We start from the raw sequence: 503,683 nt of genomic DNA on the forward strand, positions 1-503,683 counted from the left end.
TGAGAGGCTAAGGAGGGAGGATCACTTGAGGCCAGGAGTTTGAGACCAGCCTGGGCAACGTAGTGAGACTCCATCTCTCAAAAAAAATTTTAGTCTGGGCCTGGCACAGTGCCTACAATCCTAGCACTCTGGGAAGCTGAGGCAGAATCCCAGGAGTTCAAGACCAGCCTGAGTAAGAGCAAGACCCTGTCTCTACTAAAAACTAGCCAGGTGTTGTGGCAGGCACCTGTAATCCTAGATACTTGGGAGGCTGAGGCAGGAGGATGGCTTGAAAACAGGAGTTTGAGGTTGCTGTGAGCTAGGCCATGGCAGTCTAGCCCAAAGCAACAGAATAAGACTCTGTCTCAAAACAATTTATATATATATAAAATTATATATATAACTATATAATTTTAATTATAATTATATTTAAGTCTATAATTTTTTATATATAATTATTATAAAATTTTATATATATATATAAATTTTTTTTGAGACAGAGTCTCATACCAGGCTATTTATATATATATATAATTTATATATATAAAATTTTTATTTTGAGATAGAGTCTCACAACAGGCTAATATATATATATATATATATATTTTTTTTTTTTTTTGTTGTTGTTGTTTTTTGTAGAGACAGAGTCTCACTTTATCACCCTCGGTAGAGTGCCATGGTGTCACAGCTCCCAGCAACCTCCAACTCCTGGGCTTAGGCCAGGGGTCCTCAAGCTTTTTAAACAGGGTTAGTTCACTGTCTCTCAGACCGTTTGAGGGCCAGACTATAGTTTAAAAAAAAAAACTATGAACAAATTCTTATGCACACTGCACATATCTTATTTTGAAGTAAAAAAACAAAATAGAAACAAATACAATATTTAAAATGAAGAACAAGTAAACTTAAATCAACAAACTTACCAGTATTTCAATGGGAACTATGGGCCTGCTTTTGGCTAATGAGATGGTCAATGTCCGGTTCCATATTTGTCACTGCTAGTCGTAACAAGTGATGCAAGTGTGCATCAGTTAGTCTAGATCTGGTTGGAGATTTCAGATGTTTCATTCTGGAAAAAGTCTGTTCACAGACATAAGATGGTTGCCATTTTGAGTGCATGGTTCCTTAGATTAGAATATGTCTCAGTGGGGAGAGATGCATAGAACTTAGAAAGGCTGCTTGACTTGAATGCGTCTTTCAGAGAGTTACAATTCTGCCGTTCCGCCAGTTCCATTTGGTAAATCGTATCCCACATTTTCAATGTCAATAGAAAATGGGTTACAGAAAAGCTGTATGTCCTGTTCATGGAGATGAAGCTCTTTAAATCTAAATTGGAACTCCTTTTGCAACTTTTCAGTGAATCCACACGTTTTATTTGGGAATGTAACCAATGGATTTTCCACTAACAGATTTTGAGTTGTGGGGAGATGGCAGAAATTTTCCTCTTTCACTTGTTTGATGAGGAGGCCTAATTTTACTTCAAATGCTTTCACATGTGATTACATATCACAGATGAGCTTCCCCTTTCCTTGAAGTTGCACGTTGAAATTGTTGAGTAGCTCTGTTACATCTGTCAGAAAGGCAAGGTGCCATTTCCATTCTGCATCATTGAGCTCTGGTACTTGTTTTTTGAAAGCAGAAAAGCTGTAATCTGTGGAAGTAGGTCATAGAAATGTTTCAAAATTTTCCCTTGACTCAGCCAATGGACTTCTATGTGGTATGGAACATCTTCACAGGCAAAATTTAGCTCAGACAGAAATTTCTGAAATTGTCTGTGGTTTAGTGTATTACCTCTAATGAAGTTAACACAAGATACCACAGTTTTCATAACAGATTCCCACTTCAGTGATTTACTACACAGCGCTTGTTGGTGGATGAGGCAGTGTACGGCTGTTGGACGAGAATGGTTATGTTTGTCCATCTCTTGGTTTTTTTTTTTTTTTATTAAACCATAGCTGTGTACATTAGTATGATCGTGGGGCACCATACACTTGGTTCATAGATCGTTTGACACATTTTCATCACATTAGTTAACATAGCTTTTGTAGCATTTTCTTAGTTATTTTGCTAAGACCTTTACATTCCATCTCTTGGTTAATGCGAGCAATTACTCCTTTCTTAGACCCCACCATGCTAGGAGCACCATCAGTTGTCACACTGGATAGTTTTGCCCAGTCCAGCTCCAAACTATTCACAGTTTGGCAAACCTTTTCATAAATATCCTCTCCCGTAATTGTTCCTTTGATGTTTTGCAGTGCAGCAAGCTCTTCTGTGACTTTGAAATAGTCATTCGTACCACAAATAAAAATTAGAAGTTGTGCAGAATCACGAACATTGTTACTTTTGTCAAGTGCCAAGGAAAAATAGGAAAGTTTTTTTGCGGAGTTTTGCAAATGCTGATGCAAATTGTCTCCCATTTCTTCAATCCTTCGTGTAATTGAGGGTCCTGAAAGACTCACTGTACTAAATAAATCGGCCTTCTCTGGATACATCTCTTTGGCAACAGAAAGAAGGCATTGTTTAACAAATTCTTCCTCCACGAATGGTCTGCCAGTGCATGCTATTAGCTTGGCAACTTGAGAACTTGCTCACAGTGATGAAGTATTTAGCTGTTTCTGCTTCACAAAAGTATTTTGCTGAGTTGTCAACGTATATTTCAGTTTTAATATTTTATCTTTTCTCACTTCTCTGACCAAACTATCATATTTATCTTTATGTTGAGTTTGATAATGTCAATGCAAATTGTATTCTTTGAACACAGATGCTATATTCTGGCATATCAAACACACAGCTCTTTCCTTGTACAGCATGAAAAAGTAATCATAAGTCCACTGTTCTTTGAATATGCTACACTCCGAGTCAATTTTTCTCTTTCTTGATATCATTGTTTCCTAGAGATTCCAAATTGCTATTAGTAAAATACCAATATATATATATACAGCGCTCCAAAAACAATATACCAGCAATAACTTTGCCCACACAGAGACATATAGACTGCACTGCTTATCAATGCAGTCTGATCAGTGCCCATCAGTACAATCTGATCAGTGTCCATCAGTGCAGTCTGATCAGTGTCCATCAATGCAGCCTTGCCAGTCCACATCATTTCAGCCTCGCCAGTGCCCATATGGTGGAACTCCACTTTTACCTCAGGGTCACACTGGTGTGTGGGAACAGGCACGATTACACAGCCAGTTCCTCCACAACCTTTCCAGTTCACACTACCCTGTGCAAACCACACTGCGATCTATGAACTCACACAGGAATCTGATCGCATGGGTTTTCTGCAGGAAAAAAGAAGGCATGTATGCCTTTTTTCTTCCAAATCTAATGCGAGTTCAGCCATACAAGCATATGGCTAAACTCACACTGCTCAGAGATTGCAACAGTGTGAACTGGGGCTTACACAGCACACAACATACAACATCATACACAACTGAATAGCAATCAGAATAGAAATGCACTTACTGGCAATTAAATTGGGCTTCCTACTCCTCAGCTGTCTGCAGAGCCAGATTAAGTTCCCATGGGGCCCTAGGCAGATTACCAGTTTGGGGCCCCCATGCAATAACACTGACCACTGACCATTTGTGATAACACTGACTGCTGACAATTTGCATTAATACTGAGCGCTAACAATTTGCAGTAACGCTGAGCACTTACAATTATCATAACCACTGAGCACTGACTATTTGCATTACCTCTGAGTCTGACCATTTGCATTACCTCTGAGCACTGACAATTTGCATTAGCACTAAGCGCTATTTGCATTATCACTGTGATCCAAGCCCCCTAGAAACTACCCCCAACCAACTAACCAACTTAAAAAAAAAAGGCTTTCCTAACTTCAAAAAAAAAGACTCTTCTAACTTCAAAAAAAGGTGCCCCCTATCTGCAAAAAAAAAAAAAGACCTCCTAACTTCAGAAAAAAAAAATCCTAACTTGTTCTTACCTCGGTCCTTAGGCAGCAGCAGGCTCTGCACAGGCAACCCGGTGACACCTACGATTACACCAGAGACTGAGATGAGGAGTGGAGAGACAGAGAGAAGGAGGGGAGTCAGTAGGAGGGGAATTGGAGAGTGTGGGGCACATTCCACACATGTGCACTGAGTCCTGGACAGTGGGTTGCTAAGCAGGACGGCAGTAACTGGGAGGGAGAGAGAGAGACAGGGAGAGACAGAAGGAACGGAGTCGGAGAGTTGGCGCACATTCCACACATGCGCACTGCGACCTGGGACAAGTTGGCTACTAAGCAGGACAGGCAGCTGTGGCAAAAACACCTGCGGGCTGGATAAATGTCCTTGGTGGGCCGCATGTGGATGTAGGAGCTAAGATGCAAAGGAAGTTTCTGTGGTGGGAGGAGTGGTGGCTAAAAAAAGTGATCTGAGAATAAAAATTAATTTAACTGGTCAGTTTAAATTGAGTATTGACTATGAACACTTTTTATGATAAAAGGCTGAAATAAAAATTTAAACCAACAATTCTTACATGTGTTGGTCCTAACGTACTTTTATATTCAGAAAATAGTTGAAACTACAAAACGCTTTTGTTTATGTGGGTTATATCAATAACCTAATAGAAATTAAAACTAACTGGGTGGCACCTGTGGCTCAGTCAGTGAGGCGCCAGCCCCATATACTGAGGGTGGCGGGTTCAAACCCGGCCCCGGCCAAATTGCAACCAAAAAATAGCCGGGCGTTGTGGCGGGCGCCTGTAGTCCCAGCTACTCGGGAGGCTGAGGCAAGAGAATCGCTTAAGCCCAGGAGTTGGAGGTTGCTGTGAGCTGTGTGATGCCACAGCACTCTACCGAGGGCCATAAAGTGAGACTCTGTCTCTATAAAAAAAAAAAAAAAAAAAAAGAAATTAAAACTAACTTTTAAAATATTAATTCATTCACAAACCTAGTACAAGTTGAGAGAAATACCATTCTTCTTCTTTTTTTTTGAGACAGAGCCTCAAGCTGTCCCTCTGGGTAGAGTGCTGTGGCATCACAGCTCATAGCAACCTCCAACTATTGGGCTCAAGTGATTCTCCTGCCTCCACCTCCCAGGTAGCTGGGCCTACAGGTGCCTGCCACAATGCCCAGCTACTTTTTGGTTGCAGCCATCTTTATTCTTTGGCAGGCCCGGGCTGGATTCGAACCCACCAACTCAGGTGTATGTGGCTGGCACTTAGCTGCTTGAGCCACAGGTGCCAAGCCAGAAATACCATCTTTATGGACAAAAACTATTTTCTAAAGTAAAAACTTAGTAAAAGTTGCACTATTTATGCATTTTTGTGAATCTCTTTAATGTTTGGCTTAATAGTAGTCAGCTGAATACTCACATGCGCTTTGTTCAATCTGTTGTAGTATGTTTTCTGGGTTGAAGTACATGAAAAATCTAGGCTTATACAGACAAGTATTTGGAAAAGAAGTTTTTATTTATTTATTTTTTGTAGAGACAGAGTCTCATTTTGTTGTCCTCAGTAGACTTTTTTTTTTTTGCAGTTTTTGGCTGGGGCAGGGTTTGAACCCACCACCTCCAGTATATGGGGCCCGCACCCTACTCCTTTGAGCCATAGGTGCCACCCTCAGTAGACATTTTTTGTTGCAGTTTGGCCGGGGCCAGGTTTGAACCCGCCACCCTCAGTATATGGGGCCAGCGCCCTCAAGCTTCTGGCTTGAGCCACAAGCACTCCTGGAAAATGAGTTTTTAAATAGCCTTTTTGCTTGAAAGCTTTATTCTTTATGGCACCAAATACTGAATTGTTTTCCTTGAAGTGGCAGGCTTACTTTATTTGTGAGGAAATGCCTGTCAGATGCCCACATCTGTAGACTCATGGTTTGTCTACTAGTTCTTTCTTTTTTTTTTTTTTTGTAGAGACAGAGTCTCACTTTATGGCCCTCGGTAGAGTGCCGTGGCCTCACACAGCTCACAGCAACCTCCAACTCCTGGGCTTCAGCGATTCTCTTGCCTCAGCCTCCCGAGTAGCTGGGACTACAGGCTCTATTAGTTTTTCAAATAAAAATGGTGTTCAGGCTCAGTGCCTGTGGCTCAAGCGGCTAAGGCGCCAGCCACATACACCTGAGCTGGTGGGTTCAAATCCAGCCAGGGCCCACCAAACAACATTGACAACGACAACCAAAAACTAGCCGGGCATTGTGGCAGGTGCCTGTAGTCCCAGCTACTTGGGAGGTTGAGGCAGGAGAATCGCTGAAGTCCAGGAGTTTGAGGTTGCTGTGAGCTGTGATGCCATAGCACTCTACTCAGGGCTATAGCTTGAGGCTCTGTCTCAAAAAAAAAAAAAATGATGTTCAGTGTCCCTTGAAAAAAGTGGCTAGTTCAGCCCACCTCAAAGAATTCCACAAGTGTTTTTCCATTAGACAACTATTATACTTCTGTGTGCAGAAGTAATTTATGCATGCTTCCCATATCAGACTTTTAAAAAGATAAGTATTCATGGGTCAAGATTTAATTAAAAATTCCTTTTTTTTTGTGACAGAGTCTCACTATGTCACCCTTGGTAAAGTGCTGTGGTGTCACAGCTCACAGCAACCTCAAATTCTTGGGCTTAAGCGATTCTCTTGCCTCAGCCTCCCAAGTAGCTGGGACAAAAGGTGCCTGCCACAGTGCCTGGCTATAATTAAAATTTCTTACTGTTTCATTGAAGACATTCCTAAATGAAAGTGGCTTATTTATTTATTTTTTTTTAGTGACTGCATGACAATAGAATACAAGGACTATTGGGACAATTTGGTACCATGGCTTTGATTCATGCTAAGTCACTAGCTGTTTTGTGCCATTAATGCAAATGTCAATAGAGTGAAAAAAATCTTAATATTTAAAAAATAGTTGTACCCTTTCAGATTCTTGGAAAGGTTTTGGGAACATACTTTGAGAACCAATGCTGTAAATAATAATAACAAGAGAGAACCACCTTTTCAGTGATCTAAGTATCTTTTCATGTTCAGGAGGAGGATAGCGGACATAGCTACTGAACAGTTAGAATAAATATAGTTAAGTTTCCCTACAAACTCTACAGTAACTAGTAAAAACTCAAACACATTAGGCTGGGTATGGTGGCTCATGCTTGTAATCCTAGCACTATGGGAGGCTGAGGCAGGTGGATCACTTGAGCTCAGGAATTCGAGACCAGCCTGATCAAGAGTGAGACCCCGTTTCTACTAAACAGAAAATCAAGCCGTGCATAGTGGGTCTATGCCTGTAGTCGCACTTACTCAGGAGGCTGAGGCAAGAGGATTGTTATGCCCAAGAGTTACAGGTTGCTGTGAGCTATGATGCCATGGTACTCCACCCAGCGCAATAGAGTGAGACTCTATCTTGAAAAAGAAAAACAAAAACCTTAGACACATCTATGGTTTTTAAACTAGCAGAACAAAAAAGGGAAAAACAGAAATCAGTTCAATAAGAAGGAAGAAAAAAAGAATCAGAAAAGGGGACAACAGGTGGGATCCCGTAGCTCAGTAGTTAGGATGCTGGCCACATGCACAGAGGCTGGTGGGTTCTAACCCAGCCTGGGCTTGCTAAACAAAAAAACAAACAAAAAAAATAGCGGGTATTGTGACAAGCACCTGTAGTCCCAGCTACTAGGGAGAATGAGGCAAGAGAATTGCTTGAGCCCAAGAGTTTGAGGTTGCTGTGAGCTATGATAACAACGCACTCTGCAGAAGGTGACAAAGTGAGACTCTGTCTCAAAAACAAACAAAAAAACAGAAAAGAGGGGCGGCGCCTGTGGCCCATGGCACCTGTGACTCATGGCGCTAGCCCCATATACTGGAGGTGATGGGTTCGAACCCTGCCCCGGCCAAAAAAAATCCTGCAAAACAAACAAACAAATAAACAAACAAACAAAAACAGAAAAGGGGATGACAGAAATACATACAGAAAACACCATATAAGATGGGAAGTTCAATTATATCATCAGTCACAGTAAATGTGTACTAATTTGACTCCTCTGTAAAGATTAGTTTATCACATTGGATTTCTTTTTTAATTTTTTTTTAGAGACAGAGTCTCACCTTGTTGCCCTCAGTAGAGTACCGTGGCATCACAGCTCACAGCAACCTCCAGCTCTTAGGCTTAGACGATTCTCTTGCCTCAGCTTCCCAAGTAGCTGGAACTACAGGTGCTTGCCACAACTATTTTTTTGTTGCAGTTTGGCAGGGCAGGGTTTGAACCCACCACCCTCGGTATATGGGGCTGGTGCCCTACTCACTGAGCCACAGGCACTGCCCTGTTACGTTGGATTTTTAAAAATCCATCTAATGTTAAGTAAAAGAGACACAGCTAAACCTAATTTTGAGAAGAATGTTGAAATTAAAAGAGTAAATTCTGGGACTTACTAAAAGAAAGCTTGTGTAGCAATTTTATTGTTAGACAAAATGTCATTTAAGGCAAAAATCATTAGTTGAGATGAGAAATATTACCTAGTACCCTGTTTCCCCAAAAATAAGACATCCTCTGAAAATAAGACCTACTTACAGGAAAAATAAGACATCCCCTGAAAATAAGACCTAGCGCATCTTTGGGAGCACACCTTAAAATAAGACACTGTCTTGTTTTCGGGGAAACAGGGTAGTAAAAGAAATGATTTACTAAAAAGATATAATAGTCAATGATTTGTATGCATTTTCCAGCATATTCACTGACTGAATTGCAAGGAGGAATTGACAGGTTTTCCAGGCATGGTGGAAAATTATTATTTTTTTTATTTGAGATAGAGTCTCAAGCTGTCACCCTGGATAGAGTGCCGTGGCGTCACAGCTCACAGCAACCTCCAACTCGTGCTCAAGTGATCCTCTTGCCTCAGTTTTTCTATTTTTAGTAGAGAAGGGTCTCACTTTTGCTCAGGCTGGTCTTGAACTCATGCTCAAGCAATCCACTCTACCTTGGCCTCCCAGAGTGCTATGATTACAGATGTGAGCCACTCTGCCATGGTGGAAAATTCTTGCAGTTTTTTTGGCTGGGGCTGAGTTTGAACCTGCCACCTCCAGCATATGGGGCCAGTGCCCTACTCCTTTGAGCCACAGGCGCCACCCCCATGGTGGAAAATTCTGATGCACTTCTATCAGAAATTGGTACAGCAGGCTGGGTGCAGTGGCTCACACCTATAATCCAGCCCTTTGCGAGGCCAATAGGAGAGGAATGCTTGAGGTTACGCTATGATCCTTGCCACTGCACACTAGTCTGGGTGACAGAGTGAAACCCTGTCAAAGGAAAAAAAGGGGGGGAAAGAATGAAGAAAGTAGCTTTCAAAAAATCAAATGCATTCTTAAATACAATAGTAGTACATTTGGTGGGAAAAATTATAATAGCAACCAACTCATGCTATGACAACTTGTAAAGTTACAACCTTAATATAAGAGTGGACAAGGGAAGTTCAAGAAGGAAATTAGAAACCAGTCTCATGAGTATAAAGAAAAGCACAATTCTGCCAAGCATGGTGGCACACTTCTGTAGTCCCAGCTACTTGGGAGGCTGAGGCAGAAGGATCACTTGAGCCCAGGAATTTAAGGCTGCAGTATGTTACGACTATACCTGTTAATAGCCACTGCATTTCAGTCTGGAGAACACAGAGCTTCTCTTTAACAAAAAATGAAAAAGGAAAGAAAGCAAAATTGTAGCAAATGTAGCAGCATACTAAAGTAATACATATAATAGACAAGGAGGATTTATTTTGGGAATACCAAAAGTTAATTTTTTTTTTGAGACAGAGCCTCAAGCTGTTGCCCTGGGTAGAGTACGGTGGCATCACAGCTCACAGCAATCTCCAACTCCTGGGCTCAATCGATTCTCCTGCCTCCGCCTCCCACCACAACGCCCGGCTATTTTTTTGGTTGCAGCTGTCATTGTTGTTTGGCGGGCCTGGGCTGGATTTGAACCTGCTAGCTCAGGTGTATGTGGCAGGCACCTTAGCTGCTTGAGCCACAGGCACTGAGCCATTACTTTTTTCTTTTTTTATGAGATAGAATCTCATTATGTCGCCCTCTGTAGACACAGCTCACAGCAACTGCAAACTCTTGGGCTCAAGTGATTCTCTTGTCTCAGCCTCCCAAGTAGCTGGGACTACAGGCACCCACCATAACACCCGGCCATTTTTTCTTGCAGTTGTCATTGTTGGTTAACTGGCCCAGGCTGGGTTCGAACTCGCCAACTTCGATGTATGTGGCTGGCGCTTTAACCACTGTGCTACGGGCGCCGAGCCAAAAATGTTAATTTTTTTAAAAAGTTAATTATGTAAGAATACATAATTGAGCAGTGGCTCAATGCCTGTTTTCCAGCATTTTGGGAGACTGAGGTGGGAGGATTGCTTGAGGCCAGTAGTTTTAGACTAGCCTGGGCAACATAGGGAGAACTCATCTCTACAAAGATACATGCACCCTCACCACCCTCCCTCTCCCATTTTTCACTCCTTTGTTCAAAATTGTCTAATGGCAAAATACGGAGTTCTGTCTTAAGGCCCTTTGCACATGTTGGAACCTTTGCTGAAGGTTCCTTCAGCCTGGTGTGCGCTTTCTTAGATCCTCACTCAAATGTCAGACCTTTCCTGACTATTCCATTTAAATTTCATTTTTTGTCCAGCACTCCCTGTCCCCCATTCTGGTTTGTTTTTGTGACCTGTTATACTGTGTATTTTCTTTTCTTTTTCTTTCTTTCTTTTTTTTGCAGAAACAGAGTCTTACTTTATGGCCCTCAGTAGAGTGCCATGGTGTCACACAGCTCACAGCAACCTCCAACTCCTGGACTTAGGCGATTCTCTTGCCTCAGCCTCCTGAGTAACTGGGACTACAGGCATCTGCCACAACACCCGACTATTTGTTTTTGCAGTTTGGCCGGGTCCAGGGCTAAGTTTGAACCCGCCACCCTGGTATATGGGGCTGGCGCCCTACCCACTGAGCCACAGGTGCCACCCTTTATTTTCTTATTGTCTGTCTCTCCAACTAGAATTTAAGCTTCATAAGGGTAGGGATTGTCTGCTACCTGCTGTTTTCCTGGAGTGTAGAACAGTGCCTAGTACTCTGCAGCCACTCAGTAATTATGTGTTGAATAAATAAATGAAAAATGGTTCAACATCAGAAAATCAGCAGATTGAAAAAGAAAGATCATATGATGATCTCATATTGATAAGATTAGTCACTCATAGTAAGAATTCTTACAAAACAATAAATAGAAGGACTTTTATTTAACTTGCTAATGATCAAACTAGTGTGGGTTTGAATCCAGCTCGGGCCTGCCAAACAACAATGACAACTACAACCAAAAAACAAAAAAAATAGCTGGGCATTGTGGTGGGTGCCTGTAGTCCCAGCTACTTGGGAGGCTGAGGCAAGAGAATCGCTTAAGCTCAGGAGTTGGAGGTTGCTGTGAGCTGTGATGCCACCGCACTCTACCCAGGGCGACAGCTTGAGGCTCTGTCTCAAAAAAAAAAAAAAAAAATAAATAAATAAATAAAGACACGATCATAAGAGAGACTTTACCTAACAAATGCAATCAGTGTAACCTGGTTTCTTGTACCCTCAATGAATCCCCACAATGAAATGAAATGAAATGATCCTAAACTGAGGCCAGGCATGGTGGCTCACGCCTGTAATCCTAGCACTCTGGGAGGCTGAGGTGAGTGGATTGCCTGAGCTGATGAGTTCGAGACCAGCCTGAGCCAGAGTGAGACCCCGTCTCTAAAAACAAACAAAACAAAAATAACCAAAACAGCCAGGTATTGTGACAGGTGCCTGTAGTCCCAGCTATTTGGGAGGCTGAGGCAAGAGAATTGCTTAAGCCAAAGCGTTTGAGGTTGCTGTGAGCTGTGATATCACAGCACTCTGACCAGGGTAACAAAGTGAGACTCTGTCTCAAAAAAAAAAAGAAAAAAATCCAAAGCTGAAAACAGTGTTTTAATTTTTTTTTTTTTTTTGTGGTTTTTGGCCGGGGCTGGGTTTGAACCCGCCACCTCCGGCATATGGGACCAGCGCCCTACTCCTTGAGCCACAGGCACCACCCTTAATTTTTATTATATATTTTTTTAATTTTTATTTTCAGCAACTATGCTTTTAATTTCCAAAACAACTTTCTTGTTCTCTGGTTATTCCTTTTCCATAGCAGACTATTTTTTTTTTTTGTTAAATTGATCCAATGTCTTTTCTTTTTTTTTGTAGAGACAGAGTCTCACTGTACCGCCCTCGGGTAGAGTGCCATGGCGTCACACGGCTCACAGCAACCTCTAACTCTTGGGCTTACATGATTCTCTTGCCTCAGCCTCCCAAGCAGCTGGGACTACAGGCGCCTGCCACAACACCCGGCTATTTTTTTGTTGCAGTTTGGCCGGGGCTGGGTTTGAACTCGCCACCCTCGGTATATATGGCGCCCTACTCACTGAGCCACAGGCGCCGCCCGATCCAATATCTTTTCAAAAAGTTTCTGAAGATATTTAGAACTTAAAAATAGTTCCTGGCTCGGAGCCCATAGCATAGTGGTTACAGCGCTGGCCACATACACTGAGAGTGGTGGGTTGGAACCCAGCCTGGGCCAGCTAAACAACTGGCAACCAAAAAATAGCCTGGCATTATGTTGGGCGCCTGTAGTCCCAGCTACTTGGGAGGCTGAGGCAAGAGAATCGCTTAAGCCCAAAGGTTTGAGGTTGTTGTGAGCTGTGACGCCACAGCATTCTACCAAAGGTGACATAGTGAGACTCTGTGTCCAAAAATAAATAAATAATAAAAATAGTTCCTTCCTGGATGGTGCCTGTGGCTCAGGGAGTAGAGTGCCAGTCCCATATACTGAGGGTGGCGGGTTCAAACCTGGCTCCGGCCAAAACTGCAACAACAAAAATAGTTCCTTTTAGCCAGGCTCATGTCTGTAATCCTAGCACTCTGGGAGGCCGAGGGAGGTGGATTGCTTATGAGTTTGAGACCAGCCTGAGCAAGAGCAAGACACCATCTCTAAAAAATAGCCAGGTGTTGTGGCAGGCACCTGTAGTCCCAGCTACCCAGGAGCCTGCAGCAAGAGAATTGCTTGAGCCCAAGAGTTTGAGTTTGCTGTGAGCTAGGATGCCACAGCACTCAACCTCAGGGCAATTGAGCAGTGAGACTCTGTCTCCAAAAAAATAAAAATAAAAACATTCTTTTCCATTCTCTGAATTATCTCTGTTGTTTCCTTCAAAGTAAAATTTTCTGTTTGTTTACCTCGTCTCCTCTGTGTGCCGTGCTGTTTCTTCAAATGTGTGGGAATTCTTAGCTGTCCACTCATATGGTAGCTTTGTGCAGTGGCAGTATTGTAGCCAATGAGCTTTATCTGAGTTGTGATTATTGTTATTAAAAACTTTTCCCAATACTCTGCCGTGACAGCTTGCAGTATAGATGGCACTAGGAATTTTTTTTCTTTTTTGAGACAGAGTCTCCTTTTGTTGCCCTTGGTAGAGTGCTATGGCATCATAGCTCACAGCAACCTTAAACTCTTGGGCTCAAGTAATTCTCTTGCCTCAGCCATCTGAGTAGCTGGGACTACAGGTGCCCTCTACAATGCCCAGCTACTTTTAGAGATGGGGTCTCACTCTTGCTCAGGCTGGTTTTGAACCCATGAGCTCTTGCAATGCACCCGCCTCAGCCTCCCAGAGTGTTAGGATTACAGGCGTGAGCCAAGAAGACTGGCAATTTCTGATGATCTCTATGGAGACTGAATAAAAAAAGGAAATGAAATAAAAAAGAAGAGAATATAGGTATGTGGTCTTGTAAGTAATCTTTTTTCCAGTGGGCTCAGACCTGAGTGAGTTAAGCTACACAGGATGCAGGTAAGATAAGGAACTGTCTGGAAAATTGAGGTTTTTCTGAAATTCCAAATCCATGATGTTCAAGGGTCAACTGTACAGAGAAATCTAAGCTCCATCTACATACTGTTTCACTTTGATAAAAGGAAAGATAAATTAGAGAGCCATTGAAGACATACCATGCTGAGCTTTTCTTTCTCTTTTTCTTTTTTTTTTTTGAGACAGAGCCTCAAACTGTTGTCCTGGGTAGGGTGCGATGGCATCACAGCTCACAGCAACCTCCAACTCCTGGGCTCAAGTGAGTCTCCTGCCTCCGCCTCTCAAGTAGCTGGGACTACAGGTGCCAGCCACAACACCCGGCTATTTTTTGGTTGCAGCCATCGTTGTTTGGCGGGCCCAGGCTGGATTCAAACCTGCTAGCTCAGGTGTATGTGTCTGGTGCCTTAGCCACTTGAGCCACAGGTGCTGAGCCTCTTTTTCTTTTTTTAAAAACCTATATCATTGTATGATGAACTCTTCTTTTTTGACAAGAAGGGTTAGAACAGTGGTTCTAACCTCAACCTTCCTAATGCCGTGACCCTTTAATACAGTTCCTGTGGGTCATGACCCACAGGTTGAGAACTGCTAGGTTAGAAGATCTTAGAGAATATGTCACAATGAAACAAGAATGGGGATTATGCTATGGGTGGGCCTCATGGAAGTGCAACTGGTCAATACAAAGTTGTTAGGAACTGAGGTGGTCTTCTCTGGAGGTATTTGGATTCCCTTCCATGATATTCCTGCATCTCTCCACTTGTCTACTGAGGTTTTCTCTACCAACTGGTAATAGTTGGTTCTAAATAACATTTTTATTTCATTTCCCTTGGCTAACTGGCTCAGGCACTTCATTCCCCAGTTACATTGACCTAGCTATTTTTCCAAGTCAGGCCCTGTATCACGTAGGTCCTGGGCTAATCTGTGACAGTTCCAAATTCCTACCCCAGTCCAATCAACAATGGCTAAGGTGAACAGAGTCACACACTATATAGAACGTGAACATTTAGGGCAGCAAAGGATCTGGACAAAATTAGAAAGGATATAATTGAGCTTAAAGAAATTAAAGGAGATGGGCAGTGCCTGTGGCTCAGTGGGTAGGGTGCTGGCCTCATATACTGAAGGTGGCAGGTTCAAACCCAGCCCCGGCCAAACTGCAACAAAAAAATAGCTGGGGGCGGCGCCTGTGGCTCAGTCGGTAGGGCGCCGGCCCCATATACCGAGGGTGGCGGGTTCAAACCCAGCCCCGGCCAAACTGCAACCAAAAAAATAGCCGGGCGCCTGTAGTCCCAGCTGCTCGGGAGGCTGAGGCAAGAGAATCGCTTGAGCCCAGGAGTTGGAGGTTGCTGTGAGCTGTGTGAGGCCACGGCACTCTACCGAGGGCCATAAAGTGAGACTCTGTCTCTACAAAAAAAAAAAAAAAAAAAGCTGGGCATTGTGGCGGGTGCCTGTAGTCCCAGCTACTTGGGAGGCTGAGGCAAGAGAATCGCCTAAGCCCAGGAGTTGGAGATTGCTGTGAGCTGTGTGATACCACAGCACTCTACTGAGGGTGATAAAGTGAGACTCTGTGTCTACAAAAAAGAAAAAAAAAAAAAGAAAGGAGGCTAATTGCAGTGGCTCACACTTGTAATCCCAGTACTTGGGAGGCCAAGGCAGGTGGATTGTCTGAGCTCATAGGTTCAAGACCAGCCTGAGCCAGACCGAGACCTTGTCTCAAAAAATAGCCAGGAGTTGTGGCGGGCACCTGTAGTCCCAGCTACTTGGGAGACTGAGGCAAGAGAATCACTTAAGCCCAGGAGTTTGAGGTTGCTGTGAGCTATGATACCATAGCACTCTTCTAAGGGTGATAAAGTGAGACTCTGTCTCAAAAAAAAAAAAAAAAAAAAAAGAAAGAAAAAGAATTGAAGGAGGCATTCAGGGAGTTTTAAATATAGTTTAAAGTTTCAAGAACAGATTAAACCATGGAAAAGAAAGAATCTCAGAGCGTGAAGTCAAAACTCTTCAGCTAACCAAGTCATTTAAAGATGAGTAAAGAAAAAAGTAAAAGAAGAGCAATCCCTTAGTTATGGGACTACACAAAGTTTGCAAACATGAATTATAGGTATTCTTGAAGGAGACGAAGAGAGTCCCAACAGCATAGAAGCTCCAGTTGATGACATTATAACAGAAAATTTCCCAAGCATCGGCAAAGATTAAGAAATATACCTATTATATTGATATACAGTCCTGGGAAAGCTTATTTCATGTAGTTCAAAGAGAGCTTTTCCTAGACACATTGCAATTAACCTGGTCAAAGTCAAAATGAAAGAAAAATTTCTCACAAGCAGACCAACATAAGCAACAGCTGAGCTGAACTATAAGGGCAAGCCCTTCAGGACACTGTTCTCAATGGAACCACTACAGCCCGAAGAGAGTGGGCTCCTAACTTCAACCTTCTTAAACAAAACAACTGCCAGCCTAGGATTCTATATCCTGTAAAACTAAGTGTAATACTCGAGGGAGAAATCAAATCTTTTATTTATTTTATTTTATTTATTTGAGACATAATCTCACTCTGTTGCCTTGGGGAGCGTGCTGTGGCATCATCATAGCTCATAGAAACCTCAAACTCCTGGGCTCAAGCAATCCCCTTGAGGGGATTCTCTTGCCTCAACCTCCTGAGTAGCTGGGACTATAGGTCTGCACCACCATGCCTAGCTATCTTTTCTATTTTTAGTAAAGATTATTCTTGCTTTTGCTCAGGCTATTCTTGAACTCTTAAGCTCAAACCATCTATCCACCTTGGCCTCCCAGAGTGCTAGGATTACAGGTGTGAGCCACTGAGCCTGGCTGAAATAAAGTCTTTTCTTTTTATTTTTTGAGACAGAGATGGGTGGTACCTGTGGCTCAGTGAGTAGGGTGCCGGCCCCTTATACCAAGGGTGGCGGTTTCAAACCTGGCCCTGGCCAAACTGTAACAAAAAAATAGCTGGGCATTGTGATGGGCGCCTGTAATCCCAGCTACTCAGGAGGCTGAGGCAAGAGAATCGCCTAAACCCAAGAGCTAGAGGTTGCTGTGAGCTGTGACACCACAGCACTCTACTGAGGGCGACAAAGTGAGACTGTCTCTAAAAAAAAAATATATATGTATATATATATACACACACACACACACACATATTTGTAGAGACAGAATCTCACTTTATCACCCTTGGTAGAGTGCCGTGGTGTCACAGCACACAGTAACCCTAAACTCCTGGGCTTAGGCAATTCTCTTGCCTCAGCCCCCTAGTAGCTGGGACTGCCACAATGCCCCATTATTTTTTGTTGTTGTTGCAGTTTGGCCGGGGCTGGGTTTGAACCTGCCATCCTTGGCATATGGGGCCGGCACCCTACCCACTGAGCCACAGGTGCCGCCCCAATGAATAAATATTTTTTGAGACAAGTCTCACTTTGTCACCCCTGGTACAGTGCCTTGGCGTCACAGCTCACAGCAACCTCTAACTCTTGGGCTCAAGTGATTCTCTTGCCTCAGCCTCCTGAGTAGCTGGGACTACAGGTGCCAGCCACAACACCCGGCTGTTTAATTAATTAATTAATTTATTTATTTATTTTTGGAGGCAGTGGTTCAAGCTGTCACCCTGGGTAGAGTGCTGTGGCTTCACAGCTCACAGCAACCTCAAACTCTTGGGTTTAAGTGATTCTCTGGCCTCAGCCTCCCAAGTAGCTGGGACTAAAGGCGCCCACTATAATGCCCGGCTATTTTTGTTGTTGTTCTTGTTGTTGCAGTTATCATTGTTGTTTTAGCTGGCGTGGGCCAGGTTCGAACCTGCCAGCTTCTGTGTATGTGGCTAGTGCCTACCCACTGAGCTACGGGTGCCGCCACCTGGCTGTGTTTAGAGATGGGGTCTTGCTCTAGCTCAGGCTGTTCTTGAACTTGTGAGCTCAGGCGATCTGCCCACCTTGGCTTCCCAAAGTGCTGAGATTACAGGCATGAAGCACTGCACCCCGCCCAAAATAAAATCTCTTTTTTTTTTTTTTGTAGAGACAGAGTCTCACTTTATGGCCCTCGGTAGAGTGCCATGGCATCACACAGCTCACAGCAACCTCCAACTCCTGGGCTTAAGGGATTCTCTTGCCTCAGCCTCCCGAGTAGCTGGGACTACAGGCGCCCGCCACAACGCCCGGCTATTTTTTGGTTGCCGTTTGGCCGGGGCCAGGTTTGAACCCGCCACTCTCAGTATATGGGGCCAGCGCCCTACCGACTGAGCCACAGGCGCCGCCCTCAAAATAAAATCTCTTAATGACAATCAAACATTAAGGAAAATTTCTCGTATAAGACCTACTCTGGAGGAAGTACTTAGACCTGTATTATACATAAACCAACACAATGGACACCTAGCAAAATAAACATGCCTGGAAACCAAAGGATAAAGCCTAGCTACCACAGTGATAAAGCCCAGCTACCATACGATAAAATAAGGTAGCAAAGCCCCACACAACAAGATGAACTAGACTTCACTGTACCCATCAATCATTTCAATAAATGTGAATGGTTTGAATTTCCCACTGAAGAGATACAGGCTGAATGACTGGATTGAAAAAATACCAACAAAGTGTACGCTGTCTTCAGGAAACACAGCTAACCACCCAGATAAATTAAGACTCAAGGTGAAGATCTGAAAAACAATATTTCATGCAAATAGAAACCAAAAGAAGTAGGAATTGAAGTTCTTATTGTAGATATGTACCATGTACAATTGATGTTAAGTAACAAAAGTAAAAAAAGACAAAGATGGACACTACATTGTTGTTATTGTTTTTTTTGTTTTTTTTTGAGACAGAAATCTCATTCTGTTGCCCAAGCATCATACTATCTCATAGCAACCTCAAACTCTTGGATTCAAGAGAACCTCCTGCCTCAGCTTCCCAAGTAGCTGGGACCACAGGTGCCTGCCACAACACCTGGGTAATTGAATATACTTTCTTCTCATCAGTTCATGGATCATTCTCCAAGTTTGATCATATCCTAGTCATGAAACAAACCTCAACAAATTAAAAAAAACAGAAATTATACTTTTTGGCTCGGTGCCCATAGCACAGTGGTTACAGCACCAGCCACATATGCCAAGGGTGGTGGGTTCGAACCTGGCCTGGGCCAGCTAAACGACAATGACAACTGCAACAAAAAATAGCAGGGCATTGTGGTGGGCACCTGTAATCCCAGCTACTTGGGAGACTGAGGCAAGAGAATCACGTAAGCTCAAGAGTTGGAGGTTGCTGTGAGCTGTGATGCCATAGCACTCTATTGAGGGCAACATAGTGAGACTGTCTCTAAAAAAAAAAAAAATTATACTTTGTGTCTTCACAGATCACAATGGAATTAAAATAGAACTCAGTTCCAACAGAAACACTCATCCACACACAATGTCATGGAAACTAAAAACCTGTTCCTGAACAGACACTGGGTCAAGGAGGAGATAAAGAAGGAAATCATTAGATTTTTTTGAATAAAAAGACAGTGAGAGGCGGCGCCTGTGGCTCAGTGAGTAGGGCGCCGGCCCCATATGCCGAGGGTGGCGGGTTCAAACCCAGCCCCGGCCAAACTGCAACAAAAAAATAGCCAGGTGCTGTGGCGGGCGCCTGTAGTCCCAGCTACTCGGGAGGCTGAGGCAAGAGAATCGCTTAAGCCCAGGAGCTGGAGGTTGCTGTGAGCTGTGTGATGCCACGGCACTCTACCCAGGGCCATAAAGTAAGACTCTGTCTTTACAAAAAGAAAAAAAAAAAGACAGGCTAAAAACTATCAAATCCTGTTGATAGGACCCTGAAAAGCAGTCCTAAGGGAAATTCATCATATAAAATTCCTATGTCCAGAAATCTGAAAGTGTGCAAATCAATAATCTGATGAATTACCTCAAGGAACTAGAAAAGGAAGAACAATGCACTTCCAAACCCAGCAGGAAAAAAGAAATAACCAAAATCAGATCAGAACTAAATGAAATCAAGAACCAAGGAAACAATTCAACAAAACAAAAAGTTCGTTCTTTGAGAAGATAAAGTGGATAAACCCTTGGCTAGATTGACCACAGTCAGAAAAGTAAGCTTTATCCAGAACAGAACAAAAAGGGCAAATAACAACAGATACCACAGAAATACAAACCATCATCACCAAATACTACAAAAGTCTCTATGCCCAGGAATTTGAAAACATGTAGGAAATGGACATACGTCTGTAATCACACTACCTCCCTAGACTCAACCAGGAGGAAGTGGAACTTTCAAACAGACCAATATCAAGCACTGAAATTGAAATAACAATAAAAAACCTTCCAACAAAAAAAAGTCCCGGACCAGACTGTTTCACACCAGAATTCTACTGAACCTTAAAAGAAGAGTTTGTACATAAAATGCAAAATCTATTGCAAAACATTGAGAAGAAAGGAACTCTCCCCAACTCCTTTTACAAAGCAAATATCATCCTGTTACCAAAACCAGAAAAAGACACAACAAAAACAGAAAACTACTGACCAGTGTCATTAATAAATATTGATGTGAAATTACTCAATAAAATTTTATCAAATAGGCAGTGCCTGTGGCTCAAAGGAATAGGGTGCCACCCTCATATGCTGGAGGTGGTGGGTTCAAACCCTGCCCTGGCTAAAAACTGCAAAAAAAAAAAAAAAATTATTAAACAGAATTCAGCTACACATCAGAAAAATGATTCATCACAACCAGTTGGGCTTCATCCCAGAGATGCAAGATTGGTTCAATATATGCAAATCTAGGCCCTGTGCAGTGGCTTATGCCTATAATCCTAGCACTTAGGGAGGCCAAGGTGGGTGGATTGCTTGAGGTCAGGAGTTCAAGACCAGCCTCAGCAGGAGTGAGACCCCATCACTACTAAAAATAAAAAAACTAGCTGGGTGTTGTGGTAGATGCCTGTAGTCCCAGCTACTTGGGAGGCTGAGGCAGAAGGATCACTTGATCCCAAGAGTTTGAGGTTGCTGTGAGCTGTGATGCCATGGCACTCTACCCAGGGTGACAGAATGAGACTCCGTCTCCAAAAAAAAAAAAGAAAGAAATAAAAAGAAAAAGGTAACAAAATTAACTGGATACATGATAGCACACACTTGTAGTCTCAGCTACTCCAGAGGCTAAGGCAGGAGGATCACTAAAACCCATGAGTTTGAGGCTGCAGTGAGCTATTATCATGCCATTGCACTTTAGCCTGGGCAAGAGAGCAAGGCCCTTTCTCGAAAAAGCCACACACAAATCTACAAACATAATTCACCATGTAAACAGAAGTAAAAATAAAGACTGATGATCCTCTCAATAGACACAGAAAAAGCATTTGACAAAATTTGCATCCTTTTTTGATTAGAACACTTAAGAAAATTTTCATACCTGAGACATGCCTTAAACTGATAGAACCCATAGCCACCATCATATTGAGCGGAGAAAAACTGAAAGCATTCTCACTTAGGACTGGAACCAGAGTATGTCCACTATCTCCACTACTATTCAGCAGAGTGCTAGAAGTCCTAGCCAATGCAATCAGAGAAGATAAGGATACCAAGTTTATCTAAATGGTGACAGAGGAGGCCAAACTATTGCTCCTTGCTGGGTATATCATCTTATACTCAGAGAACCCCAGGGACTCAATTTGAAACTACTATTTTGAAATACAGTAACATATCAGGTTATGAAATCAATGTACACAAATCAGTAGCCTTCATATCCACCAACAACAGTCAAGCTGAGAATCAAAGCTAACCTTCACAGTAGCATCAAAGAAAATGAAATACCCTGGAATATATTTAATGAAGTATCTGAAGGATCTCTACAGAAAGAACTATGAAACTCTTAAGAAATTGCAAAGGATGTTAACAGATGAAAGGATGTATCATGCTCATTGTTTGGAAGAATCAGCATTGTTAAAGTGTTATACTACCCAAAGTAATCTACAGATTTAATGCACTACCCATTAATACCAATGTTATACTTTTGTTGTTCTACATTTCGTGTGGAAACAGAAAAAAACTTAGCCAACATAATTCTACAATATAAGAACAAAATCTAGAGGCATCACTTTACTATTCTTCAGGGTACACTACAAGTCTATAGTGATCAAAACAGCATGGTACTGGCATAAAAATAGAAACATTGATTTATGGAACAGAGAAGCTAGAGATGCAATCAGTCTTAATAGGGCCATGTGATCTTGAGAAAGCAAAAGCACACACTGGGGAAAAGAATCTCATTTAATAAATGCTGTTGAGATAACTGGCTAGCCACTAGTAAAAGACTGAACAGTGGACCCTCACCTCTCATCCACTTATGAAAATTATGATGTATAGGCTCCGTGCCTGTAGCTCAGCGGCTAGGGCGCCAGCCACATACATTGGAGCTGGCAGGTTCCAACCCAGCTTGGGCCTGCCAAACAACAATGACAACTACAACCAAAAATTAGCCGGGCATTGTGGCAGGCGCCTATAGTCCCAGCTACTCAGGTGGCCAAGGCAAGAGAATCGCTTAAGCCCAAGAGTTTTAGGTTGCTGTGAGCTGTTGATGCCTTGGCACTCTACCTTGGACAATATAGTGAGACTCTGTCTTAAACAAACAAACAAAAAAAACAAACAAAAAACATTGGGAAATGGATATGAACAAAACTTTTCTCATGAGGACAGATGAATGGCTAACACACACATGAAAAAATGTTCATTATCGCTGATAATCAGTGAAATGCAAATCAAAACCACTTTGGGGTATCACTTAAACCCCGTTGAGAATGACCCTCATCACAAGGTCCCAAAGCAACAGATGCTGATATGGGTATGAAGAGAAGGGAATACTCATTTACTGTTGATGGGACTGCAAACTAGTATAGCCTGGGTGGAAAAATAGTATGGCTATTTCTTTTTTTTTTTTTGTAGAGACAGAGTCTCACTTTATGGCCCTCGGTAGAGTGCCGTGGCCTCACACAGCTCACAGCAACCTCCAACTCCTGGGCTTAGGCGATTCTCCTGCCTCAGCCTCCCAAGTAGCTGGGACCACAGGCGCCCGCCACAACGCCCGGCTATTTTTTGGTTGCAGTTCAGCCGGGGCCGGGTTTGAACCCGCCACCCTCCGTATATGGGGCCGGCGCCCTACTCACTGAGCCACAGGCGCCGCCCAGTGTGGATATTTCTTAAAGAACTAAAAGTAGAACTACCATTTAATCCCTCAATCCCATCACTAGGTATTGATCCAACAAAAACCCCCATCATTTTACCATAAGGACATTTGTAACCAAATGTTCAGAGCAGCATAATTCACCATGGCAAAGATGTGGAAATCACCTAGGCGACCTTCAACATATGAATGGATTAATAACCTGTGTTATATGTATACTATGGAATACTAGTCAGCCATGAAAAGAAGGAGATTTTGTGTCTTTTATAACAACCTGGATGGATTTGGAGAACATTCTCCTAAGCGAAGTATCACAAGAATGGAAAAACAAGCGACACACGTACTCAGTACTTAATTAAAACCAGTAGATTAACAACTACATGTGACAGGAAAACTCAAACTCAGACTCAAGTAAAGGGAGGAGAGGAAGGAGTTGAGTAAATTTCCTCCCAGTGCACTTATATCGGACACTTCTTGTGTGAAGGGCACAACCTTACAGACTCTAACCTTACAAAAATCTCCATATTAATCTGAAATAAAAAATTAAAAAAATGCCCTTTGAATTGAAACCTGAGAGGTGAACATAAAGGCTTTGAGAGGTGACCATAAAGGCTTGGCAGTTTGGTATGTTTGAGAAAAAAGAAAAGGAGGTAGCTGAGCAGAAGTGAAATGAATAAGAGACAAAGCGATAAGAGTTTAAGTTGGAGAAGTAGGTCAGATTTTACAACACTTTGTGGATCACAGTAAGAGGGTTATTAACCAGACTCTTTACAAGGCCCAGGCAGGACATTAGCAGAAAAAGAGAAGGTCTGAAGAATCTGAAAATGAGGAAGAATGGCATGACAATTGCAAGTGTGAGTGGGAGCTTTTGATGACATTGAGAAAGTCACAATCCTGAGAACTACTTACATTATAGTACTATTTAAGTTTAGGGGCATTGCTTTCCTATCAATGCAATCAGTGCCAGGTGAATACTAAGCAGCAGTTTGTAATCCCAATGATATAGCTTCTCAGTCTTATGTAATGAAAATGCTATACAAACAGAAAATAACAACAACCAGAAAATATCCTTACAACAACCTTGTGAGCTAGGTTTTATTATTATTCTTTTCCAGGTGAGAAAAATCTAAGGTCAGTGAAATTAAGACACATGTTAAAGTCACCAGCTACTAAGTAGCTAGCCTGAAACTTGAAAGCATGTGTTAGATCTCCATTCCTTTCTCCTGGATGACACCTTGGGAAAATCTCCTAAATCTCTTCTATGTTATTTTGTAATGATTAAAAATCTAATCCAGCCCAACCCAAAACTTCAATTTCATATCTTATTTAAAGCTCCTCCCCTCTGTCAGGCAGTTGAAAATTTGTGTGTAGTCTGTACTTTGATTCTTTTTGTTCTCTCCTTTTAATCTCCTGTTTCTAGGTCTCCTCCAGGGTGGGGGAGTTTGGGAGAAGGAAGAGAAGTAGGAGGGATTGTAAGGAAAGAGGTGAAGGTCTCTTACGTGACTGATGACATCAGAGGCAGAGCTCTAGGTACTGGTTCTTCCTCATAGGGAGCGTTTATGGGTTCTTTAGAGGCTCTACCTATGGACCTCAAGATCCTCCTTCAGCAGCTGCCTCATGAATTTCACACTTCCAGACTTCCACTCTCACAGGTGATCCTACTGAATAGGCTCCTTCAAGAATATTCTGAATATGGGGGTGGTGCCTGTGGCTCAGTGAGTAGGGCGCCGGCCCCATATGCCGAGGGTGGCGGGTTCAAATCCGGCCCTGGCCAAACTGCAACAACAACAACAAAAAAAATAGCCGGATGTTGTGGCAGGCGCCTGTAGTCCCAGCTGCTCGGGAGGCTGAGGCAAGAGAATCGCGTAAGCCCGAGAGTTAGAGATTGCTGTGAGCCGTGTGACGCCACGGCACTCTACCGGAGGGCAGTACAGTGAGACTCTGTCTCTACAAAAAAAAAAGAATATTCTGAATAATCTACATATTCAGCATCTACTAGGCCCATAAATGTCTTGCCATACTAAACACAGTTAGTGGAGACTGCCTGTTGCTGCCCTTCCTCATTGTCTTCTTATAGAGAGAGTATGCCAACCATCTTCCCTAATTCAGAATTCTGTAGGTCAGAAGTAGGTAACGATCTTTATAATTGTTCATGAAGGCTCCAACTTCTGGAGAGACATGTCCAGTTCACCTCAAAATTCTCACTATGTGCGAGGCGTGGTGTCTCATGCCTGTGATCCTAGCAAGTTTGGAGGCTGAGGGGGAGGATTGCTTGAGGCTAGAAGTTTGAGACTAGTCTGAGCACGAGTGAGACATTGTCTCTACAAAAAAAAATTAGCCAGGTATATGGTGTGCCTATAGTCCCAGGAGGCTGAGGCAGGAGGATCACTTGAGCCCAGGAGTTTGAGGTTGCAGTGAGCTATGATGATGTTACTGGACTCAAGCCCAGGCAACAGATACTCTTTCTCAAAAAAAAAAAAAAAAAAAAAGTCAAAAAAGAAACAACAAAAACCTCTCTCAGCATCATGGTTGCACAGAGAAGCAAGACTCACCAGCTTGGAAGAAAGATCTGGCAGGTACTTTTATAGGGGGTCTTTTATAGTACGCCCTCTTTGTAGTGAAGTGAGCACTATGATTTCTTCTGTCTAATAAATTCTTTTTGAATTTTTATGTTTTCATAATTGAGGCTGGAGGTAGAGAAAGGTTAAAGGACTGGTCTAGCCGCTTCTTAGCAAGTTTTTTGGATAGTTACTAGTAAACCTTCTTTAGAAGTTGGAGATAGTCATAGCTTGTTTTCCCCTTTGGAGTTTTACAGTCCATTAACATTCTGGCACAATATCATTAATTGCATACCAGATTGGGAATAGGGAAATGCTGGGGGGTTTTTGAACAAAGAAAGGCTCAGTTTTACCCTGAGATTCATGGACTCTAAGAGTTGGGAGAAGTTTAGAAGCCATGTAACCCAACTTCCCACCAAAGTCATGAATACTGTTTACAATGATTTGATGAGATGTTATCCAGTTTTCATTTGAACACACCTAGGAATTAGGAAGGCATTCCCTAACTCTCAGATCTCAGCTCTTTCAATCACTATTTGAGCTTCACCAAATCACTTAAATTGTTTCCTCATCTGTTAAGGAAGTAAAAAACATCTTTACAGAACATTGTTGGGAGGATAAAAGGAGATACATAAATTCCCTAATCCGTTCACAGAGGAGTGCAATGCTGGTTCTCTTTACAGGTCCTTTTATGGGACAGCATATTTCATTTTGGGGATTGTCATCACCTAGAGAAAGATCGTCCTTATATTGACCTGTCTCTGTACAGTTTTAGCACCTTCCTTAAGTTTAACACTAAGTAGTCACATAAAATGTCTTTTTTCCTTTCCACATGGCACCTTCACAGATACCTGTGATTTTAATTGAAGGAACTGGAAATATTAGAAGTCTGGTTTTTCTTTTTTTGAGCTGGGAGCTGGGGTGAGTCTTCTGTGTGACTCCTAAGAGGTATTTATTGAATGAATTGGACAAAGATGATATTTCATTTTATAATATTCAGCATCATCCCAAGATTGAATGGGCTACTTTGTTTTTTTGAGACAAAGTCTCACTATGTTGCCCTTGGTAGAGTGCTGTGGCGTCACAGCTCACAGCAACCTCAAACTCTGGGGCTTAAGCAATTCCCTTACCTCATTCTCCCAAGTAGCTGGGCCTACAGGCGCCTGCCACAACGCCCGGCTATTTTTTGGTTGTCGTAGTTGTCGTTGTTTAGCAGGCCCAGGCCGAGTTCAAACCCGCCAGCCCTGGTTTATGTGGCTGGCGCCCTAACCACTGACCTACGGGTGCCGAGCCTGAATGGGCTGCTTTGGAAAGACCGTTTTCTCTGATACAGGTGGGTTTTATCACAGGCTAGCTAGCATTCGGTAGAATTCAAGTCTGGAAAGTGTGTGTGTGTGTGTGTGTGCGCGCGCGCGCCACACAAGTGTTGTTAGACACCTGAATGCATTTGCATGGTGCCATTCTTTGTCTACTATATAGCGAGCTCTTTATAAGGTCACTTATTGCCCCAAATGAATAGTTAAACTGGAAGCTACAAAGAGAGTCAGACAGCTGCTTCTTCCCCCCACCCTCCCATCCCCATTTTACAGCTGACAAAGAGCTTTCGTTCAATCCCTGCCTGGCTACTCAAAACTTCCTCTCAAGGGTAACAGGGGAGTAGAAATTAAGAAGCCCCTTTTGAGTTGGGTGAGGACTAACTTCGGGCTCCAGTACCTGGGCAGGGCCTCGTCTTCTCGCGGGCGGGCCGCTAGGCGGTGCTGAGGCGCTCGTCGCCCACCTGCCAGGCGCTCCCGTTCTCCCCCTCACCCCTCTGTCCCCGCCTGGCCGAGAGACTACAACTCCCGGAGTGCTCCGGGGATGGAGGAGCGGGGGGGGGGGCGCAGCGGGGAGGGACGCGAGGGCGGGCTTTCCGGCTGTGTGTTTCCGGCGTCGGCGGCCGTGGCCGGGGACGGTGTGAAAGCGGTAAGATGGCGGCGGCGGCGGTGGTGGAGTTCCAGAGAGCCCAGTCTCTACTCAGCACTGACCGGGAGGCCTCCATCGACATCCTCCACTCCATCGGTAAAGGTCGCCGCGCCGCCTCCCTGCCCTCGCTGGCCCAGCTCGGCCTGTGTCGGTCGGCGGCAGCGGAGAGGGGCCGGGCTGGCCAGCCCGGGTGCTGCTGACTCACTGTGTGTGTGAGGGGGGCCGGGCCGGGGGCGCAGGCCGCTGGGAGCTCCCTGGATCGCCCTGGGTCACACTCCGATGGGAAGCCCCCAGGCGACTCCTGTGTCCACTCGCCGGCTGCTGACTCACGGTGGGGTCAGCGTGGGGTGGGACAGTGGGCCGAGTCGGGGCCATCACCCCTGCCCAGCCTTGTTCCTCGCTCTGGCCCGCACGAGCTGGCCGGGACCTGGGAGCAGTGCCTGCCCGCAGACTCGTTACAGACTGGGTGAGAGTCTCTGGTTGAAAGGCCTTGGCGAAGCCCGCTCGGGATGGGCATTTCCCGCCGTTGTTATCAGCACAGCCTGCTTGGGGTGGGAGCGCTCGCTCCTCTTGGAGTTTCCTTCCACGGGACGCGGGGAGCTGCTACTTCTTCCCGGACCCCAGCGGAAGGCTCCGCTGAAGGAGGGCCGCTTTCCGAGTTGGGGAAATTTGAGGATGACACACTTCAGATTGGCATTTGGTTTGAAAGGTGGCGGAGACGTTCCTCTGCCCCGTGTGGAGTGTAAGAGTATGATGTTGTGGGACTGCCCGGCTACAGGAGGTGATTGTCTTCCCTGTAGGGTGTCGGAAGTGAGTTCAGGGAGTTAGTTGTCAGCCCGCGGAGTTCAGGAAACTCTTTGGAACCGGCCGGGTTGCACATTGCTGGAGAAAATTAAAGGATATTTTCTTAACATTTCTAGTATGGTTGTCTTACACCTGTAACGCAACAGGACATGGGAGCCCCAGCCAGTCGCTTCTGACAGCTTTCTACTGGAATTGGAGCTTGAATGTGTGATGACAGAGAAGGCTATTAATGTTCATTCATAAAGAATTCGGTTAGAGCATGGACTAGCTCTTTAGTGCACAGGAAGTATGCGATGTTTTCAATATAGTTTGAGAAGATTTGAATTGTATCAACAAGTAGTATGAAAATGCACTTGTGTCCACTTCCAGGGTGTTGACATTTATATTGACTTATTCAGTCTGTTGAATTTTGGTACTCCAGACTTGCAGAGAAAAGACAATGACAAGACACTGATGTCTTTACTATTGGGAGCTAGGGAAGGAGAGGAAGTGGGGGTCAAGGTGCATGTTTGAATGAATGGTAATTGGTAAGGGTGTTTCATTTTGAAGTTCTGATCTTTCAGAATCAGAATTACCTGTTACTGTTATTCTGAGAACACACTAGGATTTAGAACTAATGTGAGAAGCATGAACTTTAATTTTTTTTTTTGCGGAGAGCCTACTGTTTTGTCTTTCATAAAGTAGAAATTATGTTAAACATTAATGCAATTAGAGTATTTCTTGCTTGCTAAGTATATTGGGAGAGAGTTCCTGAAAACTTCCCTGTAAGAGCAAGCTTGAGTCAGGATGGCTGACAGCCTTAACTTTTTTGGGACTCCATCATGGAGTATTAGAACCTTGGTTTTTGTCAAGTCATGTTGCTTTGCAAGAGAAGTAGTAATAATGATGATCACTAAAATTATCATTGCAAAATTGGACAGGCTATTCAGTGTTTTAATGTTAGAATAGTTACTAACTGTTGAAAGTGGAGCGGACAGTATAAAGTTATTTTAACAGGACCTGAATTCATTTTAAAGCAGCATTGTCTCTTAAGTGTAACTGTTCAGGATCACATTGGGGTTTTGATAGGGTTGTGTTTCCTGAATGGCTTTTTAGAACTGTTTATCCCTAACACACCCATAGACTGAGGCCTTTGCACAGACCTAGAGTTTTTTGAAAGGCTTTTGAGACTTTACAGTCATCAGCAGCTTGGTCATTTGATTTTAGTTTTTGGAAGGTATATGCAAGCCATGTTTAATATTTTCATGTAACAGTGATTAGTGTGGTTCTTAGTGCCATAAGTATGAAAGGCCTGTTTTATTTTAATTTTGCTTTAACCAAGTGACTACAACAGACATTCGGTGTATGTGGATAAGCAGAATTCTGATGGACAGAATGAAAAGGCACATTTGAAATCAAAGAGAAGAATCCATTTTTTTATGATTTATGTAAGACATGTCCTACATTTACTTGACCATTTTTTTTTCTTGTTCATAGTCTTTTTTTTAAAGCTCTTTTGAATTTGTCTTTTCATATATATGTTTGGGTTTGTAATGGGTCTTGTGAGGGTGAAATTTCCCATGGTCTTCACTTTTTTGTCAGAATTTTAAGAGGATTTGCATTTTCCTCTCCCAGTGAAGCGTGACATTCAAGAAAATGATGAGGAGGCAGTGCAGGTCAAAGAGCAGAGCATCCTGGAACTGGGATCTCTTCTGGCAAAGACTGGACAAGCTGCAGGTAAGTGCTATAAACAGATTGTACCTGAAATGCTGGATGAAGTTACTGTTTTTTGTTGGAGTGAAAGAACAGAGGACTGTATCCACAAACTCAGTTCATTGATGTTATAATTCAGTTTTATTTTCTTGGCAACTTTTTGAACATCAGTTTTTTAGCAAGAAGTTAAGATGCCTTTAAACTCCGTTCTTTCATGGTCAAGTTTGTTCTGCAGATGAGGGGAAATCATATTTTTATTGGGATATAGTGATTTGGGATTCTGACTTCCTTTTTTTTTTTTTTTTTTTGTGGTTTTTGGCCGGGGCTGGGTTTGAACCCGCCACCTCCGGCATATGGGACCAGTGCCCTACTCCTTGAGCCACAGGCGCCGCCCTGATTTGTGATTCTGGATTTTGGGTTTTTACTGTATTCCATTATGTACAGGTAGCAGCAGTCTTCAGTGATTTCACTGAGCAGTGCTGATGTGTTTAAGGTGGATAGTGACTGTAGGCCCATAATTTGAAAATGACTAGGGATTTTTCATCTAAGTGACTCATTGTCTTTTTTTTCTGATACAGAATGAGTAAGACATTAAATGGAGCTTTCCCAAGACTTCTCTACTGCTACCTAGGACTTTGTGCATATTGTTGCCCAGACATTCTAGTTGTAATTGAACTATTAACTGGCCAGGCTGCAGATGATATTCTGATGATGGGTGTGTCCATGGAATGATGAGGGAGTCCTGTTGACTAGGAAGGACTTTTCATTACTAAGGTAGTAGTAGTATTTAGAGAGAAGTCTGCTTAAACTTAAAATGGGTGATTTTTGTCAGCTTTAAAGTGAATTTGGAATTTATTTGATTAGAATGGATGAAGTTCTGGCAAGTAACCTCATGAGTTACTTTCCCCTAAGTATGTTGTTATTCCACAGAATGATTGGGATTAATTAACAAAACTTCTTGAATTTGGGAACTAAAGATCCTTTCCAGTTAAAGATAAGTAATTTATTTATTTATTTTTTTGGAGACAGAGTCTCACTTTGTCACCCTCAGTAGAGTGCTATGGTGTCACAGCTGACAGCAACCTCAAACTCTTGGGCTCAGCCTCCCAAGTAGCTGGGACTACAGGCACCTGCCACAACGCCTGACTGTTTTTAGAGATGAGGTCTTGCTCTGGCTCAGGTTGGTGTTGTCAAACCTATGAGCTCAGGCAATCCACCTGCCTCAGCCTCCCCGAGTGCTAGGATTACAGGCGTGATACACCTTGCCTGGCCCTAATTTATTAATTATCAGGCACCATCAGTAGAAAGTTGAGGGCGGCGCCTGTGGCTCAGTGAGTAGGGCGCCGGCCCCATATGCCAAGGGTGGCGGGTTCAAACCCAGCCCCGGCCAAACTGCAACAAAAAAATAGCCGGGTGCTGTGGCGGGCACCTGTAGTCCCAGCTACTCGGGAGGCTGAGGCAAGAGAATCGCTTAAGCCCAGGAGCTGGAGGTTGCTGTGAGCTGTGATGCCACGGCACTCTACCAAGGGGCATAAAGTGAGACTCTGTCTCTACAAAAAAAAAAAAAAAAAAAAAAGAAAGTTGAATAGAGATCTATGAAATTTTGAGGATATGGTTACATGGGTCTTGTATCTTATTTAAAATAACATTTTTAAGTAGACATAAAACTATACCTAAGGGTTTTTGAGTACTAACTACAAATTATTTATTTTTATTTTTTAATTTAATTTTTAATTTCAGTTTGCTTGTTCATTCTTCTTTGTTTGAAGTACTCCTTTTTTGTTGATTTTCTTCTTCCTCTGGCGGTGCTGGCTGTTTTTGATGTTGTTCGTAGAGATGGGGTCTTACTCTGGCTTACTGCTGCTTATACTGGTCCTGAACCTCTGAGCTCAGACAATCCATCCACCTTGGCCTCCCACAGCGCTGGGACTATAGGTGTGAGCCACCACGCCTGGCCAAATTAGTTATTTTTTAAAGCATATTACATGGGTTTAGCTTATTGATCCTTGAAACAACTTGAGGGTGTGCTCTCACCCAAACAGGCACAATGTAGGGGTAGATGGCACACTTCCTGGGTGAGGGGTACAGGTACAACTTGTAACCTCATCATTTGTACTCATACTAAACTGAAATTAAAAAACAACAGCAACAACTTGAAGTTGGTACTCTTACCCATTTTACCCATGAGGAAACAGAGCACTGAAAAGTTAACTTACCCAAGCTCACTCAACTAGTAACTGGGAATTTATGGAGTCCCACTTCAGAGTTCGTAGCCGTATGGCATCTTGGTTATTGCTTTTCTATAATCATCTACTTATAGATTATTACTAGTAGGTGATGATTTTTCATCTTACTCTGACTTTCCTTCTGTTTAACATATGTTTGGATTGCTTTGGCCTGTCAGTTAATCCTAGCTCAGGGCTTCTAAAACAGTTTTGACAATTAGTTTGTGCAAAATAAAATTCATGAGATAATTTTTCTGGAAGAATTATAAAATCTGGTGAAGTGATTTAATATTTTTATTTTATTTTTATTTATTTTTATTTTTTAGAGACAGAGTCTCACTTTGTTGCCCTTGGTAGAGTGCTGTGACATCACAGCTCACAGCAACCTCCAGCTCTTGGGCTTAGGCGATTCTCTTGCCTCCACCTGGGACTACAGGTGCCCGCCACAACGCCTGGCTATTTTTTTTTTTGTTTTCGTTGCAGTTTGGCTAGGGCCGGGTTCTAACCCTCTACTCTCGGTACATGGGGCTCGCGCCCTACTTACTGAGCCCCAGGCGCCGCCCAAGATTTTTATTTTTTGAGACAAAGTCTTGCTCTGTCACCCTGGGTAGAGTGCCATGGCCTCAGCCTGGCTCATAGCAGCCTCAAACTTCTGGGTGCAAGCAATCCTTCTGCCTCAGCCTCCTGAGTAGCTGGAACTACAGGTGTGCACTACTGTACCTGGTTAATTTTTCTATTTTTAGTAGAGCTAGGGGTTGGGGGTGAGTGTCTTGATTTGCTTAGGCTGATCTCAAACTCCAGAGCTTAAATGATCCTCTACCTTAGGCTCCCAGAGTGCTAGGACTGTAGGTGTGAGCCACTGAGCCCTTAAGATTTTTCTTGGTTGTTGAAATAACCAAATTTCTACTTTTCCTTCACTGGCATGGATAATTAAAAACAAAGTGTAGAACATAGTCAGTGCTTTAGTAATTTTCTTTCTTTTTTTTTTTTTTTGAGACAGAGTCTCACTTTGTTGCCCTCAGTAGAGTGCTGTGGCAACATAGCTCACAGCAACCTCAGACTCCTGGGCTCAAGAAATTCTCTTCCCTCAGCCTCCCAAGTACCTGGGACTACAGGCGCCTATCCCAGTGCCTGGCTATTTATTTAGAGATGGGGTCTCACTCTTGCTCAGGCTGGTCTTGAACCTATGAGCTCATGGCAATCCACCTGTCTCGGTCTTCCAGAGTGTTAGGATTACAGGTGTGAGCCACCACGCCTGGCCCACTTCAGTAATTTTCATTCAAAAATGTTGCCCTGTGTTAGGGTTATTCTGCCTTTATTTCTTGTCTTCTGTGCCTTATGACTCAATTCATGAGAAGTTTAGAAGTATGTTGCTAAATCTATTGAAATTTAATAGGTGAATTATAAAGATTGTCAAAAACTTTTTCATGTTATTATCAGTGTTTTCTAAGGAAGTTTGATGAATGTAGATGTCCACAGTAGAAGCCCCAAGGAAGTCTTAGAGACTATTTTCATTTACCTATTTTTTTTTTTTTTGCAGTTTTTGGCTGGGGTTGGGTTTGAACCCATCACCTCTGGCATATGGGGCCGGCGCCCTACTCCTTTGAGCCATAGGCACTGCCCTCATTTACCTATTTTTGCTTTTAATAATTGATAGGTTTGGGCGGCGCCTGTGGCTCAAGGAGTAGGGCGCCCGTCCCATATGCCAGAGGTGGCAGGTTCATACCCAGCCTGGGCCAAAAAAAACCACACACACACACACAAAATAAATAATTGATAGGTTTGTATTTTTTGTTCCCTTTGATTTATGAGCTCCCTAAGAACAGAAAATATATCTGTTCCATTTAGCTTCAGTTTTGTTTTTTTTTTGTAGAGACAGAGTCTCACTTTATGGCCCTTGGTAGAGTGCTGTGGCATCACACAGCTCATAGCAACCTCCAACTCCTGGGCTTAAGTGATTCTCTTGCCTCAGCCTCCAGGGTAGCTGGGACTACAGGTGCCCACCACAACGCCCTGCTATTTTTGTTTTGCAGTTTGGCTGGGGCTGGGTTTGAACCCGCCACCCTTGGTATATGGGGCTGGCGCCTTACCGACTAAGCCACAGGTGCCACCCCAGTTTTTTTTTTTTTTATGCATTTAATATATGCCTAGCACTGTGCTTAGTACTCTACTCTAAAAGTTAAAGATAGGATCCTTGACCAACAATAGTCACTTGGGAATTAATGAGTAAAGTGATGTCTGATGTGTAATTGTGATTGAAAGTAGTGTGTGGCATCATTAGACATGATGCCTAGGCTTAGCATGTGCACAGTTCATGGCTTGACACTCTTGAAAGGAATCTGTTGAGTTCTGTGAAGTTCTAACAAGGAAATTCTGGTAATATAATTGCAAACAATCTCTGTGACTAGGAGGAAGAGGTCAGCATAATTTTATAGGAATTAAATATTAACTCAATATGGGGCGGTGCCAGTGGTTCAGTGAGTAGGGCGCTGGCCCCATATACCGAGGGTGGTGGGTTCAAACCCAGCCCCAGCCAAACTGCAGCAAAAAATAGCCGGGCGATGTGGTGGGCATGTGTGGTCCCAGCTATTTAGGAGACTGAGGCAAGAGAATCGCCTAAGCCCAGGAGTTGGAGGATGCTGTGAGCTGTGACGCTATGGCACTCTATCGAGGACGTCAAAGTGAGACTGTCTCTTAAAAAAAAAATTAACTCGAGGCCGGGCGTGGTGGCTCACGCCTGTAGTCCCAGCGCTGTGGGAGGCCGAGGTGGGTGGATTGCTTGAGCTCAGAGGTTCAAAACCCATATGAGCAGCAGTGAGCCAGAGTAAGACCCCGTCTCTACTAACAACATCAAAAACAGCCAGCACCGCAGGAGAAAGAAGAAAATCAACAAAAAAGGAGTACTTCAAACAAAGATGAACAAGCACACTGAAATTAAAAATAAAAAAAAATTAACTCGATATGTATGAAAATGGAAAGAAACAGGAAATATAATCAAGAATGCATGTAAAACAATAGTAGACTAAAACAGAAAATGAACTGAGTCTTTTGGAAAATGGCCACTAAGAGATCATTTATTTCTCTGTTGGAGTAAGAATAATACTCAGTGTTTCAAGAAAATATTGTTGTAATGGTAACAGGTGCTAGAGAGAAAGGCAGACTACTTAGCTCATGTTTTACTTCTGCCTTTTCTAGGGAGGAAAATGATTTTCAAACTGAAAAAGATAGAAATAACACCAGAGACAATTAAAGCCAAGGTAGGTGAGAGAAGAAAGAGCAGATAGTTTATGTAAATAAGTTAAAGTTTCTAGGTTTTGACAATTTTTGTCTTTTAATATCAAAAATGTAATTCTAGGAGGTATAGTTACAGAGCTATTTATTCTGAAAAAAATCACAGAGGGTGGAGAGGTATAAGGAAACTGAGAATGGGCAAATGTTATTCTGCCTTTCACAAGAGTAGTGAAAAGACTAGATCTAGGTCTTTAGATGGAGATCAGCTGTAAAGTTCTGGAACAGATTATTCGATAATCACATTTACCTCACTGTCAGTTACTTAAAGCATGTGTTTTTTATGAACAGATTATTCCAAATTCATCTTAGCTTTCCCTCTTTGGTTATCATTATTAAACTGGTAGATTTACCGTGGTCTTGCCTGCCACATGTTTTTGTAAGTAAAGTTTTATTGGAACATGGTTATGCCTATTTGTTTTTGTATTGTCTATGACTGCTTTTGTACTGTAGTGGTGGAGTTGAACCTGCTACTGACACCATATAATCTGCAAAGCCAAAAATACTTACTGTCTGGTCCTTCACAGAAAAAGTTTGTCCGTTCCTGGATTAGAGGATTGACATAGACTACATATCTGATATAAACAGTGTATCTGAACATTTGCCTTACTATTAATATGACAGGTATAGGCTTTGATCTTATAATGGCCTGAATAATTATATCTAAAACATGTTAATAAATGGATCATTTATCAACCTGGAGGGGAGTCTCTAGCATCATATCATAGGGATGTGTCCTCGTTTTTCTGGTCAGCATCTGACATTATGGTTAAAGCCATCTTAGAAGGCATACTTATTTTTGTAGATGACTCAAAATGGTAGAGGACAGAACTAAGATTCATAGTTATTACCAAACCCAGGAAGATTAAATTTGGTTGTGGTAAGGATAAAGTTATACAAAGTGTTTTTCAGAACAGAGGCAATCGGGGAATTACCTGTTTGACAGTAGTCTATGCAAAAAAGACCTTAATACACTCAGTCTGAACAAAGAGTGCTATCGAAAAAAGCAAAACATGCTATCATGTGTTACACATGTTGGCCAGATCAAGAGAATTAAGCCTCTTGTTCTTCTGTGAAGCCGTATCTGAAGCATTGTTTTTGGTTCTTGGTACCACAACATATCATAGGTGGTACCTTTACAAACTAGAGGAGGGCAGATAAGGTAATAAGTTATCTAGAAATCAGGGACATTGGAGGAACAGTTGAAATAGCTACAGATGTAAGCTTGGAGAAAGGGAAATTTAGGGAGATGTAAATGATAGTTATCTTTATTGAAGCAGTGTGGAAGGAGATATAGATTTGTGTTACAAACAAGAATAATTTGGTTTGGTCGACATTGGAATAGTTTGCCATCTGAATGTAGTTTGCCATCTGAATGTTGCTGTCACAAGAAATTGTTCAGACTTGTTCAAGCGTAGCAGGAAATGCTGTGGGAGAAGGGACATTGCACTAGACCCCCCCTTTTTTTTTTTTTTTTTTGTAGAGACAGAGTCTCACTTTATGGCCCTCGGTAGAGTGCCGTAGCCTCACACAGCTCACAGCAACTTCCAACTCCTGGGCCCAAACGATTCTCTTGCCTCAGCCTCCCGAGTAGCTGGGACTACAGGCGCCTGCCACAACACCTGGCTATTTTTTGGTTGCAGTTTGGCTGGGGCTGGGTTTGAACCCGCCACCCTCAGTATATGGGGCCGGCGCCCTACCGACTGAGCCACAGGCGCCGCCCGACTCCCTTTTTTTTAAAGTAAGGGTCTTGCTCTATCACTCAGGCTGGAGGGCAGTGGCATAGGCACAGCTTATTACAACCTTGCATTCCTAGGCTCAGTGGATCCTCTTGCTTCAGCCGTGAGAAGCTGGAACAAAGGCATATACCACTACACTCAGCTAATTTTTTTTTTTTTTTTGTAGAGATGTCTCACTGTATTGCTCAGGCTGGTCTCAAACTCCTGGTCTCAAGTGATCCTCCTACTTTGGCCGCCTAAAGTGCTGGGATTGTAGGCGTGAGCCACTATGCATGCCCAGCCTACACTACTTTCAAAAAACTGTGATTACATAATATAATTGAAATAAATGCAAAAGGAAGGTGAGAGGGAGAAATCACTGTAGATTGGAGTTAGCATGGAACACTCAGTGAAAGGATATCTAAGATTTATATACATTAAGAAGATGGAAAGACACTTTCAGATGGGATTGTGGCATGAGCATGGCTGGATAGTTGATGTAGGAGTGAGTGGTGTGGAAGAAGGGGAAAGTCTTAAACATTGGGAATTAAAGGGCAGGACAGGGGAGTGAAGGGAAAGGTGAACTTTTCTACTCTGTATAAAGTTCCTTTAGTACCTAACACAGTCCCATGCATTCTCTAGACTATTCAGGCAGATGAGGATTTCAGAACCCTGAATGACCATTCTCAGGAGGGTGAGGTTTGCTTGCCCTGAATTAGAGTTCTCAGGAGAGTGAGTTTATAGTTGGAAAATATTAAAGAGACAGTGGCACTAAAGTAATTTTAACCTACATTCCAAACTACTTCTTTAGTTTAGTTGAAACATTCTCTAATTTTTGCTATTTGACTAACATATGTCTAGTTTATTGTTTCAAAAGGTGTTTCCTTAGAGTTCCTGTATAGCCCTCTTTTTTTTTTTTTTTTGAGACAGAGTCTCAAGCTGTTGCCCGGGTAGAGTGCTGTGGCGTCACATCTCCCAGCAACCTCAAACTCTTGGGCTTAAGTGATTCTCTTGCCTTAGCCTCCCAAGTAACTGGGACTAAAGGCACCCACCACAATACCCGGCTATTTTTGTTGTTGTTCTTGTTGCAGTTGTCGTTGTTTTAGCTGTCCTGGGCTGGGTTCGAACCTGCCAGCTCTGGTGTATGTGGCTGGCGCCCTATCCGCTGAACTACAGGTGCCAAGCCTGTACTGCCCTCTTCTATAAGGGGGGAAAAGCTCTATGGTAGATACCTTTTTTGATCATAGTTTTTTTTTTTTTAGACAGAGTCTCACTTTGTCACCCTTGGTAGAGTGCTGTAGCATCATACCTCACAGCAACCTCAAACTCTTGGGCTCAAGCGATTCTCTTGCCTCAGCCTCCCAAGTAGCTGGTACGACAGGTGCCCACAACAGTTCCTGGCTATTTTTAGAGACAAGGTCTTGCTCTGGCTCAGGCTGGTCTCAAACCTGTGAACTCAGGCAATCCACCTGCCTCAGCCTTTGATCATAGTTTAAGATTTAGGTTTTGAAGATCAATGAGGAATTATAAAAGGACATAGAAGGACTGTGAGGACAAAACACCCAAAATTCTGTGTGAAAAGTTTATTCAAAAGAGTGCCAAGGAAGTGATATTGCTGAAAGGCTAAACTGGAGAGAACTATAGAAAGAGAGGAATTGAAAACCTTTGTCTTGTCTGTTTAAGGGGAATTGTTAAGGCAGACTTGGAAATTAAAAAAATATATGTATTCCTATAACTTGATCATATGTGTTGGTTGTGAGGAAGTGATTTTGTCCAGGGTGGAGAGGGGCACAGCATGTTTCATGTTCTAGCTAGAAAACTGTTTTTTGATAGTATGAATACTTTGCTATTTATGTCTCACTAAGATGGATAAATAAAGTAGAGATATGAGGTTTTCCCAGGCCCTCATAGTAATTCAGTGGCTGAGTGAGGAATAGAATACAAATTTGGCATGTGATGTTAACTTATTTTGCTACTCTAGTGTCTGCTTTAGTGAATGCTTTAAACTATTAAGTTCCATTTAGACTGATTCCAGTGATGTAAGTATTAAATTTTATGATCTTGGGTCAATTTTTTAAATGGGTATTTTGTCCCTACTTTTACTTTTTTTTTTCCCCCTGAATTACCTTTCGCACAGAGCTTGGAGGACTCCTGAAGTATGTACGACCCTTCTTGAATTCCATCAGCAAGGCTAAAGCAGCCCGTCTGGTCCGATCTCTTCTTGATCTGTTTCTTGATATGGAAGCAGCTACAGGGCAGGAGGTAAGCTATGTTAATGATGGAAAGTAGACAGTATGTAAAGAAGTCTGTTTCAGTGAAAGAAAAGCCTGCCTGCACTGGGTACTAAAGTGGAAGGGACAAGCTTGGAGGACAGCTCAGGACTTATCATGTCAGTTTCTCTTTGTTACAGGGCATTTGATACTTTGGGTCTGTTCCATGCTTTACTTTGTAAGTGGAGATTGTCAGTGGTCCCTGGAATCCTCATTACATCAGGGTCACAAACTGATTCTTGTCTTTGAGGTATTGTATTGCCACACCTTTGTAATGTTTTCTGTGTCTGTGGTACCTTTCATCTTGTGTCACAGAGCTCCTTGTGAGCACTAATTTAAGTGTCTTGTGGCGTTCCTTCTTGGCATGTTTTGTAATGCATATAAGCCTTTATTGAGAGGTGAGCATCCATTTGTTTGTATCTCGTGTGCAAAAGTGCCTGGTGTTTCTGTACGTTTTCTACAAGTTCAGACTAGACCCTGAGCCGTATGATAATATCTGGAATCACTGAACTTTTCCTAACCTTTTCAAAGATAGCTGTATTTTATCAATTCAGGAGGAGACACATACTAAAATTAAAAATCATTCTGTAAAAAGTGGCAGATTCAAGCAGGGTGTATTACTTGGGCTTGAACTGGTTTGTGAGAAGAATATAATTGTTGTCTTCCCTAGGGATGTGCTGGTCAGTACTCACTGACTGCTGGCTCTGTGTTAGGCACTTACAAGTACTGGGGATGCAGTTGTAAAAATACAGCCATTGCTGTCATGAGGATTATAGACGAAAAACAAATACATAAATTGTCAGATAATATAAGGGTGAGGGTTGGAATTGGTGGGTGGTTATACGTCTGTTTGCTGGAGCCTGTGTGGGTGTACAGGTGTGAAAGGTATAAAAGGCCATAGTAACATAGTGAGTAAACAGTGAGGAATTTCAGAAACCTAGGACACATAGAGCCCATGTTGAAATCCTGCCCTTTGTAAAACTGGTTTCTTAGTGATTCTATGAAACCTAATTTAAACACCATAGAGTATATTAAACTTCATTTGTAGAAAATTTATTTGTTGAGTGTTCTTCAGATTCATTTGTTTTTGGCAAACTGTTTCATGATAGTAGGTCAAACATAAAATTTAGGCTTGGCGCCCGGAGCACAGTAGTTAATAGCGCTGGCAACAGACACCGAGGCTGGCGGGTTCAAACCTGGCCCGGGCCAACTAAACAATGACAACTGCAACAAAAAAACAGCTGGGCAATATGGCGGTGCCTGTAGTCTCAGCTACTTGGGAGGCTGAGGCAAGAATTGCTTGAGCCCAAGAGTTTGAGGTTGCTGTGAACTGTGACGCCAGCACACTCTACTGAGGGCGTAGTAAGACTCTGTCTCAAAAAAAAAAAAAAAAAATTTAGATAGCTGCCTTGTAATTTTTTTTTTTTTTCCTTGACACAAGAGTCTTACTCTATCGCCCTGGCTAGAGTGCTGTGGTTTGTTCTCATGGAAAGTGGTGCTATCTTTTGTTTGAAATAGGGTACCTTACAACAGGCTGATCAATAAATGTTAATTTGAAACTGACCAATGTTACTTGGAGGCAGAAAAATTAATTATCCAAGCAGCTCCTTTGCACACTGAAGTCTCTGAAATTTGTCCCTTTCTGTAGCATAGAGCTGACTCAGTGGGTAGAACCGCCTTTGTTTAATGATAATTTTTTATATTCCTTTGTGTAAATCTATTAAAGTCATAATTTAGTGCTCTCTTCAAGAGACCGGTGGGATTTACTGGCCTTTATCATGGGGTTCCCCGTCTGCTTAGGCCCTCCCTTAACTATGTTGGTACATTGCTGTTGTTCATTGCATGTTACATTTTTTGTCAACTAGAGGCCTTCTTTTTCCTAGGGTGAAAGGAAGCATTCCTAGGCATTATGGCATTTTATTGTCAATGTCATTTTAATGTTACCTAAAGGCCGTTTTGCTTTCTTTTTTTTTCTGAGACAGAGTCTTGCTTTGTTGCTCTTGGTAGCGTGCTCTGGTGTCATAGCTCACAGCAACCTCAAACTCTTTGGGCTCAAGTGATTCTCTTGCCTTAGCCTCTTAAGTAGCTGGGACTGTAGGTGCCTACCACAACGCCTGGCTATTTTTAGAGATGGAGTCTTGCTCTTGCTCAGGCTGGTCTCCAACCCGTAAGTTCCCGCAGTTCACCTGCCTTGGCCTTCCAGAGTGCTAGGATTACAGGTGTGAGCCACTGCGCTAGCCCTAAAGGCTGTTTTTAGATGATTAGAATTTAGCTTTTATTAAGCACTGGAGTATTTTTTTTGAGACAGAGTCTGGCTCTGTTACCTGGGCTAGAGTGCAGTGATATCCTCATAGCTCACTGCAACCTCCAGCTCCTGGGCTTAAGTGATCCTCCTGCCTTAGCCTCTCCAATAGGTGGGACTATAGGCTTGCCTCTGCCACGCCTGGCTAATTTTTTATATATTTGGTAGATACGGGGTCTGGCTCTTAGGCCGGTCTTGAACTCCTGACCTCAAGTGATCCTGCCACCTTGGCTTCCCAGAGTGCTAGGATTATGGCTTGAGCCACTGTGCCTGGCCAAGAGTCTTGGGGGCACCTATGCTCAGTGGTTAGGGCACCGGCCACATGATGTGGGGCTGGTGGGTTCAAACCTGGCTGGGGCCTGCTAAACAAAAACAAACAAAAAAAGAGTCAGAGTCCAAACTAGGACTTCTTTTACTACTTTTTGTGGATTATGGATTGTTTATTTCAGAACAAATTTTGAATCATTTAGATCGTCTCATCTCACCTTAAACTCAGTATGACCAACCTGAGCTTCCAACTGTTTGTTAAATTCTGTCAGTTCAGCTTTCTTCATGTCTGTTCTCCACCTAGTTTGGATCTTAATTATTTCTTAACGCAGACTGCTGTAAAGGCTCATTTCACCATTGTCAGATATCGTACCAAGTAGCTTTCTGACAATTTGAACCTTTAGTGGCTTTCCATTGCCTGCAGAATTAGCTAATCAGTGGTTTTCTATACTATAACCTAGTGCAGTAGTTTGGTCTACCAGAACTCTACTCAGCACATCAACCCTGTCAGTCACATTGGATACCTGCCTGTTTGGCCAACAAGTCCTTTATGCTCCTCAAGCTGCATCTCCCTTCCATGGTTCCATCATAAGTTCCCACTCCTCTGCAGTCTTTTCTTCTTGACTTTAATGTGCTAGTAACTCTTAGTAACTCCCATTATATTTTGTACATGTTATATTTCTGATTATTCTGCAATTGTCTGAGTTACTGTAATATAATCTTATTCAGGTGAAGCACTGCATACTTTGTTCACAGGGCCTTCCTCATTCCCAGTACAGTTCCAGTTCCTTACCTGTAGCTACCTCTGACCGCATTTAGACTAGTCTCCCTTTTTACTTTATTTACAGCTGTAATACTATCCTTTCGTCCTTGACTTTATACTGTTCTGGACTTGGAAAATTGTATACATCTGGATTGCTGTCAGCCTGATCTTAATATGGGTTTTTTTCTTCACATTATTTTAAGTCTTTGCTCACGTCTTCCGAAGAGACTTTTCTTGATCACCATATCTAAAATACCCTGTCACTGCTTACTTTTCTTCCTGTTTACTTGTTTAATATTTGTTTCCTCCTTAGAATGTAAGTTTCATGAAGATATCTACTTTGTCCTCTTCACTTCTGTATTCCTAGCACATTGAGTAGTTTGGCTTAGAGGAGATACGTGACTACTGTTTGTCGAGGGAGTGTATGTATAATGCCTTTCCCCTGGTAGCTGCTCAGAAAATACCATATGGAATTAAGATCTTAGTTTACTGAATTAAGATGTAAGCATGGGGTTTTGTTACTACATTTGTTTGAGTGCCTCAAGACCTCCGATGCGGGGAAAATGGATACAGTTTTCATTCTTGTTTTTCTTTTTCTTTTCTTTTCTTTTTTTGAGACAGAGCACCCTGTTGCTCTGGGTAGAGGGCCTTGGCATCATAGCTCGCAGCAACCTAAAACTCTTGGGTTCAAGTGATGCTCATGCCTCAGCTTCCCAAGTAGCTGTGACTACAGGTGAACAACGCAATGCCTGGCAAGTTTTTCTATTTTTAGTAGAGATGGGGGTCTCACTTTTAGGCTGGACTCGAACTCCTAAGCTTAAGCAGTCTGCCCGCCTCTGCCTCCCATAGTGCTAGGAGTATAGGCAGGAGCACCATGCCCAGCTTAGTCTTCATTCTTGGTTCTTTTAAAATTCTTTGGGTCATGGGAAAGGATAGAGGAGCAAGTCGTAGTGGATGACTGTCATAGTAGTATTGAGGCCTGAGGTGAAACAGGACATTTTGGAATCTTGTTAAGAGACTAAGAGCTGGGCGGCGCCTGTGGCTCAGTCGGTAGGGCGCCGGCCCCATATGCTGAGGGTGGCGGGTTCAAACCCGGCCCCGGCCAAACTGCAACCAAAAAAATAGCCGGGCATTGTGGCGGGCGCCTGTAGTCCCAGCTACTTGGGAGGCTGAGGCAAGAGAATCGCTTAAGCCCAGGAGTTGGAGGTTGCTGTGAGCTGTGTGAGGCCACGGCACTCTACCGAGGGCCATAAAGTGAGACTCTGTCTCTACAAAAAAAAAAGAGACCAAGAGCTTTGTGTTAAGGAGTTTGGTACCAAGAGTATGAGGGAGGGGATTTCCTTTGCTTTTTTTGTTTGGGGAGTAACCATACGTTGGATATATTTACAGACCAATTTTTAGCTGTCTGTAGTCCTAAAGTTGGTATGATTCGGATTGGGATCTGGTCATTTGCAAGGCTAAGGTTTGGGGCTTAGAAACCGACAGCATATGTGTGGTAGGGTGGGAGGATGGAGTGAAAATGGGGTACTTGACAAGAGGAGAAGAGGAGAAAAGTAGGGTGAAGAGGAAAGAAAGAAGACTGCACCACACCTTTGCCAAATAGTGAACTGAACTTCCAGAATGAACCTGAACTTCAAGGGCTTTCTAGGGAATTGCCTATAATAAGCCATTTTTTTGGTGTAGTCGCCCAATTGAAACACAATAGCACATTTTAAGGAATCTTAAATCAGAAATCATGTTGTCGCAGCACCTGTGGCTCAAAGTGGTAGGGCGCCAGCCTCATATGCTGGAGGTGGTGGGTTCAAACCCAGCCCTGGCCAAAAGCTGCAAAAAAAAAGAACTAAACAAGAAATCATGTTGTCAAAACAGTTGTTTCAATGGAAAAAGGGGTTTGTGCTACCAATTTCAGATTTGGATTAATAGTTATTCCCCCCACCCCAACCTGAATTTAGGTAATTTAAGGCTTTTTTTTTTTTTTGAATGGTTCAATGTATTGATTTAAAACTTAAGTATCTAATTTTGACCACATCAAGTTTTTGTACTCGAGTAAGAGCCTTCTTCCGGAAGCCTGGGCTTCTTGTATATTTCTATCCTCTTTATCAGTCATATTTGGCATTATTATAAGCCTTTCAAGCAAAATAGCTGTGTAGCAAGGGCAATACCTTTTAAAATTTCTTGGAACTGAGGTGCTGGTTTCACCAATTACAATTCTTGATAATGTCAATCACGTATTCTGTAATTTATAACATACCTAGATCATGTTGTAAAAAATCCTTCCTCTAGGCTTGGTGCCTGTGGCTCAAGTGGGTAAGGCGCCAGCCACATACACCTGAGCTGGCAGGTTCAAATCCAGCCTGGGCCCGCCAAACAACAATGACGGCTGCAACCAAAAAATAGTCAGGCATTGTGGCAGGCGCCTATAATCCCAGCTACTTGGGAGGAGGAGGCAGGAGAATTGCTTGAGCCCAGGAGTTGGAGGTTGCTGTGAGCTGTGATGCCACGGCACTCTACCCAGGGGGACAGCTTGAGGCTCTGTCTCAAAAAAAAAAAAAAAAAAAAAAAATCCTTCCTCTAGGAGAAATGTCTGTGCTGACCTTATCTTAAGGTTGGGTAAAGGTACAAAGAGTGCTGGAGATAGGGATGAGTTCTGGTCCTAGCAGGTGATATGTGACCTTAGGTGAGTCACCTAATATCTAGACTGTCCGGGACGTAGGGGCAGGTAAATTGCAAGAGTAGAATTTGGTGTTTCTTAATTAGGGATATACTTTAGAGTTGCCAAGCTCTATAATCCTGACTACTGGGTCAGGAGCCCTGGCATTTTTGCGGCGGGGGGTGGGGGGGAGAAAAAGGGGGGAGTAGGAATAAACTGTTTATTAAAGTATAATGTACAGTGGAATGTACCTAAGTCCCATTTTTGCATCATTTGAAAACGTCCTCTGGATAAAATTGTAGAGGGCATTTCTTAGCCCCCTGAGTCATGTCAGACTAAAGACTCCTATATTTTCTTTGCTAAAGTATTCAGCAAAATATTTTCAGTTCCATATATATTAGACATTTGACTTTGAGTTTAGTTTTTCAGAACAAAACTCAAAACTCTGAAATTGTGATTGGCTGACTTTTATTTTAGTTTTTGGTTCTTTCTTATTTTTGTAGAATTTTGAGGTCAGTTGAGTTTAGAGTTGGAGATCAGGTAGTCACCAGGGGGCTCCATTGAGTTGTAAAGTTTTCATTGAATCTCTTACTGGTGAATGCTCCAAATACTATATAATGTCATCCATCAGTTTATTTACTGAGCTTGAACTTAGGATCAGAAAACAGAAGATCTGGCTCAGTGCCTGTAGCTCAGTGGTTAGGGTGCCAGCCACATATACCAGGGCTGGTGGGTTTGAACCCGGCCAGGGCCTGCTAAACAACAATGACAACTACAAAAAAAAAAAAAAAAAAAGCCAGGCGTTGTGGTAGGTGCCTGTAGTCCCAGCTACTTGGGAGACTGAGGCAAGAGAATTGCTTAAGCCCAAGAGTTTGAGGTTGCTGTGAGCTGTGACACTACAGCACTCTACCTGGGTAGAGTGCTGAAACTTGAAACTTTGTCTCAAACAAAAAAAAAGAAAACAGAAGATTTTTGTCAATTTGAATTATGTCCTTTTAGTTTTTTCTCATAGCATTTCTTATGAGAACTTTAATAAATTTTGTATTAGCAGTTCTCTGGAGAGCTCAGTTTCTCATTTCATTTCTTTTTGTCTTAGGCTCTGATTAGTAACTTTAACACAAAACTTACAGCTACAGAATCAGAATATGATCTGCAGTACTTAATATGTACTTTTATGTCAGGGATATCTGAAGGCATGCTAGACTGTGTAGGATTGACTACTGCTTTAAATCAGTTACTTTGCATGTTACATCACTGCTTCGGTGGCAGATAGAGCTGGGGGCTCAGAGTGCCTTTCACAATTAAAGTTTAAAAGCCTTTTTAAGTGTTAGAATAATTCTAATTTCCTTGTATTCCTTTTAATACAAGGTAAGTTTTCTGTGGCTGTTTGCTGTAAAAATGGTGATGAATTGATTAGTTGCACTGTTTTGAATCTGAAAAGAAAAGAACTAATTGGACCTTTTGAGTCTTACAAGCAATTGTTAGGAATAAGGCATTTGTGCTTAGGCTGAGAATTTCTCCCCTTTATTGCCTGTTAAAACAATAACATTATTGTTACTATTTCTGACTTTTCCAGGAGAAATTTCTGCTTTAAAAATTGCTATGCCATTGTAGAAATCTATATTCCAGGGGTATATATGTTGTTGGAAGTTCTGGGTGCTTCTTGGGAAGGTAGAAGAGGAGTCTCAAAGATGACCTACTTTCCCAAAGAACACTAAGCATAAAGATATTTTATTTGTTAAAATAAAGTTTGATGCTGCATAACAATATAATCATTACACAGTTAGATACCGTGGATCAGACACTAAATAGAGCAAATGGTATTAAGTAAGGAGGGAATTAAAGCACTTCTCCAAAGCATGGTTTGTGGGAAGAAGGTGAGGACATAATGTTGCATGTACTGTCTTTCCCTCTTGCAGGTTGAGCTGTGTTTAGAGTGCATTGAATGGGCCAAATCAGAGAAAAGGACTTTCTTACGCCAAGCTTTGGAGGTATGTTCTATATGAGCACTGATTTCAGGTCTCGAGGCATGGTTAAACAGACTGTGATCAAAAGTATTTTTAGCAACTTTGCCATTACCCAGGTACCCAGAGGTTATTGCTAGTAGTCTCATTGCTTGAAGTTTTGAGACAGAGAAATAAGCAGCATCATAGTAAAGTTAACAGTCAGTTGCTGGCTATGACAGGAGGCAGTACCGTGGGCTTGATAATTTCTTTTGCTGAATTTGTTGCTATTGTCAGGACTTGTATATTTAGCAGTAACAGTTCTGTGATTGTTAATCTTTGATTTCTTTCTGTGACTTCCCCCCCCTCCTTCTCTTCAATCAATGCCTTTTCTCTTTCCTAGGCAAGACTGGTGTCATTGTACTTTGATACCAAGAGGTACCAGGAAGCATTACATTTGGGTAAGCAAGCTAGTAGAAATTAATAAGTCATCTCAGCTAGCTAAACGAATGTATTCTAAATCTGGCTACTCTTATCAATAACCTACTAATAATTTGGATTCTGCCTGCTTCTAAGAAAGATTGAAGATGGCTTACAGTGCTGATCTGTTATGGGAAACTGCTATTTGCTAAGAGTTAACCTGTCAAATTTAGAGAACGAAAGGGTAGTTTTTAAGTTCACATGAAGTAGAAGCAGTAAAATCCATTCCATTTTAATAACTAAAATTTTTTTCAATATGTATCTACCTTTTCCCTACAACACCCTGTTAAATTTCAGATTTAGATCTTAAATTATAAATGTTTTACTGGCTGTCATATTTACTATGTCTGTTATAATTATACTTAAATATTTATTTATTTATTTATTTATATATTTAGACATTGGCTTGCTCTGTTGCTAGGCTAGAGTGCAGTGGTGGAATCATAGCTCACTGCAACCCCAAACTCAAGGGCTCAAGTAATTCTTCTGGTTTAGCCTCTGGAGTAGCTAGGACTATAGGCACATGTCATCACTCCCAGCTAATTTTTAATTTTTTTTTTTGTTCAGACAGAGTCTCCCCAGGGAGAGATTGTGTTCCTAACCTGGTCTCGAGCTTCTGACCTTAAGCAATCTTCCTGCCTTGGCCTCTCAAAGTGCTAGGATTATAGGTGTGAGCCACTATACCTGGCCAAAATCTATTTTATAAGTCAAGAAATTAATAGGCCACAAATCTATTTGGAAGCTGGAGTGGACCAACTGAAGGCTTTTACCCATGTGGCTTTTAAATACTCTGAAATCTTTTCTTGCTACTTGTATTTGATTAATGAGTAGATCCGAACTATTTTCCCTAAACAGAAGAACTTGACTTTGATGGTCTGTTAGGTCGGAAAATTGCCAATATTCAATTGCCAGTATTCTTGCAAAAATGGCAGTTTTTCATAGTTCAAACAGAGAGTAACATTAAATAAATAACCTTTCATGAGATACACATACCATAAAATGCACCCTTTTAAAATGTACAATTCAATGATTTTTAGTATATTTACTAAATTGTGCAAGTACTACCACCATCTAATTTCAGAACATTTTCATCACCCCAGAAAGCTACTCCCTACCCATTAGCAGTCACTCCCTATTAGTTCCCCAAACCATGTCCCCACCCCTACTCATGCCTTAAGCCCTGGGCATATCTACTATCTGTAGATTTGCCTGTTCTATAAAGTATGTAAATTTTATTTGTGACTTGCTTCTGTCACACAGCATTATTTTTAGGGTTTATCTATGTTGTAGCATGTATAAGTACTTAATTCTCTCTTTTTTTTTTTTTTCCCCACTTAAAGAGATGAGGTCTCACTGTTGCCTAGCCTGGAGTGCGGTGGTGTCATCATAGCTCAGTGCAGCATTAAACTCCTGGGCTCAAGTGATCCTGCTGCCTCAGCCTCCCCAGTAGCTGGGACTGCAGGCAGACACAATTAACTGTGTCTGATTAATATTTTTATTTTTTGTTGGGACAGGTCTTTCTCTGTTGCTTAGACTGGTCTTGAGCTCTTGGCCACAAGCAGTTCTCCCTTCTTGGCCTCCCCAAATGCTAGGATTATAGGCATGAGCCACAGTGCCCAACTGGGACTTGATTTTCTTATCTGAGGTATAGAGGGAAGAAGCTGTATTTGGAGAACATTGGCATATCCAGAACTTGTCACTTCACCAACCCTAGTGCCCAGTGTTTTTTTTTTTTTTCCTTTGAAACAGAGTCTCACTTTGTCACCCTCAGTTGAGTGCGGTGGTATCATAGCTCACAGCAACCTCAAACTCTTGGGCTCAAGTGATCCTCTTGCCTCAGCCTCCTGAGTAGCTGGAGCTACAGGCACCTGCCACAACATTGGCTATATTTAGAGACAGGGTTCTCGCTCTGGCTCAGGCTGGTCTGGAACTCATGACCTCAGGGGATCCACCTGCCTTCATCTCCCAGCATGCTAGGATTACAGGTGTGATCCACTGTGCCTGGCCCCCGGTGTTTCTTATATAGTCTTGTGATTGGTGGAGCAGAAGAGAGTGGGATCAAATGCCTGTCTGAACTGCATAACTAGTTACAGCATTTTATGGGTAGAGATTTCCACTGTCTTTAAATCTTAAGATTAACCTTATAGGAGTCTTGGCTTTAATGTTGTTCTTAGGAAGCAGAAAGCTTCAAAGAGATGTGTGTTTTTCTTTTGAAAGGTAGCACTTCATCAGAAAATTTAATTCTTACATGGAGTCTTAAGGTAATCTATTTGTGAGTGTAGACAAGTTTCTTTTTTTTTTTTTTTTTCTTTTTTTTTTTTTATTGTTGGGGATTCATTGAGGGTACAATAAGCCAGTTACACTGATTGCAATTGTTAGGTAAAGTCCCTCTTGCAATCATGTCTTGCCCCTAGACAAGTTTCTTTATCCTGACTGTTAATGAGGGTGGGAGAGTGAGATGTCCAATATCAAAGTATTAGGATTATGACTAACAAAGGAGTATATATATATTTTCCTTCTTCAGGTTCTCAGCTGTTGCGGGAGTTGAAAAAGATGGATGACAAAGCCCTTTTGGTAGAAGTACAGCTTTTAGAAAGCAAAACATACCACGCCCTGAGCAACTTGCCGAAAGCCCGAGCTGCCTTAACCTCTGCTCGAACCACAGCAAATGCCATCTACTGCCCCCCTAAATTGCAGGCCACCTTGGACATGCAGTCAGGTAACGCCTCTATCTACTTCCAGGATATGTTTCTTAGAGTGCATCCTGTCTTATAGGTGGAAGGAATGGGGGTTGGGACTAGAGAATAAAACTGGCCGATTTGGCTCAGTGTCTTCTAAGAAACCAATTTCTCAGAAGATATTCTCCTTCAAATTTTTCTGAGATAATTCTCACTGATTCTCCCTGCCTTGACCTCCGGAGTAGCTAGGACTATAGGCATGTGCTGCCACGTGGGCTAATTTTTCTTTCTTTTTTTTAGTGACAGTTTTACTTTATTGCTTTCCGTAGAGTGCTGTGGTGTCACAGCTCACAACAACCTCCAGCTCTTGGGCTTAGGCGATTCTCTTGCCTCAGCCTCCTGAGTAGCTGGGACTACAGGTGCCCGCCACAATGCCTGGGTATTTTTTGTTGCAGTTTGGCCAGGCCCGGTTCAAACCTGCCACCCTTGGTATATGGGGCCAGCACCCTACTCACTGAGCCACAGGCACTGTCCACGGCTAATTTTTCTTTCTTTCTTTCTTTTTTTTTTTTTTGGTAGAGATGGGATCTTATTTTTGCTCAGGTCCTAAACTTCTGGCATCAAGCAATCTTCCTGTCTCAACCTCTCAAAGTGCTAGGATTATAGGCGTGAGCCCCTGTGTCCTGCCTAGAAACCTTCCTTTCTAAACAGCTGCTCCCTTCCTATTAACTGCCTAAAATACACTAACATGCTTGTAAGTGCTCGAACTGGCAACCTGTTGGGGCCAAATCCTAGACAGGTCTCACTTAGGCTTAAAAGACTCCCTCAACATACCTCTTAGCCATTTAGAATGAAAGCATTTCTCTGCAGGATTGGCTAAACACAACTATGTTGATTGTTGGAGACCTTCGTAAAGTTTATTGGACTTCCCCAAAGGGCCTCAGATCGTGGCTTAGGAAAGCTATTTCACTTTTAGCTGAATGTAGTACTCAGCTTTCTGATGGGGTTGGCGAATGCTGGGGTTAGGAGCCCATGAATTGACAGGCAGGTGGAATACTTTTTTTGGTATTCAGCAGGTTTTTTTACTGGAGGCATCATTATTGAAGGACTGTTGGAATTGGAGACAGAAGACTAGCTTGTGTTATCCTTCTCATTTGTAAAAGATAATACCTGCCTGACTTGCCTAGGATCAGGCTTTCCTAGGTTAAAATTAAATGTTTGGGTGATTTCCACGTGTGTGACTTTGGGCAAGCTACTTAATTTGTTTTTATCTTTATTTTTAGCTCATCTATAAAATGTCAATAATAATTGTACTGAGGATTAAATGAGATGAACAATGTAAAGCTTTTATCACAGTATTAGCTTTACCCAATGAGTAGCTTTTGTTTAAGCCACTACTCTATTAAATCTATTCTCTGTCTTTATTGTCAAGAGATGAATTTGCATCTGATTTTCTCAGAGGAAATGGAAGCCATTTTTAAGTGAGCCCTCTTCTCTTTCCTCTACAGAATTTCTATCACTGTCTGTTTTAACCCTTAATCGAAGGTGATCCTTCCAACTGTCTTTTTGTTGCATTCTTGGTTTTTAGTCTTTCTCCTCCCAGATCTTCTTAGTCTTTGATCTGCCTCAGCTGAAAACCACAACCCTTTCTATTTTTTAAATTACTGTCTTCCCCTTCCTGTCAAGCTTCTTGAAAAAGTTGAAAGAGTGACTTTACTTTGGTGTCTTTATTGACTCCTAGAAAGAAATTAATAACAAAATCTCTGACCTTTGGGTGGGGGTAATTCAACCTTGCCAGACACTCTAGGCTTCCTTGACATTGTCTCCTTGGTTCTCCCTTGACTAATTAGCAGCCACACCCCACACTTTGCTGTTTCCTTTTCTTTCTGACTGTCCCTGAAGTGTAGGTGTTCCTCAGTGTTGCTTTCTTATTTTCCCTTCCTGTTCTCTCCATTTTCTGTCTCATCCCGTACTCTTTTTTTTTTTGAAACAGAGTCTCAAGTTGTCGCCCTTGGTAGACTGCTGTGGCGTCACAGGTCACAGCAACCTCCAACTCTTGAGCTTAAGTGATTCTCTTGCCTCAGCCTCCCAAGTAGCTGGGATTACAGGCGCCTGCCACAATGCCTGGCTATTTTTTGGTTGTAGTTGTCATTGTTGTTTGGTGGCCCGGGCTGGATTTGAACCCGCCAGCTGATGTGTATGTGGCTGGCACCTTAGCTGCTTGAGCTACAGGCGCTGAGCCTCATCCCATGCTCCCTATGGCTCAGGCTGCCACATAATACTAATGGTCCCCTCATCTAGATCTTCAGTAACTTCTTTCTTTTTTTCTTTTTTTTTGAGACAGAGTTTCACTGTGTAGCCCTTGGTAGAGTGCCATGGTGTCACAGCTCACAGCAACCTCCAATTCTTGGCCTTTAAGCAATTCTCTTGCTTCAGCCTCCTGAGTAGCTGGGACTATAGGTGCCTACCACATCACCTGGCTTTTTTTTTGTTGTTGTTGCAGTTGTTGTTGTTTAGCTGGCCCAGGCTGGGTTTGAACTGCCAGCCTCGGTGCGCCTCTTTCTTAAATTCAAGATCTAGATTTCCAACTGCTTAATGGACATATATACCTATATATCCCATAGGTATCTCAGTCTCAAAACACATCAAAAACCAAATTCATTCCACTCCCTAATGTTCCTTTCTGCATTTCCTCTTAGTTAATGGTATCATTATTGATTTAGCTGATCAAACTATAGTCTTTGGAGTAATTTTTGATTCTTTCCTCTCCTCATCCCTCATCCCCAGTTAGTTACCTGATCATGTTGAGTCTTTCTCCAAATCTGTTCTTTCTTTTTCATCTTTACAAAAAGCCACTGGTCTAATTAAGGACTACTAGAGTCATCTTTTACTTACCTAACTGTTGCTAGTCACTTTTTTCCATCTGTCTTCTGTACAGGTCCCAATGTCATTTTCTGAAACACAAACCTGATCATGTAACTCCTTTGTTTAAAATTCTCCAGTAGTTCCCCATTAACCTCACCTTAATTTTTACTCTTAACATGACATTCAAAAAGAAGGCATTCTCTGCTTTTCACCCTCACCTGTGGTTTTTCGTCTTAGTCATCAGATTACTTTATATTCTCTGGGTACTCCAAGCTATTTCCTTCTTCCATACCTTTGTATATTTATTTTGTCTTCTCTGCTTGAAATTCCCCTTTTACCTCTCCCCATGGCAAACTCCTGTGCATCCTTCTAGATACAACTCAGATGTTTCCTCTGTAAAATCTCCTCTGTACTACTTCTTTGCTTTTGGACTTCTCTACCAATGAATATATTCCTTTGCACATATTATTGTGCTAATCTCCTTGTCTCTGTTTTGGTGATTTTCCACCAGACCATAAGCCTTGTAAGGGCCTTGTTTGTATTTCTTTCTGCTTTAATAGCTGTATCAGTACTTGGCACATGGTTAGCTGTCATCAGTGTTTATGTTGAGTGAGTGACAGTCTAATTGTTTTTTGTTGTTAGTGTTTTTTTGGTTTTTGTTTTAAATAATAAACCTCATATACTAGTCCTCACTTATAGTGCTTATGTAGCCCCTATTTATGAATGTGTTTGGGAAAGCAGTATACCAGTTCTTAGGCCTTATTTTGCTTTATTTTTCCTCCTTTAAATCATACTTATGTCTCATTTAGTTTAGCTCCTTTGATAACACAACAAATCAATGGTTTGTTGTGTTATCAAAGGAGCTCGTTGGCTGCAGAGAGGGACAGATTTTCCTGCAGTTTTCTATACTTAAGAGCAGTAGTAGAAAAAGGATCTAATTCCTCCAGTGCAAATTAGGAGGCTTTTTGGGTAGGGTAAAAGGACTGGGGAATGGCACATATCACTCAATAAGTAGTTAAAGTCAGAAGTTCCCAGCTGGCATGCCATGCACCATAGGTAAGCTTGAGGGGGGTTAAAGATGTACTAAAAATATTGGTTCTGTGGAATCATGTATATAAGCAGCTTCATCCTTTTACTCTATTATAGTATGCTAAATACTTTCTACTTTTTTTTTTTTTGAGACAGAGTCTCATTCTGTCACCCTAGGTAAAGTGCCGTGTCATCATCCTAGCTTATGGCGATCTCAAACTCTTGGGTTCAAGTGACCCTCTTGCCTCAGCCTCCCAAGTAGCTGGGACTGCAGGCACCCACCATGATGCCTGGCTAGTTTTTCTGTTTTTAGTAGAGATGGGGTCTTGCTCTTGCCCAGGCTAGTCTTGAACTCCTGAGCTCAGGCTACCCAATCACCTCTGCCTCCCAGAGTGCTAGGATTACAGTCATGAGCCTCCGTGCCTGGCCATTCTACATGTATCTTGATGTGAAAAATGGGAAGCACTGTGGTAAACAAATGGATGGGGCTGGGCACAATTAGTGCTAACATAATCGTGATAAGATAACATAAGGTTCTAACACAAGGGTAGACTCTTAGGGCCTAGATGCCTCTTAAGCTGGAAAGAATTTTTGTTTTCCCAAGTAGTAATATAGGTTGGATAGTATACGTTGGAAGTTCAAAGTTAAATTCATTGAGAACAACTCAACTTTAAATGGCAGAAGATTGGTTAGCTCAACATATTAGCCTAAAAAATAACTGCTTATCCATGTGCCAAAGTTCATTTGTCATTATGTGAGATCTGTACACTGACTACATTTAGGCAAGAGCACATCCATAAATGACAAAGATTAGTAGAGCCTCTGTAAGTTGAACACCCAAGGGACTGTAACAAACTGACATACGGAGGTGGTCAACAAAAGGAACTAGGCCTGCTGTACTGATGACTACATGTGGTGCATGTCCAGTCTATGAAAATTAGGTCAACTGCCAGGCGCAGTGGCTCACACCTGTAATCCTAGCGCTCTGGGAGGCTGAGGCGGGTGGATTGCCTGAGCTCACAGATTCGAGACCAGCTTGAGCCAGAGTGAGATCTCATCTCTAAAAATAGGCAGCGTTGTAGTGGGCGCCTGTAGTCCAGCTACTTAGGAGGCTGAGGCAAGAGAATTGCCTCTGCCCAGGAGTCTGAGATTGCTGTGAGCTATGATGCCACGGCACTCTACCGAGGGTGACAAAGTGAGACTCTGTCTCTAAAAAAAAAAAAAAAGAAAAGAAAGAAAGAAAATTAGGTCAACTTGAGGAGATCAATGTAGGGAGGTGGTTAACTGTGGCAGTTCTACAGTATTTGAAATGAAAATATAAGAGGTTAGATCCCCCCCCCCCCCCACCGCCCCGGTGAAAGCTGCTTAAGTAAAAGTGTCAAGCTTAGAAAAGCTCTTACCCTAAAGTCATTATTAAAACAGGTCATTCAGGCATTCTAGGAGTGTTGGGGTCAACTTCTTGACCTATAATAGTGATGTCATGGAGGGTCAATGTGGCCTTTACCAGTGGCTCCAAAAGATAGCATGAGTGGAATGGTGGTGAGAAGTGTAGAAGAAAGGTGGTATGTAGTATATGGTTTCTTAAGATCCCCTTTCAGTTGAGTCTCTAACTCCTTTGAGAATTTATACTGGCAATATGACATTGAGCTGGGAGGCCAAAGACCTGGATTCTAATCTCAGCTCCCACTAGCTGGCTGTGACTTTGGGGAGGTCCTTTTTCCTTTCCTGACCTCATCAATAAATTGATGGTTGGGGTAGATTTCCAAGGCCCTCTCAGTTCTCATCTTTTATGATTCTATTGTTTTATATGGTTTTTATTCCTTTCTTTTTAATGCCCAGGTATTATCCATGCAGCAGAGGAAAAGGACTGGAAAACTGCGTACTCATACTTCTATGAGGCATTTGAAGGTTATGACTCCATTGATAGCCCCAAGGCCATTACATCTCTGAAGTACATGTTGCTGTGCAAAATCATGCTCAACACGTAGGTGCACATTAACTCTGAAATTTAAGAACTTAAGTCCTTCAGCTGAGTCTGCTGCCATGGCAGAGATGGCTTGGGCATGGAATTTAGCCAGTTAAAGAAACAGCCACAGCCCCTGGGGATGGTTGAAGCAGAGTGGGAGGATCATGGGTGTTCCTGTGCCCTTTTGCTTGCTAGTCTATCAGAATAGAGGAGTTGGATTTTAGAAATCCCCTTCCTAGCCCCTCCTGGAGAATTCTTGTCTCTTTCAAATATTCTGTCCTCATAGATGCTGAGCACAGGACACAGAGTCAAGGAATAGCTTAGAGTTTAGCCAGTGCCAACTAACTGGGTCCCTCCAAAATGGGGAAAGAAAGGTTAAGGGCAGGTTTGAAAAAGTGGACAACAAAATATATGACAGATTGTTCCTGAAAACTCTACAGAATTATCTACATTTTTTTTGGGATGAAATATTGACTAGGACTATCTTTGGATTATATAGGGGATATATTTTAATAAGACCTGTTATACTAAGATTTGATTTATACTTACCATTCTGCTTGTTGAGTTTAGTGATTTTGGTAAGTTCAGTTTGGCTTGGAGTTTTTCTACTCTCCAGTGCTGAACTTTGGTCCAGAGACGTGAAAACCTAGTTTTCATACTGTGAGGGACATGTGGGTTTAGGGGTTGGGGCTGATAACTTTTGTGGGCAGAGTCTTCATGGTGGAATTTCGTTAAAAAGAAATTGGCCTAAGCCTCTACTTAGGAGCATAATATTCTGGAACAATTGACCAAGTGTGTCTTTTTTTCTAGCCCAGAAGATGTCCAGGCTTTGGTGAGCGGGAAGCTTGCACTTCGGTATGCAGGGAGGCAGGTAGGGATACTTTGACTGCAGTTCTGTTCACTTTGCGACCTGTATGTTGTCAGAGTCATGATGCTTAATGAGACACGTGCCCTTTAGGGCTTCATTCTACTTTCTTTTTCTCGCCTACTTCTTTTCTTCCCTTAAGCCCATTTAGTGTATTTCCTATATTATTAAATTCTTGGCCTGGAAAGTCAGTGTTTGGTGCTCACATGGATGTTGGGTGGTTTGAGGGACTTACAGAACTGAACTGTATAGCATTTGCAGTGAGTTAGGTTGCTTTTAGCTTTGACCAGATGATTTATCTCCCATGAACCTGACTTGTGAATTTAACATGTGCAGAGTATAGCACCTTGGATTCTCCAAGTCAGAAGCCTCATAAGGTCTGGTACATATGTGCTTTAGTGAGCTCAGATTGCTTGGTGCAGAAACTAGGTTTTGAGACTCAGTGTGAGTGCTGATCAATACCTTTCTATTCATGCCTTGATTTTGGGTGTGGTGCTAAAAAGAGAACTTTCTGTGCTACCCTAATGCCCAAGAAAGTCTGAATGCGACTTAGGAGAACAAACAGTTACGATGTGTGTAAAGATGATGTCTTAGATATCTGGACCATCCCCTTTTTGTACTTTGCTTAATTATCACTAAAGTAAAAGTAATCTTTCTGGATTTCAAATGCAGTTGTCTCTAAACAGCAGACAGATTGGCTCTCTATATAATCTCACTATATCTCTGGAGGAATGGCCACAACAGATGATTCCTTCCTTCTCTTCAAGTGGCCTTAATTGGCATTTCATCAGCAAAAGTTTCAGGTCAGCTCCTAGTTTTAACCTCAAGAATATCGGTTACTATTATACTACTCTTACTAGAAATAGAGTTGTAGAGACAGGCTCAGAGAAGTCCAGTGGCTAGGTTGAGGCTGGGTAGCTAATAAATGGTGGAGCCAGACTTTGAACTAGGTTTACCTAGCTCTAAGTTTCAGGCTTTTCTCATTTTGGCATTTGTTCTGTCTTTAGGACAAGTGCTGGAGACAAACTATTGTCATGATTAGCCTTGTAGTATTTAGTCTACTGTATAAGACACTGTGCTTATTTAAGTACCTAGGCTGATAGAAGAGGACTTCCTTCTGGTCCCGATACCTTGATGATAGCTTTTAAGCAGGAGTTAGGCTGGTTTCCTAGAAAGATGAGTACTGCACATTTCTCGTGGAGACCTGATAGCTTGAGCAGGCACCTTTTCTAACCAGGTTAGAAGTTGCTTTCAACTACTAATTGTACCTTCATCTCTTGGTGGAGTTTTAACATTCAGTGTTAATATGTTGGTGCCTCAATTTTGATGCCTTAAGCCTAATGAAACTAAACTTTGTTCAATGGTTTGTACCAAACCTAGCAGAATGAATCTTGATAAAGCACAGGTATAATCAGGTGTAAAGGCAGGAAGGAGTTTGGGTGGGTGTGGAGATAGGGAAGGGGGAAAGATACTCACAGTTCTCTTATCACTTTCCCTTTTAGCTTGTCATCTCTTGAGAATGCTGTATCAGGGTCTTGTCTTTTTGGAAAACCCTTCTATTTCCTAGTGTTCTTAAGTCATCTTGGGTTTCAAAGGGGAAACTGGTTGGCATAGTGGTATTCACTATTTCTAGTTTTTCTTCCCAGGCCTTTGAAGAAGAATGATGGTGGGGTGGGTTCTTCCTTCTGGCAGAGATTATGTGGCCATAGCATAATGCTTATGAGACTTTTTGGGTGGATGTCAGTAGACAGAATAGATCACCTTCACAATTTGTCTCTTTATTCTCAGACAGAAGCATTAAAATGCGTGGCTCAGGCTAGCAAGAACAGATCACTGGCAGATTTTGAAAAGGTGAGCATGTTATTGGTTGGTAGGGAATGGGTGGAGGAAAGGGACATTAAATTTTTTAAAATTGTAGTTTCACAGGAATTTGCCAAAGTATATGTGATCCCATGTACCAGTCACCCAGTACAATGTAAAAACCCAGAAATAGTTAAGCATTTTTGCACAGTGAGTCTTACTGAATTGATACAAATTATATGTAATTTATATGTAATACTTTCCAGTTCTTTTTGTCATTCTTTTTTTACTTTGATTTTTCATGACAGACCTATTATCTTCATTTTGAGGGCACTAGGATTCAGGAGGATGCCCAAAGTCACACAGCAATTATATGTCAGTGTTTGACGCTGGGGTTAGTGCTTGTTCCATGTGGCATAGTCACAGGTATTCCTACTTTCATCTCCAGAAATGCCAAGTCTGCTTCTCTGTGGGCAAAAGATAAGTCCTTTGGCCAAAAGAAACTTCCCAGGATGATGTGTTCTAGGGTTTCTTTGAGTCCTGTGCCTTTTATTGTTTGGGAAGTTTCTAAATGGGAGGAGAACTTGCCTAAGCCTTAGAGTAAGACTTATATATTCTGTTCTAGACTTCTCTCCTGTTAGTCTGAGTAAAATTACCAATTTAATTAAAAAAAAAAAAAAAAAAGGGCGGCGCCTGTGGCTCAGTCGGTAAGGCGCCGGCCCCATATACCAAGGGTGGCGGGTTCAAACCCGGCCCCAGCCAAACTGCAACCAAAAAATAGCCGGGTGTTGTGGCGGGCGCCTGTAGTCCCTGCTACTCGGGAGGCTGAGGCAAGAGAATCGCTTAAGCCCAGGAGTTGGAGGTTGCTGTGAGCTGTGACGCTACGGCACTCTACCAAGGGCGATAAAGTGAGACTCTGTCTCAAAAAAAAAAAAAATAAAAATAAAAAAATAAAAACTATAGCTGGCTGTGGTGGCACGTGCCTGTAGTCTCAGCTACTCGGGAGGCTGAGGCAGGAGGAGTGCTTAAGCCCAGGAGTGTGAGGTTACAGTACAGGTCACGCCACTGTACTCTAGTTTGGACAACTGAGTGAGACCCTGTCTCTGAAAGAAAAACAAAGACAAAACCTAGATCCAGAAAGGCGAACTTAATGGGGATAGAGATTAGACCGTGTGTCCTTGACTATCTTCAAGATTCATCATCTTCTTGGAGGGTTCTTGCCAATTCCTGTGATCCCTTACTTGGCATGATTTGCAGCTGACATGAGGCTAAGAGACTAAGACCAAGACTAAAGGTAAACCATACACAGGAATAATCAGTCTAAATCATTTTATCCCAATGTTTGGGATATTTGATGGGATGGTTCAATTTCAAGTAATTCCTTGAAAGAAGGGTTCTGTGATCATATGTTTGAGAAATATGAGGGTTAAACAAAATTAGAAATATGTTTTGTTTTCTTTTAACTGTAGAGCTGTACTATGCTACTGATCCTAATAAAACTCCCAAGAGCTAGTTGTGGTATGCAGCATTTACTATTACCTAACCTCAGTATTATTATTTTTCCTGGAGATCCTGTTTGTTCTTTGGCATACTTGCTGAGAAATGCTTGTGTAGTTACTTTAGCTCACATACTCAGCTACCCTTAGGGATTTGCATGGTTTGAGCTGTGGACAAGAGGCTTTCAGAGAGAAAGATGGTCCGCCTTTTAGTTCTATTTTTGCTTTTGTTTGTTTTTTTGAGACAGAGTCTCACTTTGTCACCCTTGGTAGAGTGCAGTGGTGTCAATAGCTCACAACAACCTCGAACTCTTGGGCTCAAGTGATTCTCTTGCCTCAGCTTCCCGAGTAGGTGGGACTGCAGGCACCTGTCACAATACCTGGTTATTTTTAGAGATGGGGGTGTGTGTGTCTCGCTTTTGCTCAGGCTGGTCTTGAACTCTGGAGCTCAAGCAGTCCACCTGCCTTGGCCTCCTAGAGTGGTAGGATTACAGGCGTGAGCCACCGCGCCTGGCCTTCACCTTTTAGTTCTTGATGTTTCTTCTCTTTTGCTTTCTGTCATGGGTTCTCTTTGATCTCCCCAAATATCCCAGTACTTCAACCATGGTAGTTACAAAGGCCAGCAGACTACTTAGAAAGCTGGGGGTAGCTTGATTTCAAAGTGCTTTTCTGTGCCAATCTTTGTAACTGCTCTTTCGACAGGCCCTGACAGATTACCGGGCAGAGCTCCGGGATGACCCAATTATCAGCACACACTTGGCCAAGTTGTATGATAACTTACTGGAACAGAATCTGATTCGAGTCATTGAGCCTTTTTCCCGAGTACAGGTAAGAACTCTCCTGGGGCTCTAATCGCTTGTGGCTAGGCATCCTCACGGTAGCCATCACCCTTCCTTCTACTGTCCAGAGTAAGAACTTCCTTTCTAGGGTGTGCCTGGTGGGCAAGAGGCCACTCAGAGCTTTGGCCTCTACTGATAGGATGAACAAGAACTGAGGAGAAAGATTTTTGGGGTAGAGGTGTGTAAGATTGCATATGTTGTGAGTACAGTCTCCTCCTCTTGTAGTCACTGAGTGTGTGGAACAGGAGTGTGCTTATTGTCTGTAGCAATGAAGGGCAGGCAGATGGGCAGAGCCCAAGAGACTTAAGCATGCCCAAGGAGATTCTTTCCCCATAGAGACTTTCAGTAGGATTTAATAAGATACAGCAAATAGTTCTCCCCGCATTCCCCCCTTCTCCTATTGGAGGCAAAAGCAAAGCAAAGCTTTCAGTGTTGGTGTCTCTCTGCCTTTCCTTTTAGATTGCACACATATCTAGTCTCATCAAACTCTCCAAGGTAAGGAGTCCTAAGGCCATGGAGTGGGTAGGGATGGGAAAAGGTGGTGTGGAGGGACTGGTATTCATACCTAACGGGCCTTTTTTGGAAGTTCAGTGGGGAGTGGGGAATGGGGGCTCAGAGCTGGAGTTGCATCGTCGCTGTTTGTTTTCAGTCTGTTTGACTTTTGTGAAGTTTTTTTGTCAGGGTGATCTCTGGCTAGTGGATACTGGTCCCTTTAATTATGTGCTTTGGTTTTAGGGCGACGTGGAAAGGAAATTATCACAGATGATCCTTGACAAGAAATTTCATGGTGAGTAATAGTTGTACAGGCAAGGGGGCTACTGGTGGTGATGAGATGGTTGAAGAAGTTTATCTTTAAAAGAGGTGTTCCCTTTGTTTCTCCTGGTGGTTCCCTAGGACCCTGGTCCTGCTTCCCTGAAATCAGAATATGTAATAAACATGTATAAATGGATAGGGAGACAAGTTCTATTTCCCTTCTTTTCTGGAGAAAGTGAGGCAACTAGGGAGTGGGCTGTTTCACAAATGCTTTTTGTGTCTAATCTTGTCTTTTACCTGGGTTGCCCTTGTGTCTCCTGCAGGGATTTTGGACCAGGGGGAGGGTGTCCTGATTATTTTCGATGAACCCCCAGTAGATAAAACTTATGAAGCTGCTCTGGAAACAATTCAGAACATGAGCAAAGTAGTGGATTCCCTCTACAACAAAGCCAAGAAACTGACATAGGTGAGTGCTGGCTCCGGGACCCAGGGCCGGGCAGCACTGTCTTCTGCCTGTCGAGACTGAAAGCCTCCTCCTGGTGTCCTCGCGGCTTCCCGATTGACACTGCTCTGTCTTCTCTTGCAGAGTTGGATCTGTAGCGGTCCTTTGGAGAGTGTGTGTGGCGGGAGAGTGAAACCTTGGGGGAAATGCTAGGAGATTCTTTTTTTCTTTTTGTTCTACTTTTTGCTCAGAACGTTTTTAAATCCTCATTTGGTGCATCTGTATTCCAGCCAATAGGTGTGCCAGTTTTCATGTAATCTATACTGGCCCAACTTGGGAGTGGGGAAATTGCTTAAAAAAAAAAAAAAAAAGAAAAGAAAAAAAAAGATTATTCTAAATAAAAGGAAAAAGGCTTACACTACCTAAGCTGTGCTCTCTGCCTCTTGGGAGAGGGCCGCAAAGCCAGGCACCCCGCCAACCACTGGGGGCCCTAATCCACCCGCTGGGCATCACTTCTGCTCTTCAGAATTGGGTGTTTGCTGACCATCAAAAGCAATGACTTTTTATTCTGTTTGTACCGAACCAAAACAAACAACTGTGTATAGACTATTTTCTTTTTTATTTGAAATGAGGCATTTTGGTGTTCTTTCCCCTGCCATATGGCCTGTCCATCCTTCCTTCCCCCCCCCCGACATTGGCTCCAGCAGACTAGCTGAAGGTCCCACCGCCGCCGCCGCCGCCGCCGCCACCGCAGGAGCAGCAGCAGCAGCAGCAGCAGCAGCAGCAGCAGCAGCACCTGCACAGTTCCACTCTGACCTGTGAAGGAATGGGGACAAGGCCAGGAGCTAGTGTCCACTACGGCCACACGGGGAGCAGTGTGGGCCCTTAGCCCCCAGGGGGCCTGCGGTGCATGTGGCTTTTTTTTTTTAACACAGTAAACTAGATTAGATGTCAGTGTTTTTATTGCCCCTTCCCTCTCCTTTCCATCTCTCCCCTTCCCTTCTCTCTCTCTCCTCTCTCTCAACCAGGAGATCATCACATGTCCTTCTTCTTTCTCCTCTCCAGAGGAGTTGGGCTGTCTGAAATCCATCAGCTGCTCCCTCTCCCACTCCTCTCCTGCTGTCAGATGGATTTATTCCTTTTAAACAGTGAACATGGGAAATGGGACTGTGGGGTATGGTTTTCTTTTTTAAAAAAAATTTTTCCTTGTTGGGTTTTTGAGCAACCTCATGTCCCCTTCCCAGGGAGCTTCTTTATTTACCTCTTAGAACTCAAACAGATGGGAGGTAGAGCACTGTATGTCAGCATGCTTTGTTTTCTGATGCGATTTCATAGCAAGGCTTTAATGCCATTTGGGCAGGTAAGCTTCTGCACCTTTGTTGTGCTTAATAATATTTTCTTCTCTCATCTCCTATTTGTCTTTTTTCCTCTCCCTTTCCTTCTGCCTCCTCCTGCTGGCTTCCTTTTCTTTTTCTTTATCTTTCTCAGATTATCCTTTCAGGTTTTCGTAATAAATTTATATTTTGTAAAAGGATTTTGTTGCACCAGGTTTTGCATCTTCATTGAATCTGACTGGCTTTTATTTTCCTCTCCAAAATCAGGTTTTTGTTCTTAACATCTTTCCCCATCATGTCCAGTCACTGTTTTGGTTTGGCACCATCAATATCAAATGTACAAACGGTTCTTGCTAACCAACACCAGGTATATCTGATGTTCAGATGAGTTCCAATAAAAATAATTTTTTTTTTCAAAAGGTGTCTTTTCTTGAGTGCTGGAGGGCTTCTGAGCAAGCCTAAACAGCTCTGTGTAGCCCAGCAATAGCCTAGTCCTCTAGTCTGGTCAAAGCTGTTATCTCATTTGCTTAAGGGGAGTTCCTTAGCTAAATTTGTGTTCTAAATTTGGTGGGCTATGGGCAAGAAAGTTGGTCTGTGAGGTCTGAAATTGGAAATGGCATACATGTATCTCTCTTTTCCCAAGGCAACATGGTCCAGTGAGCTCATGAAGGTTTGGGTGGTAGGATTTTCTGAGCCTGTTTCCTCATCTACTTGGTGAAGGTGATGCTTCCTTAGTAGGTGATTGTGATGTGGACGGTCATCTGAAGTAAAGCAAGTACAAGTGTCTGGAGTCCTGACATTTACTTGTGGTTTAGTTTCCTTTTGTAATCTTCAAAAGTAGTGATTTCAGATCCCGGGGTGGCCCTGACCCTTCTTAAGTCTGAGCAGTTCGGCCTTTCAGTTTTAGTGTGGTATCTCTCTGTATTCTCCTTGTGGAAAGAGTTTTGCTTTTATGAAGGCCTTTTAAAAGGTACTCCAAAGAGACCTACAGCTGGAGCAGAGGGGAGAGGGCTTCCCAGACCTTGGGCAGTCCTGAGGAGCTCAGGGCAACAGCCCTTTCCTCCCTTTGCGGGTCTTGTTCGATGCCTCCTAGACCTGTGCTGTCCAATGTATAGCTTCTGGCCACCTATGGCTGAGCCCTGGCAGCAAGGCTAGTTGGAACTGTGACGCACTGCGAGTGTAAACACAAAACAGACTTCTAAGGCTCAGTGTGCAAAAAAGAATGTAAAATATCTCAATAACTTTTTATACATGTGATGAAATATTTTGGGTATAACGGGTTAAATAAAATATATTATTAAAATTCACTTGTTTTTACTTTTTAAATGTGGCTACTAGAAATTATTAAATTGTCCATGTGGCTCATGCTGTTTTCTCTTGGACAGTGCTGCTCTAGACCTCCAGGAACAGCAGTTGTGCCCCTGTCCCCTCCTCCGGGCCTCTTGTGAGCTGAGTCTGGGCACAATTGCCCAGCTGGCCATGGGCTGGCCTGGGCCCAGGCTCCTTCACCTGGGTTCCCTCTGGGCTGTAGCCTTCTGGTGCCAGAGCTGACCTACCTGTTAATGAGGCTCTACTGACACTGGAAGCAGAGGCTCTGGTGCCCTGCTGTGTGCTAGTTATATAATCTGTGCTGCCCAGATGGGCCACTAGATGCTGCTCTGTGCTCCCAAAATAACAAAGGATACTTCCTCAGGAGTCAGGGCTCAAGCTGGCTCTATTTGGAATCCTTTCTGGAAGCTGTAGTTGGCTATGGCCTTGGTCTCCTTTCCTCAGGGTGGTGTTGGAAGTGGGGCATGCAGAGGAGGGGACTCTCCTGCTTGTTAGCTGCCCAGCCCAGCATGGCAGTTAACAAGCAGGCTGGCCCTTCAGGGAGCCAGAGATAGGCTATAGGATAAGTAGGCTGATGGATGGAAGGGTGGGATTTGGAGAGCTTCCCTGCAGTTCTCTGATGAGGCGAAAACAGAGCTGCATCTTTCAGCTGGGTCATTTCTGGCAGCTAGGTGGTGGCCTTTTTTTGCTTGCTACCCATTTGGAACAATGATGGGAGCTGGGTTGGAGACTGTGGTGTGTTGAGTGAGCAGTGGATCTGTGTGGTGCCTTGGTGTGAAGGGGTTCCTGGCAACCCCTTCCCTCAGTCACAGCAGTGAGTAGAGCTGTTTTGTTTTTCATGGACAGGGTCTCACCATGTTGCCCAAGCTGGCACCTTCTAGGTTCAAGTGATCTTCCTGCCTCATCCTTTAAGTAGCTGGACAACAGGTGTGCACCATTGTGCCTGGCTAAGAGCTCTTTTTGAAAGTGCTAGGGAAGGGCTGTCTAGACAGGTGAAAGAGGACACTGGGTGTGGCTTGGCTCGAAAAGGGCCATGCAAACGCATTTGCTTTGGTTTGGGGAACAGGGTGGGGGTGAAGTGGTTTGGTACTCCCCACCATGAATTGGAAATGGCTAGAATTGAAATTCAGTTACAGGTAAGAGTGGGCCCAGGTTTTTTATGAGGGATAGGTTAGAGGGTTAGAAATATGGGCATATTTTGGGAAATGGAAAACATTTAACCTCTGCTGAACACTAGAAGCTGAAGGGAGGCATCAGACATAGGAAAGGCAATGTGGACGTGCAGCAACTCAGGAGCTGATCCTGCCTGGAGGAAAAGAGGCTGGGGTTTACCTTTGCCTTAGGAAAGACACTGAGCCAGGGGAACAGAAGGTGCCAAAGAAGGTAGCTTCTTCAAGCTTCTTAACTATGAGGCAAAGGAGGGTTGAGGACAGCTCCATCTGAAGAACAGGTAGGGTTGTCCATTGAGGAATATTCAGAGGGAGCTAAGAACCTGCCATCATCTTACGTTATTGTAACAGCAGCTGTGGATGTCCTGAAGGGCCAAGGAAGAAGCAGCCCTCTGGGTACAGAGCAATGCTGTTTCCACTCCCTAAAGCTTTGATTTACCACAGAAATTTCTGGGTGGTATATAAAATCTAGCACTAATTTGATAGCAGTGTTGTTCTGAATGATACCAGATTCCTCTCTGTCCCCACTAGAGTGGCTGGCAGAGATGGCACAGGTTGACAGTCTAGTGTAATGCAGTGGTCAAGGTATGATCTTCTTTGGAGCACCACTCCCTCATCTCTAGTTCCTGAGATGATATAAGATGTGGATGGATCTCAATAAATGAACAATGGCCTTTGTGAAGGATCTGGATTCATGTTCTGTGAGAGAAGCAGCTCTCACTCAGAACCAGAATTTTACTCAATTTTCCTGACATCAAGTTCTCAAATTACACATTTTTAGGAAACGAAAATCATGGACTGGCTGGGATTAGTGCCTGTAGTCGTAGCACTCTGGGAGGCCCAGGCGGGTAGATTGCCAGAGCTCAGGAGTTGGAGACCAGCCTGAGCAACAGCTAGACCCTGTTTCTAAAAACAGCCGGGCAGCGACGCCTGTGGCTCAAAGGAGTAGGGCGCCAGCCTCATATACCGGAGGTGGTGGCTTCAAACCCAGCCCTGGCCAAAACCTGCAAATAAATAAAAATAGCCGGGTGCTGTGGCGAGCGCCTGTAGTTCCAGCTACTTGGGAGGCTGAGGCAAGAGGATTGCCTTAGCCCAAGAAATTGAGGTTGCTGTGATCTATGATGATGCCATGACCCTCCACCCAGGGCACAGAATGAGATTATGTCTTAAAAAGTTAAGGAAAAAATGAAAATCATTTAAATCAGAGGGTTAGAAGGCTGTTAGGAGGCCCAGCTGCTTCAATTTTAATATAACGAACGACTGAGTGGAAGGTTGGAAGTCATATTTGTGATGAGCTCAGGACTCGTTAGCCCGGCCGACTCTGGGTTCTTAGGTCCTGTGCAGGGTGTGGCGTTGAAAGCGAGTTGCTGTTTGCAGAGTGGAGCTGCCCAGCTTCTCTGGCCTGGATTTCTGAGACCTACCTGGGATGAAGGAAGGGGACGCTCTGAAGGGGATGGCACTAGAACCGAACGTCCTGTCCACTCGGGATGCGCGTGGCGCTCACGCGGCTTTGGTAAAGACGTCGTCTCTCCCCGCCCGGGACCTTTTCCCCAGCTCCCCAGCGTTTTTGCTGTTCTGCTCTGTGTGGCCCCAGGGGACGAGGATGTCATGTGCAAGGAGGAAGCTGGGCGCCAAGGCCTCAGTGGAGGGCTTCTCACGCGGCCTGGCGGCAGCTTCACTCCACCGTCGCTCGCGGGGGGCGGGGAGGGGACGCGGTTGAAAGCGCCCCGGCCGCCGGCAGCTGCGGGAGCCGCGGCGGGAACAAAGGCAGCACGTGTCTGGGCGGGGCGGCGGGCGGGGTCGGCCCTTGGCCCCGCCTTCCGCGGCGCGCCCCGGGCCCAGTGGGCAGAGTTCGGTTTCGCCGGCGCGCGGGACCCTTCGCGGCTGGGCTGCTGCTGCTGGGCTCGTCGCGGAGCGGGCGGCGAGCCGTGCGGGAGGGGCGGCACCCAAGGGCGGGGCGGGCCGGGTGCCGCGAGGGCCCGCCGCCGCTGCCGGAGTCAGACTCCCCGATGGGGAGCTGCGAGTAGGCGCCTCCCGCTCGCCGTCGCGTCCTACCCCCACCGTGCGCGGCTCCGGCTGAGGACCCCGGCGGCGGCTTCCCGGTGAGACTCGGCCGCCACGCGCGTTCCCGCGAGGAAGGGCTTTGAGGTGCGCGCCGGGGCGGGGGCGGGAGCGGGAGCGCGGCGGCGGCGGAGGCGAGGGCGGCCGAGCGGGGGGCGGGGCCCGGGCGCCTGCAGAACCTTGGACAGAAGCTCGGGAGCCGCCGCCGCCGCCGCCGAGCGCGAGCCCCGCCGAGCGCCGCCGAGCGCCGGGACCGCGGCGGCTGAGCAGCTGCACGCATTGCAGAGGGCGCGGAGCGCAGCGGCAGCTGCCTGCCGGGTAAGCCTTCGCCGGGCGGCGGTCCGCTGCGGTGGAGAGCGGGGGCCGGGGTCGGGTCGCGCGAGGGGTCGAGGCGGCGCGCCGGGTCGTCTCAGCCGGAGCCCGGCCCCCTCCGGGCTGTGCTTGGGGACCGCAGGGCGGCGGCGGGCGGGGTGCTGCAGTGGAGGCTACGAGGCCGCGACGCGGGCGGGGCGCGGAGCCCGGGGAAGGGCCCGTGCGGGTCCGAGCTAGAATCGCGGGGGCTGGCGAGGCGCGGCGCGGCGCGGCGCGGAGGGGTGCGGCGCAGAGCCCCGCCTGTGCTGAGAACCATCTTGTTTTTCACGCAGATCTGAGGGACAGCACACGTCCCCGGAGTGTCCCCGCCTTTTCCGCGGGGCTGCCGCAGGCTCGGTGAGCTGCTTTTCCCCTCCGGCCGACAGGCTGGGCGCGCAAGGGCGCGGGCCCCCGCCGGGCGCGCAGAGGCACCATGGGCACGGTGCTATCCCTGTCCCCCAGCTACCGGAAGGCCACGCTCTTTGAGGATGGCGCGGCCACGGTGGGCCACTACACGGCCGTGCAGAACAGCAAGAACGCCAAGGACAAGAACCTGAAGCGGCACTCCATCATCTCCGTGCTCCCTTGGAAGAGGATCGTGGCCGTGTCGGCCAAGAAGAAGAACTCCAAGAAGGTGCAGCCCAACAGCAGTTATCAGAACAACATCACGCACCTCAACAATGAGAACCTGAAGAAGTCACTGTCGTGCGCCAACCTGTCCACATTCGCCCAGCCTCCACCGGCCCAGCCGCCCGCACCCCCAGCCAGCCAGCTGTCTGGGTCCCAGACTGGGGTCTCCTCTGTCAAGAAGGCCCCACACCCTGCCGTCACCTCCGCAGGGACGCCCAAACGGGTCATCGTCCAGGCGTCCACCAGCGAGCTGCTGCGCTGCCTGGGTGAGTTTCTCTGCCGCCGGTGCTACCGCTTGAAGCACCTGTCCCCCACGGACCCCGTGCTCTGGCTGCGCAGTGTGGACCGCTCGCTACTTCTGCAGGGCTGGCAGGACCAGGGCTTCATCACGCCGGCCAACGTGGTCTTCCTCTACATGCTCTGCAGGGATGTTATCTCCTCTGAAGTGGGCTCGGACCATGAGCTGCAGGCAGTCCTGCTCACCTGCTTGTACCTCTCCTACTCCTACATGGGCAACGAGATCTCTTACCCACTCAAGCCCTTCCTGGTGGAGAGCTGCAAGGAGGCCTTTTGGGACCGTTGCCTCTCTGTCATCAACCTCATGAGCTCCAAGATGCTGCAGATCAATGCCGACCCACACTACTTCACACAGGTGTTCTCTGACCTGAAGAATGAGAGTGGCCAGGAGGACAAGAAGCGGCTCCTCCTAGGGCTCGATCGGTGAGCCCTGTAGCCCGCACCATGGCTCAAGGATTCAATGCATTTTTAAAAATTTATTATTAAACAGATCAGTTTTGTGTACAGTATGTGTCTAGCAAAGCCACCAAGGGTCTCTCCCTTCTCATGTTAATCTCCTTGGGGATTTTTTCAGCCCTGCCAAGAACTGTGGGCACTTTCGAACTCACAAACCTTGTGCAAAACCCAGAAAATGTATTCAGAACCACGGAGGACTGACCTCTCACTTTGGGGAACTCCAAGGACTGCTGTGCCCCGCCACCTGTGCCCTTGTGTGGATCTAGGGTGGGCAAGGCTGCCCACTGCTCCCTAGATGGGAGCTGGAGAGGAGTCTTTGGCTGGTTGGCCCAGGGAGGAACTGAGGTTTCCAGTTGGAGGCCCTTTTCTGGCTTCTGCTTTGGGTTGCTCACCCTCCCAGAGGCTCCAGGTGCCAGCTGCCCTGACTGAGCCACAGTGGGACTGTGAGGCAGGGTCCCTACTGTCCTGAGACATCTTGCAATCTAGTGCAAAGATTGTGTCTGGTTGTTTGACCATGCATGGTCCTGGCTTGCTGTTTGCTTTTTTAGGGAGAAGGGCTTTAGTGGAGAAATAGAACTCCCTCCTCCCCCCTTATATGCTGCTCCCAGCCTGTGTTGGTAGTGTTGGCTAATGAGCTGGTTTGACTCATTAAATTCTCTTATTTTGGGTCCCAGCTAAAGGGGTGGGGTGACGCTGGGGACAGCTCCTTTCCTGGGAGAATTTTTCATTTGGATAATGCAGCATAGTGCCCCTGTGGCAAATTCCAAGATAGCTGCAGGTGCCAGTTAGCAACAGCCTGCCTTCTGGTCAGGTGGGGGTGTGTGTGCCATGCCTGAGACCAAGCCAGTGCCCACCTAAAGGCTGAGGCCTCTTGCTGGTGCATGACATATGTCCTGCAGAGCCAAGGGGTAGGGGAAGCGATGTCAGGGATTGGGGTGATGTGGTAATGATGTATCCTCACCTCCACTCCTGTTAATTTAAAGCTGTTTGCAAACAGTTCTTTTTCTTCTGGAGAGGAAACCTTGTGCCTCTCAAGGCCCAGTGAGACAGCTGGATCTTGGAGACAATTAAAAGATGGGAGTGTGACTCCTGGTTGCTTTGGAAGCCTGCTGATTCTACAGCTGATCATTTGCAGCTGGTGGTTTTGGTTTCCACCTTACCCTAGTGGCTGTAAAAACACATGATGTGTATACTTTATCGATTTTCTTTCTAATTCTCCCACATTGGTGGCTTGGGACTTAGGAGAGGACCAAGAGAAGCGAGCCAAGTGTTCTTCCGTGGTCTGTCGCTCCGGCTTTGGAGAACAAAGACCAATGTGAAGATGCTACAGAAGATTCTTCCAGTCCCAGGCCTCTGGGCAGTGCTGAGATGTGGGACTGGGGTGGGGGGCGCAGAGGGTCCTTTTACATAGGATTAGGTTCTAGATGGCTGCTGATTTCAGCACAAGCACTACTGATTTTCACATAAAAAAGAAAGCTGTGAAATTGAGGGCCCAATTTAAGAGGCCTGGAGCAGAACCTGCCAGCCAGCAGTGCTCCCAGAGGCGGGGAAGAGGCCTGTGGGTGGAGAGCCTCTACCTGACTGCCCCTCCAGGCCCAGCTTAGCTGTTCCTGGACTGTCAGATAATCAGATGCGGCGGGCACCGGGAGGAACCTGCCGCTGCTGGCACAGACTTCACCGCAGCATCTTTCCTCTCTGTGGGGTTTCCACACAGCTAGCCTTGTGATCCTGCTACCACTTGTGACCTGAGGTGGGAGACCCTGGTGGCATGGAAGAGGGAGGGTCGGTGCCAAGTCTCAGGAGGAGGGCGCAGGTTTGTAAGTCACCTTCAGCTGGCTGAACCCGGCCTGGAACTGTGCAGTCAGGCTGCATCCACAGGATTCCAGTTTTGTGTCTGTTTTCTTCTCTTTCTCCGTATTTTCTTTTTATTTTTTTGGAGAAGGTGCACCTTTCAGGAGTGTTGGAGACTAAGGAGACAACTCTTCAGTCCCCTCAGTGTGAAGCCTGTCGCGCCTCCTCTCTCCCTTTGCACTGGTCATCAGTATTGTGTAAAGGAGCAACGGATATACTTGAGTGTGCAAGCAACCAACCCATTGACATGCTGCTATGAAGACTACTTTTAGAATAACAATAAAAAAAGAAAAAACTAATCTACAAAAAAAAAAAGACCCTTTATTCTTTGTTGCTTTTCCAGTGATATTGTGCATGCAAACCAGGAGCATTTTGTGTCTTAAGAAAAATAATCTTAGAACAGATGGCTGTGAAAATTACACTCATGCACAGAACAAGCCACAGGAGTAATAGTCCAGGATTTGGTTTCTTTCTCTTTTCATCTTAAACCTGAAGGGTTGATGTATTCTTTCCATGCAGTTATTAGAATTTAGTTTTGTTCCAGCAGTTGTTAAACTTGCAATGAAAAGAAAACGTGCCATTTTTTTCACTCAGAATTATTCATAGCTGTATATTTGAAACTGCTAATTACACGTGTGCTGTTTGTTGGTTTTTTAGTGCAATTTCTTCTGTAGCTATTCTTTGACCAAACTGTGGGTATTGTTAATATTAATTTATATTTGTCTCATTTTGTATGTATGTGTAGTGTGTGAGTATGTGTGGTTTATAATCCGACAAAGTCATGAAGCTCAGTTTGGCTGTAATTTAATTCCCCTTCCCCTTATTTTTATTTTTGTACTGTGCTGATTCAATAAAATGCACTGACCATCCATTACATAGACCTCTTTTTGTGGGCCCATCATTTGTGAGCAGGCTGGGGGCCCCTTTAATAAATGAGTCATGCACTTAGAACATAATTGGATTTGTGTTATGGGGGAGGGGAGAGGGACAGAGTTGGGGGGAAGTGCTTAACACACTAAGGTGATTAAGGAAGAAGCAGGGGTTAAGTCAGCTTTGGTTTAGCACCGGACAGGGTCGGGGTAGGCATTCCCCAAGAGGTCCTTGGGTGGAGTTGGGGGATTGGAACCTCCAGACAAGGCGGGTCGGGCCCAAGCATGGCCTGGTGAGAGCTGGCTGAGTGGGTCCTGCAGGACTCCTGAGCCTGTCCCCTGAGGCTGCTGCACCCACCCAGGTGTCCCTGGGCCTGGCTGTGCTCAGTGCTCCCTGCCTGGAGCCTCCCAAGCCAGCAGGGATGTCCAAATAGGCCAGTGTCCAAATAGGCCAGTTTAGCTCCATGCAGGTTTCTGAGGGAGAAATCCAGCTGCGGGGCTTCCAGGTAAGTAGCCATCCTAATCCATAATGCTGGCTGGCGAGGATGGGGGTCCTGCTGGCTGTGTCACTACTGGTCTGTACCTGTCCTCATTGCCAGCTCAAGGCCTACTAGTGCTACCAGCCTCGGCTTCAGAAAGAGGGTAGTGGGGATGTGGCCCTTCCCAGCCCTGTGGTCCAGGGTTGCCAGAGGGTACCTGAAGACCGTTTCTGTGCTCAGGTTGTGGCTTGGGAGCTGTTAGCCTCGTCATCAAGGCCGTTTCCCTTGATCTGAGTCACAGAAGCTGCCGCTGCGTATTCTTTTCTGCCAGTGACCGGGAAGCACCTGTGGCTGCAGGGCCCGGGGTGCTGGGTTGGGGGTGCCCTGTACCCCAGAGGTCTTCCTGCTTGCTTTGTCTTGGGTCCTGCTGCCTCCGCACTTTCCCTACCGGCCCCTCTCACTCAGACGCCTCCCTGTCCCCAAGCTGCTGGGTAATCCGAGCTCTGCCTTCAGGCACACCTGCTTTAACACCGATAAGCGTGTTCTTAGACTGCAGTAGTGAGCTCCTAGACGGGTGGGGAGTGCTGGGACCCCATGGACTTCACCCCTCCTGACGACCATCTCACAGCTTGCTTCTCACTAGTATTTACTTCAAAAACCTCAAATTATCCTCCATTTTACAGTATTTGTGCTTAATTCTTCCTTCATCCTCTGGGATAATAGTCGACTTCATATAAACTAAAAGCTCACAACTGTAGTTTTCAGTGACAGATAAGCAGGAAGAACACTTTTAAAAATAAGATTTAATGCTTTATTGCTCTTGATGGTAAATCAAAATATGCTTTAGAAATAAAGTTAATTTAATGGAAAATAGGAATATATGCACCAAACCATAAAATCTCATTTAATTAAATCAAGAAAAACACTTCATTGCATACAATCACCATGTCTTCTTCCTCAGCACCCTGGACCCATTGCCATGATCACTCCCTAGATTCCCGATCCCTTTTCAGTTGTCACACACTGTGGCTTCTTTTAGTGTGTTATAAAAAAGTGCTTGGCCTGTGGCCTCTGCTGGGAGGCCCTGGCACTGGGGTAAGGACCTGAGGCAATATCCAAAGGGTTAGGGAGGATTCCAAACCCAAACCCTCCTCCTCTCTAGCCTCCAACAGGCAACTCATTTGGCATGATCTATTTTGGTGTGTTTAAAACCATACATTTGCATGTGTCTAGTGTAAAGCAATGAGTTTGGGGAAATATGTGAAAAAGAGAGGTGAAGTTCCAGTTAGATGGTTTAACTAGTGTCTACTGGTAATTGGCAAAGACATGAGCATTGCTAGACTGGGCTAGTGGCACCTCTGCACCTGCAGACAGGGCTCCCCAAAACAGGGTGCCAGCCAGATTCTTTGTTGCAAATTGCACACAGTGCAAATGTCTGCAAGCCCTGTGAAGCAGCGGTGGGGGCGGGCAGGTGACTGGGCCCAGGGTGAGGTGCAGGACCCGCACACCTGTCAGTGGGCAGGGCAGGATGGAGTGGGGGTAGAATTCAGGCAGAAAGGGAAGAGAACTTCAGTATGCCCCTCTTTTACACCCCTGCCCGCTCCTGAGGCATGGGCTCACTCGCATCCCCCTCATATCATGGGGTTTGTTTTGAGCCTTTTTTCCTCCTAGGCTCCTGTCAGGAGGGCTGGGATGCCCACAGCATCCTTGCAGCTGGGGCTGGGGGAGGAGGGTGGGCTCAGCAGGGCTTCTGGAGTGCGCATGCTTTGTGCTAGACAGAAACGCCTGGCATGGGGTCTGTGGGCCTGGGGACCTGGAAGGGGCTGTGTAGGATGTGGGGGCGGCATCCTGGCCTGGCCTGCAGTGCCAGGACCCCACGCTGTTACTCCTATGTGCTCCAGCCCCTAACCCTGTCCTAGTTCTCCAGTGCAGGAGAATGTAGTGAGTGGTATTAGAAAGGGAAGGCTGCCAGCGCTGCGAGCTCCCCTCACCCCAGCAGCTCCATCTTCTTATTAGGATTCTTGACACAAGTGTGGTGACAGCAGATCTGATTAGCAGCCTGCACACTGCAAAGATAGGTGTAAGATGGCCTCGCCAGGGGCTGTGGGTTAAGTGAGACGGTCTCTGGGCATGGGCACACTGCTCTCTCTAGAGCGTCAGCAGGGGCAGGCTGGGCGTGGCTCCTGGCTGAGGGGCTGGGTTTTGTAGGTTCCCCTGTCTACTTGGTGGCTTTGGCTGGCTGCTGGGGCGTGGTGGGGGAGTCTGCTGAGCTGTGAGATGAGCCTCCCCGAGGGCTGAGTCGCCCTGGAGGGAAGGGGCAGCAGGTAGGGTCATAGAGAGTGCAGGGCTGCACCCGTAGCTCACGTCCACCAGGTCTCCCCTATACCCCAAGGGGAGCACGTCTTTGGCTGGGAAGCTGCGTCCTGGGCTCCTCTCGCCTGTCCATTCACAGGGCCGGCAGCTGGTCACTGGTGCAAGGCAGGTGGACTTGACCTGGTCATCTGTTGGACACCTGCACCAACCAAAGGCACTGTGCGGCTGCCTCCAGGGTGAGGCGTGGTCTGGCTGTGAGCCCAGGGCAGATAGGGTACCAGGTCTTTGTAATTTTGAGCAGGGACCATAGAAAGTCAGAATAGAGGAAGGTGGATACCAAAGGCAGAAAGCTGGGAAAAAACCTCTGGGAGCAAGGGTCTCAGAGAAGAGGCTCCAGATGCTCTCTGGTGAGACGAACAGGTGGCTGTAGTCAGATGGGGCCCAGGCTGCAGGCTCCAGGCCAGGCCTCCGTGGCGGCCTCAGTTCCCGGGCACACTGAGGATGAAGCCAGAGCGGTTCTTGGTGAAGTCAGGCTCCGGCTGGTTGAGCCGAGTCTCCACGGAGACGGTGCACTTCTTCCCGTGCAGGCTGCACTGTACTGGGTGGGTGACGTTCACTTGAAGGTGGCGCTTCTCACTGGAAGAATAAAAAATACAGAGAGCAGAGGGCCAGTTAGCAGATGATTCAGAGTGGGGTGACTTCCCTGGCAACCCTGGGCTGCCGTGTGCCAGCCCCACTGGGTTCCACCACTTTCTTACAGGTGAGGGAGCCCGAGAGAGTAGGGTGAGGTGAGGAGAGATGGGCGCCCAGCGGGGAGCAGGACCAGAGGAGGGATGTGGGGTTGAACCACAAGCCACCAGGTCTGGCTGAGGCTGACGGCCAAGTTTCTGGAGCTTTAGGTGTCTCGGGCTAGGCTTAAACTCATGACTACTTAGCGGCCCTGGGGAGGCCCAGGAGGCTCTGTCCAGGGATAATGAAGGACTCCCGTAAGAGAAATGTCTTTCATGAGTCCCGTTGGCTTGCCCCCCTGCCTGTCACTGATCCAGTTCCTCCAAGGCCCAAGGAAGCTGCTCTCATACTGGGTCTGGGGCCACGCCTCAGCTTTGCCAGCATCCAGGTGCTTTGTGGAGTGTCCCCACTGCCCTGGCAGCTGTGGAGCCAGGGCAGGTGGGCAGCACCGCTGCTGCCTGCGGGCATGTGAGGGAGGCCTTGGTGACAGGGGCTTCCTTGCCCCAGGTAGGGTCAAGACTGAGGAGGCTGAGCGGGGATGTTTTGCGTGCTCTCCCTGCTGAGTAGAAATAAGCCCTTTCCTCCAGCTCCTCACACCATACTGAGTACCCTTAAGAAGCTGCTGCTTATTTTATAAGCTGAGAAACTTGTGGAAACAGGCTGGCACCTAACGTTTGCACATACATGCCAGTACAGTCCCACACTTACATTTCGGCTCCTCCCTTGTCAGCTTTCTTAGAGCTGGGAGGGGAGAGGAGCAAGGCCTGCTGGCACGAAGCCCCCCACCTGCCTATACCCCAGGGCTTCTTCCATTACTCCTGGGACTGTGTTTGGCACCTGGACAGGCCATGTCCCCTTGGTTGCACTCTGCTGGAGTTGCTGGACTAATGTGGTTCTTAGCACTGAGCATAATGCTAAGAAGCCATGTCCACTCTGTAGGGGCAGAGGCAGGGCCAGGGCTGAGGCTGGCAAGCACTGAGCTCTTGCGCAGCCTGGACATGCTTTCTCTGGGATGGTGGGAATGTGAGGCACCTTCTGAGTGCTGGCTGGCCTGGGAGGTGCCTCTGCTCAGATGCTGAGACGATGCTTCAGGCTGCACAGGCTGCTGGAAGGGGCCTCATGGGGTCAGCATGCTGCACCCCACTGCCCCAGGGCATGCCTCCCCTGGATATCCGGTGGGAACATCCCACAGTAGGCCCCAAGGTTTGGGAAGTAATTTGAGGTGTTCTTAGAAGTCCTTCTCATAGCTGTTTCCCACCTGCTTCATAGAGGCAGAAAGCGGACACAGGAAAAGACCGTAGTCACTGCTTGTGGGCATTAGGTATCTAATACTTCATGTCTTATCGGTTGCATCTAAAACCTTGGCTTAGATGGCTATTTTTACTCAGACTTGGGCATAAAAATAGCAAAACCCATCAGAGGCAGTGACTCAGGCCCTCTTCTATTCCACTAGGAACAGGGCCACTCTCCGCAGCCCCAGCTGGGTTGGGGTCCCTGTGACTCTTGTCCTGGCCTCATGCTGGCCCAGGCCCAACAAAGCCCGAGCTGGAGATACCTCCGGGGCCAGACCGAGGTGGCCTCCCTGCCTCCCTTTTGTCAACCTGGTATGGCCTTTGGGTCCCTCCCTGTTGGACTCTGGTTCTCTGGGAGTCTCCTTGGAGGAGTCTCTCTCTGGCCCCTGCACCACATGCCCTCCCCTAGCACCTGCTGGGAGCCAGGGGTCTCCCCTCCCCCTTCTCCCATGGAGCCTGGCATGGTAACATGCACATAGTGGGTTCTGGAATCACCTGATGACTCCGAGTCATAGGGAATGGGCTGTAAACGGGCCACATTCCACATCAGCTGGAGAAACAGAGAGAATAGGCAGTGCCAGCCTGCCTCACCCTTGTGCTCTCACATTCCTGCAGCTGGTGCAGGCCCCTCTTAGTGTGCCCTCCTGACTGTAGTCTCCTTCCCAGACACCGAGTCCCCCTCGGCTTGCCCTGGACTCAGCTCTCTCAGCGCCAGCAGGGTGATGCTGCTCCAACAGCCCTGCACTGGGGCCCTGTGTGTCTCCAGTGTCTGACAAAGGAGAGGAGCAAACAGCTGCTCTAAGATGCTCCCAGGATAACAGTGACACAACTTCACCTTGAAAGCAGAGCCCTCTGGGGGCTGCAGGATAAAAAAAGCAGCAGAAAACCACTGTTCCAGATCCCTTCTGTGCACAGCACACTGGGCTGAAAGCTTCCCCCACTGCCCTCTGCGGGCCCAGGCTGCAAGAGCTGTGGAGTACATGCTGGCTGGGGGAGGAAGCAAGAAGGACGGAGGGGGAGGAGGAGGAACAGTCCCTTCCTCTGGGAGCTTCCAGAAGAGGAAAGAGCAGAAACATCTCTAGAAGCTCCAAACAGATAACATACAGTCAACACTGCTTTGACTGCGAGGCTGGCTCTGCCCAAGGCCACTGCTCTGCTGAAACGACGCTTCTCCTTGAACAGTAAGAAGGAAAGCAGGAGTTGGGTGTGGGATTCTCCGCCTTCTTCTGCACAGAGGAGTGATGAGCTCTGAGCCCCTTCAGTCTCCCTGTCCCCTGTCCTAGCTCTGCTGTAATAGCCCTGCAGCTGCTCTGTCCCCTTCCTGGTGGTGTGTACTGTCCTGGGACAGCCGCTTGGTTGTCTTCTCTTTCCCACGGGCGGTGCTGGCTCCCCTGCATTCCACACGCAGCCCAGCCCACAGGGCTTGGTGGAGCAAGTGTCCTAGCAACTCTTCTGTGGGTGGAGGAGCCCAGCATGGCAGGAGGTGGCGTGATGCTGTCTCCTCTCTTAGCCCCATGTCTGAGCCTGCCATCTCTCTTGGACCACAGGTATTGGTTTGTGGCAAACGCCTAATCCCCACCTCCAACAACATCCCTGAGCTGAATGAGAATCAACCAGATACGTTAAGAAAGCAGCAGCGCCATTTACTGGGGTCCACTCCCCCGGGACTTCTGTGTGGAGTTTTCTAAGCCCACTTGAGATCTCTTCTGATTCTTCTGAGGTCTTTTTTTTTTTTTTTTTTTTTGGACAGAGTCTCACTATGTCACCCTCAGTAGAGTGCTATAGCATCACAGCTGACGGCAACCTCAAACTCTTGGGCTTAATCAATTCTCTTGCCTGAGTCTCCCAAGTAGCTGGGTCTATAGGCGCCTACCACATTGCCTGGCTATTTTTTGTTGCAGTTGTCATTGTTGTTTTAGCTGGCCTGCGCTGGGTTCCAACCCACCAGCCTCGGTGTATGTGGCTGGTGCCGTAACCACTGTGCTATGGGCGCCAAGCCATCCTTAATACAAGGTCTTAATACAAGGGCAGGGGTCTTCGGGTGGGAGGGTCAAATTCGGTCCTGACTCTGGCGGCTTGCTGGCTTCATGACCTCATCCAGGTTACTCAAACCTCCATGAACCCACCTTTTACGACTGTTCAATGTGCATAAGAAACACCTTCTTTGCAGGTGAAGGTAAACAGAACAAATAATTTTACCCACTCTTCAATCCAGCCATCTGCCTCTGAGTCAGGCCCTGGAAATGCATAAAACCAATTCGTAGCCAGAAAGCAGTATCTTCTCCCGACCCTCACCGGGCTGCCTGTCCTCATGGGGCTTCCAGTCTGGGGAGTCATACGTGACGGGCACGTCGAAAGATGTGAAACCCTGTCTGTGGGAGGCTTACACTATTATCTTGCTTCACAGAAGGAATTTTCTCTCCTTTCTCAGTTAAGTGCTAAGAATCTCCAAAAGAGATGGATCAGAAAGGCATTACTACTGAGCAGTTTATGTTCTTTACACATTTTAGCACAGTTCATAAAACCATAGGAATGCTTCTATTGTGAATATTGCCTTCCTAAATGTTTTACTTCCTTGGGGGTGGATTCTAATCCTATGTTTAAATCCTACAAGTTTAATGGAGCATCCGTGCCACATGTCCTGGTCTCCACTTCCAGGATGCCTGGGGGGCGGGGAGCAGGCGCAGAGGGGGCTGACACATGGAGCCCTGCACACAGGGTGCTCCCCAGGTGCTGGCAGCAGCACTAGCCCGGCTGCCCGCCTCAGTTCATCTGCTCTGCAGATTGCTTTCTCCCACCAACACAACTTTGTCTACTCAGTCATCAACTCTGCATACTCCCTGCAGCCTCATAAGTGAGGAAGACAATGGGCTGACTGATCAAGATCCTCTTAGGACTGAAAACTGCCTAGTCCATGGAGTTCTATGCCACAGAAATAGTGGCCAGGGCTGAGCGCAGTGGCTCACACCCATAATCCTAGCACTCTGGGAAGCTGAGGCAAGAGGATTCAAGACCAGCCTGAGCAAGAGTCAGACCCCTCTCTCTAAAAATAGAAAAATTAGCTGGGCATTGTGGTGGTTGCCTATAGTTCCAGCTACTCAGGAGGCTGAGGCAGAAGGATCACTTGACCCAGAAGTTTGAGGTTGCCGTAAGCTAGGTTGACGCTACGGCACTCTAGCCTGGGCAACAGAGTGAGAACAAAAAGAGAAAGAAAGGAAGAAATAGTGGCTGTGAACTGGCAGGGTCCCAGTAGGGAGACCTGCTCCTTAGCAAAGACAAACTCTGTTTTGTCATCGTAAGTGACACTATATGCCTGGGGCCTGCTTTTCCTGGGCACAGCCCCAAGTGAACGTGACCTGACTCCCAGCCTGTCTGCGTTGGGCTGCTCTGGGGTTTGGGCAGAAGAGAGCGTTGAGTTCACACCAGAACAACAAGGGCAGGAAGAAGAACCAGTCTTATGTTCTAGCGTTTGGTGAAGCAACACCCAGCTGGTGGCATCTATACACTGCCACTGATAGACAACAAAGTAAGGAAACATGGATCGAGTTGGGTGGTTCCTTAAGGAGGTAAGCATAGAATTTCCATATGACCTAGCAATCCCACTCCTGGACATGCACTCCGAAGAGCTGAAAACACTCGTGCATGAATGTTCCCAGCAGCACTGTTTGCAAAAGGCAGAAGCACCCCAGATGGCCGTCAATGGACAAATGGATAAACCAAAGTGGTATATCCATTCAACAGAATGTTGTCATCCAATATAATATTATTCAGCAATAAAAAGGAATAAAGTACTGATAGACACTACAACAGGATGGACCTTGAAAACATGATGTGAAGTGAAAGAAGCCAATACACTGTATCATTCTAGTTACCTGAAATGTGCAGAATAGGAAAACCCATAGACAGAAAACAGATTAGTGGCTGCCAAGGGCTGTGGGGTTGTGGCGGGGCTGCTTAAAGGGTGTAAGTCTCTTTCTGAGGTGATGAAAATATTCTGGAACTACTTAGAAGTGATGCTTGCACGACACTGTAAATGTGGCTGATGGCAAATTTTATAGTTTGTGTATTTTACCACAATACTTTTTTTTTTTAACTTCTTTTTTATTTTTATTTTTTTGTAGAGACAGAGTTTCACTTTATGGCCCTCGGTAGAGTGCCGTGGCCTCACGCAGCTCACAGCAACCTCCAACTCCTGGGCTTAAGCGATTCTCTTGCCTCAGCCGCCCGAGCAGCTGGGATTACAGGCGCCTGCCACAACGCCCGGCTATTTTTTGGTTGCAGTTCGGCCGGGCCGGGTTTGAACCCGCCACCCTCGGTATATGGGGCCGGCGCCCTACCGACTGAGCCACAGGCGCCGCCCCCACAATACTTTTTTAAAGAAGCAGATTGATCTAAAAGAAAAATAAGAACTTGCCCTCAAACCATTGTTTTTTCTCTCTCAATTTTAAGTTCAGCCAAATTGTTTTAAGATGTGTAAGCGACTTCTTGAGCCTGTTGCGGAGACAGAGCAGCAGCTGCAGACCTAGTAGATGTGCAGGGCTGCGGCAGGATGGGTTCAGTGGCTTAGCTCTTGCTGGAGCTTCACCACACTTTGGGGATCCATATAGAGACAGAACTTTTTCCTTACTGTTTACAGAAAAGGAAACATAGTATAGATGGAGGCAGGCGCCTCCCTCTGATGGTGCGCCAAGTCCAACGGCAGCTGCCGGGGGAGGCTGGCTGCATGGGGCAGATTTTTTCCCTCCCCATCTTCCATTACAGGATTTAATGGCTCAGCAAACTGTGGAATTCGGGGGCTTTCATCTCATTTCATCTGTTCCAAGCCATCATTGCAAGCAAATGGCCTTTATCAAATTACTTTCCTTCATTTTTCATTTAGACGCCTGTCTTCTGCTCATTAGAGAAACCTGTGAATAAATGTAAGCCTCGAGCATGTGATAGATCAACATGTTCCCTGAGCTAGCCATGTGCTTACAGACCCTGCACAAGGGGGGACAACCCAAGTGGAGGCATCCCCTCCTGTCCAGGCCCTGGCTCCACTGGACAGTGCAGGGCTCCAGGCCCTGGGAAGTTGCAGGCAGCCCTGGCTTGGCTGAGGTTGGGAGACGGCAGTGACGCCCTGCTGAGAGGGTTGGTCCTGGTTCTGACAATTGCACTTGAAGGAGAAATGCAACAGAAGTGAGGTGCAGTTCAGTGGCCTGCAGACAGTGTTCTTCCTCTTCTTTTTTTTTTTGTTTTTTGAGACACAGTCTCACTTTGTCAGCCTGGGTAGAGTGCCGTGGCGTGTCGCATCATAGCTCACAGCAACCTCAAACTCTTGGGCTCCAACGATGCTCTCACCTCAGCCTCCCTAGTAGCTGGGACTACAGGCACCTACCACAACACCCAGCTAGATTTTCTATTTTTAGTAGAGACAGGGTCTTGCTCTTGCTCAGGCTAGTCTTGAACTCCTGAGCCCAGGCAATCCACCCGCCCCGGCCTCCCTGAGTGCTAGGATTACACTCAGGGAGGTGGCCACTGTGCTGGGCCTGCTGAAAGTATTCTTTGGGGGTGGGGGGACAGCAATGGTGACCAAGAATACTGAGAGGCTAATGCAATGTTCTCTCGTGTTTGGTCATAGGACGTAGCAGGAGGAACCTGCCTTGCGCAAAGCACAGTCAGAAGTAAACAGAAGCTTTTCAAAGTGACGAGAAATGTGTTAAGTGCTTCATGAGCAAACCTAGAGTCACAAAGACGGGCTTTTTTCCATCTGGAGGTCACCAGGACATGCACGCATGCTCTCTGGTGCTCACCAAGGACGATGGCTACCGACCACGGAGCCCAGAGATCAGGTCCGCAGCCGCTCACTGTGCAGATCGCTCCCTGCACAGTGCAAGTCCCTCCACTGATGTCAAACCACACAGGCCATCTCTTTCAAAATCTTGCTTTAGGAAGTGCTACTTCTCTTTTTGTCAGGGTCGAATGGACACTTTTACCATTAAATAAAACACATCTGAGTCCAGTGCGCAGGCAAGCCAGGGGTTGTGTCGAGCTTCCTGGTCTATTGAGCCCTTTCTGAGTGTGCAGCTGGCGAGGGAGTGGGAAAATCCATTTTTACTTAGAAAATAGCTGGGTGTGGTCTGAATGCTGCTGACAGCAAGTACACCAAGACCCCACCTGGGCCTGGTGTCCGCCTCCCCCATGGCACTGACCTGGCTCCAGGCCCAGGCAGCGCGACCATGCTCACCTGACTTGTGTCCCCACACTGTTCCTGCTGCCTGTGGCCGGGGACACCCTTCCCCCATGACTCTTGGGCACAGGACACACAGGGGAGGGCCCACTGACTGGGCGGCTGGGGTGGGCTTCCCAGGGGAGGTAACACCCAGATTGATGCCTCAGGAATAAGTAGGAGTCCTGTGGTAGCTTTTTCTGGTCTTTGTCTAAATACTGCTTTGTCTTTAGCCGTCTTCATTTTACACATTACTTCACAGTGGCATCACCCACGCCTGTGATTTCAGTGACAGACAATGACCCTATCCTGGCCTGAGGTCCAAGCACATAGTTTTCAGCCACCTTCCCGACAAATCCCCTGAATGCTCCACAGACAGCTGGGCCTTCATATGTCCAACACTGAGCTCATCCTCTTGGCCCTTCCCCGAAGTGGCTTCCTCTGGTCAGGCCTGGGTAACCGGGGTGCGGGTGGGGGGAGCACAGGTGCGCAGGCCCAGAGGCCAGAGAGTGAGAGTTGGCCCAGCTCCCCCCTCCTTCTAGGCAGCCCACAGGGAGTCCCCTCAGCTCCACCGACTGTGCTTTCTGTGTTTCCATGCCCCAGCCCCAGCCAGAACCTTATCCCCCTTTCCTGGTTACTCCTGCGGCCTTTCCTGGTTTGCCCACCTTTGGTCTGCCCCATACCCTGTGTGAGAGCATACCCTTCACACTGTCACCAGAGAGATTTTTTAAAGATGCAAAAAGATCCTGCCACTGCCCTGACATTTTTTCAGTCTGGCCAAAACGTCCAAGAACTGCGAACTGCCTGCACCCCCAGGCCGAGGTGGGCCTCTGTTCTCTCCTAGTTCTCAGCACAGGGCTCTGCTGCGGGGTTCCAGCAGTGGGGAAGGGCTGGCAAGCAGACTCTTGCAAGCATCTTGAAGTGTTGAATACAGTTCCACAGAAAGGATATTTAAAATCAAAGTGGAGGCTAAAGGAAAGAAAGGATGACCCCCAGGTGTCAGGAGGAAGGAGGGGACGTGAAGCCAGTGTGGAGAAAGGTCAGGCTGGTGCTCGGCCCCAGGAAGGGCCGGCCTGCGCAGGAGTCAGATCTAGGGCCACAGGAGAGGAAGTGAGGACTGAAGTCCTGCATATGGTCGGACCCCTCACAGGCTACCCGGCTGGAAGGACACCAGAAGAAGTCTGCCCTCCCAGCCTGGCAGAGTGGCAAGGAAGCATAAGCTGGGAGAACAAACTAACCAACAAACAATTTCTCATGAAAAACAGAAAACTTCAAATGGTCTGTGAAGCTAGTGAATGATGCCCCATGATCATATCAATGTACACAGCTATGATTTAATTAAAAAAAAATAAAAAATAATAAATAAAATAAAATATAAAGTTTTAAACAAGAAAAATAGAAAACTTCAAACTTTCCACTCTCTTGACCTCTTGAAGAGCAATTCTTTGGGTCATCAAAAGCAAAGAGAAAACCGTAAGAATATCCAGAAAGAAAAGACACATTACTTATAGAAGGGTGAGGCGATAATGATAGTACAGACTCTACAAAGGGTTAGAGAACAATCACTGTCAACCTAGAATTCTATACCCATCTATCACCTGAGAGTGAGGGCACAACAAAGACTTTCTCAAACAACAAGGGCTCCAGGAGTCGGCCAGCCTCAGTTGGCAAGTGAGGACACGTTCCGAGGAGAGGTGCTGAATGTACAAGAGCAGAGAGTGACATGCGCTGAGGAGCAAGTCCACAGGGAACCATGTCGGCGAATCTAAACAAGCCTTCACGGCAAAGCATGATAAAAGTGACTAACATCGGGGTTTAAATGTTATTGAACTAAAATCCTGTATAACAATAGCATGAAAGATGGGGTGGTAATCCCAGAAAAGCACTCACGAGTCCTTACCTCTGGCTCAGCACCTGTGGCTCAAGCGGCTAAGGTGCCAGCCACATACACCTGAGCTGGTGGGCTCAAATCTAGCCCAGGCCCACCAAACAACAATGACGGCTGCAACCAAAAAATAGCTGGCGCCTGTGGTCCCAGCTACTTGGGAGGCTGAAGCAGGAGAATCGCTTGAGCCCAGGAGTTGGAGGTTGCTGTGAACTGTGATGCCACAGCACTCTACCGAGGGTGATAGCTTGAGGCTCTGTCTCAAAAAACAAAAAACAAACAAACAAACAATAAAAGAGTCCTTACCTCATTTGGGAGGAGAGTAGGGAGACTGATGAGCTTTAGACAAGCACAGATGTGGAAGACATTAATGGGAAATGAGAACAGTGGATTGTGATGTTCAATTTTCAAAGAAGTACAGGAAGGATAAAAAGAAAGGGTAAAAAGATTCTTCTAATGGAAGGTGGGAAAGGGGAGCCAATGAAAGAAGCAAAGGAGAGGCCAGGCACGGTGGCTCACACCTGTAGTCCTCGCACTCTGGGAGGCCAATGTGGGAGGATGGCTTGAGGCCGGGAATTCTCTGTTCAAGAGCAGCCTGAGTAAGAGTGAGACCGCATCTCTACAAAACACCGCAAAATTAGCCAGATGTTGTGGCGAGCACCTACAGTCCCAGCTACTCGAGAGTTCGAGGTTGCTGTGAGCTATCATCAGGACACTGCACTCCAGCAGCAATGGAGGACATGGGGACCAGAAATACAATATGCTTATAAATATGGTTAAATGTGCAAATGAACACAATCAACTGAGATGTGCAAACTCTGTTAGAGAGATCTCACAGATTTAACTTAAAAACGCAGTTATATACTGTTACAAGAGACACATCTCAATCATGACAGTTAAAAAAAGGGACGGGGATAAGATATCCAAGCCAAATATTAATCAAAAGAGAGCTGGCAAAAAGCACTGCTGGGTTGAGAGCTCACTAGGCAATTTTTTCTTTACCAAGGAATGGTTCACCAGGAGGATACTCTTCATATATGACTTACAAATGACATGACAGGTGTAGTCATACTAAAGGGTTTTACATCTTTCTCCAAAATGTATATATCAGCAGATAATAATACTAAAAGAATACAGATTTCATAATTAATAAACTTGTATGTGTGTGTATTCACTATAAATAACCAGGAAACGTACATTTTTTTAAAGTACACACAAAAATAGGAACTAGACCACAAAAGAAAGTTCAGTAAGAACTTAAGAATTAGCATCATATAGGCATGTTCACTGTCCACAGTGCAATAAATATAGAAATCAAATAAAAGGGCGGCGCCTGTGGCTCAAGGAGTAGGGCGCCGGCCCCATATGCCGGAGGTGGTGGGTTCAAACCCAGCCCCGGCCAAAAACTGGAAAAAAAGAAATCAAATAAAAGAAGAATAAAATAATACAACAACAGAAATAATAATCTGACAATAATGTTATGGACTGATTGTATCTTCCCCACCTGAATTTGTATGTTGAAGCCCTAACCCCCAATGTGACTGAATTTGGAGACAGGGCCTTTACAGAAAGACTTAAAAGTTAAATAAATCCGTAGGAGCGGGGCCCTGAGCGGACAGCAGAGACACTGGAGCTCTTGTTCTTTCTCTACCCTGCACATGGGGACAGAGCGAGAAGGTGGCAGTCTGAAACCCAGGAAGGAGCCCTCACTGAAACCCAACCATGCTGGACTTTGATCTGAGACTTTGATCCTTCAGAGCTGTGAGAAAACTCATTTCTGTTGTTTAAGCTACCCAGTCTGTGCTATTTTCTTATGGCAGCTCGAGCAGGCAAACAGGAGAAAATATACAATGCTTATTAAGTGCTTTGTAAACATCAATTCATGAAGTCCTCATTACAGCACGAGGTAAGTTCCATTTTCAGAAGAAAAAACGAGGCCCAATGAGGCTCAAGACCTGCTTGAAGTTACACAGCAGAGCCAAGATCTGAGCCCAGGTCTGGGCTAGAGTCTTAACCTCCATACATCCAGCCATTAATCAGTCATCATTGCCAGTGCCCGGTCTGCTATGTTCCCTTGAGAGCAGCAGCGAGCTGAGCATGTCCCTGCCCCTATCCAGAGCTCCTCAAGCAGCATCTGACACAAAATAGGAATTTCGTGTCTATAAGAAAAGGTAAATTAAGAAAAATGACATGCATGAAAAAGCAGCGGGGCTAACTTCAACACAGGACACCACACATCTTGGAGGCAGCATTGTTTGTAGTGAGCCATCAGGGAGATGGGGTTGAACCCAGAGTAGGGCAGCTGGGGTCCATGTGCCCTCCTGGTATTGGGATCTGTATAAGGGACTGTTTAAGTGTCAAGTGTGATTCAAACATATGAAGAGGCTCTGGGAAGAGGCACTCACTAGTCAAGCGATGCTGCAGGGAACTACCACACAGTCAGCCACTACCTTGCTTTGTAACCCCAAACTTCATTTATCAAGTGAAGGGGTGCCCCCACCCCATTGCTAATGAAGCACTCAGGGAAGTAAAAACACTTGGTTGGATGGAAAGTGTTTAGATTAATGGACTTTGGTAGCACGTACGCAAGGTCAGAGGAGTTTTAAGAATTCTGTCAATGGACATGTTGTCATTTTTACCTCCTGGGGATTGGTGGACCTGAACAGACACTGGCTGCATGTGGATTTCTCAGTAATACCCCATGTAACGTGGGCAGATTATTTCCAGTGATCACTTAGCTGTGTGCTGCCCGAGGCTGGTGTTACTTAGCAGCATGCCTCACGCAGTCAGAAGGGGTCCTGGATGGGGGGAGAAGGGCTGCAAATCATCATCATCCATTTATTAAGAATTTCTCAGGCACTAGGCACTGTATTCAACATTTCACGTGCGTCATCCCATTTGATCCTTACCGAAGCTGTCATCGTGGGCGGTCATTACGCTCACTTGATAGATGAGGAAGCAGAAGCTTAGAAAGGTCAAGTAACTTCTCACAACCGGGGGTGGGGGCGGGGCAGCAAGGCCTGAGCAGCGCTCTGCACCGGGTCCTCTCCATCCCCACACGGAAATGCTGCCTGGGGCCCGTGGGAAGGGTGGCCTCTGCAGCACGGAGTCCCCTGATGCCAGATGCTTCTGCGTCAGAGGACTAAGCACTGTAATGTGCTTTCACGATGCTCAGGGCTGGACGTTGTGACCTTGACTGTGACTGGCTGTATATAGGTCCATTCGCCGCTTGCCTGTTTCTCTTCCTGGGCCTGCTCCTGCCACTCCTTGGCCTTTGGCCAGAAGACATTGATGTTTCCAGGCTTGGGTGATTCCAGGCTGTCAAAGACGGGGGTACTTCCCTGCTGCTTAGAGAATCAGTGTGCATTTGGGGCTATTTCAGGGTGCACATCTTTATTTTGACTTTTCACCTCAGTTACTGAGAGAGACTGTTGCTCTGTGGAGACTTCTAGTTTCTTTTTTTCTTAGAGATGGGGGTCTCATTCCGTCACCTGGTGTGAGTGCAGGGGTATGAACCTGTTTGCTGTAGCCTTTAATTCCTAGGCTCAAGCAACCCTCCCTCCTCAGCTTTGCTAGTATCTGGGACTAGAGGCCTGGGCCACCATGCCCAGTTAATTTTTAAATGTCTTTTGTAGATGTGGGGTCTCACTATGTTGCCCAGGTTGGTCCTAACTTCTGAGATCAAGTGATCCTCCCACCTTAGCCTCCCCAAATGCTGAAATTGCAGGTGTGAGCCTCTGTGTCCAGCCAATTTCCTGTTCTTTGTGCCCCAGCAGGCCTCCCCTGGCAAGGCTAACTAGGGCAGGGCCTCTGGGTGCTGAAGGTGGCCTGGTTGAGCTCACCCTGAGAGCCCTGGTGACCGCACGTGGCCTCTCTGCTTTGTTTTCCTTCCACCATCATCAGATGCAGATGGTGAGAATGCTCCATTTTGCTTCATATATTTGGAATCTGGACTCTTTCAAGGCTGCGGTCCTCTGACCTTCCCAGAATATCCAAATTGAGGCTTTACACCAAGGATAATGAAACCTTTCAAAACCAAACTTAAAGAACAAAACTATACCCATAGCTCCCTCAAATATAAAGAAAGAACAAAACAGAAGAAAAAAAAAAAACCCAACACCAAACCAAACCAAAACCCTATCACAGAACAAAGGAGACAGCATTTGTGAGCAGAGGCCTGGGGCTGCCTCAGCGGGTGCCGGGCCAGCATCCAGCCCTCTGTCATGGGAGGCAGCAGGCTCTGAAGCCCCAGACCCCTCACCTGCCAGCAAAGCCCTCTCCTGCCCTCTCACACTCTTCCTTCTTCTCCCTCTACCTTTAGTGTCTCACCTTTTTTTAAAATTTTTTTTTATTATGAAATCATAGCTGTGTACATTAATGTGATCATGGGGCACCATACACTGGTTTTATAGACCGTTTGACACATTTTCATCACACTGGTTAACATAGTCTTCCTGGCATTTTCTTAGTTATTGTATTAAGACATTTATATTCTACATTTACTAAGTTTCACATGTACCCCTGTAAGATGCACCGCAGGTGTAATCCCACCAATCACCCTCCCTTTGCCCATCCTCCCCCCTCCCTCCCCTCCCTCTCCCTCTTCCCCATATTCTTAGGTTATAACTGGGTCAGTGTCTCATCTTTTGATGCTTTTTGCTCCAATGTCTTTGGCATCTTTAGGGCTTATTTTATATTTGTTGGGAGACAGTTTTCCCCTTTGCTGCACTGACCTTTTTTTCTTTTGCATCTCTGCTGTTTCCTGCTTATATTTTCCCTCCCTTGACACTTGTGTTCACAGCACCTCCAAAGTTAGCACCATCTGTGAACCCCAGGGTTTAATTTCTATTCACATCATTAATGAAGGCGCTAAATAAGACAGGATTGAACATGAACCAGCACCCACACCTTCCTCTGAACAGATGATTTTCAGTGTTTTGTCAGGAACACCATTATATATCTGCTTATTCAGTTCACCATTATCAAGAAGCATTTGAGTTTCTGTTTGTGTTTGGCTGTGGGTCACTGGACAGAGGAGCTAACGGGCCCCAGTCCTGGCTCCCTGGGAATGGATAGTTCCAGCACTTAACACATACACACGAATACACCGCGACACAGGTATTAATAAGAGAGCCATTGTGAAGCATCTGCATCTAAGACTCTGAGATTCAAGGTAAATAATGGAACATCCACTGTCCCCAAGTAGCTCATGGCCTGGGAGGGAGGCTTCCAGAGCCACGGTATGATGTGCAATATGGTCGGTGCCACTGAAAGTGCAGAAAGTGGGACATCTGGGGCCTCTCAGGGGTGCTGCTTTGATACACGGATACAACACTGAGATTAAAGAGGCTCTTAGCACCCCAGTCCCTGTTTCTCTCTTTAACACTGCTCTCCACAGACATGGATGAAGACAGAGCCACTGAATGGGGGCTGAGCACGGGGATCCCGGTGTGCAGGGCTGCTGGGGACTCACTTGCTGTGCTGGTGTCTCGCCTTCTTTGAATAATGTCCCTCATGCTCTAATGTTCCCTCCTCTCTGAAGCCTACCTGGGTCTCCTCAGCACAGGGATCTCTAAGCCTCTCCAGACAAGAAAGCAGAACTGCCCCTGGGAGGATGAGGAGCACTCAGAGCTCAAGATGAGTGGGGGCTGCACTGCACGTACGCCAAGGTTTGATGTGCAGGTGAAGTTGAAGGACTATGCAGGCAACGGCCGGTGACGAGGCAGCCAAGTAGGCTGGGGTGGATGACAGGCAACAAATTTAGGCTTAAGGATCCTTGGGAGAGAAGACAGCTCACCGCCATCCGAGATGACTTACTTAACCCGTGGCTGGTTAACTTCCTTCCCCAAAGGTAGGATACATGGAAGGGAGGCCTTGTCTATACCCCTGCAGACACAGGAAATAGAGATGAACGTGATATGGAAGACAGACGAGGCAGGAAGACCGGGTAGAAATGAAGGTAGACGTCTGTGCTCCTAGAAGGGCAGAGACAGCTCAAGTCTGGAAGATGCTCTGAGTGAGAATGTGGGGACTGGCAGGAAGTCTTCTGTGTCCCCAGATCTGAGCTTGGGTGACGGGGGAGGTGGAGCGAGAGGGGGGAAGAGAATGAGTTTGGTTTTGGACAACACTGACTTCTCTGGAAGAGGATGCAAACGGTTTCCCTATATGAAGACTCAGGAGTCCACAAAACTATCTCTCCCTTAAAGGAATAGATGTGATCCACTGAGGTACTGTGTTTTGCCATAAAATGCACTGCTATGTATAATGTATACCCACGTTTTTGGCCTAAACCTTCAGGAAAACACCCGTCGTGGCTAGGAGACTCACATCTGGAGAGGGATAACACTCCCCTGGCAAATGCACAGATTGCTCCGCCCTCCTGCAGCTGTCTGCTCTGTGAAGGGTGCCCCTTCCTTCTTTCCTGGGAGCTCTTCCCTCCTGCCATGTCAGGGGCCATGGCTGAGATGGCCACATGTGGCCAGCAGGGTAGAGCTTCTGAGGCCACTTGGTGTCAGGCAGCCAGGCGGGCCCTGGGGCTTGTGCAGGGCTCCTGGTCCCCACTGTGTAGCTGGGCCCTGGCCTTGGCCCTTGTCCTGCATGGTTGTGGCCTGCCTCACCAGTGCCGCCATTGTCCCCTCTCCTGATCAGAGTGCTTGGTGGAGGCTGCTCTGGCCTGTTCCCACTGGATCTCGGATCCTCATGGGCTGGAAAACCATGTACCTGGTGGGCCCAGGCAGGAGGTGCAGTGGCCCTGGGAGGCCTACTGGGCTACCCTGCTCCTGAGCCACAATACCCATCTATAATGCACATCCTTATTTTCCCCTCAAATTTTGGGTAAAAAAATATGCATTATACATGGCAAAATACAGTATATCATAGATCAAAATATTTTGCTTCATATCAAAATTATTTCATAAAACTTATTTTGTAAACAAAGCCTATTTTAAAATCAGTATTTATAATAGTGATGCTGGGCTATATTAAGCAATAGCAGATAAAAAGTCTGGAATTTGAAAATTTAGTGTTAAAATGACATGTATAGCTACCTGCCTGCATAACTTAGCAACCTGGCTGCCCTTCTCATCCATCCTAAACTCCTTAAGATTCTTAACTTTTTTTTGGCAATGTTATTCTTTTGTTTTTTTATACCCTCCCTATTCTTCCCAGCAATCTTTACCTGAAAATGTCCAAACTTTTAAAAGCACTATTCTTAGGAGTGATAGTACAGATTATAAAGAATTAAAAAAAAAAAGTTTTGGCACCTGTAGCTCATTGATTAGGGCGTCAGTCACATGCACTGGGGCTGGAGGGTTCGAACTCAGCCCAGGCCAGCTAAATAACAATGACAACTACAACAACAAAAACAAAAAATAGCCAGGGGTTGTGGTGGGTGCCTGTAGTCCCAGCTACTTGGGAGGCTGAGGCAAGAGAATCACTTAAGACCAAGAGTTTGAGGTTGCTGTGAGCTGTGACACCACGATACTCTACCAGGGGTGACATAATGAGACTCTGTCTCAAAAAAAAAAAAAAAAAAAAAAAAGAAGGTCTAATTCTTGCTTTGTAGAGAGATGGTCACATTCTTGAAAACTATAGTGACCTATGAGAATTTGGAAACTGGTCCATGTCCCGTGCCAATCAGGGTGGTTTACTGATGGTTAGTCTGAGTTACCACGTGGGAGATGTTAACACATCAAGCTGCTTGCTGAAAACAGATTTTCTCAGATACTAACCAATCTTTCGGAACTTTAGTTATAACACATCTGGGAGTAAGACATTCCAGTTGGCAGCAGCAGCAGAGAAGAGACGGGACAGTGGACTTCAAGGTTCCCTGTATTTCTAGGAATGCTGCTTAATGCTGCTTAAAAGAGGAGATAACAGGAGCAGAGTGGGAAGAACATGAGGTTTGGAATCAGCTGGTGCAGAGCTCAAGTCTAGCCACATGGCTCTGGGCAATTACTTATTCAGTTCCCTTAATTGGAATAATGAACAGTGTTTTGGTGAGTTAAAGGAGAAAATACATGTGCAATGGTGGGGCAGTGCCTGGCACTAAGTGCTTTAATGAAGGAGGTTTTTAGGGTTAGAATGTTGGTCAGACAGATGACACTAGGGCTGAAAGGACACTGATCCAACATATTCAGGCTCTTCCCCTCACCACCAACAGCCCCCTAAAGAACCAGGTATGTCGCCTTCTAGAGCCGTGTTGGCAACCAGGCTTGCCAATTCCAGAAGGCCTTTTTAACTTGTTTTGGGTATTTTTAAATCTCACATAAGCTGACAAAGGATGATCTTTTCTTCTTGGGGGCTGATGATACAGTTCTCTTTGTACATTTTCTACCTCATTGACATGGAACCGTGCTGCCTATCCGGGCAACTATAACCCAGGGCAAAGGATATTTAATTAGGTAGCAAGTTATGGGGGAGTTTTGTTCTGAGGGGGAATTCAAAGAGGTTAAAACAGAAGCAACTAGCCCAGAACACTGAGATGAAAAGAAACAAATTGCCCACTTTCTACCACCTGTTTGAGAACAGAAGGATTTGCACTCAGTTATGTCAGCTAAAAAATGTACCAGCGTCTCATGGAGGGAAAGGAGCTCCGGTCTAAGGCAATGCTTCTGGGGGGAAATCTGCCCCCTGCTCCGATACACACTTTCATGCTGGTAATAACAGAGGCAAAGCAGGCCTTTCTATCAATATGTTCTGCACACTTCCTAGCAGCTCTGCTTTTTCTATTCTGCATTTGCTATTTTAAGCAAGTACATAATGCATCAATTTTCAGACACTTACTCCACGCCACTGCCACAGAACTGAGAACTCAGTAATCTTGTCAGGCAGGACAGAACAATATTCCAGCAGATGAAACATTCCATGCAGCCTTATTTCCTTTTCCCTGGGATGGGGCATCTATTTCTGGTCCTATAATGAAAGCTGAACCAGTGGCGGTGGTCCAGTCGTGATCAGAAACCCCACATCATAGGCACCACTCTCCCCGCTGCTGGGGGATACATCAAAGGCCCCAGGGAGTCGAAAGTCCATCTGACTGTTCTCTAATTTTTTAGTTTAAGTTTCCAGAAATGGGTTGTTTAGATCTGAGCTGGAGCTCACTGACTGGGAATGAGAACATGGGTTCTCTGAGGCCACGTTTATGCTTTTCCTGTCTGCCATGAAGAGTTCCCATTTTCTCCACGATCACTGCTTTAAGAGCCCCAATCTCCTAAGAGGTTTAAATGTAAATTGTCCCCATGTGGTTTCCTGCCAAATTTGGCTTGACAAGGAATGCAGACCACTCCTGGTAGAAGACCAATTGCACCTGATAGATACCTGGGTGGGCAGCGTAGGCAAACTTCCCTGCTGTGGGTGTTTATAGCTTGAATGGCTTCTAACTAGGCCTTATTTACTGCCTGCAGGGTTACCTGGGAGAGAGAGTAGAACGACCTGCCACTAGTCCTGACACCCACCTCTTGGCTTAAAAGTGGGTTAGTCTCATTTTCTAAAGGTTTACTCCTTATACCCGGCTGGTATAAACAGGCTGGGCCATTTCCACATGTCCAGGCAGTCCCCACGTTCTCACTCAAAGCATCTTCCAGACTTCCAGCTCCTGCTCACTTTATCTTAGCATCTTTTTAACAAGCCCTATAGAGACCCTGCCTTTGGCTCTGCTCTGGCTCCTGCTCGCTTTATCTTAGGATCAATTAAAAATGGCACAACAAATTAGACTGAGTGGGTGCATAAGTGATTCTATTGAAAAGTGAATAATTCAATAAAAACTCTACGCCACTGTCTGAAGACTAAGTCATAGCATTAAATGATTCAGCCATCCTGATGGTTACCCTGAATTACTGGACCAACTTCATTAGCAGGAAAACAATCAAAGCAAACACACACTTCCTCTGGGGCTGGAAGTCAGACACCCTGCGTAATACTTTAAGTCGCTGTTACCTGGGCAAGTCTGAAAAATGGTTTGTGCCCTGACTAGACAGTTCCATATTTGTTTTAAATGACCATGACAGAAGTGGACCTGGAGTCATTTTAAGGCAAAGAAAGGTGTTATGAGCCTCTGAAACGATCTGAAGTGAGCTAAAGCAAATAGCCTCTTTGTTCATCCTGAGTGTATTAGATCAGCTTTAGAGCTGAAATAAAATCTTTGGGTTTGGGAGTATAAGTGTCCCTACTCCCTCCTGTCTTCATTCCTGGGAGCCCATAGACCAATGGTTCCAAACCTTGATTTCACCTTGGTATTTCCTGAGAAGCTTCTGAAAAATAGTAGCCCTAATCATGGTTAGGCTCCATCCTCAGAGACTGAGGCCAGAGGCCTGCTAGTGCTGGGCGCTGAGCGCTGTGTTGCTAAGCTCGGGCGATTTCCTGTGCACCACCCTCCCTGGGAATGACTCAGATGAATGCTCCAACAAGCTGTCGGGGGACTGGCCTAGCAAAAGACAGGGCTCCTCTTATATATAATTTGACTGATTAATCAAATGTATTTTATTATGACAATGTTCAAACATATACTAGAGAGAATAGTTAGAAGAATTATTTGGAACAACTTAATAGAAATACAGAAGCCATGGAGATGGCCCCGGCTCGCCCTCCAGACAGTACAAGGCACATCACCCTGTCATCGCCCTCTTTCTTGTCCACCTCGTCTCATCTCTTTTCTCAACACCGACTAAGTCCTGACTGTGTGTTAATGTGGATCAGACAAGTCATGCTCCTGCTCCCATGGAACTTACAGTCTGCTGTGGAAGGTGGTTATGAACACGCTTATGCATTTGTCACTGCTGATCCATAATTCTGCAAAGAGCTCTGAAGGTAAAAGTACAGAATGTGACGGAATCACACGGTAGGGGACCTTACCTAGTCCTATCTACTACTGGGGAAATCAGGGAACACTTTATTGAAGATGTGATGTTAAAAACATTTTATTTTTAAAAATGAATAATAGGATGGGCGCCGTGGCTCATGCCTGTGATCCTAGCACTCTGGGAGGCCAAGGTGGATGGATTGCTTGAGCTCACAAGTTTGTGACCTGCCTAAACAAGAGCGAGACCCTGTCTCTACTAAAAATAGAAAATTAGGGTGGCACCTGTGGCTCAAAGGAGTAGGGTGCTAGTCCCATAATGCTGGAGGTGGTGGGTTCAAACCCAGCCCTGGCCAAAAACTGCAAAAAAAAAAGAAAAGAAAATTAGCCAGGCATTGCAGCAGGCTCCTGTGGTCTCAGCTAATTGGGAGGCTGAGGCAAGAAGATTGATTGAGCCCAAGAGACTGAAGTTGCTGTGAGCTATGATGCCCAGGGCAACAGAATGAGATTCTATGAAAAAAAAGAAAAAGGAATAACAAATGCTCATGGTATAATAGTCACAGGCACCAGAGTATACAGAGGGGAAGTATGTTTTCCTTCCACCCTATCCTCTGGCCTCTCAGTTCCCTTGCCTCAAGTAACCACAGTTCCACTTACTGAACATCAGCCCAGAGATTGCTTAGTGTGAATATATAGAAATACATGTGAACTTTTTAAAATTTTGAGACAGAGTCTCACTATGTTGCCCTTGGTAGAGTGTCATGGCATCACAACTCACAGCAACCTCAAACTCATGGGATTAAGTGATTCTCTTGCCTCAGACTCTTGAGTAGCTGGGACTACAGGCACCTGTCACAACGCCCAGCTATTTTTTGGTTGCAGTTGTCATTGTTGTTTAGCAGGCCTGGGCCGGACTCAAACCCTCCAGCCCCGGTGTATGCCCTAACCAGTAAGCTATGGATGCTGAGACTGAACCTCTTTTTTTTTTTTTTTTAAAGATAGGGTCTCTATAGGGCTTGTTAAAAAAATAAATAAATAAATAAAGGGCAGTGCCTGTAGCTCAGTAGGTATGGCGCCGGCCCCATATACCGAGGGTGGTGAGTTTGAACCCAGCCCCAAACTGCAACAGAAAAAAAATAGCCAGGCATTGTGGTGGGCTATGTGGGCACCTTTAGTCCCAGCTACTTGGGAGGCTGAGGCAAGAGAATTGCCTAAGCCCAGAAGTTGGAGGTTGCTGTGAGCTGTGATGCCACGGCACTATACTGAGGGCAATAGAGTGACACTCTGTCTCAAAAAAAAAAAAAAGACATGATATCATTCTGTTGCCAGGTCCAGAATGCAGTGGCATAATCACTGTAGCCTTGAACTCCTAGGCTCAAACAATCCTCCTGCCTTAGCCTCCTGAGCATCTGGGACCACCATGGACCACCACCATGCCCAGTCTATTTAAAATTGCTTTTGCTTTTGTCTTACCATATTGCCCAAGCTGGTCTTGAACTCCTGGCCTCAAGTGATCCTCCTGTGTTGGCCTCCCACAGTGTTGGGATTATAGGTATGAGTCACTGCACCTGCCCAGTATGTACTTTTTTGATGAGTGTAACTTTAAGGCTAAACCCCTAGTCTTTAATCATGGAAAGGGCATACCTTTTATTTCTGCTGTAAGACTGACAGCAATGGGACCACGGTATGCCATAGAAGCAGGAAGATACTGGACAGCCATTGACTCATGACCATGAGAACATCTCTGTTAAACCAAATGCCTGTGTGTTGGATACAGGCAGTGTCTAGAAAAGTTTTTAAATTTAGAACATTTTTATAGACACTGTCACAGAGTGGCATAAACCTGTTTCCTTTTTGCATTTTATTTTTTTAAGAAGAGGGCACTGGTTAGAAGAAGAGCCAATGTAACATTTGAAGCAACGTCATCAGAGGTACTATTACCCCAAAGAGGGACAACACCAGGGTTATGGACTGGGGTCCCCAATACCCTTCACTGCCAAGTGACCGTGAATGCCAACAGCCGCACATGTGCCAACTCAACAACCCTCCCCCTACAATCAGGAGTTCAAACCCCAGGAGCCTGGGCAGTTCTGATCCGGGTGGAGCCATCCCACCTGGATGATGAGCTCTCTCAGGCCTCAGAAGAATGCGGAGGTAGCCAAGATCAGGGTGCCTGGTGGGACCCCCAGCCTCACCTGCTCTTCCTCCTGCCCCTGCCCTCTCCCACTGCTCCTTTCCAAAAGAAGTGGAGGAGAGATGCAGGGAGCCTCAAAGACCCTTTAGTAGGGGGTCCCCGTGCTTTCAGCTTCGCCTGCTGCTGCAGGGGCAGCCAGGGTAGGTTAGGTGGCACAGCAGGGGACAGGACAGGCCTCTGCTGTCCCTTCCAACCAGGGGAGCCACAGTGGGCCAGGCCAGAGGGGCAGACAGTGAGCCCAGCGGCGGACCGTCAAGTGAGGAAGTAAAGCTCCCGCTCGACCCACAATCCTACCCAAAGGACTGGTTTCAAGTGAGGTAGTAAGGTCCCCAAGAATCCAGATGGCTGGGCACAGGCAGCGCGCCCGGTCCTGTCCTCGCGCCCGCACCTGCAGTGGGAGCCGAGCCGGAGGCGGCTGCGGGGAAGTGGGGGTGACAAAGGCAGGGGGGCGGGAGAGACTGGGGAGACAAAGGGAATCTGCGCCGCCGACGCCGAGGGTGGGCTGCGCGGGGGAGGCCGAGCTGGAGTCCCAGGCAGAGGCTGCTGCTTTTAGCTCCTCCGCCGCGGTCGCCATGGCAACGCAGGCCTCAGCGATTCCATCTGACATTCAAAGGCGGCGGCGCTGCCGGGGGTGGGAACTGTGCGCTTCGGCACACGCACGCCCACCGCCGGCCGCAGTTTATGCGTTTACGGTGCCCCCTCCCATCTGCCCTCCCTCCTTCCGGCTGTTTTTGTTTGTTTTTCTAGAGGTGGTGATGATTGGGGCTTAGATCATGGGCTGGCATATCCATGAGCTCGCTGGGCTGCTGAAAAGGACTGGGGATGTCCACTTGGGTCAGCTAAGAGTGTATGATCAGCGTATGATAAGAGCAGGAAGAAACGGAGACTGGGTGAATAATTTCTTTTTTAAACTAGGAATCTGTCTTAGCCAGAAATAGTCAAGGGAAGGGGAGGAGAAAGGGCCACCTCTGCAGATGGGTGAAACAGGGTCAGTGGGAACCCTCCTGCAGCAGCCTGCTTCACGTGACAATTTTCCTGCTCAGATTCCTGTTCCAGAGAAAGGAAATCAATCTGTGTACCTCTGTATGTGTCATACTCTAAGCCCAACCTCATGGTACTCTCTCACAAACAGTCCTTCAGCACGGACAGGGAAAGGCTCACAGACCCGTCCTCTGGTCTTCATCATCCTAGCACTGCTGAGCCCATGACCAGACCTGCCACACACCAGGCAAGGGTGAGGGGCCCTGCCACTGTGCACAGAGAGGACCACAGAGAGGACTTCCTGAGGTCAGCCTCCCGAACGCAACAGGGACTAAGCCCAGAAACATCCTGCTAGCCAGGAAGCCTTGCTATGAAGTCAGACAAAGAGCCAAGGGGTGTGGCTGGGGAATTTTTGAAAACTCAGCGAATAGCAAAACGTGGGCAGAAACATATGCCTTTTTATTCACCAGGCAAAGTCTCCACTTTATGACACATCTGTCCTGGGTCAGCAGCAGTATGCTTTGTAAAATAATAGAGAGGCATGTTGATGAGTAACAGGCGTATGACAGGTTGGTGTGGGATGGCATGGAGCTGGCTCTGCTCTCAGCTGCTGTGGGAGTCCCAGCAGTAACAGGGCGCTGGGGCTGACTGGACTGCTACTTCCTAACCACTACTTCATCCATCTAGACAGATGCCCTATCCAGCCTAGGAGTCCTAAGTGCTCCTTGATTATCTTGGAGGCCACTGTGGTATCCCAGGGCCTTGCTGCAACCATTTAAAAATAATAAATGTGAACTATGATTCCTGCATTCCAAAATTCATACCTTACCACCTTCAGAGATGACCAGCAAAGTCCACCTTCTTTGCAGGTAGCATTTGGAGCAGCATGGATCAAGGACGGGAGGGACTGAGCTGCTGAGAACCCTCTGCTCACAAAGCCTGAAGACAACACGCCAACCTTCAGAGGCCTCCCTAAAGGACCAAATCTCAATTCCCTAAAGGACCAAATCTCAATTTGGAAGCTTTGAATTCTAGAAGTGCCTGGAGAAGTGACCTGACCTTGAGTTCAACTTTAAGCAGGGATATACGTCTGAAACACTCCAGCCAGCAGACTATTTCTTTCCTAAAGACACTTTTCTTAGGGCCAGATGGCCCGTGCCTCCCTCAGCTGCCTACTCCAGTATTTCTGCACCCTGACAGTGGAGAAGTTCTTCGTGAACCATGACAACCAACCTACTCCTTAGAAACACACCTAAAATAGGGATGAGAAGGCCCAAGCAATGCCTGTTGTTTTTGTGGTCTAAAATGAGCGCTGTAACAGTGAACAGTTCTTCCTGGAAAGGGGAACTTTCTGTGATAAAGGCCCATGAATTCGGGCGGCACCTGTGGCTCAGTGGGTAGGGCGCCGGCCCCATACACTGAGAGTGGCGGGTTCAAACCCAACCCCGGCCAAACTGCAACAAAAAAATAGCCAGGTGTTCTGGTGGGCATCTGTGGTCCCAGCTACTCAGGAGACTAAGGCAAGAGAGTCACCTAAGCCCAGAAGTTGGAGGTTGCTGTGAGCTGTGATGCCACAGCACTCTACCGAGGGCGATAAAGTGAGACTCTCTCTCTCAAAAAAAAAAAAAAGAAAAAAAAGCTCATGAATTCCTATGCAATCAGTAATAATGTGAAAAGAACTCTGAGGAGGTTAAAGACAAAATTTTCATTTCCTCATATAAATTGCTCCTATGTTTGGCTCCTAAAGCTAGAGCTTTAAGCAATATTTAAATACAAATACTATTGAAATTAGCAGCTAATAATTTAAAATGATTTGGGTAGTGATGACTTCTTGGTCCATAGAACCCTAACCAGTCAACCTGAATTAAAGAAATCGCTTGTTTTTCTGAAACATTCCAAATATTCCTATCTAGTAAAATATACATATCCTCCAGGAACAAATCATTTTATGTTCTGTGGTTAAAGGTAAAATTAACTAAAAATGATGAAGGTATCACATTCTCCTCTTGGGTTATCATCCCATTGACCATTCCTACTTCCATCTTGCCACCTGGCCTGATGTTGTCTCCTAATAATGAGTGGAAACCACTGAGCGCAGAATCAGAAAGCCCTTGAACCAAAGTATGTCCCCCGCTGGTGGCCAGAATGAAAGAATTTTGTCCCAGATGACCCTAATTTCTTCAAGGCCTTCTTAAATTTCAGATGTCGACTTAAAATGAGTGAAAGCATCATGGTGCCTGGAAGGGAGGCTTGGTGCGCAGGTCAGGAAGATCAGCCACGCATACTGCTTCCTAGAGAGACCAGAGTTCTGAGGGCTGGACGGAGGGTGGGAGCTGGGGAGGTATGGGAGGAGGCGGGGAGGGTCTGGTAAGGTTGAAGGGCAGGATGAGGAGCCTGAGGACACAGAGCACAAGGAACCACGGGAGCAGGGGAGGGAGGCTGCGAGGCTAGCATTTGTCTCTGTTACCCTCATCAGCTCGCCTGTGTGTTCCACTGGGGAGCAGCACAGCCCGCGGGCCTCCTAGCAAGCAGGATCAGGAAGGGCCAGGGCCTGCCAGTGGCCAGGAAGAGACAGGGATGGAGATGAGATGGCAAGATGGGGAGGAGGACAACAGAGGAAAAGGAGAGCATCAGTTCAGGAGTGGGCCTTCATTTGACAGACAAGGAGTCAGGCCTAGAGAGCCTCTGAACTACCAGGGTCATTTAGGTAGTGAGTGGCGGAAGCAAAACTCTCACCCACAACTTGGATTTCCCATTCGGTGTTCATTCCTCTAGCTGACGAGAGGAAGAGACAATGTTCAGGTGCAAAATATCACTCATTATGAAAGAGCGTAAACAGAAAACGCTCCACAGGAAACTCAGATGGCCATACAAATCATTCCCCTGGTCTTCAGAGGCACTCTGAGAGTCCAGTGCTGCAGCATGGCTTGGCCAAACCCCGACCTCCCCTGATAAGCAGTGAGACCCTGGGCAAATTTCTTAACCTGTCCAAGCCTCAGTTTCCTCCACCACGAAATGAGGATAACTGTGGTCATGCCCTCATATAGATTTTGGAGGATCACAATATAACGATCTATGGCAAAGGGTGCTCTGGGTGGAGTGCTGTTACTATCATTATGACTACTATGGGGCTACCACAATCGGGGGAAACTGGTTTTTATCATACGAAAAATCCGATAAAAAAAATTGGTGGGTGCTTTTTTATCTATGGGAGAACATATCTATTTTCTCTGGTGCTAAATGAGTATATGTCTCTTTTTAAATTTCCCACAATAAGAAAAAAAGCATCCTTTTGCTTTTGTCTTCAGTGGAGCATGCTTCCTTCTGATGTCAACTCACTTTTTCCTCTCTTGGTGAGAAAGTCCCAGTCTTGCTTTCACAACTAAAGAAAGGGGTGCTTTTTAGCAGAGTGTCACAAACTCTCCACGCTAAAGGGCTCAGGTATAAGTGGAAACAACGAAGAAGCTATTTTCTTCTCCATTTCATCACTTCTGCTTTTTTTTTTCTTTTGAGACAGAGTCTTACTGTTGCCCCAGGCTAGAGTGCCGTGTTGTCCTAGCTCACAGCAACCTCAAACTCTTGGGCTCAAGCAATCCTTTTGCCTCAGTCTCTGAGTAGCTGGTGCTGTTTTTCTATTTTTGGTAGTGACAGGGTCTCTTCTCAGGCTGCTCATGAACTCCTGAGCTCAAGTAATCCACCTGCCTTGGCCTCCCAGAGTGCTAGGATTACAGGTGTGAGCCACTGCACCTGGACCATTACTTTTGTTTCCCTTGGAAAGTCAATTGGGCTGGGAGGGTAGCTGAGATTAGACATTCTCAGTCTGCATGAAGTCAGGGGCCAACATGCTGTTTTCACCATCTGTGAAATGGGTACCATGAGGCTCCATCAGTCCATGTGAGTGGGGCTACAGGCTCTTGGTGGGACGTCTTCAGCCCTCAGGTGATGCTCCTCTGACCACTGAGCCAACCGCTTCAAGACAAACCTCCCCTCTCTCCTTCCTCTCCACACGGATTCCTGTGGCTGTCTCACTGAGAGCCCTGATCCCGAGGAGTTTCACATTCCTGCTTATTTTTAGCCTCACTAACCAAAGTCGCCACATGGCATGCAGCTGTGGGAAGCAGCTGCTGTGGTTTGATTGCTAGTCACTGTTTCTTGACATTTTGTGTCAGCTGATTCTAAAAATTCTTGTGTCTCCTCAGGTGATCCCAAGACCCTTTATTTCCCCTGGGGAATAAGGTGTGACACTGAAGCTGTGCATCTGATAACCTCCTCCTGGCTGGGGACAAATCCAGAACCCCGTTAGAAAGATTTATTTCAACTTTCAGGACCCAAATTTCTCTGCCCCAGAAATATCAGGTCTGGGCTGAAAGACAATGCAGTGGGCCTTCCTCCTGATTTTCTAATTTGGGCCCAAAGGGCCTGCTGTCCTCCTGGAGTCCCAGATGCTGTGGAAGAAAGCAGAGAGGCTGGGCGGCGCCTGTGGCTCAGTCGGTAGGGCGCCGGCCCCATATACCGAGGGTGGCGGGTTCAGGCTCGGCCCCAGCCAAACTGCAACCAAAAAATAGCTGGGCGTTGTGGCGGGCGCCTGTAGTCCCAGCTACTCGGGAGGCTGAGGCAAGAGAATCACCTAAGCCCAAGAACTGGAGGTTGCTGTGAGCTGTGTGATGCCACGGCACTCTACCGAGGGCCATAAAGTGAGACTCTGTCTCTACAAAAAAAAAAAAAAAAAAAAAAAAAAAAAAAAGAAAGCAGAGAGGCTGAGGCTGCTCACTAGCTTGCCTGGAGCCTGCCTTCGGTGAGAACTGTTTACATGGACAAGAGGCTGAGCACTGGCTTGGGGGAGAACCTGGACCAGACTGCTTGCTCCCTCCCGCACTCCCTCGGATCTTTTCTGCCCCACCCTACCTGCCTTTCTCTCTAGGTCACGCAGCTTTTGGTCTCTTGGTTTAACACACACACAACACACACACACACACACACACACACCCTCACCATGCCTCTGCTGCTAAGCTTTTGAACATGCTGTTCCCTGCCTGAAAGGCTCTTGGTCTCTTTTGCAGACCAACTTCTATTTGTTATTTGTTTCTCAGTGTCACTTTTATTTATTTATTTATTTTGGAGACTGAGTCTCACTCTATTGCCCCAGGCTAGAGTGCTGGCCTCAGCCTGGGTCACAGCAACCTCAGACTCCTGGGCTCAAGAAATTCTTCTGCCTCAGCCTTCCAAGTAGCTGGGACTATAGGTGCTTGCCACAACACCAGGCTAATTTTTCTATTTTTAGTAGAGACAGGGTCTCGCTCATGCTCAGGTTGGTCTCAAACTCCTGAGCTTCATGGGTCCTCTCACCTTGTCCTACCAGAGTGCTAGGGTTACAGGTGTGAGCCACTGTGCCTAGCCTCACACTCACTTTTCAAAGCCTTTCCTGATCCTCCAGGAATGGGATAACTGTCCCTTTGATATATATCCCCCATTACTGGCCTTGTTCCCCTGCCAGAATGTAAACTCTTGGGCATGGTCTAGGTCTGGCTTACTGCTGTATTCCCATGTCTGGCCCAGCACATAGTAGGTCCTCAGTAATGTTTTAGACTCACCAAGAACTTCCTTCCTTTTTTCCCCTCATATTATATGTGTATATATACACACACACACACATATATACATGCGTATTTTTAAAAAATTTGTTTTATATTTGTTGTTCAGCAAAGGTATCGGCAGACTTATATATTTTTTAGATTGTATCAAGTTCTTAGTTTTTAAAATAACCTCTCTAAGCCTTCTATATTAATTTATCACAACATCTATTCCCATTAAGTCCTCTGTGAAGTTCGGAGTTTGAAAAAATCTTCAATTGTGTATATATGTGTCACTACAGGGCCGTGGACAATGTCTGTGTCTAAGAGGAACACCTAAATAAAAGTGAGGATGGGGGCAGGGTAACTGAACTGAGCTGCAGACTTTCATCTGGATCCTGTCGTCTTTTTTGTGGGTGGGTAAATTTGGATCCTTATTTTCAAGACGTAGTTATTCTTGACAAGGAGGTAGCACAGGGTCCAACCAAGACAAGTCTTCCGCAGACCATCTGGAGCTGTTTTTCATTTCCTTTCGAGAGAATTCTTCCTCCAGAGGAGGAAGTTTCCAGCGCCACAGTCTCCTCTCTCACCCCCGCGCCCCTCCTTGCCCAGCCTCCTGCCTGAGCAGACAGGAGCCGGCACCAGCAGCCCTGGCCGCTGCCGCCCACAGCTTCACCGCTGGCTTCTCCACAGCCACTCACTCCCCGGCCCGCCACCGGCTGGTGGTGTTCCAAGCACGAGACGTCCGCGCTGTGAAGGACGACGCCAAGCCTCTCTCAGCTGCAGAAGGATTTGGCACCGGATTCTACTTTCTGCTTTAAAAATGGCCGCATAGCAGGGTCTCCATCCAAACAGGGGGCTTCAGAGGAACACTGACGGCGTCTGAAGCTGGGCCTGCCACTGCCAAGTCCACCCCAGATGCTGGCGGGATGACCGGCTGATGGTGGCTGACCACGGTAGGGAGGAGTCCATGTGGCTGAACGGGGAGTGTCCACAAGGAGACGGATGGTAACTGAGCGCCTTGTTGGTTGAGACACTGCCAGGCGCTGTGGACTGTAAGCCAGGCAGCCACTTTCCATCCTCACTGACTTTAAATTCTAGACATATCCTGACAAAAGGACAGAGGTGAGACATTTTCTGCACTTGTCAAAGCTACATGAAAGCAAAATAACTTGGATCTTCAGGTAGCAATATGGGCCAGTCTGGGCTCCTCCCCACGTATGGCCTGGCCCCTTCTGTTTCATGGGGCCTGTGGTTTGGGCAAGAAGGTAGCCTGATCAGAGGAACGGTCACTTCCTCTGCCCTGTGGGGGACTGGTGACAAGATACCAAGGACCTCACGGCGCTGCAGGAGGGAGGTGAGAAGGCAGAAGCACACATGTAGGGCTGGGAAGCTGTTGTGAGAGGAGCAGCTTTTGAGCAGAACTCAGGTGTGTGGGGCTGAATGTGGCCCCCCAAAGATATCCACATCCTATTCCCTGGAACCCACAAATGTTACCTTACTTGGAAAAAAAAGACTGCAGATGTGGTGACACAGGCTCTTGAGATGGGAGATTATCCCAGATCATCCAGGTAGGCCCTAAATGCAACCACACGTGGCCTTATAGGACAGAGGCCAAGGGAGTCTGAGGCAGGAAGGAGAGGAGGCAGCAATGTGAGCTCTGAGGCCAAGATAACAGTGCAGTCATCACAAGCCAAGGACTGCTGGCAGCACCCAGCAAGAGCTGCTGCGGGGATGGACCCTCCCGAGAGCCTCCAGAGGAAACAGGCACTGCTGACACCCTGATTTTTGGCCCAGTGATACTGAATTTAGACTGCTGGCCTTCATAACTGTGAGAAAAAAAACAAAAACAAAACACTTCTGTTTTTTTCCAAATCTGTGGAAATCTGTTACAGCAGCAACAGGAAGCTAACATATGTACATATGCCGGTACACACACCCCTCTCCTGGATTTGAACAGCATCTGTTCTTACCCAGCTTTGCACTGGAATAGGGAGCTGTGAATTGGGAGAAAGGCATGAAACAGGCTTCCCCAGGGCAGCCTGGAGGGCCCAGCAGGCATCATGGAACACAGCAGAGACACGCACTGGAGGCAGAAGGCAAGGACTCACCGCAGCAGTGCCAGCAGTCTGGACAGGGGGCAAGGGAGCAAGCCCACTGCAGAGGCGAAGGAGGAGGGCGCGACCTGCTGTGCTCTTACAGCAACTTGGTCCTCGGGAAGACCAGAGGGTAAAGGAATGCCTGACCCTTTTCTGTTCCATCTAAGAACACATTCCTCAGGGATGAACTTTATATTTTGTGTGTGTGTGCGTGTGTATGTGTGTGTGTGTGTGTGTGTGAGAGAGAGAGAGAGAGAGAGAGAGAGAGAGAGACTTATTTTAAATAGGAGGTACACAGGTGCCCTGAGCTGCTGGGTGAGTTTTGTGGCTGTGGCCAGGACAGCATGGGTGGTGCAGCTTTAGGGTGGGTGAGACTCATGAGGCAGGTGGGAGGGGGTGTCTTTTGCTTAAGAAATGGCTCCAGGCCACTTCTGTTGAAGTGTTTCTGTGGTCTCTCAGAGGGCAGAGAGAGAGAGACAAGGCAGGCCCCTGCCCACCCTGGCAGTGTCCCAGGGCTCTGCAGAGCCAGCTCCCACTGCAGGAAGGCCCTGTGCTGACTCTCAGTGGGCGTTGGGTCCACAGCCTCAAAGGCTCCTGGTTGTGCCTGTACTTGCAACCCCAGGTTCATCACCAGGCAGCTTCACCGACTCAACCTTCATGAGATCTGCAGCACTGCAGGAGGTTGTGGGGGGCTGTGTGATAAAAGTAGCTGGCACAGTCTCAGTTCTTCAGGGACAACCAGACAAATAAAGATTGAAAAATACCCCACAGGTGACAGGTGATACCTAAGGCATGTGACACCCAGGAGAACAGGCAAAGGAGCCAGATCTGCCTTCATCAAGCCTCTCGGTTATTCTGTCTCGGTGGTCTTAGGAAAGCCACAGGGTCTCTCTAAGGCTTTCTGTCTATAAAATAGAGTTAATACAATAACAAATGGCTCAGAAGGTTGTAAGAATTAAATATTGTGTGAAAGCCCCTTTAAAACTATAATAACTGCATCTCAGCACAGGAGGTTGGACAATTAAGTTTGCAAACTCATCCTAGAAAATGTGCGACGTACCTGACTGCTGAATATCACTACGGTCACCTTCAAAGTGCTCCCCTGGGGAAGCTGTGCCCTGACGCCAGCACCCAGTCCACCCTTCAAAGCACTTTTTCTAGCATGAATTTGTGAACTTAATTGTCCAATCTCCTACGTTACACGTATAATGTAGGGCGTAAGGAAATATAAAAAAATTATATGATAAATGGTAGAAAAACATACGGAATTGAGTACTGATCTAATTCCAGGAACACGAGCATTTCATTGTGACTCACAAGGACACCGGGACAAGAATGAAAGATACCATTCAAGAAGAAAGCACATCTGGACATGGAGTGTGGTCAACATGGGTTTTGTCTGCTCCCTTCTCTTAGTTCTCTGCTGTCATTCCGTTTGGAGAACAGACCCTCCCCTACTCCAACCAGGCTGGTGCTGCCCTCACAGCACTGCGCTCTCCAGCCCCCCAGTCTCAGGACCCAACCCCTGGCCTCTGGACCTCAGCCTCGGGGGAAGGCTTATGAACCACACTGGGTCACTCAGACTTTCCTTGGGATTCATGTGTTTTGAAGGAGGAAAGGTTTCTCTGCTTCCACCAGGTTACTAAGCTGACACTATCCCAGTGTGGAGCTGCCTGTGGCCCAGATTTCCCCCAGGTAGAAGCCTTCAGGAGGCCGATGCAGAGAGACTAGGAGGGAGTGGAGAAAGATAGTTGGGCGAGGAAAGGAAAAGGGTCTTGCTTCTAGTGCTTAGAGTCCCTGGGGGCCGATAACTCTGTGAGTTCTTTCCAGGACATTTGATTTTGGGTTTAAATGGGTTACTTCATCAGAAAAAGTTCTGATTTATATAGTGAGCTTACTCTGCCACACCACATAAAACTTAGTGGAGGCCAAATAAGAATGTTGTTGGAAAGAGATTCTATAAAGGTCATTGCTTTTCCTGAAAAAATGGCATCAGCTTTGCAGTGGGAGACATTAATCCCTAATTTTCTAAACCTGGCTCAGGGCATTAACCTTCTGTGTGAATCAAACAGAAATGGCCACGTGCGTGCATAATGATGAACAGTGGAGAAGCATTCAGCAAAGGTCTGGCCAGATTATTCTAACACCTGACAAGCATGATCAGCACGGGGAAGTAGGTTCAAAATACACACAGGCAATAAAGCTAAAGTGGAGAGAAAAGTGACTGGGATGACATTTAAGCTTCTGGAGTATTAAGCACCAGTTATTATGCTCAGTATCATTGGCCTACTGAACAGAACAATTCTTGTCTCAACATTAGTATCAAGAATCGCAAAACAGCACTTCTTTTTAATGGTGACACCACCGTCTAGCTGTAACCACCACTGCCAAGTAGCCTGTCTGCTGTGAAGCGATGTCTGACCCAGGGAGCTGCAGGACAGGGACATTCCAAGCTCCTGCACTGGGCCACCCCTGCCTCCAGCGTGGTCACTGAGAATTTCGTTGTAGGTAGTGAGGAGGTGGTTCCCTGACCAACCACCATTCTTCTTTTAACTTCCAACCAGATGTGACCGGCTTTCTTTTGAACCTCTATGCAAGTTTAAATCTGCTCCTCCAAGGGGACTGACTTACTCAACACCACCAATTCAGAAATTACAGAGATCATCTGTAGCAGAAGGAACAGTGTGGTGCCCACATCTTAGTGTGACCCATGGCCTTAAAACAGGTGCCCTTAGTGGGTCATTTCAATGAATCTAAGGAGCATGAACGGGGGGATATTAAAAGTAGACGCGAACCAGTATTAAGTAGATAGTGTCACTAAAATCAGTACTTGGTAGAGCTGAGGCCCCCCACTCCCATTATTAGGTGCAGAACAACTCTATCCAGGTTTATCGATGCTCAGATTATTTTGTTGGTGGCTACAAAATGGCGGAGAGTTATGCTATTCCTGAAGCCGGGGCTCCATCATTCCATCTTGCCTCCTGCCCCCTGGTTTTCCACATGGACTCTGTCCATGGCTGGTCGTCTGCCAGCTCCTTGACTGCCTGGGAGTGCCGCCCGATGGCCACAGAGCACCCTCGCGTGTGGCCTCCACGCAGGGCATGCTCCTGGCTCCTTACTCTTTCACCGTTCCTTTTGTTCCGTCCCCTCCCCTTCTTCTAATCTCATGGCTTCAGGTAATTCTCTCTCTTTATTTTTAGATTAATGGCAAAAATGAAACTTTTCTTTTTAGTTGATGCCCAGGTTATTCTATATGCTGATAACTCCCAACTTTATGCTGCTGGCCCATTCAAACTCCAAACCTTCTGTTCAGTGCTTCCTGGACACCTCCACTTGGACAGGAGGCAGCTGGGAGCACTGTCCAACCAGCCACACAAGCCAGCAGCCCGTGGTCCTCCACGACACCGCTCCAAGCCCACCTGCTCTTCTTTCCTCCCTTACTGTGACTTCACTACTCAGACTTCCACCACATCTCACCCAAATCATTTTGAAGCTTCCTCTCTTGGTCTTCCCACCTGCCACCCACTCTTCAAGTTGCAACCAGAAGGACTTAATAAACTACGCATCTCCAAGTTCCAAATCCAGACTCTTGCTTGTACCCCTCCTTTAGCTCCTTGCTGCCCTCAGGAGAAAGCCCAAGTTCTCCAGCGTCTCTGTAACTTGCAGATCTCTCCAGGCTTCCCGGGCGCTCCCTGGCTCCCTAGGCTCTGGCCCTACTCAACTGTTCTCAGTCCCACTGTGAGCCAGGTCCTCTGCTCCCTCCTGCCTTCCACTCAAGTTTTCTGTTAGCCAGCAGAAACATGCTTTCTTCGTTGTTCCTTCCCTATTTGAAAATTATCCTAAGGAAATAATTCGAAATGCAAATCATATTTATTATAAAGATGCTCATGACGGCATAAATTACAATTAAAACCAGAAAGTTACCAAAATGCTCAACCAATCAAAATTTTAAACACTGCATAAAAGTTTTGTGTTAATGGAAAATTAACACACAAAATGAGTATATTAAACGAGATATTAGGATATTAAATGAGATATTAATACATTAAACGAGAAAATCAAGTTCTGAAACTTGCTTTCCCCTACAACTTCGTAGATACTATAATTGGAATACTAGTTACTTCTGCATGGCAAAATGGTAAGTGATTTTAATTTTTTCTGTATTATGTACTCTTCAATGTTATCCCAAATTTCCCCCATCGACTTGCAATAATTACTTCTATAATGAGGAAACATACATTTTAAAAGAAGAACATCCCCGAGCAAGACGGCAATGAGGGCAGATTCTACTTCTCAGGGAGGAGTGGTTTAAATCCTTAATGGGTATGATATTTAGAGTTTATCAGTGAGTCTTGTAATAATCTGTTGCAAAGGGTAAAGTACAAAAAACAGCTGAAGAGGGTGGGGGAAGTTTCTGCTAATGCTTCCCTGACAAATGCTAGCGCTAATATTAACTCTTCATTTTTGGGATGTGTGTTTCCATTACTCAATAAACCCCTCCTCCTTTTTTTCCTTTTTACCCCCTGTTGATACCAGGCCTGGGCGCTGGTATTGTTGAGGCAGCTGGAGTGCCACAAGAAAAATGGAACTGAGTGAGCAAAATATGGTTACATCTTAAAGCCCCCCCGCCCCAGCTGCTGTCCTTCAGTCAGCAGGGAACAACAGGTGTCATCTTAGTCAATCTGTGTGCCCAACTACGAACAGAGAATGGAAAGTTGACACAGAAAAGTTTTGTTCTCTAAAAAAACGAAAATCATTCAGCTAAATCAGTCCAGCTGTATCCACTGGCTATTTGTGATATGTTAATTTTTTCTTTTTCTTTCTTTTCTTTTTTTTTTTTTTTTTGCAGTTTTTTTGGCCCAGGCTGGGTTTGAACCCGCATATGGGGCCAGCGCCCTACTCCTTTGAGCCTCAGGTGCCGCCCCCATGTTAATTTTTTCAAAGTAACAAAGACATTTGATGTGGACCTGAAAATATTATATCAGGAGAATTTCCTACCAAATTAAGATGTATGCTATTTCCACTAGAGGTTCTTTTCAGTCTTAAATTTGAAGTTTAACCCATAAGCATTCAGAATTGAATGATGTACTTTGGGAAAACCAGATCAAACTTTTAGCTTATGCAAAAATGTTGTTCTTAAAGCATAAAACTGAAAAGATAGCATCTTTTGCTTTCTTAAGTATAATAGCAGATTAAGTTTATACTTTATGACCTTGCACAGAGCAAATGTTGCAAAGCATACAAAGTAAATGATTAAAAACATACTTTTTGAAACAAAGATTCCAACCTCTTTAAAGAGTGAGAAACAATCCATTGTGCTTATGGTATGTAAGTATATATAGTACGTATACTATATGAGCACAATGTTATATATGGAGTTATATAACTCAGTAACATTTAGTTAATATCTTTGAGGATCTCAGAGTGTTTTCTCTAAGCAAACAAGGCTGTAGTGACTTAAGAGAGAAGGGCAGATTTCTTTTTTATGCTTTTTTTTTTTTTCTTGAGACAGAGTCTCACTATGTCACCTTGGGTAGAGTGCTGTGGTGTCACAGCTCACAGCAACCTCAAACTCTTGGGCTTAAGTGATTATCTTGCTTCAGCCTCCCAAGTAGCTGGGACTACACGTGCCCGCCACAATGCCCAGTTATTTTTGTTGTTGTTGTAGTTATCATCACTGTTTAGCAGGCCTGGCTGGGTTCAAACCCCTCAGCTCTGGTGTATGTGGCCGGTGCCCTAACCACTAAGCTACAGGCACTGAGCCTTTTATGCTTAATTCCAAGCAATAAGAGAGAGAGCATAGTGAGGAGGTGGGCGTAGGGGGCAGATTAAAGCTATGGGTCTCTCAAGCTACGGATTCTAATTGTATTATTTTCTAAGTCTAGAAAAAGGGAAACCAACATGAAATCACAAGTCATATCTCTAAAAAGGAAAACAAAAGAAGATCCTATTGTGTCAGGTCATTTAAAATTCTTTTTTTTTGTACAGACAGTCTTACTTTATCACCCTCGGTAGAGTGCTGTGGCGTCATAGTTCACAGCAACCTCCAACTCCTGGGCTTAGGCGATTGTCTTGCCTCAGCCTCCTGATTAGCTGGGACCACAGGCGCCCGCCACAGTGCCCGGCTTATTTTTTTGTTGCAGTTTGGCCAGGGCCGGGTTTGAACCCACCACCCTTGGTAAATGGGGCCAGCAACCTACCCACTGAGCCACAAGTGCCGCCCCCCAGGTCATTTAAAATTCTAAACTAACTTTTATTATGGCTGATTACAATGAGTGGGTTCTTATTAGTTTAGATACTAAAATGATCATAAAGGCTCGGCACCTGTAGTTCAGTGAGTAGAGCGCCAGCCACATATACCGAGGCTAGTGGGTTAGAGCCCAGCCCTGGCCTGCCAAACAGTGACAACTCCAGCCAAAAAATAGTCAGTCTATAGTCCCAGCTACCTGGGAGGCTGAGGCAAGAGAATAGCTTAAGCCCAAGAGTTTGAGGTTGCTGTGAGCTGTAACGCCAAGGTACTCTACCCAGGGTGACATAGTGAGACGCTGTCTGAAAAATAAATAAATAAATAAATAAAGAAAATGAATCATAAATATGGCTGTTTGGGTTATGTGAGTGATGAATCTGATGTGCCAGCTTAAATTCCCAGGTTTTCAAGTGGATAAAATCTGAAGGGAATCCCAACTGATCAGTATCTCAGAATTAGATTGGAGCTGGGAAAAAATGACAGTATGAGTAAGAAAATACCATATGGAGTATACATTTCATTTTAAAGGCTGGATTATTTCTTGGAATCACATCTGGGTCGTATCTGTAGAATTTTCCATTTGATACTCTCCAACATTGGCCATTTTCCAACAAGTGTTATAGATTCCTTTTAGACTTTATTACCCAGGATTTCGTTTTGGTTGGTTTGAAAAAAAGTTCTATGAATTGCACCCTTTCACGGTTAGAAATCTAAGAGTTCACACTTACTGTCGGCAGGATGTGGAGGTTGGGAAGAATTCTATTTTTGGAGTTGAAAGGCCACCTCTGACCCAGAAATGTGCGGTGAATGAAGATGTTTCTTTGTTCTGTCTTGCTTGATTTGCCCAAGGAATGGGGAAACGCACAAGAGTGCAACTTCAGCAGACTTGTTCCTCCTAGGGCCCTAAGATGACCCATATTAATGACATCTTAAGAGTTTTAGATCTTCAAGTGTACATTTTGGTGACCCATGTCACAGTCATTTCCATTTAGATTACTCAAAGCCTTCCACACTGAAATCCTGATGGTCATCCAGTCTACAAGGGTCAGGATTTATTCTTCCAGTTCAGGGAGGTGGCAAACTAAGGCTCATGAACCACATCTAGTTTACTCTCTGTTTTTGTAGATAAAGTTTTATTAGAATCTAGTCACGTCCATGCATTTATGTACTGTCTATGGCTGCTTTTGTGCCATAATGGGAGAGCTTGTGTCGGAGACCGTATGTTCTATAAAACCTAAATAATTTATTACCTAGCTCTTGACAGAAGAAGTTTGTTTATCTCAGGTCTAGATGATAAATCAGAGAATTAAAAGGATGGTCTATAGAAATAGTGATATTAAAGAGCAGGAGCTAAACATGCTTCTTAGGGTCTAATTGCTTTTTATAACTAGCCCGAGATTGATCGGGGTCACACAATACATTAAGACTCCAATTATGAGATGAACAGTTTGAACTAAGGACTGGCCACCAGGTAGCACAGGGGTCCATATAGAAATAAATGAATCTATAAGAAAGAAATATAATCCTAGTAGTTGAAGTGGCTCTGAAGGAAACAATGGTTATAAAATCATAGTAATATAAATGCTAATTATTGGTTTTTGGCTTTAGAATCAATCATCAAAGTAGAAAATAATGTAAATATTAATATCAACAGTGTAAAAGTAAAGCTATAGGTGTGTGACGTTCAGAGAGAGAAAAGGAGCAATAAGAAGAAAAGCTGGGCCAACTGTGTCTTCCTCTGATGTGGTCAAATGAAATCTGGTGAATCAAGAGACAGGGTGTGAAGTTGGCAAAGAATGAAAAACAAACGCCTGGGTATTTCTGTCTTCCACTGATCCTAAGGTCCGCTTTTTTCAACCTTTAACATTTTGAACTGGGATGCTCCTTACTCTTTATTTTTTTTTTAGTGTTATTTAAATTAGCAACTTTGCCCACACATAAGCTTTGGAGCGTCATTCTACAATTCTTTTCAAATTACCACAATTTTAAAGAAAAATTTTGAAGGCTAAAAACCAAGAGTAAAAATCGTGCCATTCCAATTCTGTTTGTCACTCTGGAGTAAAATAACTAGACTTGTAAATATCTTTTCAAACCCAATAGCAATATACCAGTAGTTGATTTAGACAAAGCTTAATTTCTATAATTCAGTTTTCCACATTAGGGCCAAATTTTATGGTAAAGAAATGCAAGGAGGATCAAATCACACAACATTAGTAACAAGAGTACTAGCTGTCTGTAACACACATTACATTTTTACTGACATACTACAAACTTGGGGTGGCACCTGAGGCCATATGCCGGAGGTGGCGGGTTCAAACCCAGTCCCAGCCAAAAAACAAAACAAAACAAAACAAAAACCTGCCAAAAAAAAAAAAAAAGTATAATTGGGCCAGGTGTAGTGGCTCACACCTTTAATCCTAGTACCCTAGGAGGCAGCAGGATCACTCAGGCCTCAGGCCAGGAGTTCAAGACCAGCCTGGGCAACATAGAAAGAACTTGTCTTTACAAAAATTTTAAAAATTAGCCAAGCACGGTGGCATGTGCTTATAAAACTAGCTACTCAGTAAGCTGATGTGGGAGATCACCTGAGCCCAGGAGTTGAGGTTGCACTTAGCTGTGACTGTATCACTGCACTCTGGCCCAGTGACAGAGTGAGACACTATGTCAAAAAAAAGTATAATTGGTCGTGTTGTTTTTCTTTAGTGGAATATGAAATAATGGTGCATCTTACAATAGAGAGCATCCTATTTTTAATATAGTTGAATTTTTTTTTTTTTTTTGAGACAAGTTCTTTGTTGCCCAGTCTGGAGTGGTAGGATTAGAGTTGTAAGTCACCACAGCTGGTGATAGATGACAGCTTAGATTTGATGACACAGTAACTGTAAGCTAAAAATAATGGAAAAGCTATAAAACTAACAAAAGATGGGAGAGAGTGGCCAAAGACAGCTAAATAAATCACATTTTATAGTCAAGATCAGTAGATAAAGTCTAAACACGATTTGGAAAAAGCAACACAAGCATGTTGTTTAGCTTTTCATTTAAAATCTTTCTGGACTTGATTTTTTCTTCACCATGCTGTATTAGTTTCTTATGGTTGCTGTAACAAATTACTACCAACTTGGCTCGGCGCCTGTAGCTCAAGCCGCAAGGGCGCTAGCCACATACACTGGAGCTGGCGGGTTCAAATCTGGCCTGGGCCAGCCAAACAACAATGACAACTACAACCAAAAAATAGCTGGGCTTTGTGGCGGGCACCTGTAGTTCCAGCTACTTGGGAGGCTGAGGCAAGAGAATTGCTTACGCCCAAGAGCTGGAGGCTGCTGTGAGTGGTGATGCCACAGTATTCTACCCAGGGCGACAGCTTGAAACACTGTCTCAAAAAAACCCCCCAAAACAGGGCGGTGCCTGTGGCTCAAAGGAGTAGGGCACCAGCCCCATATACTGGAGGTGGTGGATTCAAACCCAGCCCCAGAAAAAAATTGCAAAAAAAAAAAATTTACTACCAACTTGGTAGCTTAAAATAGAAAATTAATTTTTCACAGTTCTGGAGGCCAGACGTCTGAATCAAAGTGTCAGCAGAGCTGAATTCCCTCCCGGGGCTCTGGGACTCCTTATGTCTTCCAGGTCTACGGCTGCCAGCATTCCTTGACTTGTAGCCTCATCACTCTAGTCTTAACCTCTGTCTTCGTATTGCCTTCTCCTCTGTGTCAAATCTCCCTCTGCCTTCCATGTATAAGGACTTATTAGTGGCACTTATAGTCCACCTGAATAATCTAGGACAATCTCATTTCAGGAGTCTTTCTTTTTTTTGAGACAGAGTCTCACTATGTTGCCTGCAGTAGAGTGCTGTGGCGTCACAGCTCACAGCAACCTCAGACTCTTGGGCTTAAGCCATTATCTTGCCTCAGCCTCCCAAGTAGCTAGGACTACAGGCGCCAGCCACAACACCCGGCTATTTTTGTTGTTGTTGTTGTCCTTGTTGTTAGCAGGCCCCGGCCTGGTTCGAACCAGCAAGCCGCAGTGTTATGTGGCTGGCACTCTAACCACTGACCTATGGGCGCTGAGCCTCATTTCAAGATCCCTAATTCTATCTGCAAAGAGCCTTTTTCTAAATAAGGTTACACTCACAGGTTTGGGGGATTAGAACATGGACATCTTTGTGGGAGCCATTATAGCCTACCACTCACTACCAGTCTGATTTAAAAAGAACTACAAAGTATCTTAAGTCATTCTATAACTTGAAGATCTTCAGAGGCTTGTCATAACTCCCAGGATCAATTTCAAATGATGTATTGGTTAAAAATATGATCTCTAAACCTAAAGCATAAGCACCAAAAGAAAATAAAGATGAACAGAATTCCATCAAAATTAAAATCTTTTTGCTTCAAAGGATACTATCAAGAGAGTGAAGACGAGAATCCTAGCACTCTGGGAGGCTTAGGTGGGAGGATCACTTGAGGCCAGGAGTTCAAGACCAGCCTGTGGAATAGCGAGACACTGTCTGTATAAAAAAGTAGAAAAATCAGCCAGGTGTGGTGGTACATTCCTGTAGTACCAGCTACTTAGGAGGCTCAAGCAGGAGGATAGTTTTAGCCTAGGAGTTTGAGGCTGCAGTGAGCTATGATGATGCCCTCCAGTCTAGGTGACAGAGTAAGACCCTGTCTCAAAAAAAAAAAAAAAAAAAAGAAAGTGAAGAGAAAACTCATAGAACAAAAAATAGTATTTGTAAAACATATATCTGATAAGAAACTTATATTTAGAATATACGTAGTATTAAAAAACCCTTTGAACTCAATAATAAAAAGTAAAATAGCCCAACTGAAAAGTAGGCTAAGGATTTGATTTTTATTTTCAAAGAAGATATACAAATGGCCAATAAGCCCAGGAAAAGATGCTGTACATCATTAGTCATCAGGGAAATGCAAATCAAAACCAAGTGAGATATCTCTTATTATATGATACCAACTAGGATGGTTGTAATCAAAACAACAGATATTAAATGTTGGCAAGGAATGGACAAATCAGAAACTGCGTGCGTTCATGGTGGAAATATAAAATGGTACACCTGCTTTGAAAAATAGTCTGACAGTTCCTGAAAAACTGAGAGTCACTATGTGACCCCACAATTTAAGAAAAATGAAAACATGTCCATGTAAAAACTTACACATAAATTTTTAAATCAGCATTATTCATAATAGCCAAAAAAGTAGAAACAACCCAAATGTTCATCCCTTGACAAAAAGATAAACCAAATGTGGTAGATTTATATAATGGGATACTGTTTGGCAATAAGGAGGAATGAAGTCTTGATACATGTTACAACATCAGTGAACCATGAAAATATTATGCTAAATAAAGCGAGACACTCACAAAGAACCATATATTATACCATCCCGTTTATATGAAATGCCCAGTGTATGCAAATCTTTAGGAACAGAAAGTAGACTGGGGTGCCTGGGATTGGGTGGGAGTTTAGCGAGAGTCAGGGTTGACTGCTAAAGGGTTTTCATTTACAGGGATGAAATCAATTCTACATCGATTATGGTGATGGTTGTGCCACTCTGAGTATACTAAACACCATTCAACTGTATGCTTTAAATGGGTAAATTGTATGGTATGTGAATTACATCTCAATAAAGTTCTTTAGCCAGCTAGAAAGTATGTAGAATCTGAGTCTCAGATCCAGTCTCAGATTCAAGAGAATGTGCTGAGGAATAAAAGAGAAAATTCATGTAAACCCTTTGTGCAGTCTCTGCATACAGTAGGTACTCAATATGTGAATGCTATTACTATTTACCCAGCACCTCAAGCTTTCCAGGACTTGGCCCCATCTACCTTCTGGTTCTTTTTCATCCCTTTAACCTTCCTCCAGGGTGGTTTCCACATCCTCTCCCATCTCTGCAGGGAGCTGTACTTCACTCTCAGCCTCCCCTAAAACAGTTTCACCACATCCTGCTTTTGTGAGAATATTCTGGCCCGGCGCCTGTGGCCCAAGGGCTCAGTGCCTGTGGCTCAAGCGTAAGGCACCAGTCACATACACCTGAGCTGGCAGGTTTGAATCCAGCCCGGGCCTGCCAAACAACAATGACGGCTGCAACCAAAAAAAAAGCTGGGAGTTGTGGCAGGCGCCTGTAGTCCCAGCTACTTGGGAGGTGGAGGCAGGAGAATCACTTGAGCCCAGAAGTTGGAGGCTGCTGTGAGCTGTGATGCCACAGCACTCTACCCAGGGTGACAGCTTGAGGCTCTGTCTCATTAAAAAAAAAAAAAAAAAAGTTCTCTTTGCCTTCCGTGCCTTCATTCCCCTGGCTTTTCCTCTTTTCTTTTCCTTCTGTATTTCCTTAGTTGTGTCTCTCCCAGGAAGCATCCCCTGAAGGCTCTGAAGATTATCCTTCCCTTCTCACCAGGTTAGCTGTTCCTCCCTGGAGCCCCATGGCATCAGCAGACACTTCTACTGTGGCACCCAACCTTCTCTACGGCATGTGTCTCTGCCTCATGTCTATTTTTTTTGTTGCTATTGTTTTCTTTCCTTTGCAACAAGGTCTCGCTCTACCACATGGACCAGAGTGCAGGGGCATCATCATAGCTAACTGCAACCTCAAGCTCCTGGCCTCAAGCGATCCTCCTACCTCGGCCTCCCAGAGTGTTAGGGCTACTCCATGAGCCACTGCGCCATATGTTTGCAGTAGGAAACCAAGTGCTAAGTGAGCCCTGGGCCGAGAGGGAATTGGGGCTCCAGCAGCACAGCACAATCTCCTCTTGGAGAAGAAAATGTTCCCTTCACTATCCAGACCGAAGAGCTCTGTCGGCGGGGGCTTAGGGGCCAGGCACAACTGCTGCGGTGCCTCACCTTGACCGTACACGTGTGCAGACCTGCCCTCTGCCTGCTCCTCACAGTGTGCCAGGGAGGCGAGGCACAGGGCCTCTCTGTGACACCAGTCAAGCCCTATTTCAGCTGGGGCTCAGCCAGTTTATTAACAGTTTACTGATCCACACAGCCAGATGTGTGCCTTGCTGGGAAGGGGCATCCAGAGCGCGGAAGCAGTGAGACGCCTTCACCTTGCAGCACGCAACACACTTGCACACCCCATCGGAGGGAAGGCTCAGCAAAGCCAAGAGTTTGAAGGCAAGAAGGAATGGCTACTTTCTAAATATTTTCTGTATTGTAAGTATACGCCAGTGTTAGGTCGAATGAAGGCTGTAAAACAGCCCTCTGCCCCTTAGAAGTAGTGAGCTCCCTAACCCTAGTGGTATCCAAGCAAGGGCGGGACAACCTGGGAAGGGCAGCAGGCAGAGAAAACAGAATCCCAGGATCCTCGGTTCCACTCTATTTCTGGAATTCCATGACTATAAATGATTTATGTAATTGTCTGGGGAGAGTTATTTAAAATAGGAGGGTTGCCACGCTGGGTGCCCTTCCCGTCATGGTCCAGGCGAGAGGCACCAGTGGAGTGGAGCAGGGCACACCCAGACTCTGTGTAGCCTCTGTGGAGCCACAGAGGTGGCCCTGATCAGACAATCTGATGTACCTCATCTGGATTAGACAATCCCGTGCGTACTAGAGCAATAATGGTTTGCTTATTTTAATATGATATTGGCTTAAAAAAAACCCAGCACTGCCCAAACTGTATACGTGACTTAATGAAATGGTGATGTATTTTAAAGGAATCTCCAAACACGAAGAGGATTGGCTTGGTAAAAGTTCTGTTATGGGTCACATTTTAGGATAGTACTTTTAGAAAATACTAGCAACTTTCTCTTGTCTCCAGTGCATTTGATTGGTTAGAATTAGAAAAAAACAAGGATAGGCCAATAATTCTCAGGGATCCCAGGAAAATATGCCAGATGTTGTTTTTGAAAGTCAGTACATTTGCATATAGACAAATGAGACTCAACATGCTCTTCATAAGTATCGTATCAGCCAGGCAATTGCTTTTTCTTATCTTTATTAAAACAGAAAAGGGGCAACATCAGGTCATAAATACACACATTCTCAAACTTACACCCTTCTTTACCCTTGTATTCTAGTCTAAGCACAGAATATATACATATATAAGCATGTGTGTATAAGGCCAAATTAGTCAAATTCTCCATCTTATCAATTGATCTAGTAGAGTATTTGACAGAAGATAAAAGGAATATTTTTAATTCTCTGTGATTTTTCTGTACCACATGCAGATTACTTGAGGCCTGTTTTAATTATCTGTGGTGTCAAATATCACGGAAAGTATGCACGCACCTTATCTTTTGCTCATCAGCTTTTGTTAGTATTTGTATATTTACTGTGAGGCCCGAGACAATTCTTCTTCTTCCGATTTGCAGCAGAAAAGAAGAAGGGTTGGACACTTGTGCTAGGCAGAGTGGGTAAGAACAAGGGCCCAGGAGTCAGAGAGAATTGGGCTGAAATCCTGACTCTGCACTTAGTAGCTGTGGCCACCTCTGGCAAGTGACACAGCATCCCCAAGGCTCAGTTTTCTTATCTGAAAAATGGGAACAATACCCAGCTCACGGGGTTATACAAGGTTAAAGGAGAAAATGTGTATAAAGCCTGTGGTTCAGTGGTAACACCCAGGAAGCACCAATAAACATTACTTTCCTCTTTGATGTTTCCTTCTGAATTTATTCCATCCCTGTTAGTAGACTGTAAACACTTTGAGGGATCAAATATTTATTGAACTACTGAGGAAAGGGACATGAGAGGAATGGAATACATTCCATCTCCTACGAATCAGACAGCCCTGGGGACTCACGACCATGCTCTTACTTCTGGCCCTATCTGGCCTCTAATTAATCAATCAGATGAAGGCTACATAATGCTACCAGCCAGGTGGTAGATTTTCATTAGTCAAGATAGTAAAGTATGAAAGGTCAATTATGACACATTCTTATTACGATACACTACCTTTCAGCTTGCAATTTATGTGCAATTGACCGTATGAATGATAACCTCCGATTTCTGAAGGTATCCAGATGATTTGTCTTGTGGTTCCAGGTAAATGTCCGTCTTTGTACTACACTGAAGATAGAAGTAGGGCAGCATGCTTTCCCCCTTTCCTTCTGCTTGTGTATTATTAGAAATTGAGGTTTGTCTCTTATCTTGGTGCTTTTTCGAGTGTGCATCTGAAGCCCTGGACTAAATTCCTGCGAACATTAATTTCATTACGTTTGAACCAGGGAAAGCTTATCGCAGAGTCTCACATGATTCTTTTACACTCCCAGAATAACAGCCAACGAGGCCTCCCCAGACCACGTGGCTACAGCTTCGCAGCCTGGATTCCCTCCCCTCAGGACAGCTGCCTTCCAGCACCCAGGCAGCCTTTGTTTCCGCCAGAGCTGTTAACTGTTCTGATGCTGCACCACGGAAATGCCCCCCTCCCCACTATGGGTTTAGCCACTTTGAGGACTGAACAGCAGCTCATCCTCTCTGATTTTCCTTTTGAATTCGGTAATGAACTCATTAAATCACCAACTTGTTGTGACAGGAAGTCATTCAGATGCTGATGCTATTGCCATGGAAACCACCCCTCTGCTCAGAGCTCTGTCTCTGCCGAGGAACACTCCAGCTCCATAATTACTGTCACCCCCAAATAACACAGAGCCACCACGGCTGTGTGCAGGTCCAGAAGCAGGGGCACACAGAGAGTCTGTTTTGCTTTCAGATGATGAATCCTTGCTGGTTTTAGTATTTTTAGCACACATCTCTCTTCTGTACCAGTTGTCTTTTCAATTCCTACATGTTGGCTCCTTTCCAATACCTCTCCTAGAGAAGCAGACAAAGGATTTTTTGGGGGAAGCAGCTGCCAGGGCTACCCATTTAAAGAGAATCTAGTTCCCCAAATCTTTGTGCTGCCAAACATGAAAAAAAAAAAAAAGAGTTCTCTAGCCTTTCTGGAGACACCGTAAGAAAGGAATAAAAAAATCCATTAGTTCATAACCTATAAAGCCTAAAGGTGATATGGCTCGATCAGAAACGCCCAGCTGCACGTTCAGAGGCGCACCCCAACAAGTGAGGTCAGCCTTATTTTGTTTGGGTTATCAGGCCACCGCTGAGCTCCATTACTGAAGGATGGCCCAGTCACACACAAAAGAACTCATCTCACTCAAAGCAGCAATCAAGTCTGTTCTTTGTATATGTTTCATCCATGGTACATTGTGAATTTTCAAACATGACCAGCACTTAATGAGTGCTTGACAGATACAGTCCCAGGCAGTTTACAGTATGCTTCATGGCTGAAATGACTCTGCATGAGAATCCCATGAGACAGTTTTTTGTTTGTTTGTTTGTTTTTTGAGACAGAGTCTCACTTTGTGGTGTCATTGCTCACAGCAACCTTAAACTCTTGGGCTTGAACAATCCTCTGGCCTCAGCCTCCCGAGCAGCTGGGATGAATAGTGCCCACCATGACGCCTGGCTAGTTTTTCTATTTTTAGTAGAGACCGGGTCTCGCTCTTTCTCAGATGGTCCCAACTGGTGAGTTCATGCAATCCACCTGCTTCGGCTTCCCACAGTGCTAGGATTTCAGGTGTGAGACACCACGCCCTGCCCGAGACACGTATTTTTATCCTAGTTTTATACCTCAGAATCACAGATTAGGAAAAGTGCTTGACGATTATCCTGTCCAACTACCTAACACCTTCTATGACATCCCTTGAGCATCTCCAGGGATACAGAATTCACTGCAAAGAGCCGTCCATATCTGGACCACCCACCTCTTAAACGTCTTAGTTTGTTCCCAGCATGAATGAAGTGCACTCTTCATTGGGGCTGCTACAGGGCACTCAAGCCCTTCTCCCTGGCCTTAAAACCCATTGAAGAAATTTGGCTCTGGCCACACATCTGCCCTCTAGAATATGTATTCATGGAAGGGAGAGGAGGGAAACGAGAAAGAGGCCTAACAAGAAAGGCTTAGAGCTAGGTTAGGATCTGTTTAAGCTCCTCAATAACTCTCAGCAGATCACTGTGTCATTTGCCCACGTGGGGAAAAAACCCCTGCTCCCCTGTGCCAGTAGGAAATCACTGTTTTGGATGGAACCCCAGTGAGGTATGTCTTTTCATTCAGTATCATTTTTTATTTGTATGTACACATATCTACACACAGAAAAATATATATCTTCCACAAAATGAACAGCCTTTTGTTACATTAAAATTTAAAGATGGGCAGTGGATGGTGATCCCTGGATCACCTTCTGCAAATGTTAGCAAGGTCCCTGAAGGGACACAGCAATGACTTTCCAATTCATGGAGCTCTGTTTTGGGTGGTATTAATGTCATTTCTTTCTATTTATGGGAATCATAATTTCCAATGCACAATAAGCGAACATTTGGAGAGAGTTTAGCATGACTTAGGTGCCATGCGAGGCGACACAGTCTCATAAACGGTCAGTTGCCTCTGCCTCAGACCATGAGCTCTTGGTGGCCAGGTCACCAGCTATCAATGACTTGTATGTCCTTTTCTAAGTCTCTTCACTCCAAGTGGCTAATTTTCCTCATCTGCCATATGAAAAATATATTAACCGCATTATGGGCCTTACAGGAGTATTCTGACAAAGGAATAAAATGTAAAGTGCTCAAGCCCTTTAAAAAGTATAAAGTTCTATGAGAAGGTGCCCAGCTTCGTGTCCTATGATACTGAACACTTAATGTAACAAAAGGTCAATATTAATAATCTTTAGGTAAAATACCTTTTATAATACATATTATCATAAAAATAAAATGATTTTTGGGCAGCGCCTGTGGCTCAGTCGGTAAGGCGCCGGCCCCATATACTGAGGGTGGCGGGTTCAAACCCAGCCCCGGCCAAACTGCAACCAAAAAAATAGCTGGGCGTTGTGGCGGGCGCCTGTAGTCCCAGCTACTCGGGGGCTGAGGCAAGAGAATCGCTTAAGCCCGGGAGTTGGAGGTTGCTGTGAGCTGTGTGAGGCCACGGCACTCTACCGAGGGCCATAAAGTGAGACTCTGTCTCTACAGAAAAAAAAAAACAACAACAACAAAAAATAAAATGATTTTTTAAGCTTTAAGCAAAGATTTGTTTTGAGCACTGGGCCATATACAAATTTTTCAATACTACAGACTTGTGATTCTTTTTTTTCTTTTTGGTGTTCACTGTTGCATGACCTGACCTGTTGCAAAGATTAAAGCAAAAATTTCCACAGTTAATCACAGAGGATTAGTAAGGCCTCTTTAATGCTACAAATACTGCACCATTATAAATGAGCAAATCCCAAGTCCAGAGTATGAGGTCTTCATTGTCTGTACATGTGTTTTCTTTGTAATTAAAAAGGTACTTGTGAATATATTTTATCTACTAAGTATTTGGGGATAGCCTACAATAAGAGGAATAATAAAAGTGAAGTAATTTAAAAATAATTTGTTCATACAGTTCACAGCCGTTTCTTAATATTATTTGTGAAACAGAATTAATCTAGAGTTCCAAATGAGATCTTTTATAGTTTCTGACACTGAATTTTTTTTTTTTTGTAGAGACAGAGTCTCACTTTATCACCCTTGGTAGAGTGCCGTGGAATCACACAGCTCATAGCAACCTCCAACTCCTGGGCTAGAAGATTGTCTTGCCTCAGCCTCCCAAGTAGCTGGGACTACAGGCGCCCGCCACAATGCCTGGCTATTTTTTTTGTTGCAGTTTGGCCCAGGCCGGGTTTGAACCCACCACCCTTGGTATATGGGGCCGGCACCCTACTGACTGAGCACAGGTGCCGCCCAACACTGAAAATATTTTATTTACTATCACTAAACTTAGAGCTGCTGCTATCTGTTAATAGAGGTGGGGAGTCTAGAATGGTGCCAAACTATAAGATTCAAAGAGAATAGCGCTAATATAATTAAGCAGTGAACTAAACTAGTAGGGAGCCCGTGCTCAGATCACGTATTTTGCTTCTGTTTGGATGTAAAGCCAGTCTCATGCGGAATATGTTAAGAAAACCATACAAAAGGGAAATGAGTCACTTACAAAAGACCAGGAAGGCTTAGACTGACCGGCTAGATGAGCCTCAACTATGTCCTATTCTCCCCGTTTCACTTCTTTATCCAGCTTATCTGAATCACAGGAAAGAAATGGTTTGGCAAATACACATCAGACACATTCAGCTTTACTCCTGCTCTTCTTCCAGGTCTTTTACACACACACACACACACACACACACACGTACAAACACACATGTGCACACACAGACGTACACACAAGCACACAGGTATCCAAGAAGCTTTGGAAAGCCTGTGGTCTTTTTTCTTTAGCAGCCTAACCTCCGTAACCACATCCTAGAATAACATTATTTTTTTTTTTAAAGGAAGACAGGGATTTGGCTCTGCCGTCTAGGCTGAAAGGCAGTGGGGCTAATGTAATTGACTGTGGCCTTGACCTTCTGGGCTCCAGCAATCCATGACCTCCTGTAGCTGGGACTACAGTGGCATACTACCGCGACCAGTAATTTTAAAAATTATTTTTGTGGGGCGGCACCTGTGGCTCAAGGAGTAGGGCGCCGGTCCCATATGCCGGAGGTGGTGGGTTCAAACCCACCCCTGGCCAAAAAAAAAAAAAAAAATTATTTTTGTGGAGATGGGGTCTTGCTATGTTATCCAGGCTGGTCTTGAACTCCTGCCCTCAAGCGATCTTCTCACCTCAGCCTCCCAAAGTGCTAGAATTACAGGCATGAGTCACCGTGCCCAGTCAGACGCAGACCAACATTGAAATATTCTGCTCCTCCTGAGAAAGTACCATCGGCACGAGGTGCCGTCTCTCTTGGATGACGGTGCATTATCCCCTCTGGCCTCTATTTTCTGCTAGAATGAAAGCTCTAAGCATAGGAACTTCGTCTTGCTCACGTCCTCCTACCGCACCTGCCACAGTTTTGGTACTTCATAAATATTTCTTGGTTGAATTGAATAAATATTTTTAGTTTCTGCTTCACTGGCTATCTGCTTCTTCCTTAGCCTAATAAGCATGTTCTAGTCGCCATCATTCAACAAAAACCCAAAAAGCCCACCTTTCCTTCCCCACCCCCTCCCTGCCACCACGGCCCTCGAATTACGTGAACATCCATAGCTACTGCCCTCCCGGTCGTCACAGCTCACAGCCAGGCTTCTGTGAAGAGCAGCTCATGGCGGCTCCTCGCTTCTGCACTGCTTACTCCTCAGCCTTCGCAAATCCATCCCTCCCTCCTCTCCTGGCCTCCCTCCTGTCTGCCTACCCTTTTCTTCCCTCCTTTCTTTCTCTCCATCTCTTCTTAGACTTTCTTCCTTCCTCCCACTGTCCTTCACTTTTGCAAATCTAAGTATCAGTATTTATTTTATTGTAGGTACTGAGCTGGACAGCAGAGGTGGGATGTTGAAGAACATAGTCTCTGCTGTCACCCTGGGTGGAGTGCGGTGGTGTCCTAGTTCACAGCAGATGTTGAAGAACATAGTCTCCGCTGTCACCCTGGGTGGAGTGCGGTGGTGTTCTAGCTCACAGCAGATGTTGAAGAACATAGTCTCCGCTGTCACCCTGGGTGGAGTGCGGTGGTGTCCTAGTTCACAGCAGATGTTGAAGAACATAGTCTCCGCTGTCACCCTGGGTGGAGTGCGGTGGTGTCCTAGCTCACAGCAGATGTTGAAGAACATAGTCTCCGCTGTCACCCTGGGTGGAGTGCGGTGGTGTCCTAGCTCACAGCAGATGTTGAAGAACATAGTCTCCGCTGTCACCCTGGGTGGAGTGCGGTGGTGTCCTCGCTCACAGCAGATGTTGAAGAACATAGTCTCCGCTGTCACCCTGGGTGGAGTGCGGTGGTGTCCTAGTTCACAGCAGATGTTGAAGAACATAGTCTCCGCTGTCACCCTGGGTGGAGTGCGGTGGTGTCCTAGCTCACAGCAGATGTTGAAGAACATAGTCTCCGCTGTCACTCTGGGTGGAGTGTGGTGGTGTCCTAGCTCACAGCAGATGTTGAAGAACATAGTCTTTGCTGTCACCCTGGGTAGAGTGCGGTGGTGTCCTAGCTCACAGCAACTTCCAACTCTTGGGCTTAAGTGATCCTCTTGCCTCAGTTTTTCTATTTTAGTAGAGATGGGCGGGGGGGGGGGTCTCACTTTTGCTCAGGCTGATCTCCAACTTGTGAGCTCAAGCAATCTACCTACCTCGGCCTTCCAGAGTCTAGGATTGCAGGTGTGAGCCACTGCGCCCAGCCAGGACTTTTTTTTTTTTTGAGACAGTCTCAATCTATTGCCCATGCTAGAGTGCCCTGGCATCAGCCTAGCTCACAGCAACATCAAACTCCTGGGTTCAAGCAGTCCTCCCAAGCAGCTGGGACTACAGGTGCCCGCCACCACACCTGGCTAATTTTTCTATTTTCAGTAGAGATGGGGTTTCACTCTTCCTCAGGCTGGTCTCAAACTCATGAGCGCGAGGAATCTCAAACTCATGAGCGCGAGGAATCTTCCCTCCTTGGCCTCCCAGAATGCAGGATCATAGGCGTGAGCCACAGTGCCTGGCCAGAAACACAGGACTTCAAAGGAAGTATGCCAGAGATGGTTTTGGATGTGGCCCCAGTAAATGCTGAGTTAAATCTTCTCTGTTGCTGGGGGGACTTGCTCAGAAGAGCCTGCAAAGGATTGGTAAGTGGAACCCTAGAACCACCACACAGGGTGACGCACTAGCCCAGAGGTGGAACCGGAGTGTGGAGGGAGCTCTGAGGAGGAATGGGACAAGTCTGGGAGGGGGGAGGAAGATGGCCTTTACAGAGGAGGCGATGTCTGGGACAGCTCCTGGAAGAGGACAGCTCCCCAGGTGGAGGAGGGGACAGTGCGCTGGCTGGGGAAGAAGCATGTGCAGTTAAAGGTACCGGGAATGGAGTGAAAGAGGCGGCGGTCTAGACGGCACAATCAGGGCCCGGGTGTCCCACTAGAGGGACATCATTCCCTCTCCTTGACCCTCACAGTCTCTGGGTACCGTTGTCATTCTGGGTCTGCTTCTTTGACAAGTTCTTAGTTTCCTTTGCTCATTTCTCGTTTTCCTTTTAATTTTAGCACTCCCCAGACTTCCTTCTTGGCCATGTTTTCCTTCTTACCCTCCACATATGGCTGGTTTCCTCACTCCCACTGCCTCAACTTCCTTTAAGTAGCTGGCTCCCCAGCACACATCCCCTGGGCCAGACTCGTGGGCTCCAGACCCCCCACTGCTCACTGCTGAGCCATCTCAGCTCGAACTGATCCACCCTTTCAAGATGAGTAAGTACAAAATTGTCTCCATCATCCTCCGTTCTCCTTCCCTCCTTCCTAAGGCTCTGTCTCCCCTACTTGTTGCAGTTTAGGTTAACCAAACCATGACTAGGTTAGGTTAACCCGTCTAGGTTAACAGAACTCACCCACATGAAACACCTCAAAGTTACCAACGACTTGGCTCACCAACTTTAGTGAACCAGGTCCCCACCCTGCCAGGGCCCCATCCCGAGCCTCTAAGGATGTTCCTTCTTGTAAATCTCCACCAGGATTTTCAGCTGAGCCAGAAGTTACCACCCTGCCCCCAGCCACAGTTGCGGATCACTGTGTGGAATGAGATATTACTGATGGGCACCTGTTATACATCTGGCCTACGTGGGGCAGACGAATCCTCTCGGCTGCAGCAACTCCTACCTAACTGGTCTGACACCGGTTCCTTGAAAACCTCCTCCACAATTCTGAATTCTTTTAGAAGGTACTGAAATTTATAATACCAAAAAAAAAAAAAAATTAAAATTTACAAAAGTACTGAGGAGCAATCAGGAAATATAAGTGCATATTTACTTGATCTTTGGATGGGAAAGACTTTTTAAAGCTTTCATTTAAAGGCTAAAGGAAAGGACAGGCTTGCCCACATAAAGATGCAAAACCTTTGTTGAAAAAATAATGTAATTTAAAAAGACAGATGGGGATAATATTTGCAACATATATGAATGGTCTTAATACATGAAGAGCTCTTAAACATTGGTAACCAAACCATGAACACATCAAAAGAAAAAAGGAAGCAAAGGATGTGAATAATCTATACAATCCATACACATAAGTGACAAGGAGACCCATGGGAGGAAAATGTGTGATTTCATTTGAGAAAGGTAGACTGAAACAATGGGTATCGGAAGCTTTTTCTTTGTCAAATTGGCAAATTAAACCCAGTGCCAAGTGAGTTATCCGTATACTCATACTTCGGTGGCACAAGCTTTTAGGAAGCTAATCCAGAAATATGTGTTAAAAGCTTTGAAAAATATATACCCTTTGACCCCAAAATTCTGTTTCTAGGAATTCCCGAGCAAACAATTATGGATATGAATAAATACAGCCCTGTAAGGATAATTATCACAGCACTGTTTATAATACTGCAAAGCGGAACCATTCTAGGTGTTCAACCATAGGGGCTGGTTAAACAAATGTTAGCTCATTTTTAGCATGGAATACCACACAGGTACTAAAAGCATCACTGGAAAAGGATAGTGACACAGGAAGACATTTTGAGAATGTTTGCTCTATATTGTCAAGTGAAATAGCAATTATAACATGGAATGTACAGAAAAATCTCATCGAAAACCATACATATATCTGCATGCAAAGAAGATATAAAAATGCGAACAACGGTTTGAATATGTGCTTCCAAATTTTTTTCTCCAATTTACTTGTGTACATTTCCCCAAATTTCCACAAATAGAGTTACTTTTGTTGTCAGAAAAAATATTTTTAACTGGAACTACAAAATTCCCCTCTGTTTTGGCTGCCTGGTGTCTCCTGGATAAAACCCAAATCTCTTGGCCTGATGTACTAAGCCTGTCGCAGTCTGGCTCCTCCTCAGCTTTTCCAACAGCTCTCCCTGCTCTTCCTGACTAGAACCCTGTCTCTGTGGCCTGCTGGGTCACCTGCACATCCACCACCCTGCCATGCCTGTCCAGACCCTTGTCTGCAGTAGCCACAGCCTCCTTGTTCCGACGTCCGCCTCTCCAACTCCTGGTCTTCCCGCTTCTCCAGCACACCAAGTTCTTGTGTGCCCCGGGGCCTTTGCTCCAACCATTCTTCCTGCCTGGATTGGTCTTCACAGAACCAGCTCCTTTCCGTCTTCCAAGGCAAAGCTGAAGTGCCACCTCTTCATTTCCCTTCCCTCACTACTCTATCCAAAGATGTTACCTCCTTCTATTTTATTTTTAGGTTGGCAGAGCCACCTGAGGCTTTATTTTGGAAAAAACAAATTAACCGGTTTTTACCTAGGGGGACATGAACAAAAGGGGATGCCCCGGGGGTGGGGGCGCAGTGGCCACTCACCTGGGCAGGACTTTGGAGGATTCGCACATCAGCTCCCCATTGCCAGTGTTCATCTTCCTCACAACTACAGCCCTGAAGGAGCTGGTGCACCTGAGGGAGCGGGAGCCAAGACTGGGCTGGAAGGAGCTCAGGCCGTACGTGAGGCCAGAGGTTGTAAGGCTGCTGGTGGATACGGATGTTCGTGTTCTGTACCCAGACTCCAGGTGGCTCTGCTCGCCCTCCGGCAGCTTACACAGGTAGAGATTCGACGCCCAACACAGCCTATCATCAGCTCCTGGTACTTGCGTGGCTGCTGCCCTGTGTCCTGCTCTGCTCGCCACAGGCAGCCTCCAGAGCAGCAGGCTTGGCGCTGGCAGCCTTCACTCCCAGCTCCTCGGCTGCCTGGCACCCACAATGGCGGCCCCCAGATGGACGCACTCTTGCCTTTGCGGCTCTCAGTCTCGGCCTGGAGCTGGTCCACGCTCCAGTTCATGTCAGAGATCTCTGCCTTCAGGCAATGCAGATCATCCCTGTGCTTCCCAGCCAGTGTCTAAAGCTTAGCACGTGATCTGGTACATGCCCTCGGCCTCAGCTGGGCTGTGGTTGGCGATTTCCTCCTAGTGGGCGCAGACCTGGGTGGAGATGCTATCTGTGTCCAGGCAGTGGCCATTGTCCACACACAGGATCTCAGATGTGTCGGAGCTCTGTACTGCAGTTCATGGCTCTTTTCTTCATACGGTTGCTGAAGGAGGCCTGTCTCTGCCCTTCCAGGCGAGACTCCAACTCTGCCATTTTCATGTAAGCCGCATCCATGTCCTTCTCGATGAGGACACATTCACTCTCTGTCTCTGCTGGCTGGTTGAGCTCATCCTCATACTTATCCTTGAAGTCCTCCTCCAGCTCCTGTGTCCTCCAGCATCAGCTTCTCCTGGCCCCCATGTTCAGCTGGGGCTGAAGGCTGCTGCTGCAGCTCCAGCACGCACTGTCCATGTCACTCCGAGCTGTCTGCTGCTGCTGTAGGAGGCTCCGGCATCTTGTTCTGCTGCTTCAGGAACTGCACCTTATCAAAGGACACAAACTTCCTGTTGACGGTCTCAATCTGCTCCTTGACCTGGATGTGCAGGGACCGGATATTGGGGCCCACCTCTAGCTTAAGAGGGCTGCCCAGGCTCTGGTTCACCATGATGGCTATGATGCCCCCCATACCACTGGCCCTGGCATAACCCCACCAGACCCCTGCACTCAGGCCACCCTAGAAGCCGTTGCTGCTGCCTCTGCCCAGGAGGAGCTCTAGCAGCAGAGGCAGGCACAAGGAGTGCTTATTTAGGAGGGGCTGCTGGAGCCCTGGGGGCCAGAGGGGGATGCTCGTAGGATTCTGGATCCCCCTCTGGACGTGGTGGAGGCTAGAGTGAAGGTAGGCAGGCCGGACCAGACATGGATATAAGAAGGAGCCAAGAATCTACTCCTAGATGTGAGGGACCTCTTTTTAATTTTCTGTCTTAGAACTCTGTTTATCCCTCCTTAGCACTTATAATAATATAGAATTACTTTTGTTCATTTGCTTATTTGGTTTTTGTGTGTTTGCCCCACTGGTAACAAAAGGTTGACAAAGAGGCTGTGGTCTGTTTAACCCAGGGCCTCACATGCTGTAGGCACATATAGTTATTTATGCAATGGACAAACAACTGAAAGACCAGCTGCTCTATGAAGCCTCCTTCTGTTCCCATCTTTACCAACTTTCTCTACGTACATATATATATTTATATTTATATATATACTTTTTTTTTTTATTTTTTAAAGACAGAATCTCACTTGTTGCCCTCGGTAGAGAGCCCTGGTGTCACAGCTCACAGCAACCTCAGACTCTTGGGCTTAATTGATTCTCTTGCCTCAGCTTCCCAAGTAGCTGGGACTACAGGTGCCCGCCATAATGCCCAGCTATTTTTTTTGGTTATAGTTGTCATTGTTGTTTAGTAGGCCCAGGCCAGTCAAACCCACCAGCCCTGGTATATGTGGCCAGCACCCTCACCACTGAGCTATAGGCGCCAAGCCTATGCGCACACACACACACACACACACACACATATATATATTTTAAAGAGACAGGAGCTCATTCTGGAGTCAGCCTGGAGTCACCCAGGCTGGAGTGCAATGGTGAAATTATAGCTCCACTGTAGCCTCAAACTCCTGGCCTCAGGTAATCCTCCCATCTTGGCATCCTTAAGTGCTGGGACCACAGTGTATACCACCACACCTGGCTTCTACCTGTATTTTCCTGACTCTTAACAACTGCTCCCTGCCATGAACTGGAGGTGCTCTGACACAAAGACTTCGTACAGTGATCAGGGCCTGGCATACTGGGTGCTGTGAAGGAGGGGCTGACTGGGACTCCTGATGGGCTCCAACTGTGTGCAGGAAACCACTCTTGGTTTGCTATAAGTCACACAAGTTGAGGAACATTGTGTGTTTGTCAACTTGTCAATATCAGCTCCCGAGTCCATTATAAATGGAGCACAGTGTTTGAGGCTATAAAACATTTTAATGATGTTTTAAAATGAATTTTAGCAACTAGTTAGCAACTAATTCTTGATTAATTCTTGAGCTTCAAATTAAAAAATGGACAAGAGCAAATCTGACATTAAGACCATGGAATTAACTGAAGGGAAAATAGGAATATTTCAGTGTTTTGGGTCTGTCAGAAGTTGAATTTTGCTACATTCCTTAATCTAAGGAATTTATAGGCTTCTTGTGGAACCTGTAGCTTGATGATGTTGTTTCTTTTATAAGGTGGCTTTGTGTCCTTAGCGATCTCAAATATTTTATAGACTAGCCAGGTGTTGTGGTGGGCGCCTGTAGGACCAGCTATTTGGGAGGCTGAGGCAAGAGAATGGCTTAAGCCCAAGAGTCTGAGGTTTCTGTGAGCTGTGATACCATAGCACTTCTACCAAGGGTGACATAGTGAGACTCTGTCTCACAAAAAAAAATTTTTTTTTTTTACAAATAATGCAGGGAAATTGTCCCAGCTTAAAATCATGATGAATATAGAGAATGTTCTGTGACTCTGGGACAAACTGCAGTTATTTTTTAAAAAATTATTTATTATTTTTTATTTCAGGTTAATGTGCAGATACAAACAACCAAATCACAATATTTGAATTTGTTAGGTAGAGTCCCTCTTGTAGCAATGTCTTGCACCCCAAAGTGGGCCATATACTCCTACATTCAGTGGGAGTACCTCCAAGTTTCCCCTCTTCCTCCTCCCGTCTTCCCCCTCCCCCCAAATTGAACTGAAATGAGTCTTCCTCCTATGTGGGTATAATTAGATTGTCTTTTGGCTTCACGTTAATATTGAGTACATTGGATATTTACTTTTCCGTTCTTGTGATAATTTACTGAGAAGAATGTGTTTCAACTCCATCAGGTTATTTATTTATTTATTTGCAGTTTTTGACCAAGGCTGGGTTTGAACCCACCACCTCCGGTGTATGGGACCGGCACCCTAGTCCTTTGAGCCACAGGCGCCGCCCCTCAACTCCATCAGGTTAATACAAAAGATGTAAAGTCACCCCATCTTTTGTATGGCTGAACAGTATTCCATGGTATACACATACCATAGTTTGTTAATCCATTCCTGAACTGATGGGCATTTAGATTGATTCCACATCTTGGCAATGGTAAATTGAGCTGACATAAACAATCTAGTGCAAATGTCCTTATGATAAGATGATTGTTTTTTCTTCTGGGTAGATGCCTAGTAGTGGGATTGTGGGGTCAAATAGGGAGATCTAATTTGTGTTCTTTGAGGATTTTCCATACTTCTTTCCAAAGAGGCTGTCTTAGTTTGCAATCCCACCCACAGTGTAAAAGTGTTCCCCTCTCTCCACATCTGCCCCAGTATCTGCAACTTGTTTGTTTTTTTTAAAGTTTTTTTTTGTAGAGACAGAGTCTCACTGTACCGCCCTCGGGTAGAGTGCTGTGGCGTCACACGGCTCACAGCAACCTCTAACTCTGGGGCTTACGCGATTCTCTTGCCTCAGCCTCCCGAGCAGCTGGCACTACAGGCGCCTGCCACAATGCCTGGCTATTTTTTTTTGTTGTTGCAGTTTGGCCGGGGCTGGGTTTGAACCCGCTACCCTCGGCATATGGGGCCGGCGCCCTACTCACTGAGCCACAGGCGCCGCCCATTTTTTATTGACACAGAGTCTTACTTTGTTACTCCTTGGTAGAAGGCCCGTGGCATCACTGCTCCCAGCAACCTCAAACTCTTGGGCTCAAGTGATTCTCTTGGCTCAGCCTCCCAAGTAGCTGGGACTACAGGCACTTGCTACAATGCCTGGCTCTTTTTAGAAACAGAGTCTCACTATTGCTCAGCTGGTCTCGAACTCCTAATCTCAAGCAACCTACCTGCCTTGGCCTCCCAGAGTGCTAGGATTACAGGTGTAAGCCACTGTGCCCAGCCTCAACTTTGGGATTGTGTGATGTGGGCTATTCTCACTGGGGTTAGGTGATATGTCAGGCTGGTTTTGATTTGCGTTTCTTTGATGATTAGGGATGATAAGCATTTTTTCATATGTCTGATAAAAAAATAGAGCTAACAATCCCATCTATCACTGGGCAAGAGACACAAAGAGAACCTTCTCTGAGGAAGGCAGACAAATGGCCAGCGGCGGTTATTACTGAGTGAAACGACATTAGCTTCTCACCTGGCAGCCTTAGCGTAACTCTGGTAGAGGCCGCTAAGCTGGGTGGGGCCCGAGATGTCCCGTTGCTCTTGCTGAGGGTTCAGCAAACTTTCAGTAAGGGGCCAGATGGTGAATATTTCAGGTTTGTGGGCCAGTTTTTGTGGCAACTATTCAATGTGGCCACTGCAGCATAGACATAAATGAACGAGCGTGGCTACAGTCCCTTAAATGTTATATATGGACATCATTTGAACTTAATGACATTTTCATTAGATTCTTTTAATTTTCCTCTCAAATACGTAAAAATGCAAAACGATCTTGGTGGTGGGCCAAGATTTGGCTGTGGGCCAAAGTCTGTCAACTTCTGGTCTAGTTTAGGACAGTGTGTCTGTACGGCCAGCTAAGGGACGAGGCAAAAAAGACTCTGAGAAAGCAGGGCCCTCCCTGATCTCAACAGTAAGCTTCAACACCTGAGTGCCTAGGCCTGACGGGAACAGTTTTTTCTGGGTATGACCAGACACAGAATAAAAACAGGTACCATACAGTTAATGTTTAAGACAGAGCAGCAAGGGAAAAAGACTTTGCTCTTGAAAGCGAAGACTGTTCTTGAAGTCTGAGTCCAAGTGTTTTACTTCACACCTTATGGGAGCACGGTCTATTAGTGCTTTTTCGCGGCAGGATAAACAGGAAATAAGTGACATTGCTGTTGCCACGCGCTCACACCTGTGGTCTGAACAAACAGCAAACAAACCACTCTCCTCTGTGCGAGGGCTCGTTGTCAGATAACAACCACTGACGATAAGGAAGCAAGCTCAGGGATGGCTATTCAAGAGAAGAAGGCCTCCTACACAATTTTCACTGGTTTTGCTACAGAATGAATTCTCAGGGAGATGGAAGGAAATAGAGGTCATTGACAAGGTCCACCTCTTCTGCTCCTCTCACTTTCTATTTTAAAATGTGCTTCCTTTCTAAATATTTCACTCCTGCTGCTGCAATACCAACGCCTTACACCTGAGAGATAGTACAGTCTAGGCCCGAGGTGCTGGGGGGCACAGATGCCGCAGCCAGACTGCCGGGGCTCCTGTCCTTGCAAGTAGCTGGAACTGCAGGCACACGCTACCACACCTAGCTAATTTTTAGAAGTTTTTCTAATGATGAGGTCTTACTATGTTGCCCAGGCTGGTCTCAAATTCCTGCCCTCAAATGATCCTCCTACCTTGGTCTCCCTAAGTGCTAGAATTACAGGTGTGAGCCACTGCACCCAGCCTAGTTTTTCAATATTTTAAAATAATTACTCAATGTACATTTTACATACAAAGTTTTGCTTATACTTCTAATTCTGTATTATTTACTTACAGTACATTTTTCAAAGGGAAACTGTTAGAGCTAATGATTTGAGCATTAAAAAACCTGTAATGTTTATTATTCCTGTAATTCTAAATATACAACACAATCTTTAAAATAATTACAGTGAACATTTTACTATATTTCATCTGTCTTTTTAAGGCCAGGGTCATTTGGAAGACTTTAGATTCATAGTTTTAAATGGTTTTCCATATTTATTTCAATGAAATCTTACTGCATTCTCACCAATGTAGGTGATTATTAAACTACACTGACTTGAAGGAAAAATAGTATCTTATTGTTTTGTTAACATGCCTTTGATTATTAATGAAGTTAAACTTTTCCCCCCATGTTTACTAACCACTTGTACATCTTTTATTTTTTAAAGAATAGTCCATTTTCTTTGCTGTAATAGGCATTTCTAAATACATAAATAACAAATTGCTGGAGGATGAGATTGAGCTAAAGCTCATGGGTGTGCCCGGCAGGTGCGACTGAAAGCCCTCTGGTGGAGCCACCATAGACCTCAGGCCTGCTTCACACAGGAGCAGCAGAAAGTCCCGCAGCTCTTCCCCGTTCCTCGCCCAGTCCCTTCACTGCGCTTGGCAGATTCAATCACACCTCAAACTGCTACCTATCAGTTTAAGATAATATGCAACTAAAGATTCAATTTAGTGGATTTAGTTTTTGAAACTCCTTTTTGATTAAGTATAATGCTTATCTTGGTTTACTATAACTCTTGCTGGGCTAAAGGCTGCATGGGAATAGTCAAGCAGCAAGAGATGGTGAGATATCTCAACAACTCATTCCAATCTGCTCTGCTTAACTTTAGCTGCCAGGATCTGGAAGCCAGTTAGCTGTTTCCAACCTGCCCTTTGACAGTCGGAGATAATCGGTAGAAGTACTTCCAGCTTCACACCCCTGGCTTCCAGTGGCCCTGCAGGTGTGCGAGCTCCTGCCTGAGGCTGTGAGCAGAGCCCACACTGCCCAAGGAGTAGGTCCTTACACCCCTCTGCTTCAATCCCTTCTGAATTGGGTCAAATGGGTTGAGAAAGGGGACTGTCAACTAGCAGACAGATTCTCCTTACCCTCCCTTTGACGTTTCTAATTACTCACAGAAGTCTGGCTATGAAGCTGACATCAGCTTCCTTCACTGTGTCTGCTCAGGAAATCTCAGCCGGCATGTGCCCCCTCTCCTTTCTAGGGCGACACCCTATACTTAGCAATCATTAAGTGGCTCTGCCGTCAGTGTTGAGGTGTAGTGTACAGCCCAGGGGGAACCCCACATCCTCCCTCCCCACTTTGATATTTATTTCGTGCTTCCTGTGCTGGGTGCTATGGATAATCTGTAAGTACCTGTGACATGTTCCCTGTTCTCACTGAACCTGCATTTTAGTGGGGCAGGTTGATGGAGTACACAGACAACTATGAAATAAGGGGAAAGTAGCCGTGACCACAAGAGACGACGAACAGAAAGCTGTGGAAGCCCTTCTCTGCATAACAGCTGCAATTCCAACCTTTACACCTAAGGAGTCATCGAGGCTCAAAGCCATCTGACATTTATGGGGGAGTATGACCATGAATCCCAACCAGGCCCGTCTGCATTTTGCCACTGTTACAAAGGGCAATCTGAGATCACTGTAGAAATAACATACCCCCCATCTCATCACTACATGAAATAGTCCAATATCCTTGATAACTTCTCCTGTTTCATCAGTACACAACAAGAAATAATTTCATTAAGTAGAATATGCTCTTATGTGCTAAGCCTTTTTTTTTTTTTTTTAAAGACAGAGCCTCATTCTATTATCCTGGAATCATAGCTCACAGTAACCTCAAAGTCTTGGGCACAGGCCATCCTCTTGCCTCAGCCACCTACTGAAGCTGGGACTGCGGGCACCGCCAATATGCCCAGCTAGTTTTTCTTTTTCTTTTTTAGTTTGCTCTTGCTCAGGCTGGTCTTAAACTCATAAACTCAAGCAATCCGACTGCCTTGGTCTCCCACAGTATTTGAGCCACCATGCCCAGCCTAAACCTGTTCTTTAAAGAGGAGACTCTTCTTTGCAGCAACAAAAGGCATCCTGGCACCACACACTTTTATGATGCAGCTCCCACTTCAGTCCACCCAAAACCTCACCCACTGGACCCTCGAGACACAACCATGCTCAGATTTTGCGATCTATTCCACCCGTGATCATCTGCTCTGCCACCTCTGCCACAAGAGTGGCCAGTCCTCATCTGTCCAGTGATGGTGGGGCTACTGTGAACACCTGTCTAGTCAGGACTGGTCTGAGCTAATCCAGGACCATTGGAAACATGATCATGTAATGGCTTTGTTACTAGGGGTATCTGAACAGGGAGGCCAGAACTGAAGGTCACTTCCATGCACCTGTCTTAGAGTGTGTTTCTATTTAAGATGGAATATACCCATTGATAAGAAATCCGTCTACAGCTTCCTAAATAGATATTCATTCAATACATCATTACTAAGCATCTAGACTGGTAAACACATACAGACCTCCCCTCATGGACTCCTCATAACCCCCGACAGTGACAGATATTAAATTAAAAAGTTATATGACAATTAATTACAACTGTGGTGTTATGAAGAAAGAAAAAAAAGCCTGGATGCTATTAGATGGCCTGCAAAAGAGGGCTTCATCTTGTCTGAGGCGGTGGGTCAATGAAAGTCTTCCTTGGGGTAACAGCCTTTAAGCTGAAAGCTGAAAGCCGTCTGGGGAGAAGGGAAGAGGCTAGGAAGAGCATTCCCAGCAAGGGCACGGCACCTGAGTGGGGTCATGGCTAGCTTAAGGAAACAGAGGAAGGCCAGTGTGGCCCTGCTGTGAGCCTGCAGAGCAGGAGGTGGGGCTGCACCACTAGGTCAGGGAATGATTTCACTTATCTTAAGAAGCCACTGGGGTAGGGGAGAGAGATGACTTAAAATTCAATACAAACTTCCAAAAAATGCTTTAAAAAGCAACTTTTAAAAGCTTCACTCTTTTGGTCTTTTTCCTTTTAAACTTTTAAAAAAATTTAAAAATATGGGATTTAATAGAATATTAGATATTTAATACAATATCACCTTGTAGACAAGTCCATTGATTCATTACCTTAAAACAGATTGACAGCACAATTACACTCAGGTGTACAAAAGATACAGCTGAAACACCGCAGTTGACAGGGAGGCCCGAGGGATCTGAAAACTTTCCCAGAATTAGTGTAGAGACAGCAGTAGCTTCAGACAGGCACCCAGACAGGGAGGAAGCGGCAGCGCCTGGTCCTCAAAGGCATAAGGCAAAGGAAAGGCCGAGCAACAGCCCATCTTGGGAGCCAGGGGTGGAGGAGGTAGGGGTGAAAAGCTTGAGAACATCAGGCCGCAGCTCATGAGCCCCAGAGGGTTAGCAGAGCAGGTGTTCTAAAAGTGGGGAAACGATATTAGAAGTAGTTGGGATGTTGTCTTGGCACTCGACCCTTATGGGAGCAGGAGAGCACGACACTCATGTGTCACAACTGAAGTCACATCACTCTGGCTGAACACAACACTGGAGTCCTGGCAGCCGTACTGGCCCAGGAGGCCTCCCCTTACTGCTGTAAGAGGGGAGCCACCATGAGACCTTCGTCAAAAGCAGTTCTCCTTAACCAAATTGGACAGGCGTTGTGCCAAGCCCCCGAGACACACCTGTCTGACCTTTCCAACAACCCAGACCAGGGATGGGAGGCTCACCCCGACCCGAGGTGGGAGGGATGGGACCGGGTCTGAGGGGAGGACTGTTCTATTCCAAACCTGTGCTCAGCCCATTTTGCCATGGACTGGAGGACATGTGAAAGGAGCAGGTGACAGGGCTGCTGGCCTTTGGGATGTTCATAGGGTCAAACTATTGAGGAAACAGGAGGTTTTTTTTTTTTTTTTTTTTTTTTTGAGACAGGGTCTCCCTCTATTGCCCTGAGTGTCGTGGTGTCATAGCTCACAGCAACCTCAAACTTGGGCTCAGGTGATCCTTCTGCCTCAGCCTCCCGAGTAGCTGGGACTAGAGGCATCCATCACAACACCCAGCTAATTTTTGTATTTTTAGTAGAGACAGGCCTCTCTTGCTCAGGCTGGTCTTGAACTTCTGAGCTCAGGCAATCCACCCACCTCTGCCTCCGCCTCCCAGAGTCCTAGGGTTACAGGTGTGAGCCACCGTGCCTGGCATGAAATAGTAGCTTCTGATGGAGGGTAGGGGGAGATACGGGGAAAGGACAACAAACGAAGGTGGTGGCCGAAGGTAACAAATTGAGCAGAATGAAAAAAGAAGAGCTGGATGACAGCATTTGCTGAAACATCCTGAAGACAGGAACTTTATCTGGTTCATGGCTGTACCCCTAGGTCAGAGAACACTGCTCAGCATGTAATGTGTCCCCCCCCCCAGTGCATGTGGAATGAATGAATAAAGGTATTGGGACAGACACTATTCTGTAACAAGTGCGAGGACAATGGTGGTGAAATTAGCCCCCACCAAGTGAGCACCTACCATGTGCCACACCTATGCTGAGCGCTTGGCTAGGCTAACCCAAATCTAACAGCCTGTGTAAAGTAGGCCTTCTTATCCTCACTTTCTTAGCAAGGAAATAAGATATGAAAAGGTTAAATAAAACATCTGAGGTCTCTTGTCCAATGAGTAGCAGGGTTAGACTTAAATGCTGTCAGTCTCTCTCCAAAGTCTGTGCTCTCTCTGCTGTGTCCTGCTGCTTCTGAAGCACGAGTGTGCCAGAACTCAGGCTCCAGCCGTGGGGCCCTTCCAGATGACTCGGCCACTGTCATCATTCTTAGTCATCAAGTCCAAGCAGCCCCAGAAGGAGGCCTATGTACATCAGGGAGTAGGTGATCACAGAAGGAAACCTACGGGATGTATTTTATCAGCGTCTTGTGTAACCGAGGCTCTGGCTGGTTAGCTCAGTGGTGCTTATGAGGCCACTGTCACAGGCTCAGGCTCTGCGTCCAATGGACTCAGCTTCGTGCCTCAGAGACTACACCCTCATCTGTCTCAGAGACACATTCACTAGTTTCAGAGAAGACGGCTGGGAAGTGTGGGTGGGTGGCTTGGTGAAACCTGTTTGCAAGACTAATGCAAGGGCGTGTCGCCGTGATGGCCGGCAGCAGCTTCCTAGAGAAGGTCATGCAAACTCCTGACCCCACACCTGGGTGATCGTTAAACCCTCGTCCCAAAACAGTGTTGGAATTTTTTTTTCCTCAATTTTTTCCTAGAATCCTCTTTATATCTGTCATATTGTAAGAAAGAGAAAAAAAAGAAAGAAGGCAGATTGGTAGGTAGGTAGGTAGTCTTATTCCTGAAAATGACTAAGAACTTAAAAGACTAAGATATATTCAGTACATCTATGCAACTTAAGGCAGTTAAGAAAATTACAATTGGAAACAGACCTTCTGATAAGCAACATTTAGGCAAGTTTGTATCCAGAATATGGCTAGTTTTCAAGGCTGGTAGTGTCTAAATCTACTTCTCTCTGGGTGTGAGATTCTGTCTCTAGTCTGGACCCTGCGCAAACTGCTTTCCTCATGTCTGCTGGAGTTGTCTTTCTAAACACAGACCTGATTAGTTCACTTGATTTATAGAACCCACCAACCCTCTTTGCATACTTGTGTAAGTCAGGTGACCAGGTGATTTATCAAGTGACTGGGACACTCTTGAGAATTAAAGGCAGCTCAGATTTGTTAATTATTATGTTGGGGCAAAAGGCATGAACCTAGAAACTAGGCCCTGGGGTCACCCTACACAGAAGGTGCTGGACCGTCTGAACTGAACCCACATTTTGTGACTCTTTCCTACCCAGATCAGCCTCTGAGAGGGACCTGCCCTTCCCACGCCTTCTGTCCCATATTCGGTCCTTCCAGCTTCTCTGCTGGTTCAGTGAGAGCTCGCACCTTCAGACTAGTGCCAAGAGCAGTGTGCCCACTTCCCAGGCAGAGTTGAAGGTCCAGCCTATGTGCTCCCATGAACCTTTACTACAGCCTTTCCTAGAGTATCACCATTTGTTTTTATGCATATTTCCCTCTCTAGACTGTGAGCTCCTCAACATGGGGGGGGGGAATTAAGTCATCTTCATGGCTACCCCCATGTGTAGAAGTAGGTTTTGTATGTCCTAAGAGCTCAGCAAATGTTGATAATTAAGAAATTCTATGACTAGATAACCTGGTACCTTTAAGTGCACCAAGATCTCCGTATTATAAACAAATGTTTATGACTAAAATTTTCTGTGACAGAGCCACTGTCTGCCCTACTATCATAGAAACGTCATGATTTCCATGTGAGTGAGTGTAGGGGAAAAGGAATATCGTGTGACTAATCGGTTTTTCCAGGGGTGAAGACAGTAACAGGCACATTTCACTTCTCTTGTTCACTGGGGATAGTATTGCTCCGGGCCAAAACACTGAACCAGCTTAGTGACTAATGTAGGAAACGTTCTGAGACAGACTGGGGGCCCAAGGTGCACAGACCTCCCTGGCTGAGAACGTGCGCTCTCAGACCTGCCTGGCCAATTCTGGGCTAGGACCTGCTTTGGAGAAGATGCTGCTCTTCCCTATCTAACCTGTTTCTTGTGATGGTGAACACCCAAGCGAAGTGAAAGGAAGTGCCTCAGACCGAGACTGGAAAACGTCACCTCCCACTGGATAAGCAATGGGGCACGCCCAGGAGATCGGTGAATTCCCTGTCTTGCTCATGTTCTCACTCTCCCAGAGCATTCACCTGTGGGGGGAATGAGCAATGGTTGGTAAGCTCTTGTATCGCGCTAACTCTGAATTTTCAGGGACCACAGAATAGAGTGAGGAAGTAAACGCAGCTCTGTAGTCATCCTCCCACGACAGCTTTCTAAGTGCTACTGATCTCCAGCAGGTATAATTTGAATACACTAATGAGCTGGAAAATAAGATCTGGGAACAAAGTAGAGGTAAGAGGCCAGAGGATGAACGTAGGGAGGGATCCCACCGCGAGTCACCACAGAGGTAACACGCTGTTTCCCACCAACCCTGAGAACTAGAAGAAACCACAGCACAGGGATAGAAACAGACTTCCAGAGCTGGATGTGTAAGGCCATGCGATAGATCACCAAAGGAACTGTGGAATATATTCCTCTGGTAGTCTTTAAAAGACGGAGCAGTAATTAAGCCGTCAGGGATGGGTTCTGTTGAAGTTTGACCACTGCCTTCACTGGACTGCTTGGAACCTCTAAGTCGCCCTCAGACCCAGCGTCTCCCAATACCTCCCACTCACCAATCACCACTGAGAGACAGCAGAACCCAGGAGTTACGTGATCTGCTCATATACAGTAAGCTAGGTTACTTCTGTTTTTTTTTTGGAGACAGAGTCTCACTTTGTCACCCTCGGTAGAATGCTGTGGCATCACAGCTCACAGCAACCTCCAGCTCTTGGGCTTAGGCGATCCTCCTGCCTCAGCCTTCCGAGTAGCTGGGACTACAGGCGCCCGCCACGAGGTCTGGCTATTTTTTTTTGCAGTTTGGCCTGGGCTGGGTTTGAACCCACCACCCTCGGTATATGGGGCGGGCCCCCTACTCACTGAGCCACAGGCGCCGCCCCGCTAGGTTACTTCTATTCTTAGGTGTTGCTAAGGATGAACAACAGGAGTCTTCTGCCACTTAATCAGGCTCTGACGGTCACAATCTTGTCCCAACGATATGTAGGAGGCACCAGCTGAATTCCATTAACGTGCAGATACCGCACAGTGGAGGGGTCTGGGGTTCTGGTGAACCATCACCAGGTAGCGCTCACTATACCCACAGGGAATTTCCCATCCCTTTCCCCATTCTCCCCTCTGAGTCTCCAGTGTCCACTGTATCGCTCCGCGTGCCCTGTGCAGCTGTCCACAGTTCAGCTCCCACTTTTATGTGACAGCAGGTGGCGTTTATTTTTCTGCTCCTGAGTTTCTTCACGTAGGATAATGGCCACCAGTTCTATCCAAGTTGCTGCAAATGACATCATTTCATTTTTTTCTCATTGCTGATTTGTTCTTCTATTTAACCAAATTTCCTTGGTTGTAAATCGAAGATGAGATAGTTTCCTCCTAGCCAGCGAGCTGAGGTTATCACATTTGTTAAGGCTCTTATAACACTCTTCATGCTTAAAAGCTCCTTTCAAAGCTACTGTTGTAAAGTTCAAGACAATCTACAAACGTAGTGAAATCTCACTTTGACATGATCAGCCTGCATGGATGGATTCTATAATGTCAACTCCTGGGGTCTGAGATATTAAGGTAAATATCGAGGAGCTGGGGAAGAAGCCTGGATGGATTTTTAACACACGATTCCTGCTTCTAACACACACATCTGCAAGTGTCTATTAGTGCTGGAAGTAATCTTCCATGAGTCTGAGCCCCACACTGCTCACATGGCGGCTCACTGTTGGGGAAGAAGAAGGCCAGGAGAGAAGTGACAGGTTAGTCTGACCTGAGGCTACAAAGGGCTGGCTCCGGTTGAGGACAGGGTGGGAGGGAGAAGACTGGGCCAAAGGGAAAGCAGAGGTCTCTGAGGCCCAGAGGGTGGAAGAAAAAGTAGAAAACACACAGGAGAGAATTCCCCCTGGCTAAAAACAACTCAAAACAGCACTCAGAAGAGACCTAGAAGGGGTCTGTCTGACTATGGCAGGGAATCAAGGGTGCATGGGGCATTCCAGGCTGGAGGAGAAGTTGAGTGGACAACGGGGTGTGGAAGCAGGAAGATGGTAGACAGAACTTGGTACCTCAGTGGTAAGATGACTACAAACCTGTAGTTAAAATATACACGTCTATTTAATAATAAAAAAAATAAATAAATAAAAAATAAAATACACATGTCTGACTTCCCCCCTGGCCCTGCTCTGTCGCTGCCATCCTTCTGCTCCTCTGGACTATTCCCTGTAGTAAGCCTTTCTTAGAACTCTCAATTCCACTAAGTTTGCCATATGGCCTAGAAAAATGGTCAATTCTGATAGGGGCTAGGATGGCGATTCCCTGTTGAAATGTCTCCAAGTTAAGAAAGGAACTCACTTTTTCTTTTGATACTTGGTAGCATAACCACCTCCCCCAGCATATCTTAAAATGGAAATTTTTTGGTACTATTTTGAAGAAATAAACCTTTCAAACCTTCTCCCTCCCGTTCATTTAGTTTTGGGAAATTAAAAAGCACTTCCATGCCACATCCAGAAGACCTGGTCTTGTTGAGGCAAATAAAAACAGTGCCCTTTTGCTCTAGCAAAGTAACCCAGGCAGAGGGCTGGAAAAGAAGAACAGCAGCCGTCCCCAGACACGGCTTCCTCCTCTCTGCTTGTTTTAAATTGCTTCTATTTTAGTCCTTTTCACGGGGAAATGAAATTACTAAATAATATACCATGTTTACACTACTCTTGCTAAATTTTTATTAATTTCAGGTATCTACTGACGTCCTTTTATGACAGCTCAAGATTTTTATCATTGATAATCTCCTCTCTCGCCCCTTATCTATAACTTAATCAGTACACTTATATCACTTCCCATTATCTTGACTACATTAAATAATATCCTATCCTCAATCCTGAGCAGCTCTCCTCGCTTAGGCTGGGCACTGATCTGGGGTCCCCTCTTCATTGTTGCATCTTCAGGATGATCCAGGTGTCTCTGCAGACGCCTCTGTCACCTATGACCTGCAAGGCTTGCTGTCTCTAAGCCAGACCTCATCACCTGTCTGGAGCAAAGCAAAGAACCCTGGAAGGTGAAGACACACCAGATAGTAGTCAAGCACACAGGCAAAAAGAAATCAGCAGAATTGTTGCGGGAGGCGGAGCAAGATGGCGGCCGAGTAACAGCTTCCTTGCATCTGGGCACCGTGAGTCTGGGGAGATAGGACTCCAGGCATCTCTGGCTGGTGGGATCTGCCTATCATCACCCCTGAGAGGATACAGGGAGTCAGCGAGAGACTTCTGGACCCCAAGAGGAGGACTAAAACAGTGGAAAAACGGCAAGTGGTCGTGTGTGTTCAATCCGTCTAAACCCACCCGCAACTGTAAGTTCAGTAGCAGCGAGACTGCAAACCAGAAAGGCCTTACCTGTGAACTGTTTTGGTGTCTTTGGACTTGGCACTCAGCTGAACTGCCTTGGGGAGAGCCTGAGCGGGAGTGTGGAGAACTTTGGCCTTTGTCTAGGGCCCCAGTCTGAGCCGCTGAGCCAGATAGAGCTAATAGTGTTTGGCTGTGGGTCACAGGGAGCCATTGTGAGCGATCTGCCCCGGCAAGCTCCACCCTCAGGGTCGCAGAGCTAGAATCGGGTGGGAGCTGGTAACCCAGCGACCAAGTAGCCTAAGGGTGGGGTCTGAGCCACCTTGCAGCCCTAACCCTCAGGGGCAGAGTGAGACTGGTTTTGGCACACTGGGTAAGTGGATAGCCACTTCAGCAGTGATTCCAGCGACAAGCACTTTCCTGGGAAACCTTCTGCTCAGCAAGTTTACAAGTTCAAAGTGCCTTTTAAGTGGGGTGAAGAGAGATTTCGGGTGTCTACCTGCTGGGGTTTGAGAAATCAGCAGCCGCCAGTTGTATCAGAACTGTGATTAACATCTCATACCCCAGAAGACCACGTGTTGCCCAGACAATATTCAATAACATATACATACTGCTTTGTTTTTGGTTGTTTTTATTGTTTTTTTTTTTTTTTTTTTGGTTTGGTTGTTTTTTTTTTGTTTATTTTGATGTTGTTGATGTTGTTTTCTTTGTTAATTTCAACCTTTTCCATACAGATCCTTTTTCTTTCTCAATTTTTCTAGTTTAATTATAATTTCCCATTGCTGCCTTTTTCAATAACTAGAACTTCATTTTTGCTAGTGTTTCTACTGCTATTATTTGGTTTTTCACCCAATTTTATCCCGTAAAGTTTTCTGTTTGCTTGTTTTGGTTTGATTTATAGCATTTTTGTCTTTCCTCTCTACTTGGTGGAGGTGGGGTACTGTGTCTGATCAGGTTAGCAAAGAGCTGCTGACCTCAAGGGAACCACACAACTGGGCACCCCCAGAAGGTGGGTTTTTCTTAAGGTTGTGTCAAAGTACCCTACTGTACACCTATATTATTCTGTCTCCCTCTTTCTGCGCCTCTCTTCTTTTGGTCAATATTCCTTTTACCCACCCCCTCTCCTTTCTCTATTTTTCTTTTTTTTTTTTCTTATCACTCAGTCCTCCTTTCTTTCATCCCTTTTTTGCTCTTCAACCTTCTCACCCTTCTGGTCCTGTAACCCTTAGTCCACAGGCACGAGAACTTAAAGGGCAAGAGGAAGTGAAAGGAAAATTAGGGCAAGGAAACAGATAAAAGAAATCACTCATGAGGAAGAATAAGCAGAAAACTCCAGGCAACATGAAGAGCCAGTCCAGAACAACCCCGCCAAGGGACCATGAGGTAGCTACTGCAGATGATTCCACCTATAAAGAAAAGTTAGGAATGACAGAAAGGGAATTTAGAATATACATTGTTGAAAACAATGAAAGAAATGATGGAAACAATGAAGGAAACTGCTAATAAAGTGGAAAATAACCAAAAGGAAATCCAAAAACAGAATCAAATAAGAGATGAACGATATGAAGAATATAAAAAGGATATAGCAGAGCTGAAGGAACTGAAACAGTCAATTAGGGAACTTAAAGATGCAATGGAAAGTATCAGCAACAGGTTAGACCATGAAGAAAGAATTTCAGAGGTAGAAGACCAAGTTCTTGAGATAACTCAGATAGTAAAAGAGGCAGAAAAGAGTAGAGAGAAAGCAGAACGTTCACTGTCAGAATTATGGGACTTTATGAAGCGTTCCAACATACGAGTTATAGGAATTCCAGAAGGGGAAGAAGAATGCCCCAGAGGAAAGGAAGCCATACTAGAGAATATTATAAAAGAAAACTTCCCAAATATCACCAAAGACTGTGACACACTCCTTTCAGAGGGATATTGGACCCCAGGTCGCCTCAACTCTAACTGAGCTTCTCCAAGACACATTGTGATGAACCCGTCCAAAGTCAAGACAAAAGAAAAGATTCTGCAAGCTGCCAGGAGTAAGCGCCAGTTGACCTACAGGGGCAAATCCATCAGAGTGACCGCAGACTTCTCTAATGAAACTTTCCAAGCAAGAAGACAATGGTCATCTACCTTTAATCTACTTAAACAGAACAATTTCCAGCCCAGAATTCTGTACCCTGCTAAGCTAAGCTTAAAAATTGACGGAGAAATCAAATCATTTACGGATATACAAACATTGAGGAAATTCGCCACAACAAGACCAGCTCTATAGGAAATACTTCAACCTGTTCTGCACACTGACCACCACAATGGATCAGCAGCAAAGTAAGAACTCAGAAATTAAAGGACAGAACCTAACCTCCACACTGATGCAAAAGATAAAACTAAGCAATGGACTCTCACAAAATAAGATGAATAGAATACTACCACACTTATCAATTATCTCAATAAATGTTAATGGCTTGAATTCCCCACTGAAGAGACATAGATTGGCTGACTGGATTAAAAAACACAAGCCAACCATTTGCTGTCTGCAAGAAACACACCTGGCTTCAAAAGACAAATTAAAACTCTGAGTCAAGGGTTGGAAGACAATTTTTCAGGCAAATGGAATTCAGAAGAAAAGAGGAGTTGCAATCTTATTTTCAGATACATGTGGATTTAAAGCAACTAAAGTCAAAAAAGACAAAGATGGTCACTTTATATTGGTCAAGGGAAAAATACAACAAGAAGACATTTCAATTCTAAATATTTATGCACCCAATTTAAATGCTCCCAGATTCTTGAAACAGACCTTACTCAGTCTGAGCAATATGATATCTGATAATACCATCATAACAGGGGACTTTAACACTCCTCTTACAGAGCTGGACAGATCCTCCAAACAGAAATTAAACAAAGATATAAGAGATTTAAATGAGACCCTAGAACAACTGTGCTTGATAGATGCATATAGAACACTCCACCCCAAAGATAAAGAATATACATTCTTCTTATCACCCCATGGAACATTCTCCAAAATTGATCATATCCTGGGACACAAAACAAATATCAACAGAATCAAAAGAATTGAAATTTTACCTTGTATCTTCTCAGACCATAAGGCACTAAAGGTGGAACTCAACTCTAACAAAAACGCCTGACCCCACACAAAGGCATGGAAATTAAACCATCTTCTGTTGAATAACAGATGAGTGCAGGAAGAAATAAAACAGGAAATCATTAACTTCCTTGAGCATAACAACAATGAAGACACAAGCTACCAAAACCTGTGGGATACTGCAAAAGCAGTTTTGAGAGGAAAATTCATTGTTTTAGATGCCTACATTCGAAAAACAGAAAGAGAGCGCATCAACAATTTCACAAGAGATCTTATGGAATTGGAAAAAGAAGAACAATCTAAGCCTAAACTCAGTAGAAGAAAAGAAATATCCAAAATCAAATCAGAGATCAATGAAATTGAAAACAAAAGAATCATTCAGAAAATTAATGAAACAAGGAGTTGGTTTTTTGAAAAAATAAATAAAATAGATAAACCATTGGCCAGACTAACGAGGAATAGAAAAGTAAAATCTCTAGTAACCTCAATCAGAAATGATAAAGGGGAAATAATAACTGATCCCACAGAGATACAAGAGATCATCTCTGAATACTACCAGAAACTCTATGCCCAGAAATTTGACAATGTGAAAGAAATGGATCAATATTTGGAATCATACCCTCTCCCTAGACTCAGTCAGGAAGAAATAGAGCTCCTGAACAGACCAATTTCAAACACTGAGATCAAAGAAACAATAAAAAATCTTCCAACCAAAAAATGTCCTGGTCCAGATGGCTTCACTCCAGAATTCTATCAAACCTTCAAGGAAGAGCTTATTCCTGTACTGCAGAAATTATTCCAAAAAATTGAGGAAGAAGGAATCTTCCCCAACACATTCTATGAAGCAAACATCACCCTGATACCAAAACCAGGAAAAGACCCAAACAAAAAGGAGAATTTCATTCTCACTCATGAATATAGATGGAAAAATTCTCAACAAAATCCTAGCCAACAGATTACAGCTTATCATCAAAAAAGTCATTCATCATGATCAAGTAGGCTTCATCCCAGGGATGCAAGGCTGGTTTAACATACGCAAGTCCATAAACGTCATCCACCATATTAACAGAGGCAAAAATAAAGATCACATGATCCTCTCAATAGATGCAGAAAAAGCATTTGATAAAATCCAGCATCCTTTTCTAATTAGAACACTGAAGAGTATAGGCATAGGTGGCACATTTCTAAAACTGATTGAAGCTATCTATGACAAACCCACAGCCAATATTTTACTGAATGGAGTAAAACTGAAAGCTTTTCCTCTTAGAACTGGAACCAGACAAGGTTGTCCTCTGTCACCTTTACTATTCAACATAGTGCTGGAAGTTCTAGCCAATACAATTAGGCAAGACAAGGAAATAAAGGGAATCCAAATGGGAGCAGAGGAGGTCAAACTCTCCCTCTTTGCTGATGACATGATCTTATACTTAGAGAACCCCAAAGACTCAACCACAAGACTCCTAGAAGTCATCAAAAAATACAGTAATGTTTCAGGGTATAAAATCAATGTCCACAAGTCAGTAGCCTTTGAGCACACCAATAACAGTCAAGATGAGAAGCTAATTAAGGACACAACTCCCTTCACCATAGTTTCAAAGAAAATGAAATACCTAGGAATATACCTAACGAAGGAGGTGAAGGACCTCTATAAAGAAAACTATGAAATCCTCAGAAAGGAAATAGCAGAGGATATTAACAAATGGAAGAACATACCATGCTCATGGACAAGAAGAATCAACATTGTTAAAATGTCTATACTTCCCAAAGCAATCTACCTATTCAATGCCATTCCTATCAAAATACCAACATCGTACTTTCAAGATTTGGAGAAAATGATTCTGCGTTTTGTATGGAACCGGAAAAAATCCCGCATAGCTAAGGCAGTTCTTAGTAATAAAAATAAAGCTGGGGGCATCAGCATACCAGATTTTGGTCTGTACTACAAAGCCATAGTGCTCAAGACAGCATGGTACTGGCACAAAAACAGAGACATAGACACTTGGAATCGAATTGAAAACCAAGAAATGAAACTAACATCTTACAACCACCTAATCTTCGATAAATCAAACAAGAACATACTTGGGGAAGACTCCCTATTCAATAAATGGTGTTGGGAGAACTGGATGTCTACATGTAAAAGACTGAAACTGGACCCACACCTTTCCCCACTCACAAAAATTGATTCAAGATGGATAAAGGACTTAAATTGAAGGCATGAAACAATAAAAATCCTCAAAGAAAGCATAGGAAAACCACTGGAAGATATTGGCCTGGGGAAAGACTTCATGAAGAAGACTGCCATGGCAATTGCAACAACAACAAAAATAAACAAATGGGACTTCATTAAACTGAAAAGCTTCTGTACAGCTAAGGAGACAACAACCAAAGCAAAGAGACAACCTACACAATGGGAAAGGATATTTGCATATTTTCAATCAGACAAAAGCTTGATAACTAGGATCTATAGAGAACTCAAATTAATCCACATGAAAAAAGCCAACAATCCCATAGATCAATGGGCAAGAGACATGAATAGAACTTTCTCTAAAGATGACAGATGAATGGCTAACAAACACATGAAAAAATGTTCATCATCTGTATATATTAGAGAAATGCAAATCAAAACAACCCTGAGATATCATCTAACCCCAGTGAGAATGGCCCACATCACAAAATCTCAAAACTGCAGATGCTGGCGGGGATGTGGAGAGAAGGGAACACTTTTACACTGCTGGTGGGACTGCAAACTAGTACAACCTTTCTGGAAGGAAGTATGGAGAAACCTCAAAGCACTCAACCTAGACCTCCCATTCGATCCTGCAATCCCATTACTGGGCATCTACCCAGAAGGAAAAAATCCTTTTATCATAAGGACACTTGTACTAGACTGTTTATTGCAGCTCAATTTACAATCGGCAAAATGTGGAAACAGCCTAAATGCCCACCAACCCAGGAATGGATTAACAAGCTGTGGTATATGTATACCATAGAATACTATTCAGCCATTAAAAAAAATGGAGACTTTACATCCTTTGTATTAACCTGGATGGAAGTGGAAGACATTATTCTTAGTAAAGCATCACAAGAATGGAGAAGCATGAATCCTATGTACTCAATCTTGATATGAGGACAATTAATGACAATTAAGGTTATGGGGGGGGGGAGCTGAAAGAGGGAAGGAGGGAGGGGGTGGGGCCTTAGTGTGTGTCACACTTTATGGGGGCAAGACATGATTGCAAGAGGGACTTTACCTAACAATTGTAATCAGTGTAACCTGGCTTACTGTACCCTCAATGAATCCCCAACAATAAAAAAAAAAAGAAAAGAAAAAAAATAATATCCTATCCTTTATTCCTGTTCCATCAACAAGAAGCTATCTCCTTATACCCCATTTTCTAAGGTGAGGATGTCGGCATCTCTGTGGTCTTTCCACCACCTCTGTTTCCTTGCACTCCTGCCTCCTACCAGCTGTACTTTTACACCTTTGAAGTTGAGACTTCTTTGTTCCTGGCATCTCCAACACTGAACTCCAGGCTTTACTGCCCAAAGGTGCTCCTTTCCCAAGTATTCCACTCTCGAAGCCACCCTGCTTACCTATGTGCTCCAGCCAGAAACTAATCCTCTCTTTTCCTTTCACCCACCTAAGTCCTGTCATCTCTGTGTCCAAAGTATATTCTCAACACCTTCATGGCTGAAATGCTAGTGCAAGCCACCACCTTCTCATTCCAGGATCTGCCAGTCTCTTGTCCCTCTATAATACACACTGCATAAAATGGCCAGAGTGATCTTCTAGAAATATAAATCAGATCACATCACCCACCTTGCTGAAAAATGTTCTCTTACTACAACCCGTTATCATTGCACCAAGCCTTACGTGAATGGCTTGGGCCATCTCTAAGCTCCATGTTCCTACATGTTCCCCTTGTCACCCTGCTCCAGCTACACTGGCCCTCATCTTTTCACTGTTAAAAGCTAATTCCTGTTTCAGGGACTTTTCTCTTTCGCTTGGTAACATCCCAAATCTTTCCTTCTCCTCATCATTCAAATCCTAACTGAAGAGTCACTCTCTCTGAGAGGGTTCCATGTTAGCAAAGGCAGCCTTCTCCCTCCAGCTGTGTTCTTTTCTGTCATCCTAGTTTACCTTCATAGCACTCTGGATATTATCTTGCTTATTTGTATGTGTTTATTGTTCATCCTGCTTTCTAGAACGTGAGGTCTTTGAGAACTGTTTTGTTCATTGCCTGTGCCTTGACCGCCTTCTATGCATGGCAAATAGAAGGCACTGCAAAAATACTATCAGCCACCCAGTGTTCTGTAACCGTAATTAAGGCTTCTATGCTTTGGCTGAGAGTCATTCTAAAATTTAGAAATGAGGCAGTGTTTTATTACTGTAACCCTGTGATTATTATCCACTATTTAAGCAGTGTCCCAAAATACGTTCTCTCTTTAATTTTTTTCTTGGAATTTACATTTGCTTTTTATTCTTGCTTGGTTTAGCTTTTAAAGAATCGAACAAAATCCCTTGAAGTCCCCTCTTTCACAGGTACAAATCATTGGAGCCCCGTATCTTTTTGTCCTCTTACTCTGTATTACAGCTGCCACTCACAGACTTTATTTTACACCTGATTTGGATCTACTACTACCTCTTGGCTCATAAGTCAACCTCTTTTTTGTTTTATTGCCTTATTTTGCTATAATATATGCTCAGTAAACTTCCTAAGAAAGGGTGTATTGAAAGTCTCTGACCATGTTTTATCTTTTCTTCATTTATTTTATTTTTTTAAACTTTGCAGTTGATTGATACTTTGGCTGGGTATAGTATTATAGGTTGACAATACTTTTCTTTCACTACATTATAATTTTTAATTGTCTTTTAGTATCCAGTGTAAGTGAAGAGAATGCACATATACACATACTTGGAAACAGTTGTATTAGCACAGCAAAGACTACTCAGATGGACGCATGTAAGAAGAAGTTTGTTAGGGTGGGTGTAGTGGCTCACACCTGTAATCCTAGCACTTGAGCTTAGGTGTTCAAGACCAGCCCGAGCAAGAGTGAGACTCTATTTCTGCTAAAAGTAGAAAATTAGCTGAGTGCTGTGGCAGGCACCTATAATCCCAGCTACTTGGGAAGCTGAGGCAGGAGGATTGCTCAAACCCAGGAGTTTGAGGTTTCTATGAGCTAGGCTGATGCCATGAAGCCATGACACTTTACCCTATGTAAAAGAGTGAGACTTTGTCTCAAAAAAAAAAAAAGATGAAATTTGGCAAAGCTATCTAATTTAAATGAACTGGATTAGTATGTTGAGTAAAGGAATTTGTGTCTTCACAATTAGTTTCTTCTCTTTTTTGTTTTTTGTAGAGATAGGGATCTTGCTATACTGCCCAGGATGATCTTGAACTCCTGGCCCTCCTTAGCCTCCCAAAGTATTAGGACTACAAGTGTGAGTCACTACATCTAGCCAAATTCTTTTCTCAACCAGGCCAAATATTTTCTTGAAAGTCTTCTTTTCATAATCATTTTAGTAGTAAGCCTCTTATTCACTGCACTTAGGTCTCCTCCATGGCTCTCACCACCACTGTAATTGCTTTTCATTATCTGTTTGTAAACTCTGTGTGGTAAGGAATAGTATCTAGATTATTGCTGAATCTCTGGGGTCTAACTTACATAAAGGGGCCTGGCACTACAGGCTGAGGAAATAACAGTAAAGGCGGACAAAGGCAAGGTACAGTAAATTCTCTCAAAGTCAAGAAGCATATCCCTGCTTAACTTTTCAGGCTACTAGTCTTAACATAAAGACAGCATCTTTCACCGATCAATAGCTTTGAAGTCAGAAAAGTTGGATTTGAATCTGCCTCTGTTCTACCACTTATTAGCTGTGATTCGTTGGGATAATCGTTTATATGTTCTGAACTCTTGTTTCTTCATCTTTAAAATGGGGATAGGCGTGTCTACTTTGAATAAAGATACTGACATAATAGCAGGAGCTGATTATTGTTATTAATCACATAATAAAAGAATGATGTATAGAGATCAAGCCTAAAGCACTAATTTTTTTTTTTTTTTTGGTAGAGACAGAGTCTCATTCTATTGCCCTCGGTAGAGTGCTATGGCGTCATAGCTCACAGCAACCTCAAATTCCTGGGCTTACACGATTCTCTTGCCTCAGCCTCCCAAGTAGTTGGGACTACAGGCACCTTGCACAAAACCTCATTTCTAAAAATAAGACTAGCTCAGGCAATCCACCCGCCTTGGCCTCCCAAGTGCTGGGATTATAGGTGTGAACCACCATGCCCGGCAGAAGAAAATTTTTTTTTTTTTTTTTATTGTTGGGGATTCATTGAGGGTACAATAAGCCAGTTACACTGATTGCAATTGTTAGGTAAAGTCCCTCTTGCAATCATGTCTTGCCCCCATAAAGTGTGACACACACTAAGGCCCCACCCTCCTCCCTCCATCCCTCTTTCTGCTTCCCCCCCCCATAAACTTAATTGTCATTAATTGTCCTCATATCAAGATTGAGTACATAGGATTCATGCTTCTCCATTTTTGTGATGCTTTACTAAGAATAATGTCTTCCACTTCCGAAGAAAATTTTTGATTGAGTAAAATGAGGTTTTATTATAGATTCATTACATTTTATTAGATAAAATATTGAATAAACATGCAGTGTGCTTATATACAACAAGGAAAGAGATGTTTAGGGTGACTTATAAACCTTATTATTATTTCTACCCTACCCTCAGGTGTGTATCAGCCCTGTTTGCTCTCTGTTCCCCTTCCCATCTGATGCAGTGAACACTATGGACTTCACCCATCATTCCCTCTGGGGTGTGCTTCTCCTAACTTCAGTTACCCTGTATTATCTTTTAAGAATTCTTGCCTTCTTCTCTTTGGAGTCCTTCTGGATCCTGCCCCTCAGAGAAATGACTGCTAGCTTGATGGGTGAGAAATACAAACTCCAGAATTCCCAGGCTGATTCTCTGGTCAGCTACCTCTAGTGACAATCAACGTGCAGCACTTAGTATACCCATAGCAATGGAAAAGATAATAGGACTTTTTAATAGGTAGGTTCCAGCTGAGTGTGGTGGCTCATGCCTGTAATCCTAGAGCTCTGGGAGGCTGAGGAGGGTGGATTGCTTGAGCTCACAGGTTTGAGACCAGCCTGAGCCAGAGTGAGACCCCATCTCTAAAAATAGCTAGCTGGGCATTATGGTGGGTGCCTTAGCCCCAGCTACTTGGGAGGCAAGGCAAGAGGATTGCTTGAGCCCAAGAGTTTGAGGTAGCCGTGAGCTGTGACGCTATGGAACTCTACCAATAGGTGACAAAGTGAGACTCTGTCTCAAAATAAATAAATAAATAAATAAATAAATAAATAAAAGGTAGGTTCCTATTACATTTATCATCGAGGGAGTATCTCTTTGTTTTGGTTTGCTATTAATCAACGCCCTCATTTCAGAGACTTGTCAACAGTAAAGGTGCAGAAACAAGGCAGGCAGGACCCTCAAAGCCACTAACAGCCTCATAGTTGAGTCCTTAACTTACGAAGGGGGACCCACTAGCACAAATGAGAACAAAATTACAATAAACTCAGCTCCTTGTTAGGGAGGAAGGGGTGAATCAGGGAGAAGGAAGAAGCATGTCAAAACATCTATTTTCCAAAAAAACACTGCAGAACCGGCAAGCTCGCCCTCTTTGCTATTTAGGTTCCAATCACTCTGACTGATGGCAAGTTTAAAAACCACAAGGTTTTATATCTGAAGGAACTTGGGTCTCGCCACCTTACTCCTCCATCTAAGGCAGAAGCAGTAAAAGATAGCACATTCGGAATCTGCATCAGGGTAACTACCAGGGCTTCCCGAGGGCTTCGTGACTTCCTAACTCTCATCTTTATAAAAGGAAGGTGAGAACGTTTTTAAACAGTACAAAACTCTAAAGAAAATTCCGTAATACATACAAAAAACACGTTCAGGATAGCAAAACCACCTAAACTGGACTAAATGCTCTGACAGTAGTCCCTGTGCCTAAGAAATGTGCTTCTGTGGCAATATTCATATTTTCTTAATCTGATACCAACAGTTGCCTCCTACTGCCTCTTTTAACTTTTTTTAAAACATAAATGGTTTAGAACAGAGATAATATGTATATCTATCAATTGGTCAAGGTTGTCAGGTGCTCATATGTTTACGTTTATGCCTTCCTTTTGCTGAAAGTACACTTTCAGGTTTGAGTTCTGCTTTCTGAACAGATGGCTATCACTTAACTAACACCACTGCTGAGTTTATTTACCAAGGACTCAAAGTCGCAAAAAATGATGATGATTTAGCTGCCACTAGTAACAGCTGAAAATAGAGCCTAAATAAGAATTCAACAGATGGAACCTTTAAGATTCAGAATCATGTTTCAAAGAGACCCTAGTGGTGACTATTAGCATGCTTGGGTTTCTAAAACATAAGAGAGGGTTGGCAGAAATTGTAATATAAGAAAGTTTCAGGATATGGCTTTGAAACCTCAGATACATAAAATAAGTTCCCTGGTTAAAAAAAATAGTTAATGGTCCTAAGTTCATTTTTTAAACTCATAGGAGAGGTGCAAAGAATTACCATCAAATCACAGAGGGTCACAAAGACAGTGAGCCCTAAGGGGGATGGTCTATCAGAATCCCAATGTGTATAAGGTTTGAAAACTGCACCCCATCTTCTCAAGATCACCCATCAGTCCCCATTTACAGGATTACTGCCTTTACCTAGTAGTAGAATAATAACTCCAGAAGCTTGCTCATCTGGGAACCAGCATTAGCTGGAGGATTTTAGGACACACCTACAACTGGATTTTCAGGTTCTCACCTGCAGAACAGGTATTTGGAACTGAGTTTCTTGAATTTATATGGTATGAAAAATTGAACTTTTGTGTTTGAAATCACAGAATTTGGAATAGAAAGAGATAAGCTAGTATTTTAGAGATGAGACTATTTGAGTTTTTCCACTTAATCTTCTTAAGATTAATTTTTGTGTGCAAATTGGCTTTTATTCCCAACACATTACCAGAGAGGCCACCAAATTCAATGGGCTTTCCTAGGTCTTAATCTTCCTTTGTGCTGAGGTATTTGCCCATGCTGTCCTCTCTTCTGTCTCTGACTTCCCAGCCATCAAACTTTGGAACCGCCCAGGTTCCATCCCATCCCTCTGTTCATGTTACACGCTCTCCTTGGTAAATGCCTCCTGCTTTGGCATGAAGCCAGACTCATCCCCATTACCTTCAAGTTCCTTGACAATCCGGTCAAACCTGCCTACCTTGCTACTACTTCTCACCACTCCCGTCCACACCACCTCCGATCCTGCCACACTGGAAGACCTCTTGTTTTCGGAACAGTGACAATGTGTTTTCAAATGCAGGGTGTCCCAAAAGTTGTCCATGAAGTTGTCATGCACAGGGAAACTGGGAAATTATAGCTAAATGTACTTTTATTTACAAAAGATTCATTACAAAATTTTATAAAGTGTAAGTATTTTATAAAATTCTGTAATGCACATTTTGTAAATAAAGGTACATTGAACCACAATTTCCCAGTTTCCCTTTGTATGGCAACTTCATGGGTGACTTTAGGGACACCCTGGAGTTCCCTTATGGTTTTTTTTTTTTTTCATGCTGTTTTCTTCTACCCCCAAAGCACTGCCCTCTCCCACCTGGACCTTGAACTTTTAGGCTCCTCTTACTTGAGCCACTTGAGTAGCTAGAACTAAAGGCATATACCACCAAACTTGGCTAATTAAAAAAAAAATTGTAATAATGGGGGGGGGGTGTCTTGCTGTGTTGCTCAGGCTGGCCTTGAACTCCTAGCCTCAAGCAACCGTCCTGCCTTGGCTTCTCAAAGTGCTGCTATTACAGGCCTGAGCAACCAGGCTTGGTTGCTAGTCACTTATATTAACAGCTTTATTAAGGAATCACTGATATAAAATAGGCCCCACATATTTAACATATATAATTTGACAAGTCTGAGACGCGTATAGACTTACGAAATCATCACTGCATTCAAAACATCCATCACTCCCAAAGCTTTCTTGTACCCCTTGGCAATCCCCACTTTCTGCCCCTTCTGCCCACTTTCATTCTTAGACAGCCAGTGACCTGCTTCCTGTTTCTATAGTTGGTATTTTCCACAGTTTTCTATGAATAGAATCATATAATTTGCATATTTTTCTGTTTGGCTTCCTTTATTATTCCCGAGCAGTCTACTGTATGGATATAGCATAGTTTGCTTATCCCTTCACCTGCTAGTGGACGTTTGAGTTGTTCCCAATCTTTAGCTGTTACAAATAAATATAAATTATCCAATTATTACAGTTATCTAAAAGTTATCCAGTCATGCTGAATTCTATCTGAAGGGGAAAACATGTAGTCTTTTACCATTAAGTGTGATGTTTGCTTTAGGTTTTTCATGGATGCACTTTATGAAGTGGAGGAAATCCATTTCTAGCGCTAGTTTGCAATAGTTGAATAGTAGAGCATCTCAACAGATTCTTTATGTGGTAAACTACATATACTATGTTGATTTTTGCATGTGAAACCAAACTTGTAGGCCTGGGATTAAATCCTACTTGGTCATAAAGTATCTTTTTAATATATTGTTGGATTCTATTATTTCTTCTAAAAATTGCTGGATTGGATATATAAGTAAACTTTTCTGCAGATTGTTACATCTATGTTCCCAATGGATATTAATTTGTAGTTTTCTTTTACTATACTACCTTTGTTTGGTTTGGTATCAAGGAAAGGCTGGCCTCAGAATAAGTTGGAAACTATCATTTAAATTGACTGGAAGAGTTGTGTAGAAGTGGTGTTATTTCTTCCTTCATTCTGTAGTATTCCCTGGTGAAGCCATCTGGGACCTGGAATTTTATTTAAGCAAAGATTTTAAGTATTAATTCAATATAGTTGATATACATAGACCTATTCGGGTTATCTATTTCTTCCTGTGTGAGTTTTGGCAGTTTGTATCTTTCAAACAATTTACCCATTTCTTCTGAGCTGTCAAGTTTATTGGCATAAAGTTGTTTATAATATTCCCCTACCATCCTTTCAGTATTTGCAGAATCTGTATTGATGTAACATGTCTCATCTTGATATTGGGAATTCATGCCTTCTGTTGTTCATCAGTCTGACTAGATGTACATCAATTTTATTTTGGTTCCTCTGATATTTGCTATTCTTTTTCTGATTTCTATTTCAATGACTTCTGCTCTTTTACTGATTTCTTTTTTTTTTTTTTTTCAGTTTAATTTGCTCTTAGTTTTCTAGTTTCTTGAACTGTAAACTGAAGTCACCGATTTGCAAAACTCCCTTTTAAAATTTAGGGATTTGGTGCTATATATTTTACCTAAGTATTGCTTTAGCAGCACTATACAAATTTTGATATATTTCCATCCTCATCAAGTTCAAAATACTAACTTTTCTTTAATTTCTTCTTTGACCCATGGGTTGCTTTGGTGTGTATTATCTGGCTCCCAATTGTTTAGGAATTTTCTAGAGATCTTTTTGTTATTGATTTCTAATTTTATTTCACTATGGTATCTTGAATCCTTTTATATTTATTGTGATTTTGACGTTGGCCCAGAATATGGTCTGTTTTAGAAAATATGCACTAGAAAAGAATATGTATTCCGACGCTGTTAGGTAGGATGTTTTATAATAGTTCAATTGAAAGTGTTGTTTAGGTCTTCTGCAGGCTTACTGATTTTCTGTTGGTGTGTTCTATCAATGATTGAGATAGGAGTACTGAAATTTCCAGCTGTTAATTGTGGATCTGTCCATTTTTCCTTATAGTTCTATCAATTTTGCTTTATGTATTTAGAGCCATAAATGTTTTCTTCATGAATTGACCCACATTACCTTATTATTTTAAAAATAATCATCTTTTAAAAAGATGTAAATAAGGAAAAAAATCTTATAAATTTATCCATGTACCTATTATTTCTAGTGTTTATCATTCATTTTTGGAGATCTGTATCTCCATGTGATATAGTTTTACTCTGTCTGAAGGATTTTAATATTTCTTGTACTGTGAGTCTTCTGGGAATTAATTGCTTCTCCTTTTGTGTATCTAAAAAGTCTTTAATTCACCGTCATTTTTTATTTATTTTTATTGTTAAGTCAAAGCTGTGTACATTAGTGCAATCAAGGGGTACAATGTGCTGGTTTCATATACAATCTGAAATATTCTCATCAAACTGTTCAACGTAGCCTTCATGGCATTTTCTTAGTTACTGTATGTAGGCATTTGTATTCTGCATTTAGTAAGTTTTGCCTGTACCCATTCTAAGATGCACCATAAGTGTGGCCCCACCGATTACCCTCCCTCCACCATAACCTCCCCCCTCCCTTCCTCTCCCTTGGCCCTTTCCCCGTAGTCTTGTGCTATAGTTGGGTTATAACCGTGATATGAAAGCTATAATTTAGCTTCATAGTAGGGCTGAGTACATTGGATACTTTTTCTTCCATTCCTGAGATACTTAGCTAAGAAGAATATGTTCCAGCTCCATCCATGCAAACATGAAAGAGGTAAAGTCTCCATCTTTCTTTAAGGCTGCATAATATTTCATGGCATACATGTACCACAATTTGCTAGTTCATTCGTGGGTCGATGGACACTTGGGCTTCTTCCACTCACTGTCATTTTTGAAGATTTTTTTTCTTGGTATGGAATTGCAGGTTGACAGTATTTTCTTTGAGTATTTGAAGATGCTGCTTCCCTGCTTTCTTGCATGTTATTGCTTCCAATGAGAAATTTGCTATTATTCTTACCTTTATTCCTTTGTATATAATGTGTCTCTTTTCCTCTGGCTTCATTTATCATGGTTTTGAGCAATTTGGTTGTGATATGCCTTGTGATTTTTTTTTTTTTTTTTTGGTGTGTGTGCATGTGCCATGGGTAGAGTTCACTGAACTTCTTGGATTTTTGCACTTATAAAGTTTTTGGAAAATTTTCAGCCATTATTTCTTCTAATATTTTTTCTGTCCTTCTCCCTCCTTTGTGAATTTTATTTAATGTACATTAGGCCACTTAAAGTTGTCCCACAGTTCACTGAGGATCTGTTCATTGTTTGAAAACTTCTCTTTTCAAACTGTGCTTCACTTTGGAAAGTTTCTGTTGCTATGTCTTCAAACTCACTAATCTTTATTTCTGCAATATCTAATATGCTGTTAATCCCATCCACTGTAATTTCAGGTCAGACATCACAGTTTACACTTCTAGATATTTGATTGGGATCTTTTTAGATATCGTTAACGTTTTCTTAAAACACAGTTATGATAACTATTTTAATGTCCTTGCTGGCTATTTCTAACACCTTGGCAGTTCTAAGTTGTATTTTCCTGCTTCTTTGAAGGTCTGTGAATTTTGGGTTGGATGCCAAACATTGTGAATTTTACCTACTTGGATGCTAGATATATTCCTATTCTTTGAGCTTTTTCTGGGTTGTAGTTATTTGGAAATAATTTGCTCTTTGCGGGTCTTGCATTTAAGATTTATTATAGGAAACCAGAGCAGCGTTCAGTCAAGAATCAATTATTCCCCACTATTCACACAAGTACACTTTTGTGCACTCTACACAATGCCCCTTGAATTGTAAAGTTTTCTAATCTAGCTGCTGGGGAAAGGCACTACTCTCCACTTTCTGTGAATGCCAGGTACTACTGTCTCTAATGTTTCGGATCTTCAGGCAGTTTTCTTGTGCTGATCAGAGGGACCCTGCGTTCTCTGCGTAGCTCCTCTCTGCTACTGTCCTGCAAATTCTATCCACCCTGGTCTCCTAAGCTCACGAGGCTCCACTATGGCTCGCCCTTCCAGTGCCGTGCTCTGATAGTCTCTCAAGGCAGTAAGCTGGGACACTGTAGGGCTTCCCTTGTTCGTTTCCTGGCTCTCAGACATCACTGGCTTTCACCACCTGACGTCTAGTACCATGAAAATGTTGTTTCAGATATTTCATCTGTTTTCTGGTTATATTAGAGGGGAGGGTAAATGTAATTCTCACCCTTGTTACTCTACCGTGCCCAACAGTGGGGGTGTCCCACTTTTAAAACTTAGAGATCTTTTTAAAAGTGAAGAACAAATACTACCTCTCTTTGATAACATTTTCCCAGAACGTTTCCCCCAAATCTCATTCTTGTCCAAAGATGTATCTGACCTCTGTGCTTTAATTCACTTGCTTTATCCTTGTACAAACTCACTGTGAGTTATGCATTTGTTTCCCTTGATGGGCCACAACTGGCAAGAGGTTGGTCTTTGTGTCCCTCTGCCTAAGCAGATATATGTGATTGAGCCTCACGAAATATACTTTTCTTATTTCTATGGTGCTGGTCAACCTACACTGACTTTCATGTGATTTTTTTTTTTTATCATCTCAACCATTTTTAAGTGTATTCATTTAGTAGTATTAAATGTATTCACACTGTTGCGAAACAGATTTTCAGAACTTTTTCATCTTGAAAATACATATCATTTTAATGAATAAGCAAATTTGGAGCCACCTTTAAGCTTACAGATAAGATTAACAAATTAACCAAAAATGTTTATTTGCTCAAAGGCTTATAGCTAGCTGGTGGTGGAGTCGGAATCAGAAGCCACATTGTTTCCTGTCAAGTTCTCATCCCTACCAGGTCTGTTAATTCGATGCATATGCTAAACACAGAGGCCAACAACTGCCATGCATCAAAGAAGCCTCAGATGTGGAAAGTTACTAATTCTGAACGGCATAATTTAGCTAGGCTGAGTTTGGATTTTTTTTTTTTCATTTGTCTTGGTTGGTAAGCAGTATAATATCCTTTAACAAACTGTTCCCTGATTTTGTTTCTAACAAGTTCTCTGAGTCATCTGCTGCTGTTAAGGTTGCTTTCCTTGTCCATTTCATACCCAAATTTCTTTTGTTCTTATATCCTCATATTCTTTTCATTTTTTGTAATAAATCAGACATTGTATCTTTCTCCCTAAGAGTGGAATATAACTCTGTTTCATTTAGTAATAATTCTGTCTTACCAAGGATGATTGCATAGAGCTGATTTTTTTTTTTCTCTATGAAAATTTTGTGTGAATTTACTTGTTACCAGTTGCTTTGTTTGTGGCAATTCATAATGCTTAAATAATTTTTACGGTTTTAAAATTAATATATAACAATCACAGGAAATTTGACATTCCATTAACTTTTGAAACAAGTTAAAAAGGAGACCAAAAGTAAGTATTAGGTACAAAAACCATTCTTTTTGCCATCAATATCATGTTGGCTATTTCTTCTGGTTTCAAATATTGAGGAAAAGAAAGCTTGGAATAATTTTTCTATGTGTCAAAGAGAAGCTAAGGGAAATAACTGTTGCTAAGAAAGGCTGGGGGATGGTTTTTGAATTTAATAGAACAAACCCTTCCCTGTTACACATAAAGGCCTGAGATGTGCAGAGAATGTGGCCAGGAATAGGCGCCATGTGGAAACAACTGGGCAAACCATAAGAATTTGTTTTTTGAGCCTATGTCAATGTTCCAAGCTCTAGAAAATACTAAGCTCCTCATCCTCCGAAAATTTAGGGGACAAAAATTAATCTGGAGGAATGAAGTCTTACTCTTTCCTCTAGTGGTAAGTTTCTTATCTGTAACCCAATAATCCCCATGGCCGAAAGACTAACAAATACCAGAGTCTTGGGAACAGAAATGGCCCCTGCTCCACAGGTATGCAGATGATATTTTGAACCCAAAGGCAGAACTTTAACTAATTGTGTGGTTTCTTTTCATTATTTAATCCTGCCAAGATATTTTGAATCCTGATTTTGTCATCCAAAATATAAGTTATCCTGCCCAAGTTTGTGTTATTTGCAAATTTGGTAAATATGTCTTTGTCTAAGTCATTGTTTTAAGAAAATCATGTTAGTTTTACCCAATTTCTTCCCACTAAACTTATGCTGGCTTTTTTTGTCCTTTTCTCTAAGTACTTGTTAATTCTGAAAATTTCTTTTAGAATTTTGCAGAAAATTTACGTCAGGTTCAACAATAGTTGTAATTTTTGGATCCTTGTTCAACATTTGCAAAATAAGGAAAATCTTTACTTGTCTTCAGTATCAAATTTATGTCAGGTCCAACAACAGTTATAATTTTGGAGCCTTTGTTCACATTTGCAAAACAAGGAAAATCTTTATCTGTCTTTAGTATTTTGTTCCTTTTCCATGGTCCATGACTGCTCAAAGATTGCTGAGAGTGAATAGGGTTTCCTATCAAGATGCTTTCCAGTGTCTTGGGATCTGGCCTGGAGGTTTGAACTAATAAAGCATTCAGTAGTCCTCTTTTCCTAGTTGGTCTTAAAATTCCCTCTTAGTTTCAATTTTTTAAAATTTCAAAATATTAAGGGGGTATAAATGTTTTTATTACATGATTTAAGGCAGGGCTATTAGTATGCCCATCACCTGAATATGGAAAATGTTTTTTTAAAGAGTAAGATGAAAATACCTTCTATTAATATTAACTTGATACCATTTTCCCTGAATGAGGATATCTGTCCCATTCTTGTTCGACAAGCAGTGCTTCTCCTTCCTTTTTGTTATTTTCCCCAAGGACTATTGAGGTTAGAACTCTGTGGGATGCAAGTGATAGAAACTCAATTCAAAATAGCTTAAGCAAGAAGGGGAACTTGTTATGAAGTAGGAAAATTCATTGATTAAAAACTCACCAAATGGTGAATTCATCCCAGGTCATGTGCTGAATGACCAATCTGACAAATTTGCATACTTCACAAAGCTGGGTTTTTTTTTTTTTTTTTGTTTATCCAAATTTTGTTAGAGCGATTAGCAGAGCCTATGAGGGGCATGGAGGTTCTCGGGTCTTCAGAGTCTCTCTACCCTTCAGCCATCTCCTTCTTGGCCCCTCTGTTTTCTCCTCCCTCTGCTCCTCAACCTCCCTTTTCTGTGGGTTGGCAGCCCAGGTGCTCTGGGCACAGAGTCTCCTTTCCTTCTATTCTCTATTCTAATTGTTTCCAGTTGTAGCAGTAGGGCCAGAAATAAATGGACTATTCCTTAAACCATCGTTATGGAAACAAAATGAAAATCAATTGTAACTTTGTAGAAGTCCTTGAAAACTATCAATTGCCATGTCATTGAACTACCATGGTGTTGCAAACTTTGTAACGAGCCAAAAGGAACATGTTTTTGGTAAATCTGTAAATTTGACTAGTTTGGTGGAAGGGTGCTAAATATCAAATGGAAAAAGAGGATTTCAGTATTTAGTGGAAAGTAAAATTCCTATAGGAAATACTAAAATCTGTTTTGTTTTTTTTTAGGCAGAGAATCACTTTGTTGCCCTTGGTAGAGTGCTGTGTTGTCACAGCTCACAGCAACCTCCAGCTCTTGGGCTTAGGTGATTCTCTTGCCTCAGCCTCCCGAGTAGCTGAGACACAGGCGCCTGCCACAGTGGCTGGCTTTTTTTGTTGTTCAGTTCTCATTGCTGTTTTAGCTGGCTGGGGCCGGGTTTGAACCCACCACCCTCAGTATATGGGGTGGGCGCCCTACCCACTGAGCCACAGGCGCTGCCCCCAAACCTGGGGGTTTTGATAATTGCTTTGTATTTTAAGACCTGTTTAAGAAAGCGTGTAGTGCTAGTTTCTAGGAAAAAGTGGACATGCATGACGTCAAATGTAGATTGCCTGATCCTGACGGTCAGACTCTCATATCTGGCACTACTACTTGGGAATAGCTACTTGGACTATCTTCTCTTAGTGATCTACCGTGGGTTATACCTGCCTTTCTAACCCCTCCCTTGCTAGCTCTTTCTCTGTTTATTTCATTCTTTTTGGCACGGGGCCACAGACCTATATGTCAACTAGTGTTCCTCAAATTCCCACTTCCCATAAGTGGATAATATTTTGCATTCTTGAACACGTCTAGGCTGGATACTATCTATCTTATTATTTTCTCCCCATTACTTATATGATAAAGTTCAAGTTTTTGGTACAGGGTTTTATAAGCTCCTACTTATTTTTCCAGTCTCATTTCTTGCTGTAGAATAGGAGATGCAGATGTGTGCTGGACCCTTTGGTCGCCTGTAATCACCCAATTCTCCAAATGTACCAGCTCCATTGAACTTTTGCATATTCTGGTCCCTTCTTTGGGGAAAATCTTGCCCACTGCTCACCCGACAACCTCCAGCCAGACTCGAGGACCCTCTGGTACACCCTCCATCAGACTGAAGACCCTTATACTCTGATGATCACCTGCTTTAGCAGAGTTTTCCTGACTCTGTGGGCAAAGGGAATCAGGCCCTTTTGTCTGTGGCCCTCCCACAGCACATACTGGGCAGTACAGTGCACCAGGATCTCTCCCATAGATTAAGGGATGCTTGTATCCCTCCTCCCACTCACAGCCTGACCTGGGACGGGTGCTCAGTGAACGCATGCTGAGTGAAGGTTTAAAAATAGAACAGTATTTGTTGCAGATAAAACACTTGGTTAAGTATATTATGCTTATATAAAAATCCTGATTCCAATATAGCTGCTAAGACCTGAAATAAACACATTAAAAAGCTTTTTAAAATCCCATTAAGTTAAAGAGTTCTATCTGACATTCAATTTAGAAAAAAATTCCAACAGACAGGACAAACCAGGGTATTATTCACTAATCTTTGGGTGAATTCATGAATCCCTCACAGGAAGATGTCCATTTTAAAGTTTAGTGCCAAGGCCTTTAAAAAAGTAATATGACCATTGTAAACGGACAGTAGCTTCTTGTGGAGATGCTGAAAAGATGATCAGTTTTCCAGTATTTTTGGATTCACTCTTTGAACATGAAAGGCATTGATGGACATGTCATAAAGCAAGTTAAGTATCTTTGATCTGCACAAAAATCCCCACAAAATCTCTTTCATAAAAGCAGGTAAAGCTGAGGATCACTGTGCCCCTGCCCGTCCTCCCAGGGAGCTTTGTCCCCGGGCAGCTGCCCCTCTGTGCAGATGGGCACAGGGAGGGAGATGGAAGCCAGTATGTAGCTCACGGAGCACAGCAGCCGTCATGCCCTGACATGGCTTTGGTCTGGTCCTGCCTCGGTCACACTGAAACCCTTCTAAGATTTCTCTCTGTACTCTTTGTGTACAGAAGGTGGGTGTCAGTATAAACTGTAGGTTAAGTTCATTATGTGAGAGCCTGTTTGCAGGTGGGGTTTCCGACTGGGAAATAGGCAGGTGGGTAATTGAAAACCACGGCTTAGGAATGAGCAGTGGCTCTTTCTGGAACAACTGCATGTGTTAAACAGGATCCCGGTCCTGTGTGATTTCTCTGCAATTTTCACCTCACTTATAATCTCCATTCCCCTTTCACTCTTTTCTTTCAACCTCAGACTTTCCTTCCCACTTCTTTTCATTGGGGGCGGTAGAGGATGTTATTCCGGACTTCACTTGGTAAAACCTTAAGAATACTTTGGTGATTTCATTTTTTAAAAAACAGATTTTTATCACAATAGCTTCAGCCAACTGGCCGTATTAAAACATGTGTTTGGCTTGGCATCTGTGCTCAGTGGTTACAGCGCCAGCCACATACACTGAGGCTGGCGGGTTCGAACCCAGCCTGGGCCAGCTAACCAACGACGACAACTGCAACAAAAAACAGCCAGGCATTGTGGCGGGTGCCTGTAGTCCCAGCATTTTGGGAGGCTGAGGCAAGAGAATTGCTTGGGCCCAAGAGTTTGAGGTTGCTGTGAGCCGTGTCATCACTCTACTGAGGGCGACACACTGAGACTGTCTCAAAAAACATGTGTTCATCCTGGTCATTTTCTAGGCCAATTCATAAAACCAGTGGCTTGCACATGCTAGCATGTGTGTGGACCACGTGGGCAGCTTATTAAGGGTGTAGGTTCCTGGAGAGTATGATTTAGATGGCCTGGGATGGGGCCGGCGGGCCTGCTATTTGAAAAAGCACCCTCAGGTGCCTCAATGCAGATGCAGCCCACATTTTAAGGAGCCCTGACATAGACTGTCACTGTTTTATTCACGGCTGTATGCTTTTTCATTATAAGGAAATATCATAATACACTTACTCAGGTTTATTTTGAAGAACTTTTCCATGTTTCCACAATTAAAACCAATGCTGTATGATTTGCTTTCCTGTCCAGCATTACTTTGGTTTCTTTAGCAAAATGCTGGGCTCATAAAGACAATCCCCCCAGTGCTGCCTCCCCCTCTTCCAAAAAATGCTTTTCCTTTGGTCTTATTGGAAATGTCCATCTTCTGCGAAGACACTACTTCTCTGGCCAAAGTGACTGCCATCAGGGTCACCTTGCCCACACCTTGACAATCTCATTATTCTGGCCATAGTTCCTGGGTTAGTAAGAACACTTCCCTGGGGTTTCGGACAGTAGCCCATAGAACATGGCCCTGAATTCCTTACTTGTGGCAAGGCTGGAAAAGGAGATCCTGGGAGTTATTCACAGAGGTTTCCAGGCATGTGGAAGAAGCCACTGTGGGGCAGTGAGGGGGCAAAGAGAAGATGAAGAGCTAAGAGATGGTGACCGCGTGTGACTAGAGCATGGCTGCTCCTCTCCCACGGGCATCCTTCCTGAGGCTCATTTGTCTACGAAACACAAACAACTTGGTTGGGCATATAATTCTTGGGCTCTAATGTTTTCCCCTCAAAAGACTAAAGATGTTTCTCCACTGGATTCTGGCATTTACTGCTGCAGAAGACTAGGACAATCCTAACATTTGTTTGTTTGCAAGGGGATCTCATCCCACCCCTAGGTCTGCGTGTTTAAAATGTGTACGTATCTGTGGGTGGGCTCATGTATGCCCAGGTATCTTTTCTTTTAAACCTTGAAATGAAGAGGCCATCACAGTAACAGAGTAGGCATTTCGACTCTTCAGTCAAGTTGTTTTTAGTACAGATTTTCTTTCAGTATGCTTTAAATTGCTATATTTTATTCAATACAATTCTCTATAAAGATGTTCCTTATTTCGTGTATTTCTAAGAAAGAGAAAATGTTGCCCATTCTAACCGTAAGTATCAATCATAAGTCCCAGCCTCATTCAGAGATGTTAAAAATTCAAAAACTGTACCTCTTAAGAGTCAGTGAAATGCATTGTTACTTCCGCTTAGTTTGTTTCTCTTTGTCGAGGCCACCCACTAGGGAAGGTCAACTGTGTAGAGTTCTCCGTCCCTCGCCTTCTCGGACACTGTATTCCTTCTTCTGCACGCAGACTTCCCCAGACTTTTCTTTCATATCAATTCTACTTTCTGCAATATCAACTGTGCTGTTTTCAGATTTTATTTATTTGTTTTGAGACAGACTTTCACTCTGTCACCTGGGTAGAGTGCCATGGCTTCATCGCTCACAGCAACCTTAAACTCTCGGGCTCAAGTGATCCCCTTGGCTCAGCCTCCTGAGTAGCTGGGATTGCAGACGCCCACCATGACGCCTGGCTAGTTCTTCTATTTTTAGGAGTGATGGGGTCTCACTCTTGCTTAGGCTGGTCTCAAACTCCTGAGCTTAAGTGATCTTGCCGTCTCAGCCTCCCAGAGTGTTAGGATTACAGGTGTGAGCCACCACACCCAGCCTCATTTTCAGATTTTAATGCATGTTTTAATTTGTAAATATTTTTTTCCCCTTACTTCATTCAAATAATTAAGCATTTTCATGTTTCTCAGTCTCCATCTCAGTCTGCCATGTAATCTTGGGCCTCCTGATGTAGAATCTATGCTTTCTTGAATTCTATTCAGAGTGTAAGTAATTTCCATAATATAAATTTTCTATTATATCTCTTTTCAGAAATAGTTTTTTTCTCTTAAGTCTTATCACTTACATCTTTCTTACTGTGAATACCTCTCTTAATAGGCCTGTCTCCACCAAGGAGACAGCTATTCAGTCCTGGGGTTCTCACACAGAAGCAGCACATGGATTCTCCTTAAAGTCCACCTGTTTGTAGTTAGAATCCACTTGCACAGACTCTCGTTGTGGTTTCAGTCTTTTACTTATTATATAAAACTGCTGATCGGAGCAGGAATCCCTACCTCCTGCTTTCTTGTCTGCTCACTGACAAGGGAAGTTTGAAATTATTTCTAGTTATTTACTTATTTTAGAAAAGTGAATGAAAAGCAGCAACCCCCAGCATACAACATACCTATAGCTCTTCCAGCCCATGGCCCTTCTAATTGCTGATTTAATATCTTAAAATACCTAATCACTTCTGTCCACAGATGTGTTACATTGCTGAGAGGTGTAATCCTGGAATCAGTACAAGGAGTATTCAGATAGTGATTACTAGAGGGGAGGAGGAACAGCCAGAGGTCGGATACAAAATTACAGTCAGGAGGAATACCTTCTAGAGATCTACAGCACTGCAGGGTGACTGCAATTAACAACAATTGCTGTATATTCTCACATTCTAGAAGGGAAAATTTTGAATGTCCACAACACGAAGAAATGATAAACATTTGACATGATAACATACTAATTACCCTGACTTGATCACTGCACATTATATAACTGTATTGGAATATCACCTTGTACTCCATAAGTATGTATAATTACTATGTATTAATCAAAATAAATATATATATATTTTTATTAGTATTAGATCATAGCTGTGTACATTAATGTGATCATGGGGCACCTGCCATTCAATCCTATAATTCCTCTACTAGGTATATACCCAGAAGATCAAAATAAATTTAAAAGTTTAAAAAGAGTTCTTCCTTCCATTCATACAGAAGGAGCACAGAGGTACCATCTTTGATGGGCAAGGCGCACATGTCAGGGAGAAAGGGTAGAAGGACCCTAGTGCCGGCGGGCCCTCTCTCTCAGCAATTCTCTCTTGACAATGGGTATTCATTAATTATTTATAGGGAACCTCCCTGTGCCAGGCGTTGTTTTGAAAATAGAGAAAGTGCAGTGAACAGCAGAAATAAAGTCTCTGCTTACATGAAGCTTATATTCTCGTTGGAATAATAGAGTATGTATGTTCTATATACAAGCAAAGATATGGTATGGCAGATGGAGATGAGCTATGGAGAAAAATCGAGCAGTGCAGTGAGAGAGGGGCACTGAGGGCGTGGAGTGAATCGCTGTTCTACACAGGGTGGTCAGGGAAGGTGTGATGAGGGGACGTGTGAGCAGAGGGGAAGGATGTCCCTTTTGTTGGGTCCATGATTAAATAATATTTCTAGTTCCCAGTGCTGGGGAAAGTTGGCGTCTCATCCTGTGTTTTCAGGATACATCTCTACTGGAATGCAGAGGGGGTGAATTGTGGCCACCCACTTTTCTGTCCCCATAAATCAGATGCTTCCAATAGTTATAATTTTAAATGGCTCAAATGCTCCAAATTTGACAGACCAAAATTTAATTAATCAGGGCCTTACAGGTGACAATCTACATGCTTTTCTTTTTTTTTTGTAGAGACAGAGTCTCACTTTACTGCCCTTGGTAAAGTGCTAGGCCTCACACAGCTCATAGCAACCTCCAACTCCTGGGCTTAGGCGATTCTCCTGCCTCAGCCTCCTGAGTGGCTGGGACTACAGGCACCCGCCACAACACCTACCTATTTTTTTTGTTGCAGTTTGGCCGGGGCCAGGTTCAAACCCACCACCCTCAGTATATGGGGCCGGCGCCCTACTCACGGAGCCACAGGCGCTGCCCAATCTATGTTATTTTCAACTGTCTTTATATTACTTATGCATTTTTAGTTGGAATATAATCTACTACAACGAGTGGCTAGGCGTTCAAGGATAGCAGCTTGGGAATACAGACCAAAGGCCATGAAAAGGCACATTCAGGATCAGGGCGGAGGTGCAGGAGACACCCCTGGGAATGGCAGGAAGGCTGAGCCCCAGCTATGCTGGGCAGGGAGCCCCGGAGGCTGAGACCTGCAGGAGGGGCCTCCTCTCCCCGCCCGCCCTTCCCCTGTGCCCCCACAGTCACAGCAAGGTGCGGCCGCTAAGCAAAGGCCTGCTTGTTGGTGTAAGACTTGCTGTGGTTTTAAGGATGAGTTAAAAACATAAGAAATCTGCGACAGTGAAGCAGGTCGCGTGTTCTGCTAGATTCAGTAACAGGGCTCCCTTAATTAAGCAGACTTTAAGGAAGAACAAGAAGCAGATGGTACTGACTTCTGGCTTCTATCCACAGGAAAAGAACAAGAAAAATAAGAAATTTCAATGCCTGTGATGGGGATGATACTGAGGCTTCCAGCATCCAGGCAGGCAAATGCCTAGACAGCTGCCGAGGGCAGATGGGTCCTTTGACAGCTGAACATCGCAGAGTTTCTGGTGACTCCATGGTTAGGGCGGCCAGTGGGAGACCATCTGTTTACTTGTGGGCAGAATAGCTCACTCCCAGCAGGTAGCTGCCGCTGAGAATGAAACCAAGAAACAAGCCAGCCACACCTATAACCTCTGTAAAGCAAACTGGCCGGGCAAACCTCTGGCACTGCAACCGCAAAAAAAGGAAGTCTACCTTAGGGTCTGGTGATGTACCTGAGTATGACGACGAGACCACAGAGAATGATCATAGTCCAAAAGGTGCCACTTGAGATTGTTTCAAAATAATGAAATCCCATGAGACAGACCATGGGCTGAGAAAATTCTTTTGTTCTTTTCTACTTTTCTGATCAAAAAAGGAAAATAAAAATTCAGAGCAACCTGTAACATTATATACTTAAAAACTAGCTGCCATTTATTATTAAACTGAAAAACAATTTAGATCAGTAATGTATATACCTGTCGTAAAACTTTTACAGTAAAAAATAAACCTCCCTCCTACCTCTCTCTGTATATAGAAGAGTCCCAGTGCCCTTTCTAGCGACAGTGTTACCCTTTCCCACATCTTTCCATATTGTCTATATTACACATAACCACTGTGTGCATGTATACATTTGTCTATATCTGTATGTTGCTAAGTAGTGGAAAATTAGCAAGGTGCAGCAGGGTGTACGTAGCATTCTACCATCTGTATAAGAAAGTGGTAAAGAGATACGACTCTATCAACAGGTATCTATGCTGTATGGGTAGATACCGACCTATCCGCATAGACAGACAGGCATCTCTCTACGCTCCTGACAACTTTATTTTACACAAATGGTGGGATGTTTACATACACTACTCTGTACCTTGCCCTTTCTTTCCTACTTAATATATTTTGGAAATGGTTTTATATCAACATAGATAAAAATTTCTTGTTTTTTACATTGGCTGCTTTTAAAATAAACGAAGGCCTATATATCTGAAAGGCTCTGGGAAGCACCGTGGTAAAGTAACCTGTTTAACTTCATTAGCATATCCTAACTACAGCAGAGATACTGTGGGTTTGCTTCCAAACCACTGCAATAAAGTGAATATCACAATAAAGCTAGCTAGCCACACCAATTTTTTGGTTTGCCAGTGCATAGAAAAGTTACGATGTATATTGTAGTCTATTAAGTGTGCAACAGCATTATGTTCAAAAAGCAATGTAGATATATTAATTTTAAAAGACTCTTGCTAAAAAATGCTAGCGATCACCTGAACCTTCAGCAACTTGTAATCTTTATTTTATTTATTTTTTTTGTTGTTGCAGTTTTTTGGCCGGGGCCGGGTTTGAACCCACCACCTCTGGCATATGGGGCTGGCGCCCTACTCCTTGAGCCACAGGCGCCGCCCCAGCAAGTTGTAATCCTTTTGCTGGAGGAGGGCCTCACCTTGATTCTGATGCTGCTGACTGATCAGGCTGGTGGCCGCTGAACATGCTATCAGACAGCAGCTCATACTTCAGGGAAACTTTCATGAGAAGAAGTCAGGTTGGCTATGGCAGTTTCTTAAAATAAGACAACAGTGACATCTGCCACATTGATTTCTTCTCATGACTGTTTCTCTGCAGCATGAGATGCTGTTGGATAGCATTTTACCCAGAGAACTTCTGTCAAAGTTGGAGTCAGTCCCCCTTGCTCTCTTGCTATTTCTACCACAGCTGCAGTTACTTCCTCCACTGGAGTCTTGAAAGCCTCAAAGACATCCCTGGGTGGAATCAACATCTTCCATACTCCTATGAATGCTGATATTTTTATCTCCTCCTGTGAATCATGAATGTTCTTAATGGCAGCTGGAATGGTGAATTCTTTGTAAAAAGGTTTTCAATTTACTTTGCCCAGATTCATCAGAGGAATCATTACCTATGGCAGCTACTTCTCAAAGAGTAGGACTGGAAAGTCAAAATTAGTCCTTGATCTATGCAGAATGGATGTTACATTAGCTCGCATGAAGGAAACCTTGATACCCTGTACGTCTTCCTCTGAGCTCTGAAGTGACTACATGCATTACTGATGAGCACATTTTGAAAATCTTTTTTTCTGGGCAGTCGATCTCAACAGTGAGCTTAAAATATTCACTAAACCATGCTGTAAACAGATGTTCTATTATCCAGGCTTTGCTGTTTCACTTATAGAGCACAGGCGGAATAGATTCAGTATAATTCTATGGGGCCTAGGATTTTAAGGATGGTCAACGAGCATTGGCTTCAACTTAGAGTCACCAACTAGCTCTATTAGCCACTAATCAGAGTCTCTCCTTTGAAGGCAGGTGTTCACTTCTGCTGCCTCGATGTAAAAGTCTTGGCTGGCCTCTTCTTGTCTACATTGAAAATCTGTTGTTTAGTGCAACCGCCTCCATCAGTGAGCTCAGCTAGGTCTTCTCCATCAGCACTCGCTGCCTCCCCTTATACTTTTACGTTATGCAGACAGCTTCTTTCCTTTAACCTCATGAACCAACATCTGCTTGTTTCAAATTTTTCTCTCCAGTCTCCTTATCTCTGAGCCTTTACACAATTGAAGAGCGTTAGGGCCTTGCTCTGGCACAAAGCTTAGGCTTTGGCTTAAGGGGATGTGATGGTGGTTTGGTCATCTAGATAGATAGACCACTAAAACTTTTTCCATATCGGCAATGAGGCTGTTTGTCTCTTTTCACGTGTGTTCACTGGAGTTGCACTTTGAACTTCCTTCAAGAACTTTTCCTGAGCTGGATGTGGTGGCTCACGCCTGTAATCCCCACACTCTGGGAGGCAAAGGTGGGTGGATTGCTTGAGCTCAGGAGTTCAAGACCAGCCTAAACAAGAGCAAGATCTCATCCCTACTAAAAACAGAAAAAAAATACTAGCCAGGTGTGGTGGGAAGCGCCTATAGTCCCAGCTACCCGGGAGGCTGAGGCAAGAGGACTTTGTGAGCTCCAGAGATTGAGGTTGCTGCTGAGTAGATGCTACGGCACTCTACTCAGGGTGACAGAGTCTCTCAAAGAAAAAAAAAAAAGGACTTTTCCTTTGCAGTCACAATGTGGCTAATTGGCAGAAGGGCCTAATTTCTGACCTACCTTGGCTTTGGACATGCCTTTCCCACTCAGCTTAGTAAGTCAGCTTTTGCTTGAAAGTGAGAGATGTGAAACTTCTGCTTTCACTTAAGCATTTAGAGGCCACTGAAGGTTTATTAACTGGCCTAATTTCAACGCTGTGTATCTCAGGGAACCGGGAGGCCTGAGGAGAGGGAAAGAGATGTGGATCAAGTTTATCATCTTAAACGAGTGCAAGTTTATGGTGGCCCCCCAATTACAAAGATAACTGACCACAGACCAGCAGAACAGACATGACAGTATTGAAAAATTTGGAAATACTGTGAGAATGGCAAAGATGTGAAACGGAGATACAAAGTGAATACACCCTGTTGGAGAAATGGTGCCAACAGACTTACATGATTGCTGCAAATCTTCAATTTGTAAGAAATGGAATATCTCTGTAATGAAGTTTGGTGAAATGAAGTATAACTATACTTTACTAAAGACTGTCTCAAAAGTTTTAGAAAACATGAATTGTACTTGGGGAGGCAGAAATAATGGCACCAGATTGAGTAAAGCCTGCAAGACGGGGAAGAAGGAGCCTAATTTATAATTGGTTGAATTTAGTTTCAGGACTCATATGGAAAGAAATACCAGGTGAGGTCTGGCTTCAGAGCATCAGAGAGGATGGTGACGAGCAGAAATTTATTCAAGGAGAAGCTTTGTCTTTGCTTTTTTAAGTCACAGAACATTCCAAACATTAGTGTATTTTGACTGTGAAATTTGTTTGGGTCTTTTTTACATCTTCCTTGCCTCTAGTTAACTTATACGCATCTGAAATGCAGTTAGTTATATAATAACTTACAATGTCTGTAGCTGCCAATTCTAACATCTGTATCAGTTCTGAGTTGGTTTCAATTGGACGACTTTCTACCCTCCTAAGTGGTTGTATCTTCCTGCCCACTTGTAAGCCTGGTAATCCTTGATAGGTTGTCAGACACTGAATTTTACCTTGTTAGGTGTGGATATTTTTGTATGCCTATGACTAGTTATGAGTGTTACTCCAGGACATAATTAAATTACTTGGGAGGAGTGTAATTCTTTTTTTTTGTAGAGACAGAGTCTCACTTTATGGCCCTCGATAGAGTGCCGTGGCCTCACACAGCTCACAGCAACCTCCAACTCCTGGGCTCAAGCGATTCTCTTGCCTCAGGCTCCCATGTAGCTGGGACTACAGGCACCCGCCACAACGCCCGGCTATTTTTTGGTTGCAGTTTGGCCGGGGCCGGGTTTGAACCCGTCACCCTCGGTATATGGGGCTGGTGCCTCACCGACTGAGCCACAGGTGCCGCCCAGGGAGCAGTGTAATTCTTTGGGTTTTGCTTTTAAGATTTATTAGGCAGGACCAGAGCAGCATTTATTGTGACGGCTAATTTTCCCCACCTACTAAGTAAGACAAAAACCCTGCTGAGCACTCCACCAAGTGCCCTGTGAGCTCTGGCGCTCTTTAGTCTGCCTTCTGAGAGCACAAACTGCTCCTGGCTCTGCGTGAGTGCCGGGCACTGTCCCCTCTGGTCCTCTTAGCTGGTTCTTTCTCCAGCTTTGGGTAGTTTTGAGTCTTTTCCTCTCAACTTCTGACTAGAAAACTTCTCAGAATATTCTTCAGGGAAATTATCTGGAACATAAAGAATTGGTCTGGAGATAAATCCCTCTCACTTTTGGATTTCCATAATTAGCTGACGGACAAATAAGATTACCTGCCATCTCATTATGCTTATAAAACACACTGTGAATTCCAAAGTCACACCAATGATACGATACTCGACAATAAAAGAAAACAGCTAGAGAAACAAAATCAGATTAACCTTTCTTCAAGAAGTAAATAGTAAGTTAGTAACTATAGCTCTAAGTCAAAATTTCAAGCCTCAGTTTTCTGGGGGCAGGGAGGAGAGAGATTTTTATCTCTTATTTCCGATTGATCTTTTCAGTCTTGAGATAGGAGTATCAAGAATAAACAACAACAAAAACGCTAGCATCGTCAGTCTTTTCCTTATATTCATAAATTTTAAAGAAATCAAAATTCTTGCACATATTAAAGATAGAAACCATGCACCTGAAAAGGTGTCCCGGCATGCATATGGTGGGGAAGGGAAGCAACTGATGAATTCGAGGCCCAGACCCCACCTTTCTGCCACTTGTAGAGGGCACTTAACAGGGGTTACCGTTTACTGCATATGGACCCAGACTGATGCAGAATACTTTAATTTTCCAGGCAAAAACGAATGTATTCATTAAGTTTAGGCATCCAAATTAAAGGTAACAAATAAAAATTACTTTAATTGTCCATACTTCGCTATAACTAAACATTTGCAGGAAAATAAGCCTGCCTATTTTAATTAGAAGCATTTATTTTCACCTACCTTGTTCCTATCTTTCCCTTTCATTCTAAACTTTTCGGTATTTTGCTAAGCTTTACAATTATTTGGCAGATATAAGGGAAGTTTTCAAAGGCCTATGTGTTTATTATTATTTTTTGGTAATTCCTTAGATTCTTTTTTTTTTTCCCCACCAGATGACCATAAAGCATTACTTTACTTACGGCACATAAAAACATTATATAAAATATTTAAAGATCCCCTTTGACTTAGAAGACAGGGTTTAACAAAATTGTCTGTGTAGCCCACCTCTAAAATTAGCCTTCATATATTTATCAGCGAAAATGAACACAGTAGAATTAGAAATGTTGATACCTGATTCTAAACATGTCCTTGTTTAGATGAGAAAGAAAAGCTATGAGTAAACTTAAAAAAAGTACTGATTAGAAATCGAACACTTGTACCGTTTCTCAATCGCTGACTTTAATGGGTGTTCTCCCAGCGCCAAGGAGGGGTAGGCAAAGGCAGCACGCCAGGGCGGGAGCATTCGACTTGGGAGAGACATGCCTACCCAGAGACTCCATGGCCTCTTACAGGAAGAAAAACCCACCTCTAAAACAGCTCCGATAAGTAACCAGACAAAATCACTTCTCTGCCTGAGATTATCGATTCACTAGTCCCTATCACCCTTAGGATCATTTCCTTGTTGGTATTTCTTACATCGCTGTACACTACACACATTCTCTCTCTCTCGCCCCCTCCTCACATCATCTAGGCTTACTACGAAGTTCTTAGCAGATGCCACATCCCATCGTGACTCTAGGTTTTTGGAGTAGTTATTGCCCCTCTCAGGAATTCCTTCAGTCTTCGTGGAATTATTGCCCCTCTCAGGAATTCCTTAGTCTTATACGCCATCCAATTTGTTTATATTCATAGTGGATACACTCACTGATTATACTTGGGGTACATAAGAAGCTGTCACAATAGAATACAAAGTGATTTTTCAATCTATGGATTTAATTATATTTGGATTAGCAGTGAGAAAAAAATATCACCATCAGGGATCTCCCTCCTTGTTTGGTTTAGCTGGAGGCTGGAAAAGTCAAGGATCATTCCTACCTTTGAAATTAAGCCCAAATGCTAATTTTGCCTTCTGTGAACCAGATGATTTAAGTTGTCCTTATGGAGAAAAATAACTCAATGCATTAAAAATGGCAAAAAATAAGTTCAGTGATAATGATGATCAAAGATTTCACATACAGGATCTGGTGCAAGTAACACTCCTTTTTTGTCTAACAACCTGCAGAAAGAGAATTCTACAGAAGGTACTGAGAGGTCCAAAAGACTGTACACTTAATGGATTGGAGTGGGAGGGTTTTTGTCTTTTCATGTTTCTCCCCCAATTTCTGTGTTTTATATTTATCTGCATAATACCGCTACTTTAAAAACGGCGTTACTTCTGCCCTGTATTTAAAACTTGCCTTAAATTATAAAAATCAAACTTTACCTCTTGAAATGATTCACCAGCACTCCAACTAGTTCTCCAATTCGACTCTCATGGGTTGGCTGCTTGCTGAAGAGACAGACAATGAGGTCTTTGTTGTCTTTGGTATGGAACACTACAAGCTGGTCCTTTCCATTGGAGACGCTCAGGCCAGTTAACTACAAAGAGACAATGCAAGAGAACTGTTAGGATGGTTCTTGAAAGCATGAATTCTAAAATATATTTTATAGTGCTTTCACTCATAGCACAGCATGGGCCTTAGCCTCTGTCCAGTTCCACGTTACAAGCAGATGGAAGGCAAGTCAATGGAGAAAGAGTAATTTGGACTTTTGGAATAACATGGGACATTTGGACGTTCCCATGCCAATAGAAACGTCTACCTAAATCTCACCCTTCAAAAAAAAAAATTAATTCAAAACTCCCCATAGATTTCAATGTAAAAATATAAAACTAGAAAGCTTTTAGAAGAAAACACAGGAAAAAAATCTTTGTGACTTTGGGTTCAGAGATGATTTCTTAGAAATGACACGAAAAGCACAATCCATATAGAAAAATAATGAACTGAACTTCACCAATTTAAAACTTTTCCTCTGAGACTGATACTGGTAGGAGAGTGAAAAGACTAGTCACAAACTGGAGAAAATACTTGTAAAGCTGTATCTGATAAAGAACCTGTATTCAGAATATACAAAGAGCTCTTAAAACTTAGTAAGAAAGCAGGTGGCACCTGTGGCTCAGTGAGTAGGGCACCGGCCCCATATACTGAGGGTGGCGGGTTCAAACCCAGCCCCGGCCAAACTGCAACAAAAAATAGCCGGGCGTTGTGGCAGGTGCCTGTAGTCCCAGCTTCTCAGGAGGCTGAGGCAAGAGAATCCCCTAAGCCCAAGAGCTGGAGGTTGCTGTGAGCTGTGATGCCACAGTACTCTACTGAGGGCAACAAAGTGAGACTCTGTCTCTACAAAAAAAAAAAAAAAAAAAGCAAAACTTACTAAGAAAGCAAACAACCCAACTAAAAAATGGCAAAAGATTTAAAATCACCTCACCAAAGAAGGCAGATGGGTGGCATATAATAAGCGTGTGATAAGATGTACAACATCGACAGTCGTTAGGGAAATGCAAATTAAAACTATAGTGACATACCACCACAAACCCATCAAAATGGCTGAAAGAAAAAGCCAAACAGATGATAACAATGACAAAAATAACAATATAGGCTTGGTGTCCATTGCTCAGTGGTGAGGGCGCTGGCCACATACATAGAGATTGGCAGGTTTGAACCCAGCCCCAGGCCTACTAAACAACAATGACAACTACAACAAAAAAATAGCCCGGCGCTGTAGCAAGCACCTGTTGTCCCAGCTACTTGGGAGGCTGAGGCAAGAGAATCGCTTAAGCACAAGAGTTTGAGGGATGCTGTGAGTTGTGAAGCCACGGCACCTCTACAGAGGGCGACATAGTGAGACTCTTGTCTCAAAAAAAACAAAAAAACAAAAAAAACATAATATAAAATGTGAGGACATAGAGCAACTGGTATTCACAGATTATTGGTGGGAATGTAAAATGGTATAGCCAGTGTGAAAACACTTTGGTAGTTAACTGAGTGAGTTAAACATAGAATTACCATAAATAATAAAAAGAAAATTATTGATATGCAACAACATGGATAAATCCCAAAGGCGTTATGTTGAACGAGAGCAGCCATTCTCAAAAGGTTGTAAGCAATCGACCAGTAGTTGTCAGGTTTAAGGCAGGGAAGAGTCTGATACAAGGGAGTTTTCGGGGGTGACAGACGTATTCTGTATCCTGATTGTGGTGGTGATTACATAAATCTACACATGGGTTAAGACTCACAGACTTTTACACCCCCTGCCCCCAAAAGTCTATTTTATTTATTACATGTGAATTAAAAAAGTTTCCTGGTTGTTTTGATCTCTAGATATCCTATTTTGGTCAAGAAAGCAAATGCTGGAATGATTTCTCATTCTGTGGTTTGATTTTCTATTGCAGAAAATACCAAAGTGCCGCCTCCTGGCTGCCACAGGTGCCATCAGTTAGGCAGCCATCAGCCTGGGCAAGGTGGGGCTTGCACAGGTGAGGCGGGGTGGATGTACTAGCGACGCTGAGGATGTAATCCCTGTTCTTGGGGCTCATAATCCACTTGGAAGAGACAAATATCAGACACCTAAAGAACACTTTAACAGTTTATAAACATTTGGAAGGTCATTTAGTTCCATGGCCACATCTTTTTTCCATTTTCTCTCCCCTTTAAAAAAAAAATTCCAATTGACATGATGGTACATGCAATTAGGCTACATTGCTCGCATCTGTAGGGCAAAGTCTAAGTTGTAGCTCTGTTCCTCACACTGGACGTGTGCCAGACACCTGCCCATCGTTCCTGCTGGGCAGGACCCTGCCCACCCCTCCCCCACTTCTTGGATTCAATGGAGTTTTTCTCTCATGTGAAACCTCTTCAATCTACAAGTTTCAAATTAGTATTGAGTACATGTGATGTCTGTGGTCACATTCTACAGATAAGGAAATTGAGGCTTGGGGAGGTTAGCTGATTTGCCAACTTGGGAACTAGAACCCAGGCCTGCAGACTGACTCAGATACGTGTTCTTTCCCTCATGCCAGGCTTTTGTATGCGCCACGTATCACTGATCATAGCTGCATAAATAAGTGTTCCTTTGAATACATTTTATTTTAAAAAAAATTTTATTTATTTTTGGGACAGGGTCTCACTGTCACTCTGGGTAGAGTGCTGCGGCATCACAGCTCACAGAAACCTCAAACTCTTGGGTTCAAGTGATCCTCCTGCCTCAGCCTCCTGAGTAGTTGGGACTACAGGTGCCCATCACAATGCCTGGAGACTGGGGTCTCATTCTTGCTCAGGCTAGTCTCGAACTCCTGAGCTCAAGCCACTGTGAAAACACTCTGGTGGTTTACTCAAAAAGTTAAACATAGACTCCATCTGCCTCAGCTTCCCAGAGTGCTAAGATTACTGTGCCTGGCTTGAGTAAACTTTCATAGAAGGCGAGTTTTTAGATTTGACTTTTAAGAATGCCAGGGTCGAGCGGCGCCTGTGGCTCAGTAGGTAGGGTGCCAGCCCCATATTCCGAGGGTGGCGGGTTCAAACCTGGCCTCGGCCGAACTGCAACAATAACAACAACAAAAAATAGCCGGGCGCCTGTGGTCCCAGCTACTCGGGAGGCTGAGGCAGAAGAATCGCCTAAGCCCAGGAGTTAGAGGTTGCTGTGAGCTGTGATGCCACAGCACTCTACCGAGGGCAATAAAGTGAGACTGTCTCTAAAAAAAAAGAATGCCAGGGTCAGTTTTTAATGGAGAGAAGAAAAAATATCCAAGGAATTGGAAATCCTTCACCAAATGTGTATAAACTGTTTCAGTGTTCTGTAGTTGTTCTTTAGTTGTTTGCTCTATTTTCTCCCCAATAGCCCCAGAAAACCCACATAGATTCATGAGTTTTCTGGGGCCACTGGGGAGAGAATAGAGCAGCGGTTCTCAACCTGTGGGTCGTGACCCCGTCGGACTGTATTAAAGGGCTGCAGCATTAGAAAGGTTGAGAACCACTGGAATAGAGCAATCTATAAGTTTCTCTGAACAAAAGAGAAACTCCTCATCCAGGCCACAATGCCTTCCTCTCTGTGGCCTCCTTGTTTCTCACAGTCTGTGGCATTTCTATGCTCTGATAAATCTAAACCTTCCCCTTTTTGGCTTGAAGATTTGAACAGGGCAAAGAGAGTCTCCGACTGTGACCCGTCTCAATTTCCCAGCCTCTCTTAGATGTGCTGCAGCCAGGTGATTTTTTTATGTGATGAAACGTATTTTCATTTTTAAAAATAGTTTCTGTCTATCACGCTTCGCTCTCATTTGATTATTTTACAAGTCAAATTCAGAACGGAATTTGAATTTGCGTAGCACTTCACAGGAGAGCGTGATTAACGCCTAATGAAATGAGAATTGTAACAGCAGTGACGCTGCTGGCATATCCCAGCGGCTTTAGTGGTGGGGGTGGGAGGTGGGGGTCCTGTCTGGCCCGCGCACAGGAGCCTGTGACTCCGTTCCTGCTACCACCCCAACTCAGGGTGTGGCTTCTCTCCCTCCCTTTTCTAGTCTCCCCGTGGGTAGGAATTTTTCATGTGGATGCTCAGGCCTAGTGGTGGGCCACATTCGTAAAAGAAAACAGGGGAAAGGGCACCTAAATGGCTCTGCTACACAAGCAACGGAAGGCCGAATCCCTGTTGTTGCCAAGGCAGGACAAAAGCACTCAGAACGTCTCCTTTAGTTCTGGGAGACAGGGTGGCAGGTGGGGAGTAGTGGCCTCAGGAATGATAACTCAGGTGTTAATCTCAATTCAGCCACGTGATCCTGAGGGCATCATTTTATTTTGGTGGCACCTATCTCCTTTTCTGCAAAATAATGACAATGCTGGGTGCCTTCACTACCCTCCAGGGTTGTGGTAAGGATCAAATCGTAGCAACTCGGGGGTACAAAACAATAACTGAGCAAAAGGCCCCTTGATCTTCAATGGTCTTAGGCTCAAATCTAAGTGAAAATACGACAGCAAAACTTTATCACTGGAAATATAATTTAAAGAGTTGTACAGTACTATGCAAAGGTAAAGTGTTGTGTTAAAATACACAGTTAGGATGAGGTCACTACTTCAGTTATTTATGGGCAGCCATGACACGCAGGTCAGTGTCTCCTTATCAAGCCTGCCCCTCTCCCACGTTGCCTTCCTCTCCTATCTGTGGAATTTCTATGCTGTGCTAAGTCTAAACCTTCCTCTTCGTTGGCTTTGAAGATTTAGAGAGGGCAGTCTCCGGCTGTAATCCATCTCAAATCTCCCAGCCTTTCCTAAGTAAGAAGTAACAGTAACTACAAACAGACAAGGAGAAAGACTGGCAGTGAAGGGGCCGCAGGTCCGAGGAATCAGAGCAGGTTCCCTTTGCAGTGGAGGGGAAACCTCGGGTCCACGTTCTCACCGATGGCATAAGTGCAAAACAGACCAATGTGGGAGAAAGAAAGGACTTTGAAAGACAAACATTATAAATTAAATACACAACGGAAGTAATAAGTAGCCAAACAGATACTTTAGAAAATTAAAGAATAAGAGAAGAAAATTTCTCAAAGCCTGAAAGATTCATATCTTTCAATAGAAAGGGATCTCAGTGCCAGCTGAGCTTAACAGAGACTCATAGGGATGTGCACCCAGAGAAGTTTCAAATTCCTAGGATAAAGGGGAAAAATCTTTAAGTATCAAGGCACACACACAACATAAGTTATTCATATAGAGAAATACAATTCATGTTTACGTTCTTTTCAAAAACAAGTTGCTTCTTCTGTCTGAAAACAGAGGAAGGTATAGGAAAAGACATTAGTTCTGTCATCACTCACAGAAGATAAGTAATCCACTTTATTCTTGGTATTGATTAAGAAAGATCAATTTGCATATTTATCAGTAATTATTATTAAAATAGAAAAGGATGTATAATTTTATAATCATTAGTAAAAGAAAATAAATAAAACTTCACCAATTCAGCAACTAAGAAAAAGAAGAAAACAGCACAGGAGTATAAAAAATACAAAGTAATGGCTTGGCGCCTGTAGCACAGTGGTTACGGTGCCAGCCACATACACCAAGGGTGGTGCGTTCGAACACAGCCCGGGCCTGCTAAACAACAATGACAACTGCAACAAAAAACAGCTGGGTGTTGTGGCAGGCGCCTGTAGTCCCAGCTACTTGGGAGGCTGAGGCAAGAGAATCGCTTAAGCCTAAGAGTTTGAGGTTGCTGTGAGCTGTGATGCCACAGCACTCCACCGAAGGTGACATAGTGAGACTCTGTCTCAAAATAAGAAAAAAATAACAAAGTATTTAAATAACATGATTGAATTTCAGAAAAACTTTTTTCCAGTTTCTATGAGAAATGTGAGTGGAGTACAATTTTACTGAATGGAAAAAGCTCAAGGTTAGGTAAAAAATAAAATTTAACTATACTGTTGATGAAAGAAGTATTTAAAACAAAGACATAAAAAAATGAAAAATAAAAGGATGAAGCAAGATATACCAGAAAGAGAACAAGGATAGGAAGAATCATAGCAGATGAAGCAAAGCCAAGGCCAGAAACACAAATTTTGTTTCATTGGGACAAGAAATATAACCTAAAAAGTAAAAACCTTAAATCTTTATGAATCGAATCACATGGTACTAAAACTTATAAAGCAAAAACTGCTATAAGAAGAGATGGGCTGAATCATGATTTTAGGGGGTGACCACATCTTCTGCAGTTCAAAAAGATCAAGAACAGATCTATGAAATTATATAAAACTATCACACACATTTATTATGATCTGAAACATTTACACAGATTCATTATGTGCTACATATTAGGCCACAAAGGAACGCTCCTCTCTCAGTTATAAAAAGAAATGCACCAGCTGCATTCTGCAATCATAGTATGATAAAATGAGAAAATTATAACAAAAGGTTAACAATGACAAAACAATCTTACCACTGAGAATTTAAAAAAGAAACAAAACACCTCTTTAAGTAACTCCCAGATTAAAGAGACTGCGGTTGCAATTACAGATAATAAAGAAGTTAATAAGAGAACTTTATACACCAAAATTCATGGGATGCAGCCAGAACTATATTCAGAAGAAAATACATTGTCTTAAATGCTTTTATTATTAAATAAGAAAGAAGAAAAGCAAATTAGTCAACTGAAAAAACCATAAAAGAACAAAAGAAATGTAAGTAAAATAAAAATTAAGGTAAAAGCAGAAGTTTATGAATGAGAAGAAAATACGTAATAAAGAGTTGGATCTTTGAAAAGACCAAACCCTCCGAGTCTTTACTAAGAAAAACACAAGCCAAAAGCACAAACCTCTAATGTTAGGACTAAGAAAGGGATTTAAGGAGAGGAGTATTGACTTTAGAAATTATAAGAGAGGAACATTTACAATTTCATATTAATAAATTAAGGTTTGTGCATGATTTTATAGGAGGTACAAATTACTAGAGTTGACTTAAAGAAAGATAAAATAATCAGGATTGATTTACAAATAGAAAAAAATGTCTTTTACGTTGCCAGAAAAACACTTTCTTTGTTGTTACTGGGCTCAGAAACTATGGACAAACTGTCAAGATCCAGGTAATTCCTATTCTCCAACATAGAAACAGACAGAAGTCATACTGACTCATTTTATTCATTCCTGGTAGCAAAACTTGCCGAATCAATGCCCCCTTCCCTACACACACACACTTACTCACTCGAAAGGCCAATCTAAGTTAAAGATGCAAAAATCCAAAATAATGAACAAAACAGGATTCAACCAAGAAAGTCTATTCCACAAGTGTGAGGATGGTTCACCAGTAAGAAATGAATCAACAGAACTCAACTTTTTAACAGGTCACCTTTAGATGTTATCTGTGAGCTTGCCCAACTAGAATTATCTTCCTGGTGTCAGGCTTGACAGCTTTCACTTTTTCAAGGCAAGTATGAAGTTTTGTATTTGTAGCACTTTGATTTTACCATTTGCACGGTACATAAAACACTACTTCTCTTCGTGGACAGCTGGTAAATGCTCAGATGTATTCATTACCATTTCATCACTATTATATTTATATCAGTTTTTTCCCCCCCTAACCACTCAGGCATCTGTAGCAGTGAAATGTGTGCATTAAGGAGAGAACACATCTCCTGTGTGGTATAAAAGGATTACAGGGCTAAAAATAAGCACCATGCACAGCTGATCAGAGACAGTTTTGCCTAATCTTTCAGTGCAATTTTTAAATAATAGACATTAGGTACATTAATAGATATCATCTACTTCTTGTTATTTTTACAAATAGCAAGTATAAAAAAGAATTAACTGGAAATTAAAACACATAATCCTCAACCCAATCAAAACATTTTATATATCTTGACCCATCAGTCAAGTAGGATTTTAAAAAATTGATACATACAACAAGTTCACAGATTTTAAGTGTTCAGGTGAGGTGTAATTAACATTAAATTCACAGACTTTGATTGTAGAAGTGGATGATTTTTGACAACCAAATCAAGATATAGAACATTTCCATCATGCCAGAGATGCCTCTGTTGTTCTTTTTAAGTCTTAGTTCTACATCTGTAAGTCAAATTGGCCCCAAAACTCTTAAGAGCTAAAAAGATTAGAACATTACTGAGACCTAGTGCTCCAGTGGCACAATTGGTTAGCGCCCGTGGTACAAACACAGAACATTACTGAGACCTAAAAATCCAAAAGCACTGTAATAAGAACAAACTCACAAAATAGTGAATTCTCTTTTATCTATTTTCTGTTTGCTTTCTTTTTTTTTTTCTTGGAGACACAGTTTCACTTTGTCACCTCTGGTAGAGTGCCCTGGCATCACAGCTTTACAGCAACCTCAAACTCCTGGGCTCAAGTGATTCTCTTGCCTCAGCTTCCAAGGTAGCTGGGACTACAGGCACCTGCCACAACACCCCGCTATTTTTAGAGATGAAGTCTCGCTCTGGGTCAGGCTGAAGCTGGTCTTGAACCTGTGAGCTCAGGCAATCCACAGGCCTTGGCTTCCCAGAGTGGTAGGATTACAGGTGTGAGCCACTTCTCCCAGCCTATAGTCTTATATGTTAATAGTAAGATTCCCTGTAGCAGAACTAAACTTCATTTTTCTTAATGAATAAGCAATCCTTGGGTTCCAGTTTCCAATAATCAAAAAAAATTATTTTAGGTCTATAAACCCATAGCTGCTGGGTCAGAATTAGTTTCACTTTACAGGACAAAAATCAACACTAAGTATTTGTAGATTTTGCAAAACTGTGTGTTTAGATACACTCTCACAAAAGGTCAGGGAATAGGGGTACTACCCCACTGAAGTCCAATGTAACTAAATGCCACTTTCCTTGTGTTTTTTCGTCGTGGTCCTCTTTCTCTCCCTCTCTGCGCCTTCATACGTCTGTGTGCATGCTTTTTCAGTGAAAGTTGATCCAGAATCCCCAAAATTTCAAGAAGCTGCAGATTTGTGGAGAATGTGTGAAACAGAAAAAAGCTCTGTGTTTTCAAAACTGACATTTTTGGACCGAAGACTAATAATATAGTAGATCATGAGCTTCTGTTACTCTAAAAGGAGTTAATTTTTAAAAATGGTAATCAAGTCCTTTAAAACCGTCAAGGACTAACTAAGCAGGGGTGTCTGCGTCTTTTTCATAGTGCTTCATGTCGTGGGTTTTTTTTTTTTTTTTTTTTTTGAGCCAGAGTCTCACTTTGTCACCTCTGTAGAGTGCTGTAATATCATAGTTCACAGTAACTGCAAACTCTTGGGCTCAAGTGATTCTCTTGCCTCAGCCTCCGAGTAGCTGGGACTACAGACACCTGCCACAATGCCCGGCTATTTTTTTAGAGATAGGGTCTCGCTCTTGCTCAGGCTGGTCTCGAACTCCTGAGCTGAGGCAATCCCAGCGTGCTAGGATAACAGGTGGGAGTTACTACGCCCAGCCTCATGTTTTCAATCTGGGGCATCTTTGTTTCAAACGTACCCCCAGTGGCAGCTGCTCCACTGTCTTCAGTGGGAGGGCTTCTTTCTTTCTTTTTTTTTTTTTTTAAGATTTTTATTTTATTTTATTTAGCAGTTTTTGGCCGGGGTTGGGTTTGAACCCACCACCTCCGGCATATGAGGCCGGCGCCCTATTCCGTTGAGCCACAGGTGCTGCCCAGTGGGAGGGTTTCTACTCTTCCTAGGTTACTGCTTTCCACATCCACCCCCAAGGAACTTCATGAACTTGGATTTTTTTTTCCCCTTTGACCAAAGATATGCCTGACACACAAATGGTTTTCATGAAATTGCAACCATCACTTAATTTCCTCAGCTATCTGCTTCCATTGTGAAATACACACTTGGCGTTGTGGATTTCCTATTCCAAGAGTGTCAGCTCTTTCATGTGCTTGCAGAGTTACAATATTTATGTTCTCTTGATCTCAAGTAACAAAGTGATTTGGCTGCTCCTTTGAGAACGTTCTGTCCATTCTACTTTCCATTCAGAAACTTGGAAGACAGTTGTGGCTTTTTACAGGATGCTCGGTAACTTTATTTCTCATCTGTCTCTCCCCATCTCCCTTCTTCTCTTCCTTTCCCTCACCCTCTGTCCCCGACTTCTTGCTCTCCCCTTACTCCTTGTCTTAACTAGCTATAAATCAGAAAGCTCCTCTGTGCGGGTTCATCAGGAAATAATGCATGGTTTGGCATAACTGAAGAGTTTATCTCTTTACAAACAAGCATCACTTGACCCACCAAGTGCATGTGTCCAGAGCATGATGCAGGAAGGCTGGGTGTCCGGAGGGGTCATGCTGTCGGGAAGCGAAGCCTCTAGCAGCCCTGGTGCCTGGGGTCCCAGGCCTCAGTTATTGAGTAACCCCCAGACCATGACTCTTTCCACTAAAGACGAAGACATTCTGGAGCAGAGGAAAACTGGTCTCATGGTCCCTTTTCCAAATTCTTGACCCACGATTCCCTGAGCATAATAAGATGGTGGTTGTTTTACTCCACTGAATTTGGGGTGGTTTGTTACACAGCAATAGCGTCTAGGATAAAGATTTGGAATGAGGAGTGGGGTGTTCTCGTAATCCTTAATGGCTCTCAGATTGGGTGGAAGCTGGGAGGGCCTGGGGGGCGATTGCTGGTGGAACCATGACCGGCTTTAAAGAGGGGATCAGCGAGGGCCTGGGGAAAGTAAGGAAAATATTATTTCAAGCTGGAGGAAAGAGACCCTTGTTATGAAGTAGCAGAAAATCTGACAACACCAGCCTATGGGAAAGTAGAGAACAGAAAATGCAGCTAACAAATGTGAGGATCTAGAGAAGGAGATTTCTAGATAGAACACAGAAAATGCCATCTGGCTTCTCTGCACTATCAACGAAAAAAACGTGAGAAGAGAAAGATGATCTTGATAGGGATTGTTCAGCTTTCATGTAAACTTTAGAAGACATAGTTAAAAAGCCTGCCATTACTGAGCTTGAAAATAAAACTATTTTGTATTTCCTGCTTCTCCATATGGCGAATGATCCTCAAATTAAGAAATGGTTTCAGGGCAATGATCAAATCCAGAATGGGACTGTAAGATCTTTTGTTAAAACCTCAGCAAGATCTAAGGCATTGATTGCTTCGTACAATCTTCCAGAGAGACTAAAGGCTCTCTAAAAATCTTCAGGGCATGCCTTACAAATTCTCTCCGTTAAACAATGGGGGTCCCAAGAGTATTGAGGGCTTTGTCCCCCACCACAGTGCACAAGGAGGCTGAGGTATAGGAGAGTGTCTTTTGCAGAGATTTGTGACTATGGTTTTTGTCTAACGGAGTAGAATATAAATTGACGCACAGTGAACCCATAGAGACTTCAAAAGATTGGACTGAAGATTTCAGATTGGATTGAAAGGGACAGAGAGAGACACTACAAAATGCAAAGAGGCTTCTGGACCCTTAGCCCTTTGTGGGCAAGAAGCAGACTAAGAAAGCCAAGCTGCAAACACAGATGGTCAGGGACTGCTGGGTGCCTCCTGCACACCCCATCTCTGAATCGGAGAATCTGCTGTAGGCCTCCCACCAATGCATATTGGGTATAGGGCAGACAACCTATCCTTTTAGTTCACAGGTCTTCTGACTGAAGGAATTGCACCTGGATAGAACTTCAACCTTGAACCTGATACCATGAGGGGATGAAAATAATCTTTAACCAGGGGGAAGACTGTAGAAGATTTAAAACATGTTTGAAAATTCTTTGACATTCCTCCTGTTGAAAGATGGATTCCTCCTGTTGAAAGATGGGGGTCTATGTCCCCTTCCCTTGAATCTGAACTGACCATATAACTTGCTTTTCAGCAATAAAATACAACAGTGTGACTTGTGAGGTTAGCTTATTAAAAAGTTGATGTACTTTCTTTGTTCAACGGGACATTAAGCTTTGACTCCTAAGCCATCTTGTCAGAAGCCCAGCGACCCTGAGGCTAGAATATCGTGAGGAGGCCATGCACCTCTGAAAGTCCTCACGAGACTCTCAGTCAGCAGTCCCAGTCACCAGGCCCTTCCTGGCTGGGTGCCAGTCATCGGAGAGCAGGAGCCTCCAAGTGATTCCAGCCCCTTGGGAATGGTTAAGATGCCGACTTTCCCATCGGCAAGTCATCCCTGCTCGGCCTCAGAAGACAGCAGAGCAGAGACAAGCCATCTGCTTTGTTTTTTCTGAATTTCTGACCTAAGAACCCATGACCATAACACAGAGAAATCTTAATTTTGTACATGCATCAAGGGACAAATATACAATTTAGGATAACTAGGAGTTAATTTATAAACAGATATCCCTTTCAACAATTTTTTTTTGTTATTTTAACATGTAGGATGAACATTTTTAAAAACACTATTTTATAAATGTTTTCCAGCTTCATTAAACTGAATAAAATCATCATTTTAATCTCTAAGGGATTCAGAGTTACTGTGGGGATCACTGATTAGTAGGCATGCTTTAAAACATATGTACCTTCAGGGCCACTGGTGTTCAGACGACCACACCTTCGGACCATATGCTCCAAAAATCATACCAGTATGTGTGAACCATGACATTTTAATGGCGAAAGAAAACCTATTTTAAAAACTATGGGCCTTGGGCAGTAACATGATGCTGTCTTAAAACCGGCATAATCGAATTTATACACAAGTGCCTGTTATAAGCTTTGTACTATTGATCAATATTATTCAGGTCAATGAAAATAATTGTAATCAACTGATTAAGGGACTAAGTTTATATCATTGACTGACAAATGCTTTCAACCCTTGATTTTAACAGCTTGATGAAGGCACTCAATAACACTCTGCAGTGTTTCCAGCATCAATCCAGCTCACTGTGCTGAATAATAACGTCTCCGTACTTATTCAATTTCTTCCAAATGTTCCACACACTGACAGGGATCAAGGGCACCCCAGAAGAAAACTTATAACCTACATAATGTTCTCATCACAAATGAACTTTATACTTAAAATTAAATGCAAATTCTTCTCAAGGGTGGCACCTGGGAAGCTGTACCTGCCATGGTCTCCTACCCCTGTTTTTTTTTTTTTTTTTTTTGAGACAGTCTCACTTTGTCACCCTCAGTAGAGTGCTGTGGTTTCACACCTCACAGCAACTTCAAACTCTTAAGCTCAAATGATTCTCTTGCCTCAGCCTCCCTAGTAGCTGGGACTACAGGTGCCCACCACAATGCCTGGCTATTTTTAGAGACGGGGTCTTGCTCTTGCTCAGGCTGCTCTTGAACTCCTGAGCTCAGACGATCCACCTGCCTCGGCCTCCCAGAGTGCTGGGATTGCAGGTGTGAGCCACCACACCTGGCTACTCCTACCCCTGTTAACTCAAATGCTTGGGTAATTTGCTTCCTTTTGTTGCAAGTACTTCATTTGTAGCAAGCAAATTTGGCTTTTTCGTATTTAGACTAAAATTTTCAAATTCCATACTAGAAAGGTGGTTAGAACTAGACTAGTTCATGAGTATCAGCCAAATGGGTTAACTTATCTTTTTGCTAAAAACCTCAGGCCTGCTGGAAGTCTGCCTCCTAGAGGACCCAGCAGTTTGAGTCCCTGGGTTTGTTGTGCAACTTGAACTTTAGGAGTTTCATGAAAAACTGAATTTTAATTCCTCCAAGCTCTGAGGAAATAGCTCGAGAAATCACTTCAACAAGGTTTTAATACCAGGCTGTGTAGTGTGGATATGAACTAAATCTCTTGTGAGTCTTCCTGTATTTCCAGTTTTCATATATTGCAACTATCAATATCCCTGCTTGTAAGAGATTGACTTCCTTTTAATTACTGCTTTAGATTTATTGTTGTGGGCTGGGGAACCAGATACTCAGATTCATCACGAGGATACATAAAGCAAGACAAATAGCCCAAGAGGACGCTCCTTGGACAGAGCGTACAAAATTTAGTGCACTAACCCTTGGAAAAGAGTGTACAAAATTTAGTGCACTAACCCTGTCACACCCAGTTTGACTATTCAAAGGTGTGAAAATCCTCCCACTCGTATTCTGATTATGGTTCATTTGGGCCAATGGCTTTCAACCATGGCTGCATATTTATTTATAGACTCACAGGTAAGATCCTGGTACAATTGGGCTGAGATTGGGCTGAGATGGGGCTGGGCATCTGCAGATTGTAACAGCTCCCCAAGTGATTCTAATCACAGATAACCATTGATTTAGGTAAAACTATGAAATAATTGGGTCCCAGATAGTCAAATTATTATTTTAGAAAGCTAATTGTTTTACTAATTGAATCAAGTTCTATTTTACCCATTTTAAATTTATTTTTCTCTCTCTCTCTCTTAAAATACCAACTTAATTAAGTTGCTTTCCTTACTGGGATTCTACTTGAAAAATTTTTTTTTACCTTACAAATTACTATTATCCTCTCAATGCAAAAAGATTATTTGCTCATTATTTTAAGCTTATTCTCCTTACCTTGTATTTGTCAACAAATTGAATTTGTGTATACTAGCATCTCCCTATATTTTAGGTACCATTTTCTATTGCATCCTGGTCCTTTTAGGTAGTGGGTTAAGAGACTTGCATTTGATTTAAATGTGTTTCAACAGGCCTCTGCTACAAATGGGCCAGTAGAAGTGGAGTGCTAATGTTTTGCTGCTGGGTGGGAGCGGAAGTCCAGGCCCCCATCTTGGCCTCTGTTGACACCATGCTTGTGGGGAATAAGAGAGGCATTTCAAAACCTCCAGGAGGGCAGGGAAACCAGGTACTTTACTCAGCCTGTGCGTGCGTGCGTGTGTGTGTGTGTGTGTGTGTGTGTGTGTGTGTAATCTCATTATCTGTGGGTGAGGTAAACAAATTAGAAAATGAAGGCTTCACCTGAGGGAGTTCACAACCCTCCTGAGGAGCCAGGAGGCACATGTCACAGGGTGGACAACATGAACCGTGTTTGGGAAGAAGAGACTGCAAGTTTCTCTCTCTTTAAAATACTGATAATTCTCAAACGTGAATATCAAGCTTAGACCTTTCTCTGGAGCTCCAGATTCTGCTCATCTAGGGAAAGCGCAAACAGGGGTCCCCTGGAGGGCCTACTGGGACCACATATTTGACCTGGACAAAATCAAACTCATCACACTTCCCTTCCCGAACTCTTCCTTCTCAGGGCCTTCACGAAAGCCCCGCCAGCCAGGCCACCTCCCAGCCCAGGAGAGCGCCTTGTTTCCCCCAGCTCATCCACTCTCCATTCAGGCTCCAACCCTGGCTCGCCTCTTACTGACTTTATATCCGCAGGTAAATCCTGTCAATGCCCTGGGGCCCCGTTTCTTCACCTTAAGAGGGGGTTAATACTACCTATCTCACAAGGATGAAAAAATTATCTCACACAGTTGGAAATAGAAGTAGTGCCTGGCGTATAGAAAATTGTCCAAAAAGTGTTAACTTTAATTAAGAATAACTCAGAAACCTTTCACGTCTTATCGCTTCTCTCCACTTCTGGTGCCAGTGTATCTGTTGAGATTATTTTCCAAGAGACCCTAAAATAGTTATTTATTTCACCAGCCTCTTCCCATTTCAGTACTATTTGTGATATTGTCAGCCTCAGCCTCCTAAAAACCAAACCTCATCCTGGCATTGAAAAGCTGTTGCCTGCAGGGTCAATAGCAGTGGGGCACACCATCCATTCAGGAATTTGAAAGAGCCCAAGTGCTCAGTGCAAAAATGCCCACATGTTTGCAAATACAGGCTGAGTATCCCTTATCTGAAATGTCTAAGACCAGAACTGACTCAGATCTTTCCAGATTTTGAAATATCTTCACATACATAACGAGTGATCTTGGGGATGGGACCCAGTCTAAACACGACATTCACTTGTTTCACATGTGCCTTATACCTGCTGAATAAAGAGCGTTATGCTCCTGATATTGACTGCGACCCATTACACGGGATAAAGTGTGAAATCCTCCGCTTGTGTTGTTATGTCAGCAGTCAAAAAGTTTTGGGTTTTGGAGCATTTTGGATTTTGGACTAGAGATGTTTGACCTGTATGTATGAGCCCCTGAAATCCTTCCTTATCTTAAACAGCCATTGTTACAGCTGGCGCGGTGGCTCATGCCTGTAACCCTAGCACTATGGGAGGCTGAGGCGGGAGGATTGCTTGAGCTTAGGAACTTGAGGCTTGTCTGAGCAAGAGTGAAACCCCGACTCATGAAAAAAATTGAAAAACCCAGCCAGGCGCCGCAGCGAGCACCTTAATCCCAGCAGCTTTGGGGGTGGAGGCGGCAGGATGCCCACAGCCTGAGTCTGAGGTTGCAGTGAGCTACGACGCCACTGCACTCTGCTCAGGGCACAGGGTAGAACTCTGTCTTATCAAAAAAAAGAAAAAAGAAAAGAAAGCCCTTGTTACCATCCTCTGGGCCCTCCTGTAGCACTTCCAAGCTCACCTTTGCTTCAGCATTTAAAAAGTTGACTGTGACAATTTCTGTACTTCCCTCACCCACTAAACATCTTCTCGTCTTTATTGCCCTGGTACCTGGTAGTAATGGATGATCAAAATTTACTTGATGAGGAGAGATGATGAGAGACAAGGTAAGGGTGAATCAGAGCTGTGTTCCTCTTTAATCAAGCCCGCCTTTAACTAACCATATCCTTCACAGCCCTCTTCTCAGCGGTGATCTTACAGCTACTTTCCCCTTTCTCTCCTTAACCCCACTCCCATGGTGCTGTCTACTCTCACAGTTTTAGCTACCACACAGTGATGGCTTCTGGATCTGGGTCTCTGCTATGGACCAAATATCAGTGACCTCCCAAAATTCAGACGATGAAGCTCTAATCTTCAAAGTGATGGGATTTGGAAATGGGCCTCTGGGAGATGAGTAGGTCATAAGGATGGCACCCTCATCCTGGGATGAGTGCCCTTGTTAGATGAGACAGGAGAGAGCTCGATGTCACGTGAGGACACGGTAAGAAGACGGCCCTCACCAGGACCCAGCCGTGCTGGCTGCCACCCTGATCTTGGACTTCCCAGACTCTAGTACTGTAAGAAATAAATTCCTCTCCTGTAAGCCACTCAGTCTGTGCTATCTTGTTCTAGAGGCCTGAACTAAGACAGTCTCTGTCCCGGGCTGGTCTCCAGATGGTGGACTGTCTCTGGGGTTCACCTCAGACGAGCCCGCTGAAGACTGGACTTGCTCCTCTACTCTCCCACTGCGTCCCAGGTCTGTCCTCACGTTACCATCTTGGAGAGTCACCAGCACCACCAAGGCTTATTGTTCTACCACTTAAATAGCTCTTGACTGTGGCTCTTTCCCCTCATTTCCTTCCCTGCTTGAGTTTAGCCCCTTATAATTTCTTAACTGATTAACAGCTGCAGCCTCTTAACTGCTCTCCTGTCTCCAGTCGGGGTTTTTTTTTTTGAGACAGGGTCACACTACGTTGCCCTCTGTAGAGTGCTGTAGCATCACAGCTCACAGCAACCCCAAACATTCGGGCTTAAGCGATTCTCTTGCCTCAGCCTCCCAAGTAGCTGGGACTACAGGTGCCCGCCACAACGCCTGTTTTTGTCGTCGTTGTAGTTGTCATTGTTATTTAGCAGGCTGGGGCCGGGTTTGTACCCGTCAGCTCCGGTGTATGTGGCTGGCACCCCAACCACTGAACTATGGGCGCCAAGCCCCGTCTCCAGTCTTGACCCCACCCCCATCCATCAACACCACTTATTGAGCACCTACTGTATGGCGGGCAGTGTTGCGGGAACAAGGCACCCATGGCCCTCCTCCCCTGCAGTCTAGTTCTAACAGGGCTTGGGGGAGCTGGACTGCAACCACCTGTGTAAGGCAACTGGTAGGAAGGAGCCCAGAGGAGGAGTAATGTATTTGTGTAAAGACAGTGAGGGGTGGGATGGAGTTGCGGGTATCACTGAGGTTATATTTGAGCAGAGCCGAAATGACGTGAGGAAGAAATTCAGTCATGGGGGAGAATAACACTGCAGGCAGAATGAAAATCAGAACAAAGAGTAACAAGGGAGGACACACCGTGAATCTGCCTTCATCTAAATCCTCTCATTTCTATAAGGACAGGACTGCCAGTGTGCAAGGGGCTAAGAGCAGCTTCTAAATATTGAGCATTTTATCATGTGACAGAAACTACATGAAGCACTTTACATACATAATTTCAGGCTTATTTCATGGACATCACGTCCGGCATCAACAATCTACAGAGCTGGGTGCAGCTTCAAAACGGGGCATGAATTCAGCAGCCACCGTATGCTTGCTTCCTTGTACCCTCACACCTCTGCTGCCAACCCCACTGGATGACGATTTCTCCTTTGACTTTAGCCATTTATAGTGTAATAATCTTTAACCGCATAATAAAATACTTTTATAACTTAACAAGCTTTGCGAAACTATGAGATGGAGAGGGAAGGGCATGGGAGAGCAGGGGGTGGGGCAGGTGTCACAGGTGGCCTCTAAGAAGCAGAATGACTGCTCCCTCCACGGGAGCTGGGGAGTGGTTCAGCGAAGCTAGGGGAGAGGACCCTGAACCTGTCAACCGTACTTGCTCTGGAGAGACATGCCCCTGTCCACAACCCAGCGTAAAGAGGTCTCCATTTAGATGTAATCCAAAAAGAACACCCCCCCCCCAAAGAAATCCTCCTAATGTCTGTTATATTAGGAAACCAGATTCTCCTCATAGTACTAAACTTCATCACAACAATTCCGTGTAAAGCAAGTTTGTTGTGGACCTCAACCGATAACAAACAAATGGGCTCATGTATTCAATGCCCACAAGTCCAGGGCCCGGGTGGCTGGTGGGGGGACGAACCAGCATCTGCCAAGGGAGACAATACGTGCAGATGTCCATGATAAGGGGTGAAAAGCATCAAAGATAAGGTGATTTCTCCAATCTTTTACTAATCTTGTTTAAGGAAAATTTTGATATTCTGACTATTCTCAAACATCAAATCATGGTCAGCAACTTAAAGAAGGTTTAATTTTTGATATCAATTATGAGATCATGAGGCTTTTTAGAAAGAAAAAGCACTCTCTCTCCATCTCCCTCCACCCCTCCTTTTTTTTTAGAGTTGAAATGTAGATATTTAGATATTTTTCTTTTTTTTTTTTGTAGTTTTTGGCTGGGGCTGGGTTTGAACCCGTCACCTCTGGCATATGGGGCTGGCGCCTACTCCTCTGAGCCACATAGATATTTTTTCTTAAATAACATATTTACATCTAATAGAAAATATAACTCTAGAGATAATCTTTCCAACCAAAACTGAGGGGGAGGAAGGAGGAATGAAAGGGACTGAGGGGGTGTGAAGTTAGGGACAGGACCAGCCAGGCGGCCACATCCCACCCAGAAATTAAAAGCACTATGCCCAGTTTACACCCACACTCTCCCCTGCTCTTTGTACTGGGCTCACCCACTCAGCAATTCATCTTTTCCCTCCTTTTTTTTGAGGCAGAGTCTTGCTCTGTATGGTGTCATCACAGCTCACAGCAACCTCAAACTCCTGTGCTCAAGCGATCCTCCTGCCTCAGCCTCCTGAGTAGCTGGGACTACAGGCATGCACCATCACGCCTGGCTAGTTTTTTCTACCTTTTTAGTAGTGTAGAGTGACATCCAGAGAAACAGCTATGCTCAGAGGTACTGCCCATACCCCAACAGAAACAAAATAAACTTTTTCATACTTAATATATTAGCGACTATATTAGCGACCTGTGGGTCGCGACCCCTTTGTAACAATGAAAATACATCCTGCATATCAGATATTTACATTACGATTCATAACAGCAGCAAAATTACAGTTTTGAAGTAGCAATGGAAATAATTTTATGGATGGGGGTCACTATAACATGAGGAACTGTTGTTGGAGGCATTAGCAAGGTTGAGAACCACAGAACCCTTGATACGCAGAACAGGGCTACCACACTACAAACTCTCATCTTGATTATTCTGATTCCTGCAGGCCTACCAGTCACTTACCTTCAAAAAGTGGAGATTAAATATTGTATAAAGGAATATTAATAAAAGACAGACTTACATAAATAAAGAAAAATAGGGAGAGAAAGAACAATGTTGGCAATTAAGCCAGAGGATGCCTAATTTTGTGGCTACTTTGGGCTTTGAGGTCAGAAAAACCTGCAACTGAAACCCTGCACCAGTGACCAACTTCTCAAGAATAGGGGTCTTTATTAATAAAAGGATGCTTACTTCCTATACAGGATTCCCATAATGAAATTCTCAAAAAATTAAAGTGAAACCTTAACGTCTGCATTTTTCTAAATTTCTCTCTAACATAGACTTTCTTTTTCTAAGAACAGAGGTTTCCCACTGTCTAATTTTGCTCAGCAACTCTCTTTGTTATAAGAGGCAGAAATACAAACATTTGCGCAAGACGTTAAAAAAATAATATAGCTCCTAGGACCTGCAGAGAATTAATTAGGAAGGTAAATTTATTACCTAAATAAGTTAATAAACCTGAATGACACTCAGGGTCTGACATGAAGGGATTAGATACTTTCCATTTAAGAGGGACTGATAAATATAGTTTAAAGGCTCAAGGGAGGGGAAAAGTCTAGCACTCACCAGCACAGGCGGTGCCAGACATCAGCTGACTGCCTCCATTGAGGTTACCATGGAAACGCCTTCCCTTGGGATTCTGCCAGGAGGGTAGGGTGCTTTAGAAATGGTGATGGCGAGCAGAGCAGGCAGACGATGGATTTCAGCAGGGTTCACCCCTGTATACGTTACAAGGACAATCTATCTTCCAAACGAAAGGATACCTTTCTAGCAAATCATGTCAAATACAGTAACAAAGCCTGAAGCCTGGCATAATTACAATCCATTTACCTTTACAAAACAGTCACAACCGTTCAGATAATTGTCTCTTTTCTTTCCCCTGCTTGCTTCGTATTCTCCACAGAACTAAAGGAAGTATTTGTGTAATTAATTGGCTACTTCCTTAGCCATCAAGCCCATACTGATAAAGAGGGACTAGATCAAAACAACATTAATGGGGAGATTCATTCTTCAAACAAGGCATCACGCAAAGCTAACACAACTCACCAACAACAGAAGGGGAAGAAGAATTTCAGCTAAGGGCAGATTAAATGTTTCGGTTTATGTGGTCTTCCTCAAAACCAGGGAACAGATTTTATGTTTACGCAAATTAAACCCGGTCTAATGGCAGAATGGCATTGAATGGCAGAAGCAAATTTATTCAAGCACCGTGCTCCAGGCAGGGGAGCAATCTTTCTCACTAATTTAGTGATCTCTAGAATGATTCTAGAGGTTGTGAGCAAAGTTGTGGGCGCATTACCAATTATGTAGGTTACTTCTTGCCTTTGTTCTCCATATCCAGCTTCAGCAAACACAGGTCTCCCTTGAGTTTTATAAAATACTCGAATTCCGTTTCCAATATGCCCTGGAAAAATTTAACCTTTCTTGATAACTGTATTGGAACTAATGCTTTAATTGTACATTACAATCTACAAACACAGGGTGGAGAGTGACGCAAAGGAACGACACCAATTTGACAATACTGCAGATTCCAGCTGGCTGAAGCCCTGATCCCCAGTATGCAGGACTGTCCATAGAAAGTCACTTGTGCAGTTACTACAGGGGTCCACTTGCAAACTGAATGTTTCATTTTCAGACTGCTGTTTACAATTATTTAACCAAGCCATCTGAGTGAACCATGTTTAACTGAAAATAGTCTCAAAAACCTGTCATGATTTCTATTTTTATCTTTCCTATGTGAACTGACCCCATCACTAAATGATAAATTGATTGAATAATTTTTGCTAATGGAAAGGGGAAAATGGTACAAATTTATCTTTCAATTATGTTTACTTAGGCTTACATAAATATTAATTTTTATGTTTTGAACACAAACTAATGACAAGGAGTTGGGGAGACGGTCTCAGAGTTTAAGATTAATTGAGACCCCAGTGTGTACCGAGTTATATATTTTAGGGTAATAGAAAAATGCATGATACAACTATCTGCCTTCTAGAATCCCTAAAATTAAAAAAAAAAAAGAATCTGACCATTTCATATCCTGGTGAGGATGAAAAGCAACAGAATCTCCCTTTCCCTGCTGGAGGAAATGCAAAAGGGTAAGGCTACTTTGGAGGATAAACAGCAGTTCTGACCAAACGGAACAGAGTCTCATCACAGGATCTAGTAAGAGCATTCCCAGGTGTTCACACAACCGATTTTAAAACTTGTGGCTCACATGAAAATGTTTACAGTAGCTTTAGTCATAACTGTCCCAAACTGGAAGCAACCACGATGTTCCTTAAGAGGTGAACGGATAAACAAACTATGGTACCTTCATATGACAGAATATTATTCATTGATTAGAAAATGCACTGCCAAGCTACAGAAAGACATATGGAAGCTTAAAGGCCTGCTGCTGAGGAAGAGGAACCAATATACGGCCATATGCTACATGTTTCCAATTACAACACATTCAAATATGGAATCGATAAAACGATCAGTGGTTCCCATGGGTTTGGGAGAAAAGAGGAAAAAAATGAGTAGGATCCGCACATGGATTTTTAGAACAGTGAAACTCTTCTGTATGACATTGTAATGGGGGGGTACAGGAGAGCACACATTTGCCCAAACCTACAGAACTTGACAACATAAATAGTGAACCTTACGTAGGCCATTTTTTTTTTTAAATTAGGAGGTTGTAGGATTTCAAGAAAAAAAATACAGAATGTGACAAGAGAACGTAACTAAATTTAAACATATGAAACCGACTCACTGAAGGGAGCAGGAGGAACAGCAAGTTACTCACTGACCTGAGTAACTTTGGAAACGAGGGGACGACGACGGGGAAAGGAAGCATAGAGAGCCCTGCACTCTAGTTCAGGGGACCCCGACCTCTTTGGCACCAGGGACAGGTTTCCTGGGAGGCAATTTTTCCATGGGTGGAGGGAGGAGGTGGTTTTGATGTGCGTCTGCAAGCAACGGATTTATTCTGGCCTCTGTGGCATCAAGCCTCCCTGCTAATGAACATCCATATCTGCTCCCCAGTGCTAGCATCACCGGCTCAGCTCCGCCTCTCATTATCAGGCATTTGAGCCTCAGAAGAAGCCTGGGCCCCAGATCCCCTGCACAGTGAAATCCCTCACGTGCAGAGTGCACAGTGGGCTTCACGGTCCTGGAAGAATCCAATGCTGCTGCTGCTGTGACAGGAGACAGAGCTCCGGGGGTGATGAGGGCAATGGGGGGTGGCTGTAAACACACACGAAGCTTCGCTGCCTTGCCGGCCTCTCACCTCCGCTAGGCAGCTTGGTTCCTCACAGGCCGCGGAGGACGGGTATCAGTCCACAGCCCGGGGGTGGGGGACTACTGCTCTGGTTGATAAAAGTTGGGCCTCACCGGGTTAACAATTCCCATACTGCTATACGTATGTACTGGAGATGAACGATCAAGTAAATGGCTGTGGCTGGCAGGAGCCAGGTTTTTCACTTTTGGAATTTAAAGATAAGCAAGGGGAGGAGGCTAGACCCACCCTGTGATAACGGATTAAAGTTGGAAACATCAGTGTGAACTCATGTTTAATGGCCACATATGAAAATATTTCTGAAGATATGTATGAACATGGGTTAATGTACACACATCTATTTCTGTGCTGTGCCGGCTGAAAGGACCCTTTCAAGCAGTGGTTCTCAACCTTCCTAAGGCCGAGGCCCTTGAATATACAGCTCCTGAGAACCGCTGCTTTAAAGAAACAGAACCTCAGTAGTGGCAAGCGCAGTTCTACTCAGATCTTGGTTTCTTTTTTTTTTGTAGAGACAGAGTCTTACTTTATGGCCCTCGGTAGAGTGCCGTGGCCTCACACAGCTCACAGCAACCTCCAACTCCTGGGCTTAAGCGATTCTCTTGCCTCAGACTCCCGAGTAGCTGGGACTACAGGCGCCTGCCACAACGCCTGGCTATTTTTTGGTTGTAGTTTGGCCGGGGCTGGGTTTGAACCCGCCACCCTCGGCATATGGGGCCGGCGCCTTACCGACTAAGCCACAGGCTTGACAAACACGACCTCGGCCAGGTGACCACCTGCCTTTGTCCCACTGCAAGATGGGCTAACATCCCCAGTCATAAATCCTGCTGCTAGTACGTAACCTTGACACTGCGCACCACGGGATCACTTTACGTCTGTCGTCTTCTTCCCAATAACTTACAACCTCAGTCTTATCGTGGAAAACATTAGAGAAATCCCAAGAGCGGGATATCCTACAAAATGCCTGACCAGTGCTCCTCAAAACTGTCAAGGTCACCCAAAACAAGGAACTTGAGAAATTGTCTCAGCCAAGAGGAGCCTAAGGAGATGTGACAACTAAATGTAACGTGGTGTTCTAGAAGGGATATGACAGGAAAATGATGCTAGATAAAAACTAAGGAAATCTGAGTGAAGGATGGATGTGAGCTGCTAATTGCAACAAATGTACTGTAGCAACAGAGGCTGTTAATAACAGAGGACACTGGGGATGTGGTGTATTGGGACCCTTTGTACCACTGTCTCAAATTTTCTATAAATCTGTAATTGTCCTAAAAAATAGAATATATAAACAGAAATCCTTGATAAGACCTCTTAAGATAATCGCTAACCATCTAAGAATGGAAGACTCTCACTCGTCAGGTCCAAACCCTGTGGCTGAGTTGTGAGAAGCCCTCGCAGATGTCACGAGTGAGGCAGGGAGTGGCGGTCACAGAGGATCCAGCAGTGGGTCTCGTGGTGAAGGGAAAGGTTCTGACGCAAGGAGGGGGCATGGCAGCGGGCTGTGCCCGGGAGGACACTGCAGCAGGGAGTGCTCTGGACGGGAAGGGATGGCAGAACGCAGCTCTCCTGAGCGCTGGGTTCTTTGGGAGGTGAACACGGCAGAGCCAAGGACTTTTTTTTTTTAGACAGAGTCTCATTATGTCACCCTTGGTAGAGTGCCGTGGTGTCACACCTCACAGCAACCTCAAACTCTTGGGCTGAAGCGATTCTCTTGCCTCAGCCTCCCAAGTAGCTGGGACTACAGACGCCCGCCACAACACTTGGCTATTTTTTTGTTGCAGTTGTCGTTGTTTACCTGGCCTGGGCTGGGTTCAAACCTGCCACCCTCAGTGCATATGGCCAGCGCCATAACCACTGTGCTACAGGTACCAAGCCACAGAAGCAAGGAAATTTTTATAAAGCGACATAATTATTAGTGCATAAAGGCAGAGTACAGAAGTGACGAGAAAAAACTAAGTAAGAAACAACCTTAGATTTAGTAGAGAAAAGGGTTTTCAACTAAAGGCAGATTGGGGAACGAACCCAGAAGGCCCGGGAAGGACACTGCCGTCCATCTCAGGTGGGCTCAGCTGGTCCCTGGAGATGGCACATGGACTTGCTTAGCTAGAGTGAGATGTCCACGACCTGGGCCTTCGAGACCCCTGGAGAGTTGGTAAAAGCACACGAAAGGAAACATGAACAGGTCTGATGTGAGGGGGATGCCATAAAATAAGCAATGTGTCTGGCAAGAATTATTTCAGTAGCTATGAGTTTACTGCATTTAAGGAGGGAGAGTTCTGTATAGAGCTAGAGAATGAAAAGACACCTGCAACAATCCCAGGGTGGCGGAGGCACGGCGTAAGGCAACAACTGTAGAAATACGTACGATACACCCAAAGCTACAAGACATTAGAATAACTGGGTTATGAAGAGAGAGTGGAAAAAACCCACAAACAACAGGTATTGTTACAGACGGGCAAATTGTTAATAGGTAAATATTTGATGGCAATGTTGATCTTAGTTTTTATGTTAAATTCCAGTTGTTCATAGGAAAACACAGAATCTATTCCACAGGCAGCTAGAAATATAGGCTACGGTGAGGGCAATGTAATAATAGGCTGGCCACGATGAAATGTTTCCCAAAGATCCTCCGCACGGTGGGGTTCGCCGTGTATGTGCAGTTTTTGTTGCGATACGGGTATAATCTAAAGAAGTATGTGAAGTGTACTATTCAATAAAATTCACTGACAACTTCGGATTCATATGAAATGCAGGGAATGTCAGGAATAAAATTCCTGACAACTTCAGATTCATATGAAATGCAGGGAATAGGTGGCTAAGTTACATGAACCCTGAGAAAACAGTCAGACAAACTGAGACGAGAGGAGTTCTAAAGTCTTTAAGAGGCAACGCCACGCGGTAGCGAGTGTGGGTGCCTGTGTGGAGAAACCAGGACTCTTCCTATACTGCAGAGATTGTAAAATGAAGCAGCTGTTTTGGAAAACAGTTCCGTAGTTTCTAACAAAGTTAAACAGATGTCGTGTAATAAAATAATTCCACCCCTGGATGTCTACAATGAGAAATACAAACACATGCCCACAAAGGGACCTGTGAATGTACAGCAGCCAAATGCCCACCAATGAGTGAACCAGGAGACACGGACGGTGGTATGAGTGAAAAACACGGCATCTACACACAGTGGAATATTACTCGGCAAGAGACCGAGCTCCTAACACACAGAACCACCTAGGCAAATTTCAGAAACATTATGCTGAGGATAGGAAGCTAGACACAAAACAGTATCTGTTGTGTCCTTCCATTCAGATGAAATTTCTAGACCCAGAAAGATCAGTGGGTTGTGCAGGGCTGAGGATGAGACTGGGGATTTAGTATAAACGGGGCATGAGAGAATTTTCTAAAGTGATGATGATGGCTGATTGCACGGCTGCATACATTTACTAAAAATAACTGCGCTTTACAGTAGGTAATTTTTTTGTTTTGAGACAGAGTCTCATTATGTCGCCCTCAGTAGAGTGCTCTGGGGTCACAGCTCCCAGCAACCTCAAACTCCTGGACTTAAACGATTCTCTTGCCTCAGCCTCCCAAGTAGCTGGGACTACAGCTGCCTGCCACAATGCCCAGATATTTTTTGGCTGTAGTTGTCATCGTTGTTTGGCAGGCCTGGGCTGGATTCGAACCCACCAGCTCCAGTGTATATGGCTGGCACCCTAGCCGCTGAGCTACAGGCACTGAGCCTGGAAATGTTAATTTTGACATGAAAATGGTATTGTGATTAGGAAGAAGAATATCCTTATTCTTAGGAGACACATGAGTATTTCAGAGGTAAAATATCATAAGAGAGAAATAAAATAAATATGGCAAAAATAAACGCACAATCTAGGTGGGGGTACGTGGGTGTTCCCTGTGCTATTCTTCCAACTTCACTGTAAGTTTGAGAAATTTCATAATAAAAAGGAAGGGAAAGGTATAGTGAGTGGCTCATACTCATATTTCTAGCTCTTTGGGAGGCCAAGGTGGAAGGACTGCTCGAGGCCAGGAGCTTGAGACCAGCCTGAGAAACATAATGTAGCCCCATTTCTATAAAAAATAGAAAAATTAGCTGGCACGGTAGTGGACACCTGCAGTCCCAGCTATTCAGCAGGCTAAGTCAGGAGGATCACTTCAGCCCATGAATTTAAGGATGCACTGATGTTAGGATGATGACACTGTACTCTAGCCTGAGAGCAGCAGCAGAGAGAGAGAGAGAGAGAGAGAGAGAGAGACAGAGAGAGAGAGAGAGACGCTGACTCCAAAAAAAAAAAAAAAAAAAAAAAGAGGAGGGATCGAATCAGCAGTGAACTCTGAGGCAATGGAGAATAGAAAGCTCCCAAGTCAGGAAAGAGATGTATATCAAAGATTTTCTTTCTTCCTTTCCTTTCTTGTTAATTGAAGTAGAAAACAGATTCTTCTAAAGCTTGCACTCTTGCACTCAATTATAGCTTTTTATAAGTGAGAAATGGTTGGTGTCTATGTCTGCTACATAAGGTTCGGAATAAAACTTAACATAGATTTTTAAAGTTTGGCATAGAGGAGGCCAGGGAGTTTGGCTATAACTCATTAGAATAACGATTTTCAAGACCTCTTTAAAAAAAAATTATTGTTAAAAAGAGATGGAGTCTTGCTCTGTCATCTGGACTGGAGTGCAGTGATATGATCACAGCTCACTGCAGCCTCGAACTCCTGGCCACAATCATCCCACCTTGGCCTTCAAAGTGTGGGGATGCCCCAGAGCAACACTTCTTTTAATAAGAGTAGCAAACTGGCAGCCTGGAGCTGAAGATGGCCCACAGATACGTCTTGTTTGGCTTGTATGGCATTTTACTGTTAGTTCACAACACTTAGCAATCAGGAGAACTCACATAAAATGTAGACTTCTGCTTTTTCTAGGCAAATCCAAAGCTTTGGCATAGTGGACTCAAGCATGGCTGTCACCATCTGGAGGGCTGGCATAATGGGGCATGTACCTCATTCGTGTCTGTACCTGTGCAACTCCTAAAGGCATGCGACTTTGTAGGTAAACAGCAAGTTGTCCCTTTCTGATGGGGTTCCCTCTACCACCATCCTTGGCTCTCTTTCCCCTGACATGGTTGTGGCAAATGAGAGTGTTATGTTGAGAAGAAGTGAAACTGAAAGGAAGGATGTGGGAATTTATTGTAATTTTAGTTTGTAAAACCCTTGTTCAATGATAATTAAAGCAGCAACTGACACAGGGATGATCATGTGTCAGTGAGGGACAACAGGGAAGAGGTGGTCACTCCTCACAGAACACACTCACTCACACACACACACACGTACTGTAAGCCACCGTGTGTGGTGACTGAAAAACATTATAAAACAACTTACGACTTTAAGGGGAAGTCACAATGGAAATGCAAAGTAACACAAGGGAACAGCAAGGACAGTCCACGTGCACTATGTCGAGTTCAGCTCAAATCATTCTCAAACACAAATGCAGTCTGCAGGGTATTGTTTAAAGCTAAATTTAAAAACTAAAGCCGTCAAATCCCCTACTAAAAGCAGCTAAAAAAAGAACAACCTAAAAAATGAAGAAGAAAAAATAAGAGCAGAGGTCACAGGCTGGGCGCAGTGGCTCACGCCTGTAATCCTACTGCTCTGGGAGGCCAAGGCAGATGATTGCTCGAGTTCAGGGGTTCGAGAGCAGCCTGAGCAAGAGCAAGACCCTGTCTGAAAAACAGGCGGGCATTATGGCAGGCGTCTGTAGTCTCAGCTACTCGGGAGGCTGAGGCAAAGGATCATTTGAGCTCAAGAGTTTGAGGTTGCTATGAGCTGTGACACCCATGGCATTTTACAGAGGGTGAGAAAGTCAGTCTCCCCACTCCCCCCAAAAGACCAGAGATCATGAACGAGAAGAAAATAAAATCAATAAAAGTGGCAAAGTGACAGACCCCTAGCAAAAGTGATCTTGAAAGAAATGAGAAAAAGCACATTTAATCAAACCTGAGAACGCAGAGGGTCTGTAACTGTAGGTACATTTAAGAGCTCTTCAGGTCACTGCGGGCCAACAGGGACCTGGGTTCCTTAATGCCACCTTTCCCCTCTGAGGAACAACTGAGGGCTGCCTCCCTCAGCAGAGGACGTGGGGGAACAGTTTTCTTTACACAAGGTGTGAAGCAAACGTTGCCGTAACAGGTTTCACGTGACGTCCGCTGCCATTGAGTAGGCCCAACTCGCCCCGGCGTGGATGGGCCTTCACCTCACCTGCTTCCCTTCCCTCTCTGACTCAAGTCTCCTCTCCTCACCCTTCACAGTAACTCGCTTTCTTCTTCTCTTTGCTTTCCTCCTCCTCCCCACTTTTTCTTTTTTCTGAAGTGTAACAAACATACACCAGGGTGCACAGATCTCAAATAAACAGCCTGATGAATTGTTACATCTCCGCACACTCCTCAAACTACCCCGGATCAAAGTGTTAAATATCCCCGGCCCCCCCAGAAGGCTCTTTCCTCCCTGCTCGTGTCTCTGTGCCTTGGTTATTCCTTTTGCCTACAATGCTTTTTTCCATCAAGTCCACATAAGATTCATTCCCTAACTCCTTGAACTCTCCGCTTACAGATAAACTCGGTGAGGCCTGACCACCCTGTATAAAATTCAATAACCCTCATGCTTTTTATCTTCTTTCTCAATTTTATTTTTCCCTGATCACTTTCTATGAACTACCTTGTGTGTGTGTGCGCGTGTATCTATGCACACTTATGTGAATGCATACACACAGGGGAACCCCAGGGACTGTAGAGAACCGGTCATCACGTGAAGGTGGGCAATGCAAGAAACGAGGCCACTGAACGGTATGTACGTGTGGTGCTTGTCTGGTTGATGAAAATTAGTTCAACTTAAGGAGGTGGTCAACTATGGAGGTTCTACTGTGCTTCCTCCACTGGAATATAAATTCTATGAAGGCAGAGTGTCCACTGAAGTTGAGAACTTGGGGCGCTTAGTTACTGTTGATTTGTACAAGTTCAGTGTGCCAGGATAGGGGAATTGGTTCTGTAGGGTTTACAGAATGAGCATTAGGCAAGGAACAAATATTGGTCCCGCATTTCCTGCCTGTGACTGTTAAAGAAACTAAGGTTCAGATTAGCATGGCCCCTGCACAAGGATGACACACAAATTCGTGAAGCGTCCCATATTTTTAACAGATTTGGGCAAAAAATAAATTAATTAATTAAAAAAAAAAAAAGAAACTGAGGTTCAGAAACTGATTAGACATGCCTCCAACCAGTGTCATTGGCTGAATTCTTTCGCTCATGCTGGGGTTCCTGAGCATGATTTTAGACCCTGTTTGACACAGACTAGGATCTCGGTGATTGAAGTGTGGGCAGCTGGAAAGAGTCAGGGCCCAGGTTGCCAGAAGAACATGGCCTGTCAAGCACTTCTCTCCTGTTACGTCTCTTCATCAAGAAAACCCAACGATTCTCGACTCACTGCACTAGGCAGCATCATGTGTGAAGGTCCAAACGTGGCGTGAGGCTAAAGATGACAGTCATAAATAGTAGAGGGAACAGATCAATTATACCCAAAATGAATAGGAGGAGTTATCCGTGTCACACCAGAAAAAGTCAGGAAAGATGGTGCATGGATTTGCAAGTGTTCGACAAGGAACAAAAGTACCACTTTAGATCACGCGGCATTGGTTGCTATGGTGAGGCCTCATTGGACATGCCGCTCAATGCTGTTTCTGCAAGATGCAACTCCTGTGGTTTCTGGGGTGGGCTGACTCAGCCCTTGGCTCAGGGCTGACCCAGGCTGTCTGGCAAGAAAGAGGTGATTGTGAGTGAGAAGACAGACAAAGAGACGTCGAGGCTGAAAGAATGGAAGAAACTCAGCCAATGTAACACACAGGTTGTGGGGGAGGCTGAAGGAAAGCATGGCCCTGGGAGCTCCTTAAATCCCAAATGGAGGCATTTCTTTTCTTTTCTTTTTTTTTTGAGACAGAGTCTCACTCTGTTGGCCTGGGTAGAGTGCCGTGGTGTCATAGCTCACAACAACCTCCCAACTCCTGGGCTCAAGTGATTCTCTTGCTTCAGTTTTTCTATTTTTACTAGAGACAGGGTCTCATTTTTGCTCAGGCTGGTCTTGAGCTCATGAGCTCAGGCAATCCACCCACCTCGGCTTCCCAGAGTGCTAGGATTACAGGTGTGAGCCACTGCGCACTGCCCAAATGGTGGCATTTCCTGGGTTTCTGCAGATTCCCTTGTTACCAGGTGGATCCTTGTTAAAAACAAAACATGACTTAAGATGTGTGGTTTCTGTTTACAAGTTGGAGAAGCCTAATAAAAAAATAAGAAAGGAACCCGATACAGAAGGAGGAAAGCAAGATGGAGAGGGAGGGAAGTGTGGGTACCCCAGGCTAGGCGTTTTTTTTTTTTTTTTGCAGTTTTTGGCCGGGGCTGGGTTTGAACCCGCCACCTCCAGCATATGGGGCCGCGCCCTACTCCTTTGAGCCACAGGCGCCGCCCCCCCAGGCTATGCGTTTTTCTTGACTACTCTTATTTCTGAAAACTTTCCAATTTGATTTTGCAACATGGTGTTCCCCTACTTTTTTCTTTCCTGGAATGATTCATAAACTTATGGAACTGCAGGGATATTAGAGATCCTCTATTTGGCACATTAAGAGAGAGACGAGAGAAGGGAGGACCATAAACAAATTTGCTTTCATTCCATTTCCTTCAGGGATTCTCTTTTCTCACCACTTAACCGTGAATGTTCTTGAATAATCCACCCCCCTTCTCCCTCTCTACTCATCATTTTGGCCTCCACTTATACAAGGACCCACTCTGAAATTTTAATCTTAAGTGCCGAATTCTTTCCTACTCTATACAATAAGATTTCCAGTTAGCCAGGGAAAGTATACTCGTAATTTTCACTAGGACCTCAAACTCAACATGGTTACAATGGAAATCACTTTCCTTCATCCTCTCCTGGCTTCTCCAACATTATCATCAGTATCATCGTGTTTTAAAATTGGTTCCTTGTCTTAAACTTCGTCTTTAATTTAAAAATATTTCAGTCACACAAAAAAAGCATGAAAAATAATATAACAAATATGCATGTCTCCACCATCTAGAATTAATATTTTGCCAGATTCACTTTAGACTTAGAAAAGAAAAATTACAGATCCAGTTGGGACCCCCCTACCCCATCCAAGTTGCTCCCTCTAAAGAGGCTGCTGCTCTTGGGAAGTTGAGTTCGTCCCAGAAGCAGAGCCTGGGACAAAGACTGATGGGCTTGCAGAGCTAGTGTGGGAGGTGCGGGGACACTGGCAAGGGGCTGGGGAGGTGGTGCAGGGAAGGGGAGGCAGCCACCACTGGGGCACCTGCAGCTTTCTCCTGCTGGGAAGCTCTAGGAAATGGTGTAAGACAGTCTAGAATGACCCTGGCCAAGGAATGATGGAGCGGAAGTATTTATGCCCCACCCACATCACACGCTGAGTGGCTGGGCACTTCCAGCCCTCCATGAATGAGGCTTCTGGCTGTCTGAGGGCAGCCTTTTGACAGTGATGTTGGCTATTGGGAATTAGGCTGGTGTGCACAAAAATGGCTTAGGAACACAAGGGGATGTGGGCGAAACACTGAGGGCAGCTGTGACAGTGTGCATCCATCCCATGGACACTGTTTTACCCTAACAGCTAGACATCACTCACAAGCTTGTAATTTCATGTCCTATTTAACAGAAATAAAAATAAATACTGCTCATTTTTATGATATGATATTACTAATAATATTCACAATGATAATGATGATGATGAAGGGACATGGTGGCTATAAATACAAACTGGTCGACATGAAAAAGGGTTGTTTGCAAAGATAACTTCAGTCCCAAGAATTAACTGTTTATGGAATGTGTCTGAATGTGCCTGATGGATCTCCTCTTAATAGAAAGCAAGGGGAAGGAAGTAAAATGCCTACCACAATTCATGTTCGTTTGGTTTTACACTTCATTAGACTTTGATGAAATGTAATTTTCTCCCTCATCATCCTTCATCTCTGACTTCAAGATCGTAGGGTTGTAAGGCTTAAACTGTGATTCAGAGAGAAAATACACATCTTTGCTAAGAAGACTGTACACAATCAAAAGTATTTTAGAATATTTTCTTTAAGAATATTTTCGTCTTAGCTACAATCCACTGGCCTTTATATTGTCGGTGGGGGAAAGTGTGTATGTGTATGGGGGTATGTGTGGTGTGAGTGGGAAGGTACAGAGTGAAGGCAAATATCAACCCCATAATCAGGGCATTCCAATCAATTAGCAAAACCAGGAACAAATTGTTGGCCTTCTTCAACAATTCCAACATTCCACTCCTTCTTACTACCAAAAGGACCCCTGATTTAACAAAAGTTCAAAACAGTGTGTTTCTTCTTCTCTTCTGCAGAGACCAAAAGGATTTAAAACAATCTCTAAATAATACTCCTCATTGATCCCAGTATTAGATAAACACAGACCTCCCTCTTAAAGAACGAGCAGGCAGAGAAAAATCACCCGACACGCGAGAAGATCCCACAGCCCCGTAGGATCTTTCTGAAGAATCAGAACAGTCATTTGTAAGTCAGACTCCATTAAGAAAGGAAAAAAAAACCCCAAAACTCTTATACTGAGATTCAAGGAGATACCCACCAAACTTCACATTTCAAATAAAAAACTGATTATAGAATTAAAAAACTCTGTGGTCATAGGGAACAACAGAGTGGATTTATGAGGTCTGATGATCACGTCTGTGAACTTGCCACTGTGCGCTTACACGCAGCGCCGCACAGACAGCCTGGCGAGCTTCATGACTCTGGCCCACCAGTGTCTCATAGCTGTGTCCGTGCTGACGCATCGTGGTGTCTCACAGAGTGGTCTTTATCATCGTTGTTGCATGTTTTTGCCTGCCGCCTCAAGAACGGCAGAGCCTTTGTTAGAGCAATGAACAAACACTAAATTTCCTGTTAAAGTTGGCAAGAGCAGAAATGAAATCGGGGATGTTTTCCAAGTTAGTCCAAGTTTACAGGGACAATGCCATGAAGAAAATGGCAGTGCAGAAATGGATTACACAGTTTTCTGAAGGAAGAGAAAGTGTCACTGAGGAAGAGAGGTCAAGGAGACCAGTAACGAGCAGAACTGGTGAAAACGCTGCAAAATACATTGAACTGTGTCAGAATCATCAGCTGACTGTGAGAAGAACTTATCAAGCAAAACGTTGAGGGAGAAACAAGAAATCTTTTTTTTTTTTTTGAGGCAGAGTCTCACTCTGTAGACCTGGGGTTGAGTGCTGTGATGTCATAGCTCACAGCAACCTCAAACTCTTGGGCTCAAGCAATCCTCTCATCTCAGCTTCCTGAGTAGCTGGGGCTACAGGTGCCTGACACAACCCCGGGCTAGCTTGTCTATTTTTAGCAGAGATGGGGTCTCATTCTTGCTCTTGAACTCGTGAGCTCAGGTGATCCACATTCTCAGCCTCCCAGAGTGCTAGGAGTACAGGTGTGAGCCGTTGTGCCCAGCGGAGAAACAGGAGACAGGAAAATCTTAACTGAAAATCTTGGCAGGAGAAAGGTGTGTCTCCTTACATCATGACCAGCTCACATGGCACTGTCAGTGAGGAAGTTTTTAGCCAGTAAACAAATTAACTGTTTTGGAACACCCTCCCTACTCACCTGATCTGGACCCCAATGACTTTTTCCTTTATCTGAAGATAAAGGAAATATTGAAAGGAAGACATTTGATGACATTTCAGGACATTAAGAGTAATACGAAGACAGCTCTGATGGCTGTTCCAGAAAAAGAGTTCCGAAATTGCTTTGAAGGATGGACTAGGCATTGGCATTGGTGCACAGCTTCCCAACGGAAGTACTTCCAAGGTGACTGTAGTGATATTCAGCAATCAGGTATGTAGTACTTTTTCTAGGATGAATTTGCAAACTTAATTGTCAGAGATCATAGACCAGCAATTAAACGCGTATAAAATAAATTGTGAAAATAATTCTCAAAGCAGCATAAATTTTACATTTAAAAGAGCAGAAATGTCTTCATAATCTCCCACTGTTTGTTCTACCTGATTTCATTTCCACATAAACACAAACTTTAGGAAAATAAATAAGAAAATGTTGTTATATGCCAGCACATTTAAGTAGTAAGTAGGATGAGGAAAAGAGAAAATTCATATAGAATCCAGAATACTTGTACTTTAAAAAAAATCTTCATTAATCTTTTGGCTGCTTTGAATCTTCCTTATAGAAAATTGTGTATTTGTACAAAACACAAGATTGTCGTAACATTTCAGGAATTCATGGGCTACATAAAGCCCCAACATTCTAGGAGTCTATTGATCTATTAGCAATCCACAAACCACCAGGTGAGGAATAGTCAAAGAGAAGCAGAAGTACTTACGTTGTACAGAGGGATAGTCTTCATCACCTTGTACTGTTTAGTGGGATCCATTTTATACAGGTGACGGTCGGTGACAAAAATCGCTCGGTCTTCTACCTTACTAAATCGATTCACCTGTAAGAGAAGAGGCCAGTAAACCACAGTATCGCTTCAAGAAAGAAAGTTGGCTGAGTGGAGACAGATTCTTCAGTGGAAGCGTACCACGTCTGGCAATTCTAATGGATACCATAAAGATTTAAAAGCGGTGGCAGCTTCCAGATTTGTGGAATTTGGCACTCAAAATTTTACAATTTAACAGGGAAAACACAAAAACCACACAGAAGAATGAAAAGGATTAAAAATATGTAGCTCAGATACCATCAAGAAAGTGAAAAATCAAAAATCTACAAAGGGTGGCACCTGTGGCTCAAAGGAGTAGGGTGCTGGCCCCAGATACGGGAGGTGCAGGGTTCAAACCCGGCCCCAGCCAAAAACTGCAAAATAAATAAATAAAATAATCTACAAAGAACTCAAGCAAATCAGCAAGAAACAACCAAACAATCCCATCAAAAAGTGGGCAAAAGACATGAACAGAAACTTTTTTTTTTTATTTTGAACAGAAACTTTTCAAAGGAGATATACTAATGGCCAAGAAACTCATGAAAAAAATCTTCAGTTTCCCTAATCATCAGGGAACTGCAAATCAAATCCATAACGAGTATCACCTAACTCCAATGAAAAAAACCCCCAAACAACAGACCCTGGTGTGAATGTGGACAGGAAAGAACTCTTATACACTATTGGGGAAACTGCAAGCTAGTGCAGCCTCTATGAAATATTGTGTGGAGATATCTCAAAGAGCTAAAAGTAGACCTGCTGTTTGATTCAGCAATCCCCCTGGTGGGTATATACCCATAGGAAAAAAAGGTCATTTAATGAAGAGGACACTTGCACTCCAATGTTTATAGCAGCACAACTCACAGTTGCAAAGGCATGGGAACAACACAAGTACCCACCAATACACAAATAGACTAACAAAATGTGGTATATGCATACCACGGAGTACTACTCAGCCATGAAAAATGGTGGTCGGTATCTTTTGTGACAACCTGGATGGCACCGGAAACCATTCTTCTGAGTGAAATATCATAAGAATAGAGAAACAAACACATGTACCTAGTATCAGATTGAAACTAATGATCAATACTTTCATGTACATATGGAAGTAAATCTCAATGACAGTCAAGCGAGGGGGAGTGGGGAGGAAGGGATGGGCACATTCATACCTACTGGGTACAGTGTACGCTATCTGAGGGACGGGCACACTTATAAATTTGACTCAATTTGTACAAAAACAAAGTTTGCAAATAAAACATGTGCACCCCCCCAATATTCTGAAATAAAAAAATAAAGATTCATGAACTCAAAAAAAAAAAAAAAAAAAAAAAAGAAGATTAAAAACAGAATGGCAGAAAATTATCTGATAAGGGACTTGTATCCAGCATATATTAAGAATAACAATCCAATACTTAAGAGATATAACCCACGTACACTAAGGAATGACTTGAAGCCTTTAGTTATAATAAGTTGAGTCTAGGGTATGGGGTGAGATGGATGAGAATCCAATGGGTAAAAATAATTTCATAAAATTATATAAGGAACATACAACTAGATAATGATACAGGGAGAAGATACAGTGTGTGTGTTTCTGTAGAGTGCTGCTTTATCAAACAGAGGGTCAGAGAACGTTCACATTTGCAGGTAAATCTTTTCCTAAGAGACAAAATAACCCCAGGACATTTTATACATAAGTAGTTCACTTCTTGTTAATTAGGGTGTTGAATCTTAGATTTGAAACATTCATGGTATTAATATTTCATTCAATTTACCTAGCGCTAAAGATTTTCAAACCACTGTAAGCCATATTTTTCAGTGACTAGAAGCAAAAAAGAAAGCAAACAAAACAAAACAAAATCAAACCAAATACTAAAAAGCTCTTCTCAACTAGAATAGGTATAGTTGTGACATATCTGTTCCCCATCCCCTCTTCCAAATTCTTACTTCAAAGATGCAAAAAAGAAGTTAGAGATTAATTCTAAAACACTGGTAGCTTCAGTAGGAGATTGAGATAACTACATTCAGAGAGGTAGGGTAGGATATAGCAAATTAAATTCAAATGTTAATTTGAATTTTATTCCATCTTCTCTCTTTTACCTCATAGTTTTAGAGATCAGCCAATTCTCTAAGTATTTTCTTTATAACCAAAGTATATTTTTTAGTCTTCAAGTTGACAAAAAATGGTATCTGTAGTTAAGAGTATAAAAGAATCAAGGTGGTAAATTATTACTCTTAGTAAACAGATTCACATTGCAACAGTTTTTGGCATAACAGATGATTGCTACTTGCCAGAAAACTTAAAACTAGGTGAATAAAGAGTTTCCACATCTGCATTTTTCAACTTTTTTTTTTTTTTGTAGAGACAGAGTCTCACTTTATGGCCCTCGGTAGAGTGCCGTGGCCTCACACAGCTCACAGCAACCTCCAACTCCTGGGCTTAAGCGATTCTCTTGCCTCAGCCTCCCGAGCAGCTGGGACTACATGCGCCCGCCACAACGCCCGGCTATTTTTTGGTTGTAGTTTGGCCGGGGCCGGGTTTGAACCCACCACCCTCGGCATATGGGGCTGGCGCCTTACCGACTGAGCCACAGGCGCCGCCCTCACATCTGCATTTTTCTAAGTTGTCTGCACCATAACAGCCTTAGGAGAAGTTTGCAAAAGAAAGGTTTCCACAGGCAAGTTGGTTTGAGAAACACTATAAATCACTGCCTCCACTGTGGGTTATGAATATATTAAAGACTCTGAGAACTCTGCACTTAAAGAGCATGTTTAACCCTGTATTTCCAAAATACATTCAATTATCAAACTCTTTTTCAACAAACACCTATTAATATCCAAAAGAACATTAGAATGTAAACCTGTTGGAAAACACTAACCATCATTTATATCAATCTCACAATATGTAGAACAGAGAACATCTAAAATAGAAACTGGGTAAGTAAAAGACATGCCCCTTATCTTTGGTGTAATCATATTGAAAAATATGAGCTGTGCCAAAGAACACGATTAAAAACTGTGTTGCCGGCTCGGCGCCTGTGGCTCAAGTGGCTAAGGTGCCAGCCACATACACCTGAGCTGGCGGGTTCGAATCCAGCCCGGGCCTGCCAAACAACAATGATGGCTGCAACCAAAAAATAGCCGGGCCTTGTGGCAGGGGCCTGTAGTCCCAGCTACTTGGGAGGAGGAGGCAGGAGAATTGCTTGAACCCAGCAGTTGGAGATTGCTGTGAGCTGTGACGCCATGGCACTCTACCCAGGGCGACAGCTTGAGGTTCTGTCTCAAAAAAAAAAAAAAAAAAATCCAACCCCCCCCCCAAAAAAAACCGTGTTGCCTAATTTCACAAGGTCACTCCAGAGTCAAAACAAGTAGGCCCTACCTATGTCCTTTTTATGTCGTGAGTTAACCTAAAAAACAATAAACAAAAATTTCAAAGCTACAATGTTTTGAAGCTGTTTAGAAACAAAAACATGCAAAAAATGTAATTTCTAAAGAGAACACATTACAAATCTTTCCCTTCTCTCTCTCTTTTCTTTTTTAGAGACAGAGTCTCTCTTGGTACAGTGCTTCGGCATCACAGCTCATAGCAACTTCCAGCTCTTGGGCTTAGGTGATTCTCTTGCCTCAGCCTCCCGAGTAGCTGGGACTACAGGCGCCCGCCAAATGCCCAGCTATTTTTTTGTTGCAGTTTGGCTGGGGTCGGATTTGAACCCACCACCCTCGGTATTTGGGGCCGGCGCCCTACTCACTGAGCCACAGGCACCGCCCTCTTTCCCTTCTCTTTAAGCAACTCGCATTATCCTTAAAACATGAATCAAGTGAGTGGGAGGTACAGCAAGTGACGTCAAAGCCTTCGGTTGCATAATTTAGCTACATCAAAACAGCAACGTGAAAAAACTCTACATACATATATGTAAATCCCAGACTTACTTAATATAATTAGGGCATAGGAACATTATTTCCTTCCACTTAAATTCAGAAAGTAATAGGAAAACTAGATCATAGACTCAGTATTCAGTAAGATTTTGACTAGTTTCTTCTACTATTCAAAAGCTAAAATCTTCGACCAAAAGGAAAAGCCCCTACCTTGTTTTTCTCTAAACATTACAAGTGATCTAGGAGAGGGGCAGGCACAGATAAAGTTTTCTTGGAGAGTTAGACCCTTATGGGTGAGACTAGCTCCTTGCAGAAGTCTTCCACCTTAAAGGACGTTTTATAAAAGTGGCTGTTTCCAAAAGAATCAAAGCATAAAGAAAGCTGAGGGCTTTCCTGAAATCGTATCAGGTTTACCCTGGTGTATCTTTGGCAATGAAAGGTTTCTTTCTTTTTTTTTTTTTTGGTAGAGACAGAGTCTCACTGTACCGCCCTCGGTTAGAGTGCCGTCACACAGCTCACAGCAACCTCCAACTCCTGGGCTTAAGCGATTCTCTTGCCTCAGCCTCCTGAGCAGCTGGGACTACAGGCGCCCGCCACAACGCCCGGCTATTTTTCTGTTGCTGTTTGGCCGGGGCTGGGTTTGAACCCACCACCCTCAGTATATGGGGCCGGCGCCCTACTCACTGAGCCACAGGTGCCGCCCTGCAATGAAAGGTTTCTAAAGAAGATATTACTTAAGCTGCAGTGTGAAGAAAGAGTACAATGCACTGAATTTAGAAACAGAGGGGCATGAATGTTACAGTGTTTAATCCAGCAGGACTCAGGGAGAGACATGCTCCCTGGGACATAAAATTGTCATTGCTAGAAAAATAGACACAAGACTTTTTCTGTAGTAGATGACTTTAATCCTTAAAAACGTTTGATTTTCTTTGTTCAATTATTCTAATTACTAATTTGGCTTCCCTGCTATCCTGATGCTAGAAAGGGGAGATACCAGACAGAGGAGACGAGAACTCCTAAAATGGTACCTGCCTTTGTTATGTGCACAAACGGGCATTGTGGCTTGCACATTTTTGTGTGTGAAGCTGGTTAGCAAAAGTCTTTTGTTGATTGTCCGATTGACTCTAGGCACACTTATAAAATAGTTTCCGGATCTTAGAGTTCAGAACTAAACTCTAGAGTGTGGCAACCATCCCAAGATAATGCTGGCAGTCATTCCTGCTTCCTGACACAGGGCTCCCCAAACCCTAGTGATTTTATGAGTGACAGGGGTGACAGGATCATCTTTGTTATATATTCTGTCTCAGTCCCCAGTTCCTGACACAAGAGTTTCTTACTGCTGACGAGATGACTGAAGACTGGGGGATCCTAGATGGTTTCGGGGTCAGAGCTGGTTCCCAGAAAGACCACGGTATGATTAGAGACTCAGAACTTTCAGCCTCACCCCCTCATCTCCATGGAGTGGAGAGGGGCTGGAGACTAAGTTAATTGCCAATAGCCAATAATTTACTTCATCAACCATGTCTTTGTAACAAAACTTTCCATAAACCTCCACCTATGGGGTTTGGAGAGCTTTGGGGTTGGTGCAGGCATCCACATGCTGAAAAGCCACAATTGCTGCTTTAAACTGTGTTTAGACCACTGACATTTAACAAGATTATCCATACAGCTGGGTGTAAATCTGTCATTTTTCAATTTGTTTTCAATGTGTCTAATTTGTTCTTTGTTCCCTTTTCCACATTAAAAAAATTCTCTTATGGTTTAATGGAGATGGATATAGGAAAAAAATATATATAGATATAACTCTCTCTCTCTCTCTATCTATATTTTTTTTGCCTGAGACAGAGTCTCACTTTGTCACCCTCAGGTAGAGTGCTGTGGTGTCACAGCTCACAGCAACCTCAAACTCTTGAGGTTAAGCGATTCTCTTGCCTCAGCCTCCCAAGTAGATGGGACTACAGGCGCCTGCCACAATGCCTGATATTTTTTTGTTGCAGTTATCATTGTTTAGCTGGCCTGGTTCGAACCCGCCAACACCCAAACTGCAACAAAAAAATAGCCAGGCGTTCTGGCGGGCGCCTGTAGTCCCAGTTACTTGGGAGGTTGAGGTAAGAGAATCACTTAAGCCCAGGAGATGGAGGTTGCCGTGAGCTGTGACGCCATAGCACTCTATCAAGGGCGATAAAGTGAGACTCTGTCTCCTCAACCTGAGCAAGAGCAAGACCCTGTATCTAAAAAACAGCCAGGTGCTGTGGCGGGTGCCTGTAGTCCTAGCTACCTGGGAGGCTGAGGCAAGAGAATGGCCTGAGCCCAAGTGTGATCAAGTGAGACTCTGTCTCAAAAAAACAAAACAAAACAAAAAAGACAGTCTTGCTCTGTGACCCTGAGTAGAGCGCTGTGGTGTTGTCACAGCTCACAGCAACCTCAAACTCCTGGGCCCAAGCCATTCTCTTGTCCAGCTTCCTGAGTAGCTGGAACTATGGGTGTGCATCACGACACATGGCTGATTTTCCTATTTTTAGTAGAGACAAGGTCTTACCCTTGCTCAGACTGGTCTCAAGCTCTTGAGCTCAAGCAATTCCTGCCTTAGCCTCCCAGAGTACCAGCCCCCCAGTCACCACACCTTGCCCCAGTGATCTTTTAAAGACATTTAAATAATAAAATATGCTTTTATCTATGCAGCTACCCCTCCCTTGGCTCTTCATCTTTTGGTGCATGTTCACTTTTTCGTGTGGTTTAGGTTTCCTTCTGCCTCGATGACTTCCTTTAATATTTCCTATAGTGCACATCTTTAAGAATGTCTGAAAGTCTTTATTTCACTTTGATTTTTGAAAGATGTATTTGCCAAGTATAGAATTCTAGGTTGGCAGCTTTTCCCTCCAGCACTTGAAAGATTTTGCTCCACTGTCTTCTCATGAAGATTGTTTCTGATAAGAAACTGATGTAGACTTATCTTTGTTTCTCTGTGTCTTTTTTCTCCTTATTACTGGTGCTGAGCAGTTTGGTAACGATGTGCCTGTCTACAGTTTACTTCATGTTTCTTTTGCTTGGAGTTTGTTCAGCTTCTTGGATCTATACATTTACTGTCTCATCAAATTTGGGGGACGTGTCAGTCATTATTATATTTTGTAATGGTTTTTATTTCTCCCCTCTGTCCTCTCTCTCGGGGACTTCAACTGCACTTGTGTTAGGCCCCATAAAGCTGAACAGGTTCCTCACACTTTGTTTTGTCTTGAGTCTTCTTTTCTGTCTTTGTGTTTAATTCTGGATAGTTTTATTGCTGTATCTTCAAATTCACTACTCTTTTTTTCTGCAAGGTTTAATCTGCTATTAATCCCTTTGGATGTATTTTTTTCTCTCATTGTGATTTTCATCTCAATGAAAATTCATTTCTTCATTTCAAGTTCATGCAGGTCGTTTCTACATCTCCCATGTGTTTATTTAACATGTTCAGTCTTTCCCCTAGATTTTTGAAGATACGGAATACAATTATAATAATTGTTTTAATGACCTTGTCTGTTAATTCTATAATCGGGGTTGGTTCTAGGTCAGTTTGAATGATTGATTTTCTGTTCATTACAGGGCTGTAGTCTCCTGCTGTTTTGTATGTCTGGTAACCTTCCCTCCCTTCCTTCCTCTTTTCAGAGAAGGGGTCTCACTCTGTTGCTCAGGCTGGAGTACAGTAGTGCAATCATGGCTTGCTGCAAGTTCAAAGTCCTGGCCTCAAGAGATCCTCCTGCCTTAGCCTCCTGAGTAGCTAGGACTACATGTACATGACAACACACCTGGCTGATTTCTCTATTTTTTTGTAGAGACACAGTCTTGCCATGTTGCCCAGGCCGTTTTCAAACTCCTGACCTTAAGTGATCTTCCTGCCTCAGTCTCCCAAAGTGCTGGGTTTACAGGGGCAAGCGATTGCTTCTAGCCCATCTGATGATTTTTGATTGGATATCATGCATTCTGAGTTTTATCTTCTAGGTTATAGATATTTTTATATTCCTGTAAACATATTTGAGCTTGGTTTGGGGATGCTGTTAGGTTACTTGGAAACAGCTCAATTCTCTCTGGTTGTGCTTTTTAGATTTACTGGGTAGGATAAGAGCAATGTTTAGTTAAGGGCGAAGTGTCCCCGCCTACTGAGGCAAGACTCCGTCAGTACTCTACCCAATGCCTCGTGAATCATGAAGCTTTCCATTCTGGCTGGTTGGAACAGGCACTATTTGCAACCCTGTGTGAGTAGTGGAAATTGTTACTTCTCATTGTGTGGGGTTGTTCTTTCCTAGCCTTGAGTTATTTTCTCATATGCATGTGCTGATGGGTGTTTAGCAAAGTGGTCCCTCTAGTGATCTCTGGACTTTTCTCACGGCACCATGTTCTTTTGTCTGGTATCTTACTCTGCGAAACTAGCTGCTTTAGTCTCTCCCAGCTCACGGCTTTCTCTTTGCAACAAGGAGTCTACTCCTGGCTTCCCCTTACTCCGGCCACAGACCGGAAAGTCTCTCAAGGCAGAAAACAGACTAATTATAAGGCTCACTTGATTTTTCTCAGATTCAGGGATTACTGTCCTTCCTTGATGTCCACTGTCTTGAAAAACCATTGTTTCCCCCCCCTTCACACACATCCTCTTTACATTCATTTTCATAACTATACTGTACTCTCTTGTGTACATAATTTATTAATCTAATCACTTGGCGATTCATATTTACAATTTCCAGTTTTTTGTTATTACAATGTACAAAACTGTACACATAATATATCTTTGGATATCGGTGCAAATATATTTTTAGAGTAAATCTGAGTTGTGGAATTCCAAGATCAAGTAGTATGGACATCTTACATTTGACAGATAATGCCAAACTGTCCCTTTAAAAGGACTGTGTCTTAAACTCCTGCCAACAGTGTTTCTTTAAATCCTTGCAAACATTGGTCAACACTTCAAAGTCTGCCACACTTATAGGTGAAAAAATCTATTTCATTATTTTGATCTGAATAATATTGTAATTACGTATTTTTTTTAAAAAAAGACTTGAAATGAATAAAAAAACTACCTGAAATGTGGACCACTGTTGTGAGGTAATCCTTTAATCATTTTCTTAGTTCTTCTTTTGTGTATTGTCATGATTATTTTAACATCTCTTCTAGGCAACATTCTTCTTAAATTTGCCGTTTTATTAATATTTACTAATTTATTTGGATAATTTTACAGTAATTTCAATTTCTTTTCTCCATATTCTTCTAAATGAGTATTTAAAGTTTCTTTTTTTTTGAGACAGAGTCTCACTTTATCACCCTTAGTAGAGTGCCGTCGCATCACAGCTCACAGCAACCTCCAGCTCTTGGGCTTATGCGATTCTCCTGCCTCAGCCTCCTGAGTAGCTGGGACCACAGGTGCCCGCCACAGTGCCCGGCTATTTTTTTGTTACAGTTTGGCCAGGGCCAGGTTTGAACCTGCCACCCTCAGTATATGGGGCCGGCGCCCTACCCACTGAGCCACAGGAGCCACCCTTTTTAAAGGTTTTTTTTTGGCAGTTTTTGGCTGGGGCTGGATTTGAACCTGCCACCTCCAGCACACTGGGCCAGCGCCCTACTCCATTGAGCCACAGGTGCTGCCCCTGGTTTTTAAAATACAAATCCTTGGCCTCAAGGAAGCCCTTCACCTTGTAAAGAAATGTTTATCAAAAATATTCACTTTCTTTGGGAAGGCTTAACAGTACAATTTCTGTCATCTCGGCCATTGAGACAATGCTTCGGCGCAGACAGCACAGCTCACTGATGATACAGCTAGTTATGCTCCTATTGTTACATTTTATTACGGGCATACGCAAGTGAGTTTCATCTGATTTGGTCTTTCTTTTTTTAAACCACTTTCTCGTCTCCATCCCTGAATGGGCCTTTTCTTCCCGAGATGATCTGTTTCAAGCTTGCCTTACCTTACGGACATGACAGGAAAAGAGGACATTCATGTACTTGTCCTTCCGTTTCAGTTCATTGGCAACAGGGACAAAAGTGCCTGAGGTCTGAGGTGTATCTGGCTTCTGAAAGAAAAAGGAAACAGTTAAAATGGGTATGCTTTGCATTTACATGAAAAGGCAATCTTTTAGGGTACTGCTTTATAACTATACTTATACAGTTTCACACATGCACTTTTTATCTCCTCACTCCAGATAGGAAGCCACTAAATGGTTGTTACCACATCGAGAGTCCTACAAAATTTTAAAAATAGAGAACGGAAGAGAGGATGAAATGTAGTTCCAGGAAAAATTACTGTTACTGTGGCAATTAAAATAGTTGCTAAATTGCAGTAGGGAAGGTTTAAATGGGCAAAGGCCAGGTTATAGAGTGTACCTCACACAAAAGGATGTAATACAGAGAACCCTTTTAAAAGTGAGGGAAACATTAAATACATTTAGAAACAATAAAATCTTTTAATTTAGTGTCTCTCACAGAGATTTCGTTTTGAAAGGTATTTTATTCTTTCTGTAAATTCTTGAAGAAAAATTCTTCCCTGTAAAGGGAGCAGGAATAGATTGCACTTTGTTTTCTTGAACTTACTGAAGCAAGGTAGTTGCCCTCCCAGGCTCTTTGGAGCCCAAGGTCAGCCCTTTGACCCTTCAACATTTCCACGGCTGCAACCTTTGCCCTGACTTGGGGCAGGTCAGAAGCTGAAATGCTCTTGATGAGCTGGTATGCTCTCCACCTACAAGTAAACAAAATGTATTAGACTTCAGAAATATGATCTCATTAATTCCTAAAAATAACTGAAGCTGCCACTAAAGTAGAATGAAACCAAAGTATGGCATGCCACTAAATAAAAAGTAAAGTGCTTCCAAAATATACAGAGGTGTCGTTAAAATACACAGTTTTATATAGGTATTTTCCAAAGCTTGCATTGTTGTTTGTGTGTTTTGAAAGCAACTAAAAGTTAGTGATTACATGGGCTCTCATAATATTAATATTGAGGGCACAGAAAATTTGGATTCGTCATTCACTCGATTAGCCAATATTTTCTAGGCACCTGCTGAATTCCAGGTGCTGTTCTAGGCAGTGGGGCCACAGCAAAAAGCAAAACAGACAACGGTCCCTTCTGTCAGGTGCTTGTATTCCAGAGGCCTGACAGGTAATGACTCTTGATGAGTAGACACACAGACTGTATGACGGTGATCTGTGCTATGGAGGAAAACAAAACAAGGCAAGGGGGGCGGGGAGTGCAGCAGAGGGAAGGAATGGGGACCGGGCGTGGTTTCTGCAGAGTGGTCCCGGCAGGTACCACCAATAAGGACAGATGAGCAGCGACCACAGGTAGTGAGGGGGCTGGTCAAACAGAGATCTGAGCAACAGTGTTCCAGGAGGAGACCACAGGACGTGCAAAGGCTCTGGGTTGTGAGCTTGCTCAGTGTGTTCAAGAAGCGACATGAGGAGGGGCGGTCTAAGGGAGAGCCACAGGCCATTTACTCTTAGGAGACTTTGGACTTTACTCTTGAGGAGTTGAGAAGCCATGGAAGGCTTTGAACAAAGAAAGGATGCGACCTGACTTACCATGCTTTAAAAGGATCACAGCGATTGCTGTAGGCTGGGAATAGGAAGACCCATTTGGAGGCTGTCTCTGTAATGCACTTGCTAGAGCAGCGGTTCTCAACCTGTGGGTCGTGACCCACAGGAACTGTATTATAGGGCCGCCGCATCAGGAAGGTTGAGAACCACTGTGCTAGAGGAAGGTGGTTTAGATCAGGTAGGTGGTGAGGGATGGAGATAAGAATTGATTCAGGATGTGTTCTGAAGGAAGAGCCAACAGGATTTGCTGAGGGGTTAGATGGGGGGGCCAGGGAAGATTTAAGGATGACTCCAAGATTTTTTTGGCAGGGCAAATGTGAGCATAAGGCCCACCTATTCCTGACTGAGAAAAACAGGTATAAGTCATGCTCCTGGCATCATCTGAGCCCTACCTGATACATCCATCCTCTTTTCTGCCACAGAATCTTAAAGCCGGGAGGTTGGAAGCAAACTGAGAACTTGCTTTTAATCAGATGAATATTCAAAGCCTGTAGTTCTCAGTTTAACGAAATTGAAAATTCCCACTGAAATAACTGAAAGCATATAAAATTAAGGAAAAATCTATGCCATTCCCAGAAAGTGGGAATGATGTCAACAAACCGAAAGGTGGGGTGGCGCCCGTAGCTTATGGGTATGGCGCCGGCCACATGCACTGGGGCTGGCAGGTTCGAACCTGGCCCAGGCCTGCCAAACAACGACAACTGCAACAACCACAACAACAAAATAGCCAGGGGTTGTGGTGGGCACCTGGATAGTCCCAGCTACTTGGGAGGCTGAGGCAAGAGAATCACTTAAGCCCCAGAGTCTGAGGTTGCTGTGAGCTGTGATGCGACGGGACTCTACCACACTAAAAAAAAAAAAAAGAAAAAGAAAGAAAGGTTTGAAGACTTTCAGGAAGATGTGAGGCAGACGGCCCTGGGCTAAAGGACAAGTGGCTCACGGCAACGCAATCCACTGGGTGGAAGGAGAGGCAGCCTTAGGCACTGATGGCTTTTCCGACAAAGCCCAGAGAATCCTTAAGCCTGAAGCAGCAGCAGCCAGTAGCAAGGGCAGGAGGTAAAGGATTTGATGGTGAAAGCGGCACCAGTTCCCCAGATGCGGAGTGGCTGGCCCTGGGAGGTGGGATATCGGCCATGGCAGACAGGTCTGAGACAGCAGGGCGCCAAAGCAACGAGCATGAAATAGTAAAGGCTCAACAGAGCAGCGACTCTTTTTAAAGAAACTCTACTTTTCTCTACCATTACCAATGCTCTAGTGAGAGACACTGTCCTAAGATCATTCCAGAAGAGGCTGGACAGGTGACAGTTTGGAACAGTTGGCAGTCAAAGCCATGGACACTAGTGACAGGCAGACCTTATAATACTCAGTGGCTTGCTAAGTCACTGCTCCAACTTTAGCCCTTGAACTCCTCGTTTCATTACTGGTGGGGAGACATCTTTGCTCTGTCTGCAGGGCTGTCTCCAGGCTATGTGCCCGGTCAGCCTCGCACTTTTTCATGCCTACAGTGGCCCAGGACAAGGTCCATACCCGACTGATTCCTGATTCCCACAGAGGCACCAGGAGGATCAGGGCCCTGACCTGCAAAACCCACAATCTCAAAGAGAGCCACGCAGGCTTCTCATCCCAATCAAGCAAACCACCATCTATAAATACAAACAGCCAACAACTGCAGCCATAAAAACCGCCAGCCTCAATGACATGAAAAGGGGACAAAGATGGGCATGAGGAAGGCCCAATTAGAAAGGATTACTGTGAGGAAAAGCAGTGATCTTAAACATGATCAGATGCGCACTGAGATTCTAGAAAAACAAACACAAGCACTCTACAATCACAATGAGATTCTTCAACATGTTTCTCTCTGTATTCCACAGATCTAACAAGTCCAGAGAGTGACTGGAGCAGGGGCTGGTAAACCACAGCCTGTGCCAAACCAGGCTCATGGTCTGTTTTTGTTCTGCCCATGAGCCAAGAATAGTTTTTACATTTTTACATGTTTAAAATAACCTAACAAAACATAGAATATGTGACAGATCATGGAAAAAGTCCAAGTGCCCATCGATCCACAAATGGATTAATAAACTGTGGTATACGTACACCATGGAATGTTATGCAGCCTTAAAGAAAGATGGAGACTTTACCTCTTTCATGTTTACATGGATGGAGCTGGAACATATTCTTTTTAGTAAAGTATCTCAAGAATGGAAGAAAAAGTATCCAATGTACTCAGCCCTACTATGAAACTAATTTAGAGCTTTCACATGAAAGCTATAACCCAGTTACAACCTAAGAATAGGGGGAAGGGGGAAAGGGAGGGGAGGGAGGGGGCAGATGGACGGAGGGAGTTGATTGGTGGGTTTACACCTGCGGTGCATCTTACAAGGGTACATGTGAAACTTAGTAAATGTAGAATATAAATGTCTTAACATAATAACTAAGAAAATGCCAGGAAGGCTACGTTAACCAGTAATCCTTTCTAATTGGGCCTTCCTCATGCCCAGCTTTGTCCCCTTTTCATGTCATTGAGGCTGGCGGTTTTTATGGCGGCAGTTGTTGGCTGTTTGTATTTATAGATGGTGGTTTGCTTGATTGGGATGAGAAGCCTGCGTGGCTCTCTTTGAGATTGTGGGTTTTGCAGGTCAGGGCCCTGATCCTCCTGGTGCCTCTGTGGGAATCAGGAATCAGGTGATGAAAATGTGTCAAACAGTCTACAAAACCAGTGTAGGGTGCCCCGTGATCGCATTAATGTACACAGCTGTGATTTAATAATAATAAAAAAAAAGCATCAAAAAAAAAAAAGAATATGTGACAGAGACCATCTAAAGTCCTCAGAGCCTAAAATATTCACTACTTGGCCCTTTCAGGAGTATGCTGACCCCTGAACGAGATGAACACAAGTGGCAAGACTCATTCACACTGTGTGTGCGTGTATATATGTGTACGTGTGTGCATGCGTGTGTGTATGTGTACGTGTGTGTGCGTATGTGTACATCTGTACGTGTGCATGCATGTGTGTGCGTATGCATACATGTGTATGTATACATGTGTACATGTGTATGTGTGCGCATGTGTGTGCGTATGTGTACGTGGGCGTATGTGTACGTGTGTACATGTGTACATGTGTGCGTATGTGTACGTGTGTGCGTATGTGTACATGTGTACGTGTGTGCATGCATGTGCGTGCGTATGTGTACGTGTGTGCGTGTGTATATGTGTACGTGTATGTGTCTGCATGCATGCGTGCATGCGTATGTGTGTGTGCACACAAGCCGAGCAAGCATTCTATTTTCAAATGCTGTTGTCTACAAGAGTTGGGAAGGCTGGGACTGTTTTTTGCATTTTCTTGTTAGTCACTGTATCCTTGGAACTTAGGTCAGTGCGCAACATAGCAGGAATTCAGTAAATATGTGCTGAATGAGTAAACTAAATTTTATATAAATTAATCAATTCTAGCCCATGAATAAAACATCAAAGGCTAAAAAACAATCTTCTGCAGCCATTAAAAAAATCTCATGTTGATCTTTATTGTCATGGACAGGTCTCCAAGATTTATTTTTAAGTAAATCATATGACCATACATATAATCCTGCCTGTGTAAAAAATGGGAAAAAATGCCCAAATGATATGTGACTGTGTAAAAAGCCTGGCACGGCTGAAGACTAATATTTATAGTATTATGTCTGAGAATTGATGGTTGAGGTACTTTTCTTTCAATAATTCTTTACTGTTTTAAGTATTTTTCTTTTTATGAGCAATCATTTATTTTTTAAAAAAGCAAATGAGATACATATTTAAGAGTTCTTCCGTGCTTTTTAATTTATCTTTTGACACTTTCCACTGATTATACATAGAGCAAAATCTAAAGAAGATGAAATCTGATTTAGCACAGAATTATACATTAGTTCTTTTACATTTAGTGTATCAACTAGTTCATAGTGTTCGTTACAGAACACCATGATACCAGACGATGACACTTCAGAATTAGTAGTTTAGTTTATGGGACTAGTGGCCACATCTAAGATAGAGCTAAACGTATCTGGTACATACTAGCAACAAAAATGCTCAAAAAATGAAGGGAAAGGACTTAGGATTAACTACATACTCAGATCCCAGGCAGGTTATAAAAAAAGATCAGCTGGCAAGGTACCAAATTTTACATGGGTGTTTATTTATTTAAAAGACAGCTTGCTCTAGGGCGGCGCCCGTGGCTCAGTGAGCAGGGCACCGGCCCCAGATGCCGAGGGTGGCGGGTTCAAACCCAGCCCCGGCCAAACTGCAACAAAAAAATAGCCGGACGTTGTGGCCGACGCCTGTAGTCCCAGCTACTCGGGAGGCTGAGACAGGAGAATCACCGAAGCCCAGGAGTTGGAGGTTGCTGTGAGCTGTGGGACGCCACGGCACTCTACCGAGGGCGATAAAGTGAAACTCTGTCTCTACAAAAAAAAAAAAAAAAAAAGATAGCTTGCTCTAAAACAGTTGTTTTCCACTTTGGCTGCACTTTAAAATCATGTGGGAAACTTTACAAAGGATCCCTGCCTGGCCCCACCTCCCCCAGCTCCATTAAACAGGACTCTTGGAGGTGAGGCCTTGGGCATGTTTCATAAGCTCCTGATACTCTAAGGTGCAGTGAGATTGCGAACCTCTGCTCTTAAAGGAACCTCTGCTCTTAAAGGATTTTCTAGTTTGAGTTATGTGTGGTGATTTTATTTTTTGCTAATGAAAGAAAGCAGAGACAGTGTGCTAGTAGCTTAGCTTAAATATGGCTTGGGTCCAGGGGTTGTGGCATACTGTCAATTGCTATGGGAAAAATAAATTGATTTTTACATTATTTTGAGAGGCAAGCAGATGCCCTTGGAGAGCAAAATCCACAAAACTTAAGACATGAGATAAAGGTAAATGTCATAACAGGAAATAGCTGAGCCAAAATCATGGTCTCAGATTAGTGACTTCATATAGTACCGAGTGTATTGCCATAAACGGACGCAGCATATCGTAACAAGTTCTTACCTATTAAAAATCGACTGCAGGAACTCCTGGACATGGTGAAGAACCTTAGGAGGCACTGGCCACGTCACATGCTTCCCGTAGTCCCTCATGGTCCTGACCCCCTGGAAGCGCCGGGCTACCTCACGGATGTACGATTTCACTTTGTAGCACCGGTAGTACCTGATTATCGTCAGAGCGGCCTTGGTTCTCTTGTACCGCATACGGGCCAGGGTGCCCCGCCACACCTTCACAGTAGGGAGAGAGAAAAGAAAGACATTGCCAGATGGCTGGGTTGTAGATGACTTTGACATTACAGCACCTCCTCTGCTTCCCAACTCAGCCAGTCAAGGGCACAAAATCAACCAGAACCAAAGCATGTCAGTTCCACTTGCTACCAACAGGTGGTGCTGGGAGTCACACTGGAACTTGTCGCAGCTGTCCAGCAGTTCATCATTCTATGCTCAAGAGTGGTGGGTCTGAAGCCCAGTGCTGCTTTAACATTACATCACGAAAAGAAGAAAGCCAAAATGCAAATATCTTCGGATAAATATTTTAGGAATGTTGAAGGGAAGCAGAATGAGTCAGAACCAAGTGCCGTAAGGATCTATAGTTCTCTTGTGAAACCCAGCTTTGCATAGATCATACACACTGGCCACTAGGGTAACGCCACTTGGGATTTACAAACGGATTTACATGCAGCATGTGTAACCCCCTCCCCAGTGCTATGTAAACGCCAAAGAATTTAGAGGTGTTCCTGAGGGAAGGGTAAAACAGACTATGTACTAACATCATGTGCATCTTTGTTAAGTGTTTCTCAGGGTTCAGAAATCGATCACAAGTATATTATACAGTAGAACTTCCACCATTGACACCTCCCTACACCAACCACCTTCTTAAGTTGACCTAATTTTCATAGATCTAACATACACCACATGTCAAGGCAGTTCCTTATGTTGACCACCTGCATATGCTGACCAGTTTGTTACAGTCCACTGGGTGGTCAACTTACAGAGGGTTTACTGTATTATATGTATATAATAATAGATACGTAATATATAAATGTCCCAATACCAACTTCCTCAAAGCATGATGAAGTCGAGGTACTTACATATATTTTCAGATCCTTTGTCCGAGTACCCATATCTCTCAACTTCTCAAGCAAAGATGAAGTTGATAACATCTTCAATTACTCACTGGCTTTTCCTCTATATATCCTATCACCGAATTTATTCCTTCCACAATCTTTTTATTATAAACCCCTTTCATTACTTTCTGCTACCAGAGTTCCCAAGACCCCAGGTGACTCCCAACTGCTTTCTTTGATAAACTCCTTGAACACAGACCCATCCTTTCTAGTTATTTATTGCTGCTACTTAAATAACCCTTCTAATTCTTAAATTGAGTGTGTTATTTCCCTCTCTAATCCCTGGACTTTGAGGGCCAAGATTTTCAACCACTAGTTCAAAGCCCACAGTACGGTTTTCCCAGACTCCCTCAGGTTTCTTTGGTTTCTTCTTAAATCCCCTTCAGTGCCCACCAATTTCTCCCAGAAAAACTTGAGCAACGCTTCTTGCATTCAGTTGTTCTAGGTTTGTCTTCATGCAGGCTCCCGAACTTGTACCAAGTGCTTGCAATGCTCTCCCTTTTCAGCCCGCTGCACAGTAAAGAGAGATTTGTTTGCATACTACATCTGAGGAGGTCATGGGGGATCCCAAGGGGTCCAGAAAACCCGTAACATATAAGAGAAATACACATACGGAATTTGAGATGGCAATCTCGAGTCTGTATATAAATAGAATACTTAAAGGCAATGAGGTAACGAAAACTAACTCTTTGTCTCACGTGGCATTAGTACAGAAACCTTTTTTAGTCAAAACGGCACTCTTCTCGTAGCCGAATCCACTGTGCAGATGGCTTTGTTACGCCTCCATCCCAGTGCTAAATTAAAGGTCCCTTCTTTAGAATCTTGAAAATCCAAAAGAATACAATTAGAGGGTGGAAGTACATGATTCAATTTCTTAGACAAAACACATTTTTAAAGTTTCATACTGTTTGTTTTTTTTTTCTTTTTCTAAGAGGAAGGAATTTAAGACTCCCTGGAGCCACATCTATATAGAAAATCAATCTTTAATTTGCAAGAAATGCTTTATAGTCCTTTTTATTAAATGTTTTTGGTTAGATTCTTTAGTAATTTGAAAAGAACAGTTCCATGTCGGCATGACCTGGGAACTTTTTTAGTGGATGTGCACCATTCTTTTTTAGCCCCCAACTGTGTTTGCTTTGGTATTATTTTATTCTTCCACCTATATAACACAGATGGGATGTCCACGGTTTATATGCCCTGTCTGGCCTTTCAGCTGTCCACCAGGAGTGAGGTTGCTGGGGTTTGGGGTAACTGTTCTTGAGGTCTTTCCCTAATTCTAATGAAATAAACGCATCAGAGGTTTGCTTCACCGAGGCTGCGGTGTATATGGGGCAGGATGTTCACTGTCCACGTCTCACGGAGCTTTGTCTTGGCCTGGCTGTAATAATCGCTGATTATAGACGCTTTCCTCATTCCTTGCCCACTTACTGATATGTCAGAGGCAGGCAAGTTGGCAAACCCTTGCTGATTCTTCTTGCCTGGGGGGAAAGAGTCCTTTTTTTTTTTTTTGAGACAGAGTCTCAAGCTGTTGGCCTGGGTAGAGTACCGTGGTGTCATAGCTCACAGCAACCTCCAACTCTTGGGCTCAAGCCATCCTCTGGCCTCAATTTTTTTCTATTTTTAGTAGAGATGAGGTCTCGCTCTTGCTCAGGCTGGTCTCAAACCTTTGAGCTCAAGCAATCTACTTGCCTGGGCCTCCCAGAATGCTAGGATTACAGGCATGAGCCACCATGTCCAGCCGGAAAAAGTCTTGTTGATGGAAGAAAGGGTCCGCAAGGGAGGTGTGGGGTACACTCAGCCTTCCCTCTGGAATACCTTCATATTTAATGCAGTACTTTTAAGGGCAGTGAGTCTTTTCAGAATTCCCTCCTTATACTTCTCCATGTCCCATGCTTCTATTTGAAGAATAGATTGATTTTTTTAAGCACCTTCTTTCTTTCAGTTTGGTACAATTTTTCTTTTTCTGGGTGATACTTCTCAGAATTTATAGTATGAAATTGGAACCTTTTCTTGGTTGCAGGGTTGATGGCACGTTCTTTGTTATTTTTACATTTGATATTTGTTAACCTCACACAATTCTGGGGGAAATAAACTTTGTAAGCTTGCAGTTCTATCACCGACTTCACCAGAAAAGTCTCTTAGGCTTTATTTTTTAACGTCAGAGAAAAAGTAGCATTAAAACTACAGAGGAAAATGATTCTGTGGGAAAAATGATTCATGTATTTTCCCTGGATAGGCTTCCATAAATGCTTGTGTGTGGGGAAAGAACTGTTGGTTGACTTTCCCACCAATGGTCTGCAGCTTGGAACACGTGTAAGACAGACTTTTCCATTTCCCCCCTTAGTTTAAAGCAGCTTAAAGTGTTAGGTTTTTCAAGAGCTAGACAAAACTTACCTGTGTACAGCTTTAGAAAGCAGAAAATTAAATGTTATACTAAAAAACAAATGCTTAATACTTACTGGCTGATGCCTAATAGGTCCAACAAACAACAAGGGAGCCCAAAGGGGCCCTAGTGAGGACAACGTTCACACTGGAAGTGGAACCAGCCACACGGTACACACTTTAGGGTGACGCGAGAGGGCGGAGCTGGGTGCCCGCGCGAGGGTATGTCGGCCAGGATGAGCGGTACGGAGCAGATTGACAGAGGAGAGGCCGGGCAACCATTCTGAGGCTGGCTCCGAGGGAACAACTGAGGTACAAGCAAAGAACTTTGGAGCAACGTTGCACATACCCTTGTTACTCATGTGCCAGCCAGAGCCATCCTTTGAAGACCAAAGTCAGATCATGTCACTTCACTCTCAGCTCTGCAATGGCTCTCCATTATGTCCCACGTGGCTCCACCTGGTCTGGGTATTGTTCTCTCCCTTGCTCACTCCAGCCACACTGGCCTCCCCGCCATACCCCGCACAGGCCAGCACCCTCTTGTCTCAGGGCCTTAGCACTAGCTGTTCCCACTGCCCGGAACAATCGTCCCCCAGATTGCACTTGACTAACTTCCTCACCCTCGCCACATCTCTGCTCTGTTGTTACCTCTCAATGAGACCAGCCCTCACTAGACTATCCAGTTTGAAAGTTCCAAGTGTCTCCACTTCCTGGTATTCTTGAGTCTCCTTATTATGCTGTTTTTTTTTTTTTTCTCCTTCTTCCAGCACTTAACACTTTCCAACACAGCATGTAATTTATACGTTATGGTATGGTTTCTGTGCTCCCTCACTAGAACTTAAGGTCTACTAGGCTAGGGATCTTCATCTCTTGCTCACTGATAGATCTCCACCGTCTAGCACAATGGCAAGGACACAGCAGCTACTCAATAATATCTGCTGAGTGAATGAACATCCTAACTTCATCCTTCAAGCCTGATAGTGAATCTTCCACTTCAGTTGTCATGTTTCCCATCTTTAAGAGTTCATCCTTGCTCTTGGAATATTACTTTTGACAGCACGTTGCTCTTATTTTATGGATGTGACACCTCATCCTTCCTCTCTGAGCACACGACTTATGGTTTTATTTTTTACACTGCTTCCTGGAGTGCACCTGTGATCCCTAAGTCCCATCTTCTCCTATTTGTCTTAGTTTGGGTTTTTTGAGCCTGAGGCCTGCCTTCCTCAAATGTTAGGGGACTGTGGACAAACACTCGGAAGCTCTGTGTGTGCCCTCACGGATGGTGGACCTCACTATAGGGTAATTCAGTGGGGACCATCCATCTGGGGGAACCCCATTCCCACTGAAGTGCTTTCTCTTTGCTGCCACAAATTGTCAGAGTGAAGGGGTATGGGGAGCAGCTTGCCCTTTATGATCTGTACTTCCGCTTAGTATCTGTGGTTTCAATCCAGTGCCGGATCCTTCTCTACCAAGCCTGCTGTCTGTAAGTCTAGAGCTTCTCTGGTTCAGTGTCTTCGGACAGTAAAGGTCTTACCATCTATCAGAATGAGATGGGGGTCACTGCTCAGCCTTGGTAGCTCTGGGACCTGGTGGCCTAATTGCTTTTTACACAGATTTTTAAGCAGCCCCTCCTTCAATGCCACTCCTCCCCGCTACCTACAAAGGCACCTGGTCCTTCCTACTCCTGCCGCTTACCCACAGCACTGTGGATGCTTGCCTCGTTCTCTGCAGGCCCTTAGATGTCAGACACTTTCTTATCCCACCCGCCTGGGGGTGACCACTCATTCGCTGACTTCCAAACTTGTCTTGATGCCTCTTGTCTGCTGCCGTCTCCACTGTGGTTCGATCTGTCCTTGTGGGTTTACCCAAGTTTCATTCCTCCGGTGCTCTTTTCGGGGTGTTGAGCATGGATATAAACATAACCAGATTTTTTTTTTTTTTGGTGGTTTTTGGCCGGGGCTGGGTTTGAACCCGCCACCTCCGGCATATGGGACCGGTGCCCTATTCCTTGAGCCACAGGTGCCGCCCCTAACCAGATGTTTTATAATGCCATCTTAATTCTACCATTTTTTTCTCATCCAGTAATACTTCCTCAGAGGTCAGATGTTTCAAAGCAACATCTGGCAGTCATGAGAATACAGAAAACACTTCGCGAAGATATAGGTACTCCTAGAATCAAACACAGGTCAGCTTTTTTCCAGTTCCCTGTGGGTTTTTTTCTTTTTTCCCGTCTTTTTTACTCAGGCCATTGCGGGTAATGTGCTGTTTTCATCTTGTTGTCAACACGAATCACTACTGCACAACTCCCCAGTGTTCTGAATCAGATTTTGTCTTGTTTTCCACCATCAGAATCCTTCAAAATTTCACCTTACCAGGTCCTGTATGTCTAGGGACAATTTATACAAGCACCTTTCTTCCGTTTCCACCTTGAAGTTCCCCATGTCGTTATTTTGGCAGAGTTCTGATGATTTACGGTTATTAAAGAGTTATGGTAGAGGAGAGTTTATTTAGTACCAATTCCTGACATGAAATTCCTTAGTTTTATATTAATAAATTAATAACAATTAATAACCTAAGGGAAATCTAAGCAGCAATAAAATAACCAAATCTTCAGTCAATAAAAAAGCATAAAACCATTCAAATAAAAAGAGAGACACACAAAAAGGATATGCGAGCCTACTACTGGTGGTGGTGGTAGTGGTGGTACGTGCCTGGTGGAGCGTAGTTTAAGATCACCCCTGAGCGGTCTTACCTTGGTCTGGGAGACTAACTTGCGGAGTTAGTTGACTCATGAACCTTCATGTAAGAACACATACATTTTATATATGGCTTTGTCCAGATCCATTAACCTAGCAATTCTTTACAGCATTAAAGATTCTAAATAGGCAACTGTTGCCTGTTAATGATTCCTTCGCTATGATGATGACATGATCTGACAACCTCTTTATAACTTCAAGAAGCAACTGAACCTTTTTGTCAATTGCAATCAGAAGAACAGCTGAACAGTAACACCATCAGAGCCCAAGTTGCAATTATTTTGCAGACCAATGACAATAAAATTAGTCCAGATAATAGGTTAAGTAATTCTGATGGACCTTTCAGGATTCAGTATTATGGACACTCCATGGAGCTGTATGGAAGTGATTGCTTCCTTTTGTTTGGTTTTGTTTTCTTAAAGGAAGAGGCACAAAATCAGCAATTCATCTTCAAAAATCTCTCAAGTCAAGGTTATCTTTAAATTGTTTTTTGATATAGAACAGCAAAGTCAAGTGTTTGAGCACATGAACAGATCCAAAGAGGTGTTTGGCAATGTTTTAGCTTTGTCAGAAGACTCTTAACAGCCTTCTCCACCCCCAGATCCACCTCCGCCTAACATCAAGGTGGCTTCCCCCAAAAGGGGACAGGTCAGGCTTTTATCTGGCATAACATTCACCAGCTTTTATGCCGAGCATTCAAAACATGCACAACTCCTTGACACATATTTGCTTTAGCTGCTTGCAAATAATCTCAATTTTGACTGGTTCCTTAAATAACTGAAAAAGTCAGATAAATAACTGATATTTGAAAGGGACAGCCAAAGGTGGGTTCTAACATTCATTTCTGTAGAATTCTAAAAGTGAATTCTGAAATATAGGGCTTCTGAAATGCTCCCTGACATAAAAGTTCCATTTTCAGTAAGTGTGAAAAAGCCACATACTGTAATTCCTTTTTGGAGATTCATGATGCACATTAGCCTATTAAAATATCTGAAAATTTCTATATAAATAAATCTACATTAAGAGAATTAAAAAAATGCAATTCACTATAGACATCTTTGTACACAGACCATTCATTTTGTAGGGGATCAGGATACATCACCCCAAAATATGCCACTTTGGCATGAGGATTATTTTGAGCTGGAGGCAACTGAGAAACAACAGATGTAGGAAAAGCTCTTGGCCTTTTCCATAACTGCCTAAAAGCAGGTCATAAATCTCCATGAGAAAGATGTCCTCTTCTTGTACCAGGAAGACAAGAATCTTCTAATCACCAGAGAGGATGAGTCAACACTGAGAGAGTCTGTATAAACAGATCTTACTAAAATAACCCTTATATTCCACTGGATAAGTCCTAGTCATTTTCCCACAATTGGCCCTAGAATCCCAAATCCCCTTTCTCATGTCTAGTCATACCTCCACATTTTATTGCCCTTTGTTAAAATGATATATAAGACTCTGAGTCTAACCATTTCTCTAGGTTCTTCACTTTTTTTCTGTGAAGTTCCTGTGTCTTTTCTCCTAGGAATCTGACTTTTGTCAATTAAATTTGCAGGCCCCGGGCACTGAACCTGACAGGGTGCAGAAAAAGTTTTTTCCTCCTCTACAATTTACAAAGAAGCAGGTTCTATCCTTTCAGAATTAAAACAAAATAAGTATTTACATAATGAAGTAAAGGGTAATTATATCAGACAAATCCAAACTATGGAAAGCTACCACAATTGTATACAACTAATTAAACTAATTAAAAGCAGAAAGGGAAATGAGGTATTTCACACACCTTTGTTAGCTAAAAAAAGGCATACATATTTGATGGAAAAGATACACTTTTTTGAACCGGGTAAACTGGTAGAAAATAGTATTATGTCAATGTTAGTTCCTTGCTTTGAATAGTACACTGTAATTATAGAAGAGAATGTCCTTGTTTTTAGAAAATGTACAATGAAGTACTTAGGGGTAAAGGGGCATTATATCTGCAAATTACTCTCAAATAGTTCAAAAACCAATTGCATATACACACCAAAATACATCCACATACAGACATGTAAACATATATAGATTCACATACACATAGAGTAAGAAAGAACCAAAGAACAGTATGATAAAACAAATACAGTAAAATGTTAACATCTCAGGCATCTGGGTGAAGGGTATATACATAGGAATTCTTTATACTATTCTTGCAACTTTTATGTAAATGTAAATCTAAAATTATTTCAAAATAAAACCACTGAAAAGAGTATCTTTAAGGGATAGAGAAAAGCAACTGCAGAAGATATTTTTAACAATTTTACATAAGCATGAGTGATCGTTATACATTTTTAAAAATTAAAATTCTGGAATGGGTGCTGTGGCTCATGCCTGAAATCCTAGCACTCTGAAAGGCTGAGGTGGGTAGACTGCTTGAGCTCAGAAGTGTGAGGCCAGCCTGAACTAGAGTGAGACCCCATCCTTATTAAAAATAGTAGTTTCAGCCACTTGGGAGGCTGAGGCAAGAGCTTTGCTTGAGCCCAGGAGTCTGAGGTTGCTGTGAGCTATGATGACGTCCCAGCACTCTACCCAGGGTGACAGCGTTAAGACTCTGTCTCAGAAAAAAATTCTGTTCTATGGAATTTATTGAACTTCTGCTCTCAGAATATTGGTGAATATGTATAGTAGATTGAAAATGATAACAATTTTATGAGTATGTAAGTTAGACTATGCTTATTTAAAATTGAAAATGTGTAGAAAGGGTAAGTTAATTCATATTAATGTACTCTAGAGTCATATATAAAGACAGTGCCATGCTGGCTCATTCTGCAGCCTGAGGCAAATGGTAAAAACGCAATAATATGGATCCTGTCTTTATTTAAAAATTTGAATGTTTATCATGAATTTTTTGCATTGATTTTAAGTTTTAAAAATATTGGATGAAAATATGATCTATCTTAACTATAATTTTGGCACCTCCTTAAATTTCATATCTGAGTCCTGGCCCTGAATAAGTAACAAAAATTATATACCTATTGTAGCATGGGGCAGATTGTGGGAAGAAAAGGGAGGAGTGCCAGCCCTGGGCTGGGTCTGTACTGGGGGACTCACACATCTCAGTTAGTCCCTTCAGTAGTCCAGACAGGAAGATGTTTTGACCATTTTACAAAAGAAGGAAGCTGAAGTTGAAGACAGTGCCATGCTCTGGAATATACAGTAAATGCTAAAATGGTGTGGAGCCTGGTCTTGATCTAAAAATTGATTACACCATCTCCCAAAGGTATCACTCTTAAAGCAATCTAATGGCAGATAAAGCAATAATGCTTATTTTTTCAGTTTTCTTTCTAATATATGTAGAAGCTTGGTTTCAAACATAATCCAGTCTACTACATTCTTCCTACAAACATAGATAATTATAAGGTTGTTCTTTTCTTCTCTTGCCCAGGCTGGAGTGCAGCTCAATGCAACCTCAGACTCCTGGACCCAAGCAATCCTTTCTCCTCAGACTCCCAAAGTGCTAGGATCACAGTTGTGAGCCACTGCACCCAGCCCCAATTACAAAGTTTTAAATTAAGTGTGATCTCTAATGGTATTGGCATAATTTTGGTAATGTGTTGAACATGAACAGGAGCAGGTTTTTATAATAAGGGGCAGAGATGTGGCCATGGAGATGAAACAGGTTTGTAAACTGCAGCTGTACTTACCAAAAGGCACAGCATGGTTTGTTGGGAAACTATAACATTGCAAACATTTTGGCTTAACTCTGTTACAAAGAAAAAACAAATCTCTTGATTGGCTAGTTAAGGCTTTCCTCATTAACTTGACCATTGTGAGGAATTACATAAATGTGCTACAGAGAGTCACATTTTTTTTTTTTTTTTTTGCAGTTTTTTGGCCGGGGCTGGGTTTGAATCCGCCACCTCCGGCATATGGGGCTGGCGCCCTACCCCTTTGAGCCACAGGTGCCACCCCAGAGAGTCACATTTTTAATAAGAGTAAAATCAAAACTGGGGAGATAGTTTTAAAGGAAGAAAACATATGACTTAAAATCTTGGTAGTAAAATAAGATCAGAGTTGATAGCTAAATCTACTTTAAACAGCAAAATAAAAAATTAATGAAGACGTTTGAAAAACACATAAAAATTGATAATTATCCTAATCTTTTATACAGAGGCCCAATGACACATTATAGGTGCATTGTTAATAATTCTTATTTTTTACCTTTTTAGAGACAGAGTCTTATTTTGTCGCCCTCAATAGAGTGCTGTGGTGTCACAGCTCACAGCAATCTCCAGTTCTTGGGCCTAGGTGATTCTCTTGCCTCAGCCTCCTGAGTAGCTGGGACTATAGGTGCCACAATGCCCAGCTATTTTTGTTGCAGTTTGGCTGGGGCCAGTTTCGATCCCGCCACCCTCAGTATATGGGGCTGGTGACCTACCCACTGAGCCACAGGCACCACCCAATTCTTAATTTTTTTTTTTTTTTTTGGCAATTGGATTTTCATCCAAGTATCAGCGTTTGTGTGAATGTACTAGCTTGAAAATATTTTTGTATCTTTATACAATATTGATGTTTGGATTATTTCCCATTTCAGTTTTTCTTGATGTGCAAGACATCAGTGTAATAATCAGGGATGTGCCTAGAATTCAGCATTTGTTCATTTTGTAAGCTTTTGTCAAGTATCTATTGTAGATGCAGTTTTTTTAGGGAATGCAAATGATATTCCAGGAAAAACCAAGTATGTCTATGAGATAATTGGGAAACAACTATGACTAATCCCTTACAGAGTAAGATCTAATTGAATGCTGCAACGTTAACCTCTATGAAATGAAACGTGAATTCCTCAGCTCCAGAGAGTGAGGCTGTTTCAAGGCATTGCAGCACCGCTCAGATGGACAGCTCCCTGATTGGGCCTGTGTGGTGTGGGGTAGAAAGAGTCCTGCTTTGGTGGGGAAGGCTAGTATTTCCCACGAACTACTAGAGAATTGGACAAGGCAAATTTTGTAGGCTCAGGGTTCTTCACCTGTAAATGGAGGATATTACACGAGATGATTTATAAGAGCATATACTAGCATTCTATCCTAATGGTTACTGATAATGAATTTTGTTTTTTTTGCAGTTTTTATTTATTTATTTGTTTTTTGCAGTTTTTGGCAGGGGCCAGGTTTGAACCTACCACCTCCAGTATATGGGGCTGGCGCCCTACTCCTTGAGCTGCCCCATGAATAAAAATTTTTAAATGTTATATTTTATAGTCTTTTTATTTTTATTTTATTTTTGAGACAGTGTCTCACTTTGTTGCCCTCGGTAGAGTGCTGTGGCGTCATAGCTCACAGCAACCTTTAACTGTTGGGCTCAAGTGATTCTCTTGCCCTAGCCTCCCAAGTGGCTGGGACTACAGGTGCCCGCCACAACGCCCGGCTATTTTTAGAGGCAGGGTCTTGCTCTGGCTCAGGCTGGTCTTGAACCGGTGAGCTCAAGCAATCTACCTGCCTCGGTCTCCCAGAGTGCTGGAATTACAGGTGTGAGCCACGATGCCTGGCCCTTTAGAGCCACGATGCCCGGCCCTTTACAGTCTTTTTTAAAATTTTGGATTAATATGAGATTACACATGATTAAGTTACACTGTATTTGTAAGGAAAGGTCTGAGTTGTAGCTGAGTCCTTCACCCAGAAAGTGTGCATACACCAGTACATTATACCTGTGAGGTGGGAACTTACTATACCCTTTCCCCCCAAGTTTTGAATTTGTGTTTTTCTCTCATTTAGGTATGTAGTTATCTACTAGTATCAACTTAGTTTTTCTTTTTTTTTTTTGGCAGGGGCTAGGTTTGAGCCTGCCACCTCTGGCATATGGGACCGGCGCCCTACTCCTTGAGCCACAGGCGCCGCCCCCTAGTATCAACTTAGTGTTGAGTACATAGGATGCTTGATTTTCCATTCTTGAGATACTTTACTTAGGAGAATGTTCTCTAAATCCTTTCAGGTAAATGCAAAAGATACAAACTCTACATTTTTAATGGCTGAATAGTATTTCATGGTATATACACATACCACCATTTATTAATCCATTCATGTGTTGAAGGGCACTCAGGCTATTTCCAAATCTTTGTAATTGTAAATTGGGCTACTATAAACATTTGAGTGTGTATGCCCTTATGGTAAAATGACTTTTTTCCTTTTGAGTAGATACCTAGTAATGGGATTGCAGGATCAAATGGAAGGCTTAGTTCTTTGAGGACTCTCCATACTTCTTTCCAGAAAGGCCGCTCTAGTTTGCAATCCCGCCAACAGTGCAGAAGTGTTCCCTTCTTTCTGCACCCACATCTGCGTCTGCTGCTTTGGGACCTTGAGGTGAGGGCCATTCTCACTGGCGTGAGGTGGTATCTCAAAGGGGTTTTGATTTGCATTTCTGTAATAATTAAGAGATGATGAGCATTTTTTCCACGAGTTTATTGGCCATTTGTCTGTCCTCATGAGAAAAGATTCTGTTCATGTCTCTTGCCTCGATTTTAATGGGGTGTTTGCTTTTTTGTCGATTTGAATTTTTTGTAGATTCTGGTAATCAGCCTTTTGCCGTATTTGTAGCATGCAAATCTCTTCTCCCCTTCTGAAGGCTGTCTCTTTGCTTTGTTGATTGTGTCCTTAGCTGTGCAGAAACGTTTTAACTTGATCAGGTCCCATTGATTTATTTTGTTGTTGCTGCAACTGCCTTTGGGGGCTTCTTCACAAATTCCTTCCCAAGACCAGTATCATTAAGGATTTTCCCCATACTTTCTTCTTGAGTTTTTGTAGTTTCACGTCTTAGGCTTACATCTTTTATCCACCAGGAATTAAGTTTTGTAAGTGCTGAGAAGTGCAGGTCCAGATTCAACCTTTCACATGTGGCGAACAAGTTCTTCAGCACCATTTATTAAATAGGGATTCTTTTCCTCAATGTATGCTTTTCTTTGCTTTATCAAAGATCAAATGGTGACATGGTACTGGTTTTATCTCTGTGTTTTCTGTTCTGTTACATAGATGTATGCCTCTGTTTTTATGTCAATACCATGCTGTTTTGATCACTATTACTTGTAGTGTGACCTGAAGGTAACGTGATGCCTCTAGATTTGTTCTTATTTTGTATTCAGGGTCTTTTCTGGTTCCATATGAAACGTAAAACTAGTTTTTCCAGATCTTCAAGGTATGATGTTGGTATTTTAACGGGTATTGCATTAAACCTATACATGGAGTAGTGCAGACATTTTAACTATGTTGATACTTCACAGCCATGTGCAAGGTATGTTCTTCCATCTGTCAACAGCCTCTACTATTTTCTCAGTGTTTCAGAGCTCTCCCTGTAGAGATCTTTCACATCCTTTGTTAAGTAAATTCCAAGGTACTGTATTTTCTTTGGTGCTATTGTGAAGGGTACTGTATCTTGGATTTGATTCTCAGTTTGCCTGTGATTGGCATATATGAACGTTACTGATTTGTGAATGCTGACTTTATATCCTGGGATGTTGCTATAGTTCTTGTTCACTTCTTCCAGAGTCTCATGGTTGAGTCTTTGGGAATTTCTAAGTATAATATCATATATCAGCAAAGAGTGATAACTTGATCTCTTCTTTCCCCATCTGGATACCCTTGATATCCCTCTCTTGCCTGATTGCCCTGGCGAGGACTTCTAGCACAATGTTGAATAGTAGTGGTGATAGTGGATATCCTTACCTGGTTCCAGTTCTAAGCAGAAGTACTTTCAGTATGATATTGGCTGTAGGTTTTTCATAGATGGCTTCTATCAGTTTAAGAAATGTCCATTCCTGACCTATTAAGTGTTCTCATTTTGTCAAATGCTTTTTCTGTGTCTATTGAGAGGATCATATGGTCTTTATTTTTATTTATATAGATCATTCTCTTAAAGATCTACCATATCCAAGGACACAAAATCTCAATAAATTTAAAAGAACAGAAATTATACCTTGTGTCTTCACAGGCCACAACAGAATAAAAGCAGAACTCAATTCTAACAGAAACACACATCCCCACGTGAAGTCGTGGAAACTAATCAACCTGTTGCTGAATGACAGCTGGGTCAGGAGGAGATAAAGAAGAAAATCATTAGATTCCTTGAACAGAATGACAATGAAGCCACAAGCTACCAAAACCCGTGGGACACTGCAAACGCTGTCCTAAAAGGGAAATTTATTGCATTAAATGCCCACATGTAGAAATCTAAAAGAGCACAAATCAGTAACTTAATGAATCACCTCGAGGAACTGGAAAAGGAAGAGCAACCCAATTCCAAACCTAGTAGAAGAAAAGAAATACCCACAACTAGATCAGAACTAAATGAATTCAAGAACAAAAGAACCATCTCAAAGACTAACGAAATAAAAAGTGAACTGTTTGAAAAGATAAATAAAATTGATACAGATCAATCTTTGGTCAGATTAACTAGGAACAGAAAAGTAAGATTTCCAATAAGCTCAAGCAGAAACTAAAAAAGGGGAAATAACAACAGATACTACAGAGATACAAAAGATCATCACTGACTACAACAAAAAACTCTATGGCCAGAAATTGGAAAACATGGAGGAAATAGCCCAATCCTGGAATCACACTACCTCCCTAGATTCAACCAGGATGAAATGGAATGCGTGAACAGACCAACATAAGATACTGAAATTGCAATAACAATAAAAAAGCTAAAAAAAAAAAAAAAGAAAAAGTCCTGGCTCCATACCAGATGGCTGCACATCGGAATTCTACCAAACCTTCAAAGAGCTGATACCTATATTGCAGAACCTATTCCAAAACCCTGAGAAGGAAGGAACCCTCCCCAGCTTCTCCTACAAAACCAAAATCACCCTGATACCAAAACTAGGAAAGGACTCCACAAAAGGAAAACTACAGACCAATATTGTTAATCAATAGTGACACAAAAATAGTCAATAAAATCCTCATAAATAAAATGTAGCTATGTATCAAAAAAATAATACATCATGACCAAGTGGACTTTATCCCAGTGACGCAAGGGTAGTCCAACATATGCAAGTCCATTAATGTAATTCACTGTATAAACAGAAGTAAATATTATTTTGAAGGTTTTTCCTGGTCCAAATTGTACACGGAACTGACACACACTCTATGTGATTTCCATCTGATGACTATTACTGCCCCCAAGAGAGGGGTATTATATGCCATGCTTTGTGCTGCACACTTGACATACATTAAGAACAGATATTTTAAAAGCATTTATTCTCCGACATTTATTTGTATTGTATGGGTATATGCTTCTCTTACTAATAATTTACCATAAAGAGAAGGATATACATTTGACATTTATTTCTTTAAGTTGTACATTTGCATGTTTTTGCTGGCACATGCTTAGTTTTGGGAAACAATCACTTTTCAGCTCTGTGAACCTTGCTTCTACAGAGAGATGCAGCTCATGTTCACAGCTGCTGCTAGTGGCCTGGCTCTGGCTGTGGGTGATGGTCAGTGCTCTTCGACGCAGCTCTGTGTCTCAAAATGCCATCAGTGACCACTGACCATGGCTTCCGGAAAGGGGACCTCAGAATCTTAGGGGAAAGACATAACCTGGAAAGGGTCCCCTGTTTACTTAGGGTAAACATCAAATATACGTCCTCTTTTTCATTTTCCTTTCTAAGCTTATAATTGATGTAAGGGAGAACAGCAGCATGTTCATAAAGGACAGATACTTTCTCAACAGTGAAAGTTCATGTAAGTTGTACATAACACAAATAACTACGAAGACTATTACTGGTTATCATTATAAAAAGGAAAAAAAAAAGATGCTGCTCAAGGACAAAAAATGCATTGTTTGGGTTCATGGTTTATCCTTCATAGCAGGTGTTTGAAGTTATTAAGCAGCTCATGCTAGAATATCATTTCTTTATGTGGTGATACAGAAAGAAATGTCACTCTTCCGGAGAAAAAAGTAGGTCAAGGGAAATGCTAGACATGCCCACTGATGTTGAGGTTTTATATTTGCCCACATAGCTCCAACCGTCTTTATTATTGGAAATTCTACCAGAAGCATATCTTGTACTTGTAAATCTGAAAATTTTTATTATCTCATCTATTTCTTCCCAAAGAAATGTTTTATAACAATATTTGAAAATTAAGGTTTCTTACTTATATAACAACAATTAAGTTAGAAGATATTTTAAATATCAATAAGGAACATGGTTAATTTTTCAACCAACTTCTACTATTGCTGAATTCATTGTATTAAAAATAATTCATATTGGGTGGCGCCTATGGCTCAAAGGAGTAAGGTGCTGGCCCCATATGCCAGAGGTGGCAGGTTCAAACCCAGCCCCCGCCAAAAAAAAAAATTCATATTTCCACAAATCATTATCTTTTGTATACGCCAATAATAGCCAAGATGAGAAGCTAATCAAAGACACAATTCCCTTCACAGTAGCTTCAAAGAAAATGAAATACCTAGGAATATACCTAACAAAAGAGGTGAAGGACCTCTATAAAGAAAATTACAAAACCCTAAGAAAAGAAATAGCAGAGGATATTAACAAAAAAGAGCATACTGTGCTCATGGTTGGGAAGAACATTGTTAAAATGTCTATACTTCCCAAAGCAATCTACAGGTTCAATGCAATCCCCATTAAAATACCAACATCATACTTCCAAGATTTGAAAAAAATAATTCTTCGTTTTGTATGGAACCAGGAAAAAACCCATATAGCTAAGGCAATTCTTAGTAATAAAAACAAGCTTGGGAGCATCAGCCAACCAGATTTTAGGCTGTACTACAAGGCCACAGTGATCAAAAGAGCATGGTATTGGCACAAAAATAGAGACACAGACATCTGGAACAGAATAGAAAACTATGAGATGAAACTAACATCAGCCACCTGATCTTTGATAAACCAAACAAGAACATACACTGAGGAAAAGAATCCCTGTTCAATAAATGGTGCTGGGAGAACTGGATAACCACATGTAAAAGACTGAAACTGGACCCACTCCTTTCTCCACTCAAAAATTGATTCAAGATAGATAAAAGATCTAAATCTAAGGCATGAAACAATAAAAAGTCCTTGAAGAAAGTGTGGGGAAAGCACTTGAAGGTATCAGCCTGGGGAAAGACTTTGTGAAGAAGACTCCAGTAGCAACTGAAACAATAAAAAAAATAAACAAATGGGACTTAATTAAACTGAAAAGCTTCTGTACAGCTAAGGAGACAACAACCAAAGCAAATAGGCAACCATCAGAATGGGAAAATATATTTGCATATTATGAATTGGACAAAAGCTTGGTAACTAGAATCTACAGAGAACTCAAATAAAGCAACAAAAAAGAGCCAACAATCCCTTATATCAATGGGCAAGTGAGATGAATAGAAGACAGATGAATGGCTAATAAACATATGAAAAAATGCTCATTGTCCCTAATTATCAGAGACATGCAAATCAAAACCACCCTGAGATATCACCTAACCCCAGTGACAAAGGCTCACATCACAAAATCTCAAAGCTGCAGATGCTGGTATGGTTGTGGAGAGCAGGGAACACTTTTACACTACTGGTGGGACTGCAAACTAATACAACCTTTTTGGAAGGAAGTATGGAGAATCCTCAAAGAACTCAAACTAGACCTCCCATTTGATCCTGCAATCCCATTAACTGGGCATCTACCCCGAAGAAAAATATCATTTTATCATAAGGACATTTTGCACTAGACTGTTTATTACAGCTCTTTTTACAATTGTCAAATGGTGGAAACAACCTAAATGCCCACCAATCCAGAACTGGATTCACAAGCTGGGGTATATGTACACCATGGAATACTATTCAGCCACTAAAAAAGATGGAGACTTTACATTTTTTGTATTAACCTGGATGGAGTTGAAACACATTCTTCTTAGTAAAGCATCCCAAGAATGGAGAAGCAAGAATCCAGTGTACTCAATTCTAACATGAGGATGGTTGATGCTGGTACATGGTGGATGGGGGAGGGAGGAAAAAGGGAGGGGGTAGGGGAGTCACGGTGTATGACACACTTTTGGGGGCAGGACACAATCATAAAAAGGACTTTATCTAACAAATACAAGCAGTGTAACCTGGTTCTTTGTGCCCTGAATGATTCCCCAACAATAAAAAAAATTCGTATTTAACTGTCATTTGTAATTCTTTTTAATAAACTATATAGTTCTAACTTTTAGCTATTTCATTTGGGTTGTCTTTTTTATTGATTTGTATGAGCCTTTTATATATATATTTTTGAGACAGAGTCTCACCTTGTTGCCCTTGGTAGAGTGCCATGATGTCACAGCTCACAGTAACCTTCAACTCTTGGGCTTAAGCGATTCTCTTGCCTCAGCCTCAGTCTCCTGAGTAGCTGGGACTACAGGCGCCGGCCACAATGCCTGGCTATTTTTGTTGTTGTTGCAGTTGCTGTTTTAGCTGGCGGGGGCTGGATTCAAACCTGCCACCCTCAGTATATGGGGCCGGGGCCCTACCCACTGAGCCACAGGTGCTGCCCAAGGGAATCATTCTTTTTCATCATTAGTGTTTTAAATATTTTTTCCAGTATGTTGATGATCCCTTGATACTATTTATAGTACACTACCATACAAAAGTTGTCTTATAAAAAGTTTTAATCTAGTCAGATGTATTCATTTTTCTTTTATGCTTACATGTATCTTTTATACAAAACCAAGAACAGATAAAAAATATTAAATATTTTCCCATGTATTCAAATATCCTCCTATAACATGATTCAGTGCTCAGAGAGATACAAGTACAATTCAGTCAACCAATTCCCTATTGTCAGATAGTTTTCATGCTTTCTAAGTTTTTGCAGTTAAAAATACAGCAATATTTTAGCAGTATCACTGTACATAATTCAAGCATACAAATGATTTATGGTAAAGTTTTAGAAACAGAATTGCTGCTGTGACCATTTGCATTTTCGATTGCCACATATTAAAGTACCCATTTCTAAAACCCACCATGTGAATAGTTAAAAAGAATTAACTAAGTTGATAGGATAATATATTATTGCTATGGTTACATTTTCATTCTTGTTGTTCAACTTTCCAAAATTCACTAGCTATTTGAAATTGTCTCTTCCTTCCTTTTGGGTCCATCACATGGTCATAATTTCACATAATGATTTGTAAGGGCTTTTGTATGTGAAATAGATTAACCTTTTACTCCATTTATAAAGATCTCTTAGCATTTTGCTTTTATTATCTCCTGGCCATGATTATTGGTTCAGGCCAATAAAACGTGATTCGAGTTTTGCTAGGTGTTTCTGACAAAAAAATTCTCTCTTTTCTGAGAGAATATCCAGGGACTGCTAGAAGTGACTCTCCTTGAACAAGAGGAAATTACGTGGCTATTGAAATTGTCAGCGTCTCACAGCCACAAGGGGGAGCCAGACTTAGAATGCCGAGGACGATCCAAGAGAAGGCCAAATAGAGCGGCTTCTCCTTGAATGAAATAAATCTGTGCTACTCGCTATGCCAATCTGAATTGCATACTGTGCACATTGCTACCGTACACACTGTGATACAATGGTGTTTCCAAGAAACAGAAATATAAAATGTTTATGCATGAATGTCTAACAGTCTCTGCCCTTAAGAATTCTTTTGCCGCTTCTATATTTGGAAAGGCCTTCCCTCAAATATGCGCCCATAAAATGAATTTATGTTTTTGTTAAAATGTAAGCTCTGTGGGGACCGAGGGATAGGAAATTTAATCACAGCTAATAGAGAGCCTTTTATTTTACAGTCCCCAAATGATGGTGCATTGTGCCTATTCCAGTAGTTTACCCATAATTAAAAATGTATGAAATGTTCTAAAGTTCAGGATTCTTTGAAATACAAATGAGTTATCAGCTACAGCCGATGAATAAACAGAAGAAACATTCTATGTGAGTACTGTGAATCTGAGTCAGTATCTAGTCAGGCACTACGGAGGGTTACTATTGGAAATAACAATGTCTTCTCTGAAACAGAGGAGTAAAAAGTCACGGGGAGTCATCAGGGAATATATAGATGAAACAAGTCAGAGCATTTTTCAAACCAACACCAGTGGTAGACTGCCTGAATATTCATTTCTGTATGCAAACCATGGGAATGTTTTAGGATCATCTAAATTTGGTCTTATTCCATCCATCTCAATTGCCGTATGATCAATATTTCACGAAACTCTTCTATAGCTGCTCTGTAGGTGTCCTTCCAGAAAACTGAAACTCAAACTTTAGCTGGAACTTTGCAGACAGAAATCCCACTGCACTGTACCTTGAAGAAATGGATGTGCAACAGCATCAAACAGGGATGGAAGCCCAGACACCACGGTGATGTTGCTTAAACCATCCTTCAGATGTTCAAGGTCTTGCTGGAGGCTTTTTGCTTATGTATTTCCCAGCTTGAATGTTCTCTTCTTGAACATATCCTAGGGTCAAATCCTTCACATTCTCGAGATCCCAGCTTACAGGCATCTCCTCAGAGAGATCTTCCTTGACAACCCTAAAATACGTTTTTCTTATTCTCTGAATGATTGCCCAATTCAATTTTTCCTGTCCTTCATAACTGTTACACATTTTTTAAATTATTTATTTGTTCACTTGTATTTTGTTTCACTCTTCAACTAGAATGTATGCTCCACGAGGATAAGGGTTACTTTTATTTTATTCATCACTGAATAAATTCATCATCTTGCAATAAACACATCTGTGGAATGAATGATATTGGCTTGAATAAGCTAAGTATCTTTAGGTTTGAAAGACGACTTGCGGCTTGGTGCCTGTAGCTCAAGTGGCTAAGGCGCCAGCCACATATACCAGAGCTGAAGGGTTCGAATCCAGCCCGGGCCTGCCAAACAACAATGACAACTACAATAAAAAAATAGCTGGGCATTATGGTGGGTGCCTGTAATCCCAGCTACTTGGGAAGCTGAGGCAAGAGAATCGCTTAAGCCCAAGAGTTTGAGGTTGCTGTGAGCTGTAACGCCACAGTACTCTACCCAGGGTGACAGCTTGAGACTCTGTTTCAAAAAAAAAAGAAAGAAGACTTGCTTATCTGCAAAAAGGCTCTCTTGCGCCCTACATCCAAGAAGGGCTCAGTAACCTTAGGGTATAGGAGTTCACTTAAAAGTCTCAGACTTTCCATGTCTGTAAAGGTTTATCCCCTGAGCTGTCACTCCTCATCCTGTTACACAACCATGAGGATAAGCCATGCAAATTATGAAACATTCAAGGAAGAAAATACAAGGCAGTTGTCATACAGTTCTTAAGTCTTAACAGAATTTCAAATTCAGTGTTGACGGTTGCTGGTTCTAGAGCAGACTGGCACAAATAAGCATCGACTTGAAAAACTTTTGCCAGTTTGCCAGTGAACAGCCTGATGCATAGAGAAGTCTGGTTTCCATGAATATTCCTTTTACATCAAGAGAACTTCACTAAAAATGTAAAATCTTCATCTTAAATAATCTGGCTCTGCTCTACTATGATTACGTGGCTATTCTAAATTAAGTTCCTATTTATTCTAGTTACAGAATTTTTCATGGAAAATTCCTCTTTATTTTTTTGGACAAAAGTCAATACTTCACGGTCAGTGCATTTTATCAAGTGACCAAGGAAAACAGGTACATCCTTAATCTCTCTCTTGGAGTCAATGAGACCCAGAAAATGCCTGTACGTTCTGCTGTATATTATTCCTTTTCTTGACCAGGCCTATGAGAATGATTTAATTCCTCTATTATTAGAATGAGAGGAAGTAAAAGAAGACTTCCCTGGAAATTCAATCAAATTCAAATGTATCAATATATTGGTCCTCAAATTAGGAAAAATGAGATTCCATGTAATGTATAAGAAACCAACTACTGCTTAGATGAACTACATAAACTAGCTATCAAGCTCACAGGCCAAAGATGACATGAGATTATACTGCAATTAAAGTAGCCTTAGCTGTAACGCAGCAATTGATGACGAGTCTTCAGGTCACTTCTCTTCCTGAGAGGCTGTCCAGAAGATATTTTGTTTTTCTAATGGGGCGGAGAACCCTTGCTTCTTTTTCTTATCTCCATGGAATCCACTAAGTAACTATATTATAGTGACAGGAGCTAAGTGGCCCAAAATGTCTCAGACTTTCCATGTCTGTAGAGGCTTACCAAATAAATAACCTTGGAATAGGTATTTTAGGATGATCAGATTCAGGAATGTGTGTATTTGGCCAGACTAAGATAGTCATACAGTCTAGAAATTACCCAGAAGTTAGTGATTATTCAACTTTGATCACAGAATTACGGCTTGAAGGCCCCTTTCCCAATTGGAAACAACTCTTATGCTTGGTAGTAATATTCACTCCATTTGCTTGGTCTTACTAAGGTACCTCAGTTAAATGCACATGAACTGTTCTTAAGTATTCATAAGTATCTTTGCTTTCATCTATAACATAGCTAATAAGAAACTTATAAATCTAGAAGCAAATTACTGATTAGTATTGACTCATGATAATATACTGTTGACACGTTACCCAGGACGACTGTGGACAGGGCATTATGCTGGGCACACTGCATGGAACATAATCAAGTCCAAGGTTGCTGTTTCCCTCAACAACTTATAATCTAGATCAGGCGTCCTCAAACTTTTTAAACAGGGGGCCAAATCACTGTCCCTCAGACTGTTGGAGGGCCGGACTGTAATTTAAAAAAAACCAAAACTATGAACAAAATTCCTATGCACACTGCACATATCTTATTTTGAAGTAAAAAAACAAAACGGGAACAAATAGAATCACACATTTCACGCGGGCCACAGTTTGAGGACCCCTGATCTAGATGAAGAGATCAGACAAATGTGCAAAATTAATAGATGATCTGAGTTTTAAATACTGGTTAAAGACTATAAAACTTATGGAATCCAACAAGAATTTTTGAGCTAAAGACTGTTTTTTTTTTTTTTGGAGACAAAGTCTCTCTATCTCCCAGCCTGGAGTGCAGTGGTATCATCACAGCTCACCATAGCCTCAAACTCCTGGGCTCAAGCTATCCTCCTGTCTCAACCTCGTGAATAGTTGGGACTATAGGTACCTGCCATCACACTATTTTTTGTAGAGATGGTGGTTTCACTGTGTTATCCAGGCTGGTCCTGAACTCTTGAGTCAAAGGATCCTCCTTGGTGCCCCAAAGTGCTGGGATTAGAGGTGTGAACCCCCACGCCAGGCCTAAAGACTTCTCATAAACCATCTAGCTGAGAGGTTCTCCACCCCGACTCCTCTATGATATACATTAGGAGGAACATGGACATGGACAACACACTCTCAGGGTTTGTACAATCCCTAACGCGCCTTCTTGTCCAATCAAGAAAGCAAGTATACATTTTATATGAATAATGCTGAATGCATTCCTGCTTATAAAATAATAGACAATCATCAATACTTTGATTAGTCGCAAACTGCATACAACACGCTTCACACTTGATAGTCACAGATGTGCCCACATCGATTCCTATCATTTTAAACATAAAAGAAGTGAGGATGACTTAGAACTTCAGGTGAACCTGAATCCTAGAACTCACAGCAGGCTCATGTCCTGGTTCCTGCCTTTCATTAAACTTACTGTTTCGTAGAGCCACATACAACTGACAAGTGGATTCTGGCAAAAGAAGTATAGGTGAGTTTATTAGGCTGGTCTGGCCAAGAGGACTTTAGTGAGGGGATAGAACTGAATCTGAAGAACCTTGAAAGGAAGGCAAAAAAGTTGTGCAAAAGTGCACAGGTGAAAAAGCAGGTATGTTTGAGGGCTCAGTAAAAAACAAAACCAACAATGTCATACTGTGGTATATAGGAGATGTCACTGGCTGGAGCCAGACCCTGGAAGAGTCTCCTCTTAATTTTGTAGATGACTGAAGGGTTTTGGAATAGAGGAACAACATTAAACCTAAGATTGTGATGCTGTGCAGAATTAGCCAAGGAAGGAAGCCTGGAAGATCACGCAGAAGTGGTTTAGGGACAGAGCTTCCCAGATGTCACTATGACTCTGATTTCCAAACTGGAGTACAGTGCATACAGTAAGACTTAGATTAAAAAAAATTTTGTGTGTGTCTATATGTATAAGAGGGAGGGTTAGGACAAAGATTGAAATGATTATGTTTAACATGTGTACATTAGTTATCTTTTAGTGGTGAGATGAAGAGTGACATTATTCCTCTCCTTAAAAAAAAAAAAAATTTTTTTTTTGAGACAAAGTCTCACTTTCTTGCCCTTGGGAGAGTGCCGTGGTGTCATAGCTCACAGCAACCTCAAACTCTTGGGCTCAAGATATTCTCTTGCCTCAGCATCCCAAGCAGCTGGGACTACAGGCACTCACCATGGTGCCTAGCTAATGTTTCAAGACGGGGTCTAACTCTGGCCCAGGCTGCTCTTGAACTCCTGAGCTCAGGCAATCCTCCCAACTTCACCTCCCAGAGTGCTAGGGTTACAGGTGTGAGCCACTCTGCCTGGCCTAAATTTTTTAAAAATGTTTTACAATGAATACATATTACTTTATAATAAAAAAGTTAGTTTTAGACAAAAATAATGTGATTATAGTTATAAGTTGTTCCTATTTATAGCCCTAAAGTACAACAAACTCATGCAGAAAGTATGTACTTTGTAAACCTGAATTTAAATTATAAATGTTTGATTGTGATTTTAGTTTCCCGTGGCTGTTTGTAACCAATAACCATGTTTTCTATGAGCATTTGGTTTCTTATCCATACAAATACAAAAAAATCAACTCAGAACACCTGACTAAAATTAAAATTACATTTTCTTTCATCCCTGCAAGGTCTGAGCCAAAAAAGAAAAACATTAAATTTTCTTAAAAATATGGATTGTTGTTGTAGGACTAATTTTGAATAGATAGCAATGTTTGGCAATATTAAGACTTTCACAAAAATCACTGAATAAAAATACTCTTAAATTTTCATTAGTTATGAATAAGGCCTCACAAAAGGATGACTCACTGGTTCCTTTTCAATATATTTAATGAGTGTGTGTGCACATGTGTGCAGATATTTCCAGAACTGACAATGTAGTTAGAGAGGAATTATACTGAACATCTTGTTTTGTAACATATATTTTCACTTTACCGTTTATAGGCAATATTTTTAATGTTATTCTATTTTTTTACATTGTCAAAAATGACTGCATAGTTTTTCTATTGTGCAGATACAATTTCTTGACATTTAAGATTTTCCCTTATTTTCTACTTTCATGGGAAATTGTACGAAGAAAATTCTCACTACTTGTCTTTGTTTTTTTTGTTTTTGTTTTTTTGTAGAGACAGTCTCACTTTATCTCCCTTGGTAGAGTGCGGTGGCATCACAGCTCATGGCAACCTCCAATTCCTGGGCCTAGGTGATTCTCTTGCCTCAGCCTCCCCAGTAGCTAGGACTACAAGCACCCGCCACAATGCCTGGCTGTTGTTTTGTTGCAGTTTGGCTGGGGCCGGGGTTCGAACTCGCCACCCTCGGTATATGGGGCTAGCGCCCTATCCACTAAGCTATAGGCGCTGCCCCCGAAAATTCTCACTACTAAATTTTTACATACACTCTTAAAAATTTTTCCTTAGTATTAATTTCTAGAAGAATTGCTGATTAGAGGCAAATACAATTTTTAGATTTTTTGAAAACAAACTGACAAACTACCCCTCCAGAAAGTTCTCACCAATTTACTCTTACGCCAGTGATGTATCTATCCTCGGCAACACTGTGTTTAATTTTTGAAAAATCCTGAGTATTTCACAAGTGAAAATCCGGTTGCTGCCCATTTTTGTTTTTTTGTAGACCGGTCATATTTTTGTTCACTTTTCTAGTAAGGTATTTATTTATCTCATTTCTTTGGAAGGATCTTTTGTACATTAAAGGTATTCATGTTCTGCCGTTGCTGAAATTAAAAAAAATCAAGCTTAAAGCCACTATACATCCTCTCCTAAGAGAAACTGAATGCTCTAAATATGTATTTTTCTAGAACATGTTGAATATTTCATAAACTTTTTGTTTTTTTGGTTAGCAAAACCTGATAGCCCAAGCAAAATGTGTTCAAATGTGCCATTCCAGGGAATACAAGCAATTTCTAAGACAGATAGAGCGCTTGGTAAGAGTTACATACGTGTACTATAGTAAGAAAAAATAAAATAAATCTCAACTCTGTATCCCTCACACTTAACACCATATATTCATGATATACTCAACCTGGTAAACAGGATATATTTTGTCACCCATAAAGTTTCTTAGCTTAATGAAACATGGCAAAATTATGTAATTTAAGTCTTTTCAGAAAACTGATCTTTTTTTCTCCTAATGTACACTTAGGATAGAAACAGAAAACTTTTAAAAATCATCTTTTTGGAGGTGATATTTTACATTAAATGTCAGCGTTGTCCCTGAGCGGTGAATGGCTATAACAAAATATCTAATCATAGCCTCTACTATTTGTTACCTAATTATTTGCAAAAGGATTGGGGGGATCTTAATAAAAGAGCTACACTGCCAACTTAATTAGGAAAGTAAGAATAAGAAAGGACAGCCAGGTAATAGGGGCAGAGGTGTAGGGGGGAAAGGGAGATAGTTACGTTCAAAATCCCAAGTTAAAGCTGGTTCCTGGATTTTTTTTTTTTTTTTTTTTTTGTAGAGACAGAGTCTCACTGTACCGCCCTCGGGTAGAGTGCCGTGGCGTCACACAGCTCACAGCAACCTCTAACTCTTGGGCTTACGCGATTCTCTTGCCTCAGCCTCCCGAGCAGCTGGGACTACAGGCGCCCGCCACAACGCCCGGCTATTTTTTTTTTGTTGCAGTTTGGCCGGGGCTGGGTTTGAACCCGCCACCCTCGGCATATGGGGCCGGCGCCCTACTCACTGAGCCACAGGCGCCGCCTGGTTCCTGGATTTTAATATAAATCTGAGCCCTGAGCTTCCTGGGAAACAGTACACAGGAAACTTAATGAATTGCATAGATTTCATATTTAATAAGGTTAGCAAAGTAAATATGCCCTGCACCCAAATATGCCCTTTTTATTTTTAAACAATTTTTTTTTTAATTGGTGAGAAAGAAAAAAACAATTGCTGGGCAGTGACTGAATGGTATTTTCCTTAGCTGCGCACACCTTCAGCTACCACTGCAACACAGTCTCCTCCAGACAGCTTTGGATTGTCCACACCCTGTCCAGAAGATCCCTCATCTGAGTCTTGGAGAGCAGGCCTCACGAAAGTGTTCAGAAGTTTTGTAATTTAACGTAAACATCTGTTCACTGAATCACTTCTCCTTCATCAGTTAATTCCTTACAGAGAGTCAAATCTCATGAACTTGTCACAATTAAAAAACTAATGTGAAATGAAAAACGTATCCATGGTTTTAATCTTTTTTTTTTCCTTCTTTTTCTTCCTACTACCACCTCTAGGGGCCAGAAGGTGTTGCCATAGAGACATCAGCTGTTGGGTTCTGAGTGACGGGTCTCAAGAGAGAAGTGTCTTGGAAAGAGAACATCTCAAGTTAAAAAAAAAAGTGGTGAGGGAGAAACCAATGCAAGCTGTTTTATTTAATACTAAACATAGTGTGGGCTCAACTGAAAGGTGTGTTTAAGCTAGCAAAGAATAAAAGCAGCATCTCTCTTCTTCTTTCACCTAACATAGGAAATGTTTTCCTTTCAAAGGGGAACGGATTTCTTTTAAGTAAATCTCAAGCATATGTACATATCTTGGCATAATTACCTTTCGAAATTGGGATTCACACTGATGTACCAAATTGGTTGCCTTAGTAATGAGATATCACCCAGGCAACGGGTTTGCTGCTCTTTCAGGAGAGCAGATCATCTGCTTCCAACTGATGGAGGAGGGGGCGGGGGCAGCAGTGGTTTCTTATTGGTGGTGTCTGAGAGCAGATAAATAAGAAACAAATTATTTTTGACATGTAGCATTATTTTCCAAATATGCTTTCATCTTTGCATTCACCAATTGGGTGGGAGTAAGAAAAAAGAAGGCAGGATTAGAGGAGTGGTGGGGAAGAATGTTCTGTTGTTTCAATGTTAAATTTTTGCTGAAGCATTTTTGTTGTTCTAAAAGGGCCTTACCTTTGTCATTATGTAAATACTAAATGGATCAGTTTTAGGCTTATAAATTAGCAGAAATTTTCTTCATGATCAATGACTTCTACATAATAGTGCAATATATATGTAGGGGTAAGGATTCAATGCCTCAACATTCCCTAAATGTTTTATAGAAGATAAACATTTCTTACTTTCTTCATTAGGAATACACACCCACACCTATTTCAATTACCATGATTTACCAATAAATGTTCAATATGCTTTCTTGCTGGAGGACTGTGGAACTTAAGTTTTTCTCCTCTACTCTCCTGAAGTTGTTCATCCTGATCAGTTTTAACGTGCTGGTTATTAACAAACCAACAGTCTGCTAATTGCAGGGTTTAGTGGGCATTTTTTAGTCCTTATTGTGTTTGATGGTATTGATCATTCCTTCTTATCTGAAATTTGCTACTTCCTCTGCTTCCGTGACTCATATGTCCAATTGTCTGCTGGTCATCCGTACTTGAATGTCTCATAGACACTTCAAACGCATCATGCCCAGGCTATTAATATCCTCAAATGTTCCTGCTTCTGTACCTTCGACCACCATCAATTAATTGTTAGTGACACCAGCTATCTAGGGCCCTAAGTTGTAAATCTGGAAATCATTGATTCCCAATTCCTGCCTTTCATCAGTCTCCCGTCCAAGCAACTATCAGGGCCTGCTAATTTTACTTCCTAAGTATTTTTCCAATTTCTCTGCATCTCAGCTACCTAATTAGGCTTTACCTAGATTACAATAATGGGCTCTTAACTGGCCATATTGCCTCCAGTCTTACTTTTTTTTTTTTGAGGCTGAGTCTCACCCAGTCATCCTGGGGTAGAGTGTCACAGCATCACAACTCACAGGAACCTCAAACTCCTGGGCTGAAGTGATCTTCCTGTCTCAGCCTCTTGAGTAGCTGGGACTATAGGCACCCACCTCAATGCCCGGCTAGTTTTTCTATTTTTAGTAGAGATGGGGTCTCACTTTGCTCAGGCTGGTCTCTGAACTTGTGAACTCAAGAGCTTCACCTGCTTTGGCCTTCCACAGGGCTAGGACTATCAGTGGCAGCAACTGAGCCCCGCCAATCTTGTTGACATAATCTCTCTTTGATACAGATCTGTTTAAAACTCACAAACTGACCACACCACTTCTCTCTCTTAAATGTTCAATGGCATTTCCAATGACTATGGCAGGAAAGCAGCAGTATAGATAACCTGATATCCCTAGTACTATAAAAATGTAACAAACACCCGCATGTAATACCTGAGCTTAGATGAAAAGTAAAGGACATATGCAAGGGTCAAAATTAGAGAGGCCAAAATTAAAGAATCAGACAACTCAAATGGTTGGTAAGGATGTAGAAAAATAAAAACTCTCATACATTTCTTGGTAAGTGTAAATTGGCACAGTTATTTTGGAAAGCAACTGGGCAATCTTCAGTGAACTAAAAAACGTGTGTGCTCTATAACCTAGCATTTGCAGTCTGGGGCAAATATACCTAAGAGCAGGGGTTCCCCAGGTACGGTCTGCAGAACCCTGAGTATTGCTGAGGCCCTTTCAGGGACCCTCAAGATCAAAACTACTTCTATACCAGCAGGTTATTTGCCTTTTAAATTCTCATCCTCTCACAAGCCTACCCTGAGTTTTCCAGAGACTATATCACACGGGGTTACATCATCATTCTGACATCTAATGAAATGTGTGCCTTTTGTAAAATGTTCTAAGGTGAGTTCCTCGGGGTCCTCAAAATGAGAACCGCTGTCCCATAGAGATTTATTCACTTGTAGGTAAGAGAGTATGTACAAAAATGTTCACTGCAGAATTTCTTTTTTTTTTGTAGAGACAGAGTCTCATCTTATGGCCCTCGGTAGAGTGCCGTGGCCTCACACAGCTCACAGCAACCTCCAACTCCTGGGCTTAAGTGATTCTCTTGCCTCCGCCTCCCGAGTAGCTGGGACTACAGGCGCCCGCCACAACGCCCGGCTATTTTTTGGTTCACTGCAGAATTTCATGGAATGATAAGAGATGCAAAAACTAAGTGACTCTTACTAGGAAATCGAATAAGCTGTCACTTTTTAATAATGCAATAGCATAAAGAAGTAAATAAACCATTGATACACTTACGGAACTAGATGAATTAAAAAAACATTATTCGAGTGATGAAAACCAAGCTGAAGACTGCGCAGAGCAGCGGTTCTCAATCTGGGGGTCGCGACCCCTTTGTCACAATGAAAATACATAGCGGCATTAGGAAGGTTGAGAACCACTGGCGTAGGGTATAATATGGAAACAGAATATTACAAGTCATGACAAAAAAAGCATAACCAAATCAGAGGCTGCCAGGCTCAGCTCGAGCTATAAAGAGGAGTCTTGACAAAATGGGAGTTTGGTGATCCAGGTGCCTTGAGAAGCCAAGTCCTAAGCTAGGTCTTTATATCTTGTCAGACAAATAAGAAAAAGGTTAGTACATATTTATAACCCTTTTATAAAATTCAAGTTAAATTTAAATTTAATTCTGTCATCCTAAATTGCACTGTGGCCATGTATATTTGCTTGCTAGTTACCCATCTGGCTGTTTGCTACAGAGGGCAAGAACTTTCCTGTAACCTGGAAAGGGCTCTTTTAATTAATTCCAAAGACCAGGACTAGTCTATGTTTGTTGTGGGAAACATCTGAACATTTCTGAAGAAAACTGTGTTGACTAGATTTGTCATAAGAAGTTTATTTTGCCCGTTAACTTTAGTGACAATCAACCCACTATAATATCAATGATCCAGTTCCAATGAATTCAACCTACATAAATGGTTTAGGAAATATACAGATTAAGATCTGTCCTCCCTGTAATACATTTTCAAGTGGAACGTGAACCTAATAGGGTTAAGATCTTGGTGAATTTCTTCTAGAAAGTGTCTTCTCCTTTTCTCTGAGCCCATCTGGCAGTCACCGCCTACCCCAGAGCATCACTATTACTCACTGGTTTGAGTGCTAACACACTTCCTTCCTGCCTGGGTTGTCAGTTTCTGGGCGGAACCTTGTCATGTTCACTTTTGTGTCCCCATTCAATAATGAATGAACAAAATCCACATTTATTACTCATTTAGAAATGCCTATGGGCACCTTCTCCTGCACGGCCACATATCACAGCGTTGTCAAGGACACCTGCCTGCTACCCATTTCTTCTCATAGCACAATGGAAAGAGAGAGAGTCAATGCCAGCGTCAGACCAAAGGCACACTTTGTATTTCTTCCAACACTCAGTCAAGATCAGGCAGCATATTTCTGACCATAATGTTCTCTGTGAATAAAGCAATGAACTGACTGGCACTGGGGGCAACCTCTCTCATAGCCCAGTAATGCTCCCACCCCTACTTCCTGCAATTCAGCTTCTACTTTGTCAGCAGTTATGCAAACAAACACACTTCCCCAACCTTCCTGTGGCTCAGAAGTCACTTTTACTAAAGCAAATAAACATCCCTTTTTCTGGAGCCATTCTCAGAGTCATCCATCAGTCTTCACTATTATACTTATGTCAACAGCTGATTCACACTTTCAACATCACCTTTTTCTTCCAATGGCATTAAAAGTAGTATATCTTAGCCTACATGCTTGACAGTAAATGATTCAGAAGACATCACTACGTGTCTACCAAGGTTATTGAATAAGGAAATTTTGCCAAATCTCACTCTGCTTCTGTCTGAGCTCCATCACCTTTTGGTTGGTTTTATAAACTTTTCTCCAACAGTGTGAGTCACACCTGTTTTTTGTATAAAGAATATATCCTGAATGATCTCACTACGGTATAAGGGTACAGTGGTCAAAGTGTGTGTATGGGGGGGTGGGGAGGAGGCAGACCTCCTGGGTTCAAGCCCTGTCTCTGGAGGTCTCCATCCAAGAGACCTCCAGCAAGTTCCTCAACCACTCCCTGGCTTTGTTCCCTTATCTATTAGTGGAACTAAGAATAGACAACTCACTCGCAAGGTTATTCTAATAATTTAGTGAATACCTACATTTATAAACTAACCAGAATAGTGCTGGTATTCAAGAAATACCAGCAAGCATATAAGTAGGTTTTTTGTTTTTAGTTGAAGAGCAAAAGCAATTGATTTTATAGGAGAAATAACTGCTTTGCTCTTAGTTTGAGGAAAAAAAACACACTTGATTGGATTCACAAAGAAGGCAGTGTGCTTTGTCTGAAAATGATGTGAAAGTCCCCCAGCTTCATCCACTGCCTGACAAAGTTGCATAATAAACAAAACATTCGGCAATAGGGGCAAATGAGTGACAAAAACAATAAAATGCAATTTTCAGATAATGAGTCTATTTTCACACTTTCTTTGCTGACTGGTTTCTAAAATTATTATAGTCTATGTTAACCTTTGAGACTACTTATAATTATCAGCTATGATATTGTTCTCAGTTTTAGAATTCACTACTTTCATTATATGTTTATGCCTTAATATATCCACTTTTAATCCTTCTATACATGCTTCTTATGTTTGGGGCTGTAATATAACCCAATGATAAAAATGTCAAATGAAATTTTAACTAATAAATACTTGATCACACAGATAATATCAATTGTTAATTAAGACAAACCAACCACGGCAGTCCTTGTCATACACAAGCCACCTTAATTAATTTTTATGTCATGCTTAGATTACACAGTATATGAACCACCTTTAAAACAGGCAGGTTTTAAAAATAAAATCATATCACTGAAAATCGTAATATTACATGTTAAGTTTCTGAAATGTATTTGAATAAAATCCCAAACTGATTTAGAGATTATTTGACAGACTGCCATATGAAATCTTTATTTATAAATTTCTTGTTTATAGACTGGTATTTAAGGGTGAAACAATAAGATATCTGGGATTTCCTTTAAAAAAAACTCCAACCAAAACAAAACATACATAACAACATGAGGTGAATACTAGATAAAATAAGAATGGAAAAATGAGCTGTGCTCAGTGGCTTAGCACTCTGGGAGGCAGAGGAGGGAGGCTCTCTTGTGCTCAGGAGTTTGAGACAAGCCTGAGCAAGAGAAAGACCCTGTCTCTATCAAAAATAGAAACACTGAGCTGGGCATGCTGGCAAGTGCCCGTAGTCCCAGGTACTTGGGAGGCTGAGGTGGTGCGCTTGGGCCCAGGACTTTGAGGTTGTTGTAAGGTAGGCTGATACCCCCTGCACTCTACCCAGGCAGACAGAATGAGATTCTTTCTCAAAAAAAAAAAAAAAAAAAAAAAAAGAATGCAAAAAATGTTAATTGTTGGATCTGACTAATGGGAACATGGAGTTTCATTAAACTTTTTACTTTTGTGAATATTTATAATCTTTCAGAATAAAAATCTCAAAAAAGAAAAAGAACAATACCTTCTTTCACATTGTACTCAGAAAATTACTATATGTTAGGCCCCAAAGTAAACCTTAATGACATTCCAGAAAGTAGAAAAGACACATTTAATATTCTGTGGTCACAGAGCAGTAAAACGAAAGAATAAACTTAGAAAATGAAGCAAAATAAACAAAGCATCTATCACATGGAAATTTCTTTTAAAAAATTTCCATAACTTTTAGGGAAAGAGGAAATCTAAACAAAAAAAAAACAATTAAATGACAATATCCAACAGATACAGCAAAAGCAGATCTCAGAACAAGTTTTTGATTTGTTCAGTGAGTCCATTATTAATAAATGTGAAAGAAAAAAATGATTGAAATGCTCCATTCTGAAAGTTGGAGAAAGTTAATCTGGTTGCAAAATTAATAAATTAGAAAGTAAGAAAATAGGAGAAGTGATACATCAGGGAATTGGTTAAGAAAAAATAATGGAAAAAATAATAATGTCAACTAAAGTTGACAAAGGAAACAGAGTGTGAGCATAAATCAGATACACAAACTTAGAAATGGTAAGGTAACTACAGATACAGAGGAAATGAGAAGAAACTAGGAGGGTGTTTTGTTCATTCCTACTCAATTAAATTTGAGGATCTGGACAATCTTATAGGAATGTATAAATTACCAAAACTGATCTCACAGAAGATACAAAATTAAAAGAGATCAATTATCATAAAGAACTAGGGGAAGTTTTTGAAGAGTTTTGCTCCAACAAATGTCCCCTTCCAGACAGTTTCATGTAATTTAACCTGAACAGTTTAACTCCAATTTTATTTTGACTGTTCCAAAAAGAAGTGTCCATGTTATCTTGCTGAGGAAAACATGTTATTGCTATCAAATTGATTAGTAGAATTCTCTGTATGGATATCTCAAAAGACAAAAAAAATCACATCAGCATCTTGATATCTGTAAAGTACGATACTCTTAACACAACTGAAATAAAAAAAAATCACAAAAATCCCTGACATCAGTTATAGATGCCCCTTAACAAAGGCTTTATTCCCCCAAATAAAGACAATCAAACAGAGATACCTATTTGTCTTAGAGGTGGGTCAAGAGAGCCATTCAATCTCTCAACGTATCCAAACTGGTTGTTAATGGCCACATAACAAATTTTCTCAGTACTTTTCCACCTCCCTTTGATAATTTGTTCTTAATATATCATCTTATATGACAATTTAATCTTGCCCTATGAATTCCTAGAATGAGAACATAGAATTAAAAGGATACATGTACCAAAAAAGGAACATTTTTGCAGGTTTCCATATCCCATTCCTCTTCCAAGACTACTATATATATATATATTTTTTTTTTTTTAATTAATTAATTTATTTTTTGACACAGAGCCTCAAGCTGTCGCCCTGGATAGAGTGCCATGGCAGCACAGTTCATAGCAACCTCCAACTCCTGGGCTTAAGCAATTCTCTCGCCTCAGCCTCCCAAGTAGCTGGGACTACAGGCGCCTGCCACAACGCCCAGCTGTTTTTTTGGCTATAGTTACCATTGTTGTTTGGCAGGCCCGGGCTGGATTCGAACCTGCCAGCTCTGGTGTATGTGCCAGAGCACACTAAGTGCCCTTAGCCGCTTAAGCTACAGGCGCTGAGCCAAGACTACGAAATATTTTAGACTACATGGGCACAGAATATTAGAGAATTGTGACTCCTTGTAATGCATTTGGTGCAATATTTTCAATGGAAATCAATTAATCATTAATTATTAGTTAACGATCTTCTTTCAGAATTTCCCCAATCCTACAAGGAAGAGTCTTAATTTCTGGGAATTAAGGAATATAACACACAGAAGATAAATGGTTAAGAAATCCCAAACCAGAAGGCCCGGACCAAAGAAGAAAAAAACCTAAAATGACAAAATCAGCCTGTGCAGATTGATCTCACAAGACACTGAAGAAAAATCATTATATACTTCAGTTTCACAGCGTCAGTGCTGAACTGACAATACACTCTAGTGATCTCTCAGCACCTTCTTGCTTCAAGCTGTGATTCTGAAAACCTTAGTTTCTCCAGTACCGTCTAGAAATACCATTTTAGTAATTTCTCATTCAAATGTGACGTGAGGAACACACACACAAATTCAAAGGCAGAGATTATGTGAAAGAGTGAATCAATTATATATTATGAAAGGGAGAAAAGAATGGCCTTTATAAAAATCTCACTGGCGACAGTGATTCATTTCCTTTAATGGGTATATACTGTAAGTGGGGCTTTTTATACAACATGTGTTTTTTGCATTATTCACACAAACATTCAGGTTTTAGGTCATTCAGAAAAAGTGTGTTACAAAATGAAAATAATCAGTGCTTCGGTGAAATAAGCTCTTTCATGCATTAGCTGGCAGAAGCACAAATTGGTGCGATCTTTCTAGGGGCCATTTCAAAATGGGTATAGAAAACCTTAAAAGTACATGTTTTAAACCAATGATTTCATATCTGAGAATTTACTCCAATACAATACTCAAAAACATTTACAAAGATTTAATAGCAGCAGAATCCTAGCAGCAATAGCAATAGCTAACACGTACTGAACTCTTGTATTTGTCAGGCGATGCCCTAAGTAAACAGAGAAGAGATGTGTGCTGTAGTAAGCCTTGTAGGAATGAAGGCTCATTCCTTTATTCCTCTTGAAACACCTAAATGTCCAGCAATAGGAGATTGATCGCTGAAAGTCTAATCATAGGAAGGACTAAGTCAGCTAACACAACTATGCAGTAAGTATTTATAGATATAAAGATATGACAAAACTATCAATAGTGATGTGATAACAATGTAAGTTTATATTTTATATAAAATAAAATTATATTTTAAATAATATAACACTACATTTTTTTCATTTTTCTACGTGAACCTGCATTGCTATTACTTATGTGCTATAGAACCAATACATCTTTATGGCTATTTCTTAAAAAAGATTTCTAATAATTTCACAAATTTTCTACAATATCAGCACATGACCAAGGACAGCTGACCTTGAACGACATGGATTTGAAACATGCAGTTCCACTTACATGTGGATTTTTGTTGGCCAGATGTGACCAAAAATACAGAATTCTCAGGACATAAAACCTGTACATATGGAGAGCTGACTGTATACATGAAGGGCAACAAAATGCACTGAACAGACTATCTGTATCTTTTGGTATTGACTGGTTAATGGTTAAGATAATGACAGTGAACTATACATATTTTTATGAATCGGAAAGTTACAAACTTTGTATCTATTTTTCAAATCTTTTATGGTGGTTATGTAATTTATTCCTTTAAATAATCAGTTTTTGAGGTTCTAGTTTTAGTTAACATTCTGATTACTTCCTCTTAACAACTTGCCATTAAATCTCTAAGGCACCAAAAAAAGGTACAAAAATACACCAAAAGCTAGGTTCTCAGATATTAAAACATATTGTGATGTACTATAATAAAAATAGTCTGATATTGACATAGAAATTGACTGTAGAATAAAATAGTGAGCCTGAAATACTTTCACTGATATATGAGAAACTAACATTGGACAAAGGTGGAATTTCAATGTAGTGGGAACCAAGGGAATTTTTTTAATACACATGAGGTTAAAACAGCTAGTTATTCATCTGAAATAAACTGCAGTTGTCAGATCAATAATTCTTTTAAGAAACCCAATAGCTATAAAGAAAAAGATAAGACTTCTTCATTGTATTAACAATAAAAATTTCCACATGGAAGAGTATACCATGAACAGAGCCCAATGACAAATAACTCTAACAAAAAGAAGTATAATATATAAAATAAATACATGTTATATACAGATAGCTCCCACAAATTCATAGGAAAGATACAAACAATCCAATAGAAAAATGGGACAAGAATATGAACAAATAATGAGAGACGCAATCCAAAAGGCTGGTACACACACACTTAAAGTCATGGAAATAAATGAAGTGGAAATAAGGTATCTGATTAGAATGCAAAGCCTAGTAAAAGCCCCTGTGGTCAAAATTGAGGGAAAAGAGTTCACATTCATAGTAAGTGGAAAAGTGAATTACTATGATTAAAAACATATATATTGGCTGGGTATGGTGGCTCACACCTGTAATCCTGGCACTCTGGGAGGCCAAGGTAGGTGACTGCTTGGTCTCAGGAGTTTGAGATCAGCCTGAGCAAGAGTGAGCCCTTGTCTCTACTAAAAATAGAAAAACCAGCCAGGTGTCATGATAGGCCTCTCTAGTTCCAGCTACTCGGGAGGCTGAGGTAAGAGGACTGCTTGAGCCCAAGAGATTGAGGTTGCTGTGAGCTAGGATGCCACAGCACTCTGCCTAGGGCAATAGATTGAGACTGTCTCAAAACACAAACCAAAAAACAAAACCAAAAAAAACATCTATACCCTTCAACTCAACAATCTTGCTCTGGGATTCCAGTGTGTAGAAATGAAGGCACCAGTATGGAAGGCTATATGGGATAAGTAAGTTTATGAAAGTCATGGGAAGACTGTGTGTGTGGGGGGGTGTCCATAAAATAGTTAACATAGCAAGACTGAGATTGCTAATCTTACAAAGGCCTGCTTGCATGGATGGTGTCTGGGAACTTGCTGGTAAACAGTTTCCTACACTGATATAAAACTTCTCCTAAGGCCGTACGCGGTGGCTCAATTCTGTAATCCTAGTACTTGGGAGGCTGAGGAGGGTGGACTGCCTGAACTCACAGGTTTCAAGACCAGCCTGAGCAAGAGTGAGACTCCATTTCTTCTTCTTCTTCTTTTTTTTTTTTTTGTAGAGACAGAGTTTCACTTTTTTGCCCTCGGTAGAGTGCTGTGGCATCACACAGCTCACAGCAACCTCCAACTCCTGGGCTTAGGCGATTCTCCTGCCTCAGCCTCCCGAGCAGCTGGGACTACAGGCGTCCGCCACAACGCCCGGCTATTTTTTTGTTGCAGTTTGGCAGGGGCCGGGTTTGAACCCGCCACCCTCGGTATATGGGGCCGGCGCCCTACTCACTGAGCCACAGGCGCCGCCCTGAGACTCCATTTCTAAAAATAGCCAGGGGTTGTGGCGGGCACCTATAGTCCCTGCTGCTTGGGAGGCTGAGGCAAGAGAATCACTTGAGCCCAAAAGTTTGAGGTTGCTGTGAGCTGTGATGTCACAGCACTCTACCGAGGGCGACAAAGTAAGACTGTCTCAAACAACAAACAAAACTTTTCCTAATAAGAGTGGCTTACTGTGTTTAAACTACTTGTACAAATACAGTTTGTGCTGAATACCTGTCTCCTCTGGGAGTCTGGAATTTGGGTACGTGTTAGGCAGACAGCTCCCAGTAAAAACTTGGAACACTGAGTATGTAATGAGCTTCCCTGGCGGATGGCACTGGCACGTGTTGCCATAGCCCCGCTGGGAGGGAACTCTTGGAAGCATGCTGCTGGGTTCCTTGGGATCTGGCCCAATGCGCCCTTTCCCTGTGCCAATTGTGCTCTGCATCCTTCTGCTGTCAATGTCACTCGTCGGTGCAACTCCCTGCAGAGTCCTGGGAGTCCTTCTAGCGGACTGGATCTCTGCAGGCGAGCGTGGTTGTGGGGACTCTTCACAGAGGGGACAAGAAGAAATGTGGGGAGAGAAGGTAAATGTGTGGGGGGGAAAGCAATAAAATATCATAGAAAAAGAGGAAAGTGATTGTAAAAATATCCTCATATGAACAATAATCTCATTCACATTATACTATATATGCACAGAAAGATGTCACAGAGGATGGCCACCACCTTTGGATGATGGGATTTTAGGTGAGTTTTCACATTTTCCCTTATAGTTTTCTGTATGGTTTAATTTTGCTTTTATAATGATCATATTTCACTTCTATAATCAGTAAAAAGATAAAGCAGTTTTTATTTAAAAAGGAAATAAAAATTAGTTGTTGGAGATTCGTAATTAAAATAGCAGCTACCGATGCTCCCTCTCCCGGCTTCCCATTAAATTTCTATAAGGATATAGAATAAGCAAAAACATGAATCGCCATGCTAGGTGGCGGATGACCTATTCCCAAAAGCCCAGAGAAATTTCCACTAGCTTCTTTCTCTCTCTCTCTCTCTTTTTTTGGTTTTGTTTATTTAAGAGACAGGGTCTTGTTCTGTTGCCCAGTGCAGTGGCACTCCACTCTGGAGTGCAGTGGCACAATCACAGGTTACTGAAGCCTCCAACTCTCAAGTTCACGCGATCCTCCCACCTCAGTCTCTTGAGTAGTTAGGACTACAGGAACACACCACCACACCCAGCTAATTAAGATGAAAATACTTAAAATTGTTTTTTAGAGAGATGGGGTTTCACTATGTTGCCCTGCTGGGTCAATCTCTTATAAAGCTAGAAAGAAGAAAGATACGGTAACGGATCTGGAATAAACACACACGGGAACCCATGGTTAAGTACTTAAGATCCAGGGAAAAGACTCAAACACGTGAAGACAGGGAGGAACAGATGCACAAACATGATTTAGTAGGGCAGACACAAAACAGAGATCCAACTTGCAAATCTGTAAGCATTCTTGAGAGAGAAAACAGAATCGAACAAAAGCAACCAAAAAAAATTAATAGAGGGAAACCATTTGGGGATGAAACAATTTAGTGTTCAGTCCAAAAGTTTCTTCTGAGTTCCAGGTAAAATAAGTCAAAGAGGCCAACACTAAAAAACATCTTGGTAATTGGAAGAGAAACTTTTACTATTTGTGTGTGATTTGATCTAGAAAAACTAACAGAATCAAATATTGAATAAAGAAAGGGTTTTTTCTGGATATAGATAAAGCAACATAGGCCAATGTTATTTCTCTGTACTGTGTAGAAAAACAAAAAAAAATCAACAGTAGCAATAAAATCAATCAAATGTCTAGGAATTAACCATGATTTTTATATGGCCTTTCTAAGTTTAGAGGTCAACGAAGAGGATTTCAATCAGAAGTGTCCAACCCGAGGTGGTCTGTATGCTGATTTTGCGAGGACTTTTTTTGCTTATCTACAGCGTTGGATTGCACGAAAATTATGCATGGACCTTTATTTTACTAATCAGCTTTCATTAATGTTTGTGTATTTAACGTGTGGCCCAAGACAACTCTTATTCTTCCAAGGTGAGGTGGAAAAGAAAACAGGCTGAATATCTCTGATTTAAATAAACCTATTCTATCCTCTTATCGAGATGATTTATTATAAAAATTTTAATCTTTTCCAACTAATCTATATATCCACTGCTATCCTAATAAAAAAAATTGTTGAATTTAATGAATTTATTATGTGCATTAAATGTATATATTGCAGAATATACAGGTTTTTAATCTATGTACAGGTTAATCAACTTTAACAAAGAAAAGGGGACAAGACGGATTGATCTTACCGTACACTAAGACACACATAAAAGCTGAAACGTTACCTTGAAAATGAAAACAATGTAACCTGAATATTTGTACCCTCATATCAATCTGAAGTGTAAAAAATGGAACATAACAGAGCAGAGAGACGGAACATGTGTATCTGTGCATGAGAACTTAATGTACAATAAACACGGCACTGCAAATCCAGGGCGAAAGGACAGACCGTGTAGTAGATGGCACTGTGAAAAATGGCTTTACCATACAGAGAAAAATAAAGCTGGATTCCTGTTTATAGCTGTATTCTAAATAAAGATTTAAATGTGAAAAGTAAAATGATACAGTTCTTAGAGAAAATACAGGCTATCTCTGTGACCTAGAGACAAAGAAAGTCTCTTAAACAAAATTCCAAAGCGTAAGGCAAAAAAAAAAAAAAAATTGAAGAATCTGATTATGTCAAAAGTAAGAATTCTGTTCAACAAAGTATGTTACGGATAAAATTCATTGGAATGCCTCCAGACTGGGAGAATGCAGGGTGTCCATAAAGGTTGCGGGCAATTTTACTATGTTAACTTATTTTAAAACGCACATGTACTTTATGTCCACCCTGTATATTTGTTAACGTCCAAAGTAAATATGAGATTCATGTCCAGAACACTCAAGGCATTTCTGATAATGAACAGGAAAGTACCAAATCTAGTAGAAAAATCAGCAAGAGGTATGAACAAATAGTTTACAGAAAAATCCAACTAGCAAACAAGTATTTACCAAGATGCTCAACTTCAAAGGTCATCAGAGAAATGTAAAGTAAAACAAAACAGGATAGTCTCCCTATGAGTCTGACAAAATGTAGGTAGCTGGGTGATACTGGAAGGATACGGCACACAGTGACCCTCAGGTACAGAGATGCTGGTGGTGCACACTGGCTGAATTATCCAGAAATGGAACCTGGTACTACTTATACCCATTAGGTGTACGTCTACCCTACGGCCCAGCAACTTTTCTCCTAGGTATATATATTCCAAGGACAACCTCCCCAGAGTTATATGATTTTTTTTACACACATATATAATTTTTTTGCATTAAAATGGTTCATATGGAAGACATGGGTAAGGATGACAGATACAAAGAAATACATGAATTAGTGCCTGTAAGGAGAAAGAGTCCTGCACATTAACTAGCAGGCATCCATCAGGGCTCCACACCTGAGTTCAAGGGCGGGGGCATGGGGTAATGATGGGTGAGGGAGGTGGTTTCAAACATCGTGGCAACATTTTTTAGTCACCAAATAAGAAAGTCCTTAATGCATTTAAGCTAGGAAAAAAATCCTCAGTTTGCTATAAAAGACAGAAAGTAAATGGGTTCAGATAACTCTCCAACTTTTAAATACCAGAAGACAAAATGTCCTCAGAGTTTTGAAGATGAAATAATTTTGAAATCGGGCAGCCAAACAAGTTCTCCACATATGAAGGCAACAGAAAACATGTGAAGATACACACACACACACAATATATCATCCTTGAACATTTCTTTTTCTTTTTTTAAGATGTCTTACTGTCGCCCTGGAAAGAGTGCTGTGAAGTCACAGCTCACAGCAACCTCAAACTCTTGGGCTCGAGTGATCCTCTTACCTCAGCCTCCCAAGTAGCTGGGACTATAGGCGCCTGTCACAACGCCCAACTGGTTTTTCTATTTTTAGGAGAGACAGGGTCTCACTCTTGCTCAGGTTGCTCTAGAACTCCTGAGCTCAGGCAATCCACCCGCCTCAGCCTCCCACAGTGCTAGGATTATAGGTGTGAGCCACCACGCCAGGCCATGAATCTTTCTTAAAGAAAATATTCAACATGTTTTTAAGAACATAAGAGCAAAATCTTATTCTTAAAATATAAAATTACCTTTTGTAGAAAGAGGACAATCCTTACGAGCATCTGGGCACGTTTTTCTTCTAAGGTAAACAATGTTCTGGGTGTTCGAATGAAAATTTTGGTCTTCCCATAAGCCACATCATCCTGAAAACCATATTGCTCGATCAGTTTCTTGACAGCCTCTTTGTCTGAAGGAAGGTCATGGTTGGGCCAGGTGAATTCAGAGATCATCTTATACCTGGGTGGAAAATGAACAGAACTCTTATTCTTCCAATGTGAGGCAGAAAAGAAAAACAAAACAACATCTGCAAACTAGTAACAGAATTTTTTTAGACCAATTACAGATGCAAAAAAAAGGCCTCAACAAAATGAAACACTTTCTTATGATAGCAGCTCTTACTAAACTAGAGATAAAAGGGACTTAATCTAAAAAAGGTTGTGTACCAAAAACTTGTAGCTAGTATCATTCATCAAGAGGAGATCTTGGAAACATTCTCTTTACAAACAGAAATGAGGCAGGGATGCCTTTATCATGAGTTCTCCTTGGCATCGTTACAGAGGTCTAGTCAGCATTGTGAAACCAATAAATCAATTGGTAAATTATTTACTAATTTCACTTCAGATTGTAGAGTAATTTACTAATTTTTCTTCTAGTACTGGTATGTTTTCATTTTATGCTTAGATCTCTGATCCATCTGGAGTTTATTTTAGTCTATGGTGTGAGGTATGAATCTAGTTTTATCTCTTGACAAATGGCTATGCAGCTATTCCAACGCTATTAAAAAGTCCATCTTTACTCCCTGCAATTTAATATGCCACATTTATCATATACTACATTTTTATATCCCCTTTGTTTTTTTCTGGACTTCCTGGTCTGTTTCATTGTTCCGCCTGTTCATCTGTACATCAGTACCACATGGTTTTAATTAGGAAGGCTATAAGTACGTTTTAATGTCTTTCCTGAATCTTTCCTTTTTCACAGGTTTTTCTGGCTATTTGACAGCTATTTAGTCTTGCATATGAACTCTAGAATCAAGTTTTAGGGTTACAGGGAAAAAAGAATCCAGTAAATAAATGTAAAGACCCAATCCCCCCCCCCAAACCCCTTGAGAATAGTTTTATTGAGCTGCAACATTAAATTCATTAAATTTATATATGGTGTTGAGTTGTCCTAGTCAAGGAATATCTTCCCATTGTTCAAGTCTACTCTTGTACCTTTCAGGAATCTCTGAACATTTTCTCATAAGGCTTCTCACGTTTCCTCTTAAGACAATAGATAACTAAGCAGCATCTGTTAATTACTGCCCCTATATTACAGTCAATCCCTTCTTGACATCTCTTTTCTTGGTGTCCACGACTGCACGCTCTTCCACAGTTTCCTTCTCTCTCCCTGGACAGTCCTTCCCAATCTCTTTTTCTGGCTCCTCTGACTCCCACTGTATCCTCAACGTTGGAGTGTCCTAGCGCTCAGATTAGGGATTCTATGTATACTCTCCCCATATCATCTCGTCTAGCCCATTTACTTTAAATATATTCAAAATCGAAAAACAGAAACATGTACATTTATAAACATATAAAACGTATTTCTCAATTCAGTAATGCGTCATCCCTAGTCTAGCCCTCAGTCTGGGCTTTCGGCTCGCACATCCAAGGCTTGCCTAGGTCTCAAGCCACCAGTTATTAAAGCCAGCATTGTGGGAATAGTTTTATTTCTTCCTTTCTCTATCATTACTTCTATTCCATCATTAAATCCTATTGACTCTACCTCCAAAACATATTCAAAATCTAACACTTTTCCTCATTTCTACTGTTTCAATCCTAATCTAAGCCACCTTCTATTTGCTATCATATACTAAACTATTCTCCATGGCTTTCTAATCCATTCTGCAAACATCGGCTAGAGGAGTTTTCCAAAAAGCTTAAAATCATTTTGTCTTTTACTGCTCTGCTCCCTCTTCACTGTCCTCAGCCACACTGGCTTCTTCAGGGTTCTTGAGGTGGCTGTCCCTTCTTACTCTAGAGGCTTTGCATGTGCTGTTCCCACTGCCTGGAATGTATGTTTCCCAGGCCTTGAAAGGCTAGCTCCTTCTTATCCTTTAGTCTTTTCTTGATCTTCCTACTTTTACAAATCCCCTCTCCCCAATATTCTCTTTAAGGTAGATCATTTTGTTTTGTTTCTCCCTCACACCATTCATCACAATATTGATGTGTGGCTCTATCCGCTTAATGTCACTTTTCCTCACTGGTCTGTGCGTACCCTGGAGGTGGAGACTTTTGTTCCCTCCATATACCAGGTGCCTGTCATGCTGCCTGCCATACTTTGAGGCAATAAATATTTGCAGAACAAATAAAAGAATGGAGGAAAATCATTTAAAGGTCTGCTCACTTGCAAGAGAGGCTCAGAAATCAATGCCTTAATATGAAGACAGAGGTAATGTCACACAATGTCACATGAAAAAAAAAATTAGAGTAAGGGTCCGCATTTGGCTTATAATATGGGTAGTAATGGTGTGTGTTTAGAGTTTCAGGCATACTGCAGAGGCTGAAACATTCCTGCAGCCACGCTGCCCTGCTCGCGGGGCGGGGTAGAGCTCCTCCGCCTTCCTTCCTGCCAGCAAGTGCGTGACCCCAGTTCTCCAGCAAACCGGCATCCTGAACTTGCTAATTAAAACGCCGAACTCATCTGCTTTCTGACAACTAATTTTATTTCCCTAAAGGACATTAGCAGCTTTCAAGGTTATCAGTACATTTAAAATCCTTCTCTCTTTTTCAATGAAAGAAATGAAAATAAAGAAAAGTGACAAGTAAAAATTTAGATTCAAAGCTAAAATTCTTTTTTTCTTACTTTTTTTCCACAATTATACTCATTTCTTAATAGTTTTGAAATGTACCATTGCATCATGCACATTAGGTGAGGTCCCACCAAATAAAATCCCTCCTCCCATAGCCCCCCCCACCCTCCCCTCTCTCTCCTCTTCCCTTCTACTTTCTGGACTATAGTTATGTTTTGCCATTTATATGAGTGTATAGGTGATTATATATTGATTTCATAGTAGTATTGAGTACATTGGATACTTTTTTTCCCCTTTCTTGAGATACTTTACTAAGAAGAATATGTTCCAGCTCCATCCAGGTAAGCATAAAAGATGTGAACTCTCCATCTTTTTATGGCTGCATAGTATTCCATGGTGTACATATACTACAATTTGTTAATCCATTCACAGATCGATGGGCACTTCAAAGCTAAAATTCTTACCAAAAAAAAAAAAATCTTTAGAATCTAAGAGCAAAAATTTATTACAGAAAACATTACTTTTTCTCTCATTAATCTCTGAATAATCTGCATAAAATGGGAGTAACACATCTTCCTCATGTGGTTGTCAGTTTTAGTGACTAACTACACTAGGAATGCTTAGAATAGTGCTTTGTACCGACAGGAAGCATTTCAAGGTGTTAGCAACTATTTATTACACGTTGAAAACTTCAAAACATAAATTAACTTTTTTGCTTTCTAGTCCATCATTATCTATATCCTTTCCTTAAACATGATAAAAGCTTTCATTTATCTCTATTTTTCACTCCCATTTTAATTTTAGTTACAGCTATTACTAAAGAATTTTTTTTTTTTTTTTTTGAGACAAGAGTCTCACTTTGTCGCCCTCAGTAGAGTGCTGTGGCATCACATAGCTCATGGTAACCTCAAACTTTTGGGCTCAAGAGGTCATCTTGCCTCAGCCTCCCAAGTAGTTGGGACTATGGGCACTTGTCACAATGTCCAGCTATTTTTTTTTTGTTAAAGTCAGGTCTCACTCCTGCTGGTCTCCAACCCCTGAGCTCGAGCAACCCACCTGCCGTGGCCTCCGAGCGTGCGAGGAGTACAGGTGTGAGCCACTGCGCCCGGCGACTAAAGACTTCTTTTCTCCCTCGCTTATAATCACTGCTTGTTTAGATTTAATAAGTTTTACTGATATATTTGTTCAATGTTGCTTTTTGGCATTCCATATTTCCCTTCTGTAGTCATCTTTTTGCTAAAGTATATCCTCTAGAAATTTTTCAGAGAGGGTCTATGAATGATAAACTTTCTGAGCCCAGGATGTCAGAAATGTTTTTACTTTACTCATACTCTTGAATGGTAATTTGACACAGAATACAATTCTAAGCATAAAGATTATTTCCCTTCACTATGAGGATATTACTTCTTTTTCTACTTTATCAAATGTTGCTAAAGAGAACCCTGAGGTCAGTAAGATTCTCATTCCCTAGGAGGCAGTTTGCCATTTTTCTTGGGAGCTATAAATATTTTTAACAATCTAAAAGTGAACAAAATGAATTTATTTTTATTTTCTTCTTTATTTATTTATTCTTGTTTGGGATTCACTGAAGATACAATGAATCAGGTTGCACTGATTGCATTCGGTAGGCAAAGTCCCTTGACAAAATGAATTTTTTCGATGTTTGTTTAATTCATATGCTTGAGAGTCAGTGTATTCTTTCAATCTGCAAATTGATGCCTTTTTGTCTTTTTTCAGTTCAGGCAAATTCCTGGCCGTTGCTCTCCTGCTGCTTCTCCCCTGCTCTCTCTGCTATTTCCCCACACCTGGATCAACCTTACACATGACTGGACTTTTCTTTAATACTTCCCATCTCTTTTTCTTTGTGATGAGAAAAAGATGGAAGAAGCCTTCAAGCTTGATCTCCTAGACCACTAATTCACTTTTAAAAAAGTTTAGTTTCTCAAAAAGTTTCAGAACTGTAGTTAAATTTACATGAACTAAAATGCACACATTTAAATATACTAATTTAGTAAGTTTTGACAAATGTGTATGCCCAGTCAGGATCCAACACCTCAGAGGGCTCTTCCATTCTGCTTTCCAGCCACACCCCAACCCAGAGCCTGCCATGGCTCAGATCTGGCTGCTCTTGAACTTCATGCACAGGGCAGCATTAAATATGTACTCTTTTGTATTTATCTTCTTTGAAGAGCGCAGCTGAGATATTCACCGGGTTGTTTTGCATCAGCACTTCACTGTCTTCAGCGCTGATCAGCGGCCAGTGCAGTTTGGCTGCTGTTTGTCGACTGACTGTTGTTGATGGACAGTTCACGCCACAGTGGGTATAATCAGATTTTCATCTCCTAAATCCCTGGTTTTTTTTTTTTTTTTTTTGGCCGGGGCTGGGTTTGAACCCGCCACCTCCGGCATATGGGATCGGCACCCTACCCCTTTGAGCCACAAGCGCCGCCCAATCCCTGGTTTGTTAATAAACAATTACCTGTTTTTGTTTCTAACTTCATATTCCTATTTTAGGGCTAAAATTTCCTCCTTCATCTCTCTGAGAATGTTGAATGGGCTTCTTCAAATTTCCTTCACTCCTTGGCTCTGATTCTTCCGAGGTAAGGTTTTTCACTTGTTGACCTTATGGGATTTTTTATTTTTATTTTTATTTTTTTGCTGGTTCTGGTCTTTCTCAGATGCTTGATGGTCACCTGGTCTTTGGTCACAGAGTCCTTCCACACACACACTGGCCTCTCTGCAGGGACTCTCAGCCAGTATGTCTGCAGTGTCCCCTTCCAGGTGCTGAGGTGGTCACCTGTCCTGGCTGTAGTGACAACCTCCTGGTGCTGCCGCTACGGTAAGCCCCAGCAGAGGCTGGGAAGGCTTCCGGAAGGCAGCTCGACCCTCAAAGGGAGTCTTTGCTTATAACTACAACCTTCTGTGACTTCTGGGTTTTCAGACCTGCTTCATGTCACAAGCAACTCATCCTCCAGGTTCAACGAGCTTCCACCCCCCTCCTTTATTCCAGTATTGGCTGTGCAGTTACTGTGTTTCAAATTAATGTATTTTGTTTCATTTGGGGAAGCTCTGGAGGGGGATATTTAAGCTTATGCTACTAAGAACATCACATTTGAAATTTATAGGTTCTTTTAAATCTTATCTATTTTATTTTTACATTTAAAATAGCATATTCTAATCTGTATAGAATGTCTTCCATGCCCCCAAAACGAAAACACACCAAAACTTTCTGAGTTGAAATAAAATAAGTCCCCAAAGAGACTAAAAGTAGGTAAAGATACTCGCTTGCAAATTTTCCTGTCCCCTCCAAATTGAGCATTCCCATTGTTCTCTTATTCCCACTCCTCATGGCTTCCTTTCATCTCATGACAATGCATTTTCAGTTCAGCCCCACCCTACAGTAACTGATTCTCAGCCCGCTCATTCTAATATTTAGCTTCCGCCCAATATTTTCAACAGGTGACAACACAAAACAAATGCTATACTTGCTCAAATGCTAGAATTCAATAAGCAGTAATATATACAGACTAGAAAACTTTCTACTATGTGACTTGATACTGTTTGAAATCAAGACTGAGTTCAATAAGCAGTAATATATACAGACTAGAAAACTTTCTACTATAATAACGTGACTTGATACTGTTTGAAATCAAGACTGAGTGAACATCTCTACGCAGGAAAACATTCCTACTGTACGGCCTCCATAAGAAAGAAAAGCCAATTTTAAAGAACTATGTGATTTCAACAAGGAAAAATGGTCAATATCGCGCATAATCTTTGGATCAATGTAAAATTAAATTCCAGTTCTCCAGGCTATAATGCTGTAAGGTTTTATTCATTTCAAGGATCTTCATTTAGTGCAATCTCTTACTTCCATTCACATGTAGCTAAACACTGGTGGAAATAAAACAATGATGCTGGGTGGTTTCACTTGACATTTGTCACCTCAGATCTTAAACGGGCACTCAGCTCTTCCTGGTAGCAATCCTATCACATAAACCTGCGCTTTCCCACGCTCCAACGTGAGTATTCTCTTTCCTCCCAAAACTCCTCTACTACCTCTTCCAACCTCATTCTCAGACCTTGCCTCGCACTTCAATGAGAAAACAGAAGCCATCAGACAGGAGCATCTTCGTCGTCACCACGAGGAAAGTATCAGAATCCATACTCTCCACCTTGTGTCCTCTGGCTGGGGGTGAAGGGTCCCTGCCCGTCTCAAGCTGACAAACTTTCTCCTTGTCTTTGGGTTTCCATCCATTCTTGCCTTTGCAAGGATGTTATCTTAAAATTCTCTCCCTCTCTCCTGTGCCACTGGTTTCTCTTTCTGCTCTGAATCCTCCCTACCAGCACACAAACATTTTCTAGTATTTCCTGACCTGCCCCCAATTCCAGCTACTGCCTCCGTTTTTCTCTGCTCTCACACACAGCAAAATTCTCAAGCTGCACACAGGCACCCGACTCCTCCCTTCATTTTCCCAATCTGCTCAAGTCAGGCTGCCCCCGCTCTTTCTCCTTTGACCTCTACGTTGTCCAACCTAATGGTTAAGTTTCTGCTTTTATCCTACTTGACCACACAGCAACTGCTGACCCAGTGCCCGTAGTTTTCTCCCGCAGTGCCGTCCTGTCTTCGCCGCTGTGCCGTAACCCTCTGCTGGCTCCCTTCCCCTCCCTGCTGCTGCTTCTCTTCTCCTCGTGGTTCTTTCGTGTCCGACCACAGATCTACACATTGTCATGGACTTCCTCCTCTTCTCTACCAGGCCTGAGAATGCCCATGGAATCTGTACGCTAATGATCCAAAATCTTTTATCCATAGCCTGGACTTCTTTCCAGAACTCCAGGTATGTATGTCTAATAGCTTACTTAACATTTCTACCTAAATGTTTAGTAGGCATTTAAAAGTTAATATAGAGAATAATGTTGATTCAATCCTTGCTCCCGCTGTTCCACGCCTTCTTCATCAAACTTCCTTTACCTAATTTTATCTCAGCAAATGGTACCCATGCTTACCCGGATGCTCAAGCCAAAAACTACTTGTCAGCTCATGCCTGTCACCCTAGCACTCTGGGAGGACGAGGCAGGTGGACTGCTTGAGCTCAAGAGTTCCAGACCAGCCTGAGCAAGAGTAAGACCCCACCCCACCCCCAAAATAGCCGGGCGTTGTGGCAGGCTCCTGTAGTCCCAGCTACTTGGGAAGCTGAGGCAAGAGGATCTCTTGAGCCCAAGAGTTTGAGGTTACGGCAAGCTGTGATGCCACGGTACTCACCCCAGGGTGACTAAGACTCTGTCTCCAAAACAAAACAAAAACAATTTGTCATCCTTCATTCCTTCCGACTCCAGTTTCGTCACATCCAATCCATAAGCAGGTCTTGTTAACTTCACTCCCAACATGATCCTGAATCTGTGCCAGGCTCTCACATCCACAGTAACTCCAAGGCAGGACCATCAGACCATCTTTCCTGGACGCCTGCAGTAGCTCCCCTCGCCTGCCTGCTCACATGGCAGCCACAGTGATCCCTTCAAGACATCCATAAGATCATGCCACTCCATGCTTAAAATCCATCTGTGTGAGTTTTTTTGTTTTTTTCTTATCACACCTAGCCCTAATCCAATGGTTCTGTCTGATTATAAGGTGTGATCTGCTCTCAGTGTCCTCCAGCCACACTGGAGCCCGCCGGGTACCTACTGCGTCACACGTGCCGCTTGCTGCTTAAGGTATCGCCTCCTCCCCACGGCTCCGCTGCTCCACCTCCCTGATCTCTCTGTGCCCGGCTCCTTCCTGCCTTTGTTATCTCCTTAGAGACTCTTTTTTCACCAATCTAAAGATTTTTATTTTTTGCATCTTTTTGATTTATATTTTATGTATTTGTTTATTCCTTTCTTGGATGGAATCTGTAGTCTTGAATAAAGGAAATGTTCAATAGTTTTTTTTTTTTTGGTAGAGACAGAGTCTCACTTTACTGCCCTCAGGTAGAGTGCCATGATGTCACAGGACTCACAGCAACCTCTAGCTCTTGGGCTTCCGCGATTCTCCTGCCTCAGCCTCCCAAGCAGCTGGGACTACAGGCGCCCGCCACAACGCCTGGCAATTTTTTGGTTGCAGTTCAGCCGGGGCTGGGTTTGAACCCGCCACCCTCGGTATATGGGGCCGGCACCCTACTCACTGAGCCACAGGTGCCACCCTCAATAAGTATTTTTAAATAAATAAGCCTGAGCAACATAGCAAGACCTCATCTCTACAAAAAATAGAAAAATTGGGCGGTGCTGTGGCTCAAAGGGGTAGAGTGCCGGCCCCATATGCTGGAGGTGGTAGGTTCAAGCCCCAGCCAAAAACTGCAAAAAAAAAAAAAAAAAAAAAATTGCTGGGTGTCGTGGCACATGCCTGTAGTTCCAGCTACTCGGGAGGCTGAGGCAGGAGGATCATTTGAGCCCAGGAGTTTGAGATTATAGTGAGCATTGCCCTCTAGCCCAGGGTGACAGAGTGAGACCCTGCTTCAATCAATCTGTCAGTAAAACAAAAGAAATAAATGAAAAAAAAAATTTTTTTTTTTTTGAGACAGAGTCTTACTATGTCGCCTTTGGTAGAGTGCTGTGGTATCACAGCTCATAGCAACCTCAAACTCTTGGGCTTAAGCGCTTCTCTTGCCTCAGCCTCCTAGTATTTGGACTACAGTTGCCCACCACAATGCCCAGCTATTTTTTGTTGCAGTTGTCATTGTTGTTTAGCTAGCCTTGGCCGGGTTCGGACCCACCAGCCTCGGTGTACGTGGCTGGCGCCATAACCACTGTGCTATGGGCACCAAGCCAAAAATAAATAAATGAAATTTAAAATGTTCTTCTGATTCCAGCTGTCAACTATCATATTAGCAATAAATTAATAATAGCAACCATATTTTATATTTATCGAGTCATTATTATATGTACAACTACTGTAAGTGTTTTATATTTAGGTAATCTCATTTAATCCTCTTGTAACCTCAGTAACCCTTCAAGATGGTTATTATTGTTCTTTTCTTTTTTTTTGAGACAGAGTCTCACTCTGTCACCCTCAGTAGAGTGCTGTGGTGTCACAGCTCACAGCAACCTCAAACTCTTGGACTTAAGTGATTTCTCTTGACTCAGCCTCCCAAGTAGCTGGGACTACAGGCACCTGCCACAACACCTGGCTATTTTTTTTTTCTTTTTTTTTTTATTGTTGGGGATTCATTGAGGGTACAATAAGCCAGTTACACTGATTGCAATTGTTAGGTAAAGTCCCTCTTGCAATCATGTCTTGCCCCCATAAAGTGTGACACACACTAAGGCCCCACCCTCCTCCCTCCATCCCTCTTTCTGCTTCCCCCCCCATAACCTTAATTGTCATTAATTGTCCTCATATCAAGATTGAGTACATAGGATTCATGCTTCTCCATTTTTGTGATGCTTTACTAAGAATAATGTCTTCCACTTCCATCCAGGTTAATACGAAGGATGTAAAGTCTCCATTTTTTTTAATAGCTGAATAGTATTCCATGGTATACATATACCACAGCTTCTTAATCCATTCCTGGGTTGGTGGGCATTTAGGCTGTTTCCACATTTTGGCAATGGTAAATTGAGCTGCAATAAACAGTCTAGTACAAGTGTCCTTATGATAAAAGGATTTTTTTCCTTCTGGGTAGATGCCCAGTAATGGGATTGCAGGATCGAATGGGAGGTCTAGGTTGAGTGCTTTGAGGTTTCTCCATACTTCCTTCCAGAAAGGTTGTACTAGTTTGCAGTCCCACCAGCAGTGCAAAAGTGTTCCCTTCTCTCCACATCCACGCCAGCATCTGCAGTTTTGAGATTTTGTGATGTGGGCCATTCTCACTGGGGTTAGATGATTTCTCAGGGTTGTTTTGATTTGCATTTCTCTAATATATAGAGATGATGAACATTTTTTCATGTGTTTGTTAGCCATTCGTCTGTCATCTTTAGAGAAAGTTCTATTCATGTCTCTTGCCCATTGATATAAGGGATTGTTGGCTTTTTAAATGTGGATTGAGTTCTCTATAGATCCTGGTTATCAAGCTTTTGTCTGATTGAAAATATGCAAATATCCTTTCCCATTCTGTAGGTTGTCTCTTTGCTTTGGTTATTGTCTCCTTAGCTGTACAGAAGCTTTTCAGTTTAATGAAGTCCCATTTGTTTATTTTTGTTGTTGTTGCAATTGCCATGGCAGTCTTCTTCATGAAATCTTCCCCCAGGCCAATATCTTCCAGTGTTTTTCCTATGCTTTCTTTGAGTATTTTTATTGTTTCATGCCTTAAATTTAAGTCCTTTATCCATCTTGAATCAATTTTTGTGAGTGGGGAAAGGTGTGGGTCCAGTTTCAGTCTTTTACATGTAGACATCCAGTTCTCCCAACACCATTTATTGAATAGGGAGTCTTTCCCCCAAGGTAAGTTCTTGTTTGGTTTATCAAAGATTAGGTGGTTGTAAGATGTTAGTTTCATTTCTTGGTGTTCAATTCGATTCCAAGTGTCTATGTCTCTGTTTTTGTGCCAGTACCATGCTGTCTTGAGCACTATGGCTTTGTAGTACAGACTAAAATCTGGTATGCTGATGCCCCTAGCTTTATTTTTGTTACTAAGAACTGCCTTAGCTATACGGGGTTTTTTCCGGTTCCATACAAAACGCAGAATCATTTTTTCCAAATCTTGAAAGTACGATGTAGGTACTTTGATAGGAATGGCATTGAATAGGTAGATAGCTTTGGGAAGTATAGACATTTTAACAATGTTGATTCTTCCCATCCATGAGCATGGTATGTTCTTCCATTTGTTAATATCCTCTGCTATTTCCTTTCTGAGGATTTCATAGTTTTCTTTATAGAGGTCCTTCAACCCCTTCGTTAGGTATATTCCTAGGTATTTCATTTTCTTTGAAACTATGGTGAAGGGAGTTGTGTCCTTAATTAGCTTCTCATCTTGACTGTTATTGGTGTATACAAAGGCTACTGACTTGTGGACATTGATTTTATATCCTGAAACATTACTGTATTTTTTGATGACTTCTAGGAGTCTTGTGGTTGAGTCTTTGGGGTTCTCTAAGTATACGATCATGTCATCAGCAAAGAGGGAGAGTTTGACCTCCTCTGCTCCCATTTGGATTCCCTTTATTTCGTCTTGCCTAATTGTATTGGCTAGAACTTCCAGCACTATGTTGAATAGTAAAGGTGACAGAGGACAACCTTGTCTGGTTCCAGTTCTAAGAGGAAAAGCTTTCAGTTTTACTCCATTCAGTAAAATATTGGCTGTGGGTTTGTCATAGATAGCTTCAATCAGTTTTAGAAATGTGCCACCTATGCCTATACTCTTCAGTGTTCTAATTAGAAAAGGATGCTGGATTTTATCAAATGCTTTTTCTGCATCTATTGAGAGGATCATATGATCTTTATTTTTGCCTCTGTTAATATGGTGGATAACGTTTATGGACCTGCGTATGTTAAACCAGCCTTGCATCCCTGGGATGAAGCCTACTTGATCATGATGAATGACTTTTTTGATGATAAGCTGTAATCTATTGGCTAGGATTTTGTTGAGAATTTTTCCATCTATATTCATGAGTGAGATTGGTCTGAAATTCTCCTTTTTGTTTGGGTCTTTTCCTCGTTTTGGTATCAGGGTGATGTTTGCTTCATAGAATGTGTTGGTGAAGATTCCTTCTTCCTCAGTTTTTTGGAATAATTTCTGCAGTACAGGAATAAGCTCTTCCTTGAAGGTTTGATAGAATTCTGGAGTGAAGCCATCTGGACCAGGGCATTTTTTAGTTGGAAGCTTTTTTATTGTTTCTTTGATCTCAGTGCTTGAAATTGGTCTGTTCAGGAGGTCTATTTCTTCCTGGCTAAGTCTAGGGAGAGGGTGTGATTCCAAATATTGATCCATTTCCTTCACATTGTCAAATTTCTGGGCATAGAGTTTCTGGTAGTATTCAGAGATGATCTCTTGTATCTCTGTGGGATCAGTTGTTATTTCCCCTTTATCGTTTCTGATTGAGGTTATTAGAGATTTTACTTTTCTATTTCTAGTTAGTCTGGCCAATGGTTTATCTATTTTATTTATTTTTTCAAAAAACCAACTCCTTGTTTCATTAATTTTCTGAATGATTCTTTTGTTTTCAATTTCATTGATCTCTGATTTGATTTTGGATATTTCTTTTCTTCTACTGAGTTTAGGCTTAGATTGTTCTTCTTTTTCCAATTCCATAAGATCTCTTGTGAGATTGTTGATGTGCTCTCTTTCTGTTTTTCGAATGTAGGCATCTAAAGCGATGAATTTTCCTCTCAAAACTGCTTTTGCAGTATCCCACAGGTTTTGGTAGCTTGTGTCTTCATTGTTGTTATGCTCAAGGAAGTTAATGATTTCCTGTTTTATTTCTTCCTTCACCCATCTGTTATTCAACAGAAGATTGTTTAATTTCCATGCCTTTGGGTGGGGTTGAGCATTTTTGTTAGAGTTGAGTTCCACCTTTAGTGCCTTATGGTCTGAAAAGATACAAGGTAAAATTTCAATTCTTTTGATTCTGTTGATATTTGTTTTGTGTCCCAGGATATGATCAATTTTGGAGAATGTTCCATGGGGTGATGAGAAGAATGTATATTCTTTATCTTTGGGGTGGAGTGTTCTATATGCGTCTATCAAGCATAGTTGTTCTAGGGTCTCATTTAAATCTCTTACATCTTTGTTTAATTTCTGTTTAGAGGATCTGTCCAGCTCTGTAAGAGGTGTGTTAAAGTCCCCTGTTATGATGGTATTATCAGATATCATATTGCTCAGACTGAGTAAGGTCTGCTTCAAAAATCTGGGAGCATTTAAATTGGGTGCATAAATATTTAGAATTGAAATGTCTTCTTGTTGTAGTTTTCCCTTGACCAATATAAAGTGACCATCTTTGTCTTTTTTGACTTTAGTTGCTTTAAATCCACATGTATCTGAAAATAAGATTGCAACTCCTCTTTTCTTCTGAATTCCATTTGCCTGAAAAATTGTCTTCCAACCCTTGACTCGGAGCTTTAATTTGTCTTTTGAAGCCAGGTGTGTTTCTTGCAGACAGCAAATGGATGGCTTGTGTTTTTTAATCCAGTCAGCCAATCTATGTCTCTTCAGTGGGGAATTCAAGCCATTAACATTTATTGAGATAATTGATAAGTGTGGTAGTATTCTATTCGTCTTATTTGATGAGAGTCCATTGCTTAGTTTTATCTTTTGCATCAGTGTGGAGGTTAGGTTCTGTCCTTTGATTTCTGAGTTCTTACTTTGCTGCTGATCCATTGTGGTGGTCAGTGTGCAGAACAGGTTGAAGTATTTCCTGTAGAGTTGGTCTTGTTGTGGCGAATTTCCTCAATGTTTGTATATCTGTAAATGATTTGATTTCTCCGTCAATTTTGAAGCTTAGCTTAACAGGGTACAGAATTCTGAGATGGAAATTGTTCTGTTTAAGTAGATTAAAGGTAGATGACCATTGTCTTCTTGCTTGGAAAGTTTCATTAGAGAAGTCTGCGGTAACTCTGATGGATTTGCCCCTGTAGGTCAACTGGCGCTTACTCCTGGCAGCTTGCAGAATCTTTTCTTTTGTCTTGACTTTGGACAGGTTCATCACAATGTGTCTTGGAGAAGCTGGGTTAGAGTTGAGGCGACCTGGGGTCCGATATCCCTCTGAAAGCAGTGTGTCAGAATCTTTGGTGATGTTTGGGAAATTTTCTTTTATAATATTCTCTAGTATGGCTTCCATTCCTCTGGGGCATTCTTCTTCCCCTTCTGGAATTCCTATAACTCGTATGTTGGAACGCTTCATAAAGTCCCATAATTCTGACAGTGAACGTTCTGCTTTCTCTCTCTTCTTTTCTGCCTCTTTTACTGTCTGAGTGATCTCAAGAACTTTGTCTTCTACCTCTGAAATTCTTTCTTCTGCATGGTCTAACCTGTTGCTGATACTTTCCATTGCATCTTTAAGTTCCCTAATTGACTGTTTCAGTTCCTTCAGGTCTGCTATATCCTTTTTATATTCTTCATATCGTTCATCTCTTATTTGATTCTGTTTTCGGATTTCCTTTTGGTTATTTTCCACTTTATTAGCAATTTCCTTCATTGTTTCCATCATTTCTTTCATTGTTTTCAACATGTGTATTCTAAATTCCCTTTCTGTCATTCCTAACATTTCTATACTGGTGGAATCATCTGCAGTAGCTACCTCATGGTCCCTTGGCGGGGTTGTTCTGGACTGGTTCTTCATGTTGCCTGGAGTTTTCTGCTGATTCTTCCTCATGAGTGATTTCTTTTATCTGTTTCCTTGCCCTAATTTTCCTTTCACTTCCTCTTGCTCTTTAAGTTCTTGTGCCTGTGGACTAAGGGTTACAGGACCAGAAGGGTGAGAAGGTTGAAGAGCAAAAAAAGGGGATGAAAGAAAGGAGGACCAAGTGATAAGAAAAAAAGAAAGATAGAGAAAGGAGAGGGGGTGGGTATAAGGAATATTGACAAAAAGAAGAGAGGCACAGAAAGAGGGAGACAGGGCAATATAGGTGTACAGTAGGGTACTTTGACACAACCTTAAAAAACCCCACCTTCTGGGGGTGCCCAGTTGTGTGGTTCCCTTGAGGTCAGCAGCTCTTTGCTAACCTGATCAGACACAGTACCCCACCTCCACCAAGTAGAGAGGAAAGACAAAAATGCTATAAATCAAACCAAAAGAAGCAAACAGAAAACTTTACGGGGATAAAATTGGGTGAAAAACCAAATTATATCGGTAGAAACACTAGCAAAAATGAAGTTGAAGTTATTGAAAAAGGCAGCAATGAGAAATTATAATTAAACTAGGAAAATTGAGAAAGAAAAAGGTATCTGTGTGGAAAAGATTGAAATTAAAAAAACAAAAGAACATCAGCAACGTCAAAATAAACAAACAAAAAAAACAACCAAACAAAAAAAAAAAGAAAAAATACACAACCAAAAACAAAGCAGTTTGTATATGTTATTGAATATTGTCTGGGCAACACGTGGTCTTCTGGGGTATGAGATGTTAGTCACAGTTCTGACACGACTGGAGGCTGCTGATTTCTCAAACCCCAGCAGGTAGACACCCTAAATCTCTCTTCAGCCTACTTAAAAGGCACTTTGAACTTGTAAACTTGCTGAGCAGAAGCTTTCCCAGCTTTCTCGCTGGAATCGCTGCTGAGGTGGCTATCCACTTACCCAGTGTGCCAAAATCGGTCTCACTCTGCCCCTGAGGGTTAGGGCTGCAAGGCGGCTCAGACCCCACCCTTAGGCTACTTGGTTGCTGGGTTACAAGCTCCCACCCGTTTCTAGCTCTGCCACCCTGAGGGCGGAGCTTGCTGGGGCAGATCACTGACAATGGATCCGTGTGACCCACCGCCAAACACTATTAGCTCCGTCTAGCTCAGCGGCTCAGACTAGGGCCCTAGACAACGGCCAAAGTTCTCCGCACTCCCGCTCAGGCCTTTCCCAAGGCAGTTCAACTCAGTGCCAAGTCCAAGGACATCAAAACAGTTCACAGGTAAGGCCTTTCTGGTTTGCAGTCTCGCTGCTACTGAACTTACAGTTGTGGGCGGGTTTAGACGGATTGAACACACGCGACCACTTGCCGGTTTTCCACTGTTTTAGTCCTCCTCTTGGGGTCCAGAAGTCTCTCGCTGACTCCCTGTATCTTCATAGGAGTGATGATAGGCAGTTCCCACCAGCCAGAGATGCCTGGAGTCCTATCTCCCCAGACTCACGGTGCCCAGATGCAAGGAAGCTGTTACTCAGCTGCCATCTTGCTCCGCCTCCCCCACCTGGCTATTTTTTGTTATTGTTGTTGGTAGTTGTCATTGTTGTTTAGCTGACCTGGGCCGGGTTCGAACGGGGCAGCTCCGGTGTATGTGGCTGACAGGGGCTAAGCCTATTATTGTTATTTTCATTTTATTATGAGGAAAATGAGGCATGGAAAGGTCATGTGATTTGCCCAAGATTACGTAACTAAAAAATGTCAAAGCCAGGAGTCAAATGAGGTAGACTGAAGATACCTGGTTCGAATCTTTACATCTTTTGTATTAACTTGGATGGAGTTGAAACACATTCTCCTTAGTAAAGTATCACAAGAATGGAAACGCAAGTATCCAATGTACTCAATACTAACATGAAGCCAGGAGATGAACTAATATACACTCACAGTAAGAGAAAAACTCAATTCAATTCAAGATGTCGGGAGGGGAAAGGAGAACGGGGAGAGGGGAAGAGGGAGGGGGAAGGGAGTTTGCCCACTTAATGGGCACAATGTAAGGGTATATGGCACACCAAGATGGGTGTGGGGCACAACACAAGAGGGACTCTACCTAACAAATGCAAACACTATAACCTATATCCTCGCATTAATCTGAAAAGAAAAAAAATAACAGGTAGATTGATACCAGGGCCTGACAATTACTAATACCAGTAATGATAAGCAGCATTAATTATCTATTTTGTGCCGGGTAGCTAGGCTTTTTATTTAGGTGAATTTAATCCTCACAGTGCCGTATGCAGTGTTATTATACCCACTTTCCAGATGCAAAGACGATATCAAAGAAGTTAAATTCTGGCCCACAATCAAACAGCAAATAGATGGCAGAGCCAGGATTCCAACCCGCCGTGACTCCAAATCCATGCTCTTTCTATTGTATGATGATGACCATATTTCCCTTAGAAAGACTAGACTTTTCCCCATGGTCCATAAACTATGAACTCAGGGACTCTAGTTGATTCTGGGAAAGTTTTTCGTATTTGTAGTTTCCATAACTCTTTTTCTATCTCATTCAACAAATATTTACAGATTGCCTAATATGCGCTGATGCTGGGCTGCGTTGTCACGTGTGGGGAAGACTCCGCCATTCTCAGTGAGCGGCGAGGCGTCTCTGCGGAGCCTGTCCTCACCTGTGAAGAAACTTCTCGTAGGTCTGGCGGAAGGCAAACCCTGCCCGCCGCACTCTCACGTTTTCCAGTAGTCCCAGATACTCCACTTGATGCCGGCAGCGTTCCTCATCGAATATCTGTGGCGACTTCTTCTCATTGGGTTTGATGCAACGTACGTAGTAAGGTTCCTGAAGGAATACGATAAATCAGCAGATGATAAGATACGCTGGAGAAAATTCCTAGACTGGGGACACTGACATGCCATCCATGTTAACTGTGTCAAACTAAGCTCAGCGCCTCTAATTTCTCGGGCATACACAGTGAGTAAAGCAGTTATTCTTCCTTTCTCTTCAATTCAAGGTTAGAAATTCTCATGCATTCAGCTAAATTTTTGTTTTATTGTATTTTAGGCTTCATCAGGAATAGGAGAAAAGGGATAAAACCAGGAAGTAAATAACTGAGACACATAAACACTGAGTTTTTTTGTATTTATGAAAACCTGGCTGAAATAATTGGAGTAATTTAATAGAAAAAGGCAGTCATTGTAGGAAAGATCAAATGGGATGAAGAATGTAAAACATTAAGGTTATGGTACACAGTTAGTGCTGCTTTAGTGCCACACATCATCATCATCATTATTTTTATTTATTTATTTATTTTTTTTGTAGAGACAGAGTCTCACTTTATGGCCCTCAGTAGAGTGCCGTGGCGTCACACGGCTCACAGCAACCTCTAACTCTTGGGCTTACGTGATTCTCTTGCCTCAGCCTCCCGAGCAGCTGGGACTACAGGCGCCCGCCACAACGCCCGGCTATTTTTTTTTTGTTGTTGTTGCAGTTTGGCCAGGGCTGGGTTTGAACCTGCCACCCTCGGCATATGGGGCCGGCGCCCTACTCACTGAGCCACAGGCGTCGCCCCTCATCATCATTATTATTGGATTATTTTGTACTTTTGAAAAAGAGATTAAACTTCATAGGCCAGTAGAAAAGTTACAAAGAGGCAACAGTGATTCTATGAAGGAGCCCAGCTAGGAATTCTTCCTTCTGTGCCAACTAAGTTTCGTATCATGCATTAGATCATAGCTCCTTTTAAATACGATACCACGCTTGGCGTGGATCCTAGCACACTGAAGATAATGAATTAATTATCATTGGATGAATCAGAGAGGTCAAATGTATCCTACTTATAAGCACAAGGAGTTTCTTCTCTTCTCTGAATCTGTTATTTATCAACACACAAATGCACTTTAATTAAGATACAGAATCCTCTGTAGTTAAATCAGGCAGTTGTGAGCCCCACTGAGGGCTAGAGGTAGAAAGAAGTAATAATTTACGAATGAGAGATTTGAAGAATGTAAATTTACTTACATTTTGAACAGAGTAACAGTTCTCAACACCTTAAAAAAGAAACTCTAGCTGGATATTTATCATGTTAGTTCAGTGGTTCCCAATCTTCCTAACGTCTCCTAATGCCGCGACCCTTTAATACAGTCCCTCACGTTGTGGTGTTCGCTAACTATTAAATTATTTTCGTTGCTACCTCATAACTGTAATTTTGCTAGTGTTATGTATGAATTGTAATGTAAATATCTGATATGCAGGATGTATTTTCATTGTTACAAAAGGGTCGCAACACACAGGTTGAAAACCGCTGTGCTAGATGATAAAAAGTAATATCGATTTCGTCTTTTTTCTTTTCTTTTTTTGAGTCAGAGTCTCACTTTGTTGCCTAGGCTAGGGTGCCAAGGCATCGGCCCATCTCAAAGCAACCTCCAACTCCTGTGCTCAAGCAATCCTCTTGCCTCAGCCTCCAGAGTAGCCAGGACTATAGGCGTCTACCACAATGCCCAGCTAGGGATGATTTCTTCCTTTTTCTAAGTCCTGCTGTATTAGTTTCCTATTGTGGCTATACAGACTATCAGAGATTTAGCGGCTTCAAACAACACAATTTTATTACATTCCTGGAGGTTGGAAGTCTGAACTGGGGTTCACTAGGCTAAAATCACGGTGTCAAAAGGGTTGTTACTATTTTTTCTTTAGGGTTGCTACTTTCTGCAGGATCCAGAGGAAAGCCCATTTTCTTTTATTTTCCACCTTTTACAGGCTGCCCACATTCCTTGGCTTACAGCCACCTTCCATCTTCAAAGCCAGCTATGGCCAGTTGAGTCTTTCTCGTGATATCATCTCCTTGTTTCTGACTTTGCTGCCTCCTTTCTCCCCACTAAAGACTCTTATGATAAAACTGGGCCCACTTTTAACATATCCACATGTACGGGCATCCCCTGTGGCTATGGTATAATAATTCTTAAACACACATATATTTATACACATATAGTCTTTCCCCCTCGTTTCTAGCATAGAGCTTCAAAAGCCTTTGGAATTTTTTGTTTATAGAAGTGTTTTTTCTACGCTAATGAGGTGGCTCAAGGCCAGGACCCTAGATACCTTAAAATGGGAGCTGGTCACCAAAAACCTCCATATAATGAGAGAGCTGGAGCTTTCAGCTGCTTGACCTCTGGGGATGTCAGGAGGACTGGAGATCTAGTTTAATTATGTGGTCAATAATTTAATCAATCATGCATAATCAAACTCTGATAAAAAACAAAACTAAAGACACTGAGGCTAGGAGGAGCTTCCGGTTGGTGGACATATCAATGTGCTGGGAGGATGATGCCCATCCATTTCCATGGGAGCAAAGCTCCTGCCCTCCTGCCTTCCAGACCTTGCCACCCCATATATCTCTTTGTCTGGCTGTTTATTTGAATCTTTTAGAATTAAACTATGTTAAGTACTGCATTTTCCTGAGTTATCTGAATCATACTAGTGAATTACTGAACTTAAAGGGAGTTCATCGGAGCCTTCAAATTTGTACACAGATTGTACAGAGTTTCAAGTGTCCTGGGGACCCAACTTGCAGCTGGTGCTTCTAAAATCAAGGGTAGTCTTACGCGAAACCTATCCTTTAACTCAGGGTAGTCACTGTCAGAAGTGATAGGATACCTAGCTGATGCCAAAAAGTTGGCGCTGCACTGTAGGGGTCACGATTATGCCCAGCACACCTGCCCTTTTTTTTTTATCTAGTCGTCTATGGGAGAATGGAAAACACGACCATGCTATTTAGCAGCACCTTCCAGTAAATGGTGGAGCCTTGAATCTGGCTGGCCTTGTGAAGTGCTTCAACCAAGCAAATGTGGCAGAAATGATACGTACAGGGTTACTTCTGGAGACTCCTCCCCGAGTGGCTCTGCCCTCTGGGATCACTTCTTCTCATGTGTGAAGAAGCCCAAGACTAAAGACTATATGAAGCCAGGTGTCCAGTCGTCCAGACACAGACTGAGTGGGATCATCTTAGTCCATCGGCCCAGCTGGCCGCAGCTGCTTGCTGAGTCCAGTAGAACTGCCCAGTCAACCCCTTGAGTCAGGATGAATAATACACTGTTGTGCCATCAAGCACCACATTTTAGAATGATTTGTTGTAGATTGATAGGTAACTGATATCTCTTTCCCTATTCTGGAACATCAGCCCCTGGATTAGATGTTAAACTTTGATATATTTAAGCAGAGGATCAATATTATTATAAAGCACAAGCAGAATCCTACTTTATGAAAAATAGTGATCAAATGCTCACTAAATCTGTAACAGTTTTCACATCGACCATTTATATTGGGGGGGGCAGTTGCAGCTCACTTTTAAAAAGGGTTTATAATAGTAAATTTTAAAACAAACTTAATAGGATGGAGAAGTGAGGGAGACAGCACTGTTTTCTTGAAGATTTTCTACGGATTTCCTTGAATAGAGTGCCTTTGATTGCTTCGTGAAAAAATAAGAAAAGTGGCACGGGGGACAGTAATATCAAAATGCGACTTCATCTACCTGCATGTTTTGGTACTGGTATAATAGAATACGCATGATGCAGAATCAGGATAGTTGGGGTATTAGTTGTTTTGCTATCAACTAGCAATGATAAAGTCTCTCTGGACTTAATTAGCTAATTTATGAAATGAGAATATTAGGGCTTTCAGTTTGAGTAATGACAGACTAGGGAATTGAAACTGACACCTGGGCTGGGGATGACTAGAAGAGGTAAACACGACACAGAAAACATTCGCCTACAGACACTGGAGAGCTAACAAGACTATGGAGAATCGCTGGGCCAGAGTCCAGGAGAGGAGGAAGCCACAGAGGAGAGCCCAGGTTTGACACGGCCTTTTTCCTGAGGGGATCTGCCAGCTCCAGAGGAGCGGGCGTGGTCTGAGTAGTAGTTTTGGCAGCTTCAGGAGACTAGTGGGCAGGTTAGGGATTAGGACCTGAAAAAGAGGAGTCATAGGTAAATGCCTCTCTCTGGGATCCTGCCACTAGGAATCAGAGTGAACCAGAAGCAGGTAGTCCTTCACAGGGACCAGAGTTCAGCTTTGAATCACTGCAGAGCTTAAAACTAGAAGAGCTGATTTGGAATATTATTGCTCAGAGGTACCTAAAGGAAGCAAAAACATTATCCCTGCAGAAAAATGACACAAACGTGGGCCTCCAATTATTTCTATAAATGATTTTGCAAATACAACATTTGCAACAAAATTAAAAATAACCAGACATGTAAGGAGCCAAGATAACATGAATTAGGAATAGCAAAATAACACATAACATTGACAGACCCTTCCCAAAGCAATCACCAGATTCAATGTAATCCCCATTAAAATACCAACATCATATTTTCAAGATTTGGAAAAAATAATTTGTTTTGTATGGAACTAGATAAAACCCCGTATAGCCAAGGAAATTACTAAGAATTGCTTATTTTTAATAATAAAAACAAGGCTGGGGACATCAACCTACCAGACTTTAGGCTTTACTACAAGGCCATAGTGATCAAAATAGCACGGTATTGGCACAAAAATAGAGACACAGACATTTGTAACCTAATAGAAAACCATGAGATGAAACTAACATCTTAGAGCCACCTGATATTCGATAAACCAAACAAGAACATACGCTGGGGAAAAGAATAGTTTTTTACTATTCTATTACTATAGATTTTTTTACTAAATACTATTCCTATTTAACACATGGTGCTGGGAGAGCTGGAAAAGCACATGTAAAAGACTGAAACTGGACTCATACATTTCACCACTTACAAAAATTGATTCAAGATGAATAAAAGATTTAAATCTAAGGGAAGAAACAATAAAAATCCTTGAAGAAAGTGTGGGGAAAACACTTGAAGGTATCGGCCTGGGGAAAGACTCTGTGAAGAAGACTCCAGTAGCAATTGCAACAACAAAAATAAACAAATGGGACTTAATTAAACTGAAAAGTTTCTGTACAGCTAAGGAGACAACAACCAAAGCAAATAGACAAACTTCAGAATGGGAAAAGGTATTTGCATATTATGAATCGAACAAAGGCTTGAAAGGTACAGTGAGTTGGTCTGAGCAACCAGAGTTCTGAAGGAGGGGAGACAGAATGGGCAGAAGAGAGAATAGCCAAGAATGTGCTAAAACGGATGAAAAATTAAATACAAATTAAAGAAGTCTCACAAACTCTAAGCCGATAAAAAGAATCCACACCTAGGCACGTCACAGTATAACTTCCAAAAATCAAAGAAAAGCAGTCACACACAAAAAAATTACCTTCAGGAGCAAAAAGTAGACTGACGGCTAATTTCTCAAGAGAATCTATGGATTCCAGGAGACAAAGGAATATTATGTTTCAGGTGCTGGAAGATATTGCCAATTTAGATTTCACACTGAGCAAAAATATTTTTCAAGAATGAAAAGAGTACGGATGGGTCAGCGCCTGGACAGTGGTTATGGCACTGGCCACACACACCGAGGCTGGTGGGTTTGAACCCAGCCCAGGCCTGCTAAACAACAATAACAACTGCAACAAAAAAAACTGCTGGGTGTCGTGGCGGGCGCCTGTAGTCCCAGCTACTTGGGAGGCTGAGACAAGAGAATCGCTTGAGCCCAAGAGTTTGAGGTTGCTATGAGCTGTGACGCCATAGCACTCCACTTAGGGTGACACAATGAGGCTCTGTCTCAAACAAACAAACAAAAAAAGTATAGAAATGTTTTTTGGTAAACAAAAACAAGAGGATTTTTCACCATCAGATCTCAAATATAACAGGGTGAAGTTCAGGTAGAAGAAAATGATCCCAGATGAAAAGCCAGTGATACAGGAAGAGGAAAAAAGAAATAATAAATGAGCGTATAAATACACATGGATATTGACTATGTGCGTGTGTGAGTGACATGTAATTAAAATATATGACCAAAATAGCAAAGTTAGGTGGAAGGTAAATGGAATGAAAATGTTTTTGGCTTTGCTTTGTCCAGGAAGGGGGTAAAATTAGCAAATAATATTAGATTTTTATATTTAGGAATAATAGTATAATAAGTCAAGTAACCACGAAAACGATAGGATGATGTAAATCTTGCAAAATAATACAGGGAATAAACAGAATAAAAAGTAGGTGTAACGGTGGGGGAGGGAAAAGGGTGCCTTCTTAAGTACAACTAAACTTTCTGACGCAAAAGACTCATAGGCCACACTTGGCACCAATCTCCTGAGAAAGGAAAGAACACAGCTTGCAGCAGGCTGTCAGTGTCCTTGTCACAGTCCACAGAACAGTCAGGTGGCAGCTCACATACAAGGAAATGAGATTCCCACAGGAGAGGTGTGGGAGGTGCTCTTGGCTTAGAACCCTTTGGTCCCACAGGAGCCAATACCTCTTAAAACAACTCTGAAGACATAGATTCCAGGGTCCCTGCAAAGGACATGCTTAACACACAGTTGCTGAGCTCAGGCAAACCCAAAGGACGTTATCCTCACCAGACGTTTATCGTTTTCCTAATATAGATGCACTTTACCAACAGGGTAATTTTTACCATGAGTGATGTTGCTTAGTGATATAGATGATCTATATTTTACTAGGTTACCAGGGGAACGGAGCTCAACATTTAACTGAGGTTGTCAAGCAGAAGGAACAGTTTTACCTTTTGCCCACAATAATCCATCTAAAAGGTTAGAAAGGAAAGAAAAAGACATACAAAAGAGTCACACAGAAAGCACCGAGGAGATGGCGGATTTAAATGGAAGATACAGTAACTACATTAGAAGTAAATGGACTAAATGATGCATTTGATAAATAAAAACTGTCAGAATGGAGTAATATTACTTATGAGAGACATACTTGAAACACAAAGACATAGAAAGATTGAAAGTAAAAAGATGAAAAAGATATACCATGCAAACTCTAGTCAAAAGCAAAGCTGGCATAGTTGTATTATTCATGCAAGGCAGATTTCAAGGCAAAAAGCAATATGGAAATAAAGGGAGCTGTTTCATAATGATAAATGACTCAAACGCATGGAGATACAGCAGTTTTAATTTGAATAAGCTTAATATATCTCCTATATATTTAAAGAAAAAAACTGAAGGTACAATGAGGACTAGTAGACAAATTCAGAATCAAAGTAGATTTTAACATACCTTTCAACATTGACAAGACAAAGAAATTAGCAAGAAAATAGAAAAGTTGGGACAACATGATTCACAAACTTTACATGACGAACTTGTATAGAAGGCTGAAGGTAAATTATTTTTTAATGCAAACAAAACACATACGTGAAGCAAATCTAGCACATTTCCAAGTATTAGCTAGAAATCAAAAGCAAAAAGGTAATTAGAAAACCCCATATGTTTGAAAGTTATAAGAAGAAATACACTTCTAAATAACCCTAGGTCAAAAAGAAAATTATAACGTGAATTTAAAAAATATTAGGGACTGAAAAATTAGTAAAATTATGTGGACAATCCGATCTTAATAGAAGGAAGGCACCATCTAAGTAGTGCAAGTAACTTTACTAAACAGAAACCAGTCGAATGGAATTTTACCAAAATTGAGCGATTATGGGCAGGAAGTGGTAGGAACGGGTGAGACACTGATGACCAACCAGGAGGTTGGGGAAGCCTTTTCATCGTGTTTAGAAATATAAGTTTTCAGGTAAGGAAATTTAGTGGAAATACTTTCTCTCTAATCAGTATTCTGTCTCGATTTATAAATGCCACCTCCTCTCTCCTTTATAAATATCCAGACTGACTCAACCTAAGAAATCATAAAATTGGCAAGTTCTGAGTTTTTATAAAGGTTAATTTGCAAAAGTGAATAGTGATCTTATTCTCTTTAACTTTTAAACTTGTCTTTCCCTATATTTTATGTGAAAAACATGTATATTAATTGGAAGGCCTTATTTAAATATATCTATTTAACCTGCTTTGAATGCTGTCACATAGAGTCAAGGCAAATTCAAGCTCATTTAATAATTTACTGACCATCTGCTTATGGTACTTCATTAGGTAACAAAAGGTATACGAAATTAATAGAACCCATTTTCTGTATTCAAAAGATTTATAATCTAGGTGGGGAGACAGGATGTACCCTTGAAACACTATGTGGACTCGGGAGAGGACAGGTGGTGAGAATAAGATGGAGTCAGGCAGGCTAGGGCCTGCACGACACGGCAGGTCTGGTTGTGTTAGGACCTACATGACTTCACCTCTTGTTCCCAGTTCTTACTGTTTCCTAAATTTGACTCCCACCCTAAAGATGCTCATCTTGAGTAGTTTAGGAGGATTGATTTAGGAAATTAACTTTTGAATTAGAAATGTTGTAATAGGTCACTGAGTTGTGCTGATTATTTAAAATTAAGAGTTAAAATGGTCTTTGCTTTGAACTTTTAACTGTGATTTTGGAAATAGAAGAACACAACAGTCTTGGAAGAGGCTATTCTCTTCCAGAATTCCTGTCCTTCTGACAAAGTGTGGTGCACCTACCCCCGTCTCTGCATATTGACTGACAGTGACAAGTGGCTGGACCCTCTTTATCTGGTAACACTCAGAGGTGGAGTCAGGGACTTCTACTTCTGGTGATGGAAAACTAGGCAATGCACATCAACCTAAGGTGCTAGACAAAATATGGAAAAGTTTTCTTAAACTCATCATCAAGCTAAAAAGATAGTGTGGAAATAGCTGGCCAAGACTAGAATCCAAAAGAGTGAGGCCACCCTTCAGGGCTGCTTTTGCCCCAGGAGCTACTGTTGATTTGGAAAAGGCAGTCACAAGGCTGAGCAGAGCTTTGGACCACCGTGGGGCTAAGCGGATGAAGCAGGAACCTGAGGCTTTGGATGACGAGCTGTGCTCTGGTCTCTAATCAGAAATAACTAAACCTGGGACTTACAAGTGAAGGGGAAACAACTTGGCCCTTCTGGAGACGGCGACCCATCACTGACCTACTAGAGGTCTTGAAATGGGATGAAGTGAGCCCACACTATCAGAGTTGGTCTGTTACAAACTTTTGCCTTCAACTTTTCTATTTCCTTATGCTTACATGTCACTAATAAACAGTATCTATCTGAATTCTTATTCTTAAATCTGATTTGACTTTTTTTTATCCATTTGTGTTCAATGTAGTTACTCATACATTTGGGCTTACTTCTATCATTTTAATTTGCCTCAGCTTTCCCATGTTGTTTTGTTATCTCTTTCCTGTGTTTTTTATGGAAGATTCTGTTTTCTTAATTTGCCCTTCCCCCACTAGTTTGGAAGCTATGATCTCTATTTCTATTCTTTTCTTTTTTTTGTAGAGACAGAGTCTCACTTTATGGCCCTCGGTAGAGTGTCATGGCCTCACACGGCTCACAGCAACCTCCAACTCCTGAGCTTAAGAGATTCTCTTGCCTCAGCCTCCCGAGTAGCTGGGACTACAGGCGCCTGCCACAATGCCCGGCTATTTTTTGGTTGCAGTTTGGCCGGGGCTGGGTTTGAACCCACCACCCTCGGTATATGGGGCCGGCGCCTTACTCACTGAGCCACAGGTGCTGCCCTTTTTGCCATTTTTTTTTTTGGGGGGGGGGAGTGGCTTCATATATCTTTATAAGCTTTCTACATAGTGTTATTTAGATGTGTCTCCTAAAAGCAGCACGTAGCTAGATGATTACACTAGGAAATTTTCACAGGAATTTTTAACTCACTGGAATTGAAAGTTATACAATAGTTTTATTCTTTTCCTGAACAACTGATGGCCTTAAAACACTGGAATTACAATTACACACACCCTTCCAACTTATATGCCATTGTTCTTACACTATTTAATTCTAATTTATCTTTTTCATGTCACAAAATATTGTTTCACAGACTGAGTTTATTTATATGTACTGGGGTCTGGCATGGTGGCTCGCACCTGTAATCCTAGCACTCTGGGAGGCCGAGGCAGGTAGATTGCCTGAGCTCACAGGTTCCAGACCAGCCTGAGCAAGAGCAAGACCCCCATCTCTAAAAATAGCCGGGCGTTGTGGTAAGTGCTTGTAGTCCCAGCTACTTGGGAGACTGAGGCAAGAGAATCACTTGAGCCCAAGAGTTTGAGGTTGCTGTGAACTATGACACCACGGCACTCTACCAAGGGTGACAAAGTAAGACTCTGTCTCCAAAAAAAAAACAAACAAAAAAAACCCTCTTTTCTTTTTATATGTGAGAATTTCATTTAGTATGTTCTTCCTACTGCCTAATGTACATCCTTTACAATTTCCTTTATTTAGGTTCTCATGTTAGTAAACTCCTTATCGTGCTTTTGTTCTTGAAAAATCTATTCCCTGGGGATAGAATTTTGCTTTACAGTTATTTTCTCTCAGCCTCATTGTCATTCCTTTAAGTTAATCTGTCTTTTCTCTGGCTGCTTTTTAAGATATTTTGTCTTTGATGTTTTAGGATTTCGCTAGGTGTCTACATGTACATTTCTTTTAATTTTTCCGACTAGGGACACACTGGACTTCTTGATTGAGTAGAGACTTTCAAATATTCTTGAAATTCTCAGGAATACTCATTCAAATTTTGCCCTACCCTTTTTCTCCCCTCCGCCTATAACTCCTACTTGATGCATGTTAGATCTTTTCATTTTATCTTCCACGTCTCTTTTCTATGTTTCATTTCTTGGTCTCTAAGTGCAATTCTGCATAATTTCTTCAGTTTTTATTCTTATTTCCTGATTTTCTTTTCTTTACTTTCTTTTTTTTTTTTTTGGTAGAGACAGAGTCTCACTGTACCGCCCTCGGGTAGAGTGCCGTGGCGTCACATGGCTCACAGCAACCTCTAACTCTTGGGCTTACGTGATTCTCTTGCCTCAGCCTCCCGAGCAGCTGGGACTACAGGTGCCCGCCACAACTCCTGGCTATTTTCTTGTTGCAGTTTGGCCGGGGCTGGGTTTGAACCCACCACCCTCGGCATATGAGGCCGGCGCCCTGCTTATACAAAGCACTACTATACTGGAGTTTTCTTTTTTTTTAATTTTTTTGTAGAGACAGAGTCTCACTTTATGGCCCTCGGTAGAGTGCCATGGCCTCACACGGCTCACAGCAACCTCCAACTCCTGGGCTTAAGTGATTCTCTTGCCTCAGCCTCCCAAGTAGCTGGGACTACAGGCGCCCGCCACAACGCCCAGCTTTTTTTGGTTGCAGTTTGGCCGGGGCTGGGTTTGAACCCGCCACCCTCGGTATATGGGGCCGGCGCCTTACTGACTGAGCCACAGGTGCTGCCCTTTTTTTTTTTTTGGGGGGGGAGTGGCTTCATATATCTTTATAAGCTTTCTACATAGTGTTATTTAGATGTGTCTCCTAAAAGCAGCACGTAGCTAGATTTCCCACCTGTATAGTCCGTTTAGTCTATTTTTGTTTATGGTGAACACCAATTATTTAGATTTATTTCCATCATTATATTTTATATTTTCTAAATGTAATATTTTTCTTCTGCTTCTGTCTCTTTCCTCCGTCCCCTTCCTCCTCCTACTGGACTGAAGCGTGGTCTATATTCTTTTGCTTGCCCCGTTCCCTTCCTCCTTCCCTCGCCTCCACACAATACACACAGATTGAAAATTTGGGGCACAGACTGCCAGCATAGCTGCCTACCTTGTATCCAACATCATCTTCCTATTTTGAAACAGAATTCTTTTACCTAGCTGGGTGCACTGCTGACCCAAACGAATGCACTTCCCAGCTTCCCTGGCAACTACACGTAACAAACGGGCTACAGCCTTCCAGGAAGTCTCTTTAAAAGGGAAGTTCCAGCTGTCACCTCAGACCAGAAGGACAAATGCCAAGCACCACGTCACTACAGCAGGAGGACAGAAGGAACCTGGGTCCCTACTAACCTTGTGGAGCTACCACACCAGCCCTAGGACACCTTCTTCTGTACTTCATTTACAGGAGAGAGACATAAACATCTCTCTTATTTAAGCTGCTGATATGAGGATATCTTTTATTAGAAGCTGAATGCAATTCCTGATACAGAAATTACAGAAGGTTCAAGAATTTTATTTCTTTAAAAGGCACACTTAACTACTAATCTTAGAAAAGAAAACAATGTTTCTTTCTAGTTAATTAAATCCAGCTACATAAAAAATACATTTCATAAAATTCCATGTTCACCTCTGCTTCTTGTGTCACATGCCTTCCCTCCAGGGTCACTTTTCTTCTTCCTGGAGGAAGCAGGTTGCAGCTGGCAGGCATAGAGAAACTGAGACACGGGAGTGAAGCATTCTAACAGCATTCTCGTCGTCGGTACCAGGGTCCTTACTTTTGCCTTTCTACAGATTTGATTACCCAAGCCAACAAACTGTGCTTATTGGTGGTCACTTGAGTCCAAAGAATATTGACAAAAAGGGATAGAAAGCTACTGAACAGATGTGTTCCTGTGGTATTTGCCTAATTTATCCATAGTGAAGTAACCAGAAATGGTATAGATTGAAATTCTTAGAGAGGAAGTTGATTGAAAAAAAAATGATAATGAAGAAGAAACGACATAGAAAAGAACCACAAGAGAAAAGATAAAAATGAAGAAACTAAAAATAACGAGGCCCAGAATGCTGCCTAATTTATCAAACTTGTCAACAGCAGCAGTTAAGAGTAGAAATTTTTTCTTTAAGGAAAAAAACAGACCAAAGTTATCAAGTAGTACCAGTCCCCAAAGGAATAATAAAAAAGCAGGAATAAATGTCAATAATATATCTTTATATTTGAGTTTTAAGAGGAAGGCCTAAAGACACTACTTATAAACTGAAATTCCTCTTAAAACTCTCTGGTCATTTTCTATTTAGACACAACATATGGATGGTACATTCTCCAATTCAACTAAAGTTTCTGTTTACTTATTTAAGCCAGGCCCTGTTTCAGCACATGGCTACAGTTCATTCTGCCAGGCATGCTCCACTTTATATATTTTTTAAAATCTAAGATTTTCCCCTTGACCATGACTCTAGAAGAGAAAGCTCAGATTTAAGAAATACATGTATCTGGCACACAAATAATTATTTCACCCAGGCAAGTTTAAAAAAAAACAAACACAGGAATGTAATTCTATTATAACATTCACTTTAAATATATATGCATTCCTCAATTTAATTATTAATAAGTATAATTACTTACAAAATAAATCATAGCTAATTCTCTATAATATGCCAAGAGATGTCAAGAGGGATTCTATGAGTTCAAATGGATATTTACATTTTTTCAGTATTAATTCATTTTATTATACAAAATGCTACTCAACTCAAAGTGGAAAAGCTAATTTAAAAAAAAATGCAAGGGGAAAATAATTTTAATATCTTCTTTCTTCCGTAGCAGCAAGCCTTTTCTAACAAACTTTCTTTAGTGCAAATACTGTAGGCTTGAATTGCACACAGTTAAACAACAAATTAAAACACCACCACCAGAGATAACTTCCTGGTATTGAGCTATTTCTCACTTTTCAAAATTATACACAGACTTTGAGCTCACAGCTCTGCCTGGTGACTCTCCAATGGGACCATTTATTTCAAAGACAGGAAAATGGTGCCCAGAAAGGTATGGCTAGAGCTATGGGAACCATCTGTTTGCCTATGGCAGCCCGTACTCCACACCACTGACATCTCCAATACGGAGAGACACAAAGCTTATGATTTCCTACCATGCACCCAAATACCATACACATCTCCCCCTGCAGAAAAGATACCCTGCTACTGATTCTTTATACAAAGTCAAATAGTAAATGGATATTTAGAAAAGAAAATAATTACCTTTGATGCAAGGTTGTCTACTAAAGCAATCATAGAATTCTTAAACAGAGTAGCCGCTGTCAGAGGTCGCTTGGTCACCTCCGTAATGCTCAGTTTGCCTTCAGGCCACATATTCTTCAACACAGGATTTGAACTGAGAAGCACAGAAAGAGTAAATGTTACATTCAAGTAAGTGGAATAAAAACTGCTAAGCAATGCTGCTGAACTGTATCCTGAGAATTTATAATTGGAATACAGACTGAACTCACAAGGCCTAATTGAAAAAATGATTCCATCCAGAAAATTATGCTGAAATATAATGACAGATACTGCACCAAAAATTGAGATCTTTTTTCAAACTAGAGCATATTTAGAAAATTCTTTTAAAGTGACATCTATATTATTATTATTACCTAGGATCCCCAAATAGTTAACATGGCTCTTACTATAATAAACATAAATGAATTGATTTTTGTGTTGTTAAAAATAAGGACAAACCACGAGAAGGAAAATGATTCTCAATGTCAGGGCAGAAAACATGAAAGTGAAAACATTTTCTAATTAAAACAAATATTCATACAGAATAGGTAACACCAGAAAAAGCCAGTTCTCTCTAAAAATCACGGGAATATAAAATAACCGTTTTTGCATTGTCTCCTAGTAAATCCTTTTACCGCAGTTGAATTTATGAACACATTTGTAAGTAGTACGGGCAGTTACAATATTTTATTGACATGACAGCAAGACTGCTGTGATCCAATTCTAAAAATATATTTCAGGCCAATTTTCATGTTAAAAATTGTACATCCACTACTTGGCTCTGTGAAGATATTTCTAAAAACGTGTAGTGATCTCAACTATGATTTTCTTCCTGTTTCATTTTGGGTGCTTTTGATTTTAAAGTAATTGGAACTTGAAATGTTGCTTGCTTCCTGGAAACTTTTCTCTTGACAGAAGATGTTTTTCTTTTTCTTTCTATTATTTTTTAATAGTTAAAAAAATTTTTTTTATTAAGTCACAAACACATAGATCATATATACATTAATGCATTTATGGGGTACAATGTGCTGATTTTATATACAACTTGGAATGCTTATATTGAACTAGTTAATTTATCCTACACCCCATTTACTTAATTACGGTGTTAAGACACTGACACTCTATACTTAACAGATCAGACATGTACTCTTGCAATACGCACCATTGGTATAGTGCCTCCATTTAGCCTCCCTCCATCAAACCTCTCCCCTCCCCTCCCATACCCCTCCTCTTCCCTCCTTCATCCTGGGCTATAGTTGTGATTTATCTTTCATATGAAAGTGTGAGTAATTGTAAATTAGTTTCATAATAGTACTGAGCACATTTTTTCTTAAAAAATAGAGGGTTCAAAAGGGAAGAGCATTAACATGTGCATTCATTGCTAATTGTGCTTACTGTTCCCCTCATTTTACCTACTTCCTTTCTCTCATATAAAATTGGGGAAACTGAACTGGTTTCTCAAAGCACCTAGTACACAGGTGCTCAAAGTAATAGCTGCAAGATGAAAGAAAGATTGACAACACAGTGAAGAAGATAAATGGTGATGTGAGGACTGGCTGGCTCCGTGAATGCAGACAGGGCCACACTCCTGCCCTCACCCTCTCCAGCTGTGCCAGCTACGGTGTTAAGACACTGACACTCTATACTTAGTAGATTAGACATGCACACTTGCAATACGCACCATTGGTACAGTTGGCACCATTGCCAACTACTGGCACAGGGGACTAGAAAGTACTGCAGAGAGCTGTGGCTTGTGCACCCAGTTTCTCCACTTCATAGTCCTAGTCTAGGATTTTCCAGTAATATACTTTTATCAATAAAAATGACCTCATACATGTATCTGTTTTTCCTTAACCTTTCTATCCTCATCTTTAGCAGAAAGATAATTCAAGGCAATGGCTCTCAACTTATAGTCCACATGGGAATTTCCAGAAAGTAAAAAATTGTACTTTGTGCACTTTTCAAAATTCTGAAAATGCTGATCCTCAAAAACAATGAGGATCATTGGCTTTCAGTCTATGGAGTTTCTATCCCAAATTCATTTCCGACCTTACTCACTGTTGGTCGCCATACTTGGAGACTATTCCCATAGTACATTATGAATGGAGGTGGGGGGAGGTTGGAAATAAAACGACATGTTAAATAGTAGAACTGACATAAAATGAATCCAAACTGACAGGATATCATACATACAGTTGCTTACAGAGAAAGAACTCTGAGACTAGCAGGTCATGAATCTAATATTAACGAGGTAACTTTCAAACATTTTAAATACCAGAACCTTTTCTTCAGGTTCTTAACCTTCTCTTAAAAGGGAAGCTCATCCAGAAACCCACTATGTGTAACAGACAGAGACGATCTTCCTGGCTAACGAGAGTGATGGAGAAAAGCCTGTGTGACGAGAATGCCGCCTGCTTGCTCCCGTCCTCCCTCTTACGTAGCACTCACATCCTACTGGGCATGATAAGTAATCCAGACATTGATGTAAAGCATATGGGAGGATGTGCGTAGCTTACATGCAAATACTACAGCATTTTTTTTTTTTTTTGTAGAGACAGAGTCTTACTTTATGGCCCTCGGTAGAGTGCCATGGCATCACACAGCTCACAGCAACCTCCAACTCCTGGGCTTAAGCGATTCTCTTGCCTCAGCCTCCCGAGTAGCTGGGACTACAGGCGCCCGCCACAACGCCCAACTATTTTTTGGTTGCAGTTCAGCCGGGGCCGGGTTTGAACCCGCCACCCTTGGTATATGGGGCCGGCGCCTTACCGACTGAGCCACAGGCGCCGCCCATACTACAGCATTTTATATCAGGGACTTGGGTATCCATGGGAGGTCCTGGAACCAATCCCCATGGATACCATGGGACAACTATATTCCATTCCACGTTAGCTTTAATTTCTCACTGGAAATAAATCCACGTGCTGCTTTGTTTCTACCTGGCCCTGTGAGGTTGGGTTCTGTTACTCTACCATTGCAAGGCACAGCTGTTCTCAGTGAGTTCAACCTCTGGGCCACGGCAAATCATGAAGGTAACACACACAGTCTTGTGCAGCCTCTTGGTACACAGGCTGGCAACCTATCCTGACATTGTCCTGGCCAAATGAGGCTGTTTTTCTAATTTGAGTCATTTGTCTCTCAAAATGAATGTATGCCACTTGATAAAGTAAGGACTGAAATTCCTTTCTGAAAGTCTCTTCCCTATGCCTGGTTCTTGCATGAATCCCCTCTTCCAATCCCCCATCTCCATAACTTTCTACTGATGATATAGCTTCATCATCACTCTTTGTGGCTTCACCACACAGATAAACCATTCTCTTGAGTCCACATCAATCAGACATTGGTCTTCAACCCTCCATGGAGACCAGTTTTGTCAAGAGTGCCCTTGAACACGATGTTAGCAAATCGAATGGCCAATCTTGGTCTTCACATCATTCCTGCTTTTGACACGATTTGACAGAGTTTATTATTTTTTTCTTCTTAAAGCATTTTTTTTTTTTGTCTTGGCCTCGATGACACCAGATTTTCCTCCTACCTCATTGGCATGCTCTCAGTTTCCTTTGCTAGTTCCTCTTGACTCTAAATGTTGCATCTCAGGGATTAGCCTTTTAACCTCTCCTCTCTTTTTCTCTCTCTTATTTTTTTTTATCTAAACTCACTCCCTGGATACTCTCCTCCAGTCTATAGTTTTTTGGTTTTTTTTTTGTAGAGACAGAGTCTCACTTTATGTCCCTCCGTAGAGTGCCGTGGCCACACACAGCTCACAGCAACCTCCAACTCCTGGGCTTAAGCGATTCTCTTGCCTCAGCCTCCCAAGTAGCTGGGACTACAGGCGCCCGCCACAATGCCCAGCTATTTTTTGGTTGCAGTTTGGCCGGGGCCGGGTTTGAACCCGCCACCCTCTGTATATGGGACTGGCGCCTTACCGACTGAGCCACAGGCGCCGCCCCAGTCTATAGTTTTAAATACAACAAATATACTGATGACCATGAATTTGCATCTGTAGCCCCAGCTTTCCCTGAGATCCACCTGCACACATACAACTGACTGGCATTTTACTTGGGTATCCAATATGCACCTCAGACATAACACATCCAGAATAAAACTTCTGATTTCCCCCAACCAATCAGCTTTTCTTCTGTCTCCCCGTATCAGGGTCAGGCATCACCTTTGATTTCTGTCTTTCTCTCACATCACAAATCCTATTCACCAGCAAATCTTATTGACTCTACTTTCAAAATATCACCCAATGTGGCCACTTTCATCATCTCTGTCACTACATCAAAGTCTCAGTATAGATTACTAAACTGGCCTCCTAACTGGCCTACTTCCACCCTTCCCCTTTATATAACAGTATGTGTTTTACACAGCAGCACCAATGGTATCTTTAAAACATAAATAACATCACATCATAAATTCCAGTGGCTTCCCTCCATATTCTTCCTTACCTGAGCACACAGACCCTTTATGATCTAGGCTCTATTCACCTATCTCAATTCATTCCCTGGCACCTTCCCCATCCCTCACTGTTTTGAGCCGCCCTGGCCTTCTTGCTGGTCTTCCTGTCGTCAGTAATTCAAGCTCATTCCCACCCTCCAGCCTCAGCACTTGCTCTTCTCTCTGTCTGGAATGCTTCTTCTCTGGACACCTGCCTGCATGGCTCCTTCCCTCACTCCTTCAGGCTCTGCTCAAATGTCACATCTAGCAAGAGGCCTGTTCTGGTGGCCCTATCTGTAATCCCTTCAATCTCTTAGCTACTTAATTTTTCTGCACGGTACCTGTCGTAACCTGAAAGTTGTTTCTTGGCCTATTAATTGTCACTCAACTATAAGCTGCACAAGGACAGGGACTTGGTCTAAATTTTTTTTCACAGCTGTAGCCTACAGCACAGAAAAGGGTGAAGTTCAAAGGTGCTCAATACATTCTGATAAACTACTGACCAAATGACTTAGTAGCCATAATAAAGAAGTTAATACAGTTCTCTGACTTATAAGAAGCTGGCCAAGAATCCTCTCTCTCCTCCCACATCTTTTCTCCAAAGTGTGCATACTGAGTTTAAACTTGTTATTTGCCCGGTTTTATTTTGCAAAACTTTTTCATGTTTTATTGGTTTGTGAGAAGATTCTATTTGCTCTGTCACAATCAGTCCTCTCTGACACTAGATGTCACTCTGATATCAGAGTGGTCTCTTATCTGGGGACAAATACACTATAGTGGAAATCTGAGTGTGCAAAGCTTTCAGCTGGGCTAGAAGTCACCTGGCACTTCTCCCATCACTACCGGCCCGGCCTGAGGACTGCTGAGCACACTGGTTGGGATGTCAGAAGTCTGGCAGCAGGGAACATAGAAACCAAGGCAACCCAAGGGAAATGGAAGTGAATCGTGTTAGAAACAGGTTCCTGCCCTGAGTTTACCGGTGTTACAATCATAAAATAACATAAAATAACTACTTCATTATTAAGTATGATAAAGAGAACTAGAAAATCTGCCACTCTTTAGATCATAAAATAATCATGTGCATCTATTTATGTAATATATGTGTCAGAGAGCTGAACAGAGAGATGATTAATAAAATTTTAATCTTACCTGTTATACATAAGGCGCTTGAAATCTTGAAATAAAGTGTCTTTATTTTTGTCAATAAAACCAATGACAGAATAACTAATAGGGGAAAAAATACAGAAAACATACATTATTCACCAAGCAAGAGACACATTTAAGCTTTTCTAGGAGTCCACAAGCCTTTCTACTGCTAGTTATATAATCACTCATCTAGCTGATAGTTTCCACCTTGTGCTGTGTTCAAGGATACCAAATTTACCTACTAAATAGAAAGGACATTGCTTCTATGCTTCTAAAGGAGAGCAAACATTAGTACCATCGTTATGATTAAGATGATCATTTTCTACTGGTTTATTGCTTACCTCAAGAAGATGACTTTTAAAAAGACAGCTGTATTATCATCCAGCCTTCCTAAGATAAAAGCAAAACAGCAACATACAGGAACTAAAGTCTCATCCGTAGGGAGGTCAAGTGACTTGCCTAAGGTTCACTCAATGTTCAGGGTGGGATAAAAGAATCCGAGAAGAACTGCAAAGGATGGTAAGAATTGGATAAGCAGAAGAGAAAAAAGGCAGGTAGGTCACACAGGGGAATGGACTGAATGGAGGATGGAAGCAGGAGCACGCATGGGTGTCACGGAGAGAAAGCGAGGAGGCTGGAGGAAGGGAAATGGGTATGGTCTGCAAGTCCAGCTAAGACCGCAGTTGTGAGAAGAGTGGGAAAAGGCCTATGCTGCTCTAGAGACTAGCGTGGATTCCAGAAGGAGCAAATTCAGGGTTGAGGGCAGAAGGGTAATCAGGGACGCTGGGTAGTTGAGACAGACGGAGGAGGGTGAAGAAACAATAAGTTCTGCTCTTCTGTCTGTCGCTGTCTCCTCCTTGACAATCCCGTCAATGCGGGCAACCTCCAGATGTCTAACCCTGACTGCCTGACTTACATATCTAATTCTGCAAGAAAGTTCCTTCAGGCTGTGTTGCCCACAAACACTTCAAGGTCACTACATCCAAAATTTGTCCTTGCCTGGCCCAGCTTAGGTCTTCTTAACACCTTCTGGTCACCTTTGACTGAATCCCTTCTTACCCACACAATTTAAACTTCAAAGTCCTATTTTGGCTTTCAAGATTCAGTGTGAATTGATCTCAAGATACTTTTCTAGGCATTTCTAATTCTGTGCTACAAAAAAAGACACGCTCCAATCAAATGGACCTAGTTGCTATTTCTTGAATATTTTTTAGCACCCTTCCCACTTCTCCCTATAAAAATAATTCCTAGCAACCAAAGACCAGCATTGGCCTCCTGGGTTTATCGCACACAGCTAGAACCATTATACCGTGTCCTTACTCTAAATTCTGACAAACTGGCTATTACATACATAGCAATTATCTTGGACCATTTTTATTACATATGCATGTATACGTGATTATGTGTGTATAAATACACATACAACCATGTATGTATGCATGCATCATACTTGGAAAGCTCTTTGTGGCCAGTCACCACACCTTGTAAAGTATTGAGCATACAGAGGATATCAGTAAAGATCCAGAAAAGAAAAGATTTGAAGGGCGTCAGGAGAGAATGGAAGTCTGAGCACTGCATCTCCCTCACAGGGGTCAGTTAGAGTTCCGAAATGGGAGTAGGGAAACCTAGTTATTATCTGAGTTCTTCCATAAACTTTCTATGTGACCTTGGGTAACAATTTTACGCATTCTGCAGAAATGTCTTCATCTCGGAAGCCCCTGTCCAGCCTCTGCATTTGTGCCATTCTGAGCTGTCAATGAGGCTTGGATTTTCAGAGGGAGATATCTGTATGGTATTGAATCTTCCCTCTTTAATATTCTGGAACCTGGGAACACGACCAGAACAAGTAGAAAATGGTGCCATTCCCATATTAATGGTTAGTTTGACAGATGGGATGATCATTTTGAGCCATATTAGTTTACAATTCTAGAATTTTAATTTATATCAGGAACGGCTACTAAAATTTCTTCAAATGTCTTTTCAGCATTTATAGAGATGATCGTTCTTTTTTTTGTTTGTAGAATCTCTTCTTGTAATGGCTTACATGGAAAGAATTCCTAATGTAAGAAACAAGGAAAAGTGTGCTTTAAATAATAAGATGATGATGAACAGGGCTCTGTGCACAGTGAAAATGTACCAAACATAGCAGGCAAAAAAATGCTCCTTCAACTAAAGACATCCACATCAAATTCCCTGGAACCTGGCAATGTTACATAGTATGGTGAAAGATCTGATTATATTATGGATCTTGAGAGGAGAGGCTTATCCTACCATATTCAGATGGGCCCTAAATGCCACTTTCAGTGTCCTTTTAAGATCGAGGCAGAGGGAGATTCCACACAGAAGAGGAGGGGAGGCAATGGGACCCTGGAGAAGGAGGCTGCAGTGATGAGGCCACGGCCAAGGAATGTCCACAGCCACCAGAAGCTGCAGAAAGTAAGGAACCGCCAGAGGGAGTTCGGCCCTGCTGACACTTTGATTTTGAACTTCTGGACTCCAGAACTGTGTAAGAATAAGTTTCTGTTGTTTTAAGTCAGCAGTCTGTGGTAATTTGTTAAAGCAGCCCTTGGAACCTAACATACTAAGGTACTTACATTTTTTAGTTTTTTTTTTAATATTTTCTACTTTTATCATATTTTAACAAAAATACGGCTTGTAAGAATTTTACTTTTTCAAATAATATTTGGAAAATAATACAGTAGAATTGATTTTTGCTTATATAATTACCCAACTACTTACATCATATAGAAGGGTAATTCTCGCCTCCAGGTCTTTTTGTGCCAGCTGTTTCTTCTACTTGGAACACTCTCCCTTATCTGTCCCCTCGTCCCAATTCATTTCTCTGACTGACTCTCTTGGGCTTTTAGGGCTCAGTGTGGCTCTCCCTGCCTCCACACCTTGTGCCTCTCTGGTTTAACATCTACACTATAATGACTTGTGATGTGCCTGCTGTATCCTCCACTGAACAACTTCTTGAGGGCAAGGACCATCTCACTCATTTCTCTATCACAGTTCTGAACACATTCCTATGACTTAATGACCCATCAGCTGATTTTTACTGAGTGCTGACTATCCCAGGGACTATGTGTGGGCACACAGTATGCGCTCAAGAAATGGTTGAAAAGCAAAGAATGAATGAAGTCATGCCGTTTTTTTTTTAAATAAATAAATGACTGAAAAAACACAAATGAATAAAAAAAATTTATATTTTCCCTGGTTCTGTTTTCTGAAGTCAGGTTGCATGCAAATCATGTTAGGTATCAAAATAAGACACTCACACTACATCACCCGCATAATGTCGGATTCGAAAGTCTCGATCAAACTCCAGAATTTTGTCTGAGGCACAGACCTAAGAAATTAAGAAAGAGATTATTCTGAATAAGACATTTTAACTTCCTTAAAAACATATTCCAACTTAATATAAGATGATAGTAATGTCACAAATCATGAAATCACACTGTGTGGGATTTGATTTAAATATACAGCTTACATAGTAAAGACTGTGAACTTTCACTAGAAATCTGCACAGCTAGACTACATTTCCGGAGCACTCTTGCAGGTGGATTTGGCCAAGTAACACAGTTCTGCACACTGGAAGTGAAATGTGGCCAGCCCAGGCCAACGCTAGCAAGTGGACGATCCCTCTTGGTACTTTCTTCCCTCCTTCCACTCGTTGGATGCACAGGATCGTCCCGAGGGGATGGAAGCCCAGAGCTGGAAGAAATGTGGGTCCCTGAGAAAGAAACAGACTTCTACTATCTCATGACACATAAATCTCGGCTGCTATCTTAGCGCGGGTCAATCCTCAGCACTGACATTTAAGGTAAGTTTTGTTTTTTTTTTTTTTTTGTCTCTGTCTCACTTTATGGCCCTCGGTAGAGTGCCGTGGCATCACACAGCTCACAGCAACCTCCAACTCCTGGGCTTCAGCGATTCTCTTGCCTCAGCCTCCCGAGTAGCTGGGACTACAGGCGCCCACCACAACGCCCGGCTATTTTTTGGTTGCAGTTCAGCCGGGGCCGGGTTTGAACCGGCCACCCTCGGTATATGGGGCCGGCGCCTTACCGACTGAGCCACATTTAAGGTAAGTTTTACGATCTATTTTTTACATACATGGAAACCGAAGTTCAAAGAGATTAAGTAATTGGCCCAAGATCGCACAGCTAGTAAGTGGTAGTCCTGGGAAGGACCCTGGGACCAAACCCATGTCTGTGCTCTCCTGTGTGCACAGTAGCTTGACCCATCTGTTTGCTAAGCTGGGACTCCTGCTCAGGTCTGATCACTGCACCGAAGATCAACCTTCTATAGCTCTACTGAAAAGAATGAGTTTACAGAAAGGCAGTTTTCATGTAGCCCTGGCAGTACCCATAACTTTCTACCTTCTTCCTTGTTACAGAAGCACCTGGACATCTTTTTCCCGTGAAGGATCACTTGGCACCCTACAGGCTCTTACGCAGAGCTCTTACGCTCTTAAGAATCCCGGAAGCACTGAATGCCGTTACACAGAGAAACCCACTTAAGTTTCTAATGTCAGATGACAAATAATTCCAAGCAGGATGGTGGGTTCTACACTGATAATCAGAACGCTAAAGGAATAATCAGTATTTATTTGACAAGTGAGTAATTATAGGAAATTTAAGTCCGACTTCTCAGGTTCAAATCTGGGCTCTACTATCTATTCACGCTGTCTCCTCAGAGTGGTTGTGTAATGAACTAAGGTACCAAAGCATCTCCCATGCAGCGGTGTCTCCGACATCCTTACCCCTCTCTCCGCCTTCTCACTGACTCCTTTTACAAAACCCTTTTATTTACACCCCCCCCAAAGGAAGAGGACCAAACAGATGTCTATCCCTATGGAATATTCTTACATTTCGATATTGCAAAGCCTTAACTGATGTAAACACAAAAGGTTTTAGATTTTTCTTTACTTTTGGGGGTAATAAAAGTTACGTATTTATCATTTAACTTTTTATGTTGCTAATATTTCAAATAATAACTTTATGTTTTATTGGATTGTTTCCATGCCCTATGCCAACCTTGATGCATAAGAAACAGTTTAGCCCCCGAATAAAGTAATTGCTACAGGCCAGAAGCCTCTTACTTAATATGCCAATAAATCTAGTTAATCAGTCACCAAAAGCAAACGGTACCTGGCTCAACATATAGGACAACAGCATTATTTAACAAGAAGATTCACAGTGATTAAAATATCCTGACAGTTGGCTGTTGCATTTCTTTCCTTCATTGGGCAAAAATCCCAGACAAGAACACACTTTAAAAATCCCCATCTCAGTACTTGCCCCAGGGATGCCAAAAGAAAGAGCGAGCCACTTGGTCTCACAGTTGGGAAACACGGGCTCCCACAATTTAAAAATAGAAAAAACACCGTCTCCACAGATATATTCCTGTTTAGCATTAGCATTTCCTATGAAATCCCTAGTTAAAGGTAGCATGTACAGTTACTCTTAAGAATGAGATTGTATTTCCAACATTTGGCTGATAAATTTTAATTCCTGTATACAAATGGCCAAGGTAAAGATATCAAAATGAGGTGGATTTGATTTCTCATGTGAGACTCATCGCTATTTATTTAAATCAAGATTTAAATAAGATTTATTTGGTGTGACTGTGAGCTATTCAACTTTAAAAACACTGAATGAGTGTCCACCACCTGGTAGGCACAATGCTAGGTGAGTCTCCAAAACTCGAATCATGATTACAAAGGGTGCTTATAAACTATCCTTCCACAGTAGGACATGTGCTGTGTAATCATGCTAAGTCTTTAAAAGCAGCGTTCTAAGCTGTTTGCCTCTGACTTTGCTCACTGTTCCGTCTCCAGCACCTAGGATTACACCTGGAAAATGACAGGCCCTTACTAGGTCTAGTGTTGTAAATGGGAGTGACTAAAGGAAAACCTCTCACCCAGAACCCCAAGATGAAAGATCAGACTGCAGTATCTGAAAGCCAACCTGCAGCAGGGTTACAAGTCAATCCTCAGTAACAGATCAAGGAGAATATTTTAGAAATAACTGGCCTAAAATAAACACGAGCCAGTGATCTATTTCTTGATGATTTGGGCATTATCTAGTTAATTGCAGAATTTCCCTGTTCTGATTACATAATTTCAAAGAGGACAAAGTTAGAAAACAGATTTATTTATGCCAAAAAAAAAAAATGGCAGCTTGTCACAGATTTATATGAAATTACAGAGGAGCAGAAATGTTTGCCCTTTCTTTATGGATGTGAAGGAGCAGGGGACCTGTTTTCCCTTCAGCTTATGGTTGCCACACAAGATTATATTTATAGGAAAGTCTCAGGGGTGATAATGATATGCCCCTCTTTTAACACAGATTCCCTGAACAAATACTAATGGCAAATATACTGTATGCAAGGCACAGCACAAAGATCTGATAACCACAGTTGCCACCAATTATTAACAGAAATGTGATCTGGTTCAGGACATTTTTAGATCGTAAAAAATGTGGAATTAAAACATATATCCTTTTATTTAGTGAATGAATTTTCCTGTAATAATAAGAATTACAACTAGAATGTCTGTTTTCTAGCAAATCACATAATCTAAAAAACTAAGGTCGAGCACACACATTTTGCAACTAAGGATTACAGTAAAAAGTCAAGGACAAAAGCTATTTTCTGTGCCAGAATCATCAGATGCAGGAGTAAAATTCTAGCACGCGAACAAGGACTCTGCACCTATTGGTTACAAATGACATCATGCTTTCTAAAGAACCACGCTCACTTCCCCATTTCTAGAAAACTGGATAGTCTGGAGCTCCCTCTCCTGGATGACACAATTTTATCAATCTTGTCAGACTAAAAACCAGAGGCAGGATCTAATGATACACTTAATGATTGCTTATGGCCTTCTTTTCTTATTTAGGTGGACGTTCTTTTAACCCACATATCAAGACCTTTAAACAATGAGGAACATCACACACATTAAAAGGAAAGGGAGGTATGGTTAAACACAGTACCTTTCGGCTGGAAAAATGACCATGTTTGCCCAATTTACTGTTAAGCGCTTCAAGGAACATTTCATCGGTGACTTTGCCAACATTCATGCAAGCGTCATCTAGGATGGCAATGATTCCTTTGTGCTGCTGCTCCACGAGGTCCACAATGATCTGATTGTTGAAGTAGTCAATCTGCGGGACACGGCAAGGAAGCAATTCCACAGAGAACAGTGAGCGGGACAGGTAATGCACCCATGTCTGCATCTGTATCAGGAGTTCAGGTAAAGAAAGCTGCCTTGATGCCGAGCGGGTAAATAACATTAGTGAGGTCTTAGAGTAAAATGAGTGCACGGTCTTTTTTTTTTTGTAGAGACAGGGTCTCACTTTATGGCCCTCGGTAGAGTGCCGTGGCCTCACACAGCTCACAGCAACCTCCAACTCCTGGGCTTAAGCGATTCTCTTGCCTCAGCCTCCCGAGCAGCTGGGACTATAGGCGCCCGCCACAACGCCCGGCTATTTTTTGGTTTGCAGTTCAGCCAGGGCCGGATTTGAACCCACCACCCTCGGTATATGGGGCCGGCGCCTTACCGACTGAGCCACAGGCGCCGCCCATGAGTGCACATTCTAACAGAGGTTTATTCTTTAATATGCTAATGTTATGTCATGAAACACTTTGTCTGAAATGAGTAAAGGTAAGCATCTCTCCCTTTATTAGCTCTTGTTTTAATCCAGTCTCGTGTCCCACACTTAACCCTACTCCTTCACACCGTCTGCCCTTAATCATAAGACCCACCTTCCATGAAGCACCAACAGACAACTTTACAGTAGGTCATTAAATATGAACTGTCTTATTTCTAATGAAAAGTTTCATTTATTATATCTCAAACAAGCAGTACAATTAATCAAAGTATATGCGCAACTATTAACACAGCTTTGCTGTCTTGTGTATGCCAGCAGCGAAGAAGCCTGGAGAGCAATGGGCAATGAAATCAGGAAAGGTGTTTCCTGCAGCTTGTGGGAATTGAATATTTTTCCTTCCATAAAGTGATCTGAAGCCTGGAAAACGCAGTCATGAGTTGGTGCAAGGGCTGGTGCATGTAGCAGATGACAAGAGTCTCCACGTCTAGCTTCTACAGTTTAAGCAGCATTGTTTGTGTGAAATGTGGCTGAGCAATGTCTTGCAAGAGGACTGGCCTGTCTCGGTTGACGAGTCTTGGCTGTTTAATCACAACATCCTCCTCATGTCGTCCGACTGGCTGCAGTAGACACGCACTGTAATTGACTGACCAGGGTTCATGAAGCTGTAGTGGATAATACCAGCACTGGACCCCAGACACCATTAGCTTTTTTGTGTGAATATTTGGTTTTGGACTGTTGTTTCGGCACCTCATCTTTATCCACCCATTGTGTTTAACACTTGTGACTGATGAAGAGTCCATTTTTGGTCACGCGTGATAATACAGTGTAGAAATGTTTGCCTTTATGTCATGACAGCAAAGAAAGGCAAGCTCTGAGATAATTTCTCTTCTGACACCCGTTTAATTCATGAGGAACCTGTCTATTCAGCTTCTCTATCTTGTCCATTTATTTCAAATGGTCCAATATTGTTGAAACAGCAATGTCAAACCTTGCTGCTACTTCACGCATAGGTTGAGAAGGATTTGCTTCCACCACAGCTTTGAGCCCATCGTTATCTACCTTGGTCTGAAGTCGCCCACATGGCTCATTTTCAAAATCAGCAGAAAGGGATTTCCCAAGCCATCAGTGTGCTGTGCGTTCATTCTGGAAGCCACATCCTTCCCAGATGCTTCACTGACATTTTGAGCTGTCTGCACTGCATTGCTTCCACAATGGAACTCAGATTCGAAAATAACACATATTTTTGATTATACATGGTTTCATAAAAACTGCTCAAAAAGAAAAAATTTGAAAGATAACCACAAGCCAAAATACACATTTGAAAGAATGAGGATGCACCTTTGCAATGAACATAAAACAAGAAATGTCAAAGTGAAATGTCAGAGATACCATCTGTCAAACTTAGTACTTAAGGAAATTGGACATTTCATACTGAATCACCTAATATTACTTTATAATAAAGTTAAGGTACAGTCCTAGGTATTTTGTGCTCTTTGTAGCTATTGTGAATGGTATTTCTTCGATTTGATTCTCAGTTTGACTGTTATTGGTATATAGAAATGCTACTGATTTGTGTACATTGATTTTATATCCTGAGACTTTGCTGAATTTATTTATCAATTCCAGGAATTTCTTGGAGTTTTGGGGGTTTTTCTAGATACAAAACCATACCATCAGCAAAAAGCAATGTTTGACCTCCTTTTTTTTTTTTTTTTTTGTAGAGACAGAGTCTCACTTTACCGCCTTCAGTAGAGTGCCATGACATCACAGGACTCACAGCAACCCCAGCTCTTGGGCTTCCGCGATTGTCCTGCCTCAGCCTCCTGAGTAGCTGGGACTACAGGCGCCCGCCACAACGCCCGGCTATTTTTTTGTTGCAGTTTGGCCGGGGCTGGGTTTGAACCTGCCACCCTCAGTATATGGGGCTGGCGCCCTACTCACTGAGCCACAGGCGCCGCCCTGACCTCCTCTTTTCTGATTTGGATGGCCTTTCTTTCTTTCTCTTGCCTGACTGCTCTGGCTAGGACTTCAAACACTATGTTGAATAGAGGTGGCGGCAGTGGCACCCTTGTCGTTTTCAGGTCATAGTGGAAATGCTTTCAACTTCCTCCTATGCACTATGATGTTGGCTATGGGTTTGTCAGACATGGCTTTTATAATTTTCGGATATGTTCCTTCTATGCCAAGTTTGTTGAAGGTTTTTATCATGAAAGAGTGCTAAATTTTGTTATAAGCCTTTCTGTATCTATTTAGATGATCATCTGGTCTTTGTTTTTGCTTCTGTTTATGTGGTGAATCACGTTTACTGATTGACATATACTGAACCATCCTTGCATCCCTGGGATGAAGCCCACTTGGTCATGGTGGATTATTCTTTTGACACGTTATTAAATTTGGCTTGCTAGCATTTTATTGAGGATTTTTTGTGTCTATATTCATAAGGGATATTAGTCTGTAGTTTTTTTGTTGTGTCCTTTCCTGGCTTGGGTATCAAGGTGACGCTGACTTTGTAGAATGAACTGGACAGGATTCTTTCCTTCTCAATGTTATGGAGTAATTTCTGAAGTACAGGTACCATTTCTTTGTAGGTCTGGTAGAATTCAGCTGTAAATCCATTGTGGTCTAGGGTTTTTTGTTGTTGTTGTTGTTGTTGCTGCTGTTGGGAGACTTATTACTGCTTCAATCTCACTGCTTGTTATTGGTCTATTCAGGAGCTCTGCTGCTTCTTGTTTGAGTTTTGTATGGTTGTGTGTTTCCAGGGATTTCTCCATTTTATGACTAAGAGTTCAATAGCAATTACAGCAGCAACAAAAATAAACAAATGGAATCTGATTAAATTAAAGGCTTCTTCACAGCTAAGGAAATAATCAACAGAGAAAACAGACAACCTACAGAATGAGAGAAAATACTTGCAATTTACACACCCAATAAAAGGTCAATAACCATCATTTAAACTCAGATCAGCAAGAAAAAAAAACTCCATTAAAAAGCATAAAATACATGAACTGAAGTTTTTCAAAAGTAGACAAATGGCCAACAAACATGAAAAAATGCTCAATATCACTAATCATCAGGAAAATGCAAATTAAAAGCACAATGAAATATCACCTTATTCCTGTTAGAATGGTGTTTATTAAAAAGTGCAAAAACAATAAATGCTGGCATGGATAGAGAGAGAAAGGAACCCTTGTAACTATTGGTGGGACTGCAAATTAGTACAACTTCTGTGTAAAACAGTATATAGAGATTTCTTTTTTTTTTTTTTTTTTTGTAGAGACAGAGTCTCACTTTATGGCCCTCGGTAGAGTGCTGTGGCGTCACACAGCTCACAGCAACCTCCAACTCCTGGGCTTAAGCGATTCTCTTGCCTCAGCCTCCCGAGTAGCTGGGACTACAGGCGCCCGCCACAACGCCCGGCTAAGTATATAGAGATTTCTTAAAGAACTAAAAGTAAACCTACCATTCAATCCAACAATTCACTGCTGGGTATCTACCCAAAAGAAAAGAAGTAATTTCATCAAAAAGATACTTGCACAAGAATGTTCATTGCAGCACACTTCACAATCGCTAACACGTAGAATCAATCCAAGTGCCCATCAATTCATGAGTAAATTAATAAAAGGTGCTATAGGTATACCATAGAGTATTACTCAGACATTAAAAAAGATGAATTAATACCTTTTGCAATAATGAAAGGAACTGGAGACCATTATTCTAGCCAAAGTATCTCAAGAATGGAAAAAACCCACCACTCTCTGATAAACGGGAACTAACCAATAGGCACACAAGCACACAGGTCAGTAGAAGTCACTCAAAATCAAGCAGGTTGGAGGGGAGAGGCAAAAACCCACCTAAAAGGTACAATGAACACTAGAATGGGCACATTTATAGCCTCAATCCATGTATCAAAAATATTTGTACTCTCTTGATATTTTGATATAAAAAAAATTTTTAAGTTAAGGTACTATACAGAACTTGCATTTTTAATTAAATGACCCTGCATGACTAAAATCTAAAAGAACATCTCTTCTAGTTTTCCCAAAGTTAAAAAGTATGTGTGACCCTAACAGAATTTTGACATTTTTCTGGGTATAATATTAAAAAAAAAGTAATTCTGAGATGTTTGGATCTGTAAGAGAAAGAATAAACTTTATATTGACTTTCATGATCTAAATGAAGTTAAAAGTAACTTTTTAGCAACTTCAATCTATATAACGTTTGTTTAAAAATCCTCTATCACACCTATTTATTCTGATTGCCTGCAGCACAGCCATCACCATACACAGAGCACACACAGACCCAACTCAGGCCAGCCGTATGTCACACAGGAGGGGTCAGCTTATCATCATGTATTGTAATCTTGTGTGCTGGTACGACCCAGCTCATGCAGAAGTTACCTGAGTTGAGCACTATCCCCGTGACTTTCTGTAGGGTTTATACACCCGTAACAGAACACTAAAGTGTCTCGTCTATTCCTGCTCCAGCCTTTAAAATCCAAGGACTTATGCCAGTTCTGCCTATGGCTTTCGGCTCCAGGCCCCATCTGGCACCTTCCCTTCTGTATCCTGTGGACGGAAAGCCTGCAAACTCGGGTGGCTTCTTTGTCATACTTTTCCTGATTTGTTTAAATTAGTGATTCTCAATTCGGAATAATTTTGGCAATCTCTGGAGATGTGTTTTGGTTGTCACAACAGGGGAGGGGAGCTACTGGCATTTGGTGAGCAGAGGCCAAGGACACTACTAAACCTCCTACCATCTGCAGAGGAGCCCCCACAACAAAATCTGGGCCCAAATTCCCATGGAACTGAGGTGAAGAAGCCCTGTCTAAATATTTATTTTTATTTTGGGCATTTATTACATTTTTTTTTTTTTTTTGGTAGAGACAGAGTCTCACTTTACCACCCTCAGTAGAGTGCTATGGCATCACATAGCTCACAGCAACCTCCAACTCCTGGGCTTAGGCAATTCTCTTGCCTCAGCTTCCCAAGTAACTGGGACTACAGGCGCTGGGCTATTTTTTTTTTTTTATTGCAGTTCGGCCGGGGCTGGGTTTGAACCCACCACCCTCGGTATATGGGGCCGGCGCCCTACTCACTGAGCCACAGGCACCGCCCCATTTATTACATTTCTAACTAGGGAGGAGAGTTATTTCTGTCTTTGAGGGAAAAAATCCTAAAAATATTCAAAAACAGACTCTAAATCAATTAGTAGCTGACAGCTTAGACTTTGGGACTATGTAATTAAAGACTATGTCTTTTGTGCCAGAGAATAAAGAATTACCTTCCCTAAAATTGCAAGTATATCACCAAAAGATCTGGTGTTTGCTGAAGATTCCAGTAACTTTTAGTTTGGAAGTTCTCTATTTCAAAGTGTTTAAAGCAGTGGTTTTTCCAGCAATCTGGCCTACCTGGCATTCCCAGGAGGGTTCTTTCCTTTCTTCCTTTTCCCTTTTCCTTTCCTTTCTTTACTTTTCTTTCTTTTCTTCCTTCTTCCTTTTCCTCCCTCCCTCTCTTTCTTTCCTTCCTTTCTCTTTTCTTTTTCTCTCTTTTCCCACTCTCTCTCTGTGTTTAGAGACAACATCTCACTTTGTGACCCAGGCTGGAATGCAGTGCTGCAATCATAGCTCACTGTAATCTTGAATTCCTAGCCTTAAGCAATCCTCTCACCTCAGCCTCCTGGGTATATGGAATTATGGGAACTTGCCATCACACCTGGCTAGCTCAGGTTTCTTAAGCAATTCAGGAAGCCAGGAGAGAAGCGATGGGGTAGCTTAGGGACATGTGGCTCTGACCTCTCATTCCTACTCCAAATACAATAGCTTCGTGCTTGAGTGTCAAATTCTCAATAGTTACAGTGATTTGCAGAGCATCAAACACTTTTATAAGTGAATGAATCGGAGAGATAACCAGTCACTTAATGAAAATGTAACTACAATCTATGAAATAGAATGTGGGAAAAATCTGATCCTGAATCCAGTCAAGACTCTAGTTCAGTGATTTTTGATTGGTGTGCCATGGTGTGCCAAGAGAGGATCTTAGGTATGTCACCCAAAATTTTAAAGATTGTTAATTAAATTATTTTCAAAAGAAGTTTAAAGCACGGTAAATATATTCTTTGTTTTACTTTTTTTGATTAACATAATTTAAGTGTGCCACGAAAGCTTAAGTATAGGTTCAAGTGTGCTGTGAAATAAAAAAAGGCAGAAAAACACTGCTCTAGATCTAACAACCTCCACGCAGAGCACACAGGAACAGAGCAACACGTTACACGATATCCCGGGAGTGCAATTAACAAAGTCCAGACAGTGGGAAACCCCACTGAACAAATGACTCATTCTTTGCTTTTTAGAAATGTTCTTTTTCTTTTCTGTTTTTTTGATTGTACTTTCTAAACTGTCTTGGGGAAGACTCATTCTTTTCAACAAAAGACTACAAAGAAAGAGGAGAAAACCTCTACATATGTGAGAGGCCTAATGACCAATCGTAATGTAAGAATCTTATTTGGATCTGAATTCAAACAAACTGCATAACAATAACTATCGGACAATAGGGGCTATATGAGATGAGAGCACTGCCTGGATATCTGATGACATTAAGGAATTTTTGTTAATTTTTTAGGCGTGATAATGATATTGTGGTTATAGTTTTTATAAACACCTTCAATTTTTACAGAAGCACATGGAATTATTTACAGATGGAATAATGTAACATCTGAGATTTGCTTCAAAATAATGTGGAGGCAGAGGAACAGGGTACAGATGACTCCAACTGACAATGTATTAGGAAGTGTCAAAGATGGGCAATCTCTTCTTACACAGGGTGGCCACAAAATCCACGTGACTTTATTTAAAATTGTCCCTATTATTTTTTTCTTTTTTTTTTTGAGACAGAGTCTCACTATGTCGCCCTCAGTAGAGTGCCGTGGCGTCAGCTCACAGCAACCTCAAACTTTTGGGCTTAAGTGATTCTCTTGTGTCAGTCAGCCTCCCAAGCAGCTGGAACTACAGGCTCCCACCACAACACTCAGCTATTTTTTTGTTGTATAGTTGTCATTGTTGTTTGGCAGGCCTGGGTTGGATTCAAACCCACTAGCGCCGGTGTATGTGGCCGGTACCCTAGCTGCTCAGCTATAGGTGCCAAGCCCCCTATTAATTTTTTTCTTCTTAAAAAATCATTCTTGGCTCAGTGCCTATAGCTTAAGCAGCTAAGGTGCCAGCCACATACATCAGAGCTGGCGGGTTCGAATCCAGCCCAGGCCTGCCACACAACAATGACAACTGCAACCAAAAAATAGCCGGGTTGTGGCAGTCACCTGTAGCCCTAGCTGCTTGGGAGGCTGAGGCAAGAGAATTAATTAAGCCCAGAAGTTGCAGGTTTGTTGTGAGCTGTGTGACGCCATAGCACTCTACCCAGGGTGACAGCTTGAGGCTCTGTCTCAAAAAAAAAAAAAAAGAAATCATTCTTTAGAAGTTTGGGATTGTGAAAGGAAATACCTAGAATAGAGATTCTAATTTGGGGGGGAATCAGCATATAGTCAGTAACTGTTGTCTTGGGATTAGACTTCTGTTTCCACTAGGATGCATATTTCTTGGTTTATTTAGACAAATTTTTTTCCGTATTTCAGATTGATTCCTTCTCAGATGTTTGAAATATGCTACTTCAAATGTTACTTTCCAACTGCCAGTGAATTGGTAAAGGCTATTTTTGACCAGTACCTTGAAATTACATTTGAGTAACAAGTGTTATGAGTGAATTTTCTATTAAAAAAAAAAAAAAATCTAAGTTTCAGTTACACTGTGTATTATGCAACAGATTCACTCTTAGAAAGCGTTATATAAACTTAACTGAGTTGAATTACATTTTAAGCAGGCCCAAGCCGGGTGACTTGAATTACATTTTAATTGTGTTGTGACAGTTCACTATTTAAAGACAACCGTAGATAGCTCTACTATAAAGTAACTCTGGTTCATTTGTAAATACATCAAATTAATGCTAATATACCTGGAAAAAAGTATTTATTTATTTATTTTGAGACAGTCTCCCTATGTCGCCCTTAGTAGAGTGCCATAGTGTCACAGCTCAAAGCAACCTCAAACTCGTGGGCTTAAGCCATTCTCTTGCCTCAGCCTCCCAAGTAGCTGGGACAACAGGGGCCCGCCACAATGCCTGGCTATTTTTTTGTTGCAGTTGTCATTGTTGTTTAGCTGGCCCAGGCTGGGTTTGAACCCGCCAGCCCCAGTATGTGGCTGGCGCTATAACCACCGTGCTATGGGCGCCAAACCTGAAAAAATTCTTAATGGCATTCTAATGTTTAACATTATGATGGAAGGCAAAGATGCAATTTGAGGGAGAAAAGCTATTATATCACTGTCTCTTTTTTTTCTGAATGAAATGAGATAGAAACTAGGAAGGTAGGAAAGAATAAAAGTCATTGAAATAAACCATTTCAAGTAACTTTTTACTGCCATTATTAGATAGCAAAAAACAAATACTATTTTTTTGTCTGGCAAGAGAGTAGATACAGTTTTATAAACTCAAACTTACAAAAACTCAAAAGAGTTTTTTGCATTTTTCCAGTCTATTCTCAAAGTTGTTTAAAAATGTAAAGTTAAAAGAAAAATTATTAGGTCTCATTATAAGCAGGAGGTCTAATTGTAGGCAATAAGAAAGCCAAACAAGCCACACCTTTTAGCTGTGATCTATGGTTTTTTAAAAACAAAGATCTGTGGTTTGTACCTGGGACCCACCATCCTTTCCGGCTGTATCTTAGACTAGTTGCCTCTGACAAGTATCAAAGTTCACCCAGAGCCCTGAGAAGAGAAATGATGACTGAAGTGATATAAAGGAAAGTAAACAGAGATGAAAGGTACAAAGGTGTTTAACGCCCGGGTTTCAGACAATAAATATGAACAATATTAACTGAAGACAATAAAATGCCATTTAGTTGCAAAGTAGAGGAGGAAGAAGAAAAGGAAGAAGGAAGGAGAAGAAACTAGATTCAGAAGGAAAGTTCAGCCAATTTAAGGCAAACCTTGATAACTTATAAATGACATTAAACTCTAATTGACGGAGATGAGCCAGAAAGCCCAGTGTAACCTGGCTTATTGTACCCTCAATGAATCCCCAACAATAAAAAATAAATAAATAAATAAAATAAAGTGAAAAATGTTAGGTTTACTCTAACTCAGGATTTGGGGGGTATTGACACGGGAGCCCATCAAATTAGAGCAATCACCCCTAATAATCCTGAAAATTAACTGTATTTACAGATCCCCAAAAGGACAGCTAAGGTTTAGATGTTTCAAGCATCCAGGAAGATCAAGAAAGACCTAAAATAATAACGATGATATCTGAGACACACGGAGACATTTTTCATAAGAGTCCACTCACGTGCTTCCAAGGGATCCCTTCCCGCTGGTATTCCTCTTGTTCTTGTTTCAGAACCAGCTGGATAAATAGCTGCTGCAGTTTCTCATTGCAGTAATTAATACAGAACTGTTCAAAGCTACAGGAAGAGGAATGAATTATGTTTAAACAAATAAAAAATAAGTAACTGTTTTAAGCATCTTATCCAATTTACCTGTTGTTGTCGAAGATTTCAAAGCCATAGATATCCAAGACTCCAATAACGGTGTTTTTCCCGTGGATTGTCGTGTCATAGTTCTTGATGTCGATAACGTCATTGATGCGAGTGACAATCCAACAGAAAAGGCGCTCGTATATGGCCTGTGAGGAAAACAACGCCATAAATTCCGGCCCATCGGGGAGTCTTCTGCCTAGATTTGTAGTAAGTTTTGAATTCCTGTCCACTTGCCCTTACTATTAGCCTAGATGTTATAAGCCTAAGCAGAACAATTAGAAATGTAGCTCATCTGCTAAAGAAAACAAACAAGCAAACAAAAAACTACATGATATATGAAAAACTAAAGTTGGCGGTTTGGGTTTTTAAAAGATTATTATTATCACTACATGGATTTCAACAACATTCCCCAAACCTGTGTCTGTGCCTAGCTATATCCGTAATCTGCCTACTCCCTTGATGCAATCACAGTTAATTTCATCAACTATGAAAATTTTGGCTCTACGAAAAAAAATTTTGGAACTAATGAGTTAATATCTATGACTCGCTATGAATTCTGAAAATGTAAATATTACTTTCTAATGCTAGATAAAGATCTGAGTCAAAAGGCCAACGTTTGAAATTTCTTGGAAACCAAACGCATGTCCAATGCACAGGATCTATAGGCCAAGTCACACGTGGACAAAGGCGCCACACACTAACACACAATCACGTCTCGACACACACACACTCTGCAGGGTCACAGCTTTCGAAAATCCTCCCTTAACATCTCCTGCTGGCTACCTACTGCTTCCCATACTCACGGCCTTCAGTCTTCACTTCCCCTTTACTCTCTGATCCACTCCAGTCTTCGCTTACATCCTACTACTCCACTGAAATGGAGCATCGAAGACCCCCAGCACCTCTACACAGACCCTTCCTCGCACCTCTACGTGAACCTCTCCCTCCACTTCTCAGTATCTCTCCATCTGGCTTCCCACTCTCTTCTTGGGAATTCCCCGCTCTGGGATTCATGATACCATGCTTCCTTAATTTTCCTCGTTTCACTGGCTGCTCCTTCTTGGTGACCTTTGGTACCGTCTCCTCCTTTATGTGACCTCCAAAAGTTAGGAGTTCTTCTCTCCATTCTCTCACAACAAGTCATCTCACCCAGGATTAAATAATACTTGTATGACTCCCAAACGTACCACCCAAGTCAGAGCCAGGACCCAGAGCTCCTGACACACACAGTAGGGTACATGTCCACCTGACAGCAACTCTTAGACGCTCCACAGCACTTTAGACTTATGCCCTGTCAGGACTCTTCATCTTTCTAGTGCTGCAAACTCCTCCTGCCCTAGTTTTAGCCCTGAATAAATGGAGCTAGACAATTAGGAATTCACTCATTCATTCAACAAAGTAATTAATACCTCATTTGTTTGACGAGTATTTGACGGGAATCCATTCATTCATTCAACAAACATTTGCTGAGTACTTCCTACATAGTTTGTTGGAGATAAGGTACTAAGGAAACACAGGCTGAGACTTGGTGTCAGTCTCCAAGGAGCTCTAGAGAGCACAGTGAAGGACCAATCATTATACCCATCTATGAGCACATGCACACAAAAGGAGAGCTGCAAGGGTGCTTGGGGGGATTTATCCTGGTGGGTGTTCAGGGAGGCCAGGGAAGGCTTCTCTGACCAAGTGGTGCCTGGGCCGAGAATAGAAGAATGAGCAAGAAAGAGGCAAGCAGGCAAGAGGGGAAAGGAGGGCAACGCAAGCGGAGGAGACAGCACGCGCAGAGGCCCTGCCGCTGGAAGGAGAAGGGGATGAAGATGGCTTGTGAGACCTGAGAGAAGCCCGAAGTACTGGGATGCAGAAAGGAGGCTGGAATGTGGTATGAAATGAGGCAGGAGAGGCAGGCTGGAGCCTGCCACATCAAGGTGCTGCCCCTGAGTCCCTCACTCCCATACAACGGTTCCTATGGACCTTTACTCTCTCAACATAGCCCATCTCAAATTCTTCTCCTCTCCCATTTCCACTGCTACCTTCCTAGTCCAAGCTGCCATCATCTATCCTGGGTTAATATGACATCCCCTTAACTGGTCTCTTAGCTTTTATTCTTGCTCTAGCCCCAGTAAGATTCTCCAACTAAGGCCAGAGCGATCACTTAAAAATTCAAACTTGATGTCACTGCCCCTCCTTAAAATCCAATAGCTGTCCATTGCACTTAGTAGGATAAATTCCAACTCCTTCTAAGACAAAAACCAAGCTTGAGACTCATAAAAAGCAAAAAGAAAAAAAAGGAATAGACAACAGTCTAATCAACCAGCAAAGCAAACCCTAACAACAAATAGTCAGACTTTAGAAAATACACCTGCCACACCAATAATACATGAAGGGTTAAAGTTTCTGATCTATGGACTCACATGAAGGACAAACTGACAATAAAAGATAACAGCCCCAAAGAAAAACATACAAAAGATATACCCAGGCGATTCTTAGAACATACAGGAGAACCTGCACAGTTAACCACCTCCCTACACTGACCACCTCTTAAGTTGACCTAATTTTCATAGAGTGGACGTGCACCACATGTATGGGTCAGTACAGCAGGCCTGGATCCTCACGTCTCTACCTCCGTACGTTAGCCAGTTGCTTATAGTCCCTTGGGTGTTCAACTTACAGAGGCTCTACTGTATTTAAATATTCTACAAAAGTATGAAAAGATGCTCAAATATACTAGTAATGAAAATCAAAGTAACAATGAGATATAACTGTGCCGTCATAAAGTTAGTAAGTTTGAAGTTTTTATTAGTGCACCCTTTGACCTGGCAGGCTCACTACTGGGAAAAAGAACACTGTATGGACAAAGATTTGTACCTTGTCTGTGGAGGCAAAAAAGTGAAACACAGTGAATGACTTAGGAGGAAGACAGTTAAATAAACTGTGGCACTAGCTAGCACCATAGACTCAGTACACAGATGTTATGCTAAGTGAAAAAGCCAGCCACCAAGACAAACACTGCATGATCTCACTTATATGTGGAATCTAAAAAGCCAAACTCATGGAAGCGAGAGTAGAGCAGTGGTTACGGAGCTGGAGGGAGGGTGGGAGGAGGATGGGGAAAGGGGCAAAATCTGTCAGAGAGTACAGACAAGAGGTTACTAAGTTCTGGTGAGCCATCACACAGCGTGGCGACTACTGTTAATAACAATCATATGTTTCAAAACTGCTGAGTGTATTTTAAATGTTCTCACCCTAAAGAAGTAAGTGTGTAAGGTAAATATGTGAATTAGCCTGATTTGATTATATGTGACAATGTGTACATGTGTCAAAACATCACACTGCCCCCCACGAATATTTAAAATTATTACTTATCGATTAAAACAAAAAAAGAATGGATCAGAGCTCAGTAGGCCCAAAGGGGACTCCTGTGAAGCACTGTTGAGCGAGAGAAGCAATGTGGAAGGCCGCGAAAGGGTTCCAAGCATGCCAGGGGCCCTGCACAGGGAGCCTTGTTAGCTCCGGGCAGCTGGCTTCTGCTCTTCCCAGAACCTTTTCCAGCTGTGACAGCTTACACCAGGAGCTTTTATTGAGACTGCATCATTATGGTTTCTAAAAGCTTTAACTTACTTTCAATGAACATTTGAATAGATCCTAGCAGGACTTCATTCAAACTGCAACTGAGATCAACAGATGGTGGGCCAGACAATCTCACCTTGGCAAAGGCGTCTCTGCCGTAGCTAGCTTCCTGTTCCGTGTGCTGCTTGTCAATTATATCACGGCCTGTGGCCACCGTCCGGTAAAGAAGGGCTTTCTCAACCATGTCCGTCTTAGTGGAGAGCAATTCTGCTATGACAGACACAACCTTGCCGTTCTCAATAAGAGGTGTGTCCCCGTCTACTACAAATTTTAAATTTCCCTATATCAAAAGCAAAAAAACAAGACAGAGATCCTAAAATACTGTATTATGGATATATTTGTCAATTTAAAACATAATTCAAGTGACCTTGTTTGTATTTATTTTCCTAAATACGTTACATATATCGAAATATAAAAACCTAGTGGTTCATCTCCTTTTTCCTTTTTTTTTCCAGACACTCATCTATTTTTTCATTTTCAGTGTGAGTTTTTGATAGAAGCTTTACCCTTGAATGTAGTCATGTCAATGAATCTTTTGCCTTAGGGTTTTTCTCTTTTCTTGGTGTCAGACCATGCCTACTCTGAGCTTTTATGAGTCTTTGATACATTCTAATATTTTTATACTTTTCCCCCTAACATTTAAACTTCTAATTCATCTAGAATTTATTTTGGATGTGATGTAAAGTGAGAATTTAACTTTATTTTTGCAGATGCTTAGTTGCTCTAACATCATTTATTGAATAGTCTAGCTTTTTCTCCTGATTTGAAATATCACCTTTTTTATTATTAAATTTCCTTAAGCATGTGAGTCTATTTGTATTCTACTCATTCAATAAGCAATAAATCCTTATTAACTGTCTACCCGGCATCCAGCACATCAACTAGTGTATCGATTGACATGTTGCTCTGGTGCTGTTTGTACCACACGTTTTATGTTACTTTAAATTTGGTAGAGTTAGTCATGGTCTCCTCCCTTCACCCTACCCTACCGCCCTACTAGTCTTCTTCAATACATTTTATGTGGTCTTCTTATAGGTTTTGTTCCAGGTCAATTCTACAATCCTAAGGTCAAGTTGAAAACAAAATAAAATTCCTAATTGGATTCCGAGAGGGACTGTTGCACTGTATTTGCAAACTAATTCAAAGAGATGAGACAATTTGTAAGAAAGTCTTCCTAGTCAGGAACACTAATTTATCGTTTATGTTGTCATGTAATATTTTTCATATAATCCTACACATTGCTGATTTATTTAGAGGTTAAGCTTGCTGCCTTAAAGCGAAAGGTAATTTTTATTCCAGATTTGAATCCATGTTGTCTCTCCTGTATTGTTCATCACATTTTAAAGTTCTCTAATTACACACACGGTAATCAAAGAAGTCCAGCACACGGGTCTTCCTTTCTGCCCTTGGTGTGGGACGGCAAAAGACACCTGGGCCGGGAGTCTGCTGCGCTGGTCTACAGTGCTGGCTGCTGAGGAGCTGGCTGTGCCTTTGAGGTGGTCATGCAAACCCCTTACAGCCATTTCCCAGCCGGTACAATGAGATGATCAAAATCCCAGTTTCAATAATCTACGATTGTTCATTTTGATGCTATTAGAAATTTATACTACTATTAGACACATCTTTCCTGAATTCTATGATCTTTTCATTAAGCAGTTCAAAAGTTGACAATACCAGGCAGTGCCTGTGGTTCAAGGAGCAGGGCGCCGGCCCCATATGCCGGAGGTGGCGGGTTCAAACCCAGCCCCGGCCAAAAACTGCAAAAAAAAAAAAAAAAAAAAAGGACAAGTAACTGAAGACATAGTCTCAACCCTGCAGTGACTTGGAATGTCTCTCATATTATTAAGAACCCACATAGTAATTTCTTTCAAACATGAACAATATTTTACCTAAATATATTACTTTTTAAACCTCCACAGAAAATAACAAAATCCTCTAATAGAACATTCTGTCTCCACAGCAAGAGGACATGTTCTGGGAGGCGTCCCTACTCACCAAGTGAAGAATAGTAGCCAAAATTTTATACGCTGTTTGAATCTCCTCAGGTTTGAAGCCAATGACCTTCATGGCATCAGCTACTACTTTGAACTCTGTGGCATCATTGATTGACGACTAGGGATGAAAATGGAAAACTTAAGTCACAGGCACTTCACACAAGCATCAAAATCCAGCAGTTATGAAACTAAATTCAAGTTCAGCCAAGTTCTTGAGGGCTTTGTAGTAATTCACTTGAGAGGATGATGAGTATCCAGAGAAAACAAAAACGATTTCAGGAGTTGAAACATCACTGAGTATATACAAAGCCCACATGTGTGTGAAAGCCATCACCCAAAATAAGCACTGTGCCCTTTTCCGGAACTTTTGGTGAGGGAGTGTGAAATGACAAATGGAAATGCTGCAGGTGAGAGCCTCCAGATACACGCTGGGCTATCACCGTCTGTGGATCTTTGTTCTACAATCTGTCTTGTACAGTCTGACAACAACACTCCTACTCTTGTATAACCAGACGTGTTATTTCCCAGGTGAGAAAAAACAAGTATCCAAAAGCAGAGCAGCCACCCTTGGCTCTTTCAGCAAGCTATTAAATAGTCTGGGACTATTCAGTAAACACTTGGTAAGTCAAATCTTATAATGGGTACAGGATGTTAAAACATCAATCACTTGCCTTTAAGGAGCCGTGGCCATCACTTTGGAAATACAAGTGTGTAAACAGAAATTCACAACAAAGCAATGGGAACTGCTTAAGTTAGTTCTCCCAAAATAGCAGCTACAGAGGGCCTGAGTACTCCTTTTGTCGTGAGTTCCTCCTCTGGTCTGGACACAGAGACCTGGCCCGATGCTCCCCTCCTGAAGAAGGGCTCAGGAGGGGGCCTCTCTGCCCTGTGATAACACGTTCCTCTGGTGTACAGGAGACAATCAGGCAAACTCCTCTTCCACCTACCAGGGTTTTTTGAAGTTTTTTTTTTTCTTTGTTTTGTTTTTACCTTGGCAAGATATTTAATCTTGTTTTTTTTTTTTGTTTGTTTGTTTTGTTTTGTTTTTGAGACAGAGTCTCAAGCTGTCACCCTGGGTAGAATGCAGTGGGGTCACGGCTCACAGCAAACTTAAGCCCCCTCAAACTCTTGGGCTTAAGCGATTCTCTTGCTTGAGCCTCCCAAGCAGCTGGGACTACAGGTGCCTGCCATTAATCTTGTTGAGCTTCGATTTCCTCATGGATAAAGTGGGCATAATAATATATTTCTTATGGGGCAGTTATGAGAATTGAATAAGGATTTATATAAAATATCTCCCCAGTTTCTAGTACATAAAAAAAACCACTCAAGAAATATCAGGTATTACTGTTATAAACTGCCACTATGGCTAGGTATGGTGGCTCACCCCTGTAATCCTAGCACTCTGGGAGGCCGAGGTGAGAGGATCTATTGAGCTCAAGCGTTCTAGACCACCCTGAACAAGAACAAGACCAAAAATGGAAAAAAATTAGCCAGGCATCATGATGCATGGTGCATGGCTGTAGTCCTAGCTACTTGGGAGGCTACTTGGGAGGATTGCTTGAGTCCAGAAGTCTGAGGTTGCAGTAAGCCAGGTTGATACCACCTCACTCTACCCAGGGCAACAGAGTGAGACTGTCTGTCTCAAAGTAAACAAACAAATAAACCAACAAACTGAAACCATGTTGCAATTGCAAAGTAACTGGACAAAACATCTAAATGTCCTGCTATGGGGAATTGTTGCCTGCTTACCTAACAGCCATCCCCAGTCCCTATCCCAGTTCTTTCTTGCTGACAGAACCCTGACTTGTTTATTCCTCTCCAAGTGTGCATGACCTCTATGGCTGGGCTCCATCTAGCTCCAAGAGGTAAATCCTCATTCATCATGGTGGTCTTATTACCCTTTCCAAGTGAGCAGTTAGCCACGGGCGTGTGATGCCTTTCTTATTATTCATGTAATAATACATGAAGGAAAGTTGAAGGGAGGGTCCTGGGGGCATCCCCTAGCATATAAAGGGACATAAGCCATGAACATTTTCTCTGCTTGTGACTCCTGGAAGTGCTGATGCCATTAAGGGACCATGAGGAAAACCAGCCTGAAAGGACAAGGCTGTCCACTCGGTATGGCTATGCTGAGGAAACAAACAACAAAAACCCTGGGTCCCGAAAAACATTGCTAAGGCAATTTTGGAACTGGGGTTTCCATAGGTTTCTTGTTATATGAGATAACTCAATTTACCACTGTTTTTGGAGACTTTTGATCTGGTCTTCTCTTAATCATAACCCAAAATACCTTAATTGTACATGATTCCTATATTTTAGGACTGGTTAAGATAGATAACAGTACAATATTTTATAGCTATTAAAACTATAACATTAAATTTATATTTATTACTTGGGATATTAATGATTAGATTGTAATATAAGAAAAGTAGGTTTATTTAATCAGGATTTACTGTATGATTCCAATTATAAATATAGACACAAACCATTATCAGTAATCATCTCTGGATGGTAAGATTTAGCGCATTTTTATTTCACATGGGTTCATCTTTATTTTGAATTTTGACTACGATCATTAGTGAATCAACAACCTTGTTTAATAACCCATTACTATATTCTATCACCATCTGATAGGAAAGAACTTCTTTCCCATGTTCAATGTTTCTTCTCATTTTTAATCCTATTCCTTCTCTTTTATATCTCTCCCAACTACAAATGCATTTTTTATTATAGAAACATCTTTAAATATGGAAAAGCAGAACACAAATACCCATATTCTCACCCATCCAGAAAAAACAATTAACATTGTGATCTGTAACCCTCCATAGCTTATTCTATGCATTTTTATGCTTTCCCTTCTTGTTTTATAACCTACTGTCAACATACTATTATATTACTCGAATTGTAAAATGACTAGCAGAAAGCTAACTAGAAATAAAAGAGAAAAAATGTGCCTGTGTGAGTGTGGGCAAGCGCTTGTATGCAAGGCGAAGGAAAAAAAAAAAAAAAGGAAAATCTTAAAAGGCTGAATAGAAATGCCTCAAGGGTCACAAAACTATTTCTAAGATACATCAAAATTAATACTTGAAAAACAAAAAAACAGTGAATGCAGAATCAAAGTGCTTTTTAGTTTTATTTTGTCTTACTAACTTGCCTTTGGCCAAATCGTAAGAAATCTTCTTGGGAGGTAGACATCCTAGTCCTATCAACATTTTATAGTGTCAAAATAAAAGGAATAGGAACAGGATTAAGACTAGAAAAAAATATTGAACATAGAAAAAAAATTTCCTTCCTGTTAGGTGATGATAAAATACAGCCACGGGCTGTAAACCAGGGTTGTTGATTCAATCATGTATTGACTCTCTCAGTCCTGAGGATTTAAAAAATAGAACAGAAGAAACATTTATTTGCTTGAAGGTATCAGTCTTAACCAGGTATTTATTTAATGTCCCTTCTGATTCTCTGATTATACATCTGAGCAATCTGAAAGAAGAAATCCTCACCTTTAATTGAGCTCCCACACGGATATAGTTGTATGAGGAAAGTGATTTCTGGAGATGCAGAGAACGCAGTATCTGCTCTGAACCTCCTTGGAGTAGCTGAAAAGTATTTAATTAGAAATAAATTGGCAAAGAATACATGGAACCAAATATTCTAACTTAGTGGTATCTAGCTTTTATTCATTTTCTGGGCTTAGTTAGGTCTTACTGTTTCTAGCTTTGACAGATTTTTATTTTTTTTCACCTTGAAGGTACATCATAGCTCAATTTTATCGGTTGTGGAGAATTCTATGTAGTCATGAAGAAAATTACTTTAAAAGTCTCATGGCATTCACAGGATAATTGGTATAAAAAGCTCAAACATTGAATATGGTCATTTGTAAAACAGGATCCTCAGTTGTCGTGGTCACTTGCTCAGCAGGCTCATAGAGGCAGGATACGGTTGTTTCAGAATTTAGAAAAAAAAGTCAACATTGCCATGGACGTGAGAGGCATCAGCAGACAGTCAAATGCTGACCCACCAGGGAAACAGCTCTTCCTCATCAACCTGTATACCTCAGGAAAGAAGGGCAGTTGGATGACTAGGACTGTAGTACTGAATAAAGATGAATTTTAATACTTTCATCCAAATGAGAAAAACACTGGGAAAAACTGGGTTCTTGGAACAAACAGAACTCTTATATTTGGCAGAAAAACAGTTTCATAGTTTACGCGTAGAAGTCCATCTCATTAATTTACGGGTTTACTTCTTAAAAGTCCAAAGCAATATAGCTTAAGTTGATCACCTATGTTATTTGTTAGCCTTGGTTTATATTATTTTGAGCTTTAAAAAATGAAAATAATGTATTCAACTTGTTCCCTGGGTGTAAAGACTTGTCAACAAGAGGGCTATTTAAAAGATTTAGCTATGATTTAACAATTAAAAAAAAAAAAAGATTTTGCTCAAATTAATCAACAACAACAACAAAAAAAATCCAACAAACCCATATATCTCTGGGCAAGAGACATGAATAGAACCTTCTCTAAAGAAGACAAGAGAATGGCTAACAAACATATTTAAAAATGCTCATCATCCCTAGTCATCACAGAAACGCAAATCAAAACCACCCTGAGATATCACCCAATTCCAGTGAGAATGGCCCATATCACAAAGTCTCAAATCTGCAGATGCTGGTGTGGATGTGGAGAGAAGGGAAAACTTTTATACCTCTGGTGGGACTGCAAACTACTCTAACCTTTTTGGAAGGAAGTATGGATAATCCTCAAAGAACTCAAATTAGACCTCCCATTTGATCCATTACTGGGCATCTACCCAGAAGAAAAAAAAACAAACAAAAACCTTTTATCATAAGGACACTTGCACTAGACTGTTTATTGCAGCTCAATTTACAATCACCAACATGTGAAAACCGCCTAAATGCCCACCAACCAGGAACGGATTAACAAGCTGTGGTATATGTATACCATGGAATGCTATTAAGCCATTAAAAAAGATGGAGACGTTACATCTGTTATATTAACCTGGTTGGAGGTGGAACACATTCTTCTTAGTACAGCATCACAAGAGTGGAGACACAAGAATCCAATGTGCTCAATTCTGATATGAGGGCAGTAGTGAGCTAATACAAGGGGGATGGTAGGAGAATGAGGGAGCGGGAAGAGGGGAGGAGAGAGGGGTGGGGGGTCACAGTGTAGGGCACACCTCCTGGGGGTGGGACACAATTATAAGAGGGATGCTATCTAACAAATGCAATCAGTATAACCTAATTCTTTGTATCCTCAAGGAATCCCAAACAATTAAAAAAAAAAAACAAAACTTCATGTAAAGACACTGGAAAAAACAAAACAAAGATTTTGCTTTAAAAAAGCACTCCCAAAAGAGGTATTCAAATTTTATTCTAAACTTTGATGGGATAAAGAAGACAATTCTCCTTTGAATTTTTAAACCCTGGTTGTTTTTGAAACGTAATCATGTCTTTATATACAGTCTCTACAAGCAAAATATTCCCATCTCTATAACTTCCAAATGGGCGGGGGGGAAGCTTCAATTCAAAATAAAATTAATTTAACATATTTAGACTGTACCATTTTAAAAGTTTTCACAGTAATTAAACTGTTGTGCACGTTTTAGAGAAATGGGGGTGACGCTCATACAAGGCAATCATCTGCTCGGCCAACCACCTGCTAGCTCTGTGTAACAGTCACGCTTTGTTCAATCTCTTCAGAAGAATGTGTGATGTACTGGGGCCGATGGAGATATGTGAGGCCCCGAACAGGGGAGAACTCAAGATACAAATATTCATTTCTTATACATCTGAAGCAAATGATCAATTGTCTGCATAAAAGGAGGTCACTAACCTGATAGAAAGAATGAAAGCTTCTTTCTCCTGGCTGTTGCACAATCACTCGAGACTAAGAAAAAACACATTAAAATGGTTAACCTGAAAATGTGCCCCTAAAATAAAGTGGAAGCCACTTTCTCAGGGAATCCTGTAATTACAGTGCATGTAAGTATCCTAATGACCAGGAGGACAGTACTGACCTAAGACTTAAGTTTTCTCTATGGGGTTTACTGTGCAACTTTTTGATAAGTCTTTTTACTGCTTAAAACAGAGGTCCCTAAACTTTCTGAAGAATGAAACAATTTTGAAATTTTTTTTTAACCTTGAGGTTAAAGATGGAATTTGGTGGGGAGTAAAGATTAGAAGTGAGGAGAACAGGAAGGAATGCTTAGGAAGGAATGCTTAGGGAGGACTATCTCAACATTTCCTTCCCCAAGGTCTGTTGGCATTTCCAAGAGCAAAGCCTTATATCCTGTAATAAAATCAGTTGATTATCCATAGGGACCTTGACCTTAGATGGCTTTAGAGCAGTGGTTCTCAATCTTCCTAACGCTGTGGCCCTTTAATACAGTTTCTGTGGGTTGAAAACTGCTGCTCTAGAGATACTGCTGTGAGGAGAGGGCTCAGAACGCTGTTCATTCAAAAGGCTCCATTAGATTGAGTATATATATAAAAGTGAAGCCATCTGGAAAAAAATAATGCCTGGCATTTCCTGACAGTTTTTAACTGACTCTGATAAAATACTTATTTTCTTAACATACTGATTTCAATATAAAAAACAGAAATAAAGAATAGACTGGGCTATACTGCCATAAAGGATGCTATGGCATAATTGGGATGGGAAACCCTTACCTGAGAAAGTGTATCAGTTTAGATATGAGTACAATTCAAGGTGAATCCTTAATTTGGTAAAGCACAAGCCTAACTGTAACGATCGGGTGGATGAACTCCTTGTGCTCTTTTGCAGTCACGTCCGGTGATAGCCCATGTGAGTTAGGACACAACCTCCCTGGCCATCCAAGAGTAAAGTTTTAATTGGGATCTTCTAGCAGTCTAGGAGGCAAGAGGCAGAGGCGAAAGCAGGTAGATCCCCTAGACCAGCCTGAGTAAGAGTGAGACCTGTCTCTGCTAAAAACAGAAAAATTAGCCAGGTACTGTGGGCATCTGTAGTCCCAGCTACTTGGGAGGATGAGGCAGCAGAACTGCTTGAAGGCAGAACTTGGAGGTGTCTATGAGCTAGGCTGATGCCATGGCACTCTAGCCTAGGGCAACAGAGTGAGATTCCGTTGCAAATAAAAAAAACACAATAAAATGAAATAAAATAAATACGTGTTACTATATAAAGCAGCGAACAAACAGAGGACAATTAAATATCAAATTAATTAAAATTAAAATGTAACAAAAATGGTGCTGTATAAAAAGATGAGAAGTGGTTAGTCCCAGATTAGTTTTTGGTTAAACCTTACCCAGAAGTTGGCACACCCTCACACCAGCAACCCCCATATATATATATATACACACATTTAAATCTGCATCTACAAGTCTGTAACTTTTCCCACCTGGACCTTATAAAGATGCTACTGAGAGAACACAAAAGGAGAATGTCTTAGCATAGAAAGCTCATCGAGGAGGGAGGATAGGATTAAAACTACTTTGAATCAATAACAAAATTCTATAGATATAATTGTTTTAAACATTCAGCACTTACAAACATTACCCTCAGAAATTAAGCACATTTTACCTTCTCCAGTAGGTAGTTATTGATGTGTCCACCAATGGGGTCCCCCTTGAAATCAAAGTTGATATCCATGTATTTCCCAAACCTGCTTGAGTTGTCATTGCGGTTGGTTTTGGCATTTCCAAAAGCTTCCAAAACACAGTTGGACTTAAGCAACATGTTCGTCACTCTTTCAACATAGAGAAATGATAGTATTCGTAAGAGTTTTGGCGAGTAGGACTTTTTTTTATAATTTGTTTCAGGTTCATGGAGGGTACAAAGAATTAAGTTACAGTCTTTACGTTTGTTAGGTAAAGTCCTTCTTATAACTGTGTCCCACCCTCCAAGAAGTGAGACTAGGACTTTTAAAAAACTGGAGTTTGCTACAACATACGCAAACATTTACACAGAGATGCTGACTGCTGCACTGCCTGCAATATCAACAAAATACCAACACCCATAGGGATAGATAAAAACACATTTTTATTTCCCAATATAATGAAACATGCAGATGCTGAAAAGAATGAGGCACATCTGTGTGTCCTGACATGGAAAAATGTCTAGAATGTATTAATGAGCATAAAGTCAAGGTCCAAAATAATACACAGTGGAGGATCCTAGCATGTGTGTGTGAGTGCACACGTGTGAGTGTGTGTATAGATACATGTGTTAGCAAATGCTTAAAAATCCAGACAGAAAGCAGGGTGCAGTGGACATGTCTGTAATTCCAGCTACTCACTGGTGTGTGTGGGGGGGAGAGGGGGTAAGGGGCAATGGTGAAGCTGGAGAGTCACTTGAGCCCAGGAGTCCGAGATTACAGTGAGCTATGACCATACCTCTGTGTTCCATCCTGGGTGACAGAGCAAGACCTTGTCTCTTAAAAAAATAGTATGTTTGGAAGGGAGAGAACTGCTTGCAGTAAGACACACTTGTAAAAGACAAGTAAATTTATATATGCCTTACTCTGCTCTACTAGAAATATAATTTACTTCTCAGCTATTTACTCTCCCGAGCTCCTAAGGAAATTAAGACAATTTACTCTTACCCTTGTCTTTACCAAGTTAGATCACAAAGTCAGAATCAGAAGCATGGATTACAACTGAGAAAAATGCCTCTGCTGACCTCACAGTCCAGCCCAATTATGATGAAAAACAGCCAACATAGAGTAGGCGAGTCTAAATTCTCTTCATTCCCATCAACCCAGCATCCTTTCATCCCATTTATAAAACTGAAGGTTATGACGTGTAGATGAGGTCAGACTCTTTAGTAAATTAATCCTGAGCTCAACAAATCCATTCATTCCTGATATATTTCTTAAGCAAATACCATGTGCCAGCACTGTCCTGAATGCTGGGCCGCAGACAGTACAGACCAGCTTTACCGCACAACTTACCACGAGCAGCAGCACAATACAGCAGGAAATCCTTTCAGAAAACGAACCTTTTTAGAACTTCCATTATCAGAAGGTCCCAGTTGTAATGATGACGGGGAAGGCATGGGTCTGCTTTCCAGAGCCTCACCTCACTCAGAGCACAGTTTAAAAAACCAAAATAAACAACAAAAAAAGCCCGCCTGTGTGGCAGAAAGAGCAAGGGCCATGTGAGAGCTAAAACCTACCCGGTGTAAATTATAACACCTCTGCTGACTATGTTTAAGGCAGCAGTTATAGACCAGAATGAGGACACTTTCACCTGCTTCGGAGTAATTTTTTATTTTATAATTACCAAAGTTTTCCATTGTAGCATTTTTCTATTAAAAAAAATCTACAAATAGATATGGCAATATAAATAAAAGTACAGAGACAATATACAGTAAGAGAATCAAAGTAGTTTAACCACCAAAATGCTTAACACATACCAGAGTTGGCAGGCCTCCCATGACTATAGAAAACAGCCAGGGTGGTGGCTCACACCTGTAATCTCAGCACTTTGGGAGACAGAGGTGGGTCGATCACTTGAGGCCAGGAGTTTAAGACTAGCCTGGGCAAGATAACAAAATCCCATCTCTACAAAAAAATTTTAAAAATTAGCCAGGCATGGTGGTGTGTGCCTGTAGTCCCAACTACAAGGGAGATGGAGGTAAAAGGATCACCTGAGCCCAGGAGTTGGAGGTTACAGTGAGCTATGATTATACCACTGCACTTCAGGCTGGGTGACACAGTGAGACTCTATCTCTTAGAAAAAAGAGAGAGAGCGAGAATGGGGTGCTGCCTGTGGCTCAATGGGTAGGGTGCTGGCCCTATATACCGAGGGTGGCAGGTTTGAACCTGGCCCCGGCCAAACTGCAACAAAAAAACAGCCAGGTGTTGTGGTGGGTGCCTGTGGTCCCAGATGCTCGGGATTGAGGCAAGAGAATAGCCTAAGCCCAGGAGTTGGAGGTTGCTGTGAGCTGTGACGCCACAGCACTCTACCCAGGGCGATAAAGTGAGACTCTGTCTCTACCAAAAAAAAAAAAAAAAGGAAAGAAAAGAAAAGAGAGAGAGAAGCTCCAATCAGAATTTCTCCCATTATTAGATTGCCCTTACCTTTCAACCTCTGCTCTCTGACCAGGGTTGGTGATGGCGGCAATGTATTGCATAATGTACTTACTGGCTTCTGTTTTACCAGCTCCACTTTCCCCTGGGGGAAAAAATTGTTCAGGGTTTAAATATTATAATTTTATTCACTAGTAAACTACTTTTTAATAAAATAATTTAAACTTCTGCATTGCTTATTCATTCAAAATCACTCGTGTTGCACTGTTTCATTTATTTTTGCTTTTTTTTTGGAGTTATTTCATTCTGCCTTGATATAATATTGGTTCTAATAGATCTGAATATGTTGAAAAATGAAACTATTATCGAAGTAAAATAATGAGTAGACTACAAATCAAGATTTACTCTGGCAAAAAATATCTGGGATAAAAATGTGATGAACTAAGGCTAAAGTTTTAACCCATGGTAGTGGCTCCTAAGTCTAGCAGAAAAGAAATAAGGCAGTGACTCAAAGAGTGGATACAGCTAAAGTCATATATCCTAATTTTCTTTTTTTTTTTTTTAATTGTTGGGGATTCATTGAGGGTACAATAAGCCAGGTTACACTGATTGCATTTGTTAGGTAAAGTCCCTCTTGCAATCATGTCTTGCCCCCAGAAGGTGTGGCACACACCAAGGCCCCAACTGTGTTAGTTTTTTATTGTTGTTGCAGTTTTGGCCAGGGCTGGGTTTGAACCCACCACCCTCAGCATATGGGGCTGGCGCCCTACCCACTGAGCCACAGGCACCTCCCAGGTAACTGTTTTCTTAACTCGTATTTATTTATTTATTTTATTTATATCCTAATTTAGTACAGGAGAATTTCTTTTAATCTTAAAAGTGGCAAAACAATTCTTTAAAAATTTTTACATATTTATGCCTTCTGAACCCCAAATTCCACATACAGAAATTTCTAAGAAAACACTAAAAAATACTAACATGGATAACAGTATTAATAATAATAATCTTCAATGGTTTTTAAAATATTTCTATAGATCACACTGTGTGTTATAGCTAAAATCTGGAAATAACATATCCATCAGTAAAGAAGTGTATAAATAAATCATGATTTGATTACTTACTGGAACAGGACATAATCATTAAAGAGAATACACTAGCTTTCTAGGTGAGCTAATGAAAAGATGTCCACTGTTGGCTTGGCGCCTATAGCTCAGTGAGTGGGGTGTCGGCATCTACCAAAGCTGGAGGGTTTGAGCCTGGCCTGGGCCTGCTAAACAACAATGACAACTGCAACCAAAAAATAGCCGAGCGTTGTGTCGGGTGCCTGTAGTCCCAGTTACTCAGGAGGCTAAGGCAAGAGCATTGCTTAAGTCCAAGAGTTTGAGGTTGCTGTGAGCTGTGACTTCACAGCACTCTAACAAGGGTGACATAGTGACACTCTGTCTCCAAAAAAAAAAAAAAAAAAAAACGTCCACTGTATACTGTTAGTTGGAAAAACAAGTTATATAATAGCAGGCATAATATAATTTTATAACGTTACTATACTTTTATAATATAATTACATTTGCATTTGTGACGACAATATTTGCACCTGAAGAGAAAATGAATAAAAAGATAAATACCAAGCTGTTAACAGCTGTTACTGCTGGAATTTGGGGGGAATGAGATATTCAAGGGGTTGAGACTTTATGCTTTTTTTTTTTGTAGGGACAGAGTCTCACTTTATGGCCCTCGGTAGCGTGCAATGGCATCACACAGCTCACAGCAACCTCCAACTCCTGGGCTTCAGCGATTCCCTTGCCTCAGCCTCCCGAGTAGCTGGGACTACAGGCGCGACTTTATGCTTTTTATTTCACACACATGATCGCTTTCTTTCTCCTCCTTTACAACCTGGCAATATTGCTTTTGTAATTTGTCTCAATAAAATTTAGTCCTAGGATTTTAATTCTCTCATTTTAACACTAAGTTACTTAATTCTTCTGACCTTTAATATTCTTATCTATAAAGTAGAAAAACAATTGTTCTACATATCACTCAGAGAGTTGTTTTTTTTTTTTTTTGAGACAGAGTCTCACTATGTCACCCTTGGTAGAGTGCTGTGACATCACAGTTCATAGCAACCTCAAACTCTTGGGCTTAAGCGATTCTCTTGCCTCAGCCTCCCAAGTAGCTGGGACTGCAAGCACCCACCACAATGCCTGGCTATTTTTTTGTTGTAGTTGTCATTGTTGTTTAGCAGGCCCAGGCCGGATTCGAACACACCAACCCCGGTGTATGTGGCTCGTGCCCTAGCCACTGAACAACGGGTGCCCGGCCTCAGAGAGTCGTTTTGATAATCAAAATGGCATAATGATCATAAAAGTGTTTTTAAAAGCATTAAACTGGCTCGGTGCCTGTAGCTCAGTGAGTGAGTAGGGTGCCGGCCACATACACTGAGGCTGGCGGGTTTGAGCCCAGCCCGGGCCTGCTAAACAACAATGACAACAACAACAAAAAATAGCCAGGCATTCTGGTGGGCACCTGTAATCGCAGATACTTGGGAGGCTGAGGCAAGAGAATGGCTTGAGCCCAAGAGTTTCAGGTTGCTGTGAGCTGTGATGCCACGTCACTCTACCCAGGGGGACATAGTGAGACTCTGTCTTGAAAGAAAAAAACAATAAAATAAAATAAACAAATAAAACCATAAAAGCACAAAACCACTAAAGCAGATGTATGTGTCATTTAGCACCGAAAGAAACTCCCATGATGTGGGAGAGGCCACCCTGGGTGAGTGGGGAGACATTTTTCTTGTCCCATTTCACTGTGTGAGATTCCCTAAAGGTTTCAACTTTCCGCAGATAGTTCAGCTCCAGTTCTTGGGTACGCGGAGTCTAGTGTTCATCCTCCTCCTCAAAGGGCTTTAAAGCTTGGGTCCTCAGCTCTGAAAGCCTATTTCTGGCCCCAGTGCCTCTGCAGGATCCGTAACACCAGCTCCTACGCACCAGTCTGATTTTGAGTTCTTCCTTCATTTTTGGCACCTCCGTATTTTATTTTTAAAATAAAATTGTTTTATTTAAAATCATTTTAAATATTCAAAATAATTTTTGTTATATTTCATCTAGTACTTTTACGTGTTCGGGAGAGGAAAAAGCATTTTCTACGTCAGCTGAAGTCTACAAACCGGGCAGCAGTCATTCAAGTGAAATAAGTATTTGTAAATGAACCAAGACTAGACGGCGATCAGAAACAATATAAATAATTTCGCATTTAATGTAAATTATTTTTTCCTCTCTTATACAATGGCTCAGATTTCCAACTTTAAGAAACAATTAATTGTCCGGATCCTTGAATACCAAGTAAGTTCAACACGCTGACCCTGGAAATACAAGGGACGCCCTCCAAATACCTGATATCACAATGCAAGTGTCTTTGGATCTCCTCTTCATAGCCTTGTAAGCAGCATCGGCAATGGCAAAAAGGTGAGGGGGCCTCTCGTACAGCTCACGTCCTTTATACTGCTCAATGGTGTCTCTTCCGTAGATGTTCAGCACCTTGTAAGGATTCACGGAAACGACGACCTCTCCAATGAACGTGTAGATGCGCCCTTTCTCAAATCTGTACAGAAGCAAAGGAAAAGGAAGCAGTCGCCGTGTTTACAGAGAAATGCGATTTCTTTCCTAGGAGTCTCTGATTTCCAAGCAAGTGCAACTGTCCCAGGGATAATTTCTGAACTGACATTTCCTTGGTTCTGAGTGAACTTTTAGAGAGAAGGTTTGAGGCTGTGCCCCTTGAGATGCCAGTGATGGAAAAGACCAAAAGGGATTAATAACCAGACAAGGAAAAAAGAATTTAACTTGCTGGAGGCTGCGGGTTTCCTGTTTCCAAAATACAGAACGGTAAGAATTGGAAAAAAAAACTAAGAACAGGTGAAAACAACATCAGAGGTCTAAGGAGGAAAAGCAACGGAAGGTAATACAGGTCTTGAAATCTACTTAGATTTTCAATTATAAAGAAGATTTTCCATATACATTTATTTCTTCTTCCTCTTGAAATGTTGGTAAGTGAATAAAAAAAACTGAACTTGAAACAAAGAGAAGAGAAATCATTTCTGGCACGAATCAAATTTATTTTTTTAATGACTGCCTAAAATCCCATGATGTAGATATATTATTATTTATTCAATGATTCCATAATACTGCAAGAAACACTCTGGATATATAATATTATAGATTGGTGCTTTATTTCTTTAGGATAGATTCTCAGGAATGACATAACTGGTTGAAAGGTATGTGGATTTTCTGAATAAATACCATACAATCCCATCTTTCCCCCATAAAACAGAGGTTAAAAAAACGACCCCAAATATGTATCTGTATGTCTATCTGTACATAGATATATCTTATGAATGAGTGTGTACACATGGAAGAACACAGAACATGTGTTATGTTTTAAGCATCATTTTATATATATAGTAGGGTGATGTGGCTGGAGGGAACGGAGGAGGACAGGCTATGTGGGCAGGTGAGAGAAGGTCGCAGGACAAAGAAAAAAGAGTAAAAAGCCCCAGTGGATATGGTATGACTGCAATCATGCACATTTATGTGCCTACGTTTACAAAGAAAATATGAAATATAAAATTTAGAAAATCCATATAATCCACTATCCATACAGTAATCCACACATATTGTTGCACACGTCCCAGAGCTTGGACAATTCTACACAACAAATTGTTGCCACCAATGTGTTGCACCTGCCAAAAAACACTGGTGTATCTCAGTTTCAGAGAGCTGGACAAAGGGAGTACCCAGACTGATACAATGCTGGTCAGGAGACGGCCTTCTCTCCAGTCATGCTTGCTGTATGGCCAGTAGGGCCGGAAAAATAACTAAGCATTTGGGACCAACAGGCAAGAACTTTAAACTTCCTGGGAGTTTAATGCTGGAATGAAGGCTGTCAGCTATAATTAGGAATAGGAACAAACAGATACTGATAATGTCAACAATAAATTAAAATCAAGATTTTTATCAACTAGTTAATATGTATGTAAGAGTTATTAACTCCTTTAAGGTCTTCTGTGAATTTTTCTGTGCAGCCTCTCGATTGTTGGTAAGTTTATAAAGTAGCTCAGAGCACTGATTTGGAGCCCTTTACACCCAGATCTGAATGTTCACACTGCAAACATAATAGTAGCAAGACCCTGTGAAAGCTACTTATTGTCCACATGTTTCAACTTCTTCATCTGTAAAATGGTGGTAATTACAACCCCAGCCCTCTAGCCTTGGGTAAATATTTTTTCTTTTTCTTTTTTTTTAAAGGCAATTACCCCAACAATAAAAAATAAAAATAAAAAAGGCAACTGATCTTATACTTCTGATTATGTTATGCATGAACATTTTTAATAAATGTTTTAATTTTATTAATATTGCTATTGAGATCACATGATCTCATTCCCTATCTCAGTTGTCAGTCAACTACAAATCACAAGGAAAAATGTCTATACGATGCATTTCCAAAGACCTACAAAAATAACAGAAAGCTAAGATTCACTGTGTGTCAATAACAACACAGAAAGTAGACAAGTCTGTCTCAACTTGCAAATTTGTACGTGCTCAATAGGGATCTCCAAGAGAAAAAAATTAAAAGGATAAGATTCTTCAGTTTTAAAAAACATTTTTCAAATAGGAAAAAAATGGAAAAAAGATACAGAAGGATGTTAAAAAAAATGACCTCATGAGGCTGGAACTCTGTGACTAACAGACACAGCAAATAATGTTCTGAGATTAGAATGTTGTTCTGTTCCCAGGTTTCTCTAATAATGTACTTTCTTTCTCACTGGATAATTTTTAGAGCTAAATTTTTAGAACCAGTAAGTAATTCTGCGACCCTTTAATACAGTTCCTGTGTGTTGTGACCCACAGGTTGAGAACTACTGCACTAAGAGATCATGTTTCTCTAAAATTCCATTTTATTTCAAAGAATTTGTTTATCAAAACCTGTAGGCACCATGTTGGTAAAATACAATTAAAATACACGTATCAAATAATTGAATGCATAACTATTAACCTGAAGATGGTGGCAAAGGTTCAATGAAATAGGATATTAAACGCAATGCTTTAGCAATTCTCCAAACATGAGAAGCTTACCTATTTGAAATTCTAAATTTGGTTATCAAATATGAAACTTTCAATTTGGTTAGGTCTGAGGATTACCACTAGATGGTGCCAGAATATGCTGTAACATCAGCTCAAGATTACCGTTTGCTCTTAGTGCAGAGCAGGAAGGTAACCAACCTAGGCACCTGCGCCGTTTCCTCCAGAAGGAACTGCGGTAATTAGGCTTGACAGCACCTGGGGTGACAGCACCTCTTACACGAGACCAGGGAACGCGCTTCTGTGACCTCTGTGTACGAGCTCTTTCATGGCAAACTATTATAATTCATTTTCAACTATTTATTCAGTATCTATTTTGTGTTAGACACTGGGCCTTAACCCTGAAAATTTTTTTAAAGGAGTAAAGAACAGGAAAGTACTGTAAATACATAACAACAACACAGTATGATAGCAAAGATAATAAAAGTATATACGATAGCACGAGGATTACAACCAGCCCCTTTCAATGAGGAACACTGAAGAAGAACACAAAAAAGCCACAGCAGGGCAGACAGGGTTGGTCCCAGGCTTCTCTTCACTTACCTCCTATCTACCAATAGGACTTCCACCCACCCAAACATCCCCCATGACTTTCTCTGTCACTCTTGCTCTCACATTAATGAGCGATTTGCAGTTCCCACAGGCTCCGTGCCCCGTAAGATACTTTCTGCCTGGAAAACCTTTTCCCCATCCATTCTCCCACCATGTGCTTGCCACATTCCCATTCATTCTTCAACAGCCTGAGCACCAGTTCCTCTAGGAAGTCATTCCTGATACCCTATCTCCAACACCAGTTTTATCGTCTTTGCTCTGTTTACTTTTTTCCCCTTTAGAACTTCCCAAATGGTTAAAATAGTTTAATAGCAGTTGATTTTTTTAACTTAATTTCCTTAATGAACTTAAAAATATTTATTGAAAGGGCCAGATATTTTCACTAGCTTCTAAATGAAACAAAGGGGGTTTAAAAAGTTTTGAATTAATGAGCAGCAAGGAGGAAAATGTAAAGGCAATGCCTTTGGAGAACAACAGTCCACCGTGCAGGAATTCTGAACCATTTATGTTTTTTAAAGTAGCCGTGTATATTTACATGTGCCGTTTATATATATGACCATCTACAATGGGACGTGGGGATGCAGGCGGCTCCCTGAGAGGAGGCACGGCACACTCCGTGCACAGCCCTCTGGAGAAGCTTGAAACACTCAGAGGGTGAGGGGTGTGCAGAACCACAAGGCGGCTGGCCCTGCCAGAACAGGAAAGCTCATGCTGGGGAATGTTGGGGAACAGCTGGCAAAGGATGATGGACTCAGGTTCAATATATGATATGATGGGCTTTGAAAACCAGGCTGAGGAAATTTAAATCTGATGTGTCTGGAACAAGCGATCGGTGAAGACTGTTGTAGTTAGGTCAACAGGCGCTCAATCAAGGGGTAACAGCAGAAACGAGGAAAGAGAAACTCAAGTTATCTCAATTTGAAAACTTACTGAACAAAAAGGATAAAGAGATACTTAACTCTGAGCTAGGCAGAAGAGAAAAAGGCATTTCAGATGACCATAGATTTCAAATGTACTCTTAAAGCTCCTATGTTAGATTCACCCTCTAACAGAGTTCAGTGTTATCCTTGGTTGACTTTGTAAAATACATGGAATCAATGATCAGCAGGAGGAAAATTCCCTGTAAATGGTCTGCTAGGCATTGTACTTAATAAAATCTTTATTCATATGTAAGTATTACTCATTTATTTCATGAGAAACATCACTTTCTGAATAGGTGTTGCTTAATCACACTGATTGGCCCGTCTTCCTTCCCCTTTCAATGCAAATGAAATCTTAAGTTGCTGCCAGCGTTTGTTCATGTTTCTCAGGAGAGATGTCCACATATAAATGCCCTTTTCTTTGCCTTTCATTATTTCCTCAATCAATTCCTGTCTGGGTTTCACTTCTGCACTTCCATAAATCTTGATCAAACTTCCCGAAGTAAGTGCCCAAGGAAACTGCTAAATTCAGCAGTTGATTCTCTGTCCTCATCCTACCTACTTTCTCAGCAGATTTGACTCCTGTTCTCCTGACACACTTTTTCCTTGGCTTCTGTAAGGCCACATTCTCTGGGCTTCCTCCCACTTCCCTGGTTTTCCTTCTCAGCCTCCTTTTGCTGGAGCCTCCTTTTCTCCTGATCTCTAAATTTTCAAGTTTTCCAGGGTTGAGCCCAGTATCAACTTTAAATACCACCCAAGGGACTCTTGGTCAAGTGAAATAATGATACCTGGGCTCTATTCTACCCCCTGAAAATCAACAGGGTGAACAACCAAACAAAACCAAACCAGAAAAAAAGACATCACCTATTACGAGACAGAGAACTGGTGACAACTCTGAACGGCACTTTCTCCAGAAAGACTGTTGAATGCTACGCAAACAAGACGTGGAGGAGGAAGGTGGCTAGGAGGGTGTGCCTCTGCAGATCTCTGGGCACTGGAGCGGAATTCCCCAAAAGTAGGTCACAGCTCCTGAGTAGCCAAACCAAAAAAAATCTTTTGCTAAGAATGGCAGGGTCTCAGTAAGCAGGTGACCTTGGAACAAAATGAGTTCTGTGTGACACTTCTGAGTAGCTGCAAGGTGGGGTTAAATGAAGCAATGAGTAGAAATTACATTTTTTTCAAAAAGCAGGCTGTCAGAGAAAAAGTAGGTGGAGCTGCTCCACAACAGATGATCTTGGCCGATGAATGAGGCAACACTAAGTGACCCTCTAGAAGTCTCGGGCGTCCTGTCTTGGGAACTTGCTGGCTAGTTAGGCAAGTTTCTGGCCACTTCAGAATAGAGGGCTGGTGACAACGGGAAGGACAGAAGGCCACCAACCTCAATGCAAGCTCTCTTTCATCAGCTACCTGCCCCAGCAGTTAACCAGTCCTATTCCAAGGTGACAATAGTGAGAAGTGAACCAGAATGGGATCCATGATAAGATGTCATAAGAAAAAAGCAGTGAAGAATCTGACAGAGAACGGCACGTCAGAATACTCGCCCTCTGAAAAGAAGTAAGCCACAAGGCAGAAAAATTGTGAAAAAATGTTTATGCATGAAAGCAAAGATTGTAAAGAAAATACGGCCGTCCAAAATAAATATTTTTTAAAAATAGCATGAAAAAAAAGAGAAACCATCCTCGTTAGCAGAGTGGTGACTTTAGAAAAGGAGAAAAAAGAGAAATCATGTTTAAAATCTTTTTTTTTTTAAGAGATAGGCTAGAAGAGCCCAAGGGAGGGAAAAAAATGGAAGAGAAAAAAACCCCACAGCAATGAAGATCATACAAAAAGACAAAGAGAGAACAGAGATAGTGCTGAAAACAGAGACCAGAAGGAAAGGGAGAGAAAAGTAAGCAAAATGAAATGATAATAATATCCACTTTAGATCCTTACCCTTTAGATATGGGTATCCTGACGTCCTAATAAAAAGAGGAGACACCTGTCAGGACAGAGACAGACGGGAAGGACACCATGCAATGACGGGGGACACTGAGGAATGCCAAGGATGGCAACCGCCACCAGAAGCTGGAAGATGCAAGGAAGGGTTTCTCTCCTGCAGGTGTCAGTGGGGACAGGGCTCAAGCTGACACTTGAATTTGGACATGTAGCCTTCAGAACTGTGAGATAACAAATTTCTTTGTTTTAAGCTCCCCAGTTTGTGGTGATTTGTTATAGAAATACAACTAGTTACACCAACATAAATTCTATGAAAATACATGCCATTCTTTCTTAAAGAAATATAGATCAAATCAACAATAAGATGTACTTCTTCGCTGGGTGCAGTGGCTCACACCTGTGATCCGAGCACTCTGGGAGGCAGAGGCGGGTGGATTGCCTGAGCAAGAGCGAGACCCCGCCTCTAAAAATAGCTGTGGCAGGCGCCTGCCCAGCTACTTAGGAGGCTGAGGCAAGGGGATTGATTGAGCCCAAGAGTTTGAGGTTGCTGTGAGTAATGTATGACACCACAGCACTCTATCAAGGGCGACAAAGTGACACTCTGTCTCAAAAAAAAAAAAAAAAAAAAGATATTTCTTCACCTATAGATCAAGAGTTTTGGCAGTGAACAGTGTCAGCAAAAAACATGAAGTCGGGCGGCGCCTGTGGCTCAGTCGGTAAGGCGCCGGCCCCATATACCGAGGGTGGCGGGTTCAAACCCGGCCCCGGCCGAACTGCAACCAAAAAATAGCCGGGCGTTGTGGCGGGCACCTGTAGTCCCAGCTACTCGGGAGGCTGAGGCAAGAGAATCGCTTAAGCCCAGGAGTTGGAGGTTGCTGTGAGCTGTGTGAGGCCACGGCACTCTACTGAGGGCCATAAAGTGAGACTCTGTCTCTACAAAAAAAAAAAAAAAAAACATGAAGTCACATGTTAAGATGGGTATCTTCCCCATCACAGCTATCTTTCTCTTTCCTTCCCTGTTCTTCTTCTTCTTCTTCTTTTTTTTTTTTTAACAAGACAAGGTCTTGCTGTATTTAAGTGCAGTGGTGTTATCATAACTCACTGTGATCTTGAATTCCTGGACTCAAGCAATCCGCTTGCCTGAGCCTCCCAAAGTAGCTGGGACTACAGGCATATACCATCATGCTCAGTTTATTATTACTTTTTTTTTTTTTTTGTAGTGATGGAACCTCTCTATATTGCCCAGGCTGGTCTCAAACTCCTGGCATCAGGCAATCCTCCTGCCTTAGCCTCCCCAAGTGCTGGGATTACAGGCGTAAGCCACCAGGCCTGGCAAGAAGTGTCACCTTAGTTGGTCTGCTCATACCACTCTCAACCCTCTTTTAATCCATTCTCCATATGCTAGCAAGGGTGATCTTAAAATACAAATCTTACTGCACATTCCTAGTCTTAACTCTTTTCAGTAGAAAGCCTCAACCTTGAGCTACTCGGGCACTCATGCCACCTCTCTGATTACTGTGTGCTCTGGCCTGGAAGATGGATTCTTTCCCCATCCAAATTCTTCCCCCCCATCATCCCACACATTTGTTTTCTTTGCAGTAATTATCACAGTAGTTTTTTATCTTCTCGTTTATTGTCTGCCTCCAGGGAAATAGAGACTACACCAACCCTGTTCACTGTCTTATTGCCAGCATACCACACAGTGCAAGGGATTTAGTAGGAGATGATTAGATATTCGATGAACGAAAAAAAATTAAGGTATGAATGAATGAGTTCCCTTAGCCTACCTTCACTCTCTCAGAAAATGGTTTTGTATCTTATACATGGGTCATACTTAAAGTTTTGAGACACACAAAAATCGAGAAAGTAAAATCTGCATGGGTAGAAATGAATGAAGCTCTCCTAGCAAGACCAATAGGCTGAGCAGGCGGAAAGTTGCAAGGGTGAATCAGAAAGGATACTGTTGACTGTGTTTCTTAGAAGTGAAATAAGGGACCACAACACAGTCTGCCTCAAAACTTTCATAGTGACCTATGTAGAGAAAATTCAGGCTATCAGGTGTGGAAAGCCTTAACCCACCTATCATTCACACTTTTTTTCCTATTGATGTCGTTACTTTACTACTACTTCAATTTTTTTGATGATCTCTATGACTTTCAAAAATGGAATGGATATGGCAGATAAAATACAGCAAGATGTCACCCAGTTTTTAAGAGATGGACCATATCCCCATGTTGTAACAGATGTATTCTTCTCCTTATGTGGGCAACTTCACATCTAAATCTAGATAGCAATTTTTATTTCAGAAAAATAAAATTAAATAGTACCTACTCCAACTCAACCTCTGAGACAGATTTTTTCACTGCTGGAGAAGGTGGCTATAAAATATGGGGGGGGTTGAATTGGAATTGGAAGTATTAACACAAACTCTTGGTATAGGGGGGCAAAGAGGAGGGGCTGGGAAAGAGAGGAAGGGACCATGTATGTACACACATTTCCTAGCTCTGTCCACTTAGGGAAGCAGTAATATCAAGATGTTAGCTTGTAGGTACCATTCTTCTTAACTAAAAAGATGAAGAGCTCCTTGGGAAAAGTGGATTCTGTCATTGGAACAGGGAAAGTACAAGATGAGACTGGAATATCTTGTTAATACCAAAAGTGCTCAAAGAATGTCAAAAGATGCAGCAGCCAGCTGGAATGGGCTCCCACCGGGACCCATGTCAGACCACAGGAACAGTAAAACTACGTCAGGAGCAGATTATAATCCATTGGATAAAATAAGAATCTATGAATCCAGACTAAAATAGAGAAATAAAAGAATAAGAGAGGAGGAAAAGCTTTCCCTTAGGGTAGAATGTCAGTGAATAAATATAGAAAGAATGACATGAGTTAAAAAATTATCAATGAATACTAAAACCAGTAGTTGAAAATATGATGAGAAACAGGATATTTACATGGCCTCAAAGTATCTTCCCACACATAATTACAAAGGAAACGATAATTCTGCAGTACAGAAACCTTGTGACCACTTAATCCAAGGGCTCAAAGCTAGTATCACCAATACTAGAATAAACTGACATAAGCACCTGTGGTGGTTAATTTCGTGTATTGACTTGACTGGGTTATCGGATGCCCAAACATTTGATTAAGCATTATGTCTGGGGGGGTGTCTGTGAAGGTGTTGTGGGATGATATTAACATTTGAGTTGGTAGACTAAATGAGGCACACTGCCCTCCCTAGGGTGAGCAAGTATGATCCAATCACTGAAGGCCCTGAATAAAATAAACTAAGGAAGAATCTTCTCTGAGCTAAGACATTAGCCTTCTCCTGCCCTGGGCCTGTAACTTAGGATGGAATTTACACCATGAGCTCCCCTTGAGCTCATCCCTTTGGACTCAGGCTGGAACTGAGACATTGGCTCTCCTGGGTCTCCAGCTTGCCAACTGCACAGCTTGGACTTTTAGCCTCCATGATCACATGAGCCAATGCCTTACTGTAAATCTCTTCATATCTCTATCTATGTATTTATCTGTGTGTGTATCTATCTATCTATCTACAATTGGAGATTGGTTCTGCTTTTCTTGAGACCCTAGACTAATAAAGATTTTGGTGTTGAGAATAGTTCTAGAGGAACAGAATTTTAAAGATGAGTTTTCTGGATTGGTTCTGGAGTTTCTGGACGGGGCTCTCTAATCTGATTAAAGATACCAGTAACTCTTTCCAGTAGTAAAGACAGCATTGATAGTCTGGGGAGTGACCTAGTGATACAGATAGGCAAAATATCTCCATTGCACACTTTCAATCAACCATTTGTAAGAAGCAAGGAGCTGGGTGACTGTGCATATGACACTTCTGAGCATTTTGTTGAAATCTAATGAATGTAACGAGGTTAGCTGCTTGCTCCTAATGTCACTGGACAAAGTGGTAAAACAAAACAGAAAAAGGATAAGCTCAGGTATTCGAATTCCTAGACCAAGAGTTGTACAAATGACCTGAACACTTTTAGGTACTCTGACAGAGAGCTTTATCTCCTTCAGCCATGAGGCTGGGAACCCAGACTACCACAGCGCCTCCCTGTCGGATGCGGTGAGAGAGACGCAACCATCACCTCTTGGGTGGTATCCTGCCAATCTAGTCAAGAGGAACATAAGACAACCTAAACTGAGGGACATTCCATAAATAACAGAAACAGGCACAGCCAAGGAAACAAAGGCTGAAATTTCTTATATTTCAGACTGTAAGAAATTAAGGAGACACAGCAACCAAATGCAAAGCACCCTCCCAGTCTGAATGCCAGCCTGGCGAGAAAACTGTTATGAAGAATATTACTGGACGAAGACACAATCTGAAATAGGAATTAGCCACCAGAATTGTGTCAAAATTACATTTTCTGATTTTGATACTTGCACTGTGGTTGTGTAAGAAAATATTTTTGTTTTTAAGAAAGACACCTTGAATTATTTAGTGGTAAAGGGGCATGATGTTTCCAATCTACTCTTGAATGGTTTAGAAAATGAAAGTGCATCTATACATGGAAATATAAACAAAGAGAAACTGAGAAAATAGAGCAAAATGTAAACAACTGGTAAAAAATTAAAGAGTTTCTTGTAGTATTCTTGCAACTTCTCTGTAAATTTGAAATTGTATCAAAATTGAAAGTTGCTAATAAAAAACCCAACTTCAAGCCCTCTTATATAGTGAATTTAGATATTTACTCATTTATTAATTTTGAAAAGGTAAGATGAACTCTTAGTAAAAGACTGAAAACATATAAATTAATAGACAGTGAAAAGTGCTTCTCTCAATCTTTCCCATAACTTCCCTCCTCAGAGGCAACGATTGTGCTGGTTTCTTGTGAATTCTTCCAGAAATAGTTTTTGCATACATAAACATATGGATACAGAAAGTTTTTAACATGAAAGCCTGGTTTTTACTCTAATTAAAATATTGATCTTGGCTCAGCACCTGTAGCACAGTGGTTACAGTGCCGGCCACATACACCAGTGCTAGTGGGGTTGAACTCAGCCTGGGCCAGCTAAACGACAATGACAACTACAACAAAAAATAGCTGGGCATTGGGGCAGGTGCCTGTAGTCCCAGCTACTTGGGAGGCAGAGACAAGAGAACCGCTTAAAAGCTTAAAAGCCCAAGAGGTTAAGCTGTGATGATAGGGCACTCTACCAAGGCCAACATACTGAGACTGTCTCCAAAAAAAAAAATTTATCTTGGCAAAAGTCTCATGTAAGTAGATAGAGAAAAGCCTGATTTTCTATGCGTACATGGTATGCCATTTCATGAGTGAATATACAGTAACATATTTAACCCGTTTCTGTTGGACGTTTATGGTGCTACCATGAACAATACAAGTACAAATACACTGTATACATTTATTTGTGCATATTTATATGTATACCTATAGAACATAGTTTAGAATTAAAATTTTTGTTTGAAAGGATAGGTGCAATTTAAATATATGAATTACTTATGTGATTACCAAATTATTCTCCAAAGAGATTGTATCAATTTATACTTTCACCTGCAATGTCTGAGAGTTTCTGATTCCTGGGTGTGGGTTTTTTAACTGAAACTGGCTCACTTCAAAAGGATAGGGCATATTGCACAGTTTTATTTTCCCAAAGTACACAAAACTTTGACCCCTTTCTTCACAGATGCACCCGAGCTTTTGCAATGCTCCTTAGGTTACCGCCAACTTTCAATGAGGTTCAATTCTTAGATGAAACTCTCCCAGAAGTGAAAGCATTTTGTTTCTGCTTCTTTTGGCAAAACCATGGTCTCCATGTGATAGAGTCGATTTGTTTCATCTCCTTTGTTAAGACTGTGCATTCCTGAGATGGGCAAGGACTGTGTGTTGAGAAGATTAAGAGCTTTCCAGTCGCACAGCCATGGAGCCGAGGGTTTGAATCCTGGCGCTGCTAGTTACTGACTGTATCCAGGCACCAAGCCAAGAGCTTGAGAAGAATAAGAAGTGGTACTATTTTGCATGCAAAGGTTTATGTCAACAGATAATGCCATGTAGTAAGCATCAGGACAGAGGGCTTAAAAATTAGGTAGTTTTTACTCTTCATTCCCCTCTTGCTCTCATTTTCCCCTTGTCTCTTTCTCTCTTTCTCTTCACACACACATACGCCCTCACTCATGCTGTTTCAGAAAATACTTTTTAAGGCAATAACATAACGAACGCCATGGAAGCTTAGACAAGGCTACAAGGCTACCTAAACCAGCTCTAGGGAGGCTCAAAGGAGACTTCCTAAAAATTATGCTGCTTAACATTTGAATTATTCATGTGATTATACAATCTCCACATAGAAGTTCTAGGCACTTCTTGGTTTACACTGTCTAGACACAACTTGGAGTGAGGTGCTTTGACATTTTATTAAGCAGATGAAGCCTAGAACTCACACCTTGGAAGAGAACACTTGAGAAGCACCACCATAGCCCACCATCGTACCATACAGGTATTCTCAGGCTCAGTGCCAGCAGAAGAAAGGGTGTCCTGATTAAGAAAGCGGGCTCTAGAATCTGATTGCAGATTAGCACTAACTAGATCTATGATAATGCACAAATTATGTAACCTCCCTGTGCCTCACTTCTTCATTTGAAAGGTGGGATGGCAATAATACCCCCCTCACAGTTGTGTTAAAAGAAATGAGACACTCCACACACGAAGTGCTCAGCACACTGGTGGTGCACAGTAACACACAATAATACTAAGCCCTATTTTTATTATAAGCCATGACTACGAGGCATCAGAACGGCAGGAAACATCTTCCTCTACTCAGGCCCATTGTGCAGTGGGGAGCACCTGTGCTACGTTTCCATTTAACATCACAGCCAGGGTCACTTCTGCCGGCACAGTGCATGGCCATCAGCCTGGCAGCAAGCGTGGAAAGCAGCATTCTTCCAGTAGTTTTCAAGGACCCTCAAAGCCAAAAGGCCTCAATAAAAACGTTCAGGCTTTCCATAGGACATAGCAAACTAGTTAGGGTTTCTGACGGTGGTTTTACTGACTTCTGGAGTTCATTTCCTGGTTTTCTCCTCCTAATTCAGTGTCTCTTCAAGTGAGCAACATAAAGGTAGTTAACTAGAAAAAGTGGACAAGAGATGCCAGATTGAATTACTTTGCCTTTTTTCTTTCTTTTTTTTTTTTTTTTGCAATGGGAAATATAATTTATTTTTGATATATATATTTTTTAAGGTAATGCTTATTTTTTTAAAATATATTCCCATTATATATTAAGGCATGCCTTGTGAAAAAATATTAACTTTAAATGTCATTGGTATCTCTAATTTTATTTGTATTCATTTGTTCATTCAATTAACCACTAGTTACTAGCACCCATGTTCCAAGCATTTGCTGGGAGCCACAGGCAGAGGAATAAACAGCCAGGTCCTGTTAAGGGCAGGCATTAACGGGGGCTCTGGGAAGAGGCAACAGAATGTGTACTGGTGGAGGGAAGTGTCTGAGGAGTCCAAATCAGGATTCATGATTACAGCGCAGCGGAGAGCAGAGGGCCAAAGCACCAAGGCTTCCCAGGCTTTTAGGGGTTTTAGACTTTATCTAACATCTGCTGTTTTGAAAGCTCCCTCTGGCTGCAGGGTATAAGGAAGGAACCTAGTGCCTGCTGACAGACCCAGTTAGGAAGGAAGCTACGACAGACACCGTCCCAGGAAAGGATGACCAGGGCTTCAGCTGGGATGGAGCAGTGGTGAGACGGAAAAGCAGATAGGCTTTAAGAGTATTGGTAGAGGCCTGGCATGGAGGCTCAACACCTGTAATCACAGCACTTTGGGAAGAGGAAATGGGAAGATTGCTCGAGCCCAGGATTTTGAGACCAGCCTGTGCAACACAATGAGACCCCATCTCTACAAAAATCTTAAAAATGAGCTGGGTATGGTATACGCCTGTAGTCCCAACTATGAGGGGGGCTGAGCTGGAAGGACTGCTTGAGTCCAGCTTGAGGCTGCAGTGAGCTACGGCCACCCCGCTGCACTCCAACCTGGGTGAAAAGAGTGAGAATCTGTCTCTTTAAAAAACAAAAAAAAGAGTATAAGTAGAACTGATGGGCTAGGATAACTTACTGAATGTGAGAGGTGAGAAAAAGGCAGGTGTGTCAAGGACTCTCACCATGGTGCTCCACTAATGAAGGCAGGGATAGCAGAGGAAGGGCGGGATTTTAGGAGGCGACCGTGATTCAGACAGGCTGTGTCGAGACATCCAAGAGACACAGGGTGAGGTGATTCTCACTCTTCCTTCTCTCATGACTGGATTCAACCCAGCCCTGGACACAAAGCAAAAAGACAGAGGATGGCAAACACAGAGGAGCTGGGGTGCAGAGGGTGGCCAACCAACACTGCACGGAGACCAGATGCTGCACTGCCCAATTCAAAAGCAAACAGCATTTTAAACAGATAGATGACGTCCAGGTTCTATTAAATTTTTTTTTTTTACTAACTGAATTCATCATATCAACTGACTCAGCAATTCTATCTTCCTGGTATAAGAAAATAGAAGCAAAAAAAAAAAAAAAAAGAAAATAGAAGTAAACATGACACTATCCCCCTTAAAAGGATGACTATTAAGGTGTCCTAAGCAATTGGTTAAAAAACTATAAGAAAGATGCTCTAGATTTTACAATGTCAGCATATGAATAAATCACAGTAGCATTATTTAGGTACGAAGTGCTGGGTGCTCTATAATGATAGTCAAGAACAAGTGGCCCGAAACACAATGACACTATATCAATATGATACTATATTTTCTCTTTATTAATAGATTAATATGATACTATATTTTCTCTTTCAATCAACAATAAATATAATTTCTCTAATATGAGACTCAACGTTTACAAAATTATTCCTTTTTGTCCATCCCATTTAAAACCGATTTCCCCTTACAGCAGCCATTTGGCTACTTGGCACTGGCATGCCTAGGGGAGTGAGTATTAATATTATAGTTAATGAGGAGTTAGCTTATCTATAAATCGACACTGTTCAGGAAAATAAAGGGTACTTAAGAAATGCATAATTATATGCATTGATAATAATTATGCACTTAAGATAACATTTTAAACCACCTAAACTACAGTACTGAACATGCTTTATAAAAAAATAAATTCCACGGTTATCTGAGAACTTTGACCAAAGAGGGTTAATGTAAGGGTTCTTAGCCCTTCCCACTTTCAGATTCATACTGGTAGGAACCCTCTCTGTCTTACCCTGTACTCAGCTATTCCACTCCATGACAGAAAACATGCCTGGTTTAGATATGCTGTCACTTTTTAATAACTATGGGTAAACAGTTATGTGTACCCTGTCACTTTTTAATAGCTATGCCTAATTTAGCAAATGACAGAAAACCTACTCGGTTACCACTTCACTTTTCAAAAACTGCAATTCCCTATTTTGATATTCATAACACATGAGGGCTGAGATGTATTTCAAGAAAGGTTTTCCTAGGTGCCACTGAAAATCTTCAGGCAGCTAGAGAGGCAGCCTTGGGGTAGTGGTGAAGCTGGGCAGGAGCCTCCCTCACCTACAGTTTCGCTTTTCATCATTTCAGATACCCATGGACAAGCACGGTCTAAATATCAAGATATTCTGAGAGAGGGAGAGAAATAGACCACATGGACTTTTTTTACAGTATATGGTTACAATTGTTACATTTCATTATTAATTATTGCTATTAATCTCTAACTGTGCCTAATTTATAAAATAAACCTTATCCCAGGTATGTATGTACAGGATCTGTGTGCGTGTATCTATATAGGGTTTGGTGCCATCCCTCGCCCGGGCATCCACGGAGGTCCTGGAACTTATCCCATAGGAATGAAGGTCTGTGGCAAAGATCCTGAAGAGAAATAGATGGTTCAAGTCAAATGACTGGATCATTTTCACTTCGACTTACTGTGACAATGCCTCCTTTAAGTTCAATAAACAAATTCACGTTAAACTAACACTTCTTATGTATCTACCATTGTCTAGAATTATTTTAGATGTTTTTCATGTATGCTGCTAATCATATATTTACTAAATACTAACAGAAAATCTTCCCAAACTCTCTTTTGTTGGCACCATGTGCCCAGTTACAGGGAAGAAAGAAAATAGGATACATTTAAGCCAATCGTTTAACCATCATCTCGGCTGGGAGAAATCTAAATTACAAAGCAAAGATTTCATTGGCCCAGGAAATGGATCTATTTCTACTACAAGACATCAACTAATACCACTTGGCAAAGAGTTTTCATCTTTAAATGATATTTAAGGGCGGTGCCTGTGGCTCGAGGAGTAGGGTGCCAGCCCCATATACGAGAGGTGGCGGGTTCAAATCCAGCCCCGGCCAAAACTGCCAAAAAAAAAAAAAAAGATATTTAAGCATTTTATAGCTTTATTCCTATATTGTCATCAAGCTTCCTAAGACACTGTGAATTAGATTTCTTTTTATTTTTACTTAATCCTAGTACTCTGCCATAGGGCCAAAGAAAATTTTATTAAGGGAAGAGAAACCTGGAAGCATTCAGAGATTATTATTAAAACCTCAGAGTATTAAGTGGGCCCATATTCGGATTATAAAAATCAACATACTCCAAAGACAAACATGATTTGGATAATCTACTACCCTGCTTTATCCAGTCAGTCCTTTGGCACTTGTGAAAATAACCAAGTGTTGTCTATACCCAGGAATATCAGACATCAGGAAGTGAACTAAGAGGGTAAGAATGCAGTGGAACTAAAAACAGATCCAATACATCAGGAAATGGGAAAAACAAATAATTCCCCCCTACGTTTTCTTAGTTCCTCTAGCAAAAATTAAGATATTTTTGATTACTAGATCAAACTGAGAAAGGAATTTATGCAGGTGGCCTGGCTGCCAATTAAAGACAAATATTATAATAGTTTTTTATTTGTTTAGGTGTCACCCCAACCAGTAATGCATTCTGAACTTCACAGGCCATAAGAACAGTTTTGGCTATCCTTAAAAAGTAGCCGTCCTCAGTTTCTCCAATAAATGGTGCTGGGAAAACTAGATATCCAAAGACAGACGAAGGCAAATTGACCCTTACCTTACCCCTACAAAAATCAACTCAAAATGGATTAAAGACTTAAACATAAGACTTGAGCATATAAAACTACTAGAAGAAAATGTGGGGGAAAAGCTCTCTATGACATTAGTCTGGACAGCGATTTCTTGGATATAAGCCCAAAAGCACAGGCAATGAAAGCAAAAATATGCAAATAGGATTGCATCAAACTAAAAAGCTTCTGCACAGCAAAGGAAACAACAGAGTGAGGAAGCAACCCATAGATTGAGAGAAGATATTTGTAAGCCATACACTGGACAGCGGCTAACATCCAAAATACACAAGGAATGTAAACTCCTTGACAATAAGGAAACAACCTATGTAACCCTATTTTAAAAAAGGGGAAAGGACTTGAATAAACATTTCTAAAAAGAAGACATGCAAATGGCCAACATATATGAAAATATGTTCAATATCTGTAATCATAAGAGAACAACAAATTAAAACTACATGAGAAGCACCTCACGCCTCTTAGATTGGCCCGATCAAATTAAAAAGTTTCTGCACAACTAAGGTCACATCAATAGAGTAAACAGACAGCCTACAGAATGGGAGAAAATATTTTCATGCAATATATTCAATAAAGGATTGGTAATCAGCATTTACCATGAACTCAAATCAGCAAGAAAAAAGTCAAACAACCCTATTAAAAAGTGGTCAAAAACATGAATAGAAATTATCTCAAATGAAGATAGTCTGATGGCCAAACACACATCAAACAATGCTCAATATCTCTAATCAGCAGGGAAATGCAAATCAAAACCATAATGAGATATCACTTAACTTCAGAGAGAATGGGTCTTATCAAAAAGTCCCAAAACAACAAGTGGGGAAAGAAAGGAACACTTATACACTCTTGGTGGGACTGCAAAGAAGTGCAACCTCTATGGAAAGTGATACGGAGATGCCTCAAAGAACTAGGAGCAGACCTACCATTTGATCCAGTAATCTCACTAGTAGGTATTTACCAGAAGGAAAAAAAGACATTTTCTAAAAAGGACACTTGTACTCAAACGTTCATAGTAACACAAGTCACAATTGCAAAGATGTGGAATCAACCCAAGTGCCCATCAACACGAGTGGATTAACAAAATGAAGCATTACGCAGCCATAAAAAATGCTGCTCTAGATTCTTTTTGTAACAACCTGGGTGTAACTGGAGACTATTCTTTTAAGTATCACAAAAATGGAAAAACAAATACCACATGTATTCAATACTAAATTGGAATTAGTCAAACAACACTCCGGGTACATCTGGAAGTAAAACTCACAAGGAAGTCAAGTAGGTGGGAGGGGGAAGGGAGGGCTGGGAAAATTCACAACTCACTGGCCCAATGCACACATTCTAGCTGAAAGGCACACTTATAACTCTGACTTAAAATAACTAAAACATATGTACCCCTGCAATATTATAAAATTAAAAATAAAAGATGAAACATAGAAGTGTTAGGATGTGGAGAAAAGGGAACCCTCACACAAGGTTGGCAGGGTTGTCAATTAGCCCAGGCATTTTGGAAAATTGTGTGGAGGTTCTTAAAGAAACTAAAAATAGAATTACCATATGATCCAGTCATCCCACTACTAGGTACACACCCAAAGAAATTAAAACTGTTCCAAAGAAAAAAATATTTCAAAGATATGCCTACATTCTCGTGTTCATTACACCATTATTCACAATAACTAAGATATGGAAACGACTTACATGTCTACCAACAGAGGAATGTGAGATATATATATATATATAACCAACAGAATACTACTCGGCCTTCAAAAAACAGGAAATTCTGTCATTTGCAACAACACGGATGACTCTTGAGGACATTATATTAAATGAAATAAGGCAGGCACAGAGAAGCAAATACCACATGACCTCATCTATACGTGGAATCTAAAAAAGTTGAACTCAGACAAGTGGAGAACAAGTGGCAGTTACCAGAAGCAGGCGGGGTAGTGGGGCTAGATAGGAACTGCGAGATGTTGGTCAAGGGGTACAAACTCTCAGGAGGAAAAAGTCACAGCACGATAATTATAGTTAATAATGATTATGTATTTCAAAATAGATAAAAGAGATTTTTTTTTTTTTATTGTTGGGGATTCATTGAGGGTACAATAAGCCAGGTTACACTGATTGCAATTGTTAGGTAAAGTCCCTCTTGCAATCATGTCTTGCCCCCATAAAGTGTGACACACACCAAGGCCCCGCCCCCCTCCCTCCTTCCCTCTTTCTGCTCCCCCCCCATAACCTTAATTGTCATTAATTGTCCTCATATCAAAATTGAGTACACAGGATTCATGCTTCTCCATTCTTGTGATGCTTTACTAAGAATAATGTCTTCCACGTCCATCCAGGTTAATATGAAGGATGTAAAGTCTCCATTTTTTTTTAATGGCTGAATAGTATTCCATGGTATACATATACCACAGCTTGTTAATCCATCCTGGGTTGGTGGGCATTTAGGCTGTTTCCACATTTTGGCGATTGTAAATTGAGCTGCAATAAACAGTCTAGTACAAGTGTCCTTATGATAAAAGGATTTCTTTCCTTCTGGGTAGATGCCCAGTAATGGAATTGCAGGATCAAATGGGAGGTCTAGCTTGAGTGCTTTGAGGTTTCTCCATACTTCCTTCCAGAAAGGTTGAACTAGTTTGCAGTCCCACCAGCAGTGTAAAAGTGTTCCCTTCTCTCCACATCCACACCAGCATCTGCAGTTTTGAGATTTTGTGATGTGGACCAGTCTCACTGGGGTTAGATGATATCTCAGGGTTGTTTTGATTTCCATTTCTCTAATATATAGAGATGATGAACATTTTTTCATGTTTGTTAGCCATTCATCTGTCATCTAGTTCTATTCATGTCTCTTGCCCATTGATCTATGGGATTGTTGGCTTTTTTCATGTGGATTAATTTGAGTTCTCTATAGATCCTAGTTATCAAGCTTTTGTCTGATTGAAAATATGCAAATATCCTTTCCCATTGTGTAGGTTGTCTCTTTGCTTTGGTTATTGTCTCCTTAGCTGTACAGAAGCTTTTCAGTTTAATGAAGTCCCATTTGTTTATTTTTGTTGTTGTTGCAATTGCCATGGCAGTCTTCTTCATGAAGTCTTTCCCCAGGCCAATATCTTCCAGTGTTTTTCCTATGCTTTCTTGGAGGATTTTTATTGTTTCATGCCTTCAATTTAAGTCCTTTATCCATCTTGAATCAATTTTTGTGAGTGGGGAAAGGTGTGGGTCCAGTTTCAGTCTTTTACATGTAGACATCCAGTTCTCCCGACACCATTTATTGAATAGAGAGTCTTTCCCCCAAGGTAAGTTCTTGTTTGGTTTATCGAACATTAGGTGGTTGTAAGATGTTAGTTTCATTTCTTGGTTTTCAATTTGATTCCAAGTGTCTATGTCTCTGTTTTTGTGCCAGTACCATGCTGTCTTGATCACTATGGCTTTGTAGTACAGACTAAAATCTGGTATGCTGATGCCCCCCAGCTTTATTTTTGTTACTAAGAACTGCCTTAGCTATACGGGTTTTTTTCCGGTTCCATACAAAACGCAGAATCATTTTTTCCAAATCTTGAAAGTACGATGTTGGTATTTTGATAGGAATGGCATTGAATAGGTAGATTGCTTTGGGAAGTATAGACATTTTAACAATGTTGATTCTTCCCATCCATGAGGATGGTATGTTCTTCCATTTGTTAATATCCTCTGCTATTTCCTTTCTGAGGATTTCATAGTTTTCTTTATAGAGGTCCTTCACCTCCTTCGTTAGGTATATTCCTACGTATTTCATTTTCTTTGAGACTATGGTGAAGGGAGTTGTGTCCTTAATTAGCTTCTCCTCTTGACTGTTATTGGTGTATACAAAGGCTACTGACTTGTGGACATTGATTTTTATATCCTGAAACATTACTGTATTTTTTGATGACTTCTAGGAGTCTTGTGGTTGAGTCTTTGGGGTTCTCTAAGTATAAGATCATGTCGTCAGCAAAGAGGGAGAGTTTGATCTCCTTTGCTCCCATTTGGATTCCCTTTATTTCCTTGTCTTGCCTAATTGTATTGGCTAGAACTTCCAGCACTACGTTGAATAGTAAAGGTGACAGAGGACAACCTTGTCTGGTTCCAGTTCTAAGAGGAAAAGCTTTCAGTTTTACTCCATTCAGTAAAATATTGGCTGTGGGTTTGTCATAGGTAGCTTCAATCAGTTTTAGAAATGTGCCACCTATGCCTATACTCTTCAGTGTTCTAATTAGAAAAGGATGCTGGATTTTATCAAATGCTTTTTCTACATCTATTGAGAGGATCATGTGATCTTTATTTTTGCCTCTGTTAATATGGTGGATAACGTTTATGGACTTGCGTATGTTAAACCAGCCTTGCATCCCTGGGATGAAGCCTACTTGATCATGATGAATGACTTTTTTGATGATAAGCTGTAATCTATTGGCTAGGATTTTGTTGAGAATTTTTCCATCTATATTCATGAGTGAGATTGGTCTGAAATTCTCCTTTTTGTTTGGGTCTTTTTCTGGTTTGGGTATCAGGGTGATGTTTGCTTCATAGAATGTGTTGGGGAAGATTCCTTCTTCCTCAATTTTTGGAATAATTTCTGCAGTACAGGAATAAGCTCTTCCTTGAAGGTTTGATAGAATTCTGGAGTGAAGCCATCTGGACCAGGGCATTTTTTAGTTGGAAGCTTTTTTTATTGTTTCTTTGATCTCAGTGCTTGAAATTGGTCTGTTCAGGAGCTCTATTTCTTCCTGGCTGAGTCTAGGGAGAGGGTGTGATTCCAAATATTTATCCATTTCCTTCACATTGTCAAATTTCTGGGCATAGAGTTTCTGGTAGTATTCAGAGATGATCTCTTATATCTCTGTGGGATCAGTTGTTATTTCCCCTTTATCATTTCTGATTGAGGTTACTAGAGATTTTACTTTTCTATTCCTCGTTAGTCTGGCCAATGGTTTATCTATTTATTTTTTCAAAAAACCAATTCCTTGTTTCATTAATTTTCTGAATGATTCTTTTGTTTTCAATTTCATTGATCTCTGATTTGATTTTGGATATTTCTTTTCTTCTACTGAGTTTAAGCTTAGATTGTTCTTCTTTTTCCAATTCCATAAGATCTCTTGTGAGATTGTTGATGCGCTCTCTTTCTGTTTTTTGAATGTAGGCATCTAAAGCGATGAATTTTCCTCTCAAAACTGCTTTTGCAGTATCCCACAGGTTTTGGTAGCTTGTGTCTTCATTGTTGTTATGCTCAAGGAAGTTAATGATTTCCTGTTTTATTTCTTCCTGCACTCATCTGTTATTCAACAGAAGATTGTTTAATTTCCATGCCTTTGGGTGGGGTTGAGCATTTTTGTTAGAGTTGAGTTCCACCTTTAGTGCCTTATGGTCTGAGAAGATACAAGGTAAAATTTCAATTCTTTTGATTCTGTTGATATTTGTTTTGTGTCCCACGATATGATCAATTTTGGAGAATGTTCCATGGGGTGATAAGAAGAATGTATATTCTTTATCTTTGGGGTGGAGTGTTCCATATGCGTCTAGAGACCCAGTTGTTCTAGGGTCTCATTTAAATTTCTTATATCTTTGTTTAATTTCTGTTTAGAGGATCTGTCCAGCTCTGTAAGAGGAGTGTTAAAGTCCCCTGTTATGATGGTATTATCAGATATCATATTGCTCAGACTGAGTAAGGTCTGTTTCAAGAATCTGGGAGCATTTAAATTGGGTGCATAAATATTTAGAATAAATGTCTTCTTGTTGTATTTTTCCCTTGACCAATATAAAGTGACCATCTTTATCTTTTTTGACTTTAGTTGCTTTAAATCCACATGTATCTGAAAATAAGATTGCAACTCCTCTTTTCTTCTGAATTCCATTTGCCTGAAAAATTGTCTTCCAACCCTTGACTCGGAGCTTTAATTTGTCTTTTAAAGCCAGGTGTGTTTCTTGCAGACAGCAAATGGATGGCTTGTGTTTTTTTAATCCAGTCAGCCAATCTATGTCTCTTCAGTGGGGAATTCAAGCCATTAACATTTATTGAGATAATTGATAAGTATGGTAGTATTCTATTCGTCTTATTTGGTGAGAATCCATTGTTTAGTTTTATCTTTTGCATCAGTGTGGAGGTTAGGTTCTGTCCTTTAATTTCTGAGTTCTTACTTTGCTGCTGATCCATTGTGGTGGTCAGTGTGCAGAACAGGTTGAAGTATTTCCTGTAGAGCTGGTCTTGTTGTGGCGAATTTCCTCAATGTTTGTATATCCGTAAATGATTTGATTTCTCCGTCAATTTTGAAGCTTAGCTTAGCAGGGTACAGAATTCTGGGCTGGAAATTGTTCTGTTTAAGTAGGTTAAAGGTAGATGACCATTGTCTTCTTGCTTGGAAAGTTTCATTAGAGAAGTCTGCGGTCACTCTGATGGATTTGCCCCTGTAGGTCAACTGGCGCTTACTCCTGGCAGCTTGCAGAATCTTTTCTTTTGTCTTGACTTTGGACAGGTTCATCACAATGTGTCTTGGAGAAGCTCAGTTAGAGTTGAGGCGACCTGGGGTCCGATATCCCTCTGAAAGCAGTGTGTCAGAATCTTTGGTGATGTTTGGGAAATTTTCTTTTATAATATTCTCTAGTATGGCTTCCATTCCTCTGGGGCATTCTTCTTCCCCTTCTGGAATTCCTATAACTCGTATGTTGGAACGCTTCATAAAGTCCCATAATTCTGACAGTGAACGTTCTGCTTTCTCTCTCTTCTTTTCTGCCTCTTTTACTATCTGAGTTATCTCAAGAACTTTGTCTTCTACATCTGAAATTCTTTCTTCTGCATGGTCTAACCTGTTGCTGATACTTTCCATTGCATCTTTAAGTTCCCTAATTGACTGTTTCAGTTCCTTCAGGTCTGCTATATCCTTTTTATATTCTTCATATCCTTCATCTCTTATTTGATTCTGTTTTTGGATTTCCTTTTGGTTATTTTCCACTTTATTAGCAGTTTCCTTCATTGTTTCCATCATTTCTTTCATTGTTTTCAACATGTGTATTCTAAATTCCCTTTCTGTCATTCCTAACATTTCTTTATAGGTGGAATCTTCTGCAGTAGCTACCTCATGGTCCCTTGGCGGGGTTGTTCTGGACTGGTTCTTCATGTTGCCATGAGTTTTCTGCTGATTCTTCCTCATGAGTGATTTCTTTTATCTGTTTCCTTGCCCTAATTTTCCTTTCACTTCCTCTTGCTCTTTAAGTTCTTGTGCCTGTGGATGGTTTTCCACTGTTTTAGTCCTCCTCTTGGGGTCCAGAAGTCTCTCGCTGACTCCCTGTATCCTCACAAGGGTGATGATAGGCAGATCCCACCAGCCAGAGATGCCTGGAGTCCTATCTCCCCAGACTCACGGTACCCAGATGCAAGGAAGCTGTTACTCAGCCGCCATCTTGCTCTGCCTGCTGTTTATACTGACAGGGTCAGGAGTGGTGTCCCGATGTCTCTCTTTTGCTGCTACAGACTCGATAAAAGAGATTTTAAATGCTCTCACCACAAAGACATGATATTTAGGTAAAGACTATGCTAACTAGCCTGATTTGATCATTCCACGATGTATACACGTACCCCATATATACATTACATTGTACCCCGTAAATAAATACATTATTGTCAATTAAAAAAAAAACTTTAGAAAAAGAAAGTAGCTGTCTTCTATTTCAACCTTGCTCATTTAATCAGTTAAATAGTTCCTGTCCTTTTCAAGAAACAGAAAAGCTAAGCTTACTTATAAACAGCATTATTTCCAAATCTTTAAAAGAAGTTCCATCATCTTCTTTGAATAAGAATTTAAACTAAAAGATGTGATTGAATAAAAATATTACTATTATTATTCAAAAATTTTAGGAACTACTTTGTCTCAAGTTTTTGCTTATAATTCATCCAAGTTTAGAAAGTCCGGGGTTTGGCCCCAGTGGCCGGTACATCTGGTAGAGCGAGGGCTGAGGATTCAGCTGGCTCACCCTTGGTGTGGTGGAGCCAGGGTGGGGATTCCCCTGGTGTGGCTGGGTTGTCCAGCAGGGAAGGGGTCTAGGAGATGCCTTGCAAGGTGGGGAAATTAGTTACAATCACCCTACAAACAAGGTGAGAAAATAAGTGAATATATTGAGGATAAATGGGAGCCAGGTTTATCCCTTCTGCAGAAGGAAATTACAACTATGAAACAGAAAAGGCTGAAATAAACCCCATGGTGTCAGATTGAAATAGGAGACAGCAATACGATATCTATCGATAAATAGACAAACAGATACAAGCACATGTGCATGAGAATATTTGTGTGTATGTTCCCTCGCCTCCTCCCCAGCTCCGTTTGTTGAGGAAAATCAAAGAGCAATAATATACCAGTAGCAGCCTCCATACCCACCACCTAGATCTGGAGGGCTAAATGCCAGGTATGAATGACAAAAGGAACTCAGGCCTCTGGGAAATGGCTGATTCCATCACTGGGTCAAGGAAGCACAAGAGGGAGGAAAATCTTTTTTTTTTTTTTCTTTTTTGAGACAGAGCCTCAAGCTGTTGCCCTGGGTAGAGTGCTGTGGCATCACAGCTCACAGCAACCTCCAACTCCTGGGCTCAAGGATTCTCCTGTCTCAACCTCCCAAGTAGCTGGGACTACAGGTGCCCGCCACCACACCCAGTTATTTATTTATTTATTTATTTATTTTGGTTGCAGCTGTCGTTGTTTGGCAGGTCCGGGCTGGATTCGAATCCGCCAGCTCTCATGTATGTGGCTGGTGCCTTAGCCCCTTGAGCCACAGGTGCCAAGCCAGAGGGAGGAAAACCTTCATAAGCCAGAAATTAAGGAAGTTAAGGAATTAAAGAATGACTGGAACATGCCAAAGGATATTGCAGCCAGCTGAAAGGGGACTTCCCCTATTCAAATCTTGGATAAGTAATTTAGTTTACTGAGGAAAACAAAAAGAATGAATTCCACTGTTGACTATCTTTGTTGTCTGTTGGGACTGTGTGGTCTACAGCCTTCATCCTGACCAGCCTTCCACGAGACATGTGCCATTGATCACAAGGGAGACCAAAGCAACGGCAATGAATTGGCACAAATTTTCACCACAAACAGCTCAAATCATGCTTCGCTTGTTTCTAACACCTACTATGTGGGCACCTACACATCAGCACAGACGTACATATTTTGCTAGTAAGGTTCCTTTTTGGATACAGAGAAGCAACCCATTTATTTAGGCTTTACCAGGATAACATTTGGATGCAAGGGACAGTTTCGGTTGTTGATGCATACAGAAACATTTTTCTTCTGTTTTATTCTTAATATCAGCTAGAGGAAAATATTTTTTTCTGGGAAACAACTTGTAAAACATGGTATCAATTAAGTTGGCCTTAAATTTCCCCTTTCCTTAAAATCTGACTAATCTGACAAAGATTAATCACTTAGGGAAGAAAAGTCTTTCTCACTGTTAAAAGTCTGTGGCTGGGAATGAAGCTTTGACTTTTAAAAATAATTTTCATATTGAAATAATTTAAAACTTAAATGTTAGAAGAGGAGCACTAAAAAACTCCCAGATACCTTCATTCAGATGATTCCCCATTGTTAACATGTTTTTTATGTCTTATTCTCACATATATGTGCATGTGTGTGTGTATATAACAAATGTACACATGTACGTTTATTTCATTTATTTCTGCAGATTATAATAATTCCTTTCTGAGATCAACTAAATTATTTCAACCACAGAATTATATATCATTTCATTTTTCCAAATGATGCATAATTCAGGTTAGGAATGGTATCTGGTGGGACTGGAAAAGGGGGAGGTTTTGTTTTGTCTTGGCTTTATATTTTTGTGGGTAAACCACATGGATACACACTATGTGCATGTGTGTGTAAATTACTGTACACTAGTCCTGTAATCTCACTAAGGCAAGAAAGTCAGCTAAGTGACCCAGAAAGGAAGCCAAACGGGGCACGGTGCGGACTGTGACAGCAGTCTACTACGCCAGATGGCTCCCATTCTGAAATGTGGCCTAGGCTGCGCCAGGCTTCCAAGTGTTTTTCAAGAGATGAAAATATTTTTCGAGAGAAGCTGAAAATATGGATTTTAAAGGGATATTAGCCTATTTTAAAATGAGACTTTTAAAATAATGTAACTAGTTTGGAGGAAAATTTCATCTATAGCTTGTATACAACCCACCACACTACCAGCTGACAGGTGTAATAACAATTAATTCCCATTGAATTTCTGGTCATGACTAATTAGAAAGTCCTACCACCATAAACAGGTAATACACATTGTGCAAAACAATGAAAAAAAATATGACCCCAACCCTGAGGATCCTGCAGTCAATTAATTCTCTTACAAAGGAAGTGATTCAATATAAACTACACTCTGCCAGCAAGGATTGATTCCATATTACAAAACAACATCTGCAAAACAGAGCTTTGAAAGGAAACTTAGAGATTCTCACTTACAGAGAATCTAGCTCAAACACGGTAATTAAGAGGAAATTTGTAATGATTCAAAAGAACAAACATGGTTGTTTTTAAAAAAAATTTTTTTTTTAAAAGGATGCAAGCAAGAAAGGTCCTTTGTAATCACAGGCTTAAGATGTACCATAGTATTATCAGTATTTATGTACAGTCATCCCTTCGTGTCCATGGGGGATTGATTCTAGGACCTCTCATGGATACCAAATTTCTCAGAAGTTCAAGTTCCTGATATAAGATAGCATACTATTTGCATATAACCCAGGCACATCCTCTTATATATTTTAAATCATCTCTAGATTACTTATTATACCCAATACAATGCAAATGCTATTTGAGTAGCTGTGATTATATAGGGAATGAGGACCAAAAAATTCTGCACATGTTCAGTATAGATGCAGATTTTCAAAAAATGTTTTCTATTTGCAGTGGATCGAATCCACAGACATGGAACCCCTAGATAGGGAGAGACAATTTTATTACCAATTAGTATAACTAATGTTTAAGTTTACATTAAAATTTATAGAAAAATACTGAAATTGGCGGCGCCTGTGGCTCAGTCGGTAAGGCGCCGGCCCCATATACCGAGGGTGGCGGGTTCAAACCCAGCTCCGGCTGAACTGCAACCAAAAAATAGCTGGGCGTTGTGGCGGGCGCCTGTAGTCCCAGCTACTCGGGAGGCTGAGGCAGGAGAATCGCTTGGGCCCAGGAGTTGGAGGTTGCTGTGAGCTGTAGGATGCCACGGCACTCTACCAAGGGCCATAAAGTGAGACTCTGTCTCTAAAAAAAAAGAAAAATACTGAAATTACAGTAAAATTGATCTATTTTCAATTTTTTAACATTTTATTATCTTTCAAGAACTATTTCAAGTTCTACCATCTCCATAAGGCATTTCTTGGCACCTCCAGCTGAAAGTGATCTCTCTTCCTCCACTAGACTTTCAGGATAATTACTGTTTCTAAATGCCAATTAATTAAAGGCTGAATTGGGGCATCTCTTCTACTATGCTCTTAAGCTAGTAAATATTTTATTGCTATCTTTTAAGTGTTTCTACATTTATTTTTATTCTCCAATAGTTCTTAGAACAATGTTATGCCAAGCGTTTTGGTATATAAATTGTCTGTTACTTTGTCTGTGATAAGAAAATAGAGGGCGTCCAGAAAACGTTTATGGCAATTTGACATTATAGTGACAGCCAAGAGTAAGATCAATAGACTTATTATTTTCAACTAAGTACAGAACAGTTGATGCTGTCAAACTTCCATAGTGAAGTCACAGGGTGAGGTCAGGTGTCACCCAGGCTGGAGATGAGTCAGACACAGGAGGACCATGTCACAAAACGTCACGTGGAAGGATGGTACATGAACTCTAAGTCAGAAGTACATGAAAAGCAGAGAAAACATAAGCATTTATTTTTATTACTTGTTACATTTATAATCATTTTAATTTTTTAGTAAAGCCTGTTTTTACTTTTATTTTTAAAGATTTAGGGGGTACATGTGCTTTCCGTCACATGGATGACGTGTATACTGGTGAAATCGGGGATTTGAACGTACTTGTTACTTGAATGGTGTGCGTTGTACTTGACAGGCGGTTCTTTTTTTTTTTTTTAATATTTTACACTATGATTGGACAGGCAGTTCTTGAGCCCTCCACCTCCTTCCTCGTTCCCCCATCTCAGTGTCCAATGTTTGTTATTCTACTTTGTTTCACCATATATACCCATTGTTTAGCTCCCACTTATAACTGTATTTGTTTTTCTGTTCCTGAGATATTTCTCTTAGGATGATGATCTCCTGTTCCACCCAAGTTGCTACGAATGACATTATTCCCTTCCTTTTTATGACTAAGTAGTATTCCATGGTACCACATGTTCTTTACCCACTCCTCAGCTGATGGTCATGTAGGATGCCTCTGTATCTTTGGAACTGTGAATTGTGCTGTAGTAAACATTTGGATGCAGGTATCTTTTTGATATAATGACTTCTTTTACCCAGCAGTAGGAGTGCTGAATGGAATGGTAGGTCGACTTTTAGTTCCTTGAGAAATCTCCATACTGTTCTTAATGCACCTTAAGGAACTAGAAAAAAGAAAAACAAACCAGAACCAAAGCTAGCAGAAGAAAAGAAATAAGATCAGAACAGAACCAAACAAAATGGAAACAAACAAACAAACAAAAAAATACAAAAGATCAATGAAATGATAAGTTGGTTCTTTGAAAAGATAAAATTGATAGACCAGTAGTTAGATTAGCCAGCAATAAAAGAAGAAGGATTTAATAAGCTCAATCAGGCTCAGCGCCCATAGCTCAGTGGGTAGGGCGCTGGTCACATACACTGAGGCTGGAAGGTTCGAGCTTGGCCTGGGCCAGCTAAAACAACAATGCCAACTGTAACAACAACAACAACAACAAAAATAGAAGGTGCTGTGGCGGGCGCCTGTACTCCCAGCTTGTTGGGAAGCTGAGGCAAGAGAATCGTTTAAGCCCAAGAGCTTGAGGTTGCTGTGAGCTATGACCCCAGTGCACTCTACTGAGGGAGACATAGTGAGACTGTCTCAAAAAAATAATAAGCTCAATCAGGAACGAAAATGGAGACATTACAACTGATACCAGAGAAATACAAGATGTCATCTGAGACTACTATGAAAACCTGTCCACATACAAACTAGAAAATCTAGAGGAAATGGATAAATTTTTGGAAACATACAACCTCCCAAGTGTGAATCAGGAAAAAACAGAAATCCTGAACCCACCAATAACAAGCAGCAAAATTGAAACAGTAATAAAAATTCCCCCAACAACAATAAAAACCTAGGACCAGACTCACAGCTGAATTCTAGTGGACCTCCCAAGAACACTGGCCCCTCTCCTACTGAAACTGTCTGATAACACCAGGAAGGAGGGAATCTTCCCTACTTCATTCTATGAAGACAGTACGTATCACCCTGATAGCAAAGCCAGGAAAAGACACAACCAAAAAAAAGAAACTACAGACCCTCATGAACATATATGCACAAATCTTCAACAAAATAAAGCCTGTGTTTAAATTTGTAGTTTAGCATTATTAGCTAAAATGGGTGTATGGTTTGAATGTGTCCGCCAAATCATTATGTTGAAACATAATTTGCATTGTATTAAGAGGTGAGGCCTTAGGGAGTGATTATATTATGAGGGTCCCCCCTTGTGAATGGAGTTAGTGGCCTTGCAGAAGAGGCCAGGGAGCCTGTCTGCCCCTTCTGCTATGTAAAGATGCAGCAAGGTGGTGCCAGCTATGAGGAGCGAAACTCATCAGACACCAAATCTGCTGATGCCTTGGTCCTGGATCACAGCCTCCAGAACCAGGAGCAGCAGATTTCTACTGTTTATAAATTAACCCAGTCTAAGGTATTTTGGTGTAGCAACCCAAACAGACTAAGACATTAGAGGGAAAAAAAATGCATATTATTTATTTTCAATCCTAATTTCATGTCTAATTCTTTGCAGAACAAGCTTCATAGACCCTTTTATCTCCACAAGACACATCTTTTCTGGACGTGTGGTCCTAGTGAACCAAATCATGACAATGGAAGCAGTCCAGAGACATGAAGACTAAAATAGTTTCTACTAGCTTTTTACACAGAGGTGTGATTTCGCTATATATTGTGTCTGGTTTTGGAGCCAAAACTGATAGTTGAAAAGTGTGGGGCGGCGCCTGTGGCTCAGTCGGTAGGGCGCCGGCACCATATACCGAGGGTGGTGGGTTCAAGCCCAGCCCCGGCCAAACTGCAACCAAAAAACAGCCAGGCGTTGTGGTGGGCGCCTGTAGTCCCAGCTACTCGGGAGGCTGAGGCAAGAGAATCGCTTAAGCCCAGGAGTTGGAGGTTGCTGTGAGCTGTGTGAGGCCACGGCATTCTACTGAGGGCCATAAAGTGAGACTCTGTCTCTACAAAAAAAAAAAAAAAAAAAAGTGTGTTATTTGCAGAGATAACCATGAAACAATAAAACTATCAAAATTAGAGAGTATTTATATATAAAAGACAAATCACTTCAAACCAAAATAATTCTTTGGGGGAAAAAAATTACTAATGTAAAAAGCTGACATTTACAGAAAAGCTTGTTTAGTTTGGGCTGGTCCAAAGAAGCATTAGTCTTAGATTTGATTTCTGGAAGACCCTTTTCAAAGGCTATACAGAAAAATTCCTAGGGATTCAGAAACTCTCCCTGGTAGACATAGGAGCTATAACCACATGTTTTTGGCTTTTTACTGTCTTTATTTTCTGGCTACCTGCAATTTCAGGCATTAAATTGCCCTCTGTGGTTTCATGAGAGGTAGAAGTTCGTGATCATGAAAGTAACCTTATCCTACTGTACCTAAGGTGTTATACTGTTTGTTTTATTCAATTAGAGTTTAAATGTATCTTTTTAATGTGTATTTAACATATATCCCACTTGCAAATGAGAATGGCCTTGTAGGAAGAGCACACTAACCTGTAAAAGTAACCTTCATAATTTGAATGCCTAAAGGGATTAATATACTTTAAAAATGTTTCTCTTAGGAATAAGGATGACGTCATCTGTTACTGTATTTTTATAGCTCAAGGGGTGTTTGGCTTCCCAAGGCGATGCTAGTCAGTTCCTTGCTTGTTCGCTGTGAATGAATTGCTTATTTCTTTGCCTACTCTTTAATTCCAGCATATTCAGGAAAGGAGTGGTGCAGAGTAAAGGGTAAATGGCATTTCCTATGCTACAAAACTGGCACATACGGCTTAACTAAATAACATGGGGATGTACAAATGTAGATGGATTTCATGATTTTGCTCTATACACATACACATGCATAAACAGGAAGGCTACAAACTAATTTCATTTAAGGTAAACTAACAGTTGCATAACTCAGATTTCTCAAAATTGAATTTTTTTTCACGGAAGATTTCACGGAGTCAATTTAGCCCAGATTGGAAAAAAACCTATAAAAATGAACATATTATGTAGTATTCTACTGTTTTAATACATATTCATAGAAGACTACACTATAGTGTTTAAGGCAGTTCAAATGTTTTATTTTTAGGTTGACAACATAAAAAATAATCGTAAAATATTTAAACAGGGTACCCTTAATCCTACCTTCTAGAAATTCCTAGTTATATATTTGTCTAGAAAACTTTATGTGCCTATACCCTATGGGTGCATATTAACACATTGTGGATGGGTCACAAGTTAACTCATGTTTTCAAGCCCAAACACTGTTGAGGGATCACGAATTAACTCGTGTTGGCTTTTGCATTAGCTACTGCAATTTTTTTCTTTTTTTCTGTAAAGCAGGCCCAGGCAAGGTTTGAACTCGCTGCCCCCAGTGTGCAGGGCTGGCACTGTAACCACTGAGCTACGGTGCCCAGCTAGCTACTCCAGTTTTTAAAACACAGGGTAATGTAGAATGTTACAAAGGCTTTCTTGATTACCAGAATGATAGCTGGTGACATGGGATAGCTTTTGCGTAAAAATACCAATCAACAATGTGTTAAGATAAAATGATAGGTAATATATAAAGTGTATACTATATATATCATATAATCTATCTTTTTTTAAATTATTATACCTTAAATTCTACAGGAAAGACAGGGTTGTACCCCTAACATTGCACCTATCCTCCCACATTTCCACCTCTTGCAGTTAGGCAGGGCCATGTTATTAGCTCTGGTCAATAGTCTATGAGATACACACACTTCTGGGCCAAAGCAAAGCCAGTGTGCACGTGCCTTGGTGATGGAGGAAGCTCTGAGTGCAAGGCTGCACAGCCGTAAGAATGAAGCGGCTTGAGTGCCAGTGACTACCTAAAGAGTCTCCTGGATTCACAGATTTTATGTGAGTGAGAAGCAAACCTTTGTTACTTTAAGCCACTGAGGATTAGGGGATATCTGTAACTGCAGCACAACCTACCCTACTCTAATGAGCAATCCTTTCATATTTGCACACTTTATTTTTCTAACAGCAGTAAAGACGTTAATAATTGATGACATATTTTTAGACTACTTGTAGTTTTGTTGCTGCTCTCGTTGCTAAAAACAATATTATTATTAACATCATTTTACTCACACTTTTGTTAAACACATATGAATATTTCTGTGAGGGTAAATTCCTTGAAGTAGAATTGATGGGTCATAGAATAATAAATTCAGAAAGAAAATTTAAACAAGTAATACACTGATAATCAAAATTCAAAAGATACATCAATACTAATGTATAAACAACAACATGCCCACACAATATATAAACAATATATAAACAACAACATGCCCACACAAAAGATAAAACATAAATAGTCTACCAAGGAGGGGGGAGAAATGGGGATGAGGGAGAGGGGAGGGATGGGGATGAGGGAGAGGGGAGGCATGGGGATGAGGGAGAGGGGAGGCATGGGGATGAGGGAGAGGGGAGGGATGGGGATGAGGGAGAGGGGAGGGATGGGGATGAGGGAGAGGGGAGGGATGAGGGTGAGGGAGAGGGGAGGGATGGAGATGAGGGAGAAGGGAGGCGGAGGGCAACTGGTGGAATCTCACCTAATGTGCACAATGAGGGGTTGTTCAGCACATCCCCCAGGTGAAGGGCTCAACTACAACTTGAATTTTACCTTAGAATCGAAAACAATGTAACCTAAACATTTGTACCCTCATATTAATTTGAAATAAAAGAAAAAAACTCAAAATGTACAAAAGCACTACAGTAGAAAAGTCTCCCTTGCACCTTATCACACAACTCTATTGCTTTACTCAGACTACCAGTCCTACGAATTCCTAACACATCCTGAGAGCCACGGTGCAAGTCCACAACCCAGAAGAGGTCCCTCACCAGAACCCAACCATGTTGGCGCCCTGCTCTTGGACTTCCCAGTCTCGAGAACTGTGAGAAATACACCTGTTGTTTATAAGCTATCAAGTTTATGGTATTTTGTTATAGTGGCCTGAATAGACTCATGCCCTGAGAGATTCGCATGTGTATATGCAACATTTTATACCTGTATGTACAACTATACGTATATGTGAGTATATATGTAAATATGTATATGAACGTGCATATATAAATATACACACACACACACATATGTATACTTAGGGCAGATGTTGAGAAACATTTCTAAATTGCATCTCGAAGAAACTGCCTACTTGTCCACACATGCCTAGGGATATTTTTAAAATAAGAGGCGCTCATGCTGTTGTTCTGTGTTGACCAATGATTGCAACTGCTAATGGTTGGTCGGGCTTTTCACAATGCCTTACTCCAGGAGGTCCAGCTATAATTGTAAGGTGAATTATAACCTATATAGTAGCTGTAACACAAATACACAATGATCAAGCTGCTGTAAAGACAGCTCCAAACTAGTAAATGCCTCCTCCTCTAATAGCTCAAGGCAGGGGAAGAGGTAAGTAAAGGGTGAGCAGTGGTGCAGAGGGGACTCCGAGGGGTATGAGCAGAAAGAGGCCAGGAGGATAACGTGGCTGGAAGTTGTATGTGAATGCCGAGAAGTATGGAGAGGAGAAAGTGGAGGGTGACCAGAGTCTGAAGCCCAAGTGACAATGGTCTGAATCTGAAGGGCAAAGAAGCTGCAGAGAAAAGAGTCCAGACAGTAGACAGGAAGGGCTGGAGGGCAGCTGGTGAGAGAAACAGAAGGGCAGATACAAAGACTTCTATGGGCCACCCTGACGTTTCGAGCTCACACACTCTGGAAAGGCACAGATGCTTTGGTGTTTCTTGTCTGGGTGATTTTCCCAGGCAAGTTAGGTCTAAATGGAAAATGACCGAAAAATCCCTCATCTCTATTTTTCATGTTTATGATTTTGGGGACCTATAAGGTAAGTCTGTAACTTTTAACGTGCCTTTAAATAACTCTGTCCACTTATCACAATCTCCTGGGCTTGGGGTGGGAGTACTTTGAGAGTTGTTTTAGTTTTTTGTAAGTTAATCATTTTTATGGGCCTTTTATAAAGTAGAATCACTACATTTTTTGGCTTTTTAAATTCTGAATTAATTTTGCTAGGTTTTGGTTACTTGACTCACAGCGCCACACTGAAACCTTGGCAGACAGATAGCAACTGAAGCAATGGCTTCACCAAAAGTATATGCATTCCCTAAGGAGAGAGAGAGGCTATCAGCCTGAGGGAGGCAATAAAGGCTCAGCAGAGATTAGGAACTATCACCAAGAAGGAAGAAAAGAAGAAAAGCAGAGCTTCTGACCCCCAAAGGGCAACATTATGAAATCTACATTTCCAGTGCAGATATTTCTTCCAACTGTCTATAGAATATTTCCACTAGAATGTCTGACTAGGTACCTCAGACTCAATCTGTTTCAAACTTCACTCAATTAAACCTCTAGCAATTAAACTTGATGTCTTCCTTACCTCCGTGAATGGCTATCCACTTAGCCAAACAGAAACTGGAAACCGAATAAAGCTCTTCCTCCCGTGTCCAGTCACTGACGATGCCAGCGGTGTCTCTCAAGCCCTCCCCTTCAGCTCCAGCCCTACTCCTTGGTTTAACTTGACTTTCTTCAGTACCTGCCACCTAAGCTTCTCTGAATTCAATGTGACTCCCGATTCTTCTAATTATGAAATATTTCAAGCCCTGTAGCAGCCCCTGTCTGCCCTTTGCCCGCCTTTATCCCCCATCCCTCCTCTTCACCAGTAGTGCCCTCACCCCTCACTCAGACACATGCCTGGGAAATAGAATCCTATCTCCAGCTCCAGAACTTTGGAATGGACGTGGGTTAGTCTGAGCTAAAACCGGGAATCCCAGTCCTCTTGTCAGTGATCAGATTAGGATTTGAGTGAAGGGAAAGGAAAACCCTTTCGGAATGTTGTCACATGCTCGTGATGCCTGAAGTTGGAGCCGATCTAAGAGGACAAGTCAAACCCCTGAAGAAATGAAGAGAGCCTGCTCCTGGAAGGTGTGAATTATCCACCCCTGGATCCATTCTACCTCTAGACTTCTTGTTATATGAGAGAAATAACTTCTCTTGTAGGTTAGGCCCCTTGTATTTGGGTTTTCTATAGCCACTTGTAGCCGACACAGCCCTACAAAAGGAGATAACTTGACCCAACAGGAAAGGTGATACACTTAGTTTCGAGTTCTGAGTTTGAGTTTACTGCGGGACATCCAAGTGGAAACGAGATCAAAGGGAGAGCGAGAAGGCAGGGGTGCAGAGATTCAAGAACGTGGCTTAAGTCACCAGGTATGATCACACCTCACGACGGCTAACAATTACTCAGCGCTTTTTCTAGGTGCTAGGCCAGGGGTCCTCAAACTTTTTAATCAGGGGGCCAGTTCACTGTCCCTCAGACCGTTGGAGGGCCAGACTATATTTAAAAAAAATAAAAACAAAAAACTACGAACAAATTCCTATGCACACTGCACATATCGTATTTTGAAGTACAAAAACAAAACGAGAACAAATACAATCACACCCCCTCACGTGGCCCGCAGGCCGCAGTTTGAGGACCCCTGTGCTAGGCACTATTTCAAATACATTGAAAGAATTATCTCTTCTATCCTCACAATTCTAAGAGTTTTGATTCCATTTTACATGCAGCAAAAATGAAGACTAAAGATGTCTAGTGACCTGCAAAAGGTTACAAAGTTTGGTGGGTGGGGATGTGGAGGGGTGGGAGTGGGGGTGGTGGTGCTATAATTCAAACCCAGCAGACCAACAGCAAAGTGAATGCTCCTGACTCTTCATGCTGTGTTACCTACACTTAAGTCCAAGGAAGAAAAAACAGTAGAGTCACACACAGCAGTGGTCAGAGAGGGAGGCATAAAATAAAGGAGTTTGTTCATTTTTTTTTTTTTTTTTGAGACAGAGACTCACTCTGTAGCACTTGGTAGAGCACCTAGGTGCCATAGTTCACAGCAACCTGAAACTCCTGGGCTCAAGTGATCCTCCTGCCTCAGCCTCCCAAGTAGCCGGGACTACAGGTGTACAGCACAACACACAGCTATTTTTTCTATTTTTTTTAAATAGAGACACTTCTCACTCTTGCTTAGGCTGGTCTTGAACTCCTGCTGCTTAAAAGTGGCAACCTGTTATAATGCATCAGTTTCCTTGACTTAACAAGACACTAAGCCACTTACAAATAGGAAAATGGTTTTTATTGAGTACCTTCAAAATACTAAGCACCATAAACTTTATATATATGGAATTTAATTTTCATAATAACCTTAACCGTAATTGTGACTTTATCTTTTCATGAACAATTTCACGAAGCCAAATATGGCTAATCCACACCCATCATCCAACCCGTGCAGCGAATCCTAACAGTTCACCCTTTAACATCTATCCAACATTCACTCATTTCTCCTGTAAACAGTCCTCAGTGCTGATGATTTCCCAAAACGAGGAAGATATTCTGGCACTGACTTCAGTCTTCTTTAGTGTGGCCTCAAATATCACTCTGTAGATAAGTCTAAAAATGACTGGGTTTTGAGCGGCGCCCGTGGCTCAAGGAGTAGGGCGCCGGTCCCATATGCCGGAGGTGGCGGGTTCAAACCCAGCCCCGGCCAAAAACCACAAAAAAAAAAAAAGACTGGGTTTTTACGCAACCTCTAACTCATTTATCTAACAAATATTTATTGTGCTAGATACAATGGTGATTGATTTAACTATGGCCCAAGATCCTCCAGAAGGCCTAGCAAGGGACACAGACGAGTCAAAGGAAAATATAGTACAGGAGCTATTCTAATAGCGGGACACAGGGGGATATGTGACAGTGTAAGTGAAGGGCAGCTAACCCAGACCGCAAGCACCTGAGAAAGTGATCCAGAAGTAACATTTGAGATGAGAACTAAAAGATGGGAAGGAATTAGTAAGGCAATGGGATAAAGGAGGAGGAGTGGGGAAAAGTAACGTGGAGGTCAGAGCAGGAACAGGGGCTACGAGGCTTAAGACAGAGTAAAGCATGTTTAAAGGACAGAAAGAAGGCTGGAACATAGGCCACAGAAAAGAATGAGGAGGGAAAGACAGTGTCAGAGAAGACAGGAAAATTGCTTGTTGATGATACAAGGCCTTTCAAGTCACATTCAGTTTGATCCCAAGAACAAGGGATAGTCACTGAAGGATTTTAAAGTAGAGAGATGGGGCGGCGCCTGTGGCTCAGTCGGTGAGGCGCCGGCCCCATATACCGAGGGTGGCGGGTTCAAACCCGGCCCCGGCCAAACTGCAACCAAAAAATAGCCGGGCGTTGTGGCGGGCGCCTGTAGTCCCAGCCACTCGGGAGGCTGAGGCAAGAGAATCGCTTAAGCCCAGGAGCTGGAGGTTGCTGTGAGCTGTGTGAGGCCACGGCATTCTACTGAGGGCCATAAAGTGAGACTCTGTCTCTACAAAAAAAAAAAAACTAAAGTAGAGAGATGAAGTATTGAGTTTTGCACTTTAGAAAGTTAATTCTGGCTATAGCAGGGCAGTATTGGAGCTATGGAGAACAGGTGAGAGACAGCTGCAATCAGGTAACAAAATCCTAAATTAGAAAATCACGGTCAGATTCAAAAGGCAGCAAAGAGACTACATTGACTTCATGTGGTGACTGATTCCATGGGAGTAGAGATGGTGAGGAAAGACAGGAGTCAAGAAGAAGTAGATGTCTGGCCTGGGCATCCCATACCCAGTAAGGCTGAATACTAAGTACCTCCACGTGCTGGTAAATTTCTCAAGGTAGCAACAGTCTTTCGGAAAAGTGACCTACCTGCCAGAGGTTAAGTCAACCATATAAAAAATTATTGTGTGTTGACATTCAAAATTTATTCTTTCTTTTTTTCCTGCTGAACTTATATAAGAGTAAATGCTCTCTGGATTTGTAAACACCGAAATGAGACCTTATAAAATGGTGTGGGAGGGAGGAGGATAAACAAAGGGCCTACTTAATCAGAGGGGCTATTAACTGGCTGTTGAAAGATGAGTCAAGTAATTTGGAATAATAAAAGCAAGACAAAGAATTAGAGTATTTTAAATAAAATCATGTTTCTTCTAAGTGAGATACATTAAAAATTAAGGCAAATTAATCATTCTTGAAAGTGTAAATACTTATTCTGGAATTGCTATATTACCTATTATATAAGTTGTCCAGGATAATGCTAATTGCAATAACAAATAAACTTCAAATTTTTAGTGGCTTAACACAAGAAGTTTATTTGTTTTCCCACACGTTAGTCCAATGCAAGTGTTCCCAGGGGGAGGCCAGGGCAAGAGCCTTTGCTTTTTGCAGTTATTCATCAGCCTGACAGAAACTTTCCCATCTTCAACTCATGACTTCAAGGTCACCTTAGGCACAACAAGCAGCCAGCAGAAGCAGGCAGAAAAGAGAGAACCAGATGCAGTAGACGTTCATGAGTTAGACCTAGAGGTGGCTAGATCAGAAAGATCCCACCAGTGAGTACACGGTCACACGACACCTGTAACTGCCAAAAATAAAAAAGGAAAAAAAAAGATAGGAAACAAATTTTGGTGAAGAGTTAGAAGTCTCTGTTACAGAAGGTACAAATCTGAGAACAAGATATGTGACTTATTCACCTTTGCAGAACATAAGAGTATCTTGAAGAAAACAGACATTCAAGTGCTCAAATATAATTGTTGAAAAAATACGTCATGAACAAAATGATCTTACAGAAGATCCATTTGGCATGATCTGCTTTTTGAAATTATCTTTTATTTTTTATTTATAAATATTAGTTGTCTATTCTTTGATACTTTGGGAAAAAATAATAAGAAGTTAACTGATGACTCCATACTGAACCTCAGAGTCAAAGCATTCTATAATAGACATACTCTTATTTGACAATGTGAATGTTACTTTCTTTGCATTATTATTATTATTGTTGTTTAATACTTAAAAAAAATCCATTTTACTGCATCAACTACTGCTACAAGATTAACTGTGAAATACATAAAGCATGGAAAAAAGAGAGTATGACTTAAAGAAGAAGTTGCTCACTTCCACCTGAATTTTCTCGATTCATCAAGAAGAAACCAAGAATATTCTGGTGGAGGACACCACACCAAACTTGAAGTTCAATACAAATCGTAAATGCTATTTCTGAAGTACTGCAAAATGCCAGTTAGTAAGTATTAATCACTTAAATGTTTGGAATTTTCATGTTAGCTCTTATTCTTATAATTCTTATAAAAAAGCATACAAAAAAGTGATGTTTTTTAGGTGATGAAAGCTCAGGGAAACAAAGTAAGCTCCAGGTATGGATCAAAACTTAACACCAAGTCCACACACCTAGCAGTGAAAAGACACTGCTCTGCTCTGATGGAACTCAGAAACAGGTGAGGGGCACGGTTTTTAAAAAATTGTAAATAGCCGTATCATTGCAATCCAGACAAACTACAGGTAAAGGAGGAAAGAAGTGCTAACATAGTATTAAACAGGAGACCTAACCCGTTTGAGGAAGGCTTCACTAAGACAAAAGCAGGGCCCAGAAGGATGCGGAAGAATTAGACAGCTGAAGAGGGAGGGTCAGTGTTCCAGACCAAGGTAACAGCACAGGCTTGGAAGGAGTGTTCCTTCCAAAGAAAAGGTTGGAAACTTAGTCCAGTATTAATTATTACTTTTGGTCTTGAAATATGAAATCATTTAAATAGTTCTTTTGGTTTCTCCCCACCCAATTGATTGCTGTAGTACTACTGAAACAAAATTTTAAATAATTCAATTTGATTCTAATCCATCAAGTCAGCAATAGATGGCAATTTTTTACCAGTATCTTCAAATACTAGGGAAGGGGAAGAATAAAGCACATTTGAATTTTTCCTTGAAAATACTTATACATGTGTTGCAACTACTGAAACCTGAGTTACTTCATTGTTTTTAAATTAAACTGTCTACATCTAATAAATGAATGCACTCAACTCAAGAGCAGATAATATGGAAGATTCCTGGATGTAACATTAAGTATGGGTTTAAATTCTACATCAAAACCCTAATCCATCTTTATCACAATAACAGGATTTAGTCTTCTTCAAATATAATACTGTCCCAGGCTATAGCTTATTACGGTAGCTTATGCCTATAATCCTAGCATTCAGGGAGGCTGAGGTGGGAGGATTGCTTCAGTCCGGGAGTTTGAGACCAGCCTGAACAATAAAACAAGACTCCATAACCACAAAGAATTTTTAAAAATTTGCCAGGCATGCTGGCATGCACCTGTAGCCCCAGCTAATTGGGAGGCTGATGCAGGAGGATAACTTGAGCCCACAAGTTTGAGGTTCTGGTGAGCTCTGATGACACTACTGCATTCTAGCTGGGCAACAGAGCAAGACTCTGGCTCAAAAGTAAAATAAAACAAAACCCCAAATATAATATAGTCCCTTTTGGGGGTGTTTGTAAAATAATAATCAGGTTAATATTTTTAACTAAAAAGAGGGACAATAAATGGCAAGAGCAGCCATATCCTGAAAATATTTTGGTTATGAACATACTTCATCTATGTAACTTAGGCAAATAACTATTTGTGCCCCAATTTTCTACTTAATGAGATGAGATGTGTAGTGTTAAAAATAATATAAAGAAGAGTATTTATCTGCTAGCTATCTCACAGTAATGTTACAAGAATACATTGAAAAATCTATCAACTTTGTGTATTCCTAAAGGATGTGGGGACTGAAGCCTCCTTATGCTGCTGAGAAACAGGAAAACAACATCCAGATTATTTAATGGTTTAGCAATAAAACGACCTGGACAAGAACATAACTTCTACCTCTCTCCATTACAGTCACGAAATGCATATACATAGCATACATTTCGAAACTAGTATTTTACACTCATAAAATGACTGCACTTTAAAAACTGGTTTTGTCAGCTAAATACAGAAATTGCCATTTGAAAAGAAAGTAATCCTTCCCAGCTATAAAAGCCTATAAAGCTACAGCTTGTTTTTTCAGTTCAAAGACTTAAAATTAATCAAAATAAAAGGATTCAGGGAGAGGGGCTGCCATAGTATAATAAATAAGAGCCACCATTTATTATTACCATGCAGGCACTGTGTTAAGCAGTTTACATGCATTATCACTTTTAGTCCTTAAAATAACCCTATGAGGAATAGACTTTTAAAAAACATCTCTTGGCCTGGCACAACAGTTCATGACTATAAATCCTAGCACTCCAGGAGGCTGAGACAGGAGGATCCCTTAAGCTCAGGAGTTTGAAACCAGCCTGAGCAAGAAAGAGACTCTGTCTCTACTAAAAATAGAAAAATTAGCTGGGGTAGTGGCAGTGCCTGTAGTCCCAAGTACTTGGGAGGCTGAGGCAGGAGGATGAGTTGAGCCCAGGAGTTTGAGGTTGCTGTGAGCTAGGCTGATGCCATAGCACTCTAGCCTGGGGTAATAGAGTGAGACTCTGTCTCAAAAAAAAAAAAGAGTCAGAGATGCAATTCCAGTAAAATTACATTAAAAAAAAAATCTTACATTAAAGATAAAGAAATTAAGACTTCAAGAGATAGTAGCTACTTGCCCACTCCAGAATTAAATGGAAGAGCTGGGATTCACCCGAGCAGTGTACTTCTAGAGCCGGTATCTTCACCATGCCCAACCCTGCAAATACTCCATAAATATGTTCATGTTTAAACTGTGGATCACTGCTGCCCTGCAGGCCCTGACAGCCTTCCCTGAACCACTGAGTACTGGTTTCAAATGAAGGCCTCCGTCTGGAAAGAAGGTTGGCTCAATACTTGTCAGTCTTTCCAGCTCCTTAGAAGACATCCAGCTAGTTGAGACGACACTACTCTGGGGGCAGATGCTAACGGACACATTTAAGACCCATCTAGCTTGAGAATTATAAAATGGGGCTTGTAAATTTCCAGCCTTCTTTTCTAGAACAGATGTTGAGAAAAAGACCAACAAGAGGAAGAAATGTAAAGTAAAAGCCTTATTCTTCTGTAGCCTGAGCTTAAGAGTCCAAAGAAGTATTAGCTCTGCAGTGTGATTTGACCTGGGTTCAAATCCTAGTTCCACCACTTGCCATCTCTTTGATCTTGGACAAGGAGTTGGAGCTCTCTAAGCTTGGTTCTTCACCTGTAATGGAGGATATTATGCCAGGAAGGTATGCAAGACAATATTGGGGTCCTGTTCTTTTTATTTGTGAAAGAAATCATGGAACTGGAAAATCCTTAAAATCCTTTATAAAACCTTAGGAAGTTCTGCTTCATTTTCAACTTAAACACTTTTAAAAATGTGCCAAAATAAATAAATAAAAGAGAATGCTACTAAAGAGGTTGAAGTTACCTCTTCCTTAAACTAGAATATGAAAAAAATAGAAAATGTCTGGAAAGTGTTCAACATACAAAAAAGGAAGTTAGCTGTTGAAAAGTAACTACAGCTGGTTATTCACTTTATTCTGAAAGTATTTGCTGTTGATACAATCACAGCACAGGAAAACTTCATAACATTCGCTGGCTAAAAGAAATCTGAAATGACACAGCAATAATTCTTTATCATATGAAGTCAGTTTCATTGTTGTTTTTTGGAGTGGGGTCTGGCTAGTTTGGTTGCAAAACAGGAGGGCTATGCCAGCTCAGTTATGTACAGGGATTTTGTTGTGAGGAGATGAACAGAGATCTCGTGAGAATCCTGGGGCAGAAACTGCTAGACCCAGAACTGAGGGGCTATCTCATGGCTTCTATTCAGTCTATTTCCCTCCCTTTATAAAACAGCTCCCTCTACTTTGATGACAGTTTCCCTTCCTTCATACGTCTGACTTGCACACAGCTTTGACTTGGCATGGACCTGTCCCGTCATTCCTTGTAGGAGGTGGTTTCAACCTTGATCTCATGGGCACTTACGTGTGCATATATCCTTTATGCAGAGAATGTCCATACTTTAGTCAGAGTCCTCAGCAGGGGAATGGCCCCAGAAAGGAATAAGAACCATTGTTCTACTTTATTACACTCTACCTTTAGTTTCTATGAGTAACTCTTTCAGCCATTCAGTTTCTTAATTCCAAATTCCTTAAAGAATAAAAACGGCTACCATCATGGAGCTTTGGGTATGAGCCACATATTGTTCTAAGTACTTAATGTGGATTAATTACGTTTAATTATGAAAACAACATAACACAAGATTTAATATTTTACAGAGAAGTAAACTGAAACAGTAAACTTTGAGTAATTTAAGGTTACACAACTAGCAAGTGGCTGAGCCTGAAATTGGGCCTCGACAATACGCATAGTGCTTGGGAATACAGAAAGTTAAACTTAAGCCACAGATTGCTGGTGAACCCACAGGCTGACCATCTTTGGATCAAGTGCTAACCCAAGTGTAGCAGGGTAAGAGATGGGAGACAGGGGTATCAAGGGGTTCAAATCACAGCCACAGCTCAGCAATGCCACAGCAGAGGTGCTCTGCTTAAAAGGCATGGGTCAAGGACAGAGAGAAAAGGGACTCTTGGACATGGTTGAGAATGTAAATTCATACAGCCATCATGGAAAACAGTATGGAGGCTCGTCTAAAGATTAAAAATAGAACTACCATATAGCGATCCCACTTCTGGATATATAACAAAGGAAATAAAATCACTAGCTTGAAGAGATAGCTGCGCTCCCATGTTCACTGCAGCATTATTAACAATAGCAAAAATAAGGAAACAACCGAAGTGTTTGTCAATGAATGAATGGAGAAAATGTCATACACACACGTGCACATATACAATGGAATACCAGTTAGCCTTTAAAAAGAGGGAAATCCTACCATTTGTGACAACATGAATGAACCTGGAGGACATTACACTAAGTGAAATAAGCCAGACCGGAAAGACAAATACTGCATGATCTCACCTATAATTGGAATCTAAAAAATTGAACTCAGAAACACAGTAGAATGGTGGTTATGAAGGAACAAGGGAAGGCGGAAATGGGCAGATGTCAGTGAAAGAATACAAACTTCAGTTACAAATGATTAAGTCCTAGGGACCTAGTGTATGGCAGGATGACGATATTTAATAATACCCTCTGGTCCTGGCTTAGACAGGACTGTCCATTTCTATGGACATACTTAAATTCAAACTACCAGTTATGCTAGCTTATCCCCCAACCCCTAGTCCACAAGAATAACTTATTAGGGAAAAACTCCTAAACTCCTTCCACTTATAAGCATAGGATTTTTTGTTTAAAAACTGAAAGAGAAGGGGGGTGGGAGGGAGAGGGAGGGTGGGGAGAGACAGGGAGAAAGAGAGGATGGATGAATGAACACAAGGATAGGATGTGGACATCTTTAAAGTTAATGGTAGGAAATAATTCTGCCTACCACAGAGAGTATTTTAAAACTATTGTTTTTGACCATGACTTTTACTGGTCCAGTAACATTATGTTGGTATTCTGGTATTACTCTTCATGATCAGCAAGGGGTCATTGTGTGACCTGGTTCTGGTCAATGAGATATGAATTGAAGGTTTCTAGGAAAGTATTACTTCCTCAATATAGATACCCTTTTCTTTGTCCTTCCTGTCAGAAATGCAGATGAGAGGTTGGAGGTAGAGCAACCATAATGTGACTATACGGTAACGATAAGCACAGAGGTCACAAGCCAAGGATGGCTAAGTGGGAGGGCACCAAGGGCCAGGGACACTGATGACACTGGGCAGCTACAAAGTTAACCCAACCTCTGATCTCTGCGCTGTTCATTTTATGAGAAAAATAAACCCATGTTTGGTTAAGCCACTGATGTTGGAGTTCTAGTCCACAAAAACAAAACATAACTCTCATTGAAATACCTCTGGGAAAGCTAATCACAAGAGCACAACTAATCAAAAATTGTGTGATCAAAAGGAGAGAGGTAATGTAAAGTTACAGCTATAAAGATTAAAGAAAGGCATTTGGGAAAACACTAATTACAAATTGTTCAAATTATCAGAAAGAAAACACAAAGCAAGGCAATGCAAACTACTACTTATGGGCCGTGCCTGTGGCTCAAAGGGGTAGGGCGCTGGCCCCATATGCCGGAGGTGGCGGGTTCAAACCCAGCCCCGGCCAAAAACTGCAAAAAAAAAAAAAAACCCTACTATTTATGAAGTAATAAGTCAAAAAATTACATAAAGACAGAACTAAGACTAAACATGTCATATGAACAAATTGTTATACAAAACCATTAAAAACAAGACTGTCAGAATGATGGCTGTGTAAAATCAAACTATATACTGAACACGAAAGATACATTTGGGACAAAGCCACTCTGAAAGTTAACACAGATTCTCCCAAAATGGAACTTACAAATTTAAAGCATTTGCATTCCAAATACTAACGAACTTTCATTTTGGAACCTGAGAAGTTGGTTTTGGAGTTTATTTTTTGGAAAGTAAAGAACAATAAAGGGATCTTTATCCTTTCACAGAGCAAAATCAAGCATAACGGACCGGCTGTCATAGCTGGAGTAACAGGACCCCTGCTAGCTTATGCACGCCCAGTGCTCCTCACGCGCCGGGCACTGCCCCACGTGCTTTATGCATATTACCTTGTTTAATCCTGAGAACCTTGTAAAGTAGCAAATACATGTGTCGGATACCAGAATTGGGATTGAGGTAGACTGTCCCACAGTCTGAGGTCCTACAGCTAGCTAGTGAAGACCACTTTGGTTGACCAAGGCCTCTTTCTCCAGTGGTGGTGCTCTGGTCGTAGCCTCACCACACAAAATTGCTTCCAAGCATGACAAATAACTTGGTGAAACAGAATGTCAATCAGTCCAGGGACTCCTATTCAAATGAAAAGCATGTGCTAAAGACAACATTTCTAAATAATGATTAGAGGATTATCCAATTAAAATTAATATCTACTCCCATACCTTACTTGCCTTCACAGTTAAACATAAAGAAATAAATCTACAGAAGTAAATAATAGAAGAAAAACATACAGGGGAATTTTTTCATAATCTTAGGTGTGGAGGCATCTTTATAATCATGACACCTAACTGAAAAACAACAAAGGAAAAACTTGACAGATTTAACTATATAAAAATTTGAAACTTTTATTTGGCAAATTCACTATACACAAGTTAAAAGAACAAAATTTAAAAAAAAACTTACATACTAAAACAGAGTAACATTTATGAAGTGTTATTATAAGAATATGATAAATACTCTGATAAAAATTAGGATATAAAGAAGAAATTTGGAGAACATAAGTAGGTAATACATATATATATAGGAAAAGATATTCTACCTACTAACAATCCAGGAATGCAAAATAAAACAATGACATTCCATTTTCATCACTCATTAGATTAGCAAAGCTATTTACAATAGCAAATTTCAGTGTTAAAGGAATAAGATTTTTGGTAAATAGGTATAAGTGTTTGAGAACCCTTAGTAAAATATAGCTTTTTTATATTTTGAGAACAATGTAGTAAAATATAGCTTTTACTATATTATATTACTATAACCACGTGCATATGCATGTGGTTCGACAATCCTATTTCTAGGCACCTAACCTGCAGAAATACTAGCCAAGTATGCAAAAATACATATTCAAGTATATTCACTGCAACATGTTTACAATACCAAAATATCACAAGCAATATTAATGAACGAGGGAACAATTATGTCCAAACTGAAAAATTATACAGCAATTGTAGAGTGAGCAGAATTCAATATACTGACATGGCGAGAGGTTAAGAACACACTGTATTTTTATTTAACTGAACAGTTTTATTCTGTTTTAGAACAAAAACCTTGTCTTAATATTGTAAGGTACATGCAGGGATGCCATGCTGCCAGGTATTACTGCGGCACCAAATGTGCCAGCAGGGACCCAGAGGGCTGGGAAAGGCATGAACTCATACCTGCAGAGCATGTAAAACTCCTATTTACAGTTTTGCTTCTTTAAATCTGCGGGGGACATTTTGCGCTGATTCTCAGAATGGCTCAGGATTGGAGAACACCTTGTTTTCCATTAAACAAAACACGCCGCGGAACATCACAGCATACTCCCTTTTTAATTATCTGAACTTACATACGTGTGGCTGTGTGCACGCACACCAACACGCTCTCTTCTCCCTCTCTTCCTCCCGCCCTCCTCTTCTATAAATGTGAGTAGTTGGTTGTGCAAAGGCTTGCGTGTTCTGGAAAGGGATTTACCAAACTTAACAATGTTTACTTTGGGGAGTAGAACGATGGAGGTGAAGAGAGACAGAGAAGTTCACATTTTTCTTCATTTGCTTCTGACTAACTGTAACTAGCATGTTTTTCTTTAGTAATTAAAAAAAAAATGATAAAAAAGTAGACCAAATTGAAATTAGTGAAAATATGAACAAAATTAATTTGAATAGAATGTTCACACCCAAATTAAGCACTATTAAAATAAAAATTTTCACAACATATTGCTTTGTAATACAGGGTTGTTTCTTATTTCAGGATGAATTTTCCTTAGGTAAGGTAAGATGCTCAGAAGCATAGTATTTAAACATTGCTATTTTCAGTTTGGGGTCATGACAGAAGTTGATTGTTGCTTCCTTCACAAATGAGAATGGATGCTAAAGTGCTATGAAATGTTTAATAGTTTTATAACTATTAAACTAAAATGTTTAATAACTTTTATTCTGGAAGTCAACTTTTCTAGGGAGAATACATTTTCTGAGGTATTTTGGAGAACTTTTTTTTTTTGAGATCTTAATAATACTTTCTCCCCTCCGCTCCAAACCCTGGTTAGCTTGTCCTTCCCCCACCCCCATCTACTCCCAGGCACCATGTACTTCCATTTTCACAGTGAACTTAATTGGGTTTTATTGGACTTGCCTTTTTACTTGTCTGCAATCACATTTCTATCCCTACCCATTTATCAGAACCCGGCACACAGGAAGTCAATAAAAATTTGTTGACATGAATGAATAAATGCTTTAAAGACTTGCGTGGATGGGCGGCGCCTGTGGCTCAAGGAGTAGGGCGCCGGTCCCATATGCCAGAGGTAGCAGGTTCAAACCCAGCCCCGGCCAATAACCAAAAAAAAAAAAAAAAGACCTGCGTGGAAAAATTTTACAGGGATGCTTTACTTAACAGCAGCCAGCTTACTACCTGGAAAAGAATAGTAGCTTAAATATTTAGTTGTAAATGAGTAAATCTATGACTTGAAAAGTTATCTGGAGAAAAACATGCATCCCCCTTCAGTAATTTGTTATTAAAATCTGAAATCTAACAAAACTTTCTATTTAATGAAACTGAACACAGTTTAATCTATACAAGTGATACCACACACCAAAATTCCTCGCCTGGGCTCGGCGCCTGTAGCTCAAGCGGCTAGGGTGCCAGCCACATACACCAGAGCTGGCGGGTTCGAATCCAGCCCTGGGCCCACCAAACAATAATGACAACTACAACCAAAAAATAGCTGGGCGTTGTGGTGGGAACCTGTAGTCCCAGCTACTTGGGAGGCTGAGGCAAGAGAATCGCTTAAGCCCAAGAGTTGAGGTTGCTGTGAGCTGTGATGCCACAGCACTCTACCCAGGGTGACAGCTTGAGACTCTGTCTCAAAAAAAAAAAAAAAAAAAAATTCCTGGGCAGCACCTGGGGCTCAAAGGAGTGGGGTACCGGACCCATATGCCGGAGGTGGCGGGTTCAAACCCAGCCCCAGCCAAAAACTGCAAAAAAAAAAAAAAAAAATTCCTCACCTGATCTAGAACGCAGTGGACACTGGATCTTACACAGTCTTTCTAGGACAGTAGAAAATGTCTATGCGAACAAAACATAACTAGTACTAGCAGTAAACTAATTTGATAGACATAAAATTTCTTGAGAAATAATAAAAAGTACAATATTTAAGGCCGGGTGCAGTGGCTCACACCTGTAATCCTAGAATGCTGGAAGGCCAACACAGGTAGAGTGCCTGAGCTCTCAGGTTCGAGACCCCCTAGCCAGAGTGAGACTTTATCTCTAAAAATAGCCAGGCACTGTGGCAGGTGCCTGTAGTCCGAGCTACTTGGGAGGCTGAGGCAAGAGAATCACTTGAGCCTAAGTGTTGGGGGTTGCTGTGAGCTATGACACCACAGCACTCTACTGAGGGTGACAAAGTCAGATTCTGTTTTAAAAAAAGAAAAAAAAAGTACAATATTTGGTTATGCATTTCTCATGCTGTTTCGTGATTTTCTACTAAATGCTGATATAATCATAGCTGGAAAGCTATATATTTATTTTTTAAAAGCTTAAAAAATCCTATATAAACCTACTAGGAAACATGAGAATATAAAATGGTACAGGCAGCCAGGAAAGACCATATGGCAGTTCCTCAAAATATTAAAAATAGATTTACCGGGCGGCGCCTGTGGCTCAGTGAGTAGGGCGCCGGCCCCATATGCCGAGGGTGGCGGGTTCAAACCCAGCCCCGGCCAAACTGCAACCAAAAAATAGCCGGGCGTTGTGGCGGGCGCCTGTAGTCCCAGCTGCTCGGGAGGCTGAGGCAAGAGAATCGCGTAAGCCCAAGAGTTAGAGGTTGCTGTGAGCCGTGTGACGCCACGGCACTCTACCCAGGGCAGTAAAGTGAGACTCTGTCTCTACAAAAAAAATAAATAAATAAATAAAAAAATAAAAAAAAAATAGATTTACTGTATGATCTAGCAACTCCATTTCTGGGTATGTACCCAAGCAAATTGGAAGCAGAGTTAAATAGATCTTTACACACTCATGTTCACAGTAGCTAAAAAGTGAAAACAACCCAAATATCCGAATGGATGGAGAAACAAAATGGGTTTATACACACAATGGAATATTATGCAGCCTTAAAGAGGAAGGAAATTCTGATACATGCTCAACAGGGATGAACCTTGAAAATTCTGTGCTACATAAAACAAGCCAGACAAAAAAGGGCAAATACTGTATGAGTCCACTTACATGAGGTGCCCAGAATGGACAAATTCACAAAGACAGGGAGTGTCATGGTGGTGACCACAGGCTGTGAAGAGGGGGACATGGGGAATTAGTGTCTAACCTGGGTAGTTTCTGCTTGGGATGAAAATGTTCTGGAGATGCAGATGGTTACAAAACAATATGAATGTACTAAAGTACTGGAATGTACACTTAAAAAAATGGTTAAAATGGGTCAAGTGCAGTGGCTCACTCTGAAATCGCAGCACTCTGAGAGGCCAAGGTGGGAGAATTGCTTGAGGCCAGGAGTTCAAGATCCTATCTCTTCAAAAAAATATTAAAAATTAGCCAGGTGTGATAGTACATGTCCATAGTCCCAGCTACTAAGGAGGCTGAGGTGGGACAGGTATGAGGATCACTTGGAGCCCAGGAGTTTAACCTTACAAGGAGGTATGATGGCACCACTGTACTCCTGCCTGGGCAAGAGAGAGACATCCTGCCTTCTATAAAAAAAAAAAAGAACAGAAAAGAAAAGAAAAAAAAACAGGTTAAAATGATAAATTTTGGGCGGCGCCTGTGCTCAGTGAATAGGGTGCCAGCCCCATATACCGAGGGTAGTGGGTTCAAACCCAGCCGTGGCTACACTGCAACAAAAAAATAGCCAAGTGTTGTGGCGGACACCTGTAGTCCCAGCTACTCGGGAGCCTGAGGCAAGAGAATCACCTAAGCCCAAGGATTTGGAGGTTGCTGTGAGCTGTGACACCATGGCACTCTACCGAGGGTTAATAAGTGAGACTCTGTCTAAAAAAAAAAAAAAAGATAAAATTTATGTCATGTATATTTTACAACAAAAAGTGAATAGGAAGTTCTGTATTTCAAACCTCCAATCTAATCAACTGATACGCACCCTTCCGCCCATAAAAGGCAATAACAGAAAAAAAAATCATTAAGTTTAAAGATAAATCCTACAATCTACAGCCCACAAAACAGATGGTCAGTGACTATGTACATAAGGAATTATCTTTTATGCCAAAGCAATGAGAAAAAAGCTTTAAAGAAAACCCTACTCTCACTCATTTAAGCAGAAAAATATTTTCAGAAATCTGATTTACAGGTAAAATATGATAGCTATTTCTATTTATGACTATATTTTCCACTAAGAGGACAATATTGTTAAGCATCAAGAAATAATTCTTCCCAGTCAGAAACACACCATCGGTGAAAGCACATGATCATAAACCACTAAGTACTGGGCAGGGGACAAGACTCTGAGCACGGAGAGAACAAAAGCACACTGAAAACCCTTGAGGGCAAGGCCTGCGGGCAGAGAGCTGGAGTGGAAGGCGGGGATACCAGTGGCAGGCGTTGTTTTCCAGGGAGGTCCTGGGTGAGAGGTAATTGTTCCATGTAAGTAAACCGGATTCTGTTTTTTTCTTCTGTGCTATCAGAAGAAGAAGACAGGGAACACGGATGAGTCAACCAGAGAACAAGCAGATTCTAGGCTGGTATGCGAGGTTCCAGTGTTCTAATTGCAGGGTGGGGATGGTGACAAGGGGTTGGGGTGGAGAACAAATGTTGTGTCCTATAAGCCAGTGGGCCAAATCAATTATTTTGTATTATTTAAAGGGGTACTTTTACAAGGGCTGAAAAGGCTAACCTATTTTGAGTTCCTGCTTTGTGCAAAGAGGAAGAGGTTAAGGTGACGCGGTACCTGCATTTTTCTCACTGTGCGGGGTTCTAGTCTGTTTATCAGTTCTGTTAGTGCACTATAATACATTCTTATTTTGCTGCTATGGAAACCGAGGTGCGTATAAATTGGGTAAGTTTCCCTAAAGCCACACTATTCGTAAATGACAGTTGGGGAGGCAAACCTCAGGTCCCCGTCCAATGCTCAGGATGTAATCACTGGGCTACACCACCTCTGTTTGGCACAGATGGTAGAAAGTAAGTTAGGAACAAAAATGGAAATGATGGAAAGAAAATATGTGATGGTTCATGCCAAAATAAACTACGAAACATTTACTTTTAAGATGAGGTCTTGAAATAGTAATAAAAGGAGTCGACTAAGGGGGAGGAGCTGAGCAAGCACTGGGGGTGGGGTGGGGACTAGACATGCTAAGGGCACTTCTGATTAAGGTCTCGGGGTGCTGTCACCCCATACACCTTTCTGGGGGGCAGATATTTATCAAGACATCGGACGTACCTATTTTCAAATGGATGTACAAAATAATGTACCCAAATGAAAAGTTATCTTCTATGAGAACACATCCTCTTTTCATTTATATTTTAGGCACACAAGAAAATGTTTCCCGCTTTGAATTACAGTATTCGTACACCTTTGTACGAATCCTAGAAACGTGGGCTTTGCAGTCAGACCTGAGGTTGTACTCCAGTTCAATCACCTTCCAGGGGAGCAATTTGAGTCTCCTGTTGTTCTTTAAACAAATGAGGAGATGAGGAGAGACACCCACAGATGATGGAATACATGCCTTGTGGGATTTTTGTGAAGCAAGAAATAAGAAGGGCCTAATACAGGACCTATCATAAAAAGGTCTCTCCATGTCCCTCATCAGTAAAAAAACATAACTTCCAAGAAAAAACGGAAGTGATCTAATAAGGTAGAGTTTACAGGTAATTAATTGAAGCTTTGCCTTAGAGTCAAGTCCAAAGTTGTTTGGGAAAAAAAAACTCCAAATAAAGGCTTGAGCCAGTCTCCTATGAGTAAAGTGAATTTATTACAACATCTATGTTAGTATTCATGAAATAAGTTTTACTTTACTCTCCAGAACTGTGTTCTGCGTAACTGGGGTTAATAGGGAAAGTGATAACATGTAAATCAAGATATTCATCATTAGAGTGAAATTCTCCATCCAATAAAAATATTCAGGATGCTTTCAAAGGCATTTGCCACAACATAATTATTATTGAATATAAGAAAATATTAAGTTTTATGACAGTAGTGTACCCTCGAGGAGCTGCTGTCCCTACATTAAAATGAGATGACTAAAAACAGGGTAGGCAGGACAGCTCTGAAATACAACGGGGCACGAAGCTGAAAAAAATAATGCTGCAAAGACATTACCTATCAATATAAGATGTTAAAGACACAGAGGTGAAAGATAAAGTAATGTGCCCCGATTTGTGGTATAAACTTATTTTTATTTTTGAAAGTCATATGGATATGTATCTAAACTATATAGCTGTAAGAAGAAAAAAGTCTGGGGAGATAAAAAATATATTGATATTAAGAGTAGTTATCAAATGGGGGGATTAACAGGTTTTTTTTATTTTTCCTAATACTCATTTTCTAATTTTTCTATTAGAAAAGGTTTAAAAGATTTGGCAAGAGTACAATAAGAAGGGAAAGATTACGTTTTCATAAATATATCACTAACTTGAGATCAACAGACAAGAGAAACAGTCAAAGATAAAAAAGAAAGTAGCATTTGGCACACTACGAAGCAGCAATTTGAGAGCTAATCTAATCAAAAGGCTTTCAAAATTCTGCTAAGAGAACAACATTTTTTGAAGCACATGATATTCACTTGGAAGAAAAAGAAACAGCTTTTTGTTATTTGTTTGCTGTGTTGGATCATGCTGAGTTTTTACTGCAGGAAACCTATGAAAAGTTTCCTCTACTAATGGCACCCAGGTACCTCTTCACGGATGGAATTTGTTTCACTTTTGTTCTAACTTGTGAACATTGCTTAGGAAAACCCAACCTGATGGAGCATTAAGTGCTTTCAGATCTTAGTAATCTCATTAAAATATCAGTTTAAAGAGGAATGTGATCATAAGCCTTCCACTAATCTGTTTTTAGAATGATGGCTTAGGACCATTTACAAAGTAACATTTGCTCCAATCTTAATAAACAAGGTAAAAATACAATTAATTATTGATGCAACACAAAGTAATAACCACAATTGTAAGCAGGAAAAAATGCTGTATTGCATTTATAAACTCAGTGTGTGCCCCAGAGAATTGGATTACTTATCCACAAGCTTAAAAATAATTTATGTTGGAGTGTTTGAACTTAGGCTAACATATTATTCTTAAACAAATATTGAGTTGAGTTCACAGGGACCTGTTGCTTTCACATCCTGGAGTTTGAATGGCCTAATCAAGTAACCGGGATGCCACGGCCATTACTCGTCAGCACGAGGTGTCCTTCACCATCTCCTCTTTCTAGGTGGCAGTGGCACTGACGTCAGAATCCAAGAGAGTTGGTCCTCGGCTAAGCCACCTACCTGCTACTAAGCTTCTGCAGCCTCTTGTATAAAATGTAAAAACCCCTTCTGTGTGAGGTTACAAGGATTCATCAGACAAATATATAGCACACTGCCTGGCAAGGAGGAAGTACTTGAAAAAAGTAAGGCCTATCCAGGTTTAAATTTGGTCCTTGCACTTATAAGCTGTGTGCACTTGAGCAAGTTACACCTCTCTTTGTCTCAGTTTCCCCAAGTACAAAATGAAGGTACTTAGGCTGCCTCCCTTAGCAGTGCTGCTGGTTCAGGGTTAAGACATGCCAGTAAGGTGCTGGCACTGTGCTTTACACACAGCACTGTGCGTCAGCATCCATCAGCAAGTCAACAATGAGCAGCTGAGCAGCAGCCACTGTTGCTCCCGCCCAGTAGTCCTGTTTTCCTGTGTCAGAGTTCTGTCTTCCAGACTATGTTTAGTTCCTCTATGTCAGTGGTTTTCAACCTTTCTAATGCTACGGCCCTTTAATACAGTTCCTGTGGGTCGCAACCCACAGGTTAAGAACGGCCGCTCTACATCTAACATCCATTAGATTAAATGAAAAGCTTGAATATAATAGGTTTTCCATAAGTATTTCTTAGAAGAAATAATGAATAAAGTTTTACTCTTTCACCAATTCAATATCTACGTTTATCTTTTTCAGATGGTCCCTGGAGCCCCTGCCCTAAACTCCTCTCCATGGCCAAATGCTTTCCACAATATACACTTAATAGACGGCAATTAATCATACTTAAGGCTAAACATTAAAGAAGGGGAAACATTAAAAGAAGGGGAAATTTTTTCAATAAGTAATAAACAAATCCTCACTTCATTTTCCACAACTTCTTACCAAAGTAAGTAGTATTCAGGGTTTTCAAAGTAATGGTACATTATACAGAATATCACTGGTTATATATTGTGACGTGTTTAACTATAAAAAATGTTTTAATACAACTTATAGCTCCCAAATTCTTATAATTATTACTCCACAAGTCAGAGATCAGGGCTAGTATATGCCACATTATTTACTTTTTAATTTATTTTGTATTTATTAAAATTAACATGCAGTTTGCAAACAAACAAAAAGAACAAAGCAAGCCAAAAAAGGAATGGATGTGCAGAGTAAAGGCAGATGCGTGAAAATGTGTCCATTTTACCAATTTTACTGACTTGAGAAAGAAGCGTATTTTATTTCTAAAGTAAAGAACAGAAGTTATACATGTTTTAAGAATCTATTGTCCTTTACAATACAAATAACTTTTAACTTGAGCACAAGTTAGCAGCTTGATCTATAAAATGTTTCTGTACCTACAGAACAATCTGAAATTTCCCCGAATTCATAAATTTTTTTTTGTAGAGACAGAGTTTCACTTTATGGCCCTCGGTAGAGTGCCGTGGCATCACACAGCTCACAGCAACCTCCAACTCCTGGGCTTAAGCGATTCTCTTGCCTCAGCCTCCCGAGTAGCTGGGACTACAGGCGCCCACCACAACGCCCGGCTATTTTTTGGTTGCAGTTTGGCCGGGGCCGGGTTTGAACCCGCCACCCTCGGTATATGGGGCCGGCACCTTACCGACTGAGCCACAGGTGCCGCCCCGAATTCATAATTCTTTACATAATTCTAAAATAGTGTTGTGTATGGCACTCTCCTGAGTCTTGGCTGTTCAAATCATAAACTACGTCACAGTAACAAATTCCTTTGAAATGATTAGTAAATGTGTATTTCCAGGCTGGACTTCTACCCAAATTTCAGCATCATACATCCACCTGCCTACTTAGCATTTCCACTTGGATGTCTGTGGTTATTTCAGATGTGACGTGTTCAAACTGAGCTCTGCCCTACACCTGTTCCTCCTGCTCCTCCTGCTCTCTGTACCCTACATCTGTCAGCAAGATCTTTCTTCAAAGTATATCCAGAATGCAAACACTCATCACCACTGCTACCACGTGGTCCAAGTCACCATCATCTCTCTCACCTGGTCTACTCTGCAGCTTTCCAAGTGGCTTCCCTTCCTCTGCCCTTGCCTCTGGCTTCAGTTTGTTCTCAAAACAGCAGCCCGAGCGATTCTAGTAATGTGTAAGTCACATCATGTCATTCCTCTGCTCCAACTCTCCAATAGCTTCCCAACTTGGAAACATGTCAAATCTTTCTAGCAGCTTTCCTGATCTTGACCTGTCCACAACCTGGTCACATCTATTCTCCAGCCTCACTAGCCACCTCCTTGTCCCTCTAAACACAACAGACAAGCTCCCATCAACAGGTCTTTGCATCTGCTTTCACTCTGCCTGGAAGTCTCTCCTGCCAGCTGTGTGCACGGCTGCCTTCAAGGCTTTACTCAAATATCATCTCAGGGAGGCCTTCCCTTCCCATATTTATCCCCTAACTGCATATCCCAACCTCCAGCCAACACACACACTGTGCTTTTTCTCCACAGCACTGATCACCACCTAATACACTATATATTCTGCTTCCTGACTATTATTTTTACTGGCTCTCTCCTTAAAGTAGAATTAAAACTCCATGAAGGCATGGACTTTTGTCTCTTTGGCTATTTTACCTGCCAAGCCAAGAATGGTGTCTAGCATACAGTAGGCACCTAATAAATGTTTGTTGAATGAATCTCTCTAAAATTTAGTATTATTTGATAGTATGTTTAACCTGATCAATATTAATTAAGTGCAAGAGACAGAAGTCCAAGAATTGTCACCAAATTAGTATGGCACTTTGGGAGGGATGACCATTCATTTCTTCCTTCTCCTAGCCTTGGGGAAACAGCAGACGGCACTCATAGACATGGCACCTGCCTTCATGGAGCTTATGGTCCAAGTGAAGGTATCCACTCCGCTGCCCCTACAACCACAATCAGAAGGTGCCTATGCATAAAACCAAGATCAACTGGTCCCCAGTTTTCTAAGCTAGCAACCTGTGAACTACTATCCTCCGTTCTTTCTTCTACACCTTCCAAACTAATTAACCAATTCTTCATCAAGCCCTCTTGAGTCTATCTCAGGAATGGTCCATACCCAGTCCAACTCCCTGACTCTGATAATCACTCATTTTCCCAGCCATCATCCTCTGCCACCTGAGAACTACAGTATTCTCCGAACTAGCTTCCCCCCTCCAGTATCTGTCCTCTCCAGTTTTTCTTACACACTGCAGCTGGAGTTACCTCCCCCCAAACAAATACTATTCACTTTTTTAAATTTCTTTTTTTTAAGACAGAGTCTCATTTTGTCATCCTAGGTAGAGTGCTATGGAGTCATTGCTCACAGAAATCTCAAATTCTTGGGCTTGAATGATCCTCTTTCCTCAGCCTCCTGAGTAGCTGGGACTGTAGCGCCCATCACAATGCCTGGCTATTTTTAGAGATGGGGGTCTCACTCTAGCTCAGGCTGATCTCAAACTCCTGAGCTCAGGCAATCCACCCACCTCAGCCTCCCAGAGTGCTAGGATTGCAGGCATGAGCCACCACAGCCTACAAAAGGAGATACAAGGTCCTGCACAGTCTGGTCCCAAACATACCTTAACAGGTGCATCAAATACAACGTTAATTTTTTTTTGTAGGGGGAGGATGTTGACCCAGATACCATTCCCCATCTGGCTGCTTGGCAAATATCCATTAACTCTCATTCAATACTCAACTAAATGACACCTCCTCTGTGAAGCTCTCTCTAAAGCCCTGCAGAGGATGCTCCCACAACATTCCTTCTCTATGCACCCACCATATTTTGCAATACTTCTATCATAGAATCAAAAACATGTTATTGTTTGCATAGCTTCCTTATTATGGGAAGGATCATGTCTTATTTATTTTCTGGCACTCTAGTGGAGGGCTTACAACAGAAAAGCACTCAATAAATAACTTCAATAAATGCTACAAAGAGCTTTCTGACACGGCCCTGAAATCGATTCCCTGGCACGGCTTCTGCCTACTGGTACGAGTACTCGCTCTGCTTGAGACCACAGGGAACACAACAGACTCTTGTCCACGTGAATGCCTTTCTAATTTGAAAAGAGCGCCAGGGCCTTCTGGGTATCTCTTCTCCCAGAGAAGCATGACTTGTTCCTTCAGCCTTTTTTCACATCTCACAGCCTCAAGACTCTCATGTCCTGCTCTTGCTTTTTATCAACACATTCTAGTTTATTTATAACTCTTTAGAATGGCGTTATCTAAAATCAAATGGGTATCACTTCCTTTGTTGTAGTTGCTATTCTTCAATTAACCTAACTTAAGAGAGAATTTATTTACTTATTTTGCGACAGAGTCTCACTGTCACCTTGGGTAGAGTGCCGTGGCGTCATCATTGCTCACAGCAACCTCAAACTCTGGGGCTCAGGCAATTCTCCTGCCTCAGCCTCCCAAGCAGCTGGGTCTATAGGCACCTCCCACCATACCTGTCTGTTTTTTCTCTTTTTTAGTAGATATGGGGCCTGCTTTTGCTCAGGCTACTCTCAAACTCCTGAGCTCAAGCAAACCACCTGCCTCGGCCTCCCACAGTGCTAGGATTACAGTCCTGAGCCACCACACCCAGCCCTCTAATAGAGAATTGGTACACTGATCATTGGTTCATACGGAGCTTGCTGTGGACTGAAAATTATTTTTAAATGTTTAAAATAAGATTTGTTTTCATTATGAGTGTAATGTTCGTTAAGTGTTTTCATAAGCTAAAAACGGAAAGAAAAAAACAAATCCCACCAACTAAAGACATCTAACCCATTGCACAAATTTTGGTAAATTAATAATTTAGTGTATTAGGAGGTTTTATTTTGCACTTCTCCAACCATATCATACATCCAATTCATATATACTGTACATATAATAAGCATTAAGTATTTCTAGTTGATAATAATTGTCATTTACTGAACATTGACCAGGTGCTACTTCATAACAATCAGGCAAGGTAAGTATTGTTACGATTTAGAGCCAGGTATCCTAAAGCTTAGGAAAATTAAGTGAGTTGCCCAAGCCACATATTTTTTTCCTCTAAAATTTTTTTTTTATCAGTGGGGAATTTAAAAAGAGTAAATAAATATGAAGTGCACGGTCTGTTGGATTTGGATAGATGTACAGACCTGTGCAACTCCCTTACAGAATACATTCTTGGTACCTATTTCCAATCAATTCTTCCAACCAGGCGTAATCACTTTTCTGACTTCTGTTACTGTTGGTTCATTTGTCTTTTCTGGCATTATGTAAGTGGAATCATTTAGTATGTATGGACTCTTTAGGTCTGCTTCTTTGTGCAACAGAATGTTAGTTAGAAGCATTTATGATGTTTTATCACTAATTTATTCTTTGTTGTTGCTACACAGCATTCTATGTAGGAATATACCATAATTTAATATTACACTAATTAATATAAGTATATATTAACATAACTACACAATATTATATTGACTGTAACACAATCCAGTCTCCTGTTTATGAACATTTAGAGTACTCTGTTTTGAGCTAGTTTGAACAAAGCTGCTTGTTTAAGTTTCCTGGTAAACGTGAACTCTTTTCTGAGTCTGTGCCTAAGCATAGAATTGCTGGGTCACAGTACACGTGTCGGTGTACATTTAGCCTAAGGAGATACTGCCAAACAGTTCTCCAAAGTGACTGAATTAATTTATACTCTTGCTAGCAGTATGTAAAAGTTCCTGTTGCTTTATATCCTCACCAGTATTTGATTTTGGGGTCAGCCTTTCTAATTTTAGCCATTTAGCTAAGTGTGTATTGCTACCTTCTTGTGGTTTTAGCTTGCATTTTCCTGATCTGCAATGATATTGTAGACTTTTTAAATGTTTATTGATCATAAAAAATTGGGCTGTTTATCTTTTTTTTTTTTTTTTTGTAGGAGTTCTTTATAAGTTCTGGCTAAGTGAGTCTTTTGTTAGATATATATAAATACACACACAAAAAAAAATACTTTCCCAGACTGTGGATCATATTCACTGTTACAGGCTACGCACTATTCTGTCAATTAGGTGTGTATCACTGTTTATTTATATTCCTACTGCAGGACATTTAGACTATTTTTAATTTTTGCTTTATCTAAACACTTTGATGACCCCAACTTAAAGCCTTATCTGTATCTAATTTTCTTTAATATACATTCACTAAATCAATGTACATGACCATTTGGAATTGATACAAACAGAGCCAAACTGCCTCAGAAAAATATTCTATCAACTGGCCGGGCATGGTGGCTCATGCCTGGAATCCCAGCACTTTGGGAGGCCCAGGAGGGTGGATGCTTGAGCTCAGGAGTTGGAGACCAGCCTGAGCAACAGCAAGACCCCATCTCTACTAAAAATAGAAAAAAAAAAAAAAGAAATTACCTTGGTGTTACGGCAAGCACCTGTAGTCTCAGCTATTCGGGAGACTGAGGCAAGAGGATCTCTTGAGCCCCAAAGTTTGAGGCTGCTGTGAGCTATCTTGATCCCACAGCACTCTATCCAAGGTGACAGAGTGAGACTCTGTCTCAAAAAAAAAAAAAAAAAAAAGGAAGAAAGAAAAATTATTTAAGTTGATATAAATTGGTACCCAATGTATTGTGCATGAGAATACCCACTACATCAATTCTGGCTCCTCCTCATTTTTAAAATCTGTGATAGGAAAAAAATGGTATTTCATTGTTTTAATATTTACTTCTATGATTACTTGTAAAATCAAAAATATCTTTGTTTAGCCATTTATATTCTCACTTTTATAAATAGTCTGTTCATTAAATGTGTGTGTGCATTTACCCAGGGGTCTTTATGAGAGTTTTTCTCACTCACTAAAGGTATTGAGTTTTCTGTTCATATAATATTTGATTACATTTTAATTTTATTTTATATTTACTGTAACCATTTCCCAAGATGCAGTGTTGTCTGTGCTTTTAGAATTTGTATGTAGTGGAATCTGTGACCACATCCAAGCTTAGACTGTACTTTATCCTGAGGGCAAGTAAAGGCACTGAAGAGTTTAATCAGGGAGCACATCAGAGATGTGTTTCAGAGAGACCACATTAGCCATAAGAAGATAAAGAACAATTTGCTAGAGAAAGTCATGAGTACAGCCAAGGAGCCAATTCAGGACGACTGGTAAGATTAAGTCCTGATGCAATACTCTTCTTTTTCAAACTTTTCTATGCTACTTTCATATATTTATTTTTCCACATAAACTTTCAAATTATTTAGTCAATTTCCCTCCCATGGACCCAACATCACCCCAATCCTACTGTAACTTTGTTTGGAATTATAATACATTAAATGCTTAATTTATGAAGAATTATAACTTGAATATATATAATTCTCCCTAAGGTTTTTAAAACGACTGCTGCTAAACCATATTTCCCTTTGACATATATTTTTACTTTTTTTTTTTTTTTTTTTTTTTTTGAGACAGTGCCTCAAGCTGTTGCCCTGGGTAGAGTGTTGTGGCAACCTCCAGCTTCTGGGCTCAAGCGAGTCTCCTGCCTCCACCTCCCAACTAGCTGGGACTACAGGTGCCCGCCACAACGCCTGACTATTTTTTTTTTTTTTTTTTTGGTTGCAGCCATCATTGTTGTTTGGCAGGCCCAGGCTGGATTCAAACCCGCCAGCTCAGGTCTATGTGGCTGGCGCCTTAGCCGCTTGAGCCACAGGCGCCATGCCGACATATATTTTTGCAAAGATAATGTAGGGTTGTTGGCAAAACAAAAAACAGGAGGGAAACAGGCAGACCTGTAAAGTCTTTATAGCTTGACCCAAAGTACAGGAAATGTCAAAAACCAAAGGGAAGCAAAAGCAAAAGATGGGGTCTTGCTATGTTACACAGGCCAGTCTTGAACTCAGGGCCTCAAGCAATCCCACCTCCAGGCTTACGAGGTAATGGGATTACAGTCGAGAGCCCCACGTGGAAGATGACGCAGAGAAACATGGGCAGTTGTTAACTCAGTGTAAAACAGAGGAATACCTGGGTCCCAACAAAGAAACAGCCTTATTTTTCCAAAAGCAAACAAGTGAATATAGAGAAAAACTTCATCCAAAATTCAGAGCAAACTGGAGTCTTACCTATGTACCCGTCAGCCATCGTGGCAGGGCCTAAGGACCAAAGGAGCAGAAAAGATGCTGGCAGAGAATTTAAGTGCTTTAAAACAGAGCCAGGCTAAAGGAAGAGTAACTGTGTGTGGCTTCACTCTATCAGCCACAATCTGGATTCCCTGGCACCGTAGTGAAGTGAAGGTATGAACCCGGGAACCTTGGAACTACAGTACACATAACAAAGGTAAAAAGCAAAGGAAAACATTCTCTCTCTCTCTCTAGAGAATGAAGAAAGGCCTGGGGAAGGAGGCCCTGAGAGGAAGAAATTAATTACACTCTTACTCTGCAGGACAGACAAAAAAGGGACAAAATGGCGAGACTGCTCATACGGTTATGCCTGTATTTATTCTAGGGACTTTTTTTTTGAGACAGAGTCTCACTGTATTGCCCTCGGTAGAGTGCTGTGGTGTTACAGCTCACAGCAGCTTCAAACTCTTGGGCTTAAGCGATTCTCTTGCCTTAGCCTCCCAAGTAGCTGGGACGACAGGTGCCCATCACAACGCCCGGCTATTTTTGATGTTGTTGTAGTTGTCATTGTTGTTTAGCAGGCCCTGACTGGGTTCGAACCTGCCAGCCCTGGTGTACATGGCCGGTGCCCTAGCCACTGAGCTGCAGGCATGAAGCATATTCTCAGGACTTTTTTTTTTTATTAAATCATAGCTGTGTCCATTAGTATTATCATGGGGCACCATACACTTGGTTCATAGACCGTTTGACACATTTTCATCACACTAGTTAACACAGCCTTCCTGGCATTTTCTTAGTTATTTTGCTAAGACCTTTACATTCCACATTTACTAAGATTCACATATACCCTTGTAAGATGCAACCTAAGAATAGGGAGAAGGGGAAAAGGGAGGGGAGGGAAGGGGGAGGTAAGTGGAGGGAGGGGGATTAATGGGATTACACCTGCGGTGCATCTCAGGACTTTAAATGCATTTTTCCCACAGATTAGTTAATCTGAAAATGGGTTAAGTCTTATTTTCCAATATGAATCCTGAGATATTTAACTCAAGGCAAAAATATGAGAAACGGAATAATTTGATGATCTGACAAAATTAATAGATACTGCCAAAAAGACATCATGGTCATGCACTTTTCTTTCCAGGACTCCCGCTGGAAGGTGTCTCCTTTAGAAAGAAGGAACATTTACACATAAGATCTTATTTCAATTACAGTTTTCTTGTTAATCTTTTTATGTGGGCAGAGCACAATTCCTTCATTCAGGGACTGTTTACCCCACTGGAGGCACTAGAGCTATAAAGATGAAAAGACAGATGTAGTTCCTATCCTCCTGGGGCTCCCATACAACAGGCTGTGCACCACACAATCAGATAATTACAGCACAGGCCGCAGGGTGTTACTGCAGCACCCAGGAAAGGAATCCAGGGTGTGCAGGAAGGCATCCCGGAGGAACTGGCATCTATAGGGAGGGCCCTGGGTATCTGTCCAAGCTAAAAACTTGAACCAGATACTGGGAAAGTTACCCCATCTGCATATGGGTTACAGGTGAGCACTCTGAGAGCACCACAGAGCACTGATTTTCAACCGGTGTGCCAAGAGAGGATCTTAGGTATGCCCGGAAAAATTTTAAAGATCCTTAATTAAATTATATTCGAAAGCACAGATAAGTATAATTTTTTTTTTTTTTTTTTACTTTTTTTCTGATCAACATAACTAAAGTGTGCCATGGAAGTTTAACTACAGGCTCATGTGCCATGAGATAAAAAACGGCTAACACTGCTGCAGAGCATCCTTTCCAATCTACGTTCAGATCACACGTGTGGCTGCCATCCATGAGCGCAGCCTTATCAGGAATTAGAAAGCCTTGTCCGCCTTCCTCAATGGGCAGTACTGCTATTACCATTTCCACGTGGGTCACGGCATGAAAGCGGCCGGGCAGCACTGCTGGGCAGGCCGTCCGGAGAGGCTGGCTGGCTCTCAGTGCACCTCATAGCCTTCCCTCCCTCTCACTCTCCCTCTCCTCCTCCCCTCATTCTCCTCTCTACTCTTTTCTAGTCTCCAGTTCTCATACAGAAGGTGAGTCTCATCAGTTCCAAAATACACATTCTGAATTTCAGCCACCAAAAGGGAGAAAAAGATGATTTCATCCCAAATATAAAATCCTGGTGAAGGACTGTGATTGACCCAGTGTGAGTCAGCTGCCACCCTGGACCAATCAACAGAGACCGAAAGGGAAGATTATCCTGTACAGACATTTCGCGATGTTTGTAGCTGTCTTTCACTTCCCAGTGGGAACCATATTTATTTTACTATTTCACTGTTACTGTTTTACTATTTATTTTTCTATTATCTGAAAACAATACCTGGGCAGTAGAAACCATGCTACCCCTATGACCCTTCTGTTTTTCACTTTCAGTATCATATTCAATAAATTACACAGATATTTTACACTTTGTTACAAAGTAAGCTTTGTGTGGGATGGATGATTCTACCCCAACTGTAGTGTTAAAAAGCACATGTGAGGTAGGCTGGGCTGAGCTTTGATGTTTGGTAGGTTTGGTGTATTAAATATATTTTGGATTTAACATATTTTCAAATTATGATGGGTTTATCAGGATGTAACCCCACTGTAATTCAAGGAGCGTGTGTATTTAAATTGTAGTCCCCAGAATTATCCTCTAACTAGATTATAGGAGGTGATGGTAGTCAAAGAAAATGATAGGTGTCCACTGCCAGATTTGGATGCTGAAGGAAAGGATCCAGAAGACATTCAAAAGAGCAAAAAGGTTAATTGCAAGATCATTGTCCCTGGGAAGGTGAGAAGAGACGGGATTCATGGGTAGGCAGGACTAGACAAGCACATTCACTGCCACAGGAAGGAGGGAGAGGATGGATAAAGACACAGTCTTCAGATGTGCCAGAGGAAGGGGGAGTTCAGGGCTGCAGAGTGCTTCTCTGAGAAGCAGGAGGGTGACGCGGGGAGAGGAGGCAGGGTACAAATGCAAGATTGGTGAACCATGAGGGAAACACTATGCAAAATAAGAGCAGCCTAGGGGCACCACACTGGAGGAACCCTGCAGAGACAAGATCTGAGTGAGGTCAGCAACTGTGAGCCTACTGATACCAATCTGTGCAGCACTAACATTTTCCCCAGCAAGTCTCATGAGCAATACTGGATATATAAAGGCAAATTAAAAAGAGCACTTTTTGCACAATAGCTCGTGCCTGTAATCCTGACCCTCTGGGAGGCCAAGGGGGGAGGATAACTTGAGCTTAGGAGTTCTAGACCAGCCTAAGCAAGAGTGAGACCCTGTCTCTACTAAAGACAGAAAAATTAGCTGGGCATTGTGGAAGATGCCAGCTGCTCAGGAGGCTGACACAGGAGGACCTGTCTCAAAAAAAAAAAAGGGAAGGAAGGAAAGCAAAAAAGCACACTTTGAGAGCTCCAAGGCTGGAGTTTTGTGAGGTCCCTGAAGGGCAGTGGGAAAATAAGTTTAAGGTTGGGAAGACAGGGATGCAATGAAGCTTGGGCCGACAGTCATGGGTCAGAGGGAAGAAGCAATTTGAGAACAAGAAATAGCTGGCATTTGGGGAGATAACCAAGAACACAGGGCACGCAAGTTCGGTCAGTTTAGCCGACTACTAATCTCAGCGTTATCCCGCTGGACAGGGATCACTTAACACCTCTTAGGAGTTGGCTGCATAGCAAATTGATGGGTTTTCTGGGGTTTTTTTTGATCAGAAATATTCACTTATTCCTCAAAGTCTTTATAGATACTCTATACCAGGCGTCCTCAAACGTTTTAAACAGGGGGCCAATTCACCATCCCTCAGACCGTTGGAGGGCCGGATTATAGTTAAAAAAAAAAAAAAAAACTATGACCAAATTCCTATGCACACTGCACGTATCTTATTTCAAAGCAAAAAACAAAACGGGAACAAATACAATCACACTGCTTCATGTGGCCCGCGGGCCGCAGTCTGAGGGCCCCTGCAGTCTACACATTTTAAGAGGTGCTTCTCTCTCCCTCTCTTCTTTTCCTTCTATGAATTATCAGCATGTTTAACTCAGTTATCTGCCCCAATCAGACAAAGCTGTAGGCCACTTTCAAGATGTTGCTGGCCCCCAAACCGTCATTTGCGGTATTTTACACACCTTCTCCCTACTCTGATTCAGAGCCCGCTTCCCCTTCTATGTGCTCAAATTTCAAAATCCCAGCAACCTCAAAATCCAGGTAAGTATCCAATTTTCCAATGTCTTTTAGGAAAGTCCCCAACATTCTATCCAACCTAAATCACTATTTCTTTCAATACACAAGTTTTGTTTTGTTTTATTCTACATTAAAGAAACTACTTTATGGCATTATTTGTTTTATTTCTATTTCTCTTCAAGTACAATAATTCTTCTTAAATTCAATTTTTAAAACAAAATCTGTGTGTGTGTATGGGTGTGTGTGTGTAGTTGGAAAAGCAGACACCATCTTCTTGTTCTAAAACTTATGCACCATAAGGAGTATCCATAAAAAACAAGTAAGTAGTATTTTACAAACCTACACACCAGGCAAGGAGTATCCATAAAAAAACAAGTTCCTGTGACGAGGCAGAAAAAGGAGAAGTGTGCTTATTCAAAGTCACACCGTCACCTCCCATAACCAGGAACGGAATGCTGAATGAATCAATGGAATGCTTACTCCTGACTACTAGTCTTATGCTCTTTTAGTCATTAAATCGTGTTTTCTATTTTTAACTTTTTTTCATTTTTAGTTCATTTTCATTCAAATTGGCTAAACATGAAGGAAAAAATGACAGCAATGTGGTTTCAGTCAATGTTTGGGTTCAAAGTAAGAGTCCTCAGAACACTTCACAACAATCCCTCAGAGAAAACATAGTTTCATGATAAAAAAATAATACAAATGTCTGGTACCATGTTATATGTATTCATAATCCCTCCTGTTCCCCTTTCATAATTCCAACACTTTAGGGCAAATACAGAATGCAAAGCAAGAAAAATAAAAATAATCATTTTAATGTGTTGGATTTTATTACTTTCAAAAATTGCACAAACAGCACATATGCATGAGTTAAAAAAACACAAGTAAATGGAGGGTGCTAAAAAAGAAACATAAAATGGATCTCTCAATCATGTTTTCTACCAGATATGACAAGGAAATCCAAAGTCACTGAGTTTTCTTTTCCCCCATCTTTAGGGGACTAGAAGAGGTGGAAATAAAAAACTAAGTAGTGGTTTACAAACCTACACACCAGCAGTAGGTTTCATCAAGTCCTGCGGGGAAACTATGGGATCTATAATTTCCTAAGAATGTATACAAAAACCCATTTAGCCACATTGCAATCTAGGATTCACATGAAAAAAATCCATTAATAATGGTGAAACTTTTCTCCCCCAAATGAATATGGCAATCCCCATTCTGGAGACATTCTCATTCTCTGTTGAATTGAGGCCACTTTTCTATATGCAATTTAGCAATAAACACAAAAATGTTAAATTTGCATATATTGATTTCTTATTTTATGTTTAGGAATCCATATTAAGAAAAAAGACAAATATATATACACACATACACACACACAATTGTTTGTCAGAATAATATCTTTATTAGCAAACAGTGAATCTCAGCTCCCACCATTAAATTGGGTAAGTATTCTATTATGTGGAACACAACAAATAATATATTAAAAATAAATGTATAAAACAGTCTGAAAAGTAAAAAAAGCAATTTTAAGAATAGTGTATATAGTTTGATCTTGTTTTATAAAAATAAATTTTAAAGTACTGTTGATATACATGTACCAAATAATGTCATCTAGAGTATGAGTTCTAGGAGACTATTTCTTTGTAAATTTTTAACTTACATAATGCTTGAATTCTAAATTCTGTATAACTTTGTATTACTTTTGTAACTATAGATCTACAGATATTTTAAAGTACATGTGTATCTACTGACACATAAAAATGTCAACAATACATCTTTCTAAAGAAAAAATGCAGGTTAAAGCAACATAATCCCATATTTGTTTCTAAAAAGTTGCATGCAAAAATAAATAAATAATAAAAAGTAACATGCAGAACAACAACAAAAAAAAATCTGGACAGCTACACCAGAATGCTGATAATGGCTGTTCGGGGTGGAGCTATTTTGTGTGATTTTCACTTTTGTCTTTGCAACTTTCTGTGTTGACTCTTTTATTTTTTTTTATTTTTTATTTTTTTATTGTTGGGGATTATTGAGGGTACAATAAGCCAGGTTACACTGATTGCATTTGTTAGGTAAAGTCCCTCTTGCAATCATGTCTTGACTCTTTAAAAAAAAAAAAAAAAAAGACTATATGTTATTCTTACATATTAAAGTTTCATTTAAAAATTCCACCTTTAATTTCCACTTTCAAACTTTGTTAAGAGCCACTAAAGTTCAACATTAAGTAGTTCAACAATAAATTATTTTAATTTTCCTTTTTCTCCAGATGATATAGATTTATGCTGCTTAAAAAAAAAAAAATCAATGGGACAGGACAATAGGGCTTACACCATCAACAAAAAGAGACTGCTTCCAGCTTTACTATGAAAAGAGACAGAGATGTCATATACAATATTGATGTCATTTGATGTTTTCAACTGATGATTTCCAAAGAGCTTCTATACCCGCAACCACATCTGAATTTCAAGTTTATGAAGAAGGCAAGGAAGAATAACTCACACTTTTATATAAATAGCCTGAGTTTAGAGAAGTGGAGGATGTGTCCAGGGTCTTAGATCGGGTAACAACAGTGCTAGCCTGCGCAATCCACTATTATAGCCGCATGCCACCTGTGGCTATTTAAATTTAAATGAAATAAAATTTAAAAATCCTATTTCTCAGTCACGCTAACCACGTTTCAAGGGCTCAGTACCCATAACTAGCAGCTACTGTGCTGGGCCAGTACAGTATAGAGTATTTCCATCATCACAGAAATGATGTGACTCTTGCGCCAGTAACATCTTCCACTTATGTGGTAGCTTTCTATACCCTTACTTTGCCCTCTTGAAAGAAAATACTATTTGAGAATCTTACTCTACATGGCATGAATTTCTGAAATACTGTAGGAGAAAAAAAAAAAAAACAGTATTGAATGAAGGTGACAGGTGGCTGGGGTGGCTAAAGAGTAGTGAATAGTGGGAGAGGGGCACAGACAGAGCCTGAGGGTCACCGCTGGCACCTAGTCACCGTCTTCTTTCAGTTAATGGAACTAGATTTCATTCTGGTATCTACCCCTGCCCCACATGGGCTGTGTGCCTCTGAGTTCAGGAACAGGCTTTCCATGCAAACTGAGGTTATTAAAACAAGATGAAAAGCTAGCTGATAGAGTAACACCTTCTTGTGGATTTGGTCTTGGCATATGAAAGACTAAATAGCAGAATACCCACTTCAACGTCTTCAAAATTACATGTACATTATGTAATAACATATATTACTATTTTATTTACATCCAATCAGCATAACAGAGTCAGCAATATAGACAAAACTGGTCACTCAGATTTACCAGTATGTAAAGATTACCTGTAAGTGAGTATTTAGATATGTTGGGGGGTGAAAAATCTAATGTTGCACTTTGTGTATTGAAATTCTACCATCTAAAATAGAAACACATTCTTGGAAAATTAAAGTATAACAATCAGTGACAGTTATGAAATTTAATTTTATGAATAAAACCAATCCACACTTTCAAATCATTAAGTAAAAAGATAAATGGACTGATAATATAAATATTAAGAAAGCACATTAGCTAGGTACACTTTGGGAAGAACAGTATATCCGTTTGCAGGCAAACCCTTATAAAAATTGAAATACTCGAGACACAATAGGGAGATAAAAGCATAACTTTCATCTTTGTAGAATCTGTAGAATTATAACATTAAACAAAATAATCCTAAAAAAATAATAATCCTTTAAAAACTGTACTGAATTTACTTATTTGATTCTACTTAGGCCATGAATCTTTTAAGAAAAATTCCTAGTTTAGAAATTCTTCATATGCTGTGGGAATGAATTAGAAGCATAAAGTCATGTGTGTCAAAGTTTCACAGAATAGAATATCGGTACCAAAAACTGTTGTGAAATTTTCAATGGAACAAACACGGCAAAGGTTATGAGTGATTTTGGAATCAATCACAAGAATACATATGCTGCTTATTCACATACTTCAGAGAATAATTACAGCCCAGTGAAAAAAAAAAACTGCATCACTGACCTTAAGCAGAAAGATGGACACTTTGTTATTTCTCCTCAGCTAAAGAAAAGCTGCAGGACATATTCTAGAACTTTAGAACTATCTCGCCAGGCACTTAGAAAAATGTTCTAATGGAATAAAATAGCTATCACGTGTTAAAAAGATGGCTTGAATCGAACAAAGAAAGCTTGACATTGTCCTCAGCACACAACAGTACCTACGTAATAGGACTTAGCAAGGACCAATGCTTGATATTTATAACCACGGCTCAAGCATTATAAAAGCAATCCATGTAACCAAAAGTATTGGTACCCTGTAATACTTTGAAATTAAAAATATATACATTAAAATATAATCAATGATGGACAATGAGCTAAAAAGAAAAACAAAAAAAAATATAAAGAAGAACAGAAAAATTAATTCATCTGCTAAAAATGGTACTGAGAAGCCATAAAGTGCAAGTATTTCCTACCTGCTGTAGGGAATAACGGTAGTATAAGGTCTCCTGTCATTCTACTTCAGAGAAGATGCTGAAACAGGTATGCGTGCAATAAAACCCGTGTCCCCTCCAGTCCACTTAAAACACTTAATTCATGTCAGATGAAGTGAGATTATAAACATGATATTAATTCTGGGTCATGAAAAAAAGCTCTAAAATTATTCCTGGGAACAACTGGCAAAATTGAAATATGGACTTTGATACAAGACTATTATCTAATCCAATGTAAAATTTCCTGCTTTTAATAATTAAGTTGTGGCCATGTAAAACACTCTCCTTGTTAGAAAATACACACTGAAATATTAGGGGTAAAGGGACACGATGTCTGCAATTTACTCTCAGATATTGGTATATTGGTAAGGGAGTGATAAAGCAAAGGTAAAAAAAAATTGTGAATCTTGGGCGGTGCCTGTGGCTCAGTGGGTAGGACGCCTGCCCCATATACCGAGGGTGGCAGTTTCAAACCCGAACTGCAACAAAAAAATAGCCGGGCGTTGTGGCGGGCGCCTGTGGTCCCAGATACTCAGGAGGCTGAGGCAAGAGAATCACCTAAGCCCAGAAGTTGGAGGTTGCTGTGAGCAGTGTGATGCCCTGGCACTCTACCAAGGGCGATAAAGTGAGCCTCTGTCTCTACAAAAAAAAAAAAAAAAAAAAAGTGAATCTGGATGAAAAGTACATGGGAGTTCTTGTAACTTTTCTGAAATTTTAAAGTATGTCAAATCCAGGCCCAGTGGCTCACACCTATACTCCTAGCACTCTGGGAAGCCAAGGCAGATGGATTGCTTAAGCTCAGGAGTTCAAGACCAGCCTGAGAAAGACCCTGTCTCTACTTAGAAAAACTAGCCAGGTGTTGTGGTAGGTGCCTCTAGGGCCAGCTACTCGGGAGGCTGAGGCAAGAAGATGACTTGAGTCCAAGAGTTTGAGGTTGCTGTGAGCTAAGACACCACAGTACTCTACCCAGGATGACAGAATAAGACTGTCCCCAAAACAAAACAAACCATAAAAACTATGCCAAAGCAATAAGTTAATTGTCTCTTTGCATTTCCTTAGTGGTTCTACGGTAGGCAAATCTCAGAGTGATCACGACAACCATGTTTCTGATGTTAGAGAGACCATCAACGCACTGAGTCCCCCTGCTCCGTGGTTAGCTCTGCCATAGTTACGCTCCATCTTGAGCTGATGCACGTCCTCCGACGTCGCTAGCTCTCTTGTTATGCCAGATCTACAACTGACTCACCCCTTAAAAGCAGAACACACTCTTGTTTAGTGTGGTTTCCGTCAGTGGTGACTTGCAGCTTGAACTACTGGTAAGTTACTACCTAACCACAGCCTCCCACTCCACACCCGTTTGACATACTGTGTAGCTGGGCTTGTTCAACACGGCAGTCCCATGTCTCAGGTCTGTTCCTTCACGTACAGGCTTTAAGAGAATAAGCCCGGTAACAAAGGGGCTTCTAGATCGCCATGTCCCAGGCATTACCGAACTCCCTAGCATTCTTATGTACCCACGCAAAGTTACATACACATATACTGAGAAGAGAAGAAATAAACTGTCAGAAATAAACATTATATATAAGACACACACCTGGGACAGTAAGTCCCTTAAAGATGAAGTGTGCTCATCTTATGGCTGCGCAAACACGTCTGGGGCCTAAATTGTGGCGTTTCATGTCCCTTCCACAGTTTAAAACAAAATACAGAAGGAAATACACTTTACTATCATGACACGTCCTCCACAAATTATATGTCTGACCCTTGAGCTTCTTTTAGAAACTCTCCTCACTAATTTGCCTGTGTTTTTGAATAGCAAGTAATATGTTTTCAATCATGAAAGGTTACAGGGAAATTTTTGTGGTAAAAACTGGCCTTCTACTGGCAGAAAAATCATCAGTCTTACTGCAATCCTCTGGGAAATAACATTTTTTTCACCATTGTCAAGCAGCTTTCAAAGCAATTTAATAGCTACTGTTCCTAAGAATGGCTGTTTACATCCATTGAAAGCTGATGTCACTCCAAACCATGCAAGAGAAAAATGACAGTACATTTAATAAAGATATAATTTCCTTTCAATATTCTAAGAGAATCAAACCATGTGAAACTGTCTTTTAAAAAAAAATCACCCACTGATATTTAAGTGGATTTAAATGCCCATCCTCCAATATATCATGCAAATCAGCCCTGAACTGTCACATCGCTCTTACCATCTGCACTGCAATACAATCAAAGAATGTAGCCATTTTACTTTGAAACAAAACTCTATTAATTTTTTAAGTAGTCTTCAAAAAAAGAATATGACTGAGCAGTACAAAAACTGCACAGCTGTTGTAAGTGCTCTATTGGGTTTCTCTTTCACTGTTTCTCTACACTTCCGCTGCTTGCACTTCAAATAATACTAAGTAATTTTGCACAGGAATAACATAGTAATGTTGCCTTTCTTCTCCTCCTCCAACTCAAACTTACCCTGTTTTCTGTTTAAGATGTATCACACAAGGACACGCCTACTTTTCTAAAACTTAAATGTTAGCACTAGTAAATGTTAGGGCAACAGAGTCCCATCAAGGCTTGCACTGGGCTTGATCCTTCCAGGGGTGTCAATCTCTGTTACCTCCCTGTGCCTACTTTAACCTTAAGTTAAATATACTTGTAAAAAACAGAATTTTGTTTTCTTGCATGACCAAATGTTATTTCACTTCTCCCCAGCACTTCTTCTAAGTCAGTGGTTCTCAACCTTCCTAATGCCGCGGCCCTTTAATACAGTTCCTGTGGGTCACGACCCACAGGTTGAGAGTTCTAAGTATTAAGAAATCTCCCAGATTGACAGATTGAGAACTCTAAACCTGTGATATTTCAGCGTCAGGAGGCATTGTTTAATGTCCTGTTCTTGTCCTGAAACAGCTCTCTTGACAGTCACCCACATCTCAGAAGGTAAACTCATTCACTCTCGCTTCCGGCCAATGTTTCTACCAATCCCCTCACCCTCATTCAATTTCTTGCCTTTTATTTCACAGAGTAAAATAAAATCTAATAGACAGAAACTCTGACTTCCTACCAGCTTGTCTACTATATCCGCTCTGATGCTGACCACCTTTTCTGCCTTTGAGAAAGAGGCAGCCCCAGAGCTCTGGACCCCATCCTCTCTCACTTCCTCACGCATTTTGTTTCATCAGTTATCAGCTCCTATTCCCACAAACATTCCCGAGATCCTCCGTCTTTACAAATAAACAATACAAGACTTTTCATCAATCCTGCAGCCCCTCTCCCTAAGACTGCCCTCACATCCCCAAGATTGTGGACTAAACCATCTCCACTTCACCTGCTCCTCAGCTCCCTGCAAACTGGCCAACTCCCTGACCCTCTTATCCACGGCCCCCATCACCAAACCCAGTGGGCTCCTGCTCCATTCATTTACTATTGCTGATGGTTCCTTCTAGAAATTCTCTCCTCCATTAGTTTATCTCATTTCATTACTTTCTGTTTTGTCTATTTCTTTTACTGACTCTTCCTCCCATAAAACCCTTACATGTTAGATGTGTCCGACAGAGGGGGTAGAAATTGATACACCCATTTTGAAAAACAGTTGACAAAATGTGAAGCTTTATATTTGTTTATGGCTTTTCCCCAAGTTATTCTACCTCTAGGAACCCATATTAAGCAAGCACTGTGAAATTAAATAATGAAAGGAGAAATCATCCCAGCACAGAAACATTAAATGCAATGAATGTTATTTATAATATTAGTGAGATGATACTGTGCCTGAACTAATGTTAAATGGAAAAAAGCATGGGGCAAAATTGTCCACATGGTGTCATCTTAATTATGTGGAAATAAATACATGCATAGGAAAAAGTCTAGAAGGAAATATTCCAAATCATTGGTAACAGTGATTTTCTTAGAGAATGAGAATTGACTTATGGGTGAATCTTACTGGCTTTATGTATCTCCATACTTTCCAAGTTTTACGCAAGGATCATGTATTTCATTTATATGTATATTGAGAGAAAAAAAGGAAACCATTTTTGAGAAACAGATCTAATCAAAAGGCCAAAATTCTTTCTTTGAAAGACGTTATTTGCCTTCCCTTCTCATTCTACACATTTTCCAAAAGGTGACCTCATATACTTCAGAAGCATCCAGTGTACCCTGACATAGAGATGACTCTTGAGACCTATGGCCCTAATACAGACCACACCACTCAGTTTCATAACTGTGCAGTACAGTCCTTCCATTTGGCCACTACACAGTTCCATGAGATGACTCAGAAGATCCACAACCTCAGCCTGTTTTTGTACCCTTCAACTCACTCCAAATCTCTTTCGCCTCTTTGTAAACAGCACCACCATCTCCAAACTCTCGCTTTGGGTAATGACGTGAGCCAGACTAGATTCTTGCTCTATCAATTTCCAATCAAACACCAACCCTGATGAATTCTACCCCTCAATACATATCAAAATCACACCTCTGTCTATCTCTTGTCCCACTTCCTCGCTGGTGTCACCTGAACTCTTTCGATAATTTCCTAAATGGTCTCTACTTCCAGCTTCAGCCATGTGATTATATATTCCCTTCATTAACACTGTATTTTCTTCTAAAATGTAACTCTGCTTAAGTCATTTCCCTACTTAAAATCTTTCAATGGCTCCCCACCACTGCAGAATAAAATAAAAACCTTTAGCATGGGACGTCATGAACTTATTCTTATTCTACACCACCTGTTAACTTGCTACTCATTTCGTCTCCAATACCTCCTGGGGGAAACTTCTCTTTACCTCCCAGAAATAGACGCGCCCTCCTCTGAGTTATCGCAACACGGATCACATTGCTGTAATTATTTCCATATCTGTCTTTCCCTCTAGACCTGGATTACACAAGAAGCAAGGAAAGGATTCTATTCATCTTTGTATCTCTAACATGTAGCATATACTTGATGGATAATTAAATGCGCTGAATGTGTAATGAATGATTTGGCTCACACACACACAAAAAAAGCATGTGACAGATGAACAAATTATGGATTTTTTTCCCACACAACTGAACCAATGCTCTAGCATCGACTTATGCAAAATGGCAAATTCATCCAGTAAGTTATTGAAACAAATAATAAGTTCAACCTTTTTTCCCATTACTTTCTATATAATTTTATTTAAGCAAAATATATATGTTTTTCTTTTTTTAACTTAATTTTTATTAAATCATAACTGTATACATTCATGGGGTACAATGTAATGATCGGATATACAACGCAGATCTGCATGCTTAAATCAAACTAATTAACATAACCATCACCTCATTTATTTTTGTGGTCAGACATTTATAATATACTCTTAGTTGTTCTGAAATGTACCCTTGCATCTCACCTAGTAAGTCTGACCTTATAAAGCCTGCTATCTGCCTCAAGTTCACACCACTGTCTTGTAGTAATGTTTGAAGTATGCAAGTTTTTAACAATTAGAATCTTCCCCTAACTTTTTGTGGTTCTTGTCTTTCTGAGGCACCTTTGATAGCTGTTGATTTCAAATACAGGCAAAAATTATCTTATTTTCCTTAAAACTGAAAAAAGTCAAATACTAGTTTTACTAGCAATTTCAACATCGCCACCACACTGGAATCAGTCCAAACTAAAGAAAAATAAAATCTTTTTTTTCCTGAAGCACTTCCTTTAGATTCATTCTAAACATAGGTAATAGGTAACCTGTGGAAATTGTATTAGTTTATTAATCAGAATCATCACAAATATCTAACTCATAAAGAGTTATGAAGGAATAAAAACAGATTCTGGCAGAGTAGAGACCAGTGAAAATTTATGAAAGTCTGAAAAACAGATCTCTTCCTTACTTAACCATTCAAAATTCCTCACAAATGAGTCACCTTCCTCTAAGAAAAGCAAAAGTTCCACCTGAAATAAACCTGAATGTGAGATGCTTGCACATCTTAAGAAATAAACTCCAGTTTTTTCTGGGCTGAAGGAAGAAAGCTTTGATGAAGCCAAGTGCAAACAACAAATAATTAAAAAATAAATTCTTGCTTCACTTTGGAATACCCCATATGCTTTCTGTGGTGGTAATAGATTTAATTTTATTGACAAATTTACAAGAGAATTAGGTTGTACTCCCTGAACACAGACCAACTGAGCCAGTTAAACACATCCTGGGACTAAAAGCGCCCCATAAATGTGCCGTTCTTGAAAGGCATGTGAGACTCAAAACTAGAAAACGATTGGAGAGGAACTAGTAAACACAGGGTAAAAGTTGAATAGGCACAATAAAGTCCTTAACTATAGCTACAGAATATATGAATTGGAAGTAGAGTTTCCTGGAATAAGTGCACTGGCTGAATCTGCACACTATATTAAATAGCTGTGCTGTAGTCCCGCTGGAGACACCAACGTATGATAACACGAGTGTGTGTGTACACATGTGAGTATATCCCCCACACGTGTGTGTGTACACATGTGAGTATATCCCCCACACGTGTGTACACGAGTATATCCCCCACGTGTGTGTACACGTGAGTGTATCCCCCACACGTGTACACATGTGAGTACATCCCCCCCACATGTGAGTACATCCCCCACACGTGTGTGGACACATGTGAGTACATCCCCCCACACGTGTGTACACATGTGAGTATATCCCCCACACGTGTGTGTACACATGTGAGTACATCCCCCCACACGTGTGTGTACACATGTGAGTACATCCCCCACACGTGTGTGTACACATGTGAGTACACCCCCAAACGTGTGTGTACACATGTGAGTACATCCCCCCACACGTGTGTGTACACCCCCAAACGTGTGTGTGTACATATGTGAGTACATCCCCCCACACATGTGTGTGTACACATGTGAGTACATCCCCCCACACGTGTGTGTACACATGTGAGTCTATCCCCCACACGTGTGTACATCCCCCCACACGTGTGTGTACACATGTGAGTATATCCCCACACATGTGTGTGTACACATGTGAGTATATCCCCCACACGTGTGTACACATGTGAGTATAACCCCCACACGTGTGTGTACACATGTGAGTATATCCCACACACACACACACACACACACACACACACATTCTCTCTCTTTCTCTCACACACCCCACGTTGGTAATTGCTCTTCCCGTTTCTCCAAATACACTGAAGTCATGACATACCTTCAGTTAACATCAATAAAACTATTGGGTAAGCCTCACTGCTGCAATGAGGTTCATGTGCCATGTCTAAGGTCAAAGGACTTCCATTAAACCTTAATTACTTACTCGTTTTTATACTGTTTCCTGAACCATTTCCTTGAGGGCTGCTCATTGGTCTTTTTCTAAAACACATTTTTATTTAAGTATAATATATTTACATAAAAACACACAGATCATAAGTACATGTAACCACTGCCTGTGTCTGTTACCAGCACCCCCAGAAGCTCTCCTGTAGCCGCCTCCTAATCTCCCTATCTCTCTCGCTACAAAAACGACCATTACCCTGACTCTTAACAACACAGATTATGAGTGCTGCTTGTTTTTGAATTCTATGTAAATGGAAGCACAGAGTAGGTATTGTTTTGTGTCTGGCTTCACTCGGTCAATGTTATGACTGTGAGATTAACTCATGCTGGTGCATATGGTTCATTCACTTTTGTTGCTATTTTGCACTCTTTTATATGAATACCACAATTTATTTTTCTGTCCCGCTGGTGGACATTTGTGTTCTTCTCGGGTTCTGGCTCCTCCTCATCACAGCATTTTTACCATCTCACGTAACACTTTTCCTTTATTTCTACGCTGCAAGTCTAGCACAATTTTTTTTTTCTGCATGCCTCATATCATTCATTTGCTTAAAAAAATCTTTGTCTGCTATTACAGACCAAAATAGATCTTCAGAACCCAAAATAAATGGTAGGAAAAAAAGGCCCTGACAGAGTAAATAATACATTTTGCAAAACATACTGAGAAGTGGAAGGTGTGGCCCAGCGTTCTTTGGACGAGGCTGTCTGGCGCTAACACTGCTGATGCCAGGGTCGGCTGCAGGACTGGCTTTCCCTGGCTGGGACTGTGTCCGTTCTCATTCCTTTGTTCTCCTTTTATGCTCATTTTAAACCAAGACATTTCAGAACAGAGCATCGTGAGACAGCACTGAATTGAGCAGCTTTCAACAGACCACACCTTGGCTGCCATCATTCAGATTGTGCATGCCGATATTATTCTTGGATGCTGTATGTGGAAAAGGTGTAGACCACATGGCAGCTATACTGAATGGTCAGCGAGACCCCTGCCCGGGCATACAAAATCGTCTGTTGCACAGGGGAGAGTTATTAGAGACCACTGCGGCTGCGGCAGCGGCAGCGGCAGCGGGCGGAGGCGGCTTCATCCTACTCACCCCTGCTGCACCGAGACCCAGCTGCCTTTCATCTCAGGCATCGCACCCTCTGCGTTAGATTCCTTCCTTCTTTCAAACTCCTTTGTCTGCCTCATCAATTATTTATTCATGCTCAATTCTCAAGGCTCCAAAAACAGCAAAAAAAACAAAATCCATCTACAATCTTCTATAGCAATGGCCTTCTCTCCTCCACAAAATATTCTTGACCACATACTGTTCACCCCACTGCAAACTGTTTTCCACCCCTCCCCCCAACTGAACCCTCTCCTGTTAAAGCCCTCAATGCCGTCCTCCCTGCGGCATCTCACAGACACCTCTTCACCTTCATCGTCCGTCACCTCTCTGAGCACTTCCTTCTTCTCTTGACTTGGGATACTGCACTCTGTTTTCTTCTAACCCCCTGCACACTCCTCTTCAGGCTCCTCTCAGAGCCCTTATTATTCTGACTGTCTCTTAAATACAGAAGTCTCTCTGGTTCGATCCTTGGCCCTCTTCTCACACTTCACGTTCGCTTTGATCGTCCAGATCTCATAGGCATGTCCTGTGGGCACCTCGATCTCAGCATGAGAAGAAATGCTGGGAAACATTCTCCTTTGTCTAACATTCTACATATACAGTCATCACCCCCGAATCCATATCACTGTTCTCCGTTCTCTCCATGCCTAAGAAGCAGTGGGAGTAAGAAGGTTATTGGTTTTGAAGTCACGCCAATCTGGTTTCAAATACAAACTGCTTCTTAATTAGCTTTGGGACTTTGAGAAAGCCATTAGCTCTCTCTCTGAAAAATGTTTTCTTATCTGTATAACACCTATTTTGTAGGACTGAAAAGATTAAAAGAGGCAAATGAGTGAATGGAAACCATCCAGCACTGTGCTTAACGCCTGCTAGCTGCCCTAGTAATTAGTTTTCTTCCCATTTTAGCTTTCATAGAAGCTATCCTGTTTTCCCAACTACACTGAAGGTAAGGCAGAGCTGCTCTGTGTGAACCTTGTAAACCTGTTGGGTTAGTATTCTCCTTGTCCTCAACACTGACTCATGCCCATTCACTAAAGTGCCTCCGCACGGAACGTTCTCCCCTGCTAGTCTTACTTCATGCACACCGAAGTGTCACTATTCACGCTCCGACATTCAGCCCAGTCAATCCCGTATCTCCATAAAGGCTGACTTAACCACCAACACTCACAGAAACTTCCTCCTCATGTGAACTGCAGAATATTGGTGCTGATCAGCTGGTATTTATTATATGCTACTTCACAGGGATTATGTATCTTTTTATGTTATTTCTCTCCAATCCCATCATTTAACTTCTTGGAATGAGTTCTATATAGACCTTAGAGTATAAAGTCTCTAGTAAAACGCTTTAAGTAGTACCTATTCCCTGGTATGAGGGGTCAATCTCCCTTAATCTATAATAACTGAAGGTATAAAATTATTCAATAAATTCAACTATTACTTCAAAATATGCATATACAGAATTTAGGACGTTAGAGGCCAACCAGACCAATCTTCCAGATGTACAATGACTCTTTACAAAAGCCTCAGTGAGTGAACTTTCAATTTCAGTTTCAATAAATTCCCATGACCAGAAATTCACTCTTTTGGGAACCCATCTGATGTCTAGTTAGCAGTTCCATAATGCCACCATCAATATTGGGATATTAACATAGGATACACTACTAACTTTTCATTGTTAAATCCCATTCACATTCCACTAAATACCTCAATAGTATCCTTTATAGCAAAAAGATCTGGTTGGAAATCCACATTTATTCAGTTGTGTCTCTTTAATCTCCTCCATTCTAGAACATTTCCTCAGTCTTTCCTGGATGACACAAAAAAAGATGTGACAAAAAAGATCGTGACAAAAATGTCACGATCTTGACATTTTTTAAGATTACAGGCTAGTTACTTTTCGCACCATGTCTCAATATCAGCTTCCCAGACATATCCTCGGATTAAACTGGGGTTAGACATATTCAGCAGGAACGTCACAGAAGTGAGACTGTGTTCCTCTCGCTGCGTCTTACCACATGATACATGATTCTGAATTGTCTCATCACTGACTTTGTTTATTTTGATCACTTCACTAAGGTGTCAGGCCCCTCCGTGATAACAATATTCCTTATTTTCTTTGGCATTAATTAACATAATTATGGAGATACTAAGTAAATAACACCATTACTTATCAAACTTCAAGTTATTCATTTATTATTTTATATAGGCATGGACTCACAGTTTTCTATTTCATTTTGATGCTCAAACTGGCCCAGATTTAGCGGGTGGGAGTTCCTTTAGCCTAGGCCCTATATCTGTTTTACATCCACCATTCCTTGCTTTCTGGCACAGCATGCTCCAGGTTCACCACGTACTTGCTCTTCCCCAGCCCCAGAATCCCCATTTCTCCAAGGAGTCCTGACTTCTTTTAGTGGAGAATGGCACTGGGTGTGACCATTGCTACTGGGGTGTCACTGCTCCTAGGCCCTCCAGTGGGTAGAACTAGGGAGTATATGGTACATATGTACATATACACACACACATGTACATGCATATATATTCACACCTGTATTTACTCCTGAGTCTATATATTAAAAACTTCTAATTCTGATCTAACTACAAAGGGTTATTCTATTTTTTTCCCTTTTCATTTTTGTAACTCTCCTTCACAACAAGGAGAAACCTGGCTCCATTATCCTTAACACATTTACTTGACCACCTCCCTGTATGTCACCAATCTCCCTTGCTGTCCCCAAGACCTGGCCTCCCTTCCCCATACCCAGGGCCTGATGCATGGACCCCCTGTTTATTCAAGTTGGACTCCAAACCCTGTCCTGGGCCCCGTGGCTCCCCACCCCCTGGCACGGATGCCTGCCTTGCTCTGCCCCAACCCCGTGGCTTCAGGACCAAAATATTTGAGGAGAAGAAAAGAGGAGGAGCAAAAGAACCAACATGCCTCTCCTCACTTTTACCCACTGTCACGAATGCTGTCGTCTGGGGTCCTCAGAACAAGCACACTCAATTCGTACTTAAGTTTATTTGAGGTTGGTCATCATGTCCCACCTTTAGTTTCAAGTGCCCCTTTTTTCTCTGAATAAACACTGTTCTGTCTACACAAGCACTTTAGGTCACGTTCACTCTGACATCCTATTCTGCCTATAAAATTCTTTCCTTCCTAAAAATCTTTGTCAGGTTATCTACTCCCTTCCATATTGCCATGTGTTTCAGAAAAAGTGAATCCTACCCTCAGCTCCTGACTATTCCAAATCAAGCATGACAGCCACATTAGTAATGGGCATGTGACCAAGTGAAACACACAAGGAAGTCTTCTGATGGGCTTCCTGAGACGGGGCACAGGACGAGCAGGCAGCTGCCTCTTCTTCCTCTGGAGGTTACTGTGTCTGGGGGGGACGCACAGAACTGCTGCAACCATCTTCCAGTAGCCTGAGGATGCAACCAGCACAGCAAGGACAGGGCTGAGGGAGCCAAAGACAGAAGGAGGCAGAGCCCTGACAGACTGGCCAGACCCTCCCTCACTACGCTTCTTGCTGTGTGACACTAACGCTTCCTTGCTGCTTAAGCCAGTTTGGTCAGGTTTTCTTTTTGGCTGCAGCCAACAGCGCTCTGATACACAGTGATGTGGGGAACGGCACAGGAGAGGTGTGATGAGCCAGAAGAGAACTTCCACCAGTCTGGAGCTCCTCTGACAGAGCCCAGACCAAGGGCGACACACAACATAGACTGCTAAAACGTTCATCTTTCTCACTGCACAGTGTTAAAAAGACTATGTTATTTTGTGTTTATATTGTGTGTTGCTCTCAAAGGAACAAGAGGTTTACTTATTATTTACATTTTAGCCCCTCCATTGTTTCAACCTGTTTAGATCTTTTAAAATTAGTTTAAGTGGAATGAGGAAGAAACTTGGAGAGTTGCTACTTGATTGCAAAGCCATAGAGCTATGAAGAGAGTTTTACAAAAATAAACTCCCAGGGAGGGGGGAGGATGGATGGAGGGAGGGTGATTGGTGGGATTACACCTGCCGTGCATCTTACAAGGGTACATGCGAAACTTAGTAAATGTAGACTATAAATGTCTTAACACAATAACTAAGAAAATGCCAGGAAGGCTACGTTAACCAGTGTGATGAAAATGTGTCAAACGGTCTATAAAACCAGTGTATGGTGCCCAATGATCGCATTAATGTACAAAGCTATGATTTAATAATAAAAAAAATAAAAATAAAAATAAACTCCCAGCTAAGAGACAAACTTTTGCCCCAGTAGTAAATGTGCCACTATACCAGTGAACAGACCTGGACAAATCACATATTTTCTGTGTTTCTAACATTATGCACCTAAATAATAGTGAGAAACTTCAAGGTTAAAGTTCCATGACTTTGAGACTTCAGAGAATTTAAAGCTCAGAATTCGTCTCTTGCTTGAAGCATAAAATCAAGAAAAGTAAAAGCCCCCAAATCAGTTGTTGCCTGTTAGTCATTATCAAGAGTCACTTATTCGAAATCAACAAAACGCTGCCCTTGGGCTGCCTGCCTGAAGAAACAGCTGTTATGCTACAGAGATCAAGTTAGGACTGTACTTGTATTTGCTATTACTAAAGGAAAGGTGTAGGAAGCAACCATCAGATCTGCACTCACTTCACCAACTCGACAAAAATCAAACATTCAGAACAGCTATTGGACTGAAGGGATTCTGGCAGCTAAACCAAAGGGAGCCTAGATACATAACAGTATGCTGTCTCCTTGACGTGACTGCAAGCCATGCAAAACCTCCGACTGCTTCCCAATGTACTTAAGGCCTGAACCTTGGGACTTTATGTCCCAAGGCTCTTGGACAAAGTGTGGTGCCTCACAAGCTCTGCATCACCGCCTGTCCCCACTTGGCCTCCACTCGGCCCAGGGACACCAGCCTCACTACATGCCTTGCAGTTTCTGAAACACCTCAGGAGTTCTGCCCATCTACAAATCTCCTTCTCCCCTCTTCTCTTTGTACACGTTATTCCTCTTGCCTGGACTGGACCCTTCCCTCCCTGATGCTCCCTCCTCACACCTGCCACACACACACACACGTGGACACACAGGTCCCTCAGGCTCTTCATCTTGCTTACCGCCAACTTCCCCATTCAATGCCTTCTCTGTGGCATGTTCACACACGCCATGCCCCTGGGGAACCTGCTCTTTCCCTTCAGAGCACTTATCTGTATTTACAGGTATCCTTTTGTTTGTTTGCCAGTGTATCTCCCCTGCTGGTTTATCATGAGAGCAGAAACTATGTCTAGGTTGCCCCTGCCAACCTGGAAAAGACGGGGAAGATGCAGTGCCATCCTACTGCTAAAGGTAACTTAATGACACAGAACAACATGCAAGATGCTATGTCGTGTGAGAGCTTATAACACTACGTATCGTGTAAGTGGGAAGAGTCCAAATTTTAAAATTTGTATATACATTTACATATGTATATAACAGAGTATAAAGGAAATACATCGAATACATCCTATTAGCAAGGATGGTAGGGTTACACATTTTTTGTATGGAGACTCCAGGGACAGAAAAACATATACGTACACCTATAGTATGCTAAAAGTGGACAACCATAACCACAGGGAGAAAGAAGAGAAAACCTGGGCGGTGCCTGTGGCTCAGTCGGTAAGGCGCTGGCCCCATATACCGAGGGTGGTGGGTTCAAACCCGGCCCCGGCCAAACTGCAAAAAAACCAAAAAATAGCCGGGCATTGTGGCGGGCGCCTGTAGTCCCAGCTACTCGGGAGGCTGAGGCAAGAGAATCGCTTAAGCCCAGGAATTGGAGGTTGCTATGAGCTGTGTGATGCCATGACACTCTACCGAGGGCAGTACAGTGAAACTCTGTCTCTACAAAAAAAAAAAAAAAAGAAGAGAAAACCTATTGTGAGGATAAAGTGACTAGCAAATAATTAAATTGATTTAGTAACCATAACAGAATTAAGAATAGGGATTATGAGGATAGGTTCTGCTACATCTATTAATATGTCACTCAGCTGAGCACAGTCACACTCCATTTGGTTTCAACAGAACACAACTATGGAGGGAAAACATTCGCCTGGTATAGTGGCTCCCAGCCTGGCTGCATGTAACTACCACCTGGACATTAACGGGGCTTTAATACATCACAACCCCCAGGAGATGGAGTCCAGGGAATCTGTATATTTTCAAAGCTGAGTAATTCTGATACAAGGCTAGATCTGGGAACCACCAGCCTAGGATAAATCAAGAAGTTATGGAGGTTTCTTTTCAGTAGAATTTTCGGCTAAAAGAAGAACGCAACAGGCAAAGACACAAACAGTAACAGATTCTGCCAACAGCAGCTACCTGCCGCACATCATAAATTGCAGTTTGATGAAACCACTCGTCGTGCTTTGGTTTGTTGAACCACACAAATAATTCAAATACCAAGACCAGCAATAAGTCTTAGAGCACTAGGTTCCCTACTTAGGACTCAGCCTTGGCCTACTTACCTTCCCAACCAAACATACCAAAGCAATCAAGGCAATCAAAAACCATCTCTAAGCAGAGAAGTTAAAAAACAGACATCTTAAAACTCATGTCCTAAGACTGATAACTTCTCAGTGTTCATTAGGACTTTTTTTTTTTTTTTTTTTTGAGCAGAGTCTCACTCTGTGCCCTGGGTAGAGTGCCATGATGTCATAGCTCACAGCAACCTCAAACTCCTGGCCTCAAGTGATTCTCTTGTCTCAGCCTTCTGAGTAGCTGGGACTACAGGTGCCTGCCACAACACCCGGCTATTTTTTACAGATGGTCTTGCTCTTGCTCAGGCTAGTCTCAAATTCCTGAACTCAGGCAATCCATCCACCTTAGCCTCCCAAAATGCTAGGATTATAGCTGTGAGCCACTGCAACGGGCCAGGACTCCTTTTCATACATCCTTCGGATGAGCTCAGCTGACTGCCAAACCCCAGAACAGATTAGATTTATAAATTAAGAGGGGAGAGGGGATTCACAGGCAGACACACTGAAAGAAACTTAATCATATATTCTAAAAAGTTAAATTATTTAGATCAATTTAGTGCAGGACAAAACATTACACGTATTTCAGTAAACACCAAGGATATGAAAGTAACTGTTCATAACTATGATTGGTATGATCTAAGTCATTAAGAAAACAAACCACACTCTTTACATTCTGCTTAAGGAAGCAAAAATGAGAAAGCATGAGCAAGTGAGTGCCCTGTATGTGTTAAGAACAATAAACCACCTACCTATTATCTCATTTGATGAGATAATGTAGGAATCCGTCCCATTTTAGGACTGGGCCATAAAGATTCAGAGAACAAAAGTAAATTGTTTAAGTTGTGCAGTGTATAGTACAGCTACTTTTATGGCTATACCTGTTTACTGATAACTGAAATACTTCATTTGCTCATTATTTTATACCACTCTGCCATTTTTAAAGTAATTTTGGTTACAAGTATTTCTTTACTTCTTTGGGGCAGGGGAGTTTGGAAGGACAAAGGCCTTCTGAAAAATGATAACTTACAACAGTAGTTTGCAAGATGATTTTTCAATGTGATAGCATTTTTTCCCAAATGAAACATTCCTTGGAATCCTGATATGTGGAAGCCGAGCTGCCCTGCTGAAAGCATCAGAGTCAGCTCCACCCCTACCTGGAATCCCAGACTGCTCCTCAGGCACCTTCTCAGCCCAGGACATCAGAGAATGTAGATTCTTTTAAAAAGCACAGATTTAAACGAGCTTCGTCTGTGGAGTTACTGTGCGAAAACTGGTCCCTTAGAGACACTCAAGAAATGATACAAAGCTACAGACAGGCATCACAATGCTGTGCAAAGTTTGGCTGTGTGGTAAACACGCAGTCACCCTGCTAACGTAAGCAACACCTGAAGACTGAGGTCACGGTGCCACTATGCAGGCCCCTCCCTCCACCATATGGAATGAGGCTTCCTATGTCTGAGTTCTATATATTTTTTAAAAGAAAAAAGAGAAGTCCACCATTTCACAAAGACCCAAGATACATTATTTTCAAGAGTAATGGTAATTTCGGTCAGGCGCGGTGGCTCACACCTGTAATCCCAGCATTCTGGGAGGCGGAGGCAGGTGAACTGCTAGAGTTCAAGGGTTCCAGACCAACCTGAGCCAAAGCAAGACCCCGTCTCCAAAAATAGCCAGGCGTTGTAGTGGGCACCTGTAGTCCCAGCTATTTGGGAGGCTGAGGCAAGAGGATCACTTGAGCCCAAGAGTTTGAGTTTGCTGTGAGCTGTGACACTACCACAGCACTCTACCGAGGGCGACAAACTGAGACTCTGTCTCAAAAAAAAAGAGTAATGGTAATTTCATTTTCCTACCTTCACAAAGACTGTAGTTATATACCACAGAAAAATCAGATAATACAAATACATAAAAAACACGTAAAACACAATAAATGTATATAGCTCAGCCCAGGAGTCAGCAGACATTTCTTTTTTTGTAGAGACAGAGTCTCACTTTACCACCCTTGGTAGAGTGCTGTAGCATCACAGCTCATGGCAACCTCCTTAGGCGATTCTCTTGCCTCAGCCTCCCGAGTAGCTGGGACTACAGGCGCCCACCACAACACCTGGCTATTTTTTTCCTTTTTTTTTTGGACAGAGCCTCAAGCTATCGCCCTGGGTAGAGCACCGTGTTGTCACAGTTCACAGCAACCTCCAACTCCAGGGCTTAAACGATTCTCTCGCCTCAGCCTCCCAAGTAGCTGGGACTACAAGCGTCCTCAACAACGCCTGGCCATTTTTTGGTTGTAGTCGTCATTGTTTGGCCGGCCCGGGGCCGGATTTGAACCTGCTATCTCCGGTGTATGTGGCTGGCGCTCTTAGCAGCTTGAGCTACAGGCGCCACCGTCAGCAGACATTCTATGCATTCATTTCATTCATTCATCGATAGAGGCAAAAGATTTGGTCCTTAAGGCCTGGAGATAAGCCTTTGCTTTGCCCTCGGGATGTCTGAGATTAGAGCAAGGACATGAACTGACGGACAGATTGAATGCAATGAGAAACGTCCTCATAGCTGTGGTCGGAACTGCCAACATTTCAACTAGTCTAGATGTGTTTCATTTTGGACTTTGTAATGTTTTCAACTTAATCACAAGGAATATAGGACAGGATGGCAGAATCAGGTTAACTCAAACTCATTATCAAATACTATTCTTACTATAAACTTAAAATGACCTAAATAGTATCTATAAAAGCCAAAGCCGAAACATGACAGAGTTTATCTGAAATAAATGTAAAGGTTTTTTTTTTTTTTTTATTGGGTTTGGCTTTTTTTTAATTGACTATAAAATTTTTCTTGACTTTCCAGTGAACACAAAGCAGCGGTCTGAGACAGAGCCTTTCGGGATCACCCGGCTTTGCTACAGTGGATCTTTTATTGTACAAGTTACTCAAAGCTGACTTTGTGGTCAGAGGCAAAAAAAAAAAAACAAAAAAAATTGAGTTTCTCTTGGTGTTTGCTTCATTGTTTTAGATGAAGCCATTTTTTTTCCCACTAATTCATTTGCGTCTATCACTTAGTGAACCTTGTGCATACGTAGTAAGGGATGATCTGGTTTCCCCCCACCCCAAGACTTAGTCATATAACTGTGGGAGATATGGAGAAGAGAAATGAAAGGGATGCTGTGTTTGCTCCTTGGTATGTTTTTCCATCTATTTCAGGTTTTTTCAGACCCCTGAACTGGCCTGTGGCTCTCTGGGAGAAAGCTATATTCAGTAGTAAATAATCTTTTCATTAAAGCAAAATATTAATAGCTTTATTACATCAAGATGCAGAAAGGTGGGGGGAAAGAAGACAGTTCTGCTCAGTTGCCGGTAACTATCCCACATGAGCAGCTGCCTGGAATATGAATTGGGGTGAGGTTAGGACAACAAGGAGACTGCAAGGTGGGCAAAGTATCAAGAAGGAATAGCTGATATTCTTGATTTCCTTCTCCAGCAATTGAAGTCACTTATTGGAACCTTCTCTTGAAAATGATCTGCTTTCCAAATGCAGACCATTCTATTTCACCAAGAAATGCTGAAAGCCATGGTTAGATTCATAGGCTGGCTCACTAATGTCTTTCTTTTTTAAATGTTTTTAGAGATGAGGCTCTTATATTTCATCCCGGCTGGTGTGCAGTGGCTATTCACAGATGCGATCAGAGCTCACTGTAGCCTTGAATTTCTGGGCCCTCATGATCCTCTTGCCTCAGCCTCCCAAGTAGCTGGGACTAAAGGTACATGCCACGACACTCACCTTCCTCGCATGTTAGACACACTCTTAGATGTGCAGTCCCATCATTTCCTACGTTTCCTAAGGTTGCCCTTTTCCTGTACCATGGAACATGCCATCACTACCCTGGGTGCAGTGAGCACTCACCTGGGGTCCAAACCCATGGCTTTCAGGTGCCTGACGATTTTCCATCTTTCTCTGAAGTATATCAGCACTAGGTTTTTTTTTTGTTGTTGATTTCTTTGTTTTGTTTTGTTTTTTTGAAATGGAGTCTCACTCTGTTGCCCAGGCTGGAGCACAGGGGTGTCATTATAGTTTACCATAACCTAGAACTCCTGGGCTCAAGCGATCCTCCTGCCTCAGCCTCCCAAGTAGCTGGGACTCCCAGGCCTTCATTATAACTGATCTCACAGAGGTATGAGAAAGAAACTGACCAGACTGAGCAAATTAATTGTGCTACACAGTAGAAGTATTTTACTTTCTGAGAGGATGCTTATTAACTTAATCTCTTAGCTGTAAGAATTTGGAGCAGCAAAAGACAGGAATGAAAAAGTACAGGCAACAGGGAAGGAGAACATTTTTAAGCAACGGCAACTGTCTAGAGGCAGGACTAGCCCGCTCACGCTGAGAGCCAGTGGAGGGAGGAGAGAAGGCCAGGATGGCTCAGGCCATAAGGCAGAGGAAAGAGCTGTTTCCAGGTGAGGCTATCTCTATCTCAACCAGGGTCTGCTCACATCCCACCTCTTCCACAGAGCGTCTTTTACCTACTACCCATCCCATTTTTTTCTTTTTCTGGATCCCCGCAGAACTCTAGTACATACATATATACAGCCCTTAATTATATCATCAGTTCTTTTTTAAAAACCTGCTATGATTGATTCTGCTCTATAGGAAGTTCTTAAAAACAGTCTGTCTGCACTGTTCATTTGGCTCCATCATATTTCACTTTACATTACATTCCTAAGGAACTTTTTAATCCCAGTTAAGCTATCCCTCAAAGAGTAACTTTTTAAAATGTCACCCCACCAAAGCTTCCAACACGATGCTAAGCGCACAGTAAGAATTCAAGTAATTTCTAGCTTTAACACCAGGAAACTGAATGAAAAACAGAGAGAGTCTATAGTTACATGAGAAAATGAGTTACAAATTTAAAAAAAAAAAAAAGACAGTGTCACCATCCTTCATGAAAGCAGAGAACAGTGACATGCAGAATAAAATATTTTGGAAGTTTTAAATATGGAATAGCAGATTTCATTTTCCAAAGAGTTTAAAACAAATTTCAGACATGAAGTAGCAGCACCCTGATGGAATATGATCATGAGTGCGCGTAGGGCAGTAGTTACAGAGTGAATTGGAAATGGCACAGGCACTTTTGGTCCACAGGGCTGGACCAAGGGATGGAACAGAGACAGAGGGGCACTCACTGAGTACTCACTGTGCTTCAGCATTAGGTGTTTTACAGACGCTATAATTTAAATTCACCATAACACATCATCCTTACAAATGAAACAAACAAGGCTCAGGGAAGCTAAGTAACATGTTCAAAGCCACACAGGTGATGGCCAATGGGCAGAAGAAACAAGATTAAGATCTGCCCATCTCCAATGCCCTTTGCCCCTCAACTAGGTAGCCCGAATCCCTTCTAGAACTTGTTTCATCTTGGCTCCCCAAACAAATTTGTCTTTGCGAGGAAATTAGAGGTGAAAATACCCAGCTCTCCAGCAATGCCTGGGTCAGGGCAGGGAGGTACGGCCGTTTCGGAAGGACGCGAGGAAAGCGCTAACTTTAGCTGAGCAGGAATTACATAGCCAGGCACATTCTACATGTGTGACTTCGTCCTGATAATCCTAAAACGTCATTTTACATATAAAGAAAAAGTCATAAGGCTAATATGAGCAAAAATGAAGCTGAGATCTGAACCTGTTTAGTCGGGTCTCAAAGCCTGTGCCCATTCCTCTATTCCCTGTTGTGAGCCTGCTTTCTCTCCTCTCCTTCCCATAAATACCAAAAGCTCAAGTTTGGGAAAAATAGTTCTATTCAAGAGACCTAGCCAGTAATTATATAGCAACTAAATGGAAAGAAGCCTGCTTCCCACAGGAAATAAAACTGTCATCTCGGTCAAGGGATGCAATAAACAATCAAGGAGAGCTTACGATGTGTATTTTAAAATGCCATGACCCTCTGCTCCACTTATGAATACGGCTGACATTTTCACAGGCCGTGTCAGTGAGGTTCAGCAACAGGTAATCTACCCAGAGGGGCTGGCCCCACCTCTGACGGTAATGTTCCTCCACTGGGCAGTGGTTGGGGAATGACATGATGACTCCATCCTGTCCCAGAGGCAGCACTGCACTAGATACCACAGAGTTATAAAATGGGGCCAGCCCTGGAGATAATGTCCATGTTTCAGAGCTGGCTCAGACTCAGGTGAGAATGTCAGTAAATGCTCTCGATAAGAATCATTCACAAGGCAGATAACTTGTGATCATTAAACAAACACATTTCTATCTTTACCAGATTCACCATTTTTGTCTCAAAGTTAAGCAAAAAGTTAAAACATATCTCCTTAATGTAAAAGTAGATCCTTCAGAACCTGGAATGAAAGGAACCAGTAGCAGCTTCTAAGTGCCTGAGTCCACCCACATCTGGCTCTATTTGGGAACTAAATTCAGCAGAAGTCTCTAGGGTCAAGAAATGACCCCGAATAAAAATAGTCTTGGAAAACTGTCACGGAGTAGGAGAGGAAACAAGGCGGCAGGGTGATTCACTCCAAATGGCAGCTCCAAACCCAAAATCCCATTTTTTGTCCCAATATGAAGCCAATGTGCAAAACAGGCCCAGAGCAAACTGTCCTATTCCAAAGGGCTCCAAAAGAGGCTGCCAAAGAATTTCACGGGGAAGCCAAAAAGATTTAGTGTGCCATTCACCTCTCCCATAAATCTCACTAGAGCTATTTCTAACTAGAGCTCTGAAACCGATTGCAGGTTTACATTTGCTTGAAGACCACCCAGGGTATCTTTGCTTCTCCCCCACCTCCAGCAAGCAAGAGGAAGCCTTTGTCCCACAGAATTTTCCAAATGACCCAACAGCCACAGAAAGAGAACACAGAGGTGGTGTGGTGAGCATGCAGTTCACTGCCTTTCTAATCATTCTGTAACACAGTTAAGTTGTAAGATGAGTATAATATTGTGAGAAAACCGAATGCTTCAAAAAAAATTAAGAATCCCATTGGTTGAAGAATGATCAGCTACATTCTTCTTACTGATTGTAAGAAAAAAAAAGATGCAGGGAGCGCAGGGGGGCAAACACAAAAGGACAGAGGTAGGGTTGCTTCACACCCACTCACTTCCACCTCTCCCTTCCAAAGCCCCGTATCTAATTCTCCACTCATAATTTGTATTATTTGTCTTAAAGATGGTCCCAACCATAATACGTTTCCAAGCAGCAGAAAACCTGGACAGGCTGTCTGTGTATGAGGATTTCACAGGTTGATGAGGAAGCAGGCATGCAGACCACAGCAATATAAGATGATTAATTCTCTAACGTGACCACCAAGTGTCCATGTATCTGGGACTGCAGGTGACAGTGTAATTATCCCTGTTTTGGAGGATTGGGAAAGACTTCTCAGGTCTTTGGGTAAGTGTGACAGGCAGGGAATGAGGGGAAAGAGGAGGGAAGGAGGATATACCAGGAAGTGAGAACGATCCAGGCCAGGGGTTCTTAGCTGGAGGCAATCTCCACGTGCGTGCGTTTATGTGTGGCAATGCCTAGAGACATTTTGGGTTGTTATCAGTGAGAGGGAAGTGGTTCTATGAGCATCTACTGAGTAGAGGCCAGAGATGCTACCCAACACCCCACAAGGCACAGGACGGTCCCTACAGCAAAGCAGTATCCAGCCCAAAATGTCCATAGTGCTGAGGCTGAGAAACTCCAGTTAAGAAAGGTAGAAAAGCCATGCTGTGCTAGGTTAAAAATAAAAAGTAGCATGGAGCATTGGCATGCAGTGTGCTTCAAATGATTGCTTTTATGGAAGAGCAAAAATAGTAAGAAAAGAAAGGAGGAGAAAAATTGAATTTCCAAGAAGCCAAGATACAAGGCTGCCTGCGCTTTATTCTCAAAACAGAAACCAATAACAAATAAAGTTAACAAACTGACTTCTGGAAGCCCAACGTATATTTCATTGACCTTTAAAATGAAAAGCACATCTCTCAAGGCCACTGTGCTCGGCTCGAGTCCACTCCGCAGCAGCCTGCATGGCTCAGCGAGGAGTCAGGAGCACAGAAAGGACCAGACGTTCCACGCGGCTTGCCCTGGCAGGACGCTCAGAGGGAGGGTGCAAAGCTGATGCTAATGCTGCAAGGAGTCTAGGAGTGACCCAGGCAAGGAGAAAAGGGACCAAAGGGCTCCAGGTCCAAACAGGACGTGGCTACAAAGAAAGCAGGGCGTGGCGGGGATGCTGCACCCGGGGCTCCCAGGGGTCACCAAGGTTGTCAGAAGGAACCACCCCTGGGAGGTTGCAGCTCAATTTACCATTGCCAAAATGCAGCTCAATTTACCATTGCCAAAATGTGGAAACAGCCTAAATGCCCACCAACCCAGGAATGGATTAACAAGCTGTGGTATATGTATACCATGGAATACTATTCAGCCATTAAAAAAAATGGAGACTTTACATCCTTCGTATTAACCTGGATGGAAGTGGAAGACATTATTCTTAGTAAAGCATCACAAAAATGGAGAAGCATGAATCCTATGTACTCAATCTTGATATGAGGACAATTAATGACAATTAAGGTTATGGGGGGGGGAGCAGAAAGAGGGATGGAGGGAGGAGGGTGTGGCCTTAGTGTGTGTCACACTTTATGGGGGCAAGACATGATTGCAAGAGGGACTTTACCTAACAATTGCAATCAGTGTAACTGGCTTATTGTACCCTCAATGAATCCCCAACAATAAAAAAAAAAAAAGAAAGGAACCACCCCTGACCACAAAGGAGGTGGCACTTGTACAGGACTCTCACTCCTGGGCACACACCCTTGGAAAATGGAGTGAGGGACTTACCACCACCACCAAACAGGAAAAAGAAGTAACTAAAACCAAACAAATCTTCCCCAGCAAGAGACTTCTAGGAGGGAAAACAGGCAACCCTCAAGGTCCTAGCAGATTGTTTTATAAGGGGAAGAAATACAAACTGGAGCTCACCCTCAGACATACTAACACTAATCCACATCACCCAGCACTCAGGCCCCATCCAGGCCCCCAACCACAGACACACACCTACATCTGTTTTTAAAAATAACAACAGGGCGGCACCTATGTGGCTCAAAGGGGTAGGGTGCCAGCCCCATGTGCCGGAGGTGGCGGGTTCAAACCCAGCCCCGGGCCAAAAACTGCAAAATAAATAAATAAATAAATTTCCTAGAATAATTAAAAAAAGAAGAAGAAGAGTGAAAACAATCTCCAAATAAAAATAAAAATAACAACAGTAGGGCTCGGCACCCGTAGCACAGTGGTTATGGCACCAGACACATACACACAGGTTGGCGGGTTCGAACCCGGCCCAGGCCAGCTAAAACAATGACAACTACAACAAAAGATAGCCAGACATTGTGGCAGGCACCTATAGTCCCAGCTACTTGGGAGGCTGAGGCAAAAGAATCACTTAAGCCCAGGAGCTGGAGGTTGCTGTGATCTGTGATGCACACAGCACTTTACCCAGGATGACATAGTGAGACTGTCTCCAAAAATAATAACAGTAGGAAGAAAGTTACATGAATTATGACAGATGTCCAAAACTCAAGTTTTAGCTTCAAGAGGGAAAAAGAAGGTCAGAATAATAGCAAAATAAGAAGATGATTCTAAAAGGACAATGCCATAAGAGCTTTAAGAAAGTAATTGAGGGCGGTGCCTGTGGCTCAGTGGATAGGGCACCGGTCCCATATACCAAGGGTGGCAGGTTCGAACCTGGCCCCTGCCCAACTGCAACAACAAAAACAACAACAACAAGATAGCCGGGCGTTCTGGACGGCACTTGTAGTCCCAGCTACTTGGGAGGCTGAGGCAAGAGAATCGCCTAAGCCCAGGAATTGGAGGTTGCTGTGAGCTGTGACACCACAGCACTCTACCAAGGGCAATAAATTGAGACTCTGTCTCTAAGAAAGGAATTGAAATAGTCCTTTTTTTCTTTCTTTTTTTTTTTTTTTTGTAGAGACAGAGTCTCACTGTACCACCCTCGGGTAGAGTGCCGTGGCGTCACACGGCTCACAGCAACCTCTAACACTCGGGCTTACGCGATTCTCTTGCCTCAGCCTCCTGAGCAGCTGAGACTACAGGCGCCCACCACAACGCCCGGCTATTTTTTTTTTTTTTTTGTAGAGACAGAGTCTCACTGTACCGCCCTCGGGTAGAGTGCCGTGGCATCACACAGCTCACAGCAACCTCTTAACTCCTGGGCTTACACGATTCTCTTGCCTCAGCCTCCCAAGCAGCTGGGACTACAGGCACCCGCCACAACGCCCGGCTATTTTTTGGTTGCAGTTTGGCCGGGGCTGGGTTTGAACCCGCCACCCTTGGCATATGGGGCCAGCGCCCTACTCACTGAGCCACAGGCGCCGCCCGGCTATTTTTTTGTTGCAGTTTGGCCGGGGCTGGGTTTGAATCCGCCACCCGCGGCATATGGGGCCGGCGCCCTACTCACTGAGCCACAGGCGCCGCCAACAGTCCTTTTTTTCTATAAAAAAAGTTCTCACAGAAGAATGCACTATGTGCTAGATGCTGCTGTCAAGAAAATTTAAAATCAAGTTCTGATGACACAGACCCCTGAAGCAACTGCAGCCTTAAGTGCTTGACTGAGAGGTACAGACCATAAAAGGAGAAAGCAGACCTTGCAGGAGAGCAGCAGAGGACAAGACATTCCAGCAGGTGCTGTAGCTTGGGGAGGCTGGAGTTGTCAGGTACATGTACACGTGGGAGTTTCACTGACACATCCACATCCACCAAGGGACCAGACACTCTCAACTTCTCCTACGGGAAATTCACCACAAAATATGACCAGGGTGGTCCCCTGATATTCCAGGAGACAAAAACACTTGAACATCACATAATAACACCTGGATCTGCATTGATGGGTTTCTGGTCACCTTCTGCAAAGTGAAACAAATATCTAAGGACACAATAGAAGGAGCTCATACAGCTAAACACTAAAATAGTCTGGGGAGACAGCAGGCAATATGAAATTCAAACTATCAGACAGGACTGCTTTCTGTCTGGGTCAGGATTTAAGAGAAGGGTAAGGGAGCTAACCTTTGCGGGGACTGTGTTTTTATGGCTACGGGGAACCAACCAGTCTAACTTACAAGTAAATCATGGACAATCGCTGATCCGTACAATGAGAATTGCAGCCAATTTTCAGAGTTGTCAAGTACACGCACAGATCAGATACATACAAATATATACAAACAGCCGAACACCCAGGATCCTGATGGACATGGTGATTGGGTGTAGCAAGGCTGTGCTAATGAGAGGCGATGACCCCTTCCCCTTCAGACAACTTAACTTAATCGTAGTCACCCAAATAGAGTCAACTTTCATGCCACCAACCTCAACTCATGCCACTTAATCCACCTGGAATGCTATCCACCCACATGTTTACCTAGACAAATCCTACCCATCCTTTGGGACTCAGTTCAGCTCCTCCTCTTCTCCTTTATGTTTCTGAGTCACCCTAAAGCATCTCTCTCTTATGAATTTCCAGAACAATTTGTACAAATGCTTGGCAAATAATCGTGTCAGCTCTATAAGGTATCTCTTCTATTGTTTTCTTGAACTATTCTTTAAATCAACAGAAATGTTCATCTTTCTCCCTGTCTCCACTGACACATCGCCTCTTTGAGAGGTAAGGGGCCCATCTTACGCTTCTTTGTATCCTTTTCCACCCCATCTTTTAGAGTGCCCTGCACAAAGTAGAATTAAATTGCAGCCTTTCTCTTTTGCACACATAGGAGTTGTTAGGCTCACCTTAATAACCTATCTTGAGATTCATACTTAGAGACTTACAAGTCCTAAAACAAAAAAAAAAATCATTATAAGAGCTCTCTTCCCCATACCCCCAAGTTCACTTTCTTTTTCTTTGAGAAAGGGTCTTGCTCTGTCACCCAGCTGACGTGCAGTGGCTTCATCAGAGCTCACTGTAATCTTGAGCTCCTGGACTCAAGAGATCCACCACAGCCTCCGAGTAGCTGGGCACACAGGTGTGTCCCACCATGCCATCTATTTTTGGGCAGATGGGGTCTTGCTCTTGCTCAGGCTGGGATTGCAAATGTGAGCCATTGCACCTGGTCCCCAATTTACTTTTTAAAAAGCCATGTGAGTTTTAATTCTACTGCAGAGTATTAGTTCTACAAACTAATATAACCCAGTTAGACTCTGAGCCTTCAATTTCAAATACTAAAAACTCTGCAAAAGATCTGGCTAATGTCATGTATTCACTGGAGGTAAAATATGGAGGTCAAAATGAATGACTCCATACTCAACTATTACTACAGTGTCTTGTATGCAGGAAGTACTTAATAAATGTACTTAACGTCCACAAAACTGAAATGATTATAAGCTGGGACTACATTATGAAGGCATTTCTCAAAGCATACTTCTTTCTTGAAGGGCAAGGAAGGTAATCTCTTAATTTAAAACTACGTTAGTCTATGAAATTGCTATATAACTTACCCCTTTATGTGCACTAGGGAAAACTTAAACAGTATTGCTAATATGTGTTTGCCAGGAACTAATCTTTGAAGTTATGTATATTAGTTCATTTAATGCTCAGAACAACCCCAATTCTGCAGATAAGAAGTCTGAGAGAGAGAGGTTAAGCAACATGCCCAAGGACCACAGCAAGAAAGTGGTAGAACTAGAATTTGTATCTCAACAATCTGACTCCTAACCACCATGGTAGTGGGTAAAGGTTATAGAGATACAGATGTAGAGGTATGCCATTTTGATTAATATTTAAAGTCATTTCTATAAAAGTTAGGCATCCAAACTTTGATCAGAAATATCCTGGCCTGGGGCAGTGCCTGTGGCTGGCTCAGTGGGTAGGGTGCCGGACCCGTGTACGGAGGGTGGCAGGTTCAAACCTGGCCCCGGCCAAACTACAACATAAAAATAGCCGGGCGTTGTGGTGGGTGCCTGTAGTCCCAGCTACTTGGGAGGCAAGAGAATCGCCTAGGCCCAGGAGTTGGAGGTTGCTGTGAGCTGTGTGATGCCACGGCACTCTACCGAGAGCGATAAAGTGACACTGCCTCTACAAAAAGAAAGAAAAAGAAATATCCTGGCCTGGCAGCTCACACCTGCAATCCTAACACTTTGGGAGGCTGAGGTGGGAGGATCACTGGAGGCCAGGTGTTTGAAATCAGCTTGCGCAATAGCAAGACACTATCTCTACAAAAAAATAAAAAATTAGCTGGGTGTGGTAGCACAAGCCTGTAGTCCTAGCTGTTTGGGAGGCTGAGACAAAAGGATCACTTGAGCTCAGGACTTTAAAGTTACAGTGAGCTATGATGATGTTACCACACTCTAGCTAGCCTGGGGAACAGAGCAAGACCCTGTCTCAAAAAGACAAAAAAAGTTACGTCCTATCATAATGCTGTATATGTAATAAATCTGATTATATTACTTAACTTCACAACACTAAATAGGGAAAAGATACTGTGCAACTTTGAGGCTGCCTACACTTGGAAAATTTAGAATCACTGAAAGAGTCTCATCATTTTATAAATTAGGAAATTCAGGTACATTGACCAGCACAAGGCCAGTCTGTGGTAGGCAAGTGTAGAACTCAGGTCTGTTTTCCTGTTCCACGATCTGGAACAAAAGTAAGCCTGCCCAAGAGCAGAGAAGACTATGTGGTTTGCAATTTCCCAAAGATTAAATCAGTTTTGTTTTTTTTTTTTGTTTTTTTTTTTTTGAGACAAAGTCTCACTTTGTTGTCCTCAGTAGAGTGCCATGACATCACAGCTCACAGCAACCTCAAACTCTTGGGCTTAAGCGATTCTCTTCCCTCAGCCTCCGGAGTAGCAGGTGCCCACCATAACACCCAGCTATTTTTAGAGACAGGGTCTGGCTCTGGCTCTGGCTCAGGCTGGTATTGAACCCATGGGCTCAGGCAATCCACCCACCTCAGTCTCTCAGAGTGCTAGGATACAGGTGTGAGCCACTGCACCCAGCCTCAAAACAGTTTTATAGAAGGGTTAACTGGGGTAATTAATACTGAAAAGTAGGTTTAGTGAAGCACCCAAATTAAGATTTTGATCTTCACTTTCTAAGCTTAAGGAGTGATGTGTAGCCATAAACCTACAAGAAATGGGGCCAAAACTTCCAGGAAAAAACACACATTCCCCCATATAACTCAGCTATTGATATTTTGAAACTCCACTTATTGTTGTAATGTTTAAATCAAACCACTTTAAAACTACTTTTACATACTACTATACCAATAGTGAAAGCCAGGGGTGGTGCTTCATGTAGGTAATCACTTTGGAAGGATTTGGTGGAAGGATCCCTTGAAGCCAGGAGTTGGAGACAAGCCTGAGCAACACAGCAAGACCCCATCTCTACAAAAAAATTTAAGAAACTAGTCGGGTGTGGCAGCTCACGCCTGTAGTCTCAGCTACTCAGGAGGCTGAGGGAAGAGGACTGGTTGTAATGAGCTATGATCATGCCACAGTACTCTAGTCTGGGCGACAGAGTGTCTCTTCAAAAAGAAAAAAAGGTGAAGTAGTCACATGTAGGGGATTTTCTAAGACAAATTCATCTTGGAAGTCCATTTTGGGGCTTTGACTTCAGACTACATTCTGAAGGATGTCAGTTAACACGAGGGCTCCATCCTTAACTCTTTGAAAAGTCTAAAACCATGAACGCCTTGTCAAATTCAGACAGTTTATCTTGGCACTGGCAAGCATAGCAGTGTCTCAGAAGTCTGGAAACGTGTCTAATTACGTTTAGAGAGGAACTAAAAAATAGCCAGTGTCCCGGAACAGACATCTCAGGGATCACTCCATAGCATCCCGATAGAGCCAGGAAGGGGGGGAGGAGGGAGAGGAGGGCGGAGTGGAGACGAATAAGAAAGGAATAAAAGCAAATGTGAAACTGGGAGGAGACGCCGGCCTCTCTCCAAAACCACCCTCTACTCTTCCTAGGGTCTTCGGGGCCCACCACAACTCTCTCTGAAGTTTTCCTTTGCCTTTACTTTTGTTTCCATGAGGTCACCCGGCCCGCCCACATCGCTTACCTGGCGCAGGGCAGGCTGGTGCACTACTCCCAGCGCTCCGTCCAGCTCGCGTACCCCTTACACCTCCAAGGGGGACAGCAGGCAGGGACACCCCGGCTCAGAAGGTGCGCCCCTCCCAGCTCGGCACGCCTCCTGCCGACCCCAGCAGCGTCTTCTCCCAGGAAAGCGCCACCTCCTAGTCAGCGGACCCCCTGACACCGTCCTCTGGCCGCACTCCATCCCAGGAGCTCGGTGCGCCCCTGACACCCCCAATCTGGCCGCCCCGCTGAGGCGCCCCTCCCGGGAAAGCGCAGCCTCGCGCCCCTGCGCACGGCTGCCCCGCCCTCACCTGAGTTTGAGGTTGGCCATGAACTCGGGCATGGAGACGGTGTCCATCAGCACGAAGTCCGCCTTGCCGAACTCCAGGCTCTCCTGCTCCGCCATGGCGCCGGCGCAGGGGCTCAGGTGGGCGCGCTCGGGCCGCGGGGCCGGGCCGGGGGCCCACGACGAGCTCCGGCGGGGCCGGGGCGGGGCGGGGCCGCGCCGGGGGTGGGGGCGGCTGCGGAGAGGGGACGCGCGCCGCTCTGGTCGGGCCGGACGGAGGCCGCCCGGCCGCTCCTCGGCTCGCTCTCGGCCGGCGCGGCTCCGAGCAGGGCGCACCCGCGGTTTCCGCTTCTCCCGCCGCGGCTGCCGGGCGCTGTGGGGGTCGGGACACCGAGACGGAGACGGCGGCGGCTGGTCCCGCCTCTGGCCTTGGTTTCGCCGGGCCCCGCCCCGCCAGCGCCTCCCGGGCTCCACCCCGCCCGGCCGGGACTGCCGAGGAGCCCGCCCCCGCCGCTGCCCAGGACACCGCCTCCTCACCTGGACGGCGCGCACGCGCGGGGCGGGCGGCGGGAGCGCGCGCGGGCCGGTGCGCGGCGGCGCCCCCTGGGGGCGGGCGCTGGGACCTCGGGCAGCCGGGCGCTGCGGCGGAGGCTGGTGGAATCGGGTTTCTCCGTTGGCCGCCTCCCGCGGGTGCGGGGTAGATGCCAGCAAACTTGCCCAAGTAGTTTGTGGAGCTTTTCGCGAAGATATTTCATTGTGATTCTGTCACCCTGCCGCGAAACATACTCCTCCTCCGCTCACACCCTACCCATCCTTGAGGTGGCGGTTCAAGCACAAAGTAATGATATAGCTAACACTTGGGGGGCACCAAAAATGAGCAGAGCTGTTGTGCTGAGCGCCCTAGAGAACTTACGTAACTCATTACACCGCTGGGAAGTGGGGCAGCTGCAATTTCAGGAAGGTCGTTTGACGTAGGAGCCCCAGTGCTCAGCGACATGGCCAGCAGCCTCTGTTCCGCACTGGTGGTGTTTTCACTCATCCGAGCGTGCCATCAGACATTACCTTACCTTATTATTACGTTTAAAATATACAGAGATGCCAAAAAAAGGTAAACACATTTTAAGAAAGAAAAAGACTGTATTAAAATCATAATATGTATCAGTAACAAAAGGTGAATTCAAGTCACATTTGAGCACCTCTCATAATTGCAGAAGTCAAACGTGACTTGAGTATGACAATTCTAATGCAGTTTTCCCTCTACATCTCTGTCTCATCTCTCCGGAATTATTGTTAGCTTCTTGAGCATGGGACAATGTCCTGAATGTCTTGATATTCTCTTAGCATCTGCCAAGTAGCTGTTGTACTACCTTGCACAAATAAATATGAAATCCATACTGGTTCTATGGAATGGAATGAGTTGTAAAAGGTCTCCAATTCATTGATATGTTGGTCGGGCTTGGAAAAGTCTTTTAGAACTTAGAATGCATCTTCCCAATGAAAATGTAATATGAATGAATTTCTAAGGCGTTTCCATTAGGACCACCTTCTATTAGAAAATCTACTAGGAAATCGAGAGGCTTCCAAGGATCTGGCTGGGCTTCAACTCTGTGTCTAAATTTGAGATGAGTAAACCAAACTGAAGAACTTTGCTCAAGGGCTGCTTCAGCTGCCAGCCACCCACACTTGCCAAGAGAAAGGAAGGCAGCTTGGTCACCTCCCCAGGGAACTCCTCTGTCATCAGAAAGCCAGCCAACCCCTGGCATAAGCAGAGCTGGGCTGCAGTCTGACAACCATTAAGAGCTTACCTTCCTCAGAAAACACCTATCTGGATCTCAGTCTCCTCATTTGTGGAAGAGCTCCTCTGGAATAAGGTAGGACTGTCCTATGCCTGGGTCATTTGTGTGGGTCAGGCAGTGGCTAAGCAGCTGATTGCAGAGAGTGTGGCTGTATTCCTAAAATGTTTGTATTGGTACCTTTGAAAATAAGTAGAACTGAATTTTAAAAATGAAAGAAGGAAAAGGAAATATCAAATTTTGTTGACTTTGGAGTGACCACACCCAAAAACCCATTGGAATAAAGTGTCCCTTGAACCCTGGGGGTGTTAAAAATTATGGTGAAATCTCAGGCATTAAGAAAAGAAACACGAAGTCCTCCAGATGATGAGAGGGGTGCAAAAATTGTACAGTGGGTAGGACCCACAGTGAGCTATAATAATATTTTCAAATGCCTAAAATAAAAGACACTTATTTTAATCAACATTCTGTACAGGAACTCAACATATAAAACATAAACACAACATATGCACAGGGAATTTTTAAATTAATTTTATATACTTTTTAGTATAAAATCAGGCATTGAGATTATTAAGGTCTCTTGATGAACCCAGATCTTCCCAGGGACATTCACAATCATCTTAAATCAGCTTTAGGATTCCGATTTAGTTTTGTATGTTGTTTTGATTGTATGGTATCAAGGAAATTCTGATTCACAAGGCTATGCAGTCATCTGTTACTTACACAATTTTACATTCAGCCTTTTTAAGGCCAGGGCACAGATACAATCCTATTAATCAAGGACACATTTACACAAAGCCCAAATATATGCAGAGATAGCAAGAGAGACTAAACACTGAGGTCTTCATTCAAACAAGGAATCCCAAAGCAGGTTAGCTCATTATTAATCTCCTTTGTGATATAATCTGAGTAGAAACACATTCGGAGATGTCTGTTTTTGGTATAGTTTTTATCATCCACTAAAAAACAAAGTGGATGAACAATTCTGAAAGCAATTCTAAAAGCAAAAATAAATTTTACACCACCAACAATGAGTCACATTGACACTGTGAGCCTCCTGATATGATCTCCTGAAAAAAACACAGCTGTCACTCTCCTGTTAAAAATTACAGAAGCTGAATCTAACTATGAAGAAACATCAAAAACAAACCACATTAAGGGGGCATCCTACAAAACAAATGATCTGTACTCTTTAAAAATACCAAGACAAAGAAGCTGTGGCACTGGTCCAGATTAAAGGAGATACAATTATGGTGCCTGTAGCTCAGTGAGTAGGGCACCGGCCACGTACACCAAAGTTGGCGGGTTCGAACCCAGCCTGGGCCAGCTAATAATGACAAAAAAGTAGCCAGGCATTGTGGCAGGTGCCTGTAGTCCCAGCTACTCAGGAGGCTGAGGCAAGAGAATCGCTTAAGTCCAAGAGCTGGCGGTTGCTGTGAGCTGTGACACCACTGAGCTGTGATGCCACGGCACTCTACTGAGGGCAACATACTGAGACTCTGTCTAAATAAATAAATTAAATTAAATTAAGGAGATACAATTAAAGGCAATACGTGACTTTGGGAGACTGAAATGGGAGGATTAAGACCAGCCTGGGCAACTTAGTGACCCTGTCTCTACAAAAAAAAAAAAAAAAAAAAATAGAAAAATGCAAAAATTAGCCAGGCATGGTGGTATACACTTGTGGCCCCAGCTACTCAGCAGGCTGAAGCAGGAGGATCACTTGAGCCCAGGATTTGGATGTTATAGTGATTGCACCACTGTACTCCAGAGGCTGGGTGACAAAGTGAGATCCTATCTCAAAAAAAAAAAAAAAAGAAAACAAAGAAAAGAAAAAGAGAGAGAAGGAAGAGGCAAGATAGGATCCTAAACTAGATCTCCAAGTAGGAAAATACAAAGCTCATGACTGTGACAATTGGTAAAATTTAAATACAGGCTATTTACAGGCAGTCCCTGGGTTACAAATGAGATGGGTTCTGTAGGCTTGTATTTGAATTTGTATGTAAGTTGGAACAGGTACATTTACCCATTATCTGTAATAGCCCCCATTCATAAGTGCAAGTCGTACATCAGTCTGATGTTTGTAACTCAGGGACTCTGATAGCATCTGTTCATAAGAGCCAGTCGTATGTAAGCTGGATGTTTGTAACTCCCGGACTCCTTGTATTAGATAGTACCATGGCATTCATGTTACTTTTCCTGAATCTGATCATTATATTGAGGTTTTATAAGATAATGTCCCTATTCTTAGCAGATACCTGCTAAAGTATTTAGGAGTCAAAGTCTCAAACTATTTGACAAAAATAATAAGAATGAGAAGAAGTAGAGGATGGGGAGGAGGGAGGAGGGTATGTGGACAGAGACAGAAGTGGATAAAGCAAATGTAGCAAAATGTTAGTAACTGGTAAAGCATTATAGATAAAAGAATATATGGACATTTGCTGAGGGTTTTTTGGTACTGTTCTTGCAACTTTTCTATAAATTTGAAATTATTCTGAAATTTAACGTTAAAAATCAAGTAATCTCAGTGAGTAGGGCGCCGGCCCCATATGCAGAGGGTGGCGGGTTCAAACCCAGCCCCGGCCAAAACTGCAACAAAAAAAAAATTCTTAGTTTTTTGCCAGGCGCAGCGCTCACCTGTAATCCTAGCCCCTCTAGGAGGCCAAGGTGGGTAGACTGCCTCAGTTCAGGAGTTTGAGACCAGCCTGCGCAAAAGCGAGACACCATCTCTAAAAATAGCTGGGCGTTGTGGCAGGTGCCTGTAGTCCCAGCTACTTGGGAGGATGAGGCAAGAGGCTCACTTAAGCCCAAGAGTTTGAGGTTGCTGGGAGCTATAATGCTATAGCACTCAGAGCAACAAAGTAAGACGCTGTCTCAAAAAAAAAAAAAAACTATTTTAAAAATACTAAATAACACTTAGAAATGAAAGGCACATCAGAAATTCCAGGCTAGAGTACAACGGCATTATAACTCACTGCAACCTCAAACTCCTGGGCTCAGGCAATCCTCTTGCTTCAGCTTCCCTAGTAGCTGGGATTATAGCTGTGCATGACCATACCCAGGTACTTTTTCTATTTTAATTATAGAGAAGGGGTCTTGCTTGTTGCTCAGGTTAGTCTTGAACTCCTGGTGTTAAGCAATCCTTTGCCCCAGCCTCTCAAGGTGCTGTGATTACAGGCATAAGCCACTGCGCCAGGCCTGAACAATTCTAAAAGCAAAAATATGTTAGCTTAGTTATCAAATATATCCACGTGCCCTAAAGAGGGTACACCCTATTCTGTGCCTGAAATTCTCTTGCCTGCTGTTCCATCGCTCATTCCTATGACCTAGCAGCTAGGTCCTAAATAACTTCTGCTCATTGCTAAGCTCTCAGACTCAATGTCACTTCCTCTGAGAAGGCGTCTGTGATCTCCTAAGTCAGAGTTGGCTATTCCTCCTCTATGTCCCCACAGCATCCTGAAAGTGCTGCCCCCATTGGAGCAACCGAATGTTCTTGAGCTGGTTGTTCATCTCTCCCACTAGTTTTTAAGAGCTAGGAGGGTTAGAAGCTGTGTCTGTTCTGTTTTGGGATCTAACTCTGGCCCCAGGTAGCACAGGGTCTAAGGTGTATAGCTCCTAAACACACCTTAGTAAATGAATATGGAAATGGTCTATGAACTTGCTTAGTAAATGAATATAGAATGTGCTATGAACCAATGGTCACGTAATACGAGGGGGGTAAGTCTATCCTCTAGGTAGGTTTTTTTGGTGGGAAAATCAGTCATTGTGCACCCTCAGTCTTGTCTCCCGCCTCTGGAAAGTGATCTAGGGCTTGGTGTTTACTTTTCCCTGGGGCCAGGCCTGCTCGCTCCCTGTTTACACTGAACAAAAGCTGCTGTTGGGAGAGCCCTGTTACCAACAGCTGCAAAGGTTCTGCTCTGGGTTATCCATGAAAACCAACTCTTGAATTTTCCACAGAAATGTTTGTTCCTGTTCTACTTTCCCAAAATGCTTCTGGTGCCCCACCCACTCCTTTACCAGGGGCTGTGCATCCATGGAAGACAACTTCTTCAGCGTGCGTCTAGCAAGACAGAAACAGAAAGTCTGGGGGGAGGGGGGAATGGAGTCATATGGCATATCCAAAAGCCAGTTTGTAAATTTACTTTATAAGCCCAAATTATTATAGGGCATAAGTGGAAAGGCAAATGTATGTTGCAAAATAACTTCCTTACAGACCCACAGCCATATAGAAATGATTTGGAATTCTGTCTTAGAAAGTATTAAAAACATACTTTCTCCTCTTAAATGCATAAGGCTGGATTTGAACTAAGAATGATACAGCAAAGATAGTATATATTCCCTCCATGGTCGCTGAATCCTAAAATTTTTTTGTCATTAATGACTTTTGCCTACCCAGGAACCCTGTCTCTCTCTTCCCACCCTCCACTTGACACTATAGACATCTCACAGGACAAAAGTAAGGGTGTTTTCATGGCAAGGATCATTGCCATACGCCACCCTGAAAGTCGAGAAAGCAACTTTAAAAGTCCCATCCTCACATTTAGCTGTGAAAGACAGAAGAGCAGCCAGCCAATTGCTAAAGACTTGGCTCTGAGTTACAGGGCCTTCTTTCCCCACAGTTCCTGTGGCCCAGCTGTGCTTACCTGTGGTAGCGTGGAGTTGGGACAGGAGGCTTTCCTTGGCTTTTTGAAATGACTATGATACTGCAGACAGAGCTTTCTCTAATCAAACTAAACACAGAGGAAACTGGGAGATGTCAGCTGGAGAAGGGAAAGAGAAGGGAGAAAAGGAAGGAGCTGCCACTAAAGGTCTCAGGCAGCAGGAGGATGGTATCAGGACACTCTCAGTTTTTAGGTTTCATCGTCTTTTGATAAAAACTTGTGCACTTTCTCTCCTGAAATAAATGTATCAAGCACATGCACAGAACAGTTTGCACATGGACCTCCCCTCTGCTCCCAGAAAAACCTCTCTATGTTCCTAAGTTAAGAACCTCTGAGCTAAGGGAAAGATCGCACACAAGTTCTGATCATGGGGGAATAGAGAATTTAAGAAAGGCATCACTGTCGGTATCCTGTGAGTCACCAGACAGGGACTGCCCCAATAACTCATTCCTCTGTGTGGGCAGAGGAGCTGCAGAGACAAGGCCGCAGGATAAACAGAGTCAAATGGTGGAGGCGAACACAGCCTGGAACTGCCTCTGGAATCATTCCTGCTTGTGATAACAGTTTCTGACTGTAAACATTTCACTGGAATGCATCCTCTTTACTAATTGCAAAAGTGCTATTGCACTGAGCTGAAGTTGGCTGTCCAGGCACATGGCTAAACTCCCTAGGACCGGGACCACACCCTGCCCAGCCTTTTCTCTCCAGCTCCTCCAGCTGTGCCTGGTGCCCAACAGGTGTTTCTTGAGAAGCAGTGAGATAATTAGCAAACTAATTAGTACATGGATTGTGTAGGTGTGTTACTATATTTTAAGGGCCTTAGGCCCCCAAGCCAGGCAATCACTAATCTCAAGCTATTCTGGTCACTGGGAGTGTGCTAGAGCTAGAAAATTTGACAGTGTGGTAGGAACCCACGAGAGGGAAAATGGAAAGACATATCATAATCGATTCATGGATTGATGAATCATAAAAGTACATAAAAGTCACTTACGGATCTTGTCAAAATGCAGATTTTGATTTAGTACGTCTGGGGCCCAACATTCTGTATTTCTGACAAGCTCCCAAGTGATGCTGATGCTGCTGGTCGTGGTACACTGTAAGTAGCAAGACTCTGAGTCACCTCAGTGGTCATATAATCAAACATCCTCCTTTGCAGGTGGGCACACTGAGTCCCAGGAAGAGCAACTGACTGACTAGGTCAAAGTGAGGCATTGGTAGAGCTGAGACCAGAAGTTAAAATTTCTGATTGGAGTAATGAGGAGTTTCTGCTCCCCCACATGCTCATCCAACTAAGAGGTTGTTCTGGATGAGAAAGAGTGCAGGAGGTGGGCTGAGCAGAAGCAAGGAGGAGAAGCACCCTAGATCTGCTTTAGGTAACCCCAGCACCTCCATTCTTGCCCCATGTCTGAGTGGGGGGGCCTCATGTCTTCCTTTTCTCCCTTCCCCTTTTCTTCTAAAACAGTGGTTCTCAACCTTCCAAATGCCGCCATGTATTTTCATTGTTACAAAGGGGTCGCGACCCACTGGTTGAGAACTGCTGTTCTAAAAGCTTAGAGTAGAAGTTCAAGAAAAGAGATTGTTGGAGTTGGAAGAAAACCATTCCGATTCCTTTCTCCCTCCACCTGACAAAGTAGCAAGTACTTAGTATTATCCTCCGCCATCAGTATTTGGTTAATATCTATAGATATTAATGTTCCAGGAAGATGTGAAATTGTATTTAAGGTGACATCTTCTAATTTGATCCTCCAATCCCTTTTCCTCCTGCCATTCACCCAGAATCTCTCAGTTTCTGAACTGGTAAGCAATAGATCAGCTGGTAAGCTGTAGCAATATCCATCTTCTAGAGTTAAGAGCCTGAAATGAGATGACATTAAAATGACAGTGTGACCTCTGGCTTTTTCTGATCGACTCAGTTAATTCTTCAGACTATCTAGAGCAGTGGTTCTCTCCCTTCCTAATGCCGTGATGTATTTTTCATTGTTATAAAGGGGTCGCGACCCACAGGTTGAGAGCAGCTGATCTAAAGATAGAAATAATAGGAGCCATACTTGTATCCAAATTCTGACAACCCAAACCCTTAAAGAAATGATACAAGGGGAACGTTTCAATTATTTAAAAGCAGAATCAACAAAACCTGGGAGATCTCAGAGGGCATGTAATCCAATATTCTGTCCAAGGCCTGAGTGCCCTCTATCACGTACTGTAACATGTGGGTCTACCTGGGCCGTTTGTCTCATCAGGCTTCCCCCATGTCCACAGATGTCTCCACATAAAAACAGGACCCAGCACTCTTTCCCTCAGTCTTAGTCCCAAGCCACTGTGCCTGGCCTCACTCCATGACCTGGATGCCAAACAACTCCCAACTGTCCCATCTTCTGGTCTTGTTACTCATTATCCCTATTTATGAGTTTGGTTTGTCCTTTGGATCTGATGATGCCCCACTAAGATAGGACCAGGTTGAAGCGAATGATAAGCACATTGGGGAGCCAAGGTCAAGGCCAGGTAAAGAGAAGCCTCAAGTCAGTCTCCTTTTTACCGTTTCTGTCAAATCTTAACTCTGTTTTTGCTGATCTTTTTGAGGTCCACCTTCTGACTTTGCTTTCCTCCTAACAGTGTCATGGTGACTTTCTTTCTAGTGTCCTTTCCAAGTCTCTAATTAGCTCTTCTGCACTGAAGAGGATCCGGTTCAGAGCGACAAGCCCTCCACACCAGGGCTGGTATGGGGATACCCACATTTTAGGTACCAGAGGCTTAGTTAGATGGGGCTTAGAGATCTGGATCGTGATAAGCAGTCTAGGAGAATTTGCTGCAGGTGGGCAGGGGACCTAACTTGGAGAAATACTGATGGGAATTTTAGTACAGATTCACCAGCGTTCAGGTCCTAGCTCTGCAACTTACTAGCTGCCTGGCCTTGAACAAATTAGTTCATCTGCATAAGCCCCAGAGTCCTCCTTATAAAGATGATAAAACCACATCTCACCATGAATAAGGTGATGTTTATAAAGTACTTTGTATAATTCAAAGCAGGTCGTAAGCGCCGAATTAATCCAAGCTAGTATTGCTATTAGTGTGATTGCTTCTTTTATCTTCAGAATAGGGAAATTATTAGCAGATTATTTATTACATGTCCTTTTGAATAAACTGAGATTTCAAACTGATGGCTGTGACTCTTCTGATCACCCTGTTATTTTCCCGTGTGAATGTTATGATCCCTATGGGTAATTTATTACCATTTTCATGCACACCTATGGGCCTTGTACTTAGTAGGGGATGACAACTTCCCTCATCTTTTGAATAAGTGAATGCCATCTGGCAAAGCTCTCTGTGCCATTTCCCCACTGCAACATCACGTCTGTTCTTCCTCCCCTTGGACAACACCCTGGTTCTCTGGTGACCTCTCATCTGTTGGTTCATGCCAATCTGGTCACTTCCTTGTAGCTGAGCTGATATACTAATTGCAGGAAGTCTACTGCCTCTCTGTCTACAGTTTCTCAAAGTTCAGTCTGTGAGACTGAACTGTACTGTGGGTACAGTTTTTTTATTCCTACCCTATCACATGAGTCCCTAAGTTGCTATTGCATAACCAGGTATGTGCTTGCCTTTCAGACACATTTCCCTTCCATTACAAATACACAGGGCATAAGCACAGTGTCTGTGAATGGCTGTCCCCTCCAACTCCAAATCTTGCATAATTGCTTTAGGAGGGTTTTATAGATCAATGAATCCCTTATCAGGCTGGCTATCAGATTCACCTGGGATGCTTTAGCAACCTACGGGTCCCACTAGCAGTATTTTTGAATTGCAATCTTAGTGGCTGAGAACCATGTAAGAAAAACACCTGGAGTTAGCCACATTAAAAGAATAACTTCTGAAATGAGCACTGCCTAGTAAGTTCATGGCCATTACATACAAGTGGCCTCTCTCTCTTTCATAGGGGATAGACCCAAAAAAAAGTATAAGATTTCTTTTTTAATTTTCTCTTTTTTTTCCCTTTGGAAAGACAGGGGTTTGGGTATTGCTCAGGTTGCCTCAGACTTCTGGCTTCAAACAATCCTCCCATTTTGACCCCCCAAAGTGGTAGGATTACAGGTGTGAGCCGCTGCACTCAGCCAAAAACTTAAGATTATGAATTTCCTACCCTGGGCTCCTTTAAGGATTGCAACACAAGTCAGTTTTAGACTTCATACCTAATGTCTCGTAAGGATTCCAAGAGCCTTCCTCTTCTGCAGGTGCAATCACTAATTTTATTAGGAAACAGTGCCTTCCAGCTCTCCCTATAAAACCACTTGAACGCACACACTTGCCTACAGCCAGTGCTCTGAGCTTGTGGTGTAAGGACTGAGCCTTCAACATGTACTTGATTTGCTTCAGTGACCTAAGATTTTTGTAACAATAAGACTGAAATTTATTTCCCAGCCAAAAAGAAGTATGAGTTGGCTGCTGGGAAGGAGAGAAGCAGAAGAAAGAAGAAGAAGGCCATTTTAGTCGCATGGGGAAAGTCCTGAAGCGAGTGAGTTGGCGCTGTCTTGGGGGGAGCTTAGAATGGCCAAGAGAGGTATCATGTGTTAGTGGCCCTGGGTGTGATCTTGACTTCAGGATCAGGACTGCTTCTTCACACATGGGGTTCCTGAAAAGTTATGTGCACACAGCTTCTGTACACTAGATCTGCTAATGGCTCTCATCTTCCACTTGGTTTTCATTCTGTTGGCAGCGGCTCTGAACACCTGAGCTCTTACCCGCTCTTTCTCTCTCATCTGTTGACAGGCACTCTGTAAACTGATGCTTAAACACCCTCTCCTTTTCTTGTGGAGGGTAGATTCACCACCTAGTCTGTTTTGTAACTTTGAAGCGTCGCATCTATCAGGTCTTCCTCAAATAAGGCTCTGCATTTAAAATGTTCCTCCCATGGGTAGGCGCTCTTGATCCTTCTGCCCACCCAACTTATTCTAGGGCATGTAAATGGTAGAAAACAAAATTAGGAAAATCTTCCCTTTCAAAAGCTTGGGAGGTTCAAAAGATGTAAGGAGAGTCTATGAGAGAGGTGCTGGAGCTTAGTTTTGAGTTCTATTTCTTCACAATAAGGAAGCAAGGATGAGTGTTCTTGTGTGTTGGGAAAGCTCCCACATTCCAATTGTCTCATTTTGAATCTGCTGCTTATCCTGGAAAAAGAAGAGGAAATGGGAACAAGGAGAGATGGGAAAAGGATAGAAGGCATTTGATATTTAGAACACAGTTTCTCAAGCATAGCACCGTTGACAGTTGGGGTCTGGATAACCTTTTGTTGTTGGGGTTGGTTCTGTGTGTTGTAGGCTGTTAAGCAGCATCTCCAGCCTCTACCCACTAGCGCCAGTAGCACTCTCCTGGTTGTGACAATCAACAATGTTCACATATTGCCAGATGTCCCCTGGAGGGCAAAATCACCCTCAGTGGAGAACCACTTGTACAAAGCCTGCATTTGGCTAAATAGGACCTCTGTGGGAGAATTTGCAATAAGCAGTACTTTGGGTATTTCCTAGATATTCCCTTTTTTTTTTTTTTTCTTTTGAAACAGAGTATCACTCTGTCGCCCTTGGTAGAGTGCTGTGGCATCATAGCTCACAGCAACCTCCAACTTCTGGGCTTAAGAGATCCTCTTGCCTCAGCCTCCTGAGTACCTGGGACTACAGGCACCCACCACCATGCCCAGCTAGTTTTTCCATTTTTAGTAGACACAGGGTCTTGCTCTTGCTCAGCCTGGTCTCAAAATCCTGAGTTCAATATATCCTGCCTGGGCCTTTCCGAGTGCTAGGATTATAGGCATGAGCCACCACGCCCAGCTCCTAGACATTCCCTTATAATAATTTTTTTTTTCAACCTGCCCTTACCTGCATGGGCCTGGAAGGCCACTCTGCTTCCTTGTGCCTCCCAAGGCATGAATCTGTGCCTGGCATCAGCCTCTCAAGGTGCTGGGAGGTTAAAACAAGATGTTGGATGAATAAATGTATTGTGAGTCCATGTCCAAGACAGGGCTGCTGCGGGAACTCAGATGGAAGTGATGTAGTCTCCTATAAAGGGGCTCAGCAGCCTGCGGTGGGAGAGGGGGGTACTGAGGAAATACCTCTAAATTACTAGCAAGAGACACTTTTTCAATCCCACATCAATCCTTTCCTTTCACATAAAAGGAGCTGAGACCAGTGTGAGAAGATGACTTCCTTAGTAATGTCTCATGTCCAGGCAGGGCTAGGGTTAGAGCCCTAGAGATGACCCTCCAGAGTTTCTTTCCACTACTCTATCCCTGACATTAGATAAGACTGCTAATGACGGGCGGCGCCTGTGGCTCAGTCGGGAAGGCGCCGGCCCCATATACCAAGGGTGGCGGGTTCAAACCCGGCCCTGGCCAAACTGCAACCAAAAAATAGCCGGGCGTTGTGGTGGGCGCCTGTAGTCCCAGCTGCTCGGGAGGCTGAGGCAAGAGAATCGCTTAAGCCCAGGAGTTGGAGGTTGCTGTGAGCTGTGTGAGGCCACGGCACTCTACTGAGGGCCATAAAGTGAGACTCTGTCTCTACAAAAAAAAAAAAACAACAAAAAGACTGCTAATGACATATGGCAGCATGTGATAGGGCCCTGAGACTGCAAAGCACCCCGCGCTCAGCAGGAGGGAGTCAGTAAGGTTTTGTGGAGCACAGATAAGCAGGAGGTGGCACTGGGGAGGAGTGCTAAAGGATAGATAGGATCTGAAAGACGGAGTTGGAGCTGGGTGCCGCAGGGCAGTGGTTAGAGCGCCAGCCCCGCACACAAGGGATGCCGAGGGGCGGCGAGTTCAAACCTTGCCACCTGGGCCTGATTAAGAAAAAAGAACAAGAAAAAAAAAAAAGATGGAGGTGCATGGTAAGTAGAGGTGACGGACAAACTGTGGCTGGAAAACATAGGGACTCATCTGAGGAAGAGCAAGTTTTCCAGCTTGGCTAGAGACCAACTCGGCACAGGAAGTAATAAGACGGTAGGAAGGCTAGAAATTGAGAAATGCTAACACAAAATGCTCATCAATGTGAAATGTCAAGTGTCAATGTACATCCCAAACTAAAATCATGCTTTCCATCTTGGTGTTAAATGTTAAAGCCACTTCTATTAGGAAAAAACCAAGTCACAAAAGTTGAAGTGACTGTAGTCTATTATCCAAATGTTATCTTTTCTGACCAGATACAAATGACCCTCCCCTCTTCTTCCTCTTCCCCAAGAGTCTGCCGATAGGTACAACAGCCTATTTTCTTTGATCCCGTCCCTGCTAGTATCCCTTTGTGTGGTTTCTGCTCCACACGTGCAGTAATCCAGGCAAGCCATGAGTCCTGGGTGTTGGGTTAGGCCATAAATTGTCCGCGCAGAGCCTCTACTGCTCTCTCTCACCCCAGTGCTGTTTCTCCCCCAGGCCCACCCTGACTTCAGCGGGCACACCTGGGTCCTGGATGCACTAGGCTCTCTGGATGACTGGCAACTGGAATGCGTAAGCCTGGAGGCATTTCGACTGGCCTTCTATAACCACAGGAGAGCTGTCACCAGCAGAGAGATCCTCGGAGCGGTCAAGCAGAGATCCTCTCAGAAGAGCTTGTGAATAAATGAAGTTGTTCTGAATGGCCCTGTTGTTAAAAAGAGTGCACTTGTCAAAATTGGATGTATGTCAGAGGGCTGGGCTGGAAGACAAGGTGTCTGTTGCACACAGGTCTCTGGAGCCTGTATTTTCAGTGTCCAACTTTATGGAAAAAAAAATTCATGGAAGGCATTTCTCTGTGTATGCCTGTGCACTTAGTATGTTTGTCAGTGGCTATTTAATTTCTCACTTTTGTTTTGTGCTTACCCATTGTCTTTTTGGAGAACACGAGTCAAACCATAACACCATGTACCCGCATCTCTCCTGCTCCAGACCGAGGGTGGGACTGCTGTGCTGCAGTGAACTGAGATCACAGGGTTGGGTGGAGCTCCTTGCACAGGCACAGGGGTATGAATCCAGCGAGGGGTACTTGAGAGCAGATAGCATTGCCCACACTCGCAGTGGAGAGAGCAGTGAGCACTGCTGCCGGCTTCTGGCTTCCCATTCCCCTGCCCTGCCCCTCTCTCCTGACTTTGGTCTTTGGCCACAATTTTCCCCTTTTACCTGGCTTGTGTAGATTGGTATGGCTCTAGGCAGTGTCTAGAGATGCGTGTAGACTCCTGTGGGAAAGGATGAGTTTTGTGTTTGTTTGGTTTTTTACTTAACCACCCCTACCATGATTGATAGGAACTGAAAAAAGAAGGAATCTGTTGCTCTTTGAGTATAAGACTCACAGCATTAGTTATCTATGTAGCACTTATATATAATAGCATGTATGGAATAAGTGTCAAATAAAAAAGCTGGCCCCAAATGCACAAAAAAGAAAATTATAAAAAAAACAGTAAGTTGGGAACAGAAAGAATATGTGGAATTGATTATATGCATTAGATGGGGAGGTGGCATCTAAGAAACTCTGGGAAGTTAAGATGAAAGAGGAGGTGCTAAGAATGAGGAAGGGTTCACGGCTAAGGGAGCAGCATGAGGAAGGGTTCATGGCAAAGGGAGCAGCCTTAGCAAAGGCCCTGAGGCAGGCAGGCCAGCTTTTGGCTTGTCAGAAAAAACTAAATGAAAGCCAGGGCAGCTGGATTGGAACAAGCGAGGAGAATGGGCAGTGGAAGATGAGGCTGGAGGAAAAGGCTGGGGCTGAGTTGTGCAGGGCTTGGTTTTTACTGAGTAAAGAGAGAAGCTGGTGAAAAAATTTAGGAAATTGGCATTTTACTTAGTTTTTTTTTTTTTTTTAGTTCAGATGTAACCTAAAGTGTACAAATCTTAAGCACACCTCAACATTTTACGTATGTATGAGTACACCCAGGTAAAGATGCAGAATATTGCCATCATTGACTTAGTTTTTAAGACCACAGTTGCTGCTGTGTCAAGAATGGATTGAAGAGTGAGGAAAGGGGAAGATTAGAACATTAGAAACCTTCTGTGTCAGTTACTAGAGAGATGATGAGGGTCCAAAGGAACATGAAAATAGAGAGGAGTAAAAGATTGGAAATCAATTTTGGAGATAGAATCAGTCAGATTTGCTCATGGAGTGGATATAGGAATGAGGGAATAATTCCCGACTCCAGTGTTTGGGGGCTTGAGCATTGTGGTCAACCATGGTGCGGTTTACAAAGACAGAAGACGGTGAAGAAGGGCAGGTATTGGGGAGAGGGAGAAGTTGGGAATTCCATTCTGGATTTGTTTGGACTCGTTAATTTTTAAATACTTGTGAAACATGCAAGTGGGGATGTTCAATAGATAGAACTATTCAGGATCTGAAGCAGCGGGCCAAAGACACAAGGCTTGAAGTCATCAGCATAAAAGGGCAGTGCACGGGTCAGCAGGGATGGGTGAGTTTACCGAAGAAGGAGAGGTGGGAAGGAAAAGAGAAAACTCTCCAGGACCAAGACCAAAAAAAAAATTCTCATATTTAGAATCAGATAGTGGAAGAGCCAACAAAAGAAACCAAGGTGGAGAAATCAGGAGAGAGTGGTGTCAGGGAAGTCAAGAGGGGAGATAATGTGATCCAACCTGCTGCGCCCCATCCTCATGGGAATGTTGAGACATTTTTGTCCCTTGCGTCTGGTAACCAGATCACGGTGAACTTGCTTAGTGGAGGAGAGTGGGTGTCAGCTGGATGTGAGCAGGTTGAAGAGTGAATGGGAGGTGGTTAGTGGTAGTCAGTATGAGACAGCTATAAATATAAGGAGAAAGTGCTCAAAGAGAACACAGGCACAGACTGGTAGCCGGAGAGTCAATTGGTATAAAGAGGGAGATTTTTTAGATGACAGATACTAGGTTCTGTAAGATAAAGAGAGAGATGAATCCAGAAGAAAGAGGGATCCACAGGATCTGGAGAAGGGAGAGGGATGGGGTTCACCGTGAGAAGAGGATGTATGCAAATGCTGGTGGGTGGGGTTAGATGTTTGGCGATGAAAAGTTGAGGAAGGTGGTACCTATTTCTTTTTCTTTGTCTTTTTAAAATGAAACAAGTGAAAATAGAATAGGGGCATGGGACGCTGGAAGGTTAACTATGAGGTCGTCGTTTCAGGCAGTGAGAGACTGGGACACACTGGCACAGTCGGCTGCCGGGGAAAGAGGGTGGCGATCATGAACGCAAGGCAAAGCCAGGCCTGCACGACTTCTCTGCCGGGCCCCAGGCTGCAGAACGCCGGGTTTGGGTTTGGGGAGAAGCGAGGAGGAAGGGAGCAGCTCCGTGGTAGACCGCGAACCCAGGCCAGCCAGGAGGCGGAAGACGGGACAGTGAGAACGTCGGGGAGCTCCTGGGAAGCACGGAAGACACCAGGCCTGGAAACTGCGCCTGGGAGAAGGAGTTTGCTCTCTGCAGCATCCTTCCGCGCGAAAGCCACTTGCATGAGAAGCAGCGGTGACACCCAGTGACCACTGCGCGAAGTGCACCCTCCTCGTTTTAGACTGTCCACAGATCCTGAATCTTGTTGGGATGGCTTCAGGCATTCTAAAGGCCAGCTAGGGCTTAGAGTCTTGTTCCTTGTGTTGTGGTGACCTCCAACCATAAAATTATTTTCGTTGCTATTTTTATAGCAATGAAAATTCTAACTAATTTTGCTACTGTTATGAATTGTAATGTAAACATCTGATATGCAGGATGTATTTAGGTGACCCTGTGAAAGGGGTGTTTGACTTCCAAAGGTGTCACGACCCGCAGGTTGAGAACCACTGGCTTAGACAAATGCCCAGGAGTGACATCAGCCTCTTCTAATCCACAGTCGTCCCAGGGAGTGCCATCCTGGCTGAGTCAAGAGCCAAATGAGGACTGCCTTCTTTCCATCACCTCCTGGGAGTTGACTGTTCTTGGGGCTCTAAGAGGGTCCCAGCTGTCTCTGGTTCTGCTTGGTCCAAGCACCAGCAGGGGTGGGGGACCTTCAGCCTTAAGCCAAAATATGGCCTTCTGGGTCCTCAAGTGTGGCCTTTTGACTGAATCCAAATGTTGCAGAACAAGTATTTTTATTGAAAGGAGTGCAGAAGAGAAAAAGGAAGCTTTTCTTTCTCCTTCGGTGATTAAATTAGAAGCATCTTGAAGCCGGGTTTGGTGGTTCATGCCTGTAATCCTCATACTTTGGGAGGCTGAAGCAGGAGGATCACTTGAGCTGTGGAGTTCAAGACCAGCCTGAGCAAGAGCAAGACCTCGTCTCTACCAAAAATAGAAAAACTAGCTGGCATTGTGGTGGGCGCCTGTAGTCCTTGCTACTCAGAGACTGAGGCAAGAGGATCGCTGGAGCTCAAGAGTTTAAGGTTGTTGTGAGCTATGACAGCACAGCACTCTACCCAGGGTGACAGAGTGAGAGAAGAAAAAGGAGAAGGAAGAAGAAGGTCTTGAAATCAAAAGGCTGCAGTTTCCACACCCCTGCAAGAAAAACTCTGTTTTCTCCCAAAGTCCTGGCAGCCATCTGAGGTACTGGGCTTGACTTCTGGACCAAGAGATGGGGTGTTCTACCCATGGGAAATACAAAGATCAAGCTAGGACAGCCAGCCCCCTTTGCAATGACCAAAGGTACTTTTACTGTTCTGACCAATTATCTTCTACCAGGATGGGCTGCTTGTGTTCCACTTTAAGAGGGTAGCAGCCAGGTCCAAGTCCAAGCCCAGGAGGGTCACTGAGGGATGAGTGCTACACGGGGTAGCACACGAGGTGGTTTTTCAGGTGATCAAGAAATGCAGGGAGACTCAGTCTGACTCACCTCCGACCTTCTTCCCTATCTCTTATCTCACCCTCCCAGTTTGAACTTGACTTTGAACTTAAGTGCAGCCTATCATAGTGGAAAGAGCCTGTGCTGAACATGCAGCCGTGTGATTACTTGGCCACATCTGTTTTCACATGTATGAAATGATCGTGGTACTGCGCTGGGTTGTGGTACAAGTCAAGTTAAACAATCTATGTATCAGTGTTTCTTGCACCAACACAGTGCTTTGGTTTAGGGCATTAGTATTGGATATTCTTTTTTTTTTTGCAGTTTTTGGCCAGGGCTGGGTTTGAACCCGCCACCTCCGGCATATGGGGCTGGCACCCTACCCCTTCGAGCCACAGGTGCTGCCCATATTAGTGGATATTTATACCAAGGCAGATTTCATAAAACTTTAAGGAAAAAGAAAAAAACTGTATGGCATTGAAACTCCATTAAGATGGTGAACTTCTGTCACTGAGGGACCCATCAGAGGCAGGGTGATGGCTGATGTCCTTTCCAAGACTGAGAGAGCGCCGAGGGCTTAGCGTCTGACAGACTTAGCTTCCTATCCCAGCTCTGCCAGTTGGGCTTCTTGAACAAGTTCCTGAACCTTCCAGATACTTGGCATCCCCCTGTATGAAGTGGAGACAGTCCCTCTCTCCCTGAGCTGTTGAACAATTAAATAAGGGGTAAAGCACTTAGAATAGAGTAGACCCTCAATGCATAGTATCATGAAGATTCATTAATTCAGGTCATGCAAAACTACATTTTTTTTTTTTTTGGCATATATCGTGGGCCGGCCTCAAGCTTGGTGCTGTGTGATATTGTCTTAATGTGTATCTTTTGAGACAGACAATTGTAGTCTAAATCTCAAATCTACCACTTACTAGTTGTAGAAATGTATTTAACTTCTTTGAGCCTCCTGTGTAAAATGAGGGACGGAATAATATGTATTTTAAGGGATTATTGTAATTATTATATAATTTCTGTAAGTACCTAGGACAGTATCTGTCATATACAAGGTCTTAAAAATGGCAGTGATTATGATTAAAATGATCATGCTGAAACATTAAAAGGAGGAGATGCTGGTGGGTCAGATTTAAACCCAGAGATGAAAATGACTTTATTTTGGCATCAAATTAATCCTTGAACCAACTTCTTCTGTATTAAAGAAAATGTCAGCTAAAAATATTTTAAAAATAAAATACAAGCTATTATTTCCCCTTATATACATCTATCCACCACTCCCTAAATACCTACATGAGAGAGATCTCTTTTGGCTTTAAAGATGGACATGTTAACATACTAGAATGGGCCAGAGAGGACGGTTCTGCAATCTGCTCTTTCAGGAAAGTCTCATCAATAATCCAGGTGCACATGCCCTAATGCCCCTGGGGAATTCCTTATTTAGGGTCTCTGTGTCTCCTGGTCCAACTGCCTCACCTTAGAGCGGTGGTTCTCAACCTTTCTAATGCCGCGACCCTTTAATAGAGGGTCACGACCCAGAGGTTGAGAACTGCTGCCTTAGAGTAAATGTAAACTTGAACTGTATCTTCAGGGGAGATCCTGGCTTAGGTCTGCCCTGCTAGCTGTCAACCTTCCTCCAGCCTTTTCCTTTCTCCCTGCTTCCTGGTCCTGCCTATCTGGCCAGCCCCAGCAGTTCTGAGTGTTTGCTGGCCTTCCCTCCTGCCAGGAGGACAAGCGTTCACTGTGATCTCGGGCCCGCCCACAACTCAGAGAAGGCCTGATCAGTGTATACACAAACCCCTCCCTAGCTGGCTGCTCTTTCCTTGGAAAGGCATTCACTAGTCCACAGACAGGGCCTAAACATTAAAGACAAACATGGACTCAGGGTCCAATCAGGAATTTAAAATTGTGACCCTTGTCAGGCCAGCCTTCCTTCTCTTTCCAGTGCTCTTTCCTTACCCTCTCTGAGCATTTCCCACGTGCTTAACCCTCCTGCCACACTCCCAGGGCTGCCACACTCCAGTGGGTGGGCTTCTTGGCGCTGCGTGTGGGTCTAAAGTTCCTATGCCTCTGTGGAATGACAGTGATGATAGCTAAATTTTACTTTCACCCCTTGCACAGGTGCTCATACAGCACTTACCAAGGGCAGGCACTGTTCTAGATCCTGGGGATCAGCAGAGAGCAGGACATTAGAGTCCCTGCTCTCATGGAGCTCACATTCTGAAAAGGGGGAAGTAATAAACACACAGGGCAACGTCAGAGAGTAGTAAGTGCCATTCAAAAGTCCACATCAGGGCCAGGGGCACGTGAGTGATGGGAGGGGCTACTTTAGCTACTGTGATGGGGAAGACTTTTCTGGACTTAAGCAGACACCTGTACAAAGGGAGTGGGGGGAACATAGGAATAGCCAGGGTTGGGATTCTGGGCAGAGGCAAGGCAAAGCCCTGGGGGCAGGATGAGCTTCAGATGTTTGAGGAACATCAGGGAAGTCCCTTTTATTAATGTCACCCAACCCAGTAGGGTTGAGGACTTTATTTATTTATTTAGACAGTGTCTCACTCCAGTGCCCCGAGTAGAGTGCTGTGGTATCATAGCTCACAGCAACCTCAAGCTCTTGAGCTCAAGCAATCATCTTGTCTCGGTATTTCCATTTTTAGTAGAGACGAGGTCTGGCTGTTACTCAGGCTGGTCTCCAACTCCCGAGCTCAAGCAATCTCAACCACTGCCTGGGCCTCCCAGAGTGCTAGAATTACAGATGTGAGCCACTGAGCCCGATGTCATGGTGAGCACTTTACATGCATTATCTCATTTCATCCTCAGACAACTGTAGGCTGTAGGTTTTACTCTTATCCCCTTTTTACAGATGAGGAAACAGACTGTGTGAACTCTCAGCTCACATAGCTATTAGGTGGAAGGAGAGGCATTAGGAAGGTTGAGAACCACTGGCCTACATGCTAGAGGTATAGGCTTCCCTTCTGCTGCGCCTCTGACAGCCCAGAGGTGAGTTAGAGGGTTTAGTGCAGATTACAGCCAATGTGGGACAACTTTTCTTGTTGGGACAGGACAGGGTGTGTTGCACCTGACTGCTCCTGCCTGTCTGGAAGGAAGAGGCTGCTGCCCAGAGACAGGGATTGGGCATGGAGGTGAAGTAGGTGACTGACATCCCATTTTCTACCCCTGTCTACTGAGCTGTCTTTCAATGGGTATCAACTGCATTAAAAGGATGAGCAAAGGCATCTTTGGTACTTGGTATCCAGTCAGCCAAGCAGCACTATCACCACTCATTTATTATTAGTCTATAACACAGCACCGGGTGCTGCAAAAAGATACAGCCCTGCAGCCAGTATCTGAAGGAAAGAGCAAAACAGAAGGATATCAAGATGGGACTAGGCAGAGGTATAGTACCTGGCTCATACCCAGGGCTAGAGCAAGTGTGGTTTTGCAGGCATCCTTAAACTTTTTAAACAGGGAGCCAATTCATTGTCCCTCAGACCGTTGGAGGGCTGGACTATAGTTTAAAAAAAAAAAACTATGAACAAATTCCTATGCACACTGCACATATCTTATTTTGAAGTAAAAAAACAAAATGGGAACAAATACAATCACACTGCCTCATGTGGCCCACAGGCCGCAGTTTGAGGACCCCTGGTTTTGAGCATGGGATATGTATGAAGTTGGGAGACAGCCGCTCTATTTGTTGTGTTGGAGCCATGACAACTGTCCTATTCCAATGCCCAGGTCCTTGGAAGAACTATCAGTTTCCTGGTTTGGGTGGTCTGAGCTTTGTGTCAGGGAGTGTTGAGTTCCACTCCCTACCTTACCACATATAAGCTGAAAGAACTCTGGCAAGGAGCCTGACTTCTCAGAGGCTATTTCCTCTCCCTCAATCATAATCATACCAGCTATTTAGGGTGTGCTGAGAAGGTCAAAAGAGATAAAGTGTGTCAGATGCCTGATCAGTGTCTGGTACATAGTAGGTGCTCAACAAATGTTCATACCTTGCCTGGGTGAGGCACAGCTTGAACCCATTGGCCAGGAACCAAGCCTCTTCCCTCCTGGCCACAGTCAGTACTATTTCTGATCTGCTAGCTTCCTCTTCTCTAATCACTGGGGTCGGCTCTCAATTTTGGGACCCTTGCTACACAGGCCATATATGAGAGTATTTGGAGTTTAGGGAACAGTCTGGCAACCATACCTTTTGCCTATTTTGGAGGTAACCCCTTTGCATGCAGATATATTGAAAGCTGGATACCACCCCACTCTGACTGTTGCTACCAGCAGAACGTGGGCTGCATTTTGAGAAATTTACGAATTTCCAGAAAAGCTGAATCTAGAATTATAAGTGAAATACCTCGTTAAAAAAAATGTTGGCAACTAATCTGATTATCAACAACAACAACAACAAAAACGCCTCTGTGCGGTAGGGGCTACCAGTTTGCAGAGTCTTTATCAGGCTGCCTGGAATTTAAACTGCATCCTTTGGTACTGGTCACCAGTACTGATCTGAGAACTGGACACAGGACCCTGCCTTAGACCCTATGTTTTCCTTCCAGCTGGAGCCCATGTCCCTTCTGGATCATGATTATGATCATGATCATGATCCTGGACTCCGAAAATCTCTGTCCAAACAGCCCTCAGCCTGCATCCAGGGTCTGTCCTCCATCCTCCCAGAGGCAGATTGCACTGCGTGAGCATCTTCAGGCGTGAAGCAGGGTAGAAGCTATAGTGTGGGAAACGCAGGGGCACGGCCACCAGCCAGAGATCTGCATTTGTACTCCTGGCTGGACAATCATTAGAAGTAGGCTCGTCACTACCCTTTGGGTCACGTTATAGGAGGAGGTAGTTTTGATTCACAATTTACGCAGGGCTAGGCACACTCCAATGCACTGCATGCGGCGTGTCAGTTGATGCTTACTCCAACTCTTGAGAATCCTTTTAAGGAGTCCCATTTCACAGATGGAGGAAGCAAGGTACAGGGAAGTGGAGTAAGTTGATCACAGCTAGGGAGCCGCAGAGCCGGGATGCTAAGTGGACAGTCTGCAGGGGCGCAGGCTCGCTCAATTACTAGGCACGCTATGGAAGTTGCTGGCGCCCCCCAGCCCCCACGGGACTGCCGGCCCGGCAGGGCTGGGTGTGGGCAGGGACCCTCCGCGGGGGCGAGGAAGGTCTGGGAGGTCGCCGTGACTGCCTCCCCAACCCGCCGGGCCGCCAGGGGGCCTGGCGGGGACGGCGGCGCCTGGCAGCGGGGGATTGCATGCGCCGGCCCGCGGCTCCCCTCCCGCGCCCCTCGGCCGGGCGGGCGTCTGGGCTCGGGCGCCCGCCCCGCTCCTTCCCGGCATGCCCCGCCGCAGGGCGCGCGCCCCGCCGAGCCGTCGCGGGGCCCGGGGAGCGCGGCGGGCTGCGCCGGAGCCGCCGCCTCAGGTGGGTGCCCCGCGGGGGCTCGGGCTCGGGCTCGGGGGTGGGAGGGCGGCGGCGAGTCCAGCCCGCGCGGAGCGGGGCGCCGGGGGCGGGGGACAGCGCGGGGAGTCGGGGGAGGGGAGGCCGCCGCCGCGGCCCGCGCCCGCCAAGTTGGGAAAGCAAGTCGGAGCCCCGCGTCGGGCAGACCCCAGCCCCGGGAGCCCTCGGAGCCCCGCGCGGCGCACTCCGGCCGGCCGCCGTCCCTCTGTTCCTCCGGGGTGTCGGGGCGCGGGGAAGGAGGCAGGGGCTTGGGTCTGCTTTATTCTGTGTGTTTAGAACCACAGAGAGGAGTGGGAGGACAGTGGAAGGCAGGGAGACCTACACGGGCTTAGAGACGGACAGGGAATCTCCCTCGCAAACACAGGGACGAGTACCCAGGAGGGAGAAGAACACCCGCGGACGCAGAGAAAGACTGAAAACTCTGACGGAGCTCACACACACTCTCAGAAACTCTCGCACAAAGCAGAGTAAGAAAGGAAACCAAGCTGGTGGTCCTGCGGGGAAGGGAAGGGGGAAGGGGACGGGGAAGGAGAGAAACACCGAGAAGGGGAGAGACTGAAGGGGAGGAGGGGGGGGAGAGAGACAGAGATAAGAGGGCGGCGCCTGTGGCTCAAAGGGGTAGGGCGTCGGCCCCCTATGCCGAACGTGGCGGGTTCAAACCCAGCCCTGGCCAAAAACTGCAAAAAGACAGATAGGAGGAGGAAAGAGTAAGGAAGGGCTAAAGCAGACAGAGAAACACACACCTAGGGAAACCAGACAGACTGTGAGAATTAGTCCCCACCCCCACACACACTCCTCCCAGACTATTGGAGATGCAGAGTTGGAAGAAACAGACTCAGGCCTTCACATCCTTGTGGTCAGGAGAGCTCCAGATAGGGGAGCAGCTCTATGAGACCTCTGGGACAGGCCTCCTGGGCACTTTAACACAGCCAAGTCCCCACCTTGTTTGCCTGGCAAACTCCTACTCATCCTTCAAAACCCAGTTTAGGCATCACCAGCCCTGTGAAGAAAGCTTTACCAGAAAGTGTTCTTCTGCACGTAGCGCAGGTACATGGACTTGAAATGGTTTGTCTACCTGACTGCTTTTCCCACCAACTCCTTAAGATTGGGGTCTGCGTCTTGTTTATCTCCAGTCTCCAGAATCCAACCTAGAGTTTGGTGCAATGTAGATGGTCAATAAATATTTATAGAATGATGACCGAAAGCATTTGGATCTTCTAAGACATGGAAGATAAAATTAAGTGCAAATAGAGGCATCCTGGCTTCATAGGGACCCCTAAATCAGAGCACCCTTTTTGCATGTGGAGAAATTAAAGCCCAGAGAGGGAAGGACTCTTGTTCAAAGAGATGCAAGTGGCTCGGCGCCTGTAGCTCAAGCAGCTAAGGTGCTAGCTGCATACACTGGAGCTGGCGGGTTCGAATCCTACCTGGGCCTGTCAAACAATGACAACTATAACCAAAAAAAAAAAAAAAAAAACCCCAAAGAGATGCAAGCAAGAGTCTTGCAATGAAATAACCTTCTGCAGATGTACTTGTCCGAAATGTCCCTACTCCTCTGGCTTATGAATTTAAAAAAGGAATGAAAAACACACCCCTGTCCTCTGGTTCCTCCCTCCAGAGTTAGCTGTTGTTATCTAGTTATATTCTGTGTGTGTGCATGTACATGTATCCATCCCCAGAGAAGGTTCTATGCACAAACTAGTATATGCACATACATGTCCTCCTTTCATTCTTCTTGGTAAATAAATAAAATAATTTTATGGAAAAAAAAGGCATGAAAGAGCCTCCGGAGTAAAAACAGGCAGTAGGAAATGAACATTTTCACATTAGTTTTAACACTGACACTGACAATCAGACCCTTTCCAGAGCTTTTGCAATCTTTTCTCCTTAGAAAAAGGAAGGATAACATCCATCTCAGACTAAGTGGATGGCTTTCTGCTTCCTGACTATATAAATTTGGACAAATCCTTTACCTTTCCTGAACCTCAGTTTCTACAGCTGTAAAATGAGGCTGCTCCTGTCCCCCATTAGGACTGTCCTTGGAAGAGTTAACATATCAAAAGCACTGGGCATAGAGTGGCTCCTCTGTAAATACAATCCCACATTTCCCTTTTATTACTGGGTGTTTTTTATAGATGTAAAATAACAATGCTAGTTAAAACGTTTCCTTTTGTCCCAGGGTTTTAAGAGGGCCATCCTAGTCCAATGGGTGGTGTGTGTTTGTGTGTGTGTGTGTGCACGTGTGTGTGCTGTGTGTACTCTTAATAAAGGTAAAGGCAAATTTGGGGTGTGGCATAAAATATCTTTTGCTTTTCTTCAGCTCTCATGTCTCTGCAGGTGACTTGGGTGAACCTAGCTCCTCTTCCACCCCATTAGTCACTCCAGCAGGTAAGACCCACCTGCTCCACTCTCCTTTGTGGCTTCTTTACCAGACCTGCTTTGATTTGCTGTTCTTTCAAGGTTTAGCCCGTGCGGAGCATGTGAGTGGGACTGAGTCAGGAGTCGCCTTGAAGCATGGAGACTGTGGTGATTGTTGCCATAGGTGTGCTGGCCACCATCTTTCTGGCCTCATTTGCAGCCTTGGTGGTGGTTTGCAGGCAGCGCTACTGCCGGCCCCGGGATCTGCTGCAGCGCTATGATTCCAAGTGAGTGGACCCAGGTGGGGAGGATGGAAAGGTGCGCTCTAATGGAAGAAAAAGAGAGGAAGGCTCGGCGCCTATAACTAAGGCACTGGCCACATACACTAGGGCTGGCGGATTCAAACCTGGCCCTGGCCTGCAAAACAACAATAATAACAACAACAAAAAAATAGCCCGATGTTGTGGTGGGCGCCTATAGTCCCAGTTACTTGGGAGGCTGAGGCAAGAAAATTGCTTAAGCCCAAGAGTTAGAGGTTGCTATGAACTATGATGCTATGGCACTCTACTGAAGGTGATATAGTGGAACTCTGTCTCAAAAAGAAAAAAAAGAAAGAAAGAAAAGAAAAAGAGAGTAGCAGAAGTAGTTTGATGTTGGGTAACTCTAAACTTAGCCTTTTGGTTTTAAAATGATACCTTCAGGCTGTCCTTCCCAATAAAGACTGCTGAGCTTAAGAATGTTCCTTAAACCCCTCAGCATCCTGAGCTACCTTTCTCTGTTTTCTGACTCAATAAGAAAGTCACTGAATATGTTCACGTAGAGTGAAGAGGCACAGCCATCTATCCAAAACCAGCCACCTCACTTAGCAGTTGGATGAGCAAACCAACCAGACCCACAGGAAAAGAAATCAGATATCCTATGCCAGCCACACATCTTAGCAGCAAGCACTTGGTTTTGTGAGTTCCTAGCATAGGACTGTCTCTCTCTGCATAGCAGATCCTTCATGATGCATTTTATGTGAAATACATTTCGTAAGCAGGATTCTGTTTGCAGTTTAGGGATGTTTTCATTGATCTTTAAGGGACCATGACAACCAACTAACCTTTGGTTTCTCTTACCCTCTGTCTTAATCCTATCAGCATCTCTGTCAGGTGGTAAATAATGTGTTAATTGCCCTTTTATATGACCCAGGCAAGCTCTGCTATTGAAAAGAATGTGATCTCATGTTCTAAAGTACCATGTTGTGAAATTGAAGGAGGGGACAGGGGGGTGGGGGTGGACTCAGGTGCCTCCCAAGAGTGATTCTGCAGATCAGGTAGGGAGTATAGGTAGATCTGGGTTATAGGAAACACACCCTCTTTATAAAATATAGGCTTGAAGGGGAAATAAGTTATAAACAGGTATCATTTTGTCCTGAAGGAGTTCCCCTGTCTAGTGCATCTTTAGTTATGTGGTTATACCCTCCTTTTTCTCCTGGTGGCTCATGTTTCTCTGTTTCACTTTTGTTTTAGTGTCCAGACCTTCCTCCTTGGTGCACTATCTAGCCAAATGCCCTGTCCTCAACTGTGTGCCCACTAGGCTTAGGTTTGGATTAGGACACGTAATCTCTGCTCTAACTTATCAACTCCCTTTATTCTTTTGATGGGTATGTGGTTCTCAGTGAGGAGAGGGTGATTGGCAGTTACCATTGTCAAACCAATTTAACAGCATCCTTTTCTTCCAGGCCCATTGTGGACCTCATTGGTGCCATGGAGACCCAGTCTGAGCCCTCCGAGTTAGAGCTGGATGATGTCGTTATCACCAACCCCCACATTGAGGCCATTCTGGAGAATGAAGACTGGATTGAAGATGCCTCGTAAGTTCTTAGGGACCACTGGCTTTTCCATAGCCACTGGGGATGCCAAGTGGGGCTTCTGGCAAATGGTGCCCTTATCTGTCTTCCTTTGCCAGAGCACTCAGCTGGGCATCTGGGAGCACTCTGTCACTTTCCCCTGCTCTCACTTGTGGGAGATCAGAATGTAACATGACAGTGCTTGTCTTTGCTTTCCCCCCATTTTAAGACCTGAACACTGAGATATGCTACAAAGGTGATTGTTTTATGAAGTTACCCTGATGTACTTGGGTTTTCCTTGGAGCGCCCAGGATTTTGACACTCAGGCTCCAGGGATGAAGCCTTTGTCTTCAGTATCCCTCAGGGGGCCTCTCCATCCTGCAGGAGCATCTACGTTTTGAGAAGTGCATGCTGCTTTATTCCCTTGTTCATTCAGCCGTCCATGCACTGGGCACATGTTTATGGGGCTTATATATGTGCAGGGTACTGGGTCAGGCACTGCAGATGTTAAAGTGATGGGGGAGACAGTGTTAGATGCTAAGTACGGTATCAAAGGTGATCTCTGCACCCTGCAGTGGGCACATGGAAGAGGCAGTGCCTAGGTTTGCCTGGGGTGGGGTGGCCAAGGTGGATTTCATGAACATACCACAGAGTTAGGTGCCTTTCGACTTGGGTCTTGAAAGAGGAGGAATTCACCAGGCTGGGCATAGCAGACAGGACACCCTGGGTCTACCAGAAGCTGGGAATTATAAAAAGTATGATTTGATAGGTGCAGAGTGGAGCTAGCTGGAGGAGCAGGCTGGGTGTGGGGTTGGAGAAGGGTAGAGAAAGCAGGTGCTCCCTCAGGTAGCTCATGGGCTTGTTCATTTTAACTTGGAGGCATCACTGCCCTCAGGCAGTGTCCAGCTGTGTCTCCGGGTCAGCATGAGATGAGAAGCCAGGGGGACTAGGAGGGCGGTGGGCTTCTCTGGATGAGCACTGACGGCCTCTTCTTGTCTCCCCAGGGGTCTCATGTCCCACTGCATTGCCATCTTGAAGGTAATACTCTCTGATTTCCCTGTGAGGTAAAGGGCCATCACCAAAGCACCCTGCGCATAGGCAGGTGGAGTTGAAAGGGACCTTAGAGAGGGCACCAAACCCTCATAAAATGCCTTCCTTTAAACCAGTGGTTCTCAACCTTCCTAAAGCCTCCTAATGTTGCGACCCTTTAATACAGTCCCTCATGTTGTGGTGACCCCCAACCATAAAATTACTTTTATTGCTACTTCATAACTGTAATTTTGCTACTGTTACGAATTGTAATGTAAATATCTGATACATAGGATGTATTTTCATTGTTACAAAGGGGTCACCACCCACAGGTTGAGAACCACTGCTTTAAATCAGAGGTCCTCAAACTTTTTAAATAGGGGGCCAGTTCACTGTCCCTCAGACCGTTGGAGGGCCGGATTATAGTTTAAAAAAAATATGAATAAATTCCTATGCACACTGCACATATCTTATTTTGAAGTGAAAAAACAAAACGGGAACAAATACAATCACACTGCCTCATGTGGAGTTTGAGGACCCCTGCTAAAACAGACACCTGGAATCTGCTGTTTACAGCTTGTTTTCTGCCTGGATGGGCTGTTTACTTTTGGATCCTCAAGGCTTTTTCAAAGGCTGTATTTCATTTGGTCCTTTTAACACAGTGACCCGTGGGAAAGACAGCATAGGTGGTCATTAGCCAGGGTTTTACTGACGGTGTAGAAGTCTGTGTGTGCCCGAGACCATGTAGTTGTCAAAGGGAAATGAGGTTTTCCAGCATCTCCCTTTCACCTTCTATTAACAGCTGAGGCTTGTACAAAGCTCTCTGACTTCTCCTGTTATTAGAAAAATTTCACTTTGGCTGTAGTCAGCAGAATAGGACAACCAGTGTTAAAAAATCCAAACCATGAATACTTCAACTTAAGACAGATTTTTTTTCTCTGAATACCTGAAATTTTAGAAGATTGCATCCAATTTACATTTTTGGTAATTTTTATAGTTTTAACATTTGTTTGTCAATTCTTGCCCGATAATATCCTACCTAATAGAATGATAACAAAAACTGAAATATTTGGCCAATTGCAAATATCATTAGTATCTTTATTTCAGTAGCCTGGGAAACCACCCATTTGTCCTTGTCTAGTAATTAATGAAGATTTCAAGAGACAACTGTCTTCTTTTAGTATTGTTCAGTGTAAGATATTAAAAAGTCCTTTATCCCACCTTTTCTTTGGCTATCTCTTTTGGAAGGACAAAGAAATGCCTAGTAGGAAATTATCAACTCATAGTCCAGGCTTACTGGTTAATTTTAAGAAGCTCTCTGGATATATAAATATAGCTATAGCTATAGATATGGTTATGGGATAGGTACAGTAACTAGAGCAATAATGCCATGTTACGTTTCCTTTCTTCTGACCAGGCTTTGTCCTGTCCTTAACTATTAGAGGAGAGGACAGGTGGCACCTGTGGTGGGAGATGAATCAAGCAGGAGTCATATTGTATTGCAACCAGTGGGCCATCCTGGGAACCTTGTATCAAAGGAGGGGGCTTCTAACTGTCCTCTAAGGGTCTTAGGAGCTGGTCACTTGCTCTTGAGTCCCTGTGGAAGGAGATTGAAGGAGAGAACTGGGCTCACTCCTGGGTGGGCTCTTGGGCTTCTTTCTGTTTTCTGTTTTCCAGCCCCAGAACAAGTTAGGGAATGGAACTTCCTTGCCAGGGCAAATCCAGCTTCTGACTTGGTGGGGGGCTTGGCAAGGGGAACCAGGCTTTGGGGGCGGCCTGCTCTGTTGGTGGATGATACAAGGGCCATGTGTCACTCTAGCTGTTTCCCTGCTTTTTCTAAGGTCCTTTCAGCATCATCTTGACAAACATGCTAATATATTGCCCTAGAAAATTGTTGAAATGAGAGCCCTTATTGGAGAATTTGCTTAAAGGGAACAGTTGCCCTTTGTCCAGCCCTGTTTCTGAGGGTGCTACACTGGAGGTATTTATCCTTTTGCAAGACTAAATCATGAGATGAAGGAATAGAAAAAGAAAGTAGGTTTTTCCCCTAAGTGAGAAGGTGAAATTGAAGCACATGATTTTTCTTAGACAGATTATTTCAGCTTAGACGTCTCTGAGCTGACTCCCAGCCCTTCATCTGAGGCTCCTCCCCCTCTTTCCTCACCCAGCTGTGTTCTTGGTCTTACTTCTTCCCACCTCATTTCTTCTCTGTGTACTTTTTACTTCGATTCAGCCATTAGGTTAGGGGCCAGCTCTGATGGGAGCCAAGGCCAGGCCATACTTGTCTTGTGTGGGTGGCAGAAACCCTCTGGGGCACCAGCCCGACCCTCATCTCTTCCCTCCTTCCTGCTGCATTAGATTTGTCACACTTTGACAGAAAAGCTTGTTGCCATGACAATGGGCTCAGGGGCCAAGATGAAGACTTCAGCCAGTGTCAGTGACATCATTGTGGTGGCCAAGCGCATCAGCCCCAGGTGAGTGGTTGGACACCTTCCATCGGGGGCTATGGGGGGCTGGAAGCTGAGGTAGCTGCAGGGCTTCTGAGAAACACAGGTGACTTCAGTTACTTGTATCCTACGCATTCACAGAACAACCAGAAGGGGTTTAGAAATTGAGACCCACCCAGCAAAGGTGGGTCCTCGCCTCCGGCTTGCACCCTCTGATCCACCCATTAGGAGGCTGAAGCAGATGTGTCATCCTGACTAGTGCACTATAGACCCCCCTGGGGGCTGCTCCCTCTCTCCTGGTTGCAGACCAGCTGTGGCTATTTCCTTCCTTTGCCATGTCTTCCTGCCAGGCTCAGCTGGAGCCAGCAAGCACGTTTCCTGCAGGTACCCATGTCCCATCTCTAGTGGACTCCTGGCCATGCCCTTGTCCAGTACAGCCTGTACCTGTGTTGGAGACTAGCTTAGGGGACCCACAATGGCTGTCTGTGCCCCATCCATGCCCCAGCCAGCAGCCTCCAGGATTGAGTGGAAAGGGAAGCTATACAGCATTCATACCTCCCAAATTCCAGGCTGTCTGCAAAATCCCACGTGGGAGGCAACCAGCAGGATTGTAGTCAACAGCTACACCCCCTCATTTGGGTTGGATTTTGTGAAGAAAAAAATAAAGCAGCCCTTTTCTTAGAGCTTAGAGCAAAGGGCTGTACTAAATTTGTGCTGCCACCTGGTGGCTGGTATGCAGATGTGCCTGCGCCCGGAGTGGCCAAATCCAGGACTTTTCATTTGTCAGCCGCCTCTGCCTGGAGGTGGGGTGGGGTGCCTCCCTGTGAGTTTTCTTTTTGCCATGGCCTCAAGTAAATTGTGAGGAACTAGCCCTTTCCCTGCCTCAAGATTAACCACATCAAAATGACCAGCTTCTTGGGAGGTGACACCTTGTGCGGCCCTCTGCAGGAATATACAACTTGGTCTACTTGACCTCTGTCCAGGGAGTTCAGTGAGTTGAGAAAGTGGGAGGGACTCAGCCCAGAACAATTCTTGGCTTTATCTGGAGTTGCCCCAGTGCCCTGGCCTTAAGCACCGCCACCCAGGCTTTGGGCGCGTGCTAGGCATTCAGTCTGGTTCAGAGACTCTGTATTGTCAGATCTGCTGGACCCTTCATTCTGCTATTTGTCACTTCTAATAGCTACTCCAGGGGGTCAATGGATTCCTATGATACAGGCTCTATGAGGGGGGTCAGGGAGAGGAGGGAGACTGGGATTTTTGAGGGTTTCATGGGAGCCTGGGTGAGCAGGATGGGCAGTGGTGCTAGGGCGAGTGTGTGGCATTGCCCAGAGAGTGGGCCTGCCCTGGTGCCCACTGGTTTCTACAGAGCACCCTGGACTGCTTCTAGCATGCTCACTGCCATAATTCAGTCAGGGTCCTCGCTTTGTCTTTTTGCCTTTGTGTTTCTCGCTCCTTCTGGCCATTTTTTCTCCCCATTGTTCTTCCTGCTCCATTTATTCCACATGGTATGCTGATGGCATATTAGTTTTAAGGAGCGTAGCTTTAGCTGTGGGTACTGTGACTATGCCAAGGGTGACCACGCCTCTGTGTTTCTGCACCAGCTCCAGGCATCTTTTTTAACATGCTTTTAGAAATCAAATAATACATCTTTATTTTTTCTTCTTGGATATCAAGTGGTCCATGAGCAAAGATTGGAGCAAAATCTTATACCACACAAGTCAGAATGAATTGTAGCTCTTTTCTGAACTTGATTAAAAATAATTAACCATGAACTGTCCATAAAATGCACTGGAGCAGTTTGAACCCAAATTAAACTTGTGACTTTTTTTAATGTTCTATATAACTACCTTCATCCCCCCCCCTTTTTTTTTCTGTATACAAAGTAACAGATGCTTATAAAAAGTAAAATACTATAGACATAGATTATGTAGAAAGTGACATACCCCCTAATTCTACCCCTCCCAATTTCAACGAGGTAACCCCTGATTAAACGATGAATGCTCCTCCTGATTTTCCTGCATTTTATAACCTTGGTTTGTTTATTTTTACACAAATGGGATAGATCAAGCTTTCTATATTATTTGGCAATGTGACTTTTTAATGTACTAATAATCTTGAACATCGTTGTGTAGGTGTAACCTTTTAAATGCCATTGGAATGGGGAAAAAAACTAGAAAACAAGATATTCTCTAAACTGAACCTGGAGTCCTTCCATTCAGTTTCTGTCTGAGAATGCAGAAGCAGTTAGAGAAAGAACCACAAAAGACTGGGTCTGGAATACCAGAAGGAAAGAATTGGAATAAGGAAAGATAGAAAGGAAGGAAGAAGAAAAGGAGGTAAGGAGGGTGAAATATTGTCAACCTTTTGCCTCTCCTCAGGGTGGACGATGTTGTGAAGTCGATGTACCCTCCGCTGGACCCGAAGCTTCTGGATGCGCGGTGAGGGGACGGTGTGCCATTCATACACTCATGCTGGAAGTTCACCATTTTATCAAATCTATGGGGATGGCTAACTGGGTTGTTTAAAGAAGATTGGTTTGCTGACTTCCCAAGGCTGCCTGGGCTTTGGCCACCATTTGCTTCCGTGTGAATGGTCAGTCAACCAGTGAGCTGACCCTGGCAGGGTGGTGGAGGCCAGTCCTCTTGAGGCCAATCCTGAAGCCCAGGAGAAGAAAGAGCCAGTCTTAGATTTTGAATCTTTGTGCGTACCCAGCCGTGCTGAGCTGTAGCTGTGCCCTCCCTCCCTTCCCTATCCCCCATTGCTCTTTCTCATCTCTGGACCCCAGTAGCAGACTCCCCGTAGCTGTGAGTGCTGCCCAGTGGGGCAGTGGAACAGTGGAAGTGGAGGTGACAAGTCAGCCACAGCTGTGCTTACCTTCCACCAGATACTTTCTGAAGCCCTTCTCTCCTGACCTTCCTGTACTTAGAGTGTTCTTAGCCTTAGGAAATTGTTACGTTCCTGTACCAGATGTAAACCCATTTAAGATAAACAGAATCTTTCCTCTCTCAGATTTATATGCTATTTCATAGATGTGTTGTATACTGGTTTCCACTAGACTGTGAGTTACTGTGCTGCAGCTTTGGTTTCTGTGCCTACTCCTGCTGCTGGCCAGCTTTGTCCGTAGGTTAATAATCTGTAATATGTCCCCAAATGCATCACATACACTCGCTACATAAAAGGTATGCTACAATGAATTTTTCAATACTGAAAGCATGTTAAAATTCCCTCTCAATTTGGTTTTCAATTAATTTTTTTTTTAATAAGCCAGCTCAAAGTGAGGGTTTGTATGTCCTGTCTTTAAGTGGGCAGCAGTTGGGGATGTGCTCATCCAATTGACCAGATCTGGACTGTTTGACAGAGCACTGTCAGGGAGACAGTAATAGGTATGTTGCAGAAGATGGCTTCCACAGTCTTAAATAAGTTTGTATGACATAGCATATTATTTTCTCCCCGTGGAGCTTTATCAGGTTTATCAAAGACTCTGAGACAGACTTCAGTTAATCTTGTTTAACCTAGGCATCCCCAAATTGATTTTAGCATGGAACCATCTTTAAGTTATATACCCACCGTCATCCTAGGGAAGGGTATCTGGTTTGGGGAACACTAGTGTGATCTATTTGGGCTTTTGTGCAGAGTCACTCATTTCTTAGGGAATCTGATCCTGTTGTTTTTTTCTAGGACGACTGCCCTGCTCCTGTCTGTCAGTCATCTGGTGCTGGTGACCAGGAATGCCTGCCATCTGACTGGGGGCCTGGATTGGATTGACCAGTCACTGTCAGCTGCTGAGGAGCACTTGGAAGTCCTTCGAGAAGCAGCCCTGGCTTCTGAGCAGGATAAAGGTCTCCCAGGCCCAGAAGGCTTCCTGCAGGAGCAGTCGGCGATTTAGTGCCTCTTGGCCAGCAAGGCCAGCTACTGCTGTCCCTGGGTGGCTCAGCTGAGTCTGCTGGTTTTTCCTGTAGAGTTAGTTGTTTCTCCGTGGTTCAGGAGTCCAATGTGCTGCACAGTGAAGCAAGGGGGCCCTGTCGGTTGGTGCCTCTGTTGCAATTTCCAGTTGTGGCTGGTGAGTGGCAGTCTAACACCACACTGAGGGGAGATGCCACTCACCATCTGTATGGCAGAGCACTGAAAACTGGTGGATTGTCAGCTTTATTCAGCTCACTTAGTATTTTCAAAAACATTGAACCACCATCTAAGAAATCAGGAGATTTAACATTAAAATCAGAATCTCTGGCTTCTCTTGAACAATCAAAAGGTGTGGCAGTTCGGATCTGCCTTTTCAAAAGAGGACAATCAATTAGAACTAAGTAGCGATTGCCTTTTTGGGCAAGGTTTGTATTCTCTCACCTGGCCTGTTTCCTGTATCCTGCTGCCTGATCCCTGAAGCATGCAACTCCCTCTTCCCACGACAGGTTTGGGTTTGAAGCTGAGCACTACAGAGTTGATTATTTCCTTTTTATCATTATACCTGTAATTTTCTAGCTACTGTTAGGTGGATAGTAAATTTGTACTTATATTTCCCTCAAGTGTGTGTTCATTGAGTCAAATTCGTATGCACGGTGTATGACGGGGCATATCTGAGGACTGAGGGTGGAAGAAGAGGGCCCCAGAAGCCTGAGGATGCCTGTGTGTGTGCCTCAAAATGAGGTAGAGACCCCTCAGATTTCAAGCACAAGTGAAGATACCACCATAAAGTAGTTTTCACATCAGCAATGACATCCAATAAAGGATGTTTTCTTTCTTCCAATGTATTTGCTTTGTAAATATTGAAAGATCAGGGGCACTTTTATGACTGAAGACTTATTGAGACCTAGAATCATAATCGTGTAATTCAGATATATATCCAAATGGCATAATTCCCATTTTAAGCATACAGGACAGCCTGAAGTACTTTGCTTCCTCCCAGTTCTCAGAGCCAACCTTGCTCTAGACTCAGAGAGGGACCTGGCTTGGGGGCTGCCCTGGTTCATGTCCCCTGCTTTTAAGCATGTGTGGAACCATTCCCTTTAAATTTTTCCTGTCCTGGCTCAAGTCAGCAAATTTCTCAGCCTGATTCTAGGGAACCAGAATCCCAATTTCAAGATCAGGGCCTTGTTTGTCTATTGGGCATGCTTCATTCTCTCCAGGAAAAGGGCTGCTGCTTTTTTTTTGAGACAGAGTCTGTGCCCTCAGTAGAGTGCCCTGGCATCATTAGCATACAGCAACCTCAAACTCTTGGGCTTAGGTCATCTCCTTGCCTCTGCTTCTTGAGTAGCTGGGACGCTGCCACACCCCCTGGCTAAAACAGTCTGCTTGTAAACAGCACAATGTGTACCAAACCCCACCTGGGGAGGCAGAGTCAGGAAAGGGAAGCTGAAGCTCAAGTCTCACGCACTACAGGATGGCTTTCAGATGGATTCTGAAATTTCCGTGTTGGATTGTCTGTACCCATGAACCCTAAAAGCACGTTAAGCAGCTGACTTTCCTGGGTTGCTGGCAGGATGTGAGTGGGAAACATACAAAGTCGCCTTGCTTTTCTATTGGAGGCCTCCACAAAAGACATCCACAGTCCTCCCATTTTTGTCTTTTTCCTCCCCTTTCAAAGCCTGCTTTCATAATCACGCTGGAAACCAATCCATGCTAAGGTTGTGATGGCTGCCACCGTTGTAAATATCCCTTGCATTTTAATCTGAACCAGAGCCCTAGGCCAAAAAGCAGTTCTGTGTTGGCATCTCAGATACTATCCGCCAGGTATGCAAGTTGGGATGGGAGGTGTCCCAGCACCCATGGCGAGTCCTGGCACACCTGCCTCCTGGAGCCCTGAGATGCTGGGAGAGGTGGTCAGAGTCCTCAGAAGTGCCTGCCAGACTGCAGGATTTTTCTTTCTTTCTTTCTTTCTTTTTTTTTTTTTTTTTGAGACAAAGTCTCACTTTGTCACCCTGGGTAGAGGGCTGGCAGAGATCTCACAGCAACCTCAACCTCTTGGGTTCAAGCGATCCTCTTGCCTCAGCTTCCGGAGTAGTTATAGGCTCCTGCCACATGGGTTACATGGTCTCAAACCCATGAACTCAGGCAATCCTCCCACTTTGGCCTCCCAGAGTGCTGGGATTACAGGGGTGAGAGGATTTCTGATTATGCTGCTAAGTAGTTTTCCTTTCATCTCCAGGGCTAGACAAGTAAAGGATAAAGTTGGCATTGGGGGCTGATGGTTGAGGTGGAAGCGTTGTCTTTAGAACAGAAGGTGACCCCACTCCTGCAGGCCCTTTGAGAGTTGCCTGAAGTTATCTCCTCCCCTGGGAGGGGCTGGGGGGTGAGCACTGGGGATCCCAGGACTCCCTATGTACCAGATGTAATTTCCAAAGTCCCTGGTTCACTGGTGTCTGTGTACCTGGTGGCAGATCCTGCCTTCCATGGCCCCCACCTACTCCTATCCTGGAATGGAGCATCACACTCAAAGGACGTGCTTGGGGATAGGAATCCAGTGTGAAGAGAGCAGGATATGTGAAGTCAGACGGAATTAGGTTTGAATTTTGGCTCAGCCTCTTCCTGTGGGAGCTGTGACAAGTTACTTAACCTCTCTGGTCCTTAGCATTCTCATTTGTAAAATCGAGGCCACTGTCCATGGGTTGGTATGTCAATGAAATTAAATGGTGTGTGTGAAATGCCTCATCGTGTGCCTGTTTCTGCTTAGCCGGTGCTAACCTCTCCCTCTCTCCCTCTGTGATTTCACCTCAGTTACCATGGCTTTGTCCAATCAGCAGCCTCTGTTTTCATGGGCTCTGGAACTGGGTGGCCAAAAATCTGGAATCACTGCAGTAGGAAGAGTAGCCCAGCCTCGTCCTTGCCTACCCCAAGTATGTTCGCTAAAGATACTGGAAGCTCTTAGCCTCTTACCTGCGTTCAGAGGGTTGACGGTGCAGGCTCACATTTCTCCAGAGAATGGCCCAGGGAGCCTCCTGCAGCTTGTGAGATCTCCCCGGGGGACTTGTGCTCCTGGCATCTGGCTCGCCCTGGTATTCTCCCTGGCCTGCCTCATTCCAGGAGTTCTTTATCTTCAGTCTCTGTGTGCCCATGAGCATGGCTTACCATTCAAAGGCCTGAGTTGCCTTATGATCTTGGAAATTGGCAGAAGAGGTCAGAGGAAGAATTTCTCTCTCTCTCTCTTTTTTTTTTTTTTTCCCCGAGACAAAGTCTCACTTTGTCCCCCTCAGTAGAGTGCTGTGAGAGTCATAGCTCACAGTAACCTCAAACTCCTGGGGTCAAGCAATCCTCTCGCTTCGGTCTCCCACGTAGCTGGGACTACAGGCACGCACCACAACACCTGGCTACTTGTAGAGACAGTGTCTCACTCTTGCTCAGGCTGGTCTCAAACTCCTGAGCTCAGGCAATCCACCTGCCTGGGCCTCCCAGAGAGCTAGGATTATAGGCGTGAGCCAATGCACCTGGCCTTGAAGAAGAATTTCTATCCATTTCCTCCTTCCCTCCTCCACCTCTCCTCCTTCTCTCCTACAAACATGTGCTAAGAGCTTACTCTAGGGGAGATGAGGTGTTGTGCTAGGTGCTAGGGACACAGAACAAAAGGCGCAATCCCTGCCCTTGAGCATCAGAGACACATGTGCCACTGGCTGAACCAATGGAGAGGGCCATAGAACAGAGGGAGTACAGGGCCCGGGTTGGGATAGTCAGGGAAGAAGCCTGAGTGCAGAGGGCCAGAGAGGTGCTCTGCTCAGACAGGACAACAGGGGCTGGCCCAGGACGAGTGAGCATGGCTCATGTGGGAAATTTAGAACTGGGGAGGCCTGGAGCACGGGATGTGAGGGGTGAGGCTGGACAGGGTGGCATGTGTCAGATCATGGAGGACCGTTTAAGTCATACTGGGGAGCTGGAGCTTTATCCTGAGCGTGAGCATAGAAAGAAGCAGGGTACCGACTGTCAGATTTGCAATTTACAAAGAGGCATTTATTTCATTCCCTATGACATTGGGCTCCAGGATCCATAAATTTGCTTGGTGCTGTCAAGTTCATGTTTTTGTCCCTGAGTCTGAGAGGCTCAAGGCTGAATCATGATATAAAGGCAGACTGGGCACCTCTGCTGTTAAGAACAGAGGAAGAGGGGGTGGGCATCGGAACAGAAGATGCTGGGGAGAAATAATGCAAGTGAGCTACGTCTGTTTCTGGTGGGTACTCACAGTGTCTCTGTATCCGAAGTGCTGATGAACAGTTTCAAGAATCTGAGGCAAAACTGGGTCCTTCCTTTTTCATTCTGTTTCTATTTTTATCATCTCCATTTTATGGGTAAGGAGACCAAAGCAGAGAGATCAATAACTTTCCAGAGTCTCACAGTTAATACCCTGTTCCCCTGAAAATAAGACAGTGTTTTTATTTTAAGGTGTGCTCCCAAAGATGCGGTAGGTCTTATTTCCAGGGGACGTCTTATCTTTCCTGTAAGTAGGTCTTATTTTCAGAGGATGTCTTATTTTCGGGGAAACAGGGTAAGAATCAAAGCAGGAACTTCTACTCCCTGACTCGGGTGTGTGTGTGTTGTTGTTGTTTTTAATTATTTATTTATCAAGGGAAACTATTTCTTAGTCCACATATTCACGTTTCATAGTTCAGGAAAACAGGTCAGTGACTAACTTCTATGTAATTCAACCAAAGAAATTCTTTATATCCCCAAATCGCTTTTACTCTGAGAGACACCAGCCTTTCTCATCTTCTCAACTCTTTCATGAAATCACATTTTCTGGATGTCTGCTTTCTTGACTCAACCACAGCAGACTTATAGAGAGCTGCGGCCCCCAGGGATACAACAAATGCTCCGATAATATGAAATTGCAGACACCTGGCCAGAAGGTCACACATGTGGGTTTTTGTCAAAACAGTGGAAACAGTGGTGGTGATTGTCCTTGAGAGGGATGTCAGCCTTAACGAGATTCAGAAAATTCGATTAAGTATATAGCCTGCAGCTTGAGGATGGCCACTCATGAGTAGACATTCATATCATCCTGAAAACATACTCCTTGCCAACTTGTGTTTTCACCAGCTACACCTTCCTGCCCCGGTCCTGCGGGTGGGGAAATCCGCAAAGGAATGAAAAAAACTAACATGCGTACTCTTCTGTTTTCTTCTAATTCTAATATTTTTTGTTAAAAACATGGTAATTGTGACCTGTGATTTAATTTCACGGCCCACTAATTGGTTACACCCCTAGGATGGTAGAACATGGACGCTAAAATGAGGATGAAGGCACAGGTATTTTCTGTCTCTCCAAAATGACTTAATTTGATCCATTTTAAGTAAAACTTGCATTTATCAGAATCATGGCAAAAATTTATGGTGCATAAATTTTTAATTTATTAATTTATTCCATGATTGATTAGTTCAAGAGTCATCTGTTGAGCCTCTCCACTGGATTAGGCCCAGGGCTACAGGAAAGAATAAAAAGACAATGCCTCTCTGGAGGTGCCTGTAACCAAAGGTGGAAAGAAACCTGAGTGCAAAGAGCCATTTTCAATATAGTCTGCTAAGTGCTAAGTAAGGGGACGTGTGTGTAACCGGAGCAAACGGTAGGAGCACCAAATCCTGAGAGTTGCCAAGGAGGAGTAGGGGGTCGGAGAAGGCTGCGTCAGGTCAGTGGAGGTGGAGGACAGTATCTGGGGAAGGCATTCTGTGCAGACCATGCTCAGGACATCACAGCTGGTTCAACACAACTAGATGGGAGGTGGGACACAGTGGGAGACAAGCCAGGAGAGGAAGGTGAGGATAAGACCCTGGAGAGTCTCACAGGCCTTGCTGAGGTCTTTGGACTTTTCCTTCAGGTGATTGGGGACTATGCAAAATCAAAAAAAGCACTTTCTTATTTTTTCTTGGGAAACATGGAAATGATCACTGCATCCTCACCAGAGTTTAATGTTCTCCTAATTTGATAGGTGAACTATGGCTGAGCGCTGTGTTCATTTGCATTTTTCTGACTACTGGTATAGTTTTTACCATGTGTTTGTTAGCTATTTCTGCATGTTAATGCCCTTTGCCTGTTTTTCTCCTGGGATTTTAGTATTTTTCTTATTGATTTATATTCACTCTTTACATATTAAAGGTAACAACCCTTTGCCATATTTATTGTGCAGCCTTGTAATTTGCCTTTTTAGTTTTGTTGAGTGGTTTCTGATGTCCAGAAGTTTTAAATTTAGTGTAGTCAAATGTATTGATTTTCTTTCCCCTTAGTGATTTCTTCCATTACTTTTATGTTTTCCCATCCAGAGATCAGTTTTCCCATCCAGAGATCAAATCAATATCACTAAAACATTTGAAGCAGTAGAGTGCCATGGATGGATGATTTAGAATAATACTCACGTGTTAGGTGTAGTGACAGAAAAAAAAATAATCCAATAGGATAGAAGAAATCAAACTTTCCTTCATCTACTCCAGCTCAAGGTTAAAGGTGGTAACAGTCAGGGATCAAACAGATGGACAAGGGAGATGGGAAGAGGTAAGGACTTACAGTAGGTGGTCAGGCACACAGAGTGGGTGGGAGGAGCACAGAGAGGAAGCTGCGTGTTCCAAGGTAGAATAGAAAGCAACAAGCATTGTCTAAGTGCTGGGGAGACAGGGCAGAGAAAAACCACATGATTCCTGCTGTCATGACATCCAGTTTGGAGAGGAAAGCAGACATTAAGCAAATGATTGCTTAAATAAATGTAAAATTAAAAGTTTTAAAAATGATTTTTTTTTTTTTTGCAGTTTTTGGCCGGGGCTGGATTTGAACCTGCCACCTCCGGCATATGGGGCTGGCACCCTAGTCCTTTGAGCCACAGGCACCACCCTAAAAATGTTTTAAATAGCCTGGCACCCGTAGCACAATGGTTATGGTGCTGGCCACACACACCAAGGCTGGAGAATTCGAACCCAGCCCGGGCCAGCTAAACAACAATGACAATTGCAACAACAAAAAAAATACTTAAGCATTATGGCAGGTGCTTGTAGTCCCAGCTACTTAGGAGGCTGAGGCAAGAGACTAAGCCCAGGAGTTTGAGGTTTCTGTGAGCTGTGACGCCATGGCACTCTATCGAGGGTGACATAGTGACACTCTGTCTCAAAAAAAAAAAAAGTTTTAAGAAAAGTGATTGATTATTTTATTTTATGTTTTTATTTTGAGACAGAGTTTCACTCTGTTGCCAAGGCTAGAGTGCTGTGGCATCAGCTCTTTGGCTCAAGTGATCCTTTTTTTTTTTTTTTTTAATTAAATCATAGCTGTGTACATTAATGCGATCATGGGACACCATACACTGGTTTTATAGACCATTTGACACATTTTTATCACACTGGTTAACACAGTCTTCCTGGCATTTTCTTAGTTATTGTGTTAAGACATTTATATTCTACATTTACTAAGTTTCACATGTACCCTTGTAAGATGCACCGCAGGTGTAATCCCACCAATCATTCTCCCTCCCCCCACTCCCTCCTCCCTCCCCTCTCTTTCCCCCTTCCCCCTTAGGTTGTAACTGGGTTATAGCTTTCATATGAAAACCATACATTAGTTTCATAGTAGGGCTGAGTACATTGGATACTTTTTCTTCCATTCTTGAGATAGTTTACTAAGAAGAATATGTTCCAGCTCCATCCATGTAAACATGAAAGAGGTAAAGTCTCCATCTTTCTTTAAGGCTGCGTAATATTCCATGGTGTACATATACCACAATTTATTAATCCATTCGTGGATCCATGGGCACTTGGGCTTTATCCATGACTTAGCAATTGTGAATTGGGCTGCAATAAACATTCTGGTACAAATACCTTTGTTACAATGTAATTTTTGGTCTTCTGGGTATATACCTAGTAGAGGAATTATAGGATTGAATGGCAGATCTATTTTTAGATCTCTAAGTGTTCTCTAAACATCTTTCCAAAAGGAATGTATTAATTTGCATTCCCACCAGCAGTGTAGAAGTGTTCCCTTTTCTCCACATCGATGCCAACATCTCTGGTCTTGGGATTTTGTGATATGGGCTAATCTTACTGGAGTTAGATGATATCTCAAAGTAGTTTTGATTTACATTTCCCTGATGATTAAGGATGATGAGCATTTTTTCATATGTCTGTAGGCTGTGCGCCTGTCTTCTTCAGAGAAGTTTCTCTTCAAGTCCCTTGCCCAGCCTGCAATGGGATCACTTGTTCTTTTCTTGCTTATATGTTTGAGTTCTCTGTGGATTCTGGTTATTAAACCTTTGTTGGAGACATAACCTGCATATATCTTCTCCCATTCTGAGGGCTGTTTGTTTGCTTTACTTACTGTGTTCTTGGCTGTGCAGAAGATTTTTAGTTTGATCAGGTCCCAGTAGTGTATTTTTGAAGCTGCTTCAATTGCCTAGGGGGTCTTCCTCATAAAATACTCGCCCAGACCGATTTCTTCAAGGGTTTTCCCTGCACTCTCTTCTAGTATTTTTATAGTTTCATGTCTTAAGTTTAAGTCTTTAATCCAGTGAGAGTCTATCTTAGTTAATGGTGAAAGGTGTGGGTCCAGTTTCAGTCTTCTACAGGTTACCAGCCAGTTCACCCAGCACCATTTGTTAAATAGGGAATCTTTTCCCCATTGAATGTTTTTAATTGGCTTGTCAAAGATCAAATAATGGTAAGTAGCTGGGTTCATCTCTTGGTTCTCTATTCTGTTCCATACATCTACCTCTCTGTTTTTGTGCCAGTACCATGCTGTTTTCATCACTATTGATTTATAGTATAGTCTGAGGTCTGATAGCATGATTCCTCCTGCTTTGTTTTTATTTCTGAGTAATGTCTTGGCTGTTCGAGTTTTTTTCTGATTCCATATAAAACGAAGTATTATTTTTTCAAGATCTTTAAAGTATGACAGTGGAGCTTTAATAGGGATTGCATTAAAATTGTATATTGCTTTGGGTAGTATGGACATTTTAACAATGTTATTCTTCCCAGCCACAAGCATGGTATGTTTTTCCGTTTGTTAACATTTTCAGCTATTTCTTTTCTTAGAGTTTCATAGTTCTCTTTATAGAGAGCTTTCACGTCCTTTGTTAGATAAACTCCCAAATATTTCATCTTCTTTGGCACTACTGTGAATGGAATAGAGTCCTTAACTGTTTTTTCAGCTTGACTATTGTTGGTATATATAAAGGCTACTGATATATGAATGTTGATTTTGTAGCCTGAGACGCTGCTGTATTCCTTGATCACTTCTAAGAGTTTTGTAGTAGAATCTCTGGTGTTTTCCAGATGTACAATCATATCATCTGTGAAGAGTGAAAGTTTGATCTCTTCTGACCCTATATGGATACCCTTGATCGCCTTCTCTTCCCTAATTGCGGTGGCTAAAACTTCCATTACAATGTTGAAAAGCAATGGAGACAATGGGCAGCCTTGTCTGGTTCCTGATCTGAGTGGAAATGATTCCAATTTAACTCCATTCAATATGATATTGGCTGTGGGTTTGCTGTAGATAGCCTCTATCAGTTTAAGAAAAGTTCCTTCTAGACCAATTTTCTTGAGTGTTCTGATCATGAAGGGATGCTGGATATTATCAAAAGCTTTTTCTGCATCAATTGAGAGAATCATATGGTCTTTGTTTTTTAATTTGTTTATGTGCTGAATTACATTTATAGATTTACGTATATTGAACCAGCCTTGAGACCCTGGGATAAAACCAACTTGGTCATGATGTATAATTTGTTTGATGTGTTGCTGGATTCTGTTTGTTAGGATCTTGTTGAATATTTTTGCATCTATATTCATTAGTGATATTGGTCTATAATTTTCTTTTCTTGTTGGGTCTTTTCCTGGTTTGGGGATCAGGGTGATATTTGCTTCATAGAACGTGTTGGGTAGTCTTCCTTCTTTTTCTACATTTTGGAACAGGTTGAGTAATATAGGTACTAATTCCTCTTTAAAGGTTTGGTAGAATTCTGACATGAAGCCATCTGGTCCCGGGCTTTTCTTTTTAGGGAGATTTTGTATGGTTGATGCTATTTCAGAACTTGATATTGGCCTGTTCAACATTTCCACTTGATTCTGGCTAAGTCTTGGAAGGTGACATGCTTCCAAGTATTGGTCAATTTCCTTCAGATTTTCATATTTCTGAGAATAAAGTTTCTTGTAATATTCATTAAGGATTTTTTGAATTTCTGAGGAGTCTGTTGTTATTTTGTCTTTGTTGTTTCTGATTGATGAGATTAGAGATTTTATTCTTTTTTTCCTGGTTAGGTTAGCCAAAGGTTTATCTATTTTATGGACCTTTTCAAAAAACCAACTTTTTGATTTATTGATCTGTTGTATAATTCTTTTGTTTTCAATTTCATTTAATTCTGCTCTAATTTTGGTTATTTCTTTTCTTCTACTGGGTTTGGGGTTGGAATGTTCTTCCTTTTCCAGTTGCTTGAGATGTTCCATTAAGTTGTTAACTTCCTCTCTTTCTGTTCTCTTGAGGAAGGCTTGCAGTGCTATAAATTTCCCTCTTAGGACTGCCTTCGCAGTATTCCATAGGTTCTGATAATTTGTGTCTTCATTGTCGTTTTGTTCCAAAAATTTGGCAATTTTCTTCTTAATCTCATCTCTGACCCACCTATCATTCAGCATAAGGTTATTTAACTTCCATGTTTTTGTATGAGTATGCAGATTCCTGTTGTTACTGAGTTCAACTTTTATTCCACAGTGGTCTGAGAAGATGCAAGAAATAATTTCTATTCCTTTAAATTTACTGAGGTTAGACTTGTGACCTAAGGTGTGATCAATTTTGGAGTATGTTCCGTGGGCTGATGAGAAGAATGTGTATTCAGTTTTGTTGAGATGAAATGTTCTGTAAATGTCTGCTAAATCCAAATGTCGGATGGTTAGGTTTAAATCTAAAATTTCTTTGCTCAGCTTCTTATTGGATGATCTGTCCAACACTGCCAAAGGAGTGTTGAAATCTCCAACTATTGTGGAGCTGGAGGAAATCAAGTTGCTCACGTCTGTTATAGTTTCTCTTATACATTGAGGCACATTCTGGTTGGGTGCATAGATATTAATAATTGAAATCTCATCATATTGATTATTACCCTTAACAAATAAGTGACCATTCTTATCCTTCCTTACTTTTGTTGGTTTAAAGCCTATTGTGTCTGCAAATAGAATTGCAACACCTGCTTTTTTCTGATTGCCATTTGCCTGAAATATGGACGATCTTCCTTTCACCCTGAGTCTATGTTTATCTTTTACGGTAATAAGTGACTCTTGTATGCAGCAAATATCTGGCCTGAGTTTTTGTATCCAGTCAGCCAACCTGTGCCTCTTTAGAGGACAGTTTAAGTCATTCACATTAATGGAGAATATTGATAAGTCTGGTAAAATTTTGGGTATCGAGTTTTTTGAAAGTCTAGTGGACATTTTTAATCCTTTCTCCACTGTTGAAGTTGGAGTTTGATCAAAAGTTTCTGAGTGAGTTTACTTTTGTGGTAGAGGATTGGGCTGGTTATTATGGAGGATATGTCTGAGAATATCCTGAAGAGCTGGTTTGGTTATGGCAAATTTCTTCAACATATGAATGTCATTAAAGTATTTAATTTCTCCATCATAAATGAAACTCAGTTTAGCTGGATACAGGATCCGGGATTGAAAGTTATTTTGTTTTAGGAGATTAAAAGTCAATGACCACCCTCTTCTGGCTTGAAAAGTTTCAGCAGAGCTATCTGCAGTCATTCTAATATTCTTCCCTTTGTAGATAATGGATTTCTTACGTCTGGCTGCTTTCAGAATTTTGTCCTTCATATTAACTTCAGTGAAGTTAATTATGATATGCCTTGGGGATGTCTTATTCGGGTTGAGTCGTGCTGGGGTTCTGAAACTGTCTGCTATCTGAATTTCAGAATCTCTTGGCATGTCTGGAAAATTATCTTTCATAATTTCATGGAGAAGGGCCTCTGTGTCTTGCGAGGCCACTTCATCACCTTCAGGGATTCCAATGAGGCAGATATTAGCCTTCTTTGAATGATCCGTTTTTGCTCTCCATTTCTCTTCCTCTTTGAGAGTTTGGGAGCGTTCAAAAGCTTTGTCTTCAATGTCAGAAATCCTTTCTTCTGCTTGCTTCACTCTGTTACTGAGGGATTCTACTGTATTTTTCAGATCTTTGAGGGTTGCAAATTCTTGCTTCAGTCAGTCAAAATCTTTGGTGGTTTTGTCTTTAAATTCGTTAAATTCTTGAGACAACTTTTGAATTTCTCCTTGAATTTCTAATTCTGATGTTTGAATTGCTCCTTGAATTTCTAATTCCAAATCTTCCTCCATTCTATTAATCTTGTTTGCAATCCAAATTCTGAATTCGATTTCTGACATCTTGGCCAGCTGTTTATGAATGTGATCTTCAGTTACATCTGCCATATCTTTCCTTGGGGGGGTTGATCTATTCTGGTTATTCATGTTAACTGAGTGTTTCCGCTGATTCCACCCCATGATTATTTTAAACCGTTTGACTTTTCCCCTGGAGCTTTGTCGAGGACATGCACAGTGCTACGGCCTGAGAAACTGGGGACCTGTTTGGTGTGGTGGGGCTAAGTGGCTCTGTCTTGTTTTCAGCTGGTATCTGTCCAACCCTAGTGAAACAGTTACTCTGGGTTGAAGTCTCAGCTGTGGAGAAATACCAGCAATTACATCACCCCACCCCCCACAGGTAACAATTGGAAAAGGAGAATCAAACCTTCCTACAACCACACACCCAGGGTACCACTTGAATAGTCCTTGGGAGATTGGCTCAGTTCAAAAGGTCCAAATCAATTGTCTCAGTCAGGTGGTAGAGTTTAAAAGGTCTCTGGCAACTAGATTACAGGGGTTTGCTGACAAGTCAAGTATGACTTGCTCCGGTGCTCCGTGAAGTCAGGAGGACCCACCCAGCAAATAGATTAGTCTGGGAAGGTTGATGCCTCCTTCCCCATTTTGTACCTCTGTCACACCCAGTCACTGATAACTCCACAGGGCTATGATCCAGTTGCCTCCAATGAGCAGATACTCCAGGGGTTTGCACCTGCCTGAATCACAAGGAAATCTATGTCTGCTCAGCCAGGCCACTGCTCTCTTCCTCTATCCAGCAGGGGGAGGTGAGGCCTGACAACCTCGGGTGCTTGATGGAGGCTGGGGGGTGTTCACTCAGTTCCAGCCCCGCCCCTGATTCATGTTACTGACAGAACAGAACAGGACAACTTTGCTGGAATTTGTTTCTGTCTCTGCTAAATTTCCCTGCAGAAGAGAAGCTGTTTTGAGTTCCCAGAAACTGCACCTCAGTTTTATACAGTTTTATGCCTGGCAGGAGAACACCATAGCCTCTAGTAGGTGAGGTGGGTCCAGTTTTTAGAGAACACCATGGCCCCTAGTAGGTGAGGTGAGGACCTTTGAGCTCTGCTCGTTTGTTTGAGGGGAACTCTGAGCTGTTCTCATGGGGGAGGGTACTCCCGTTTGTTTGGTGATGGATTTTGTACCTTTTGTTTGTATCCTTGGGGTCACAGCTTGCCTCAGTGGGGTTGATGTGCATTCTTCAACCTTCTCTCTTGGTGCAGCTCTAATTCACCAGGTTACTTGCTAAATTTCTGTCCTTTAACTCTCTTCTGGATGGAAGCCTCTGTGGAAAGCTGGCTTCAGTCAGCCATCTTGTCTCTGCCCCTCTCAAGTGATCCTCTTGCCTCAGCCTCTCAGAGTGCTGGGATTACAGGTGTGAACCACTACACCCGGCCTACGTGATTGATTCTCATGAGAAGTTATAAGGGACACTGATCTCTGCAGATGTCAAGGAAGGCTTCCATTGAAAGGGATCCTCTATTTACTCTCAGTAGGGTGAATGGGAGTTCAGGGGTAGAGAAATGTGACCACAAGCACCAGTACCTGCAGAGGTCCTTTGGCGGGTAGACAAGAACTGAGGCCAGGCCAGTGTGACTGGAAAGGAGGTGGGGAGGAAGACAATGGGCAAGGAGGCAAGGTGTTAGTCGAATCATGCCAGACCTTGTAGGCCATGCACAGGACTTCAATCTTTTTCTGAAGAGTCATGAGAATCGATTCAAATGGTTCATTCAAAGCTGGTGGGGTTGGAGTGGGTTTGAGGTAGAGATGTCATCAGATGTGAATTTTGAGAGGATCCTTTGGATCTTACTGGAGAATCAATCAGAGGAGGCTGGAATACATAGGGGTACCCAGTGCTGTAGCAGCGGTCTAGGTGAGAGATGATGGCAACTCCGTCTAAGCAGCAAGAAGAGGATAGAAAGTTAGGGGAGTGGGAGCATTTGAGAGAAATTTAAGAAGTAGGCTTGACGCCAGTAGCTCAGTGATGAGGGTGCCAGCCACATATACTGGAGCTGGTAGGTTCGAGCCCGGCCTGGGCCTGCCAAACAACAATGACAACTACAACCAAAACATAGCCAGGCGTTGTGGCAGGTACCTGTAGTCCCAGCTACTTGGGAGGCTAAGGCAAGAGAATCATTTAAGCCCAAGAGTTTGAGGTTGCTGTGAGCTGTGATGCCATAGCACTCTACCGAGAGCAACATAGTGAGACTCTCAAAAAAAAAAAAGTTAAGAAATAAAATAAATAGGACTTGGGTGGATTGGAGATGAGACAGTGATGCAAAATAATGAATGGTCTATCAAAATAGACTTG

At 42.6% G+C, this 503,683-nt stretch overlaps 5 protein-coding genes, 1 non-coding gene and 1 pseudogene across 11 annotated transcripts; 6 read left to right on the forward strand and 1 right to left on the reverse strand.

Moving 5' to 3' along the window:
* The first annotated feature begins 13,225 nt into the window (after nucleotides 1–13,225).
* LOC128571309 (U4 spliceosomal RNA) lies at nucleotides 13,226–13,362 on the forward strand. The gene has a single exon (XR_008375741.1). It is a non-coding gene; the product is annotated as a U4 spliceosomal RNA (small nuclear RNA).
* A 14,040-nt stretch (nucleotides 13,363–27,402) lies between these two features.
* Nucleotides 27,403–64,322, forward strand: PSMD11 (proteasome 26S subunit, non-ATPase 11). 3 transcript variants are annotated; one of them, XM_053569347.1, is made up of 14 exons: nucleotides 27,403–27,535; nucleotides 29,858–29,959; nucleotides 39,304–39,428; nucleotides 47,338–47,409; nucleotides 47,765–47,822; nucleotides 50,366–50,560; nucleotides 56,253–56,397; nucleotides 57,190–57,250; nucleotides 59,033–59,095; nucleotides 61,243–61,368; nucleotides 61,839–61,874; nucleotides 62,115–62,166; nucleotides 62,456–62,598; nucleotides 62,719–64,322. In XM_053569347.1, exons 1-13 carry the CDS (start codon nucleotides 27,445–27,447, stop codon nucleotides 62,596–62,598), a joined length of 1,269 nt encoding a protein of 422 aa, XP_053425322.1. In that variant the 5' UTR covers nucleotides 27,403–27,444; the 3' UTR covers nucleotides 62,719–64,322. The 3 variants fall into 3 exon arrangements, with proteins under 3 accessions (XP_053425322.1, XP_053425323.1, XP_053425324.1); XM_053569348.1 differs by having other exon boundaries at nucleotides 63,282–64,322; XM_053569349.1 differs by lacking the exon at nucleotides 59,033–59,095.
* A 4,343-nt stretch (nucleotides 64,323–68,665) lies between these two features.
* On the forward strand, nucleotides 68,666–72,926 carry CDK5R1 (cyclin dependent kinase 5 regulatory subunit 1). Its single transcript, XM_053568859.1, has 2 exons — nucleotides 68,666–68,785; nucleotides 69,112–72,926. The coding sequence occupies exon 2, from the start codon at nucleotides 69,252–69,254 to the stop codon at nucleotides 70,170–70,172; it is 921 nt and encodes a 306-aa protein (XP_053424834.1). The 5' UTR covers nucleotides 68,666–68,785; nucleotides 69,112–69,251; the 3' UTR covers nucleotides 70,173–72,926.
* A 3,261-nt stretch (nucleotides 72,927–76,187) lies between these two features.
* MYO1D (myosin ID) lies at nucleotides 76,188–454,199 on the reverse strand. Its single transcript, XM_053568857.1, has 22 exons — nucleotides 453,797–454,199; nucleotides 351,057–351,265; nucleotides 347,723–347,816; nucleotides 345,223–345,388; nucleotides 343,498–343,551; nucleotides 341,143–341,238; nucleotides 337,641–337,757; nucleotides 335,722–335,925; nucleotides 332,022–332,167; nucleotides 331,832–331,946; nucleotides 321,825–321,995; nucleotides 318,108–318,178; nucleotides 314,833–314,907; nucleotides 309,229–309,361; nucleotides 295,152–295,318; nucleotides 277,469–277,676; nucleotides 234,540–234,763; nucleotides 228,537–228,681; nucleotides 227,915–228,019; nucleotides 218,016–218,129; nucleotides 182,272–182,426; nucleotides 76,188–76,349 (listed from the first exon to the last, which is right to left on the reverse strand). The coding sequence occupies exons 1-22, from the start codon at nucleotides 453,889–453,891 to the stop codon at nucleotides 76,193–76,195; spliced, it is 3,021 nt and encodes a 1,006-aa protein (XP_053424832.1). The 5' UTR covers nucleotides 453,892–454,199; the 3' UTR covers nucleotides 76,188–76,192.
* Nucleotides 212,723–212,783, forward strand: LOC128571391 (uncharacterized; annotated as a pseudogene).
* Nucleotides 454,200–464,576: 10,377 nt separating the features above from the next.
* Nucleotides 464,577–468,021, forward strand: LOC128570018 (histone H2A.N). Its single transcript, XM_053568860.1, is given in 4 exon segments — nucleotides 464,577–464,606; nucleotides 464,608–464,692; nucleotides 464,695–464,735; nucleotides 467,631–468,021. Coding segments are annotated over 4 exon segments (339 nt in total). The 3' UTR covers nucleotides 467,814–468,021.
* A 9,203-nt stretch (nucleotides 468,022–477,224) lies between these two features.
* TMEM98 (transmembrane protein 98) lies at nucleotides 477,225–489,589 on the forward strand. Of its 4 annotated transcripts, XM_053570018.1 has the most exons (8): nucleotides 477,270–477,370; nucleotides 477,771–477,873; nucleotides 479,867–480,051; nucleotides 481,488–481,619; nucleotides 482,600–482,633; nucleotides 484,983–485,098; nucleotides 487,450–487,509; nucleotides 488,750–489,589. In XM_053570018.1, exons 3-8 carry the CDS (start codon nucleotides 479,921–479,923, stop codon nucleotides 488,955–488,957), a joined length of 681 nt encoding a protein of 226 aa, XP_053425993.1. In that variant the 5' UTR covers nucleotides 477,270–477,370; nucleotides 477,771–477,873; nucleotides 479,867–479,920; the 3' UTR covers nucleotides 488,958–489,589. The 4 variants fall into 4 exon arrangements, with proteins under 4 accessions (XP_053425990.1, XP_053425993.1, XP_053425994.1 ...); XM_053570015.1 differs by lacking the exon at nucleotides 477,771–477,873 and having other exon boundaries at nucleotides 477,225–477,370; XM_053570019.1 differs by lacking the exons at nucleotides 477,270–477,370; nucleotides 477,771–477,873 and adding an exon at nucleotides 477,410–477,525.
* The last annotated feature ends 14,094 nt before the right edge of the window (nucleotides 489,590–503,683 follow it).

This window comes from Nycticebus coucang, chromosome 18 (assembly GCF_027406575.1).
Source record: "Nycticebus coucang isolate mNycCou1 chromosome 18, mNycCou1.pri, whole genome shotgun sequence".
Classification (NCBI taxonomy): Eukaryota; Metazoa; Chordata; class Mammalia; order Primates; family Lorisidae; genus Nycticebus; species Nycticebus coucang.

Excerpts from the sequence above, each read along its gene's own strand:
- PSMD11 (XM_053569347.1), top strand. The coding sequence starts at position 27,445 with ATGGCGGCGGCGGCGGTGGTGGAGTTCCAGAGAGCCCAGTCTCTACTC. Across the intron at positions 29,960-39,303 it reads AAAGACTGGACAAGCTGCAG|AGCTTGGAGGACTCCTGAAG; the intron begins GTAAGTGCTATA and ends CCTTTCGCACAG. Across the intron at positions 61,369-61,838 it reads AGCCTTTTTCCCGAGTACAG|ATTGCACACATATCTAGTCT; the intron begins GTAAGAACTCTC and ends CTTTCCTTTTAG.
- CDK5R1 (XM_053568859.1), top strand. The coding sequence starts at position 69,252 with ATGGGCACGGTGCTATCCCTGTCCCCCAGCTACCGGAAGGCCACGCTC.
- MYO1D (XM_053568857.1), bottom strand. The coding sequence starts at position 453,891 with ATGGCGGAGCAGGAGAGCCTGGAGTTCGGCAAGGCGGACTTCGTGCTG. Across the intron at positions 341,239-343,497 it reads GCTTTCATTCTTTCTATCAG|CTACTCCAAGGAGGTTCAGA; the intron begins GTTAGTGACCTC and ends AATACTTTTCAG. Across the intron at positions 182,427-218,015 it reads AGACTATCCCTCTGTACAAC|TTAACTGGCCTGAGCGTCTC; the intron begins GTAAGTACTTCT and ends GTCTCTTTGTAG.
- TMEM98 (XM_053570015.1), top strand. The coding sequence starts at position 479,921 with ATGGAGACTGTGGTGATTGTTGCCATAGGTGTGCTGGCCACCATCTTT. Across the intron at positions 481,620-482,599 it reads GACTGGATTGAAGATGCCTC|GGGTCTCATGTCCCACTGCA; the intron begins GTAAGTTCTTAG and ends TTGTCTCCCCAG. Across the intron at positions 482,634-484,982 it reads ACTGCATTGCCATCTTGAAG|ATTTGTCACACTTTGACAGA; the intron begins GTAATACTCTCT and ends CTGCTGCATTAG.